The following is a 573460-nucleotide window of genomic DNA, read 5'->3' as shown; positions in this document are numbered from 1 at the left end:
TTTCATGATTCTGAAAAAACCCAATCAAGTATGATATATTGATACATCTGTATATATATCACAGCAATATCTTCCAACTGGAGGGCGGTATTCTTTTTTTTCTTTTTTAACATCTTTATTGGAGTATAATTGCTTTACAGTGGCGTGTTAGTTTCTGCTGTATAACAAAGTGAATCAGCTATACATATACATATGTCCCCATATCTCCTCCCTCTTGCGTCTCCCTCCCACCCTTCCTATCCCACCCCTCTAGGTGGTCACAAAGCTGGAGGGCACTATTCCCGAGGACAGGAATTGGAGGAGTGTTTCGGCTGTTAGATTGCCATATGTGGTAGGCAGAACAGTGCTCCTCCAAAGATTTCCACATTCAAATCCCCAGAACCTGTGAATATGTTACCTTACATGGCAAAGGGACTTGGCATAAATGATTAAATGAAGAATTTTGAGCTGGGAAGATTATTTTAGATTATCCCAATGTAATCCTGAACGTCCTTATAAGAGGAAGGCAGCAGTGTCAGAGAGAGATAGATTAGAAGATACCACACTGCTGGCTTTGGAGATGGAAGAAGGCCCAGAAATCAAAAAATGCAGGCAGGACTTCCCTGGTGGCGCAGTGGTTGAGAGTCCGCCTGCCGATGCAGGGGACGCGGGTTCGTGCCCCGGTCCGGGAAGATCCCCCATGCCGCGGAGCGGCTGGGCCCGTGAGCTGTGGCCGCTGAGCCTGTGCGTCCGGAGCCTGTGCTCTGTGGCGGGAGAGGCCACAGCAGTGAGAGGCCCGCGTACCGCAAAAAAAAAAAAAAAAAAAAAAAAAATGCAGGCAGCCTCTAGAAGCTGGAAGAGGCAAGGGAACAGACTTTCCTCTGTGTCCTCCAGAGTGACCACAGCACTACTGACACTTGCAGTTTTTCCCAGTGAAAGCCACTTTGGCCTTCTGAACTACAGAACTATAAAATAATAAGTTTGTGTTGTTTTGCATCATTACATTTGTAATATTTTGTTACAGTAACAGTGAGAAACCAATACAAAATATATAGAGGAGAGAGTTTGTAAACACTTGATGTGGAAGTAAATGAATGATGGCATGGAGCTTATGATGGAGCATATTAGATTTCATATCAAGTGCATAAGACGAGGTCAGTCCTTGCTTAGGGGATAGAAAGAAGAAGATATTAGTCGGGTGGTGTGAGTGAGGAACAGAGAAAGAAGACTGATGCTGGTAGGTATCTGCAACTGGAGACTTCCAGAATATTGAAATAATATTAAATTGCAAAAACAAAACAAAAAACCCTTCCACTACACTAGGAGACATAACAAAGTGATTAAAGGTTAAAAAACTTTAGGACGTGGAGCAGCAGGAACTCTCCTTCACTGCTGGTGGGAATGCAGAATGGTGCAGCCACTTAGGGAGACGGTTTAGCAATTTATTACAAAACTAAACATCCTCTTGCCATACGATCCAGCAATTGCCCTCCTTGGTATCCCAAAGAAGTTAAACACTTATGTCCACACAAAAACCTGCGTACAGATATTTATAGCAGCCTTATAATCACCAAAACTTGAAAGCCACCAAGATGTCCTTCCGTAGCTAAGTGGAGAAATAAACTGTGGTCCATCCAGATCATGGAATATTATTTAGCTCTAAAAAGAAATGAGCTACCAATTCATGAAAAGACATGGAGGAACCTTGAATGCATGTTATTAAGTGAAAGAAGCCGATTTGGAAAGGTCACATACTGCATGATTTCAGTTATATGACAGTCTAGGAAAGGCCAAACTATGGAGACAGTAAAAAGTTCCGTGGTTGCTAAGAGTTGGGGGTGGGTATGAATAGGCAGATCAAGGAGAATTTTTAGGCCAGTGAAAATACTCTGTATGAAACTATAGTGGTGGATAAGCATGGATAAACATCATTACACATTTGTCCAAACCCATAGAATGTGTAACACCAAGAGTGAACTGTAACGTAAACTATGGACTTCGGGTGGTTATGATGTATCGGCATAGGTTCATCCATTGTAACAAATGGATGTTTGTTACATACTCAAATGGATGAGTAACAAATGGATACTCTCCGGTGGAGAGTGCTGGTAACGAGGAGGTGCTATGCATTGTGAGAGCAGTGGGTACATGGGTGATCTCTGTAGCTCCCCCTCACATTTACTGTGAACCTAAAGCTGCTCTGTGGGAACTCCCTGGCGGTCCAGTGGTTAGGACTCTGCGTTTTCACTGCTGAGGCCCTGGGTTTGATCCCTGGTCCGGGAACTGGGATCCCACAAGTCACAGGGTGCAGCCAAAAATAAACAAACAAACAAATAAATAGAGCTGCTCTAAAAATCTAGAGTCTTAATTTAAAAACAAAAATTAAGAAATCTGACTTGAAGTAAAAGCTAGTTCTGGAAATGAGGTAAAGCAGAAGAAACAACCCTGAGCCCACATTGCTTGCAGGAACTTTGGTGCAGACTCTCTGGTCCCTCCCTGGGCAGGAGACTTTGGATTTCTGTCTTTGACGGTCTCCCACGAGATTGGAACTGAATCCAGCTCTGTTTCGTGTCCATCTCGCTGATGGGGCCAGTTGGCTGGCAGACCGTGTCACTGTCTTTGTGCAGCCCCGGCCTACATTGCCGATGGGCAAGCAGTGGAGCATGTGAGCCGTGGGGAGAGACAGCCGACCTCAGGGACGGTTCAGCCGCTGGCGACACCATGCCTCTCCCGTCTGCTGTTTGACAGAGATGCTAGGGGTGCCTCTTCCAGTGGCGTCAGCCTGTTGGCAGCTGTGCACAGAGTCTTGGAAAGAACAAAAGTCTTTGCAGTTGCCTGTTAGTCCAGCTCCACTGTGCCTTTGAGCTTTTAACTCAAATATAACCTGTGGGCAAAGACACAGGGCACGTACGCTCGAGCGATGTCAGAAAATTATCCTCCAGCTGATGTTGACACTTTACTTAGACTTAACCCCTTGGACCTGAATGTGGAGTTCAGAGTTCTTTAACGAAACTATAAAGAGAGTTTTCCTCTCACCTGCCTAGAGTACAAACAAAATGTAAAATAGAAAAGCCAAGCTTTTGTTAGATCTGCCATTTATATTGTCATGATTTTTAACTAAGGCAAATAATATTGAATCATTTGTAGCACTTAGAGATTTATTTAAGTTATAATGTCAGTGGATATGTAATAGAAATACACTAAATTGAAGGAGGAAAGTAATGATCATCATTTGTCTTTATTTTGTTCTGCTTACCAGAGCTATCGTTCCCTTCTAAATTTGCTTTTTCAATTAAAAAACATTTATTGAACCCCTGCTAATGCTTTGAAAATGAATTATTGCATTTGGGAGAAAACCATCCCATTATTTTTCTCTTTTCTTCTTTGCCAGCAGAGTTAACTTGCTTTTTGAGAATGTGTCTTAAAGAGAAATACTGTATCCACAGCCATAACACATGGCTAAAAATGAACCTAATATTTTACACATTTGATAAATACGGTGTCAGGATGTCCGCACTTTAGCACTTGGCATTGTGCCTTGCGCCTTTTTATGGAAACTTCTTCCTTGCCTTTTGTATAAATACCAAAATCACATTGTCACCTGTGATAGAGCAGCTCCTCCTTTCTTTCCCTTCACACGCTTATTTTTATCCATACTTTCTTAAATATTGGGGTTCTAAAAAGCCATCTGTTCTTTATTCTGTTTTCACACTCCACAGTCCTCTTGGATAATTGTATCTGTTCCCTTGGTTTCATCTTGCAACTATACCAGGTAACTTCCGTATCTCCTCTTCAGCCCAAGTCTTTCTCCTAAGTTTCAGACCCATGCACCCAAGAGTCTAGTAGACTCTGTGCTGTGGCCAGCTCCTGGGGTCTGAGACTGAACTCATCACGTAGCCCCTGACCCCCCAAATCTACTCCTGCTTCTTTATTCTAGCCCGGCCTGGCTGTAACTCTGATGCCTCCTTCTCAGTTCTCTCATCACCTGGTCCTGCTCACTTGCCATCTCTTGAGTCTGTTTTCTTGTCATCAGTCCTACAGTTAAGACTGTCACTTAGCCTTCTTTACTTCCCGCTGCAATTGTGCGGTACCATCTTAACTGTCCCTTCTACCTTGAGTCTGCTTCCCTTCCATTTCATTCTCTATAGTTATTCCAGAAGTATCTTACACAGCATCCCATTTTTGCTCTGTGAAATCTCCCCATGTTTTTTCATAGCCTAGGGGATAAATTCTTCACCCTTAAGCTTTATGAATTGATCCCTGTCTATTTTTCTCAACTTATCTCTAGACTTCCCAGCTAACATCTGCTATTCTAAGCACCCTGTGGTTTCCTCATGGATACTATTGTTTGGGGAGTAAACCTGATGCAAGGGTAGCTTCCAAATGCACTGCTAGCCAGGCCATCCCAGAGGTTGCAGGGCATAAAAGCTGACGCTCCAAATTAAAAATGTCACTAACTTAATTTAAAACACACAGCAAGAGCGGGGGAAGAGCTGAGTGTGTTAATGTGGATAGGATAGGGTGTGGGCAGCCAGAGGGCCGTACATACTACTTGAGCCCCGGGACACATGACGATGATGGTGATGTGGTTATGCACCTGAATTGAAGGCTAAGCCCATGGATACAAGGTGCCCTGGGCTGATGCCACAGGCTTCCGGTTTTAGAGAACAGGTTCACCTGGCCACAGGTGTGGCTTGCTCATCAGCCTGCCGTCAGACGTGGGCTATCTCTGCTTTTCTAGGGTCTAGAGCACACTGGGGCCGGAAGGGGAGCATACTCGGTGACACTGGTGGGTGGCCACCTTCGGGGGGCCAGAGCTGTCAGCCCGGAAGGGACAAGATCACGGTGTAGCTCTGCCATTGTTACTGTCTATATGCAGTACTCCTATTTGTGGACACTTGTTTTTATTTATTCCGTCTGTCTTTGGCATGTCTCACAGTTCACTAACACTCTTCTGCGTTCTGCCTGTGTTGCACTTTCCTCTTTACACATTACCTGTAATTAACATATCCCCTGCATGTTGCCTTTATCTCTCAAAATACCAGCTTACCTACAGTTTACATTGAACACTTTTTTTAAAGGGCTTCAAATGCTTGGCTTTTTTTTCTTAATTAATTAATTAATTAATTAATTAATTTTTGCTGTGTGGGGTCTTCGTTTCTGTGCGAGGGCTTTCTCTAGTTGCAGCAAGCAGGGACCGCTCTTCATCGCGGTGCGTGGGCCTCTCACTATCGCGGCCTCTCCTGTTGCGGAGCACAGGCTCCAGACGCGCAGGCTCATGGGCCTAGTTGCTCTGCGGCATGTGGGATCTTCCCGGACCAGGGCTCGAACCCGTGTCCCCTGCATTAGCAGGCAGATTCTCAACCACTGGGCCACCAGGGAAGCCCCATTGAATACTTTTTATGAGTTTGTCCAATGTGTTTGTGTGTCTTGTCCTTCTAGCAGCATTGAACTCATTCTCAAATGCATAGACTCCAATACTACACCATTCCAGCCTCGCACGATGATGTGTCTCCAAGCCCTCGTTCCTCCCTCCTGTCGTATCTATCTGCCTTCCATTTTCCAGGCTAATTTTCATTCACCCTTCAAGGCCTGATCTTGCTTCTCCTCCCTTCAGAAGCTTCCGTGAGCCTCCATTGCGGACCAAAAGTCCGGGAGATAATGCTTCCTTTCTCTTCGCCTGCTGTAGTATTTAATCACAGTTTACTGTAACTTCATGCTTACCGCTTCGTTCTCTCACGTTACACTGGAACAGCCTTGGGCAGTGATTTTGCCTTGTATCTGTTGGTATTCTGAGTTACGCCGGGCTGAGTTATTCCCAGGGTGGAAATAGGAGGTGTGGGGTGGATAGCAAACGATCTTTCTGTATTTTCCTCCCACTCCCAGTTGCAAGCATTCTGGTTCCACTTCAAGACTGTGATTTCCCCCAACAGTTTAAGAAATCCCAAGAGGTGTCTCACGTGCATTCACGGCACAGTCCTCCCAGCTGCCCCGTGGAAGGTGCCACCGCACTTCTGCCCTCCCCTGGCTCCCCCATGTCATCTGCGGCTGACGACTCTAGTGCCCGAGGAAGGAGATGAAACCTGTCCTCCAGGGTCCCAGAGCAGCTGTGCTCTCTCACTGGAGCTTTGGTTTCCTTCAGGTGCCTTGTGAAGCTCCTTGGAGGGTCGCTTCGTTTGGTGGTAGATAGTCTCCTTTTATTTTATACTCTGTTCGTGAATCAAGATCACTGCTGTCTTGACTTGCCAACAATTATAGAAATTGTACAACGCTCTGGCGCTACTTTTCCTTCCTGAAATGCTTGGAATCTGACTTCTGTGATCCTGCCCTGTCATGTTACTCTGATTTTTGTTTTTTCTTCGCTTCTTTCCCTGGGGCTTTTTGTTTTGCTTTTCTTTAACTAAAGGCAATAATCTGAGGTACTGTGCTTATCTCCCAATCTTTTCTATAAATACCTGTCACAGAATGTTCTTCCATTCTTTTGCCTTGAGTTGCTACCTTTACGGTGTTGACTCCCTACTCTAACTGATTAATTTTGCCGTCTTATCCAAGTTTAGTCATGTTCTCATTATTGTCTACTTGGGGGAGGATTTTAATATTTCCCAGATTCCACTAGCTTCTCCAATCTACATGAGCCCTTGATTTCTGTCCTCAAAGTGGGAAATGGTCTGTTTACTCTAAAACCTTAGAAGAGAAGTTTTCTATTATATAAGTACAATGGGTGAAAGTATGTAAATAAATTATTCAAAGAGTTGAAATGCTTACTCACTCAGCAATCTCTTTATAAAGGCAAGAGGGATTATGCCAGTAAAAACTTGAGTACTACACATGCATTTTCTCTCATTTAACTTTATTGCTAAATAATGATTAAAAGCATGTCTAAAATTGTATATCCATATATAAATATATAGATAGATAAGTAGATAGGCAGATGAGAGATACACACACATACACGCATGTTGTCACTTAGTAGGGCTACATGATAATTGGATTGAATCTAGCAACTAGCATCAAGTATCCCCTGAGAATAATTAAGGCAATCTTTTATTAAAGTCTCATTATTTTCATTTTTCTTAAAGAAGGATTCCAAATGTTAAGAGCCTTGCTGCAGTAAAATAAAAAGAATAATAATACTGTGATTTCAGTTTTCCACAAAGAGGGCTTAAATTATTCTCCTAGCAAAGATAATGATGGCAGGTGTCATAAACCAGTGGGTTCCCTCCTTTTCTATTCAAGGTGTTCATTGTACCAAGTTCGCCAGTTTTATATTGAGGTCAAATTGGCTTTGGCAATTCCTGCTGAGTTCCAGGCTCCCACTGAATTTTGTTTTAGGAAAAGTCTCTGGTCTTCTGCCCTCTGCCTTTGGGAGAGGACTTCCCATGGGCGTGAGCATCCTTGGTCCTGCTTGCTGAGCCCCCACTGTGAATCAGAGGCAAAGCTGCTGACGGCTGCCTGATATCCTGAGGGAGGGCCCCTCAACAGGGTCTTCTCGAAGAAAATTAGCAGCTGTGGAGAGAATTGGAGAGAATCGCAGAGTGGAGGGCTCTGCTCCATGGGGTGTTTGCAGAGGAAATGTGTGTCTGAGGGCAGTGAAGGGGGGCGGCATTCTTTGTTGTCCTGCCAAAGCCACCGCCCACCCAGCTTCCAGGCTGGATTGTAGATGCTCTGCCCTCAGGGAGTTTTCCCAGCACCAGCTGGCAGAGCTGGTTCCTCCCTCTGCCCCCCCCCCCCCACCGGAGAGCTCCCACGTGGGTGGGAACCTGCTTCAAAGACTCAGGATGATGCCCTGGAGCGCAGCAATGTGCCAGAGAATGAAGCAGAATCCAAGGCAGGTGTCACCTCCATCCCTTGGCATGGGCTGAATCATTTTCTCACTTGTTCCTGTATTGGTGAGAGCACAGTTTAGTCCTGTGCCGCCTGTCCAACGGGCGGATGAAGCAGGGAGCTGATGAGACATTTGATTCTTCTTCACTTTGCATAAACGTTCCCTCAATAGCACCGTGGGGGGTTGAATTGTGCCCCCCCACAAGCTACATTGAAATCCAATCCCCGTACCTCTCTGAATGTGACCTTATTTGGAAGTAGAGTGTTTGAAGAAGTAAGTAGTTAAGATGGATCCTTAGAGCATCCCTAACGTGACCCGCCTTTGTAAGAGACACAGACACAGACACAGAGGAAGACAGCCTTGGGGAGACAGAGGCAGAGAATGGGGTAGTGGCAGCTGCAAACCCAGGATGAGCAAGGATTGGTGGTAGCCCCCAGGAGCTGAGGAAGGCATGGAAGAGATTCTCCGCTAGTATACCGCCCTGCCGACGCCTTGATTCTGGACTTCCGGCCTCCAGAACTGTGAGAGAATTGTGTTCTGTTTCGAACCACCCAGTTTGTGGCACTTTGCTCTGGTAGCCCTAGGAAACTAATACAAAACACGTATACCGGGAAGATTCTGTAAGAAAAACAAGGAGCGGTACCACCATCATTTTAGAAAACTGCCTTTTTATCTGAAAGTTTAATATTGTGACCTGTGATTCAAGCTGAACGCTAGTGACTGAAACATTGTTCAGGTAAACTACAGACCCTCTCACACCTGTCACAATGATAATACAAGTTAGCTCATGTTCTTTTCATTAGGGCTTTTAGAAGATTTTAGACATGCACCGAAATGTACTCTCTAGCAAAAAGAATTAACCTTAAATCTGCTTTCCTAGTGCTGAATTACCACTAGTTGGTATTAAAATATCAGGCTAAGAGTGCGTGTAAAAGACCCATCTTTCTAGAAAGGCGCGGCAGTGCTGTTTGCAGGAAGCAGTTCACTCTCTACTGGGGTTGGAACAGCAGAGCTTGGCTGGCCTGTTACCATGTTGCAGTTGCCATGGCAACATCAAACCAATGAATGGACCACCTCCCAGAGACAGGGAGGTGAGTACGTGTGAAATTGATTCCCTTGCACACAGGAATACGCTCAAGCCAAATTTGTCAGGATAGCGTTTCTGGTAGGCAACTGCATTTTCAATTATATAGACATGATGAATATGATTTTAAATATTTACCTCGGATATTCTAGTAAAATGGTGTTTGAAAATTGAGTGTGCTATGGAAATTTTATGCTCTTTATATATGCTCTGCACTTGTTTCAGACAACACTGAATTTGTTTTCATTCATCTAAATTTGGATAGCTAAAGCAGAATTTTACATCTGAGATGAATCTTTTAAGTTATGTATCCTTGATGTTTAACTGCTTTTATTTGCTCATTTTAGATTAACATGTTTAGAGAAATGACTTTAGAAAATGTAAATGAAAGTTGTTACTGTATGGTTTTATTTTTAGATAACATCTGTAAAGTGTAAATTCCATTTTACATTGAACAGTGTAACATATAAGTAGTCTAAATCATTGAAAAATAAAAGGTTTGCTATTTTAGTACTTAAGGGGCCCATGATAAGGTTTTATAAAAATAATGTATTCACATGACATATTACTGAATTGTGTTCACACTCCTTTTCAGCATGCAGTTACTAATATAGTGTTATTCTAGATATGAAGGCGGTCTTGAACTTGGTCCATGTAATCCTTACGATAAATGGTTTATTTTGGGTAATCTGATAAAATAGATGTGGTTTGCTTCCTTTCATTTCTTACTTATAGTACATACTTGGCTTTGTCTCCCTGTAAGGTTGCAGAAACTGTACAGAACAGAGAAAGATCTGTCTGTGATGTGGTAATTACTGAAATGCCTTTATTAAATGTGGTTCATATTAACAAAATATATTTATCAGGCATGATCAATTTGAAATTAGAACATGTCTAACCCCAGGGGCCCGGTTCATGCTAAGAGCTGTCTACTTTCCCATTAGTTCAACTTGGAGAACAGAAGAGCATGACTTGTTTACGTAACAGAAACCAATATTTGCTCTCTTTTATTCTCTTCTCTGCATAGTCTTCCAAGGGCAACGTGCGCCAGATCCTGGCAAAACCCTTGCTGACGATGCATTTCCCCTTGGGCGATAAAATGGAACTGTCTAAACTAAAACAATGCTGCCAGAATATTATGACTTTCTAACAGTTCCATGTGGAGCCATTGATTTTCCTTATGAAAAGATACAAGCGTTTTTTAATTCAAACTGAGGTGAGGTATTATCAAACGTGTTCCCTTTTGCTTCTTGATCAACACTGATATTTATTTGAAAGCACTGGCACACGAACGGGATGTGGTACATCAAATTGTACTTTGTACTGTCACACGTGTATCCGTTCCCATATAAATGCTATTACCTATTTCTTGTGTGTAAACCCATTTAGACGTTTGAGCACCCAGACTTAGGGGAAAAATGCATATTCAAAATACTAAATAAGACAAGCCATTCAAGCAGGTAAATCGAATAAATCCTCTGGTACAAAGTTACTTTGGGAATAATGGTATATTTTCTGGTACGAAGGTGGTAAGTAAGCACTGTTTAAAACAGAATCTCAGGAGACAAGAAAAATGTTTCTAAATACAACCTCACTCCATCAATGTCTTGATAGCATTTCTGAATCTGGACTCTGTAATCAACCTTCTAGTTTTAATTGCCCAGGTAAGCTTTTTCATGGAAGGTACCCCGACTGTCAGAGAACATAAGGAGAGGTAGGAAGTGTAGAATAAGGGATTATTCATTTTGAAATCACTGTCACGGTACCCACTGGCATATCATTTGCTGCAGATTTTAAGGGTGTGACAATTTATTAGTGATGAGCTCCATTTCTGGGAGACTTACTGTGTATACTGCTTGAGATACATGCATTTAAAAATGACATTCTAGGGACTTCCCTGGCGGTCCATTGGTTAAGACTTCGACTTCCAATGCAGGGTGTGCGTGCTCGATCCCTGGTTGGGGAGCTAAGATCCCACATGCCTCGTGGCCAAAAAACCAAAACAGAAAACAGAAGCAATATTGTAACAAATTCAATACAGACTTTAAAACAATAAAAAATGAATAAATAAAAAATGACGTTCTAGACAACTGTGATAGTATTTTGGCACACTTATAGGGACCAGTAATGCTGATCCGTGGATCTTATTGTTGCTGTTGTTGTTATTGGTCTGTAATAAGTACAGGCATTGAAGACAGTGTGGCGCTGCTGTGACATCCAGGGGACTGGTCAGGGGAGTCATCTCATCAGTAGGGAGCACGTAGGGTACTGCTGAGCCTATGTGATGTGTTGCAGGTGGTGTGAGCTTGCATACGTTAGTAGGACCACACTTTTTTAAAAGCATTTTATTGAGATATGGTTGACATGGAAAAAACTGTAGATATTCAATGTATACAGCTCTATGAGTTTGGGGATAAGTATCCATCCATGAAACCATCACCAAAATCAAGGCCATAATCCATCTCCTCCCAAAGTTTCCTCCTGCTTCCCTTATTATTATTGTTGTTACCATTTTTTGTATGTGTGGTAAGAATACTTAGCATAAGATCTACCCTCTTGGAAAATTTTAAGCATACAATAGACTGTTGTTAGCTGTAGGCACTATGCTGTGGAGTAGATCTCCAGAAATTAATTTTGTGGAACTGAAACTTTGTACCCTTTGACCTTCACCTTCTCATTTGCCCCTCCCCCTAGCCCCTGGCAATCCCCATTCTACCCTCTGCTTCTATGAGTTTGACTTTTTTAGATCCTGCCTATAGATGAGATCATACAGTATTTATCTCTCTGTGTCTGGCTTATTTCACTGAGCATAATGTTCCAGTGTTTTCAAGGTTCATCCTTGTAGCGTTGTAACATGTGTCAGAACTACTTTCCTCTTTAACACTGAGTAATATTCCATTGTACAGATATACCGTATTGACTTCTCCAATTATCAATTGATGGACATTTGTTTCTACTTTTTGGCTGTTAAGCATAATGTTGCTATATGTAGTCGTGTATGAGTTTTTGTGCATGTAGGGTGTCAGTTTTTGGGGGTATGTACTTAGGACTGTAATTTCTGAGTCATATGGTAGCTCCGATTTTAACATTTGAGGAGCTGCCAAACTGTTTTCCAAAGGGACAGCAGCATTTTAATATCCCACTAGCAATGTGTAAGGGTTCTAATATATTCATATCCTCACCAACACCTATTATTGTGTGAATCGTACCCATTTTACTGGGTGTGAAGTGGTACCTCACTGAGGTTGTAATTTGCATTTCCCTAATCACTAATCACGTACAGAGTCTTTTCATGTGCCTGTTGTCCAGTTGTATATCTTCTTTGGAGAACTGTCTATTCATATCCTTTGCCCATTGTTTACTTGGGTTGCCCTTTTATTGTCAAGTTGTAAAGAAAGGTTCTTTTTATAGCATTCTGGATACCAGTCCCTTATATGTTTTGCAAATATTTTCTCCCATTATGTTGGTCATCTTTTCACTTTGTTGATGGTATCAACTACATGACAAAAGTTTGAAATTTTGCTATAGTCCAAATTATCTCCTTTTTTTGGCACTTGTGCTTTTGGTGTCATATCTAAAGAAACCATTGTCCAGTTCAAGGCCACAAAGATCTATGCCTACATTTTCTTCGGAGAGTTTTAGCTCTTATATTTAGTTCTGTGAGCCTGTGATCCATTTTGAGATAATTTTTGTGTATGGTGTATGGAAGGAGTCCGACTTTATTCTTTTGTGTGTGGATACTAAGTTTTTCAGTATCATTTGTTAAAAACCTATTCTTTCCTATTTGCACCTTAGTCAAAATTTAACTGACCATAAATGTGAGGGTTTGTTTATGGACTCTCGATTATATTCCATTGACCTTTATATCTGTCCTTATGCCAGTACCACACTGTCTTGATTACTGTTGCTGTTCAGTAAGTTTTGAAATTGCTAATGTGAGCTCTCTAACATTGTTCTTTCTTTTAAGATTGTTTTGGCTAGTCTGGGTCCCTTGCCTTTTCATATAAACTTTATGATCAGCTTACCAATTTCTTCACAAAAGTCTGATAGAAATTTGATAGAGTCTGTGTTGAATCATTGTGTAGATCATTCTGGGGAATATTGCCATCTTAATAATATTTTGGCTTTCCATCCATGAACATGGAATGTCCATTTATTACAGGTTCTTTCAACAATGTTTCGCAGGTTTTATTGTACAAATCTTGGACTTCTGTTATGTTTATTTCTAAGCATTTTCATTATTTTTGTTGCTATTATAAATAGATTTTTCCCCTAATTTATTTTGATTTGTTCATTATTAGTGCACAGAAATGTAATCGATTTTTGTATGCTGATCTCATACCCTGAAAACTTGCTAAATTCAATTATTAGTTCTAATAGATTTTTTTTTGCGTGGATTGCTTAAGATTTTCTTTATACAAGAGGATAGCTTTTGTTGTTAGAGACAGATTTACTTCTTTCTTTCCAATCTGGATGCCTGTTATTTCCTTTTATTGTCTTATTGTCCTGGCTGGAACCTCCATTACAGTGTTGAATAGAAGTGGTGAGAGCAGACATCCTTGTCTTGTTTTGATCTTCAAAGGAAAACTTTTAGGTTTTCATCATTAACTATGATACTAGCTCTGAGTTTTTTGTGGATGTCCTTTATCGGATTGAGGAAGTTCCCTTCTCTTCCTAGTTTGTTGAGCGTTTTTAACAAGCATGTTGTTGGATTTTGTCAGATGCTTCTCTGTGTCTATTGCAATGATCATATGGCTTTTGTCCTTCATACTATTAGTACGGTGTGTTGCATTGATTTCTTTTTACATGTTAAACCAACTTTGCATCCTTGGTATAAATCCTACTGGACCATGGTGTATAATCGTTTTTATATGTTTCCAAAGTTCATATGCTTATATTTTGTTGAGGATTTTTTTTGAATCTATATTCTTTTTTTTTTTTTGCGGTACGCGGGCCTCCCACTGCCGTGGCCTCTCCCGCCGCGGAGCACAGGCTCCGGACGCGCAGGCTGAGCGGCCATGGCTCACGGGCCCAGCCGCTCCGCGGCACGTGGGATCCTCCCAGACCGGGGCACGAACCCGTGTCCCCTGCATCGGCAGGCGGACTCCCAACCACTGTGCCACCAGGGAAGCCCTGAATCTATATTCTTAAAACACTTGTCTGTAGTTTTCTTCTCTTGTGATGTCTACTTTGTTTTGGTAATACTGGCCTCATAGAATGAGTTGGGAAGCATTTTCTCTTCTTTCATTTTTTGGAATTTTTTGTGAAGAATTGGTATTACTTCTCCCTTAAATGTTTGCCCTAATTCCCAAATGAAGCCAGATGGGCCTGGGAAGCTAACAGTTAAGGCTAGATTTTTGTATCTCTTTGCCTACTTTGGGTACAAGAGTCTGAAATACTTTGTAAGTTCCACCAAGTCCATGTATATGTCTGAGATGATAATATAGGCAGGGTTTATTTAACTGAGGACTTTGTGAAAATTTAAAAAATACATGGAGAATGCTCACATCTGTTTATGATTGTAAATGGCATGGTTATGGCTAAGAGCCTTGCCTCTTTGTTGATCTTGTATCCATTATTCTGTTTTGCAGCTAAGCTTTTCAGTGATTTTGTACCGAGATTAGGGCTTTCCTTTGAGAGGGCCATTATTTTGAATCAAAACATCTCTTGGGTCTATTAGTCGCTTGCTTAAAGTTGTCTTTGAGGACAAAGCATTTATCAAAAACATTCTAAGGCGGTCTAAGGTGACACTGACAGGTTATTGTAATTTTGGTTTTTGCTGTAAGTACATATGAGTAAGTCCAGATCTGATTATTTCAGGTTTTAATATTACTAAGGCAAAAGGGGGGGAAAAAAGATATAACGAGGCAAGCAGTTTGTGCTGTATTTCCCATTATTTTTTTTTCTTCAGGCCCTAAGAAAATACTTCTTTGATGACTGAATCTCTGTGAACTGTGGAAGTCTAGGAGTTGGCTCACCGGTTAAGGATAAGAGGATCCAGTGAAGATGAAAGCAAGGGCATCAGAGGACGGTTCAGAACTGAGGATTAGCCCCGGGAGGAAAAAGAGACAAAATTGTCAAGGTTGGTGAACTGCGGAGAGTAGAAAAAATAAAATCAGTGCCAAGCTGGGAAGCATTTCGGATGTTTAAGTCATGATATTGAAACTGATTTGAGAAATTTCTATAATAATAGAAGACTAATCAAGAGTGTCGCGGGGAATTAGAATCTAAGGTTTTTGTTAGTCGTATGCTGACAGTGAAACATATTTTAAAAGATTTCAAGTGTTCAGGACATGGAAAAATAGAAGAGGTGCAGCATGGTAGGTTTTAGCTTCACACCTGCTTAGAGGTTTGTGTATTTCAAAAGAAAACCAAGTAAGGTATCTAGTGCTTTTTTGTTTCTGAAAACAAAATTGGCTACTTGCAAATTCTTGTGGAATTATTTCTAAGTGTTCGCATTATTTTTGTTGCTATTGTAAATAGATATCCTTTCCTAATTTCATTTTGATTTGTTTATTATTAGTGCACAAGAACGTAATTGGCTTCAGTACGTTGATCTTGTACTCGGCAAACTTGCTGAATTCAGTTATTTAGTTCTTAAAGATTTTTTTGTATGGGTTTCTTGGAATTTTCTATATACAAGATGATGTCTTTTGTTGATAGAGGTAGTTTTATTTTTCCTTTCCAGTCTGGATGCCTGTTATTTCCTTTCAATGTCTGATTGTCCTGGCTGGAACCTCCATTACAATGAATAGAAGTGGTGAGAGTAGACATCCTTGTCTTGTTTTGTTCTTCGAGGGAAAACTTTCAAGATTTCACCATTAAGTATGATGCTAGCTCTGGGTTTTTTGAAAATGTTCTTTATCAGAAAGTTCCCTTCTCTTCCTAGTTTGTTGAAAGTTTTTAACATGGAATGTTGTTGGATTTTATCAAATGCTTCTCTCTGTATGTTGCAATGATCATGTTTTTTTTGTTGTTGTTGTTGTTTTTGTCCTTTATACTATGAAAATATGGTGTGTTGCATGGTGTTCTTTTCATGTGTTAAACCAGCTTTGCATTCCTGGGATAAATCCTACTTGATCGTGGTATATAATCCTTTTTATATTTTTCCAGATTTCATTTGCTTATAATTGTTGAGAAGTTTTTTGCATTGATATTTGTAAAACATCTGTCTATAGTTTCCTTCCTGACTGAGCTGGAGAAAGCTTTAGTTGCAAGAACCAAGCATTCCTGTAGTATCAGTATTCCTCTGAGCATGCAGGTTCCTTGATGGGAAATCATGAAATAAACTTCAAAAGAAAGAAATAAATTTTATCTCCCACTAAACTAAGGTTAAATATACTTAGTGAAGACAGTGTCTCCTTTGTTGCTGGATGAAAATTCTGACGGGCTAGATGACTTTTCTAGTAACTCTTAAGCAACAGAAAGAGCCATATCACTTTAATTCTCAATAAAGTTTCAATTCATTAACTTAAAATGTCCAGGGCCAGAAAGTCATCAGTATTTCTAAGCTGCCTTAAAGTTAAATCTTCTCCCTTCCTGAAGTTGGGCCCTGCTGAATGTTATTATATGAGAAAGAGAGAGAATGAAAGATTCTTTCTTTTCCCTCAAGAATTTCTTCTTCCCCAGTTCGTTAAACATAGTGTGTAATCACAGCAGGTGCTATGTCTGTGACTAGAGACAGGTTTAATTCAAGAATTAAAATACTAATAAGACTACATGTAACTGCCATTTGAAAAGTGGAAACTAGACAGTGAGAAACTTGTTTCTATCACAACTTTCCAACTGCAGTCCATTTAACAGTTTAAACCCAAATGGGAATTATTACACACAGTAAAATATCAAGGCAGCTGCCCATTGAAGACTTTGAGACTAGAAACGACCACTTAGAAAAGACATGTTATCAACGAGGCGCGTGACCTGTATGTCCATATCTCTCTTTGTGGGATGGGTTCCGTTATAAAGGATTCGTTTTCTAAGACAGCTGCCAGTGTTCCCACCAGGGCTCATATCATCCAGAAGTGCTTCAAGTTTCCTACCAAGACGTCTGCTTGGATCAAACCTCTGGCATCCTGACGTCCGTGCAGTTTTTCACATTCAGCCTCAGAATGTGGGTGCTACTTGGTCTGGACGTGCATCACTGAGAGCTCTGTGAGCATTCATGTCATGTTCTCACAGTCCAGCTCCTTTGCTTTCTTCTCGGTCCCCTGGCACGATTATCCTTCTGACTGTGTGTGTTAGGTGTATGTTTCCAGCTCATTGCATGTTTGTTATTCCAGCATCAGAACGTTGCAAACGTAGTTTCTGAGGAATCGTATCTCTAAAGTTTTATTGCACTTAGGATTTATGGTAAATTCAAAAGGGGTTAATAATACTTTTTTTTTTTTTTTTTTCCTGGAGTTCTGAGGACTCTTTGTAACCGAAGTCTCATTTCCTTTGGGGTCTCCCTTAGTATGAAGTACTGACCCAGAGCTGGCATGCAACAGTAATAAATAAAGCCAGAACCTAAAAATGCGGGTGGTTCCATGGCTTTCTAACAAGCAGTCTGACCCCATCCACTTTTGCTGCCCAACCGAATTCCTAAAATTAAAAAAAAAGAGCCGCATGATGAAAATCGATAAGTAAGACTAAAGAAGGAGCTGATCTATACAACCTAAATGGAGCAAAAGTGTATAGAAGAGCTGTTTTGCTTTCTCTGAAGGAGTTCCTTGATTGAAGAGGAAACTATAAAATTACCTTCTTTAGGGATCTGTCTTTCTTTCCTCCCTCCCTCTGCATTATTTAGGGTTAGGTTCAGGAGCATGTGGTAGAGAGTGCCAAACTTGAAGCTGTGGCATAAGCAATTTGAGTTTCAAAAAATTATTTTGGAACTGTTATGGTGAACGTCTTAGAGCAAGGAAACTCTTAGAGAGTTTTGCGGTATAGATACTAGAGATTGAGGATGCTGGCTGTGTGTGTATGATTGGGGATGTAAGGAAGAATCAAGGTTCTGTTTTTAGGGGATAAGAGCAAAATTGACATTTTTAAGAAAACGGAACTGAGAGGTGTACGTGTTCACTTGCAGTTGCATTTATAGAATTTTGCACGTATGGAAATCATGTAATTAATCTATGTGGCAAGAAAAAACATTCTATCAAAAATGATAACATCATCTGTCAGTTGATTAAGATCCAGTTTAAATCACTTTCCAATTGCTCTTCATTTAATTTATATTTCTAAGCTGCAAAGAAACCGTATTTCTGCTGTGATATAGATACTTCGGTTTAGAGGCTAAATAACATTACGAGGACTTATCTGAAATCAAGGTACAAACACTTGAGCTTTCCACAGGCATTGGCTACAAAATTTTATGTAGTGGATGCCCTAGGATGCAAATGTTAATATTCTTTTAAGAATCACATGGTTGATTTTGACATAGAAATGTTGGTCTTGGCAGCTCTTTCCAGGAGCATATTATAATGCATTATTCCAGTTTTTCATACTCCTTCCAACGTGCTAGCAACCGCAGGCAGTATTTTCTGTCTAGCGACCTTGGTTTCAGCACCAGCGCCCTCTACCAATCTTCTACCCCAATTCTAGGGGTTATAGCTGCATCTTGCTGTTGCTACCTCTGTTTGATACTTTAGTATTTCCTTTTGATCTTCTCAGTCCTTGGATAGCTCATGACCAGTTCTTTACATCTAATTCCCTGGAGACAGCAGCTGGTGTGGCTCTGTCTCCCGGTAGGCGCTGACCGACACATCCACCCTCTCTTGTCTCTACCACTTACATCATGGGGCTGGAGGGGTGCTTGATGGAGGATTCTCTTACCCTCTTATGCTCCGTGGGGCAGGGGCAGAGGGAGAGGTTAGGATCTTTCACTGGGGCTGGAGGTCACTATTTGAGGAGATGCGCTCGTGAGTGAAGAGAATCATGTCCAAGAAAGTCGTCAAAGCCAAAGGCTTGAGTCAAGTACTGTTGAGGGTCTGCTGGGATGGGTCTAGCGAGCTTGAGCTGCCATGTGTGAAGAGCTGCAACACCTAAGAGATTGAGGGTTGATTTTCTGGGATGTTAGGAAACGTTCAGGAAAGTGCTATTCTCCCCCAGTAACTTGTTTTTGGGAAGCAGGGAGTACAGAGTCATGACGCCCAGAATAGTTACTTGTGGGAGCTGGGAGGCTAGGGAAACGCACAGGTGATATAACACAGCCCATTAGAGATGTAAAGGGGAGAGAGGTCCAAGGGGACCTGCTGGGCATCTTGGGACCTGGGAACACAGTGGTGGCCCATGCCCCATGCCATTCGTTATTTGCAGTTAAGACTGTGTATCCACATTGATGTGGACCTAGCTTGTATCTTTTGCCTGGGTCACCTGAAGTCTTTCCACCAATCACCATTGCCTCTGAGACAAACTCAGGGACTCAAATTAGCAGCCACTGGACATTTAGTATCTACAAGGATAATCCCAAAGGGCAGTCAGTTGGAGCCTGGAAGAGAAGCCAGTCTTTATGCACCTTAGACTTAGGGGGATTCATGTGGCTAACTGAATAAATACTGAAGGCAAGTTTTCGGGGTCTCTCCCAAAGAAGAGAAGGCTATAAATTGCGTATACTGATTTGTATACATGAACATTTTGACGTAGGACTTTCCTGAGCACAAGTCCACAGATTGGCAGGCCAGGTGCCTGTCTTCACTGAATCATACCCAGATTACATACCCTGTGATTTCGAGGTTTAAAATTCTTCAGGGGGCTTCTCTGGTGGCGCAGTGGTTGAGAGTCCGCCTGCCGTTGCAGGGGACACGGGTTCATGCCCCGGTCTGGGAAGATCCCACATGCCGCGGAGCGGCTGGGCCCGTGAGCCATGGCCGCTGAGCCTGCGCATCCGGAGCCTGTGCTCCGCGGCGGGAGAGGCCACAATGGTGAGAGGCCCGTGTACCACAAAAAAAAAAAAAAAAAAAAAAAATTCTTCAGGTCAGTCTAGAACTGAAAAACACGCATGCAGTAGTTTGAATGCAGAGTCTTTCTAGGTTATATGAATTTCCCCCTAAGCATTAAAGTCGTTTGACCTCTAGCTAACTGGACAGTATTCACTTGGGCAGGTTTGTGTTTGCAAAGTATTAAGCTTAGTTTTCATCATGATAACCCTATTAGTACCAGTTTATCTGTTTATTTAGTTAAATTATGTAACCATAACAGGTACAAAAGGCACATCCATATTTGGGACTAGGTCATGCACTCTTGGCGAGCTCCCATCTCTATAGGTGGGAAGAGAATTCTCCAGGCTGACGGTGGTTAGGGTGCCACAAACGTGGATGAAGATGTTTCACAGAGGGAAGGGGGCCATCCAATGAAGGGAAACCAGTTAACAACTTCTTCTAGAGTAGCCACTTGTTTGGCACAATTAAGCCATACAGAAAATAATACATAAATGTCTTTAACATGTAGGCTGTATAGACAGTCTAAGAATATTGATGAACGTGAACGTATTTAACACATATTTTCTTCTAAAATGCATTTTAAAATTCTCTTTTCTATATGGCAGAAGATGTGAGTGGTATTTTAATCAAATTAACCTTCCATGGGCTGAATATATAATTGCATCTTGATAAATACAATTAATACAATAAATGTAATCATTTTAGGTCACCATTTTTGAGTACCTATTTCAGGTGAGTGAAAGATATACAAGAACTTATTAAGATTATTTATGATTCACTAGAGTCATGTGGCGAAAATGAAATATATGTTCCCTAACACACATTTCTAAAAGTAGAATTGCATCCTACTGCTGAGAATATCATTAGAGATGTTGGTTGAAATTCTTTTGGACTGTTGGGACCCTAAGTTGTATACAGATGACATACCACTTATAATATGCAAGCTAAATTGAACAAATATATTCAAACTCTGTTACTGTCTAATTCTTGTTCAGAGATGTTTTCCAGTAATTGAGGTGTCCTTTTTCTACCTATAAACCTAAACCTTTCTTCTTGCTTATTTTTGTATATAATGCCTGTATTTCTTATTATCATGTTTCCACTAGGGTTTACTCTTTTTCTGCCCTTTCTCATGGGGTAGCCCTGGGCAACATTCCAAAGTAGTCTTAGTATGTCAGCGCGGTTAGAATCAAGTGAAGCTGGTTAAATGCTTCCAGCATTCCCAATGTGTTTATTGAACTAATGCATATTCATTGTTTCTGTTTGAGAGACTGTAAATCATTTAGATACATTCAATAGTGTAGTTTCAGTATGTTTTCTGTGTACCATTCCAGGGTAAGATGAAGACCTAAAATTTTTACCTAATTTTTTTAATGTAAATTTGTTCCGATTCCCCAGTACTTTTCATCATGATGTTTTGGTTTTCAGGACTTGCTCTTGAAGGTTTGTGACTATTTCAGATTCAAAGAGATGACAGAACGTGGTGAAGCCATATTGAACTCAGTGATAAAACACCCGCTGCGTCGTTTGTGCCTTACTCTTGACCTTGCATCTCAGTGAGTTTCCGTCCTGTCCGGTCCCACAATTACGCGTTCAGCCTGTTCTCCACGAGGCATTTGCACAGATACTGGGAGTACGAAGTGAAATAGACAAATGTCCCACACTTGAGGATTTTTAAGGAGAAGGAGGTTGTTCCAACCAGGAGAGGGACACACTTATTCATCACCCAGCCCCATCCCCAAACCCAGTCAGGGGAACCAGGAAGATATTTAAGCAGAAGATTTCAATTCATAGTGTAAATATTAGGAAACAGTGCTGTGGGACCAGACAGCAGGGAAAATTAATTACCAAGCGTTCTTGTATGTCTGCTGTTTTGGGAGATCGCTTCCATGTCATGTGAAGGCTGAGTTGAATTTTGAGGACTGAAGAGGGACGGGCCAAATAAAGGATGTGAGCGTGTGTGGTGGGGATGGGGTCAGGGTGGAGACCAAGGTCCTTCATCCAAAAAGACGACAGGCTTGCCTTAAGCAACATTATGGCGAACAGAGTCATTGCCTAAAAGTTTATGGATTTTTCTGGGTGAAGAATGATTAAAATATTACCTTCTTTGTTGATCTCTAGAATTATAGGGTCATCTACCCCAAATGGGATCATGTATAGAAAATAAATAAAATTTTATTCTTATTTTTTTAAATAAATTTATTTTTTTTTTTTTTAAATTTCTTTTTGGCTGCGTTGGGTCTTTGTTGCTGTGCGCGGGCTTTCCCTAGTTGTGGGGGGCGGGGGCTGCTCTTCGTTGTGGTGTGCGGGCTCTAGGCGCATGGGCTTCAGTAGTTTGTGGCGCGTGAGCTCAGTGGTGGGTGGTGGCTCGCGGGCTCTAGAGCGCAGGCTCAGTAGTTGTGGCTCACGGGCTTAGTTGCTCCGCGGCATGTGGGATCTTCCCGGACCAGGGATAGAACCCGTGTCCCCTGAACTGGCAGGCGGATTCTTAACCACTGTGCCACCAGGGAAGTCCTGAAAATTATTTTAAAAAACACCAAATTGCAATAATTTTATAATGTTCAGCTCTAATGGTGGTATTTTAGATTCAGAAAATTTTATCAGTCAAGTTTAAGAGTAAATATTGGAATATTAAAGAAAACATTCAAAGAGAAATAATATTTGAAGATTGTATGGTATGTATTTTGGCTGTTACATTTTAAACAAAGTGATAGGAGCAATAGTGATTGTTTTGTTTTCATTTTTGTTTTTTACAAAAATGTAGGTAGGATTTTTCTTTTGCACATATTTACTTTCTTCATATTTTTGATCAAAGAAGGTCTAGGATGTAACACAAGAGCTACTTTTGGGAGCATATCTGTAAATTATCCTGGGGATGGGAAAAGGACCCATACGTCAAGTTGACAAGGTTGATGGCATATTCCCTTGAATTCCTGTATTCAGATGCAAAGGGTTCTAGAAGAGAGATTACTCAGACAGAAAGCTTCCCTGTTCATAATTAGAATATTCTTTTGGGTTGCTAAAATTTAAATGTTAGTGCATCGTACATTTGAAGCCTGTATTTCAGTAAGAATATCACAGGTAACCAAAATGGACTTGAAATATAATCCAGTGATATATTATTATATTTGAATAGTTAGGAAGGTGGTATATTTTCTTTTTGTTACTTTTTCACAGAGACTAATTTCATAATTATTTTAAATGAAATTATGGCCTATATTATTGCATTTACCTGGATAAATATGGAAGAAGATTTAATGAATGAAAATGGATCTGTTGACAAAGTGCTGGGATGATGAATGATAATAATTTACTCATTTTCGGGTTTTTTATTCCTCTGTAATTTTTCTAAATTGCAAAGCCGATTCTGGCGCAGTGAAGAAAACTTGGAAAAACAACGATAAGAAAAATGAAGGAATTAAAACCACTGTCAGTATCACAGTAACTGCTAGCTTTTTGGTACTTATCCACCCAGTCTTTAAAAATATATATTTTACATATAAGATATACATTAGATAATGTAAATATTGAATCATTTTTTGGTAACTTGCTTTTTCACATCCTTTATTGTACTGTTTGATTTAATTAAAAATACTTTAAAATCCTATTGAGAAAACATTATTGGAACATAACAAATTAGTGTTCCAAGCAAGGAGTGAATCTCTGAGATTTATTCTCTGTTAAAATCAGTTTTGAATGAATTTTAATGCATATAATTGGATAAAGTTGTTAGCACTATCTATGATTTCTGATAAAATATTATGTGAAGTCTGGTATATGTTCGTTAGAGGAACTTTAGACTAAATTTAGCGACTTAGGGCTATAACAGTTATTACCATTACTCCTGACTTAAGTTTAATATGTTTATTTATTTATTTATTTATTTTGCGGTACGCGGGCCTCTCACTGTCGTGGCCTCTCCCGTTGCGGAGCACAGGCTCCGGACGCGCAGGCGCAGCGGCCATGGCTCACGGGCCCAGCCGCTCCGCAGCATGTGGGATCCTCCCGGACCGGGGCACGAACCCGTGTCCCCTGCATGGGCAGGCGGACTCTCAACCACTGCACCACCAGGGAAGCCCAAGTTTAATATTTTTAAAGAGTAATAATAAATTGAATTCCAGTCTTAGTGTTTGTCCAGTAGAGGTATAATTTATCAGTATATTTAAGGTGAAGTCTCAAATTCAATGGGTTTTCCCTCCTTTGCTCTGTAATAAATTGTTATTTAGTTATGAGCAAGACATTCATTTTCTCTTGTGGTTTATGTTTCAAGTGAGAGTAATAGTGAACCATTAGGAAGGTATTCTAGGGGTTGTTATTAATTGGATTTATTTGAGCTTAGATTTATATTTAGATAAAAATCTAAACAATTGTTTTCCCCAAATTATTGTGAATTAAAGGATGCAGCAATAATTCAGTTGCTATTTATAATAATGCTTAATCTTCAACTTATTATTTTAAACTTGCTGAGACTCAAACTGTAAACTGAAATGGATGAATTGTTGGAGGATTCAATAAGTTAACATAGAAATGTTTCTAGAATTGATCCTGGAACAGAGTTAACACTCAGTTATCACTATCTTAAATAATACTACAGTTAAGAAATGTAATAAGTTATGTACTTGCATATGTGATATACGCATAAAACACACACACATACCCCAGATATACTAAGAAGAGATTATTTTTAAAATATACTAATTTATAGTAAATGAATAAAGAACAATACATAGATTTGAACTAAATTAAAATGAGCAAAAATGTTTATAAGTAACCATTTTACACTGAAAGTGAAGAAATAACCTTTTTAAAATTTAATTTATTTTTTTATACAGCAGGTCCTTTTTAGTCATCAATTTTATACACATCAGTGTATACATGTCAATCCCAATCGCCTAATTCATCACATCACCCTCCCCACCCCACCGCCGCTTCCACCCTTGGTGTCCATACGTTTGTTCTCTACATCTGTGTCTCAATTTCTGCCCTGCAAACCGGTTCATTTGTACCATTTTTCTAGGTTCCACATATATGCGTTAATATACGATATTTCTTTTTCTCTTTCTGACTTACTTCACTCTGTATGACAGTCTCTAGATCCATTCACGTCTCAACAAATGACCCAATTTCGTTCCTTTTTATGGCTGAGTAATATTCCATTGTATATATGTGCCTCATCTTCTTTATCCATTCATCTGTTGATGGACACTTAGGTTGCTTGATGTCCTGGCTATTGTAAACAGAGCTGCAATGAACATTGTGGTACATGACTCTTTTTGAATTATGGTTTTCTCAGGGTATATGCCCAGTAGTGGGATTGCTGGGTCGTATGGTAGTTCTACTTGTAGTTTTTTAAGGAACCTCCATACTGTTCCCCACAGTGGCTGTATCAATTTACATTCCCACCAACAGTGCAAGAGGGTTCCCTTTTCTCCACACCCTCTCCAGCATTTGTTGTTTGTAGATTGTCTGATGATGCCCATTCTAACTGGTGTGAGGTGATACCTCATTGTAGTTTTGATTTGCATTTCTCTGATAATGAGCGATGTTGTGCAGCTTTTCATGTGCTCCTTGGCCATCTGTATGTCTTTTTTGGAGAAATGCCTATTTAGGTCTTCCGCCCACTTTTGGATTGGGTTTTTGTTTTTTTAATATTGAGCTACATGAGCTGTTTTGGAGGTTAATATTTTAGAGATTAATCCTTTGTCCATTGATTGGTTTGCAAATATTTTCTCCCATTCTGAGGGTTGTCTTTTCGTCTTGCTTATGTTTTCCTTTGCTGTCCAAAAGCTTTTAAGTTTCATTAGGTCCCATTTGTTTATTTTTGTTTTTATTTCCATTACTCTAGGAGGTGGATCAAAAAAGATCTTGCTGTGATTTATGTCAAAGAGTGTTCTTCCTATGTTTTTCTCTAAGGGTTTTATAATCTCCAGCCTTACATTTAGGTCTCGAATCCATTTTGAGTTTATTTTTGTTGTATGGTGTTAGGGAGTGTTCTAATTTTATTCTTTAACATGTAGCTGTCCGGTTTTCCCAGCACCACTTATTGAAGAGACTTTTCTCCATTGTATATCCTTGCCTCCTTTGTCATAATTAGTTGACCATAGCTGTGTGGGTTTATCTCTGGGCTTTCTATCTTGTTCCATTGATCTGTGTTTCTGTTTTTGTGCCAGTACCATATTGTCTTGATTACTGTAGTTTTGTAGTATAGTCTGAAGTCCTGGAGCCTGATTCGTCCAGCTCCGTTTTTTTCCGTCAAGACTGCTTTGGCTATTTGGGGTCTTTTGTGTCTCCATACAAATTTTAAGATTTATGGTTCTAGTTCTGTAAAAAATGCCATTGGTAATTTGATAGGGATTGCATTGAATCTGTAGATTGCATTGGGTAGTATAGTCATTTTCACAATATTGATTCTTCCAATACAAGAACATGGTATATCTCTCCATCTGTTGCTGTCATCTTTAATTTCTTTCATCAGTATCTTATAGTTTTCTGCATACAGGTCTTTTGTCTCCCTAGGTAGGTTTATTCCTAGGTATTTTATTCTTTTTTGTTGCAATGATAAATGGGAGTGTTTCCTTAATTTCTCTTTCAGATTTTTCGTCATTAGTGTATAGGAGTGCAAGAGATTTCTGTGCATTAATTTTGTATCCTGCAACATTACCGAACTCATTGATTAGATCTAGTAGTTTTCTGGTGGCATCTTTAGGATTCCCTATGTATAGTATCATGTCATCTACAAACAGTGACAGTTTTACTTCTTCTTTTCTGATTTGTATTCCTTTTATTTCTTTTTCTTCTCTGATTGCTGATGCTAGGACTTCAAAAACTATGTTGAATAATAGTGGTGAGACACGACATCCTTGTCTTGTTCCTGATCTTAGAGGAAATGCTTTCAGTTTTTCACCATTGAGAATGATGTTTGCTGTGGGTTTGTCGTATATGGCCTTTATTATGTTGAGGTAGGTTCCCTCTATGCCCAGTTTCTGGAGAGTTTTTATCATAAATGGGTGTTGAGTTTTGTCAAAAGCTTTTTCTGCATCTATTGAGATGATCATATGATCTTTATTCTTCAATTTGTTAATATGGTTTATCACATTGACTGATTTACGTATATTGAAGAATCCTTGCATCCCTGCGATAAATCCCACTTGATCATGGTGTATGATCCTTTTAATGTGTTGTTGGATTCTGTCTGCTAGTGTTTTGTTGAGGATTTTTGCATCTATATTCATCAGTGATATTAGTCTGTAATTTTCTGTTTTTGTAGTATCTTTGTCTGGTTTGGGTATCAGGGTGATGGTGGCCTCATAGAATGAGGTTGGGAGTGTTCCTTGCTCTGCAGTGTTTTGGAAGAGTTTGAAAAGGATGGGTGTTAGCTCTTCTCTAAATGTTTGATAGAATTCACCTGTGAAGCCATCTGGTCCTGGACTTTTGTTTGTTGGAAGATTTTTAATCACAGTTTCAATTTCATCACTTGTGATTGGTCTGTTCATATTTTCTATTTCTTCCTGGTTCAGTCTTGGAAGGTTATACCTTTCTAGGCATTTGTCCGTTTCTTCCAGGTTGTCCATTTTATTGGCATAGGGTTGCTTGTAGTAGTCTCTTAGGATGCTTTGTATTTCTGTGGTGTTTGTAGTAACTTCTCCGTTTTCATTTCTAATTTTATTGATTTGAATCCTCTCCCTCTTTTTCTTGATGAGTCTGGCTAATGATTTATCAATTTTATCTTCTCAAAGAACCAGCTTTTAGTTTTATTGATCTTTGCTATTGTTTTCTTTGTTTCTATTTCATTTATTTCTGCTCTGATCTTCATGACTTCTTTCCTTCTGCTAACTTTGGGTTTTGTTTGTTCTTCTCTAGTTCCTTTAGGTTTAAGGTTAGATTGTCTATTTGAGATTTTTCTTGTTTCTTGAGGTAGGCTTGTATAGCTGTAAACTTCCCTCTTAGAACTGCTTTTGCTGCATCCCATAGGTTTTGGATCGTCGTGTTTTCATTGTTATTTGTCTCCAGGTATTTTTTAATTCTCTCTTTGATTTCTTCAGTGATCTCTTGGTTATTTAGTAAGGTATTGTTTAGCCTCCATGTGTTTGTGTTTTTACGTTTTTTTCCCTGTAATTCATTTCTAATCTCATAGCGTTGTGGTCAGAAAAGATGCTTGATATGATTTCAATTTTGTTAAATTTTCTGTGGCTTGATTTGTGACCCAAGATGTGATCTATCCTGGAGAATGTTCCGTGCGCACTTGAGAATAAAGTGTAATCTGCTGTTTTTGGATGGAGTGTCCTGTAAAAATCAATTAAATCTATCTGGTCTCTTGTGTCATTTAAAGCTTCTGTTTCCTTATTAATTTTCATTTTGGATGATCTGTCCATTGGTGTAAGTGAGGTGTTAAAGTCCCCCACTATTGTGTTACTGTCGATTTCCTCTTTTAAAGCTGTTAGCAGTTGCCTTATGTATTGAGGTGCCCTATGTTGGGTGCATATATATTTATAATTGTTATATCTTCTTCTTGGATTGATCCCTTGATCATTATGTCGTGTCCTTCCTTGTCTCTTGTAACATTCTTTATTTTAAAGTCTATTTTATCTGATATGAGTATTGCTACTCGAGCTTTCTTTTGATTTCCATTTGCATGGAATATCTTTTTCCATCCCCTCATTTTCAGTCTGTAGGTGTCCCTAGGTCTGAAGTGGGTCTCTTGTAGATAGCATATAGATGGGTCTTGTTTTTGTATCCATTCAGCGAGCCTGTGTCTTTTGGTTGGAGCATTTAATCCATCCACGTTTAAGGTAATTATCGATATGTATGTTCCTAGGACCATTTTCTTAATTGTTTGGGTTTTCTTTTTGTAGGTCCTTTTCTTCTCTTGTGTTTCCCACTTAGAGAAGTTCCTTTAGCATTTGTTGTAGAGCTGGTTTGGTGGTGCTGAATTCTCTTAGCTTTTGCTTGTCTGTAAAGCTTTTGATTTCTCCATCAGTCTGAATGAGATCCTGGCTGGGCAGTGTAATCTTGGTTGTAGGTTCTTCCCTTTCATCACGTTAAGTATATCATGCCACTCCCTTCTGGCTTGTAGAGTTTCTGCTGAGAAATCAGCTGTTAACCTTATGGGAGTTGCCTTCTATGTTATTTGTCGTTTTTCCCTTGCTGCTTTCAATAATTTTTCTTTGTCTTTAATGTTTGCCAATTTGATTTCTATGTGTCTTGTCATGTTTCTCCTTGGGTTTATCCTGTATGGGACTCTCTGTGCTTCCTGGACTTGGGTGGCTATTTCCTTTCCCATGTTAGGGAAGTTTTCGACTATAATCTCCTCAAATATTTTCTCAGGTCCTTTCTCTCTTCTCCTTCTGGGACCCCTATAATGCAAATGTTGTTGCATTTAATGTTGTCCCAGAGGTCTCATAGGTTGTCTTCATTTCTTTTCATTCTTTTTTCTTTATTCTGTTCCGCGGCAGTGAATTCCACCATTCTGTCTTCCAGGTCACTTATCTGTTCTTCTGCCTCAGTTATTCTGCTATTGATTCCTTCTAGTGTATTTTTCATTTCAGTTATTGTATTGTTCATCTCTGTTTGTTCTTTAATTCTTCTAGGTCTTTGTTAAACATTTCTTGCATCTTCTCGATCTTTGCCTCCATTCTTTTTCCGAGGTCCTGCATCATCTTCACTATCATTATTCTGTATCCTTTTTCTGGAAGGTTGCCTATCTCCACTTCATTGAGTTGTTTTTCTGGGGTTTATCTTGTTCCTTCATCTGGTACATAGCCCTCTGCCTTTTCATCTTGTCTATCTTTCTGTGAATGTGGTTTTTGTTCCACAGGCTGCAGGATTGTAGTTCTTCTTGCTTCTGCTATCTGCCCTCTGGTGGACGAGGCTATCTAAGAGGCTTGTGCAAGCTTCCTGATGGGAGGAACTGGTGGTGGATAAAGCTGGGTGTTGCTCTGGTGGGCAGAGCTCAGTAAAACTTTAATCAGCTTGTCTGCTGATGGGTGAGGCTGGGTTCCCTCCCTGTTGGTTGTTTGGCCTGAAGCAACCCAATGCTGGAGCCTCCCTGGGCTCTTTGGTGGGGCTAATAACAGACTCTGGGAAGGCTCACCCCAAGGAGTACTTCCCAGAACTTCTGCTGCCAGTGTCCTCTTCCCCACGGTGAGCCACAGCCACCCCCTGCCTCCACAGGAGACCCTCCAACACTAGCAGGTAGGTCTGATTCAGTCTCCTATGGGGTCACTGCTCCTTCCCCTGGCTCCCGATGCGCACACTACTTTGCGTGTGCCCTCCAAGAGTGGAGTCTCTGTTTCCCCCAGTCCTGTTGAAGTCCTGCAATCAAATCCCACTAGCCTTCAAAGTCTGACTCTCTAGGAATTCCTCCTTCTGTTGCCGGACCCCCAGGTTGGGAAGGCTGACGTGGGCCTCAGAACCTTCACTCCAGTGGGTGGACTTCTGTGGTATAAGTGTTCTCCAGTCTGTGGGTCACCCACCCACCAGTTATGGGATTTGATTTTACTGTGATTGCGCCCCTCCTACCATCTCATTGTGGCTTCTCCTTTGTCTTTGGATGTGGGGCATCTTTTTCAGTGAGTTCCAGTGTCTTCCTGTCGATGATTGTCCAGCAGCTGGTTGTGATTCTGGTGTTCTCGCGAGAGGGAGTGAGAGCACGTCCTTCTACTCCACCATCTTGGTTCCTAATCAAGAAATAACCTTTCTTATGAAATCTCCTTATTTAGCTTTTTAAAAAAAATATTTTCTGCTTATAAAAGTTTCTCACCTTTATAACATTTTAACTTTAAAAAATATTATAAGAAAATAAGCTGGGTACTATTGAAACTGCATTTGACAGGCTGAGGCTCAGAAAGATTAATTTATCCAAAGAAACACAGCATGTAGAGTTTTGGATTCATGCTGTCTGACTCTCACCTCTCTCCCTAGAAATAAATACAAAATTGCAAATATTCTCTTTCAATAGAATAATTACTCTTTTTTTCAAGTAATAGCAATTATATAACTAATGAATTAAGGTCCTGCTTAAGGCTCTCAGTTATCAGGGAAATTTGATAATTTTACCTGAAATTAGCAGACGTTATGTTAGAAGGGTTACATGTGTTTCAAAAGTTTCTACATTTGGAATTGAATAGCAAATTTTAGCAACATGTTTAGATACCATATTCCATAGTTTAGGAAGAGGATTTTAATTAAGGTTTAGAAGGTGCCCTTCATGACAGAGTATAAGATGAGGTTAGTGTTTGCTAATTTTTGGTGCCCCTGAGAATAATGATTCACATGTAATTTTTGTTCACCGTGAAACACCATACATACATAACCAACTTTTCATGTTAAGATTCTTGAAAGTGGACCTCCCATAGCACGTAACTCTATTTCTAAAACACCAGCTTATTGTAACCATATAATCCAATGTCGTTCTAAATACAGCTTAAAGCCATAACATACCTGTGAGCAAAGATTAACATCTGAGCGCTGAGGTTAGCCTTCTCAGAGAAAGACAGATACATGTGAATATAGCCAGGACCTGAAGCATGCAAAAAATTTTTTCTAAATTAACAATTTAAATAAATACAAGTGTATCAGCAGAGTATCTGGAAAACAAACTATCTAAAGAAGGAAAAATAAATTTAAAAAATGGCCTGCAATACCATCACTCAGGAATAACAACTTTTCAAACTTCTTTTTCAGAGCTTATGTATTTCACATGCCTGTTACGTTTACATGGTAAGGGTCCAGCTGTATATGGAATTCTGTGTGTGTTCTTTGCTTCTTAGAGGATTAAATGCTACCCAGAGTTCCATGTCTTGAAAGGAACACCACCTGTGTGTTACAATCACCAGTTGCTTGTTTGGGAAACGGATGTTTTCCTAATTTGTACTTTGACAAATGTGGCTCTTTTCCAGGCGGTCCTGATCACAGAGACTGTGCAGACACACCTCACTGCTTGCTGAGTGTTAAACAGAGGGGCTGGTGGAGAAAGTGGCATGCGTAAAATATGGCTTGAGCTGCAGTGTTCTTGGAACGAGAGGAGACTTCTCTACATTTATTAGCAAGTTATAAAAACAATACAGAGCGAGACAGAAATCAGAGAGAAGAACATACCTAAGAAAAGAAAGAGCAGACAGCCTCTCTTCCAAAACAACACACACCCTAAACTAGAAAGCTCTCTATGGCAAGAGCAAGGTTTGGGAAGATCCTGAGTGAGGAAGGTATTTTTATGGTAGTCATGAATGATTTTTTTTGCAAACAGTTCCATTTCACCTCTTCCAAGACACAGAGTAGGTCTGCACTTCCTAGGCCTTTCGAGGTTGGGTGGGTGGCCCCAGGTGGCGAGTTTGGGACAAATGAGATGAGACAGAAAGTGTCCTGTGTCTTGGCGTGGATTTCACAGCATGATTTTGTCCATTCTTACTCATAAGATGATTCAGTGTTTATGGGTTTTGTGTATGACCTTTTGGCCTAAATATTGACTAAAAGTGCCCTCTTTCGTATTCGATCATGGAGAGACCTTAGAAAGGTGTTCCAGAGCTAAGGCAGTGGCAGGTGAAGTGAAGCCAGGCACTGCGGTGGAGAAAGTTAAAACAGTCACCACCCGTCTGGGGTTTGAGGGACAGTCCCTGATTGTAGCTGTTTGTCCCTGGGTGATTGTCATTGTTATTAGTAACCGTGTCTCCTCTCCAGCGTCCTGGTTTGGATGATGAGTTATGTCCTGGTTCTACGGACATCACACGTTGACCTCTTCATCAATACCTTTTCTTGTTGCGTGTGTTGTGTGCCTTGTTTATTACTATCAACCTGGTTGATCTGTTTGGCTGCACGTCCCTGTTAGTACTCTTCACGTGTCATTTTTAATCTGTCTCTTTCAGTTTCTAGCCCCTGCTGTTCTCATTAATGCCCTTTTCCTCTGGATGATTACATACCAGTATTTCTCTGGCTCCTTACTTTTCGCCATCTTGTAAGGAAAACCGTGAAATTCATTATTGCGTAAAATTGTTATTACTGTTTAGCCAGTCGTCACGGTAACAATGAAGCAGATACCACCAATACAGGATTATCTTCAATCCGGAAAAGAAAATGACACCCAATATTACTCAAGCTTTTCGAAAGTATTTTCTAGAGCTTCAGACTGGCTGTATATATTGAATACCTCATTCTTTCTTTTCTTTTCTCTCTCTTTTTTTTTTTTGTCTTTCTTTTACCCAGAAATTGCATCAATCTATTTAAAAAATTTAGAAGTCATTCCAAGTGTTTTCTGAAATCGTGACTCTGGAAAATTGGGAACAGCTTAGAGGGAATAGTCTAAATTCAGTTTTGTCCTGTAGTCCCTTTGGAGCAAAATTAGGGCAAGACTTGAAAACGGTGTTAGGATATCATGAATGTAGTCAGATTAACTTCCCAAGCTCAGATTTCTTCATTTTAATTCTCTCGTGTGCATTTTCTTCCGTAACCCTGTACTTTTATTTCTCAATGTCTATAATGACTAGATATAGGAGTAACTATTTCATAACCTGTATTATGCCCATTTTAAAGAAATGACCAAATATCTATAATTATATGGATGAGAAACTTTTGGGTTCTGGAAGAGCATTATCAAAAAGCCTCTGTTTTTAAAACAGCATATTTTTAGCATAGACTGAATTACCAGTATATTTTTCTCAATTCATGCTAAGAAAAAAGTGTAAACATTCCACTTAAAAACATGACACATTTTCACAGAGCTATGCAATCTGAGTCTTATGCAGTGGTTCTCAGCCCTTGCCATGCACTAGAAATACCTGAGTTTTTAAAGACTTAGGAATGCTTGGTTTTACCGGAGGGTCACATTTGATGAGCGTAATTGTGAAAGTTCCCCAGGGGATTCTAATGAATCATCAGTGTGGAGAGAGACAGTTTTAGCAGATCCCAGACTTCGGTGTGATGTGCACACATTTTGTGTTGAATCATGTCCCCAAGAAGGTATGTAGAAGTTATAACCCCTGGTACCTGTGAATGTGAGCTTATTTGGAGATAGGGTTTTTGCAGATGTACTTGGTTAAGATGAGGTTGTGCTGGATTCGGGTAGGCCCTAATCCAGTGATTGGCACCTTTGTAAGAAGGGGGACATTTGGACACAGAGACACACAGAGAGGAAAATGCCATGTGAGGACACAGAGTCAGAGGAGACACGAAGCAAGAAGGCCACGTAGAGACGGTTGTGGGGACTGGAGTGGTCCATCGACCACCCCAGGAATACTAGGGACTCTGCCGACCACACCAGAAACTAGAAGGGAGGACCGGTTCTCCCCTGGAGGCTTTAGAGGCAGCATGACCCTGCCAACAGCTTGACTTTGTTTTTTTATAATTTAATGCTTATTTTATTGGAGTACAGTTGATTTACAATGTTGTGTTAGCTTCAGCTGTACAGCAAAGTGACTCAGTTATACATACACGTATATCTGTTCTTTTTCAGATTCTTTTCTATTTTAGGTTATTACAAGATATTGAATATAGTTCCCTGTGCATCTTTGGCAGTAGGTTCCTGTTGTTTAGCTCTTTTATATACAGTAATGTGTATCTGTTAATTCCAAACTCCTAATTTATCCCTCCCCCCACCTTTCCCCTTTGGTAACCATGTTTGTTTTCCAAGCCTGTGAGTCTGTTTCTGTTTTCTAAGTTCATTTGTATCATTTTTCTAGATTCCACATGTAAGTGATATCATAGCATCATGGCTCTGCCAACACCTTGATTTTGGATTTCTAGCCTCCAGCAGGGTGGGCATGAATTTCTGTTGCTGTCAGCCACCCAGCTGTGGCGCTTACTTACATTAGTACTAGGAAACTGAGACAGTCAGTGCACTGTGGCTACTTGTTGAATTTATTAAAAATAAAGAGGTTCTGTCCCTACCATCCAAGTACCTAAACCGAGTCCTGGGTGTGGGTCACGGGTTCCTGAATTTTTACTTGGTTCTCTAGGCCTTGCATTAGGTGGCCAGCTGCGTCGACATCACCTGGGGCTTGGTGCAGGTCCTGACCCAGATCTCTGGAAGCTGATCTGCTTTTGAACAAGACCCCTGCGTGATTCGTGTTGCTACACTGTGGTTTGAGAGGCCTTGCCTTGAGGAGGAAAGGAGGCGCGCCAAAGTGTGAGCTTGGTTGCTGTAGCCAAGAACATCATTTCTGAGATGAGTTAAGATCTTCAGTCTTCCAGGAAATGGACTTAGTGGATAAGAACAGTGTATTTTCCTAAACAGAAAGGAAAACATAGTTTAAAACTGAGTTCAGGGCTTCCCTGGTGGCGCAGTGGTTGAGGGTCCGCCTGCCGATGCAGGGGACACGGGTTCGTGCCCCGGTCCGGGAGGATCCCACATGCCGCGGAGCGGCTGGGCCCGTGAGCCATGGCCACTGAGCCTGTGCGTCCGGAGCCTGTGCTCCGCAACGGGAGAGGCCACAGCAGTGAGAGGCCCGCGTACGGCGAAAAAAAAAACAAAAAAACCCACAACTGAGTTCAACAGAAAATATGGATTCACTTGCTTTGTAAATGAAAGTCTGGCCTTCAGGTTCATAAATGGTTAATGTTTCCAGCCTTGCGTTTTGAGTGCTAGGCTATTTTCTTTTCTTTTTCCTTTTTACCTTACAGTCAATGGCCTTTCGTAATGATTGGAAGGAAACATAGCAACAAAACCAATTGTGTGACTTATTTTTCCTGACAATACTGGGCAATGTGCTGTAGGGAAAAAAGAGCATTTGGATTTGTGTTTTGCTGTCGTTGAGCCTTCGTTCGTGTGTTCACCGCTTTCTCTTTCTTCTTCCTCGTCATTCTCACTTGTGTAAATGACCTACTTTGAAGTTTCAAATAAAAAGAAGTTAAATAGGCTTTTATTTGGCTCTTGATTCTGTCTTTTTCTAGCAAATTTGGAAAAGGTCCTGACGTTGAGTGTAACGTGGCTGAGTGTGGAGAAAAGAAAGAGCATTTCCTGTCTTCTTTTTTACTGGTCCACTCACGGGAACTTCTTTAGCTCCAAGGGAAAGCAACAAACTTGCCAATATTTGCACTCTATGAATAGAAGTATTTGACTTAAAATATAAAAAATAAGAAATAAAAGATATTTACCCACTTTTTGAGACATAGGATAACAAATGTTTAAGGGAGCAAATCCTCTGTGTGTGTGTGTGTGTGTGTGTGTGTGTGTGTGTGTGTGTGTGTACGCGTACTTAGCTGTTGTACGGAGAAAAAAGAACTTCCCCTCTACCCTCCTGAGTTCTTAACTGAGACCCCCTGTAATAAAAGACAGATTAACAAGAGAAAAACAAACAGAAGTTTACTAACTGTATACCTCTTTTATGCACCAGAGGGAAATTAGCAACCCAAAGAGGAGGCTTAGAATTCAGGATTCAATACCATTTTACAAGGGAAGGGGAGGGGGGTGGCCTGTGGAGGCCTCAGGGGAGAGTGATTTTCTTAGGAAAGAGGAATGGGCCTTAGAAGAAGAAGTGGGAGGTGGGATAGTTTGTGACAGAGTTTGTCTGAGTGTGGGATCCACCTTCTCCGGCTGATGAAACTCCTGGGGCTGGAGGGCGAGGGGTGATTTATTATGACAGGTGAGTTTCCTTTGGAGGATATTGTCTTGAGGCAGATCAGGGGAGTTTAGAGAAAGCCTCCACCTGCCCCTGCCGTTTGGTAAAACAAGCGACAGAGCACAGTGGCACATTTTGGGGTGACATGTCCTGAACTCCTGCGGTCTTATTCTGGGGTGGCTTATCGTGTTACCCTTCACTACATAGGATTCTTTCTACCTTCCATGCTTTGTTACCAGCGTGTGATCATTCTCAGTAGGGTTTGATGGCCAAAGATTGTGTGTTTTCTTTTGTTTCTGTTTTTTTAAGTATTTATTTATGGGCTGTGTCGGGTCTTAGTTGCGGCACGTGGGATCTTTGGTTGCGGTGCACAGGCTCTTCGTTGCAGCGTGCGGGCTTCTCTCTAGTTGTGGCGCTTGGGCTTCAGAGCGCGCGGGTTCAGTAGTCGCGGCACTCGGGCTCTCTAGTTGTGGCGCGCAGCCTCTAGATCGCACGGGCTTAGTTGCCCCGCGGCTTGTGGGATTCCCAGCTCCCCGACTAGGGATCGAACCCATGTCCCCTGCATTGGAAGGCGGATTCTTAATCACTGGACCACCAGGAAAGTCCTGAAAGATTGTTTTTTAACAAAAACACAGAGTGTGCTGCTGTTGAAACAAAAGACTTTTATGTAATTATTTATTTATCTGAATTTGTAAGCCATTGTACTCTTTTCCACAGGAAGTAATGGCCAGAAATCTTTCAAAATAAAACACCCCCTCTCTCCATAGAGTTATGCTTAAGCTGAACCAGTTTGGTGATACCTCTGTTTTGTGAACATGGGTGGAATAAAACATCTTTCACTTTGTAACATATGGAAACTCGAACTTATTCTTATGCTAACATTTCAGTGTTATCTAATAGGGTAATATTTTCTCTCTTGAATCAATGGGGAAATGAACTGTGGTTAAGTAGGGGTGACTGTAATGCTTAAATGACTGACAACTCACAATGGGGGGATTGGTTAGCAGTTATTTAGTACAAACATGACACATAGGGAGGTTAAAATAAACTATTCAAGGAACTGTTCTAGAGGAATAGTTAATATCAAAGCATGATATTCAACACTTCATGATTTAAGCTATATGACAGGTGCCGAAGGGGTGCTGGAGTTGGGTTAATCCAATAGAACAGAGTCCTGGTAGCGGATTCTGGGAAATTTCTTTCTTGAGGGCAGAGCTCTAGGGACAGACATGAGGTGCTACTGAGAATCCTTGATCTGGACCCGTCAAAGACACCACTAAGGGCAGGATGGTATGATCTTTTCTTTACAAGTTGAAGCCTGGCAGATAAATAGTTCTCCTGTGTATTTAGCAGTGAGGCGTCAGACTATGGTTTACCTAGTGGCAAATTTTGACCCATGATATTGGAAAGTATTTACCCAGAACACGGAACAAGCATGGGCTGGACCAGCTAGCAAAGGATTTGCTAACTCCAGCCCCAGCCCCTGTCTTCCTCAGACCCTACCTATGACTTCCCCAAGGTCAGGGGGCATCACTTCCCCTCAAACCTGGGATGGAGTCACGCTTAGAGTGTTACTTCCCGGGGGTGTCTGCTGGGTTCCCACTCGGCTACCAAGCACTGGACAGCAAGCCAGGCCTCCTGCCCAGCAGAAGTAGCTTACCTCATAGCCCCTCCCAGCCTCTGAGAAGATAAAGGAGCCCCCGCCATTCGGGAGCTGCCCGGCACCCACCGCTAGCCAGTGGTGTTCTGCTGAACGTAAACACCTTTGCCAAGTGTCAACATCAGACACTTTGCATCTGTCGTGGGCAAGACAAAAAGAAGGTCCCTCCTCTATCCTGTGTGAATACAGACAAAAACATGAGCATCCTTCAAGCCACAGGAATGAACACCCCCCCCCCAATGGTCAATATCAGTGATGCTGCTTCTAGAGCAATTACATCTTTAGTCTTGCCCCAGTCCTCCCTCCTAAGGGATAAGACTTTGGAGACCAGTCATAGAATGGACCCAATGTCCTGACATCATCTGATCCAGAGAAAAGCCCCGGTTCCTGGAACCCACTTCAGAATTCCCTAATGCAGGCCCCAATAGTATAATGGGTCCTTCTTACTGAGGTGCCCCTCAATCCCATGGGGCATGCATTCCCCCTCCCTGCAGTGAGTGCCACCCAAACTTGCTCAACTTCAGGAGAATTCCTGGGGTTCCCGGCTGGAGGGCAGCACCTTTCTCTCCCCACCTTCACACATGCTTGTTTCCCTCACCTTCTGGCTAATTAAGTTGCTTCTTGAATCCCAGCTGGTTTATTCTACTCTTCCCAGCCACGTGATCAGTGCCCCGCCATTTTTCAACAGACGTGTTGGAATCTGCACTGGGGGATTCGCTCTGATTTACCTATCCCGGAATTCCCCGTTACCTGTTCCCCGATGGGACACTTGGGTACTGATGACTTTCACACAGCTTTGGGATGCAGTGCTTGAGCCATCTCGCTGCATGCAGCATGGTTGGTCCTCTTAGGCTCCACGAGCCGTGTGTTGCTGAGCAGATGACCATTCCTGTACCATTACCTGTCTAATATATGACAGTCGTGAGCGCCTAGAAATATTCAGTCCTAGGCTGGATGGGATCCTTGTGCTGGGAAATTGGACCAGTGTTGGACCAGTCCTTAGTGAGCGCCCTTCTAAATCAAAATTTCTGTGATACTGTGACTCCTTTTCCTTGAGGAAAAGGAGTCTTTTTTTGCTTCTTTGTGATCAGTTATGGACTGCTTTTGCTGAAAGGTAAGCCAGGGTGACTTCTAGATCGTATATATCAGAAAATAATTTATTCTTTTCTAGACTTTGAACTCTTTTAAAATATATTCAATCCATATATTTCATGGATATCTTGACTGCGTGAATAATTCTGAAATAAAAATGTCAAATCTTGACTTTTCTTGAGAATTTGTTCTTCCTGTACATTTCATCTCTTCTTTTTAATCAACTCTAATTATTTTACACATAGATATTTCTTTCTTTAAGTGACCAGAAGCTTGGATGGTCAGATTGGAAAACGATGGTTCACATTTTATTATTAATTTTGCCTTTATTAATTTTGCTTTGGTTTTTCATAGGCGTCTCATAGGCTTGTTTAATTCCTTCTACAAAATGGAATAGATTTATGGAATCAGGTCAAATCTCCCCAGCCTGACATGACTAGAAAAAAGTCTGGATCTGATTCAGAGCTTTTTCTTAAGTTTTTTTTTTTTTTTTTAAAGTTTCCTCAAAAACAGTTCGGAATATTATACAAGGTTATGCTCGCAAGTGATTAAAATGACGATTGCAGTTAAGGTGGTGCCATTCTTTTAGTGGAAGCTCATCTGGTCTCTCATAAGCGCTGCTGCCCCACAGATGCTCCAGGCCTTGGGCTCTCTAATCACTGTGCTGTCAAAGCCCCTCTCCACCTGCTGGGGAGTGTTTTGACACAGAACAAGGACTTGGCCCTGGGCAGCCTCTGATCCCTCCAGCAAATAAAGCTGCTGATTGTCACACATCCACCTCCCTCCTCCAACTCCCCTCGGGTTCATTCTGCTTGACTCGTTTTACTAGTAAACCTTTAACTTGATTTATGGTATTGATTTTGATGTTCATCACGCTGGCTCCTTTGAGTGTTTCTAGAGATAAAAAGTAGTGCTCAAGTCAGAGTCCTTTGCCAAATTCAAGGCTTTAATGTTTTTTCTTACCTTGAGCACACTTAAGTCTTCTCTTCTTGTTATTTAAAGATCTGCACTATAACCACAAAAGAACAGTGGCCTACTGCTCTGGGGCTGAAGGTGGGGCTGCCTTAGATCAACCTGAGCTGCTTTGTTTTCTAGAATGACTTAAAAAAAGAAATTCAGGCTTTGACTTACAGGGATGGGCCTCATCGGCTGCCCGGAGGGAGGCAGGGAGGTGGGGTGGGGCGGGGGAGGGCAGTCTCAGACCTCAAATGTCGACCAGATCTGCATGCAGAGACTAAGGAAATGTAGAGGAGAGATTTGCAAAGGTTGTGCTTTCCTTCTGGTCGGAGCCTCTCATCCACACTGTGGTAAGTGGGTCAACTCAAGTTCACCTTCCTTTTAGGAGGGGAGGGAAAACCTGTGCAGAATTAACCCTGCATTTTCCACAAGCTACTTTTAAGTCCCTTATTTGAACTTTAGAATGTGTGTATTTCACTCTCAAACTTTTTTGTTTGTTTTGGTTTCTGTTTTTGCTTTTGTTTTTTTGATAGTTAGGTTCAGCATAGTTTAATGCAATTGCTTTCTTGAAAATCTCACCTCTACCTAAAACTAAAAATAACAGCTGAATTCTGAAAGTCTTCCTGAGGGAATCAACATAAAGAAGGAGTTATTGGCAAAGGTCTGAAAGACAAAGAAGGAAAGAAGGTGATTTTCTCAGTTAAAAATGCTTTGGCAAATTCTTATGTGTAACCTAAGATTGAAGCTTGTAGTGGAAAATAGTAGCTTTTCTTCTTGGGGAACAAGTAAACGTACATTTTAAAGGCCACTGTAATGTATATAGTGCAACTTAAAATTACACACATTTGTCTTTGTTTTCACAAAACATGGTCTATTTTTTGTAGGATTCTAGCATCTACATTGTCTGAATTTTTCAACCTTGAAAATGACTTAAAAAAAGAGTAATAGCCACCATTTATTAACACTTCCTATATGCCAGGTTCTGCTAGTCCTTCATATGCATTATCTCGTTACATACTCACAACAAACTCATGAGTTAGACATTTTTGTTACTCCCTTAAAATATATTTATATTAAAGTCGTACATACTATGGTTAAAGTAAACCAAATGAAACTAAAGGGCTCATAGTAAAAATCTGTCGTCTCTGGCCCCATCGTGTGTTCATCTAGTTCTGCACCCCAGAGACAACCATATTTATTTGTTTTCAGTTCTGGACGCAGTTACTTCCAGATTCCTAACAATGTACCAATATGGCAGTGATTTTATTCAGACCTTGTCTGTTGATACCAGCCGTGATGGATGAGGGTTTAGTTCATCCCGTACCTTCATTTATGCCTTCCTCTAGCTCCCTTTCGTAAATACATATATATTTATATGGTGTATAATATTTGTGTATATTGTGTATAATATTTGTGTATATTGTGTATATTTAATATAAATGTATATTCAACCGAGTGTATATATATAAATATACATAATATATATATTCAACTGAATATATATTATTTATTACTGAACATAAATATGTGTGTGTGCACATTAAAATTAACCATATGTATGGTTAATTTTGGTTTCTTTCCTGGTCAGTTATCATTGTAACCTCAAAAAAAACCATACTTAAACCTGCATCTATGGTTCTATTGGCCATAGAGAATATTTCTTAACTGCCCATTTTATAAAATACAGTTGTTAGTTCTCTCACCCTTTCACGAGCTGTCATCCCTTCCCCCACTTTCCAGTCTCTACCAGCCACACCTTAATTTTGATCGGCTTGAAGCATATGAAACTGCTGACATGCCATGGCCTTTGACCTATAAAGATGGCAGTTCCATATGGTCATGTTCAGTTTGGCTAAAATTACATTGCATTTCATAACCATTGTTAAGGCTTCCATACTTACGGAAGACCAATTAATATTAGGCCTATTCTATGATGTTATAAACCTGTTTAGAAATAGGAACGCACAGGGTAAAAGATGAAGTCTTCCTTTTTACTAGCCCTCTACGTTCTTTATTTTAGAATGGTTTCTCGTTTGAAGGGTCCACTGTTTCCTTATCCAGAGATGCAGCTGCTCCACCTTTGAAAATACCATACATTTATTCAGTGCTACTCTCAGTACAGGCAAGGCTCGTCACTAGTATTTTGGAGACAGCTGTATCGGTGAGATAAATGAGGAAGGTGAGCCGTGATCAATATCGGTGTCACTTCCATTTATCAGATACTTATGGAGCACCTAGGATGCACCAGACACCGCAATAAGGCAAAGAATAAATCAGACGCAGGTCCCGGACTTCAAGGGGGTGATACTCTAGCGTGGCCAAATTGAGGCATTCTGCAAAATAGCGGAGGGACTGTGTGTGTGTGTGTGTGTGTGTGTGTGTGTGTGTGTATTAAACTTAGGCTAGGATGCCATCCACATTCATTGAGATTTTAGAGCTTGGCTAGAGTCTCCTGTGAGCTGTGACTTTTGGTTTTTTACCGAATGCTGATAGAGTACAAATAACTTTGTTTTACTCTAATAATAGTTGTGTTATCTCTAACACAAGGATAGTAAAATTCTCACTTGTATCAATGAATTGGTTCAGAAGGTCTCTATGTTTCTATACATTTTTAAATTAAATTCCAAATTTATATAACAAACCCAAATTGAATTGTCTTCCTGTAGTTGAAAAAAATTTTTTAAAGGCTGCTATTAAAGTGATTGTTTAAGGTTATTTTTCTTACATTTTGTTTGTCTTCTTTAACTGTTGCTATCTTATATGACTTGTCAGTATCCATTTTTGGTGCTGGACCTGCTATTTCATTAAAGAAATGGTTTTCATGGCAAAATAGGCAGGAATGGACAAGTATGTTTGATTTCTTATGTGATTTGAAGAGACGCTTGTGATCTCCACTCACACTGTCTTTACTCACTGGAACCTAAAACAGTATTGCTGGCCGGACTTACACTCTGCCTTGAGAAAGAGAGCAGGAAATCGTGTACGTGATCAAGTGGATTATTGAACCAAGTTCCCTGTGGTTTATTTGCTCCTCATGTAGCCATTTCGTTCTTATAGTGACCTTGGGAAGCAGCAAGGGCTGTGCTTAGGTTACTGATTTGTAACCTCATGTCCATCATAGGACGCTGTCCACTTATGCCTAAGATGGACATGTATCACGTGAGGAGCATCACGCATGTGGTAAGTGCTCAGTGAATATACTTGGCATCAGTGAATGAATAAAATGAACTGAAATCCCCCTCAGTGACGTAGGAAATCAAATGCCTTCCTAGAGATTTCTATGAATTCCTGGGGGGCTAAAATGTTTATGGTTCCTTTTGGTTCAAGACCTCTTCTCACACCAATGGCTAACATTTTCTGGTTGTCTCACAAAACTATCCATGTTTTCCCACTCCTGTATGAGGAGGGTTCAGAAATGAGATGACACTCTTTCTTTGATTTCTCATACTCTTGTACATCATGGATGGAAAGGTCAACAAAAGAAAATGCATCTGTGATTATAGCAGACTTTATTCAAAGTTTGGGGACATTTTCTCAGTGTTTCTGTGCAGTGATGTGCCCATCCATTTGCAATCTCCTCTGTCCAGGTGCCCGCCCCCCACAAGGACCTGTTTTTACAAACAAAATTATTCAAGTGAACAAAGTTAGGCCTTCTCCAATTATTCCTATTTACCCTAATTCTTGACTTTTTAAGACTACATTTTCTAGTACTCTGATTCTAATGCAGAAATTTTGGAAACATTGCCCTGGGAGTGTGGGGTTGCGGATTGAGGAACAAAAGTTGCTCAACAGTTTGAAATGATGTCCGACAGAACAGGGTTTGTACTTTGGCTCTGATATTTACTGACCTTTGACATTGGTTAATTTGCTGAACTTCTCTAAGCTTTATCCTCCTATAAAATGTGGATAATTATAACATTTTACCCACTTCGTAGGGCTGTGAACATAATGCATGAAAGGTGCATAACAGTGTTGAGTGCCTCAAAAGCAGCCAATAACTTTCTTTTGTTGCCATTATTATTCATACCCCTATTGTGAGCCCTGATTCACTTGAAGACTTTGTACTTGTTGAAGTTCTATGTTGTCTTTAGAAATGTTTGCTACTGTAAAATGTACTACCTTTAAAAATAGTTCCTTAGATGGGAATGAAGTAGCGAAACTGGAAATATACATGTGCATGGTGGAGAAAAAATGGTCCATTAGATTCCCATCATGATCGGACCACTTGCCTTTCTGTTAGAAATTCTAGTACTTTGAAGTAGAAATGCTTTGAAACTCAGCAACCACCGTATCAACTGCAGTGCCATTTTTTTCTTTCATTTAACTGCTTTGAGCATTTAGTACATGGAGCCCATGACAGATCTCTGAGGGTGAAATTGGTCTTACCTTAAATGCTGACCATTTACTCATTTCACTATGGCTTTTATAAGTAAGTCAGCATTTTCAACTCTATATTTTCCAGCAGATCTTATTAAAAAAGCTATATTTTGACTACTGGGAAACTGTGATACATTTTTCACTATAAGGTTTTTTTTTTGTTATGGAAAGAAATATGGAGCGAGAAAAAAAGGAATAAGAGATCTTTTTCTACTTGAGTGGCTCTTCTTAGATGACTTTGAACTCAGTGTGTAGGTGTTTTGACCCATATAAAAATCTACAGAAAAAAAAGGACCACTTTTTGAGAGGCAGGTCAGAGATAATTGTGAATGTGTGCTTCCATTCAACACACATTTTTCCTTTGGAGATGTGTAGCCCAACTGAATTATAAGCTTTTGAAATGAGTATTTGATGGACTTCAGACTGTGTTGTGAAAAAGTGGAAAATTAGAAAGCTTCCTAAAACCAAAGTTTGAGAAATTTTTTGCTATTTATTGTGGTTACACACCCTTGTAAGAGTAAATCCTTTGAGCTTTCAATGGGTTCCATCCCCATAGTCTTTTTTTTTTTTAAACTAGTAGGCACATAATTTTGGGTCTCATATATATATATATATATATATATATATATATATATATATATATATATATATATAATTTTTCCCATATATATGTATATGGAAGACTTCTTCCATATTTAGAGAACTGTAAATCATATGGTCACCTAAAACTCAGTTTGGGGACTGGTCTTATTTGTTAATAATGGTTTGTGTCATGTGTTGGGGATGAAGGTGGGAGAAAGAGTTATTTTCCCTAATTACAGAAAATCCTGGACATATTTACATCATCCCAAAACGTTGTGATCAATCTGTGAACCCCTAAATGGACTGCTCCTCCTAATAGGGGTACTGCATGTGTTCTGAATGCTTATTGGCTCTGAGATCACTTATATTTTATTTCTAAACTGTGCCAAGGGTGGCAAAATTTTATGGTCTTAATCTATAATATTATTCCTGTAGTTAATATACAACTTCGGTGTTTTACTTTTTGTGATGTTAGATGTTGAAGGTTTTTTTTGCATTTTATTTTATTTATTTATTTTAGATGTTGAATTTTTTTTTTTTTTTTTTGGCGGTACGTGGGCCTCTCACTGTTGTGGCCTCTCCCGTTGCGGAGCACAGGCCCCGGACGTGCAGGCTCAGTGGCCGCGGCTCACGGGCCCAGCCGCTCCGTGGCATGTGGGATCTTCCCGGACCGGGGCACGAACCCGTGTCCCCCGCTTCGGCAGGCGGACTCTCAACCACTGCGCCACCAGGGAAGCCCTGAATTTGTTTTTTGTATTTTATTTTATTTATTTATTTTAGATGTTGAATTTTTTACTTACGTTATTTGAATTATTGACAGTCACTTCTATTGATGTTTGGATTGGTCAATGTCTTTAAATTTAACTTGAAACTACTTATCATTCTTTGCTTTTAAATCATGCTATTAACTGATTTGGATTAATGTGTTAATTTTCTCTCAGCTTAAGTTCATTTGAATGGCTTATTTTTCACAGTACTGGCTATAATTCGCTATATTTAGCAGTTCAGTGGCTATGATGGAACAGGATTAAAGGGACAGAAGCAGTTATTCAATCTTCTAACTAAACTTGACATCTGTTTTTATGCTATTTTCTTGTTTTTAACCCAAGCCTTAGTAAATTCCTCTTTTCGAAACCGTTTTTTTTTTTTCCTTAATCACTATTGGTTTTTGACTGATACAACAGCTACTTTCAGTGAATGTACTGAAGACCTACCTGTACTATGTGTAGTTTTTTAAGGGATACTAGAAATATTTTGGTGGAAAAGATTCCTGTACCAAGGAGCTAACTCAGACTTTTTCTGGGAGGTCAGGGAGGAGTTAAAATACTAACTGTAACATATGGAAGAAGAATGCAGCAATAAGGGTGAGGAAATGAAGTTAGAATTTAGGGGCGGATTGGTTGACATCTAGATGGATGCGTGGATTTGGAAGCCCTCAGCAGGACAATGCATTTTTGAAACATGCAATCCACGTATAAACGTTTCTGTTTCTTCACGGGTTATCAGTGGACTTTCTGTGGAAAAGAAATCATGTCTGGTAGTAGTACTAGGGTTCTGGTTTTAATCAAATCTCTTGTATCCTTAATCATGGTCCTATATCATAGTTACATATTAATCTCATTTCTCAAAGGACCTACTCATTGACGCAGTATAGACTCCTGTGAAAGTATTACACTTTGCAGCTAAATATAGCCATCAGTGCCAAGAACATAATTCCCTAGGTTTTTAAGGAGGCTGTCTTTGTAATATGTCTAAGAATATTTCCTTTTGTTTACGTAATAGGAATACTTGTCATCTGATGTACTCTATGTGAAGAAAAGAAATCCCTATGAATGTTCTAAAGCCCCACTGTCCCACAGTGCTCTAATGTCTGATGGAGGATTGGTCCCCAGACTCCTAAATGTGTGATTCTGGCCTGAAAAAGCATCCCCACGCCCTCACTGTCCCCCATGGAACTTTCTGGAACTGAGCTCAACATGCTGGCGTGTCCTCCTACTCTGGTCCACAGTGCAGTGGTATCAGACCCCGAGTATCCCTCCTCTGTCCTTCGTGGCCTCTGCTCCACCAGGCCTTCCCTCCTGGCTGTCCTCATGTGAGTGGGACCCTTTTCTTCCCTCCTCTGCCTTGCCCACAGTTCCCTGATCTGAAAGCGCTCTTCCTCAGCTCCATCTCAGAATGTCTAAAAACGGCCCATTTTTGAAATAGCAGGCAGTGTAAACAGCATTAAGCTTCCCTTGATTTTCTCAGCTAGTCAGGATCTCTTTCCCACAGCACTTTGTAATTGTAATGATCGATAATTATCACTTTCAGTTTTGCAGATTTCTGGAAACTCGGATGTTAGCTTCCATTGCTGGTTTGGAGGCTCCCTTTGACATTTGAGTCCTGTGAGGCAGCCTAAGGCAGTGTGTAAACGTGACCTTGTATCTACTGAAATCCATTAGGTGCCTATTTTCAGGCATTTGCAGTTCCTGCATGACTGGCCTGGAACCTACAGGGAACTTACTTCCTCTCCCGCTGCAGCTGCCCTGGTGTTTTTTCAGCTTCTCTATTAATAATTGGCCATTATCCTCCCGCTTGCCCGTGTCTTATGCAGCCGTGGAATTCGCACCACACTCCCACCTGTGCATCAAGCCCATCTCATCCCAAAGCCACTTCTCGTCCCCGCCTGGCCAGAGGCCCCTCCCCAACACAATCCAGTCCAGCTACAGCTTTTCTGTTTGTTTTTTCTTTCCTGTTTCCTATTCTTGACCTTTATAGTATTTTTCACAAATTTTATCTCAATACATACCTACTTACCTGTGTATAAACCGAATAAATCTTAGCGCCAATTTGCCTATTCTATGCAGGAAACGGCATTTAAAAAATGACACGTCGTATGGACACCAAGGGGGAAAGTGGTAGGGAGTGGTGGTGGTGGGATGAATTGGGAGACTGGGATTGACATATATGCACTAATATGTATATGCACTAATATGTATATGCACTAATATGTATAAAATGGATGACTAATAAGAAACTGCTATATAAAAAATAAAATAAAATCCAAAAAATAAAGTGACTCCCTCGTACCAAAATCAACATGAGCAATGGAACCTGTGTAAGGAATTCTTTATCTTCATGTAGTGAAGGACATTGAAAGGGGTCCATGTGTGGCCCCAGCACACTCCTCCCCTGCCCTCTTCCTTACTGCCTTGTTTTTCCTGATTTTCCCAGAAAGCAGTTGTGGACCAGCCAGGCAGTGCGGACCTTGCCCTGGGCCAGCCCGAGAGCTGTGTCTCTGATCGCGCAGACCTTGAGCTTCCCGACTGCCTCCGGGTCTTGTTTGTTTCCTGCTCTGCCCTCCTGGAGTTCCGGGAGCCTCTTTTGCCTTCCTGGGTGTCCTTTCCAGGGGCTGTGTCCCCACCAGGCCTGGCCAGGCTTCTGATTCTATGATATAAACAGCTGAGCTGTGGGTCTCTCCATTGGGGAGAAAGTGCCCCAAGTGGGTGCACAGACAGAGGGACCCCTGGCCAAGGACCCTCAGGACCTGGGTACCAGGTCCTTAATTCCCGTCCAGGTGGGAGACCACAGGCTCCACAGGGCAGGGGTCTAGTGGGTGCTGGGCCTGCAGAGGGTGCCCAGTGGTGTTGGTTGATGAATAAATGAAAGAACAATTTTGAAGTCATTATGCTGTGGACTTGAGTGGCTACAGTACTGAACTGAGACACTAGAGGGAGATCAGAGAAGGACTTGAACACGATGGATACAGCAGGAGTCAAGTTTCGGCTGTGTTTGCTCAGATGGAAATGTCACTTCTCCTTCCTTGTCTTAAATTCAAATATATATATGGTGTGAAATCTGAACTGAATCTGATACAAATGCTTTCTCTGTTTTTAACACAGGCCACGATGACCCCTACCATCTGTAGAAAAAAAGGTAGGAATGCTGATGGACATTCTCAGATAAATACTTATCTGAGAAGTCTCATGAAATTACATCATATCATTAAACAGATGGGTTAGAATTAACACCACTAATAGTAATCGGAAATGACAAATGATAGACATGAAGGAATTCTGGGGAGAAAAACACTGGGCTTGAAAGGAAATCTCATAGCATGCCAGAAAGTTGTGTATTTTAAATGGAAGGGTTCACTTATGTCCTCACAAATAAAGTCATTAACGTAATTCATAAAACAGATGGGAGAAGTAGGAAAGGACTTAGGGTAAGCCTAATAAAATTCATGTGAAGCTTCTTCTCTGTTTGACCTTGAGCAGTAACCTTTCTAGGCACCGTTTCTCCATCTGTGAAATGGAGTATGTGTTTCACAGGGATTTAGTGAAGATAAAAGGAGAGAAAGCGCACATAAAGGCCTTAACCTAGCGACTGGCACGTGTGTCTTAAGAATGTTGTACGTATGATAACTCTTGGGTGGTACTAGATACACGCCTTTCTGTTCATGTACCACATTTACTACCATTTCCCTGATTGGGCCATTTCCTCTCTCTGGAATCTGTTTGAATGATTATGCTGTGCTAGAAGTTTTTTTGTTTTCTTGGACTGTTCCTCACAATGGTGCTTTTTGGGACTGTGAGTGTTTTGTAGGGAAGAGTGCGCTTGTGTTCCTTTTGTAATCCTCCCACGTGTTGGTTCACCTTGTGGAACAGACAGATAAGGCCTCAGCAGTGGTTTATGAATGATCGTGCAGAGCAGTGATGCTGTAAGGAAGATTCCAAGTGTGTATGGAAAGATGCTGATGGGAGAGTTCTGTGTTGAAATTGTGTAAGCATTTAAGTTTCAGCTGCACTCACATTGCGGCTAATAGCAAATCCTCCTCTTTTATATTTGCTTCACTCTTGGCTTCCGTTTTGTTGCATCTGGCAGAAGCTCTGATACGCAAATGGCTGTGCTATCCTCACAGGCACAGGTGACCTTGAGAAAGAAGGAAAGATAAAAGTTGAGAGAGCTGAGTACATGGTTGCCTCTTCTTTTACCTTGACTATATTAGAGTATTTTTTTTTCCTCCATGTAAATAAAGATCTGCTGGAAGTTCATTTCCAGATGCTTCAGTAAAAAATTAAGTTGACTTATTTTAATAAAAAAAGATGATAGGAAAGCTCTGCAGTGGCACAAAAGCCATGAAGTTTTGAATGATGAATTCTTACATGAACTTTAAAAATTAAAGATATCCACTAGGTATCACATATGTCATTTTGAAAATAATGTTGTATCTTGCATCTCAATTTGAAAGAAATATCATTTCAGTGATCTAAAAATACATATAACTTAGCTCTCCATAAGTAAGAATAAAACAGTATAAAACATAAAGAGACGCGAACATAGTAAAATCTTATAGACTTCTAGTTTCAAAGACCTGGGTGGTGGACCTCATCTATTAGTTTTCACCTGCATGCAATCACAGAAAAGAGACATACACACACACACACACACACACACACACATGCACACACTTTAAAAAGCACCAGTTCAATGAATCAAATCAATCATTTAAAAATTCCGAGTTGGAAAGCACACTGAAACAAATAAGAAAGGAATTAACTTGGAACAACTAGAGAAATGACATGTAGCCAGTATTGGACTCAGTTCAATTTAAAATCAGAACAACTTTTATATTTTACCATCTGCTTCACCAAGAGCCTTGTAAAATTTCAATACTACAATCTTTAGAGATTCCCATATGAGGGCAGTTTTTTTAAAGGCCATTTAAAGAACACGAAACCAGAATAAATAATGTTGGTGCCTGTCCAGGAACTGAGGTTAGTAATTAGCGATCAGTGAAAAGATAAATCACATCTGTGAATTAGGGGCTCAAAAATTCCACTTGAACTTCTGCCCTCTACAAAACCTCACAGAAGTCTAGCAAAGGTCTTCCATCCCATGTAACAGATGAGCAAACAGAGACTGGGAGAAAGCAAGCAACTAAGTGACACTCATCTCACTTGAAAAATGCCTCAGAGCTGGAATCAAAACCCACAATTCTAAACTGCTGGTTTTAGGCGTAACACTTATTAAGCAAAATAGGCAAGCGGCATGGAACAGACTATATCTCTGTCTGCCAAGTTTTCATGTTCTAGTTACATATTCAGGTGAGCTGTATAGAAAGCAGGTGACATATGTTGATAAAGTATATGCTTTACTTTTTACACAGACACATGCAGGTATATGTATGTAGAGGTTTTAATCAATTGTAAGTTTTAGTTTATGGATATGACTGAATGTTATAGTGTTTTAAGTGGCCATTTAGTTATTAATTCTTCGGAAGCTCCCCCTGGACACAGAATGTAACTTATTCATCCTGCAGTTGTGTCTTGTACATTGCTTGTTTAATGAGTGAATGCATGTCTAAGGAAAGAAGGAATATTAAGAGAAGAAAAAGGGAACAGACATAAGCTGCTGACACCAGACAAAGAAGTACTGATATGCTTGAATCATGGTTTTATTGAAGCTGATCATTATATTAAAATATATGACTCTACGGGATACGGCATATTTGGGCGGTAGATACTGAGTTAGTTCTAGTTACTCCCTGTGCAATTTTGACAGAGGAATACCTTAATTTTAAAGAACTCTAGTTTGCTATTTACTAATTTAACATTTAACATGCACCAAGCACTGTAGTTAGGTTAAAATGTCAAATAAGACATTGTCCTTGTCCATGTGGAGTTCACAGAGGACTCCCAAGCAAACAGATAAATGGCATATCAAGTGATGGATGCCAAGATTATCCCTACACCACACACAGGGGAGCTTAGAGAAAGGAGTCCTATCAGGCGTGAGGCAGCGAGTTTGGTTGGGTGAGGAGAACTGGGGTAGGCACTGAGCCATGACAACAGATTCTCCAGTTCCATTCTCCCTTCCTCCTTAGTCTGTGGGACATGTAATGTAGGTCATCGGAAGTGATGTTTCATGTTCTTTTTTGTTTTGGCGGTACGCGGGCCTCTTACTGTTGTGGCCTCTCCCGTTGCGGAGCACAGGCTCAGCGGCCATGGCTCACGGGCCCAGCTGCTCCGCGGCGTGTGGGATCTTCCCGGACCGGGGCACGAACCCATGTCCCCTGCATCGGCAGGTGGACTCTCAACCAGTTCTTGCTCCTCTGTTAGTAGACCCTATCTCTCCTGCTGAATGAGAGAAGAAACCAAGAAAAGTTCTTATTTTAACTAGGTCCTGAAATTAAACTAGGATGCAACTAGTAGAGAAGTAGCCAGGATCAGGAGAGGGGATGATTCCAAGACAGACTCTGAAGCAAGAAATAGGACTGCATATTTGAAGGTGATACACTATTTAGGGAGTGGAGCTGAAAGGGATCACAAGTGAACTTGACTAAAGTTGTAAAATAATGTTTACAGCTTGGAAAGGTGGGATTGATGATGGACACACTTAAAGGTCAAGAAAGTAATTTGGGCGCATTGTCTGAGAATGGCTAAAGTTCAATTAAATTTGATGAAAATGTAAAACTACTTGTTTTCAGCTTTTTCTAAATATAGTAGGACACATTTGGATGTCTGGGAAAATCTACATAATTTTTCTGGATTTGACATTCTGCCTGTAAAAACATTGGAAATATGTAAATGAATGATTGCATCCAAATGTGTCCTCATTTATGGATATTCTTGAGACATTCTAAAATTCATCTTTACTCCTTCCCTCTCTTTAATTCTTGACATGCAGTTAGTTATCATGCCTGCCGATCATGTTCATGTGTGTTAGCTTTAATGTGTAACAAAACACCCTCAAAACTTAGCATCATGATAGAAGAGAAAGGAACACTTCCCTAATCGTTCTATGAAGACAGTATTTCCCCAATACTAAAACCAGACAAAGACATTCCAAAATACTATACACAAACGCCCCTTATGATATAAAAAGAAAAAGATTCAATAAAATACTAGCAAACCAAATCCAGAAACAGATAGAAAGGATTATACACCCTGACCAAGTAGGATTTATCCCAGGAATGCAAGGTTGGTTTAACACATGAAAATCAATCAGTGTGACATTAATGGAACATAGGACAAAGACCGCGTGATCATCTCAGTAGACTCAGAAAAGACACTTGACAAAATCCAACAACTTTCGTGATAAAAACACTCAACAGAAGGAAATGTCCTCAACCTGTTAAAGTGCATCTGTGAAAAACCCACAGCTAAAATTATATATAAAGGTTAGAGACTGAAAGCTTTATCCATAAGATGAGGAACAAGACAGGGATGTTTGCTCTAGCCACTTCAATCCAATAATTTACTAGAGGTTCTAGCCAGAGCAATTGGGCAGGAATATGAAATAAAAAGGATTGAGATTTCAAAGGAAGAAGGAAAATGATCTATTCTCAGAATAACATGATCTTGCATATAGAAAATCCTAAGGAATCCCCCCACAAACACACACACATAACTAATACGTGAGTGCTGCAAATTTACAGGATACAAAGTCAGTAAATGAAAATCAATTGTATTTCTATAAACTAGCAATGAACAATCCAAAAATGAATTTAAAAAACAATTCCACTTACAAATAGCATCAAAAAGAATAAAATACTTAGGAATAAATTTAACAAAAGAAATGCACGATTTGTACATTTAAAACTACAAAACATTGCTGAGAGAAATTAAAGAAGTCCTAAATAAATGGAAATGCATTTTGCATTTATAGATCAAAAGACTTAATGTTGAAAAGGTGACAGTGCTCCCCAAACTGGCCTACAGATTAAATGCAATTCTTATTAAAATTACAGCTGCCTTTTTTTCATAAATTGGCAATCAGAGCTTAAAATTAATATGTAAATGTCAGGAGCCCAAACTAGCCCAAACAATCTTGAAGGAGAACAAACTTATAGGATTGATGCTTTCCATTTCAAAATTACTACAAAGCCACAGTAATCTAGACAGTGTGGTAGTAGCATAAGGCTAGATATATAAATCAATGGGATAGAATGAAGAGTCCAGAAATAAACCCTTAGCTTTATGGCCAATTTTTGACAAGGGTGTCAAGACCATCCAATGGGGAATCAATAAGCTTTTCAGCAAATGGTGCTGAAACAACTGAGTATCCATCCACATGTAAAAGAATGAAGTTGGACTTATACTTCACACCATACACAAAATTAAAATAAATCATAGACCTAAATGTAAGAGCTAAAACTATACAATTTTTAGCATAAAATATAGGGGTAAATCTTTGTGACTTCATTAGGCAATGGTTTCTTAGATATGACACCAAAATCAAGTTAAGAAATGATAAATTAAACTACATCAAAATGCATAACTATGTGGTAGAAAGGGTACCATCAAGACAATGAAAATACAACCCACATATTGGGAGAAAATACTTGAAAATTATATATCTGATGAGGGGCTTTGCTCTAGTATATATAAAGTACTTTTATATATAACTCAACAATAAAAAGACAAACAGCCCAATTTAAAAATGGGCAAAGAACTTGAATAGAGATTTCTCAAAAGAAGATATACAAATGACTAATAAGCACACGAAAAGATGCTCAACATTACTAATAATTAAGGAAATGCAAATCAAAACTACAATGAGATACACTTATCCATTAGAATGATTAAAATCAAAAAGTCAGACAATCAGACAATATCAAATCTTGACCAGGTTGTGAAGAATTTAGAGCTCCAGTACACTGCTGGTAGCATTGTTAAATGGTGCACCCACTTTGAAAAACAGTTTGGTTGCTGTTTTTAAATTTTAAATATAGGGTTATCATATGACTCAGAAATTCTACCAGTAGGCATATTACCCAAGATAACTCAAAAAATATGTCCACACAAAAACCTATGCATAAACATTTATAGAAGTACTATTTATAATAGCAAAAAAATGGAAACAACCCAGATACCCATCAATTGAAACAGGTAAGCAAAAGATTGTCTATCCGTACAATGGAGTATCATTCCACCATAAAAAGGAATATGTGTTGTTCCACGCTATAAACTGTATGAACGTTGACAACATTATGCTAAGTCTAGAAGCCAGACACAAAAGGCCACATATAGTGTGATTCCATTTATGAAATATCCAGAATGGGCAAAGCCAAAGAGATGGAAAGGACATTAGTGGTTACCAGAGGCATTCAGATTGTTCTGAGTTTAGTTTCCAGATAACCCAATCTGCAACTATCTACATCCATACCGGACGATCTGTTATAAAATTAAAACATGCAGTTCCCTCTTTTCTGACCTGTTTATACTGTTCTGAAATCTGGACTTCCTCATCTTTCTTCCTTGCTCGGTAGATCCAAATAACTTATTTCCTGTTGGAATGCTTCCCTGAAAGTTCAAGAAGCAACCCTAAAACTGACCATCTCTGAAACTGAGCTCATCCTGATGTCTGTAGCCCTCAGCCTGGTCCTCAGAGTGTCCTAAGTAGGCATGGTGATCTTGTCTTCTGTGATCTCTCAACCCACCATCAAGGAATCCATCAAATTCTGGAAAATCTTCCTCCTGAATAGATTTGAGACTGCCTAATTTTCTCCTTTTAATTATATTTTTGAATGTGAATATCAAAAACCCAGAAAAGTTTATAGTTTAGTTTTCCCTGTTTGGAAAGTTATATTAATTTATATCATTACATTACTCAATGTACTCTTGTGTATTGAATCTTATTTAATAAGATATAAAGTTCATCCATGTTATTGTATAGCTCCATTTCATTAACTCTTCTGTTGAATAGTATACATTTGTTGAGTATATCAGAATTTGTCCATTCCACTGGGGCACAGTTGATGCATTTGCCATTTGAGGCCACTGCAAACAATCCGCCTAGGATCATTCTCGAACCCCTGTCCTGGTGTCCTTAGGCACACATTTCGTAGGTCATCATAGGATCTGCATATCCTTAGCTTAGTAGATAATCCCAAATAATGTCATCTAATATTATTCATCCCAGTGTCAAAACCGAAGTTCAGGATAGCATCACCTCTCTGTAGACATACTGCTATACCTCCCCTCTTGGGTCGTCTCTGTGCCCCCCCATGTGCTCCCACCCCAGTGCTATCTTCACACTACAAGAAAGTGATCTTTCTAAAAATGCGATTCTGTTCACTGTATTCAGATGCTTGAAATCTGCGAATGGTTCCCCATTATCCCCCCAATAAAATCCAAACCCCTACACACCATTTTTCTACCTGGTCTCTGACTAGATTCAGTGTCACCTCTCACTAGCCCACTCATGCTTCAGCCATGCCTAAGCTTCTTCAGCAACTGAACGAAACCTGGTTTTGTTCTGTTTCTCTTACAATATTTTGAACGTACTATTTCTCATTTGTTGCTCGTTTGTTTGTTTGTTGCCTAGAGCAGAGGTTCTCACACTTAATATGTATCAGAATCATCTATTAGACACCCCCAGAATGTTGGATCCTCACGCAGAGACTCTGATTCTGTACATGGGATGGGACTAGAGAATCTGCATTTCTAACAAGTTCCCAGGGGATGCCGATGCCGCTGGTCCGGGGACCACATGACAACCACAGTACTGGATGAGCCTTTCCTCCCCTTTCCTTCCTTGCTTCACCTCTCTTCATCTTGCAGAAGTCAGCTTAGATAACTCCCCTCAATGACTGCTGGACTGGGCAGAGGCCATCAGTGTGCATCTCTGTACTTTTACCCATTCTCTCTATGTACTTATCCATCTATCATTGTAAATGTCCAAGTACCCTCATTTAAACTGAAAGGCATTCACAAGCGGGGGCTTTATCTATGCCATGCTCGTACCTCAGGGCCCGGCACCTTGCCTCATAGTATGGACCCCACAGTAGTAGTTATTAAGGGATAAATAAAGGAAGACACGAGTGGAGGCCAGAATCCGTATCCACTCCATGCTGTGCTCTCAGCAGCACCAGCACAGGCCTTGTGCACAGCAGACACACTGTCAGTATTTATTGAATTAACAAATGATGGTTTTATGGGGGTCAAAGGATAAGACATTTTGAATATCTCCTATATGTACTTTTTTATGGTATTGTGGAAATTAAAGTTACCTAGATTTTCTTACTGAACCAAACTTGGATCGACTCACCCACGTGCAGTAAAGCCAGTCTACTGACACTGGGTTGTGGTGAAGGAAAGTGTAACGTTTATTGCAGGTGCCAAGCAAGGAGTCCAGGCAGCTGGTGCTTAAAAAAACCAGAGCTCCCGGGGCTTTCAGGGAAAGATTTTTAAAGACAGGGTGAGGGGGTGATGGAGGGAGGTTGTGGGGTGTGTGATCAGCTCCTGGACACTCTTCTGATTGGCTGGTGGTGAGGTGATTGAGAGTCAACATCATCAACCTTCTGTTTCCAACTGGTTTGGGGTCAACATGCTGGTTGTCAGCATACAGTTAACTCCTTCTGCCTAGTGGGGGCTTGAGTAGCTGCAAAACAGCTCAAAGGACACGGCTCAGAATAGCACCTCTAGCCCTTGGGGAGGAACCGAAGGTCCTAGACTTTGTTTAATGGCTAACCTACTATTATTTTGTCTTGCTTGACTGTCTTCCTTTCTTTTTGCATTTTATCACTTCTCTGATGAAATTTATTCTTTGGAACTGGGAGGCAGCCTAGGAAGCTAAAGTTTTTCTACAGACAAAAGGCAGGCAGAGGACATGGCGGGGTGGGGATGGAGGTGTGGGTCTGTCTCCAGAAGGTCCCTTAGGGTCCTGCTTGTTTACATTTTCATCCTCAAAGAATAACTTCTTGACTTTCCCCCGAACCACTCCTCCCTCCTCTGCTCTCTGATCCCACTCATGACCTCACTGAACAGCCAAGCACCTAGAAACTGGTGGCCAGGCTTTCCTCCTTGCTCTGCTGCTGCCTCTCCCTTCCCATCCTGGCAATCTCAACATCATTGCTTCCTGAAAATCTGCTCTGTCCCCTCTACCACGACTCTATTTCAAGCCCTCACGATGTCTGGCTTGGACTATGATAAGAGCTTTTAATTTACTTCCCTGCTGCTCACCTTATCTCCCTCAGATCTGCCCTTCACAGAGTTTCAAGATTGAACTCATCTGTTTAAACTCTGCTAGCCACTCTCCATCAGCCTCAAGAGGGGTCTTTATTTTGAGGGTCAGGGACCCCTTTGAAAAGCTGTGCACCCTCTCCCCAGATTCTGTGGGAGTTTATGAGGTTCCAGATTAAATAAGCCTGGCTAAGATGATGAAGCTCTTTTTACCACATGTGATGTCCTTTGTGATTTGCCCCTGTCCATCTCTACAGGTTCAACTCCAGCCACTTCTTATCTGCAATGCAAGTGCCCCCGGAATACTAACTGGCGTCTATAGCAGCATCAATGCAAGATGCCTGTGCTGGGGGGTCCCCATATGCGAACAGTCTTTTCTAGGCTCTTTGTGAGGACCCTTCTTCCGTGAATGACATGCACCTCTGTGCTTTGTTGATGCCCTGTGTGTAGTTTACCTTTTCATCGACCTTATTGTATTCTGACTGCCTATTTACCATGCTAGGAGATCACTCTAAGGGCAGTGACTGTTCTGTATTTGTAGGTATATGCGTCTGTATAATATATGTAGCCTGTCAGTCCACGGTTGTTGAATGAATAAGTGTAGAGTGAGTTACCTTAGCTTTATACACCTTGGAAATCTTTCCTTTGCTATTACCTGTTGCTGCTGTGTTAGGAACTACGTCACTTTCTATGACACTTAAAAAGTTTGATGTAATTAGACTCTTAGATATCATTTGGATACAGTAAAATGCACAGATCTTACAGTTCAATAAATCTTTATATTTTTATATATTTATACTTGTATAATGACCATCCAGATCATATTGGAAATATTTTCATTATTCTAGAAAGTTCCCTTGTGCCCCTTTCCCATCAATACTCCACTTTTAAAAACTTCTATCATCATAAATCAGCTTTACCTGCTCTTGAACTTCGTGTAAATGAAGAGCCATAATTTGACACCCTCAAAATAACCCCCCATCAGCTTCACGTGAGACTTTTATTTCGCTCATGTGTCTTCACACCCATCACACTGTAACCTACCTTAAGCCACTTAGTTAACACCTCCATACCAGGGTCTAGAGATGTGTATCAACATCTTCTGTGGTCTGGAAATAATTCTGTGATATTAACAGCTTACGTATGATTTCCGGCATATATCCGTTAAACCGAAAAAAAATTCTATTAAAGTTGTTACAGCTTAGCTGCTTCTTAAGAACCTAAAATTTCATTCCTCTACCCCCTTAATTCCCATATATAAAAATGTAGCCCTCTTTCCTCTATAAAATCCTACTTTCTATCTGTAAATCTTTCCTGAACACTTCTCTACGTTTATGGCTGACGGACCTCACATTGCAATGTCTGCCATGATGTAAGAGTAAACATCATTGTGTTAGCATCATATTAGCATTTTGAGAGAAAGCCCACATTGGACATAAATAAACCTTAATAGGATACAGAATCAGGAGGCATCCCAGCAATAAATCAGTGCAGCACACCTAAGCAAAGAACAAAGGGGTGGGGGGCAGGGAAGGGGCGGCAGATCACGCACCTATGATTCTTTTTCGCTTATGTCCCCACCTCGTTTTACCCACCTTCCCGCCTTCTCCACCTTTGCCTGTCTGGGTCACCCACTGGAGGAGTCTTGGTGATGAAAAGGATGTATCATCATCTTAGGGTTTCGTTAGCCTCACGCAGTATAGGCAGAATTGACCTGTTTTTATTGCTTAACTCTGAGAAGCTTCTCCAATCATCCATAGGTGTGAAAAGGAGAGAGAGAGGGAGAGGAAGAGAGAAGGAGGATGAAGGGGAAGAGAAGGAGAAAAAGAAGAAGAGGAAGAAGAAGTAGGGAGAGGAGAGGAGAGAGAGATTCCGACAGGAAGTACGAGGTCATGGATTATGGATCAGAGGACAGACTTTCTCCTCACAGAGCATCCTAGTGCTGGCTTTTCCTGAGCCTCAGTCCCCATAGAACAATGCAGTGAAAGCCTCATATTACAGCAGGCACAGGAGAGGGAACAGAGTTAGAAACCTCTAAGCTCTTATAGGCTTTTAGCACATTTTCCCATCTAGAGAGAGAGAGAGAGAGAGAGAGAGAGAGAGAATGCAAACCTTCTCCAGAGAGGAGAGGAGAAAGTCTCCAGCTCCCTCACCCTGAAAGTTAACCAGATGAGTCTGGGGAGGAGATAATTCTTCAAGATCTCCCCAGAGCTATGCTATCTCTTGCTGCCCAGGCGTGTTTTTACACAATCATCCTTAAGCCAAGGTGGCCAATGCTCTTTGCCCGATGGTGCAGACTGTGTAGACATGTGAGAATAGTTATGGAGACCTGTCCCCCAAGAATGAGAGCTATTGCAACTTCTCCAAGAATGTTTAGCCTTTAAGTTTGGGAAATAATTTAATGTTATTTATGAATTTGTATATTTCACCGTACATTTCTTTTTCCAAATCACTTTAAAATGCTGTTAACATTTTGTCCCTTCCAATTTAGAGACTGTACATTATCCTTTGAAGTCCAAAGTGAAATCTGGAACCAGGGAATTCATTTGGAAGAAGAAAGTCCTTAGTGTTTAAACTTGCCCCCAAGTTGTCCTATGAAGCATATTAAAGGAGCCCTTCGTAGGGAATACTGAAAAGGCAAATGAATAAGTTTCTTGCACCTACGCACTCAGATAAGAAGGCTGATCTTCCACTCCATCACTTGTCTCTTTTCCTTCTTTTTCAAGTAGAGTAAATTTTGTTTTCCCAATTGTTCAATAACCGTGCGTTTAATAAAATACTCCTCCAGACATTATGTGTAGTGCCCCAGAAGATGTTTTAGAGTATTTCTAATTCAGTGGTTCTTCATTTGATGACCCTTGAATATTCACTCATGTTTTGGACTTCATAGGGAATGAGAAAAGTAGAAAGTCTACACCTCAGTAAGTAATTATCTACTAAAAAGAGGCTTTTCATGTGATACAACTAAAGAAAAATTTAAAGCATTGTATTATCAGATGCTAGATTGACTGGTGCGTGGAAAAGTGAATAGAGGGTTCAGTGCAGGCTAGGACTTAATTAGGCCAAAATTAGTCAAGAAGAGTTTGTCGGTTAAACGGGTTCAAAATGAATATCAAAGGATGCATACAAACTGAGTAAGTAACTTAGTGTGTATGTAGATAAGTGTATCGGTGGTTGGATTGTAGATAAGGACATGCTTTTTAAGAGACATATTATTTTAAAGGAATGTATGGGAATGGGAAAGTATGAAGGAGAGCCTCCAAATTGAATTGACTCAAAATTCCTTTCGTCCTCTTCAGGAAAATTGACATTATGTGTTAGGTCATTGAAATACTTCAGATAATTGTCTTCTAGTTGACAGGTGTGTATAGATCGGCCCAGCCATCAGAGTCTCGTTTCCCAGCTCCATCTCGTTTCCAAGCTCTGTCTCTCTTAGTCAGGCCATCACTGATCGCTGTACTTAACCTTCATCACCAGTGGAAGGTCATTCATGTGTCTGTCCCACCAGTTACAGGAAGCTGCGTAGTCCTCCAAATGGATTGAAGAACAAAGCGGAGAATACTTCACTGTTTTCATACAAGCACCCATATTACACATATGCACACAAACTTAGGTGCAGTCACACAGACATCCGCTGGCTCTGTCCATTGCTTACTGACGGTTAAGATAAGAAGCTCTTGTTTGCAAGGTCAGACTTTGGTGAGGTGAAACAGTATCTGAAAATCGGCGAGTCAGCCTAGATAGTTGTAACATGCTGGAGAGATTTCAAAGTGGTTGTTACCATTCAAGTGAATGAATTTGCAAAGGTTTTACAAATTTCCTTTCTTAGATACCCAGTTTCATTGATACTCATTAGAATTCAAAGCATTTCATTTTGATTAGAGAGAAAAAAAATCGCAAAAGGAATGTGAGTAACCAGATGCCCTTATGGAGCAATTAAAGCGTCCCATATAGCCTGCGTGTATGGAGACATCTCTATCTATCAATCTATTTATCTGTCTATCTGGATATATGTATATATTTCTGTATCGATACACATACATGCATATGTTATATTACTCTATCTTGCATTGCATAAAGAGTAATTTTCAAACTTTTGTGGAACAAATTTAAAATTGCATTTTTTTTTACTTTACATTGCTGTTCTATGAAAATATTAGTATAAATGCTGAGGAGTATATTCTGACCCTTATATTACATATTCACATTGAGGCACTAAAGCAGTGCTCAGCTGAGTGAGTGCCCTCCCTGCTCTGCTGACACAGAAAGGGTGGTTTTTATTAACCTCTACTTTCTTTCTAGCCATGCAGATCAATATTGTAAATTCCCTCCTCTGTTAGCCCCCCAATTGTCTACATCTAAGTTACATGTCCACTTGTTCTGGAAGGAGACTTGTGAGGCTCTTTGAAGGTGAGGAGTCCTGAATCTGATAACCAGAGGTTGAAGAGTCTGGCAGAAAACCAAATCGGCCCCAACAGGCAGCAGGCTGTGGAAAGGGGATGTGATCAGAGAGGCCAGGACCGGATCAGTCAGGCAAGGCAGGCTTGATCCTGGTTCTGAGGCACCAGAGGATGACCAGTGAGGCTGCAAGTCTAGCAAGAACTGACTTTATTTATACCTTTTCTTCTTGACAACTCAGGATCAGTCCTTCTCTGCAGCCTTCAGGAAAGGGCCATTTAAGCCTTATAGAGTCCTAAATGATTAAACCAGATTATTGTTCTCAGGAGAGAAGATCTTGACTCCATCTACTCAGAAGCATTCATTATTTGTGATAGGCGATACTATAAATTTAGTTTCCAGCCATTCTGGGTTGGGGTGGGGGTTACCTGTGGATCAAGGTCCCTCAACCTTACTTAATTTTCTTCATTAAAGTCTAATATTTTTAGGCCCCAACCCATAACCAGAGCAGAAGCAAAGACTACTTTGTCTCACGACTTGAAGTTGTTTTACAAGCAATTTGTGCATGTGATTTGTAGCCTCATTTGGAATTTTTATAGCACCCTACCTAAACTGGTGGTGTTTGTAAAGTTGAGTTTTAATTCCATCATTTAATAAATTCTGAAAAAATGCAGAACTGTGAGGTTTGGGAATTATCTATCAAAAGACTGATGTAACAGATTCCCCCCAGAAAGGGGTCGAAATGGAGTAGTATTTCACCTGTGAGCTTTCACTAGAAAAACTATTTTGAAGCTGCATGTCACGCACATTCCATTTTTAAAGATATTTAATAAGAAGTGCTTGTCTGTCACCAGGATCATTCCAGTTTCATATATTTTTTTTTTCCATTCTGGAAATAATTCAGCCTTTGAAAAAATCTGGTGTATAACAATGCTAACCTTTAAAGGAAAAAGATCGTGTTTTTAATCAGAATTAGCGTGAATAGTGAGCAGCTGTTTGGTGTACAAAAGAGAAAAAAGAATTTCTTTATTATTCCAAATTGCTTCTGAAATATTGTGTGTGACATTCAGTGAGAACAATTGTTCATTGTAAATTCTGAAAGATAATCAAATCTTTGTGCTTTATTAGTGTGTATGTTATGTAGCAATGAAAAACAACTTTCAAATGCGTGATTTCGTTTTGCACTTAATGACCATAATCTGTGAAAGAAATTGTTAACGTTATATCTAATCCAATCTAGGTCTTTATTGCTACCATCATCACCAACTCTGATGTTATATTTCAAGTATCAGATTCAGAGGACCCCAGACTGGTCCATGTGATGTCATAACACTGAGCTGAGTTTTGTAGAGTTGGGCAGAGATCAAGAAATTATAATCAATTGTAAATCACCATTATTTTTCTACTTTATCAAGGGAGTGGAGTTAATAGAGTCAAAATTATTTTCCCTCAGTAATAATGCCTGCAATAGAAGCTACTTTTTGTTTGATCATACGGAAAATATAAAGATGTGTTTCTTTGTGGTTAAATGTAGTTCTACCAGTGTTTTGAGCATGAGTATGTGGTTTTCAGAGACAAAAACATGAGAGAAACTCTTAATCTGGGGGAATTATATGCATATACAGTTCATGCATATGAACCAGATTCTAAGTATTTTGATAAAGCTAAGAATAACTTTCTGGGGATATAGCCTCCTTTAACCCTAAAGTGGATTGGATGTTGCTTTTATATACAGTCCTTGCCCTATAATTTTTATCACACTACACTGTAGTAAGCTTTGGTTGTCTATATCTCACCAGACTGTAAGCAGGTTGAGGGCAGGGGTGAAGTCATCTTTCCCAGTGTACCTCCAGTAGCAAGAGTCAAAGACTTACCAAATGTTTATGCAATGAATGAATAATAAACACTTTTGGTAATGAGCCCTTGATGTATGGGGAGAGATGTTAATTCTCACAAAGGACTTTGGTAAGGGTTCTTACAGGAGGAGGGTTTAAGTTACTTCACAGTAGATTTTTCGGGCTCAAATCAATCATATTTTCAATGGCGTATTTTCTTTGCCAAGCACATGTCATGCTTCTCTGACACTCATAACATTATTATTTTCCTCTCCATGAGTAAATGGTGTCATAGAACTCACTTGTCTTAAGATGTTTGTTGAGTATGAATTATATAGAGGTGTGCAGTAAACAAAGAAATACATGTATTTAAGGAAGGTATATAGATAACGTACCTATCTTTGTGTTAAGAGGAGGGGGCAGGTGTACCTAGATGGATAGGACTTTCCCCCAAGCGATGCTGTACGGCATTCGCATAAAGTCACCATTACTGCGTGCGTCTGTGAAGACTTGTACTGAGGTAGGAAGAGAGAGCCTTGTTGTCTTTTTCGGGAGCAGATATAAGTAGTTGTCTCATGGTTTCATTAGGAAACATTTCAAAACACAGGAAATCTTAAACAATAGACTCTGTAATCCTTGTAGTTAAGGGGTATGTTTTAGACATATTTTTATTCCTGAAAAGCACTTAAAAATGGCAACTTGGTAGCAATGACTGTCAATAATTGACTGTGGAATGAATGAATAAATGAGGAATATGCATTGCTGACAATGGCTGAAAATGCTCATTCTAATTCTTGGGAAGACAAGTTAAGGTGTCTGTTGCAGTCGTCTGATACATAGCTAAGTATCATTTCCTTGTTACTGCTGATGGCGCCTTTTTGTGGAACACCAGCGATATCAATTAGAATTTGTATATGCATTTTCCTAACCTTCAGACTAAAGGTTAGGACTTGCACTCGCCATCTGTAGGTGAGGAAGCTGAGGCTCTCGGAGGCTAAATCACTTGTCCAATTAGACACCGTGGTGAGGGATAGAATCTAGATGTGAACTCAGGCCATTCTGGTCCAAACCTTGAACTTGTTCTACGTCATACTGCAAAAATAGAATGATGCCTCGGTTAAAATTTAAGTCGTGGCCTACCCAATACATAGGTTTGAATTTTATAATCTTTGGGTTTAATAAAGGCATTTCTTTTTGAATTTTGCTTAGTAAGGGAAGCTAAGACCTAGGCTTCTATCTTAGAAGGATGTACATGGTTAAAACAGTGTTCATAGTTATCTTTCCAATGCCGTCAAAATTTGAAACACAACTTCTAGGCTATGTCAACTTGTTTTTTAGATCATCATTAGAAAGTATCAGTGTGTAAAAAAAATTGTCTTGCATTTATAAGCAACTTACCTATGACCTTTTCTTTGGCTAACGTGGCTATTGCATTGTTGAGTGTACTTATTTTTGTTGCAGTAACGCTTGCAGACCATACATTTCTTTCTTTCTGATTCCAATTCGGTTAGAATTACTTTGCCCGCTTGTACAGTGAAATTCACTGCAGTCTGCAGAGGTAGCAGAAATCTAAATTTGTAAAGCTTTGCAAACCAAAAGCTTTTTGTGGATCATTTAAGTTTTACATTCTGCTTAGAAAACCAAAAAGAGGTACTGTGAAGTATAATGTAATTTCTTCATTATGAGGGACAGATCCTAAGACCTGGGATTCTAAGAGGTGGTTATTTTGAGCTCCTGCTATCAATTTCCTATTCACACACAGCAACTGGTGGCAACTAAAAATAATCAGCTCGGGGACCAGCTAAGAATCTGGTCACATTCGGCTCAGGGACAACGTGCAGAAATGAGATTTAGGGTCCCTCCTTCAGTCGCTTCTCTCCGGCCCCCTAATTAGCTAGTTTGCTGCCATCTGAAAGCTATTGAAAAGCCATTAACAGGCAGGACTCGGAGAGAGCCGCACTGCAGCACACCTCGGAGCCGGCAGAAGGTGGGTGCATGTGAGCGCCAATTAGAGGGCACTATTCCCGGGATTGTGGCACTAGGAGCCCTGTCAATCAAGGGGCTACAATAGCACGTGCAGCAGTGGTGGCTCCAGACCCACGGAGAGGCTGATCTGAACTCCAGCTGCTGAATGAGAATGAGTTTGAAGCTTTTTGCACAACCATGGAACAGAGCCTCGGTTCAATAATGAATCCCGAGGTAAACTGTTACCTGAGGAGGAGCTCTCAATAATGCATTTCCTGGGGACGACAGTTGTAGCTGAAGAGAATGCTGGAACCTGTAGCAAGATTTCTGTCTGAGATGGAAAGATGTCTCACTATCATTTTATCAAGTGCTGTAAGTAACCTTGCTCTTTTGCTCAGATGGTTATTTGTCTTCTTAAAATATTATTTTATGCAGATGCCAGCCTTAAGGCAGGTCTGCTGGCATGCCACATCTGCATGTGTGACATAGAACGGTGACTTTGAAAGGTGTTTTACATGCTAAACGAATTTCCTCTTAATACTGGGTTCTGAAATAATTCCAGTGTGATCCAAATGCTGATAGTATAGAAATCTTTAAAACTCTGGCTTTTTAAGAAAAAGATACACACCCAGAGCAATTTTTAAAAACAATCCATAAAAAAGAATTTGATAAGGATATTTCCAGGTGTCAGCACATGTTAATAAAGTGTTTGCATACAAACTTAGTTCATTAATATATGGCTGAGGCCATTTAGTTATTATTTTATTCTCAAGTTTTACTGCCTGTGTCTATGCCTAGTGCTCAACCTGTAAGCTTCATCTTTGGGTTTATCCTTTACTGTAAACTTTCATGCTTGCATCAGTCACCTTGCCGTGATCAGGGACTGGGGTGACATCTGTACCAAATACTCTACACTGATGCCAGTATGGTGAAAAATAGTTTGGCACTGGCTTTTCTCATGGGTCCCTCAAGGATTTCTTCAATGCCTGAATTTTTAGCAGGATTTTCTGAGCTAGACAAAAGCTGCATCTAAACCTTTTTTGGATGGTAATAATGAAGAGGGAGACATTTTTGGTAAAAATGGCTCGCTAGAGATGCATTTTTTTCTCCTGTAGCACTTCTGCAAAGTTCTATACATATATGTCATTGTCTTAATGTGACAGGTGACATTTGTAGAAAATGGTTCCCTCCTAAGATGAGGGATTTGTTGGCAGAGGACATAACAATGTTACCTTGGAGTAACATCATTCAGGGAACACATGTTTGGAAAGGATCTTGAGTTGTGCATTAAAAGGGAACCTAAAAAAACCTTGGTAATCAAGAAGGGGACAAGATTCACCTTTTTCTTGTCTTTTGTGGGGGAATGCATGTAGGAATAAAAACTCTATGATTAATGAAAATTAAAATTCCTTGCTATTCAGCACACCCAGGAGAGGCATGTTTTTGGCTTGCAGGACAATTTTGACTCCAAAAAGAATTCCCTTGTAAAATCACTTGTTTGTAAGTTTGAAAATTAGCTCTCTAATTAATAAGAGTAATTTGTTACGAGGTGCAGCATATTTAGGAATTGTGAGGAGTCTTTGTTTTAACCCCAGAAATCTTGGGGTTCTCGTCTTGGTGAAATGTACCTAGGACCGCACTCTTGGCTGGTTTTGTGTTGGCCCTCATGTTTTACTGCACCAGCAGAATGTCATTATTTCTCTTGTCTGTGCTTGTGTAGAGGAAACTCCTGGAACCCTCTGCACCATTTCTACAAGGAAACCTGGGTGCTCCTAGGCAGCATGTACAAACCTGGTGGAAGGCAGCCGCGAAGCATGTGCCGAAGCAGAAAGGGACAGGGTGACATGAACTTGGAGGTTCAGGGAGCAGTTGGTTGCCAAATATAGCATGAGACTGCCCTTTCCTGCCTTACTTTTGTTGCAGCCGAGTTATTTGAGTTTAGAATTTCAGAAAATTAGAAGAAGTGATGATGTGTGACCCATGGAAGCATTTGAGAGAATTCTTGCAGTCCAGATGAAATCTAAAATTAATGAATAGTGAAATGATCCAAATACCTGGAAAAAGTGTCACTGATGAATTTATCAGAGTAATTACCAACTTCTTACTAAAGATTCGACTGTGTCCTAAGTTCTGTGTTTGGCAATAGCTATAAAATGAAAAAGAAGCATGAATATTGTCAAATGCTAACTTCTCCTCAGGTGGAATGGTACAGCGTGCTGAAAGGAGTTCAGATATATGGCATCATGTGCCACTAGTCACGGGACATTGTGCAGTATTGACCTCGGTCTTGAAGAATGAACAGAATACAGAAGGAATAATGAGGGCATTTACGGCATCAGAAATGTTTATTGATAAGGATCATAATTCACAGTTTAATCATTATTCCTGATGCAGAAGATGTTACCATACTCTGTCCCCTTGACCTTGATGTTAGGGTGATGGGTTGGCAAGGTTAACTGGCTGCGCCATTCTTCACACTCCCTTCCTTCCTCGCATGAGCTCTGTGTCTTCCACGGGCCTGTCTTTTTTATCCTGGCCCTTGCTGGTCGCCGTATCACATGTCCACTTCCAAGATGGGCAGCAATGCCGGAAGTGGATCAATTCCAGGGAAGGAGCCAGAGCTTCTGAAAACGTTCAACAACAGAGCCACATGGGATCCTAGGAAGGCAGCCTTAGGGTGGGATGTTGGGAGACCGGTGAAGAGTGCTTCCAGGGAACTTTTAATCATCTAGGGAGGTAGTAATCAGTCATCATTTAATGTTAAAGCAGGTGTATACCGAAAGGTCTAAATGCAGATTTCAATAGTAGCTGCTAACTCTGCCTTATGGAATTATCAGTTATTACAATTTAATTAACTGTAATTGTAATTATAACTGGTTATTATAATTACAATTAATTATAATCAGCCATCAGAATGATAATCATAGTTAAACATTTATACTTAAATATTTATATATTAATTATGACTAATTAAATATAAAATTCTTTATATGATAATTATAATTATCAGTTACTTTAATAAACTATTCTATATTTTAAAAACTGTCTACAATGGGCATGCTTTACTTTTACAATCAGAAAAAACAAAACTTTAAGACAGTATAAGAGAGACTATTCAAAGAAAGAAGTGGCTTAGACTCACATCACCACCCACAGTCCTTCTTGACTCCATGGGACCTGGCCTAATTCTAATGTGTGCCATACATCTTATAGAGAAATGTTAAAAACTAGAGTCTAAAAATGTATTGGGGAAGCATGTTGTAGCAGGAAGGTTTAGGAACACCACAACAAAACGTGCTGGTGTTTCCTGTGTCTCTGTGACCCGGAAGGATCTTCAGATGGGTCTACAGTGATACTGAGATAGTGAGATTCTGAGTTGTGCCTGGTGAGGGTGACCTGTGAACTTGGCCGGAAACCTCAGGTGAGGTCCAAGCAGAAATGAGAAACTAAGGAGAAAATGAGCTCTAGGGAGTCATGGGCTCCCAGAGTTCCAGTGCCTTGTGAAACCTTGCGCCTGCACTTCAGGTTTCCTCTTAACCAATGGGAGCTGAAGCTTGAGGTGTGCCCCATGAAATCCCCTTCTGTGCCTTGGGAATTAAAGTGTTGGAACAACTGCACCCGGCTTCTCTCTCTCCCGGTTCAGTTCTTCTCTAAGTATGTGGGGTTGGAGCAGCCCTCTTTGTGGTAGGAGGAAGGTTAAAGTTATTTAAAATGAATAGACTCCAGAACTTCTAATTCACTCACAGCAACCGAGGAGGAATTAGACCAGAAAGGATGCTATTTTGCATATTAAACACGTTTTACAATATATCAAGGTCACCTCATTTTTGTTTTTCTGGTCACTCATTCTCGTAAATGCTACTTCTGCTAAGACGCCTTCCCACATCTTGCATTGATTGTCCATGCTCTTCACTTGTTTGAAGACCTCCAGCTCATTGAAACACCACCGAGCTGCTCCCATGCCTGCCTTGTCTCGCTCAGCCTGCTCTCTGCCCATCCCAGATCCAGGGTCCATCCCTGAAGCCCCTCCACTCCCTCGACCTCACCTCCCTTTGTTGCACTCAAGGGACAAACGCCTAACCCAGGTCGAACGCAGCTTTCCAACTTGTCTGTCCTTATACCTCAGCAGTGGACGATCCTTGATGTCAGAGCAAAGGCAGACAAATCTCATTTTAGTTCTAGACAGACGAGATCCTCCCACACTCTTACCATGCTTCCCTGGTTGGCATGATTGCTCAGACCTAGAGATTCCCTGGACCGCCCACCCTGAGAAAACAGAAACCGTCAGATTTTAACTCCTGCGTCTTCCCACCGTTATGTCTACAGAGGTGCCAGCGTGTGAGTTTCTCTTTGCTCACTTCTGTTCTGTAGTCCTGAATTGTTCGTCCTTGTACCCAAAACCAGTGTGCTCTGGACTCTACCTGGTTCCTCCCTCCTTCATTTACCCTTTTCTCTCCTGCATCACAGAGTTCTCTCCACTGCGCCATTTCCATCAGTTTGCAAACAATTAAACAGTCCCCCTTGACCTCCTGTTCCTTTCTGGCCACCACCTCATTTCTTTGTTTTCATGGTCACACCTTAGAGAAATTGACACACATGACCTCTGACCCTCATCAATGTTTTTACTCTCCCAGTTGGTCCATTCATTACTTCACTGAATCCACTTTGGTTAAACCACCTTGATGTGGTTAAATCCCGCGGACGTTACTCCTTCCTCGTGTGAGTCAATTTCTCACGTGGCTTTACTTCTTGTTTTACAGCTCTTGGGATTTTTCCCCTAAGTCCCTGGCATCTTTTCCTCTGCCCCATTGCCGGCTTTCTCTCTTTAGAGTTTGGCCCTGACACTTTGCAAAATCCCTGGTGACCGCATCCGTTCCTGTGGTTTAAACACCATCGATATTTTCTCAAATATGTACCTTTAACTCAGATGTCCCCCCCCCTCCTTCCTTAACAACATGGACATCTTTTCTGGCTAATGAAGATATATCTAAGCATTCTCTTTTTGATAGTTAAGTAACATTCTTTAGCATTTGTTAAACCATTTATTTATAAACTCTTTCCTTTTCGATAAGCATGAAAACTTACTTTAGTATTTTTGGCTTATATTACTAGAGTATTGATTCACAAAAGCAGGGCTGCTGAATCAAATGGCATGTGGATCTTTAAGTATTGTAGAAACTGCCATATTTCTTTCCAAGTAGCTGTAGCACCTCAGATTGCCACCACTAGCAGAGAATGTGCATCTCTGCATCTTTGCCAACCCGAGATGCTGCTGGTTGAAGATGCGTCTATCTTCAAACGTTGTCAACTCCACGGTGGAAATACAGTTTCTGACAAGGCTCTGTTCTTATTCTACTGATAATGAAAAAGTTTTCTCCATTTTTATTAGGCTTATTTCTTCATATCTGTTTTCATTTTTATGTTGAATTATTTATCGTTTTCTTATCAACTTTATATAATATTTTATATTAAGAAATATTCTTATTTTTCTGGATATGTGCTGAAGAGAGCCTTCCTATTTTTTTCTTTTGTCTTGGTTGGCATCTAATTTTCTTGTAATTGTATAGAAACGATGGCTCTCTTGTCTATTACAGATTTTGGTTTTATTTATTTCTTTGGGTTGTCTGTTTCTCCTGAAGCTAAGTGATTGATCTTTTACATGTTATTCTAAACTTGAATTCTTACTTTTAATTCTAATCCTTGTAAAATTAAGATGTTTGTGTGATGTAGGAGGAGGATCACTTTTTTCTCGTTACACTGATCCATTTGTCTAGTTCTTGGCCATACTCTGTTGGTAACTGTGTCTTGATAGTAACTTTAATATATAATAAGGCAAGTCCCTTCTGATATTTTTCATACCGTTCTTAGATATTCTCAAATATTTACCTTTCCTTTCAATATTAAAGTTATTCAACCTGTCTTAAATTAAAAAAAATCCCTGATCAGGTTAAAAAAATTGCTCAGAAGTTTAAATGTAATAGTGTATTAGAATAAGATCTGTAGATCGATAGTATCTATAATTCAATTAGTTTCAATATGTAACACAACTGCTCCAAACTTACCTTTAGGACAGTGTATTGATAATCTTTATATGACTATTTTATATATGTGTAAGAATATATCATCATTTTTTTCAACATTATTTTATCAAACTTTTTTTTTTTTTTTTTTTTTTTTGGTACGCGGGCCTCTCACTGTTGTGGCCTCTCCCATTGTGGAGCACAGGCTCTGGATGCGCAGGCTCAGCGGCCATGGCTCACGGGCCCAGCCGCTCCGCGGCATGTGGGATCTTCCCGGACCGGGGCACGAACCCACGTCCTCTGCATCGGCAGGCGGACTCTCAACCACTGCGCCACCAGGGAAGCCCTATCAAACATTTTATAAATAAAATAAGTAAAGCTCTCATACTAGTGATAAATCTAGGACTCATAAAACCAACACAATTAAGAACAAGATAGAAATCACTAAATGTGCTGCTAAAGATAAATCTTTAGTGTAAGCTGTCTCTGTCTGTATCCAAATCTAATACCTCTCTACCTACCTATCTATCTATCATCTACCTTTTATATCTATATCTATCCTTCCTGTGTCATCAGTTGTGAAGTAAAAAACCAGAGTTGAAGCCTATGTATAAAATGATAAATTAGTATAGTATATATCTATTGTTCCACATTTGACTGCACTGTTCATGTATTCCACTTTTATACAGACTCTTAGGAGTGTCAAGGCTCCGTGTGCCCTGCCGGTCCATCCAGGATATATCTTTGTGCATTTCTGCAGTGTTGACCTTGCATTATTAAAAGCTTGTCATTATATCTGGAGGGTTCCACACCCATGTCCTTACCTGGCATCTGTTATGCTAATGTGATACGTTCCCTTCTGTAGGCTCTTTGGTGAATGAAAGGGGACTCTTTATACTTTCAATGGTTGACTCACACTTAGTGTCACTTGAGGGGCATAAGCATGCTATGGCAACTAAACTGAGCTAGGTGGATTAATTTATTTTCATTTTCCTTCTGTCTTATTCATTCATTAATTCAGATATTAATTAATTCAAGAAATATTTTTGAACTCCTAGACTTTTCCAAGCACTGATCTAAAGGCTAAGGATACAAGGAGAATAGAGCTAGCTCACATCCCTCACATTTTGAAATTCCCATGCCAGTGATGAGACAGAGAGTAAATAAGTAAACAGATGTAGATTGAAATGTTTGGGGGCTTTCCTCGTGGCGTAGTGGTTGAGAGTCCGCCTGCCGATGCAGGAGACACAGGTTCGTGCCCCGGTCCGGGAAGATCCCACATGCCACGGAGCGGCTGGGCCCGTGAGCCATGGCCGCTGAGCCTGCGCGTCCGGAGCCTGTGCTCTGCAACGGGAGAGGCCACAACAGTGAGAGGCCCGCGTACCGCGCAAAAAAAAAAAAAAAAAAAAAGTTTGGTATCAGCAACTGATGTGAAGAAAATTAAAAAGTTTAAAGATCTCATGGGTGGCCTGAGAACAGAACAATTTTAAGGGACAATTTTAAATAGGTGGTTAAGGGACAGCATCTCTCAAGAAGTGACCTCTGAGTGATTGAATAAGTGAGGAGGTGGGACGTGAAGATGTGTGGGAACAGTGTGCCAGCAGAGGGAACAGCAGGTGCAAAGGCCCTGAGACAGGGATGAACGTGGTTCATGTGGTTGATTCAGAGAATCTAGGCTCTCAGAAGTCAACATTTTTGTTTAAAGTTTCATTAACACTTTCCAAACTTAGAAATAAATACTTCCAATGTTCTTATTTACTTAGATGTTCTTATCTACTCAAGTTAATATCCCATAATTCCACTTACCTCTACTTCCAAACTTCTTAAAAAAGTTCTTTGTGTCTGTCTCTCAAATGTCTTGCCACCCAATTACTGCATTTTAGCTTCCATACCATCACTGCATTGAGATGTCAAACTCTCTTTTTTCTTCCCCATTTATCTCAGAATATTTGTCTAGTTCAGCTCAGCATGAGTCAGAGTTACAAGGATACTTTCTTTCAGGAACGCAAAATGCAGGAAGACTTAGGAGGTTAGAGATGGTCACCTCTAAAAGGAAAAGGATAGAAAGGGCAGTTTGTGGACAGAGATGTGGTCTCAGAAAAGTCGTTTGCTTTTAAGATAGGAAATACTTGAGTAGGTTTTAGTTCACTGTATCTAATTCTTCATCTTGGTAAACTCAAATCCATCTATGCCTCCACACTTGCCGTCATTAAGGCTATGTGTTGGGGCTGTTTTGTGTTTTAAAATCTTCGGGCATAGTTTAATCGCTTGAGAAATGAAAATAATGATAACAACAACAGTAATAACGTTGATGGCAATGCAGATTTAGAAGAGCTTTGACAGAAAGGAAACTTTGTTTTTTCATCAGTTGTCATAAATCAATTCATGCTAGAATAGTACCTATAGTATCATTGATTGTTACAGGAGAAGGACCCTTTTTGTGTCATGCTTTGAAAACTTCTGTTCCAAACCACAGTTGCATTATGTTTTCCTTTCTAAGAAGAAAGCATCGTACAACTGCAGAGCCCATTTAAATGATTCTTACACTGTTGGGTTTTAAATTGACTTTTATCTTTAGAAAACTACCCACAGCTGCTTGTGGACAGTTCAGTGAATATGTTATCTCCACAGATACTTGTGGTTAAAAAGCCTAATCAGGAGCTTCCCTGCATCATAAAGCGAGATGATAAAATGCAAAAGGAAAATTATCAGTGGCCCCTCTAGAACTGCCCTCAGTTCTGTTTAGTTCAGCTTGGAAAGGTCTTTTGCTCCTAGGATGTGGTCGAGGGAAGGATAAATAAGAGGCAAAAAAGCTTCAGGGTCTTTTGAATAAGGAAAGATGAAAGAAGCTTGAATTATTTATTATCTGGAAATGAGGAGTGACAGGAGAGACATACAAATTAATGAATGGTTTTGTGGAAATAATTGGCTGTTCTTCAATCAGGTAGAAGAAGAGGAAACGCTCACTGAAGTGAGCTGAGAACAAATATGAGATTGATGAAGGGTGCCTCTTGGTGCGTCCTCTTTTAATCTTATACAATTAAGTCAATTCTGTGAAGCATAACTGAGGGGAGAAAACCATTTGGAGGCTTAATCGTTTCCTAAATTTCTAGTTCATTATTATTTATCTGAATAACTTTACTTATTAGGTTAGCTTTGGGGGGACTGAGTTGACACCCTTTCCCCAGGGCACTCACTCATTTGTCCATCACGCATTCATCGATCTCTGCAGTCAGCACTGGGTACTGGGTACATACATCCCTTGGTCAAGGTCAAGGCTTACCTACCCCAGGCCTAGGCTGGGTCTGGAGGCCCTCAGACAACAAAAGACTGATCCTTACAACAAACCTGGTTTAGGTTAAAACCAAACTTACATTAATAATATTGGACACATATTCATGACACAATAATATTTGTTAAATGAAAATGAGTGATCAATAGTAATCAGTCCACATAATGACTGTCATTAATATTCTGTAACAAAGCCATGTTTTCACAATTTTTGTCTTTATTTTCCCAGTATCCACAACAGTCTTCTCTGCTGAAATGGCCTCCAAACCTTGCAAGGTTTAGTATGGTCGCCCCTTATTTGGGCTTTTCTTGACGTTCAGGGATCTCAATCTTGCCCACCTTTGGTGAGATTTCCTTATACTACCTTCACCAGCAAACCTCCCACAGAATATGGGGCACTGTCTGAGTTACCAACAATAATTCTGGGGAAAAGACCTCCAGCTTTTCTGCAGTGTAGACACACCAAGTAACAAAGAACAAAGACGTACACGGACAGGATCACAGGAGGACAGTAGCTCAGGAGGCTGGGAGCAGCGGAGAGGACAGGATTCGGCCCCAAATGACAGTGGAACCCAACACTCCGCGTCTCACCTTTTATCCCCTCTCAGTCCTTGCATACCTCCACCTTGACCCATGCTGACCACGTGAAGATGGAGGAACAGGGAAGGCAGAATCAGAGACTCTAGGTTTCCAAGTTCAGACTGAACAGGGCGCAGGGATCTGAGGGTTCAAGAGGAGGCAGGAAGCCCTTCTTACGAGTGTTTCCAAGGTCAAGTACTCACTCCCAGCCTCGCTGCCACTCTGCCTAAGACTCAGGCTGACTGTATGTGACCCGTGTCCAGGGCTCCATGTATTTCCTGAATCCCCAGTTTGTGATCCCAAGTCTGTACGAGGAGAAAGTGTTGGTTCCATGAAAGGAAAGGAGAAAATTAGAAAGAGGAGGGGCTTTTTCTGTTTGTTTGCTTTGTTTTATCTTGGTTTTAGTGGCACATGTGAGGGAATTTTTGTTCTCCATCTTGAGCACAGCACATTTGGAGCACATACCATGAAGCTTTCTGAAGTCTGGAAACATATTATTGTAAAATAAATAATCTATAATAAATATCCAATATAATATAAAGTTGAACCTTTCCTCTACTGTGGAAATAAGGTGCACATTCATGGCAGAAGAGGAAGGAAGTGTATGGGTAAAAGGAATGTATCGTTTATCAGGAAGGAAGAAAAAATCCCCACGGAGTAGTATATTTTATGAGTCTCTTGGTTGCCACCGACAGAAAATCCACTCATAATAGTTTAAGTACGAAAGGGAATTCACTGGCTTTCATATCTGGAAAATGGCGCATATACCTGGAAAGTCTAAATTAAAGTGGCTTCAGGTACTGCTGGATCTGGGATCTGGGGATTTAACTGCTATTATTGACTCTCTCGGTCTCTATCTCTTTTTCACCTCTTTCTGTCTTTGCCTGTCTTTCTCTGTCTCAGAAAATATGAGCCATATGCCTACTTTCCAGTGAGTTGATATTAAAACAACGACTGGCTCTTTTTTTTAAAAAAAAGTCTCCCGGTGTCCATCTAGCAAATCTCATGGAAGGATCCTGAATTGTCCCTCTAGGACCGTATCCCCACACTAGAACAGTCACTGATCCTCAGTGTAGCGGCCATTATGATGGGCTCAACCTAGGTCATGTTTTCAGTTCTGTGGGCAGTTAAATTGGACAACCTTTTTAATTCCCCATTAGGACCACATGAAGTGAGTTAGGAGAGGTGAAGCCCAGAAGGAGGGCTCCCAGAAGAAATGATGGGCCACTCTAGGTAGTTAATGATACCTTCAGATTAATGGAGGAGCCAGAAGACAGAAATGAAGATGGAAAGTATGTAAAAGTCTGGGGTTTATTTTGTACAAGGCACTCATTAGTAGTAATCTTCCATGGGCAAGGTGGAGCCTTTGATGATGGGTATATAGGTTTTGACTAGTTGTAATAGCTATACCTTTATTCTGTGTTAGTTGTGAGATGAACATAATTTTGAAAAGTCTTCCCAGCAGGATGGAGCAGTGAGTGACCAAAGCCAAGGTTGTTTAATGTGATAACTAAGACTTGGGACAAGGGCAGTGATCATTTTGGACATACGGATGTTTATTTGTGAATTGTACTCTTTGTTCTGACATAGGTTTTCAACTGACATTGAAGAATCTCTTTCATCTGAATATGTCTTACAAATTAACGTGAAGGGCAGTGGTAATCACTTAAAAACACAAAATATAACCTAGAAACTTACTTAGCCTAGAAAGAATAATAGAAATTTTAGCATCCGAATTCTCCCTAAAGTTTTCCCTTTAAAAAGAAAAGGGGGAACCAGACTCTATTAAAGCCAAAATTAAATATTAAATGTGAAATTCATATTTCAGGGTTGAAACTATTTTATACCAAAATAATGTCATATATCAAATATTTTACATCAAAGTAACATTTTAAATAGAAAAATTTGTAAGACTCGGGAAAATGATGAAATAAAAAAAATTATTTACAGCCATGAAATTAGAGTTGTATGGGCACATACACAAGCTTTTGCATTAAAAAAAAGAAATTTAAAGAGGAGCTATTAACATTACTAAAGCACACGTAAGGTGTGCTCATTGACCTTGACCTTGAAATACACAATGTTCATTTTAGAGTGCTGTTTCAGGACTCAGACTAAGGGCATCCAGGAAGCTGCATGACTGACCGGTGGGGTCCCTGAGCCAGTCACAGCTTCTGTTTCCTTAGGAGGGAACTAGTGTGTTGAAATTGGCAGGAATCCCATTCTAAGACAGTCTGAACACCAGGGAATTTGTGTATTAAACATATCATCTGGCAGGAATAGAGTGAGCTGAGCCTCTTCCGACCAGAATTGAAGATGTTGACTAAGGATGAAATGTGTAGATGTGGATTCAGAGCAGAAGATTGTTTAAAATTTGAGGGCCCCAAAATGTGTAGTTGGGGGTAAAGGGTCTAAATCTATTGTGTTGATTATGGGTCCAAAGAGAGCTTCTTTCTTGAGCTACACAGGAATTCAGCCTTCTCTGAGGCTGTTTTAATGTCACGGCATTGCCCTTTCTTGGAAGGGTTAGGGCAGTGATTTCAGTTCCAAATCTCGGAGAAATCTAGTGGCAGGGACATTCAGGAAAAGACAGGGTTTGTTTTCAGCAGTATGGCAGGGCATTCCAAGCTTCTGAGAACAGCCGTCAGTAGGCAGCTCTGATCATAAAGAGGCTAGACTTCCCCAGAGAAGTTCTCATTAAGTGTATATGGTAAGAGTTGACATCCAGAGATGGGGCTGTAAGCCACCTGGCTCTGAAGATCCTGAGTGTAGCTGAGTTGTCTCTGAAAAGAAGCCTGGTCATTCAGTACTCTAGGTATCAGGGTAAACCAATGTGCTGGGTATCAGCCCATGGGCATGATTGCGGAACTGTTGGTGACACAGGACAGAGAATGCATGACATGGTACCCTCCATGAACCATGGGTTTGATGAAACATGCAGGTCCACTTGGATAATGAACCAGGAACATCATCACCTTAGAGTGACAATTGTCAGTTTTATTATTTCCCCGGAACAAATCCTGAAAAGAATTATGACTGTAAACCTATTTCCACTGAAAAGTTATTTTTCATAATCAAATCACTTGTTATTAAAGAAATATGATAACAAAAATATTAAAAGTAGAAAAGTATAGATTGATGTGTAAAAAATAAATATACTTTAGAGTGCGCAGTAATTTTTGTGTCCTGTGTATTTGCTTCATTTCCATTTTCATTTAAAGAGAAAACATTTTTTCACATTCTTTCATTAGAAAAGCATGCCTTAATAATTGGATGGAAACCCAAGAAATGGCCTCTTGATACATAAATTAAAACATAAAATAGTGAGATGAAAGATATTGTTGATTTTCTTGAGAAGAATTTAAATTATTTAAGTTTATTTCTCCATTTTTCAGAGAAGTGTTTCAGTGCAGGGTTATATGAGACAGGCATTGTCGACCTAAATCCTGAGATATTTTAGGGCATAACATCTATATCTTCCCCAAATATAACTTCTTTGTACTATTTTTTGCTCTGCAAAGAGCGATATGGACCTGCAGCTTGATTACTAGGATGTTAAAATCTAGCACTTTTAAAAAGACTTCCAAGCATTAAAAGGGTGTTTTTTCAAGGCTCTGGGGGAGTATGTTGAAATTGATTATACTCTCGTCTTTGAAAATCCTCACTGTTCCTTTGTTTCATTGTCATTGTATATGCAGTAAAGATATCTCTGGAAGCATGTTATAACAATTGATTCTGAGAATGAAATTTCTGTTAGGAGAGTTGTTGGGTGCATAGATGTAATTGTGTGTGTATGTGTGTGTATGTGTGTGTGTAACACCTGTGTGTAAGTATGTTAATCTCCTTCCCAGACAACTACCTTCCTGGAATTCGTAGAAAACATTTGTGTAAAGTGGAATCAACAATAAGTTTGCAAGTAAATTTTTCACAAAATACTTAAACTATGTGTATGTTTTTAAATCTCCTGTGATGCAGTGCTTTGTGTCATCTTATTCTCTCTCTTTTTTTTCTACTTCTTTTATTGTGGTTAAAAAAACTATAAAATAGAATTTACCACCTTAACCGTTTTAAAGTATCCAGTTCAATAGTGGAAGCATATTCACATTCCTGTGCTATAGATCTCCAAAAGGTTTTCGTCTTTAAAATCTGATTCTCTATACCCATTATACAACAACTCCCTCTTTCCCTCTTCCCCTAGGCCCCTGGTAACCACCATTCTACTTCTGTTCCTAAACCTAACGTGGATCCCTCGCCCAATGTGCAGTAAAGTCTACCTACTGACACCAGGTTGTGGTGAAGGAAAGCATAGCCTTTATTGCAGGCGCCAGGCATGGAGAATGGGCAGCTCATGCTCAAAAGACCCAAACTCCCCAATGGCTTTCAAGGAAGGGTTTTTAAAGGCAAGGTGAGGGAGGCGGTCTCAGGGTGCCTGAGCAGCTTGTGGACAGTCTTCTGATTGTTGGTAGTGAGATAATCGGGTGGTGTTTTGGGAGTTAACATCATTAACCTTCTGGTTCCAACCAATCTGGGGTCTACGGGCTTGTGGTCAGCATGCAGTTAACTTCTTCCACCTGGTGGGGCTTTTAGTGTCTGCAAAACAACTCAAGGATATATTATCTCTAGCCCTTGAGGAGGAACTAAAGGTCCTGTTATTATTTTGTCTTGCTTAACTGTTTTGCTTTGTTTCTACGTTTTCTCACTTCTCTGATTAAATTTATTCTTTGGGACTCAGGGAAGGTGTAGGACACTAAAGCTTCTCTATAAACAAGAGGGGGAGGGGTCTGTCTCCTGGAAGCCCCCTCAGGGTTCTGCTCGGTCTCACTTTGTTTCTATGAATTTGACGACTTTAGATGCCTCATATAAATGAAACCATACAGTATTTGTCTTTGGGGGACTGGCTTATTGCATTTAGCATAATGTCCTCAAGGTTGATCCATTTTATAACATATGATAGGATTTCCTTTCTTTTAAAGGCTGAATAGTATTCCATTACATGGAATATACTTATATATATTCCATATATATACATTTTGTTTATCCACTCATTTGCTGGTGGACATTTAGGTTGCTTCCACCTCTTGGCTATTGGGAACTGTGCTCCAGTAAATATAGGTGAGCAAATATCTGTTTGAGATCCTGCTTTCAATTCTTTTGGTTTTATACCCAGAAGTGGGATTGCTAGATCATATAGTAGTTCTATTTTTAACTTTTTGAGAAACCTCCATACTGTTTTCCATAGAATTTGTCCCATTTTACAATCCCACCAGCAGTGCTCAAGGGTTCCAGTTTCTAATTTCTTCCACATCCTTGTCAATACTTCTTATTTTCTGGCTTTGTTTTGTTTTCTTTGGTAATAGCCATTCTAATGGCTGTGAGGTGATATCTCATTGTGGTTTTGACTTGCATTTCTCTGATGAGCAGTGATTTGGAGAATCTTTTTATTTGCTATTTGGCTATCTGTATATCATCTTTGAAGAAAAGTCTGTTCAAGTCCTTTGCCCATTTTTTAATTTGGTTACTTGATTTTTGTTGCTGTTGAGCTGTAAGAGTTCTTTATTCTTTTTATATTCTGCATAGTAGCCCCTTATCGGGTACATGATTTATAGGCATTTTGTCCCATTCTGTGGGTTGCCTTTTCACTTCGTTGATTGTGTCCCTTGTTGTGTAAAAGTTTCTGTTAGTCCAGTTTGTCTATTTTTCATTCTGTTGCCTGTGCTTTTGGTGTCACATCCAAGAAATGATTACCAAGTCCAATGTCGTGAAGCTTCTATGTTTTTCTTCAATGAATTTAGTAGTTTTAGGTCTTATGTTTAGGCCTCAAATCCGTTTTCTGTTAATTTTTGTATATACTGAAAAATAAGGCTCCAACTTCATTCTTTTGCATGTTTTATTATTTCTTGTGCTGCTGTTATTTCTAGTTTTGAACATGTACATCATTAATTACGCTCAGTGTGTATAGATTCTGTATCTATGAAAAAATTTTTTCCTTTTGGAGTAAACCACAAAAATTAATAGAAAACTAAAGTAAATATAGGAAGCCTTATATGTCTTAGATTGCATCCCCTAGAAGCAGATTCTGAGGGGGAGATTCAGGAGCACATCACAGTCTGTTGAGGGAATGCTCAGCAGGGAGAATCCATCAGGGAGTGAGGGAAGCAGGGCACGGAGCAGACAAGAGTAGAAAAGCCGTGTAGTCTTGTGTAAAGTCTGTATTCACCTCAATTCACTTTTCTCTAGGGTGTAAATCACATCATAGGGTCGTTTCCCCTTGGGTCAGCTGGACATGTTTTTGGACCTCTGTGTAGGGCATTCAGCGACTATGGCTCATGGTATGTGGGTAGAGTCTTCCACTCCCTGGGAGACTGAGCCCAGCAGGGAATTCTCCAGGGAAGAGGACCAGCCAATACTCAGAGCAGCTGAGGGTATAGGTGTACCAGCCTGGGAAGGGGATCTGGACAGGGCACCAGGAGCAATGCAGCTTTCTTCTTCTTTGCCAGTACTGACTCGTGTTGACCATAATTCTGAACTATCAGTTCTAATAGCTGAGTCATAGAATGTGTGGGTTTTTTCTATGTAGGTAGCAGTGTTTACAATGATAACTGATTTTTTTCCTCCTCCTACCCATATTTTATGTCCATTATTTCTTCTTCTTTTTTTCTATGTTGAGTAAAACCTTCATTTTGTGGTAGAATATAAGCAATGATAGAGGGCCTCCCTTTTCTAAATTTGAAACAGAAGATAAAGTGGCAACATGCATTCATAGATGTTTTACGATTAGCCATCCTTTCATTCCACTAACAAATTGCACACCCCTGGGTTCATTTTGCTAATGTGCACACAGGCTGTTTGCATGTGTATGTATAATGAGATTGATCTATACCCCTTTTTTTGTGATGTCCTCATTTAGTTTTGATATCAAGTTTATGTTAGTCTCAGAAAATGAGTTGAGACAGTTTCCATCTTTTCCATCCTCTAGGAGAGTTGAGGAGACATGCATACTACCCATTCCTTAAAGGCCTGTAAATCATTTGGAACATGGTTTTTGTTTGTTTGCTTTGTTTTGTTTGTTTAGTTTTTTTTCTTTTGCTGATTAGATTGTAACAATTTAACTAATGTAATGATTATAAATCTATTAAAGTTTGTATTTCTTCTTGAGTCATTCTTGATAAGTTATATTTTTCTAGATATTGTCCATTTCTCATGTGTTTCCTTATCTTTGTTCTTTCCTTATTTCAGTTTTATTCATTTATATCCTCATTTAATTATTTTCTTCTTTTTTGTTGAGCTTCGTTTATTGTTCTTTTCTAACTACAAATCAGATGGCTTTCTCATTGATTCTAAGACTGGATTCTTTTCTAACATATACATTTAAAGCTCTAGATTTATTTCTATGAGCTAGTTTAGTTTCATCCATGAATTTGATATAGACTTTCTTTCATCAATGGTTGGTTCTAAAAATGTATTATTTCTGTCATGTTTTTCTACTTAAACTATGCTTTATTTAGAATCAGCTTTTAAGTTTCTTAATGGGAGGTGCGGCTTCATTTCTCTGGTTGAAATGAAGTTCTCAACTGGGTTAAGAAAATGCCTGTCTAACTTCACTTCGTCACTGTTTGTTGAAATTTGCTTTACTTTGCTGCCTAAGACATAGTCAATTCTGTAAATCATCCATGAATTCTTGGAAAAAAACTTTTTTCCCTGAAAATTGGATGCATGTTTCTACTGATGTCCTTTAGATCAAATTATCTATGCCTTTACTAATTTTTTTTCTGCCTGTTTAATCGAGCAGTCATGGAGAGAGATGCACAAAAATCTCCCACATTGAGTGTGCCATGGCCACATGAAGATTTTGATTCTAATTGAGATGAAAGCATTTCTGGTAGTTGTATAGTAGAATAATTTCAGGAGTTCATTTCCTAGTTCCCTTAACTTATTTTTTATATTTTTGGTTTGCTACAATATAAAGTCCTGAAGTCAACACGTTATGTGGGACCCTCCAAAGCCAAAGCACGGGGCTACTAAAGTTTTTAATAGATATTGCACATTTATTTCTGAATATAGATCTTGGCTTTTTCCTTTATGTATTTTATCTGCTGGCTCTCAATTTTTGTCATATGGAGATGCACATTTGCTGAGCGGGGACTTCTGGCTGTGATACATGTCTGTACATTTTTATCTAGAATTGCAGGGCAGTCATATGTATAGGCATCTCCTTCCCCACCCTCACCCCCAAAAAAGTCACATTGTAGAGCAGGAAATCCAGTACATGGTAAACTTGGCTACACTGTATCCAGCCAGATAATTTTATGAGGAAAAACAATTAGATGAGAAGTATGGTGTCAGTGTGCCCTTCTGTAAGAATAGAAGTGATAAGCATTTATCTACTACACCTTGAATTCTGGATCTGGTCCTAGTAATATACATGATATTCCTGCCAGCTGTCTAATGGTCCATTAAACAGTTTCATTTAACGACAGCAAAAATATTGAACATCTCCAGAGACTTAAGAATAAGCAGTGGATAAAACACCCCAAGTTCCTGACTTTGTGGTGCTTATAGATAAACGAGAAAATACGTACGTTTTTTAGTAGACAGCGTTAGTATTGGTATGAGTATAATATGTATATTATTTATAATAATTGCTATTGTAGAAGTATAACTCAGACTGATAAGTACTAAAGGGGAAAACATAGCAGCAAATAGGAATTGGAAGTTTTATCGGGGGACATTTGCAAATAGAGGTAAAGTGGGAGCCTGTGGGAGCCTCATGAAGAAGGGGGTTTTGAGTGCAGACCTGGGGGACAGAGGGTGCTAACTACACAGTCTTCAGCTGTCAGAGTGAGAACATTCCAGGCAGAGGGAACAGAAATGCAAAGACCTTGTGTCTGGAGAATTCCAGAAAATAAAAAGGAGAGGTACCATTGAAGCGCTTTGTGGGAAGTGCCTTTACCTCTCTCTGATTCTCTTTACACATCCCGTGTATGCAATAATTGGGACACATAGATCCTCATAATATATTCCTAACAAGAATAATTACCATTCATTGAGTACTTTGTGCCAGACATTTCTTTTTTGCAAACTTTCTCCTATTTTTAAAATATCCCAGAAAGCCTGACATATTAATTCCTTTTTATATACTAAAAGAAAAATCTTAGAAGTCTTGAGTACTTTGCTCCAGGACATAGATAGAAAATGTTGTATCTAAGATTGGAATCCAGTTTGAATTCCACTAGTTTTTGTACTATTTAACACTGCCCTCTATGAGCAGCTCATTTTGATGATTAAGCCATTTAAAGTGTATGGGTATTTATCTACTTCCTATGGAAACTCAGACTACAAGTTGGTTGAATCAGTCAAACATCCCGAGCAAAGGTTATTACATATATGTCGTTATTTTCTCTTGAGAAGTGGGTAATTCTTGATGCTGTTTGCCTCAATCGCGCCTTGGAAATCATACTGGAATATCTTTCTCCAAGTATTTGTTTTTTCTGATGCACATACAACCCTTGATTCTCCCATGCGGGCAAGGTGCAGTGGTGTTCTAAAGCCGGCCTGCCCTGATTCTGGAGGGTCCCATCTCTGAGTTTAGTGATGTCACGTGGTCGGTTTTAATTGGCCATGCCCAGAGTATTTGTACCATGATGCTAGGCAAATGCACGATAATTCAAAGATTCCATTCCCACCCCACCAGAGCTGATTGTTAAAAATTCACCAGCTCTCCGCTCGGTAAATAGTAATGGAGTAGTCTTCTCATTCAAAATTCTAGAAAATTTTAATGTTTTCTTCATCACCATGTAGCACTGTGAAGAAAATAATTCCTCAACAACAGCATCTTCTGGGTAGGGTGCTGTGGTTGTCACAGAGTTAAAACCCAAAACATCAGTGGTTACACACAATAGAAGTTAGTTTCTTGCTCATAAGAAGTTACGATAAGGGCTGATGGGTGGAAGGCGCTTGGAGGAACCAAGGCTCCATCACTGTCACCATCTGGGTAGGTGGCTCCCTCAGGCACCAAGCTCCTGGGCATCAAGCTGGCAGAAGTGACGGAACGTGGTAAAAGGCGTGTGGGCATTTTTCATGAGCCTGGTCTGGGAAGCTCAAAAATGAAGTCCACTCACATCTAAGGAGAAGAGAAAACTGGTTTCAGCTAGTCAGTCTGCACGACAATGAAAATATGCCCTATCTTAATACATGTGTCTTTGTCATCCTAATGAACTCATATTACTGTGAGAAAGAGGTTTGAATAATGTTGAAGTTGTATTAGTTCATGTGTGTTTTTTCCTAGGCAAAGAGAGTCAAAATAGTGGGAGAAGAAGTAGGATAGTCAGCAGGAAGAGCCCCCGGTCACTAACTGGGCAGGCGGAACCCCATCAACCCGTCACACAGTTGGAAACCAGTGCCTGCCCAGAACTCCTGTCCCAGGAGCAAACTAGCCTGGCCCAGTTCAGACTCCTGTCCTCCGCCTGGGCCGTCCAGATTATCACCTGAGGAATTAGTTCTTGTGGTTCTTAGTGCCCTGGTGATGAAATTCTGTAGACTCTGAGTAGACTGCCTCAAAACTATATTTCCCATAACTCTGCTATTTTTAGTGTGCTGTCTTAGAGATCCATATAGCACATATACACGACATAGCTGATCCACCCATAATTAGCCAAAAGAAAGTCACAGTGCCCAGTACATTTTCAGAATATAAAATACGTCAAAGTTTAGACCGTTTGAAATCAAAGCATGTGGAATTATTTAACCAAAAATGTGTTAAACATCAATATTTTATATATGTATGGGTTTGAAATTTGACAGCCCTGGCTTTTGATTTTCCAGATCATAAGAAGATTAGTTTAGGAACAACCCTCGGTACTTCTTTTTGAGGGAGGAGAGGGATTGCTCAATGAATCACCAGCTATATCCACAGACTCCTCAGAAGTTAATTGAAAATTTCACCATGAGACCTTCCTTTAAGAGCGAAAAACGAGAGGACCGTTGGCTTTATTAGATTAACCTCCCTCTTGGACTGCATGCTGATAAGCACAGGATGCTCTGCGATGTCATTTGTTTTACCTCGTTAGGCTTTTCAGTGGCTCCAATGATTCCCTGGGTGCCCACTGACAAACCTGGAAAGTCACAGTTTCCTGAGCATCCAAGTTAATAAATCAAACCCAATGATATTTTCTAAACAGGTTTGAAAGTGGAGTATATCTCCTTTCCATTATTAATGAGCCCTCACAGACAGTCATACTCCAGAGCAATTTGTCACCATTTCAGAACCCCTGGTGTCGCTTTGTGTTCGGGCCACTGGGAAGGGAATGTTCTGTGAGTAGCTATCTGATGCTTCTAACACCACTCTTGCAAAGACTGCTGAAGAGTTTTGTGAAAATATATGATTCTAAAACATTGAGCTTTTGTCAAATGCTAATGAACAATGAAAACACAGTTCCCCAAGTCTGCTGCTCTCCCCTCTCCATATGTATACACATATATATGTAAAATCTGGCTTTCAAGAATCACTGTCTTTTATCTTGTCTTTGTCTTAAGCCTTTATGGGACATTTACAACTTTATCATGGTCTTGGACAAGTCACAGCCTCCCTCAACGTAGTTTTCGTTGCCTACACAACAGGGATGGTCATGCCTGGTGTTTGTGAGAATAAAGTTTTGCCAAGTGTCAAGCGAAATAGAAATGAAAATAGCATTGTCACAATTTGACGTGCTGTCAAAGGAATAGAGCATCTTTCCAAAGATGAAGTAGACCTTTATGGTACGATCTTTCCAGATGTGGCTTATAATCAGCCACATTTTTGTGCATGCAGAGTTACTTTTACTTGCCTGAGACTTACATCAGATATATCTTAAGAGAAGAACATACACACGGTTATCTGAACCTGTATTTGTGAGCCACATTCTAGTGTTCAGTGGTTCAACGTTTATTTTCTGCCAATAGTAAAATTTTAATGTAGTGGTAAATATACTGTTGTCAAGCCCAAGTTTGTGTGCCTGATGCTCAGTGAGGCCAAACAAGTCAGAGTTGGAGTAGGGAAATGTTTATTGCAGGGCCAAGCAAGGCGAATGGGTGGCTTGTGCTCAAAAGACCCAAACTCTCCAGTGGGTTTCAGGGAAGAGTTTTTGTAGGCAAAACTTGCAGGGAGGTCTGCTGGGTTGTGTGACCTTCCTCTGATTGATTGGTGGGGAGGTAACAGGGTGGTGTTCGGGAATCTCGGTCATCAGCCTTCAGGTTCCAGCCAGTGTGGGTTCCACATGCCTGTGCTCAGCCTCAAGTTACCATCCTCCGTCTCTGTGTGGGGGCTTAGTTCCTGTAGAAGAACTCAGAGATATGTATCAGATTGTTCTGTATATCCCCTCAGGAGGAACCAGGACCCTGCCCCTTCCCTGCACTGTTCTTTCTGGACTGCCTTTCCCTTGTTTCTGCATTCCCTCACTCGTCTAGTTAGTAACTGCTTGAAACGCCCTTTGGAACTCAGGGAAGGTCTAGGAGGCTGAAACCTCTTTCCTACAAACAAGAAACAGGGGACACAGAAAGGCTTTTGTACCCAGTAGGGCCCCACAGGGTTCTGTCCAGTTTCAATACGAGTTTGTACAATTCCATTACAGGTGCTTTGGGTGGTGTTTATAGGAAATAGAAAGGGATGATTTTCAGGTCCAGGACAGACAGCTCACTTTGCTAACCACTATATTAATAAGACAAAGACTATGACAGCAGCAATTCCATACGCACAATTCTGAGTTGCCAAGAGAAAAATCTCTCTTCCATTGCACAATCTTTATATTTAACCATCATTAGGTCTTTTAGGAATGAATGTCACTGATGACAAGGAAAAGGGCTCAGCAATAAATTGTGGAAAATGATCACTGTGTCATATAAACAATTGATGGCATACATGTGTTCTGTTACATTAGGTTAGCAGAGTCATCACGACGTGGAAAACCAGTTTTATTAGGCTGTTCTCCAAAACTTGGAATGGCTTTCTGCCAAAATTTAGCATGTAAAGTTTAGTTGGCATTACTCAGTTAGAAGCGACCTAGCGCCATGGTAAAACATTTAAGCCTTTGGTAGAGATTTAAAGAAACAGGAAAGGATGGATTGTTAGTAATTATGTTGAGCAAAATTACCCATCTATATCTGTGTCATCTGTTTTACTACTATGCAGTCTTGGGTAGGACATCAACTCTCTTTGCTTTTCCTGCAATCTCTAAAAAGTGTTTGTATTAGTTGTCTCGCACAAAGAGGACTGAATGGGTTTCCAGCTTGAGTGATGGGCGATGCTTGCAGTGCTGCTATCTTGGCTGTAGCAGTAGGTCTAGTGACTTTTCCATTGTGTTTCTTTCAGGTTGCTTTCAGCTATGTAACATTTTTCGATCCCATGAAATGGAAATTGACCAGTGCTTGCTGGAGTCCCTCCCCCTGGGCCAAAGGCAGCGGCTGGTAAAACGCATGCGCTGTGAACAAGTCAAAGCCTACTATGAAAGAGAGAAGGCTTTTCAGAAGCAGGAGGGGCTCCTGAAAAAGCTGAAGCGTGGGAAGAATCAAAAAGTTCATTTTAACCTTGCTGACATGATGCAGGATGCAATTATCCACCATGATGACAAAGAAGGTAACGACAAGAAAATCGTTTTCTGATGTAGTGCTTCATATTTTTGGTTTGTTGTTTTTTGGTGGGGAAGTGGGAGATAGAATTTCTTTTAAATATTAGAAGTTTTCTTTTAACTGTCTGAAATATTCAAGAAAAAATTACTCGTTTCAGTGAACATAGTTAAAAGTCCCAAGTCTCCTCGTAAAAGTGAAAAAAAGGCAAAATTTTCGTAAAATCGTTGTATATGTTTTTTTAAGAATTACCTGCCTGAAAAGCAAGTTGTTGATTCAAATCGATAATGAAACTTTTTCCCAATGAAATTGTTTCCTTGATGATGAGATCCTGTTGTGAAATTTATTATTTCATACCTGGGAAGTGAAGTCACTTCCCCCCAAAACTCTTAAGAGAGAAGAATCAGTCGGCTTATCCCTTAAAGGCGGTTGGCTTGTTGTATCAAATTTTATTAAGCATACTCAATCCAAATTTCAGTTGCCTTTACAAGATTATGAAGTTTCTTGATTTTTGTGTATTCTTTTGTATGAATTTTTTTTTGTTTGCTTTTAGAATCTACTTTCCAAAGTTCTAATGTGAGAGAGACTTTCCAGCTGTAGGTATAAATGTAGAAAGCTTCGAAGAAGCAAATATATGTTAATTTATCTTGATTGGCTCTAAAATTACTGGTTGAGTTAATCGAAAGCAGGTATGCAACGAGTACAGACCCATGACCCATTAACTACATTTCAAAATCAAAATCTCTGAAAAACAAGGGTTTTTTTTGTAACTTGGGTGACAGTGGCAAAGTTGTCCCAGAGCTATTTATATTTCTAACCTGTCCAGTCTGCAAAAATAATAAATTTAGTAACATTGGTCCCAAAGCTTTCAACAGGAATTGTGGATCTAAGAAAACTGACAGCCCATCCTATACAATAAGAGCAATAATAAGACGAAAGTAGTTCTTTTTATGGTTTTGTGTGGGCATGCTAGTCAAACTAGAAGACTCTGAGAAGCTCTGAGATTTTTTTTTTCTTAAAATGGAATGAGTGGCAGAGAATCTCCTGGCTGGAAAGGACCTAAGAGATCACGTCATACAACCTCTCCTTTTACACGTGAAGGAACTGCAATGCAGCCAAGGCACCACATCCTCTAGCAAGCTGTCCCAGAGCACTTTTACCTCCTATTTTATTATTCTCTTCTCACTTATAGCTCTTCGTTGAATGGCCATCTGCTCTGTGAAGCTATAAGCCCCTCGAGGGGCAGGGGACTGTCTGCCAGGTTCACCACACCTCTTGCCCCTTCCAGGACTTTCCAGTAGTGTGGAGGGAAAGAGTGAGCAAGTTTACCCAGAGGTAAACTAATTGTTGTCTCCAATTGTTGGAGAAATCCTAAATTAGAACGCAGGTGGATTTAAGCCCTGTATCGATTTAACAGGAAAGAAACAACAAGAAACTATTTACAAAGTTATAAAAACTTCTGTGTAAAATAACTACAGGAAAAGAATAACACCTAAGTTAGTGTTAAAAAGAAATAAAGCATGGTAAAATAGTAAGCCCAGAGAACAAGAGGAATCTATTATATATTATATTGTGTTATGTATTATAATATTTTGCAAAGACACTGAAGTCATAAAATCTGAGTTAATACTTTTTAAGGAGTTGCTATAGGCTTGGAACTGGGCTGTCACTTGGGTGACCAAAGAGCAGGAAGAGAGATGAATCCTATCTTCAGAAAGACTCCAGTCCAAGTACAAAGAGAGAAAAAAACGTCAATTAAAAAAAACAATAAATGAGTAAAAATGAAGTCTGGTGGAAGTGGAGTAGTTAGGCAAAGTTTTTTGGTGACTGTGATTTTTGAGAAACTCTGATCCTGATGGTTGCTTAGAGCTTAGATCTTTGAAGGAAGGAAAGAAGAAAACCGTTGGGCAGCAGTGCGGGGTGAACAGCTGCAAAGAAGTGAGAGTCCCACACAAGGAGGTCTGTCTGAAAGGAGTGGAAAGTGAAGATATTAGCTGCAAAGGTGGTTTTAAGTAGATACCTTCAGTGGGGATGCCTCAAGGTCTGGTCTTAAAGCAGAATGCAATGGGAATGATCGTATAGACCTAAGAAGAAAATTCATATGCTACAAATGGTTTTTAGCAAAGGTTAACCAGGAATAAATAACCGTAGGGATGCACTGAAGGGTGAGAATAAGAACTGGAAGCCAAGACACCCACTAAGAATCCATTGATGAAATGTTAACGGAGTGAGCTTGGTTGGGGTAGTAGCAGTGGGAATTGGGGCAAAAGAACAGACCCAACAGTCATATTCCATGGGAAAAGTACACTCATTCATCAGATATCTACTGAGTCTTTCTTATGGTCCAGACAGCTATGAATGGAATAGACAAAATCGCTACCTACACGATGCTCAGCTGTCTCGTGTGGGTGACCACAAATAAAAAGATAAAGTTGAACATGTAGTTTGGTAAATAGTGATAAATGCTGAGGAGCTCACAGTTACCTCCTGAAGGTATATCAGGGAAGGAGCTTTTCAGGTGAGGTCAGAGCCCCTGCTGGAGAAACCAGTGTGGTAGGAGCAGATGGAGAAGAGCCAGACCACATGGAGGCTGGGAGGGTCATCAGAAGGACTCTGGCTGTTGTCCCTAGTGCCTGCTGAAGCCATTGGGAGATTTGAGCAGAAGACAGACCTGCTGTCACTTATGAGTTAACAGAAGCAGCCTGGCTGCCACATTCTGAACTGATTGAAGGATTTTGAAGGCAAAAGCAGGGAAACCGGTGGGGAGGCTCTGTTGATAAATTCAGCAAGAGATGATGGTGGCTTGGACCAAAATGGAACACGGATGTGGTGAGAAATAGTCAATTTGGGGGTATATTTTTAGAATAGAGCTGACAGGAAATGCTAATGAACTGGTGATTGGGAGTATAATAATTTTCTATTGCTGCCATAACAAATTACTACAAATTTAGTAGCTGAAAATAACGTAAATGTATTATCATATAGTTCCATAGGGCAGAAGCCTGGTGTGGGTCCCACTGGGCTGAAATCAAGGTACCATCAGGGCTGCTGCTCCCTGTTTCGAGTTTCTAGGGGATACTCTGTTTCCTCGACTTTTCCAGTTTCTGGAGGCCATCTGCATCCATTAAATCTTTGCCTCGTCCTCCATCTTCAAAGTCAGCAACGGTAGATTGGATCTGCCGCTCATGGTTCAAACTGTTGTTTCTTTCCTGTCCTTGCTTGCATCTCCCTGACCAAATCTTTTGCCTTCCTCTTCCACTTCTAGGGACTCCTGTGATTGCATTGGGCTCACCTGGATAATCCAGGGTGATCTCCCTATTTTTAAGGTCAGCTCATTAGCACTCTTAATTTCCTCTCTCCAGATAATGTAACATACTCACATGCATAACATCAGAGGGCAAAATTCTGGAATCAAAATCCTACCTGCCTTTTTAAGGAACCTCCATCCTGTTCTCCACAGTGGCCCAGCAATCCCACTACTGGGCATATACCCTGAGAAAACCCTAATTCAAAAAGAGACATGTACCACAGTGTTCATTGCAGCTCTATTTACAATAGCCAGGACATGGAAGCAACCTAAGTGTCCACTGACAGATGAATGGATAAAGAAGATGTGGTACATATATACAATGGAATATTACTCAGCCATAAAAGGAAACGAAATTGAGTTATTTGTAGTGAGGTGGGTGGACCTAGAGTCTGTCATACAGAGTGAAGTAAGTCAGAAGGGGAAAAACAAATACCGTATGCTAACATATTTATATGGAATCCAAAAAGAAATGGTCCTGATGAACCTAGTGGCAGGGCAGGAATAAAGACGTAGACATAGAGAATGGACTTGAGGACACGGGGAGGGGAAGGGTAAATTGGGACGAAGAGAGTGGCATGGACACATATACACTCCCAAATGTAGAACAGATAGCTAGTGGGAAGCAGGCGCATAGCACAGGGAGATCAGCTCCGTGCTTTGTGACCACCTAGAGGGGTGGGATAGGGAGGGTGGGAGGGAGACGCAAGAGGGAAGAGATGTGGGGATATATGTATACGTATAGCTGATTCACTTGGTTGTACAACAGAAACTAACACAGCATTGTGAAGCAATTATACTCCGATAAAGATGTATTAAAAAAATAAAATCCTGCCTGCCACGGGGAGTGAGAGGTTCATGGATAATATCAAGCTTGTTATGCCCTGAACAATCAGAAAAGCTAAATGCTCTTAACTGTGTTAGGGGTGCCTCTAGGAAGTGAGAATAAGAAAGGCGGTGTCGTGTTGGCTGGAGATACAAACTTGAGACACATGAACATGTAGCCCAACGATTCTATAATATCACTTAGGGAATGAGTTTAGATAACATTATAGGAAGAACAAGGACTGAGTCCCAGGGAATTCCAATATTAAGAATTGAGTGAGATGAGGTAGAACTACCAGAAGAGGAAAGGAGAAAAATGAGGTGAGGGTGCTTTTCTTGGAGCTAAATGATAAGAAATTTTCAAGGAGGAAAGAGTGATCAGCTATTTCCAGCACAACTGCTTAGTCCCACAGGAGGAAGACTGAGACTTGACCACTATGGTTAGAAATATGGAGATGATTTGTTTTGGTGAATTGTAAAAAGCAGAGATCTTAAAGGACTGAGTTCTAACAGAGGGGAAAACAGAAATGGACACGGAGAATATACAGAGCTCTTTAAAGGAGTTTTTTTTTTCAGTTGAAGTATAGTTGATTTATAATGTTGTTAGTTTCAGGTGGACGCCAAAGTGATTCAGTTATACATATACATACATATATATATATATATATATATATATATATATATATTTCGAATTATGTTCCCTGATAGATTATTACAAAATATTGAGTTCCCTGTGCTATTCAGTAGGTCCTTGTTGGTTTTCTCTTTTTTATCTAGTAGTGTGTATATATTCATCCTAAACTAATATATCCCTGAGGAGAGAAATGATAAGGGACCCCTACAGAGGGAAGAGAAATCAGGGGTCTTTTTAATGATGGGAGAAATAACAGCTTGTGTGTATGCTGAAAACAATAATTCATCTGAGAGGGGAGAACCTGTGGCATCGGCACAGGGAAGAAAATTGCTGGAGTGAGGTCCTTGAGTTCGCAAATGCTGATGAGATTTGAGACCTAGATGGAGGGTTTGCTTTAGCGAAGACCAACGATAGCAGTAGTTCTTAGCCCTGACTGCATGCTAGGGTCATCTGGGGAGATTATATTTTTAATTTCAACATCTGGGCCCTACCCGTAAAGATTCGGATTCAGTGTGTCTGGAGTGGGGCGAAGGCAGTTTTCAAAAACGTCTCAGGTGTCGTGGTGCCCACAGAGGGTTGAGAAGTTCCAGTCTAGGGTCATGGGTGGAGGACGTGGTGACGGGTGCTTATGGAGGCTCTTCCTGCATCATACTCTTGCTGAAGGAAGAGCTGTGGCTGTCAGCTAAGAGTGGGGCTGGGGAGGAGGAATTGGAGCTTAAGGAAAGAGGGGAACATGGAAGAGTGGGGGGGATGAATGGACCAGAGAGAGACAGTATAAAAAAAGGACTTATAGGTAAAATTAGATCTGAACAATAAAAAAGAAAGATCACGGGTTGTCACGGCCTCTCCATTTCTTTGTTTTTATTCTTAACTCTCTGATTTACTACCCTGAAATTCTCCTGTAGCTCCACATTTTGCTTGGTCTAGTGACCCGTGTAAGGTATTCAGAGTGACGGGTACAACAGGAAACAGAAAAAAAAAATCATGCACACGCCACAATATTCTTTGCACTCCTGCTATGCACGACGAACTGTAATAAACCCTTCCTATACGCTACCCTGTTTATTCTTTAGGGCAGAAAAACACAAGCATTTTCTGAAGATTCTTAGAGAAGAATGTCCTCCAATACCACTTATATAAATTTATCTCTCCCAGGAAAGACTTTCTGTTACTGATGGAAGCAAAGATGATGTTCAGTAACTGAGGTCAGCATTAGCATCAAATGATGAAGAAATAGTTGAATGACTTAGAATTCCGCAAGAGTTTTGATTTGTAATAAATTATTAACATTTTAAGTATATACATTATTGCAATATAAAATAAAAATTTCTGTCCACAGAGGTTGTCGTAGCTCAGGGTGCCATAACAAAATACTCTAGACCCGGTGGCTTCAACAGCGGACATTTCTTTCTCACAGTTCCGGAGGCTGGGAAGTCTAAGAGTAGGATGCTGGCCAGTTCAGTTCCTGGTGAGGGCTCTCTTCCTGGCTTCAAGGTGGTTACCTTCTTCTGTCCTCACATGGTGGAGAGAGAGAGTGCTCCTGTCTCTTTTCTTTTCTTATAAGGGTAGTAATCCCATCACGGCAACCCTATCCTCATGGCCTTACCCAAACCTCCCAAAGGCCCCCCAATCCTAATGTCACATTGAAGGTCTTCAGTATATGAATTTGGGGGGGACACAAAAATTTAGTCTGTAACAGGTGGTAAATTTCATACTTGGAGCTGACCCAAGAATGAAATATCTATCTATATCTATCACTTCTTTTGAGTCTTGTCTACCTTGGAAAATTCCACCTGAGTACCAGTATACCTCACTTTATCAGAGGAAAAATATTAATTCCTTGCAAATGGAAGATATTAAATTGCATTGAAGGGGCGAGTAATCTCTTCAGAGGCATTAAAACCTCTCTAGCACATGTTTTACTTTTTCTGGAAATGTATCCAGGACAAAGTTTTCATTTAGTCATGGTAGTCATATTTTCATTTATTCTTAAGCTACCCAAATAGTCCAATGTACACATTTATACAACTGAGAAAGTTAAAAATATTGCCATAAGAAAAACTCTTTCCATTTAAATTATTGTTAAAAACTTTGCAGAGTGTGTATTTGTATAAATTATTTTATCTCTTATTTTCAAGTTCTTTCACTGGCTTGCAGAGTGGAAAGGATCAAATATACTCTTTCAAAGGATGACATGCTATTTGTGCTAAGGTTTATAGTATCTCATTAACAAGCAATTCACAGATTTTTGTTTAACTTTCTAAATGTTGCATTTTTGTAAGTGTAAGTTTAGTATCTTCGACACTTTATTGTTCTCTTCTGAGAGCTGGTGATTTTTTAGTGTGTAGTCTGTCATTTTAAGGTACTCCATCAATCTAAAATGGAGTACATTTTAGATTCAATAATTCTTTTCCATCTAGAAAGGAAAATTTGTTCTAAATTGTTTTAGGGGTTTCAATTTAACTGTCTTTGAGTTATACCACATTAGAGAGAGAGAGAGAGAGAGAGAGAGAGAGAGAGAGAGAAATTTTCTCTACATGCAGAGAATATTTAAATGAGAATGCAATTCCACTGTTAGAACTGCTGCTCCCAAATATCATGTTTTACTAATTACTCCACAATATGTTTTTACTAAAAGTAATATAAATGGCAACGGAGTGACTTCATTATGCTTTTACTATTTAGCATTCTACAGATGTTTTCAACACTGTTTGTGCTTTATATGATTTTAGTCACTTAATTCTTCCAGCAGCCGTATTCAGTAGGCAGGATATTCTCCCCGCTATATGCGTGAGGATAATTAGCCTTAGAAGAACTAATTACCATCTCAGGTCTACATGAGTTGAGAGGCCATGTTTTTGTTCATAACACTACACTGTCTCTCACGTTGATTTCTTTTTTTAAAATCACTTTATTGAGGTATGCGTGACAGCAAAAACTTGTACACATTTAATATATACAACTCGATGAGTCTGGAGATGTCCACCTCTGAGAAACCATCACCAGAATCAAGGCCATAAACATCTACCACCTCCAAAAGTTTCTTCCCACCCCCTTCATTTTTTTAATTAGATTTTTTTTCTTTTGTGGTAAGAGCACTTAATATATCACCCCTCAAGCTTATTTCTGATGCTAAAATGAGCTAAATCATCCACTTCACAAGTTGATTTCCTTCCATTTGCCATTTGGAATTCTTGCTTTCTCTTGTCTAGTGGAGATTTCCGTCCACTGTTAAGGGGCCAAAGGCATGGACAGATATTCTTTATGCTCTGGTGTTTTCCTTCCTCTTTCCCTGATCAGCTCCCCTCCCTTTTTTTCTTTCTACAATTTAAGATAATTTATTAATTTAGATACCAAATATTTACTGAGGGTCTGTTTTACTCCAGATACACAAAGCACTTGCAAGCACAGTTACAGACCTGTAATGTCAGACTTCACTTGCACCTCCATTTTCCTTAAAATTCTGAGTCCTCACTTAGGAAAAGTGGAAACTATCAAATTAAAGCAATGTGAGACTCTGTTTCCTTCTCCTGTCTCTCCAACCCCTGGTCCTCAGTTCCTTGGAGGGCTATGGTCTAAGGTCCATGGTCAAAGCTCCGACCTTAACTCTTCTCTTCCTACCCATCCTCCCTGGAAGGTCTCACGTTTCACCTACTCTGGTGATTCCCAAATCATATCTAGACTTTTCTCGTCAGCTCCAGATGCCACCATTCTGATGCCCTCACATTTCTAACTTATGATGTTCAAAATTGAGTATTTATCTCCATGTATTTCCCAAATCAAAACTTCCTCTTCTGTTTTCTATTTCAGTTAATGTCACCACCATTCCCTTGGTCTTATGGCCCAGAAATCTGGAGGTCACATTGATTTAGATGCACATTTGTAAAGTACTGAAGGTTGTACCTCCCCTGAATAATTTATGAGAAGTATCAGACATCTGTATATTATCCTGAGCCTTCTAAGAATATGCCTAGACTGCAATGAATTCTTACCATATGTTGGGTGATCTCCTGAGAGGCTCCACTTAGAATTTTGTAAGTAAATCATTAAGACCAAGTGTGAAGCCTTGGGTCAAAGAATAAATTTCGTATATTCCTTAAGTGTTTTATATATGAAAAATTAAATGAGACTGTGGTTAACTTAAAGCTCATGAATACTTAGCCCAGCCCTTTCCCTGCATTTACTAGATTGGCACAGAAGTTAAAATTATGAAGTAGTTGGCTACCACTAAATTTATTTAACTTTAAAATTTTGAAAATTTATGTAACATTTATATTTATTAGTATCTAGAGTATAAATGAAGAAGGAACTAATTATAATTTTTTACCACTACCATCTAATGATGCTGGCTTTATGAAGATGACCCATGTGCTCTGGCACTGTTTCCCCAGTGGAGGCTGTGGATTTCTACCAAATGCAGCCCCACTCTCTTTCCTAACCTCTCCATCACCAGCTGCACAAACAGGCAGGTAGAAAATGAGACAGTCCCTCAGTAAATTTAAGCTGATACCTACAGAAATTGATACTGAGACTCTGCCACCTTGAGAATAGTGATCAAATCCAGTAAGTAGGTACCCAACCCTTGTTCCCTACTTGCATTCATTCTGAACATAATTGGGTGTGATGTGGTTGAGTACTCTACAAGGATAAATATGTCTAGAACTCAAAGGAGTATATACTTGACATGGAATATAGGTAGACGTTCTCCAAAAGAGTTGGATTCAACCAATAGGAATGACTTGGGTATTAGACATTTGGGGTTGTAAAGAAAATGTAAAGCACCGTCTTGTCTTTAAGGAAGAAATAGGGAGAAAGAATATTCCCAGTGGAAAGACATAACAATATATTGTTGTCTGCATCTTCCGTGTTCTAAAGCAGTACGAAGCTCGGGCAGAGTGAAGGAAATGGCAAATTTATCAGAACCATCCCTATCTTGTTAACTTCTCAGTGATATGGGAACAGACACCCTCTAAGCTAAGCTGAGAATGAACCTGTGCCTCTCACTTGAAGGGGAGTGGGGGTATGTGGGAAGATGTAACTCAGATAAGATATTTTCTGGGGCAGACACAGGAACAAAAGGACCACGTCTAGATTTTAGAGAAAAGGGTGAGCTTTTAAGGTCCAGGTGTATGTCTGCGTCAGAGATCTGGAAGGCTAAGTGTGTATAGCTTATGTACATGCTGAATCCAGCAACCCCAGGCAGTTTTGAATTTCACAGAACTATGTTCCCTGGACTGTGATTATTTCCATGAAGGTAACAGCTGCTGGGTAATTAAAGGTGCCCATTTCAAAACTGGTTATAAAATCGTAAATAGCTGGAAATTAAGTGCCTTTAAATTCTGTGGGATTCTGTATGAATTTAATGAGTGGCTTAATATTTTACCAATACTGAATTCATACTCCTGAGAATTATTAATTATTTTAACTGCCTGCTGTGAAGTCACAACTTTACTGGGTACTGAGAGTGACTGAAAAAATGTAGAGAAAAAATGTGCTTTGTAAGCACTTATAATCTAGGTGGAAAGATACACTGTTCTTTAAAAACCAAACCAGAGAGCTTCCCTGGTGGCGCAGTGGTTGAGAGTCCGCCTGCCGATGCAGGGGACGCGGGTTCGTGCCCCGGTCCGGGAGGATCCCACATGCCATCGAGCGGCTGGGCCCGTGAGCCATGGCCGCTGAGCTTGTGCGTCCAGAGCCTGTGCTCCGCAACAGGAGAGGCCACGGCAGTGAGAGGCCCGTGTACCGCAAAAAAAAACAACAAAAAAAAACCAAACCAGAAGTCTATCCATTTAAAAGGAATTGCAGTGGACATTTGTTGGGGTGAGGTGAGGAATGGGTGAATCTGAAACTCTGCTCTTTGGGAAATTTTTAGAGTCTGGTAAGAGGAGAGAAAAGGACTTTTTGGCTGTGAAAAACAGCTTGAGTGCAGGAACAGAGGCAGAGAAAAGCAGGTTTCTTACAGGAGAGCATCATGGTAGAAGCATTGCTGGAAGCTAGCACCAAGGGTTTTAACTCTGCGTTTGGAGGATGGGTTGGATCCCAACCTAAAACTTAGGAGCTGTGTGTCCCAGGTCAGGGACAGGCCACTTTCCTATTCTTACCTTCCTCTTCTGTGAATAAGGTTAAGAGGCAGAGGGGAACATCTCTCATAAGTGGTTGTGAGGATTAGTTAAATATTACATGCAAAGAATTTACATCCGTCAGGTATTACTACCTACATAATAAAGAGCAACTGCTATTACGATTCGAAAGGGAATTAATAGATGCTATTGAAATAGGAGGAACACTGACCTCAGGACCTTTGACATCTCAAAATCAAATAGAAAAAGGGATTTCTTTTATAGGGAGGGGTCATCAGGGCTAGCAGGGACTTTCGTCGCGGGGGAGGGCTCAGAGGGGGGTGAGCAGACAGCGTGATGGGTGGCTTAACGGGACATCTTCCTCTCTGGGGGCCAGACTGTTTCTGGAATGAGCTATTAGTAGAAGATGTCCATAACCTTAGTGTTGCTTAAACAGAATCAGCCAGAGTCCAGGGATCTGGGGAGAGCAGAGAAGGCTGAGTAGAGCTCCTAGATCTAGGCTGCCCTGGAGGTCTGCACAAGGGTTTGGAATTAATAATTAGCTGAAGAGCGAGTTGCTTTTCCTGATGATATTGTGTGATATTATACATGAAACGTCAGGACCTTTTTCTTACTGTTGAAACCAGCCTCCTCACCTTCAGCAGATGTCATCCTTCTCCTCTTAGTTTTTACAGAGAGACTTTAATATCAGTGAGTGAGTGGTAACCTGAGTGTATCAGTGTTCAACATATTGAATTAATTAATTAACTCATTCATTCAAAATTAAGGGCCTGTTCTTTCAAGTGTGTCCAACAGTGGCCTAAGTATTGGGGATGCCGAGAGAAATAGAGCCTGGTCTCTGCAGCCTGGCGGAAGGAGAGACGCTGCAGCAGACAGAGGCCATCGGTGCTTAAGGTCTATGGGGGGGGATCGTTGGGCAGTGGGACAGTGGGGTCAGGGTGGAGTGGGAGGTGCAGGGGACAAAGGGAATGGCATCTCTTGGTTCTTCTGAGGCAGGAAAATAAGCTAAAACTAAAATTGGTCCAAGACCTGAAGTCCTGGAGGAGTGTAAAATTTCAGAACTGCAGGCACTTGAGTACGATTGGGGTTGGGGAGCTTAGCATTGGTCTTCAGACACCATGAGCGCTATGCAGAGAGCTTGGGAGGTGGAAGAGAAGAGACAGGGGATATTGGTCTGACCCAAATGTGTTTAATGTCAGATGAGCGCTTGAGACATTTATGAATCTTCACATTCCCAGTGTGCACAATGCCACCACTTTCCTCCCCCAGGACAGTGACTTAAGGCTTTTCCTGGTTATCCGAAGGAATGGCAGCATGGCGGCAAGAGCATCAACATGGCAGCATGAACTCTTTTAGGTGTCATTCCTTTTTTTTTTTAAATCATTTTCTTACACGAATATAAGAAAAACCGTAGAAGGGAAATACTGGATTTAAAAGCACATTAAAAAATTAACCCAGTAGTTTTCATATTTTAGCGAAGAAGAAGGCAGTAGTGAATTCTGGTATGTGCAGTAAAATCGTGTCTTATAGTTTTACAGTCTCACTAGTGTATGTCCGTGTCTTGTTCCCTATGAGGTTACTTCCTAGACCTGCTCTCTTCTGACTAAGGTCAATGTCTAATGAGAATTAATGGCAGAACCCGAAATCTGTAATTTCTTACTCTGCATACTCTCAAGTTTTAATTAAATTGAAACTGAAAAAAAAAAACCATTTTAGTTCACTGAATTAACGCTGTGGCTGTGGTCTTCAATCCATCACATTTTAGATAGTATTGCTGCCGCTCGTATAAACCAAGGGTTCTCTGAGTCATTGTGCTCAGAAAAGTCTATGAAAAATGGTAATTTTCATAGGAAAAGAGCACAGTCTGTCAGAGTCCCAGCCTGCTGCTGAAGGCACCAGAGCAGCAGCAAGACAATCTGTAGATCATATTTGACTTTGACAGTATGACTGTTGTGTGCTCCAAAGTAAAATGTTTTACAGGGAAAATGTAGACTTGCCATTTGTAAGATCAGAGAAGTCATTTAGTGCGTGCAGGAACGGACAGAACAGAATATATTATCAGAGTTTTTCTTGAGGATTTTCAATATGCAGGCAGTTTCTAGGAATTCAAAACTTATAAATACTGTTTTGTAAAGCAGCTCTTTGGCAGCAAAGTCCAAACTCTCCCAGGAGACCCACTCCCTCTGGCCTTCTCAAGGTCATCATTCTCCCAGGTCCCCCTTCATTATCCACAGCACAGGATCATTTGCATAGAAAAAGATACGTTGTAATATTTTCCAAAGTGATAAGAAAAGAAAACTGAACTAAGCCACGTCCCCTTCATTTCACTGGTCACTTTCTGACCCAAACTCCCAGCAATCCCACCAAGCCTGCTACCTGCTCTTATCAACGGCCTCCTTGTTGCCAAGTGCGTGGGAGGTTTCTAAGTCCCCACCAAGGTCATCTAGAAGCAGCAGATGCCATCCTCCATCATCCCTCCCTTCACTGGGCCTCTAGACCTCTTCTGTCTCCTCGGTTCTCTCTCTACCTCACTGGTCCCATCTTCTCAGGCTTCTTTGCAGATGACTCTTCAGCTTTCCAAACTTTGAACTCCATAATACCCCAAGACTTTAGAGCTTTTCTCTTTCTACCCGCCATCTCTAGGAAATCACATTCCATGCCACGTGTATTCTGTGGACTTTAATTTTTATCCCCAGCCAAGATCTCTTCCCTGGATGTCAGACTTCCTACAGAATATCCTGTGGCTTCTGGTACAACCTGCCCATCCCACACCCTTGGTTTTCCCTGACAAGACAGCCTCCTCCCCGTCTTTCCAACTCAGTGAATCACTCCATTTTACCAGGTGTTCATGGCCAACTTCTTGGCATCTTTCTTGATGTCTCTCTTTCTCTCGTCCTCTACCTTTGAACGGCTTTCATAATTGGACCACCTCTCAGCACTTCTGCGGCCACTCTCCTCTAAGCCATCATCATCTCTTGCCTGGATCATTGCAGTAGCCTCCTACAGTATCACCTTGTTTCAATCTATTTTTTCCAGCAGCCGGAATAATCCTTCTAACACTTAAACTATTTTAGTGCCCCTCTCTGCCTACACATTTTCAGTGGCTTCTACGCTCACTTAGAAATGACATCTAAAACCCTTCCCACTGGCAAGAAGACCTTACAGCCTCAGCCCCCATCCTGCCTCAGTCCAGTCAATTTTCTGATGTCACCTTCTCCCCTTTTCCTCTTACACTCTCCTCCTGAGCCACTCTGAGCTTATCTTTCCCCCAAAATGCCACACATGCTCCTACCTCAGGGCCTTTGCACCACCTCTTGTTCTAGTTCTGCATGGATCCTTCATTTAGCTCCTTCAGCCCTCTGCTAAAATGTCACCTGAACAGAGAGGTTTTCTCTGATCCTCTGACCTGAACCAGGCTCTCCCCATATCCCTCTCACCCTCTCCACTCACCAGGTTTCCTTCTTTTTCATTGCACTTATCACCATGCAACAAATTCCTTGTTTGTTTGTGTCTGTCTTCTCCCAGTGGAATGTAGGACTACATGGGCAAAAGCTTTCTTTGTTTCATTCACTGCTGTTCCCTCAGCTTCTAGAACACAGCCTTGCACAAAGTAGATAATCAATTGACATTTGTTTAGTGAATAAGTAATGAGTGAAGTCTCTTCCTAATACCTTTTTTTTTTTTTTTGCGGTACGCGGGCTTCTCACTGTTGTGGCCTCTCCCGTTGCGGAGCACAGGCTCCGGACGCGCAGGCTCAGCGGCCATGGCTCACGGGCCCAGCCGCTCCGTGGCATGTGGGATCTTCCCGGACCGGGGCATGAACCCGTGTCCCCTGCATCGGCAGGTGGACTCTCAACCGCTGCGCCACCAGGGAAGCCTGACAATGGGATTTCTGAATGAAAAGTGTCAAATGTCTTTATGGCCTTTGGTCTTTTTCATGGGGTAATTTCCAAATTAGATTTTCCAAAGTCTGGTCACTATTCTAATTTTTCCTCTTGCATTTTTAATCAAAAACCACACAGACATCTAAAACTACTTACACCCAACAATGCTACCCTGTTTTTCTACATTCCCGTTCTCCTTGCTCACAGAAATGTCCTCCCCCGCCCTCTACATGCCCATTTGTCAATGTATCATGGGTTTTTCCCGAATCTCCAGTTTGAAACCTAATAGTTATGTTTGATGTTTCCTGTCTAAACTGAACATGAGCCTTTACCATCCACTTTCCAGATCCCACTAGTGAGTTTCAGGAAAGGGTTCTGTCCCCCTACCTGCATATCGTTCGGTTGCCGAAAAGGATTTTTACAGTTTTTACATCACTTCCCCTTGCTCTGTTGCCTGCTCTTCACTTCTGGTGTTGTATCAGCTCTCATTCGTTCATTCATTTGTTAACTTTTTTCATTGCATATAGATACCCAGGAGAGTGTTAGATGCTAGGCAGGTAAGAGTGAGCAAAAGTAGGCAGGGTCCTTGATTGATGGAGCTACAGCCCAGAAGGAGAATCCATCCCCTTAGTCTTGATTTGTTAATAGGCCTCAGCTTTCTGCTTTCCTCTCATGGAGAATGTGAACGTGAGTTCCCTGTTATTACTCAGCCAGTAAATGTAATGCAGTCAATGCGATAGGATTATATATATATATATATATATATATGTATATATATATATATATATATACATATATATATATATATATATATATATATATAGTGTTTTCTCATAAGAGATTTCTAAAGCCATCCAGGTGCTGTATGTTTCCTTCCCTTTAAGTTTTGAGTGGAGTAGCAGGAGTTCAGTTATAGGCATTTCAGAGACTCTCTCTCCCTATAACCTTGTTACTATTCATGGCCCTCCGTGATTTCGTCATTCTGATAATATTCTCTGTTTCTCTGTTTTGTGCGCCATTGACACAAAACCAAGAGTGGTCCCAGGAGAGCAGCATCGCCCACACCTGGGAGCTTGTTAGACACGTAGGCTGGCAGGCCCCGTCCCAGACCTGCTGAATCAGAAACTCTGGGCTGGGGCCGGAAGCTGTGTTTTAAGAGGCCCTCCAGGGGATTTTGATGCCTGCTGAAGTTTTCGTTTGATCCTGGAGGTTCTCAACTGGGCATGTTTGTCACACTTAGTCTTGGGACTTACTGAAATTCTCTGTCCAGGGGACAGAGATGCTAAACATTGCACAGTCTTTGGGGCAATGACAAAAAGATAATTGTCCTGTTTCAAACACCCCCATCACCCCTATGGAGAGCATGATGAACCTGGTCTAACAAAGATGTTGCCAGGTCTTGAGTATAGTGGCTGGCTTCCTGCTTCTCAATTTCCTCACTCTGTTTCTTATTTTTAACTCCATCTCCAAATGTCTACATTCTATTCATCTTTCAAGGCTTGAATTCAGTAATCTTCCCGGATTTCCTAAGCTGAAATAGTAATATTTCTGCTTGGCAATCCCAAAAAGCAATCTCCTTTGCATTTTATTCATGGATCTAGATTCGCTTACTTATATCTGCCTTCTAATATCGTTCTTGATATAAATGCCTTATCTTTCCTCTTCTCTGCGACTCAGGACAAGGTTATGTCCTCAGTGACTTTCTGTTCCAAGCAGTGTCTGGCATTATGGTTTAGAGTAGAAACCTTCTCCCTTCCTTCCTCCTTGTAGTAGCCCCTGAGGGCAAGAATAGCGTGCTACCGACTTATTTAGCAATGTCTGGAAATACGAAGAAAAAAAAAAAAAAAAAAAAAGGAAAAACCCACACATTACAATCCGTGACGAAACTCTCATGAGAAGCAGCTACAAGCAAGAAATCTGTGTCTGATAAGTGAACCGCTTCATGCAGAATTGGCACATGATATAAGAAGCTATAATTCCACCTCCCTCCAGCTGTGTAATTCTAGAAGCCATTTGTGAATACCCTGGGGCAACATAGATTTCTCAATTGCCTCTATTTCCTTCTCAATTGAAACTGATTCTATAAGAAAACAAGATTACCTTCTGGCTCTAATAAATTGAAGATCACAAACACAATTTGATGTCCAAGTTGAATTTTAGAAAGAATAAAGCTTGATGTTAAACCTGAGAATTCAGGCCCTTGATGTTCATCCTCTGAATTTCCTATCCAAGTGGGACAAATGGTAGGGAGCAGCATGCTCTCTGCCTTTGGAAACTCTGCAGGAGTTAAGATGAGTTGCCTTCTTCAAAACCACAGAAAGGGTACATGAACTGGATGACAACGAGGTGCAACTTGCGGAGGACTTTTTTCCTTTTTTTCACCTTGTGGGATTGTCTTAAGGAGGAAAGGTGTTGTATAAATCTGCTGGGGCTGCCATAACAAAATGCTGCAGAATGGGTGCTTTAAACACCAGAAATTAATTGTCTTGCAGTTCAGATCAAGACAGGGGTAAATTTGGTTTCTGGTGAGAGCTCGCTTCCTGGCTTGTAGGTCGCTGACTTCTCCTGTGTCCTCACATGGCCTTCCCTCGATGCCTGCAGAGAAAGTGAGCTCTGTGGTGTCTCTTTTTATAAGGACACCAATCCTATCAGATCAGGGCCCCACCCTTATGGCCTCATTTAACTTTAATCACCTCCTTAAAACCCTACCTCCAAATACAGACACATTGAGTATTAGGGCTTCAACATATGGATTTTGGGAGGGAGCAGTTCTGTTCACAAAGGTGTATTTTGGTTGAATTCTTATTTCAAGGAGGCTGTCTTTGTTCTTGGCCCACTGGAAGGTGGACACCAAGATGAAATTAGTTGTGCAAGAGGTTTTGGGGAAAACACCAGCAAGAAGAAAAGGAGAAGGACCCAGAGGAAGCTGGAGGAGCTCTCAGAACACAATGCTAGTGTGACCCAGTTGTGTTAGTGTGCTCATGCTGCCGTAGCAAAAGACCACAGGCTGGGTGGCTGAATAACAGAAATGTATTTTCTCATAGTTCTGAAGACTAGAAATCCAAGATCAACAGGTCAGCAGGTTTAGTTTCTTCTGACACTCTCCCTGGCTTGCAGTTGGCCACCTCACTGTGTCCTCACATGGTCATCCCTCCATCCCTGTGTGTCTGTATTCTAATTGCCTCTTCTTATAAGGACACCAATTGTATTGGATTAGGGTCCACCCTCATGACCTTGTTTAACCTTAATTACCTCTTTAAGGTAATTACCTGTCAGCAAATCCAGTCACATTCTGGGGTACTGGGGGGTTAAGACTTCAACATATGAATTTTGAGAGATGCAATAGCATCAGTGAAGAAGAGGAGGAAGCAGAGGAATTGGTGGGAGGTTTTGCCTCATGGTTCTAAGAAAGTTCTCTAGGAGGCTGACGGCTAGCTCTCCAGTCAGACCTGTCCTTGTGTGGGAGGTGCGTCTTGCAGTACCAGACCTGCCTCAGTACCCCTGCTGCACATGGTCACTTTGCTAGGAGCAGGTCATGAGTACAGTGGCCTTGGTGTGATGTGGGCACAGCAGGTGGGACCATCTGTCTGTCATGCTTCCTTCTCCAGGAGTTCTGAGTAGACATTTTCTTGGACACAGTAAAGCCTTCTGTCCCATGTTAAAAAGAACTACAAGAGATTTTTCAGATAAAAGCCCGAAAGACTCCCATCAAGAATAGTGATTCAGATAAGAATGTAAAGGTAGGAACTGCAATCAGCACGTAAGGTGAAGCAAAGTGAGATAGCACGTGTCCGCATAATGGGCAGGGTCTAAACCGGGAGACATGAGTAAAGTCAGACCTCAGATTCTGAGTATTATAAATCAGAATCAGAAAGAAGGGTTGACAGTTATTATTACGAAAAACTGGTTACGGCCTAAACCAAACAGAGAACCAAGTTAAAGATACAATGAGATGTTTGCCTCAGAATCATTCCCTAAATTTTAATGTTCATTTATGGTAAAGTCCTAACTTCCTGAAAATTTTACAAAATCGATGTTAGAAATGATCAAGAAGAGAACGGACAACAATTTGTCGTGGGTGATTTGGATATTCAGGTGCCTGATGGCAGTGGTAGTGGGGGAAGGCATGGTATATAACTGTGGGCTGGAATTGCTTCCTGGAATAGAATTAACTTTCTGCGAAGGAAATGGAGGTCGTACGTAGTGGGTGGTGCAGTGAGATAGGAGGAACGTCCGAGGTCAGGTAGCATCTTAGAAAGATACTGTTTATCCCATCTGCCCCCACTGGTCATGTTACTTACTTGTGGATCTCACGGACAGCCAATTCTATTGGTGATCCTATGAAATTCCAGTAGTCAGCTGTCCTTCACCAAGAACAGTTGCCAAGTTGATACGGTCCAACCTTGGTTTAGCTGCTTATTCTCAAATTTTAAAGTCAGTTGTGTGACTTCAGGCTGTGTCCGGTAACACAAGTTCATTTATGATGACTGATTCTGCACTCTGGGTGAATACTATGCAGTTAACTAAGGAGTTGCCTTAAGCATGAACATATGCACAGCAAAATAAAATTAGAATATAAATCCAGCCCCCCTGAGAATTTACTAGACTAATGGCAGTGTCCTACTTTGATAAACAGCTATGGCAGAAGTGAGTTAAGTCCCTGGCCTGCTCTGGCCTCAGGTGTTGGGTGTCCTAGATAATTGCAGTAATCACACAGACGCTTCTGGGTGTTCCGTGCAGATGTTCCCTTCACATGGAACCGTGCCAGGCTGGTCACTTCTTCCTAGAATCACAGTCTCTGTGCTGTTACACAGTCTCCAAGGTTCAGAATTCCTGCAGCTTCCTAGGAGCTTTTGTCCATGTAAACCAATTATTTTCAAGCTGCACTTTTCCTAAATTCATAGCTGGCATGAGTGGCAAAGTCCTTGAATGTAGAAAGAGAAGCTAAAAACAATTTGATGGATTTGAACGATGTAGTTAATCCACCGATAGGAAAATTAATAAGGGCAAATGTAGATTCCAAAATATCAATTCATTAATTTGGGAGCTGTGGTTTGTTGTAACAATGTGATACGAGTCCGTTAATAAAATGGAAGACTGCATTAACAGAAGCAGGGTTTCCAAAACAAGGGAAGCAGAAGGCCTGAGTGATACAATTTAATTTGAGGGCCTTGGTGCATTTACATGTAGAGAAGCCCATCAGGGACCATGAGAACAGGGAGAGACCTAAAACCATTTTACGCGAGGAAGAGGCAGTGGGACTCAGGGTGTTTGGCTTAGAGAAGAGAAGCTCCAATAGGACAGAATAGCTCAGTTTGAAGTATGGCCACACAGAACTTACTCTTTTTTTCTTTTTTAATTTTTCATTGGAGTAGAGTGGCTTTACAATGTTGTGTTAGTTTCTACTGTACAGCAAAGTGAACCAGCTGTAGGTATGCATATCCCCTCTTTTTTGGGTTTCCTTCCCATTTAGGTCACCACAGAGCACTGAGCAGAGTTCCCTGTGCTGTACAGTAGGTTCTCATTAGTTATCTATCTTACACATATTAGTGTTTATATGTCAACCCCAATCTCCCAATTCATCCCACCCACCCCCTTCCCCCTTGGTATCCATATGTTTGTTCTCTATGTCTGTGTCTCTATTTCCGCTCTGTAAATAAGATCGTCTCTACCAATTTTTCCAGATTCCGCATATATGCATTAATTACGATATTTGTTTTCCTCTTTCTGACTTACTTCACTCTGTACGACAGTCTCTAGGTCCATCCACGTCTCTACAAATGACCCAATTTCATTCCTTTTTATGGCTGAGTAATATTCCATTGTATACATGTACCACATCTTCTTTAGCCATTCCTCTGTCGATGGACACTTAGGTTGCTTCCACGTCCTGGCTATTGTAAATAGTGCTGCAGTGAACATTGGGGTGCATGACTCTTTCTGAAATGGTTTTCTCTGAGTCTATGCTCAGTGGTGGGATTGCTGGGTCATACGGTAGTTCTATTTTTAGTGTTTTGAGGACCCTCCCTACCGTTCCCCATAGTGGCTGCACCAATTTACATTCTCACCAATGGTGTAGGAGGGTTCCCTTTTCTCCACACCCTCTCCAGCATTTATTGTTTGTGGATTTTTTGATGATGGCCATTCTGACTGGTGCGAGGTGGTACCTCACTGTGGTTTAAATTTGCATCATAGAACTTACTCTTATAGCTTCTGTTTCTTCTGGCAACTTAGACTTGTTCACTGTGGGATCTGACGGGTAGAGAAGGCCAGGGCTTCGCAACAGAATTCAGCTCCATGTAAGGAAGTGATTTCAAGTCTTCGGAAGAAACTGTCTTGGTAGGTGGCGAGCAAGTTGGCGATTAACTAAAAGCTTTCAGTGCCAAGGTTTACTCATCTGTGACAATAGTACCTACATTGTAGACAATGTGAATGTCAGTCTGTAGTCTTGTTAGTATAGGTTACATTGTAGACGGTGTGAATGTCAGTCTGTAGTCTTGGTAGTGTAGGCTACATTGTAGACGGTGTGAATGTCAGTCTGTAGTCTTGGTAGTGTAGGCTACATTGTAGACGGTGTGAGTGTCAGTCTGTAGTCTTGTTAGTATAGGCTACATTGTAGACGGTGTGAATGTCAGTCTGTAGTCTTGTTAGTGTAGGCTACATTGTAGACGGTGTGAGTGTCAGTCTGTAGTCTTGGTAGTGTAGGCTACATTGTAGACGGTGTGAGTGTCAGTCTGTAGTCTTGGTAGTGTAGGCTACATTGTAGATGGTGTGAGTGTCAGTCTGTAGTCTTGGTAGTGTAGGCTACATTGTAGACGGTGTGAGTGTCAGTCTGTAGTCTTGTTAGTATAGGCTACATTGTAGACGGTGTGAATGTCAGTCTGTAGTCTTGTTAGTGTAGGCTACATTGTAGACGGTGTGAATGTCAGTCTGTAGTCTTGGTAGTGTAGGCTACATTGTAGACGGTGTGAATGTCAGTCTGTAGTCTTGTTAGTGTAGGCTACATTGTAGACGGTGTGAATGTCAGTCTGTAGTCTTGGTAGTGTAGGCTACATTGTAGACGGTGTGAATGTCAGTCTGTAGTCTTGTTAGTGTAGGCTACATTGTAGACGGTGTGAATGTCAGTCTGTAGTCTTGTTAGTGTAGGCTACATTGTAGATGGTGTGAATGTCAGTCTGTAGTCTTGTTAGTGTAGGCTACATTGTAGATGGTGTGAATGTCAGTCTGTAGTCTTGGTAGTATAGGCTACATTGTAGACGGTGTGAATGTCAGTCTGTAGTCTTGGTAGTATAGGCTACATTGTAGACGGTGTGAATGTCAGTCTGTAGTCTTGGTAGTGTAGGCTACATTGTAGACGGTGTGAATGTCAGTCTGTAGTCTTGGTAGTGTAGGCTACACCGCTCATCAGTAGCCTTTTGTTATTATTTTGTGCATAGTTGGATTGCTTGTTCTTTAAAATTTCGATATTATAGTGTGATTCTATATAAGTTTTTCATAGGAAAATAATTGCGTTCTTGAATCAGAACTGTAGGCTGCTGTCAGATTGCTCTAGGATCCTTGAAAATCTCAGGATCAAACCTCTCGTGAGTTTCACTTCAAATATAAGTTATTTTCAGTGCAAAAGTAGAAATGGATTTAGGCAGAGAACCGTCTCCTGTCTCTTCCTTTCTTTTTCCCAAACTTTCCTTGCAGGTTGGTACTTGAAGGGCCATAGGAAGAGGGTATAAAATTGTATAACTTCATTAAGGTGCTTTATGAAAGTATATCTTAGCAAAGATGATAAGTTTTGGAATCAGCGGAGTGTGAGTTACAAATCTTTCTTGTGCTGCATGTTTATCTAACTTGATGGCATCCTGCAAATCAACTTAACGTCTTTGAGTTTCAAGTTTCTTACCAGTTAAATGGAGGTAATACTGGTTTACAAGCTTGTGGGGATTGGACATTAGGTAGATACTGGTCACATGGTAGCTTTCTTATTATTCGGCTGTCGAGGGATCACTATAAATGTATCCTGTCATATTTATTACAACTCATAATTATTACAAGGAAAATGTGATTAAAATAATGCCATAAAATATTTTTTTTGTTAACATCTTTATTGGAATATAATTGCTTTACAATGGTGTGTTAGTTTCTGCTGTATAACAAAGTGAATCAGCTATACATAAACATATATCCCCATATCTCCTCCCTCTTATGTCTCCCTCCCACCCTCCCTATCCCACCCCTCTAGGTGGACACAAAGCACCGAGCTGATCTCCCTGTGCTATGCGGCTGCTTCCCACTAGCTATCTACCTTACGTTTGGTAGTGTATATATGTCCAGGCCTCTCTCTCGCTTTGTCACAGCTTACCCTTCCCCCTCCCCATATCCTCAAGTCCATGCTCTAGTATGTCTGTGTCTTTATTCCTGTCTTACCCCTAGGTTCTTCATGACATTTTTTTCCTTAAATTCCATATATATGTGTTAGCATACGGTATTTGTCTTTCTCTTTCTGACTTACTTCACTCTGTATGACAGACTCTAGGTCTATCCACCTCATTACAAATAGCTCAATTTCGTTTCCTTTTATGGCTGAGTAATAATCCATTGTATGAATGTGCCACATCTTTTTTATCCATTCATCCGATGATGGACACTTAGGTTGTTTGCATCTCTGGGCTATTGTAAATAGAGCTGCAATGAACATTGTGGTACATGACTCTTTTTGAATTATGGTTTTCTCAGGGTATATGCCCAGTAGCGGGATTGCTGGGTCGGATGGTAGTTCTATTTGTAGTTTTTAAGGAGCCTCCACACTGTTCCTGCTCTAACTCTTTTCTCCAGGATTCTTCGGATGCCTCTTGCATTTTCTTGCTTCACAGCTTTCTTCATGGTACTGGTTCCAGTCAAAAGGCTTTCTTCTGTTCTCTCAACCTCTGATGTGTTCCCCCACTAAATAAAATTTCTGTAACCAAAAACCTTCCAAAATATCCCACTACTTTCCTCTTTTTTCCTCTCTCTTTTCCCATCCATAGTCCAAAAAGTCCCCCATATATTCAAAAATTGTGAAATTATTTTTTCCTTGATTTATAGACTTGTTTTCATGAATTGCTTTAGGCTAGCTTTATGAGTTTTCTATTGCTCTTTAAAAAATTGGCATAAACTTAGCACCTTAAGGCACACACTTGGCATCTCTCAGTTTTTGTGGATCAGGAGTCTGGCTGTGACACTGTGACATCACTGAGGCTGCTCCTTAGGGTCTCAAGTGGCTGCTGTCAAGGTGAGGGGAGGCTGTGTTCTCCTTTTGGAGACTTGCCTGGAGAAGAACCCACCTCTAAGCTGACTAGGTTGGCGGAATCCAGTTCCCTGTGGGTTAGGACTAAGGGCCCTGGCTTCTTGCGGGATGTCTTAGGTCCTGGAACCCCTCTCAGCTTCTAGCCACGTGGGCTTCCAGCTCAGTCAGTTAAGAGGCCAGATTGAAACAGAGTCTCTAGAGTGAGTCTGTGGTCAAGACGGAGTCAAGGAACCAGTGTCCCAGCACTTTGGTTAGAAGTTGTCATGCCCAACCACACTCAAGGGGAGAGCGTCATAACAGAATATGAACCCCAGACATTGGGTTACAGGGGGCACCCTAGGGGCCGTCTCCATCCATGATCCTGAGTCTTCTCCATGTTTGGAGCCTGATAATGAAGACCTATGTTTGTATTTCTCTCTCTTGTTCTCTCTCCATTTCTGTTTCACACACACACACACACACACACACACACACACAGACACGCTGACCTTCCTTGATCACTTGAATTCCACGTCCCTAAAGAGATTCATTTAAATTATTTCATTAATCTAAACCTTCTTTTTAATATAAAATTCCTTAAATGTATTTTCTATTAAATGACCTTAACTGCTAAATAGTTTTAAAAGGACCTTTCAGAATTAAGCAGATTAACTACAATTCACAGCATTTAAACTCTTACAAAATGTTCACGGTGTCGACTTTGAAGGAGAATTCTGCTGGCGACATATGTCACCCCCGTGTGCAAAATCATGCTCTTCACTGCATAACTTCTTTTCTTTCTTATTTCAGTAGTGATATGTAATTTGAAAACTTAAAATTAGACAGGTAACTCAGTTCATCACAGAGAATTTACAAATATGCTCTATTATCCATGCAAACTTTTATCCATGCTGTGGGTTATATTCTTATTTTGCAAATATATTTTAACTTAATTGTCCTTTCAGTCTTGATTCTAAGTCACCTTTTTACTTTTTAAAATCTTTATTATAAAACCAAAGAAAAAAGCTCTATTGAAAAACAGTAACTAGAAGATACTCTTTGTGAGATCAAGTTAGAAGATTAAACAAAAACTCCTTTGTGAGGAAAAAGAAAAAAATTAAAACCATTTTAAAGAATAGGCTAGTTAGATAAGACTAGAATGTTACACATGTGTTCCACGGATCACCTTGACATATGAAATACGTTGAACCAATTAGTATATCTGTATAACAGAAGACAATCACCTGTTGTTCTACATAAATTTTTCCTACATGTGTTCTGTAAATTTTGTTCTACATAATTAAGCTAATTTTAAAATTAAACTACTTGAACTGATTGCTCTGATAATCAGGGGTTGATTGGAATCAGTGAAATGAAAATAATGGTATTAGCAGAAAATACTGGATCTCTTTCTCACACACACACGCACACACTCTCACACTCACATAATCATACTGTAAAATACCATGTGTGTCTGGCCTTGTGTGTGTGTGGGGGGAGGCTTGATCTTAGAGCGTTGCTGATGGAACATGCATTTCTTCTTCTCCACGCTGTAATCTGGGAGCTCCGTCACTTTGCTCAGCAGCTGTACCATCTTGCATTTTCTCTACCTCTACATCTTATTGCCTCCCTGGAGTCATCTCAGTCCCTTCATTCCATAGGGATGTCATTTGTCTGTTTTCTTTTAACTCACTCTTTAATCCCTTAATCTTCTAGCTAGCTGCCTATCTTTACTGTCAACTGTACTCAAGACTAAAGCTTCCAATGTATTAAATGTCTCAAAGTTACTAAGTCTTTTGCATCCAATAAAAATAGAAAACATCATCTTTTTCTTAGTTTGGAGCTTAAATGTTTTTATGACACACATAGATATTTTATTATAAATCCCGTTTTCCTCAGTGAAAAGTTCCTGGGGCTGAAGAGCCAGCTGCATTGTTCCAAGCTGACTATTTTAGTGGCAGAATTTTGCCAAGGCATTGCCAGTTTCGGTTCCTCGACAAGCCTCATTCAACAGGGTCACCTTTGAATCTGTCAGCTACCTAGTACTCTTCCAATAAATATATTTTATGCTTCAAAAAATAAATAAATAAATCATTTTCCCCTAACCTCAGGTCTGTGATGATGATCTATGATGATCTAAAAATACTTTCTGATGATTTGAAAATACAGGGGTCTAGTCTAGTCTAGTCTAATGAAACTTCTTACAACCTTGGGAACTAGAGTTTAAATCCAGTAGACAAAAATTTGAAGCAGTGATGAGCAATATATGTGTCAGGCCAAAATTCTGAACATTATTTAAGTAATTATAAAATTGTGTTTGTTAGAACTGAATGTACTGTTATAGTCTAAGAAAAATGAGATAAGATTATTTAACGCATGGGGCTGGATAATGGGCTAATTTTGAAAAAAAATCATTTTGTAGCAACATTTATGGATGACTTACGGTAAGAAAGGGAGAACATGTTTTATCAGATTTTCTTACAGGTGTTTTTCAAAGCACAACTTTCTTCCACTTTTGGATTTTTGTGAGTTCCTCTGGGTTGTGTGTTACCCGACATGCCTCTGCATAGCCACCAAAGTGATGAGAATGCTATGGGGCAAGAGAGCCTTGAAAATCACAGGGAGTTTTATTTCCTGCCATGGACTTAAGAGGCAGCTGAATTAATAAGTTAACTATACAAAAAATAGACACTTAAATATAGTTAGGTTTAACTGATTTCCTTTTGCGAAGGGCAGAGTTTTCCTAAAGTAGAATAAATACGATTTAATATTTTTAAGTGTCTATCTCAAAGTTGGCAGTGAATCTCAGATTTATATAACAATTTGCATAACAATAGTCCATAGCAGGACTATTTTGCGTAACACGCAGCATCAGTGTGGCCAAATGTCATATCACTACTATGTATAAAATAGATAACTAATGAGAACCTACTATATAGCACAGGGAACTCTACTCAGTGCTCTGTGGTGACCTAAATGGGAAGGAAAAACAAGAAGGAGGGCATGTATGTATATGTATAGCTGATTCACTTTGCTGTACAGCAGAAAGTAACACAACGTTGTAAAGCAACTATACTCCAATAAAAATTAGAAAAAGAAATTGCGAAATGTCAACTCATTACACTTTTGTGTTAATAAATTATCGGGTTGGCCAAAAAAGTTCATTTGGGTTTCTCCATAGATGTTACAGAAATATCTGAACGAACTTTCTGGCCAACCCAATAATATTCATAACATACGATGTTTTTGAAAAGATTGAAAACTTTTATTGGAATTATTTTGTTTTTAAAAGAAAACACCATTTAACGAATAGTATCACAGCCCCAAACGACACATTCTGAATAGGTATGAAAACTGGTGGCCAGGAGAGTTTCAGTTCAGTTACATTGGTTCTTCACATTCACATTTTAGCAAAGCCCCAATCACAGCTGTACTTAATGTAACTAAGCATTTTTATATCTCCTGAGTTACCATTCCCTCCTGTTTGTAAAATGATGATTCTTATTGTAATTGTAGGTTTTGATTAGTTTTAACACAGAAAGATATTAACAAATTATTTACACAGGTTTTTCAGTTTAGTTTCTCATATGCCCAAATTAGAGCCAACCTTTAATGTTTACCACAGACTTGCCAAATATTGGCATAGTTCTGTTTTCTACATGTTTTCAGATAACTGTGGGCCACAGTAGATGCTTCTGTAATCTAAATAGGGTGAGGCTTAGGAAAGTGTTTGACTTTACTTCATTTATTCCTTACAGAAAGAATCTATTTTATATGTGGTCTGACAATTTTTTACCTATTAGATGATATTTTAAATAACAGAAAGAAAAGCAGAAAACCCTCATTGTCTTGTCTGAGTAGTGTAGAAAAGTAGGGGAGGGTGGTGGGGATGGAGAGAGAGAGAGAGAAGGAGAGAGAGAGAGAAACACAGAAGTCCTAGCACAGACTATTTCATCATTTGGGTTTGTGCTTACTGTTGGTATGTTTTATAAGGATTAATTTCATCTTGAGTCCAAATTGATGGAGGACGTACTTATTCAGTACTCCCTGTCACTTGCTTAGCCATTCTAATATCTAGCTAAATCAATTTTATTTTTGGTTTGAAGAGAGGTGACTTTTGCAGTCCACACTACTAGTTAGTTATATAGTTGATGAACATGAATGGGCTAGAAAAAGAGCCAATACTATTACCACTGTCACATTTCTGAACTTTCAGGAAAGCAGACTCTACATGGAAAGAGACCTTTGTTTAGAGGCAGACTAGATGACAAGCCAGGAAGTGCCCCTTTCAGAAAGGTTTAAAAGAATATTTATTATTTGTGTCTCTAAGTTAAAAAGCACTGCTTTCAATGACAACATTTTGAAATACCCCTGAAGCCTGACTCATTGTACCCTTGCCTCTGCCTTTTTAAATTTTCTCCTCCCATTTAATAATGGATTTTTAAACATAGAACATCGTGAATCAAATGTAAATGCTCAGTATAGATTTAAGCTAAATAAAGTCTTGGGCACCAGGAACAGATTCCTTTTCCGTACCAACTCCCCAAGGAATGATATCCATCATTCATGCCTTATGTTTCCTTGATTTTTCATGAGACAGAAATGTCCTCAGCACTTCTGGGACTAATTCATCAGAGTAATTTGGCCTGTGCACGTAACACTGAATTTTGAAGAGTGTTTAAGACACAAACTGAAATTGGTTAATTAAAGTGTGCAACATGCAAGGACATTAAAAACTGTTGATTTTGCATATGTAGGGCAGTTCTTTAGTGCGAAGACCTAACACTGATAGATAGATTTTTCTGGCAGCTTCTGTGGTCATGAGCACCAGGGAAGGGGTGGGCTCACTCAATCTTGTTGAATGCTAAAGCCTCTGGCAAGTATTGAAATTGGAATTGATCATTTCCTAAGGGGCAGCATTTATCTCTCTTCCTTAATGTATCACCCTGTATATATTTTTCTACATGAGCTTCTCTGGGGACAACAGTTATAAATGCTTAATGGGGCATATGTCAGAGTATAAAAAAGAAAAATGTACTGATTAACAAGACTCAAAAAGGTAGGGGTGAAATAGTAACCTGGGAAATATCAGAGTCAAGTAACAACTAAGAGCATGTGGTTTATTTGACGCTGACTTGAAAACTGTAAGAACTGGGGTCCAAGGTGCTGATAGGACTTGAGCAGCTCTGCTACGTCATTCTGAGTGACCAGAAACTATGAATTCGAAAGCGTTCTCAATGTTCATTCTTGAGGCTAAACATATATTTCAGCACATTGGCGGAAAATTTTCCAAATGAGATACAGATAAGAAAGCTTAATTATCCCTTGAAACTTCCTTTCCTGCCTCAGAATTATTGAAAAACACAAATAAGATTTATGCAAATAAAAGTATTTGACATTAGATTTTCTGTATAGATAGTTTTATAAAGCATGACTATAATAAAGTGTATATGGCTTAAGAAGGTTATAAAGTTTAAGAGCATCACAGTAGAAGGATTATAACTTTTTATTGTGATAAAATCCATCGAAGATAAAACTTCCCATTTTAATTGTTTTAAAGTGCGCCATTTACCACATTCACAGTATTGTGCATCCGTCACCACTGTTTAGTTTCAGGACATGTCATCACCCCAAGTGGAAATACTGTAGCCGTTAGACAGTCACTCTCCATTTTCCTCTCCCCCGCAGCCCTTGACAACCACCAGTCTGCTTTCCATCTTTATGAATTTCCCTATTCTTGAGATTTCCTATAAGTGAAATCACACACTATATAGCTTATTGTGTCTGGCTTCTCTCATTTAGCTTTTGAATGTCCATTTATGTTGTAGCACATACTCCTTTCCTTTCTCATAGTTAAATAATATTCCATTATATAGATATAACTCTCTTTGTTTACCCATCAGTCAGTTGATGGACATTTGGGTTGTTTTCATCTTTTGACTGTTGTGAATTGTGCTGCTATGAACATGTATGAACAAGTATTTGTTTGAGTACCTGTCTTCAATTCTTTGAGGCTTATATGTAAGAGCGGGTTTGCTAGCTCATATAGTTATTTATGTTTTACATTTTGAAGAAAATTTAAACTTCTACCGTGGTCACTGAACCATTTTTTCATTCCTACCCGGAATGTATGAGGGTTCCAACATCTCCACATTTTTGCCAATACTTGTTGTTTTTCTTTATTTTTACAATTTACTGTAGCTGTCCAGTCATCCTAGCAACTGTTATTTGTGGAAGACTGTTCCTTCCTCCATTGAGTGATCTTGGACTATCTTTGAAAATCTGTTGAACATAAATGTATAGGTTTATGGGTTCTGAATTCTTAGTCCCGTTTCATTGGTCCATATGTCTGTCTTAGGCCAGCACCACACTGCTTTGATGGCTATAGCTTTGCAGTAAGTTTTGAAGTCAGAACGTGAGTCATCCAACTTAGTTTTTCTTTCTTTTCTTTCTTTCCCACTTCTTCCTTTTTCAAGATTGTTTTGGCTATTTGGAGTCTCCTATGAATTTTAGGATCAGCTTTTCTTTTTTCTGCAAAAAAAAAAAAAAAAAAAAAAAGCTATGGGTTTTGATAGGGATGTATCTTGGCTTTTTTGATAAGAAGATGTCCTGGAGAATGAAGGAGGACTTTGCCATCTCATATCTTCTTTTCTCCCTTGAAGAGGTACTTTAGTTTTGTTCTCACTGATATTAGTTTAGTGGGTCAATTTAACGAAGAATAGTCACTACTTAGTAACCAACATTTCTAAATTTTAGTATTCATTATTTATACAGTAATATAGCAAAATTTTCATTAAAATCTTTTAGTTTGAAATAAAACACAGTAACATTTGCAAAAATATGCAACTCTGATTTGTCAAAAAGTGAGCAAGTAGATGAAAGAATAAAATAGAGTCCAGAATGAGGCCCACACATATATAATCATATGGTTTCCTACAAAGATGTAGTATAATGCAATGGCACGTGAAAAGAGCATCTTAAAGTTATGTAATATAAATTGACAGTGGGTTATAGAGAAAGAAAATAAAAAGTGCAGTGTGTATTTACACTGTGTGCATTCTGGATTTACTATTTCCACATCAAGGTCTGAAGAAGTATGATGCACTTAAATCATGTTGTCATGAGCTGTCTCTCTGGGTCTGTTCTGGAATATTTTGAGAGTTAATGATTTAGGATTGGCTTAGGTACAGGAGCCATTCCTGATTCCCACCAGACATATATACTGTAACATTGTAATATATGCTAGCATTCTATAGAACAGCTGAGGTTGATAATAGCATTTTTCTGAATATCTTTTTAGCTGCATGTCAGCAAGGTCCTTGAAGGAGGAAGGGAGGAAATGGGTTACAAACAACATATAAGAAATAAGTGTCAAATACTTTTCCAAAACAGATTCAAGATATTCAGCCACAGATTCTAGAAGGACTGCAAATCCCTCTACTGTCTAATTATTTCTTATTTGTCTTCTGTCTTCTCCACCCACCAGTCCACTAGATGATACAGGATTTTTTCCCATTTCTCCCCTGCCACACCCCAATTTCTAAGATAGCACATAAAAGCACATAAAAGACACTCACTGGGTTTTTGTTGCATTGGTCACAGCTGCATGACTGGGCTGGGACTGGAGATTTGGGTCACCCTGGCAATGGGGATCTTAGATCTCATGCTTACAATCTCTGGCCTTTTAGTCAGATCCAGTTTTAACCAGGTTGGGTAGGAAAGCAGAAACCTTAAGCCCCTTGCAAATAATATGGAATTAGTCTTAACTGCCCAAAGCCTGGTAGGTGAGTGTGGCTTAGGTGGGCCTCCACCCACTTGCTTCTCAGGCCCACCAAGCTGATGAGTCTGTAGTTCTCTGCTAAGTGTGGAACCCTACTGCAGCCCCGACCCCATCCCCCAACCTCAGTGGTCTCCTTTTCCAAGAGAGTGGCTGGTATAATCCTTGAGTGTCCTGGTGATGCCCGTGGACCACTTAAGGTGTGACTGAGCGACTCACCTGAGTATGGATTCGAGGCAGATACTCACCATGATCTTCAAAACCCGTTACGCCCTCTTACGATTATTGCCAGGCTGGGATGGAAACCAGCTACACAGTCTTTTGGATACTGGTTTCCACTGCTGCCTCTCTTCCCAGTATTATAATCACTGAGATGCCCTGACATTAAAAATGTATGGTTAGATGGGCACATCCTTGACCGACTGGACTTAAGAATTTGGTGACAGAACCTGGGCATTTATATCTTTTTAAAGTTCTACTAGCTGTCCTAAAGCATAATGAGGGTTGAGAATCATTGCCCCAGGCTCAGGCTGTGTACTGACTGGAGGCCCCCCATCCATGAACACCCTGACCTTCTCCTCTCCAAATGCCCCCAAGATTCATGTTAGGTAGGCTTGGATAACTATGTATTTATTGAGAATAAAATTGTGTGTTCTGAGGAATACTGTGGCTCACCCAGCAGTGGGGACCAAGGTTTCAATGGCCAATTCATGGGAAAGAAACTGCCATGAATTGTTCACTTTTCTACTAATTAATCCCTTTGCTCTAGTTGAGGTATTCAGAGGTAATTTGCTGAGGTAGTAGAATCCTAGCCGTTTTTTTTTCCTTCAGAATATCTTTAGGGGGACACTAGCCCCAGAATCTCCTGGAGCATTTCTTTAAAATGCAGAGTTTTTGATTCCATCCCTAAACTACTGAATCAGAGTAACTGGAGGTGGACAAGAGTATGATTCTAAAGGGGGAAGAAATAGCCCCCAGCGGTGGACAAGTCGGCTCTTGAGGGAGAAATATCTTAACTTTAACGTGGGTCTGTCACCCTTTGTGGGTCTACAGTACACAGCAGACATCCAGAATGTATGTGGTTTTACAATTTCATGGTGGAACTTAGTGGGAGAGAATAATGAAAAGTAGGTTGGAAAGCACTGAACTGTGAAAAGCGATTCAAAAAACCATCCTCAGGTCATTCCTAGAGATCCTAAAATTTGAGTTCTCTGTAGGCAGGTAATCTGTATGTTAAGCAGTGTTCTGTGCAAGGAGGCATCTCTGTGGCATCGATAACATAACTTCTCTATTCCTCTTTTTTGCTTCCCTTCTTTATTGACATATAACATCAGATCAACTTTTTCAGGCATCTCTCGGAAGACTGTCAATTGTCACGGAAGCTCTCTCCTACATTTTTAGAAGTCCTGACACTGATGCTTCTGTTACCATTGCAAGGAAAAAATGACACTGGCTTTTTTTGTTGTTGCTATTCATTGTAACTTTTTATTTATAATGAAATGAAACTTACAAATCATACAAAGAAAGCCCATGTACCCTTCAACCAGGTGGACTGTTTGCTAACATTCTGCCACGTGATCTGTCCTTCCCTCTGTCTAAAAAATGCCTTTTTGCAGGGCTTCTAATGAGGACAAAATTTAGAGCCCATGGTTAGGTTTTGTTTCACTCTTCCTTGGATCTGTTGATTTCAAACCTAAAATCTTTGTGAATACAGACCCACTGTTATCATGAGAGTCGTGTGAGAGCAGTCATAGATTGCTGTGCTTTCAGATGTCCACCGCAGCTCCTGTGATCGCCAGAGCGCTTTTACTGTCATCAAGTTGCTATCAAATTACTATCATCAGTGGTTGTCATCAACACAGATACATCACAGTCATATCTAGACACTTAAAGTGATAATGATCAGGTGGACCGCTGGGTTTGGTTATGGTTGGTGACGGTGGGGACATCGGGGAAGACAGCTGCAGACTCTATTAAAGATGACGTATTTTCATCCATTTTTACCCCAATAGCTGAAGATTTCGAGACCGAATGTTTCTTTTTAAATATCAAATCATGCCCCCCACGCAGACATTTCGACAGAGTTTCTGTGGCAGCTTGATGATGAAGCCACAAATATACAATAAATGCTGGAATCAGTTCCAAGCAGCAGCCCTATAAAAGGAGCCCAAACTTCATTATTCTGTTTGGTCCCCAGATGGCTGTTTTTCCTTAGGCTGTTTCCTTGCAGATTTTATCGTAATGGAAAGACTCCCAAGTCGTGGTGGTGTCATTTCACTTGACTGTCGATTCCAACCGTGTGGTTCCAAAGTCGCTATGAACCCATACCTTTTTGGAGAAAGTGTTTTAACGTAAATTTGGACAGTTTCCTACAAAATTAGTTATTGTGAGGACATTAACATAGATCTCGATTCCTGTTGTGGTTCCTGAGTTGAAGGTGACCTTTCAACTCCCTTGTGACATGAGAGGTAAAGTGTCCTGATGCTCTTCATGGTTAAGAACACAATCCTTGGAGTCATGCTGCCACACTGTTTTAGATCCACCACGCTACCATCTCAATTTTTAAGCCTCAGTTTCCTTCGCATAATTTATAAGCCTTAGTTTCCTTATCAGTTGTATTGATACTAATACAATTATAGTATTTGTATCATAGAGCTGGGAGAATCGATGTGATTCTTGCACTAAAGCACTGAGAGCAGTATCAGACCCTACGTACTTAGAAAAGCTCAGTGTGTTCTTCTTATGCAAGTGATACTTTCTTCCATATATTTTTGCATCTCGGTACCTTAGGCAATGTCCCGTTTCTAACCCTTAGCAGAGACATAGAATTTAGCACAGTCTACAGTCTGTGTATGTGAAGAACACGTTTCCTCATTTAGTCAAAAGTTGATTTTGTCGTATTCTTGCGCCGCACCCATGGTATTTGGGGGCAGCTACCGGTCTGTATCCAGTCTCCGGTTCTGCTTTAGTTCTATCTGATAGTGTGAATAATTTGTCAGAAAACAGTCGTCTACCTAGGAAAAGAAGATGCCAGATTCCCCCTCCTTTTCTCCTGAGGCTGATGTCTGGCTGGGTGAAGGAAGGGCTGGGGCTTATTCGTCAGTCTCACCGTGGCAGGAAGGGAGCTCTGCGGTTGCTGCGTACAGAGTCCTTCCTGGGCGCTCTTGGCCAATCCCCTAATCCACCTCGGGGCCACTCCCCGTACTGTGCTGGGGCTTTACTCTCATAGACCCTGAGAGCCGACTGTTGAAATGTCAGGAGTTCATGAGTTGGTTGTAAAACAGTTAAACAAAGCCTGTATTAAAAACTATAGTATAGGGGCCTCCCTGGTGGTGCAGTGTTTGGGAGTCCGCCTGCCGATGCAGGGGACACGGGTTCGTGCCCCGGTCCGGGAGGATCCCACATGCCGCGGAGCGGCTGGGCCCGTGAGCCATGGCCGCTGCGCCTGCGCGTCCGGAGCCTGTGCTCCGCAACGGGAGAGGCCGCAGCAGTGAGAGGCCCGCGTACCACAAAAAAAAAAAAAAAAAAAGCCACAGGATTTAAAATAAAATAAAAACTAAAGTATATAAACTTACAATTAAGTAGATTCTAATAAAAAACGACGGTAAAGCTCAAAGCGCATCACTTCCTAATCGGTTCACTACATTTTTCTCTTCTTTATGCGCTTGAAGTTATTTACATCTCTTTTGTGTGTGTGATAGAAATGCCACAAAATTGTGAGCTGGGTCACATCTCCTCCCACCCCTGGGTTCAGTGGTGCCACATTGGTAGCTTGAGATCAACCATGGTGGGAGAATTACACCCCGAGAATTGGCCAGTGCCACAAACCAGGGCTTGATTTATTTATCTTCATGATTGTCTAGAATTAAAGGAGTGATGGAGGAAATGTTAATGATGCAGGTTATACTTAAAAATGTATTGTGTCGGTAGCCACTGTATTGTGAACACCGCCAAAAATGTGGTAAACTATGATTACGTTTTTCAGAAACTAATATCTGATTCAGCAAAGACGTCGCTCAGGTCATTGATAGATGGATGGCGCTTTGACGTCCTTCATTATTTCACTTTAATCTTACTCAGGAGTTAGGAAATCTTTTCTGTGAGGGTCAGATATTAAATATTTTAAACTTAGTGGTCACATACAGTCCGTGTTATACATTCTTCTGGACATTTTTGTTTTTTTTAATTATTGTTTTTCCTCACACACCCTTCAAGATGCAGAAATTGTTCTTAGTTCAAGGGCTATACGCTGGTGGCATTTGACCTCTGCCACTCATAGTTTCCTGACCTCTGGCCCATACTCAGTAATGTCAATGAAAATATCAACCAAAACTTCAAGGTCACATTCATTAATTGTAACCAGAGATTGGCTGTGGATACAGGAATTTTTAGTAAAAATCATCTAAATCATTCTGTAAGAATCAATTGGCTATATGGATATTACAATAAATTGTGGGCTGCACAGCCTTTATAGCAGTAAAATGTGTAGTAAATTCCTAAGTGCATATCCATCCATCTATCCATCCATCCATCCAACCATCCACCCATCCATCCATCCATCCATCCATCCATCCATCCATCCATCCACCCATCCACCCATCCACCCATCCATCCATCCTTCCATCCATCCATCCACCAATCCATCCTTCCTTCCTTCCTTCCATCCATCCATCCATCCATCCATCCATCCATCCATCCATCCATCCATCATCTAAACATCTCCATCTCATCTCCATCTCCGTCTGCCCTTGAGCATTCACAAGCACACCACTGTGGCCCACCTGCTCCTGTGGAGATAACCCATGCATGTTCTGTGCTTTGTAAACGGTCTCCCAGAACCAGATGGCTCAGTCCCACCTTGGCTGTCAGTGCTGCCATAGACCCCTCTTTCTGCAGTGGTGGCTCCGATCCCTGTTGTGTCCCAGGCTGGTTAGTCCATTTTGCATCCTCTGACACAGAGCCATGAACCCTCAAGCTGCACTGAATCACCCCCCTCATCTGAGCCTGAACCTTTATTCAGGATTTAAACTGCAAGTGGGAGCAAGAGACCCCCCTCTAGCCTTTGTGCTGACCTCTCTTATTGTCTTAGTCTGCTCAGGCTGCAGACTGACAAATATACAAATATACCAGAGACTGGGTGGCTTAAAAAAACCTTTGATTTCTCACAGTGCTGGAGGCTGGGAAGCCCAGGATCAAGGCACCAGCAGATTTGGCTTCTGGTGGTACCCAGCTTCCTAATTTATAGATGACCTTCTTCTCCTTGTGTCCTCACCTGGCAGAGAGAGAGTTCTAGTCTCTTCATCCCCTTACAAGGGCACTAATCCCATCCTGGGGGCTCCACCCTCATTACCTCCTAATCACCTCCCCAGTGCCCCTCTTCCTGATACCATCACATTGGGGATTAGGCTTCAACATATGAATTGGCGGGGGGGCGGGGGGCGGGGGGGGCACATACATTCAGTCCATAGCACTTACCTAAGGGATCTTTTCCTCCTTTGCTTAACATCCTGTGATCCTCTTCATTGGCCACAGAATGACTTCCAACTCCTGTAGTGTGATGTAAAATATCCTCCACAACAAATTCCTCCAAGTCACACACAATCTGCCACTCCTAAGGGACTGTTCACTGCCCCTTACTCATCATTCTCCCACCATCCCCTGCATTGTCCTCTTCACCCTCTTTATCCTGCCTTACACATTGTACACTCATCCTTCAATGAATATTGTTAAATTTGTGTTGCTTATATCCTACACTTAAATTCAACATTTAATAATCAAAAGGTTTTGAGAAAATTTAGAGCAAACCTTAAGATATGTGTTCAGTGATATATTATTATGGGTTTCATGACTTACAGTAATTATACTAATAAAAATCATTTAGTGATCCCCATGCAGTGCCAGGAGGGTGGGTTAGCTTTCCCAGTGGGGCTCGGCCTCAAATCTGTCTAACCCCAAGGCCAGTGTATCACAGATCTATATTATGTGTAATTCACCACATGTGTGCATGGTGGATTCTATGTAGAAATCTGACAGCATTTTACTCATGTTTTAACTATATAACATAATCTTCCTCTCTATTTGTGATCACACTAGTACAGATTCTTTGCTGTAAAGAATACAGAGCACCAAATAGATATCAGCTAGCTCAAGATGAATGATTTCATTTGCTAAACAAATAAATATTAGGGTAAAGGTGCTATTTTGATTCTGACAAAACCATTGGTAAACATAGTTAATGAACCTTCTGTTGTCACGAACAGACTTTTTAAAATTAAGGGTAAAAGTATGTGAGGGAACAAGATGTGTCTGCCCTCTGAGCTGTACAGTTAGAGCTGGGACGATGGTAACAAACTAGAGATTGGAACACAGGGAAGATTTGGGGTGACGTAGAAAAGAGTATGTGTTCTGCCGACATTGCGGATTATGGAGAAAGTTAAAGGAAAGACAGTATGCTCAGTGAGGTATGAGTTTGAATGTGAACCATTTTGTACCGTTCTGTGTAATAATGGACTAAAAGAGGAACTTTTGCTTTAGTTATTTGTGGAAAAAGCATGAATGGCTTGTTATGAAAGCTACAATACTGCCGTTAACCGTGGAAACTGGGATAGTGTCTTGGGGAATGGATGGACCTCTTGGAGCCCATGGCAATTTGCAGAGGATGAGACATAATCCATCTCCCAAGTGCTTTCCATGTCCTACACAGTCCCCCTTTGCTGTTCAAATGGAAACACAGGTCACTTTCCAGCTGTGCCTTTATTCTAATGCATAGCACCTGTTTTGATTTGTCTGCCATTACTAATTTAGATACACATGGCTTTGGGAGAATGATGGAAACAGGGCTAAGGGGTAATTGCAGGAAGGGAAGTTTAATGTACAAAGTGTAAACTTTTATTGTTTTAAGCCAGTAAGTCCTAATGAGTTAAAAAAAAAAAAAAGTGAAGTGAACTAAAGCATACATGAGCCTAGTGGAGTCCTTTCTTTCTTTTTATTTATTTATTTTTGATCTATAAAGGATGCACAAGCCAGGCACTTCAAAGAAACAAATGTCAAAGTGTGTTCCCCTTTCTGAGTAATTTGCATGTCTGTAACGGGTCGTGACGCTGACAAACCAACAAATAAGTTTCAATGTGAAGGGAAACACCGCCGCTCTTAAATACACAAAAAGGTCAGATGGCGATTCATCCATCTCCTTTGGCTTTCATGGCTATTTGAGATTTAGATACTAATGAAATGCTACACCTTTTGATTCAGGATGTTGAAGAAAGATGCTGTGTAACTCTCCTCTCTCATTCTTGCAGCGCTGCGGCTCCTGAAGGAGGGGGCCGACCCGCACATGCCCATGTCTTCAGGAGGGACCCTGCTCCATCTGGTAAGAGCTGTGATGACCGGGTGGGCGTGGGTGACACCAAGTGGAAGGGGAACCAATTATGGGCTCCAGACTCAGTAGCAAAATGCACGTGTAACTGGTGATGATCAGAACGATGATGTGTTTCAAGTTAACAGGCTTGGATAATGATACATTAATATTTGTTAATTACTCACATTATCGTTTGTAAATAATGGAGTTCAAGTCTCTGCCCTAAAGAAGATGCTTTTGAACATGAATAGTATTCAGCAAATAAGCAAAACAATGTTGTATCAATTATAGAGCATTAGGCAGCCATCCTTTCTTTTACTTTGACGTCCTTTCTTTCACTTTCTTTATTGATCCAATGAGCTTTTACTATTCTCTGCTTGTGGCCCAGATCCTATAAATGTGAATAAAACTTTACTACATTCTTTTGGAAACAAGCAGGGAACGATTAAGTGAATAAACAACTAAGTAACCACATAAATAAATTCAGTAGTTTTACATGCAAGAAATTTTTGCTGATTCAGTTAAGGGCAAAAATGAAGTAAAAGGAGATGTCAATAATTATTCCATTTAGTGGTCTTTAGGGCTAATTTAAAGCTTAAAACTTGATTTTGAAAAATGCCAAAATTAACATAACGTAAAAGCCTAATTGAGAATTGTCTACCAATATTTTAAAAATGCTGTATTTCCTCACATTAGAGCAATCCATGTTAAAGGAGGTCACGCATCGATCTGATGGAAGCTCCCTAATCTGGTATTGGGCCTCAGCCTTGTCTGCCCCCTGGAATCACCTGGGAGCTGTGAAATGTCAGTGTCTGCCTCCCAGCTCCACCCCCCAGCCTGGAGATTCTGACTCAATTTTTCTGGGATGCAGATGGAACATCGGGGTGGGGCACAGCTCCCCCAGGTGATTCTAATTTACAGCCAAGGTTGAGAACCACTGCCAACAAGAGAACCTTGTGTCTGCCCAAGACTGGAGGCATCTGGGGTGCAGGCAGTCATATGCATGCAGAGGAGTGGAAAAATAACTCCGAATATTGATGGGGAATACCATAGAAGAGCATCAGCCATTTCTCTCCAGCATTGACTGAGATGGAAAGAGAGATTTCTGGATTCCCTTTTCCTTCTCTGGAGTGTTTTGGTTTTGAAACCTCTCTCTTTTCTCCTCTGATCGTTACATGGCTTACGTGACATTTTCAAGGGCTCATTAGTCCTGGATCCTAGGTTTGCTTTTGACAAGCAATCTTAGACTAAGGACATGCTGTGAACAGCTTTCCATAGATAAAGATTCTCCTCTTGGTCACTATCTTTGGAATCCTTACCAGGAGGTGCAGTACTTTATTAGGTAAGAAGCTGACAAATAGAAGAATTAAGCTCACACAGTAGTAGATAGTACTGGAGCTTAAACTCTGACCATCTAACTGTAAATACTGTAGTCTTTCCCCAGTAAATTCCCCAGTGATACCTGGATTAAGTTTTCAGACAGCAAATTATTCCAGTTGGGCTAGTGGAAGACAGACCTTTGCTTTGAACAAATCATGTCAGTTCATTGTTGGTATTAACCAGGAATGTAATGTATTCTTACCCTGTGTGTGTGTGTTTGACAGAAAGAGAGAGAAAGGAAGAGAAGTATGGCCACTTCCTCATATATTGGACTGGCCAAAAAGTTCGTTCGGGCTTTTTCTGTAACATCTTACGGAAAATCCTTTTTGGCCAACCCAGTATATGATGTATCCAACTTTAATGAGCACCTAAAACTCAATCTTCCCAATCAGCAGAGCAGCGGTTGCTTTCTTCACCTTAAATACAGCCAGAATGCTGCCGTCCCTCTTCACCTGGATAAACCACCCTCCCTCTTCCCGGGACCAGCAGCTTCTTCCCTCACCTCCCCGGCCCCGTCCCTGTGGACCCTACAGTCTGTTTCTCCCACAGCAACCAGATCGTGTCACTCCGTCAAAACGCCCCAGGAACTTCCCTTCCCACTCAGGGAAAACTCCAGAGTCCTGAGATGGCCACGTGGAATGTGCCCACACCTTTGTGCCCTCATCTCCAGGGACCCCCTCCTGCTCTAGCTGGTCCTTTAATGTGCCCACCATGCCCCTGCCCACGTGCTTTCACCATTATTTCCACTGGAACATTCCCCTGCCGAAATCTGCATGGCTCACTCCCCTGCTTGCTTCGCCTCTCTGCTCAAAAATCATCTAACAGAACAACCTTCCGGAGCTTGTCCCAAAGGATACGGCAACCCATTCCCACCACTGCACCATCAGCTCAACTTTTATCCGGTTGTTTGTCTCATTCCTTGTAACACAGTTGCCACCAAACAGATCATAGGCTCAGGTGATTATGTTCTGTTTCCCAGACTGTCAGCTCCAGGAGGGCTAGGACTTGGCCTCTCATCACTGTTATATCTGCAGCACTTGGGAGAGTGCCTGGCACTTAGTAGGTGCTCAGTAGATTTGTCTGATAGGCACATGAACCTGTTAACTACTTAATTAATTAATATATAATGCTGTGATAGATATTAGGGGTGCAAAGGTGCAAAACACAGTCTAACAGAGTTTAGTTTTCTGAGGGAGAAAGAAAAATAAACCATGGATTACAGCAGACCTGGGAGCAGGATAAGCAGGTGATAGAGAAAGAGGAAAATGATGAAACCGCTTGGCCACCTTCAGAGGTAGTTCTGAAGCCTTTTCTCATGCTCCTGATAAGACTGAATTACTCTTGTATCTAAGGTCTCATGACACATGATCCTTGCTTCTGCTGTCGATCTTGTCACAATGGGTTGTAATTAATGGAGGATGTGCCCTTTTTCTCTGCTGCTAGACTGAATTCTCAGAAACTGTGATGTCTTAGATACTTTTATATCCTTAGCATGTGATGCATGGTAGATACTCAACACATCATAAATGAATGAATGAATGAGTAGATGGATAGATGAACTGTCAGAATATAAGGATCCTTTTGGCTAATGAGAAGGTCCAGGTAACCGAGTCTAAAGGCAGTAGAGTCAGAAGAAAGAAGAAATGAGAAGATGAAGGTGATGAGGTGGACGGGAAGTGCTGCATTAGCTCTGGGTCCAATGCAAACACTCTGCATTTTTATACTGTTAGACTTTGTTTGTGAGACTAAGATAAAGTGGCTTTGAAACCAGAATACATGTAAGTAAACTTCCTGACGGCTACAGGAATGTGGGCTCAGCGCTAAGCCTCCTTTTCCCTGGGTTACTGGGGAAGGGTAAGCTGTGACAAAGCGAGAGAGTGGCATGGACATATATACACTACCAAATGTAAAATAGATAGCTAGTGGGAAGCAGCCGCATAGCACAGGGAGATCAGCTCGGTGCTTTGTGTCCACCTAGAGGGGTGGGATAGGGAGGGTGGGAGGGAGGGAGACGCAAGATGGAAGAGATTTGGGAACATATGTATATGTATAACTGATTCACTTTGTTATACAGCAGAAACTAACACCATTGTAAAGCAATTATACTCCAATAAAGATGTTAAAAAAAAAACAAATGAAAAATTGCAGGTTGCCAGAGAGACAAAATTACAGGGTTTCAAAGTTCCTTAGGTACTGAAAAAGGCAATTTCGCCCTCAAAAATGTAAAGTGTGAGCAGCTCTGTGCTCACCCCACCTCTTGGGCATCCTGCAGTATGAAGCCTGTTGCTTTATCAGTGCTGAAGCTCTAATTATATAATGTTAGAGCAACGTCTTTGAGAAAATGGCATCGTATGTGCATGCAGGGCATCAGGAATAAACCGTGGAAGTTGTTGAGATTCCCCAGAGTTTCGCGTGTTTAACTCAATTATTATTCACTGAGCACCTCACTGTAAGTGGAGGTTTTGGGAAGACTCCTGGTAGAAATGCCACAGTAACTTTTAAGTTGGAGATGAATAATTCCCTCTGTATTAAAGGTAGACAATTGACAAACAGGTTTTAATATTTTTTCATCATATACAATCTTTAGTTTTATCATCTTTTAAATAAACTTTCAACAGTAAGTCTGAATTTGCATGTTTACCTACTCTTCATTCAATAATTTATGAATCAAGTGTATCGCAAGTATCAGGTACCATTAGAGGGGAAATAATGCCAACAAGTAACGATATCTGCACCCTAAGATTTTAGTCTCTGTGAGGGCAATATAGAAAAAACTCAGCTGTAACTCTTTGGAAGGAACAATGCTATGTATGGAGTTGAAAACAGAATCACATGGAACTTTGCTAAAATGCTGTCCAGAGTTTTGCGTTATGACCTTTCATACATAAGCTATGAAGAAGGAGCTCCTGGGTGTAAGGAAACCCTCTTGCATGGAGTATGAAATGCGAGTTCTTTTGATTCTGTGCTGTGACAGCAGGAGACCATAGTGAAGCTTAAGTGAAATACATTAGAAATAGGAAAATCTTCTTTCTTTTACCTGGTGAATTCTCATTTTAACATAAAGGCAGGCATTTAAGCAGTGGAGTTCCACGTCACTGATGAAAACAAGCTGCAGTGGATGTGCAAATATGCCGAAGACATTTGGTAAATGTGAAAAGCAGATTAGAGAATAGTATATATGTTATACTCAAGACAGGTAGACATGGTGGCAGGGAGGAGAGCAGAGAATCTTTTCAACAGCTGTGAAAATCTTGAAGAATAGACAAGGAAGTTTTAACAGTGACAGGTTGGGGAGGAGACAAGATCTCATTTTTTACTCTTTTACATATTGCTTGAATGTTTTAAATAATAAGCATGTATGTTTCACATAATGAAAGAAATTACACTGTCGTGGGCCCGGGGTTCAGTCCCTGGTTGGGGAACTAAGATCCCACGAGCTGTGCGGCATGGCCAAAAAAAAGATGAAAATAAAACAAATAAAACAAATTAATACAAAATACTCCTTAGAACTATGTTTTTTTTTAGAAGCTTAAATTCTAAAAGTTTCGATCACTATTCTATTCTTACAAGAATATCTGGGTCTCCGAATCGGGCTGTTCTTTGGGCTTTCTTCTAAGTTTCTCTAAAGTCTCAGGAGCTGTAAGAAGCAGAGATAATTAGCAGTTTACTACAGCAGCAGCAGTTCAATGGCTTCATATCTTTAAAATCAAGCAGAAAATATTATGCTATGAAAAGAAGCAGAATATTAGGACTCTGGAGACAATGTTTAAAGGAATATCTTACTTTAGAAACCACCTAGGTATTAAAGAACAAAAAGAGTCCCTACGTGGAAGTTATCCATACTTTGCCGTGCTTGCCAGAGTGTCTGGGCATTGACCATGTAACTCCTTTGCTTTCCCAGGAAAACAAGGGTAAAGGTTGCAGGGGTACCTTCTAGCAAAAAAATGAATCCTACCAGAAGACAACATGCCCTCTCCAGGGGATTTTCCTGGGGAGTTTCTTGGGGGAGGTGGAATGGGGGGGAACATCCATCCAGGATAGTGCAGCAGAAAGAGAGGCAAACGAAGAGGCAAGATGGAAGTGAAAGGACGATGTCACTGAGAGAAAGAGAGCTGGGCCGTTCTGATGTCTGGTGAGACTGCAGGATGCTGCAAGGTCCTGGAATGGGAAGTAGAGTTGCCATTGGCTGTGAACAATGACCCCTTTATGTTTTTTCAAGGATGTGATTTAAGATTCAAATTCCCGACTGTGCTTTGCTTTTGCTTTTTTTTTTTTTTTTTTTTTTTTTTGCGGTACGCGGGCCTCTCACTGTTGTGGCCTTTGCGGTTGCTGAGCACAGGCTCCAGACGCGCAGGCTCAGCGGCCATGGCTCACGGGCCCAGCCGCTCCGCGGCATGTGGGATCCTCCCGGACCGGGGCACGAACCCGTGTCCCCTGCATCGGCAGGCGGACTCTCAACCACTGCACCACCAGGGAAGCCCTATGCTTTGCTTTTTAAAATCCCACATGCCACGGAGCGGCTGGGCCCGTGAGCCATGGCCGCTGAGCCTGCGCGTCCGGAGCCTGTGCTCCGCAACGGGAGAGGCCACAACAGTGAGAGGCCCGCGTACCGAAAAAAAAAAAAAAAAAAAATCCCACATCTCTTTGGCCCATGAGAATCATGGCATCATAACTGGAAAGTCTGAGTCCAGGATATAGATCAGTATCCAGCTGGATCCTGAATGAAAATCATACCTTTGTTCTGCAAACTGTGGGTGCATTTTTGTTGTGATGGCCCACGTGCATGACCTAAGGGGTGAAAAAGCAATGGAAGAGCAAGTTGTGGAGATCCTTGGAAGGCCGTCAGAAACTGAAGGGAGTGACTTTTCCATTTTGAGTAAATAGATCACACAGAACTGGTTCATTCAACATCAATTATAAAAAAGAAAAATTCCCAAGTGAAGTTACTGGTGAGATTTTTGTTTTGTTCTATTTTGTTTTATCTGTGCAACAATGGAATTCTATTTGTAAAGAATCAGAACCCTTTCTTACAGGGTGAAGGCAGTTAGACACAGACCTCCTGGGACTGTGCTCCCCTCCAACAAAATTTTCAATCAACCAGCATTGAAACCCCTGGTGTGGATCTTCCTAGGAGAATTGGAGTGTCGCATCCTGAAAGGTTCTCCCTTAGGGAAGTATGAAACTCCCCCACTCAGAGAGGCCTTCCTTAAGCAAACAGTTCCAATCATTTAATTGACTCTCTAGACATGCCAGGTTTCATGAAATCCCACGAATGCCTATTTTCATCCCTCCTCAGTGTTTTTCAGACTGTTTCCTACTCTGGGCTCTCCTCTGAGGCGGCTCCATGGCTGACTGGACTTGCGCATCTTATCTCTTTTTTGGCTGCCTCTTTTGACTGCCCCCTTGAATGTGAGCTGTTGATTAGGGAGGACATCTAGTTCATAATACCAACCCTCTGGCTTGGCGTATGGTGGGGATGTGGCAGGTCCTCAGTGGATACGTATTTAATCAGTGGGTTATGAATGTCTCAACCCCTGCCCCTTAATCCTCGTGTTCCCATACTTAATTGTCCAGTTCTTACCAGGCAGCTGGGGACCCTCTGCTGTGACTCTGTAGAATGCTCTGTACACCCTCAATCTCATTGAACTGTACTGTCTATTTCTCAAGGGTGATTACCATGTCATGGTCCTTTACGGATACATTGCCAAGCACAGTGCCTGGAATACAGCATTGCCTAATAAAATCTTGGCGATTCACAGCAAAGCAAACCAGTGTTGCAGCTGAAGGAGCAGAGTTTACGTTCACGGAAAAGGATAACAGTGTTATTAGGAGTTTAAAATTTCAGGATGTGCATCAGGGGTACATCTGAACCTCTTTAGCAACGACCTGTTCCATAATTAGAGTCTGGTTCCATTGGCCGGAAGCTGTGCTGTTTGGAATGCCGGTAGAAATAATAACTGTACTTCATCGCAGAGTTTTCTGGATAGTTTATCTATGGCAAGGTCATCTGGAGTATAAATACTTACCAGAGAGAAGATACATGCAAAGCAAAAATGATAAGAAGTATATTCAAGATGACACTGTAATGAATATGATCCTTCAATGTGATATAGTGGCAAAGAAATGGAAGTGACTTGGCAGAGATCCAAGCACTGGCTGAAAAGGACGGCCCATGGGATCGACACTGAATGCACAGGACCATATGGAAGTTCCAGAGTGATGTCAAAAATTTTGGAAATTGCAACAGATTTGAATTCGTTTTGCTACTGATATAAATCTCTACCTCTCTGCCTCTCTGTATCTCTCTCTCTCCCCTCTCTCTGTCTCTGTCTCTTTCTCTCTGTCTCTGCCTGTCTCTGATTGTAGAAATGTTTTTGAACCACTAAAAACCCATAAACACAGGACAAGAAAATGGAACTTGGCTAATCCAAATTGACTGTGTAAATCCTGTTGCTTCTCCTCCCCCCAGAGCTGCCAGGTGGTGCAGAAATATATAGTTTTTAATATTAGAACAACGCCTGGCACATGGTATCCACTCAGTAAATGAATCTGTATCAAATTGGTTGTTGTCCTAGTACCTCTTTGCTGGTCTTCTCTGTCCCAGCGGCTTTGTAATCAACACAGAGGAGGGAAAATAGATACTGAAAATAGATAATCATCGAGAAAGCTTACGTTACAGTAGATCTGACTCCAGTTTAAGAAAAAAAAAACTGGCAACAGATAACTTACATTTGTGAACCATAGGATTTAGTGTGCGAACACAGTGTATATCGAATTTTTGATTTTCTGAGGGTAGATTTCAGGGTCGTTCAGGACATGCTGCTCCTGAGCCAACCAGAACTAAAACATATAAAATACCCCTTATGATAATGTGGAGGGAAAAGACAACACATTTGAAGTTTAAAATTGTCTTTATTTGTGATTTGGTTTCTATAGTTCTCAGAGTCTTTGGGGCTGAATCAATAATTCACATTGTAGTGGGTTTTTATACGTTGAGAAATACCACCGTTGTTCACAAACTTAAAAATGAGTGAAAGGATGCATTGCCAGAGAAATTGTGAACTACTGAGTTGGTGTTGAAAGTGCAAGTGGTCACTTTCTAACTGTGGTCAATTCCATGAACGTCTCAGAGGAAGGAGCTATCGGCCATGTTGTTTTCTAAGTGTACCCTAAGAGGCAGAATGGAATATTCTGGTCACGGATTGGGACTGCAGAATTTAATATTTCAGCGTGGAGCTAATCTTGGTCATGAGGAATGGGCAACTAAAGTACAATGTAGGTGAAGATTCCTGAGTACTGGAAGGAAGACATTTTTAAACTCTCGTATAGGGTGGGTGACCCAATGTACTTGATGCCTCATTGTTTGGTGGTGCTCAAAAGTGGAGCAAAGACCGTGGTCATGGTTCCTAAACCTTTGATGAAGGCTTGGACCAGGTTGGGGGAAGAGCATTGTATGTAAGGACAGAGTGAATCTTAGAAAGAAGCACGTGAAGGTGAACATGCAGTGATCTAGAAGAATCAATGATAAGCTGAGAAAATAATCCAGCTTCTTCAGGGTCCTAGGAAGGAATAACTTTACCTGCACAGGGGAAGGCTCCAGGAGAGATGGTGTTTCCAGAGAGATAGATTTCCACTTAGGTTCTCTGGACATTTCCAGATGAGGAACGTTTGCTTGAAATGGACTGTTCCAGAGGTCCAGTAGAAGGAAGAGTGTGTGGACATGAGGCGCCTGGGAGGCAGGCTGGTCAAGGGGCTTCAAAATTCAGGACAGGCTTCATGGCGTGTGCCTTGTACTTAGAAGGGCCCAAGCTTGCTTTCATGCTCTGCTGTCGCCATCTTTAAATTCTTAGGAATATTTGAATAAAGGGCCCTCTGTTTTCATTTTGCATAAATTATGTAGCTGGTCCTGCTTGGCACTTCAAGAAGGAGATGACAGTGACAGGAGGAGCTGGGGACTTGTCTCCAGGTGGAAATAACTGATGTTGTCCGAGTTCTGTTGAGGGTGACAGAGCGGGGCCTCAGCCATTCTTATGGTTCCATAAAGTGTCCCCAGAAATTGCTAAACACGGTGGAAAACTGCCTGAATTGGGAGGGAGATTTTCTAGCTTGATGAAAATTCTTTCTAGGGAGAATGAAGTTTACTATATAGCAATAATACTGTAAGAACATTGTACCAGGAATATTCAGCCATCATCATCTTTGCAGACAAGTGTGATTAGAAGGTACTTATTGCTGTCAAATTATTATTCACGATCCTCTGAAATGTGGATCTAAAACTTACGTCACTTGAGAGGGCGGGTATCACTTTAAACACGGTATCTAATTAACTATGTTTTGGTAAAAGACTGAAAGCTAAACCTTAGGTATCTTTGAATCATCACTGTGGATTTCTGACGTGCAGGTTGAGGACATCTTGACAGGCACAGAAGGATGATGTCACATCTGGTTTGATTATGCAGGGAACTTTCAAAACGAAAAAGAGAGAAGAATAGGAATTACTTGCATATGAATTTCCTAAAAGAAATTGGGTCCAGGCCCCAAATTCTAAAATGGATGTATTAGCTTTTATTCTCTGGTCCTCACCTTATCAGTCTTTGTACCCAAACCTGCAGTGAGTGTGGATGGGGTCGTGGTTCACATCATCAGGCCCTGATGGTAGGGACCATTTGTTATTGCTACACATGACATGGAACATCAGATACACAGATATCTTAGTTCAAAACTGAAACTAATCCTTCAAGGTTCATGTGTTTGCCATTGCTCCACGTGCTTCCATGTGTCCCCAAAGTGGCACCCCTCAAATCTCCTTCCATATGGAATGTGCACCGTGATTTTGCATTGTCCTTTTTGTACATTCTTGAGAGTACCAGCGAATGAAGAAAGATATGGAGATTCTTCAATAACTGTGTTATAATTGTGAACCACAATTCATGTATCTTTTTTTAAGTTGAAGTATAGTTGATGTACAATATTATATAAGTTATAGGTGTGCAGTATAGTGATTCATAGCTTTTAAAGTTTATACGCCCTTTATAGTTATTATAAAATATTGACAAAGTTCAAATCTTCTGCCTACTTTGTAAAATTGGGCTGTTTTCTAATGACTAATTATAAAGGTAATTAATAACAAAAACATACATATATCTCTGTAGTACCCATTTCCTGTGCTGTCAGTCTCGGGGGTTATCAATCAGTTTGAAGTTTTCCCACAACTCACTGAGGCTCTGTTCATTTATTTCATCATTTTTCTCTCTGTGTGTCATTTTGTATAATTTATATTACTGCCTTCAAATGACTAATCTTGTCTTCTATAATATCTAGTCTATTTTTCTTTCCACTGTCCATGGATTCAATTTTCCTTTCAGTCTTACATATGCTTCTTTCCTTGTAGGTTAGTTAGGGAACATGAATACATTCTTCCCCAGTTTAGCTCCACCTCCCAAGTTCAAAAATTGGCATTGAAGTGTCTACTTATGGAAAGGAAATTTGGATTAGGTTTATTCCAAATAAACCTATCATAGTTTGTTATCATAGTATACTTCCTTTTATTTCTTTTTTTCTTTTTTCAGTGTGCCCGGTATGATAATGTCTTCATTGCAGAGATCCTGATTGACAGAGGGGCCAATGTCAACCACCAGGACGAAGATTTTTGGACACCAATGCACATTGCCTGTGCATGTGATAACCCTGACGTTGTCCTACTGCTTGTATTAGTAAGTAAAGCAATTCAGTTTATTACCATTTGAAGATTTGATGGCATATAAAAGTCTGCATATTTAACCAATAATACTTCACAATATATAATACTTCAGGTGAGAAAAAAAATGTGTGTATATGTCATCACTTATTTGCCTGGAATTACAAGATAATTAGAGACTAAGGTTGTGGGTCACCACATAGTTCATAAAACAAATTGTGTAGATGTCACACCAAGCTCTATTCCTCTTGCCTTTTTCTTGGAAATTATATGCCTTGATACCTCGCAAGTCAGTGCTAACTAAAATGGTTTGATAATTGTTGTTTTGTCTTTCAATTCATTCTCCTAATTTTTAGCCAGACTAGGTATATGCTAGTAAGGCTATGTGGCTCATATTGAATCTTCTTCTCTTGTTTAAATCTAGCAAAGAAGTGTCTACAACTTTTGTTTACATGAAAGTGAAAACTCTAAGTATAAAAATCACTGGAGTTATTTGTTGTCATTGTCTTGAGTTACAGCTTAGACCCTGACGTGGGTCCTCGCACGTACTATAATTATTTTAGAATTGGGATTCTTTCTGATTAGTTTATCTCTAACAAAGATTTTAAGAAATTATGCAGGATATTTTAGAAAGCATACTAGAATATAAGAGTAAGAATGAATGATTTGCTTTTTTTCCCTTTATTAATAAAAATTGCATAATTCCTTAATGATTTTCTATTATGTGCCTGGCTTTTCACATGAGCCCTCAAAATTTCACATACAAGCAAATTGGTGCTCAAAGATATTAAGCAACTTGCCATAGGTCAAAAAACAAACTATATCCCTGAACTTAAGGTCATTGTCCAAAGTCTGTCCTTTCTCCCCAGGGTCATGCTGCCTGTCTTAACAAATTACCACCTACTTGATAGCTAAATACAAGAGAACTTTATTCTCTTACATTTTGGAGGCCAGGAATCTGAAATCAAGGTGTTGGCAAAGCTGTATGCCCTATGTCAGCTCTAGGGAAGAATTCTTCCTTGTTTCTTTCTAGCTCCTATGGATCTCTTGCAGTCCTTGGTGGTCCTTGGTTACAGATGCATCACTCCAGTCTTTGCCTCCATCATCACGTGACCCTCTTCCTTGTGTCTCTGTGTCCAAATACCCCTCTCTTTTCTTTATAAATGCACCAGTCGTAGGGTTTAGGGTCCACCTTAACTCAATACCACCTTTTCTTACCTTGATCTGCAAAGACCTTATTTCCATAGAAGATCACTCACAGATAGTAGCCTTAGGACTTGAACATATCTTTTTTTAAAAAACACAATCCCACTACACTGCTTTCTTCCCCCTTTTTAAAATCCTAAGCAGAAGTCGTTTAGGATGAAGACTATGAATGGAGATTTCCTTAATCTTGTAAGACGTTTAATTTGGTCTAGTTTAGTCTAATTTGTCCCTCAAGAATTTGTAAACTTCTTTTGTTTTTATAGTAGAAGTGTATATCACTGGAAATGTGTTCCTTTCAAATCCTGGAAGATGGCAGCTATAATAAATAAATAAGGAAAGGTAAAGGAAATAAAGACAATTTAGCTTGAAATAGAATCATTTGGGGAGCTAGTACTCTACAGGAAAACACATGAAAAAGTACTTAACTCATTTATAAGAACAAATCTTCACTTTATAGAACCTGAGCCTAAGAGGAATTAAACTAACAAGTCAGCACAAAGGCAGTGAGATCTACTTAGTATTAAAGGAAAATTTAAAACACATCTCAGAAGGGAACTCTGTGGTCTTTTGAGTGATACTGTGAAATCATCAACTGTGAACTCTTTGGAATTCTCAGAGCTCATAGGACACCAGGCTAGATTTTTAAAGAAATGGCTTGGTCTATAGTAGTTGTTTGAAACTTTTTTTTTGGGTAGTTCAACCACTGGATGACTTGGGCGAAGCTGGGCTATAATTATATGAGAATGAGATAGAAGAGTTATAGCTTTTGTGGTTTTCCTATGTTTTTATTTTTTTTTTCTGAATATTAGTCAAGAGATTGAGAATATTAGTTGAGAGTCACTTTTTCAAGGCCCGTCTCCATTTATTTTCTCTCAGTAATTATGATTAGTTACACCAAATTTGCCAAATTAGGCTTTCTATTTTCATTTCATTCATGCAATTCTCAGGAACCAATATTCATGCGACTGAGCTTGAATTCTTAAAATCCTTCTTCCATTTCCTCAATGTACACTGCTGGATGAAGACTTCCCCTTCTTGAGTTCTGAGAGTTTGTCAGCCCTTAATTTCACTGCCAGCCAAGATTGCCTTCCTTCATTATAGAATATCTGTTTCTTATTTCTGATGGAACAGAGTAAGAGGATCTACCTTCTTTGTGGAGTCTGCGCTGAGTCCTGGTCTAGGCATCTCATAGGATTCTTACAATTTAATGTCACAGGGACAGCCAAGAGAAGGGCTCGGTACGTGGCAGGGTTGTGATTTCAAGGTGCAGAAGCTATAACTACTTGCAGATGACTCCCCTTCAGCATATAGGGACTGTTGCCGGGAGTAGCGTGGGTATCAGAAATACCACGATAGACTAGAAGTAGCAAATTACTTGGACCACCCATTGGCAGGAATGAAGCATGTTTATAACCAGAGCTGGGATTAGGGCAGCCCGTGAGGGCTGGTACCTGGGGTGTCAATTACACTATAATTATAGAAATAAGTTAGACATATAGTGGCAAATTACTTAGGTCTTCCTTGTGACTCTTTGCATAACTGAGGAAATACACATGTGCCTTGCTCCCGTTGAGGTTAAACAGTGTCTTCCAAGGAAAATCAATAAGCACTGGCACCAGTCCCATTTCCCAAAACAGATAGAAAAATAACAACAGTTTGAAGAAGTACTAAATCATTGTCCTGAATGGGGACACCCTCATGTCATTGTCAGACTCAGTGATAGCTCCATTTTGATGAGGTGAGTTCTCTGCATTCCTTTTTTTGTACTTTTATTGTATTCCCCTATTCTTTGGCATTTCCCCCCAGTTGCTGCTAGGATCGTCAGCATGTGGCCTGAGCTCCTTTTTCTTTCACATTATCGTGTATGTTGTGCTTGTTTAAATACAATTTACTTTTCCCTTTGTTCTCGTGTGACACAGTTTCTGTAACTCCTACTTGTTCCCCTGGCAATGAACTCAATTTTATTAATGGCCAGTTGCCTTTATAATAAATATCTCTTCTGCCTAGAACAATTTGATTTATATTCATTACTTATTTATCGAGCTTATATCAGTGGTGTTCACTAGGGAGCTCTAAGTTAGGCATTACCTAAATTACTAGCTTCCAGCAAGTCACAGAAGCAACTAGCTGGTGCATACATGGCTATTTGTTAAAACAGTGCCAGCACTTTATAGAGACTCAATGTATATATATCAATACTTGCTGAATACATACACAAATGGCTGAAAGAATGGCAGGCCAATTTTTGGAAGTCAGCCTGAATTTAATATTGACATTATTAACTCGTGTTATATCTGAAAAAAACCTGTCTTATAGCCACATTCATCTTCCTACGTATTCTAGAATTCTTCATCCTACACGTGTATTTCGAAGTGCTTATTGCTTCAGCACACATGGTCTCAATGCCAGATGATACTGCTTTTCTTTACCAGGCGGAATTGAGAGCTAGAAACTGGATTTACTTCATGTGTAAACATAGAATTAAATCTATAATTGTCAGGTTATTAACATTTTCATGGTCTGCAATGCCCTATTTCTCACACCATGGAGTAACCCAACCTCATATGCAAAGTTATGTATCTGCCCGTTGCTGTTATTCATTTACTGATGACTGTCTTTAATCATCAACTACTATTTATTGATCACCAACTATCTTTAACATAATTCCTGCCGTCAAGGAAGTTATTGTTTGTTCATTCATTCATTCATTCAGCAAATATTTATTGAGTGACTACTATGCTACACAGTGAATAATAAGACATTTTACATTATTTTACATTATAGAACAATGACAAAAAGAAACCAAAGCAAGTAATGTACGTGTAACCACTGAGTAACTTGACTAACGGATTCAGCAAATCCGAGTAGCCTCATTACCACCATGTCATAACTAGCCCACCATCCCTCCACAGAAATAATTTGCTTTCAAGTAAATGTGGGTGAAATACATCATCATAAAAATCGTAATTACTATAGAAATATGTTCCTGCTAACAACCTCAAAAGAAAGATTTATTTTCCTTCCAGAACTAAAGGCCATCGTACGTTGTTTAGCGCTGCGTGTCCAGTCTTCTTTCCATTTTCCAAACCGATGAGTAAGGGACACCGTGCACTTACGTATCTGAGTGCCTTCTGTTCTGCACTGAGGGGGTCAGCAGTGAATAAAATAAGCACAAATCCCTGCCTCTTTGGAGCTTACATTCTACTGGGGAGAAACAGGAAAAAACACCTAAGTGGACGAAGTGTACAACGTGTCAACTAAAGCGAGATGTTGGAGGGGCAAGGAGAGAGGGGTAGAGAGTCTTAATGGATGTCCTGATGGAGCGGTGACATTTGAGCTGTGAGCCTCGTGGACTGTGGGTGCATCGTGGGCTGGGCAGAGGCAACGGGTGAGGGCAAGCTGTGGGGCAGTGGCTCGTGTTAGAAGAAGAGCAAAGGAGACCAGGCAGTTCTCTCGTGGAGTGGACGCGGGCAGGGCAGAACGAGAAGTCAGAGAGGCGACAGGAGCTCATCAAGCCCCTTGCTTGGACGTTAGAATTCACTTTTACCCCAGGTGATGAGGGGGCCTGTGGAGGGTTTTGAGTGGAAAGGTGACGTGATATGACATCCATTTAAAAAGATCCACTCTGGCTGCTCTGTTGAAAATACACAAAGGGGTGGGGGGAACTCTTCGGGGACGCTGTCCCACTGTCTGGGCCAGACATGGTGCAGGTGGTGAGAAGTGGCCGACATGTGGGAGTATCTGGAAGGTCGAGTTGTCAGTATTTGGTGTGGGATTGGATTTGGGGCTTGAGAGAAAGAGCAGGAGTCAGGGAGAGCTTCCACTTTGTTGGCCTGAGAACTGCAGGGTTGGAATCTGTGTTTGCTGAAATGGAGAAGGTGTTTAGAATAGCGTGAGGGGTATGGGGTTATGTTTAAAAAGGAATGAAAAATGTATTTGAATCACATTTTTTTCAAGTTCTTCAGGAAAGCATTATCTGTAGAAATGTTCATTGATTTGCAAGGTAATTGTTTATTGTGAGTTTTTGTTAAGTGGAGATGTATGTGTGCGTCACCATCATATACTAAACGGCATTAGATCGTTGCTATTTTAATTGAATCACAAATGGTTTCATGTTTTGGAGTAGACATAGCTACTGTGAATGTTGTCAGTACTTTTGCCAGATCTACAAAACTCTAGCAGATACTAATAATTAACTTTTATACAGCCCTCCCTATATGATGAGTGTTTTTCTATGTGCTTTATAATTATTAATTCACTGAGTCCTCACAGAATCCTGTATGTATGTGCTAGCTTTTTCCACGTTTACTTTTTATAGGTGAGGCAACTTAGTGAGGCTAATCTACATGCTGAAAGCCAGTTGGTAGTGGTAGAGGCAAAATTTGATCCCATGAAAGCCAGTTTCAGAACCTGAACCCTGACCACTCTGATGTGCTGCCGTATTGCTTATGATAGAATTCATATGGAGCTACAGTCCCCAAAGTGGACAAATAAGATCACTATTTGTATTGCAATATTATACATTTCCCATTAAAACACAGTTTTCTGACTTGAGTACTTAGACTATGGGAGGAAAGTTAAGAAGTATTATGATACATTGTAATACATTATTCGTGGTGGTTCTGTTCTATAAAATCGTCACAGACACTGACTTAGTGAATACAAGACCAGGCTCCTAGGGGACTTACAGTGTTAGGTTCCTGCGTGCCTCTGCTCACAACATGCTCATCAACAGATCTGTACAGCTTTATTTTTTTTACAACTGTGTTTTTAGCACAAACTTTATTTTTTGTGTGTTTCTGTTTAAAGACACCTAATTTAAAATATGTTGTCGACTCGTAAACCTTGAACTCACGGCAGTAACACTATAACTCGGGCCTGAAAAAAGCTTATGCAACGCACATATTTTCTATTAAGGCTCATCACAGCCTCCTTGCCCATGGAAACACTAGACAGCACTTCTGCACTACGGTTGGGGGCCACTTGAAACAGTGAAATCACCAAGAAAAAACTCAAACACACGAAAAATGGCACTGAGTAGACTGCAGTAAGACCAGTTTTTTACACTATGAGAGCTGAAACAAGAAGGCAGAGCAAGGCCTCATGGGACCTGAGCTTTGAATGTGCACCTTGGGTGGCTAGAATTTTCCGCCACTCTGTGCATATGCACGGATGACCAGCAAAGCACCATCAGTGTTGATTTGGGATTACAAATTAATTCTAGCAAGTAGGCAAGTTCACAAATATAAAATCCATGAGCAATGAGGATTGACTGAATTTATTACTAAGTAAAACAATTGACCGATTTTAGGATTTTAATTGTGAAATAGAAACCATCTAAACCCAGTGTATTTTAGGAATTGGGGTGGCTCAAAAAATGATGGATTTCTACAGTATATTTTCAAAATTTAGACTTTTTAGTACCATTATTATTTTCACAATTTCCATCACATAGTTGAACAGGGTTTTGCAGTTTCCTAGAAGTTTCATAGATAGCTCACTGAGTATGTGGAGCACATCTATGACAAAAGCAATGCACTTAATATATTATCCCTATTTTTACATAAAGAAATCTAATATCAGAGAGGTTATGTAGTAGAATAAAATCTCAAATCTAAATGTTTTCATTCCCAGAAAAATATTTTACTGCATTATTATTTTTATATTTAATGTAGAATTACATATTCATATAATTCTATATAATATACATTCTATTAAACAAAATTTGACCACAGAATTTTCACTTACCTTATTTTATTGAATATTTGAGTATCTCACATATGTAAGTTTTTAAAATTTTCATTCTACATTATCCAGTTTTTAAAATATTTTCTAACCAGTGCCATATTTGAACACCAATGCTCTATAACTCAAAATTTGTTAGAGTATTTTTTTAATAATTCTATAGTAATTTGCTATTTTTCAGACTTTAAGAAACTTTTCTGTTATCCAAGAGGAAATCACAAAGGCTGAAAAGTGGTTAACTCAAACCAGTCTTTTTAAAATTTTGACTTCCTATGTATTTCAACATGGTCGTAATATATGAAATATATACATATGTGTGTGTGTATATATACATATATATTTCTGGCATGTTGTATCAGTGCATCTATGCCTTGAATCAATACTTGTAAATATCAAAATCTGCTCAATCACTTGCCTGTGGAGAGAGGAACAATAGACTTTTCTTTGCTATTTTGTACCATGTGATTTCACAGAGAATCGTTTCTTAATAGCATTGCTCAATTTTCACTTATTTACTCATATGACTTTGGATTACAGGGTTACATTTATCCGCGGCATGCTAGATCTGAATTTTCACATTTAATTTTCCGTTGTGGCCACAGTTGCTAAGCTTCTCTGTCCTGTTAGCAGTTCTAAAGCTGTGACAAATCTGCCTGCTTTAACAGCCCATTGCATTTTGGACCATAAGAAACAAATTAATTTTTATATTGGTGTTAATTATTTTAGAAGGAAAATAATTTATTTGACTAAAATACTGAATGACGCTTCTTTTGGGGTAAAATGATTACCTATGTTCCTGACTAATCATCTCAGGTTTTTCTCTTTTTTATTGAAAATTTTGGGAGGAAATGCTTTGATACTTCACATGTCTTAGAACCATTTAATAAACCTTACTATAAAGGGTATCTATTATACATAATGTCAAAAAATGACTAATAAATAACTGAAGGACAAAATGTTATTTAATTGTTTTATTTTTCTTAAGGGGTGACAGGGAATGGTGAATTGCTGAATTATTAGTATTACATATTACCAGGAGATCTTTTAAGATATTTTCACTCCCTGAAATCAGAACATGTAGGAGGAGATATTAGCAAATCAATAGTCATTTACTAAGTGAGGCTCAGTAATATTAATACTATCATCGTTTCACTTCAGTAACAATGGAATGATTACTTGAAATTGCAGTGAATGTTTTCTTCATCCTTGGCCTTTTGTGTTTGAACATCTGATGTTAGTAATTTCTCTGCCTGTTGGCTGGAGTGTGTCATGCTCTGTGTTTAATGGGCAGAGTGGGACTAGATCATTATAATGGGTGCTGCAGGTGACTGACTGCTGGAACCTAGCAATTCCACCCTAAATGAAATAGCAGATGATGTTTCAAAAACACATATTGCTCACGTTGTGTCAGGTGGCCAAGTTGATAGATCAAAATTAAATTGTTCCAAAACTTCACTCATTCATTGCTTAGACTGTTTCCGGGTTAAATCCTAGTATAAAATTTTTTATATTGTTTAGTTCTAAATTACCCTTTCCATCACTTTGATTTGTTAAATATTAGAACACAGGGTACCCTGCTGTTTCAGAACGTTATACTCCTCCCCAGAAAATAAGCTAAAACTGAATAGCTTATGGTAAGTCTGATTTTCCAGTAGGAACTGTGGCAGAACACCTGGGCATCACTCAACTTTTTATGTAAATGATGACGTGCACACTGTATTTAATCTTATTTTCAGATGTTGATCTTGCCTTCAACCTCTCTGAGAAAATTGAGGTCTTCGGGCTTGAATGCCTTCAACTTCCTACTAAAAACTATTGATTTTTTCCCTATATATATTCACTGGCTTTCTTCCGTCCTTAAAGAGGTGTTTGTTCTCCTTTTTAAGCTAACTCCTTCTACATCCTCTTTAGATTCTGCTACTTGCCCGTTCTCCAAAGATTTCTCCTTCATCATTTATTGAGTTTTCATTTTCGTAGTCACTCCTGTATCCTTTTCCTTTAAATTAATTCATGGTTATGTTCTAGTGATTTCCATTAGTTAAAAAATGAGAAGAAAAAAGCCTGATCAAACTTCTGTCCTCGGATTGTCACCCTGTTGTCCTCTCATGTTCGTAGCCAAACTTCTCTGAAGGACAATATGCTTTTTCTGACCCCAATTTATGGCCCCTGTCGCCCCATCCAGACAGTCTGGTCTCTCTTCACTCAGACCCCTCAAAATGGCCCTTTGCCGAGAATACTTTGACATTTTTGTGATGAGGTCAGTGGACACATTTCATGGTTTATCCTACTTAATGTATCTCACTAGGTCTAAAGCCAAGTTTGTCAAGAAAGGAAATGGGGCAAACGTCCAATTTTTTACCCAAGGTTATATTTTTGGGGCTAATCGGAGTAAGAATTTGAAGGAAGCTACTCTGGCTCCTAAACCCTGTTAGTGACCATTGAACATTAAGAGGGTTTTTTTTTCTTTTTTTCAGCTTTATTGAGGTGTAATTGATAAATAAAACTGTATATATTTTACAACGTGATGATTTGGTATATTTTGTTAAATGATTACAACAATCAGGTAAATTAACACCTCCATCACCTCACAGAGTTAATATTAATTTTTTTTGTAGTGAGAATGCTTAAGATCTACTCTCTTAGCAAAATTCAGGTGTATAATACAATATTATGAACTGTAGTCACCATGCTGTACAATAGATCCCTGGAACTTACCCATCTTATAAGTCAAAGTTGGTACCCTTTCAGCAGCATCTCCCATCTTCCCCGCCCTCCAGCCCCTGGTAGCCACCATTCTACCTTCTGTTTCTATCAGTCCACCTTCTTTTGTTGTTGTTGTTCTTAAGTCGTGTTTTTTTAAACCTATTGCTACCTAAACTTTCCCATCACTAAAATCGACGGTAAAAATTCATCCTATCTATGGTGAAAATGCTTCCTCCTTATTCACAGTGATTAACACCATAATAGTAGATTTCAGAAAACAAGCAATAAAGTGTCATTCGAAAAATGCATGTGGAGGATTTCTGGTTTCAGCTCAGACATGCTCAGGCTGCTGTCCTTGCAATAAGAAAAAAGTTGAACCAATTGAAAATCAGTAACTTTTCTTGGACCCATCAGAGAGCTGAAGTTTCAGGGAAAATCCTGTCAACCTCAAAACCCGGGAGACAGGTGAATCCAGCCAGTCAGAGCTAAGATTTGGTGCTGGATCAGAAGTCGCAGGAGGCATAGTGTTTTTTCTTTTCCTGAAAAAAATTCCACACCAAGTTTTCCTATAAAAGGTCCCCACAACACTATTTATCACATAGGATGATATCTGTTTGTTAGTAGGGTGGACAAACTCTTACAAAGGGTAGACTTAATTTCATGAAGTAGCGATAAAGACAGGAATATTAAAATTCCTGTGGGAACTTTATAAGTGCAAATGTTATAGCCATTCTGAACCAGCAGAAACTGTAAAAGAGATTTCATTAGCCCACTGCTCAGTGACATTTAAGAGAGCGTATGCTGCTAAAGCTTGATCTGAGGTTGAGATTTCCATTTTATTTGAAAAAAAAATTGAATTTGTAGAGGAAAATAATTTTGTAAAGCAGTGTTCAATTTTGGGTTCTAAAATAAATACATCAGTCATTAAATTCATTAAAACACTAAATTACATCAAACAGTGAAATACTTCGAAAAGGTTGATATAAGGGGTGTAAGAAATGGGACAGTACACCAATACTGTCAAATAAAACAAATAAACAATAAAAGGGGCTTAGCAACAATGATACATAATCCTGCTTTTTTGGAAGGTTATATGTTTTGTATTAGTTAAATAGTCTTTCTCTTTGGAGTTATTTCTTTTCCAGAATGTCTTTATTGAATCATCCCTTAACCAAAACTATTAGGAGGCTTCTACAAGAGATCTACTCTTTGTAATATCTTTAACTCATATATATAGTCAAGGAAGCAAAATGGATTTTGAAGTAGATCTCAGTAAAAAGCAGGATCCTGGAAATTCATTAGCTTCTTAAATTCTAAGACAGTATAGAAACTTATCAGTCTGCTACTGTAGCCTGCCTACACTCTAAAATTACATTTCTGAAAATGAGTCCTTTTTGGGCCATCAGAACAAACCTATAAAGTGATAATTCACTGGGAAAGAATCAGGATCTCCATCAACTTGCACAAGGGTAATAAGAGTCACCTCCTTTTAAATTTAGCCACCTGAGTGGTTGCTACAAAATATATTCAAAAAAGAGAAGCTGTATTTTGAGAGCTGCAGAGCTTATGTAGTTGATGAAGTCTGTGTATTGGTGTTACAGGCATCACGTCATCTTCTTGGACAGTAATTGTATTTATATTATAAATAATCTTAAGTGAAAATATCAACAAGGATTTCTTGTGAAAGTCAACGTGTCCTGTTAGAACTGTGCTGTCACATCCTTCCCTGGTGTAGCATAAAGAAGAAGTAAAGAAAACATCTAAGAACTTTCTTAGGGAAGGAAATGAGTATTTACAAGCTGGACCTAGTCAATCAGAAAGAATAAATTCCTGATAGGTTATTGATGTAAACAGCTCTGGGCATCACTCAACTTTTTATGTAAAAAAGTTTTTATGTCTGATGGAAAGCGGCACTGACACACTGAACACTCTTTTTGAGTGTGGACAAAACTGCTAGTAAAGGCTTTGACCATGGTGGTCACAAACGTAGGTATAAATATACCAAGAATTTTAAAGGCTTAAAGTGGAAGAAAGAATTAGAAGGAATGGTTCCTTGGTCTTAACGTAGGCGTAAAGCATCATGGCAACGATTTGAGCGTCAGGACCTCAAGTATAAGCCCTGACTAGGTCTCTCACTAGTTATGTGACTTCGGTAAGTCCTTCATTGCAAATAAACTTCAAAAAAGTGGGAACTTTTTTCATGGTTCTGACCACAGTTCCTCCTGCAGTGGCAGTGGACTGTCACGTAAATTACTTACAAGTTATTTTTGAAGAACGCCTGGATTTTTCAGTTCAGTATTGCTCAATTCTCTCTTTTATTTTTGCCACTTTTATCATGATTGTCAACATGTATTTCCTTAAGTTACTGAATGAAGTAGCCCATGCTTAATGACACATCAGGGTGTTCAGTATCAATACTGGATAAAAATTTAAAATGGTCTGTTCTGTTAAGATAGATTAAACGTGCAGGAATTTAATCAACCATGGCTGTGATTATGGCACAAAACTTAACACTAGATTAACAGTCCCTGAAAATGAAGTTTGTCTGGTTTCGAGCATGATTTTTGCTGCTCCCAGGGTTCTCTGATTGCATCTTTTACACAATAGGAATTGTTTCTACAAGAATATGAAAGACCTGCATTTGCACATATCATACATGTTAACTTGACTTTTTGTAACGTACTGTTGTCACTTGTCAGCCTTTTCAGAAACTTCCACTGTTGATGATTAAGATTTTTCTTTTCTGACTAATGTCCGATAGAAGAAATACTTACTCTTTAAATACAAAAGCATAAACTGAAAAATGTGTGCTTCATGGCATTTCTATAATTTTACATAAAATTCTTTGAAGAACAGAAAAATACATACATTTTGTACATCTAATAGCAACATGGGTTTATTAAGTTTGGGAAGTACAGACCACCATCTGTGCTCAAGGTCTAAGGAAAACTTTCGTAGGTTTACCCTGTTTCATTATTTATGCTCCCATTTTTTGGTAAATTGTACTCCCTCTTTTCACGTGTTTTTCATGATAAATAATATTTTTAACCTATATTTTAATTAAGATAACTTGAAAAATCTAATAATTTACGTTAATATTATAAAGCATTTAATTTGACTTCTGAATGTCTTTTTAGTAAGGTGTTTTCTTTTTCTGATTACATAAATAATTCATGTTTGTTTTACAAGCATTGGAAAATACAGGAAAAAAAGAAGTCACTCATTAGCCCACTGGTCAGAGAAAAATCGGTGGTAACATTTTGATGATGTCCTAGGTGTGTATGTGTTGATGAGTTTTAAGTGCGAATCTGTGGCACGTGGCCAGATTGTCATGTGGAAATGATCTCCCTTTATGGGCAGGAGAGAAAGAATTGGAGGGCCCTAGTGGATCCTGTTAGCGATGTGAGGTTATTGTTGTAGCTTAGGTCAGGGGAGGTGGAAGTTTCAGCTGGAGTGATGATGGCCGTGAGCAATGGAACACGTCTGGCAGATGGTCATGAAACAGACAGATAATATGATCCTGTTTTACAGAAAATAATATATTCATATGATCACTTATATATATATGGGTATTTGTACTTACAACTGTGTATAGATAAACTGTAGGTATTTTTATAAAACCAGTATCATCATATTTGTATTATTTTGCAACCCAATAAATATATGTGATGGTGTAATATGGCAACTTGCAAGGGTATACTAAAATTTATATAGCCCTTTGCTTATTTATGCTTTAACTTACAAGGAGAATATTAAAATAGGATACCCTAACAGGTGCCTTAGAGATTCTTGGAAATTTCTGAAACAGTGATTACTATACATATAAGAAAAAAATTAGCTTCTAATATTAACTTCAAAGGTTCCTAGAAACTTGTAATTTAAAAAGTGAGTTCTACCTATTGGGAAAAAATTGTGTATTTTAACGTGGCCCATTAAATAAAAGGACTTTAATGTGATTAGTGCCAAGACAATTCTGAGAGAAATGTGTAACATTAAACCAATATCAATTAAGTGCCTACTCACTTCCAACCGCATTTTATCTGTGATACATTCAGCATGAGAGCAGTGCTTTGACATGTCAATCTTTGTTTACAGAATATCCCATTCCTAATGCAGGAAAATAATTTATACTAGGAGTCTCCAACACATTACTGATGGCTGGAAGGTGTAAATAGGTCAGACATATCTGTCATCTAAGATGGTAACGTCACACTTGGGGTTGATTTCACGATAAAATTAAAGTGTGATTATTTCAGTATTCAACTTAGCGCTACTTTCATAGGCACTGCACCCTCAGAACACACACAGATATTTGATACAAGGGAAATGCCACTTCCCTGAGTCCTGCTAATACAGCCATGCTTTGATGCCTGGACCTCGCATTCAAATTGTATTTTTCTCAATTTTCATTCCCTGGAGGTTGCCGACCGGTGTCCCATGCACATTTGTCCTAGCTGTGTGTCCTCCAGGTAGAGCTTGTTTGTAAGTTTATATTTTCCCACCGATGACTTGTAGTGAACCACTTCTGTGGGAGATCCCTGTTATCAGGACCGCTTAGCTCTGAGGCTGTTTGGTTTTCCTACAGTCCATTCCGCTAAGGAGAAGAGGAGGGGATCAACTCATTGCCCTGTGCGCGAGCAAATGCAGAAATAGCGGTCTTTGCATATCCATCATCAGAGCTCACTCCTTCATCCTGAGATTCCATTAGGGGAGCAGGTCCCCGCCATCTCACTCGCTGTCAGACGTGGGCGACTGCTCTTCTTTATTCAGTTCAGAACTTGTCCCAGGGAGCCGAGTGTGATCTCTGTTACTAGATAAAGCTGCACAAAATCAGAAACTTGTTCACATTTAAATTTAAAGAAACACTGAATCTTTAAACCACATTTGGAAAGTACTTTATTATGTCACTGTAGTGTAAACTGCTCACTTCTTTGGGGGCAACTCGGAAATATCAGACCAAGAACACTATATATTACTGAGTGATGCTTTAGTGTAATATCTTTGTCTCCATTTGTGATTCTTGACACCCTTATTTCTTTTTCAATAGTCTATCTATTACCACAGCAAGATTTGGGTATTTTAATATTAATAGAAATAGGATGTTAGGTCATTTATACTTTAGATATTTTATCATTTTCAATGAAGATATTATGAGATCCATATTTTTAAAATAAGTTAATTTAGAAATCTCCAGCCAGGACTTGCCAAATGAAGATCACTCTTTGACAGATTTTGTAGGCTATACACTCTTAATGATTATAGTCTGTGGGGAAAAAAATAGTAACATCTAAGCCTTCTGAAGATTTTTACTTTGAGAACTGTATAACTTGCAGACATTTTAACGGAGTTTCAGAATTCTATGTTAAAGTGTGAATAGTTAATTGCATTTATGTAGATGAAGCAGGAATTACTGTTTCATAAAATGCACACATTATGCCCTTGTTTTTATTACTATTCTGTACTTTTGGTATTTGTTTGGTAGGCACATGTTGCTATGTACTCTTTGTCAAATCACTGGCAAGTTAAGACCCAGGAGAAATGCAGCAATCTATATATGTATTACCTGGAAACTGAGAAAATGAAGAAGGTCATATGAAAGAAATGATGTGGAAAAGTGTCATAAGAATAAGAAATGTATTTGAATTTAATTCAGTTTGACTGCCTTAGGAATTAGAATACACAAGGAAACTTAGTTTGGGAACAAATTGATAGACAAAAGTGCTTATTCCCCTTTCAGTAATAATAGAAGACTTTTAGTAAACACTTTGGGTTAAAACTTTAAAGACTGTAAGTCAGGTGGAAATGTGTACATGAATAAACAATATATCTAGTAAAAGGTAAGATCATGGTTCTTTTTGGCCTGAGAAAGTAAATTTTAAAAAAAGCCAAGGCAAGATGGTGCTGTAGAAAACCCAGTTACCATTAGGGATTTTCTGTCAGCCAAGGAGAAGTGGAAGTGGAATAAATCTGTAAGTTAAATTTCTAAATATAACAGAAGCAAGAGAGACATTGATAGTCGTATCTATATGACTATAAGGTCGGTAGCAGCAATCAGATGACTTTGCAGGGAAACACAAGACAAAACGGCTGTAACAGCTGTGAGATCGTCCAACATATAGCTCTCCTGTTGTGGGGCTGCTAGAAGTACGTCCAGCCTAACGTGCTCTTTTCCCTCCCTACAGCTGCTTTTCAGAATCAGCAACTATCAGTTCTAGGATTGGTTCCTTAATTCTGATGCTCACCTGTCCTGCTGCCCCCATTCAATGGCGACACAGTCATCTCCTGCTCCCATTCTTAAATACGTAAAACAGTAGATGAAAGGGGGTATCATAGAAAAGGGCTTCATGCATCTTCAGTCCAGGTGCATCCCAATGAGATCTTTCCGGATTGTGCCTGGTACTTCATTGTCTGGCTCAGCGGTGCCCAAAATATTAGGACAGGTTAGTCCCCATCTCAGCAGGACCCTTCCCAACATACAGAGGCTTCCCAGTGCTGTGATGGATTTTGAAGTTCCAAGTAGAGTATGCAAGGCTCCCCAGATACATTTGGCTGCGGAAACCCCAGAAAAACATTCTTACCAGTGTAGTGCAGATAAAAGCTGATGAAACTTATCAGTGAAGCTGGGGACAGGCGAAAGAGCCCCTGCTTTGTGGGGAGTCAACTCTACCACAATCCAATGTCACCTTCTCTGTTACCAGAGATGAACATGTAGTGAGAATATATAAGGATAGAATGTTTGAGAGTTTCAATCTGAGGTTAGGGATAATTAATTGGAGAGTCACCAATAATGAGAAAATCTCAACAAAACATTTTAAGAGGCATCCACTTCCGTCTCATCCCAAAGTGAGGATGACACCTGATCATAATGATGTTATTCCTTGAGTTTACAGAGCCAGTAAAGTTTCAGGGCTGGGGTTCACCTGGGGTTTGTCTGTTTCCGTGTCTGTCCTTGTCTCTGCCGTCTCTCTGGATCTACCGTCTTCTTTGTGCTGGTTGGTGCTGATGGGGATTATATTGTGAATATTTACTCTTCAAGTCACCTGTAAACACCTTGAAGTTAGCTTCTTTGCCTTATACTTTTTATCTCACTTCTACATCCTCATCTGAGAACTGCAGACACTAAAATGCAAAAGGAGACCTCAAAAATGTAGAATTATGGGCTTTTAGAGTTTGGCAGGGCTCTTGTCCCATGATCTCATATAAAGAGCTACTTGAACCGTCCCTGGTATGGCAGTGGTCAGGGGCCGGGTTTGGAGAGGAACCCATCTCTTCACCTGGCAGAACACCATCGTTAGATCTGCTCTGCAGTGGTCTTTGAATCCTGAGGGATTTAATGTTTTCCCATGACGGTCAAATTTACCTGCTTTTCATAGATCCTATTCTCTGAATTAATATAAATTCCAATGACTACTTTAGAAAAAGAGATCGGTCCTCAATAAGTTGTAAGCCACACATTTTCCTCTCAAACTCAGGGTAATAATGGAAACACTGTTTTCAAATGATCTCTGGTTAACTTACTATGAGAATCAATTCCTTCCTTCCTTCCTTCCTTTAACATATTCTTTATTTGAGGGTCTGCTATGTGCCAGGTGCTGGGCTTGCTCCTGAGAATAGTAGGGAAAGTACAAAATGAGATTAAACACGAATTCATTACTTAGTGTATAATTATTAATATGTTTACATAAATATTTTTATGCATGTCATGCATCAAATCTTAGCTTTCAGTGAGTCCTGTGAGGAGCCAGTAAAGGGCACTCTGGAAACTCAAGTATGGAGCGTCTGATCTGGTCTAAGTCCTGGGCGGCAGTGGGGTAGACAGAAGGGGCATCTAATTGGAGGCACTGCCTTTGGGAGAACATTTCATAAATCCCAGGTCAGGGATTGCAGGTTGAGGGTGGGAGCCATGAGGACGAAGGAAATAGTGATGATATATTTTGAATTGAAATCAATAGTAATGTTGATTTTTCAAAGGTAGGCATTAAAGAAGGGGAGGGAATTTTAGAATGAACCCAAGCTTTCTGATTTGGGGAAATTGGGAGGGAGGGTGCAATTACAAAGAAAGCAAACACCAGCGGAAAAATCTTTCTACATAGGGACCATGCATGCCTTTTTGAATATATGAAGCTCAGGACCCACGGAAAGCATCCACCTGGAGGAATCTAGGAGGCAGTTGGTTCTGGAACTCAGGAGAGAGAGAAAAGTCTGATCTGCATGCACAGGGTAACAGAAGCCCTTGAGTAAATCAGATCAACCCATGAAAATGTGAAGTCCGAAAAAAAGAACATTTGAAAAAGGGTCCAAAGAAAGCTAATTAAAAGATTCCGAGAGAAACAGGAGGCTGCAAAGAAGACTGAGAAAGGGAAGCCAGATTTAGAAGGCAAACCAGAAGCTTGCACTGTCGTGAAAGTCAAGGGGAAAAATGCCTTGAGAGCTTCCCTACGGCGTTGGGGGCACTGTACTAATTACAGGGGAAGCTAGTCGTTCAAACATGGAGAAGCAAACCTAAGAAAGTTGCAAACTGCATCCCTAGATCGAATGTAAAAACATAGTAAACCTTATGTGGTTTCCCTTGTGTACATACCTAAATATTACAGTGTGGAACATGAAAACTGTAATAGAATATTCTAGACTAAAGAAAGAAAAAGAGAGGTGCTGACATCATAAGGCACTGGAGATAAACACCACGCACGAAGGCCAGCAGCACAAAATTAAGGGACAGAAAGTATGAAAGGTCTATATTTTCAGCTTATTGGTAAACAGACCCGAAAACTATATGTTCTCAGAGCAGGTATGAAGTGTTCAGATTAGTGAAACAGACTTTTTAAAAAGCAGAGTAAACATCAGACTGGTATTGGAGAATGATTCTGTAAAGGATGAATGAGGTGGGAGGGTCCTGGCTCTTTCATATAAGGTCTTAGTCAATAAGTATTTACTAAGTTTTGTGTGGTCCCCAAAAAACCTCCTGTAGGAAGAAATGAGAGGCTTAGTAGGAAACGTGATATTTGCACGGGCCTTGAGATGATACTGAACTTACCCGAACCATACCGGGCTCTTTACTAACCCTAGAACCCATGATTTCTTTTCTTAGCTTCTTTCTCAGAAATGCATATTCAACAGGCTTGCTCACGAAATTGTATCTTTTAATTGGATGGCTGACCTTTATATTCAGGCCATTAATTGATTCAAGTGTTACTTGCACCAGGTCACTGGATAATCGTTAATTTGTCTCAAGTTTTACTCCTCACCTTGGAATTTAGTAGATTTGAAACTTGCCAGGGCCCCAAGAGAATGTTCATGTGTTTTCATCTTGTTTCATAGTTTTGTTCATTGTTTAGTTTGAAACACAGTTTTCTCAACATAAATATCACACGTTTATTGTAGAAAATTGAAGGACACCCACAAATGTATAGAAATTTAATATCACTAACAATTCCATCACATAGAATATATTTTGATGTATTTTTAAATCAGTCTCTCTCCCCTCTCCCTCTTCCCTACACGTGTGTGTGGGATCTTCCAGGACCGGGGCACGAACCCATGTCCCCTGCATCGGCAGGCGGACTCAACCACTGCGCCACCAGGGAAGTGCTCATCACATATTTTTATGCAGGCCATTCTATTTATTTTTCACTTTAGATTTTTACCTGTCATGCGTACCCATGTTTTTAAAAGCCACATAGTTTTACAAGGCTTGTTGGAAGCTGTGTAAAACTCAGCCGTTCCCTTCAGCTCTACCCTTCGAATTTTTCTTCCCAAATACAACCACCTTCAACTCTTTTAGATGGTTCCTCTGACTTTTGTATGTATTTCGTGTTAAATAACTATGTTAATATTGCTACACCTTGATTTTTCATATTCAGTCTAGAAGACAGGGATTCAGCTATTGTTTGACACTCCCAGCCCCCGCTGGATACACCCATTCTGCCCATGTGCCCGTCTTCCCCTTTTCATCACCGCAAACTTCTGTCAGGTTAGTATTAGAGGTTTCTTTAGCGTGAACGTAAATGCCATTCACACCCCAGTCCCTTGGAATTCTACAATTACCTTTTCTTTCTTACAGGTTTTCTTTTCTTGGCGTGGTTTGTTACTTAGCATGGCAGCCATGCTACACATAAATATTTATGTGCTCCCAAAGTAATAATTACTGACCTCAGGATGTTTGCAGAGGGAGCTGTAAAAATTAATACAGGTTTTTAATTTTTTATTACCATAAAAAGTTGCAATCATTAAAATCTCAAAGCACACTTTCATCATAATTAGCGCTGAATGCATAGTTCCTTAATGAATAAATGGATTCCCCAGCGGTATCACCTCCTATGTTATCTGCCCAAAAATCTAGAATCCAAAGGAAAATTACGTGCTCCTAGTTTTCTGTCACTGCTTATTAAACAATGGAAACTGGTGGGAAAGTCTCTGCTTGGGACCAGAGATGCATGAAATTTCTGCTTCGGTTCACTAAGTTTTCATGATCTCAGGCAGGTAGCAGCTCAGCAGTCCTCTGGTTGGTCTGATTCAGGTAACAGGAGGGACAGGAAGGCCTGTGCCCAGACAATGAGTCCTTCCTTCTCAGCCCTTTTCACGGGTGGCTGTCAGGGCTAATTCACTCTGTTACAGGTTTCTGCTGGTACACGCCGTACCTGACAGCATCCCTCTGACTGCTGCAGGGATTTCAACTCTGATGTCTCAGCTGAGGTTTGGGGAAAGAGATTGCAATTCAACGGCTTGGGGTAGCCAGGTTTATGTGTTTCTTCACCAGTTCCTTTTGGTGGCTTGAGTATTCAGAATAAAATAGCATTCTTGCCAACTGTCTATTTCAAGAATAATAAAGAGTATACAATGATGCAGAGTAGAGAGGGCAGGTACTACACAGAAACGTGAGCATTTGTCGTCTCTGACGGCATCTGCTTGCCCTTTTGGGTGATTATCTACCATCCTTTTTCTTCATGATTTTAGGTTTCAATTTTGGGGGACTCTTTGGGTTTGCTTGTCTTTTTTTTTTTTTTTTTACTTCAAACAGAAAGTCACAAAAATTATACTCATCCTCATCAGTTCCCTCAGTCCCATGTAATTAATTTTTTCTTTCATCTTGATCTTTTGTTGGCACTTTTATGAATTCATCAGTTTTCCATTAGAGTTCTGAAAATGCTTATTCATGCAGTTCAGCAGTACGGTCAGTTACCAGAAACCTGTACTTGTCAGAGTCTTTTCCATGAATTCCTTGAAGAGCCCGTGAGCCACAACTACTGAGCCCACAAGCCACAACTACTGAGCCTGCACCCCACAGCTACTGAAGCCCACGCACCTAGAGCCCGTGCTCCGCAACAAGAGAAGCCAGTACAGTGAGAAGCCGACACACTGCAACAAAGAGTAGCCCCCGCTTGCCGCAACTAGAGAAAGCCCGCGCGCAGCAACGAAGACCCAACACAGCCAAAAATAAATTCAAAAAAAAGTAAGCGGGGTGCAAGAGAGAAATCCAACCAAACCAAACCTGCCATCTTTAATATTTCAAAGAGCTCTGGGCTGTACGGTCCTATGTCTTCGCAATTTTTTCATTCTGTCCCATTTTCCGGATTTTAATTCTTAAACCTAGCTAAAAACTGTGCTTGCCGAGAAGGATGGGTGATCTAATGGTTGTCTTTGCAAATAACATATATAATAAGATATTCTTTCTCTTCCGATTAATTATTAGGGTAACTACCATTTGTTGAGTGCCTAGCCCTGGGCTGGGTACCGCATAGGCTTATACTGAAGATAACTCTCCTACACATTATAGACTAAGAGTTGGCTCCACTTTGCAAACTGAAGGGCAGAACTGGGTGGTTTGCCCTTGGTCACAAAACCAGTGAGCCGAAACCCGGCACTCAGAGCGAGCCTTCCCTGAGGCCAAGCCAGATTCCCCCCATTTCTCCCGTTTTCCACCACCTCTAACCCACACCTCCCCATCCTTTGTGTTCCTGTGTTGCAGCTCCCTGTGTTCTAACGTTCCATTTTCCAATAGTTTCACCAAACTTTTTACCTTAATTAATGCAAAATAGTGGACAATACAGACGTACAAATTTACAGACTTCTTCTGTGTAAGAAACCCCATTTAGTTTTCTTGTTTTTATCTAAATATTTCCCTTTCTTTTGAGCGTGCATTGCTTGTAGGATAGAAAGTTTTCTTATTTAATATGAGACTCCATGAATAGTTCAGCAGTGAATATTATTGCATTTCCCAAACACAGGGTATTTTTGATCAAATGAATTGGAAAAATGTGGGGACAATCTTTAACTGGTTTCTTGGAGGCGATAAGCTAAATGTACCCCCAAATTTTATAGGGTATGGATTATAGTACAAAGTATTTTACAATATAGTTTGGAGTCAAATTTAAATCAAACAATTTATGTCATGTGTCAGATGATTATATTTGCGAAAAACATAATGAAAATCAAATTAAGTTTGATTAGCCCTTTATGGTTTATTATGTCTGAATATGCAACTATGCCAATAGGTTGGTTTTTACAATTTTTGCTCTTTCCGCCGTAGAGTTTGTGCTAAAATATTATAAGCACTTTAAAATATTAACAGATATACAGTCTCAATTTTTAAATAGCCGAAGCACTTGAATAGATTATTTAGAAAAGGGATACAGTAGCCATGAACGTGTTAAGAAATAGCTTTTCCTAGAATTAAAACCGCGGATTTTAAAAAGCTACAGTTTTACAGTATATACCTATGTCACATCGTCACGTCATACATCTTAGTGTTCTATGCCAATTATATCCTAATAAAGCTGGAAAAAAAGAAAAGAAATGCAAATAATGGAGCTCAAATTTTAAACAAGATTTTGAGAGCTTGTATTCTTCTGTGTTTGACATTCTAGATTTTATTCTTTTCCAAGGGTCTGCAAACTAGGTAGGCCCCGTGAGACAAATCCAGCCCACTCTCTGTTTTGATGGCCTGTAAGCTAACATTTCCATTTTTAAATGGTGGAAAATATCAAGAGAAGAAGAGGGACTTCCCTAACAGTCCAGTGGGTAAGACTCCACGCTTCCACTGCAGGGGCCACTGGTTCGCTCCCTGGTCAGGGAACTAAGATCCCATATGCCGTGCAGTGTGGCCAAAAAATAAAATAAAATAAAGTTTATTAAAAAAAAAGAAGAATATTTTGTGATCTGTGAAAATTATGTGAAATTCAAATTTCAGTGTCCAAAATGAAAGTTTGATAAGAACACAAAACAAAATGAAAGTTCTAACATTTCAAATTTTTAGTGATAAAATAAAAAAAAATAAATATATAAATAGAAAAAAGATATATAAATACATAATTTAACAGTTTTAATAATTCATTCATTTATTTACTAATAATTGTTTTCTGAGCACATAGAGCCTGTATTAGATCCCGGAGATATAGAAATATCAAAGTATTTTCTCTCATGGAGCTCGAAATCTAGTGTGGGATATTGTCAGTAAGTACATATGTGTGTGCTTAAGACATTGGATCATAATCATCACTGTGAGAAAATTAGAACAGAGTAAGGTGATGTGAAGTGATGAAGTATTGGGGGATGGGGACTTTTAAACAGCGATTCGATGAAGAAGCTGTAAAGGAACAGCCATCTCAAGATGCCCAAGGGAGAAAGTGTTCCAGGCAGCTGGACCAGCAGGTGAAGTCAGTGGGAGCCGGGCATTACGTGAGGGACAGGAAGGAGGCCTGTGTGGCTGGAGGACAGTGAGCCAGAGGCCGGTGGAAATAATGGGTTGGAGGGACGATGGGGTCCAGACGACGTGGCACTTGGAAGATGTGAGGGAGATTAGAGACACTCTCTGGCCTCACAATACAATTCCCAGTGTCCTTAAAACAAAAGCTTACAGGATGCCAATAGCATGTTCTCTGTCCTAAAATAATTGCGTGTGTGTTATATATTGGTTTGGGATAACCTTTACCTTAGCACAGGAGTACAAAATTTCCTATTCAAAGAAGAGAAACTCCTGGGATAAACAAGAATATAAAAAAGAATGTATAACTGAGTCACTTTGCTGTACAGCAGAAGTTAACACAACATTGTAAATCAACTCTACTTCAATTAAAAAAAGCAGAGAAACTCTCTGCAGTTCAAAAGCACCAAATACCCACTCACATTTTTCTGTTTTCCCTATCATGTTTGATGCCAGCATTTTTATATTTAAATGGAATATTTTGTGGCAAGGTGTTTGCAGACTGTAAATATCTTATTCCTCATCAACGATTCTCCCAAACTTTGACCTTTCCAATACTCCAGTATTTCCAATAGTTTTAGCATCCCCTGGTGACTCTCATCTGAATTATTACTCTAATGAATGCTAAATTCTAACCTTATCATTCCTGCTACATGTACCAGTTGGTATTCTATCACAAGGAAGAGCTTTCTTCTCCCCTGTAGTCAGGGATTCATTTCGTTACTGATATCAGTATGAACCCATGGGTTCTCAGCTGCAACTTGACAGTCTAAAAACATCAGTCAACCAAGTGATCAAAGTTACCTTCATCACCACCGGGTCAAGGAACATCAGGAGTCTTCTGGCACCTTTTTTTTTTTTTTTTTTTTCCCCAAGCTGCCTATGTCGTTTATTTTAAAAACAAAACTCTTCAAAGACCACATACCACTGGATCAGACACCCTAACCTCCTGAGGTAACAATATTCATGGGAAAGCTAGGATTCAAATACAGGTTGTGGTCCAAAGTCAATATACTTTGTACTACGTGCTCTTCTCACCTTTACATCATAGTTACACCACTTGCCCTGATCCTGGTGTGCAAATTTTTCCCATGGTTGTCACTCATTCCAGGACGAGGGAGAAAGCCCTCTCCATCTTCATCTTCCAGTCAGATCACCATTGTAATGTCCCTTAAATCTTACTAAGAATAAAACCTCATTTAAACTAATTATAGGGAAGAATTGACTAACAGGAGTAAAATCCAACTTCCAGAAGCAGATTATGTACATAACTTACAGTAACATAGTCTGTTAGGAACCCTTTGGAAGAAAAAGGCACTGTTCCCTTTTTGTAAAAATGTTTTAGTCTTACGTGGCAGAAACGACTTTGCAAATGTGATTAAGGATTTTGAGGTGGGAGAGAGATCTGGGTGGGCCTTAAATGAAAAGGCACCATGGGAAGAACACAGTATCCCCTCTGTGGTTGCCTGCCAAAAATCTCATCGGAAGGATCTATGAGAGAAGGTCTTAAAGAAGAAGACAGAAGAACTGTTTCAAGTGGAAGAAGGCTAAAGAGAAAGGAAAAGAAAATGCCCCAGGTAACCCCTCATTCTGTCCTGAGCCACGGGGTGATAGCGATCAAGGATGTCATTGAAAAAATTAATGAAACTTGGATGTGGACTGTGCTTTATATAATGGAATTTAGTGATGCCAGACTTTCTGATTTTGATAACACTTACGCAAAAGAATATCCTTATTTTCATGATGTACATACTAAAATATTTAGGGGTAAAGGGACATGGTGCCTGTGACTCACTTTTACAAGATTCAGGAAAAATAAAAGAGACAGAGAAAGCAAAAATAGGGGAAAAGTGTAAATAATTGGTGAAGTTGGGTAAAGGGTTTCCTAGTGTTGCCATTATGCAGTTCTACAAACTGGGTGGTTTCAAGCAACTTGTTGTCTCACAGTTCTGTAGGCCAGAAGTCCAAAGTCGAGGTGTTGGCAGGGTCGTGCTCCCTCTGAAACTTATGGGAAAGCATCCTTCTGTGTCTCTTTGAGCTCTTGGTGGTCTCAGGTACTCAATGGCTTGTGGCAGTGTCACTGCAATCTCTGCCTCGATCCTCACATGGCTGTCTCATCCTCTGTGTCTGTGTCCCCAATAACCCTCTTTTTGTAAGGACACCTGTCATTTACTTTACTCCAGAATGACTGCATCTTAGCTATTCTCATCAGCAGTGGTCCTATTTCCGAATAAGTTCACATTCACAGGTACCAGGGGTTAGGGCTTCAACATTGCTTTTTTGGGGGATGTAATTCAACCCATAACAGATATATGGGACTTCTTTGTACTATTCTTGCAACTTGGAGTAAACTTGAAGTTATATCAAAATAAAAAGGTACTAAAATTATTTGCATATAAAAAGTGGTATTTGTGTGTATAGTGTTAGGTAGTGTTCTAATTTCATTCTTTTACATGTAGCTGTCCAGTTTTCCCAGCACCACTTATTGTAGAGGCTGTCTTTTCTCCATTGTATATTCTTGCCTCTTTTGTCATAAATTAGGTGACCATATGTGCATGGGCCTATCTCTGGGCTTTCTGTCTTGTACCATTGATCTATATTTCTGTTTTTGTGTCAGTACCATACTGTCTTGATTACTATAGCTTTGTAGTATAATTTGAAGTCAGGGAGCCTGATTCCTCCAGTTCCATTTTTCTTTCTCAAGATTGCTTTGGCTGTTCGGGGTCTTTGGTGTTTCCATGCGAATTGTAAAATTTTTATTCTAATTCTGGGAAAGATGCCATCGGTAGTTTGATAGGGATTACATTGTGAGAGTAGCAGCGACATATATACACTACCAAATGTAAGATAGTTAGCTAGTGGGAAGTAGGCGCATAGCACAGGGATATCAGCTCGGTGCTTTGTGATGACCTAGAGGGGTGGGATAGGGAGGGTGGGAGGGAGGCTCAAGAGGGAGGGGATATGGGGACATATGTGTGCATACGGCTGATTTACTTTGTTGTACAACAGAAACTAACACAGCATTGTGAAGCAATTACACTCCAATAAAGTTTTATATTAAAAAAGTGGTATTTGCTTATTAAAAGTCCACCAGGTACCTGTCATTAAAATTTCAGTTTTAATGTGCTGGGGAATTATTACTAAATGAAACAATCGGCAAGTTTATTCATTGACATTAAATTGCTACATAAACTAATAAAATGTTTATTTACAGGAAATGTGCATTTATTTGTTCGTATGTCATCTGACATGCAGTAAATAAGATTCCTACTTGAGAAGAATGAGGCATTTGAGTTCTATTTCCAATACTCCAGGAACAGAGTGTAGGACAAATTGGAGATGGGGTGGCCTTCCAGCTTGCATAATGAGAAAGGAAATGTATTCAGGCTCCCAGTAGGAACTATGCAGTCCTCAACTGCCAAAGCATTTGAGGGGTTTGCTTTTGCATAATATAACATTTACTTCCCTGATGAAATCAATCACGACGTGATTTATTTTCTTGAAGCCACAACTGAAGGACTTGCCTTAGTCTTAGTTCCGGAGGGACCCATTAACAACACATTACCTTCTGAGTTAGTCAGACTAAGAGTAGTAATCAGCCATGAATCTTATCAATGGGGTTTTTATATATATATGTACAATTTCAGAATTCTAAGTCAAGAAATACAGCTTTTTCAGGGGATCATGTGGACACATGTTTTGTGGCACGTGAATCAGCTCTTCTAGGGACATCTACTAAGACCAGATAGTTGAGTGGTGGGGGTAGAGCCACTGCAGCTGGGGTGTCTCACCCATGTCCAGTGGCAAGGAAAGAAAGAAAGGGAGGGAAGGGGGGGGAGGGAGGGGGGAGGGGAGGGAGGGGGGAGGGAGGGAGGGACTGATGGAAAGGGGAAAGAAGGGAGAAAAGGTCTCCCACAATTGTCATCCATCTAGAAAGAGTGAAGGCAGGAAACTTAATAATTATCACGAAAAACATAATTCGTTGCCTCAATTTTTAGTAATTAGTTTAAGTTCAACGTTTGCTTATTTTTCAGTTTGTCTCAGTCAGTTGTTTTTAGGGCCTAGTATGTCCCGGGCACCTTTGGGCATGTGAAGAGGAATGAGATGTGATCTGTGATTAGGGAAGTCCCCGACCCCCCAGGAAGGTCTCTACAGGAAATAACACCTGGTCATTCAGCAGTACAGACCAGTGGGGGATTAACGGGTTGAAATTTCAATGAATGAACCCAACTAAAATATTCAGCACCGCGTTTCAGTTTCACGCTCTCTTTGAAAGAGCCTCATTACTCCTGGGAGAATAGAAAATATTCTCCCCCAGTGCCCCCTCTCCCTGGGCATCACGTTGCTCGCCTGTTTATTTTTGCTGTTATTGATAATATGTGACTCAATTATACTGTCATCTGCCGCCCAGATGTTTGATAAGATCCTCTCTGAAACGTCTACGCCTTGGCAAAAAAGAGTAACCTGATTATCTCCCACCTCTTAGTATTGAAATCAGCAAGGATGCCCTGTAGTTCTGTGTCTTAATTGATTAACCAATGAAGCGTGGGTAGATATGCAAAACGTTATTCTCCTGGCTGGAGACTAAAGGAAAGGAATCATTAGCAAAGTCTACTTAAGACTATTGCCTCAAGTAACTTCTTTTCAAACTCTGAATAACCGAAACAAAATGAAATGCACTAAGAAGATAATCTGAAATCTTTAGGACCTTATGATGACGTTTTCCTTAGGTAAGGGAAATCTGAAATATCTAACTTGACCTGTTCAAATAAAGAAGTATCTTCATATGGTTATAGAAAATATAATGTGGTTCACTCTGGATGGTAAGGTGAGCAGTACAACTTACGTGGAGGGAATATGCTACCACTTTGACCTACTTTTTAATTTTCTTTTTACTATATTACAGCAGTCTTTTGGAAAGCCTGTGCAGACTTGCTAAGGCATAGGAAAGCAGTATATAGATACACACACACACACACACACACACACACACACACACGGCAAAACCCCACATTTTAATATATAAAGCTATTAATGTGATGTTCCTTTTTATGTAAAGTTATGAATTTGGATATTACATGAACCATATTAACTGTATCCACATTGCAATACAGACTCCAGGAAGAAGAATAGGGTGAAACTTTCATTTGTTTGGCCTGAGTTTAGTGACAGGTTATTGGGAGGAGGCCTACAGGAAATCTTGCCTGATAAATTTTACGGAGCTCATTAAAGAATGTAGAGCAAGGGTGACAATTGATGTGACTACATTTTTAAGAATGAAAGCGCGTCTATCATTGTATTTAGGCTGGGATGCGCAAAGAGTCAAGCGGTGGGCTGAGAGGTGCTTGAGGGAGAGCCCTTTGAAGCTAAAAGGTGTGTGATCGTCGTATGTAATATGTTCCATCCATTAATGTCTACAGATTATGCTTTTTGTTGGAAAACAGTTTTTGGAAAGAGGAAAACCAACCAGAAGCCATTAGCTCAGCCTCTATTAAAACGACTGTCGTGTGAGAACAGCTCTCAAATGAGTTTCTGTGGAGAGCAAGGAGCTTGAAGATTTAACAGGATAGTTTGGGGAAGATCAAAGTTCATACAGGAGCTCTCCGTTCAGACTCTGAAGGCAGGGCCACTTCTCTTGTGTTAGGACAACCAGGCATGTCTAGGGCAGCCAGCATAGAGGCGTGCCCGGTTTAGCAGCCAGGGATTGGGTACTCTGGGTTTGGCAAGGGGTGTGGGGAGGAGTGTACTGGCGGCTAGGGTCTTGCCTCTCAAGGGTCAGTTGAACCTTTTTGGACCATGAGAGTTTCTCACAAAGTATCTAATATAATTTGTCTTCAAAAATAATTCCAATTTGCTATGTGATCCTGCCGGCTGTATCTAATGTAAACTTTTCTGGGTCTGTTTCCTCAATAAGATAGAAATGAAAGTTTGGATCTGCTTTCTATGTTAACAGTATATATAATGTTAAATTTGTTCGGTTTCACTTACAGGCTGGAGCTAATGTCCTTCTCCAGGACGTCAATGGAAATATCCCACTGGACTATACCACGGAAGGGACAGAATCGAGCTCCATCCTATTGACCTACCTGGATGAAAATGGTAGGCAGATGCCTTGAGAAACCATAGAAAGATAGAAGAAGAGATAGGGCGGTAGAATTTAAGTGTATATATTTTAGGTGTGCTTACATGATTTCAGACGGACGTCGTTTCCCTCGATTGTGTGAAATGAGGTCTTGTTCTGTGCAGCGTTTCATAGTTGGTTTAGTCAGTGCAGTTTTGCAAGCTGGCAGAAATCTGGAGACCAACCGTGCAGGGACCTTTTAACAGGCATCCAAAGTCCATAATTAGCCGGACTGGGTTTGTAATTATAATCTATTCTCCACTGGGAGGGGAAGGGAAGTGAAGCAGCACAAGTGAATTTTGAGTTAATGAGCGTGAGGTTCATGTGAAGTGTATTCTCTTAGGAGCGTCCTGCCTCCGAAGAATCCCACTCAGGTGAGTGAGGACCAAAGTCAAGGGCAGTTTGCACAGCATCCCAACATCCACTCCTGGGGACACATGGAAACTCAACCCTTGTCAGAAGAAAGCCCCACGGTCATGGTGCCGGCTGAAACGATGAGGCTGGGCCCCCAAATGTATTCGCTGACAAAGAACGTTTAATTGCACAGCCTGAGGGTATAATTTCCCTAGTGAGTTCAGCCTTGGCGAAGTGTGAGGCGTTTGGAACCCTGAGCCCCACATGGTGTTAAACTAAGGGAGTATGCCCCGTCGTTTCTTTTTCTTTCTTTCAGCTCTTCAGGTATAAAGAACACCAAAGAAATTCCAGTTCCTTCAAGTATGATCTTTTGTCAGAGAAAAAGGTCAACATATTTAAGAGGCACGTCGTACCTGAGACCCTATCCTTCTTGCCTCTAAGAAAAGCCTGCACATCTGCCTCTTTGCTCTCTGTGCTCTGTACCAGCTCCAGATCACTTGTCTCCAAAGGTTTATTCTCAGGAGGGCTTAGAACAATAATAACTAGTGCTTAGCAGCCGTGGATTCTTAAAAAAAAACTTGTCTCATTAATTCTGAAAGCAAGGTGAGCGATGTCATCTTCATTGGAGAAACTGTGAGCTGTGCCGTGGTTCTGAGGGTCACCAAGTCGTGGCCCCGGGTGACGGGCCGTGGGGAAGAGTCACTCCCTGGTACCCACTCCTACAGGAGGGACGTAGTGCTTTCTCGCGGCTCGTCAGCTGTGACTTCTTGTTCCACTGCTGGGAAGGTTATCATTTGGATCTTTGCAAAACTTAACTTGGAGTGCGCGATTCTGAATCTGAGTGAGGAACGCGGCTTTCTTATTTATCTGTGCCAGTTCAGTGGGATCGTTTCCTGTTCTCATTGTTCTGAATTTGTAATAGCTACAGTCATGTATCTTTCCCTTTGGAAACTAAAATTAAGTATCTTTCTTTGCAAAAGAATGAACTTTACTTCTTCACCTTTCCAACTCATGGGAGCATTTTGTTTGCTAAGAACGCTGAGTGTTTGCAAGAGCAGTGTTACTATTCCATATAAAGAAAAATAAGTATTCCTTTAAGAGGCTGATTTAAAAATGATTAAGGAGGGCTTCCCTGGTGGCGCGGTGGTTGAGAGTCCGCCTGCCGATGCAGGGGACACGGGTTCGTGCCCCGGTCCGGGAGGATCCCACATGCCGCGGAGCGGCTGGGCCCGTGAGTCATGGCCGCTGCGCCTGCGCGTCCGGAGCCTGTGCTCCGCAACCGCAAAGGCCACAACAGTGAGAGGCCCGCGTACAGCAAAAAAAAAAAAAAAGAAAAGAAAAAAAAAAAAGAAAAAAATGATTAAGGAAAAAATTGAGAAGGAGATACTGACTCTGAATGGTTAGGAGAAAATCAGTCACGACGATGGCTGTCACAATCCGTTTGTGAGATACATGTTTGCCGGAACAAATGCGCTTTAATATCTCTTACATTTTTAATTCTGTTTTCCATTTGTCCCTGCTGTTGCATTGGCCTCTGCCTTTCATCTTTCTGCACCTCCTTCACCCCATTCACAGTCTGGTTCCATTTCTGCCCACATCCTTCCTCCTTATCTGGATCAGCTGCCGTAGTTCCAGTAAATACTGTCTAATTCAATTTATTCTCTGCATCCTCCCCCGTCCCGTTGGTGCGCTTTTAGAGCTATCGGTTGTGACAGCATGGGCTGATACTGTTAGAAATTTCTAATGTTCCAAGATGGGATTTTCATTATTTGGTGCACTGCGTTCTTCTAACTGGGCGGGGGAAAACCTTGAATTCTCACTCTGCATCATCCAGCTTCAAATCGGAGTACTTATCACACTGTCACACGAGGACACGTGTGGGAGAAGACAGGCCAGGTAGCAAGCACGCCGATTACATGGAAAATCGCTGGTCACAGGTTCTAACCGTACTGTCACCGCTGGCATACACTGTTCCCCTGGTCACGGCAATTAACCTCAGCTCACTGCCTGAGCTTGCTGGGCCGGAAAACAAGACAGCAAGGAGTTCTGATCAAGCATCTGGTGCAGATGAGATCTCCGGTGCGCGACAAGCCAGCTGGCGTTCAAGGACAGTAACTGATTATTAAATGAGCCAGCAGAGAAAGGAAGCACTGCGGGGAGAGCTCAAGGTGTCCAGAAAAGATGCTCACCGTGGAAAACGACACATAGGTCTATGTTTCCAAGTCCCTGAAGAGTAAAACAAACGCTTTTTACTTTGCCCTTCATATAGCATCACCCGTGGCCCTTTCTCCTGTCTTTCAAATCCATCCTTTGAGAAAAAGGGCTCATAATTCTTCTGAGTTCCTAATTTCCTCTCCTGAGCCCATTGAAGTTCTGCTTCCTCCCCTACCGATCTGGACACGTCCCTACGGTGATTGCCACTGCCCTCGGCTCTCTATCCAGCTGTCACTTTTCTGCTCTCCTGCATCATCTCCCTGTGACGTTCAGTGACCTTGATCACACTCTCCTATGAAAAGGCTCACCTGCTCTGATCTCCCCATAGCTTTTCTCCCTTCTTTTAGTTTCCTTTGGATGCACCACTTACGTAGTTGGTTGTTCGCAAGGCTTTGTCTTTGAGCATCTTCTCTCTACACACCGTCCCTGGTCATCTTCCCCTCTTCCTAGTGTCCTTAGCAGCTACCTGACCCCAGGGCTACTCTTGCAGCTTAGATATCTTGCAAGACCTTCTGCATTGCACCTGCAATTTCATTACGTGTCTTGTGTCTTTGACTTGTATGTCAGACAAGTTGAAATAACGTGTCCAGTGTGGACCTTCATGTTGTGCTTTCACACTCTCTCTGTATTCTCTTTACCTTTACACCCGGAAATCTGAGTATCTGAACATCACTTTTCTTCTCCTGAATCCCTCACGTCGAATTGTCACCAAATCTTACAGATTCTTTCCTTGACATCTTTCTAAGAAGTCCACATATCTCACCAGCCGCGCTATTACTGCCCTAGATAAAACCCCAGTCTTTCTATTTTGGAAGAGCCTTGGAAAATGGTCTTCTTAACTCCAGACTTAGCCCTCCCTCTGCGTTTTTCAGAGACTCCCAGATTCATCAGTCTGCAAATGACCTGGTACGTTTCTCCTGCTTAACAAAGTTCATTCAAAGTGCTGTTCCTTCACCCACCCCTTCAGAATCATCCCATTATTGGGGTGACAGTGATCCCGATTTGCCTGGGACAGTCCCACATTAAGCCTGTGGTCAGAGTTGGGGGAAAGGATTTGGTAGAGGTTACAACCCCGTTTTGGCTTAAACTGGTTTATTTCTCTTTTGCTAGAACAACTTTCATCATTAGCCTGCTTCACTTTTTTGCTTCCGTCAAGTCTGGGATCTCTTCAGAAGCTTACCATAGTGACAAAAATTGAGATTAGATGCAATTCTCGGAGCTTAGGGAACCCCAGGGTACAACCATGGGGTGGGTCATGTCATAGCACAGTGATAAAATTATCTGTGATAGCAGTACAGAATACCCCGGATACAGGATGGATAATGGAGAAAAGGAAACGCTGAATTGTTACAAAACAATATTACCTTGAGAGGGTCAGTTAAGGAAGGTTAAGATAAGGTTCAGATTGACTTGAGATGTTAATGTAGTTTCGGTTCTTCACAAGCATTTATTGATATAATCAAATGTAATCAGGTAGTAGTAATTAGTATCACATGTAATAACTTGTGCATTTCAGGTAAATGATTGGTTTCTTATGTCCGAAATTAAACAAAAAAATTACTAAATTCCTTTCAAAATAGTAAATCTAAGCAGGGCATGTATTAATTTTTTCAAGAAACAGTATGAAAATAAAACGGAACTTCTTTTCAAAAAGAGAGGATTGGCCCGTTATCCACTACAAAAGAATAGATTTCTTATGGGCTGTAGTCATCTTGTTTGGCTTTTTTCCAGAAGCATCTTAAGAAATTTGACCAAGAAGTGAGGGGATTTCCATTCTATTGTCTTACCAAAAATAGATCTGTGGTTTTCTTTTCCCTGAACACGTCGGAAAAAATCTAAAAATCACATCTTAATCGGTATCATATTTGATTCAAAATAAAGTTTTAAAATAATGGGGTACAATGTCATAATATTCCCCTCATATCTTCACAACAGTCACCAGAAATAGGTTGTTTCCACCTCATATGTTGTAATGTGCATGAGTCTGAAATGAGTGACAGCTAATCTCTTTTAATTTGTGTCTTTCACCTTTGAGCCCTATTCTTTTTTTATCACTCAATTTTAATTACATGTTTAAATAATTCTCTAAAAGATGCATACCACTTCAGTAAACATGCAATATTATGAAAGTTAAAATAATATGGCCTTAGAGTAGGGCAGCCATTAGGTTTTTCTGCTACTTCAGCATATGCAAAATTGAACACTGACATCTGAGAAACAGTGTTTTCCAGATATTACTCACGTGTCAAATTCCATAATCCTAAAAGTAGGAATAGAGTGCCAGTTTTAGCTGGTTGTTTAGAGACCTCCGATGTGCCTATTAGGGAAATCTGTCAGTTCTTCTGCAATGGCGTCTGACGATGAGGAAGCTGAGGTGTGGCTTTGGTGTTTCTCATTCATGTGTCTACTAAAATGGGTTTGCTTTGAACTGAGTGTTTGAAACAAGCTACACTATTCAAATATTGCATTTGGCTTTATTTTGTTTGGTTTTTCCCTGCCTCCTTATTGTAAAGAAAAACACTCCTAAATGCGTGGCAGGTGATCCATGTACCAGAAGGCTGACTAGTAATGAAATGACAGGTCCCTTTCATTGAGTGCTTCCTGCAAGCTAAATCCTGTTTTATATGCTGTATGTGTTTTGACTCATTCTCACGACAGCTGGTGAAGTAAACTGTCAGCCCCTTTTGCACATGAGGAAACTGAGGCAGAGGATAAGTTACCTGCCCCCACTGGCACAAATAGTAAGTGCAAGACACAGCACTAGAACTCCAGAGCATTTCTGCTCTGGAGTTCATCCAGGCTCGGAGAACAAGGGATGTAGGGAGGCAGGCGTGGTGCGCTCTAGGGGGACATGACAGCCGATGGGCACCATGCTGGGCCGTGCCATGCAGACAGGTCTTATAAACGTTACCCATAGCTTTGTTCCTTTGGGATATGTATTAGTATCTGAGTGACGGAGGATACAGACAATCAGGCTAAGTAACTTTCCCAGAGTCACCCTGGGGAGGTCGGCCACAGACCAGGCACAGCCAGGAGGATCACTCCAGCCTTTTTGCTCGAGCCCACTGCTCTCTCTCCATGTTTGTGGCAAGGACTCAATCAGATAAGAGATAGAAATTGCTCAGAAGTGTGGCTGGCTCATAGCAAACACTTGCTGAGGGACAGATGTCGTCTCCTCGGCAGCAGCATCATTAATCTCACTATGACTGTTATTATTACTTTCACTTGGAATGAGGTGGATTATTTCCCCTTAGTAAACACCTATTACGTCCAGGAACCAACGTTAGGAACAGGGGATGCAGAAATGCAGAGATATACGCTACCATGGGGGTTACACCACCATGAAAGCTCAGGTTGAAATATATACTGGATAGAGGTATAAGCAGGTGAGCTGAACTGAGTCTTCTCTGCATAAATCACCCACCTCGTTGAAGCCGGGCTATCAGTCTTCACTCAATTTTAGTTTATTTCTCCTTATTAACATTAATAGTCATGAAACCATCATTTGGAGCATCCTTTAAAAAATAATTTGAAGGAAAGTTGCAAAAATAGTACAAAGAGGTCCCACATACCCTTTATCCAGATTCCCCTAGCATTACAAATGTACACAGCCGTGGCGTGTTCATCCACACTAAGAAAGCTAACGTTGGTACAATAATACTGTTAAGTAAACTACAGGCTTTATTCAGGATTTTCCAGTTTTCCCGCTAAATCCTTTTTCTATTCCAGGACACTGCATTGCTTTTAGGAGCAACTATTTTAATGAGGAAAATCATAGGGAACAGAAAGTGTGTCTTTACAACCCATTTCAATTCAATGCAGGTACTTTACCATACTTTGGGCAGTCTATGCTGATGATTTATACTAAAACAGAAATCCACTGAAAGCCTGCCATGGCTAAGGCATCCTATCACATTTTGGGATATAATAAGAGGAAAATTATTCAAGACTCTAGCTGGAAATAAGACTGCATGCCAAGAGAAACAATTATGGATGCTTTGAGTGAGAATTCACATTGGAAGAGGAGCTTCAAAGAGGAAGGAACACGTTGAAAAATATAAGATAAAATTAAATGTTTGCCCCCTGCAGCTGAGAAGCAGGGTACATTCAGTTTGAAAAAGGCTCTTTTCCCCCCTAGGAGTGGATCTGACATCACTGCGGCAGATGAAGCTTCAGAGACCAATGAGCATGCTAACAGACGTCAAACACTTCTTGTCATGTGGAGGAAATGTTAATGAGAAAAATAATGATGGCGTAACACTGGTAAGTTCCACGCTTCGCTAGGAGACACTGCTTAAGTTGAGAACGTACGTTGATTTCTAAAACGTAGAATTATACACAGTTAACTTCTAAATAATGTTTTTTATCTTTCTGATTATAAAAGTAATACATATTTATTGCAGAGATTTTGCAAAGAGGAAAATGCAAATCACTTGTACCATCACCCAACGTTTATCTGTTGATACATTCTCTTTAAGCCTTCCTTGTACGCATGTTTTTCCTACAAATTTAGAGTAATTTTTATCCATTATTTTGTCAATGTGATTTTTGAGATGGAACTTACAGGAGAATGTTTTCATTTTAATTTTAAGCAAGAGAAACTGAGTTACTCTGATGAATGAATTTCTAAATTCAAGCAAACTCCTGTCATTCCTTTTCTTTTTTTTTGCTATCAGGCACAGCTGCAGAAAATTAAACACACAACAATTAAATTTGGATTGATTTTAATGTAAACACAATGTCTAATCATCAAAATAAGAACGTTTGGTCCTATTGACCCATAAAAATTACCTGGGCTGGGCATGCTGGGGTTAAAATTAATGACTGTGGAAATACATAAATGTATTAAGTTTCAGGGAAGTAAATTAGGGCAGCAGAAGGGATTATGAGCTCTGAAGCATGGGGTGCATAGAATTTGGTTGGAACCAATTTTAGAAAGTGGTCCAGTTTCTACAACATGGGGAAAATATGGTGTGAGGTTGAGCACGGTAGATGAGGAAAGCAACGTAACCAAATGGATATGAGCTGTGTGACACCTGATAGCTTTACAGACTTATTAAGTGCAAAGTAAGTGCCTTGAGACTTCTCGATAGAATCATCTTCCTAGATACTGATGTTGGCCTTTGGGATGTAAATTTCAGAAGACTATCAGAAATGGAACTCTAAGCTGTAGGAAAAGAAAACAGAGCATGTTTAGAGTTTATTGAAAAATAACACATTCAAATGGAAAAACATTCCAACTAGTTTATTGAGGAACTATTTACTGACCGTGACCTGTGAACAAAATCGTAGTGAACAAAACCACAAAAGTCTTTTTGTCATGGGCTCACATTTCATCGGGGGAAGACAGGTAATATACAACATAAATGAGCTAAATATATAGCATATTACTAATAATAAATGCAAATGAGAAATAGTAAAACAAGACGGGGCATGCTGGGTATACAGTTGACATTTTGCGTAGGTAGACAGGTAAGGTCTCGCTCTCGAGAAGAGTTCCGAGTGATGGCCTGAAAGAAGTCTGCGCACACTGTAGGTGTGAAGGAGGAGCATTCCAGGCTAAATGGTGTAAGTGCAAAGGCCCTGAGGCAGGGCCAGGTATGGTGTGATTGATAAACAGCGCGGAGGCTAGTGTGGATGAGCAGAGAAAACAGGAGGAGAGGGGTAACCAGGACCAGATCACACAGCATCTTGTGGGCCTATGCGAGGACTGTGACAGTTACGCTGTGTGAGATGAGAATAGATTGAAGAGTTCTGAAGAGAGGATCCTACTCCTGTTCTAAAAGGATCCCACATTCTGACTGCTGTGATAAGGATGGACTATCAAAGGACGAGGGTGAAGCTGAGAGTTCAGTTAGAAGGCTTTTGCTTTAATCTAACAAGCGATGATGCAACTCAGACCAAGATGGTAGACGCTGGAGTGATGAGAAGTGGCTCATTTCAGTCTACATTGAAAGAAGGTCCATTGGAGTTTCCTGGCCGGAATGTGATGAGAGAGGAAGGAAAGACTTCAGAATGACGCCGGTATTTCTAGTTTGAACAACTGGAATGATGGAGTTGACACCGAATGAGATAGAGAAGGCTCAGAACCGGGCTCAGAACAGGGAGGATCAGGGTGGATTCTGGAAATGTGAAGTTAAAAATGCCTCTTGGCCGATGTCATGGAGGTGCCGAGTCTGTGGTTGGATACTGGAGTCTGGAATTTGGGCGATGCCTGCACTGGAGAAGCAGTTTGGGGATCTTTAGCATGTACATGCTGTTGAGGCCCTTGACCCTGCATGAAGTCACTGATTTGATACAGAAGGAAAGAGGATTGGGGACTGAGCCGTGGAGCACAGGAAAAGAGGAAGATCCAGAAATGAGATGGGAAGAGGAACTCCCAAGGTGGGAGGAAAACCAAGAGTATATGAGATGTCCCGGGAGCCCAGTAAAGAAAGCGTGAGGAGGAGGGATGCTTAACTATCAAGGTAACACTGCTGAGAGGTCAAGGAGACAGAGGTGGAGACTCAGCGGCCAGTCTTGGTAACTTGGGAGTCCTCGGTCTTCTCATCGGGACAGCTTTGGTGGAACAGTGAGGTCAAAATCCGGACGAGAGTGGGCTATTTAATTAACAGCTCATTTAAGGCAGGAACTATGTTAATTAACACATCTAACGCATCGTGAAAACCCAGTGGAGTCTGTGTTTCTGTTTGGCAGAAGATATTACAACTTCATGTTGTTTTTTTTGGAAATCACAGCTAAATAAAAACAGCACATGGGCTTCAATCCCCGCTCAATAAAAGGACCTACATACCTCAGAAGATAAGCTATTAAAAGAATCAATACACAGCAATAAATTGCTATCATTTTCAACCATCTGCAATTTTGACATTCCTGGTCACTTTTTTTATTGAAGAGAGAACACAAGTGTGGCATATAATTACTCTGTAATAACTAAATCTTGTTTTGTTATTGAGGTTGTGATCATCTTTGAGCTTTGTACGAAGAAAGTCACAGTGAACGGGAAGTCCTTCCCTGAGGATCACAGCACTTGGCAAATAGATTCTTTGATTCTTTTGTCTGAGTTGGTTGGTCGATTATGTTAATAGCTGCCACTCCTGGAGCTGTCTTTCTGTAAAGGGCATGTGGATGGTGTGTTCCTGACTGTTGTTCCTGATCATGATAAGAAGACAGTCTTGGCCGCAGGCGGATTTCCACATCCTGAGTTGGAATGTCAGTTGTGGTTCAAAATCAGGCACAGCGCCCCACGCTGTTACACTGTATGTGCAAAAGAGGTGAAACTGTCAACAAAATACCCAAGGAGGATCAACTCCTAGTAAGATGGTTTTTATGTTGCTTTTTCTTCCTTTTTTAGGAACATGCAATAAAAAAACCAAATATAAGGTAGCTCTTTTTAAAATTTTTTATTAAAAAAATTTTTGGAGTATAGTTGATTTACAATGTTGTATTAGTTTCAGGTGTGCAGCCCAGTGATTCAGTTACCCATATATATATTATTTTTCAGCTTCTTTTCTGCTATAGGTTACTGCAAGATATTGAGTGTACTTCCCTGGGCTACACAGGAGAACTTTGTTGCTTGTCTGTTTTATATAGATTAGTGTGTATATGTTAATCCCAAACTCCTAATTTATCCCTCCCACCACCAAGATAGCTCTTTTAAAAAAGATCTCTTAGTTTATGTTAATATTCTTCGTAAAAGAAAACAAAAGCTTTAGAAAAGGATACAGTTCCCCCCAAAAATGCCACGTTACAGAGCATATGAAAAGGAGTTCCTGAGTTCGGGTTCATAAATACTCCTTGAAAGCACTGATAACTAGTATATATGTTATCAAGAAGCTGGTTCTTTCCTGTTTTGTCACAGAATTTGATATATCACATCTGGCCTTGAGCCATATTTACTTGGTTTGTTGGAAAATAATTAATTATCCATGAAGTGCAAAATATCAAGCAATTTTATTTTTGTTTCCTTTTTTTAAATTTCGGTAGCCCTGTTTCATCCTTACTTCTGGAAGAAGACTTAGCCAGTGTCATCAGGTTTCTGGTCACATCTAGGGAATAAAGCTTTTGTGGTTACTTTCTGTCACCGTACATAGCCTCGATTTAGAGATTAGAGTGTCTGGACATATATAATAATGAAAACTTCCAACTTGCATGAAGTCAGGCCTCACTGGTTTTTTATTAGGATGATTTTAAAATCTTCTGTTGTGATGAAGTGGAATGACTCAAAGTTAGGTGTTTGGCTTTTGTTCTGAGATGACCTAGGATTAAATGTGCCGGTCGCCCTAGATGTCACTGGTAGCTCCTGCTGTGGCTAGCTTTGCTGCTAAGCAAGCCAAGATGGTTTTCCTTTAAGTCTTCGCCTCATAAGCAGCTGAGGAGATGACCGGGTGAGAGTGGCGCTATGTTCTAAATGGTGGAACTGGAGTTTTGCTACATGGAAACAAATCTGTTCATAAAGGGGTCGATCCTATGAGCTTCGCATCATTAGTATGCGAGGTGGTGATAAGCCACGCTTCACACACACAGCCATGCCAACCTCGCTGGTGTGCCAGGGGAAGCAAGCAAGTGTGTAAATTGTGCACGTGTTCTAGAGACGAACATTATAATACCGAATTGGTATGTGAGGCAGGGGAGGTTTGCAGGAAGAACATTTGCATGTTTAAACAAATAAATTGTGGAGTGAATGCAAGGTTTGTTAGGAGCATTCACACTGCAGCGTTAGCCTTGTAGCCCGGCCAACTTGGATGTCCACTCGCCTTTGCTATTTCAAAATGTGAGTGCTGGGCATGCAGAGGAACGTGGCTTCAGCCCACGGTGGCCCTGCTTCCCTGGGTCAGTTACCTCAGTGATCTAATCTACAACTTCTCCAGCTGCAAAATTGGGATGGTGACTGTCCCATAGGTTGTTCTGAAGAGAAGAAATAATTTAGAACTTTTATGCAGGACGTTTGTGAAACCACTTTAACGTCCTGTTCTGTGTTGTAACTGGGTAGGTGATTTCCAGCTTGCGATAACTTTCCATGAGGACTGTGCTTCCAAAAAGCTGTTGCTAATTCTCTACGGGAACAACCACTGCCTCTGTGGTTCTCATAGCAGGAGAGGGGTATTCTAAGATGTCATGTGATCAACACTTACACATTTTGGCACCGATACCGGCCAGCCATGGTCAGGACAAGGCAGGACTATAAATTCCATTTCAGAAAATAGACACTTATTTTCTTTTTTGCGGTACGCGGGCCTCTCACTGCTGTGGCCTCTCCCATTGCGGAGCACAGGCTCCGGACGCGCAGGCTTAGCGGCCATGGTTCACGGGCCCAGCCGCTCCGCGGCACGTGGGATCCTCCCGGACCGGGGCACGAACCCGTGTCCCCTGCATCGGCAGGCGGACTCTCAACCACTGCGTCACCAGGGAAGCCCAGAAAATAGACACTTTTAAGTTAAAAATTTTTAACTTGAAGTCGAACTTCCATGATGAGAAACGGTACCCACCCATAGGTCTAGTGACTTAAGGATACAGAACTTGATTGCCAGTAGAATCAAAGTAATGGCTCTAAACTCCTGGTATGTTACTAGGATGATTTTTAAATATTCTGTTATCTCTTGCGATGAAGTGGAGTGACTCAAAGTTGGTGCCTTTTTTTTAGATTCCACACATATGCCGTATGATAAATGATACAAATGAACTTAAATACAAAACAGACATAGACCCATAGACATAGAAAACAAACTTAATTACCAAAAGGAGAAAGAGGGGGAGGGGTAAATTAGGAGTTTTGGATTAACATATATACACCGCTCTATATAAAATAGACAAACAACAAAGACCTACTGTATAGCACAGGGAACTATATTCAGTATTTTGTAATAACCTATAAGGGAAAAGGATCTGAAAAAGAATATATATATATATATATATATATATATATAATAAAACTGAATCACTTCTGTATACCTGAAACTAACACGACATTGTAAATCAACCATACTTAAAAAAAAAGTTAGGTGTTTTGCTTTTATTCTGAGGTAACCGAGGATTAAATGTGCCTGCTGCCCTAGATGTCACTGGTAGCCCCTGCTTTGTATTGCTTTGCTGCTCAGTTAGGCAAGATGGTTTTCCTTTTAGTCTTTACCTCGCGAGTAGCTCAGGGGATGACTTGGGTGAGAGTTGGGCTAAGTTCTGAATGGTGGAACCGGAGTTTTGCCACATGGAAAACAAACCTACTCACGAAGGGGTTGATCCTACGCACTTCGCATCTTAGTATGAGGCGCTAACCAACTAGTGGACCCATTCTTCATGCAGGCTTATGCTACAAGTGAACATCTGAAATCCAGATGTTAGTGCATATAGCAGGGTAACTTGCCAGTCACTGACTGATTATTCAAATAATATGAAATAAATTTAGAAGCAGGAGAAAGGTGAGTTCTTTAGGAAAGTATGTAAAATCATATTTCTCTAAAATAGCTGTGGATATATCATTCTAGGGATGGTTTGCTGGAATGTTAATGAGATGAATTCTGTGTGTAACCAAGTGTGGCAATCTCTTAATGTTTATACCTTAAGTTAGATTGAATTATTTGTTGTTCTAATGTAGTTGAAAGTACATACAAAACATAAATATATAAATGTCACTGTAGATTGAAGAGCATAATTAAGTCCAAAGATAGAAAAGCAAACTTTTTTCTGAATTTTATCAAAATTAATATTGAGTAAGCCCTTTTGACTTTATTGTAATCTTGTCTTTGTAATAAAAATGGCAAGGAGTCGAGCTATAAGATTCCATGCTACAAAACCTAGAATTTGTTGTTTTTACTACTTTTAAATTAGTTCCTCATTTTCCTTTCCTTATAGATTCCTCTTCTTAATTATTATGATTACAAATTCCACCATGTAGTTACTTAATAACCTAGTTTAAATTGCAGATGATGATAATTTACTTACAAGTAAAACCTGTTGCCAAGAAACAGGAATTCCCCCATAGGAAAATTTGAAAAATTCCTCCAAACCCTGATCTCATCATGGTAGTTCCTGAGGCTTCATTTCTAAGCTTCAGTTTGCATTGAGAAACTCAACTGGGAGAATATTAAAATGATAGCTACATAATCATTTTAAAGCTTGCTGGCATTAATTCATCCTTTCTACTGCTCCTGTCCCTTTTTTTTTTTTTTTTTGCGGTACGGGGGCCTCTCACTGTTGCGGCCTCTCCCGTTGCGGAGCACAGGCTCCGGACGCGCAGGCTCAGCGGCCATGGCTCACAGGCCCAGCCGCTCCGCGGCATGTGGGATCTTCCGGGACTAGGGCACGAACCCGCGTCCCCTGCATCGGCAGGCGGACTCTCAACCACTGCGCCACCAGGGAAGCCCCTCCTGTCCCTTTTACATGTATGTAGCCATGGCAATGATCACATTTCCTGTGGTCATTTATATCTTTGAGTCCCCCTCCTGTAACACCAAATACAGGGTTGGAATTTTAGAGCTAGTCAGTACATGTGTGACTTTGGGGCAAGAAGTGGTAAATTACTGAGATATTATATTTTGTATTTACAAGTATTCAGATTATAGTAGAAAGGGGCACTGGAGAGGGAAGTAGGAATTACATGGAAAAGTACACATTGTCAGGGTCAGAAGGAAAATAATACATAATTAACCTATAACCCTTTTTTCAAAGAATGATGACATCCACTCGTACCCAATAAAATTACATATGTGTTCTTTTTAAAAAGGTCTCTGTGTTTTAGATCCGATACTTTATTAAATGCGTGTCTTTCAACCGCTGAATAAACTACATTGCTGTCCCTGCTTTTTTAAGTTAAATGACAAAATATCTCTTCGTTGCAGTTGCATATGGCATGTGCAAGTGGCTACAAGGAAGTGGTATGTCTTCTCCTGGAACATGGCGGGGATCTCAATGTAGCAGATAATCAGTACTGGACCCCACTCCACTTGGCAGCAAAGTACGGCCAGGTAAAATAACGTTCTGGGTTATTTTTAAAGAATTATTTTATGATCAATGCATCATTTCATATTTTGTGTTGTTTTGTTTTCAGATTATGTACTAACATTATGTAACTTGACTTTTAATGGAATCGTCTTACTAAACAAATATGTTTGTGGTTGAAAGAAAGCATTTACTTTTAGAAGGACACATTCATAGCCTACATTCCTCAGAACTCTGCGTGTTGTAGTCAGAATCATTGGAGAAATAATCAAAACTTAGAAACATTCTTTATAGAATGGACTTAATACTATTTTCTTAATATTATATAGTTCTTATCAGCGTACAGTTTCATGAGTCTAGGGTAATTGTGTTTGTTTTCTAGAGTTAGTAGATGTAAAGCAAAATTACATTTTATATTTTATTTTTCTCTATAAATTATATTTCATTTTAATGAGTGAAGGATGGGTAGCAGAGTTCTTTCTCTGAATTGATGCTTGGCTGTAGCTAATATATCTTGAGTTACTACTGCACAAACTAATTTCTCACTAGATACTAATATACCATGAAGAAGAAGCAAACTTTAACTTCTAAATAATTTATATGGGTGAATGTGATCCAGCGGTGTTCATAATAATTTATTAATGTTACAATTGATTTACAAAAAATACATAATATGTTATGTTAGAGAAAGTCTTAGTGGTAACAGTAGAAAATATAACTCGGGTTACATATATACGGAGATTTAAGCTAAACTTGTTGATGTCCGAACATTAGCTTGTGGTAAAAATCTCGCTCACAGAATTTATAGTAAGTTAAATCCCTTAGATACTAACCAGTGTGCAAAATATCCATCATACAATTTGAGTCATGCAACCGTTGAATAAATTGAGGACATTTGCATGTCAAGCGTCGTAGGAAAAGCATGTCGCTTGGGAAGGTCTTCCAAACTAATAAGAACATTGTTTGCTCTGATGACGTTTCCTGTAGGAAAAAGATTCATTCATTCAGTAAATATTTTTATCAGGCTACTGACAACTCCAAATCTGTGCTTCTAGCAAGTGAGTGGGTGCATAAGTGAATGGTTGGGTCAATGAGATAAGGCTGGATGTAGCTGAAATCATTGGCCTCAGGAGTCCAGGTTTCCCAGGTCTCACTAGGATCACAGGAGTATCGGGGCATCAGAAGTACACCATCAGGACATTAGTAATCCATGCTAGCACAGCAGCATCCCGGGATACACTGGGTGAGAAGTTTTGTCATTTGTAGAAAATAGAGACGTGAACATAGAAGCAAGTACTCTTTCCTTGAACACAGCTTACTGGCCTGTGCTGACGAGGTGGTAATCAGTAAATTATCAAAATGTGCCCATTGTAGTCAGAGATTGCTTCTGGAAGGAGCTAAATCTGAAGGTGGTAAAATGTAGCAGAACACTACTAAACTTGAATGAATCATTTTAACCAATTTTTCACCTTGACTGACTGGGCTTTTAGATTTTGGACCAGGTATCATTGCAAAGAGGAGCTAATTGTTTCCCTTTAACCACTTTCATAAGAGAATCAACTCAGGGGAAATAGGACTAGATTTAACAAAAATGTTTTAAAAACATGCCTTGGACTAAATATGTCACTTTCTGTTACCAGACATTTAAATGGTTTTTTTCAGGACCCAGTGTATGGTTTTTGTTTTATTTAACTGCAGGTCAAATGAAATATTTGGTATGAGTTGATGCATTTTATTTGCTGTTGTATTTTTCAGTTCTGTGATTTCCATTTAGTTCTGTCTTATAACTTCTGTGTCTTTGACGAGGTGTTCTGTTTTATCCTTTGTTTCAAGAGAATTTATAATTGCTTGTTAAAGCATTCTTATGATGGCTGCTTTAAAATCGTCATGAAATAATTCCAGCATGATTCATCCTGCTCTTGGTGTCAGTTAATTGTCTTAGTCAAATTATGATTTTCTGGTTTTGGTATGACCATGATAAGTGATTTTTAATTGCTTCTTGGACGTTTTGGCTGTTTTGCTAGGAGAATCTTGGTCCTATATACATCTTCTATTTTAGCAGGCAGTCACCCTGATTAGGTTTAGCGTTCAGGTTCCAGTCTACCTGAGTGGGAGGTGGATCCAATGACAGTGTAATTTTCAGACCCTTCCAGGTATTATTTTGGTATGATTGGTTTATCTGGTGCCCCTGGAGTTCCTACTGGTTTTTTCTGGCCTCCCCAAAGGGGTAGAAGGCGTTTCCTCAGGCCAGGCTACCCCATGTCTCTGGGTGGGGTAGGAGAATCTCCACGGGGACAAAAGACTTTCAGGGCTGGAGGCCTCTGGAGTATGCCCCCCCCCCACTTGCAGGTGCCATCCCCTCCCCAGCCACCCTTATCTCTCTTTGGAGAGGGGCATCTCGGTCTCAGTGGAAAAAGAGTGCCTGCTCTTGCACTTAGTGTTAGCAGGGTCCTGGTGCTGTGTTCACCTGATATTGTCAGGGAGACATGGTTTAAAAGGGGGAGGGATGCCTCTACCTGGGCCCCCTTCTGTCGCTGGGTTGGGCTGGGAAACACTGGGTCCAGGGTTGCCTTCTTCTATTGGGTGTAAGGACGTAGGCTACCCTGCCCGTCCATGATTTCTCCCTTCTATGGGTCCTGAGTCACCTTTCTCCTTGGACTTTTCAGAGTTCTTCTTGGGTTGCTTGTTATTTCCAGGGTTTATTATAATTAGCAGAGAGGACCAGTAAGAAATCAATCTAAGCTGGTGTGTTTTAAAACGACTGCTTCTGTTTACAAAAATTACTTATTTATGAAAGACCTGTAAAACTTGATGTAAGGCACATAAGCCCAATACAACTGCTGCTTCCTTCATAAAGCTTCCTGGAACTTTTGTCACACAAAAGCCATAAGATAGAAGAATCAATGATGGATAAGGTAGAGGATATCGGTGTTCCATGCCATTACCTGTCACATTCCAAAAATTTCCCAAACTTTGGGTTTTCTGAAACTATGTTTTCGGCCTAGAGAAACATAGTCATGAACTTATATGGGAAATATGATTCAAAAGCTGCATTGACTTTGTAAAATGCAGAGCAATTAAGGTGAATGTTTTTATTACCGTATTCCCAGTGTACCAGCTACATTTCCAACGCTTACTATTTATTAATGATTAATGGTAAATTAATGAAGAAACACTTCCCAATTGCTGCATTTTTTCAAAACCAGCTGCACAGTATCTGACCCCAACTTTTAAAAAACATAATTTTAGGGGGGTTCCTATTTTGTCTTCTATTTCCCAGACACCCCTCCCACGTACACATACACACCATAGGTCATTCTGCGCATCTCGGGGATTCGACCAGCTTTGCTCTGAGGATTTCCATGGCCCGGCACTGGCTCTAGCACCAGCCACCCCTCGCTGGCTGTAGGAGCCTAACCAGCCTTGCTGATTCTTCCTCCCTGGAGCCTGGCCCCAGGGTCTTCAATCACTGAGAACCATCAACTTCTGTTAAAAGAGGGATTTTTACATAGCTTGGAAGGTTGGTGAGAATGATGAAGGTAAATGCATCAGACTGTCTGTGCCCATGTGTCCAGGTCAGTTGATCCAGCTGCTAGATTCACAGACAGATGTCCAACACACAGTTTTCCAGAAATGGCCAATGATAGTGTACACATAAGGCAGATTTAAAAAACAATCTCACCTTTACCCTCTGCTTCTCTAGAAAATAACTTGCCATTAATTATTTTCTAAATCCTTCAACATTTTAGTGCCAAGGAGAGGGTCTGAAGATCATATGTCTTTTCCATTTTGCTCCATTAAACCTACTCAGATGGGGTCTCCACCAGAACGTAAGCTCCAACACAGCAGAGACTTTACCTGCGTTGCCCAGCATGCTTTCTTGGTGTCCAGCAGAGCAGCGGAAGGGCTTGAATGGACAAATCCATCAGCCAAGAACTAGAAGCAAAGCTTTAACACTGAAAGATGGAGTGGGGCTTTTCCATTAGAATACATGACACCAAAACCAGAATACTCTTCCTCGATTTAGACTCAAAAAACAATGAGAGATTTCTGTTAATAGAGGATTTTGAGTAAACTGTATCTTGATTATTTTGTCCAGAAAATACCATATGATGTCTTGAATTGTTTTTAAAAATTGTTCACCCATAAAAATACCATTTCATATTCATTTTGGAAATGATATTTTAGAAAGAGGTATTATTTGGATATCAATTTATAGGCATGGGAGATTTATACTTCTCTAAAGAAATTTACTGTAAATAAATATACCTCCGTTCAGGGAAAAAAACTTTAGAAATGCTAACATTTTAGAGAGACTAATGGCATTTTTACAGACCTTCATCACAACTTCAGTTTCTTATATATATCTTACAAGTATAAATGCCTTTTGGAGAAGGCAGTCCATAATTTATAACAGTATTTATACCTGACATGTATACGGGGATTTATAACTGACATGCATACATATTTTAAAACTTGCCTTTATAAATATATTAACTTCTCCAGTGAGAAAAAAAGAGATGCCTGTTCTCGTTTAAAACTAGGAACTGAATAAGCAATGTGAGCAGTAAGTCCTTTGATTTTACAATTTTTTATGAGTTGTACATAAAATAAAATTCTATTCTAGCCTTGTACATATTTTTAGTGTTTGTAATAGGATTGGCAATGCTACCACAAGAGATAAGTAAATAATTGTACAAATGCTAAAATCTAAATCTCCTTCCCTTCAAAGGTATCTTGAATCACACAACCTGCATATCTTGATGTTCAAAGGAGCCGGTTGTATTCTTAAATACATTTTACCCAAGTACCTAAGAATTGAGATGTATTCAGAGTTTTTATTCTTTAGATATGTCTTTTTCCATTGAGAAAAACAAAAAACACCCTCTGGTACCCCGCTGAGCATTAGATATTGATAAACTCAGTGCTGGATCCTAGGTTCCCTCTCTTCTCAATGTTTACATGTCTTTAGGGAATCTCACACCTGCAACTTCAAATGCTCTACATGATCACAGCCCCCAAAGCCCTTTCTTGTTTTTCTCTCAAGTTCCCGGCCCATGAGGACCACTGCCTGGTGGGTAATCTCTATCAGTCTGCCCTCAGACCCAACTTGTGTACAAAGGGAATTATCATCTTCTTTTCCCCAGTCTGTTGTCCCTTCTGTGTGTCACCATTTACTCGTCACAAACCTGGGCATTATCGTTTTCCTGCCTCTCCCATAACTAAGAAGCCACTGAGCCCACAAACTCCTCCCTAGTGAATAGCTTTGAGCTGTATGAGTTATAACCACAACCGATTAATCTGTACATCCTCACTGCCTCTGCCTTCACCCAGAGCCATCAGCATCTCTGCCTCTGGATCAGCTCGTCAGCCTCCTAGTAGAGTCCTCTCCCCCTCCTCCACTCCACTCTCAACAACGTGGCTACAGCGAGCTTTCTAAATGCCAATATAATAGAACCATTCGATCCACCATCCTTTCCATTGCTGCTGATATAAAATACCTACTCCATCACACAAGAGTCCCCATGGGCCAGGAATTCTGCTTAATTCTACCGCTGTTTTTCTCCTATTCCCCCCACCAGGTTGGAGGATATGGCTATACTGAACTTCTTTCGATTTCTGGAATATGCCACCATGTACATCCTTTTCATGTTCTTTGCTTTTCTTGAAATTGTTGAGTGGTTAAATCTTCCCTGCCCTGCAGGACTCCCCTGAGTTGTCAGTTCACTGGCTGTCTTTTCTACCTTCCTGGATCCCAGTGTGATGCCCCCGTCATGCACCCTACGTAGCACCTGTATCCCCCATACCACATCACTTATCACACGCTGGAATTATCTCTTATATTTGTTCATATTGACCCTCTAGTTTGTGAGAACTGAGTGCAGGTACAATGTCTATTTCTTTACCTGCACGGGGCTGCCACAGAGCACTCAGTTACTACTTATTCATGAGAGAGTCAGCGAATGTCCTGGTTTAGCAGATGCTTGTCTGTCTCAGTGCATCACTGAACACGTGTGTGAAGAGACGGTGGGTGAGCACACACCTCGAGACTGGTGGGCCAACAGGAGAAATCCTCAAGGAGATATCCAGGAGTACCTGGGCATGAGCAGGGCGTTGCGGCGGGGGGCTGGACATAGAGATTTGTGATAGGTGACTCAGAGATCACGCACGGTGGAGGGGGAGTTCAATGAAGGGCAAAACAGGATGGGCAGCACCATCTTTAATAGTCTAAGAATTCATCAGAGGAATCTTTTTATATTTTAGATCTAAAATTTTCCAGATGGCTCTGAGTTAGAGGCGTTTACCTATTTTGATGTAGAGTATGAACCAATGAGTGTAGGATATGCAAATTCTGAATTCCCAAAGACGTTTAACATAATTTCTCTTTATTAAGTGAAACAATCTCTTTTAGTTTCTGAACTAGGAATTCGACTATCTCTGAATGCTCAGTTTTTCTTTTTTTTACTTTTTAAAGAAGTAATTTAAATGACCATCAAGGAATTAATTTTGCTGAATTTATCCAAACCGAAATACAGTTGTCCAAAGAATGAGCAAAGTCCATAGCCAGTAATTTGTGTGAGTTTAAATTTCAGCTTAAATATATTTTCTATCAGCCACGCAGGGCCTCCTTTGACACACACAGAGACACCGAATCTCTCACACACACACACACACACACACACACACACAAGTCAGCCACCTTACCCTCTGATAGTTTTGGTGATTATAAAGTTCTTGTAATAGTGGAGATGAATCTTTGTTGGGTTCACACTTTACCTACTCACACTGAAGTAATTTACCTAAAGATCTTACCTGAGGTTAAAACAAACGTTGCAGACTACGCTGAAATTGAAATCAGTACTGCCCTGCTTAATTTAGTTCCGCGGCGCGCCTCACTGATTTCTAACAGGAAGCACGTGGGAAATACTGACTTGAAGAAAAATGGAATTCCCCAAGTGAGAGAATCTTCTTCATTCCACACATGAATGTTTGTTTTTACAGGCCCCAAATAAAATGGAAGTCCTTTTGTGGTCATAGATTTTCATGTAGGAAACCATTTGCTTTGACCACTCCAATGCTTTCTGCAGTTACAGGGGAAGCTGTGGAGAGAGGTGATTTGTAGAGAGATAGCCCAAGTTTCTCTTTGGAGTTCTGTAGAGTGGATTAAATTTAGAAATGCAAAGTAATTGTTAGATTCTCCTACAGTCGGACATTTTTGTCAGAAAATGAAAGCTTTTAGGTACTGCTGTTTCTTTTTAAAAATTGTGAAAAACAAGGGCAATCTTACATAATTCTTGGCTTCGCATGTTTTCTTTTCTTTCTGCTTTTCTTCTTCCCTTCATCCTTCCTTTCCTTGCTTTTTCCCTCCCTCCTTCCTGCTTTTTTCTTTTCCTTCTTCCCTCCCTCCATCCTTTCCTCCCTTCTTCCCTTCCTTTCCTATGGTTGAAAAGCAAGCAAATCTCTCAAATTTTTGATACAAAACAAAACTCTTTTCTATACCCATTTTGATGTCCTGGGACCCTGCTCTATATATTCTGTCTCTCAGATTTCGAGAGAACATCTGTGTCTTTAGTAAACTGTATATATTTGGAAATAAAAATAAACCCTAAATATAAGCAGTCTGCTGTAACATGATTTAAGTGTTATTGATATATTTTGTGTGCTGTAAAACCAAACACTGATTTGCAGTGGACTTGCGGGAAAGCTGGCAATGGCACAAACTGGTTAAAATCTAATTAATTTTACAATGAGAATACTAACGAGAGCAGTGATTGATGGGTGGGGAGATACTTTGGAGTGTCTGAGCAGAGTGCTTGCATGGGTGGAGAATAACTGACAAACGTCACAGAAACAACAAAGCCACAGATCAGAAAAGCCAGTCCCCTTCTAGTCAATATAATAAACCGAGAAATGGAAAGACAAACTTAGGAAAAGAGAAAATAAAAATTCCAAAGGAATCTCCAAAATTAAAAAGAAAAATCACACTGAAAACATAAAATATATAGGGATAGTTTTTACGTAAGATATGTAAGATTTCTACACTGGAAACTATACAACAGTATTATATAAATATAAACAATATAATTTAAAAGTGAAGAAGACCTAAATAAATGAGGTGGCAAGCCACATTCACGTGTTGAGACAGTGACTATTATTAAGATCTTGTTACCGACCCTTTCAAGTTGGGCCCCAACAAGGGTCCTCCTGCCTGGCCTGCTGACACCAATAGAACAGGACCGAGTTGGGTTCGGAAGCACAGGGAAGCTTTATTCTTTTTTAAAAATTTTATTGAGGTATAGTGATTTACAGTGTTGTGTTAATTTCTGCTGTACAGCAAAGTGATTCAGTTGTATATCTATATATTCTTTTTCATATTCTTTTCCGTTGTGGTTTATTACAGGATATGGAATATGGTTCTCTGTGGGGAAGCTTTATTCTTTGATCGGAGAACAGAGAGGTGTGGGTGTGGCTGGTTATAGGGATCGCTCAGTGGGAGGGGTTGGAGTTCTGTGCCGGGGCGGGTAGCACAGGTGCATTTGTTGCTCAGAGCTCCAGTGCCGGGTGCAGATTTTTGCACATGGCCCGCCACCACCATCTTGGACAAGATGTGGTGGGCGGTGCTTCTGCGCACGGCCCTCAGAGCTGAGGTGTCCTGGGTGCAGCCATTTGGCCCCAGGAACTCTGGTCTGAAGGGCTGGGTGCGAGGCTTCTGCCCGCGGCTCCCTGTGAGCCAGTGAAGCTAGACTACGTACAGAAGAAGAGGTTAGACGTTATCTTATCCCCTAGATTCCATCTAATTTTCCCCCCGGGACGCCAGTGGGTTTTGTTTTGCTGAGAATAGTACCTATGGAAGGCAGAATAGTGGCCCCCAAAGCTGCCCACACCCTGATCGCCAGAACCCGTCAATGTGTTACCTGACAAGGCAGAACTTTGCAGCTGTGGCTAAGCTAAAGGTCTGGACGTGGGAAGGGATCTCCAGGTGGGCCCACTGTGATCACTGAGCCCCTAAGAGCAGAGACCCGTTCCTGGCCGAGGGTTGGTGGGAAATGCGACAATGGAAATGGTCGGAGAGGTGCGACACTGCTGGTCTGGGGATGAAGAAGGGGCCCCCAGCCAGGGAATGTGGGCGCCTCTGGAAGCTGGAAGAGTCAGGACACAGATGCTCCCTTGGGGCCGGAAGGAAACAGTGCTGCCAACGCCCTGGTTCGAACCCAGTGAGACCGGCGTCAGACCTCTGACCCGCAGAAGTGTGAGATAGTTATTATTTATTGTTTAAACTGCTAAGTTTGTGGTAATGTTTTATGGCAGCCGTGTAAAGCTAATCTAGCATCTGTTTACTTCACGCAATCCCAGTCAAAATACTACAGCCTTTCTTACAGAAATTGAAAATTCATTCTGAGGTTTATATGGAAATGCAGAGGACCTATATAGACAAAATTATCTTGAAAAAAACATTAGATACTTTTTTAAAGAATACAAGTTTTTTTTACTTATTTCAAGACTGCCTCAAAAGCAGTGCAATCAGAAAAAATAGTCTTTTTGACAAATACTGCTGAGAAACAAAGGGTGCTGGACCCAAATTAACCTTAAGCCTTTAGGTGCCCTTTACAAAAATTCACTTGAGATGGACCATAGACGTAAAAGTTCAAATTATAAAGTTTTTAGAAGGAAATGTATTATGATATTATCATGGCCTTTGAGTAGGCAAAGAGTTATTTGAACCTAAAAAGCACTAACAGCTAAAGAAAAAAATATATATATATGAAAGTTATGCATAAACAGAAGTAAAACAAATTTTAAAAATCCTGTTCATCAAAAGACATTTTTAAAAAGATGAATAGGCAAGCCATAGAATGGGAGGAATTATTGGTAATGCATATATCTGAAAGATATATCTAGAACATATAGATCAATAATTCAAAGAAAAACACTTCAGTAATAAATGGGCAAAGAAACCTTGAATAGATATTTCACAAAAGAAAATATAAGAATGGAAATAAAGTATACGAGGGGGTGTTCAATGTCATTGTCAGCAGGGAAATGCAAGTTAAACTATACTGGGCTACTACTTCTTTCCCAGTATAGTAGCTCAGTTTTTTTAAATGACAATATCAAGTGTTAGGGAGGATGTGAATCTAGCAATATGTAAATAGCTGGTCATAAAATTATTAAATAGAATGTGGAACAAAAGGAACTCTGGTTGGCAGTGGGAGTGTAAACTTGAACTCTTTGAAAAAAAAATGGGAGGTATCTCATCACTTGTACATGACCAGACCTTTATGCCAGCAATTTCAGTCCTAACTACATTTATCCTGAAGAAATTCTTGAACGTGTACACTAAGAGATATAAACTAGAATATTTATAGCAACATTATTCTTAAATATAGGTAAATGGTTGCAATGGCTTGAATGTCCACTGAGAGGAAGGTGGATAAATTGTGATGTATTTGTACAATGCAGTTCTGTGCAGTCAGACAAACAAATGGAGCTCGGTTAAACCCATCACCTCAAAAATGCAATGTTAATTCATGAAAGCAAAGCACAGAAGAATATATACACCAGGATTTCATTTCTTTAAATGAGACCAACAGATGAAACCAAAGCGATGTGTTGATTAGGGATACTTCTTAAGTAAGGTCTAAGCTTACAAAGAAAACATAGTAATGGTTAACATAAAATTCGTGACGGTGGTCAACTCTGGGAAGTAGGAACAGGGATAATTTGGGAAAAGAACACACAAACGTACTATGAATGACATTTAAAGAACTTGGGTGCACTAGACTCTATCTCATTATTTGCTCTTTCAACGGTACCTATCCCTTATACATATGCTTTGTAGGTATGATGTATTTTATAATAAACTTTAAAAAATATATTAATCTCTCACCAAGTTGCTTTATTCTTATAACTTGAGATGAAGTTTTTCTCATTGCCCATTGGACCTTAGGTTCATATTGTCCATGATGCTGTAATGGATGGGCAGTAACAAGAAGTGTGACTTTCATGAATTGTTAAATTAAAACAAAACACATTGTAACATGTGATTCCTCCCATTAGGTGCCCTAAAATCAATGTGAAAGCTGTTAAGTGAACCTTTTCAAATCCTCAACGACTTAACGCACTTGATGAGTAATTTTTTATTTGAATGCATTAATTGATAAAACAGTTTAAATGTCATTAAAAAAAAAACAGGAAATGGAGAGAGTAAGTAACATTTAGCATAGTAGGTTATGCTAATGCATTCTCATTCCACCAGTGCCCCTGGAGGATAGCAACTTTGGATTATTTACTGGTGAATCTTAAGTATCCAGCATAATCTTTCCTATTTCAATTACCTTTAATGTTTCAGGCAAACCTGGTGAAACTTCTTTTGATGCATCAGGCAAATCCACACCTATTGAACTGCAACGAGGAGAAGGCTTCAGGTAGGTTGTGAGCATCCTGGACCCCTGAGCAGTTACTGTCTTCTTCCCATCATATTGAAGTTGCTGACCCATCACTGACACAGCTCCGAAGTGAGTCAGCCTCTCCTGAGATGCTCTGTGAAACCCAACCCAGTTCAGGCATGATTCACAGACTCCTGTGCACTGCTACGTTACAAACATCTGTCAGAGAGCAGTTAAGTTTATAGGGACTTCATTGTGATGTGCTCTTTGGGCTTTAAATTTCCCGTCCAGTGATTCCTGCAGTGTCACTTACTTTAAAATATATTTTTTCTGTTATTTAACTAGCTTCTCACCGTACCAAATACATGCTTGTTCATTAGGGTATTTTTAAACGGTAAGAGTATTTTTTTCTGTGCTGATATCTATACTGCAAGCGATAGAGACTAACATTCTCAACCTAATTTAAAACTTTGAAGATCTTAATGGTACTTAGTTTTTAATCAATATCTTTTTGAAATTTTCTAGAGTCCTTTCTACCACTCTTTTAAAAAGTGGGTACTACATTAATTTTCTAGTTTTTAAAACTTGACAACAGTGTTACTACCTGTAGGTTACTTTGGGTATATTAAAAATAAGAATTCTAAATAACAAAGAGAAAAGTCTTGCCTAAGTAACAAAATAATGTAAAAATGTTGAAGGTATTAATTGATCTGAATAACTTAAATATATTTATTCTTCTTGTTTTCGTACCTCTACTAACCCGAAAGCACTTCACACCTGAGATTTCTTATTTCACGCGCTTCTGGGAGTATAATTACCCGATAAACCTCCCGTTTAAGACAGAATGGGAGATTTGCTCTATTTCTTATTTTATTGGAATTAAGTATCATTGCTTAATGTTTATTGATCTTATTTGCTAAAAATAAATTGAAGATTTAACAAACTATAAGATGGCTTAATAGTCTCAAACTTTAGAACCACGCTAATATTAATAATAGGGCAGTGACCTTACTATTATCTACAAAAACTTGCCGAATGGTAAATATTGGAAGAGTACATAGAAATTTGTAGCTTTCTCCTTTTTTCAAAAATATTTTTATTGTACATATAAACCCCGTCCTCTGTTAACTCTAGATCTAACAGGAGATCACATTTTTCCAGATCGTATTTCTGGCTTTTTTCCCAGAGAATGGAATATATCATTGACCCTGGACTGCATGGACTCTGTCTCTCACACTTTGACCTTTTAAGTCTAGTGTCAATTTCACCAAAACAGACACTCAAGGCAATTGACAATGACAGTCCCAGAGCCCCGGGCCTGACGGCTGGTCTGGATTCCGTCCTGGCCGCCACAGGCCTAGTGTCTGATGACTCTCTTAGACAATTTTGCCCACGTTGGTCACGCAAAGCCTAGCATCCGTATAATCAGTTCTCCGCGCCATGTTGGTCATGAGAGACACAGTGATGGGACCACAGTAGGCTCTCAGTAAACATTTGTTGATTAGTTTCAGGTAGATGCAGGATATGCCAACAACAAGAAGAAGGAGCCACATAAAACGACAGTGCAGAAAGCAGTCAACTAGACACCCATCTTGTGGCCGAGCACATGAAAATCATCATCATTGCTATATATTTTTAAAAAAATTTTATTGGAATATAGTCGCTTTACTATGTTGTGTTAGTTTCTCCTGTACAGCAAAGTGAATCAGCTATACATATGTCCCCTCTCTTTTGGATTTCCTTCCCATTTAGGTCACCACAGAGCACTGAGTAGAGTTCCCTGTGCTATACAGTAGGTTCTCATTAGTTATCTGTTTTATACAGAGTATCAATAGTATATGTATGTCAATCCCAATCTCCCAGTTCATCCCACCACCGCTTCCCCCTTGGTATCCTTACGCTTGTTCTCTACGTTTGTGTCTCTATTTCTGCTTTGTAAATGAGATCCTCTATACCAATTTTTTCAGATTCCACATATATGAGTTAATATACGATAATTGTTTTTCTCTTTCTGACTTATTTCACTCTGTATGACAGTCTCTAGGTCCATCCACGTGTCTACAAATGACCCCTTTTATGGCTGAGTAATACTATATTATGTTCTTGTTATTTTGCGTGTCTTGAATTTGAAATGGACACACAAAAAATTACCTGAGGGATAAAAGCAGCTTGAGGTATAGCTGTTACTTGGTATGGAAATAATCTCCCAAGAAGAAGACGCTGAGCTGTCTCCTACTCATTACACAGCTATGATTTAATCTAAGGCCAATGATGATAAAATCCCGGCATCGGTACCGTCTTGTGGTAGCTGAGTTACCTCACTCAGCCCACAAAGCCACATAACTGAAGTTCACGGACACAAGCGGTCACGCAGTTTAGTTGTGGGGGTTGGAAAGGAGTAGCCACAGCCATTAGGTTCTTAGTTGCTATTCATGTGATTTTTCTTCAGGATGTATTGATTTTCAGTTTCAGTTGTTAGTAAGTGTAATTTGATTAATGCACAGCTGCATTGCTGCTCAAATATGTTCAGATGTCACTGCTCACATGTAATTTGTAAGGAAATATAATTATTTTTATTTCAGATTGAAAAAGAAATCCCCCCAGATCACAGAGAGAGGTCAGACCCACTGTTTTAAAAACACAACCGAGTAGTTATTTGTACGGCTACCCAGTTAGTAGAATGCTTATAGAATGCCTACTACATGTTTTATAAGAGCCCAGTCCTTGGGAAGGTACAGCTATTTTCCTCTTTTTTTTTTTTTTTTTTGCGGTACGCGGGCCTCTCACTGTTGTGGCCTCTCCCGTTGCGGAGCACAGGCTCCGGACGCGCAGGCTCAGCGGCGATGGCTCACGGGCCCAGCCGCTCCGCGGCATGTGGGATCTTCCCGGACCGGGGCACGAACCCGTGTCCCCTGCATCGGCAGGCGGACTCTCAACCACTGCACCACCAGGGAAGCCCCTATTTTCCTCTTTTGATTCCCATTCACCAGGATGAAGGAAGACTTTCACGGAGAATGAAACGACATTAAATTCTCTCAAGCTTAGCTTCTCAGTGATTTCACATTTTACCTGTGACCACGCAGTGAATATTATTTTTATATTATGTCATTTTATATTTTTTATTATGTCATTTTATATTATGTCATGTAATTAAATATGCCACTGATGTAACATAAAACAGTCTTTAAAAATGGTGGCACTGCCATTTTATTCCCACCATAAACTTTTAGTGTTTTTTGTTTTGCTTCATGTGTTGATAAATTTTAGCATGTTACATATCAGAATTCTTGAAAGTAAATAGTTCTGTGGGATGTTCCCACTCACTGGCTCTGATCGCCTTATTGTTACCCGTAGATGTTGCCGCATCTGAGTTTATTGAGGAAATGCTGCTGAAAGCCGAGTCTGCCTGGGAAGGAAGAATGCAAGAGCCTTCCTGTGTTCAGACCTTGGCCCAAGAGGAACCCTATGAAGAGATCATCCCTGACCTTCCAGCCCTTCCCAGCAAGCTGTAAGTGCCTTCTCCCTAGTGATAAAGTCGTAGACCTTGGTCCTTGAGGAGTTAGTTATTCTCCTTTGTCACCCTCTCTAGTCACCAGCCATTTTTCAATCAGTATTAAGTCTTGTCTCTCAACCAAAAGTTAGAAGATTGAAGCTGCGTATCAACATTTACCAAAGATCCTTGTGGCCAGCAAGGAGTTAGGCGTGAAAACCCTCTGATTTTGACCGTTTCAGTTCTTCCTTCCCTTTGTCATCACGAGACCAAAGACACTATTTTAAACACATTCCGTGTTGTAAACTAAACTGATACGTAAGGTTTCCAATAACTATCATCGTGACAAGATTTCCTCAAGTAGGAAATACAAATATTCACTTTTTCTCTCTTAAGTATAAAACTAATGATTTCTTGTTATCTAAAATATGGCCTCAATACTGACACATGCTATAAAGGAGACGAACCTTGAAAACATTATGCTAAGTGAAGGAAGTCAGACACAAAAGGCCACACAGTGTATGACTGAATTTATGTGAAATGTCTGGAATTAGCAAATCCATAGAAACAGAAAGTATATTAGTGGTTGGATGAATGAGGTGAGGGGAAAATGGGAAGTGACTCTGAGTGGATATGGGATTTCTTTGGGGGGATGATGGAAGTATTCTGGAAGTAGATGAGGTGGTTACACACATCGGTGAGTGTGCTAAAAAGCACTGACTTGTACACCTTGAAAGTGTGAATTTTGTGTTACGTAGATTACGTCTCAGTGAGATAAATAAATACATAAAGAAAAAAACATTTGAGGTCAAACCCAAAATCTGCTGTATCTAAGCAGTGGGACCTTGAGGAAGGTACTTCCTATCTCTGACCCTGTGTCTTGCCTGGTGATGGAGATTATGTCTAACACTGGAGCATTTGAGGGTTCCCTGAATAAAAAGCACCGTCTGGGCTCTGGACCATCTGAGAGGTAATCAAACAGTAAAGACGGAGGCCAGATCACCCCGATCAGGGATGGAGGATGCATCAGAGGACGTGACTGCGTGTGGTGGCTGAAAGGGTTTATAAAGTTATCCCATTATTAGGCAGTTTGGCCAAGTAAGTCCAAGGCACCTATGAGTCAGATGAGGTCTCCCAAGTGAGCGGCCCCCCAGACAAGGCTCAGGACAGGCAGGAGGAGGACAAGTTGTGGTCTCTGCAGGGAGGCTCGCTCCGAGAAGGGAGGGGCTGAGGAGACTCGTCCCCAGTTCATCCACCAGAGGATTCGTCCCACTCCCCAGGTGTAGAGGCAGGCCCAGAGGCAGCATGACTCGACTTCCCTTCCTAGGAGACGGAAGAGATGCTCCCAACAGGTGCATCACAAGGCCATGAGCCGAGGGGAAGAGGCTTATTTCAGAGCCTGTCCCATCCCTGGCATCAGAAACACATTCGATTTAAAACCTCTCTAGGTAATGCAGAGGCTCGAGTCAGGCATAAATGCACTGACCTCTACTTAATACTAAAATATATTCATTACTGGATTTGAGTTTTCAACTGTGTGGAAAAGGAGCTTCATTTGTGTGTCAGACGCCGTGCTAAGAATTTCATGGATTATTTTAGTCCATTTTCAAAGCCCCGTTAAGATTTTCTTACTTTCCCAAGATTACAGAGCTGAGAAATGACAGGTCAGGATTTAGCCCAGCAATCGGAGCCCAGATCATCTACACCTACACCACCTAACCCCTCTCCTGTTTTCGCAGGTGCGAAAAAAATAGTATCACATTTATGTGGGAGAGAAAGTGAGAAAGCCATAGGTAGAAACAAAAGTTGGAGTCAAGAATGGTTACCTGATAAGATACGTTCCAGGTGGCCTGGAACTAATGATTAGAATATGTTGACCTTTGCTCTTTACATTTTTATATTCCTGATATCACTGGAACGAGAGGAGTAATACAGATACTTGCTATGGAAGAATTTTACTTTCCAGATGTTGATATTAAAATCCATACCCGATATGTTCCATTTTACTTTTAAGATTATGTCATGGGCTTCCATGGAAAGAGGCATTAAAATGTAAACAGCGTCAAACTGTGAGTTAAAACCAAATTCTTTCATAATACGTTATTTTGGATAAATATTAACTTATCTCTGTGTCTATAGTTTTGGGTTTCTTCTGCTTTAAAATAATAAAAGAAAGCAAAGCAACCGACCCGCCCAAAAAAGTACTTTTTACTGTTTTTTATATTTTGATTGAACCACGCGTTTTAAACGGATCAATCAGTGGCTTATTTGCTCTACGCAGTTAAGTATTATTGTTTTAATAACATTTTTCTCTTGTTGACACTGAGCAAAGCTTTCAAACTTTGAAATAAGTTTATATTGAAATGTAACCTCTTCATTGAAGTCTGCTGTCATCTTTCTTCAGGATACAATTGAAAATTATATTAAAGAACAACTCATTATCATGTTAAGGTTTTTTTTAACTCGAAAAAAATGACAGGGGCTTCCCTGGTGGCGCAGTGGTTGAGAGTCCGCCTGCCGATGCAGGGGACACGGGTTCGTGCCCCGGTCCGGGAAGATCCCACATGCCGTGTAGTGGCTGGGCCCGTGAGCCATGGCCGCTGAGCCTGTGCGTCCGGAGCCTGTGCTCCGCAACGGGAGAGGCCACAGCAGTGAGAGGCCCGCGTACCGCAAAAAAAAAAAAAAAAAAAGACAAGTGGACTTGTTTAGTTTAACAACTAAGCAACTTTGTAAAATTTCTTTTATCACTTATAATTTTATCTTTATAGAATTATTAACAAATGGGAACTGGAGCGAAGAGACGTGATGAAACAACTAGGTACACTTATGTTTTAATGCAGAAAAGCTTAATTTCTAGAATCGACTTGCAGACCTTGTTTTAGTATAAGAAGGAAAAATGGGGATATTTGAGGTCTCCTCTATAAACAAATCCACAGACATTAAAAAGGACAACTCTTTCTTTAAAGCTGATAAATGCGTGTAGTTTTGGGAAAAAAACTAACCAAACAACAACCACTTGTTGATTTTATCATAGTATCACAGTGGTGATTGATCTGGGCAACAGTTTATTGAGATATATCAGGATATTTTCAGAAATGCCCTTCTTTTGATAGAGAACATGTATGAAGTAAATCAGAGAATTGCCATGATTGACAGGAAATAGAAATATAGTTTTAAAAAAATCTCTTAGGCATTACTTACAAAGCAGCATTTCTTCACAAACCAGTTACGTGAGAGTCAGTGGTTATATCCGATGTTTGGGGAGGGTTTGAGTTTCTTCTCTCCTCCTCATTTCTGCAATTTTCTGCAGACTCTTCTTTTTGCCTATCCTCTTTCCTTATTTTGCCCAGGATAGAACAGGGCACATTCATTGATAGGAGAAGCAAAGAATTAGAAAGAACCTAAAACATCTTCTCCTCTCCTCTGTATAATCTATTGTTTCTCTTCGATAACCTTTCCCACTTTTTACCTCTAGTCCTCATTCTGAAGATTTAACATGTAAAACCTCATCTGAATTACAGTTGCCCATCTTTCTTCATTATTTTTAACCCTGGCTTCCTTTTTTTTTTTTTGCATTACAAAGTTGACTTGTTTCTTTTATCTTTTCCCTGAACGCATTTTGCTAAAATTTTAAAAAATAATTGAGTGGTTTACTTTCTAATATCTCAGCATACAAGTCAAATTCCCTTTCCATTGTCAACTTATCTTCATTGTTCTGCAAGCATTTTGTGCCATAAATCATGATTTAGCCCCATTTGTGCTGCAGGGTTTGTAGCAACTGCCTATCTTTGGTTCAACACTGAATCAATAAGAAATTCCTCTGTTATTGGGTTATCCCACATTTCATGGTTTCTAAGACATCTCCTATCCAGTGAACATTATTAAGGTGTCTATTAGTTGCCTGAGTTTCAAGTTCATGTCTTAAAATGAGCAGGTTAGATTTAACTCCAGAGGTCCTGCCAACTATAGCATTCTCCATCGGGTCTGTACTACCTGTAAAGCTTTTAGGCTTCCTCTCTCTTCCTTAAACCCTCAACAGCTCTTCTCACACGTGACTGCCCCTCCCACTCTGTTCTTTCCCTCCTGCTGACGGGGTGTCTGCTCTCTGCGCTGTCTTTTCCATCCTTAGCTATCTCAGTGCCTCATTGACTGTTATTGCTGCTAATGAAACAGCGGCTGCCGAACGTGCCCTTTGGGGTTTGAACATGGAAATGCTCTCCTAGGGTTTTTAATCGCTGAGACATTCTGATAGATGCCCACTTTTGTTTCTAATATTATCTTCCATGGAGTCCTTGAGTTGGAATACACAAAAATTCTGCGCAGTGCCTACGTGGAGTGGAGTAGTTCACTAAACACTTGCAGGTTTTCACTTATTAATAATATAAACAACGATAACAATGGATAGTTTTTGAGCGGTTACCGGGCATCAGCACTTGTGCAGAGTGGATTACTTGTGCAGAGGGATAATTCCATTTAATCCTCAAAACAACAGCTGGAGGTACTTTGTATTTCTCTCTCAGTTTTATACATCCCTGTCTGACACTCAGAGCTTCAGTGACTGGACTCACGTCACACCCGTGTATTCAGTCTGACATTGTTTCTGCGAGGAGGTCATTTTCATTGGTAATTCTAACATTTCTAACTTGTCTTTAAAGAGGAAATGATTGATCTGAGTTTCAGTTATGGTTCGTCTGCGTTAGCTGTGGAACACTGTCGATTTAGGATACGCGTGTAGTATGACAATTGGAGAAGACAGTGTGGAATGAGGAAGAGATGTCCTTTCCACAGAAGTGATGAGTGAGAAGGTTACTCGCAGTACAATCTGTTGTGAATCTGCTTTCCAGTCAGAGTTGCGCGAGGGAGTGGAGCAAGATGGGGCCACTGGGGGAGTTCCCCGGTGGTCCAGTGGTTAGGACTTGGTGCTTTCACTGCTGAGGGCCGGGGTTCAGTCCCTGGTCGGGGAACTAAGATTTCACAAGCTGTGTGGCCAAAATAAAATAAAATAAAATAAAAAGACGGGGCCACTGTTTTCTGTCCGTCCACTAAGTTATCCATCCAACCATTTGACCTTGCTCACTCTGAGTGTCTAAAAACCAATGATGTGACTTCAGACTGGAGCTTTGAGGCAGCCTAACCTCTGTTCCTGACTGGTAAACATATCAACATTCTGGGAGGACAATGTGCCCTTACTCCATGGGAAGAGGGCACCGAAGCTCTGAGCTCAGGACCCTCTAAGACCTTGCCCTGTGTGTCTGTTTGTTTAGCGGGTCCTGATTTGTATCCTTCACCATAAAGCTGCAATGGTAAGTATAGGGCTTTCTTGAGTTCTGTGAATCATTTGAGTGAATGCTCAAACCTGAGAAGGGTTGAGGGAGCCCCTGAATTTGTAGCTAATTGGTCAGAACTGCAGGTGGTCTGGGGACACCCAGACTTGTGGCTGACATCTGAAGTGGAGCAGCCGTGTTGGGGACGGTGCCCTGAACTTGTGGGCTTTGTGCTGACTCTAGGTGGTCCGTCTGTGTCAGAAACGCCCTGCAGTTCAGCGCAGGGTTATGAGGATGGTAACTGTCTCGTGGGGTTGTTCATTTTTTTTTTTTTGCGGTACGCGGGGCTCCCACTGCTGTGGCCTCTCCCGTTGCGGAGCACAGGCTCCGGATGCGCAGGCTCAGCGGCCATGGCTCACGGGCCCAGCCGCTCTGCGGCATGTGGGATCACCCCGGACCGGGGCACGAACCTGTGTCCCCTGCATTGGCAGGTGGACTCTCAACCACTGCGCCACCAGGGAAGCCCCCTATCAGTACTTTTTAGTGGCAGAGTTGAGCATCACTTGGGAGAATGTGGAGGAGGAGCCCTGGGGCTTTATTCGGGTTCCTGTGTCCAGGCCTCAGTTCTGGACCAAACGTGCAAAGGCCTCTTGGCAGAGCACAGGCCCTGTAGTAATTAGGGACACCCCCCCCGCCGCCCCACCGTACACATTCCTGTGTTACTTGGACCAATTCAGCAAAACAAAGCGCTTGGCACAGTTTGATCCACCTTCCTTAGAAAGTAGGTTCACACACTTCTTGGTGTGGCTACCATACTAGCTACTCATATATTATCCAGTTTTCCCTTTACGTTTACTCATAAGCCCCAAGCAGTGCCTTTCGTTTACTAAATCTAGTGAGCCTAACTGGGTAGGGCTACTAGGAGCGCTGTTGTTCTCCTGATAAAGGGATGGATTTATCTGGTCAGCCTTGTTGTTCTGTGTCCTTCTAATACCATCCTACCTGGGACATAAATGTGTTACCTGGAGACGCCAAGTGTTTCTTGAAACCAAAGGATGAAAGTGACTTGCTGAGAATACAGAACAGGAACCTACAAGGAATCAAGGTCCTGGAAGATCTCCTTGAGGTGGTTAGCATTCCTGAGCTGTGTATTTCTGGCTTTCTTGTTTTATGAGGAAAATGACCCTTCATTTCCTTATGATACTAGCCTTAGTTTCAGACTGATGCAGCCTAATGCAATACTGCCTGATACCATAGCTATTATACCCTTGGGGTGCCTTACTTGGGGTCCCATGCCCCACTCAGAAAAATTGTAGTAATGATAATACTCTGACTCTCCAGTGTGTCTTAATGTTCCCTGTGGCTTTTTATGACCTTAACAACTTTCTAATCCAACACTATCAGAAGTTTCCTATAACTTCTGATGTAGGAAGATGGATAGAGTGACCAAATGTCCTGGTTTGGTCCAGTACTAGTGAATGCCTATTTACCTAGCATAACTATCAATAAAGCTCTCTTTCAGCTTAAAAGTGTCCTAATTGGCATTTTATACTCTACTTATGTAGAATCAGGGAACACTGGGATAAAATTTCTTGTGTGCTTTCATTTCAGATTAATATTTTAAAGAAAGTAATTAAATGGACAGTTATTTCAACACTGCTAATTCATATTGCCCTTTAGAGTATAAAGGGCTTTTGCATCTAAAACCTCATTTGATATATGTAAAATTCTTTCTTTTAGTAATAAATTCTACAAGACATCCAACCTGTTTCCTAATCAAATATTATGACTACATTGCTAAAAATCTGAAGAATGTAGCTACGAAGTTTTGCTAAAGCTGTCAGTCAATTCCCTAAGAATTTACGCTTAGGAAGGGATTCTATAGTCTAGTAGGGGACAGAGAGAAATGTCAGAATATAGGGACATAATGAGACGTTGAGAATTGTTTAACCTAGTTTCAGTTTAAACCATTCACACTGTCCCTCAAACATTGTTGGGCAATTAGACAGCCTTCCAATATTGGTTGAGAAGTAGACTCTCTTTGGGTGAAGGTGGAGGGAAAGGGTAGACATTCCATTTCTATTTCTTTTCTACATTGGAAACAGCTCCATTGATGAGCATGCACTACCTTTTAAGGTGGCTTGTTCCATCCACTGCCGCGCACCCTCATTATTTTCTTCTCTTATATTATAGGCTGTGTGTGAGTGTGTGTGTGAGTGTGTGTGTGTGTGTATTATGGTGCTTTTGTGCTGCCAACTTAAGTAAGTTTTATCAAATGATATCAAATTTACTTATTAAAAATGTCTGAAAAATGCAGTATATCATTAAACATCTCTTTGATTTAAATAAATGATAACGTTATTTCATATAAGTATCATTCATTATATACCTATTCAGCAAAATAATTGCATGCTAGCGAGTCACTTCTAGCAAATGTAACTCTTGACATATTTAGAGACTCCCTTCGTAATGCATAGAGCTTCTGGATTAAACTTAATTTAGAGATTTTTAAAAATTTCTTTGCAAATATCTGTTGAAAACTACTAAGATGAATGAGATGTCTTAAAAACAATATAATTTCCAATCCAACCACAAGCGACACGTTGAAATTTTTATTTATGCTTTAAAGACAAGTAATAGTTCACCAAAATGGTTTTTTAAATTGTAAATATCTTCTCTTAGGGGGCCAAAGATAGCAATTAATTCAAAACTCTCTAAGAACCGTTTCATTCAACGTCAATCTTTGGATCATTATTTTATTTTATTGATGCAGAGAAACTGCAATTCCCTTTAATAAATAATTTATGTACCTATGTTCCTAGGATTAAAATTGAGAACTATCTATTTGGTCCATTACTTTAACCACCAAAATAACTGAGTCACATATGCCATTTCTTCACATTTGTTTCTATTAAATTTTTTTCCTGATTGGCCTAATATATCTCAATATAGTCAATTTTATTTGTTTTCTTTAGTTTTCTAAAATTGCTTTAGTTATAATGGGCCATAACTGTCGCCTTCATTAGTTTTATTATGTTCCTGTTTCGATTTTCAGAAATAAAATCCTAGTTCCTACAGGCACATTTGCTCTGCATGAAATGCTTTTTATGTTTATAGAAATAAGTAAGTCTTGAATAAATTCAGTGGAGTTTAGAAATCGGGTGTCTGCTGGTATAGTCCATCTAATTTCTTCCTCATCAAGTTAAAATTATCTCACCTGCATTAATCTAAAGTACCCTTTAGATTTCATAGCTCTTTCATTTTCTTTATGTATATGGAGCCTGCCTTACCAAAAGCCCTCTTTTAGAAAATATACTATTCAATCCTGTTTTTTTCTCTCTTGCTGATAAATGTCTAGCCCTAATAATTACTTTTCTAATAATCAGAATATTTTCTTCCTTGAAGAAAGTGTGGAAAGTGCAGAATAACATCTAGAAGCATGAAAATAATCTCTCATTAGTGTCGAAGAAAAATTGCACCAGAAAAGTTAAAGATACAGGAAAGACTTTATTCAAGAATATAGCAGTAGGGAAGAAATACTGAGCTCAACTCCCTGAAACTAAAGGCCAGAAAGCTTGTGAGCGCTGGGCTTAGAGGAAAACTGCTGAAGGAAATCATCCAGGGGTTGGTCAGAGTGATGAGGCCTGAGTTTGCTCACTGGTGTTTATGGAAGTTAGGCTCCTGGCCTCCCACAGAGACTGGGAGACAAGCGCTCCATCTTTCATGGTGATTGCTTCTCAAAAGGGTGGCTCTCAGGTCCTGGAGAGAGAATCCCCGGGTTGTAAGCCTGGGAGGGGCTTACATCTCAAAGGGGCGGAGAAAACAATTTATAACTGTAAGTTCTTTAAAGTAAGTTCTCTAAGAAGGGAGAGGTCAGGGCTGTAGCGTGGAGAGAAGCTTGTCTGAAGTTCAGTTAAGATTAGTCCTCCTTCCGCATTAGTCCACCTTTTTGATGCAACTACTGTCTATTCATTGGGCATATTTCTTTGTATCCTGTATTTGTTTCTTCTTGTTTATTAAGTTGAACTCTTCTTCTTTCTATATAATTACAACTTTAAAAAAAATTAATCTTATATCATAAATATTTTGCCATAATTGATAAAGTTTTAATGATTATTAAAATACCAATGATTCCTTTAAGATTATTCCTTTTTCTAGAAGAATAGCATTTTAATACATGTTTATATTCTACAAATGGATAATCAGTGATAATTTAAATATATAGAAGTCAACATATGAATGCTATTGTTAATCACAATGATTTTGGATGAAACGTGTTTCATGTAAAAATTAGAATAGAAACCTAAAGAAAAATTGTTCCATATGAATGAGAGTATTTGTAACGAGCTGCTTGCACTTATTGTTAGTAGTAGATCCTAGAGGGTATAACCTATGACATTAGCGAGTGTACATGGTTTTTTAAAATGCAGGTGAAAAAGCATGTAAAGAGAGATTATGTGTTAGCATCGTAGAACTGTAGGACTTGAAATGCATTCAGATATTCTAGTTTCCGCACTTAGCAAAGGTGGAACTGTGGGGAGATTTTGAAGTTCTTAGAAGGTCAGGTAGTAGCCAAATTGAGGTAAAAACTGACTTAGGGGCTTCCCTGGCGGCACAGTGGTTGAGAGTCCGCCTGCCCATGCAGGGGACACGGGTTCGTGCCCCGGTCCGGGAAGATCCCGCGTGCCGCGGAGCGGCTGGGCCCGTGAGCCATGGCCGCTGAGCCTGCGCGTCCGGAGCCTGTGCTCCGCAGCGGGAGAGGCCACAACGGTGAGAGGCCCGCGTACCGCAAAAAACAAAACAAAACAGAACTGACTTCGAATGAGGTCACTGTATTCCTGGACCAATCTTCTTTTCAAGTGTATCTTTCAAGGAGCCTGCTGTTAACACTGCGATTAGATTTGGGATACAAAAGGAGTATTTCAACTGTTTTAGTAGACTCACCAGTTCTTCCTTTTAGAAATCCTTTATAGTAGATTTTACTTATTTTATAAGCTATCTTTCTGGTTTTTACCTTGACTAATCTAACTACCGCTTTATTAATTGCTGTACACTCAGAAGATTCAGAATTTGCAAAACCTCTCTTTAGTGTTTTTGTTATTGTTGTTGTTTGCTTTTTAATTTCTTGGCAATGCAGAAAAGGGAGACGGTCGGTCTAAGGGGAGATAAGGAAGGAAATATTCCGGTAGGTGTGAGGGTGGACTTTTAGATGTAGGCAGCGTGATGCGGTGGTTGAGAACACAGACTCTGAAGCTCAAGTCCCAGCTTCGCTGCTGCTCACTGTGTGCCCAGAGCATGTTCTCCTCTCTGGCCCTCAGTTTACTCATCTATGGAATGGGCATAAATATAATGTATACCTTATGGTATTGTTGTTAAAGAGTTAATGTGTGTGTAGTACTTAGAACAGAGATGGTCATACATTCAGTGCCATCTAATTATTAAAGTGATTTGCAAGTGTTTTACTCAAATTATAGTAAATATCAGAGAACCGCAACTGTCTTCAAATAGCGGAAGGGCTCTCACGTCGAAGAGGCACAAGGCATGTTGCTGGAGCTCCAGGTGTGATGAGTAGAAGGGCGAGTAGAGAGGCCTTGTTCCAGTGTTGCTCAGGGAAGAAATACAGCCTCTTTGAAGGTTGTAAAGACCTTATTACTTGATGGTATTCAAGCAGATCTGGATGTGAGCATTTTTAAGCATTCCCTTTATATAGTGAATTTTTATTTATTTTTATTTATTTATTTTTTTTGCGGTACGCGGGCCTCTCACTGCCGCAGCCTCTCCCGTTGCGGAGCACAGGCTCCGGACGCGCAGGCTCAGTGGCCATGGCTCACGGGCCCAGCCGCTCCGCGGCATGTGGGATCCTCCCGGACCGGGGCACGAACCCGCGTCCCCTGCATCGGCAGGCGGACTCTCAACCACTGCGCCACCAGAGAAGCCCTGTAGTGAATTTTTAAAATGAATAATATAGCATTGGGAGGGACGCCCACCGTGGGCCGTGAGCCGCCTCCACCTTCTTGCCCAGTTGGTCACTCTGCAGGACACATGCAGTTAGTCATACCAGCTGCTGGATGCCTGGAGGAGACCGCAGCGCCGAGGCCCTGGCTTCTCTTCTGCTGGGCACAGTGTGCCGCTTGCTCAAAGAGTTCTTGCTTCTTGCCCAGCTTTCTCTCCTACAACACGACAACGATGCACGAAGTGTAGCCATCCACTTAGGTCCATCTGTGTTGCCCGCTCCCGACCCCCATGGCACAGGGGGCAAGGAGAACTGGTGCACATGGGCAGCGTGGATTCTGTCTGCCGTGAGCAGTAAGTCCTACGTCTGTTATCCCAGCACCTCTCGTCTTCTGCGTCTGTCCATACAAGAGTAATAGGCTAACCTGTTAGCTTGTAAGTAGATCCCCAGAAACTTAAGCTAATACTGTTGCCTGCTTATTACCAGGGTCGTTGAGCTAAGCCCTTGATGCGCATTATGTTGGTAACCTGTCACTCCAGGCCTGTTTTTCAGTTGCTTTTACAGCATGGTTATGTAACCAGCCCGAGGTGGCCGAGCCACGCATCAAACTTCGTAGCTTTTCTGACTCAAAAATGTATGCTTGTTGCAGCTCTACTATACCATGCCGTCTCTTTTTAATATATGATCCCCAGCCCTGTTGCCTACTTGAAAATACCGTCACTGACTACAAAACATCGTCATGCAGAGTTCAGAGGAAGTAAACTGACCTCACGTTTCTGTAAACGTGTTCTTCAGCTATTCCCGATTTTGCCTCAGACCTGGACCTAGCTCAGCCCGTTCGTTAGTCTGTCTTTATTCCCATTTTCCTAGACTCCAGCATGGCTGGCAGGTGGCACAGAGATGGGCTGCAGAGCAGTGAATGAGGCTTGTGGTTACTGAAGGGAGTCCTTCAAATTATTCCCTTCTTCCCCATCAGGGTTAATCTAAAACAACCATTTTTATTCCTATAGACTAACAGCCAGAGATTGAAATGAAAATACATTGGTAGTGGCATAAAACATGCAGTATATCAGAATACATCTAACAAATTATTTGCAAGATTTTAATGCTGAAAACTACAAAATAACTGATGAGAACGTTAATGAAGATCAAAATAAATGGAGAAATATACTGTGTTTATGGATGACAAAATCTGACATTGTTATTAGGTGAACTCCCCCCAAATTAACTTATATCTTGAACACAAGGCTAATCAAAATTCCAGAAATTTTTATAAAAACTGACAAATAGATTCTAAAATATATATGAAAATGCTAAGCCTCAAACGGCCTCAATAATTTTGAAAAAGAAAACAAAGTTGGAGGACTCACGTTGCCTGATTTCAACTCTTACTCTGAAAGTACATTACTCAAGAAAATGTAACGTTGGTGTAAGAATAGGCCATTATATCAGTGGAATACACTGGAGTGTCCTAAAGCAGGCCTGCACGTATATGGTCAGTTGATTTTCAAGAAAGGTGTCCAGGTAATTGGATGGGGACAGATGTTCTTTTCAAAACTGATGCTGGAACATTTGGACAGCAATACGAAGAAATAATGAAACTCGACCCATATACAGCGCCATATAAAAAAGCCACTCATAATGAATTGTAGACCTAAGTGTGAAGCATAAAACTATAACATTTCTGGAATAAAACCTAGGAGAAAACCCTACTGACCTTGGGTTTGGGAAATAATTTTTAGATAAGATACAAGAGGCATAAACCGTAAGAGAAAAAATATTCCTTGAAACATACTGTTAAAAAAATAAAAAGACAAGATACATACCAAGAGAAAATATTTGCCACATGTGTATCTGATAAAGGACTTGAATCCAAAATATACAAACTCAATAATATGACACCAAAGAATCCAGTAAAAAAAAAGGAGATTTGAACTTACACTTTACCAAAGAAGGGATTCTTGTGTCAATAACCACACTGAAATGCAAATAAAAGCCACAGGGAGAAGCCACTAACACACCCACTGGAATGGATTAAAAAAACAACAAAAAAGACAAGTTCTGTCAAGGATGTGAAGCAAGTAGGACTCCAGCCCACGCATGGGGGAAGCACCAATGAATGGTTCAGACCCCGAGGAAAGTTTGGAGTCTCTCCTAGGTACACAGCCAAGATAAATGAAAGCAATATGTCATACGTCACCACAAACACCTGTGCGTGAATGTGTATAGAAGCTCCATTCACAATTGACAAAAACTGGACAAACCCAAACGTTTGGTGAATGGGCAGCCAAAGTGCAGTGCATCCCACAGGAAGACACTACCCAGTGATAAACAATGACAAACTTGATACATGCAGAAGCATGAATGAATCTTAAAAACATGTTAAGTAAAGGAAGCCAGGAACAAAAGGCTACATGCTCTGTGATTTCTTTCACATGACATTTTAGAAAAAGCAAAACTATAGTGAAAGAAATAAGTAGCCATGGTTACAAGGGGCAGGGGGTTAGGGGAAATAATTGACTTCAAAGGGCCCGCACAAAGAGCCATTCGGGAGTGACAAAAATTCTATGTGTTGCTGATTATGTGGGTTACACAAATGTGTATACATATATATAACCAACTATATATAATTATGTGTATGTAGACAAAACTCATGCAACTGTACATCTACAGAGTGAATTTTACTATTTGTAAATACCTCCATAAAACTGAAATTTTAAAAAAACAACAAAATGCACTAAGCTTTAATTAGAATCACAACTACTATTGTAAGATACATGAAATAATTATGTTTCTATATGTTGCACTTGATTAAATATGTATGTATTTCTGCTTTATGGTCACATTTAGGAAAGTACGTTTTTAAATTTTACTGTACTAAAGTGTTACAATACAAATTAAACATTCGGATTGTGTTTATTTTTTATGAACTCGCCTTTCTTTTGGCAACAGTGTCTATGGAAGAACAAAAAATGAAGTAGGTTTTATTTTATTTTTTTGCCTAGCCTGAGCTGTAAAGGAGTAATAAAACTTACTATTTGTAACATTGCAGTCCTTAAGCACGTCGTTTGTTTTTAATTCCCCTATTATCATTTCTTCACAAACTCTTAACTATTGTCCATGATTCTATAACATATTAAAATCCTGTATGAACAGTATTTTACTTAATTGTAGAATTTTGCCTTCACTTGTTTGCATTCATTCACATTTAAATATTTTGTTTAGTTCAATCATGCATTTCCACCTTAGCTTTTCAATTGCTCATTGATTTGTCTGTTAAGTCATATATCCATTCATAAACATTTTCTTCTCAGGTTGAAATGAATATATTTTTTCTTTTAAAGGTGAAATTGAACGAGATCTGGAGCTAATAGAAGAGTTTACAGATTTCTCATTGATTCTACCTGCAGTGTTGACACTGTTTCTTTTTTTTTTTTCAAGGTGAAAGGCCTCTGTGTTTTTTTTTTTTTGTTTTTTTTTTAAACATCTTTATTGGGGTATAATTGCTTTACAATGGTGTATTAGTTTCTGCTTTATAACAAAGTGAATCAGTTATACATATACATATGTTCCCATATGTCTTCCCTCTTGCGCCTCCCTCCCTCCCGACACTGTTTCTTATCTGAATTAAACAACTTTCTATAATCAGCTGTCCAGTCATGGTAATTTTTGATCGATATGGCAATGTTAGAAGACTAATCATAGCATTGATTTTTTCCTCCAGCAGCCCCCTGGCATTGCCAATTGCCAAGCAAGACAGTATGCTGGAAAAAGACATTATGTTCAAAGATGCAACAAAAGGTCTGTGCAAGGGACAATCTCAGGACAGTACTCCCGAAAATACCACCGTGAATGGCCCCACCAAACCTGATCAGGTAACTACACCCTTATTGCAGGTCTGCTAGTGTTGCATCCTATTACATCATGCCTTAAAGTCCAACTTTTCAAAAACAAACACCTACTAATTTCAATTCAAATAAAAATTAATGAGTGCAAATGTTAATATTTGGTTTGAAATTGCCATATATCAATTGTTATGGTATTATACTGACCATTAACAAACTTAACTGCTATGTGTTTTTACAAGGATTTGAATTTTATAGTCTTGATTTACCAGGAATGGAAGTTCGGCCAATACGTTAATTCCTGAATATTTCCGCTTATGTCATTAGTCATCATTTTGATTTTTATGTAGATAGTTTTCTGTTTCTTACAAATATCAAACATTTTACGTAACAAGAAGGACAAACCAGTCACTGAGTCACTTATCCTTAAAAGCAACTGTGGTGGTGTTTTGTGTGTGTGTGCCTGTGTGCCCCAGTGTCCAGATGATCAGAGATCACTTTGAGGAGCTTTAGAAATTAATGTATTTTTTGCTATCATTCCCACAGAAATAAACGAGTTTTATATGTTTCATGTTTTATAAATGGCAGAGTAATTTTCTGAATGTCACAGTAATCCCTGAAAATGTTTTGTTTCACTGTGTCTAATTTTGAATGTTTTAAGGACAATTTATTGAGGTTTTCTAAAGATCCTCTTTTCAAAATTTAAATTTCATTATTTTTTGTTATTTTCAAATAACAAATTATTTTTGTAATTTTGAAATACTTTTAAATTTTAGTAGGTATACTCACGAGCTCAGGCTGCCGTAACAAAATACCACAAACTGGGTGGCTTGAACAACAGAGATTATTTTCTCACAGTTCTGGAGACTGGAAGTCTAAGATCAAGGCTCTGGCTGATTCAGTTTCTGGTGAATGTCTTCTTCCTGGCTTGCAGATGGCTTCTTTCTCTTCACGTGGCAGACAGAGAGAAAAAACAACCTATCTGGTGTCTTTTATAAGGACACTAATCCTATAGGATCAGGGCCCCACCCTTATGACCTCATTCAACCTTTATAACTTCCTAAAGGCCCCATCTCCAAACAGTGTCACAAGCTGGTTAGAGCCTCAACATATGAATTTGGGGGGACACAATTCAGTCCATAGTGGTAGGCAATTGAGTGTTAGGTGAAATTTAAGGCCAAGCTTTTTCTTAACTTTTTTAAAGGTCCTATGAACTTTCTGTAGACTTAAATACGTATTATTAAGTGAAAGAGTCCAATCTGAAAAGGCTACATACTATATGATTCTATTATTTGACATTCTGGAAAAGGCAGAACCGTGGAGATAGTAAAAATATTAGAGGTTACCAGGGGTCGGGGCAGGGGAATAAATAGGTGGAGCACAGGGAGTTTTTAGGGCAGTGAGACTACTCTGTATGACACCGTGGGGGTAGGTATGTGCTATTATACATCCGTCCAAATCCATGGAACGTACAACACCAAGAGTGACCCTGATGCAAACTGTGGGGTTTAGATGATGATGTGTCAGCGTAGGCTCGCCAGTGGTAACACAGGTACCACCCTGGCGAGGGATGTTGAAAACCAGGAAGGCTATGCATGAGTGGGGCCAGGGGTATATGGGAAATTTCTGTACCTTCCTCTCAATTTTGCTGTGAATCTAAAATAACTCTAAAAAATAATATCTCTCAAAAAATGAGAGGACATTCACAGCATACCGTCAAGTGTAATCCTTGCTGAATGACTTTTCAGTTTTTAATGTAAGCTCTTTATAACTGTATCCTAGACATTAAAAGCAGCTGTAATCATGTTCTGTTGATCTGGTATTAAACAAGGAGAGGCTAGTATTCAGGTTTCACGAGCATATATCATCTGTGTAATGTTCACTCGCGTCTCCCACTGTGTGCATCATGCCGTCATTCGTTCTTGGTCATGAGGTGCTTGGATTCTCGGCAGGGCTGTCCTCACTCACAGGTCACAGGAGGGCTTTAGAAAAGCCTTGTCAAAGCGATAAAGTTCCCATTCACATTTTAAAGAGAAACTCATTGTGTAGAATTCAAGTTGAAACAAAACCCACAGCATCTCTCCTTTCAGATTTTTAGAAAATGTAGGCCTTATCAAATGGTAACTCCATACATGAATATTCAGGACTTGATTTAAACTTTTTTTGGTTCTGATAGTCACCAAAATCCACATTCGCTTTATAACATCTCTGAGAATGTAGAATTTTTCTTAAGATGCTTAAAAATGTGCGACATTCTTCCTTCTCTTCACCTTTTGTTCTGTCTTCGGCCCATTCCTCCTCTCCCCTGTCCTCTTCCATTCTCTTCCTGATTTCCTAACTGCTTAACTTCTTCTTTCCCTTCCTCCCTCTCTCCTTTCTTTCACAGTATATTTATTTAAATTTGGTTCCAGCTTAAAATTCAGGTCAAATTTTTATTCCATTTAGCGAAGGCATGTTTTCCTGGGAGTAAAGAGACAGGAGGATGGAGTCAGGCAGATTTGCTCTGGCTCAGGTCTGCTTCTGGAGCTCTGTGACTCTAGAAGCCCCTTAATCTCACTAAGCCCCATCTGTAAGATGGGAACATAGTACTTACCTTATTTGGTTGTTTTGAAGATGACAAAAGACTAAGGCTATAAGGTGACAGCACAATTACCAAGAACAAACAAAAACTCAGCAAGACATATTTATTGTTTTTATTACTGTTATTTATATTGACTGACTGTAAGGTTTTGCCATAGTGGTTGAATCCTCTATCCACTAATTTATCTGCTCTTAATTCATGTAATTCCAGTCGACATTGGGTTTTCTTTTTTTCAATGTAAGTATAGATTATTTTAAAAAAATAATATAAAATAATCCTTTCAGAGCTTACAAATGCTTTCACCTATAATATCTTTTTTTGAATTTTATTTATTTTTTATACAGCAGGTTCTTATTAGTTATCTATTTTATACATATTAGTGTATACATGTCAATCCCAATCTCCCAATTCATCCACCACTACCTGCCCCCCAACGCTTTCCCCCCTTGGTGTCCATGTTTGTTCTCTACATCTGTGTCTCTATCTCTGCCCTGCAAACCGGTTAATCTGTACCACTTTTCTAGGTTCCACATATAGGCAGTAATATACGATATTTGTTTTTCTCCTTCTGACTTACTTCACTCTGTATGACAGTCTCTAGATCCATCCATGTCTCTACAAATGACCCAATTTCGTTCCTTTTTATGGCTGAGTAATATTCCATTTATATATGTACCACACCTTCTTTATCCGTTCATCTGTCGATGGGCATTGAGGTTGCTTCCGTGACCTGGCTATTGTAAATAGTGCTGCAGTGAACATTGGGGTGCATGACTCTTTTTGAATTATGGTTTTCTCTGGGTATATGGCCAGTAGTGGGATTGCTGGGTCATATGGTATTTCTATTTTTAGTTTTTTAAGGAACCTCCATACGTTTTCCATAGTGGCTGTATCAATTTACATTCCCACCAACAGTGCAAGACGGTTCCCTTTTCTCCACACCCTCTCCCGCATTTGTTGTTTGTAGATTTTCTGATGATTCCCATTCTAACTGGTGTGAGGTGATACCTCATTGTAGTTTTGATTTGCATTTCTCTAATAATTAGTGATGTTGCGCAGCTTTTCATGTGCTTCTTGGCCATCTGTATGTCTTCTTTGGAGAAATGTCTGTTTAATGTCTTCTGCCCATTAATCCCCAAAATTCAACTGTGGGCAAGTTATAATTCACTTTTGCTAGTTAACTGACTCTCAAGTTGCAAATTTAAACCGACCAAACTCAAACTCAAGAAAGTTAAACAAATTGCCTAGAGTCACAAGTGTTTCTTTTCTGCTGTATCCAGTGCTCTTTGGAGACACGACAGCAAGCTCCGGGTTCAGTTCCCAGAGCCCTGCTGCCCTGTGACAGTTCTGTGCACAGGAGAGAAAGTGTGTGTTCCATGGCTGCATGTGCATATAGGGATTTTGAAGATAGGTGATGGTTCTCTTTCTGTAGTCCTCGGACATACCAGCATCCAGGTACACAAAAGTGTAAATTCTCAGCAAACAAAGGACCTGATATATTGCACTCTCTAAGAAACATCTCATAGAATGCAAAGCAGGTAAGAACAAGGTGCTGTGCAGGCACGGTGATGGGCTTCAGCTTTGGGAAGCTTAATATATATATATTTTTTTGCGGTACGCGGGCCTCTCACTGTTGTGGCCTCTCCCGTTGAGGAGCACAGGCTCCGGACGCGCAGGCGCAGCGGCCATGGCTCACGGGCTCAGCCGCTCCGCGGCATGTGGGATCTTCCCGGACCGGGGCACGAACCCGTGTCCCCTGCATCGGCAGGCGGACTCTCAACCACTGCACCACCAGGGAAGCCCGGGAAGCTTAATATTTTGTCAGATCATCACCCCTTTCCCTGTAGGACCATCCCGGTCAGCTCGTTCTTTTCTAATTTCTTCTTTCCTCTTCTTTCATACCTACTTCTTTCTTTCCTGCAAACAGCCTTTCCCCAGAATCTTCTTGCTCTTATCCCAATTGTCAGACCTTCTGTCTGCCCACTGAATTTCTGGTTCCTGGACATATACTACTTATGTCCTAGAGAGAGAAAACACAACCAAACACAACAGAACAAAACAGGAAATTTGACAGCACTGAAAGTGGTGTTGGCAAGTGGAGACGAGGAATCAGTGAACTCAGAGTGTTTCCAAGGTGTAAATTCCTTTTGGGTCTTGAAACATTTCTCAAAGTGTTTCTCTAATTTCTTCCTGACTTTCTATTCTGAATTATGTCTGTTTTGTGTTTCAGATTTCTATTTTTGGAAATGTATACATATATAGAGAGAAATGTATGTATATATATGGATATTTGTATATCTTCATAAGAACCATAATGATCAGTCCTAGCGGAGATGTTAAGTTTTGTTTTTGTTTTTGTTTTTTACATATTTATCCCGTCTCTGTTTTGACTGTTGTCATAATTGTTTGGGCGACCCTGGTAGCATACACGACTGAGTCTACAACTCTAACATAAAAATATTCACAGACATATTATCAGCTGTCACAGTGCTTTAGGAATCTTTAGAAAGAATGTGCCCCTTGCTTAAGACTGATTATCAAAGCTTCATTCCTGATCGTTTTGGAATCTGTTATGCTAACTACAAGGAATTCTTCCCTTGATCTACCCTAACACCGTATTTTCACGTTTGGTTACTACAAGCAGGCTGGGAAGTCTTCACATTTTTACTGTCAGCCTAGTAGTACTTTCTCTAACCCGTGTAGCAGCTGTGACTGGAGATGAAAACCCTCAAGAATTCCAAAGATATGCCGCAATAGCTCTTTTAGCCTTGTTGGAACAAACATGAAACTTCTGTTAGTGCTATCTCCTGCTTTTTTTTTTAACGTGCATGCAGAAATTTGCCTTGAGCTCCTGAGAGCTGTGGATATACTAGGAATTTTATTATCTTAGCGCAAATCATTCCTTCTGAAGGAAAAAAAATTCCTGCTCTTGGTTTTTCTCCTTTTTATGATTGCTTTGGGAGTTCAATACGTATGCCAACTTGCGAGAGACCTTTGTCTATATAAATAAAACTGAACATTGCCCATTTCTGACTTGTAAATAATAGATTTTTATTTAATTTAAATATTTCAGATTTACCTTTTTTTGGGGAAATATTGTCCAGTTTTTCAACTCTGTCACTCAATATAAAATGGAGTAGGAAAGCAGTGTCTTTCCTTCTGACAGAATCATCTTAATTCACACTACCTGAAACTTAGGAGTAATGTAGAACAGAAGAAGATTCACAAGCCAGAATTCTAGAGGCTACTTTTAAGTTCCAGTGCCTCCCTCCATGTATTCAGAAACTGAAGTCCAGGCACATTGCTTTCCTCCCGTTCCAGTTTCGTGATAGGAGTTTTCCTTTAGCTTTGGAAACACTGAAAAACGTGAGCTTTTCAACAGCTGGTCTTAAAAAAGACTCAGCACAGTTCAGAGCTGTCTAAATCAGACTTCATGATTGGAGGGACGTGGGGTCACATGCAGGTTGTGTGTGTAGGTGCGTGTATGAGTGTGTGCCCTGGCTGGTGGGTATAGAACAGAGATTCTCACCTGAATACATTTCTGTGACTGTTGAATTTTTTGTTCCTTACAAGTGAACCATTTCATCTTTTAATAACAGTTTCGAATTCATGTGGTCTGTAAACTTTTGACATGTAATTGAAAATGGAACAAACAACTGTGAAGACAGTTGATTGGAAAGCAATTAGGATTGATCTTACCTATTCTTCCCCCAGGTCAAGCTGATACCTCCCGCTCCGAACGATGACCTGGCAACGCTCAGCCAGCTTACCGACAGCAGCCTGCTTTACGAAATTCAGAAGCGCTTTGGGAACAATCAGATCTATGTAAGTGCCCTTGAAATTGCCTTTCGCACTGCTTTTGTCTTGCTGCGTATTTTCACCCGTCAGTGCTGCAAATACGACAAGGAAGGGGCTCATTGTTACTTCTGGTCATGCTGAAAGCTTAAGGTGGATTTCTGAGTTTGGGTCAATTCTTCTGATTCAGTTAGAAGGCAGTTTCTGCAAAGATTCACATTTCAGTGTTGTTAAGAGAAAGTTGGAGCCCTGAGGGTAGACAACTTTCCTCTTGTCATGTTTGCTGGAGAAGAAGATCTTGCTAGAACCAGCAGGATCTGCAGATCACTTATAAAAATGCTGGTTCTTTCATCTGCTTTAACTCAGCCTCCTAGATCTGGAGAACGAAGCCTAAGAGGAAAAGCTAAGTGTGCGTGAGGGATGCTTCTCTATTTGCATGAAAGAAAAACTGTTGTTCTTCTAAATTATCAGGAAGTGTCTTTGTCTAGTAAATAATTTATGTACACATCTCTGATAATAGCATACAAATGTATGACTTAGATGGCAAACAGCACGGAGAATTGATTTGCTGCGGTTCTCTTCTGGTTTATACGTGTTATTTCTTCCAATACGTATATCAGTTTTGACGCTATGCACTCTCAGTGTCTCTCTCTCTCATTGATTTTGTTAAATGCATCTCAGAGCGATTCAATCCGAATGCCTAGAGACATCCGACTCTGCATATGTGCGCTGTCCCTTTTTGATAACACCCGTTGTTTTTCCTACTCTGCTGAGAAAGTGATGAAGTAATCTTCATGTAGATGTGAAATCAGAGATTTCTTTACAAGCAATAAATTGCCAGGCACTGATTAACCCATGAACATTCAATGCAGTGTCTTAATGATGGGATAAATTGCCCGCCACTGTAAGCGCACTTAAAATTAAATACCTCTGTCGAAATTAATGGAATGGAGTCATCGGCAGAAAGCGGTGAAGCCTGATTAGTTTGGTCTGTTACTGCCCTGTTGCTTTCGTGTTGTTTTTGTTCTCTTGTCTCTCCTTTTCCAGCATCGTGTTGATTCTTCTTCATTTTAACTTCTTGATCACATTATCAGCAGACCACTGCTTGAATAGTTTCGATTTCTCTTATTTCTTTCATGCTTTTCAAGTGGCTTTTTATCTCCCAAGACCTACTGCTCTGCATCCCAGCGGGCACCATCCTCGTCATCTTTTCTCCAATAGTCTCCTGACTTTCTAGAGGAAACTTCATAATGAACCAGAGTCATTTTCGTAAAGAACAAGTGTAATCTCGAAACTCCCAGTCTTAAAACTTTTCTGAGGCTTGTCATTTTTCTTGCAAGGACAGCCACAAGCCGTATGCACGATCTGGTCCCTAAACACTATCATTGATGATTCCTAGTCACTGGTCACTGCCCGCCTTCCTGCATCAGGGATTCCCCTTAGACTGTCTTCTTTTCCATAAAGTTCTCTTTCTACCTCCACATAGTACACAGTTTTATAAACTCCCACTCAATACTTCTTCAGTCTTTAAGTAAACCTTCCCAGAACTTCCAGATTAAGTCACTGTGGACCATCTTTCTGTCGCACACTTCTCACCGCTTGTGATTATAAACCTCGGTGGTGGTTTGATTAGCATCTTGCTGCCATGCCAGACTCTGAGCTCAGGGGGAACGGGACCCCTGTTGGTCTTGCACTTCCTCATCTGAAATGACAACTACTTCCCACCTGTTTATCCGAGTCATGTCGCAAACCCCACACAGAGAGACCACCTTCGTAGACTCTCTGCTAACTCTACTGGGTTTCTCTCTCTACCTGGATAATCAGAATTAGGGTTCCCTGCTTTGCTAAAGTTCATATAAAATACTATTAAAAAACAAAATTCAACTGAGTAAATTTTAGTGATCTAATTGGCTTTATTGAATGATTCATGAATTGGGCAACACCCCATCTAGCTAGCAGAGGGGAGCTCCGGGGGGGGCCACAGAAAGGGAAGGGTTTTAAAGGCAAGATAAGGAAGTCATAAAAAATATTGCTTCAGGCTTAGGTAACTACCTGTGGGGAACAGAGGGGTCTATGTAGCGATTACCTCATCACCTTTTGGGGAATGGAGAGGGGCATGTGACATATTACCTTACTGGTACCAAACAGAAAATTCCTGACTGTCTGGTCAAGACCACATTTCTGGGGGAGGTGGCAGCTTCAGTTAGGTTACGTATTACGCCCCTGTCGGTTAGCCTGGCCTAGCATACGGGACTCTGTTTTGGGCCTGTGGTTTTCTTTTTGAGGATATAAACTTTTCACTGTGTGAGGCATGATTTCCTCTTCTGTACACCTGAAATATTGAAGAGCTGCACTACCTAGGATCAATTTTGTAATGAGTGCTCCAAGTTATGGTATTTGAATTTGCCTTTAATGGATAGACAAGCAATTTAAACGTTATTGATTGAATAGTAATAGGTGATTCTCACAGTGTATTCTCTGGACCACTGGATATGTGAACTTTTTATTACCAGTCTGCCCTCAGAGTAAGCTTTTAGAAACTCTTATAGCAATTTAATGGTTTAATTTCTGTCTGTTGAATCTCATAAGAATCAAGCCTTGCTTTTTGTATGTCTTTGTCTTTTTCAATTTCATTTTTCCAGGAATTTTTTATTATGTTTTGCGGAAGTACTAGTCCACAGTGAATTGGAAATAAAAGTGTTCCCTCCCCACAAATACAAAAGCACTAGTTTAGTAGATGTTTCAACATTAAAATATTCAAATTTGGTTGTCCGATCCCAACATGCCCCTCCCATGCCCCTCCCATCTCCGTTAATGCCCCTCCCATCTCCATTAATGACAACGTCTTTCTTTCAGTTTTCAGGCCAAAATGACTGGAAGAGTATTGGTGCTTCTTTTTCTTACATACCCCACATGCGATTTTCCTGCCAATCTCGTCAGCCCTACCTTCAAAATGCAGACAGCATACCACCTCTGCTGCTGCTATCTGGGCCCATCAGCGCCCAAGAGAAAACATTTCAGCTGAATTAACTGTTTAACCAGGGTTTTCATCTCTTTTTGCTATAGTCCTATAGTCTGATTTGTTATATAAGATGATCTTTCGGAACAATCTGCAAGTTGCTCTTTTAACTGAGTGTATAGCATCCCATTTGGATATCAGATTGGGAAGTTTCCCTCCGGTCTGTAGGAGCAGGAAGTTCCCGAACCATCAAACAGAAAGTGAATTGCAGGTAATGTGATACTCACTCACCAGGAAGTGCGCAGAATAAATAACATTATTAACATTCAAGTAATAGTTTTATAAACTATTTTTATCACAAAATATATTTTCAGATAGTCCCGAATTCCTTCAATATTTAGGCCCCCCCAAAATTATAAAAAATGCATTTTAGGGTATTTTTATTTTATTTTAATGTTCCTCATCTTTCTTAATTAACAGATTTCTCAATTCTTCCTCAATCTACTTTCTATCTTCATTTTTCTTCTCTGGAATTTAAGATTAATTTTCAGATACTTCACTAATAAGGTTCCCCTTTGGTTCAATTATTTCACTTTTATTTCCTTCCTCCTTTACTTGGCTATAAAATACTGGCCAGTCCTTCTTTTAAGTGAATGCTGTCATGCATTCTGACATATAAAGAGAATAATGCACAGCTCATTAAAGTACTGCTTCCTGAGTTTTTATTTGGTGAACACACCTATGTAACCAGCAGCTTCATAAAGAAAAGGAGGGTAAGAAGCTCCTTCCCCAGTTTACTGTAATCATTACAGAAGTTTCTGGCATATACGCTTATGGATTAAGTTTTGAATTTCTTTTAATTTTGTATAAAAGGAATCATCCGGTATATTCTTGTTTGTGTCTATCATCTTTCATCACCATTACGTCTCTGATACTCACCTGCAGTGTTGCTTGTAGCAGCAATTACTTGCTTTTATCCCTGTAAGTAAGCTACTGTACAATAAGCTACTGTATGAACATATCCTCTTTTATTTATTTACTCTACAATTGAGGAACCTTTGAGTTGTTTCCACTTTTTGGTTACTATGAATAATACTGTTATAAACCATGCTATGCCTTTTGGGGGGCACATATTAAGTAGCTCTTGGAGTAACACACAGCCTCACGTCTTTTGTGAGGCGCTCACCTAGGACTACAGTGCCAGCATCATCAGGTGTGTTCAGCTTCAGGAGATACAGCCAAATAGTATCTCAAAGTGGCTACATGCCCAATACGGACGTCTCGGTTTCCACATCATGACCAACACTGGATGTTATCGGTATTATTTGTATTATTAATTAAAAAAAAAAAATCTAGCCATTCTGGCAGTTGTGCAGTGGTACTTCATTTTGGTTTTAACTTACATTTCCCTGATAACTGTCAACTTTAATAATATAATAGCCAGTTATTTTACCAGCAAAAGCAAGTTTATTCAGGAAGAGCAGAGGAATTGAAATTCGGGTCGTGCCAACTATGGCAGACCACAGGCAAATCCCGAAAACAAGGAAGGGGAGCTTGCTTTTATAGGGAAAAGAGAAGGTTTGGGAGGGGCTGTAATAACTAAATGATCCATTGGAGGAAGCATGGAGTCCAGAGCATGGAGGCTTCTCATTGGTTGGGCTGCTCCAGTCTCTGATGGGCTAGGCTGTCCTCAGGCTGAAAGATGTTTTTTTCTTTCTGTTGGTCAGTGAAATAGTGACATCTTTCTGTTATAGATAGATGTAGGGCTCTTCCTGTTTGGGGTAATTAAGGATGCATGGTAGGGGTGTGAAATCACCCCCTCCAGGCCTGTTACAAGTCCAGCTTTAGCTGAGGTTTTTAAAATTAATTCCACATAACTAATGATGTTGAGTGATAGGTGTCTGTTGCTGATTTGATTATCTTATCTTGTGAAGTGTCTCCAAATTATATTGCCATTTAAAAATAAATGGGTTGTTTTACATTTTCTCCTTGATGTCTAGGCGTTTCTTAAATATTCAGGATATCCTTTCTTTGTCTGGTATGTATAGATATAGATATATATTTATTGCAAACATTTTCTCCCAGTTTGTGGCTTGCATTTTAGTCTTCTAAAGTGTCTTTAGATAAAGAGAAATTTGCAGTTTTTACAAAGTTCTTTAGGGTTAGTACTTTTCGTGTCCTGCTTAAAGAATTTTGGCCTTGGTCCTGAAAATATTTTCTTATATTTCCTTCTTGTAGTTTGGCTGTTTTAACTTTAACATTTCAGGTGCATTACCAGTGTGGAAATGATTTCACAGTGGTAAAAGAGGAGGGTCAAGATGAATATTTTCGCATCTGGATTCCCCCCACGCATTGCAGTGAGACCTTTGTTATAAACAAGCTTGCCATGGGGAGTGAGTCCCTCTGAAATTGGTCTTCTGTTGTATGGATCTGTTAGTCTGTCTGTAAACCAGTGCTAAAATATCTTAATCATTATAGCTATATAATAAATCTTGACGTATAGAAAGTCCTCTGACTTTGTTCTTCACAGTGTCTTGGCTAATGACTCTTGGACATTCATACATATTTTCAGGTCCACTTATCAGTTTCCATTGGATTTTCATTGGTATTGCTTTGAATGTACAGATTAGATGAGAATAATTGAGATTTTTCCAATGTTGGATTTTTTGTTTCATGGAACGTTACTATCCGTCCTTTGGTCATCTTTAATTTTTCTGGAACATTAAAAAAACAATTGGTATAGAAGGCCTGTTTGCATTAGATCTATTTTAGGCATTTTTCAAGTTTTGATGCTATAATAAATGTTATTTTCTTATTGAAAATAACAAGCAATTGTGTTTTCTAATTGTTTATGGCTAATATAGAGAGATACGATTTTGATTTTTTATAAGCACATTTTATTCATCAAACTTGCTATACCCATATGTAAGTATTAACTTACGTGGAGATTCTTTTGGCTTTTCTGCACACACTGCTACGTAGTCTCCAAATGACGACTTTCATGTGTCTCTTTTAAATCTTGATAGTTTCTTTACTTTCTTTTCTTGCATTGTTTCATGGTATAGGGCTGTTAATAAAAAGATGACTGGCCGTGACAATAATTGACATTCCTGTCCTGTTTCTGATCCCAGAGTAAAGCTGTTTTATTATTAAAATCTGTGTTTTATCATTAAAATCTCTGTTTTATCATTAAGCAAGTTGTTAGCAGTAGCTGTGCCGTAGGTGTAATCACTTTTTATAGATTAAGAAAGTTCCGTTATATTAATAGTTTTCAAAGTTATTTTTAATCAAGAGTGGGAATTGAATGTTATTAAATGTTTTTGTCATTTATTGAGATGACCCTATAACTTTAGTTCTTGACTCCTTAGTATTATGAATTACAAGGGTTAATTTTTCTAATATGAAGCCAACCTTGGATTACTAGAATAAAGCATATTTGGTTGAAATATATTATCTGTTGAGTGTCTTATTGGATTCAACTTGTCAACATTTTTCTCAAGATTTTAGCATGTCTTTTAATGAGAGAAACCAGCTATAATTTTCTTTTCTTTCAATGTACTAGTTAGGTTTTTAATATCCAGTTTATTGAGGCCTCTTAAAATGAAGTGAATCATGTTCCCTCTTTGCTGTTTTCTGGAATAATTTTTTTTTTTTTTTTTTAAAGAAGATGTTGGGGGTAGGAGTTAATTAATTAATTTGTTATTTTTGCTGTGTTGGGTCTTCGTTTCTGTGCGAGGGCTCTCTCTAGTTGTGGCAAGCGGGGGCCACTCTTCATCGCGGTGCGGGGGCCTCTCACTATCGCGGCCTCTCTTGTTGCGGAGCACAGGCTCCAGACGCACAGGCTCAGTAGTTGTGGCTCACGGGCCCAGTTGCTCCGTGGCATGTGGGATCCTCCCAGACCAGGGCTCGAACCTGTGTCCCCTGCATTGGCAGGCAGATTCTCAACCACTGCGCCACCAGGGAAGCCCTGGAATAATTTGTATAACATTTGTTTATCTGTACATCAGCACTGAGAAGAATTCACTGGTGAATTCTTAGTTTTCTTTGTGGAAAGGTTTTAGACATAGATTCAATTTCTTGTACAAAAAATAATACTAGTTAGATTTCCTATAACTTGGTACGTTTGTTTTGGTAAGATGGTGGATTGCTGTCCACATCATCTAAATATCCAAACTTAGTGACTAAAATATGATTCCTAATATCCTCTTCGTCTGTTTCCATGTCAGTGGTGTCTGTAGTGATGTCATATTTGGGATATTGGTAGTTGGTGCATTTCCTCTTGTTTCCTCAGTCAATCTTGTTAGGTACTATATTTTTATTAGATTTTTCAAGATTGCCTTTTGGCCTTTGTTTTTTATTCCTTGGCATTTGTTTACTGTTCCTTTAATTTCTGCTCTTATATTGGCTATTTAATTCTGCCTAATTTGATGTAATTTGATGAGCTCCTTGAAATGGATACTTAGATCATGACCTGCCTTTCTTCTTTTCTAACATATACATTTCAGGCAATAATTTTCATACCAAGTATACCTTTAGTAGCGTCTCACATCTTATAACATGTCATAATCAAAATATTTTCTCATTTGCGTTATGGTTTCTTTTCTGGCTCATAGGTTATTTTCAGACGTATAAGCCAAACGTTTGGTGATTTTCTAGGTATCCATTATTAATTTCTATCGTAATTTCTCCCATGATCAGAGAACATACTCTACATGACTCAAACTCTTTGAATATAATGAAACTGGTCGGTGTTCAGCTTAAAAGAATGTATGTTGTACGGTTCTTGGTAATAGTGTTCTAGATAAGTCAGTTAGTCAACTTGGTAATTATTTATTTCAAAATTTTGTCTGTTTGTTCCATTAGTTACTAAGAAAAAATTGTTAAGGTTCTCCACTATTACTGTGAGTTCATGTTTCTCTCCTTATAGTTTTATGCTAGATTTCAGTCTTTCAGAATTTTAGAATTGCTATATCTTCCTGATTTATCATTTTATTATTGTGAAATGTCCCTTTTTATCACTGGTACTGCTTCCTACCTTAAAGTCTATTTTCTATGAATTGAATATTGCTAAACCACGTTTCTTGCAGTAATTACCGTTTGCATGTGTATCTTGCTTCATCCTTTAACATTCAAGTTTTCTTAGTCTTTATATTTGAGTTAGCATTTTAATCCAGTTCATAATCTTTGTCATTTAATTAGTTAGTAGTTTACATTTGACATAATTACTGATGTATTTGGGTTTAAATCTAACATTTTATTATTTGATTTTTATTTGGTCCATCTGTTCTTTATGCCATCTCATTACTTGTCTTTTTTTAAAATTATTTTTATTTGCTTTTTGTGCTTTACTAACTTTTCTGTTATACATTTTATTATTATTCTTATGCAGCAACATAGAATTCATACCCCATTTACCGCCTCCACTCCATTTGGCCGTGTGTTTTAATTTTGTATGTTTTTATTCAACTGGTGATTATAAAACCCCTTTAAGATAAGAAATTCTTAGAATTCAGTCATTTCACTTGTTATGTGTTCAATGGAACAAGCCTATTGGTTTAATTTTATTTGAATTTTCTATTTATTTACAAACAGTTAAAACAATTCACAAGATGGTAAAGTGTGATTTTGACTTATTCTCTATATTTTGCTCAGTGATTTAAAAATTACATAATTTTTAACTTTAAAGGTGCTATTTATGTGGTCCAATAACTGTTTATATCCTTTCCTTTTAACAGACTTTTATTGGGGACATCCTCCTGCTTGTTAATCCATTCAAGGAGATTCCAATTTATTCCACCATGGTGAGTATAAAATTTAAAATATCATTTAATAATGTAGAGTAACACTCACTAGACATGCCTATTTGTATCAAATGATTAAGAAGCAAAAACCGAAGCAGTAAGTAAAATCAAGCTTCTCAGAAAATCCTACACTGAATGGTTAGATGATAGTGACTTTAATTTCTTCTGAGAAAATACTGACAAGGAATGTTATTTTGTCAAAAGATTTCTTTGCACTTACAATGCGAAATTCTTATGATTGTAGTCACTAGACAGACGTCTAAAATCAAATGCTACACTAACTCTGTTTGCCATGTATTTTTGACTAATTCAAGGTCAGTTGGTTTAGAGGTCTTTGAACATCATGACCGCTTTCAGAAGAGTATTATGATGTTAAAGCAATGGAATAAGAAAGGATATGATACTGCGTTTATACATTTTTCTAAAAGACTTTCCAGCTTGAATCATGAGACTCAAAATTAAAAAGAAATTGCTCGTGGAAAATCATTCCAGGCAGCTGAAGACGCAGCATGATCTCTGCTGTGTTGTCCACATCACTGTGGATAGTGAAGCATATTGTCATATCTCTTTGCCTAGTAGTTTTGGATCAAACACACTGTCATGGGAGCTCTCTGTGTTTTGTGCAGCCACAAGGCTGCTTCCAGGCCGAAACAGAATCCCTAATTAGGAGCAGGAGATAAAAGGAGGAGACGTGTGTTCTTGAAGCAGGGACGCACTCGCAGATGCTGGAGGGGCATGGGGTAGGGGAGAGAGAGAGAGAGGAAGAGAGAAAGAGATTACTCTCTCTAAACTCCAGAGGACGCTACTAAGAATTATTACAGAGATGCTTCCCGGGTACGAGAGGACCTCCCACTACCCCACCTTCCACTCTTCTTACCAAAAGTCAGTTCCACCATTGCCTTAAAACTGCCTTGGAACTTGCCCACCCTCCTCATTCCACCCATTCCTACCCCAGCCTCATCCCTGGGCTAAGTGTGTGTGGAAGCATGACCCACTAGGGCAAAAGGAATTACAGGTGCCCATAATCATTTTGGGAGTTCTGTCATAGGAGCGGGTGCAGGAAAAGGAGGGGAAGGAGGAGAAGGGGGAGGGGAGGTAACAATCACAGGGAAGATGGCGCCATTCAAGGACCAAGCCTACGGCGCTGGCAAAGCAGCATTCAGAAAACCAACGCGCAGGTGCACGTCTGAGAATAAATGCCTGGGCAGTGAATCTGCATCGGCTCTTCACACTCAGTATCAGACTTTTCTCGGACGTTTCTCACCATAACGTTTACTATGGAGTTCACAAACCAGAGATATATCACCTTGAAATCTCAGTGTGCAAAAGGATGACGAATACCCGGGGATGACTTCTCAAGGTCATATTTTTGACTACACGCAGTACGAGACCGATCAGTCATCCTGAATCCTCGAATTATAGGTGAGATTAAGCTCCTCCAAAGTGTTCCACGACACCTAGTGTGGGAGGCCAGGCCTAGGGCTTCCTCTGCTTTCACATTCCATTGACTTTCAGATGCTGCTGGCCTCCTGATGTCCCCATGGCCGGGCATGTTGGGGTTTGGCAACTAGCTAGGGTGGCTGGGCTTCTTAGCCATGGAAGGAGAACTCTACTGGGTTTAGTATAGGGTTTAGCACGTGGCAGGCCTGCTGCAAAGGGCTTTACGTATGTTACCACGTTTAATCCCCAAAGGGACCCAATCAGTGTAAGTGTTATCGTTCCCTCTTTGCAGATGGATAAACTGAGACTTCAGGAGATTAACTAGGCTTTCTAAAGTTTTCTCATGGGTGGCAGAGACAATTTAAATCCAGGTCTTGTAGCCCCAGAGCAGATGCAGGACAGACTACTCTCAGGGACCCAAATGCTGAGCCCAGAGACATATAATTAGTCATTGTATGTGACTGTTTGTATACAACAAACTTTTTTTTTTCAGAGTATGTCATCTACATATAGGTGTAAGGTAATGAGTGGGAAATCCAATCGGGCAAGTAGAGTGACATGTTCATACTATGGTGTGAAAACAGCAGCCACGCCCCGTCAAGCCCTTGGCATCAGGTTCCACAGATTACCAGGACCCTGATGTTAGGGGCCCGTGAATGGCACTCTCAAAAGCTACACACTGCATGGTTGGCTTCAGAAATCAGACCGTGGCAGGATCCTGCAAATCTCCTGGATGTTTATTGACAGGTATCATGCACAGTGGAAAATAGGAGGGAATTGATCCGTAAAGAAGGACCTTATTTATTGGGATCACAGAGTCCAGCAAAGACTAGAGATAACCCGAATGAAGCTTATGTGATGCCATCTCATTTGTGAAAGAGCACTTAAAATGCCCACGGACCAAAATCCTCTTGTTCCCAAATGATACAGACATGGAGAGAATAAGGTGAAATGGAGAGAGATGGCCTGTGGGAAAGGAAGGGTCTGACCCTGACAATATTTTCTGGACCAAATGAGAACATGCAATAATATTAGTAACGATCATGGTAACCAATGTAAAGTCGGTGGTTTGTCAATCACTCAGAAAACTAGAACGGCTTGGTGAAAACCTTCAAGGTTCAATATAAATAAGTGGAAAATGCTGTTCTATTAAAATTATTATTTCATTTTTACATTACTTCTTAAGTGTAGAATTAGCATCAAGCAAAGTATTACCAGGTGGTAGCAATGGAGTATTCTACAATACAAACTCTAACATGGCATGAAAAAGAAGAAGATTTACAGGAAAAGGGAACTGAGAAAGGTTATTGGTTTGATTATCATGAAAAAATTTTGGACACTCACGATTCTTTACCACATCTAATGTTAGTGAAACTTAGCCTAAGGAGAATACCGAACTCCAAATAGGTTTGAAGAAACACAGCAGGAATGTGAGATGAACCCCACGTACACGTAGATTCAGGCATGCTCCTGGCTCTTTGGGTCTCACTGTGTTGATAACATCTAACGAAATCCTTACTAGGACTTTACAAAAACAAGTGGAGTTTAAAAGCATTTTGTCAAAATTAGGTAAGAGCCAGGTTGGACTTGGGGAGAAAGTGAAAGAGTGTTAGTACAAGTTTAAAAAAAACCAAACAAACCCCAAACAGAAATTTATCCTGCAAGAAAACAAAGGTGGGCTAAACCTTCCTAGCTGGCTTATGAATTATCATGTAGACGTCACTATCATTCAAATATCTTTTATATTTATTTTAAATTCTGGAACAATTCAAAATGCAAAAAGTTCAAGCGTAATAGTGTGTGCCCACCCCCCATACGTGTGTCATATCGCTTAAAACATTTAAAATAAAAAGTGCCATATTTTTTCACATGCACTCCTGAGGTTGGGATGCAGCTTTAAAGACCTGATACCAAGACATTGTGTGCTAGTTTAACTGTAATGTTATTTTCTGGGTGGTACTGAAAATAAAGGTATGTTTCAATTACATGGTATCTGAGATTAAGTGACACTGCGTAATGTCAACACAGACTGAGTTCCACTTCCGCCTGTTCCTTTTCACAAAAGATGGCAATCACTACCCGAAGTTACCCTTTTTTTTAATGTACTGTTCTTTATTATCCGTTAATAGATTTTTTAAACATCTTTATTGGAGTATAATTGCTTTACAACGGTGTGTTAGTTTCTGCTTTATAACAAAGTGAATCAGCTATACATATACATCACCGAAGTTATCCTTTTATCCAATCTTCTGTCTGTTCATTCTGTATACGTGCACAAATATATGCAATAAAAACTGCATATGCTATTATTTTCTGTTTTAATTTACTCTGAGAATATACTAGCTATATTCTTTTACAACAAAAATCGTCATTAATCATTATGCTTTCAAAAATTTTCCATGGGGCTTCCCTGGTGGCACAGTGGTTGGGAGTCCGCCTGCCGATGCAGGGGACGCGGGTTCGTGCCCCGGTCCGGGAAGATCCCACATGCCGCGGAGCAGCTGGGCCCGTGAGCCATGGCCGCTGAGCCTGCGCGTCCGGAGCCTGTGCTCCGCAACGGGAGAGGCCACGGCAGTGAGAGGCCCGCGTACTGCAAAAAAAAAAAAAAAAAAATTTCCATGTTAAAAGGTTTGGGTCTAGTTAATTCATTCTAAATACCCTATAGTGTTTTATTGTTTTAATACACAATTATTTATATTTATTCATTAATCCGTATCGTAGAATTGCTCTTTTTTTCTGCTCTTACAGAGAGTACTGAGGATTGTTTGGTGTGTAGTTCTTGGTGCATGTTTGAGAATTTCTACAGAGAGATCGCGAGTCAAACCTACCTCCTTAAGTTTAGAAGTTTCTGCCAAATTACACGTAGAATTTCTTAGAGCAACACTCAGTATTATACATGTGTTTTTCAGCCCTAGAGAAAACTTCATTTTGAAGTCGAGCTCCACCACTAACTTGCCACGTGACCTTGGACCTGTCACTAATTTTTCTTTGCATCAGGGTCCTCGTCTGTAAGCAGGACGATCATGCTCACATCCAAGTCTCGGGTTTCTAGGAGAATTGGATGAGTGAGTGTCAAGTGCTGAGAAGGGCAGCGAGCACAGAGCAAGTGAGGCCGTCGCCATCGTTATTAAGCTACTATTGATAAAGTTACCAATAGTTCATGCGCACTGTATCACCTTATTGTTTGAAATAGCATTTCCTTGGTTACGAAGAGAGCTGTTTTTCATCTTTTCTCACGTGTATTGGCCTTTCCTTTCCGCTTACACTCTTTGCCCAATTTTCTATTTTGTTTCCAGTTTTTCTTACTGATTTGTGAGAGTCATTTATAAAATGCTGAGGATTTATTGATTGTATGCCCAGCTTACTTTCCTCTCTGTCTTCGCCTGAGTTTTTTTTATTATTATATGTGTGCTGTTTGTGGTTGAACAGGAGTTGTTAGCTATGATGTTGTAGGATTTCTCCCAATACAATTCGTGGTTTTGACCCCTATTCCCTTACTCCCAAATCATAAGAGTACTGTTTTTACATACTTTTCTAAATGTGTGAAACTTTGCTGTTCATGTTTGGAACTTAAATTCAGTTGGAATTTATTTTTACAGATTGGCATGAGATAGTGATGTTTGTTTCCTTTACAAATAATCAATTTTCTTGACAGCTTCCTTTAAGGATAAGTGACACAGCCCCTATGGCCCCCAAATCTCACCGTGTAGGCCTGAGTGGAGTTCTGTAGTCTGTTCCAGCGGCTCCTTTTTCTCTCTCTGCACCAGAACCACAATGTTTAATGACATAGGCTTTTGATGTCTTTATTGGGATATAATGCATACACGAAGGTGCTCATCTCTGAGTGTACTTTTCCACAAGCACTGGAGTTAGAACATTCCCAGCCTCCAGAGCCCACACTTCCTCTTTCCAATCACTGACCCTTTGCCCAAAGTACCGCCACGCTGACGTACATAGATTGGTTTCACCTGCTTTTTTTTTGGCTCTCTGTAAATGGGATCTCATAGTATGTTCTCATATGTATCTGATAGATTCCATTCAACATTATATTTGTGAGAGTCATCCAATTTTTTCTTGTAGCTGTAGATCATTGATTCTACGTTAAAAAATTATTTCCCCTATAATTTGAAATAATTTTACACTTATGGAAAAATTGCAAATAATTAGTACAAACAACTTTTTTCCTTCAACCATTTCAAAATAATTTGCTGGCATGTTGTCCCATCAACCTTGAGTACATGTACTGTGTATTTATTACAAACAAAGGCATTTTCCTATGTAACCTCCATACAGTCATCAAAATCGGGAAATTAGAGCTGTTACCACTTAATCAGGAGGCTTCATTCAAGTCTTTTCCATTGTCTCAGTGATGCCCAAACAACCAAAGATCCAGTCCACCATCACAGGGTGCGCTGACCACTGGGCATTTAATTCCCTTCCATTTGGAACAGTCCCTCAATCTACTCTTGAACTTTCCAACCTTGACATCTTTGAAGATACAAGCCAGTTATTTTGCAGAATAAAAATTAAATTTGTCTGATATTTCTTCATGACTCACAAGTCCTCCTATCATTTAGTTTTGATTCTAATATAACGCAATTCACTCGAAACTCGAAAGGACTAAAAATACTAGCACTGAATCACCATGGCAATCATTAAAAAATCACCATTGCCCTGAAATCAAGTTCATTTTGTCTTTTTTCCGAGAAATTTGTAAATTTGTATGTTTCAGATGCAGCTGCTTTCTTTTCAAATTAAATATCCTTGCCATCTTATGTTACTGAAATTAAATGTTGCTGAGAGAAATTGCATTTGATATAAGTTGCCACCGTTTCAGCTTACTTCATGGAGAGCTATTGAACTGGATTTTGGGGAGTTGCTCTCTTTGAAGACAGCCAGGTGATTTAAAGCCTGCAAGCCAAATAATGAAGGCTCAGATGTGTGTCTCCGTTTTGTCATTACGGATGCTTAAAATGTGCTGAGAAGGGCAGCATTGTGCAAATGTTTTGTGTTTACAAGTGAGACTCAGAATTAGAGATTTATATGCTTCTGTGTATGGGAAATAATGTCAGTAGCATCGTGAGGTAGAGGATCCTGAACCCTTTTCATGGAGATTCCTGCCTGTGTGCTGCCCTGTTTTCCAGGTCTCCCAGCTGTACCTGGGCAGTGCGGGGCAGCCCTGCCCCTCTCTGCCACCTCACATTTTCTCCTGTGCGGAGAGAGCCTTCCACCAGCTTTTCCAGGAGCAGAGACCTCAGTGCTTCATTCTCAGGTGAGCCTGCCCCTCACCCCAGCTCCAGGCTCAGTTCTGCCCTGAGGGCTTGGCGGTAAAACCGTCCTCATTTCTGTTGGTTTACGTTTATTTACTCCCTCACCAGTTCGTGGTCCACTAAGTGTGCAGTGAGTACCCTTGACTCGTTACAGAGGAGAAACACCTTTGTTGTTAGAAATGGCCCTGAGTGTAGCCGAATTGATATCAACAAACTGAACCTGAAACTCATTTCAACCATTCAACATTATGTTTGCGAGAGTCATCCAATTTTTTCTTCATTTTGAAGATTTACAGCTTAGAACTAGTGTCTTGCTTTCAAACCTTAGAAAACATGGGAAAGAGAGGCACCCGCTACTAGTACCACCCTTCTCCAAAATGTGGTGCTGAGCAAAATACCATGCAAGGCCTTGCAGATGTGGGATTTCCCACCCGCTTCTAGGTATTTATACCTTTGCTCGTATGTCAACAAAATTATACACTCAAATTAATTTTTTAGTGAAATGCAATGGTAATATTAGATCATAAATACCAAGATGCTCAGGAGGGAGCATTTAGATTGGAGCAAAAATTCTTCACGTCAAAAAGAAGTGTACCACAAGAAGTAGGGATGAAATGTGATTATATATTGATAGAGGAATAAAGAAATATTTAGGTATTAAAATAAGATCTGCGTTGAGAATTGTGTTTTATATCAGACCACACTGCCACAAGAGGGAGACTTTCATAAATACCCCTGGCTTTGCATAGATTTCAGCAGTAGTGTTGGTTGAAAACTGAATGTGTGAATAAAGCTTTGCACAACCTGAGTCCAAGTGAGATAAAAGAGTAACTATGGAAACCTGGAAAGAACCCAAATAATATTTAAATATTTAAATAAGCACTTCTTTATATACTGTTACGTTGTGAATTTAATCAAAAATTCCATGGAGGGTCACATCGATGGGTTGCAAACTTTAGTGTTCTGGTTTTCAAAATAGTGTGCAAATGGTTGTTTTTACACCTGTTCGGAAGTGTCCCCTGGGGTGAGGTGGGGGACCCGGGCATTCTTGAATCAAGCAACTCTGCTTTCATCTGCTTTATCTGTTGGGTTTCCTGGTCTCACTTACACAAAAAGAGAAACACTTTTTAAAAATCGTGAGATGGCGGGGAGTGTGTAATAGTGTTGACAATAATAACAACTCATATTTATTGAGAACCTGCTAAGTGCCAGCCTCTCCTCTAGGTGCTTTCCATGTATCATCTTATTCATTGCTTTAGTAACCTTGTAGGATAGGTATCATCATTGTTATTATTATTGTCATTTTATGTATCAGGTGCTGAGTATTAGAAGGGTTAGCTAATTAGTCCAGGGTCTCCCAACTAGTAAATAGTGTAGCTGGGATGTGAGCCCAATAGTCTGGCTTCTGAGCCCGAGTGAAGGTTATCCACACTCACAGCCAGACTCTAGAGTGTGGCTCGCCCAGTGCCGCTAACCTAAGGAGGCTTGCAGAGGTCCCCCCAGACTCACCTAAAATGATGGTTACAAATCCACGGACTTAACTAAATTCTCATTGAGTCCACTTAATCCTTGTCAAAGACTTTGGACCTTAGCGAAGCTTTGAGGGGCCAGTGAATCCATATCCTTTGGGAACCTACCGATTACAGAGTTCACAATGCCTAGCATGTTCTTTCAGTGAAGAAACCTGTTTCTCTTTGTTTTTACATGTACTTGCTCATGGAATTGTTTTTCTAACAATAGCAAGATTTGTTAATATTCTGCAGAACTAATATTCCTTTGGGACATTTTTAAAGGCTAATAATGCCATGTTATCAACCACTTATTCTGAAAAAAAGATTTCTTCATTCACGTTTCGAGAAATGAAGAGCAGGGCTTCCCTGGTGGCGCAGTGGTTGAGAGTCCGCCTGCAAATGCAGGGGACGCGGGTTCGTGCCCCGGTCCGGGAAGATCCCACATGCCGCAGAGCGGCTGGGCCCATGAGCCATGGCCGCTGAGCCTGTGCGTCCGGAGCGTGTGCTCCGCAACGGGAGAGGCCACAGCAGTGGGAGGCCCGCGTACTGCAAAAAAAAAAAGGAAGAGCAAATCCATGATCATAAGGACTTATTACTCTAGCCATTGTCTTCCTTCTTTCGGGATTGGTGTTTGCATGTAGCTTCTCAACCTCCTTGATTGTCTTGACTACGACAGGCTTTCTGCCTTTATATTAATAAGTTAAAATGAGTCAATTTAGAATTCAACTAAATACTTTGTGTAAAGATCATTTACAGAGTGTCTTTTATGTCCCATAATTAGCATTTACAAAGAATAATTGAAGATTTGGAGATCAAAATTCAAATATTCCTGGAGTAGATGATTTACAGTACCAGGCCAGAGGATTTTTCATTTGATTTTCAAATTTTCATTTTATTTCTCATTTTCTTCATAATTATGGGCTCCCGTAACACACTAGGCTTCATCCTAAGGAATAGTTTTTTGTTTGTTTTTTTTTTGCGGTACGCGGGCCTCTCACTGCTGTGACCTCTCCTGCTGCGGAGCACAGGCTCCGGACGCGCAGGCTCAGCGGCCATGGCTCACGGGCCCAGCCGCTCCGCGGCATGTGGGATCTTCCCGGACTGGGGCACGAACCCGTGTCCCCTGCATCGGCAGGCGGACTGTCAACCACTGCGCCACCAGGGAAGCCCCTAAGGAATAGTTTTTAACAATTTTTAGATCTCTGTCCTGGGCTAGAACTGGGAGTTTGGAGCCCACCAAGTTCTACCTTTGCTTTAATTTTCTGAAGGCCTTGATAGATGGTTTTAATTAATTGTTTGAGCATGTACGACAAATATCCGTTATCCTAACAGTTTGCTGAGCAAACCTAAACTAATGTTTTATGCTGAATGTGCCGCTAACTTGTGAAATAAGCAACATAGGGTCTGCTTCTGTCACGTACAGATTTAGCAGACAAGGCTGTGCATATTTAAGCTTCACATTTTGTATGGGTCCATGACCCATCAGCGCCACCCCAAATCTTTGGTCAATGTCTGGTTTAATCATAGATGTGGATTTTCAGATCAAGGAATGTTTCTTGAACACGTTGAACTAGAATTTTTAGTTTCAACTTGATATGCTATGAGGCCAAGACTATTATATCCATTTTTTCTTTTTTCTAAGATTTCTTTGTATTTTACTCAAAGTGAAATGTGGTGATCGTTGTGGGATTTTATGAGATGGCAAAAAGGCATGTGATTCTGGCTAGCCGAGAGAGTTGATCATTTTCCCGACATGTGGTCACAGGGTGAGGGCAACGGTGGGGAGAAGGAAAAGGGACTCATGTGACCACTGGGTCAGCCCCACAGCCTCCCAGGCTCTGTGTCTCCAGATCCGCAGGGACTCGAGACCCGCCCCTGTTTCGACTTGCTCAGTAGATGCTCAGGGAGTGTTGGTTGAGTGTTTAATGTTGCATAAGCACCGCCTTCTATGCTGCCCCTTCTCCAAGAATGAGCTCAATTACTACCTCACCCAGAAGCCTCCCCTGGCTTCTTCCCAGAGATGTACCTGCCCCTTCTCCCATGGGCTCGTTGCTAGCTGTGCCCACCTGTTATAATTATACCTTAATTATGTACCTACTCCTTCCTCGAGAGTATCCCCAGCCCATGGCGCAGGAAGCGGTATCTTTTCACCTCTTTTACCCTGAAGACTAACAGACTCCAGCACGTAGTAGGCCCTCAGTAAGTCTCATTTGAAGGAACAGGCAATATTTGAAAAAGGAAAATGGTATTTTCAAGATTGATCCCTGAGTGAATGCAAGCAAAATCTCTCTAAAAATGAGACGCCTGACACATCAAGTTCTGTTGCTGGGTAATAGGATTTTTTAACAGGGAATATAATTGTAGACGTTAAATTTCCATCATGAAAGATTTAGATTGTTTCTGCTCTGCAATTAGAAGGTTAAAAGGAAGGGTCTTTGAACCCATGATGAGCTCTTTCGTATCTTCTGCAGGTCACTGTCACCTGCTCCCCTGAGGCTGCTAAATTGGTCGCTCTAAAAGTGGTTAAAATGTTTATGGTCACAGATGAGGGGAGTAGACGTTTTATTAACAAGTTGAGACGTGAATAAGAGAATTAAGTGTCAGTTTCTTTCCTGGCAAACACCCTTTAATCAAATTCATTAGAACAAATGCTCAAGGGAGAAACCTGAGAAAGCCCTAGCAAAAGAGCTTTATATGTATTTTCAACTTTTGGCTATCGATGAGTAAACACCATTTTCACGAGTATTCCATCTAGATGCAGTAAAAGCCTTATTTCATATCGGACCACGTTGGTTTAGTGTTTATTGTATTGGAGTTTTGTGTTAACCCTATATTGTCTAGTCTCAGGAATATAATACAATCATTATTTATAGGAATTATGTCACTTATGAAGTATGCCTGGGAAATACCAAAAGCACTGTCCTCATGCAGGACATATTTGGATGGTGCCTGTTCCTAGATTAAAGGAAAATGGAAAACACGAAATGTCAAAACTGACAGCAGCCTCAAGACGAAACAGGCCGTTTTCGGATCTGCTGAGCACCGGGCACTTACCTACCTGGTCACTCCTCCATCTTTACCGGCTTAGTTGTAGGAGCTGCACGCTTGATGTTCACTTTGAAGGAAAGAGGAGGAAAGCTGAGAAGGATTGAATGACTTTTCCAAGGAAGATGTAACGTCTTTCCTGGAGGACTCAAAGATTTAACCAGGCCAGACGTGTGGCCCTACCAAATACGCATCTCGACTGTAGGGGACCGACACCTGGCGGCCACCCCACTCACCTGCACTCACAAAGCAGGGGACAGGCGGAAGCGTCTTTCTTTCCAGCCTAAGGCCTTTCTGCTATAATTGACCTGCATCATGTGGTTCTACTCTGTAAGACACTGGGGAGCAGAAGTGGCATGCTATTCATTTATAGTCCCAGCATCGAAAACACCATATTGTGTGTACACAGGTACACACACAGAGGCACACAAACATACACACACATTTATTTATTGTGTATATAGTACAGCAAAGGAGTGAATCACATGGAAGTGTTAAATGATACCATCATCTCATTAAAAGTCACTAGGTCATTTCCTCACCTTCTTTGTGCCTGAGAATTGTCTCTGGTTATTTAATTTTTTTACTATGTTCTCCAAAACCGTAAACTTGTGGTTTTTTTTTTTTTTTTTCTATTTTATTTTAGTGGAGAAAGAGGATCTGGGAAGTCTGAAGCCAGCAAACAAATAATGAGACACCTCGCCTGTAGGTCTGGTTCCAGCAGGCCTATATTCGATTCCAAATTTAAACATGTAAGTCTCTTGCTTGGGTTAGAAACTATGGAGAAGCAAGAAAAATGCAGTTTACAAATAAAGGGGGCACCTTAATAGGCCATCAGTTTAACCATAAGTTGACCAAAATTTGTGGAAAGAAAGAAAAAAAGACTGGTGCAAATGAATGTTGTTCACGTCAAGGTTTATTTTCTTGTATATAGTTTAAAATATTTTGAACGTCATACTCTTTTTGTATTTGCTCTGAACAGTTGGATTGAAAATACGTAATACAGTTAGAGTCTGTCGTTGTTTACATAGAAAGGGACACTTTGGTGGGATTGGCCAGATAAGCAACTTTTGTGGGGGGATTACTGAGAGGTGATAATAAAGTTTCAATGTATGTAAAAGAACTGGTAACAGTCAACTTTGATGACATTAATAGGCTGGTGATAAACCTTCAACCCCAAAATTGATATTTTGACATATAACATTGTATTCGTTTTAGGTATACAACATAATGATTTGATATTTGCGTATATTGCAGAATTATCACCCCACAATAAGTTTAGTTAACATCCATCACCACACATAGTTACAAAATTTTTTTTCTTGTGATGATAACTTTTAAGATCTAGTCTCTTAACAACTTTCAAATATACAATACACTATTATTAACTGTAGTCACCATGCAGTGCATTACATCTCCAGGACTTATTTATCTTATAACTGGAAGTTTGTACCTTTTGACTCCCTTCACCCAAATTAAGACTGATTTTAAATTATATGCAGTAACATTTGCTTTTATATGAAGACACCTTATCCTGCTACTTCATAGACCTAAAATACTGTCAGGATTGAATGAGGAGCCACAAAATCCTATTAGCAGCGAAGGGAAAGGTCAAATTTCACGCGATAAAACTCAGACATTTGACTCAAGGAGACACCTGCAAGTAGACTGATGTTTTCACACTGTTCTAGCAAGTTTTGTTAACAGGTGTTTTCCAGGCCACAGCGGATTAGAAGGAGAAACTGTCTTTTCAGTTCTTCTCTTTACAAAGAATGTATGATAAATCAACTCTACAATGCATCTGTGGTATTGTATGTGTTCATTAATGACTTTAATTCATAACCATCTCTTAAACTCGAGCTATATATTGGGCATGTGCAGAATTCTACAGCACAGCTCAAAGTAATTTAACATTTTGGGTCAACTTGGGAAAAGTAGTGTAAACTCTTTGTTCAGATATTGTAATATGCTTACTAATGACACTTAAGGATTAGAGAATCTATAAAGCAATGCGGTTATAAAGTAGACTCAGGTTACCTAATAAAATAACAGGATCTACTGGCTTAATTGTAATGACAAAAAAACGTAGTCTCTATGTAAATTATAGACTAAAGCACTCATTTATTAAAACAATGCTTTGAGAAAGAGCAGAGTGTGACTTCTAAAATGCATTCTAGATTATGTAAGTTGGCTTTATGTAAATTAGATTACTTTATGTAAATTGGATTGCTTTATGTAAATTGGATTACTTTATGTAAATTGGCTTTATGTAGTGAATACATTCTAAGCTGCATTTTTTTGGATAAGATGGATATAACGCTTCCAAATCAATTAGCATCTGGGAATCCGTATTATAATGTCAATGCAAATTTCAAGTGAAACTATTCCTAATTCATTTGTTCATTTTACTCCTTTCTCATGACAAATTAAGGGTGTCATAAATAAGTGATTTCCAGTCTTAGGTTTGAGTATGGCTTAAACTTCATGTCCATAATGCTTTTTTTGGTCTCCCTTTAAATGATCATCCACATGCATTTATTCAGTGTACGAGACATTCTTGAAAATTACCCAGCCGGTTTTTGCCCAGCATCCAAGTGTGTGTGCTGTGCGGTAATAAAATACACACATTGGAAAAAGTTATGAGCTGACTGTAAATCATTATAACATCACAGGTGTGCACTGAAATTATGTCTGTTTAAGAGATGGGCCAGTACTTTCTGCATGAAAGAAAAATTGTATTTAGGAGGTGAGAAGAAAAGAATATCCTTGATACACAGAGCAACGTAGTAGAAGGCTTTATGTTCAGGGCAAGATGAGAGGAAGGTTCGTTAGGTGGCCCTGAAAAGAGAGGAGCGAGTGAGCAGAGTTAGATGGTGGAACAACCCCTTGGAGATACCACAGGGCAGACACGTGCAAGATGCTGCCCCGAGGGGCCACATGCACGGCAGACAGACACATGGTATCTTCCACTGGGAGATACTGGTTGAGTCTGGACCAAATCATGTTGCCCTACATCTTAGCATAATGTGAGAGAAGAACAGTCATTGAAGGTCATGCTGAAGAGCAGTTTCCAAGGAATAAATAGTAGAAGAACGGTAGCAACATAACAGGAAGGACATATCGGTAGGTCTTCAGCACAGAATCGTGGAGAAACTGAGGCGTAGAGAACATTTTCCTTGTGGTTTACATCGATGGCAGAATTAAAGATTTATAGATTAAAGGTTATTATCCGGAGTTGGGGTGGGGGTGGGACACACAAAGGGAAGGGGTTTGGGAGGAAGCTGGCCCTTTCTAAGTTCCATGCTCTCACGGTGAGCAGTGTTCTCCACAGAGGGTGCAGAGAGGGAGAGAAAGAGATCTAACTGGTATCTGAAGATGAGCTCCAGAGATGATTTTCGGTAATTTTATGCAGGTAATGCACATATTTTTAAAGGACACACAGCTGTAACTTTTCTGGATTTTAATCTTATACTTCAGCTGTCCGTCTTGAAAGTCTACGTAGGTTTACGTTCTGCCTTCGCGATGGGCTTCAGAGTGAGCTTTACCCCATGGGCAGGGGGGTTTCAATCCTATCACTGTAGATACTGCTTTTGTTTCCCTGGACAATTTCAAAACAGCTGAGATCGGTTAAGAGGGTGGTTGTTTGTAGTCGCATTATTTGAATTTCAAACTGTGGAAGCAGGGACTTTCCACGGCAGTAGGTTTATTGGAACATAAAAGTCATGTTTTGGGAAAAAACACAATTGCCTGGGACTTTTCACTAATTCTGGCCCAAATGAGTTTCAACTTTAAGACATTCAGTTCCATTTAAATTACTTAAATAAATATTTATTGAGCAACTGCTTTCACAGGGTGATGGGGCACCTTGATTAAGGCCTTATTTCTTATTGAGGAGGCTACAAGTTTTTACTTTGAGAAAATCCAGCTGACTAACTACTACCAGGATAAGTGCGCATAACTTTTAGTGGCAGAACTAAGAAAATTTTATAGCAAAAAATTCCAATGTAAAATAGGAACAAATCATGCCAATAAAATTTGAAACAGTAAATACTGAGGAAATGTACACTTACTTCCCTTTGCCTATATTTTTATTTAAAGTTTTATTATGGCACAGTATTCTCATTATTTTGTTTTAAAGTTGAGCGGCAGAACAGTATTGGTTTTGCATTTTTTCTGTATTTCTCTTAACACATTTGTTTAGCGCCACCTATTGGGCAAATGGATGATTAAAGATTAAAAAAAGAAAAAACCACACACACCTCATTTCAGTTTAATCTTGAATCGCGGACCAGCAGTGCACAATGAAAGAATGCCATATATTTATATTTGTTCAGTAGTTTTCGGTTTATGCTAATTTTCTGCCTTATATGTCTTTATCGTTATTCAGATACGGTGATTAAACACACCGATCCTGCAAGAGAGTGCTCGGGTTTCAATCCCAGCTCCACTATTTATAAGCTCTGAACCTTGGGAAATTTACTTAATCCATCAATTTCCTTTTCTATAAAATGGAGACAGTAGTTGTGAGAATTAAAAGAAGTTATTTATACATACACACGCATATACGTTCGTACATATATATATGACTGTGTGTGTACGGTTAGATATAATTTATATATAGCTTTTTATATATATATATATATATATAGTTCCTGGCACATAGTAAGTAAAGTATAAATGTTTTCTACTATTATTAACAAAAACAAAACGAATCTTTGCTATTTGTTGAATGCTTACCATGTGCCAGGCGCCAAGCTGAGCACTTCATACAACGGACTCTGATAACAACTGAAGGGGTTATTCTGCTTAGAGTAAAGGAAAGGAGGTTTGGGAATTTATGAAACTTGCTCACGGTGGTAGAACTTGTCATTAGCGGAGCGGGAAAGGGGGGGCAGAGCACATGCATCGCGCGCCGTTCATTACCCTGGACTTCCTGTCTGGGCGTGGGTCATTATCTTTTATATTCATTTTCTATTATAATAAGAAATTAGTGTGTTATCAGATACAACGCCAACAAACTAGACGCCAAAATATTTAAAATTTTTATGAATTTTTAAACAATTGTTTATTGTAATATTATAAAGGTTTAAAATGTGATATAATTACACTATTAATTTTGCTATATATTTATTTCATATTAAGTTGTTGGAAAAGAAGCAAAACATAGGACCTTCATAAATACTGTTTCAAATTATTTTTCAGAAACATTTCTGCCATTACTACTATCAATGCACTATTATGATCTTTAAAATTAGGTTATTGTAAAGAGACCTAAATCATAGGGTTTCTGTAAAGATTCAGTGTTTCTCTCCAGAAGTTCAAACTTCAGAAACAGACGTTTTAATATATTTTGCTATTTCCACAATGTTTAGCTCTGTGACTTGTGATTAGAATCAAAGTGTTGTTTTATAATCTTTCAAAATATGAAATACTTGCAGGTGAATTGAATGCCTTAGTAGAGCAGCATCCAGAAAGTTTAAAAACAGCAGCAAACGTTGTTTTTTCTAATTTAGAGTAAAAGTCTCAAAAAATACTATCATTAGAAATTATAAGCCACCACCAAGTGTATCAAGAAGGTATCATAGTGCCCATCTTGTGGTTGATGCAGGAACTACATTTAAGATGTCAGTATCTTGAAAGATACAGAAAAGTATCTTTGAACCTTCCAGATTTTCAAACATTTTGGAGAATTGCTTGGCCATCATCATTATCACAGGCACAATCGGTTGTGAGAAAAAAATGACATTCATCCTATAGTCAATCTTTAAGGAAATACATGAAGAATTTCAGATGCCAGGGTTGATCCGTGGAGCTGTATTAACAGCATTTTAAAGCTGCAAGCTCCCATCTCTACAAGAGCACCTCGTGATAAGATACACTGGATCCAGTGGCTTCATCTAGAATTCTTATTATGGAGCAAAAACAGGGTATGGGAGGGTTATCTAGGGACTCGGGGTGCAAAAGAGTATGTGGCAAAGTAAATACGGGTTCAGAAGAAGGTTATAAACAAATGTTTAAGTGGATTCGTTATTTTTAAAGGAGATTCTGACTATTGCTTATATTAACTCTAATTCCTCCCTCCAAAGCCACAGAAGCACTTCTACTGTTCTATTCAAGTTAAAAAGCCCAAATAGCATGTGCTGAGTTGTGTGTGTGTGTGTGTGTGTGTGTGTGTTACACTGAGAGGCTAGTGAAGAAAAGGGAGTCATGTGCTCTGTGCATAATTATCCTGTTACTGTTAGCTACCGTTTGAGAGGGAGAATGCTAGCAGTTTGCATTTGAGAAAAGAATGACCTTAAAATTGCAATATTGTGTTGTATGAACAATGGAGAACCTCTTAGCTGAGGGAATATTCCTGTCTCTCGGCTATTATTACCCAATTTTATTTAAACAGATGGGTAACTCAATAAATGTTTCCCTTTAAAAACAAATAAACGTTTCCCTTTTGCTACAGGTCATGAGCATCTTAGAAGCCTTTGGACACGCCAAGACCACTCTTAATGACCTGTCCAGCTGCTTCATAAAGTATCTTGAACTACAATTCTGTGAGAGGAAAAAACACTTAACTGGAGGTAAGTGTAAAATTAACAAAGGAGATCTCTGGAGCTACCAGAAGGGGGCAGAGAAACACCAAGCACCTTGGCAACAGTGACTGGTGTGTGTGCGTGCGTGTGTGTGTGTGTGTGTGTGTGTGTGCGCGCGCACCCACATGTGGGTGTATCAGTGTGCACACCCAAGGTGTCAAGTTATGAGTTCTAAAATTATTGTGAATTGAAAAATATTCTGAAATGCAAGATGAACCTTTCAAGGCAATTTTTGTGTAAACCATATAATATGAAACCAAACCAAAAATAGCTGAAATGAATCACACTTGCTGAACACAGAAACAAACTTAAATATCAAAGTAATGTGTAACTTGAGTACATAATTCCTTCTTGCGAGATATGTTGAAATCTATTTTAAATAAAACTGAATCTGTATTTTAAAATGATTGAATTAAAACAAATCGAAAAATCAAAATGATCACCCAACTAAACCCAAACTGAACTATTTCTTATTTGATTTAAATATTTAATGTGTACTTCATGAAAACCCCTTATCTGAAATTCAACTAGTTTAGAATTCACTTGGGATTTTACATCTTTCAAATCAAAACGGATTATCCGTGCAAATTAATAACATGAATATAACTGTAGTTAGAATGCCTGAATCTACTTGGAGGAATAGAGTATTTTCAAAAGTTTTGTAACAGCTGTTAGCACACAAACAATCGTAATTATCTTTGAAAGAGATCAGTTTTATTTGGTGTTTCAAGTTACACTATCTTCCCTTCAGGAAACAAAAGTCACTTTTGACCATAGTTTAGAAACAAATAACCTGTATTTTGCAGTAAGATATGTCCAAATCCCATTAGTACTAAATGAAATTTGGTAAAAAATATGCATAAAGAGAGTCAGAAAAGATAATTTTAGATGTTGATGTTAGAGGCTTAAATTCTGCAATAGGAAGGCTGTTTTGTTTTGTTTCTCACTCCATGGCTAAGAGCTCTGTTTGAAGATCTACCATTTTAGGAAAACCTCAGAGGAGAAATGTCTTGAGCCTCAAACTCTGGTTTTCACATCTTTGTTTGTAACACCCCAGTGAGACTATCCCTCCAAGTGGAGGGCACAGCCTGGCCACCTCATTTGTGAGCATCATTTCCCCTGAGCTTTCCGGCACCAAGGGTTGGAGCCATAGCAGCTGGGAGATTCGGGGGTTCTGAAGGTTGCACGTCCGAGCCCCTTGCTACTCCAGGGGGACCCGAAGATAAATAAGGACACTGTGTAATCTGGGAGCTTGTTAGAAATGCAACCTCCTATGCCCCACTGCAGACCTCAGGATTGGGACTTGAACAATTCCTGGCAATTCCCTGGTGATTCAGACAAACGCTGAAGTTTGAGAGGGACGGTTCTAGCCCAACCCAAGTGAAGCCGGATGCTACGGCTTACGCACAGTTGGCTCCGAGGAGATACAGCGTGTTCTTTTATGGAAAAAATGGAATAATTTTATTTATTTATTTTTTTTGTGGTTGTAAAGTTTATACTTATTTTTTTTAACTTTTTATTTTATATTGGTGTGCAGTTGATTAACAACTCTGTAACAACCAAATAGAGAAAAGAATTTGAAAAAGAATAGATACATGTGTATGTATAACTGAATCACTTTGTTGTACACCTGAAACTGATACAGCTTGTTCTTGATTCAATATTCCCTTTACCGAGGCGAAGATAAGTGGCTTCTGACGGTCTTATCCATTCCTAATTTTGTTTACTTTCTTTTCTGGATAGAATTTAACATGTCCTCCTCAGGAACGTTAATTTAGAAAATAATTGCTGCATAAAAGCAGGAGGCGACGGCTTACTTGTGGAGCCTTCTGTTAATCATCGGGCAGCCCCATGGAGCTCCAGCATAATCAGACCCACAAACACCTCTCACACAGCCTCTGCAGGCTGCACACTGTGACAGGGTGACAATAAATATTCATACAGATGAATCTGAGGCGCTTCCAGGTCCTGAAACGCCCTCTGAATTGTTAAAGAGCTGTGAGCATCAGTGTACTGCCCGCCTGGCACATGACTTCATTTTCAGACGAGGTCACATGCACAGGTATGGGGGCTTGGGGCTTAGCCATATCTTTTTGTGGGACACAATTCACCCCACGACAGAGAATAAGGAGAGATCTATTGTGTCTGTCTTTACTTTTCAAAATTATTCTCAGTCTAAGAAGACGTATCGTCATCACCTCCAAAAACAGGCACTGTTAAAACACTTTAAGAAGATGTACGTCAATGGGATATTTTGAATAATTTCATCACTAAGAATCCTTTTCTGAAAGAAAAATTTTAAAAAGTATCAATTTAAATTACTTTACATGTTTTTTAAAGACAGCTGAGTCCTTCAAATTAGTCCTGTGTAAAAGCCTTCTGAATTTTAAGTGTTCACTAAAATAGTAAACCAAATTGGACTAAGGTTTTTACACCTCAAATTAGGTAAAATATATGTAGGTTACAGGTTGATTTCATGCTTCATGGTAGTCTAGATTTTCTTAAATTATCAACATGTAAAATAGTTGTAAGGGGTTTATTGTACAGGGAATATTATATTACTACTTTTAAGGTTGATAGATGCTGTATATTTCCTTTATCGACATTATTGCTTATACTTTTATAATTTAATGCCAACTCCTTGATCAGGGATGCAACCACCAATTGTAACAAAGAAAATACAAGTCTCAGTTTTATGAAACATCAGCTACAGAAAGTCAGGATTGTTTCTTATTTTGAAGAAAGTTTAATTAATAAAGAACATTCTAACCTAGGCTTTCGGTCCAGGGTTTTTTCCCATCTGATTACTTATTTAACAGTGTAATCTTTCTAAGTTCCCCAAGCCCCTGTTTCTAATGTGCTCCCCTGATTCCAGCTCTGTTGACTGTAGACCAAGTCGCCCCCCTTATTTCTTCCCCCGCACTTGTCAAAATCTGAAAGCGCCCTTTCCCATCTGTCTGGTTGTTGTCTGTGACTCCTCTTAGGATACAGGTTTGCTGATGACAGAGCGCTTGTCTGTCTGGGCGCACAGTAGGCCTGTGTTCAGTATCTGTCGGATTACAGACTGAGGAGTGGCACTGGGGAGCGATCACAGCGAAGCAGCCATCATTCAGTTCAGGGAGGGGGCTGTGTAAACGCCTCGGGAACTCATTCATGCCAGCAAAGGACACCTATTATTGAGAGTCTCCAATAGTCAAGGAAAGTTATCAACATTTAACTCTGGATTATTTTTTGTAAATTAGAGCCGATTCTCTTCATTATGAGAGTTTGTGTGTGCTAAGGGTAGAACCATTTTCTGCTTCCTGAGTGTGGAGACTGGCAAAACAGAAACGTGCTGAAGGGTCTACAAAGGTAGGAGGACCCAGAACCCATGTGTGGGAAGGGAAGAATAATTGGCTCCTTGTCTTTTCTGGGTCTTGAAGACACCCAGGCTTATTGAAGTGGAAATTGAAATTTACTAACAGTCAGAGATGTTTCCCAATAAATATGCCAAGGCTGCGTTATCCACTTGGGAAAGTTAAAACTTAGAGTGAACACAAGGAGATGGGAAATATATTAAGATGTTGGCATTTCATTTTTTCAAACCTTAATTTTAAATAGACAAATAAATAGTTTTCATCTTCATTGATGTCATCGTCAACTATCCTTAATATTATACTCTCGGTTCTTTGAAAAGTTTCAGAAAGGCCATCATCAAAAAGTCTATAAATAATAAATGCTGGAGAGGGTGCGGAGAAAAGAGAACCCTCCTGCACTGTTGGTGGGAATGTAAATTGATACAGCCACCATGGAGAACAGTATGGAGGTTCCTTAAAAAACTAAAAATAGAATTAACATATGATCAAGCAATCCCACTCCTGGGTATGAATCCAGAAAAAAACATTGTTCAAAAGGATCCATGCACCCCAGTGTTCATTGCAGCACTGTTTACAGTAGCCAAGACATGGAAGCAACCTAAATGTTCATAGACAGATGAATGGATAGAGAAGATGTGGTATATATACAATGGAATATTACTCAGCCATAAAAAAGAAATAATGCCATTTGCAGCAACATGGATGGACCTAGAGATGATCATACTAAGTGAAGTAGGTCAGACAGAGAAAGACAAATGTCATGATATCACTTATATGTGGAATCTAAAAAAATGATACAAATGAACTTATATACAAAGCAGAAATAGACCCACAGACATAAAAAACAAACATGGTTATCAAAGGGGAAGGGGGTGGATAAATTAGGAGTTTGGGATTATCATATACACCCTACTATATATAAAATAGATAACCAACAAGGACCTAGTGTATAGCACATGGAATTATACTCAATATTTTGTAATAACCTGTAATAGAAAAGAATCAGAAAAAGAATATATATACATATATATATACAAAACTGAATCACTCTGCTGTACACCTGAAACTAACACAACATTGTAAACCAACTATACTTCAATTAAAAAAAAAGTTTCCAGGAATTCCCCGGCAGTCCAGTAGTCAGGACTCAACGCTTTCACTGCCGAGGGCCTGGGTTTGATCCCTGGTTGGGGAAGTATGATCCCGCAAGCCATGCGGTGTGGTCAAAAAATTTAAAAAATAATTTTTTTTAATGTGAAAAAAATGAAATAAATTAAAAAGAATATTTCAGAGTGCTTTAATTGATTGCATCTCCTTTGAAGAACAGCATCTTTTAGTGCAAGCAGCCTGGGCTTTGGAGATAAGCCAGTTGGGTTTAAATGTGAAAAGGCCTGCAGCAGGATTTAAATGAGGCAAAGTTGGAAAAACACCTAGCACAGTGCCTGGTACACAGTAGGTACTTTAAATGGTGATTCCTCCTCTTGGGATCCGGGAAGTCTGGGATCTTTGTTTCTTTTTGTCCCCACTTACGGATGGGGAAAGTGAAGTTAAGAGGGACATGTAGATGCCAGTATCAGATTCAGGACCGGGGACCGTGCTTTGGGCTCCTGATTGAGGCACCGTTTCACCTGTAACACCCCCGGCATTACTGATCCTGGAGAGTGAAGTCAAAAGTAGTGTCTGGGGGTGAAAGAGAGACTATTTGGCTGCAGTGATTAATCAACAGTGTGCTTTTGGTGATTGCTGATTGAAGGCATGATGGGCGTTTCTGGGAAGAGATCGTATTAGTCATATACTGATAGCCACTTGGGTGGGCAGAGTGAGAGCGGGTGCTGGAAGTTTCTGGAAGCCAGTGGAAGGGCAGCTGGAGCACTTGACCTTCTTGAAGGAGAGGGAGGTTTATGTCTTCCACCTCCTTTCATCTTGAACGAAAATGGGTATAGCTCTATAAAATCCTTTCACTGCATATTACGTTACATATAATGTGCAAACATATATGTTTTTTCAGTAGCGAAACTTTTTGTAAGACCTGCTCACATAGATTTCTGGAAAGATGGAGAACCACAAGTATACTTCCAGTCAAGAATATTTCTGACATTAAGTATTTTTTTAAATGTACAAATCTTCAGAAATCAAGAAATTAGTAGAAACTTTCTGTGCATGGACACTTGCATGAATGAGTCAGAAACATTTTTAACTTCAAAACCTATCATCACTTTTCTTCCATTATTCCAGTTTTATTTTAAACACAACAGAAAGGCCTGCATTTTCCCCATTCAGAAGAATATTAGAGTCTCACAGAAATCTGAACTTTTGGTTGTTTTGAATTTTTGGTTGTTTTCTTCCATCTAAAATCTCCTTAAAGATGGACTTCTTAAAAAAAAATCCTACTGATCAGAAATTCTTCTAATCCACAGCAATTTTATTCACTGCTGGAGATGAGCTAACTAGGATGATACTGTTTTTGAAAGATGAAAGGTATTGAAGTCACTCTATGATGTGGAATCTGATTAGTTCTGAATGCTGCTTTAAATTAAGCTTGTGTGTTGGCTTGAACAAGTGGGCGTAAGGTCAGTCTTTTCTCTGAGTATAGAAGCTTGATGGTCAGAAGGTCACCACTTGGCCCTCCATTTTCACCTGATATTCCGTTAGTTGGTGACCAGAAAATAACAGTGGGGACAGCTATGACAGTTTATTTCCTATGTGTACAGATTTTTAGAAGTATTCTCTTGAGCAGTTAATTACTTCAGGGTTAATATTATCAATAACAAATGGAACATGTTTTCAGCATTTTGCTTAAGAAGGAAAAAGTAGGAAAGAAAATTGAATAATTAAGACCTCAATTTGAAATTACCTCCTGATTAAATACTCATGGAGAAATGGAAAAGAAACCACACCACCTCATTCTAATTTTACCATCACCTTCGGGCTTTAATGCCACTAATTGAAGGGATATTTTGAAAGAGTCTTTCTTTATGCACTTCTGATAACTTTCCTAGAAGGTGTCTAATGAGACAACTTTTCTTAATAAGGTTTATTAATTTTGAGATTTTTTTTAAGCACTGATCACCATTCTGACTGACTAAATTGACCACTTACAAAATTTATAGGAATAAAGCACTGCGATAGTGGTTCCATTTGTTCAAGTAGATTTGCTATGTAAAAGCCAAATTGGGAGACCTCACATTCTTTGCTTTTAGAGGCTGGACTCTGGAATAATTAACAGTAGACTCATTACACAAAATTTGGTTTATAGTTCAAATGGAGGGAAAAATTAAATTCATTTTCCTTCCTAAAACTGCTATTTTTTTGATCCCCAAAATTATCGACCATGAATTCTTACTCCAAAGTGGAAAACTATGGTAATTCACAGTTGCATTTAAAATTCAAGTACATAACTGTTTACTGACCATTCATAATGATAAGAATAAACCTAAACTCAAATAAAAAGAATACTCCAGAAACAGTAGGATTTTCAGCATGCCAAGTATATGGTCCTAAGTTCTGATTAACACCAGATTCTGAATTTCCAGTCCTATCTTTGAAGCAAAACTGGGGTGGTGATTCCCAAATTGCATACTTTCGTCATTTCTCACGTACTATGAACGAAATTTCAACATGTATTTACGATGTGGCTTATTTTTTCTTTTGCTTTTGTAATGTTTAAAGGCAGAGGAGCAAATAATGAATCCTTGATATGAGTCCTACTAATACGTGTGAGGTCACAATAAACCAGGAAGATGACTGGACACTATTCACATTGTGCCTGCATTCCTTACAGGCACATTACTTATTTCCTCCCTGACTAGAATGTAAACTTTATTGTTGAAGGACCAGTATCATTATCTACCACTGCACTACAAACCACAATTTAGCTCCCTCTTATAATTCCAGTATATTAGGTCTTGAAACCTTAGTACCATTCTGTATATTAAATTGTATCTTCATGAATTCACATAGTATTTGCCTTTGCTACAGTGAGTTTCTTCCAGTGTTTCCAGCAGTGAGAGACCATTGTCTGTATCTCTTGTCCTAATAGTGCAGCTATAAAAACCTTCTGAGCTGTTTGACAGTAATACTTGCTAATGTCTACAGCAGAGCATTTAAAATCAATGTCTACTGATATATACCCGAGCAATATGTACCTGCAAATTTTGAGACATTAATCAAGAAAATTCTAATACTTATTTTGGTGGCTTTGTTATAGGCAAGGACATGTCTTGTTTCAGATTATATTTGTGCACAAAAGTATACGTTGGGTCAGGAACAAGGTAAGAATGTCCCCTCTCACCACTCTCTTTCAACATCATACTGGAAATCCTAGCTAATGTAATAATAAGAAGAAAAAAACAAAGGTACACATATTGGGAAGGAAGAAATCAAGCTGTCTTTGTTGATCTGATCTTAGAAATCCAAAAGAATCATCAACAACAACAAAAAACTCCTGGAACTAATTAGTGTTTGTAGCAAAGTTTCAGGGTATAAGGTTAATATACAAAGGTCAGTCGCTTTCCTATATATCATCAGTGAACAACTGGAATTTGAAATTCAAAACACATCACCATTTCCATTAGCACCAAAACAAAAATACTTAAGTATAAATTTAGCAACATATGCACATGATCCTCATAAGGAAATCTACAAAACATTGATGAAAGAAAGCAAAGAAGATCTGAATGGTGAGACACTCAATGTTCAACGGACAGGAAGGCTGTGAAGACTCAGTATTGTTAAGATGTCCCTTCTTCCCAATTTGATCTATAGATTCAGTACAATTCCAATAAAAATCCCTGAGTTACTTTATGGATATTGACAGGAGGTTTGTATGGAGAGTTAAAAGATCCAGAAGAGCCAGCACAACACTGAAAAAGAAGAACAACATTGGAGGACTGGCCCTACCCAACTTTAAGACTTACTGTAAAGCTACAGTAATCAAGACAGTGATGCAGTAGCACTGGTGAAAAAATAGACAAATAGGTCAATGGAACACCAATAGAGAGCCCAGAAATAGACCCACATAAACATAGTCAACTAATCATTGACAAAGGAGCAAAGGCAATTCAATAAAGGATAGTCTTTTCCACTAATTATGCTGGAAAGACAGAACATCCACAGGCACAAAGATATCATGAAAAATCGCTCAGTTAGATCATAAATCTAAATGTAAAAACAAAACCGTAAAACTTTTAAAAGAGAATAGAGGAGACATTTTACGTGACTGTGGGTTTGGCAATGACTTTTTTTAAAAAAATAAATTTATTTATTTTATTCTTGGCTGCGTTGGGTCTCCGTTGCTGCGCGCGGGCTTTCTCTAGTTGGGGTGAGCAGGGGCTACTTTTTGTTGTGGTGCGCGGGCTTCTCACTGCGGTGGCTTCTCTTGCTGCGGAGCACGGGCTCTAGGCACGCGGACTTCAGTAGTTGTGGTTCGCGGCTCAGTAGTTGTGGCTCACGGGCTCTAGAGCACAGGCTCCGTAGTTGTGGCGCACGGGCTTAGTTGCCCCCGTGGCATGTGGGATCTTTCCGGACCAGGGCTCGGACCCCTGTCCCCGGCATTGGCAGGCGGATTCTTAACCACTGCGCCACCAGGGAAGCCCAGCAATAACTTTTCAGATACAACACTAAAAGCACAATCCATGAAAGGAATAATTGATCATCTAAACTTCATTAAAATTCAAAATTTCTGTTCTGTGAAAGACACTGTTAAGAGAATGAAATGATGAGCCATAGGCTGGGAGAAAATATTTGCGAAAGACGTATTTGATAAAAAATTGTCTAAAATATATGGAGAACTCTTAATATTCAGCAGTAAGAAAACAACTCAGTTTTAAACACGGGGAAAATATCTGCATGGACGTCTCACCAAAGACACCAAGACAGACAAATGGAGGTGAGCACGCGAGAAGATGGTCCACGTTATATGTCATCTAGGAGATGCAGATTGCAACGAGGATGAAATACCACCGCACGCCTGTTAGAATGGCTAAAATCCCAACCACCAACAGCACCAAGTACGGGCAAGGATCTGGAGCAACAGGAACTCTGATTTATTGCTTGTGGGAACGCAAAAGGGTGCAGCCGCTTTGGAAGTTTCTTACAAAGTAGTTTCTTACAAAGCTGATCATAGTCTTGCCGTATGATCTGGGAATCACATTCCTTGACATTTACTCAACTGAGTTGAAAACCACATCTGCACGTAATGTAGACCTAAATGTTTATAGCAGCTTTATTCATAATTGCAAAAACGAGAAGCAACCAAGATGTTTTTTAATAGCTGAATGGATAAACAAGCTGTAGTATATTCATGCAATGCAATAGTATTCGCTAATAAAAAATGGGCTATAAAGCCATGAAAAGACCAAAAAGCAACTTTAAATACATATTATCAAGTGAAGGAAACCAATCTGAAAGGGGCACATACTGTGTGATTCCAGCTATATGACGTTCAGGAAAAGGCAAAACTATGGAGACAGTAAAAAGATCATTGGTTACCAGGGGTTGCGGGCGAGGGAGGGGTGAGTAGGTGGTTCACTGATTTTTAGGGCAGACTACTCTGTATGGTACTGTAATGGTGCACACATGACATGCAAATTTCTCCAATCCCATAGAACTGTACAACACCAAGAGCAAATGCCAATGTAGACTACGGACTTTAGTTAATAATAGTGTATCAATATTGGTTCATTCATTTTAACATATGCACCACTCTAGTGCAAGATGTTAATAATAGTGTAAACAGCGTGCGAGGGAGGAGAGAGGGAGGGTATGTTGGAACTCAGTACTTTCTGCTTAATTTTTCTGGACTTAAAAAATTTCTCTAAAAGTCTGTTATTTTGTTTTTAAAAGGTCTGTGCTTGGAAAGAAGCTGCATTATTATTTCTTCTAATTAATCTGTGTAAATTTATGGAAATGAAACTAATAATGCCATTTGACAGAATCCCTTTTCTTTTCTTAACCAGCCAGAATTTATACATATATGCTAGAGAAATCCAGACTTGTTTCACAACCTCTTGGCCAGAGCAATTTTCTCATCTTCTCCTTGTTGATGGATGGGTTATCTGCTGAAGAGAAGTATGGACTCCACCTTAACAATTTATGTGCCCATCGGTAAGTGATTATACATTTTTAGTCTGGTAGTTCTGCCTTCAAATTGTGGTTGCATTTTAGCGGTCTTAAATTTTCTTCTTATTTTTCAGAGAAGAAATGGTGACTTCTTTTAGGAGAATAGTTGGATATACTATTAGATTAGAACTATCTGTATAGCAGGGCTATTCCTGTTTATTGAGTGTTTAGGTGACGTTTTGTGTATGTGCATTAACTTATGTTTCTATTTTCCTAGTTTTCAGATCAGAATAAAAAATCAGCGCACATATAAACTTTTATATTCCTTTGCTGTATTTTGGATATAACATTAGCTATGCATTCCTAATTTTCAGTAGTCTTTTGAAATAATGGGACATAATATTTGAGCAATTATGATTCATTAGTAACAGATGAGGTTACATAATGGCTTAAGATGAACAATACACATAAACTGGGGGGCTGATTTTCTGCAATGGAGGAGGAAAGTGTTTGTTAAAATGAGGATGCCTTGGTCACAGGAGGGCCGCGGAGGGGAGAATTCTTAAGACAGTGAGCTGAGGGGTGTCTTTGTAATGTGTGCATTTCCGCCGACTGCCTGATCCGGTGTGTCTTCCCACAAGGACTGGTCCAGATTTGGATAGGATGGGAGCGAGCCAATAAGGAGAGTAAAACCCATTCAGAGGAGAAGTGGGTGAGAGATAGGACAGAGAGGGAGCTGGGTGTGCGGGTCCAAACACAGCAGTGAATTCCTGGCAAAGCAGGGAGGAGCTGGACTCTGAGAGAGACGTGGATTTACTTCAGATATCTATTGACACCTGATTTATTGTTTCCTGGTTGTTTGTTATTGGATTCGAGAAGAATGGTGTGAGTGGTCATGATTTTATGAGAACTTTTGTGAGAGAAAATAAAGGATGCTTGGGGAGGCGGATCATGGCCTGAGGACCAATCATGTTGTTTGAGAGTTGAAGGTGGAGAGCTGATTGGACAAGTAGGTGGAGATGTCAAATGCAAGCTGAGAGACGGGGGATTTTCCAGGGGCGATGGGGTCTTAATGGAGTGGAACCCCTAGACCTGTCCGAGAAGGGACAGAACAATATCTGTGGTCGCCATTGTCTGGGTTGGCGGGGGGGTGAATGATGTGGGGCGTGGGACCGGGGGAGGGGAATGAATTGGCCGTATTCGAAGTCACTGTTACGTGACTAACAGCTCTCGTTCAGTTTCTTTGAAAATATTACATCCAGCAGTATAGATACACTTTATCATGTCAAACAGGAGACATGAGGTAAGAAGGCCTCATCAAAATTGTTTTTTATTCAAAGTAAGAGACTATTTGGAGATTTACTGTCCCCCCAAAACAACAGAAATTCAGAAGAAGAAAACACCGATATCAAAGCATGATTGCCCAGACGAAAGTGATTTAAAAATAGAAATTCTAAGCTACCAGAGCATTAGAAATGTTTTTTTTTTTTATCAAATCCCTTCATTTCATGAAAGAGAAAATCAAACCCAGAACCATAAAGAGGTCTATACCGAAGTGAATATATTATACAACAGCAGTATTGAGAAACCCCATTACTTGGGATTCATTTTTTGTTTTTCTACATTGCACATCTCTAATGGGAGGAAAAGCCTCAGATTGGGGACCGGGGGGTAGGTGTTCAGGGCAGCCTGTGAGGAAGAAAAGTCTTGGAGTTTTGTGTTCCTGATCTTTCTTATTAGCAAAAGCTCAAAGCTGATAGCAGGCCATTGGCTTCGGTGCGTCCGCGCGTGTGTGTGCGTGCATGTACATGCGTGTGCCCGCGTGCATGTACATGCGTGTGCTTGGCATTGCAGACGCGGAGCCACTGAAGAACAAAAGGCAACAATCTAATCCAGCATTCAGAGAGACAATTCAACTTCTTGGACCCCTCTTTTGAAGTGTGAGAGCGTGTAGGAGAAAACAAGCATTTCTTTATTGACCTCCATTCCAACATCCGTTTCTCTTTGCAAAAGAGGGTTTGGAATCACTTAGGCTATTTAGAAAGTCAAACGTCAGGGGTTGCTTTGTGAGAAGCTCCGACAGGAAAGAACTCAGAAAAATCATGAATAATTCAAGTCCCTTGAACAAAGAAGTTATTTTATTAAAATGAATTATAAATATCTAATGGGCACAAAACAGCATTCCTCAATAAAAATGTACACTGCCACTCCAGATTCATAAACCATATCCATTGGAACATTTGTACAATGAGAATTCCACAGACAAAATATTCTTTCATAATAAGACAAGCTGTTTTGCAAGTTATAACGCATGGTACGTCCCACTGTTTTTGTGATTTGTGTTATATGGATCTTCCAACAGTTACAGTATTCGTGGGTTTTCTCATTTTTACAGTGCTGGTCAGGCTTGAGGAGCTAATATTTGTATGATATTTGAATTTGGGTTGGGGTATCATCTTTGCTTAGTAAGTACACACATTAGGTACCACAATTTTGGAAATTGTTTGGCTGGTTTACAATCAGTAGTATAAAGTTGAACTTGTTAGCCTTCTAACCTTTCACAAATTGATGATCCTTCTGAGTTTCCTCCTTGAAATCAGTATTCATAGGTAAAGTAGATCACTATGCATATAAAAATATAAACATAAACAATATATAAAATCTGTATAAACATAATATAAATATATAATATTGCTTATATATAAACAATATTATTATCATCACACCTACTTATCTGATTTTATTTAAAAGATGTTGATATGTCTATTAAATAGAACAAATCAGCACCTAGATTACCATCTGAATATTCCTTTGCTTATTCAATACTTATTCCATAATATAGCTTGTCTTGAAATTTTGATGAAGTATGTTGAGTCTTAAAGCGAACGTTACAAAATTTTGCAAGCCTGCCTCCTTCAAATACATCTTTTCTTTATTACTACCAATTCATTACCCACATGAAACATGAAATAGGCATGGAGCAGGAATTGCGAGCTGAAGGCATATCCAATGTTTATCACGTGTCCTTACGTGATTAGAACTCCAGAGAGAAGAAAGTATTGTAACTAACGCTACTGTAATTAAAGCTACAAAAGTGTTTTGTTTTTCTTTTAACTTTGACTCTGTTTTTGGAGCTAAAAGTTTTCAAAGTCTCACATGAAAATTTATGCAGGTTTATTTCAGTGTTAAATGCACCTAAAAATACTTCCTTGTTTGTAAAATTGGAACAGTATCTAGAACAAGCAGACAGCACTCTTGCTTATGGAATAGAAATGGTACAGATATAGACATCAGCTCCTACAGCTTAACTGAACGAAAACAATATTTATAACACTTTGCATAAAATCTTCCTGGACAGATTGTTTAAACAACGGCAACAAGAAAAATGTCTACAGGTCTTAACAAGAAAAATGTCTATAGGTCTCAACATTTTGAGCAGCGGCAGTAAGAGTGCATTGGTTGAGAATTCCCACTAGATGGCACACTGTCCACAAAGTTAGACAGGAGCAAAAAAAAAAAAATCCATCATTAAAGGTTTCTTTTTTATTTATGGTTCTTCCTATGATTTACTTTTTCTTTTTCCTGGCTGTTTGTTTTTCAAGTTTTATCTCAAAAAAATACTAACATTACATCTGAGCAATAAATGTCATTTATGTTTCTGGGAATTGAGATTTAATGAAAGTTAGAAATAGTCATTAATTGCTTATCTTCAACCTACTTTAAACAGCTTTTATGGATGTAGTCCCAGAACAGTTGGGCTCTGAAATACAAAGAAATTATTCCTAATCTCCCTTCATACTGATTAATGATGGAAATGATTGTGGTGCTACATAAGAACATTCTCAGCAAAGGTCAGATTTTGAATTATAAGCTGAGAGCAAGCGATGTTTGACTCAGTGCATGACCTGTTTCTAACCTTGTGTGTTAGTGAAAGGAAACTCTGACTCACTGAGTACTTGAACTTGAAAGTGCTGCTGGGGTACACCTGTCGCGGTAGATGCTGCAGCAATGAACTCTCAACGAATGTTCAGTTTTTGCTAAGGCTTTATTACGTGCATTGAACTTCAGTTGAGAAAGACACATAATTTTTAAAAAGGTAAGGGTAAACTTAAGTATTCTTTGAGGATGATCTTGTGATATAATACAAGATTTACTCAGTACACATTTTAGGCATGCAAACTTGAAGGTGCTCCCAAGACAAAGATTTGAGACAGGAGGTATTATATGTTTTTTCTTTTTTAAAAAATTTTTTATTGAAATGTAGTTGATTTACAATATCATGTAGGCTTCAGGTATACAGCACAGTGATTCGGTTATACGTGTATATATATTTTTTCACGTTCTTTTCCCTTACAGGTTATTACATAATACTGAGTATAGAATTCACAGATATTTTCATTTCATACTACGGTGGTTATAGATATCTCCAAATGTCATTTACACTCTCACTGCTTTAGATTTACAGTAGTTATGAGACTTGTGGCTAGGTCTTGTTTTTGTTTGTTTGTTTGTTTTTAATTTAATTTTTTTTACAGCAGGTTCTTATTATTTATCTATTTTATACATATTAGTGTATGTATGTCAATCTATAATCTATTTCTAACTGATTCTATTATTAATTATTATCTAAATGATAATCACAGTCGTAATGTATGCAACTTACGGAGCGCTTAGCATAGGCCGGTCCCTCTCCTAGTTCTCCCTTGTCTCGGCGAATCCTCGCCGGTAATTAAGCAGAAGGTGCAGGACCGCATTCTCATTGGATGGCCCAGGACATGAGGATGGAGAGGCCAACCAGGGGCCCAGTTTGACTCTTGGCCATAACCCTGTATTGTCTCTGCAGCAACGTTGCCTATAAATAACACCAGCTGCCTTTGCACCTTTGCATCGAAGAGATTTGAAAGAAAATGAGAGGGGAAGCACCAGGTCAGTCTGTATGTGTGTTTTTATTTACAATCGGTTCAGCAAAACTAACTTAGGACACGCTAGAGGCTGTTCCCTCTAACTACCATAAAAAGCAATTCTGGGTCATTTCTTTATCCAGCAGTAACATAAGAAAAATTCTGAAGTGCATTCATTACGCTAGCTGAAGGTTACATTGACAATATAAAGAGGGTTGGATCACCCCTGCCAATGCGCAGGTAAATTTCACTTGTGAAAACCCAGCAGGAAGAGGTCAGGGCCCGCAGCTTTCTAACTTCCTTCCATTCGTGAGTTATGTCCACCCAGCAGTGGAGGGGGCAGACGGAGGAGCCGCAGAAGTCAGGCACTGCCCTCGGCCTCTAGCTTGTCCTCAGAACCCTACGGAAGAGCGAAGGGGAGCTGCGGTAACCTGAGTTGTGTTCGTAATAAATACGAAGCACAGATGCGTGCTACTTAGCACGTAGCCTTCCTCAAGGCCACTTAGCTGGTAAATGTAGCCAGTGAAAGAGCCTGGTTCCAAACCCAGGTATATGTGGCTTCCAGTTTTCTGTGCATCAGAAAGATTTCTGTGCATTTAAGAACAAAAACAAAAAAAAGAAAAAAGGAGAAGGACTCAGAGGGTCACGTAACTGGAGAAAAGAGAAGTTATGCTTGGGTGGGATAACTAGACCCAGGACCCCCAGTGCTGCCTCTGTGGCTCTCTGTCTCTGGCTCTCCCTCTCTCTCACACACACGTCTTTTTTTGTTGGCTTGTGTTTCTAACATGGGGGAGAATCCAACACAGGCAGCCCTAACCTTCCACGTCTCAGGAACCCTGGATGGAAAGCAAAGCTGTCTTTCTCAAAGACGCCACCTTGGCGCCCAGCACAGGCTGGGCCTGTGTCTCGTTTGCACAGCTTCTCATCTGTGTGCCTCTTCAGTCCCACCCCTTACACTCAGGGCAGATCAACATTTGATAAATTCCAATTTAACTATAAACTTCCTAGCTCCAAAGTCTTTAATAAATATTGCTTTTCTGTCATATCACGTGAAGTCTCCTGGCCTTGTTGCAAGGCAGCAGAGCTGACCAGGCCTCAGGGAATTTAGGGGAAGGGGCTGTTAACATGTTCTTCGAGGTTCTCTCTGTAGTGGCTCAGCCTATAGGAGTGGAGGTGAGTATCAGTCAGGTGAAAACTTAATTGTTTGCTGATTGAAGAAAAGAAACTTTCAAAAATCCAAAGATCTAATTTTTAGTATATATATATTTACATATGTATACAAATAAATAAATACACACACACACACACACACGAATAAAGGACATATTTTTTCCCCAGAGTTTAGGATGAGGGCAGTTGTGGCTTGTGTAGTGTAGCTTGCATAGGTCTGAAAACATGGCAGTAATTGTTTCCCACCTAAAGGAAGACTCATCCGACCTCAGGACCACAAGGCAGGCACTCACTGAAAATGACCTTCACATCTGCTCCTGTGACCTTCCTCCCTCTTTCTCAGTCTCTCTTTGTCTCTCTCCCTTTAAAATTATTTCCTCTTAGAAATTACTGTATTGTATTCTAATTTACGAGGAACTGTATCGAGATGCTAAACAGGCAGGGTGTAGGGACCAATCCACTGTAAATGGGGGCGTGGCTTTCGCAGGCTGCAGAAGTTGTAGAGGAGAACACAGTCTCCCCAAGTGCTTGTCTGGTGACTCCACTGCCATTTTGGAGAGACTTGTTTCCAGTTCTGTGTGTGTGAATATGTCTCCTTTCCAAACCCTGTGACTGTAGCAGACGGCACCCCGCGCTCGGCTGCGACGCGCCTCCAGTTCCGTCCGCCCACATCTGCCCTGCGGATGCAGTCGGTGGTGGTCCTTCGTTGGGTCTCCGTTGCTGCGCGCAGGCTTTCTCTCGTTGCGGCGAGCAGGGGATACTTTTCGTTGCAGTGTGCAGACTTCTCATTGCCGTGGCTTCTCTTATTGCGGAGCACGGGCTCTAGGCCCACTGGCTTCAGTAGTTTTGGCGCGTGGGCTCAGTAGTTGTGGCGCATGGGCTCAGTTGCTCCGCAGCATGTGGGATCTTCCCGGACCAGGGCTCGAACCCGTGTCCCCTGCCTTGGCAGGCGGATTCTTCACCACTGCACCACCAGGGAAGTCCCAATGACACAGTTTAAACCTGCCTCTTGCCGGCTGGGTAATTTGGGAAAATCGGGCAACCTCTCTCTGCTTCTCTTTGCTCCTCCGTGACAGAGGGCTGACCTCGGAGCCCTGTTGTGAGTGAGGACCGCACAGGCTGCCTCGAGTAGGTCCTAGAAGGCGGCATACAAGGAACAGCAATATTGTTGATATTATTATAGGAGGCTCTTTCCCATCAGAGTCACGTGGGGACAGCTGAAGGGATAATTGTTTGGAAAAAGATGACGAGCTAGTGTCAGAACTTGAGTTCTCGTAGAAGCTCTGGGTCTGGGGAAGGCTTCTTCCAAGCCTGTGTCTCTGCCGCCATGCAACTGGGCCCAGGGACCTTCCCCAACTTCTGCTGTGTGAGTCGGGCTCTGAGTCTGTGGTCACCGTGATGAATTACTTGTTTCAGTTATCGAAACGTAATTGGATCTTTTGATGAAAATCAGCACAGCCCTTTTGAAGAGGTGAGGGTGGCTGCGAGTAGGTGTGGGAAGGAGGACGGGGGTGGGGGGTGGGGGGGAACATGGCCGCAGCGGGTGCTGATGGGCTGAGAAATCAGAGGGTCTCCCAGCAGCCCCGCGGCCGGGCTTCTCCGACAGAGAGCACCTCGTTACTGTTACTGAGATACCAGGGAAAGTGCAACCCTAGGCAGAACCTGAACACTCCTGGAGAACTTCCTGTTCACATTTTCCCTGTGGCAGAAAATCAATTCAGATGCTTCAAATGCTTTGCCTTTCTGTACCAGCTAGAAGTAGAAAAAAAAAAAAAATAGAGATTTTCTTTAAGTTCAAAACCCTGCGCTTATTTAATCAGAGATGATGATGACCTCAATAAGATTTCGGAATGCACGATTTGTTACCAATAATCTGTCTCCTCAAGTGGATTCGGCTAGTTCAAACCAGATGTGCGTTGTGCATATTACAGGGTGGGTTCTGAAACTGATAACATGATGTGGATATTTATGTAGAATCCTACGGTGAAAGGTGTGTGTTTACGTGTGTGTACACAAATCTAAGATTACATTCCAAGCCGTGATAAGAAGCAGCATTTTGAAGCTAAGGCTGTTTATTCTTGTAACTCCACAGGGGAATCTGAAAGCGTGTGGGAGGAATAATTAAAATCAAATAACCAACATTTGCTTGTGCTAAGAACTTGATGTTTATCATCTCACTTTATCCACAGCCCAGCCTGACACAAGGTTGAGTGAATCACCCAAGGTCTCATCCTAGGAGCATAAGAGTCTCTCTTAAACACCTCACATTTCTGCCTCTCAAACCTTGATTTCTTGATAACAGGTGAAAGATTTTGCAGAAATGTTTGAAAAGGAGCCACAAAAGATCACGCTACCCGGAGAAAGGCTCTCTGACACCTGAGGGGAGGCTGGGGCCCCGAGGGCACAGATCACAGCTACTCCTCCGTTCCGGGTACCCGGTAGCCCGCTGGGAGGATGCTAGCTGACCAAAGGATGCAGTTAAATGTGGTTCAGACTGGGGCGAATTCAGACACAGAGAAGAATGAAGAGATACAGGAACTGGTGATAAAGTGAAGACAGGGCAGCTAAATGAGTGTCTAAGGGTGTCCAACTCCGGCGGGATCACTGCACAGGAAGGGGGCTGCTGACTGCTGACAGGGCGACTGCTGAGGGCTGCGAGGTCTCATTCCCAGTGAGGATGGAGAGGGAAAGAGAAACTGGACCTCGGGCCTGTCTGGCCCCGCCCCGCCTGCCCCAGACCACCTGTCCACCAGCACCACGCCCACTCTCCCTTCCCCCAAGACCCAGGCTTCTCGGGCCTCTGTCTGCAGCCTTTCCTCATCTTCTGCAGTGTCTGGGCCCGCTCTTTCGTGCAGATTCAGAGTTCTCAGAATTCAAGCCAAGCAGTTTGGGGTCCTTTGTTTCTTGCTTGTTTGAAGGTTTCTGCCACCCCAGGACTTTGTGTTAACCTCATCGTTAATTAAAATCAGATTTTATGGGCTTCCCTGGTGGCGCAGTGGTTGAGAGTCCGCCTGCCGATGCAGGGGACACGGGTTCGTGCCCCGGTCCGGGAAGATCCCACATGCCGCGGAGCGGCTGGGCCCGTGAGCCATGGCCGCTGAGCCTGCGCGTCTGGAGCCTGTGCTCCGCAACAGGAAAGGCCACAGCAGTGAGAGGCCCGCGTACTGCATAAAAAAAAAAAAATCAGATTTTATGGTTACACGAATTACCCTGAGCCACACCTTCCCCACCCAGCAACTGTTTACTCTGATCTCAGAACCTGGGTGTGAAGCTGTTCGCTGTGTCTGTTCGGACAGTGGGCTCTCTCATCACTGAACTCTCTCAGCTAGGTGCAGCTTCATCCCAGAATCTCAGAAGAAGCAAAGCCCTTCTCCTGTCCTCCACCACCAGTTTATGGCCTTGGTTGGCTTAAGAGGAATTAGCATATTAAAACATTTGCATGCTGGTGCTAATACATAAATCAGATTCTGATATGAAGCTATATTTGCCCCCCTGGGCACATGGACATCTAATAGAAATCTCCAACTGGACGTGTCCCGTCTGAGCTCCTGATCAGCCCAGCCCCCCGCCGCAAAACCTGCTCCATCCTCCACTGGCAATGCCGGCCTTCTTCTCACAACCACAGGCGACCCATCAGCTGGCCCCACTTCCCACTCTCCACTGCCGCCACCCCAGGTGTCACCCGCGTGTCTCCTCTGGATGACGGCACAGGTGTCCCTGGTCCCCGTCAGCGACCAGGCCTCAAGGCAACAGCCAGAAGGATTCTTTGAAGCCCTCCTCCGCCAGCCCTGCAGTTTTTCCTCATTCCCCTAAGGGTAGGGAGCCATCAACGGCCTCCGAGGCTCTGTGATCTGGTCCCTCGGCACCGACCTCCCTGGTCTCGCCGAGGCTCTGTGATCTGGTCCCTCGGCACTGACCTCCCTGGTCTCCCCGAGGCTCTGTGATCTGGTGCCTCGGCACTGACCTCCCTGGTCTCCCCGAGGCTCTGCGATCTGGTCCCTCGGCACTGACCTCCCTGGTCTCCCCGTGGCTCTGTGATCTGGTCCCTCGGCACTGACCTCCCTGGTCTCCCCGAGGCTCTGCGATCTGGTCCCTCGGCACTGACCTCCCTGGTCTCCCCGTGGCTCTGTGATCTGGTCCCTCGGCACTGACCTCCCTGGTCTCCCCGAGGCTCTGCGATCTGGTCCCTCGGCACTGACCTCCCTGGTCTCCCCGTGGCTCTGTGATCTGGTCCCTTGGCACTGACCTCCCTGGTCTCCCCGTGGCTCCCTGCCTGGCCACACCGTGGCCTCCATGTCCCGCTTTGAGCCTTCCCACCCAGCTTTGCTCCCGCTGGCCCCCCTTCCCAGAATGCTCTTCCTCCAGACTCCACCTTGGCTGCCTCCTTACGTCTTCAAGGCTTGGCTCACATCTCCCCTTCCCAGCGAGCCCGGCACCCCCAAGCCCTTTTCGTGCTCTGCGCGCTTCCCTCCATAGAACTCAGCACCTTAACACACGCCAGGATTGCCTCGTTCAGGGTACCCCCCGCACCTCGTCTGCCCCCACGGGAATTTACACGCCATGAGGGTGTAGGTGTTCGTCTGAGCCATTGACCAGTTGAAAGTGGCTGGAATTGCTCTTGACACAGAATAGGCTCTGAGTAAGTCCTTGTTAACTGTGGCACATATGAAAGTATCTGTTTAACTAAAGTCACTGAGAATGTCTTATCCCCCCAGTTATTGCTTGCGCTCAAGATAAAGAAGGTTTTCAAAATGATGTCATGGCTTTCCTCATTTGGGTTACTATTTACCGTAACCTGGGGCTTTCCAGCACTCATCCTGAGGGTGTTTATTTTCAGACTTTGTATCTGTTCTGACACGGCTGTCTCTTTTGCAGTTTGAACTCTTTTGGCTGCATGCAACTTCCTTAGAGAGCCTTGGAGGAAGCAAAGGGTTTCTGCTGCCTTCACCATCAGTTTAGGGCCATAGAGTCAAAACCTGTGTTTAAATATACCCAGTAGTCTCTGTTTATAGAGAGAAAAGTTCATTTGGATAGGATGCTGGCTCGTCCATCCGCCCCGTTGGACGCCCCTGCTGAGATGTGCGAGGTGTCCTGAGGGTTTGTAGCACGTGAGTTGAATCGAAGGAGCTGTGAGTGGGTGGGATTGACCCCCCATCGTGGCTTCCTCCAGTCTCACCAGTGGCCCTGTTGGCTGTCCCTCCTTTCCCCGTGTTCCTGCTACCGCCCTGGGCTTGGCTGTCATCCTTTCTCACCTGACATTCTTCAAGTCTTCCCAAAACTGACTGGCCCCGTTACCATCCCTGCCCCACTCTCTTTCGGAAGCAGCAGTCAGATCTCGTCCTGCCCACACCCCTTAAGACCTCCTAGCGTTTTTCCCTGGAGGAGGGAATGGACTGCAGTCTCTTGGCTTCACCCATCGGGCCTCCAGCCCAGCCTCTGCCCCCTTGTCCCCGGGAGGCACATGTCTCCGGGAGCAGCTGCGGAGGCCTCGTGGCCGGGCTGAGGGGAGAGTGAGAAGTGGGGGCTGAGGACGGAGAGGTGGACACAGTGCCACTAGAAAGAGAAGCAGAGGTGCCGGCTGAGTCTAAATGTCCATGGAGACGGGAGAGCAGTACAGAGCAGCCCCTAGAGACCAAGGGCCACAAGAAGAGAAACAGGACTGGTGTTTCCTAGTGCGGTTTCTGGAGAGAAATAGGAGCAAGACCACAGACGAAGGCTCCCAGGTGGGCTTATCCCAGACAGGCTCTTTCCTCACCTAGAGAACACGCCCTTCACATTGACAGATGCTCTGGACTGTATCCAGTTCATAATCAGGACACCTTTTGAATTTCTGGTGCCAAAAACATTTAGACATGGGTGAGGGAGATTAAGAGGTACAAGCTTCCAGATGCAAAATAAATGAGTCACGGCACGTGCGACGTGGGGATTATAGTCAATAACTATGTAACATCTTTGTACGGTGACAGATCACAGCTAGACTTCTCATGGTGATCAGTTTGAAATGTATAGAAATATCGAATCACTGTGGTGTGTAACAGGAACTAACATAGTGTTGAAGGTCAGTTATACTTCAAAAACAAACAAACTCAAAGAAAAAGAGATCAGATATATGTTTACAGAGGTGAGGGTTTGGGGGAAGGGGAATTAGATGAAGGTGGTCGAAAGGTACAAGCTTCCACTTAAAAGATGAATAAGAGCTAGGGATCTAATGTACATCAGGATGAGTATAATTCACACTGCTCTTTTTATATATAAAGTTCAGAGAGTAAATCCTAAGAGCTCTCATCACAAGAAAACATTTTTTTCTATTTCTTTAATTTTTTAGTTGACGAGATGGAGCTTCACTCCACTTATGGTGATAATCCCTTATGATGTATGTAAATCAAATCATTGTACTGTACACCTTAAATTTATAGTGTTGTATGTCAATTATAGTTTTATTGAGAAAACTGGAAGAAAAAAATATATTAGAGAAATAATTTATTTCAGATTGTAGCTCTGTCCAGGTTACAGGCACTGTGTTGGAGGCTAAGAATACCAAGATGTAAGGTAACCAGTGACTGAATTTCCAGGGTCCTCCTGTGAAAAAGAACCACAACCAGATGTAGGTGGACTTTATCCTGTGATATGACAAGTGAGATTCAGCTGTGGACCTCAACCATCATCTGGACAGCATGATGCCCTAGTGATTGGAGGAGCAGGCGTTCCCCAGATAGAGAAGGTCCCAGATGCAGAAATAACAGAAGCCAAGGACACTTAGAGAAAATGAGTGTCTTGCCCAAATAGCAGTGATTTTCCTACATGAGGAAGTAGCAAATGATGCATTGTATTTATACTTGAGCATCTCTCTCTCTTATGCCCTCCTCTACACAACAGCGAGACTGATCTTCCTCAATGAGTGACTTCCCGCATCCCTTGGGGAATGTCGAACCTACCTGTGCTCGACCCTTCCTGGAGATTCTGATGTTATTGGCCTGGGGCATGGCCTGGGCATTGAGACTCGTCCCCGGGATTCGAATGTGCCCTAAGGAGATCCATAGTCTTGGGTGAATCAGGGCTCTGCAGGTGCCGGCCGTCCAGAGGTCCCTGATGACGCCTAAATAAAAGTCCAGCTTGTGAAATGGACTCACAAATAGGCCCTTCTGATCTGGAAATGTATTTATACTTTACAAGACTTTTGAAATTTCAAAAATTTTCTTTGAAGATGAGGTCAAACCGGGCAGGGCGAGTATTCTGCTGTGTGGAATCAAATGAAACAAATGGACTTAATATTTCCCTGGTGCCAGGGCAGGAAAGGGTTGACCACATCACGGAAATTCAAGGCTACCTGAGTTCTCACACACCCCACAAGGCGGCCTTTCCTGCCTTCTCAGTGATAAGGAAATCAACAAAACTCAGAGGGACCTGAACTCTGGAAAGTCAGAAGCCAGGATGACCTTCAGACCCAGAGGACGACTGCACTCCACGCTGAGCTGTCTCTGACTGCCACCGTCCTTTCCACCAGGCACATCTTCAGTAGAGTGCCAGGCATTGCCCAGGAAGCCCCTCAGTGAGATTTCTAGAACTTTCTCTTGTGTTAGGAATCCCCCAGCCCATCTCTGCTCAGCCCAAGGTTGAAGGCGACACTCAAAAGGCCCGTGCTCGCCTTTTGAGTTTCCTCCTCTCCCCAGCCTTCCAGGGAGGATGCCCAGGAAAGAGGGATGGGAGAAACTTGAACAAGAGAGGAAGCTAGGATGGATTCCTGAGGCCTTCAGGGAAAGAAGTGAGGAGAGCAGGGGACCAGCCTGGAGGCGAGGAAGGGTGGGATGATGGGCAAGGTGGCCCATCCAAGTGCCAGACACGTCCTCACACCTCCCATCAGTAAATGCGTTAAGGTAGTTGTTGTTAACAATTACGTGAGATTACACTGTATCCATCATGTTCTAGGTAAATCTTATACAAAATATTACATATAATTATATGTAGTAATATGATTACGAATATACCTAATTTCTCATGCTTTATATTTGAGCAGCAATGTGGCACTCATCTAGAAAATCATGTTGCATTGATGTTAACATATAAGAAAAGAATGGCATGATACATGTAAAGAACTAAACATGCAAACAATTGAAAGGAGAATGGAGTATAGTTTGTTAGGTAAAAGGAGTGTATGTGGACAGCTTACATAGGTTATGTGAGGGACCACACAAACAGCAGTTCTGTAAAATGAAAATTCATAGAGCCTGAAGCTGTACTTTTGAACTGAAATGACCTAAAGTAAAATGACGAGCAGAGATGTATCAGGTAAGCACATGAAAGCTTATACCAAAGTCTGCGCTTTTCATGGAAACACTATATTTCAGGCATTTATAGTATACTTACTAAAAAATTGAGCACATCTTAGGCCATAAAGTTTAATAAATTCCCAAATTCCAAAATTGTCCAGGGTTTATAGTCTGTCTACAGTGTAATAAAATTAGAAACAAAATACAGAAGTAAAAGCAAACAAACAAAAGGTCACTAGAAAACTAAATATTGATCATTGGTAATAGAAATAAAGGGTATAACCACGGAGAGAGTGACACTAAATAAATAAGAATCCTTTGACATTGACTCTAAAAGAAATGAAAAATCCAATGAGATGAGAACCATAGAAGGAATCTAGCTGGTTTCCATCCCAGAAAGAAGCCATGCCCAGGAGGCTCCTAGGCGAGCTCTTCCAGACCTTCGGAGAGCAAACACACTTTTTAAACCACTGCAGAAATGAGCGATTGAAGAGAAGCCCAGAGTTCCAATGCTCACATGAAAAGATGCACATTCTCACGAGTAGTCGAGGAAATGGAAACTGAACGAATAATTAGGTACCATTTCACAATGAAAATATTTGCAGCAGTAAGAAAAATCAGATAATACAAAGGGTGAGGCATTCTGACACGCTCCCGATGAGAGTTTAGGTTGGTACAGCCACGTCGAAGAACGGTGTTTGGTCAAGTTGGACACGTGTATAACATACAGAGGCAGGTGGGTGTTACTCCACAGGCCGCTCTTGGCAATATCTGGACACATCTTTGGCTGTGACAGCCTGGGGAGGGGGTGCTTCTGGCACCTCGTGAGCAGAGGCAGAGGGAGCTGCAGAACGGCCCCGCCTTCCCCAGGATGGCCACACAGCAGAGGGTCATCAGACCGCAGAGCTCAGCAGCCCCGAGGTGGAAAAACTCTGCATAGGGAAACCCACACATGTGCATAAAAAACATGGACATGGGTCTTCACTGGCACACTTTTCAAAGATGCAAATACACAAGTAGAAAAGAAAAGAAATGATGGTATCTGAGGAAATGAATAAATTAATCAGGCGGTGGTCATGGTAGAGTATTTTAAAATAATGTAAATAAATGAACCTAAACTGTATGTAAGAATAGATCTTATAAATCTAAAGTTGAGTTAAAGCAATTTGCTGAATGATACATATAAATAATATTTATATAATTTTAAATACAATAATATTACATATTTTATAGATACATACATGTATAATTTAATTTTTTTTTTTTTTTTTTTTGTGGTACGTGGGCCTCTCACTGCTGTGGCCTCTCCCGTTGCGGAGCACAGGCTCCGGACGCGCAGGCCCAGTGGCCATGGCTCACGGGCCCAGCTGCTCCGCGGCATGTGGGATCTTCCCGGACCGGGGCACGAACCCGTGTCCCCTGCATCGGCAGGCGGACTCTCAACCACTGTGTCACCAGGGAAGACCCTATAATTTAATTTTAAAAAAATACACTGAAAAGATAGACACAAAGTTGATCATACTGATTTCCTCTGATAAGGAAGGGTGAAATGGACAGATGGGGATGTTAACTTTATCTGTGAAATTTATTGGTAAAAAACAAAGATTTGAACTAAATATGTCACAGTGTTGCTATTTTCACATCGTTGAAGAACGATCCATTGGCTCTCTGTATGTTCCACTTTTAAAACTTTTATCAGTGTCAAAATTTTAAAAAGAAATTTAAATCCAGAATATCTATGATATCAACATATCAAAAGAACTACCGATTAAAGAAACAAATAGAAATTATCTGACTTGTAGATATACAGGCATAAATAAAATATTAGCAAATAGAATCTAGCAATCCATTAGAAGCTACTCAGTGATCAATATTAAGAAATTTAATTATTAGTACCATACATCACATCAATAAGTAAAAAGGGAAAAATCAATTGACCGTTTCAGTAGGTGCCAAAAGACAAAAACATTCAACTCCCAAATCTTTTTTTAAATTAGAAATAAAAGGAGTCTTTCACATGAAAAAAATTATTTATCTCAAGACATCATATTTAGTTGTGAAATAAATCCAGATTCTTTTTAGCATTGATCCTAAAGTTGTAATCGTTGTGATCAGAGAAGAAAATTAAGAGGAATAAACATTATCAAGGATAAGACAAAATTACCATTATGAGTAAAATGAAAGCTCACCTAGAAAATCCAGTAAATCAGTGGCAGAGTATTTTCTCTAATAATATATTTCAGTAATGTTTTGAGTTACAAAACAAACATATGCAAAAATAAAAAGATCACATATGTACCAGCCGTAACCACTTAGATAAAATAGATGAGCAGTAGTCCTTTTAAAAGAATGCTGCTGAAGTATAAAATCTCTGTGAATAAGAATGACCTAATAGAGACATTCACTCATAAAATGCAGTCATGAGAACAGGGACTTCGGAATCATAGGGCTCCAACTGTGAACACACACACACACTTACACCCATGCACACTTAAATACACACCTCCTCTTTTAACTGAGCATCTCTGTTTTACCTGTTTTATATATTGGAATCCCTTAAGATTAGTATTCAAAGTTTTCATGATGGAAAAAAATTCTAAAACCATTGCTCTCAAGCATTCTAGTCTGCCTAAGAATTATTTATGCATATCTCCATCTGTTCCTGGCCACGCTAATCTCCTCCCCGTTCCCATGAAGCGTTCCGTCCTCCCGCAGCAAGAATCTGGCCAAACGTGTTCAGTGGATGAATGAGGGAACGAGGGAATGAATGAGTGGGTGAATGAGTGAATGAATCAATGGATGAGTGAATGAATGAATGAGTGTATGAAAGAATGAGTGAGTGAATGAATGAATGTGTGGGTAAATGAGTGAATGAATGAATGAGTGGATGAATTGATGAATGAGTGAATGAGTGGGTAAATGAGTGAATGAATGAATGAGTGGATAAATCAATGAATGAGTGGATGAATCAATGAATGAGTGGGTAAATGAGTGGATGAATGAAAGCCTTGACACTCTTCCTTCTGCCTGGGTTCTCCTCCTGCACCTGGAAAACACTCATTCTAAACATTCATCTCGAGTACCTCTGTCCTTTGGCGCTTTCCTGACTCCTTCCTTTGTCCTTCGTGGTCACAGGTAGTCTCTCCACGTTCTGTGCTTATCTCTACTCTGGACCTCATCATGGTTACATATTGTGTGCTTACATCGCTGTCTTTCCTTAAGAAGCAGATAAGACTTGAGACCATGACTTAATCAACTTAATGCCTCTAGATCCAGGCAACATCATTGGCACAGAATAGGTGTGCGATTAAATGGATGTATAAATAAACATTGTTATGTGTGCGCGTGTGTGTATAGATTTCTAATTTTACAGCAGTGACTCTAGATGTAAATTTTTTGTTTATTCTGCTTGAGACTTCGATTTGCAAATCATCAGAGGCATGTATTTTGCCAAGTATGAAAAATTCTCGGCCATCATCTCTGTGAATGTTCCCTTTTCCCTCTGGAACTCCTGTTGGATGCATGCTGTTCCTTTTCATTTTCTCTCTCCTCCTCTAACTTCTTTCATATTCTCTATCTCTGTATCTCTCTGTGCTTCATTCTGGGTAATTTCTGCAGTGCTTTCTGATAGTTTACTTCTCTGTTTGGAGCAGCTGTTAATCTGATGTTCAATGCGTACTTTGCATTTTAATTTCAGTGACTTTTTTTTCCCATTTCTAAGAGTTCTACTTTGTTCTTTCAAATCAAATCTGATTTTTCTTAAATATGGTTTCTTGTTCTTTTCTCGTATTGTATTTTCAGTTCTTTAATTTGTTTTAAACATATTTGTTATACCGTCTGTAACCAGTCATTGTATTATCTGGAGCTCTCAGGCTTCTACTCTTGCTATTACGTCTGATGACAGCTGCTCAGGGAACGTTATTTCTCCTGGTGTTTGTCCTTCGGGGTGTGAGTTGCTGCCCCTTGGTGGCCAGGCTGGGAGAGTCCTGCGTGGCCTGAGTCAAGGGTTACCCTCTAGAGAGTTTCTCTCCCTTTGGTCAGATGCTCAGGGAGTGTTACCCACCTGGGACCATTTTTATGCTAATTCTTTAGTTAAAATGTCCTAAGGACACACATGCAGTCTGAGTTTAAACCTCTAAAACCAAGAAAGGGCTGTCTGTGGGTATAACTTTTGCCTCCCAGAATCCACCCCAGTGAGTTTCCCCAGTGAGTTGCCTGTCTGTGTCTGTGGGGCAGGTATCTCTTCCATAAGCCTTTTGATTGTCTAGCTTTATGTACTTTATAGGGCCAAAACCATGTTCTCCTTCCTGTGTGGACCTTAGCCCCTTGGTTAATAGAATAAACCAAAGTTCCTGTAAACCCTAAGGTTCAGGTCACGGTTGCCTCTGGGCAACCCAGGGACTGCTCCTTTACTCTCATGTGTGCAGTTTATCTGGTCCACACCGTCCCAGAAGTGCACTTCCCTAGTGATATATTTCTGTTTTGGAGAAATGAAGAGACTCTTTTTCTTCACTATAGATCCAGAGTGAACAGTGGTTTTAGGTTATTTTAAGATATGTGAGCTATCTATATATGTAGAATAGATCATGTCGAGATGTGTGTGTGTGATTGGAAGCATCTTTACATTCACCCAGGAAGTGGATATTACTAAATTTGATTATAGCTAAATATTGTGACAAATCCTAAACACTTCTGTACTTATTTTGGGAGTATTGTTAGAGCTAGCTAGTCCAGAGCTTTAGCTTTTAGACAGATTCCTCTAACACTTTTATAGGAAATAAAGTACTCAAAACATCAATATCAATAGGAGGCATGATACATGGTGACGCTATGCTATTGTTGACGACCGGTTGGGTCATGTATAATATGACGTGTGTGTGTGTGTGGTGTCCAGGTATAGAAGAGCTTGCCCTTGGGATACTGCACACTCTCACCTGTTTAAGTATTTCATGGTAAACAGAACATCATGCAGTGACGACTTATCTTATTTCTCAATCATCTCTTACATCAAATGCATTAGCTTGGTAAAATCGCCCACGTGTTGTACCTGTAAACCCTCACCATGAACCTGCTGCTTGCTGATAACCTTTGCAAAATGCATTAGTAATAAAAAGAGACCCTGAACACTCAAAACAGCAGAGGACACACGTGATTGAAGTATTAAAGTGAATGGGGTCTATCGGATATAAATCTGCTATCACATCGAGCTGTTCTTCACAGTGGATCCTTTAAGAATGAAATAAAACTCAACTATTTTGATGTAGGTTGCACAGAAGACCGTTTTTACTTATTTCTCACAAGAAGGATTACTTGCTGTATGTTCTACTAAACACAAGCCCCCTCCCGGTTGTCTGTGATGGGGACTCTGTCCTGGGTCCTCGGTAGAAGCCGCGGCTGGAGATGCTCGGCACACACACAGCTTCCCCGGAGGACTGGCCGCTGGTGCCTGATGCAGGAATGGTTCTGGTGGAATCTGCAGGACTGAACCCAATTCAAGTAAGAAGCAGCCAGAATGGAGAGGTCCTCAGAGGTCAGTGGCAGGAGACAGAACCTGAAGATGGACAGACAGTGAGCCCCTGCCCCCTCCCTCTTTGGAAAGCATCTGGAGAGAAGGAATCTACTCCGTGTGAGAGGATCACTTTGGAAAGAGTGAGCTGCAAAGATGCATGAAGTAGCCACAAAACGGACAAGCATACGCATTTGCCCTTTTATTTTCTTAAAGAATGTTCCCCAGACATTGATTCAATTGAGAGAAATGCCCTTTCTTGTAGGCACTGCTATGGAAAGCTCACCGCAGCAGTGAAAGTTCAAATTAATTCAAAATTAGCATATCCTGTCTTACTGCTTTGGGTACTACAAACACATCTTCCTCCTTGTCTCAAATCAAATTAATTTTGTGTAATTAACTTTGAACTTGCCTTAATATCTAGAAGTCAGTTTAATTATGCATACATAGAATAATCTATTTTGTGGCCTAATTGGCATAAATAGACCGTGTTTTGAGTTTGTAGTATAATCAATTCCTAGCTTCCAAAGAATACCAGCGAGGCCAACAGGTCTGCATTTCATGAATTTCTTCTTTGATTGGAGATTGGTTCTTTTAAATCCTCTCATTGTTTCAAATAGTAACTCTATTTTTGACTATTTTTCTTTGTCTTGCATAATAAAATTACTATTACAAGCACATTTCCTCTAAGTATCCGCGTTACTTCTAAGTTCGCTTCCCTTAAACAAGGGATTTTTTTTTTAATGTTTGAAGAATCCCCAAGATTATAAATCCTCTTAGACAATATGCTGAGAGAGTAAGTGCATTTACAGAATCGTTAACATTTGACTGCGTTATTAATTGAAATGCTCATTGAGTGTTTCTGATCCAGCCGATGGTGGATTGAAACATGCAGGAGCATTTCAGGATTCAAAACACCACAATGTTCACCTCTTCAAACACCGGTTCGCCTTCCAGACTTAGTAAGTAATCATTGCTATTCTATATGTTAGTGTTCTGTATGACGTAACGTATCGCTACACTGCTACAGTTTTATCTGTGTGCTTCTGTCTCCCCTGCTGACTGTGTAATGTTCCTGGACATAAACTTGGTCTCTTCCGTCTTTGAATCCCAGTCATTGCAATCCTTGACACATGTACACACTCAGTATTTTCATTTACTTGGCTAAAGCCTTACTATCTTAACTTAGCAGTGGATAATAACAAAAACATGGGCTCTGTCTCTCACGAGCATATAATTTGTTCCAGTCTGTCTTTATAAATCTTCTCTGAGTCACCAAAGGAGCCTAGACCTACAGCAACAGGGTTATCTCTAACAGAGCAATTTTGATCATCTAAATTTTTGTTTGAAACCTTCTCTATTAGTGAGGAATGAGGGTGTAGGAAACCTGCTTTATTCAGGCCTGTGGCCCCAGTAAGAAAGTGTGACTCATATTAAATTAAACATCTGAAGATACAGTGAATAAATTGATGCCTGAACGAAACTCAGCGTATTTGCTGTGATGATAAGAATGTTCATCCAGTGACAGAAATGAATATTTTGGCCCCCCAGAAGGAAAAGTATAAAAACATTTTTATGAGTACCTGTTGTCCAAACATAAACACTGTATTTTTAGCATCGGACGCTGGGCAAATTAAATTATGGTTGATAAAATGTTGCCTTTAAATTTCTGCTGTAACTACAAGAATATTATTTACTGGGATCACATCATAATATACAGTGGTTGCTGAAATGCAAAATAGTAACATATCATTAAACCTTAGAGCAATTTCCTGATCTAGATCATCATATAGATGCAGTACAGTTGTTTAATGTAGTGTCATCAACATTTTAAACGTCCTGCCGTATCTGACCTTTCCAAATGGATCTTGATTTCTCTTTGGCTGATAACGTGTGATTGATTCCATTTAGTGGAAGATTTTCAGTTTCAGCAGGAAGAGATTTCTTATCTGAAAAGGGAGATCAGTGGGAAGTGACAAGGAAATTTAGAGCTGTTAGCAAAATCCGCTGATTAAGGTTCAAAGCCAGAGGAATAAAAACAAAGCACAGAAGAGATAAAACATACGACTAGATGTTTTCTTCTTTGTGCTGTGCCTCCTTTGGACTTCTTTCTCCTCTGTTACCACGGTGCTTAGGACAGGAACATCATTCTGGGAGAGGAGCTGAAAAAAGAAAGAAAGTGAGAAAGTGAGAAAGAGGCCATCCTACCTCATTAACAAATAAAACGTTCTGAAATTCATCACATCGGGGAAATCGGCCATGATCCCTCTCATTTTTAAAAATCATGACAACTGCGGTTTTTAACTTTTATTAGTTAATTTGTGTAATTTAATTCTTGCCCCGCCCCCCCCAATTTTAAGTTGTATGTCTTCTAACAAATGAGAAGTGAACAGCTACTGATTTTAATCTTCTTAATTTTAGAAGCTTTTATTTTCATAAAATTTAAGATTTAGGGTTAACTCTTTGAAGTATTTAATACCTGAAATATAAACACTAAAGTTATTAGAAGCAGCAGATCGGGCAGAAAGAAGCTATCAGAGGGATTTCTATCATGTTTAAATAATCCACAGTACCAAATATCCATTTCAGTTCATTTCTAAGGAAGTGTACGGTTTTGTACATTTGAAAATTGAAAATAAATTGGACAGTGAAGATGCATCTGAGCTTCATCATATTTCTCCTTAAAATGTTACTTATTAACATTTTCAAGAGTGGAATTGGTTTAGAAAACTCTAAATTTATTTCTATAAAGAATGACAAAACAGTAATAGTAGTAGTAATAGTGAAAGAGGGACCTGATTTCTGGTAGGTCACTATACCATTTCATTTCCTCAGTACTGGAGGGAAAAATTAAAACAGAATGTTAATTATTCCACCGGAAGGATGAACATGTTAAGACCAAAATAGTCATGACTGCTGGTCTTGAAGATTCCAGAATCCATCTTTGGAAAAGCTAGTTTTGAACATTGTTTTAACTGATTCTATACCTTTCTATGTAACTGGTTGCTTTTTAATATTCTTGTGTAACTTTTTGGATTTCTCATATTATCATCTCACAATTAGACTGTTACATGTGGAGCACATGATTCTGACCTTCAACAATAATGTTTTCAGAACTTTTGACTTTCCGTTAATTTGTAAATGTAACGATCAAATGACAGGCAACATGCCTGGGCCTTTTCTGTACGTGTTCTTTTTATTTGCAGAAGGATTTTGACCTAAAAGCACAGTGCAACACTGGTGAGCTCATAGGGGTCACTTATTTGGACTTATCTGAACGCTTATTTGAACTCAGTTACTTCATGAATAGTGTTTTGTTTTTATTAATAAGAAGTTCAGATTTAGCATACAGGTGGAAATATTGGCGTAGTTCAGAGAAGTTTAGAACGGGAACTGAGAATCAGCAAAGAGCTCACTTTGAGTGCGAGTGGCTTAATTCCAGTCATTTTTCCTTTAGATTATCTTGGCTCTGATTTCTAAAATTCTGTGTTGTAGTATTATATGTGAACTATATTTTTATATAATATATAATTTTATCAAAAATATGTAGCACATTTATAATCACAAGGACAGGTCCAACAGACATATTTTTCTAGAAAATATTCAAAAATAGCAAAAAGAGGTACAATAGAATAGTAGGTCTTGGAGCAGAAGCCACATTTTCCATCCCTTTTTTCTTGACGTCATCAGGGTCAATTATGAGTAAAGGAGTATTTTTGTGTGTGCTAACAATCAATTTTATTTGGCTTTTCAATGAGAATTGATATTTATCAAAAAATTGGGATATTTAGTTTAATTTAATTTATGAATCTCTCCTGAAATAACCAGTTCTAATATTCCATTTCTGAAATCATCTAGTTGCATACTTAGCCTTGGACAGGATTACTTTACTAGATATTACCTGCATTTTAATAAGGTATTGTGGTTGACATTTTCCTGAATTTTATTTTAAAAATCTTTTTAAAATTATGGATGTAGTATATTTTTATTTTACTCATTTTAACTTCTTTTAAAAAATCCCAGTTTGCTAAAATGGAGATGCTGGTGTTTCTTACTAATATGACAGAGACATTCTAGCATAATCTTTGGATGCTATCGTGATGCCAGGGCTGTGAGCTTTTGTACATGGGATGTGTCTCCCTTCATGCTTGTGGACATGCAGTTTTTTCCAGAAAGGTTAAGTTTGCTATTTGTCTAATTACATTATCCAGAAAGGCCATCAAACTAATTAAGTGAACAATTTATTTTTCTCTTTAGAAATGTTTTACTATTTCCTCACTCCTCCCCTCCCCTCCTTTTTCTCATACTTCCCTCCTGCCACTCCTTAAAGAATTTAAGGCAGGTTTATCACCTCTGGTCACATATTTGCATGTTTATTTCTTATACTAAGCCTTTTTTTCACTAGAACATTTCCCAAAGAAATTCCTCATTGTAGTATTTCTGGGGTTTTGCTTGTTTTGGTTTTATTTTGGCAAAACAATGATTGAATTTCATAGCATCGACTTTTCTCTTACTTTTGCCAACCTTTGGTCAAAGAAAAAGAGTAAAGTTTGTGTTCACTACTGACTTATCAACCAACTACCTATGGTTCCTCTCAGGCATGTTGGGAACCTACCAGGTATAAGCAGAACCAGCTATGGGTATCTGAAAATGTGGAGACACGTATGGAAACGTTCAGGTTTATATGAAAACGACCACACAATCAGTACTGATTTAGGTTTTATAAGAATGTATATCAGGGGACGTCCCTGGTGGCGCAGTGGTTAAGAATCCACCTGCCAATGCAGGGGACACGGGTTCAAGCCCTGGTCAGGGAAGATCCCACATGCCACGAGCAACCAAGCCCTTGCGCCACAACTACTGAGCCTGCGCTCTAGAGCCTGCGAGCCACAACTGCTGAGCCCGTGGGCCACAACTACTGAAGCCTGTGAGCCTAGAGCCCGTGCTCCTCAGCAAGAGAAGCCACCGCAACGAGAAGCCCGCGCACCGCAACGAAGAGTAGCCCCTGCTCGCCGCAACTAGAGAAAGCCTGCGCACAGCGACAAAGACCCAATGCAGCCGAAAATAAATAACTAATCTATTTTTTTTTAAAAAAGAAAGAATCTATATCAGGAACGTGGTTGACATGCTCTCTATCGAAAAAGAGTCAAATTATTGACATTTAAGTTGTATATGTTAAATGAGAACTATTAAATATTTAAGTGTGTGAATGTGTGAATAAGTGGGGAAGAACAAATCTCTATGTGTGTATATATGTATGTGTGTGTGTGTGTGTGTGTGTTTATATAGACATACATATATATACGTGTGTGTGTATCTAATTGATTTCCCACAATTATGGAGGCTGAGAAGTCCCAAAAGCTGCAGTGGGTGAGCTGGAGCCCCAGCAGAGCTGATGGTATAAGTTCCAATCCAGAAGCAGTCAGGCTCAAGACCCAGGAAGAGCTGACGTTTCAGTTCGAGTCTGTAAACAGGAAGAGACAACGTCCTGGCTTCAGACAGTCAGGCGAGGGGTCCCCTCTTACTTGTGGAAGGTCAGCCTTCTTGCTCCGACTGGATGAGCCCTATCAAAGTAGAGAGCAGTCTGCTTTACTCAGGTCAGCAATTCAAGTGTTAATTTCATCCAGCAACACCGTTCCAGACACACCCAGAATAATAATGATAAATAATAATAAAATATGTGGACACCCTGTGGCCCCGCCAGGTTGACACATAAACAAGGCAGAGAGTATGGCTAAAACAGAGAGGGTTTTGTTTCAGGTGTGTGGCCTGGTCTGGCCTTGGCACAGGGGTCTGGCAGGAAGAGAATCCTGGTGGGTAGTGCCAAAGCACAGGTGGTGGGTCAGTGTCAAGTTATATGGTGGCCAGCTGCAGTGGGAGAGAAAGGTGCAGCACAGAAAGTGCAACAGAATAAGCATAGTCTGATGGGGTAGAGCTGTGTTACGGGGAGTTGTGGAAAACAAGTAGGATTTATTATGCAGGTGAAATACGTATAAGTAGAGAGTTGACATGATGGCAGTAAGTAAACTTCGGGAAGATCGATCTGATGGAGAGCCCACGTGTACACTCATTCTCTCCAATCCAGACGGACGGCTACTCGGCCTGCTCCCTATGGGTGGGATGTGAAGACCGGCCTTGCCTTTTTAGTGGGAATACCGATCTGGGCAGTTTTAACAGGGTCTGATGAAGCACTGCTGTGAAGGAGGTGCAGGGTTTTGCAGAGCTCATAGGAAGGACATCCAGCCTCCAAGACTCCCCAGAGCCAGTGGCATGTGAAGAAAAACAGGATTATGTTTGTGGATTATGTTCCGAGTGAGGAGCACAGGGTGAGTGAGGACACAGAGGTGGATGAGAGCGGGGTCTGTACGAAGGAGGGAAGGAAGTTCTGTGCGGCGAGAGCTCAGAGGGAACGAGGGTGACTTTGTCAAGACCGGCAGCTGGAGAAGGGCATGGATCCCATGATGTGGCGCCCAGCAAGCCTGGCTAGGGAGTTAGTATTGCAAAGGCAACTGGAAGCCATTTACGCATTTTGATTTGGGAAGAGAGTTCACTAAATTTCCACCTTGACTGCATGGAGGAAAGTGGATTGGACGAAAGATTGGAGACAGAGGCTCCTGCAGTGCTTGGGTGATGATTAGAATGGGTGGGAATGGAGACCTTGCAGCCGCCTCCCACCAACCCTGGGGGGTGGGGGGAGGTGAGCTGAGCTGATCTCCAGATGCTGGAGGCTGTGGGGATCCTGGAGGAAGGTGCGTCTGTCAGATTCACTGTGAATGGAACGTCAACCCCGGTAGTCAGGTTTCCACCCAGCAAGGGAGGAAGGAGGATTTGGACATGGCGGTTATCCTGACCAGTGAGACTGGAAGGAAGGAGGGCAGAATAGGGCGGGTAATAGATGTAATTCCCTGAGAGGAAATGAAAATTGCCTTTAGACCTGCCAGCTTGGAAAAGCTTACTTGATATGTTGGTAGGTTACACGCAGCATGGAGTTTTCACATAGTGCTGCACGAACACCCATGCGAGTCCGCGGCGGGTCCCAGGAGAAGCTGGAAACCATGCATCCGTAGTAACTGTCCCTAAATGGTCACGTGTGGGAATGTCATCTTCTGGAACATTTACAGATTACAGACGTTTCGGTGCAGGTGTCTACCTCGCTCAGTATTTAGGACACAGGGTTACCTTTGGGTTTATCCCTCATCACGGTGCCATGGATGTGATCTTATACACAGGCCCTTTGGTGAGATTTCCCCTGAGCAGGATTTCTGTGCCTGTTCAGCCTTGACCGAGGCCTATTTATATGGACATACCTGCTGCCCCTCCTCCCACACAGAGCCAGAGCTGGCCTGGGGTGAGCTGGACTCGGGGAGGAATACAGAGTGCCCCTCCTCCACCCGGCAGATGCAGCCCCCAGGCCTTGGCCAGTTAAACAGGTACATGAAGGCCAGGCCCAGCCACCTGCTCTGAGCAAAACCTTCTCTTTCTCCGCGTTTCACTGATTCACTCATGTAATCACTGCTGGTTCTCTGTGTCTCTGCAAGAAGGAAAAGACGCCCCTTCCTCTGGCAGGAGGGGCCCCTGCCGGTCACAAGGCTGAGAGCAGGGTGCTGCCTGGGGTTGGCCCCCTAGCACGTGTCCTGGGCCCTTTGGGCGGGAGGCAGCCACTCTGTTCTGATGTCTCCATCTTTGTTTTCAAGAACTAAGTGAGTTCATCCGAAGCACAGAGGCACTCTTACCAGGAAAGATGGTAAGAGTTTAGAATTTGTTCCGCCAGATGTTTTGAAGAAATATTCCAACTGATTAGAAAAATATGGACAAACTATTCCGGGAATGTCACAAGACCCGAAGTCGCTCTGAATGCGTAATTTATTAAATGGATTCTGTTCTTTTCCTGAAGACCACTGGCAGGCTTTCCTCTCTCCAAACAAAACAGTTTGCGGCTAATATATTAACATTTTCATTGGGGGAGATTTATAGATCTGAACCTGTGGTTAATAAGAAATCTTATTCATATTCCATGGAGGGGGGATTTAAAATTAGTTAATACTTTCCAGATAGTTTCAAAACAATAAAGAAAAGAATTTCCTTTGAGGAGAAAGGTGGGGTCGGGGTGCAGGAAGCAGCAGGTTACCATCTTCCTTCATAAACTAGTAAACAGGGCTGCCTTTGTTGACGCCAACTGCTTGGTTTTGCCTTATCTGGTTTCTGTTTACATATTAAACTTCCCCGAGTAGAAGGCAGCTTTGCCCGTGGTCGGGAGGACATTGTTCTTTTGTGTTTATGCGGAGGATCAAGCACCAGCAACAGATACTGTTTGTGGTCTGTGAGCCCAGACCCCGTGAATGGGCCCGGCACATGGTTTGAGGTAGTGAGCTTTTTTATTTCTTTTTTTCTTTCCTTTTTTTTTTTTTTTTTTTTTTAATTTCTATTTGAGCCTTCATTCCCCATGTGTCCTAGGCACACATGCAGCCCCACAAGAGTCAGTTCAGTTCCTGTCGGCCTAACAAGGGTGCCTGGTGAGCACAGGCAGGGTAGCTGTTTTTGTTTGTTCATTTATTCTTCAAGTAATCAGTTAATTTTGGAGATACCATTGACATATAACATTGTGTAGGTTTAAGGTGTACAAGGTGTTGGTTTGATACTTTCGTATATCGAAACGTGATGTCACTCTAGCGCTAACACCTCCATCACCTCTCATAATTATCATTTCTTTTTTTGTGGGAACAACTGTTAAGATCTAGTGTCTTAGAACTTCGATGTTTGTAGTACGCCCTTGTTGACTGCAGTCATTATGCTGTGCATTACATCTCCAGACTTATTCATCCGCCAATTGCAAATTTGCAGTTTTAATATGTCCGGCTCGGCTGTGAGAGAGGAGGGTATGGGTGCCTGGACGGGGACCCAGGCCCTTGAAATTTTGTTTTTTTGCAAAAGGTCATTGTTTGTATGTGATATTCAGATCAAATTACTGCCACCTTGAATAATTCCCAGTCCTGTTGTCCGAAGGGTGCCTTATGCTGGGGAGTTAGCATTTTTAATTTGCCCCTCTACACAGAAGAACTTTATTCCAGGATCTGTTTTCCTTTGCCGCAAAGCGTAAGTATCAACACACGCGTGCCCCCCCCAACACCTTCAATCACACACTCACAGGCATATATACCACAGACACACACATGATTTTGACTGTAAATTTGACCCACCTTAGAAGATGTATTCCTGGAATGCTGTTTGTTGTCATGAAAATCAACAAGTTGGAACAATGGGACAGTTGACTAGAAATAGCACAAGTCAACAGTTGTTGTTACTGACTTATTTTAAATAAATGTAACTGTAGTGAAAACCTTTCCTTATTCAAAGCCCAAGTAGAATTTTGCACTGTTCAATTGTAATATATATTCGTCTGGTTTGCTGTTTTTTTATGTAAGTGAAAACAAAGTTATTTGTATATTTGGTGCAGGTGTGCTTTTCTCATAGTGATCTTTAAAAATGAGATTTATAAACTTAGTTCAAAATAAATCACCTTCAGGTTTTGTAAAAAAAAAAAAAAGTTGGGGGGAGACCCGAGGAACCTGTCAAAAGCAAACAAACAAACAAAGCTTTTCTAGAGCTACTAAGTAAGTTCCTCAAGTTGCAGGAGTGTGACTGAACCAACTATGGCAAAATTCCATTGTAATGTCAAAGATGCTTCAACCAGGCACCCACCCGCTTCTCCTGGAGGCCTCCCCATGGTGCCAGAGAGCCTGCCCAGAGACGCAGCACGTGCTCGGAAGCATTTCTCAGAAGCTTTGCTGAGTTGTGAGTTTGTTACCGAACCAAAGTTGCGTCCGCTTGCCTACACACAGTGAAGCCAGTCTACACCACGATGTCGTGGTGAAGGCAAGGGCAACATTTACTGCAGGCACAAAGCAAGGAGTCCAGGCAGCTCATGCTCACAAGACCCAAACTCCCCACTGGCTTTCAGGGAAAGTTTTTGAAGACAAGGTGAGAGAGAGGGTTGCAGGGTGATCGGCTCATGGACACTCTTCTGATTGGTTGGTGGTGAGGTGATTGGGCGTCAACATCATCAACCCTCTGGTCCCAGCCAGTCTGGGGTCTGTGTGTTTGTGGGCGGCAATTTTCTAGTTAATTTTCTCCATTTGTGGGGGGTTTCCGTATCTGCAAAGCAGCTCAAAGAACGTGGCTCAGAATAGCGTCTGTAGCCCTTGAGGAGAAGCTGAAGGTCCTTGACTTTGTTTAATGGTTAAACTATTATTATTTTGTCTTACTTGACTCTTTTCCTTTGCTTCTGCATTTTCTCACTTCTCTGATTATGTTTATTCTTTGGAACTCAGGGAAGACCTAGGAAGCTCAAGTTTTCCATGAACAAGAGGCAGGTGGAGGACATGCCGGGGTGGTGGAAGGGAGTCTGTCCCAGGAAGGCCCCATAGGGTCCTGCTTGGTTACAAGCTACTCTGTTTCATGCCTGTAGTGCAAGTATAGAATTGAGTCAGAAGAGAATAACTTAATCATAAAATATCCTATGAGATCTTAAAACCTCATGAAACTGCATTCTATTTAAAACACATCCATGTATAATAATAATTCCACTTGTTATTTACCTTCCCCCTGCATTTGTAAGCAAAATTTTAACTTGAGGAAGATGCCTTGTGATGCTATGCAATTTTCTTCCTCCTCCCATCCCTCTGCAGGAGACTTGTGACTGAGGTGAGAGGCCCAGAGGGGTCAGGATGGAGTGTGTGTCCCTTGGCCAATTCCCGGCTTGGAAATCTTGAACAAGCTTCAGTTCCCTTGTAGCTTAAATGGGCACAATGATAGCTCTGCTTTTCAGGATCCACGTGACCATTAACTGGGACGTGCTTCTAAAATATCCATTGGAGTGTTTGACACATTCTCAGTTGTCACCACCTTTCCCTTTGAGTAGAATTAATCAAACTGCATTAATCCATCTATGATTTCTAACATGCTACAGCCTGTTTGTTACAGTCCTCTACTCCATGGCGGAAACAACATCTGGGGGCATTCCCTTGATGTGTCAGATCTTTTGAAAACAAAACAGCAATGATTCTTGGTTCCACAAATGCTAAGTCTCTGATGTTTCTGGCTCTGGACACTGGGAGATTATCTATACGTGGCCAAATGTTACTGTTCCGAGTTATGTATGAGTTAAAAGGAGATGATAAAGAAAAAAAAACAGATTGTTTGAGCTATAAGTGTATGATTTTGAGACATAAAACATAATATAAAAGACATTGAATATTGAGTTCTAAGACTTGAATACTGGGAATTGTGGAACCATTAATTAATAGGTGATATAGTTGGAAACTGTCAGATGAAACACTTGTACAGGTTCACCTCGGTGGGTTTCGACCCCTTTGTTGAGGTTAGGGGGGAAACATCAGCGGAGCATGGCTAGCCTACAGGGATGGCTATAAACCATGGCCCACGGTCATTCTCAACAATGTTCAAGTGTTAAAAACGTGGAAATACACATGTGACTGTAAACCTTCGAGTGATTCACAACGGGAGAAAATAATCAAAAAGTGAGAGCTATGAACTTTTTCTTCTATCTGGTTACTCCTTTTATCTCAGAACAGACAAGCGTATTTTATAGTTTAAACAATTCTACATTGTTAATAGCGTGTGTTATAACTTCTCAAAATGTTCCTTATTTCATTTGGCTTAGTTATTTATCTGATTAAGAGATTTGTTAATGGCAGAGCACATTGACTAAAGCTCCCCACATATGCAAGATATATTTTTTCCAGGAAGTGCTCTAATTCTGCACGCACGTTGCAACCTGAATGTAGAAAGCACATCCTTAGTTAATTATCACAAAATCCTCATGAACTAGAAATGGAGATTTCACTTCACTTTTAACCTGTTTTTACTCCATTTTATAGATACTAAGATAGAAGTTTAAAATGTCATCAGAAAGGGTCCAATAGAACTCACCCCTGTCTCAGATTCTTGGCTGTAATATTTTACTAGGCATATTTTTCTAGGGTTACTTTGTCCTGTGTGTGGTTTCGCTATTAGGTGATTTATTTCAGAGGGAAAACAAGCACTTTTCATCTCCAGAAAGTAAACTTTTAGTTTTTTCTGGTACTAGTTTTCCCGCTTTAAGATACAGTTTTGCTGATAAGACCTATATTTCTAGTGAAATCAACCTACACGTTACTGAATAGTGGGAGAAATGTAAAATTTGCGCAGGAGACATTGAGGTCTGTTTTTTTGGATCACCCTCATACCAACAAGTTTTCTGATTACAGAGGAAAATACAGTGACTCTTAAAGCATCATTCCTGCCATCAGGCCAACTGCCCTCTAAAATCCCCTAGTTTGATTGGGTTTCTCCTGAGCCATTACAGACCTAATAGCCCCGTCTAAATTGCCCAGATTAACTTCACGTGGCTCCTTCTGCCCAGAAGTTTACTGTTACATTCACACCGCTTCACGGGAGCAGGTCAGAGCTGCTGTAAAGTCCCACCGTATGCTGAGGTTTAAAGAAATATTTGAGTTCCCCATAGGTGGAGCTTGTTAATTGATTAACTTTAAGAATGTGAAAAGGAACCATGGTGTTTTGCATATTTGACTTTGTAATGTTACCAGGAGCTAATTATTCTTTGCAAGATGTCAAGTGGCCACTCTGAATGGAATTCTAACCTATGTTGTGATCAACAAGTGGGAAAGAAAAGATGGATGGAAAACTGCTGTGAGAACAAGAAAAATTAAGAGTCATTAGAACTGCTTGTCATTAAGACGTTTTAGTCACTAGAATTTTGTGAATTTTAGGCAAGATGGCTCTGACCATCCTAACCCAACCCCTGGCTAGTGTGGTTGCCCTTGACCTTTACCTTTTGTTCCATGGCCCCAAACCCCAGCTCACTCATCCTCTGGGGAAAGAGAAAGCCCCCAGGAGCTGGTCCTCAACTCCCCCTTGGTCCTCGGCTGCATCAGCTAAACCTCCTGTGTCCCCCTGCTTGGCAGTGATGTCCCTTCTCCACAGCCAGTGTCCTAGATTCTCATGACCTTCCTCAAGGCCACTTTGCCTCGTCATCTAAACCTCAACTACTTTCTCTCCTAAAAAACCGAAGCCACAAGCAGTGGTTCCTCCACTCCCTGAGATGCTTCTGGCCATTGGACCATATTAGTCACCTGACCCAAATGTGGAGAAGGCAGTGTCCCTCCACTGTGCTCCGAGTCCAAACCCTCTTCCTTCCTCTGCAACTTCCTTCTCCGTTTCTTTTAAAGTTTTTTCCAGTCTTCGTGTGCTTCTGCCTCAGCTTATAAGCTCCTGAAGTCTCTCGCAGTCCCCACCTATTCCACGGGGCTGTTTCATTTAGACCCCTCCCAGCCAAGGTCAAGGACAAAGAAGTCCTCCCAGACCCCACATCCACACCGACGGAGTGTGCTTCTAGCCCACACCATCCTGTCCCTCGCTCCTATGGTCTCCTTGCTGTTAATTCTTTCTTCATCCCTCAAATGTTAGCGTCTCCTTTCTGGGGAGCTCATCCACTTCCATGGTTTAGTCATCTGCATGTTGATGACTTCCAGACCTTATTTTCTAGTCTTTTCTGAATTTCAGATCCTTATAGCCAATTATTTCTTGGAACACCGCTTGAACTTCAGCAAGCTGTTCAAAATGAACACGACTATGGTAAAATACAACCTTTCTCAAAACCACACTCCTCCTCTTGGGACGCCTCTCTGGATGAATGAGGCCCCCATACACCCCGCTTCCCCAGACGGAATCTTGCAAAGCGTTACTGACGCCTCTCTTTTCTCCTCCCCTGTGACCAGCCAGGCCCCTCCTCCCAGCCATCTGCCTCTCCATCTCCTCTGCCTCTCTTCCCTGCTGGTCTCTCACTGGGTCCACTGGCTTCTTTAGTTGCCTCATCTCTTTCCAGGGAATCTCACTGGGCTACGAGAATATTCTTTCTGAAACTCCAGTCTGCTCATACCTGTTCTTTGTTTCAAGAACTTCGGGACAGCCCATCCCTTCCAAGACATCATGGAAACTCTTCTGCAAGATACACACAACTCTGGCTACTTGTCCGACCTCATCACCCACGGCCCCTCTCGCTAGAGGCTCGGATTTGGCTGACCTACGCGAGTTCCCCACGTACATCACGCGTGCTCCAGCCTCTGTGCCTTTGTAGGTGTTGCTAATTATTCCAGGGACACCCTTGAGTCTTGGATTTGCTTGGGAAAACCTTACTCAGGTGTCACTCTTGGAACCGAAGCCTCCTCCCCGCCCCTAGCTTTCCTCCTTGTCCCCTTCCTACACTCTCAAAATCAGGCCAAGTTCATCTCTGTTATCCTGCTTCCACGCTGTGTCACAGCTGTGTCTTCTCTTGCCTCTGCCCACGGATACACTATCTTTGCTCTTGAGACTCCACGGATGACTTCCTGATCCTTCTGTCCTCAGCTACTAGTATTGTGTATTTGGTAGGTGATTCCTTTGCGTTTATTGAATGAAAGGAATAAATCAATGCATTCATCAACCATTTCGTAATTAAAAGATATTGACAAAAAGAAAGAATAAGTGGCTCTAAATTTAAAATCCTGACTACAAATATTAATTACAAAGCATACAATAGAACCTGCCGAATTTCTATATGAAATACACAAAACACTTGTGACCTTCTCCGGGAAAGGGTGCAGCTCAAGGGAGAACTAGGTAAGACAGTGTGAATACGTTCTGGTACAGCAAGAACTTTTCTTCCTTCCGGAAACATCATGTGCTATTATGGACCAAAGCCTTATAGACACATGGGGACACAATGTCCAGGTGATTTCCATTATCCTGGAGACCAAATATGGCTGAAGTGGCTTTTAACCACTGGGGTTTGACCACACACCCAGCCATAAAGCTATGTGCTTTTCCCCCTCACAGGTATTTGAGCAAGACCCTTCGAGAAGAAGTATCAACAGCAGAGCATTCTCTGAACAGGGAGAAATTCGCTGTTTGGAAACAAGCCCTGAATGTAATTGGCTTCAGTAACTTGGTGAGTCATGCCATAAATATTACACTGAGAAAATCAACCCTCTACTAATTTATAAAAGTCATTCATTCAAAACACTTCTGTGCTCCTGGAGTTCGCATGCTGTGGGGGGGGGGGGGATAGACGTAAACAAGGGTACGCTCAGGGCACAGGTGCCCCGGAGACAGGCAGAGGATGGGCTGCCGTCTTCAAGGAGGTGGTGGAGACCTTTGCCCGTTGGAACCATGTGAGCAAAACACATCAAAGAACTTTGCTTTGACTCAAGAGGAGACTGGCAGATCCTGGTGACCGTTTACTGCCAAGAATCACTTTGACACGTAATCTAATCACCTTATTAAACTCTCTTCTTCAACAGCATGATTTAGTTTTTTCATTCTTAAAGAATTACCAAACACCTGCCAGCATTACAAAGCTGAAAAGTACTACTTAAAGGGTTTAAACCCACTGCTGTGCAGCGGAAATGTCTGTGATTCTGGAGATGCCCTAGGTCTGTGCCGTGGGATATGGCAGCCACTGGCCACGTGGGACTGGAGAAATGGAGTTTTAATTTTTCTTAGTTCTGATTACTTGAAACTGAAACAGTCTTGTGTGGTTCGTGGCTTCTGAATTGAATGGCGCAGGCATAAAGAGATAGGAAATGACCTAAGCCTGAGACCTCTCAAATTCCCGCCAATCTCTTTCCTTCACACATCCTCTCTGTGTCCCCTCATTCAACGTGGCGTCAGTTTGAATTACAGCCAATTCCTCGTTAGCGATCAGTGTAAGATCGCATGGGGGTAACTTTGGTACGCCTGTAGCTCGGGAGCCCAGTTTTAGTCACAGATCTAAGTTTTTTTTTTTTTTTTTTTTCCTTAAACCAGCAAGTTGATTGATTTGGGTCTTTGTCTTTTCCCTTGTCCACATGGCTCATGGGCCAGGGAGTGGGTGGAAGGGGTACGAAGGTGGCGAAAAGGAAAGGGTAAGGAGGTGGGGACTCACCCTAAATGAATTAGCTCGGGGCCTTCACCCCGGCCTCACCCATTCAGAGACCGGATGGGATTCTAGGAACGTGCGATCATATGGTACTTTGTTCTTTGTTGCTCTGCTCATCCAATCTCTGAATTACTGTCTTTCCATAACTCCTACCCGTTTGTACTTCTCTGTCTTTGCACTTGCTACTGTTGTGCTCTTTTCTTATTGTTTTTCCCTTCCTAAGTGTCTGAAATCTCTGCTTCCTTATGGGAAACTGGGGTATAGACATGGGTAAGGAACCATTCCACCAAAAGATCAGTTGCTTGGAAACGGGGCTTTAAAAATCCATGATGGATCCTCAGAGGCAGGGCAAGCAAATTATACCTTCCACCTAAGGCAGCGAGTAGGGAATTTAAGTTTTTTGGTGAAAGAACTGTGTGCAGTTAAGCAAACGATGTGAAGGTAATCACTTCATCTTGATCCTTTGGGGTGAGTGGGACGGTGACAACTTGGTCCACACAGGAGGAAAAGATCATGTTCCATAAGATTGGGAGGAAGGTATTTCTGGGCTGGCAAGACCCTTGAATCAAAGCTTATGACTGTGGTCCTAGGAGATCTGACCATAAAGGTGCCTCCACCCTGTCTTCCATTGCGGACACAGAAAAGCAGCCCCTGCCCCTGCCCACGGAGCAGCTTATCTCTACCTACCTCTGTCGTGGCATCACCACACTGTAATCCGTGTTCGGGCTACTTTTCATAGCTCTGCCTACTTCACTGAACTGGATGATACTTGAGGACACAGCGAAGTCTTGCTGTCTGTATCCAGAAGTACCTCTCTCCTAGGGCACTGGGACATTTAATGAGGAGTTACTGGATTTATTTTTTAAAGAAAGGGGGAGAGGGAGGTGTCAAGTAGCTTAAGATGCTCGGAAAATGTTATTCAGACAAGCACAAGTAAATACAATTAGAGACACTAGTTTGTGATTTGGAGGTTACCAAAAACATTTCTAAGTAATGCCACAAACACAGAGTATTATACCTGAAAATTACAGATTATCCTTTTCAATGCTCTCATTTTAAGGTCATAAAACTACCTTGTCCTGAAAACTAAAAGTTCTGGAGGAAATTCATAGACGTCCCAATGACCATATTGTGTCAACTGTGTATTTATAAAGCAAATGAGAATTGTTCTTAGAAAAACTTCCACAGACAGGACCTTTTTCTTCCCAAATTACAAATGCGGAAACCGGGAATTTCAAAGGTTATGTCACTTGCGCTAAATGAGGCTTAACCGCTTTTGCTATTGATAGCATAACTAAGTAGTTGTGATTCTGGGGAAGTACCTTTTAACTTACAGCTTTTCCTTGACTTTTTATTCTTACCCCCAAATGACTGTCCAAAGCCAAATCTGAGGTCTAATTTCTTTCTTTATGCAGCGTTCCAGGTTCTCGGATATTCTTTCAGCAAACACTCTCATCCTTCCTGCTAATGTCCATTTTTTTCTGAGTTTTCCTTTACATACCTTTAAAAATGAGCATTTTGTTTATTTTGCCATGGATGTTTTCATCAGACCTCCATTACTTTTCCAGCAGAAATGAAAAATTCTGTAAGCATAATAGCAGTTTATTTCAAAACAGAGAGAACTAAGGGATGGACTCTGATGCTCTCTGGGGAAGCAGCCACGTGACCCTGAAGTCGGCTAAGCCTCCGGTAACAGTTCTGCCAGCCCTGGGGGGACACGTGTGAAGTCCGACCCTATAAGTGATGTCCAGCCAGTCAGACCATGGTTACACAACCATTCATGCTTCATCCTGATACTTATCCAGAAACCATTCATTTATATCAGAACACGTCACGTCCTCACTGTCTCTCGTTTAGGGAACAGAAAAGTTGGCTGCGGAAGGAACACTGAGTTTCCCGATTTTGATTTTGAGCTAGAGATTGGTAGTTCTCTAACGGGACATTCTGGGTCTGAAAAATCACAGCCCCCCCATAGCACGCACATCATTTCTTAAACCTACTTGGAGGTTTTTCAAAGGATTGGTCTTTGAATCTTTTTTCTAAGCAGCACCGCTCATCTCCTCTATTTCTCAACCGTGTAGGAGGTGGAGAACGTGTGTGTGATTCTAGCGGCCACATTACACCTTGGAGACATTCGGTTCACTGCTCTGACCGAGGCCGACTCCGCCTTTGTGTCTGACCTCCAGCTTCTGGAACAAGGTCAGTGGGACAGATCTAACAGTAACCTCATCGATGTGCAGCTTTGCAGACTGGCCAGTGGATGGCGACACAGTACCGAAAAGTCAGGTGGAATCAACCCTTTTTTGCTGGAGTGGGATTCAGTGAGGGCGGCGGAGGGGAAAAAAAGAACTGTATCCTCTTTCTTCTTCTTTCTTCTTTCTGGTTATGTGAATGAATAAGATGTACGTTTGTGTCACAGTAACAGCGGTGATGCTTCGGCACATAATTGGGTTTATTTATATCGTTCTAAGTATTCTCTGCCCCGCCCCCTGCCATCCCATATATTTGGGGAGCATGTTATTAGCTGGACATTTAAACAGAACACAGTTACTTCCCTTTAAAGATCTTGTCACAAACCTCTCTCCCTTGAAATTGCCTTGTCAGTCACTCCCAGGTTTTTTCAAAACTCCTTAAAGCCACAGGTTGTCGTGACCAGCATTATCTTTGCCTCATATCAAAGTAATTTAACCAGGAATTGGGAAAAGCATTCAGGGCCATTTGTGAGGGCAGGAGGGAAAGAATCCTGCAGTGATTTAATGCAGGAGCCCTGAGAACTCATTAACGTTTCCATTCCTCTAAGCCACTGTTTCTCTAGCTGAATTTGCCAATTGCAGTGGTAGTTTGGTTTCTTTAATGCACACATTTTCTAATGGGTCTATACAAACTCCTCAATTATAAAATACCATGTTCTCGCTGTCAAAAATACGTATTAACTTTATGCTTTCGTTTAGTGGCTGGAATGTTGCAAGTATCAACGGATGAACTGGCATCTGCTTTAACAACTGATATCCAATATTTTAAGGGTAAGTTTCTCTGTACTTTGCCTTTCACCTCTGTGAAAATCTTTACACTGTTGAGAAGCCATTCTGATGAGCTGGTCACCTTTTTTAGCTAGTGACTCATTTTAGACAAATAAAGTCATCAATCCAAGAGGATTTATTCAGTTAGAACATGGGATGCGTTTGTGTAGGTGGTGCCAGGCTGTGAAGAGCATCCTTTTCCCTCTTCGTCGTCGGTCAGGATAAGAGCTGCCATTTATTGGGCACTTACGAACTGAAGGGCATTGTGGCAGGTGCTATAAATGTTGGAATTTTTAGTTCTTCCAAATTGCTAAGGGGTGGGCTTAACTATTTCCATTTTAATGAATGAGAAAACTGAGATTCAAAGAGGCTAGATAACTTTGGACATGAAATCACCAGTAAATGGCATGCCTGGAATCAGACTCTAATGCCATCTGACTCCCGAGATGAATCTCTGCGCTGTAGGATCTCCACTCAGTGGCAAGAGGGTGCCTTTCCTAAATGCTCTTCACTTATCCACTACAAGTCATTGCCTTACCAAGCTGCCTCTTTATTGTAATTTTGAGGACTCAGCGTCCATCTGATATTGTTTTTTCTCAAAATCACTGCTATTCTTACCTTCTGTTCCCATTGGCCCTACTTGCAGATCCTTTGGCACGTGGCTTGTAAATTCTGCCTCATCCCTAGAGTTCCCCTTCCATGTTCCCAGGCTTTATGGATCTCCCCATTATCCACTGAGTTACCCAAAAGCCATTCCTGACACTTCGTCCTCCTCCTTCTCCACTGAGTAGATCAGCCACAAGCCAGTTCTACCCCATAAATACTTCCCGCTCTCGCTCTCGTTCCTTCACTTTCATCCCCACTCCCTTAAACTGTCTTTCTTAGATGATGGCAAGAGAATCTGATCCGTCTTTCACCTGGCCTTATCTCACTTTACCTTCCTTCTGCACTGCTTCAGGAATAAGCTTTCTGAAATGCAAATATGATTTTCATCCATGGGTAACAGCCTTGAAAGGATGCGCCAACTCCTTTAGAGTAAATGTCATCCCTTTTGGAGGTCCTGAGAGGCCCTTTATTATTGGGGCCATACCTCACTTTTATGCTTCATCCTCAGCCATTTTCCCGCCAGTGACCTTGCATCAAGAAATACACTTTCTTGAAGTTCTGCAAAGGCATTATTCTTCCTCACGGCTTTTTTTTTTTTAATTATTGAAGTAGAGTTTGTTTACACTGTTGTGTTAATTTCTGCTGTACAGCAAAGTGATTCAGTTATACCTAAATATATATTCTTTTTCATATTCTTTTCCATTATGGTTTATCCCAGGACATTGAATATAGTTCCCTGTGCTCTACAGTAGGACCTCGTTGTTTATCCATCCCGTATGTAATAACTTGCATCTGCTAAGCCCAAACTCCCAACCCATCCCTCTCCCAGCCCCCTCATGACTTTTTAAAGAAACACTGAACTCCCCATTAATATCTGTAATTTAATATATCCAGGCCTCCCTCCTTACTCGCCAGCCATGTGGGTGAGAACCCCACCGTCACGTTGGCTCTAGAGACCTCCATCCTATAACATCACAAGTGACACCTGCTTTCACCGCCACTTCGTGTGGTTCCGTCTCAGCGGCATTGAACTCATGGCCGCTTGACTCTTCACGACCTGCTGGTGCTTTTTTGTTTGTTTGTTTGTTTGTTTGATCTCAGCTTGCCTCAGAGGCGGTTCTCCTTTACCTGTGCCTCTGTTGATTGACAGCTCACTAAGTCCTCATTTCCCATGGTCAGCATCCTATTACCGGACTCCCTGTGGGTTGAGTTGCAGTGGTACCCAGGTTGGCCGAAGCCATAGAATGTGAACTAGATTCTCACTCCCTCTCAACTCGCCAGCATAAGTGCTAGCCTAGCCTCAATCCCAAATCATCTTTACTTATCTTTTTCTTGGTTTCTTCTCTAGTCTATTCGCCACTCAAAAGGTTATCACTCAAGATTTCAATCACCAGCTCTTTGAGAATAACATAGAAATTTCTACCTTAAGGCCCAATCTTCCTCCCAACCTCCTGACCCCCACTTTGGTTAGCAGGATCACTTCTTTGAAAATATTGAAAATATAACTAATTTTCCAGTCCTTGAAGAGGACTCCGTATCCAATGCAGTGAGCCGTTATCAGAAAGCTTGTTAAGAGGGCCCTGCACAGAGTCGGTTCCCTCACTGAAGGGAGATGGTGCAGGCTGCCTCTCCAGGCTGTGGTCAAAAGCTGTGGTCAACATTTGCAGCAAATAAGATCGAAGTGTGCACGGCACTCACTTTAGAGAAATGTGTTTTCGTAATCACCGGCAGAGGCCTTGTTTATTAGAGTCATAATATGTTTTTTAACATCTTCTGTTGTACGTGGATGTGGAGGGATAAATAGGAGGACATAGCTTGGTGGCTTCTGAACAAGGGAAAGTCTTGTGCTTATGCCTCCTCCCCTTCCTGCTCTCCCAGGAGAGATGATCACACGGCGACACACCGTAGAGATGGCTGAATTTTACCGGGACCTCCTGGCCAAGTCCCTGTACAGTCGTCTGTTCAGCTTTTTGGTGAATACGGTGAATTGTTACCTTCACAGTCAAGAGGAGCCCAGCAGGTAGGTGTGATGGACGCTGGTGATTACGGTGATTCCCACAATAGCGACTTAACTAGGCTCGCTCTTAAAGGTGCTTCATAATCCAGTGTCACCCATAGGTTAAACTATCATTAAAACATTTCGTTTTAGCGCGATGATTTTACTTCAAGGATTTGACTGACTAATTTTAAGGGATTCAAGCCCCCTCTGCCCATAGGCACAGCCCTGGATAAATTAATCAAATCATCCCTCGTGCATAGAGACGCAAATGCATTCTCTCTGGACTGAAGGCATCTATGGCCTTTTAATCACCAAGAAGTATAAAAAATGTATAAATCTGGGAAGAAGACAGTTCAAGAATATCTAAAGCACTTCAGTCCGTTGAGAAGCCCATGTCTCTCTAGAAACAATTTGATGATGTGTTTCAGCTCGGCAATTCCTCCTGTTTTCTTCACTTGTTTTGTGGATTATTTGATGAAGCATCTCTATGGTAACCATCTTGACTCCTGGCCTTAGTCATCTTTGAGGAGTAGTGTTTCAGGGCTGTTTGATCATCTAAAAATGATAGATCTTCTTGGCATCTTGTCAGTGGAAAACTTTGTTAGTATTCTTGTCTCCAATAATGACCTTGGGCAGGGCAGGCCATTGGGAGCAAAACTGCATCCAGGAGTCTTTACACGTATGCTGGTCTTTGAATGAAACCTCTTGAGGATTTCTTTGTTGTCCAAACAGACGTCACCAAATTCCTGAAAACGGCTCCTTTTAGAGGTTACTTGGAAAACATTAGGACTAATATGTATTAACGGGAGAGTTCTTAAATAAATACAGATATCTCAGAAGATTTCAAGGACAAAGGCGTACTAAATTCTCATTAAAATATACACATAAAAAATCCACTGCTCATTGATCAGCATGTTCGATATATAGTCTGTGACTTGAGGGTCGCTATAGCGTTACCTGTGTTTTCGCAGATATTCATTGATATTGGATGTGGTGAGGATTCCGGATTTTATTATTTCGTACTCTCAATTTGTGATTTCCCTTTAAATATGAAGATAATTCACAGAACAGCACTAGTCGGCTAAGACTGCCAAATTAATCTTGTATAAAATCATTGGCAGCTCTGCTGAAGTTGACATTGAAAAAATTAACAAATAAATCCAGCTGCACGTAAAAACTTTTAGAAAATTTCCATTTGACATTTAAATCTTACAGAGCCTTAAATTATATAAATGAAAAAACTTACACAGAGTCAAGATTTTTGACTGCACACAGAGAAAATGAAAACATAAACCTTGGAAAACACATTACTTCCCTTTCAGTGGGAATATTGTGTCAATGTGCAAATTTATGATATGAGTCTTGTCTTTATGATTCTCTACTAGGCAAATGAATAAGGACAAGGATTATTGGAAAATTAGAGGTGAATTAATGTATCGTAAGTTTAACTTCTAAAAGACAGTGTTCTCATTTGACTTATAACTCCCATGTTTTCTTCTCTATTTCTCCCATGGGTCACCCAAACCTGAATTTAAATCCAAAAATAATGCAAAGAAAGGTTGTGTTTGCAGTATTTCTAATTCACGGAAAGCTTAAAGATTTGCAGATTTACGGACCCATTTCCTAAGTCACAGAGAAGTCTCAAAATTTGGATAAACTTAGAATAGGCATTTATTGTTTATGAATCCCCAATTTCTTTTGGAAATTTTCTAATTGTGTTAGAAAAGATTATATTAAAATATATATATATTCCTGTGGTTAACATGGGCAGGCACGCTTGATGTTGATGGGAAATATTTTTCACACTATGTAATTTTTGTAAAATTTGCAAGAGAATAAATATAAATAGGATATACTCTAACAAGGTATAAAGGGAAGACAAGTGAAATTTAAGCAGATGACATGTTTGTTCTTAGAATGCTGGGTTCATTTTCTGGATTATAGCAAAAGAGGTACAATGTAAATAATGTTACACATTAAAAAAAATTCTACTTCTTCTACCTAGTTTCCAAACAGGTTTATCATCCTTGTGATTGTGAAATGAGATAGAGATTCTTACTAAGGTGTAGCGAATAATAATAACTTAAAAATGTTCAAATGATAAATAATTTTTGCATCTCCTAAAATAGGACCTGTTTCACAATTGCTGCACTTACATTCCCAGGATTGAATTATCAGTGTTAAATTTGAAATTATTATTTTTCCTGAATCGAGATCTTCAGTAGATTTTTGGTGTAAACTTGCCTATTTCAGAGGCACCTGTAAGTTAAGAGGGCCTTGGACAGGCAGAGAGGTTGTGGAAACTTCGGGAGACGTCTCCAAATGTCTTCAGACACAGAAACCTACAGTTCATTTTAACACATTTTCATCATGAGTTCTGACTGCAATGGTTTATATATGCGGGGACACCTGAGAAATATAACCTATGGAACAATCCCCTTTTTATCATAGAAGCACCCTAACAATAAATAGACTGAAGGTTATAAATACATGAAGTTTAGGAGGTAACTCGCTAGAGGGGTATTGGAGATATACTTTATTTATTCATTCATTCATTGATTCATTGATGGCCGCATGATCTGAAATCCACATTTTTGGAGAGCACAATTTGGCATGCAAATATAATACAGTAAATAAAATGAGTTTCAAGCATACATATGGAGATTTTTTTGTTTGTCACTGAGCCTTCGGGGTCTTACATATGCTTATACTATATTACATTCTTTTGATATTTTAGTTGAGCTAAACATAAACATGTTAGTAATTTATGATTAATTACATCCCGCTTCAATGAATTATAGAAACTTTGGGAGAGTTCTCCAACTGTCTCCAGATACCAAACCCTACGATTAATTTCAACTCATTTTTATCCTGAGTTCTCCTGTGTCCAAGCCTGTTCCTTTGGACGGCACCTGATTGCAAGAACTTTGGTTGGTTTCCAGGACTTTCTGAGGATAAAAGAGGTCACACAAGGCTGTCCACACAGTGCCTGGTAAAATCTTCGTGGTCATGGCTGGAGAGAAGGCTTCCCAGTTTATGGCCATTTATTGTGGAGAAATGAGGACTGAGAAAAAATGCAGAAGGAGGCCATGGTAGAAACCCTAGATACAGTCCAGTCTCTTCGTTTTCTGTTGCTTTGGTAATCTCGGTTGTTTGGAGAATAGCAGATAAAGGAAATAATTTGTTCTTTAAGAATACGAATGCCGCTACTCATGTACACTGCTGGGTAGTTCTGTTTTAACATTCACATATCAATGCAGTGATTTTATTCCTGAAATCATCAGTCGGATATTTTTGGCATCTTATCCTGTTTCTAAATTCACATGGTTTAATTATAAGAAAATGATTTTGTAAGTCAGTATGGAATGTCCTAGGCATCCAGAAAGATTTCCATCAACTTATTGCCACGTGGCGCGGGTGTTCCACAGCAGTCTGGCTGAGTCATCGTAAAGGATGGAGATGTTAATAGTGGGGCCTGATGTCTCACAACTGACAGCTCACTCTCTGAAATGAGACAAAAGTGCGTGTGCAGTAGGATGTGAATTTAAGGTCCTATGGGGGTGTCGGGCGAGCACGGTCCTCTCCAGCATCTGACAGCATCAGATACATCAAAATGCATGTAGAGAATCTGCACTAATAAGATCGGAACAGTCAATTTCATATTCAGAAAAATGGCACTTCTTCATAGGCGAGACTTGCTATTCGCTCTTAATTAGAGGCAACAAATGTTTTATGTAGGGGAAAAGTAAGGATAGCCTTGAAGAATCTGAAGGCTGGTTTAATCTGTTGGGTAGTCTGTATCTGGTCTAAATACTGCCTTCCTGAATGGCAGAGAAGGCTGATCTCTACTTTGAAGCTCTGAAATGAATGTAAGGTGAATTAGCCGGGTTAGGGGGATTTACGGCTTAAGTTTTCATTTGGGAATTCTCCTTAGATTTGTTCTACTGAGAATTCAGTTTGTACACTGTTAGTTATGAACAGTTAGTGGTGTGTATGCACGTTTGTTGAATTTCCAAGGATTTTAAACAGAAGAGAGTGTTTTGCTGTATATTGTATTGAAATGATATCCAAGTTTCTTATGATTTCCATTTGTTTCTCATTGATGCAATCAGGTAGCACTTAATGTACTTACGGAATGTTATAATGTATTTGGACCTTTTTTTAGGTCGAAGTCCAATTTGAGAATCTGATGAATGGCGTAAACTCACACACAGTTTTCCATATAATTTGGGGGACTTATAGACTCTCCCCTCAAAGAAATAAATGTTCCTGGCCTGTATTAACTTCTCAATTTGTTGATTAAACACGTTAATAAATTCTGAAATAATACCGCCAATGTGGTTCATAGTCCCCTGGTAGCTCTCGAGGATTTTTAAGTCAAATTTTTTTTTTTTTGTAATTACTTTGTTGTTGACCTTTTCTTAAATAGAAAATTATCTTTTCAATTTTAGATAAAATCTGTGATTTTTAAAAACCTACAGAGATACCACCTGATAGACGAGTAACGTAATTTTTACTACACTAATACAACAGTAAGAATGTTAATCTTTTTAAGATTATTTTCAGCGGATTAGATTTGCAGCTCTAACTGAGAATTTGTCAAGGATCTCATCCATTAGAGACAGGAAGTCAGTATCTTAGTCTATGAAGCTCTAGGGGCCTGAAGATGGAGCAGCGTCCTCTGCACTGCAGGCAAACCATCAAAAATATCTCCTGGATTATGGTTTATACCTACACCGTTTGCATAGATCACCTATAATACTTTACCTAGCATCTTAGGACAGTTTTCGAATTCCATCTATAGGTTGTTTTTGCTTTTTGTGCAGGGGGATTTGTCATGATTTCTGTACCATCTCGTATTTCCCAGGATGAAAAAGCCTGAAATTCAAATCAAGGATGTGTGTGTGTGTGTGTGTGTGTGTGTGTGTGTGTGATTATTTTCTTCTTAAATTATTTAACCAGAAGGCATTTTAAAAAAAGTCAGATGCCATCTATGACTTTTTAAAAGGACTAGATTGTAGCCATAAATAGTTATAAATGGTTCTTAAAAAAATATAATTTGTTTTATCTTTTGCAAGGAAATGAGGTCCGTCAGGTTAACTCTTTGAGTTGAAAATTTGAGGATTAATCTTCTCTAATGGTGGCAGTCATTGGGCGCATCCCAGGTGATGAAAATCGCCCATTATTGGGACTTGAAATTCTCAAAACGACCTAAGCGCTTAAGCCCCCCAACCCGAATCCCGCCCTGCTTCCTTATAGATGGTCACCTTCGCCTTAGCTGAGGGCTCACCGTCATTCTCTCCAACAGGAAGGGTTAAGGTGAGCAATGTTTCCCTCCTTCCTGAGTCAGATGGTGAGGAAAGATTTTATTGAAAAGAAGCCACGCGATTTGTCAGATGTCTGCATGCCCCTACCCCCAACTCCGCCCTGCCAAATCTGTAATGGAAATTGTGTAGTTGTCACCTAACTCCAGATTTAGGTATTTTTTACTCCCCGCGACTGTCCGCATCATTGACTAGCTGGTCTGTATGAATTCTCGTTAATTCAGGGTGGGGCTCAGTGGGGCTCTGTGACCACTGCAAAGCAGAGGGATATCAAAATTAAATACTTTTGCCAAACACACACCGCTCTCCCAGTCCATTCAAGGAATCTCAGTGAGGGAGAGTTTGTAATGCTTCTCAGGATTTTAGGGGCTGCAATAGGTTAAGAAACTATCTAAATGGTAAACCGGGTGATAAGAAAGTGAAGTGTGGAGAAAATGTCCAGAAATTAAATGTGTTTTTTTCACTGTTATTTTGATAAGAAAATTGGAAATTAATTTCCCAAAGAAAACATCTGAGCATACGATATATTTAACATCACTTGAGAATCCTAAGTAAAATCTCATTCTCTGTCTCTCATTCGATATATATTTTATAAACTGTTATTAAAAGTTCTTAAAAGGTCATGGAGATTATCTGTCCTCATTTCAGACACAAAAGTACAAAGTGAAACCTGAAGGAGGGACTGAATGTGTAAATAAATCTGATTAAAACCCAAATATTTACTTATTAGTTTCAACTTTCCCCCTTAGCACTTTACTAAAATGATTATAAAGATTTAAGTTCTTTGATGGATATTACAAGTCGAAAAGAAAAATAATCTAAAAATTTATACCAACAGTCCATACGTAATTAAGAGTTGGTAAAATGATATTTTGTACATTGCCTTATTAATTATAAAGTACTTAATTCTTAATAAATGAATTTATATCATTAATTCCCAAATGCCTTATAGAAATACTAAAACAGCTGCTGTGCATTTGTGAGAAAATGAAAATAGACATTCAGTATTTTTCCATTTATTGTGTGATATCTTTCTTCATTAACTGTATTTGGGGCGGTGAAAGATTTAATAATCAAGAAGAGTACAAAGGGTTATAGGCAAGTCTTACCTATTATCTAACACGATTAACATTTGTCACTTTTGCTTCCGATTTTTTTTAATGCAAAAGAAATAGAAAATTGCAGCTAAAAGCCGAAGTTACTTTTGTTTATCTACATAAGTCGATTCCTCTCCTTCCTGCCCAGAGACAACAATATCATCAATATTGTGTAAATTTTCCAGTTTTAAAAATTAATCTAGATATTGGTGTTTCATAACGAGTATATAACACTGTGAGTCATTAAAGAATTAAAGAAATGCTATCATAGAGTACATTGTACGCTGTACTTCCCTTTTTAAGTCCACATAGTTTTTGAGGTTTAACTATATTGATACGTAATGAGCTAATTAATTCTTTGTAACTGCTGCACTAATTCCCCTGAAGAGAAACCACAATACCCTCATCTATTTCCTTTTAGATGGACACTTACGTCAGTTTTCATTTCAATTACAGTGTCACATCCTGAGATATATGTTTAGAATTATCCCTGGGGTATATATTTAGTAGCAGAATTGTGGGGAGAATATTAATTTGCATTTCCCTGATTACAAGTGAGGTTGTACATGGCAATGCAGATTCTACACTGCCCGGTGGTGATGTGCTCATATGTGTACGGTGATATTTGTTCAGTTATATACAATGACCTGGCTTCAGGGACTTACCATAGGCATTCTTTTCCTATTCCAAGGTCATCTTACATTTTTTCCTAAACGTTTAGATTTTCAATACATCGGGAATTTATTTTTGTTTATATGAGAAATTGATATAATGTTATATTTTAGATGGATATTCAACTATCCCTATCCCATTTATTAGAAATGCTTTTTCACCTCCTCCTGATGTTTAATCTATTTGACTAAAGCTGTATCAATAATATATTGTTTTAATAAGTTCTCATAATAAGTTCTTACTTTTCTTATTTGTTTTGGTTTCTCTGGATCTTTATTTTTGCATATGAATTTTATAGTCATTTTGACTTAGTCCATAAAAGAAATTCATTTGAGATTTTGATGAGAACTACATTTATAGATTAATTTGGGGAGAATTGGCCTTTTTAGACTGTCGATTCTTTGCTTCCATAAATATGATCTATATTTCTTTCTGCATACATTCTTTTATTTCTTAAATATGTTTGTGTTTTTTCTATCAATTTCTTGCACACTTCTATTTGATTATTTTCTAAGTACTTTGTACTTTCTCTTGCTATGATGAATGCTATTTTTCTATTATATTTTAATTTGTTTATTGGGATACTCAATCTTGAGTTTCATATGTTGATCTTATATCAGGAAACCCTGCTGACTTTTCTTATTAGTTCTAATAATTTTCCTGTGGAATATAATAATGTAAATGATCATAGTTATCTTTTTTGTCTTCCTTGTTTATGTCTTCTATTTCTTCTTATTTTATTGCATTGGCTACCACTGCCAATACAATGTTGAAAATTTGTGGTGATAGTAGATATTCTTGTCTTGTTTCCCAATTAATGTAATACCTCTAATTATTTGTCAGTAAGTAATCTGTTTATGTAGAGTTCCAGTAGATAATCTTTGCTAAATGTTTTCAACCATAGATGGATGCTGTTTCATTGAATGTTTTCCTTTTATCTATTAAGATTATTTCTCCTTTTCTTAGCTTATGTGGCAAATTTTATTGATGTATGTTTTTTGATGTCCAATAATTCTTCATTTTTGGTGTAAACCCTATTTGGTCATGATGAACTAAATTCAATTTTCTAGTCATTATTATGGATGTTTGCATTTATTTTCATTAGTGAGATAAGATTTTATTTATTTGTTGTACAGTCTTTTGCTATTACGTCTATGTTAAAGAGTAAGCTGAGAGCAATTCTGTTTTTCTTCTCTTCTAAAATGGTTTGTGTTAAATGAAGATGATATATGCCTTGAATGCCTGGTGGAATTCTCCCTAAAAATTTTTGGGGAGGTGAAGGGAGAATTCACCTATAAATACTATTCTAAAATTTATAGGTCTAATCAGATTATTTTCTTTCTTTTTAAAGTCATATATATTCTAGACAGTCGTCCACTTTAAGATCTTAAATGTATTCACCAACTAAATCACAGTTTTGTTTTATTTATAATCCTCCAATCAATATCTCTTATAATTCTAGTTTGACAACTTTACATTCCTGACATTCTTTATTTATGCCTTTGCTCCAGTATCATTGGTAAGTCTTGCCTGAAATTTGCCTGTAAGAATTATTTATTTTCAAAAATCAATTTCTTTTTCTTGTTGTCATTTCTCATGTTTATGTTACTTATTTTTACTAAGCTCTGCAGTTCTAGGACACCCTATTTTAACTTTCTTTGAAATTTTCTCCTTTTTCTTTTCCTGACTTCCTGACTGGAATGTTTGTTTCGTACTTTCTGATGATTACGTTGACCCTGAGCCTATGAAGTATCTCCTGAGTCCCTCTTAGTGCATTCCAGGTGATTTATATGTAGCACTTCCTTCGTTTGTTTAGTTCTAAATATTTTGTCTTTATTTTTGTTTCAGAGATGAAATAACAAGCAGTTTGTCAGAAAAATAAATTTTGCACACCATGTTTTTCCCTCCTTCATCCAAATTGGGGAACTTTTTCCCATTAAATAATGATATTGCTTTGATTCTTATGAACATGGTACGAGTGACTTCTATTTCTGCATAGACATTTAAATCATGGTGCTTATTGTCATGACAACCAAAGCTACACAATTTAGCGAAATATCTAAGACAAAACCTGCTTTCTAAATAATTCTCCTTCTGCTTCATTTCGTTACCAAAACACCCATATGTGTAATGATTTCCTAAAGAGCTAAGAACCTTTTCTCTGTAATTGCACATTTGCTTTTCATTTTTTTGTGAGATACTTTTTTTTTCAAATAGAAGGATCCAGAGAAATAAAAAATATGAGAGGTTTACCAAAGTAGCATGTATATTATATTACTCAAAAATTAAATATTACGTAATAGATACAAAATGATGGTTAAAAATTTACCACCCTTATTATAAAAATTACCACGTACTATGGACACAATAATGGTTAAATATAAATATTAATCATGATAATGTGATAAACTGTTTCAAGAATAGTGCAGCTTATTGAACCAATGAAGAGCTATGTATTTTTCCCTTAAGTGCACGTTTTTAGGCGATGGGAGGAAAAAAAGAGATTTCTTTCAGATCTATGAGAATATGGCATTTTTAGTATCGAACAGTAGTGTTTTTCCTTTTTGATAATGGCTATTATGCGATTTGCAAATATTATTTGAGAGTCAAATAGATTCAGTATAGTGTGTAAGAAATTCAGTGATTTATAAGGCTACTACAAACCCACGAGCATTCCTCTCTAGCTCTTTCTTGAGCCAAGAGTGCAGAGGCTAAAGCTTGTATATTTTATACAAAGGATAAAATTCATCGCATTGCTGGCCGTGCACACACTCTTGTTTCATTTCTCACTGGGGAAATGCATTTGGCCTCTTTTCAACCCCCTGATACCCTGCCCTGCTGGATAACGTTAACCAAATCTGTATTTATTATGCTCCTCTGTGCCTGTCATTTGAGTGTAGTGGCAGTTCTGCCAAAATAAATAACGCCGCCATGCAGCTCAGAGATGAGAGGAGGGTGTCCCATTGTGGGTCTTGGTGACCCTGCCGCTCCCTGAAGAAAACGCCAGGAAGGAAATGTCAGTCCCACAATTTAAATATTGTTTGCCTTTTCCTAATATAATTTTCTCATCGAGAAGGACGGGCTTTTCAACGAAAGGACATTTTTAGTTTTTGTTAGCTGCATGCTTTTAACTTTTCTCTCTTCATGTACAGTCTTATTAAAAATACATTTTCCAAGCAGACGGGAGAAGTGGGGAAGGTGCATTTATTGTGGTTATTGTTTACTGGACGTTACCTGTAAGCGAGCCGGGCTTTGAGCTGGGGAATGATTACATTTAATATTGACATTGGCATCAGGAAGGAATTATTGTCTCCCCTCTTCAGATAAGGAAACCGGAGTTCAGAGAGGTTGAGTAATTGGCCCAAGTCACACAGCCAGGAAGAAGTGGTAGGTTTGGAGTATGAACCCCACTATGTCAGACTTGACACCTGAGTTTTTCCAAAAACGTCTCCCACATTGAAACGGTCAGAAAACGATTTTGAAAAGCATAGTTTTAAAGCTACCTTTAAAAAATATAAATGGTTTCTTTATTTCCCCCAAAAATTATTATTTAAAGTTTAACATATCTATATATCGACATGGCCCTGAGGGTGCGATTGTCCTCTGTTCTTTGTACCTGCATCTCTAGCACCTGGCAGAGTGCTTTGCAGAAGTAGGTGCTCAGTACCTATCCATTCAAAAGGTGAGTGAGCTAATAAATAAAGTAGTTCAAAGCCACTCTCAAGTGAAGCGGTGTTGGTAGATTGCAAAAATGGCCCCAACTGCTTATCCTCTGCATCCATGCCCTGTCCAACACAGCTTTGACGCTTCTCTTATCAAGAGTTTAGGTCCGTTTTCACTTCCTTCGAATTTGAGTTGCCCTTGTGACTTGCTGTAGCTGAGAGAATACAGCAAAAATGATGGTGTGCCAGCTCTAAGGCCTTGCACTAGTCTAAGATCCCCGTCATTGCCACTCGCGCATAAGCCCGGGCTCTCCTGCGATAGTGAGAGGCACTGTTAGCCAGCCAACAGCCAGCCAACCCCAAGGCATTGAGCGGAGCAGGTTATCCTGCACCTGCCAACGCCCCCGCCAGGCCACCCACACTGACAAAAGGACTTAGAACCATAATAAGTACTTCATGTTTTTGGGCGCTGAGTTTTGGGGTGGCTGGTTACCCAGCAATATCCACTTGCTACAAGTCACTATCTCGTTAATTTAACTTTGAGCCACAAGTTGTGAGCACATATACTTGAAGGTGATTGCTGGAAAGACAGGTGTCCATTTCATAGGTGGTTGGAGGGATTCTGAGATGATCTCCCATCCCAGTACTTTCACACTCTGTCTCCATCATCTTCTGGGGGGCAGTAAAGTCACAAACCTTTGGGTAATAAGAATTTATGATTTTCAAACCTTACTATTAAATTGCAAAGGTATCCTGAAGTGCTCTTTAAAATCTTAAATAGCAGAAACCTCATAAAAAGGGGAGGAGGGTGGTGTATTCAAAGAGAATTATTATGAAGGGAGAAAAGGAACCCTATTAAGAAAAGCATGATCGTTTTGCAGTTGTGTAGCAAATCAGCAGGGTGTATACCTTAAACTGACACAATATTGTATGTAATTAAATCTTAGTGACGCTGGCGAAAAAAAAGAAAAACGTGATAAGTGAAAAATGAAACAGCGCTTTTTACTGTAGTTTACAACTAGTGGGTTGAAATGTTATGTAGATCTCATGTTTTGTGTATGTGTATGTATGTTCAAGTACATGGTAGCTAATTTATGAATACAGCAAATTTACCTTTTAGCCGTGTTTTCATTTTTTAAAAGGGTGATAGAAATCAAGAGATCTGGATTTCTATTCTGCGCCTGACACAACATTAATGAAATTGTTAGTAAGACCTTTATGTCTCGTGAATATTAATTTTCTCAGTCTCTGAAACTGCTATAATCACATTTCATTTACCTACAAATGGAGCCTTGGCTTATCTCTCTGGCTTGGTTTTGCTTTCAGGACCTGTGAGTCTGTGATTCCTGGTCAGGGTATTTTGGAAGGTGTCAGTCACATCCAAATACCTGGTGGCTCACTGCTTTGTGCCAGGGGGTGAACTCTGAGTCAGCCCCCTCCAACACAGGTTATGCTAAAATGCATCGGATTCAATGGATCCTTGAGTCTTAGTAGAACTGGTAGTACCACTATTAATAGGTGAAATTTAAAGGCTGCAGATCAGATCACACCTGCAGATTCTCACAACCATGCCTGGATTAGTTCAGCTCTTCCAGTGGCTCTAGCCTAACAAGACCAAGCTCCAGAGAAGGTCAGGAACTCCAGGGAGGGTCAAGACTTTTGCCTGTGTTGCAAGCCTCATCCACAAGTATTTGTGGCAACGCGTGGCTGGCTTTCTCTGCAGTACAGCGTGTGCCTGCTAGCACTTGCCCACCCACTCACATGGGGCATTCACACGCAGGGGGCACTCCCCTCCCCATAATTAGTAATCATCCTTTTTCTGCAAAGATCACAGAAACTGCAGAGGAAGTACTTTGATGGCATTCTGAAAACTCCTCCCACCCAACCTACCTGGATTACCCACCCGTGTGGAACCCTGCCTTTACTCTGCCTTCCAAACCAGACCCACCCAATTGGGTTTTATACCTTTTGAGTTTCCCTGCGTCTATCCAGAGCATCCCCTGCCTGACCTTGGCCATATACCTTGACTCACAATCTCCCCTGTGAACCTCGGGCTTGCCTAAAGCCAAAACGTGACCTTCAGATACACCTTCAGAGTTCACTCTTCTTTCAAGCCTGTCCTCTACTTGATGCACATGGACCCTTTGGATCAGGTGGCATGGATCTCCCAAACACTCGGGGTCAACCTGATCTGAGTTCTGAATCCTGCTGTTGTATTTCGTCTTGCAGTCATCTACCAACTGACACAGACCACAAGGAAAGGAGACATATCAGCTTGATATGAGACCGAAATATACATTTCCTGGGAAAGACAAATAAGCTACAGAATTCCCGCATCTTCGTATAGGTTTTTATTTTGACAGTTGACAGTTTACAAACGGTCTTTCAAAAGCGATGATACAGGATCCTAGATTGGAGGCATATGGATGTAACACCGCTTGTTATTGTTTGGCATATAGAATATGGTTGGTCCCTGACTTTGAAACAGCAAGGATAATGCACAAGTAACCTACAGCTGAGTTGATTTCACGTCGTTGCTTTGTTTTTCTTCTTTGAAAACCTCTCAGGCATGGTGTGCTTCTTTGGTTGATGTGTCCCTGAAGGAGATCCATCACCCCTCCTTACACCTACATACATCAGTGACACAGAACCTCCCTCTAGCTTCTCTCTGACTCACTTATCCAGAGAATTGGTTGAACACAAGAACTTACTTCTCTTTATTTTTGTTGGCGGGACTAAGGGCACTAGTCTGAAGGCATCCCCAAGAAATACAACTCTGCTTTCAAAGAGTCAGCAGACATGGGGGGACGTTAGATACAAATCTCAGACACAAATGGAAACAATAGCGGCATAAACGCTGCTGTGATTATATTCAACTGCTAGAAGAATGTATTTCCATCTCAACCTCAGGGTCACTCAGACATCTTGCTTGTAATTTTGTTGCCTCCTCATGTCTTTATATTAATAAATGAAGCTTGAGCCTCTTGTGGGAGCCAAGGCCAACCATAGGAAGGGTCACTATTCCAACATCATGGCGGACGGGGCAGTACCAAAGCAAGCATGCATTTGAGTGCTTCTGATTTAACAAATATTCAACCCCAGGTCTCTCTGTCCCTGTGCATAGTTGTGATCCTAGCGAGCGTGCCATTTTCTTACTGTTTTATTGAGGGTTAACAAGGCTGAAGTGCACATATTCTGCAGAGTTCAGCGGATGTTACACATGCAACCTGGCATATCATCCCCCACACACAGAGCTAGATGTGGACTCTTCCTCTGCCCCCTGGTTTATGTCTGGCTTCCTTTGCTGAATGTTACTTATGTGAGATGCATCTACAACGTTGAGTGCAGCCGTAACCCATCCTTATTCTACTTCCAAGTAGTGTTCTTTTGTAAAAACGTGCATGGACATACCACTAGTTAGTTCCGTATTCAATTACTGATGGACACTTTGGTTGTCTCCAGTTTTGGGCTCTGTAGATAAGAAGCCATGTATGTTCCCATGCATGACTTCTAGGGGACGGGCACTCATTACCCTGGATACCCGCCCGGAGTGGGATTTCTGGGTCATTCAGTAGATGTGCATTAAGCTTTAGTAGACGAGGGCAAACCATGTTCCAAATTTCAGATTTAAGCTGCGACCAGCATCATGTGAGGGTTCCAGTTGCTCCACATCCCGTACATACAGTTTTGCATCTGGATTGTTTCATTGTGTTAACTATTTATCCATATATCTATCTAATCTTCATAACTATTGCTTTTAATAACCGCAGAATACTTAGGAGCAATGATGTCATAAATTAGTAAATTGGCCTGCATTGTTCTCAAATGAGGGTTATTTCAGACTAGGAAGGTAAGAGTTCATATAAACTAAATATCATTTGTGGTTTGAAAGAAGTAAAGTATGTGGTAGGTTATTCTTATTTCTAAAGATGCTTTTGTTAACAATACATATGTGTGTGTGTGTGTATATATATGTGTGTGTGTATATGTATATATTTGTGTGTGTATATATGTGTGTGTATATATGTGTGTGTATATATGTGTGTATACATGTGTGTGTATATGTGTGTGTATATATGTGTGTGTACATGTGTGTGTATATATGTGTGTGTATATGTGTGTGTTGAGTGTATATGTGTGTGTATGTGTGTATATATGTGTGTGTATATATGTGTGTGTATACATATATGTGTGTGTATACATATATGTGTGTATATTTGTGTGTATATGTGTGTGTTTATATATGTGCGTGTGTATATGTGTGTATGCATATATGTGTGTATATATGTATGTGTGTATATATGTGTGTATATATGTGTGTGTATATGTGTGTGTGTATGGGTGTGTGTATATATGTGTGTGTATATATGTGTGTGTGTATATGTGTGTGTGTATATGTGTGTGTGTATATGTGTGTGTGTATGTGTGTGTGTATATGTGTGTGTATATGTGTGTGTGTATGTGTGTGTGTATGTGTGTGTATATATGTGTGTGTATATATATGTGTGTATATGTGTGTATATATGTGTGTGTATGTGTGTGTGTATATATATGTGTGTGTATATATGTGTGTGTGTATATATATGTGTTTGTGTATATATGTGTGTGTATATATGTGTGTGTGTATATATATGTGTGTGTATATATGTGTGTGTGTGTATATATGTGTGTGTGTGTGTATATCAATCACTGTTTTAAAAGCAGCTCGTAGTGAATAAGGACATAGGTTTATTAAAAGTACTAAGTATTGGTGCTTTTCAGCTGTGAGTTGTAGCTTTCACTGATAGGAAGGGTGTAAGTGATTTTTTTATTATTTGTGCTCTTACTACCCCTAGAAAGGGCTCCCTTCCTGGTTTCTCTGTAGGTCAGAACTAGCCTTGTTTATGAGACCAGCAATTGGAAGTGGCTTTATATGATACTGCATCAATAAAGCATTAGCTCTGGTTTTCACCCTCATGCCAGGATTTCTGTGCACATCCAGGCTAATTAGCTACAGTTTTCACTTCAAGGGGTCTCCAGTTTTTAACTTCCTAACTTGTATTTCCAGTGGGGGGAAAAATACAAAGGAGGACGGGTTTAAGAACAACGTTGGTATGCATGATGCCCTAGGATAGTTGGACGCAGAGGGCTGCTTTGGTAACCACTAGCCCCACCTGGCACCCAGCTTCTAATGAAACTTGTCAGCAACTGCAGACTTCTTCCCTAATTTCTGAGGTGTTTTCAGAAAATGGTAAGTCTCAGGTACTTTCTTCCGTCGAAGAATAAAAGGCAGGAACTTCTGAAAATATGCAATCCTGGAGCCACGTCTCCATCCCAAGTTCCTCTAAGACTAGAGAAGACCCTTGCAGAGTCAGATAAGCTATGGATTGGGCAGAGGTAGCCACCGTGCGCTTTGCCGATTACAAACAAAGCTTATTTTAACCAAATTCTTCAGCGTATTGGTAGTAGAGCTTGCAAACGCCATAGCATAACTCAACTTCTCCAGGGACGTTGCACCACTAACCTCTGCGCAAGGCCATCTGGTCCCCAGGGCAGTGTGTCTGGACAGCCAGATTGCTCAAGTCTGGAATGCTTTTATATTTCACTCTTACCCCATCTGGAGTCTGACCCGTCAATGATCAGCCAAAGAGGCTGATTCAGCTCTGGCTCCATCTGAGGGTTTTGTGCCAAACAGGATTCAGCTCTTCCCTAAACTGACTTTTAGTTACTTAGTTCATCTCCTTGCCTGGGGACGATCGAGGACAAAACCTGATGTGTACAAATCCCCGGACCTCTCTGCCCAAATAAAATTAGTTCATCCGTGTTCCAAAGTGGACAGTCTCTTTGATTCAGACTTTCCCCTTTCTCATACCCACAAACCTGGAAGGCAAATCAAAATGAGACAGATGCCTTGGCATTTAACATTTTGTCTGATATAGAAGTTGGTGTATTTTACTAATGAGTTAATGTGGGTTAGAGTTTTGTTAACCATCAGGAAAGCCCTCAGGAGAATTCTAAGGCAGAATTTGAACTAAAACAGATCATCTTATTAATATGTTAATTTTGCCTAATGGATTGAATCCCGGCTCATCTGATGACCTCTGTCTGCTCCTCCGTCCTAGAAATTGGATGTTGAGTTAAATGCCTGTGTAATATGAGTCAAGATATCAGTAAGAGAAATGACAGAATGGGCATTTTGCTGGCTACAGGTTCTTAGAACCCTCCTGCCAAGGCTGCTATTGCAATAACAGTCATATATTTCACTCAATCATAAAAGATGAAATAGAGTTTTGAAAAAAATGAACACCTTATTTCTGTCAGTAGTTGCAAAAATAATCGTTAAAATGCATTAAACCTGCATTAAATGTTTTCCTGACAATGGTTTTTCCTTTCTTCCCATCTTTTCCTTTTTAAATTTTTATTTTGTAACCAAATATAGTTTGGAATCCAGTGTGTATGAAAAAATCATTTAAAAGGAGTGTTCTTTCAACCAAATATATGCTACTCTAAATTACGAATTAATTTACTGTCCCCAACCTAAACCAGAATCTTTCAACATTTTACTCACCCACGCACAGCTGGCTAGCCTCAGCATCCATCCTCTGCTTGTCCACACGAAGCCACAATCCTCATGAGAAAGGGAAGGACATATGTCATGAGGTCCTGCCACCCATAGCTCTTCTCCTTACCCCTGACCTCTGTCAGTGTTGTGGGCTGTCACTACAGGACCCCTGCTGCCAAGGCAGCTGGGAACCAGGCAGGGGAACTGGGTCTGAGGGCCTGAGAGGGAGGTCCTGGTACACGCTGGCAGGAGCATTCATGCTTTGGACCAGCACGTGGCCTTCAGGAAGCCCCTCTGCTCCCTCTGGACTCCTCGGGTCCCTGCTGCACCTCCCGTCCCTGGAAAACCAGACACTTGTCTCCACCGTCTCAGCGGGGCTCCACTTTCCTCTTTCTGCCCTGAAGCTTAGGGTTGTCCTTCCTCCACCAACTCAGAAAATGCCCAACATGTGTTTAGTCATGTGTGTTTTAAATAAAGGCTAAAGATGGAGAGTGCTATAATACCCACTATAGGACATTTTAAAAATTAATAAATCACCGCGAGGTCTACCATTCGAGACATTTCCAGGTCCTCTTCTTGGGCTGACTGTACTTCTGTCTAAGTCTTCTGGATGTGTAATTGGGGTTATTTATACAGAATTTATAAATTGATTTCTATTAACTTGACAGTTTCTCTAAATTAATCCGTCCTAGGATGGATGCTGTTTAATTAATTGTGTCTTTAGTGTAGGGTATTTGTTATTTCTTTTTGTTGTTTTACTATAATTAAGATAACAATGAACATCGTTATTCATGTCTTTAATTGCGTTTCTGATAATTGCCTTAGTATAGGTTCCTGCTTATGGAAGTCCTGGTGCAAATGATATGAATATTTCAAAGCTTTGTGCCACATAAGCATGTTGTTTTTTAAGAAGGCTCTACCAATTTCAACTGCCAACAAAAGTGTATGGGGATGTCTTTCCCATCATAATTTTTTAAAGTTTATTTCTTTTGCAATTTTCATGAGATTGACATTTTAATATGCCTATTAGCCATTTATATTTCTATTCTTAGCCACCCTCTGTATTTCTATAGCAAGTTTAAACAACTATTTTTAAAAGCAACTTTCAGTGATTGGAGACACAGCTGTGTACCAGCTATTATCCTAGAACTTTCTTTACATTACTTCTACTTGTAGCAAATATCTAGGTGGATAAATGTGACTTGCTATCTCAGTTTTATAAATGATGAAACTGCAGCTCAGAAAATTTAAGTAACTTGCCCAAAGTTATCCAACTAAAAAGTGTTTCAATCAGGATTCCTACCAAGACGGAACAACTCCAGAACTTGACAGGCTTCATCACTAGGCTCCTACAAGTGAAACGATGCAGCTCATTACATGGAAAACACACACACACACAACAGAGCAACAAATCAGCCTAACCCTCAGCACCGTGGTTCCCACTGAGCGAACATCATTCCCGATGTCTTTTTGTGCACATTATAAAGATGGTGGGATGGGGAGAGGCGTGGATGGGTGGAAGATGATGTATGACTGGACACATAGTCTAGTAGGTTGAGAAAAATCTATGAAAATGAAGGAGACAGTGCGTTTTTAAATAATACTTACCTCTAAGAGAACTTAATTGTATTTTTACAGTTTATCCTGCAAAAGAATTTCGTCTTTGCATAATCATGTTTTTGAATATTTTCTTTTGACGTTTCCCAGAACTGAAAGCAGAAAAAAAAGATCACATTTGTTTTCCTGTACGTGTTTACAGTTTCTGGTTCTAACATTTGGCTCTCTAATCCATGTAGAGTTTATTTGGGCACACAGGGTGAGATACAAAGCTAACTTTATTTTTTTCTTCTAAAATACTGAATCGATTACCTAGAGACATCCAATGAATGCTTCTTTCCTCCCCTCACTGACTTACACTCTTTGCCATGTGACGTTTATATCAAGGGCTTTTAAAATGCTCTTTCCTACTTATGACGTTCATATTTTGTACCATCTACAACAAATAATCTTAGAGAAAGGATATCACAGAATCATTAGCTTGCCTTTTTCTAGAGAAAAAAGTGGCCATGTAAGTGACAAATTATAGCCCCTAATGTATTGTGATTACATCCTGCTTGTGAAAACACAATATAGGTACAAAAAAAGGAGTTGGTGGCCAAGGGGGTCTGCAGTTTGGATGCATCAAATTGAGTGGAAACAACAGCAAAACATCTGCACCAGCAGGTAGACTGGTAATGAAACAACGAGCACCATCGTGATGAGGAGTCATCGCTTCCACTGGCAGAAAATGCAGACAGCAGTCCTCCTGATGACGCGCTAGACCAGAGACATGGGAGGGGTGGGGTGACCAGCGTTCCAGAATCATCTGGGGCTTTCTTTGCAAGAAGCACCTCGTGCACACACCCCCGTGCCGCTCCCATATCCCCACAGAATCCAGGTTGTCAGGGTTCCCGGGTCACATGAGGTTTCATTCCTCCTTTCCTCACTTACTGTGTGTGTTCCGACATCTGTGATTTGACCATCCAAGACTGTAGCAAATTCCAAGAGAGATAGTTTACATGGAAGAGAGAAGTCGTTACTTAGATAGATTTCTTTCCATTTCGCACCCGAGTTTCATGATCTTCATTGTTCTTTATTTATAGGGCCTCCTTTAGGAAAATCATAATTTTTGGAGTGGCTCAAACTGATCTATCAAAAAACATGCACATGGCTCAATTGTAACTTGACTTGTATTGTACTTATGTGTAATGGAGAAATGGCTTGATTTACTGCTGGTGAGACCCACTTAACAGGTCGGTCCAAATTCCTTCAGAGAAAGCAGGTCTATTTGAAGGAGACAGACACAGAGGCTTTCAGAGAAGTAAATATTAAACTACCCATATATCATTACATTTTATACTTAGAAATCAGTGCATTTTTGTTAATGAGTTTGTGTTTGAATCAAAGCATTAAAAGAACACTTTTTCTTCCTAATTTTCAGTTTTCCACCAGATGAAGATAATCATTTGTGTTTTTACTTCAAGTTGCCAGTGACACGCTCTGTGGCTGGATTTCTCCAACCTAAAGTAGCAGTGGGAAGCGTTAAGGATGCCTGTTCACTGTGTCCTCTTTCATTTCAGCTCGCAGACATGGGATATTGGAATATTGGACATCTTTGGTTTTGAAGAATTTCAAAAGAATGAGTTTGAACAAGTAAGTGGGTTTCTTTTGAAATTTCGTTAACTTGAATGTTTTTTTCAACTAATAAGGTATCTCTCTTTAATTCAGTAAAGACTATTTGCACTATTTCTTGGGAATATGTAATTAAAATAAGGAAATAAGGACTCTGCAGTCCTGTTTTAAATTAACGTTCCTGGTTTGTTGACATAGTCATCATTTTTATATGGTCTTGTAAACTGGCATAATCCTTTTTTTTTTTTTTAAAACAGAGGCACTTGTTTTAAAAGACGGAGTTAGATGAAACCAGAGTTGTGCTTATGGAAATGCCATTTCAGCAGGGTCAGAGACTCGGAGGGTGTCTATTTGAAATCAGTTTGAAGGTCTTTAGAAACTCCAGCCAAAAAACAGGATGGAAATACTTTCTCATGCTAAATGTTCTTATTTGTAGTTTCAACTTTACGTGACATGCGTACATATGACTATGGCCAACTCATAAAAGTACATTACAGAGGTGTTGATTATTTTTAATCTATTTACAATTTAGGGCACTTGTAAAAGCACTAAATTCTTTAGGTATCTTAATAATACAGTATGAATAGTTTAATCGAATTAAGTATATCTAAAAATTAAGTGTTAAGGGTAGAAATAAAAGTTGCTTTAGCAGAGAAGGAAAACTAAACCTGTAAGATGGTACAGGTGGGAGGAGAGAAAACCATGATGCATTAAATTACACGAAGAATTTCAGGTGTGCAGTGTTTAGAGTGGTTACTGGCACTGGGTAAGGGATTAAATAGAATGAGGTTGAAACCCAGTTCTGCGACTTGTACTAGCAGAGCTGTCCTGGCCAAGATGAAGAATCTATAATGAGCTTTGGTTCCTTATCTGTAAAATCAAGATGGTAATAGACCTATGGAGCGGTGAGAGTGAACAAGATGACTGTTATAGAGGTTCTGGTGTCATTTTCCAGCTCACTGTACACATGTAAGAAATGGTGGGTAGCTACCTTCGCTGCCGTCAATGGGAACACCTGAAAACCTTTTCAGATTTGGCCTTTTTTTCTCTAAAAAAGTGGTTCAGGGTCCTCTGAGTAGATCTTAATCATGCCGACTCACTTAATCTAGGGTGAATCATCGTGAATCATTTCTCTACAAAACTTTACAGGAAATCTCGCCTAAAATAAGAACAATGAGACCGGAGATTTCTTCTCCCTTCATGATGCTGTGTCCACGGATTGATGGAAAAGGGAGGACTTTGTGGTTCTATTTATTTATTGCTTATCGTTAAGAAAAATAGTGATGAACATAGGAAGAGGGCAGTTGAAAGAGTCACCAGCAGGATGTCCAACGAGAAGCATAGGTCTGCAGGCTGCTTCTGGTGACGGATTTCTCAGTGCAAGTATTTGAATGTTGTCTGGCAGTCTTATTGATTCCTTCCATTTTTGCCTTAGAAAACATGCAGGCTCGGGTCTCTAGTGAGACTCACGGTTTCTGCATCTCCCGGTTAAGTGACAGGCAGAAATCACAAGTGGGAGCGTGTCTGCGAGGGCTGGGCTCCCAACCTCCTGCTCCAGACCCAGACTCAGTATCTTATCGAGTCTGTGCCGGCAGATGAAATGTGCAAAACATTTATGTTATCTCCTGATTAAAACTTACTCATTTACTATAATTACGTATTCTCCTTATCATTCTTCCTTGCTGTTAAATATTTTAATTATATATTTTAGAATATATTCATGGCCTGAGATTTTTATTAACAAAGAATGGCATTTTAGATTTTAGATTTTTCAACTCTAAAGAACAAGTCTCTGTTAAATACTAAGAGCTAGTTTTAGGTACTTATGGGTAAAAGCTCAAGACCAACTTTTAGACCTTGATTACAGAAACAATAAATATTTTTAAAGATATACCTTTAGTTTGCTTGGCAGGTTTGTCACGCACGTTTAACAGGTTTGCTTAATTATTGGGCGCAGTATACCCGGGAACCATTTAGAAGGATAAAATGATTTTCTTTGTGGTTAGTCCAAATCTCACCTTACAGGGTATTTAGCAAATTCCTTAATTTGCCTGTGAGCTTTTTAAAGGCCGTTGGTTTGAATGATACGTTCTAGATTCTTGAGTTGCTAATAGAATGGCGAACTTCCTCATTTCTTATTCCACTGAAAACTTGCAACAGAATGATCAGCAGATCAAAATTATATTCAGAATCAAACCCAGAAGAATATTAGTGCCTCTATCGGCTATTCAGTAGAACGTCCACGCCCACAGGGCTGCAGTTGGGCGTGGTACCGCATTGTGTATATGATACGAGCTTAACAAATGCGTTTCAACTGAAATTTAATGAGTAAACTCATAAGGAAAAAGCCTTTAGTGGATTTGTTAGGGGCTTCTCTTGCTCAGGAATTAATGTACACTGCTTGACAATCATTCATCCATAAGAAATTTGACAGGGACAATCTGAGGAGACCCTAAGAAGTGCTCCAAAGCATCAGCATGTCCAACCTCAGTTTACCCAAGTAGCTCTAAATCATTCGATGGAAGCTTGTGATACTTTAAATGAGAATTTGCTTCAGCTCATAGGAAATGCTAGTCCTGTTTTCTCTGACTTTTAATAAGTCATTTCTATTCAGAACTAATTTATATATTATAAAAAGATAATTTTTAGAGTAAAAAATGTAATATAATATATAACTCAACAGCAGTTTGATGGTTCAGTGGAGGGGGCGCTAAATTATCTGAGTTCCAAAGTACAATTCGGGAGGCTCTGAATCTGTCGCCCTGATTAGTTATGTAATTACATCATTACCAGGTCCTCTCTGCCATGTGATACTTACATCTCATGAATTCTCATTTCCTTTATTATGTATCTAGCGCTATGAACATATCTCCGAATGCCCTAAAAGAAAAGCCTCTCTGATCAACTCTTCAACTTGACACAGCCAGGGAATTCCATTTATGATGCTTGATAATCAGAAAGAAAATAACCAAGACAAAAGTTCCCTTACACATCACAGTGCCAATGATGTTAGAAAAGTGAAAGCGATTCAAGGCACAATGTGGGAAGGAGAGGCAAAAATACTTTTAGTTCCAGAGACTATTAATATTTAGAAGGCTGAAAAGAAAGAATGAAACATTACTACACACAAGTAGAATTCTCACAAGGTGAGAATTTGATAAAGTAGCCAGTTGTAAATCAGCATGCAAAAGACTTTTATATGTTCTGAAACTAGTTTATCAGAAGACATAGAGGAAAAGAAGAAAACATTTACATAGTCAAAAATTAGTAAATAGCCTAAATGAGGACTAAAATACTCCCGAAGTTTGCGTAATTACAGTTAAAAGTGGTAAGATATGCTGCATTCCTAGAAAGGCTTGATAGTACAAAGATCCTGATTCTCCCTAAGTTAATTTATAAATATAACCTGATACGGTCTCACTACAAATAAATGAAGAATGAGTGACAGAATTAGAGCAAGTCAGTTCTACAGCTCCTAAGAAGTAATGAATCTATGCAATGAGTTATCAATCACAGCTAACATTACAAGAAGGGTGACAGTATACCAGATGCATATCAAGTGTTCGTGCCAAGAAAGAAAGAAAAGAAGGAAGGAAGGGAGGGAGGGAGGGAGGGAGGAAAGAAGGAGAAAGGAAAGTAGAAAACCTGAATATAATGAAAGGTATTGATGTAAGTACTAATTAACAGAAACTGAGGACAGAGAAACATGATAAACTAAACCACAAGAATTCACTCTGAAAACTCCAGACTGTGAGAAACAGTACAGGAAAAATGACCTGATCTCTTCAACATATAAAATGCAAGGATAAAAATGTAAAAGAACAAGGTGCCTGGTAGATTGAAAGAGATCTAGGAGACATATGAGTCAGTGAAATAAATATATGGACGTTATGTGGATCCTGATTTGCTTAAGTATAAAAAATTATGAGTTAATTAGTGTAATGTGAAATATGGATATTGGACAAAATTTAAAAATTATCCCTGATAAAAATTACGTGACATAAGGGTACTATGGATATATTTTTTAAAGTCCTTGTAGCTTAGAGAATTATACTAAAATATTTGCCAATTAAATGACACAATGTCTGAGAATTGCTTCAAATGAGTTTAATTTTGAGGGTGATATGGAAATGGATAAAGCAGAATTGGCCATGAGGTGGTAATTGTTGATAATTGTTGAAGCTGGTTGATGGCAGATGAGGTTTATTACTTTATCTTCACTGTTGAATATGTTTAAAATTGTCCGTAATATACATGTACACCTCAGAGATTCGCAGGTTCGGTTCCAGACCACGGCAATAAAGGGAATATGACAATAAAGCTAGTCACGTGCATTTTTTGGTCTCCCAGTGCGTATGAAAATTATGTTTTTACACTATACTGTAGTCTATTAAGTGTGCAATAGCATTACGTCTAAAAAAATGCACATCCCCTAATTATAAAGACTTTATTGCTAAAAAACGCTAACCGTCCTCTGAGCCTTCAGCAAGTCTTAGTATAAACATCAAAGATCACTGATCACACATCACCGTAGCAGATATAATAATAATAATAAAAGTTGGAAATATTGCAAGGATTACCAGAACGTGATACAGAGATAGGAGGTGATTGATGCTGTTGGGAAAATGGCACTGGTAGGCTTGCTCGACCCAGGGTTACTCCAGACCTTCAATTTGTAAAACACACAGTAGCTGCAAGGCACAAAAAAATAAGGTATATTCCTGTGCTATTTAAAATAAATGAGAAAACTTTGAGATTATATAAATATTATTTTAAAAAATGCTAGAATATGTTCTCTCCCAACAGTTGTAAAAAAACGCCAAGTTCTGCAGACTACAGATCTTCACAAAAGGCATAAAGAACAAAGTAGTGGAAACTAATGATTTAATATTCAATAATTTCCCCCAGTTTCCCACTAGACACATAACATGCAGCTACATATAATGAAACTTTTGAAGCTATGGAATCTAGTAAAATTGCCTCTCAACAATTTACTATAAGACTGCAGAGAATTTGGAAAGAGAACACATTTGTTCAAAGTAAAAGCTTTGAAACATTTCCTTGCTTACAAATTCTTTTCTGAAGAGTGAGATTTCCTGGAAAGTCCTGGCGAACAGGACAAGCTTGGGCTAAGTGTTCAGTGGTTTGGAAAAAGCCAGATACCTTGACTTCTAAAGTTCTACGAAATAAGATTATATAGTGTGTCAACCTCAACCTCAAAAAAACCCCATAAAATCCTTAGCTGTGAAATCACTATCCTAGATATGATACAAAGATAAATCAAAGAACATATTAACGACCATCGGTTGAACTCATACCACGTACTGTTGATGTAGATAATTCCATTTTACAGATAGGAAAACTGAGAGTGCTATGGTCTCTGCTCTCTGTAAGAATGTGTTTTATCGGTACCTAGAAGGATGCATTTGTTCTGGCTCATTTGCATCAGGGTACTCTGTGGTTCATTCATTCAATAAGTAGTTTTTGTATATGTGCCAAGTTCCAGACCCTGTGCTAGGCACTAAGAAATGTACGGACATTATGGTGAGGTAGGTAGGGTACAAATATGAGAAGGACCAATTCTAATTGGATATCTTGGGAGAAGGATTAGGAAAACCTTAATGAGGAAGAGGCTGCTATTTTCGTTCCTAGTATGGCAAGTCCCATGTATTTTTTTTTATTGAAGTATAGTTAATTTATACAACGTTGTGTTGATTTCAGGTGTACAGCAAAGTGATTCAGATATATATATATATATACACACATATATATACACACACACACATATATATAATATATTCTTTTTCAGATTCTTTTCCATTTTAGGTTATGATAATACAAGATATTGAGCAGAGTTCCCTGTGCTGTACAGCAGGTCCTTGTTATTTACCTATTTTATATATAGTAGTGTGTGTGTGTTAATCCCAAACTCCTAATTTATCCCTCCCCCACCCTGCTATCCCTTTTGGTAACCGTAAGTTTGTTTTCTATGTCTGTGAGTCTATGTCTGTTTTGTAAATAAGTTCATTTGTATTATTTTGTTAGATTCCACATGTAAGTGACATCATAAAATATTTGTCTTTCTCTGTCTGACTTACTTCACTTAGTATGAGAATCTCTAGGTCCATCCATGTTGCTGCAAATGGCATTGTTTCATTCTTTTTATGGCTGAGTAATATTCCATTCACATTTTCTTTATCCATTCTTCTGTCAGTGGACATTTAGGTTGTTTCCATGTCTTGGCTATTGTAAATAGTGCTGCAGTGAACATTAAGTGCATGCATCTTTTCAAATTAGAGTTTTTGTCTTTTCCAGATATATGCCCAGGAGTGGCATATGGCAACTCTATTTTTAGTTCTTTAAGGACCCTCCATACTGTTCTCCATAGTGACTGCACCAATTTACATTCCCACCAATGGTGGAGGAGGGTTCCCTTTTCCCCACACCCTCTCCAGCATTGATTATCTGTAGACTTTTTAATGATGGCCGTTCTGACTGGTGCGAGGTGATGCCTCGTGTTAGTATTTGATCATAGCTCATGTTCCGATAGTGATAGCTATTAGGTATCAGTATGATCTGTTTACTGCTCAATGAACTGATCTATAAATAAAAATATTTTATTGTTAAATATGCAGATTCTCAAGTCATGCGTGCCTTAAATATCTAACTCTGTCTTAACACATTTTCTGCTCTCTGATACTGAATTTTCTGAAATCTTTTCAGGAACTCACCAAGCTATTGATAACACAGTTTAAGAAAAATATGAATAAGGAAATTTTTTTTTTTTTTTACATAGCAGAACCCCAGTGTAGTGCTACTCAGGTTTCTATAGAAAACTACACAGAGTAATTAAGTAATGAGATGCTATTTTAATGTACTTCTTATAATAATATTGGATTCTGTGTTTAAAAATAGTGTGGTTAGAGGTCCTCAGGCTAACAATTTCTGAAAACTTGTTTTGAGGAAATAAAAAATAAAGTAGAAGAAAGCAATTTTGACCATGTAAACTGTACATTTAATGACTTTTTTTCTTGAAAGCTTTTAACTTAAACAATATCACCATTTTAGAGCTTAAGAAACCAAGGCTCAGGTAATTTAAGTAACTCAGGGAAGGACATGTAGAACCAAGATCTGGTTCCAGAACCAATGATCTGCACTATTTCCAGTTTCAAAGGTTCTTTGAAAGTTAGACTTAAAGATTTATTATTATTGTAAATTTTCTCAACTTTAATTGCTTCCCATTCATAAGTATATTTTTTGTATTTCTCTGAAGACAATATTATTTATTCTATTAAATATAGAAGCAATAAACTTTGAATAAATTTTATGTGATATTGTTTTCTTTTCCATAGTGGAGTTTATCACCAAATGCATTTATTTAATCTGAATAAATAAGTTAGAGAATGCAGGTATATCTTCTTCCTTGTAAAGTGAAGGCTGACCTCCTTTTATTGCACTTTGCTTTATTGAGCTTCACAGACACTGCATTTTTTACAAATTACAGTTTGGGGGCAACCTTTCATCGAGCAAGTCTACTGTCACGTTTTGGTAATCTCATAATATTTCAAATGTTTTCATTACTTTATACTTGTTATGATGATCCGTGATCAGTGATCTTTGATGTTACTAATGCAACTTGTTGAAGCCTCAGGTGATGGTTAGCACTTTTCTTTCGCGATAACGTATTGTTTTAATTAAGGTATATACATTGTTTCACACATAATGCTATTGCACACTTAATAGACTATAGTATAGTGTAAACATAACGTTTATATGCACTGGAAAACCAAAAAATGCATGTGACTCGCTTTATTACCGTATTCCTGTTGTTGTCATGGTCTGGAACCAAACCCGAACTATCTCTGAGGCCTGCCTGCACCAGGGTGGTTAAAAGGAGGTGTTACAGAATGTAATAAGGAGAATATATGGATTTGAAAATGTATATCAGGTCACTTTAGAGAAGAGTGAATCGAATTCTTTTAATGACAACTAACCAGGAAGAAGCTCAGCTTTCCAGCAGTGGCTGTGCAGGTGCAAAGCCCCCAATGTGCTGACTACGAATATGGTTCCATTTAGTTTTCTGCTAATAATCACCAGTGGCTACAATTTCTAGAGCCCCTGCTATGAGTCAGATGCTTTTCTTGTATGATCAGTAGCTCCTGCAGCAACCTTCTCAAAAAGCTAAGGGACGTCCCAGAAGCCTTTGCGGGGCCACATGCGAATTCACATGCAACTCCATCTGGTCCCAAATCAGTGCTCTTTGTGCCATTTTCTTTCTTCCTTTGACACCTCAGGACCAGGGCTCTGCAGTCTGTGCTTTTTTTCAGTATCTCTAGGCTTTGCATTTAATCCTGGATAATGACAGCTCTTTGAAAAAGACAATGATTTCAGTAGCATTTGTAGTTTTCAATCTGACGTTAGCAGATTGTTACGTGGAAGATGGCAAGAAAATTAGCCAATAGGTTTATTGTTGGCTGACCCCTTCAGTCAATCCCTCAAAGCCCTGAACAGTGGTGGTTATTATGTTAAAGGAGATGATAGGCATGAGTTACACACATTAGAATATTGGATTTATTTTATGAGTCTATGTTGCACTGAGTAATAGAATCCCTAAAAGAAATGCTGGAGAGAGAGAAAGTGTTTTTTTTAAATCTGTGTAAAACCAGCGTCTTTATTCCTGTGAAGTAACCTCTATTAGCTTAAAACCTATTGCACAGAGTTTGATTTGAAAAACCTCAAAGAGAAACCAGGGGAGGAAAGGGTGTTTGGTTCCTTTAAGAAACAGTAAAATACCAAAAAGGGGTGGAAGGTAGTTTGGTTTTGGAAAACCAAAAAAACGAGCAAGAGCAGAAGCAGGTCCCCACAGTGCCCTGGGCCCGGGATCTGGGGATGAGGCTCCTGACACAGGACTGCAGCAAGGGAGCAGCCCTTCCACGCCACGTTCCCCAAGCATCAGGCTCCTGTATTTATGGATTAATATCAGGGTTTTTATCCCTGTCAAGTCAAGATAGACGGTGCCGGGAGAAAGGGAACATGTCCTTTCCCACACAGGGATGGAGAGAAGAAAGGCTCTACAATAATAGGAATTTCAAAGAAGGCAAAATACACTATAGAAGTTTAAGGCTGAAACAGATCGGAGACGTACTCTTCCCTCATCACCCCTACCCCTGCCATTTTATAGAGAAGGTGCTGAAATCAGGAATGACTGATTGGTTGGGGAAACTATATACCGTAGTCTCGAAACCCAAAGAGGCGTTCTTCAAAAGAGCAAGCTGGAGATGCAGAGTGCGCTTGACACAACGAAGGCCCCAGAAAGGGCCCCTGCAGAGAATACTGTTGGCTTGGCTTAGTGTTTAATAGGCTTCTCTTGTGTTGTGTTTTAGACGATAGTAATTGACGTCTCATGCAGTTAACGTTCTGCTGAACATATCTGAGAAATACCGAATATCTGAAACCTGACCTCATTCCTGCCCCATCAGATAAAAATGGGTTAGCAGACATTTGGTCTTGTCCAAAACTTCCATAGGACATTTAGGTCACATGAAAAGGTCCTTGACATTTGGTCCTATCCAAAATGTCCTTGAGTATATTTAGTCTATGCCAGAAGGTTTTGGACAGGACCAAATGTCAAGGACCTTTTGGCATGGACCAAAGGTCTTACCGGCCAGATATCTGAAGGACATTTTGGACAGGAACAAATGTCCTTTAATGTGTAACTGTATGATATATGCATGTGTGTGTGTGTATGTATATATAAACTGATGAGAAAATCAGGTAATGGATTGTGTATGCCATCATCTATCTCAGCGTGTTCAATCATGTCTCCATATTAGAATCACCTGGGAAGCTTTCAAAATATATCAGTGCCTGGGCCCTACTCTGATTTAATTGGTTTGGGGTCAGGCCCAGACATCAGCCTTTTTTAAAAGCTCCCGGTGAATTCTAATGTTCAGTAGGATTTCGAATCCCTGTCTAACGCCTGGAGCTCTGTCTCAACTGGAGTGAGCTTCAATTAATCTCCACTTTAATTCTGTGATGCATACCTCATGCTTTATTATATTTTTGCTTCAGATAAATTTCACTGAGTAATGAAAATAAAGGGAGAACAGTTGGTGAAAATTTACTCAAGAAATTAATTTTGTCATTAATACAAATGATAGGCCATCTGGATAAGCAATGATAGTCTGTTACTAAAGAGTGTTTTCAAAGGGTGCATGATTTTTATTATTAAACCACTCAGCAATGGCACCTAATGTACAAAGCATGTATTTTAATCAGAGAAGGCACGTGCTAATTAAACAGCTCTTAATAACTGTTCATTATCCTTTATGAATACCTACCTTTTACCCACATTCAAGTCTCCTCTGAGGAATACGTGGGAATTTAATGAAATCCCAACATAATTCCGATGGATAGAGTTAAAAAGTAAAAAGAATGATCGTTTTGCATTGAAGTCAGTGATATACTCAATTATTGATGGAGATTTATGCTTCCAGATACATAAACTAATTTGCCTTACAAATCTTTCATTCTATCTTTCTCTGATGGTGTTTAAACACACCCGCATATGCACACACAACACAGACAGCTCAGTGAAAATAAACCAAGAACATGCAGGTTTTTGTCCTGATTTTGGCCACCATTTGGTTGGCGGGATGTATTTTTCCACTTGCCAGCAAGGTGGCTGCCACAGGGCGATATGTCCGCATTCGTCCCCTTAGCTACCTTTCCTGGTAGTTCTGAAGTTCATGCTATTAGCACTTCTTTTATATTTTAACTTTTGTTCAAACAGTGAGTGCTCTGAACAGTTTAGAGCAGGGAAAAGCAAACTGTTTTAGTAAAAAAGTTTAATGTACGCCTTGCTTCAAAGTGAGTTTGAAAAACAGCCTACTTCAAACTCCACGCGTTCCCCGTGATTTCCTCTAACACCCAGCTTTGCTCGCCTCTCTTAGAAATGCAGGTCCACCTTCAGTTTCAGGAAGCACCCCTGTCCAAAAAGCTACAAGTCAAAAATCACTCCACAGGCTGCTCAGTTGTACACATCTAGCTGGATTTTTCCTTGGGATTTTAATAAATGACTTCTTGTTTCTCCCCAGAATACAAAGAACACAATGTACAATTAAAGGTTCAGATATATTGTAAGGATCAGCCCATGTCACCAAGCCCCACCGGACACTGCAGCTTAAAGATAAAGCTTTACTTAAAAAGTAAAACTCAGGAGGGAAGCTATATGTTTTATGAATCATTTTGACCAGGAAAGCATTCAACTGAGTTGCTCTGTTCAGAAGCACAAGCCAAATCATTTTTTTGTTATGCAAAATTTGGTACTCTGCTGTAGACTTTCCTTCCTGGGAAAAGAAAAAAAGTAGAAAAAAAATGTAGAAAAAAAAAAAAGACTAGAAGCCCTTTTCCAGCTCTTTCTCGTGACTGCGGCTTTATCCACATTCACACTTGACATCACCATTCTTACTAAAACAGTGGATCAATTCAGTGAAGCCAATATTCAGTTCAGTAAAATATTAGGAAACAAAACCAATTAAAATGTCCAGTTTTTATTATAAAAATGCTTGAGTCAGCTGAAACACTACAGCCAGGTTTATATACAGAGATGGTCAGATATAAAGTCAGAAGCAAGAAGATTTAGTCAGTTGTCATCAAAAATAATTTTTGTAACTGCAGAGCTGAGCTCTATTCTGAATGCAAAATGATAAGAGAATTATATTTTACAATATAATTATATATTTATATATTTTAATTATATATAAATATATAATTATATATTATATAAATCATATATAATTTATATATTTTATAATAATTATATTTATAATAATTTTGTATATTTTATAATATTTTATATATTTTATAATATTATAAAATTTTATATTTGTAATAATTTTATAATAATTATTATATTTAATGTGTTTGAGACATCCACATCTACCTAGGTATTTTCAATTAGAGCACCCCAAAATGAGGGGAAAGATAAGTGTCATATAATTTGGATATTTCTTCTACAGTAGAGAATCAGCCGTTGGTGGTCTTATTTCAGAATCCTTTATCAGACGTTTTTAGTTTTTCCTGCAGTAACAGACATCATGTTATTTTCATGGCTTCTCCGTTTATTTCTCGAGTAACCTATTTCCCAAAATATATAACATTTAGCCACACTTTCCATAACTACTTTTAAATCAAACCGCTGAGATGTAAGATCTATTTGTGTTGTTTTAAATGATTCAGTGCATATTTTACTGTCAAAAAGTTTGAAAAATTACAATTGTGTGTATCATCTAATCAAAGAGAATCTTTTCCAGTGGTTTCATTTCATAATGGAGTCATTTATTTTCTGTACATTTACTGTAAATATTTCACTCCAAATTGAAGAAATTTCTTTACAGCATTTCTTAATCTTTGGTAAAGAAATTATCTCAGGACTAAAGGAGTCTATCACATTATTAGATGGGAGGAACACCTCAAAATATTAATTTTTAAGCAAGTAGAATATTTTTAAAATTTTTTCATTTTTACCCTAACAACAATTTTCAGAAATTTCTGTTTTTCATTTATGATTAAAATGACAGCAACAAGAAAATGTATTCTTTCACAGTGGGCTACTACTAGGGACAGATTCCACAGTTTTATAGAAAATGACTTGTCTTTCCAGAATCATTCCTAGAGATTAATACACCATAAGTAAGATTAACATAGATCTTGATCTACTGATATCACTTAGTTTTTTTTTTTTAACAACTTTATTGGAGTATAATTGCTTTACAGTGCTGTGTTAGTTTCTGCTGTGTAACAAAGTGAATCAGCTATACGTATACATATATCCCCACATCTCCTCCCTCTTGCGTCTCCCTCCCACCCTCCCTATCCCACCCCTCTAGGTGGACACAAAGCACCGAGCTGACCTCCCTGTGCTATGCGGCTGCTTCCCACTAGCCATCTACTTTACATTTGGGAGTGTATAGATGTCCATGCCACTCTCTCACTTCTTCCCAGCTTACCCTGCCCCCTCCCCATGTCCTCAAGTCCATTCTCTACGTCTGCATCTTCATTCCTGTCCTGCCCCTAGGTTCTTCAGAACCATTTTTTTTTTTTTTAGTTTCTATGTGTATGTGTTAGCATACGGTATTTGTTTTTCTCTTTCTGAGTTACTTCACTCTGTATGACAGACTCTAGGTCCATCCACCCCCCTACAAATAACTCAATTTCATTTCTTTTTATGGCTGAGTAATATTCCATTTTATGTATGTGCCACATCTTCTTTATCCATTCATGTGTTGATGAACACTTAGGTTGCTTCCATGTCCTGGCTATTGTAAATAGAGCTGCAGTGAACATTGGGGTGCATGTGTCTTTTTGAATTATGGTTTTCTCAGGGTATTTGCCCAGTAGTGGGATTGCTGGGCCATATGGTAGTTCTATTTTTAGTTTTTTAAGGAACCTCCATACTGTTCTCCATAGTGGCTGTATCAATTTACATTTCCACCAACAGTGCAAGAGGGTTCCCTTTTCTCCACACCCTCTCCAGCATTTATTGTTTGTAGGTTTTTTGATGATGGCCATTCTGACCGGTGTGAGGTGATACCTCACCGTAGTTTTGATTTGCATTTCTCTAATGATTAGTGATGCTGAGCATCCTTTCATGTGATATCAGTCAGTTTTGATGGGACAATGTGAGGGGATGAATGTGCTAGATTGTATCAGGTATAAGGAAGGGAATATGTTTCAGATGGTATTTAATTACTGAATTCCAGCCCTTCCTTTGCCAGCTCTCATGTGCAGAATTTATGGGTCTGTATCCGTATTCAAACTCTTTTTGCCTTAACAATCAAGCATTTAAAGTTAAATGTCCTATATGGTATGTTCTCAAATGAAGTGACTATATTTTTAATATTTTTATATTCAGGGAATTGATCCACAAAAGTGTGAGTTTATTTAGGAAACATTTAGTTTTAAATTTAAAGAATTTTCAGCTTTGCATATATCTCATGAAATCTAGTTGTCAGGGAGCAGAGGGGAATAGCTCTGGTTAGCCACTGGCCAAATCAGATAGAAGGAAGAAAATTTTAAAAATTTCAGAGATATGTGGCTGGAGTGGTAGAGGAAGAGACGATGCAAAAAAAGGGGGATTTTGCAAGTTTGAACAAATTCACTCAAGGTCTTCAGGTTTTAACATAGCTTCCAAGACAGCAGCAATGTGGCATAGTTATTTTATTTTTAACTTTTTTTTCAGGTTTAAAAAAGGAGGGTTTAGTTAATTATATGCAAGAATGAAGCCCGACAGGGCGGGGGCAAGGACTCACCGGAAAGCACAAGTCCCCTGGGGCCCTCCCCTTCCCCTACCTGCTAAATGGCTAAATAGCTGGAACCAGGTCCCAGTGACCACCGGTCCCTCCAGGCCCCTGGACACCCAGCTCCCTGGGTCCTCAGACTGCAGTCCACCTGCTGCAGACAGGCACTGGCCAGGGCTGGCACAATCAAGGGGACATTCGGACAGACACATTTTTTTTGGTTGTTTTATGTCAAGCTATTTAATTGGGAATGGGAGACACAGATAACAAGTTTCCCTCTTTCTTGTTAATTTTCTTAAACAGAAGATCTTATTTTGTAATAGAATGCAGTAGGGAAACATTCAGTCTACAGACATTCACTGATCACCAGATTTACAGAAACCATCTTTTACTATGAAACAGAGAAACAAGAAAAAATATTGGAAACAAGGGCAGTCGCCCTGGGCCATCATTTTTGACCTGGAGCTAAGAATTATTTTGGTTTTTCTTTGTGTGTCAATATATGGTATTTAGATCTCATTTAAATATGTTATTTAAATATCGTATTTGGTATATTTCTACTATACTCTCCACTTATTATATTAATAGTGAAATATCGATGTATGTTCATCATCCAAATAACGTGACTAGATTAGGTCATAAGAGCCTCTACATTTTCAGGTCTCCAGCTTCTTCTTCCATCAGGGTAGTCCCGCGTCTGCAATCCTGTTATTCTCCAATCACCCTGTTTCTGAAGGTGTTTGAGCTGCCTCTACTTACTCAAAAAATTCTGGTCCCGGCAAGAACTAAAGAATAGAACTTCTCAGCAAACCGTTCCAGCCTCAGGACGAACTCCCTCTGTGTGCTGACCCATGCCCTGCACTCCAATATGTTGCTTCTTTTCTTCTCTGAAAAAATTTCCCTCTAAGATTTCTTTGTGTCCCTAGAATCTCGTGAATTCCCATCCTCCCAAATAGCTAGGTCTGTGAGAAAGTGGAAAACTATGCGTGTGTTATTCTTAATTTATTAATTGCCACACCTTTATGGGCAGGCCTAGACCACCTGTATGGAGAATTAGGGCATTTCTGGTGTTGGTTATGGGGGGCGACTTGGCTTGCTGGTTGGAAGCTGGAATGTAAGGGCTGCTCTTATGTGTCCAGGAGAGAAGCCATGAGCTCCCAGCAGAGGGACAGGAATGTCTGAGAGGAGTCCTACTTAGCAGGTGTTGTGATGATACCAGACCTGGGGAAGAATTTGGGCACGTGGACGAGAGGAACCCAGGGTGGTCTCTCTTTTTTCGGGTGACTGTTCCAGTCTTGTGCGATTTACAATAACTTTGGCATTTACTTTGTATAAATACATCCCATTTCACATTAAACATAATCCTAAATATTGTTCCCTTTGCAAATGAGATCTGATTTCCATTTACAAATGCTTTATTGGTAACTTTGATTTATATAAATTATTCATATTTAATTATTTTCAGTGAGTTACAGAATTCTAAATATTTCTAAGTGACTTTGGATTCTACCTAGCATAACATAGTGCAGATGGGGGAACAGGATGGTCTGTGAAACTTCCTGAGCTCACAAAGGTAGTAGGTGTAGAGATGGGCGACAGGAGGCGCTGGGCAGAGTGCTGGACCACTCCAGGATGGAGCCAGAGAAGGAGATGGACAAGGGGTGGCCAGTGAGGTAGGAACCAAGAGAGTGGATGTCCTGGAAGACAGCGGAGACAGTGCCCCAGGGAAGTAGAGGAATCGGCTGTAGATTTCACTGGGAGGTCAAGGAAAATGAACACGGAGGGTTGAACGCTGGATTTAGGAATGCACATATCACTGGTGACTTCTAGAAAAGCCATTTTGGTGGAGCAGTGATGGCAAAAATGTACTGGCGGGTTTTGAATAGTGGGGAGGACAGGAATTTGAGAGAAGAAAAGACAACTCTTTTGAGGTTTTTGTTATTAAAAAAAAAAAAAGCAGAATATAGGAGAATAGCCCAGGGGGAAAGCAAGACTTCATCTTGGGTAGATTTGTGTTATTTTATTTTATTTTCTAATATCTTAAGATATTTTTAAGTTAAATTAAAACTGTAAGAAATAACACATTTGTTAACAAGTGTTGGTGGGGTGTGGAGAAAAGGGAGCCCTCCCACACTGTGGGCGGGAATGTAAATTGGTGCAGCTACCATGGAAAGCAGTATGGAGATTTCTCAAAAAACTAAAAATAGAGCTACCATGTGACCCTGCAATTGCACTCCTGGGTATATACCTGAAAAAAAACAAAAACACTAATTCGGAAAGATACCTGCATCCCAGTGTTCATAGTAGCTTTGTTTACAATTGCCAAGATATGGAAATATGGAAGCAACTTAAGTGTCCATCAAGAGATGAATGGATAAAGAAATATGTATATAATATTTGTTGACAAGAGCCCAAATATATATTCCTGTTGGAAACATTTTTTAAATACTCAAATATATTTTAGACCCCAAATTTGTAAGTTAATGCTGTAATTATACTTCTTGTTGTTTTTAACGTGCTCATCTTCAATTGCGTAATCAGACCGTAGGAAGTCAACAGCATCAAGTGAAGCTCTTTACTTTGGCTTCTCGGGACGACTGTAGTGCGGCATCTATAGATACACTAACTGTGCTGACCGTTCTTGAGTCAGCATTTCACTGGTCTGAAATGTGTCCTGGAACCATGGATCTGCATGCCGAATCATCTCGTGAATTGTTTCCTTTTTCCCCACAATAGCTCTGTGTCAACATGACCAATGAGAAGATGCACCACTATATCAATGAAGTGCTTTTCCTACAGGAGCAAACAGAATGTGTACAAGAGGGAGTCACCATGGAAACGGCTTATTCTCTTGGTAACCAGACTGGAGTTTTGGATTTTTTTTTCCAGGTATTCACATAATATAATTAGATACTTTACAGGATGCATGCATTTAAATATACTGGAGAGAAAGAACTTTCTTTTACGGGGCCTTATTTTGAGGATATCTTTATGGGAGACTCAGCAACTTCTAATTTACTTATAATCTTTCAGTGTTGATTGAGGAGCACACGACCTTTCTCTGAAAGGGCATTTGAAGGATTACCCATTGATTAAAAAGACAAGTATCAGATCATTTTGTTATAAAAAATATTCAGCTGCAGTTATGTCGCTAAAACTCTCCTCTTGGCATAGTTATAAATACCCATTGTACAAAAATAATATTTTATAAAGTAACTCTAAGACTAGCAAGACCATAAAACAAACTCAGCAGAATCTTGTTTGTCTCCAAATTTCTAAGTTTGAATATGGAAAACCTTGGCAGAAAAATATATATATATACGTACATATCATCTTAGTATTTCTGCAGGTGTTTATGCTTATCTTTATTGTTTCTACCTTACAAAGCAAGAATCTTTGCCTCAATATCGCCATCATAAAAACAAAAATCTATCACACGAACATCAGTCTCTATCTACTAATATAAGGCTTTATATAGATTCACCAGTAATATTTCTAAAACACTTGAACATTGTTTAAAACTGATACCATTTAGCTATTGAGGAGAATAGTATATAATTTTCTACCCTTTATTTTAATAAATGTATATTTACAAATTACTTTATTCATTTTCCGAATATGTGCAATGTCCTTGTTTCTGGTACCAACTTGTCAACATTCCTTGTTTTAAGTACAGAAGAAGTTCTCTTCCTCCAGAAAGCCCTCCCTCATCATGACACACATAGTATACAGTTTACCTCCTTAAGGTTATAAGATGGGTTGACAGTAATATATACTTACCTGTATATGGGAAGCCTTGGGTACCCACTACCCCCCTTCTCGCTTGCTGCTATGTCCTTGACTGCTAAACCGCGGCCAGCAGAATGAAGTTATTTCTCTTTGGTTATCATCCTTGGGGTCTCATCGTTGGAATGGTTATTTCAATAGTGGGACCTCATCAGTATGAACTGGAAATGTCACTGGATATTTCTGCTGCCACTCCTCTTTGATACCGCCCAAAATGAAATGAAAAGACATACCAAGTATAGGGTGAAACTTGCATTTTTACCTATATATAGGTAGGTCTATATACCAGAAAGAAAACATACAACTTTTCTGTAGTTGGAAATTTTATTTTTATTAAGGTGAGAATATATATTTTAACAATGCCAGTGTTTTAATGACTTTAAAAAGCACTTATTTATTTTCAATTCCTCTAATCAATAAATACTACTGAGAACCAACACGACATCAGAGGTTTGCTAGGTGGCGCAGATACAGCAATGAACAAAAATAGACATGTATTGATAATAAAGACTAATTTATTTTCTCAGTGCTTGTATGAACGTGGTGAGGATGTAAATGGTATGCATGAGCAATAACAAAGATAGCAAATTGAGTAATAGAAGGAAAAAACTCCTCTTCTTAACTTTCAGAAGCCTTCTGGATTTCTCTCTTTATTGGATGAAGAAAGTCAAATGATTTGGTCAATGGAACCAAGTCTTCCCAAAAAGCTACACAGTCTTCTAGAATCCTCAAACACAAATGCAGTTTACTCCCCCATGAAGGATGGGAACGGGAACCTCGCCCTCAAAGACCAAGGCACAGCTTTCACCGTTATGCACTACGCAGGGCGGGTGAGTTCAGAGAACTGAGCAATTTATGGTACGTGCTAATGGGCCAAAGGTCTTAAGAACAAGCCTTAAAGGTTTTGATATTTTAGAGTTTTGATCATTGAAACTGGGTGAACAACCCACAAAATGTTTCTTTCCTAAGCCTGCTAAGGACTTAGCATTTCAGAATGTGGGTGATGAAGCACGCGGTATGATTCTTCTCATAATGTTTCCATATTTATAAGTTAATACGAGCAAAAGAGACCTGGATTTAATACAAGAGCTCTTCTGTGAAATTTGGGATATTTTCAAAATCAAAAGAAACATTGGACATCTGAGTTTACTTACCGTCAATATAGTTGTTAGTATTAAATTCCTTTTCCTAAACCTAAGGAAGAAAGCAACTCTCCGATCCCTCTCCATTGCCTAACCGGCATTGTAAAACATGCTTCCTTCTTCAAATCCTTCAAGGACCGACTCTTATCTGTCTAAAACATGTCACAGTCCTGAGGCCAGCCTCCTATTGGGCTTCTCCGAGCTGGTCCCTGTCACTTCTTCCAAGGCTTACCTGCCTCAACTCTCCTCTGCAAAACCCCTGTTCAGGTTCTTTTTTCCCATCCACTCCCTGTTTTCCTGCGGATCCCGCCCCCCATGCGTGACGCCTCTTCCCACTCAAGCTGGAAATATCCTCCCTGTCTTCTTCACAGGGTCAAATTTTATCCATCTTTTAATGCTCACATCCACATCCCACTTAATCTCCGATCCAGCTTCCATCTCTAGTTAATTCTTCCACTTTTGAATCTGTAGCCGCCAGACTTTCCTCCCTGTTTGGGATGTAGCACAAATACCATTATTAGGGGGTGAAATCCCTAGTCACTCTCTCACTCTCAGTGTATTTCAGTTCACTTCAGCCAGTGTTTACTGAGACTCTACTATATGCCAAACCCAGGGCACTAGAGGATCAAAGATGAATAAACCGTGTTTCTTGCCCTCAAACGTGTCACAGTCAAGTAAGGAAAAGGAAAGTTAACAAATACTTCCGCTGTAATTTGCTCATAGTAATATTAGTCACGTTAACAAAATTCTCTGTTAGCACAAAGAAGAAAGAATTTATTTGGCTCCAAAAAAGAGTGTAGAAATGTTTTCAAGAGGAGGTAAAACATGACCTTGACCTTTAAGGGGGATGCTGAGCTGCCTGAGACTGCGAGGCAGGAACACCCCAGTAAAGACAAGGGCTTGTGAAAAAGAATGGACCGTGCGTCTGTCTGGATTCGGTTGCAAAGGACAGAATCCCGTGTAGCTGTTCAAGCAGAAAATCACCGTCGGGGGGACTCTAAGTTGAACTTTCAGAAATGACCTTAAAACCACCCCACAGGACAGGGCTCCCTCTGTAGTTAGGGCCACGTCTTTGATCAGGAAGCCTGCAGCCTGATTGAGAAACTGCTGCTACAGGTACTGACTCCCAGTAACTGCTGTCACCTAAACCAGTAAGAGGCCCATTCCCCGGCACTCAACAAGGAAGAGTCAGTGGCTGAGCCTGGAGCCTTCAGTGCTGGAGAAAACCAACATCTCCTGGACGTGCTCACCAGGTAAAACACAGACACAGCAGAAATGCAGCCTCCGCCACTTCAACTCTCTAAATCTCGGGCAGTAGTTCAGACAGGTGGAAGCTGCAGAACGAGCAGACCCTAGCTGCAAGGGAGTCTGGGAGAAGTAATATTCGCACTTTCCAACATCTGCAGGACAGGAAGTGACCAGGCTAAACCTAACACTCCGCCATTTCCAACCACATCGTAGTTGGGAAATGGCACCAGACGTTTGGTCAAGTGTATGGAGGTTGGTAGGAGAAAAGTCTAGGAAGGTTCTTTGTGGTGAAATCATGAATAAACATGCATGTACACCTCAGGACTTTGTCCTCTTGACAGTGTTAACTTATTGGATGTTTTTAGACAGGGTGGGGGATGAAGTGAGAAAACCAGAGGACATGATGTAGGTAGGTTGGGAAGAAAGGAAGGGGGATAATGGAAACACTCCAACAAGGACTGCGTTTGAGCCAGAGCGGCAGGACAGAGTGGTGGCCTTCCCAGGGAAGAGTGAATGACTGAATGTGTGGAGCCAGGGAGGGGACACAGCTGGAGATGACCCCGAGGGCCGCACCCTGTTGACTGATGGAGGTTATTTTAGGCCAACCAAGAAGGGAAATCCTGGAGAAGGAGGCTGTTTGGAAGGAAAGATATTCCACTTCAGATGTTTGGAATTTGAGGTTTTTAATGGAAATTCCCATGAGATGCTGAAAATACTTGACACTGGGAGGCTGGCTGTTTCTAGAATCCTAGTCATAGTTTGGGAAATGTGTATAATTGCACATGGAGAAGAGGGAGAAAGATGTTAGTAGGAAAGAAAAGTATCACAGAAACGAAGAGAAAAGAGACGTCCGGGTCAACAGGACGTGAGCCTTGACAGGACACTTAGGCCAAGGAACACCTTTGTGAGAAGGTCTGGTGGGACGGTGCCATGTGATGGCTTAGTGGATGTGGGGAGGAAGTCAGTGGATGATTTTATATAATAAATAGATATTCTCAGAAATTATCAACTATCCTTTAGAGTTGAGAGATTTAGCCTTTACATTTTTTTTATAACAGTAGCAATCTTTTAGTCCTATGTGCAGATTTTTTAATCTATATTTTCTTTATATTAAGAATTTACTAAAGAATATAGAACCAAAGATACTTGCATAATAAAATAACATGTTATTTTACTTTTCAATTCAAATGTTAGAATACTTTTCAATTCAAAAGCTTTTGTGTCAGAATTCTTTTTATTGAGGTACAGTTAATTTACAATGTTGTGTTAGTTTCAAGTGTACAGCAAAGTGATCCAGTTACACATAAATATATATATATATATTTTCAGAATTATAGGTTATTCTAACATATTGAGTATAGTTCCTGGTGCTGTACAGTAGGTCCTTGTTGTTTATTTTATATATAGTAGTGTGAATGTGCTAATCCCAACCTCCTAATTTATCCCCCGCCCCTTTCCTCTTCGGTAACCATAAGTTTGTTTTCTATGTCCGTGAGTCTATTTCTGTTTTGTAAATAAGTTCATTTGTGTCATTTTTTTAGATTCCACATATGTGATATCATATGGTATTTGTCTTTGTCTGACTTACTTCACTTAGTCTGATAATCTCTAGGTCCATCCATGTTGCTGCAAATGGCATTATTTCATTCTTTCTTATTGCTGAGTGATATTCCATTGTGTATATGTACCATATCTTCTTTAGCCATTAATCTCTTGATGGACATTTTATTATGCAAGTATCTCTGTTTCTATATTCTTTGATAATCCCCAGTGCCTGGGAGAGTATCTGGCACATAAAATGCACCAATAAATATTTGATGAATAAATGAATCATTTGATACTTAAAAAATAATTTATTGAATTCATAGGATTTAGTTGAAAAATTACAATAAGGTATAACTAATGATTTTGGAAAATTATTTTTCTGTAAGTTTCGTGGAAGCTATCTTCAGTCGGTATATACCTGACCCGCCTTGTAAGTCTGTTCGTCTTGTATCTCGAAGATATACTAGATGTTCAATAAGTGAAAATTGCATTAAACTGAATGGTACCAAGCTTTGGAATAAAATTTTGCTTGCTAATTATTGTATGTTTGCATTTAAAAAGTATTCTACAAGCACCTAGTAAAATGTCAATGGTTTTAAGAAAATCTGGGAAAAACAACGGAGACTTTGAGTGAATGGAATCATTTCACTGAGTTCTGATAGCAATAAAGCAAAGCAGAGAAAGCCAGTTGATTAGTTGCCACATAGCTAAAGCCCTGTGGAATCACGAAATTTCCTGTAAAAGCACCTTTATATTTTAAAGCAGGATTTTCCATAATTGGAGTCAATTTTGTGGTTTTATAAAAGTCTTTCATTTCACTGAGATGTACTAAAGAGTCTTAGCCCAAGGACTCCCTGAGGACTCATTCACATGTTAAAGTATAGATCCTGTGTAATTTGTGGCAATATGTCAAGCCATATGCCATTCTAACCATCAGACGTAACTTTGTATACTTAAATTTTGAGCTATTGCATTTTCAAGGAAAGTAGCACTTTCTGCATTTTATAAATCAGGAGATGCAGCAAAGAGCTAATTGGCTTAAGGTCAGCAGGCAGGGTCTATTTTGGACAGTAGGACGAGCAATCCTGAATAGCTCTTTGATGATAAAGTTGATCCCAGAGGAGACCTCAATGGCTTTGGGGTTCGTGGGTTTGTTCGTAGTCTCCTCTTGTCCGGATGGATGCGCTAGAGAGTTCTTATCATCACTTGCCCCTCCATGCCTGGTTTACCTAGTTCTGTGAGTAAAAACATGCCATATCTCACAGGAAGAACAATCATTACTGCTGGTGATGATACTGACATCCAGCCTCCTGCCCCCAGAGACCCACACACCTGACAGTTCTGCTCTGACTGCGAGACCCTGCCATGCTTCTGAATCTCATTTGGAGCAGAGGCTCAGAAGTCCTTTTCGAAATGTTTAAGCAACATTATTTAAATTATAGCTGACGATCTTCCCTAAACACATTTGAATTTTTCATTACTCATAGGAGCGTGGTGTATTTTCCAATCTCCATTACAGAAATAATTTAAAGTAAATGGGATGAGGCTGTGCATGCAATATTAACAGGGTCTCACTAATGAGCATGAATTTGAATTAAAGAAGCTGTGAGTTGTGTGTTTTTTTATCGTTGTTATTTGTTTTAGCAAATTTTAAACCTTATACGGGGTTACCTGTTTTAGGAATTGCTCTTAAACTTCTTTTAGTGATTTACATGATGGATAAGCATTAAATCCAGAAGTGTGTCTAATTTTATTGGCTTTTAAAATTAAGACTCTTAAAGGAAAGAAGAATTAGGATTTGGCAAAAGACGTTGGCTCTTAGGAAAGTTGAATTTCCATGAAGGTGATTCCTAAACTCTAATAGGAAATAGTATTTTGAAGTTCCTACATTTTTTTTTTTTTCCTGCGGTACGCGGGCCTCTCACTGTTGTGGCCTCTCCCGTCGCGGAGCACAGGCTCCGGACGCGCAGGCTCAGCGGCCATGGCTCACGGGCCCAGCCGCTCCGCAGCAAGTGGGATCTTCCCGGACCGGGGCACGAACCCGTGTCCCCTGCCTCGGCAGGCAGACTCTCAACCACTGCGCCACCAGGGAAGCCCTGAAGTTCCTACATTTTAACATGAGAAAAGGAAATCGATTAAGAGATAGTAAAGCAATCTGAAGTAATAAAAGTTAAATTCATGAAAACAGAGGTCAAGATTAATAGCTATAAAATATATGACACTTACATATTTGACCTTCTTTGGTGTCTGCTCGTAAGGTCTTTGTCTGAACGTTGTTTATTATGATCATTTCTTTTTTGGCACGAAGTGATTCTTTGGGGATCTCAGATAAGTGTCCCATTGTATGACTGGCCTTGATGATTTATACGAATCATCCTGGTGGTGTTGCTCTTACCTAAGGTGACGTGCCTGTGTTTTAGCCTCCTTCTGTCTCCAAACCCATAAGTATCGTAGTGGATGGAACGGTGCCTGCCCCACACAAAAGACAGGTTCTCGGGCTCATGCCTAGAACCTACGACTGGGATCTTATTTGGGAAAAGGCTCTTTGCATATGTAATTAAGTCAAAGGATCTTGAGACAAGAAGGTCTTCCTGGATTAGCTGTTGAGCTCTAAGCCCAGTGACAAGTATCCTTATAAGAGGGAGGCCGAGGGAGATTTGAGAGAGAAAAGCAAGTGGAGACCAGAGTGATGCTGCCACAGGCCACCAGAAGCTTGAGGAAGCGGGAAGCAGGGCAGGGATGCCAGGTTCCAGAGTGGGTGCTGGTTACAGCAGCCCCAGGAAGCCAATGCACGTGTTCATTGGGTCAATGTTTACAGATTAGGACAGCAGTGAGGAGTTTTAACTCGTAGCATTGTAGTTTTTTTTTTCTTTTAACACATTTGATCCATTTGAAAATGACTCCTGCATTTCTCCATCTCTATTTTTGCTCACATGGTTTCCTCACCTGTAATGCCCCTTTCCTCTTTCTTTCCAAATCGTACCTATCTTCCCAAGGCCAAGTTCTTGGCCTGATCCAAGTTTCCCTGCTCTGTCTCTTCCCTCATCCATAAGCACACCTGATGCTTACCTAGCAGTGTTCAATTTGCAGAGTGCCTGGGAAACATTTTCACCACAACCTTCTTTGTAAATATTACTGTGTCAGTTTTCCAGTGAAGTAAGCCTTGGTGGAGTTTAGTGGTTCACCAAATATTATACAGTTATGTGTGAGTCTCCTGGGGGCACCATTACGAACTCCCCCATCCAGCATGGCTTAAAACCGTACAAACGTATCCTCTCTCACAGTTCTGGTGGCCAGAGTCTAAAATCAGGTGTCCACAGGTTGGGTCCCTCCGCAGACTCCGAGAGAAATCTGTTCGAAGCCTCTCTTCCAGCTTCTGGACTTGCCAGCAGTTGGTGTTCCTTGGTTTGTAGACACAGCACCCAGGTCTCTGCCTCTATCTTCACGAGGTTTTCTCTCTGCGTGTGTCTTTGTGTCCCTTTCTCTTCTTTAAGGACACCAGTCATTGGATTTAGGGTCCTCTCCCATCCAGTAGGACCTCGTCTTAACTAATTACCTCCACAAAGGTCTTATTTCCATAAAAGGGCACATTCTGTGGTTCTGGGTGGGCATGAATTTTGGGGTCACACCATTCAACCCACTGCAGACCAGTAGGTCACGATACGGTGTCTCAGCTTTCTCACCCCCCCACCCCCATATCTTTCTCTCTCCACCATGGTATGTGCTGAAATCTTAGTGTTTATTATCTCAGTCATGAAATCTGTGTTGTGTAACAGAGAAGATGCACTGGGGCACTTGGGGCTCCATTGCTGTGACTTTGAGGGATACACTGACCCTCAGCTAACATACCCATGGGGTTTGTAATTAAGGGGAATATACTTATGAACCTCGTAAACTTGTTCTGAAGGGTAAGTGGTGGGCAAGCAATCAGTGCAGGTACAACTGGTTGGAGACGTCGTGTCAAAGATGCGAATCCTATTTCCCCAACAACTGCTGAAGGTCTTTCCGTGCAGGAATACCACCATATCTGGCAAAATTTTAAACTCATCAATCACAAGTATCGAAGTCCTGAAAATATTTCGGGAATCACCTAATCAACTGGCTGTATTGAGAATATTAGAGGCCCAACTGACTTTCTCAAATTGAATCATTGGTAAATGTCCTTGATTAGTTAAGAAAGATATTTGTTACTTCTTGTATGTTATAAATGTGCTCACGTTGCATAAATAAATGTGTTAGAATATTTATTTTTATTTATCACGATGTTATTCATAGCGCTTTAGTAGATGATAAGGAATATGTAACCACCAAAGTCATAGTATGGTATTTTCTTGTACTTCCTATCACACTTGAAAGACTTCAGTGGAAGGTAAGTGCAGGAAATGGAGATTGTCTCGATCTATGGAAACTATAATATTAAAAGAAAAAATATTTAGATAAATGTTTCACCTTATGTTAATGTGACATTCTGTTTTTCACTGACTATACAGGTGGGTTTTGTGATGAGTAACGCTGCCTTGATTAAAGAGAATTTTTGTAAAAAATTATATTCTTTACCATTTAGCTTTATGACTAATAGTTTAATCAAGCATACAGGTGTGTGAAGTTTTACTGCAGATTTTTAAAGGTCCTTTCAATATCATTTTCCTTAAGAAAATTGAAGCGCTCTCTGCAATTTACATACATATTCCAAGATGTAATTTACAGCAGAAGGAAAATGTATAGCCCATTATATAATGTGCTCGTGGGTGTGTCTTTACATGGGTGGGGTTTGTTTGTATTCATCAAGGTTCCTTTTCCATCCTCCTAAATCACATCCTGGTGAGGTGGATAAAATCCTAATCCCAGACTGTAGACCCTGATCATTACCATCATGTCACTGATTTCCACAGGCCTTTCCGGGAACCCAATTACTAAAACATTGCTGATAGGAGTGATGTGTGGAAAAGACTGGTTTGTGGCCAGTCTATAAAATACCTGAACTTTTTTTTTCCCTTCTTGAAAAGGATCTACCCCTCTTGTGGAATATATTAAGTTTGAAATATGTCGGTTGAGATTTGTGGTGTTGCCCAGACGTCTGAGAAGCAGAGATCTCTATCTCATTGAGGCTGCAGAACATTCTAGATGACAGAGGGATGAAAGCCGACCTCTTTGCCCTCAGACGTATTTACATAACATGTATGTGGGTGAAACCTTGGTCCCTTCAATTTCCCTGTGTCACCTGTGTCAGGAACACCTTCTGTAGCTTGTCTCCTGGCCTTCGCCTCCAGAGATTGGTGGGTGACACAGTGTTCCCAAGAAGGCTCTGAAAGTGAACCTTTAAATCAGCGGGAAAAGGAGATGAACTCATCAATAAGGACGTTTCCATTTATTTCCCTCTTTCTTTTCTCCAGGCAGAATCCCCAGACATAACAATGAAACCTGTCTGGTCCAAGCCAAACTGATACTATTAAAGGTTATTTGACAAAGATATTTTGACCCACACAAAGAGAGCTTAATTTACATCTGTATTTGTTCAGCTCTTGGGCAAACTTTTAGAAGAATAAAAATTAACTCCCCCAGGCCCCTTGTGCTCCGTTTCTTCCATCAATTTCACCTTTGGCATAAATACATTTTTGTAGACTTGATAAATGTTTCCTTATCCAGAGTTTTATTAGGAAGAGAAAATACAGGCTCTTATTTAGGGAATCTTACCGTTTTTTTCAAAAATTTAACTGGTTCTTTTATCTTCATGGGTTGACAGACATTTATAAATAGGGAACTTTAGATTTCCTAGAATATTGATATCTTATTGTAAGTTGATTGGTATTTTTTCTCCTTAAAAGGAACCAATGAATCATGTTCATAAATTTCAGTTGTGGTAATTTTCCTTCAATGCCCATATCCAGAATCTAGATATCTAGATAAGGACTCTTAACAGTAATACTATGTGCTTCTAATAACTTTCTCTGTTGATTAGTACTTATCAACTTAAAGTGAATCAGAATGAGAGCAAGCAAAACTATTAGACGGAATCACTTAATGGAAAAGTAAAAAACAGAAGCCTCTGCTTATAAATATTGATGCAAGAGAGAGATCAGTTTACCACCACGCGTGAAATCCAGGCATTTTTCAGCAGACCTCAGATAGAAAGCTGAAACCAGGCATGAAAAATTATCAGACCCATTTATATTTACTGAGAACGATCTTACTTCTTTTGCTAAAATCCAACTTTACACACATTCTGATGTGCTATAGTGAACTCAAGAGTCTATCTCAAAAGTTGCCCATTTTTATCAGCTGTGAATCCCACCTCTTTCCTAGGGATTATATTTTGCATCATGTAAATAACATGGTGGAGAAGGGGGTTATGAATTTGACTAATAAGTGAATTTACTTCCATTCTGTAAATATTGATGACTCCCAGGAGAGTATTTTATGTCTCTTTCTAGGAGTTTATATGCTCTCATGATTCAGTTTCGTAGATGACACGGCTCCCATGTCTCTCCAGTCTGTTTCTCTGTGGGCTTCACACCTACGGGTCTACTTTTTAGTATCTCTGCTTGAGTGGCGTCTTCACGTTAACAGATCCAGTGGCTAACTAAACTAAATTCCCAAACACTCTCTCAGCTGACTTCAAAAAAGTAAATAAAATTATTTGCCGTATTTGTTCCACTTTTCAACTCATGGTAAAATCAGAAACCCAGTTAATTACCAAATGCGAGCTACTCTCTCCCCACCTACCCTTAGAATCCAAATAGCCCTCATTTGTATTCCAGCGCCCGAGGTCACATCACCTCCCCCTCTTGGGTCCCTTCAACAGTCTCCTAACACTAACTGATGGAAGAAATGCGAATTATGAATAAAGGGATGAATGAATATCTTTACTTAAAGGCATATGAACTGCTTTTATTTCATTTATCTTCTTGTTTCCCTGGTGACACTGTCCAGAATTAAATGTGATTATTCTGATTCGACTTGTTAATAATAGTCCTGAAACAGTGGCGGTGACGCCTGCTTTCTTTGCCATATTTTTACCTCCCAGTTTACCTCCTTTGGTAGAAGAATAAACCCTGATTTCTCTTTTAAAAATCAGATCTTCGGGCTTCCCTGGTGGCGCAGTGGTTGAGAGTCCGCCTGCCGATGTAGGGGACGCGGGTTCGTGCCCCGGTCCGGGAAGATCCCACATGCCGCGGAGCGGCTGGGCCCGTGAGCCATGGCTGCTGAGCCTGCGCGTCCGGAGCCTGTGCTCCGCGACGGGAGAGGCCACAGCAGTGAGAGGCCCGCGTACCGCAAAAAAAAAAAAAAAAAATCAGATCTTCCAGATCGTTTTAACACTCCTGTTCTTCGTGTACCTGGTAGTTGAATATGCACAACTCGGGAGATGTAATCAGGATTCGATTTTTATTTTGGGTTCACACCACTTTTTAAAATATATTCAGCTGGGACAACCCTTCCTTTTAACCAGAAAAAACCCCAGGCAGCTCCAGCGGTATTTCTGGTCTCTTCTAAGCAATAGAAAGTCCTTTATTTGCTTTCATTGGTGATCACGGACTCAACTCAGAGACGAGGAGTTTCTGGTCCTGTATAGCGATCAGAACCACGAACTTTAGCTGACCGTCCAGTCCCATCAAGCCTCAGCCACACAGGAGACACTGTACCGTGGCCTGGAGTATCCTGTTTCTGTCTATTCTTGTGCTGGGTCCTCTCATTTCATCCCAATATGGCTTCACGCACACAGCTCCTTTCGATATTTAGGGCTGATCCTGGCTTGGGTGCTTCCATGCGTCCCTGAGACGCTTCCCTGGGAGGGCTTTGAGGCCCTTCCCGTGCCCTTGGTGATGCTGTCCCCCCCTAACCGCCCCCCCCAGCTGGCTGCTCCCCTGGGGCCCTGGTTTCTGACGCTCTCCACCGGACCCCACTCCTCTCAGCCTCACATATAGCCTCTTGGGCAGGATGTAACCCAACTTGGGATTGTGGACCAGATGAGGAAACTTCATCACACCCTTTGTAGTTCATCCCAAAACGTAATATGTCCTGCTCTCCACTTTCTGGAGCTGACACACAGCAGCCCTTCCTCTGGCAGCAGGGCTGTCCCTTCCCTCACACGTACCCCATCCTTCTGCCCATTTCTGACTTTGTGCTACTTAGTGGGGGTCGATCACCCGTTCCCAGTGTCTCCCTAAGTGCTGGGACATTGTCCAAGTGTATGAGGGCGTTCCATGAAGCCTCCTCCCTCTTGGTTTAGGTGCTGGGGGAAGAAACTGTGTAAGAGTATTTATGGCCCTATTTGCCTGCTGTATAAAGCAATCACTGCTGTGCCCTCAAATTGGTGTGAGAGCAATAGATCCATAGACCCGTAGACAGACAGAGATGTCCAAGTCAAACACCGTCCTTAGAGAAATATGTACACACACACACATATATAAAGGCAATATCAGTGCCGCCAGAAACACACGTAAGCTGTCCATGCTGTAGTCTGGGATGTCCTGAAATGCCTCAGTTATCACTGAGGGTAGCTTCATTAGAGGAAGTAGAACTTTTAGCACTTAACCACATGGAAATACAGATTTCCACATCGGAACTACATTAATTAGGTGATACTATAATTAGCAATTCAGTTTGTCCTTTACATTTTGCCTTGCAAGGTAGAGTGTCCACTCTGGAAAAGGCTCTCATCCTAATGCAGTGTTTTATATGTTACTGTGGGTAACGTCTCAGCCCAGTAGGAGAACGAAGGACAAAGAAGACGCAGGAAGTCTAGGTAGCGAATCCCTAAGTGATACCACAAAAGGCTCTCCTAAGAATTCTCCACCCTTGTTTCCCCACTCAGGTGGTTTCCTGTTGGCCTCCTGATTCTGGCCTGAATGGAGAATTGGTTGTGACGTTTACGTTTCTAGCCTACAGTGACATGCTCTATTTGTTTCCATTTCTTTTTCTCTAACCTGCGAGGCCTCGCTGCAGGTACGCTGAGACCGCCCCCCCCCCCCCCCCGCTCGCTGCACGTGGTTCATCCACGGGCTGCGATGCCATCTCCTTGCACCCTCAGTCTTCTCGGAACGAGTAGTTTTTATCGCTCTGTCTGCATCCATCCTTCCGGCCTTCTAGGACTGCCTTGCTCTCCTGGCTTTCCGTCATACCTTCAAGAGCTTCGTTATCTGTCGTCAGGTGTTCTGAACAGTGATGAACACGGTATCTCTCCTTGTCCTTTTGAGCTGCAGAGCAGGTAGAAGCAGCTGAGCTGTCAGCACCAAGACAGGAATAGACAGAGCGAGAAATTGGGGCTGGTGGAGGTCAGCCGGGGTCTAGCCTGAAAAAGAAACTGCTCCACGTTTTCAGGCAGAAGAAAAGGAGTACAGGGATTCGGTTCCCCAGGAAAAGTTGAGACAGATGGGAGACGATGAGGTGACCCAGAGACATGTGAAGCAGCTGCCTTCTCTGAGGCTGGAGGTGGGAAGGGAGGAGGGTATTCTACGGGGAGTGGAGCTGAGGGCAGCTGGTGGGAGCACAGCAGACTGGCACACCTTCCTTGACCTCGCATGGCCCTCCGCCCGTGCGCCAGCGCCTGGGGCGGGGCTGCTGAGGCCGCAGACGTTAGGATGTTAGGCCCCAGCTCGGGCAGACCCCATGCTTTGCTCATCCAGGTGGAGTATGCCAACTGCTCTCGCTTTAATTCAGGGGATTCAAATCAGAGATGGCGGATGGAGCCATTTCCCCGGAGCGCACTCACGCCTGCGCTTCAGTTTCCTTGGAGACGAGCCAAACCTGAGCCTGACAGCCTCCAGTTGGGAAGACAACGCATGTGCTTTGGCCTTTCGTAACTTTTCTTTGTGGACCCGGGAGACTAAGTATCTTGATGGATTGTGATTCACACCCATGGCGAAAGTTTTATAACCCCTGTTTTTATATACAGCGAACGTAATTTTTCTTTTAATTGTATGTATTGCAGTGCCGGAGCGTTACAGCGAGTACATCCAAAAAGGGAGCGCGTGGCCGCGGTCCCTAGCTTACACCCTTCTCACTGGGCATCCTCACCAAAGCGTTTAGATGCGTGTGCTAACTGCGTAAACGTGAGGAAAATGCTCAATTTCCTTTGGAGCCATTTTATTGAACAGAATCATTCCAAAGGAAATCTTTGACTACATGACAATTCCCTTTAAGATTTGTATGGATCTGTATGCATGTAAATTTCTCTGTTACATGCATGAGGGATGCTGTCACTTATAGCATGAATCCTTAAGAGGAAAAAAAAATAGCACCTGAGTTTGTTATGTAAAGACAGAGGGGGAAAAAGAGCCTTTATCCTGGCCTCTATCTTTTGTGACTTTCAGATTTTTTCTCCTTTCATCCCCCAAACAATAAACCAGCAGGAAAAGGAGGGGTGGGGCTGAGAACAGAGGAGCTGTCTTGAGTGACCTAGAAAGGCCCATGCCTGAAACCTGCTCCTGCCATTCCAGCAATGCCCGCTACGTCCCTCCCGAGTGGCACAGCTGAGACAGGACAGGCCTGATCTGTCGCCCTGGTATCACAGACTCACAGACTCACAGAGCTAGGGTGATTCCTAGGGTACATTGAGTTTTTCTCCTTGCTGTTTTCCCATTCATACAGATTCCTCTGTCCATTTAACTAGGCTCTGAGGCTCACTGCCCTTTGAATCACCAGGAGCCCAGTGGGGTGGCCTTTTCCCACTCAGTGTTGTAGCATCCATGGCTTCTATGCAACCTTAGTGCCTCTTCAGGCCAGTGGTCCCAGTGAGGTCCGGAGGCTGAGGCTAGGTGGCTGGCGCGTGTAATGTGCTTTTACTCTTCCAGGGAGATGGGCTTTATTCGGAAGCAATTTCTTTGTAAAGTATTAAATGAATTTTGACTGATGGCACTACAGCTACACGATGAGAGCCTCCTTTTCAGACGGCAGCTCATTTAGCAGCCTCATGGTTAGATGGCGTAGATAACTCCATGAGCCCTTCTCGGGGTGGTAATGTAAAAATATTCTGGAACAGGGATGAGAGGAAGGTACAGGTGAGCGTTAGAGCAGATATGGGGGTTGCTGATTAGAAAACGATACGTACTATGCAAAACTAGGACTAACATACTTTTTCATGCATCTTCAAAATCACCGAGAGAGAGAGAGAGAGAGAGAGAGAGAGAGAGAGAGAGAGAGAGGTTGACATTACCATCCATGTTCTGGAGACGAGAAATCAGGAAGGCTCAGTACCTTGATGTCATTACTTCCCAGGCACCAGGACTGGTTGAAGCTGGAGCCCAAAAGGCAGCAGCCATGCAAGGCTTGTCCTCTTTCCAATACAGATTGATGCCTCCTACCTAGATGTGGGCCTTGAGAAGTAGACTCGGCTTTGGCAGCTGGTGAAGCTGGAAAGGACTTTTCTAAAAAGAAAGGGGAGCACCTGGAAATAGGCCATATGTCAACGGATTGTATTCAGTGAGGTGGACATCTTTCTGTAGAAAGTGAGGATCTACCAAGGATTGGACACGAGCGATCCTGGAGTTAGATTTTTGGTTTTCTATTCACGTCTTCTTCTGAAAATTAACTTTTAGTTCTCGTGTTAACTTAGGACTAAGAGAAAGTGTGTGCGTTATCATCATCCAGATTATATATTTTTTTTTAACTGTGGCCAACTCGTTTGCTATAATTGTTTTCAAGTGAAAATAAAACCCAAAACCTTTTAGTTGCCTTCATTAAAACGACAGTGCGCCTTTTCAGAATGTGCAGTTTTGAAATGCTTAGGCACAGTTCAGATTTCAGCATTGTGCGAAGTTTCTGCATTTGTCTTGTGCCACCACCTCCTTGCTGGGGGGAGGGGGTGATGTCAGAGGAGTGGGGGGAGGTTAGGACTCGCCACTGCCCAGAGGTAACCCGCCGCAGGTCCCCTCTCCCCACACCCACTTAGGAAGCAGTAGAGAGGCACGTCAACCCCTTCCACCTGCTCACACTGCAGCCAGGGAAGTGTGCCTGGAGGCCCAGTGGGGACCCAGAACTCCTGCCCACCCAGCGGCAATGAGAATCCCCTCTTCTTTTGTGTCAGAGGAGGTTGAGCGGGGACCCCGAATTCTCCACTTGACAGTAATGAGGCTGTGCCTCTCTTCCCCTGCTGAGTCAACTAACCAGAAGGTTAAGTGGGAAACTTCAACGTCCTCTTCTCAATTGATAGAACAGCTTTGTGGGAAATCAGAAAGGATGTAGAAGAACTCAACACCATCAACCAATGGGATCTGCTCACTTATAGATGTGTAAACCAAGAGAAGCAGAATTCTCATTCTTTTCAAGTCCATGCTTCAAGAAAGACTATATTCTGGGCCATAAACCAAACCTAAAATTCCGAAGGATTGAAATTATACAGACTGGGGCTTTCCTATCACAATGGACTCAAACTAAAAATCAAGAAGAGAAAAATAACAGGAAAATCTCCAAATACCTGGAAACTAAAAAATGCCCTTCTAAATAATCCATAAATCAAAAATGAAGTTTCAAGGGAATTCAAAAATACGTTGAACTGAATGAAAATGAAAATACAACGTATCAAACTTTTGAGACAGACCTGAAACAGTGCCAAGAGGAAAATTTATAGCACTACATACACATATTAGAAAAGAGGAAAGTCTCAAGTCAGTAATCTAAGCTTCCACCTCAACAACCTAGAAGAAGGAAAGTAAAATAAACCCAGAACAAGCAAACAAAAGGCAATCCAAGAGCAAACCGAGAGCAAAATGCGTGGAATTTTTTTAAAAATAGAGAAAATCAATGAAACAAAGAGTTGGTTCTCTTAAAATAACCATAAAAATGACAAACCTCTAGTAAGGAATGACAAGGAAAAAAGAGAAAAGACTCAAATTGCTAATATCAGGAATAAAACAGGAAATATGAATACAGACCCTGCAGTCAACAAAAAGATCAAAAGGGAATAAATACTACAAACAACCATCACATATAAATTTGATGACTTAGATGAACTGGACCAGTTCCTCACAAAACACAAATGACCTCAATTCACCACATATGAAATAGAGTCCTGAGTCTTCCCTGCGCTGATGTCAATATCCTGCTGGTGATGGTTTTGTCCGATGTTATCACTGGCGGGAATGGGGTAAAGGGTCCACCGGCTCTATTGGTGTTATTTCTTACAACGGTGAATCTACAATTATCTCAAAATTAAAAGTTTAAGAAGTACTTAAAGGTGATGGGAGCAGGTTATCTATGGACATAATAAACGGGCATGAGTGGATATCATTTATTTAGATTTTCTAGTTGCCTTCGACAAGGCCAATACCAAACTTTATTGGATTGAGGAAATCATCATGATTAAAAGACCAAGTCTGGAAACAGATTGTATTTTACCCTTAAAAAGAAAAAATAAACCCATCTCGGATGTATGTGCACACATATGTGTGTCGTGTGCATGTATGTCTCAGCCCGTCCCCTGAAAAGTCCTAGAAACACTGACCAGCTTGATAATACTATGCTGTTGTGCACCTCTAGGTCCCTAATTACAATTTTCCTGTAAAATATGAAAGGGCTCCTTGAGGAAGTACTTGATTCCAGATTTGGGACCAGGAAAAAAAAACATGATATGGAACCATGTGTTAGCATTCCACTCATGCCAAGTTTATGTAACACATAGTCGTTAGCATTATTGTATTAGTTGTGATAAAATAAGCTATCTTGGGGGGTAATGTCTAATACTTCTGTTGAGCTGTCAACTCAAATCCTGTCAATACTGTAATCACCCATGTCTTAGGAATAGGCTCAGAAGCTCTTAAACTTGGAATGCCTTTGCAGAATGTTAATTTAACATATAAAGAAAGACTCAAAGAGCTAAAGCAGTTTTCCCATTGTCACAAAATAATTAAGCTCACCTGCTTCAAGACTTATTAATTTTACATGAAGTAAAAAGTTTTGCCCAACGCCATGCTTCCTACAAGCATCAAACTGCCCTTCTTGAGTGTTTGCACTTGTATGGATTTTGTTAAGTATCTTTTCCACGTAACTTCTCCAGCTGGTGTCTCCAACTGGGAGGTTTTGAACTTTAGTTTTAATGGGAGACCTTTAGCTTTTTGTCTAACTATCCAAGTACAACCAGGACGCCATTCATGAGGACTTCCCAGAGCACATGATCTTGTGATAATGAAAGACTCATCAACATAACCTTAAATAAAAAGGGGCAGCACGGATGTTATGCTATATGTGGTCACAATGTAACGAAACCTTTTTGTTCATTTCACCAAATATTAAATGAATCTGCCCAGTGGACAGAGCATTTTGCTTGTCGCTGCAGAGACAGAGCTGAGCAATCCATAGTCACTCCCTCAAGGTGCAGCAGGAAGGCCCATCATAAAGCAAGGCATGACAGGAGCAAAGACAGGCAAGGAATGTATTTAGAAAAAATCAGGTAGTCCAGCTGTGTGTGTGTGTGTGTGTGTGTGTGTGTGTTCAGAATCATCAGGTACCCATGAAAAGAAGAGGCTAGAATTATAGATTGGAACCATACAGAGGAGGACCCTACACTGCAGGCTCAGCTCTGGGACATTAAATAACTTGCCAGAGTCCATATAGATGCAGAGCAGCTTAGCTGGGTGTCTGTGGTCTCTGGGCACTGCTGTCTCTAATACAGGAAGGCATGTAGAAGCCAAACTCCAGGTTAAGGTTTCTCAACCCCAATCCGATGGTCATTGGGGGCCAGATACTTCTTCACTGTGGAGCTGTCCGGGGCACTGTGGGATGCTTGTAGCATCCCTGTCCTTCCAACCCTTCAGTTGTGACAAACGCAAAAGCCTCCAGGCACTGAAAGTGTCACCATCATCCCTGGTTGAGAACCACTGCTCTAGATGATGTGAAAATCGTTTATATTCAACAATGTGTAATATGTAACATGATATATAGCTTACGTTTTAATATTGGCAAGCCATGTTCTGGCCTAGGGGCAAACTGGATAATTAGATAATGATTGAGAAGTATCTTAAAGTTGTTTAGTTGTTTGCCTCTTAGCTCAAGCAGTCTTCTGATCCAAATTCATGTTGGAAAATCTGGGAATCTGGAGGGTATCTTGGGATTCCTGTGCCGTTTAGGCTCTTGTGACAGCAAAGAATAAAATCTCAGCAAGGCTTTATTGTAAGGATGACACAGTTAGGCATTGGAACTTGAAAACCCGCTAGGAACCGAGCCTCACTGGGGGTCATCTGGCCTTTTTCTAGCTTCCTCTCACTGGCCACTCAGCCTCTTTCTCATGGATTCTTTCTGTCTAGTTCCATCTTGCTGCCAATGAGACAATCTCCTCTGGGCCATCCAGTTAAAATTCCCCAAGGAGTCGGGTGACTATCACCTTCACTGGTCTAGCCACCCACACTCCCTCATGGTGATGCAGAACAAAGAGGCATCATTGACCAGCTGCCCTCCTTGGGGTCAGTCCTGGTCTCCCCGGGGTAAAGGACAGCCTGTGACGCCCAGCCCTGGCGAAGCAGCAACAACTGTTGAACCTGATGAGCCTCGCGGCTGACGTGACCCTCAGGACCCCACCTGGGAGCTCACACTTGGCTGAGGCTGAGGGAGACAATAAAACCAATAAAACCACTTCAGAAATCAAGTCTCCCAGGCCAGATGGGAATACCAGCGAAACCAGACAACAAAGTCATTTAAATATGTTCGTAAGTAAACTGTGACAGAAAAAAAGAACTGTTCTTTGAATAATCCAGAATTAATTGTTTCCTGAGTTTTCTTTGTTTGAAGGACTTCACATTTTATTCACTGCTTAAATGATCCAAAGGAGCGCTTTTCTTTTTTACTGAAGTATAGTTAATTTACAGTGTGTTAGTTTCCAGTGTACAGCAGAGTGATTCAGTTACACATACATACATATATATGTACATATCTGTTCAATATCTATTCTTTTTCAGATTCTTTTCCATTATAGGTTATTACAAGACATTGAGTATAGTTTTCTGTGCTCTACAGTAGGTCCTTGTTGTTTAGTATTTTCTATATAGTAGTGTATATCTGTTAATCCCGAAGTCCTGATTTATCTCTTCCCCCCCCCCCAACCCCGCTATCCACTTTGGTGACCATAAGTTTGTTTTCTACATCTGTGAGTCTATTTCTTTTGTAAATAAGTTCATTTGCTATCATTTTTTTAGATTCCACATATAAGTGACATCATATAATATTTGTCTTTCTCTGACCTACTTCACTCAATATGAGAATCTCTAGGTCCATCCATGTTGCTGCAAATGGCCCTATTTAATTCGTTTTTATGGCTGCGTAGTATTCTGCTGTATATATATATATATATATATATATATATACTGCATCGTTTTTATCCATTCTTCTGTCAGTGGACATTCAGGTTGCTTCCATATCTTGACTCTTGTAAATAGTGCTGCTGTGAACATTGCATGTATCTTTTGGAATTAGAGTTTTCTCTGGATATATGCCCAGGAGTGGGATTGCAGGATCATACGGTAGCTCTATTTTAAGTTTTTTAATAAAGACAGCGCTCCATTTCTCAAACTCACGCCTCATTTCCTTCCCTCCCAAGGTGTCATGAAGTCTTCCTACTTGGTTTAGAGAGTTTTCTGAGCAGGTGAGGGTTTTTCAGAATAAACAGGCTATGATGGCTGTGAGTCAGCACCCCTTTCTCCTAAACTCACGATTGGAGGAGGGCTCCGGCAATCAGAGCCTGGGAATGGGAGCTTTGAACTTGCCTGTAGCGAGAACTCTAAGACCTGAAGACACTGCTCTTATGAATAATTTAAAACTGCCGCTGAGTCAAGTTATTCTTTAAAGGAAATTACTTTCGTGGTCATGTTTAACCATTAGTAATTATGCCACTTTCTTTTATTATAGGTAATGTATGAAATTGTTGGAGCAATTGAAAAAAATAAAGACTCCCTTTCACAGAATCTTCTATTTGTAATGAAAAGTAAGTGTTCCCCGTACGGTTAAAATGCCACACATTCTTTATGTCTCTGTCTCTGAACATGGTCCTATAAAATATGCCACCAGCTAAGGATAATTGAACTATCTTTCGTGTTCTAATGCCCAGAATAATAAGGAATGGAGCTTGCCATGCTACACACTGGTTATAATTTAATTTAGAGTCTAGTAGAAACCATAATTTAACTAAGCTTTTAGCAGATAGAAATATAAAACACCTTTACCAGTTTGGCGTGTGAATATAAAGAAGCTCTTGTGTGAAGACTGACGAAGATGCGTATGGCTTCCACGGTTATTTAGGCTACAGCAGGGTGAGTTTCATTACTTAAGATGACTCTGGAGCACATCTGAGGGTGGTATTTTATTCTTGTGTACTTTCAGCTATAAAAAACTAATGCTTACAAAGTAAAATGAGGGTACAAATTGATATATACATACACACATGTATATATCCATATAAATTTATAGGTGACATCTACTTAGTGAACCTTAGTACTTTATATACATATCTCTATACATATATCTATAATTCTATACTATATGTAAAACGATGTACTGGGTTTATATGTGGTATAATTATATATATATCTCTGTATTTACATATAGATCTGTAAATTTACGTATATGTATAGTTCTATCTCCTCTAGTAATTATTTTCTTAATAGCAGTTCTGCAGTGATTCACATTTTCTTAATAACCTCTTCAACGAATTAAAATGTATCATCTTTGTGCTTTAAGTTGCTCTAAGTGAGATGGAGCCATTTATCATTCCTGGGAAAAGAAGCATATCATAGCCTTTCATGAAATAGTTGAATGCCTTTGAGCTGGAAATAAGACATCCATATCACTTCCGGCTGGAGGAATATATTTACCTTAAATCAAATAGTAGAGTTGCAGTATATTGCTTTTCATGGGGAATGACTCGGCTTGCCTCTCAGAATGTATGGTTATTGAGTTCTCTTAAAGGCTGAGACTAATGATAAAAACATGGACTTGGAATAATACTGTGTAAAAAGAAAGAAGTGAGATAGTTGATCTTCTTGATTATCACTGGAAATATCTTCCTTCTAGTTTTTAAATATTTGGACTTTCATTCATAACATACTTAAAATTTTATAACGTACATAAAATCCATGTATTTTATGAAGAACTAATACACAGCATGTTTTCAAAGTTGGCACTAGGCCTACTTTTTTTTGTATTTCATGGTGACGGAATATGTATTTAGAAAGAAAACATGATGGCTTCAGGTATTGCAATTCTGCTTATCTTAACAGAGTCCCTGTATCTTAAAGTCATTCTTTTGTGTATGCTTGCTAACAAGTGCCAAGAGAAAACAGGCGTATCTTATTTTATTCTAAATATTTTAGACTATACATACATCTGAGCAAGACGACAAAATTTGCAACGTGCACCTATGTGTTCATATAAGAGGTGCAAAGCATTTTCTGCAGAGGGCTAGAGAGTAAATATTTCAGGCTTTGCGAGCCGTAAGTTCACTGCCACAACCACTCAACTCTGCTATGATAATGAGGAAGCAAGCGCAGACAATACAGATGGATGTGGCTGCATTTCAATAAAACTTTATTTACAAAAACAGGCAATGGGCCGGATTTGGCCCACAGGCCACGGTTGCTCACCCGTTCTATCCCACAAGCAAAGATGCATGGTTGTGATAGTATTTTATGAATCTATGGAATGTTTTGACACTGCAAATAGTTATTAAAAGCAAGTGTAATTTATAGATAATAGTAATAATTCCTGTCTCCAGGCACCTTGCTAAGTACTCTGCTTACAGCATCTGATTCAATTCTCATATTATCCAAAAGCTCCCAGGTGTGGAAGGAGGCAGGGTCTGTGGCAGGATCCCTACAAATCCAGCTGTGTCTGTGACAGCCCTGACCAGTGCAGACAGGGAGCTGGGTGGCACAGCTCACACAGACAGTGCCCTCGTTGATGCCCAAGATGGGAAATCAAGTCCACTTGACTCAGAAGGAAGTAGGTACAGTCCAGACTCTTAAGTCTACTTATAAGTAGAGGAGATTTTACTATTTATTGTCAGTGATGCTGTTGGCATTTCTGCAGACCTGCTCATAGACTGTGGGCACCTCAGTTAGCTCAGCCCGTTTTACGGGCAGAAAGGTGCCCAGTGCATTGTGTCTAGAGCCCAGAGAGGGATGCTTCCCATTGCAATGTGTATACAGGGTGACATGAAGAAAAATGCCTGCAGCAAGTGACTCCTAGAAATAGGGAAGGGAGGCCAAAGCTGTCTCTTTGCTAGGGACTTCCTTCTCAGGCTCTAGGTGGCAACACGATGGCCGAATTTCTCTTTTCAATGTGCCGAGGAACCTGCTCTCACCTCCTACTGGCTCAGCTTATGGGCCGGGCTCTACTGTTAGGGATGAGGCCTGATGGCACCTCCATCGTAGGGGGATGCTACCCCTGCTTTACCTTCAGGCAGCCTGGGTGTGTGATCCAGAGAAAGGACAGAAACAGATCACTTACATGTTTCGGTTCATAGTTATGTCTAGTGTTTATAGACGTAGTAAAGCCTTTTTCCGCAGTTATGGGAGTACCAAGTTGCACTATTTATCTGTGGTTCCATCCATCCACAGACTAGCTAGAAATATAAATAATATTTTTAATTAAGTTACATAGGCCATGGTATTATGTGTTTATTGTTTCACTGTTTTTAAATGATTTCAAACTTAAAGTCACAAAATTAGTACAAGGAACTCCCGTGTGCTCTTTTCCCAGATTGACTTTTTTCATTTCCTTTCTCCTTTTCTCTCTCACTCTCTCCTTCCTTCCATCTCCGTGTGTGCGTGCATGTGTATGTACGCACACTCTCTGAGCCACTGGAGAATGGCCAAAATTGTCTTTGTGCCTAAATACTTTGGTCCCTATCCTAAGACCAAGGACATGATCGTAGATGTCCTCAGTAAATTATCATAATATTAAACGTGGATATGATACCAATATCTAATCCAGAGTTTATGTAACACTTTACCAATTATCCCACTAATGTCTTTCATACTCATTTTTCTCCCAATTCAGGACCATTTGCTGAGTTTACTTGCCATTTCTTGTCAGTCTTCTTTAAGCTGGGACATTTCCTCAGCTTTCCTTTTTCTTCATGACATTAATATTTTAAGAAGTGGAAGCCCAGTTTGGTCATTATTTTGATACTAAAATTGCCCAAGACTTGGCCAGTGAGAACCCCTCCAAGCTAGTTCCTATGTCCTTTTGACAGGTTCTCATGTCTTTTGGGGTACGTTCTTACATTCTGGCTTTCCAGAGTGTTCTAGGATCTTCTACCTTGCCTCAGATCCAGAATTGGCCACTTATCCAAGAAGACTTGATTTATTTTAGAAGTGAATGGTGTTAAGAAACACTAAGAAACGGGGGCAGGGTGAACTCATTGCTACTGGCGTGTCATTGCTTTTAGATCCTTTCAGAACTAGAAAATTTAAGATATAGGCATAGATTTTACATATATATGTGTGTGTGTATATATAGATATAGATAGATAGATCACAGTATATTATTGTGATACCTATAATTTCTAGCCAACACCACAGGGCTCCTTTTTGCCTTCCTGTAATCCATAATTGTATCTCCCTTCTCTGACCCTCCTCCTAGCTCCCTATTTGTTTATTCATATAGCGACTTTTCACTCAAGGCACTGCTAATAAATATATTAGCTGGGCAAACAAAATAATCTGAGTGCAGAAATGGTGGAAACTAAACCACTTTGCTCCTGAACGCTGCCAGCTGTCCGATGGGCTAAGACTGATCCTGAATGATTTATGCATGTTACATCACACTTTAATCTTGCGGGAATCCACGGAGTAGGTACTCGGGTGGTTATTTCACAGAAAAGGAAATTAAGGCTTAAAAACTGTCTACATACAGATAGAAGTAACCCAAGAAACATGCCTTCTAGATCCTTAACTGTCACAGACACGGTTTTCACTTTGCTATTCAAATGTGTCCAGCCATTCACGAGCCCATTTCTCCCTGAGGTGTCAGGAAAGACATATGGACCCAGAATTACCAGAATTTTTATAACCTAACATCTAATATATCAACTTGCTTTCACCTTTCCAGCTTAACTGGATCAGAAAAAGAGGCACTTTTCTCCCTAACAGCTGAGACAGCCGAATGAGACAGGGGCTCCCCAGTGTCTGCATTCCACTGGGAGAGAGGTTCTTCCTGGGGACGTGTGTCCCCAGCAGTTATTTTCCTGGAATGGAGAGCTGCTGACTAAGACCATTTCATGACTTGGTCAAGTGCACTGAGGCCCCTTAGGTCTGAGCAGGTCCGATCCGGTTCTGGCTGTTAGGAGAGCAGTAAGAGCCACTCAGTTCAAGAGCAAGGGATTCAGGGCTCAGGTGGGGGACGGGAGAGCATGGGATCTGGACCAAGGGCAAAAAAAGGTCAGAATTCATCAAACAGCGTGATGAGTAGTGGGGAAAATGAAAAAGAGGCAAAAGGAAAGGTAGACTCCTAAATTCCCTCCCCACTCAGAATGTTTTAGTGGTTAGAACGCTCGGATGACGTGTGAGCTTAACGCTTGCATGAATTACGATTTTAATGCCGCTTACAATATTCATTTATTTATTTCCTAGCTAGTGAAAATGTCATGATCAATCATTTGTTCCAGTCGAAACTGTCACCAACAGGAGCCCTCGTACCTTCCTCTCCTTCTTTTAAATTCAGAGGACATAAATCTGCCTGGCTCAGTAAGAAAATGACAGCTTCTTCAATGATTGGAGAAAACAGGAATTATCTAGAACTTAGTAAGGTAGGAGTTTTTATGATTCGTGTCTGGTTGTTTTGAAGTTTGCCTATTAGGACATTTGCTTCTTCTTTTAAAGAAAAACAAGCACAATCCTCAATGCTAGTGGAAATAAATTGATATTTTAATTGAAAAAATTAAAGGAAAGACTGCTTACCTAAAGTACAACCCTCTGAGAGAGGACAGTTATAAGAAAGTGCAGTGGAGTGAAAATTTGATAGCAAATAGAGTATCGGTCATTTTATTTGTTGTCTGTGCAGCATCCTTTTTACATCTCATCTCTGTGACTGTCTTTTTGATGAATGGGAGGTAACTTCAGGGACAGTAGGATTAAAGGGAATAAACTTAGCTACCTTATTCTCTTGATATTAATCACTTCAGAGGCTTTGGGTCTCTAAACAATAAATTGAAGTTTCTCATATAGACATAGTGTATTTTTCAGGTCCTAGAGTGTTTTCACTGTGTTTTGCAGATTTTTAATTTATTTCAGCATTATACTAATTTTTCATTGGGGTATAGTTGCTTTACCATGTTGTGTTAGTTTCTGGTGTACAACGAAGTGAACCAGCTGTATGTATACATAGATCCCCTCCCTCTTAGACCTCCCTCCCCTACCATCCCACCCCTCTAGGTCACCACAGAGCACCGAGCTGAGCCCTGTGCTGTACCGCAGGTCCCCAGTAGCTATCTGTTTTACACATGGTGGTGTATTTATGTCAAACCTAACCTCCCAGTTCATCCCACCCCACCCCCGCTGCCCTGTGTCCACACGTCCATTCTCTACGTCTGTGTCTGTATTCCTGCCCCGCAAACAGTTTCATCTGTGCCATTTAACGGGTATTTGTCCCACACCAGCGTGGTTGTACTTACAACCTAAAGATTCTGACGATTTCTAAAATAGAACAAAAAATTCAGTGAAGAGTTGTTTCAAACTGAAATGTTTTAAGTTTATGAATTCAGTGCCCAGTTGTAGCCCAGTTTGTTTTGCTTGCCTTTATAAAAACTCTTAAAAAATGAGAAATATGGTTGGGAAGGTGTCCAGGACAATCAATCTCAGAAATTCAGTCATTGTAGCTTGCTGAACCGCATTTTAACTTACCAATTAAAATAAAAGCATAATTAAAGTCAACTGTATTATAGAAGAATGGCAGAAATGTGTGTAGCGTATTAGAAGTGTGTGTGTGTGTGTGTGTGTGTGCTCCTGAGTGTGTGTGTATGTGTTTAGCCATTAGACCCTAGATTTAAGGGTCCTTTGATATAGTTGTTCCAGAACTGGACCATCACAGGAATTCAATCTCACTGCATATAAAATGGCATCTTTTACATAAAAAGGACAAAGTGTTCCCCTTGTAAAAGCTCCATCTCTATTCCTGGTGGTTTCGCTGAAACTTCTGGCCTTTTCCTTTCTCAGTCACCCTGGAAACCATGAGCAAGAAATCGCCACACACCTCCAAACTGTAATTTTTAACCTTAATTATTAAACATTACCAGGCATAGATGCCATTAGTCTTTTCCCTGAAGGACTGCAAAAGCGAGATAATTCACAGCAGTTCCTCCACCCGGAAAGGGAAATTGAGTGTTCAATTTCAAGGGATGAAGATTTATTTATCATGATTTTTCCTTAAGTGTTCCATTCCTCTCTTCCCTCCGAGGGTCCTCACCCCTGCACACCCATCCCTGTGACCAGCAGGGTAGCCATCTACCCACCCTTCAACTGAGCATCACGTTCGGCTTTGTGTTTGTAGAAAACAAGTTGATCTTAGACCAATCGCTTCGTTTTCCATTCCCTTGTCAGTTACAATTGATCTTTTCAGCTTGACAGTTCATCTCGACGGAAGGAAGTGAGCTATTGCCATGATAGCAATAGCACCATATTGACAAGGATGTTTCATCAAATTTTTTGTTCTATCGAGACCTTTTATTTTAAGATAAATGATTTTGGATCGATAGATCTGTTGGTCTCAGTCTGTATGATTTCGTGAAATGTAATAGTACATTAGTGGCTGAGGTTTCTTTTAACCCCTGGTGGGATTTAATTAATTACTTTCTGCCCTTTCGTTCTTCACCCACTGGCTTCATTTCCACTGACTTCTTTTATCTGCATTATCATTTAATCTTTGCTACGTATGAATTATTTTCTTTTAAGAGCTAGATATAACTACTTATCGAAGAAAACAGTCTACTGTCATTTTTCACAGGCAAGTAATTTACTAACCCCTTTTAGTCATTAAAAGAAGAAAAAGAAAAGGAAGAGAAAGAAAAAAAGAGTAGGACACTGATTATAGTTAAACTCACGGAACAAACCAGTGATTGTTAAAACATCAGATCTTTGTAACGTAAAATATCAGTTGTATCCTTTTACCGCAGAGTAAGCTACATTTCATGATAAACATGCACAATTAGTAACACAATCAGGATACCAGGGGGAGTTTACTGTACCACCAAGCGAGTTAACATCTGTCTATTCTCAAATGAAAGTAGATGCAGGTTCGTGACAGCCATGGACTTGAAAGGCTACAGAAATGGTTACTTTACATGTAGTTGCCCATTTTTCTAGCTCGTGGTACCATTACCGAAAATCATTTGGCACTGATTTTTATAGTCTGTTTTAAATCTGCATCTGCCTGTAAGTGAGTTTATATGAATCAGAGGGTTAATTTTTTTCCCTCTAAACTGGAATTTAGTAAAATAAACCCGCTCACCCTTTCCTTTTGTTTTCATTACAGTTATTAAAAAAGAAAGGAAATTCTACATTTCTTCAAAGACTAGAACGGGGAGGCCCGGCCACCATTGCATCGCAACTCAGGGTTAGTGAAGTTTTCAGATTTCAAAAACTTCCATTTTGATTATATCAACTGTAGAGGGTTTACATGGAATTCTCCTCCATTTTCAGCACTTAAGGACCTTCAGAAAAGTAAGCATGCACACACACGCACACACACACACACGCAAAGCAAGTGAATGCATAATAAATAAGAATCATGGATTGAAGATAAAGATTTTTATTTAAAAATTGCTTTACCTTGTCAGTCGGTGCCCTCTTTGGGGAATCAGTTGTGCTTTACTTCTCTCCTTAGAAAACTCTGACGGATATTACTGGAAAACTTCAGAAGTGCACGCCACACTTTATTCATTGCATCAAGCCCAATAACTCGAGGCTGCCAGATACTTTTGATCATTTTTACGTGTCTGCTCAGCTGCAATACATTGGGGTCCTGGAGATGGTGAAGATCATCAGACACGGATACCCTGTCCGCCTTTCCTTCTCGGATTTCCTGTCAAGGTAGGTTTTGCTCTCGTGTCCACTGTTCCCAGGACCATGTTGATAATATTGTAGCGTGGATCTTCTGTTTTCTTTTCTGGCATTTCTTTTATTATTCATATTCTTTTACCCTGAGTAGACAAAATACTGTGGGAAGCAATGAAATACGCTGACAAAGCTTATATAAAAAGTTACTGGGCTTCCCTGGTGGCGCAGTGGTTGAGAGTCCGCCTGCCGATGCAGGGGACGCGGGTTCGTGCCCCGGTCCGGGAAGATCCCACATGCCGCGGAGCGGCTGGGCCCGTGAGCCATGGCCGCTGAGCCTGCGCGACCGGAGCCTGTGCTCCGCAACGGGAGGGGCCACAATAGTGAGAGGCCCGCGTATCTCAAAAAAAAAAAGTTACTAAACTTTACTGCAGACCCGATAGCTTGGAAACAATTTTCGTGTTCCCTTAAATTTAGGTTTCCTCGGATTTAAACATTTATAAAATTGTTGCTTATAATATTGACATAAAAATTATAATTTAATATAAGAAACTAAGTATGTGATTATTTTCTCCTTTTATATGTATGAACAAATTTTTTTAGGTCAAGTGTTGGCAAACTGCATTCATGGGCAAATCCAGCCCACTACCTATTTTTTGTAAATAAAATTTTATTGGAATACAGGCAGTGAAAATAATGAGGAAATCTGTTTTCAAGCAATCAAACAATAAAAGGGAGGATGAGCAAAAGGGAAACAAGAAAGTATTTGGTAATCTTATATAAAAACGTGAAATTTAAAAATAACATTGACATAGAGTAATATCAATATTACAAGTATAAAATCTAGCATTTATGGTTAAAAACTAACTGTGCAAATAGTATGGAGAAATCTGTTTGGCAAACTATTCACCTAAAAAAAAAGAGATTTTAAGATTTTGTTGACCAGAAGTTCCATTTGAGCCACTGGTTTGAAGAAGCTGCTAAATTCAGGCAAAGCAATCAACGAAAAAACTTAAATCACCAAGTTGGAAATAATCAGGACAAAGGGTATGATATTTAAACTATGACTAAAATTCTATGTTTCATTTGTATCACATTTGTTTTTCCAGAGGATAGAAGTAGCATCTGTTTATCGTGTATTTTGGTAAATTTCACAAAGACACAAATAAGAAAATAAACATCATATGAGCCATTCATTCTCAAAGAGCTGATAGACTATTCAGAAGGGAGCAGATAAAATCCACCACATTTCAGGATAAAGTATCTGGAGAATGAATATGTTTAACCTGCAGAGTGTATCGTGTAGATAGACAAGATAATTGTGTTTAAAAACTTAAAAGATGCTAATTCATGAGCTAATAGACACACTGTCTACTATTTATAGGGAAAAACTGCAAAGTTGGGCATTACACAGGGATACATTAAGAATTAATATGTGCTGAATATAAGAATTAATTTGTGCTTTTGTTGGGTAGGGCTGGTGGTGTCACATCACTGCTTATTGCACATTAAGAGGTATCTGGTAGGGACAGCTCTGATCTGCCTCTTTCTGTTCCCTCAGTGGACGTCCATTTATAGTCTCCAGAAATGTTTGGTCTGTTAATGAGTATATATTTCTCACACTTTACAGTTTAAGTATTAAAAGTCAGCCTTCCCACCCCTTTAAGTCCAAGTGGTCTTCGAATCAATGAGTTTAAAACCTGCCCATAAACAAGTTTAAAGTAATAGATTCCCACATTTACCCCAGACCTTCTGAATGACAGTCAACAGAGAGTGGGGTCCAAGGACCCCCTGGTTTGTCTGATGGGGAGGGGTGTGGTGCTGTTATTGCTGGCATCATACGGTCTCAGAGGGTCACCAGCCTTGATAAACTGTGGTTCACTCAGCGGCACTGACTCCCTTCCCAAGCCGTGCTGAGAATCATGGTTCTGCAATGTAAGTGTCCATCATAGGCTTGTTAAAATACAGATTCCTGGGCGGCAGCCCCAGAGTTCCTGGTTCAGTAGGTCTAGGTGAGGTCTGTGAGTCAGCATTTCTAGCGAGTTCCCAGGTGATACTGACGTTGCTGGTGTGTGGACAACCTTTTGAGAACTACTGTCCTAGAACATCTACTCACTTGGGGATTACATCTTTGTTTGGTTTTGTTTTTCCCCAGACAAGGGTTGGAAGTAGGTGAATGCCTTGATAAGCAAAGGGAACTTGTCGGGGATGCAAAATCTCAGGCATTTACTGATTTACTGAATTAAAATCTGCAAATCTGTTGAGATTTCCAAGTGATCCGGATGCAGTTTCAGAAGCACTGTGAGTGGATTCCTGCACTGGATATTAAATAGGATTAATCTCACCCTATGAATATTTTTTAAAGTGCATTCAGTGCATTTTCTGTTGTTTATTTTGTTAGAATGTCTTCGACTCATGGAATCAAAGAAGCTTGGCATTAAAGTGTCCCTCAGAGTTTCTCTGGTATAATCTTTAGTAGCTGCATGGATCTTCCTTACAGCTACTCCAACAGGCAGCCACTTGAATTGTCCTATTTTCCCAGAAAAGGGTGGAGAACATGGCTGTGTGTGTGTACGTGTGTGTACATGGTCCCAATATTATATATCATAATAATTAGAAAATCATTTTACCTTTGTTATTTGTATTTGTCTAGTTTGACATATATACGTATATACCTACGAGAATTTCTTATCTCTATTACAATAGTGTACGCAATGATTATCTTTTAAAATTAAGTACAGTCTTCCATATATATGCATTTCTTGCTTTACTCTGACTTCTAGGCAGAGGCCATGTCTTATTCAGTCACAATACCTGTGTGTTTTGGGTTTTGGTCAATGTTTTAGGAATGAAGCTGGCATTGGGGATTAATAGCTCTTCAGTGTAAAGTAATGTTTCTCCATAACAGAGATGATAGCTGCACTATGTTTGTTGAAAAGAATAGTGGGGATGGGAAATGATACTTTTTGGTAAATCTCTGCTTTTCTTTAACCAGCCCCTTACGTAAAAGGAGATGTGATTTCAATTTATCATCTTTATTTGTAATTGCACATTAGTAGAAATGGAATTATTAATGTACTTCACTGGGAATTTGTCACATCTCTCTTACATAAAGGATGCCTATCTGGAATATTATCACAAAAACACTGATCTGTAGAGAGATTATTAGCTTTTACAGAACTTGAATAAAACACAATCCACACATTGTCACATCAACAAGTAACCTATTTATTCAGAAAGCTCATCAGAACCTTGAAATCCCCCCAGGCAATCAAGCTTCGTTGTATAAACAAAGCCTCGAGGTGCAATTTAATAGTTTTTCGTTGCCAGAATATCAGATAACACTTCCTATGTAAAACATTTCTTTTCTGTTTGTATCACCTTGTCTTAACTGTTAGAGAATAAAAACCAATCAAACAAATTACTTTGTTTAGTTTACAAAGAGGAATATGGTTACCACAAAAATGCTGGACAAAGAGGAAAAATATGTCCAGTTTTGAAAGCAGCACCTACTCATCTCAACAGCATTTATCGCTTCTGAAACCCAACATGACAGTAAATGTGGATAATGGGCAGTTCTGCGGAATCTGTAGGTGGACGTGATGGTATTGCAAATTCGCTTCCTGGTATCCTGGCTTTAATAACTGTCCATCATTCTGAGTCTTCCTAATCAAAACCGGAGAATTGTGTTTGTCGAGAAATCCTATTTTGATTAAATGAGAAGCATGCTTGTTGAATTTTTTCCCTAATAGCATCAATAGTTTCTGGATGGGGTTGTAAAAATGCAAGTTCCTATCTCCATGGCAAGAAACCTCACAAGTTTGGGTATATGAGGAAGAAGGAAAGGAGCAATAGAAGTAAATTATTATGTGCAAATCATGATACATAATTGGATCACCTATTGCTGTGGACTGAATTGTTCCCTCCACAAAAACTCATACATTGAAGCTGTACCCCCCAATGTGACTGTATTTGGAGATGGGTTCTATAAAGAGGTAATTAAGGTTAAGTGAGGTCCTAAGGGTGGGGTCCTGATCCAATAGGATTGGTTTCCTTATAAGAAAAGTCATCAGAGAGCATGTCCTTCTTCTCTGCTATCTGAGGATGCAGTGGAAAGGCAGCTGTCTGCAAGCCAGGAGACCTTGGTAGAAACTAACTGCCCCACACCTTGATCCTGGACTTCCCAGCCTCCAGGACTGTGAGAAAATAAACTTCTGTTGTTTAACCCGCCAGGTCTGTGGGATTTTGTTATGGCAGCCTGAGCTGGCTGCGAATACCTGTGTTCGTAGGTGTGTGTTGATATGGTCTCAATAGGTAGCATAGCTGGACAAGTTATGCTGGGAAGTTTTTGGGACCTTGTTCGTATTATGTGCTACTCTTGCGCTAATGGGAAGAAGTCTAGTTTACATGCACATATCATGTGATTTAAAAAACTTGTGTCTTTGTTCATGGAATCATATTCTTTCTATCTCTTTATTTACTCAATGGCATTTACTTGATATTTAAGATTCACTCAAGCATCCTCTCTGTTGAAAAGTCATTTATAAAATCCCAAATTGGTTTGTGTCTCTTCTCTAAGCTTCAAAAAGGCCTTAAGTATTTTACTTATTATTTGCTCACTGGAAATACTCATTTATGTTAATATTTAACCACTTAACCACTAGAGCAGAGGTTAGCAAACTATAGCTACCAGATCAGATCTGGCCTGCCACCTACTTTTGTATGACCTGAGAGCTAAGAATATCTTCTACATTTTTCAATTGTCAAATTTTAAATGGTTATATATATACCTACGTAATCTCCTCAAGTTTCCCTCTTGGCATACAAAGCTAAAATATTTACTCTCTGGCCCTCTACCGAAAACAAATTGCTACCCCTGTCCTAGACCATATGCTCCTTAGATAAGGGCAGGTATTATTCCCTGTGCAGAAGCTAACATAATGCCAACCAGCCATCATCCTTCTGGGTCCAAACTCTATGAAACTGAACAAAAGAGATCCGACATCCTCTTCCATTTCAACAACTGTCTCTAATGTTGGATGGATTCTTCAGTTTGTGAGAATTTTTCTGATGGCATTGTAAAAGACAAACTGTCACCAATACAATCTGTAGAACATAAAATTCCAAGTCAGTGGCTTGCAAACAACGAAGGTTCCTTTCTCTTTTACATTATATTTGACTGTGTTTAGAAGTTGCACACCTAAGCTCGAATCAGCTCTGATTTGGGCCTCTTTTTCATGATGCACCCCGGGGTTCAGGAATAGCCCAGATCTAGGACATGCCCTTTCTGTGCTGGGGGAGAAGAGACGTGGCTGAGTGGCTGCTACAACTTGTGCTGAGATGCAGCATCTGTCACTCTCTTATATTCCATGGGTTAAAGGCAGTCACATGGCCCAGGCCCACATCAGCGGGGTGGAGAAGTGTCTTATTCATGGGAAGTACCCCAGAGCACGTAACAAAGAGTAGGGGTATATACACTTCTGGCTCGGTTAGCAGTTGCCCCAAAACTTAGTGGCATAAAACAGCAATTTGTTATTTCTCCCAGTTCTGTGGGTTAACTGGGCTTAGTGGGGCATTTGTTGCTTGGGGTTTCTCCATCCATTGCAGCCATACAGCTAAAGAGGTTGGTGTCAGCTGGGTTGGGTGGACAAGACGGCATGTTCATCCCTGTGTCTGGTGCCTGGCTGTTCCTTCACGTGGTCTCTCTCTCCAGCAGAATAATCTGGACTCCTTACCTGGCAGCTCATGGTTCCAAGGGGCAAGGAAGGAAACTTGCAGTCCTCTTACAAGCTGGGCTGGGAACTAGCACAGCATCACTCCCCCTGTATTTCATTGGTCAAAGCAGTTGCAGACCAGCTGAGATATTTTCACTGGGGAGCAAGCAAGTGGCCAACTTTGGGACAGGCTACCACATCTTCTTGAAGGGAGAACATGCAAGTAATTGGGAATGATGCCTAAAGCTCTGCCTATGTGCACCGGCACTGAATCGAATCTCTGTAGACAGAGTTTTGGGTGAAGTAGAAGAGAATAGCTTTATTGCTTTGCGAGGCAAAGAGGGACACAGCGGGCTTGTGCCCCTCAAAAACTGTGTGTCCCAACCTGGGAGGATTTGGTGAGGAGTTTTATAGCAATAGTTCAAGGGCGGGGTTGCTGGTAAGATGCAGGGTGTGTGCAGGGTCTGCATTCCTTTAATCTGGCCTCAGATGATCTCCTGATGGGCTTGTGTGGTTCCTTTAATCCGGAATGAAGAATGCTAACATCTTCCATTTGTTGGGGGTTTTAGTTCTGTAAAGCACTCAAAGATATCGTTATGTGTATCCCTTGAGGCAGAACCAGGACCCTGCCCCAAGCCTGGGCTATTGATTCCTGACTGCTCCCTACTTGTCTCTTCATCCCCTCCCTTCCCTGATTAGCAACTGTTTGAACCTCCCCCTTGGAACTCAGGGAAGGTCATGGAGGCTGAACAGAGAGCCTCCCGTGCCCAGGAGCCCCATAGGGTCTTGCTCGGTTTCAGGAACAACAAAAAAATTTTGATAGTCATGCCTATACCTATGAATTGCTGTTATATCATCCTTCACCAGTAAGTGTATGTGCGTTTGGTGTGCTGAATACTGTAATACCAGAATTTTTTTTTTCCAAACTATAGAATTGAGGGAAAGAATAATATGAGGCAATGATGATGAAACAGTTTTGAGGTGTCTTTAAAGGTAAGGTGCCATGCCTGTTACCTTGTATGGCACTGTACCACCGTTTTCAAAGCTTTCTTCAATACCCTGTATGTTTGTCACATTATAATTATCATGGCTTTTTAATGGTCATCCAAGGCTGTGCCAGATTTTAGTCCTTTGTGTCTCTACTCTTCTCAGGGTGCTAACCTTCTAAATGTTCGTCTTTTTTCCAGATTTAGAAGGGACATCTTTTGGAATCTAGCTGTGGGTCTTGGGTGGCAAGCGTGGAAGGGTCACATCATTCATCTGTGGACTTCTCTGTAGTTGGCGGGGGAGAGCAAGACAGCATCACCACAGGGAGAGGTTGACCCTTTAACGAGGCGCCCTTATGTGGAAAAGACAGAAGGGCTTGTCCAATAAAAGCACCACAGGGACTGGTCTTATGCTTGGCAAGGTGAGGGCACATGATCTGTGTTTTGAGATTGTTACTGGATGAGACCCCTCGCAGAAATAGTATGAGTCATTTAGCTTGTTTAAATGACACAGTTGTCGCTGAAAGGGCAGGCTGTGAAAGAACATAGCCATGATGTTAAATTGGGTGCGGGGAGAGGGATGAAGGGACACACTTCAGCTGATTGGATTAAACTAATGGGCAGCGGCCGCCCAGCCCAGCAGAATCACAGCTACAGATCTGGGTTGGAATCATCGAAAAGTTTTCTTTGTTCCTTGGAAGTGATGTCAGTTACTGTCAATACATCTTTTATTTTTTTTTAATACATCTTTAATAGAAACGTGAGTTAATACATTCGAGAGCTGTTAAATATTCTAATTCAACTGGCAAAGGATACATTTTCTTCTGGGTAATTTTGCCAAGTCTCAACGTATTCTTCTTGCTAAAACCACTCTGCAGGGTTGGCTGATTGTCTAAGGTTTAATGACATTTGGAAGGAAAGAGGGCCTGCTACTTTTCAGTGAAATATAAAATAGGAAAGAGAATTATAATAGATTCTCGAAGCTATTTCAATTTAAACATAATTAAGTATCTTTATTGGGAATTTGTTATACTGTTCAATGGATTAGGAATCATAAATTACCCCGTGATCCACTCCGGACATCTGAAAACTTTTTCTTTAAGAGACCAGATAGTAACTATGGTAGGCTTACAGGCCACAAGGTCGCTGACTTACGTATACTCAACTCTGCCTCATGGCAGAAAGTAGCCATAGACAGCAGGTCAACGAACGGGTGAGGAGGGGTTCCAATAAACTTTGTTGACAGAAACAGAGGTGGGTGGTTTTGACCCAGGGATACCTAACCCTTTATCTAGTCCCACCCCTCCTCTTTCTGATAGATCTGGGGGACATTTTTCCATAGAAAACGGGACAGATAATGAAAGGCGATGATGTTTGCTTTCGTACATGCATCATTGGGCTTCCATCCTAATTTCTACTCTGATAAGCTGGATGGTCTGCCATGACAGCATTCATTCACTCACTCCTTCACCATTCACTTCTTCATTGTTATTCATTCACTCTTATTTTATACTAGCATTTTGTGGAATCAAAATGCCATTATGCCTTTAATTTTTAAATTATAAGTTATGTCAGGGAAAACATAATCGCAAGATGACGTTGCTTGTGGGGGCCAAACCAGTTTTAAATAATTACCTATGAGTTGCTTGTTTCATGATTATAAATTATTTAATTCTGTTTATAGGGCAACGGTGTTATGTAGTGGGATCATTAGTATATGATAGTTTTCATTCATGGTATCTAAATGATCCTCATAACTCAGGAGTCGACAGAGAAGCTTAGGTCATCATTAGGACTTTTGAGGGGACCTGATTCATATCATTTTTCTTACCCAGTTCTTGACCAAAGTGAGAAGACAAAAATCATCAAAATGTCATCTTTCTTGCATGTAAAGTCTAGGATGAAGGACACTGCTTGGTGTGAGAGGCAAAGTGTATGCTAATAGAACCCCAGAATTAGGCAGAATTGCACACACACACACCCAATTATGGACAGTTTGGGCTCAGGTAGACCTCCAAAAGAGGGATGCTGTTCAGGCAAGGCTTGGAGAAGAGAAGGAAGACAAGCATTCCATTGCAAGCAGTTTGTTCTCAAACAGCTGAGAATCCCCTGTTTTGTTTTGTTTTTTTTTTCTCTCCAGAATTACCAGTTAGATTAGTCAGTCACTTCGCCTTCCCTCATGGATTGTGAAGGATTAGAGAGTGACCCAGAGTGTGTCGTCCTACCTCCACGTCTAAGGAAACATCAGAAAAGATGAGGCACCGCCCTTGCCTAACCCTCTGCATTGTTTTGTGCTCTGAACCAGAGAACGCATCCAGGAAGCCTACAAATAACAAGGGGGGGTGGTTCTACTCTTGGGGGGACGTCTTGAGTCTTTCAGAATATTCTGCCCCCATCTTCATGAGCACCCACTGCTTTCTGATGTATCGAAGCAATATAGATTTTTGTACCCAAAGATTCTGCAGTGGGCCAACAGTGCATTACTTTAATTGATTTCAAGGCCACTCTGTATTCAAGACTATAAATGAATTTTATTTCCCATCCCCAACCCGTCCTGACACATTGTCCAACAGAGCCCATCAGGGATTCTGCAACCAGAATAAATGAAAATATTAAAACAAAAGAGCAGCTCAAATAATAAAATCCCAGTGGCCTAAATATTCCCAAATTTGACTATGAATCTTCTTCCGTTGTTAAATTCCCAGTGAGAAAAGAAAGTTCAAAGATTAATACGTCTTATAAATTCAAGTCCAGAGATACTCAGTTGCAAAGGAATTGAAATCCCAAACCTGATTATCTTGACTTTCTGAATTAAATGTCCAAAATTCCATATGCATATGAAATTACTATTTCAGAAGCATTCTTTCCATTTTTCTAACTTGGCTCAGACTTAGCTAAAAAGGTTCCATATGTCTTGGTGGAGCTGGGGACTCTTCAGTGTAACATTCTGAGCAGTTAGTCATTATATTAGTCTGTTTGGGCTGTCGTAACAAAATACCGTAGTCTGGGTGGCTTAAACAATTGGCATTTATTTTCTTACAGTTCTGGAGACTGGAAGTCCAAGATCAAGGTGCCATGGAGACAGAAAGAGACAGAGACAGAGAGAGACAGAAAAACTCTCTCTGGTGTCTTTACTTCCAAGGATACTAGTCCTGTTGGATTAGGGCCCCATCCTTATGAGCTCATTTAACCTTAATTACCTCCTAGAGGCCCTATAGACGAATACAGTCACATTGGGTACGGGGGCTTCAGAATATGAGTTTTTTTGCGGGGGGACAGAAACATTCAGTGTGTGGTAGTCATCTTAATGATGTGACTAATTTAGACCTCATTTGTTGTGTATATCACTGCCAAATCGCTTATCAATTTCACATCAAGTCCAGTGAGTAAATACTAACCATAAGGTTATTTGGATACCAATGTCATACACACTAAATTTAGAACTAACATACACACTAAATTTAGGACTATTTCCCTAGTCCTAGAGCAGAATATTACAGGAAGAATTATTCTAGAATTTAATATTTTGTGTTGCCAGAGACAAGGGTGATCATAGTAGTATATTGACCAAACCAGGGCATGTTTAAGAGTGAAATGGGGCCACTGTTAATAATTTTGACAGAAATACAGGTATAACCTGGGACTGTCCCTGGCAAACCAGGACATTGGTCACCCGAACTATCTGTACCCTGCACTTAACCTTCTCATGAGTTTCACTGCATTTCATTACCAGGAATCTTTCATCTCTGTCATTCCCAGTAGATTATAAGCCCTGTTAAGGAGAACCTTCCACTATATGCATGTAATAGGTGGCCAACAAGCATTTGTTCAATAAGCTAATAACGTTTTAGTTTTCTGTATAGTTTTGTAGTTGAGCTCTACATTGTGTGTCCAAGATGTAGCATTCATTGATAACCTATGATGCGTTCCTAACTCAAACCAGCTGTGACTTTCAAACCACCTTAAAATATATGGTTTCATTATACCTAAACATTTCCTTTTCTTTTTGGCCATGCCACGTGGCATGCAGGATCTTAGTTCCCCAACCAGGGATCGAGCCCATGTCCCCTGCAGTGGAAGCACGGAGTCTTAACTATTGGACCGTGAGGGAAGTCCCTAAACATTTCCATTTTAGGGTAGCCATTTAAACGTTAGGGTGAGATAATGATCCCAGTCTTGCCTTTGTCACAGTTTAATAATATTCTCACTCCTCTAAAAGCACTGAGTCATTTTCTGAAATTCCTAGCCATAACTGTACAATAATTCATGGATTAGTGCTCTAGATTGATTTTTCAAATGGCTTTCATTTGATGGTTTTTTCTTTGTTCTTTGAAATGCTTTGTTAACTGAAAGTACTCTCTGTTTTACTGCAAGGGGAGGATCAATTTATTCAGTAAAAATATTTTTAGGAATAAAAACATCACAATAGACACTGGATTGATGATCTGTGTTTAGGGGAGAAGCTGCTACTAACTAAGAGTAATTTACAAGTCGGGCTGACCCATTTAATACTATTTCCACAATATACTCACTTGAATCATTCACTACAGCTACTTTATTGTGAGACCCTATTACTTAAACTTGAAAATTTACTTTTGTGGCAAGTTAATAAATATTTAAATTATGTGAAATAAAGATTTCTACATTTAGTAGAAATCAATTTTGAAATAAAAGTAATTTGTTTTATTATTAGGAAATCCTTACTATTTTTTAATCCATGGTTTTAAAAGTATGGTGATGACAATGTGTTTTTAAACTAATATTCTTACAGATCTCTCTCCACTTATGACCAAAAAAAAATCCCAGTGTATTTCTGTACATCATTCTCAGCTATTTTCTTCACAGCTGTCAAAAATGGGATAACTTATATTAGGAAGGAACTTATAATGTATTCAAAACAATGAAGTTTGCAGGAAAATGAATCATGCAGAGTGACCTGAAAATTATCAATGCACATAGTGAGGGACTCAAGAAGAAAAAGATTTTAATAGGAATGAAAAGACTTCTCGACAACTGACAGATGGTTAGAGACGGGGCAGTGTGACTTTTTTTCCAGCTCTGATCATCGTGACACTAAAAATCAGAGTCCCACTCAAGAACTAGAATACCAAACGTGGCACTCAGCAAAATTACGCCCTCCCCTTTCTTTGAAGAAACTTCTATTAGATCTCTACAAAGCTGAGGAATAGAAGTAATCATTTATACATTAGATTTAATAAAGCAATGATTATTTAACAAAATAATAAAACAAGAAAGCTATATCTATACATTTCCCATTAGAGATAACCCACCCATCATTTCTAGATTGAGTTTTACAGATGTATCAGGAAGAGGCTTATTAAGAGGAGTCATTCCATGGCTATTTAAAACTCTGCTGCTCTTGTCCCAGTGAAAGATGTATTTGGAGCAGGTACAGATGCAAGAGAATTTACTTTCTATGCCCGATATACCTCACTGTCAAGACCAGCATCGACACCGCAGTCATCTTTCTGCACTTGAACATCTGAGCATTGTTTCATTAGGTACTTTTATATGGTGACTTCTAATTCGTTATTGTGTTTTGATCCTTATTCCAAATAAAGCGTACACTTGCTGATAACAGGACCTGCATTTTCCCCAACGCTTAGCCCAGCACCCTTATTCATGGCAATTGACTGACAGCCTCATCTAGCAGCAGCTTCTGTGTCCTAGTTGTGTTTCTTGTTTCATAGTATGGGTTGGACCCTCTTAGTGAATACACTCATGGTGCACGCCCGCTGAGAATGGGTCATTTCTTCATGCCATGCTGTAAAGTACCTTAGAAATGCAGTGTCAAAGGCACCTTCTCCCATCCCAACTCTTATTGGGATCGGAAGTATTGGAATAGAAAAGATTTGGAATAAAGGAGTTTGGTCTTCCCACTCTACCATGATATCGCCTTACAGCCTTACCTAGATGGAACCTTAGTGACCTATACAAGTGTCCTCTCATAGATTGTGTCCCCAGCACCTAACACAGGGCCTGGTACAAGGCTGGTGGCTAATAACTCTGCTGTTGCTATTGAAGTGATTAATAAATCATTCAAGCCATTTTGCAGGGAATTTTCTTCCTCTTTATGCCTCCACTAATGTTTATAAATTCTGTGTCACTAAACACACACACGTACGCACACCAAGCACTTGTCAGACCAAATTCTTTAAATCAGTACCTCTCAACCATGGCAGCTCAGTAGACTCATTGGGGTTTAAATCTTTTAAAAAGTACGGATAGCTGTGTTGGGGCCTGGGCAGTAGGTAAGGTGGTCAGATAAGACACAGGATACCCAGTTAAATTTAAATTTTAGATAAACAACCAATGTCACATCCATTTTCCTTGCTTTTTTTCCATCAAGAGGAGATACTCCTCTGGTGTTTACTTACGTACAAACTAAATATCAGAAGAAGCGAGACCTTTGGTTTCTATCGTAGGCGTCCAGAACAGACTTTTTGTTAAGTTTCTCTGAATTCTTTTCATGAAGATGAATTTATTTATCTCTAAAAAACTTTTAACAGTTTTAATAAACTATGACTGACGTACAATAAGCTGCACCTGTTTTTCCCGTTTAAAAAAAAAATGACAAGTTTTGACGTAAACCTACATCTCAGAAACAATTTCACAAATCAAGGTGGTGAACCTGTCCATCGGCCCCAGAAGATTCCTCCTGCCCCTTTTGTAGACTCACCTTCTTACCCATCCCTGCTTCCTCATCCGCAAACAATCAATGATGCTTTTGTTTACTAAAAATTAGTTTCATTTTCTGAAATATTTTGCAAACGGAATCATAGGTTGTGTACTCTTTATCTGGCTTCTCTTGCTCAGCCTAGTAATGTTGACATTCAACCATGTAGTTGTGTGTCATCCGTGGTGTGCTGGGCTGTATTTCCTTTTAATGTTCACTCACCTGTTGATAGGTATGTAGGTTGTTCCCAGTATTTGGTTATTACCAGTACGGCTACTATGAACACTTGTGTCCCAGTCTTTACATGGACATGTTTTCATTTTGGCGGTGGAGTTGGGGGTAAAAATATGGGAGTGGAATGACTGAGGCATATGGTTAGCCTATGTTTAACTTTTAAAAATACTGCCAAACTCTTTTCCAAGATGGTCGTACCATTGTGTATTCCCACCAGCAGGGTATGAGAGTGCCAATTACTCACATCCTCTCTAACACTTGGTGTGATCAGTCATGTCATTTGTTACATTCTAATGGGTATAAGCTGGTATCTCATTGTGGGTTTACTTTGCGTTTCCCTGACGACTAATGATGTCAGCCATCTTCCCATGGGCGTGTTTGCTATCCATACACTTTATTTGGTGAATTTTCTGTTCAAATGTCTTGCCTAATTTTTCAGTGGGCTGATTGATTTTTAGACTTCTTTATAGGTTCTGAAGACACAGATATATTAAACATTTAATTGGCACACATTTTCTCTAAGATTGTGTCCTGTCTTCTACATTGTGAAAAAGATTACATAGAATTGGTGTTAATTATTCTTTAAATATTTGGTAGAATTTACTAGATACACCATTTAGGCATGGAGATTTCTTACTTGGGAGGATTTTAAGTATGAATTCAATTTATTTAATAGTTCTCAGGGTAACTAGAGAAGGCCCACACACAGCAACGAAGACCCAACACAGCCCAAAATTAATGAATTAATTTTTAAAAATGAGTAAAATTTTAGATTGTCAAAAAAAAAATAGTCCTCAGGGTATTAATACTGCCTAGTTCATCTTGGTTGGATTTCAGTAATTTGTAGTTTTTAAGGAATTGATCAAATTTATCTATAAATAGTTGTTCGTAACATTCCCTTACTACACCTTTAATATCTACAGCGTCTGTGACAATATTCTCTATTCTGATAATTTTGTCTTCTGTCTTTTTTTTCTTCTTTACTAGTCTTGCTAGAGTTTTATCAATTTTATTTATTCAAAGAACTAGCTTTTGATTTTGATCATTATTTTATGTTCAAATACTTCCACTGATTTCATCTCTTATATTTATTATTTCTTTCCTTCTGCTTGCTCTAGGTTTATTTAGTTCTTTTTTTCTCCAGTCTTACAGTAGAACTTTAGCAATGTGAAGTCTTTCTTCTTTTTGAATATAAGCGTTTAATATGAATTTCCCTCTACTTGTCGAAATATCGTAATTGAGGTGATGATGAGTTTCCCACATTCTTACAGTAGCCACTGGCCTGGAATCCAGGGAGCTATAAACCCAGAAGTTGGTATTGGTGCAAGTAGAAACAGCCCCAGGAGACGCCCTCTACTCCAGGCTCAAGGGGCAGGACATGAAACTAGTAAAGATCCAAGCATGTGGAAAGGCACTGTTTTTATCCCCTCCAATCTCTCATGCCTCATCTCAAGCAGACCTGTGGCAGAAGGCTCATAGGCAGCTAATTCTCTGAGGGAGGGGAACTTTCTTCCCCAGTCAGAAGAGCTCCCAGGAGGGTGGGATGAACCCCTATTGATCTCCTCTCTTTCCTGTCAACCTGCAGCTCAGCCCCAGATGCAGGCACAGTCAAAGGGATGCACCATGGAGGGGATAATAAAGCCCCAGACTTCAGGCTGGAAGACAGGAAAGGGGAGACTCAAGGAGCAAGAAAGTGCTAGTGAGACTGGGAAGGAGGGGGAGCCCTGGAAGGTGACACAATAAAGCCTTTAAGAACCCAAGGCTCACCTCCAAGCTATGTGTGTGAGGGTCACAGATGTATTTCACTTTTTTTTCCCATTCAATTTATTTTTTATAGACTATATTTAGAGCACTTTTAGGTTCACAGCAAAGTTGACTGGAAGATAAAGAGATTTCCCCTATGCCCTCTGCCCCCCACATGCACAACCTCCCCCATTATCAACATCCCCAAGCAAAGTGGTACATTTGTCACAATAGATGAACCTGCATTGACACATCATTGTCACCCAAAGTCCATGGTCTACATGGTTCACTCTTGGTGTTGTACGTTCGCACCTTCATTTTTCAAAGATATTTTTACAAGTTAATTGAGTCATTCGAGTATGAAGCATCTTGGAGAAGTTTTCTTCATATTTCCTGTGCTTGGGGTTCAGCAAGCTCCTTGGATCTATGAGTTTCTTGTATCTATGAGTATGCAGCTTTCATTAAATTTGGAAAAATTTTGTCCATATTTTCATGGAGGATTTTTTCTTTCTCACCTACGATTGCCTCTCATTTAGAATCTACAATTACCTGTGTAGTAGGTACTTGAAGTTGTCCCACAGGTCACTGATGTTCGTCTCTGTTCAGGCTTCTTTCTCTGTGTTTCATTTTGGATAGTTTCTGTTGCTGTGTCTTCAGGTTCATTAATCTTTCCTTCTGCAGTGTCTAACCTACACTTAATCCAATCCAATGTATCTTTTGCTTCAGTTGCTATAGTTTTCATCTTCAGAAGTTCAACCTGGATCTTTAAAAAATCCTTCATGCTTTTAACATATTTCTTCTTCATTTTAGTATATATTAGTCTACTAATTCCATTATCTGCCGTTTCCAGGTCAGCGTTGACTGGTTAATTTTTCTCTTTATAATAAATCATATTGTTCCCCTTCTTTGCATCTTCATCATTTTTGGTTACATACCAGATATTATGTTAGTTTTTCAGGTGGCACATATTTTTGTATTTCTATAAATATTCTTGAATTTTGACTAAGAAACAAGTAAGTCACTTGGAAAAGTTCGTTGTTTTGAGTTTTTTCTGGCACGCTTCGTTAGTTAGAACCAAACCAGTATCTAGTCTGAGCCTAATTACTTTATCCTACTGATGCAGGACAATTGAGTTCTCTTTCCAGCGCCCCATGAATTGTGGAATTTTTCACTCTGGCTGATGGGAATAGCCCAACTTTCTTCCTGTCTTTGCCGTGAGGATGGTTCCCTCTCCTCCACTTGGGTGGTTCTTTCCTGGGACATTGGTGGTTTATCCACATGTATGTGGTGATCAGTATTCTTCTTGAGACTCAAGGGGGCTCTGAGGATCTCTGGACTCTTCTCTCGGTGCAGCTCTCTCTTCTGAGATTGTCTGCTCTGTGAACTCAGGCTGCCTTGGCATCCCTCATGTCCCAGCACCATCTCCTCCACTCGGGGAGAGCCTCAGGCTTCACCTGGGATTCCTCTTTGAACCACAACCTGGAGCCTCCCCCCATGAAGTAAGCTGGGGGACTCTCAGGGCCTAACTCATCTGTCTTCCTGTCTCTCAAGGATCACTGACCTTCATTGTCTGGCGTCCAGTGCCCTGAGCATCATTGCCTCACATACGTTGTCCAGTTTTAAATTGTTTGAGGATGGCAAGTAAAACTAGTCCCTATTCCTCCATCTTGACTGAAAGCAGAAATTTATAAATTTATTTTTTATATTGGATTCCTACTGGATGGGCCTTTTACCTATTAAATTGTTCCTGGGCTAGGTTGTGAGCACCTATAGTCTATTCTTACAACAGAGAACTTCCTAAGACGAATGCTATTGTTTGAAGGCTTGTGTTTTTTAGGTAGTTTTTGATACTCTGGATAATAGTAGACTTTTCTCCTTTGATCTTCCAATTATGTATACCAACTTTTCCTAAACAGACTTGTATCTCTGTAGAAAAATTAACATAGAGCAGCTGGTATTTTATAAAATGATGATTCTAGACAAGAGTTTGGATAGGAAGTGGAGGTGAATACTATATTTGCTTGAATGTGCCTGGGATTCTAATTAAGCTAAAATTAAGCATGTTACAAATTGTCCAGGAAGCTGATGACTTTTTTCTTATTCTTAGAGAATTCATGGGTTGGAAGTTTCTATGACCAAAATGGCTAGAATTGCATATTTATGTGCACGGCCCTGAATAGACTTAGGAACATTCTACCCGACACCCTGTGCCAAAAAATAAAATGATTTTGACTCAAGAAAAAAGTTCCACCTGCTTTGCCCACAGTAGAATTTTGAGAGTTAGCAGGAAATTTCCCATTCTCTCATTGATGATCTACCAGTGCTTTAACCTGGGGAAACCCTGAGACATAAAAAGATCTTAAGGTATTTCAAAAGTTAGTAAGTAACAAGGGTAGATACCTTTCACTTACATTTCTCATATGTTATCTCAGAAATCTTTACAGCCATTACCTGAAAATATTGCTATAAGCATTTATCAGATCAAGAGTAAGACTCAGGGCTTCCCTGGTGACGCAGTGGTTGGGGGTCCGCCTGCCGATGCGGGGGACGCGTGTTCGTGCCCCGGTCCGGGAAGATCCCACATGCCGTGGAGCGGCTGGGCCCGTGAGCCATGGCCGCTGAGCCTGTGCGTCCGGAGCCTGTGCTCCGCAACGGGAGAGGCCACAACAGTGAGAGGCCTGCGTACCGCAAAAAAAAAAAGAGTAAAACTCAAAAAGTTAAGACTTAAGCAAATGCCTCTGGCCTTTGCTGTGTACTATTGCCATTCCATTTCAGTGGTCTGGGAATATATAAACATACATATGTAGCATATATAGTATAATATATAATATATAGAATACTAACAATAATTGATCTGTTTCAAAGAAACAAACAAAAAACCTAATCAAGACAGGCCTTGAAAGGTACATATATATATATATATATATATATATATATGAGTATTTATTTTATATATATATAAATAAATGAGTATTGTACATTCTTTCCTCAGGATTTTCATGTTATACATTCATTTACTTAAAAAAATAAAGTCTTCACATGAAGCTGCAGATACATCATTCATTGACGTACTTAAAATTAAGAAACGTAGCAGTCACACGTGAAACCTGACAAAGTGCAGTGTTACATGACGCCTGTACTTCATTTCCCCCTGAAGGTTATTTTATTTCTGGCCTTAAATCTTACCCAGGACTTCTCTAAAGACCTACAAGCTTGAATGCTAAAACACATCTCTAAAACAGTTTTCCATTAGAGTTAATATTGAGTTCCTACAAATGACCTGAGGCCCTGCTAAGTGTTAAGGATAGAAAGATGCGTGAGTCTTGCCCAGATCTGATGTTCTTCCCAGGTAAGTTGGGGGAAGAGACGCAGGAGATGGTACTGCGGTGCTGTCAGAGCCTATAAGTAAAGCCCGTTATCCCACCAGAAGGAATTCCAATAGGACTCTTGAGCAATGATGAGAAACAAGCTCACTGCCAGAGGTGACGGAGGAAATCCCAGACTTAGAGTAAGACCTGAGGATATGATGTGAACAAAGGGAAGGAGGGAAGAAGCATCAGAGGGCGTCTGGGGAAGACATTCTCATTGCAGTAGCCTAAGTACATTAGGGAAAATGACAGCTGAGAGGAAGGCAAGAACTGTGTATTTTAGGTACAAACTTGGAATTTATCCTGTAGCTAATAGGCACTAAATGTTTAAAACCATGTGATACTGTGGTTTCATTCCCCTTCAAGCTAGATCAGGGGTTGGCAAACGATGGCCCACGGGCCACATCCATTTGGCAGCCTGTTTATTAAAGTGTTATTGGCACCCGGTACCCCATTTGTTTACGTGCTACCTGTGGCTCCTTTCACATTACAAAGGCAAGATTGAGCCTAAAATATTTCCTGTCTGACTCTTTACAGAAAAAGTTAGCTGGTCCCTCCCTGAGCTAGACTTCTCCAGCACACTTTCTTCACCTGACACTGGACCAGATCATTGTTTTGGGGCAAGATAATTGTTTGTCATGGTGGGCTGGCCTGTACATTGTAGGATATTAGCAACATCCCTGGACCCTACACACCAGATTCCAGGAGCTCTCGCCTCCCCGCTCATGACATAAAAACATGTCTCCAGACATTGCCACATGTGCCCTGGAGGACAAAACCACTTCGGGTTAAGAACTGTCTCTATGGATAAGCATCAAGGTCCTACTGTAGAGCACAGAGAACTATATTCAATATCCTGGGATAAACCATAAGAGTATGAAAAGAATATGAAAAAGGACATATGTACGTGTATAACTGAGTCACTGTGCCGTACTGCGGAAATTAACACAACCGTGTAAATCAACCACACTTCGATAAATTTTTTTTAAAAAAGAACTGCTTCTAGTAGCTAGGTTTTAGTGAACATGACCTTAGCTAAAGTTGAAACAGTAGGAATTTGAGGGAACTGAAAAGACAGATGTGGGGAAAGAAACATATTTTGGATGTGGAAATAGCACCACTTAGTGATTAGAAACACGAGGCTTCAAGCATGGGCATCAGGGATGACGTCTGTAGGTCTGGCTTGGGTGCTCGGCCCGGTGCCTTGGGTCACAGTTAGGTGTCCTTCACTGAGATAATCACAGAGGGACAAGCAGGTATCAGAGGGAAGAAGTGAGTTTGGCTTTGGACACAGTAGGTTCAGGTACCTTGATGTGCTAAGGTAAAGAAAGCTAATAACCTGTTGAATATGAGAAAATTCTGGCAGAAGAGGTATATTGGAATGTCACCAGATTGTGGTCAGGGTTGAAGAAAACCAGAGGGTGCAGCGTCAGCAAAGCCATGAGAATATGAAGCCTGTGGGAACTGCAACCAAAGGAATTTCTGCAGCAGAGAGAACCAGACAAGGAGCACAGGTTGTCTGCTGTATCTCTGTGTGAGAGAGAGATGCACAGAGGGTGGCGGGCAGAGGAAAGAGTGTGTACATTGAGTTGTGGCTGAGAGTCCAGGATTTTTGAAAGATAGAATGAGAAGAGGCCAGACAAGAAGAGATGGAAGGTCAAGAGCTCCATGGCCTCCGAGGAACACTGTAAGGAGAGGCAGCACTAAATGTGGCCTGAAACCTTCCCAAGACGAGTGTAGGTGAGCAAGACACTTTGCTTAAACGTTGTATAAGGGCAGGCTCCTTATAAATTAACTCCTAGCGTGTACAGACATCGCACTTGGCAGGTGGCAATTGTGACAGCGGGAGAGGGTTTTCACGGGCACCAGCATCACACCGGGTACTGGCAACAGTTTTGAAAGAGGTGAAGTGTCTGGGGATGCAACTGAAGTCGGAGCTTGCGTCTCTTTCTCCTTTCGTAACATAGATCTAGGGTCACGTGTGCACTCCACAGCTTTCTAGAGCAACACATGTATTATGTATTACATATCAACACGGGTTTAAAGTTAATCCATTTTGTCATTTTCACTGAAATTGATCCACTCAGCAGTCCTGTTTTTAGATGGTTTGGGGATAGTTTAAAAATGGTTTTAAATAAATCAGCCATGGGCTTCTTTTAATACCACCAGTCAGAAGGTGTAGAAGAAGACACATCTGAAGAACAATGGGGACTTGAAAAGTGTTTTAAACGATCCAATGAATAAGAGAAAAAGTGTGCTGCTAGGTAGCACTTGTGCAGGACACAGTGGCCTGGAGAAGAAAAGATCTTTGCTGATTTCTCCTCATGACCACATCTGCTCCCCCAGCTTGGGTCCGATGCTGCTGAAGTAACCAGCACCTCTTTGCTGCTATGAAGTGAGTCCGTGCAAAGGTGGACAGTGAATTCCACCTCGGAGATGGTGACCGGGTGCCAGCTAGACAAAAATGGCCAATTCCCCTTAATATATGTTACAAATACAAATAAGAAATAAGTGACTATGAAATTGTGCTTTCACTTGATGTCTAACATGCGATGTGATGGTACAATCATTGGTTTTTATATATTTACATAAGGGGATGGTCACCAGCAAAACAATATCCCTGAGTTATTATTAAAATAATATTAAATATTATTTAAGTGCATTTACTTTATACATGCATATACTTATATATAAATATTATAGATTTAATTATCTTACTATATAAAATAATATTTAAATAACCATTAAAATTTTATTTTCTCCCACCTCCTCTCATTGCTTTTCTTCCTATCCTTCCTTTAGTCACTCAGCCAGCAGTAGCTTGTGGAATGTCTTCAACATAATAAATACTGTGCAGTACTTTAGGGATAAACATATGGAATGCATAGAATATTCTCCTTTGCCTCGGAAGCTAGGGAGCTCGAGGATGACAAAGGGAGTGATGCGATAGAAGAGGATGCATGCAGTGTCTAGTCCAGGCAGGTAGGTTTCCAGGGAGAGGGTTCACAAAGTCTCCTGGAGTAGATGTCATTGACCCCAGGCTTGAAGACCACCTAGGATTAACCAGAAAAGAACAGTTGTCCACACAAGCAGGTGCAGAAGCGCAACAATAAGGATGAATTGTGAGTTCAGTAAAATTCAACGCGGCAGGAGTGCGTGATCCTGACGGCCGGGAGATGTTTAACTAGGGAAACACAAAGCCTGTAAAAAAAACTAGGACCGCATGCTGAAGGTGGGGAGTCCCCGAAAAATGCTGAGAAAAACGGTGTGAGGACTTGGAAAGACGGGCAAAGCAGGCGCAGTTAGGAGACTATCGATTCCAGGAATTGAGACATAAGTAGCTGAGGCTTTACGGCGAGAACTTAATTGAGAGGAAGAGGACAGAAACTTTAGAGATGTTTAGGATGTGAAATGATCAATACACGTTGATGGACCTGTCTTTAGAGACGTCCAGGTTTCCAGGTGAGGAGGTGGAAAGACGGTAGATCCCACATAGGAGTATTAGGAGGGAGTGTGGAACTTGGGGTGTGCGTGGGAGATCCACACTGGCTGTCCAGGAGGCAAGGGGGCGCATTGGTGTGAAGTTCAGGAAAGTGGTTACTGTGTCTCACATACACGCAATTTTAACATCAGTTTATAAGGGATCCTTACAGCCTTGCGGGTTTTGAGACAGGTCAGGGAGAAATTCCAGGAGGGGCAAGAAGCACGTGCTGAAAAGCACATGTATTGATGAGAAGGATGGAGGGGATGAAGTGTATAAAGGAGGCTGAGAAGTTGTGGGACAGCTTAGGGGCAGCCTCGAAGAATGGCAAGGAGACTATTTCAAGGAGGAAGGAGCCAGTGGTTTCATATGCCACAGAAAGGCCAAGTTATATGAAAACAGAAAGGGTCGCAGGAGAAAAAAGCCCTGAAATGCAGCCATTGGATTTGACAGTAGAGAATTTGTTAGCTATCTTGACATATGAGGTTTCGATAAAATGATGGGCACAAAAGTGGAAAGTGGATTGCAGAGGTTGGAGAGTATATTGGGATGAAGAAGAGAATCGGATTTGATTATTGTTCCAATGCTAACCCACCCCTTGCAAATTCTCAGTTACCACATCACATTGTGGTAAAACACAACTTTCAAAAGGGGAAAATCATGACTGTCATACAAATGTGTTATGAACACCTCTCAAAGATTTTATTCAGTTCCTTAGGTAAAGAGGAGACTAATAAGGTGCTACAACCAGATCTGATTTACAAGTGAAGAATTTATTTAGAGAGATTATATTCTCTAGGGGCGAAATTTATTTACCCCACCATGACAAACGTCCTTTGTGTTGCTTTGGACAGAAACTCTCTGCACATCATCAGTTTTCGTAGTTTAAGTTCTATCACAGCAGAGCTGCAAAACAGCTGAGTTTAAAGCAATCAAAGATTATACCTCTATAGAATTCGGTAATCCCCAAGGGTCCACTGGACAATGCCCAGAATTCTTTTGAGAGGACATGCAAAGGCAAGACCATATCTTGTTCACCATTTTTCCCAGTATCCAGCAAAGTGTCGTACACACGTTAATCTTAATGGTAATTATCAAGAGAAGTGATAGAAAAGCTAGAGATGATTAGAACCAGAGCTTTTAAGTGTGTGCAATGCCAAAGGTGTATATATGTTACTGGACATGAAGAGACAGAGCATTTTGCATGTTATTAATTCCTCTAGGGTTCTAGTCAATACTAACTTTAATCATGCCTTCTCTGAATGAAAACTTTCATTAGAGGCATCAGTACCTAATGGTGAGTGATATACTTAAATTTCCAAGATATCTCAAATAGCACGCATCTTACATCATTTGGACTTATCCAGCCAATATTTTCAAATAGTAATAATAAGTAATCGATATTTAATATGACAATTATGTGCACATTTTATTTCCCCTCAAAATATGGGTGTACTGGGTTCTAATTGAAAAATGTTAGTTACCCTTCACTATTTGTTATATCATTCAAGAGTAACATTACCTGTATTTAAAGTGTCTCATTAAAAGAGAAAAAAAAGTAGATGTTAAATTTTTCCTTTTGATCCTATGTTCTTAAAAATGTTCATTCCTTGCATTCCTTGGCTGAAGATGACAACTCAGTTAACTGACATTAGAATTTACTGCTGCTAATTTTCCATGACTCACCACAATACAAATGTCAATTTTGTCTTTTTTTTCAGTTTCCCTTTTTCTTTTTTTAATTTTCATATAATTTTTAAAGTTTACTTTCCATTTGCAGTTATTACAAAATATTGGCAATATTCCCTGTGCTGTACAATACATCCTTGAGCCTATCTTATACCCAATAGTTTGTACCTCCCCTTTCCCCATGCCTGCATTGCCCCTTCCCCCCCACTGGTAAGGGTTTGTTCTCTATATCTGTGAATTTGCTTCCTTTTTGTTATATTCAGTAGTTTGTTGCATTTTTTAGATTCCACATGTAAGTGATATCATATGGTACTTGTCTTCCTCCGTCTAACATTTTACTCAGCACAATGCTTTCCAAATCCATCCATGTTACTGCAACTGGCAAAATTTCATTCTTTCTTGTGACTTAGTAATATTCCATTGTGTGTATGTACCACATCTTCTTTCTCCATGCATCTATCGGTGGACACTAGGGTTGTTTCCATGTCTTTGCAATTGTAAATAGTGCTTGTCTGGACATTGGGGTGCATGTATCTTTTCAGATTAATGGTTTTGTGTTTATTGGAGATATATACACAGGAGTGGAACTGCTGGGTCATATGGTAGTTCTGTTTTTAGTTTTCTGAGAAACTTCCATACTGTTTTCCATAGTGGCTGCACCAATTTACATTCCCACCAACAGTGCACAAGGGTTCCCTTTCCTCTGCATCCTCACCAACGTTTGTTATTTGTAGACTTTTTGCTGCTAGCGATTCTGGCAGATGTGAGGTGATACCTTGTTGTGGTTCTGATTTGCATTTCCCTGTTGATTAGCAATGTTGAGCATCTTTTCACGTGCCTGTTGCCCATCTGCATTTCCTCTTTGGAAAAATGGAAGTATCGGATGACGGTATTTTAAATTAATGCTTTTTGTGTGGTATTCACATACAATGGAATATATTATTCAGCCTTAAAAATGAAGGAAGTTCTGCCTTTTGTGCGAACGTGGATGAACCTGGAGGACATGCTGCTAAGTGAAATAAGCCAGACACAAAAAGACAAATACTGTATGATCTCACTTATATGTGGCTCTAAAACAGTCAAAATCATAGCAACAGGGAGTGGAAGGGTGGTTTCCAGGGGGTGGGGGGGAGGGGAAGACAAGGAGGTGAGGGTCAAAGAGTACAAAGTTTCAGTTCTGCAAGATGAGTAAGTCCTAGAGGTCCACTGTACAGCATTGTGTCTATAGTTATCAGTACTGTATTGTTATCTTAAGAATTTGCTAAGAGGGTAAATCTTATGTAAGTGTTCTTATCACAGATAAATAAGTAAATAACTAAAAATGAAGAAGGCAGAAGGAAACTTCTGGAGGTGATAGTTATGTTTATGGCATTGATAGTGGTGATGGTTTCACAGAGGTACAGTTATTTCCAAACTCATCCACTTGAATGCTTAAATATGGACACACCTCCATAAAGCATTTTTTAAAATAATGAATACTTTCCAAAATTAACAAACATTATTGGGTTCAGATACTGAACCCCAACTCTTCATTCAGCTCTTGTCACACATTTTCAGAAGTAGACATTCAAAAGAAAATTTCATCACTGTGCAAATCGGGAGATCTAGTTTCAGTGCCAGGCTGTTCCCTCAGAGCTCATAATAATTTCATTCTTCTTCATGATCTGCTAACCAATTATAATAACAGTGATATTCAGAACAGCAGGTTCCTGTGGTTGTAAGTAACTCATTTCAATATCTGAAATCGACATAAATGTATTGAAGTCATAAAATAACTGGCATTAGCCACCAGTCTTCATAAAATTTTTTAGCCATTTACCTGGAGAAGAAGTGTCTTCTGTGTTTAGTAGGGAGAGAAAACACTGGAACAACAAATTTTTCCAACAAATAAATCAACCTGCCTTGGTTTCCTGTTCCTACTCAAAGATAGGAGGTCAGACTAACCTCAGTGGGTATTTGGTTAGGGAGCAAATTGCTTTAGGAACAGGATAATGTTACTGAAACCACAAAGCTTAGAGAGGGCTCTCATTTAGGCTTAAACAACAAATGAACAGCTGTTCTTTTCAGTTTAAGGAAACAAGCTGTTCTGGTACCTGAAGAATACAGGCTATGGCTCAGCCAGTAAATTCTGCAAAGTGTGGAGGGGGAAGGATGGAGCACGTCAGCTTCAACGTCCTCACCGACTGCGCTTAGCATCCTTTTGGGCATGTGTAACGGGATCTGAAAACAGCAGCATTGGGTCCTTCTCCTGCAACCCTTAGCTCAGCTCCATCGCAGATTCAGTCCCCCGAGAGGGCCCAGCCTTGAAATGTCCCCACAGTAGATGGCCCTGCAGTGCCGTACATGCAGGGATGGGATTCCTGTGTGGAAAACTATCCTCCGGCCCGATTAGAAGCAAGTACAACCCTGGCCAAGAAACAGGTTACCTGCTGCAAAGGCTGCTCAGGAAATGGAACTCTGTGTATATTTCACACCAGGACACTTTTAATTGAGTGTTTCACTTCCATACATTTACTGAATAATTCGAACGTTCTTCCGTTGTACAATTAAAATGAAATGGTGGGACGGGCTTGAAGTAAGAGAACTTGAGAGCATTGTCACGTAAATTCTAGGCAGATGCTCTGAATCCATTTTTTATCTGCAGAGTGGTACTGGCTAATCCCAGAAGCCAAGGCAGAATTTCGCATTCTTTTTTATTATTCAACTCCCATATTGTCTGGGATGAGAGCCTCCGGCTTAATTACATGAAGTGCCTGAATGAATGCCACACAATTAAGGCCGCATCCCCGGACAGTCTGCTTGGCCGCGGGCTCCGGAGTGAGATGCTTCCGAGGAAGGGACCATATGGCGTGAGTGGATTCGTTTTGGTTGTGTGGTCCTCGGCACCCACCGCCTTCACCGTGCCGGCAGCTCCCAGGCTGCAGCCGGTTGGCACGTTAGCGGTCATAGCCGAGGGAAACAGCACACCTTCGGTAGAGCTCACACAAAATCATCCCGGGGATTTTCAGATGAAGGCTAGAAGGGCTTCTCCAGAGCCTCTCAGCTGGCCCAGGAAGTAGGGTCCAGGATTTCCCTCACGCTTTTGTTTTTGTTTTTGCGGTACGCGGGCCTCTCACTGCTGTGGCCTCTCCCGTTGCGGAGCACAGGCTCCGGACGTGCAGGCTCATGGGCCCAGCCGCTCCGCGGCATGTGGGATCTTCCCGGACCGGGGCACGAACCCGTGTCCCCTGCATCGGCAGGCGACTCTCAACCACTGCGCCACCAGGGAAGCCCCCCCTCACTCTTCTGTATTATCTCCTTTCTCTTGCGTCTGCATCTCCACCAGCAGTGATGTAAAAGCCAGGCACTGAGTTTGAATTTTGGATGCTGTGTTTTAGAGTCATAACAGATAAACGCCTAATAAATGTGGCTGTGATGACAGTAAATAATAGCATAATAATGGCATCAAAATAACAGTAACAAAAGCAACACACACACACACACACACACACACCCAGCATAATGAGGGAGGAGGAGAAGGAGACAGTGAAGGGGAATATCATCTTGCCATAGGAGGCTTGGAATTCAAGGCAGTAGCATGGGGTCCTGCTCTTTACATTTCCTGTTTTATTAATAGTCCTCATTTATACATTAATCTGTATGACGGTTACCTTCATCCTTTCAGGCTCAAAAACAAAAGGGGCAAGTATCTGTGTTTGTCCCATCTCTCGTACACATTTAGTAGGAGCCATGTTAGACTCAGAATTCTATACCCTAGACTAAGAACCTAGCTTTGCTGTAACTTTTTGCAGTTATCATGTAATCTCTGTAAATGTCGTTCTGCGGTTGCTGTGAGAATTCAGTGATGATACGGACTGATCCATCCTCATACCTGGAATCTTTAGGCACTGGATAACTCTTCCCTGGTGTTTCTCCCTTCCTTCCATCTCTCTCTCCCCACCTTGCTTCTCCCCTGACCCATTCTGAACTCCAGAGAATTGCATGTAGAAGTTAGGGATGACCCTCGCCAAGCTAGTCACCCAGCCTCGGACAGAACTGTCATGTGGGCGTGCAGCTCTGGGGTGACATCAATGGGGCAGCTCTTCCACCACTACCGCCCACCTTTCCCCCACCCCCCACCGCCGGCAGCTCTTCCCAAGGCCTCTGCTCCTAGGGGGCTCTTGAACCAGGAAACCCATGGGAATGTGAAGAGCCACAGTGCCTTTGAATGGTGTAACCATTTTCTAAAGATGACAGCAGCCTAGTTACCATCATTTGGAAAGAGAAGAGAACTGAGTCTTGCACAGTGGCGTGAGCAGTAGGTCTGGAATTGTCAGAGTAACGATGGAAAGACTTTTCCCCTTAATAGAGTCACATGTAGATCCTGAGGGGCTTAACGGTAGTCCCAACAGATGCAAAAGGAAACTCAAGACCAAATTCCAGTTCTGAACACTCCAGGAGACCCCAAGGCCATGGCAAAAGACAGCGAACGTCCCCTTCCAGGTCTTCCTGTAAATATACAGGAAAAGGGGGTGCCTACTGAGGAGGGGATGTAGGTGAACCCACTGGAAACTGTGTCAGGCTGACGAGGGCACAGCAGGTGCAGAGAAATGTTGGGGGGGGCAGAAGCAGCTTGATAGGCTTGATGCAGAGGACCTGTGGGAAGCTGAGGGAAGACGGGCAGGTGCCTGTGATGAAGACTCCACGTGGTCCTCTGAGCAGCTCAGGTTTTGCTCTGCCGCGGAGGAGATGGGCGTGGCGGGTGGAGCAGAGCCCGCCCATCACAGGACCGTCAGCTCCGGGGGCTAACACCCAGACCAACCGACAGCCCTAGCTGGGATTTCTAAACCTTAAGACTCACGGAAGAAGACAAAGAATGGGTAACACTTAACACAATGGATTTTTGTGTGAGCTAGAGGATTTTGGACTTTTTGCTTTCGCATCCTTTTCTTTAAAAGGAAAGGAAAGTGATCCTCTTTAGTTGAAAAGCGCTTGTGCAAATCCTCTCTCTCTGTGTCTCATTTCTCCTTCCTGTCCTCCCCCCAACCTCCACGTTGAAATAGATTCTATTTCTCTCTCAAGCCCACTTGTACTCCTGCTTCTTCATACTTCTCGCCATCTTCATGACGCATGTCAGTCCCGTTGCTAGGCAGCTGTTATGCTCAACCCACCACTCAGCATCCTGAATGCTGGAAATTGGCCCCAAATAGCTAGAAAATCACCCTTCTGCACCTGCACTGTGTTTACCGTGAGGGCAGGAATATGAACAGTACAATGACAATCCAGGCAAGTTTGTGGAAGGGGTAAAATGCATCCCCGTTTAACCATAGCCAGACGGCTACGTTCGTGCTACACGCCAGGTAGACAAACCACCCAGGGCCCTGTGGGAAAATTTCAAGGGAATGGTTAGGGAAGAAACTGTGTCCTCATCCTATCAGAACTAAACCTTAATGAGCGAGATAACCTGGAGGAAAACAGAAATACACAAAAATTAGCATGGATAGAATGTAGGACTCGTAGATTTCTACAAGTGTTGCCCGTGCTGTCTGAACATTCTTCCTTGCCGCTGAAAAGCAAAACACCCCAAAACTTTGCTTGATTCTATTTCATGCTCAAGCTGATGACCTTTTCTTTATTTATGCCATGAACCACGAGAGCCCGGTCCTCGGGCTTCTCCACCATCTGCTAATGTCTTGATGCTGTAGGATTCTGGTTTCTTCTGGACGTTGCCTCAAGTCCTCAGTCACAAATCCAGCAGCCCCCTTGTCAGTGCTGACATGCTCGCACCTCTCCACGAGGGTTAGTGCTGTGGACCCCATCTCACACCCTGTCTTCCCCGGGCTGCTCTGAAATCACACAGTCCCAGCCCCACTTGCCCCTCCCCCCCTCCTGCACCTGCCTTCACCTGCTGTCCCTCTCCATGTTTCCTCCGACGGAGAGTTGCTTCCTCCATGCTCCATCTTCCTCTTTCTGTGGATTATCCAGGCCTGTCTCAGGTAGAAGGAGGTTAACGGGAATCCTCAAGCATTCTTTTGTTGTTATAAATAAGTAATTAAATAAGTAATTTAATTATAAGTAATTAAATAAGTAATTAAAATATGTCCCTAATAAGAGAATTAAAATATGTAATAAAATATGTCCCTAATAAGAGAAATGTCATCAGGTCTTGGTTTTCTTATTTCAATTTCTTATTTCTTGGTTTTCTTGTTTAAGTGGTTTCGGGATTGAAACTGTCACGACATAATTTTCTTTGAGAATGAAGAGATGAAGTCCATATTCAGCAAACAGAAACAATTTCAGAGAAATTGCATCTAAGTTTTTTTTTTTTAAAGCACTAGCTTAATATATATCCCTTGCATCTTTCTAAGGCAATGATTCTACAATTTCATGATAGTCAACTAAGAGTCACTACAATGTTTAACCAGACATCTACGGTCACTTCATAAGCCCTTTTTTTCTTTTGTCTCTGGGACCATGAGGGATAGAATGTCAAGGTTCTCCTTGAAACTAGAAGGAACAACCACTTTTGAAAAGAGGAATATTTACTTCATCACTTTCCTTAGGTTCTATTGTACTTTACATTTCTTAATTGTTAGCTTTTTCTCTGCTACTTCAACTTCAATCTACCCATCTTAGAATACAGAGACCCCAAAATGAAAAGGACCAGTAATGTGGTTCTTTCACTTATAATTTTGTAAGGTGTGGTCATGTCTGTTATCCTTCTATTGTCATCATATTCGTGATTCTGTGAGTGCATTGAGGAGAGGTTTCATGAATCCTTGATGTAGAAAGAGCACTTAATGACGAGTGTGTGTGTTATAGAATTTTTCAGTAACCATGATGGAACTTGCTGGGAAACCCCACACTTATATACTGGCAACTTAGGGTGTAGACTGGCAGGAAGGGGAGGATGAAAGTCGTCAGAGACACGTTCCCAAGAGAAGTGAGGCAAATGGAGCGTCTAACACAGTTATAGGTTTCAACTGTGTTACCCCGAGTAACAGAGAACCCTGAGTATTCAGAACCGTAATGGAAAGAGGACCAGTTTCCCACACGGTAAGTACTGTCCTGTTCGGTCAGACAGAAGGTCGTGACAGAGAAGAGACTGACCCCGGCTGAGGAATTGACAACCAGGGAGGCACTAGGTCTGGTTCGGGGGTGTTGGTGACATTGGTCTATACCTCCTTTGGGAGTTTCACCTCCACTCCCCGTTTCTGGTTCTCCTGAGTTGCACTGACCGTTTCCTTCGGTTTATGCAGCATTGGCCCAGGGAAATAACTACTCTTCCCAGACTACTCCATCTCAGTAAATGTCAACGTCATCCTCAGTCTCCTAGGTCAAGAAATGACGTCATACTCTCTTCCCTTCACATCCACATCAGTGCACTGGGAAATCCTATTGGATCTGCCTCAAATATGGACAGAGTTCAACCAATTCCTACCATTCCTGTTGCTTCCATCCTGGGCTGTGGGAAGAGCGTACAGAGGGTCTCCCCAGCCCCCCACTTGTTCCCTCTGCCTGCTCTCAGCCTCACAGCTGTGACGATTCTTTAAATGTCAAGTGATGTGACTCGTCTGCTCAAAGCCTTGCTCCCCGGGACTCTCAGAGTCAAAGCCAAAGTCCTTGGCATCACCGGTGGGGTCTTCGTCCCCACCCTGTGTGGATACCTCTGTGGGTCCATCTCCTCCATCTTTCCTCCCTCTTTTCTGCTCCAGCCATGCCTGCTTCCTTGATTCCCTAAGCAGGTACCATCCCACCCCAGGCTTCCAGACCCCATGCCCTCAATTTGGATCCCTGTTCCCCAGAGAGAGCCATGCCTCCTTCCTCACCAGCAGGTATCTGCTCACCCTGAAACCTTCCCTGCTCTATTTTTCTCCATCTCTCTTGTCATATCTGACATCCATCCTCATTTACATTTCTATTATCTCTCTCTCCATCATGGGATGTAAGGGGTATAAGGATCTGTTTTGTTTCCTGCTGCATTCCCAGTATCTATTTTGTGCTCAGTCAATATTGGTTGATTGATTGAATGAGCCCGAGTGAATGAGCCACACGACCCAGATTCTGGACGTGGAACTAGGTGCCAGTCATGCCCCTCATGCCAAGCCAGGATGAGACAAGAGTGAGTCAGCTGGGAGAGTTAGCATTGACTTCTCAGAGTCGGCTGGTTTATCTGGGATGCAGGGCAGGTGTCAGCCTGAGGATAGGGAATCTTCAGTGGATGGAAGTGACCACCTCTTGGGCAACAGAGGCCAGGAGGGTGTGGGGAACGAGAGCAAAGAAGTCCCTTCTCCAGTAACACCAGCACTCTCAGGACCATGTGCAGCTCCAGGCTCGGGCTGGTTATTTCCATTTGGTCTGAAATTGAAGTTTCTATGAGATCATGCTTCAGTGCAGTGATGGGCCCGTGACACCACCCAGAGATGACACTCACATTCCAAAAGACAAGATGTTTTTAATTACACTAAAATAGAGTACCTCACCCTGTCTAAGATGACGTTTTTGTCTTTTCGGTTGAAATGTCAGAATTATACCATTTTAGGTGTCAAAAGAACAATATAAAATGAGAAAAAAAGGCACCAAGTGTTAAGGTTTTTTGTTCTGACTTGTTAATACTGTATTCAGATACTTGAATTATGTCAATTCACTTCTTGCTGATAATTAGCAAAGTTCCAGAATGAGACAATTATAAAAGAAAGAGAAGATAATTTGAGTGATTTCATTGCATTGTGTGACTCTGGGTAAGTGGTGGAAACGCGCTGATTTTCCTGAGTGTTTGAATGAGTCTGTATGTCATTATGAGTTTAGTTTACTGCTAAAGAAAAGCTCAGTCACCCAAAGGTCAGAGAACCAAGAGCTCTTATCTCTGCATGTCCCGTAGGCTGATGGTTACTGTGCGTTTGGGACTTTGATGCTCAAGCTCGTCTCTTTCACTCTGGAACTATCTGGGGCCGGGGCTGCTTCCTTCCCGCCTCAGCCGGAGTGATGGTGGTGGAGACATTGCCTCCGGAGTCAGGCTGCCCCAGGTTCAATCCCAGTCCCTTCCACCATCTGTGTCAGGTCCCTAGGGCTGCCCTCACAAAGCACCACAAACCGGGGTGCTGTGAACAACGCAGATGTACTTCTCACAGTTCTGGAGGCCACAAGTCCAAAATCAGGGCATCGCCTGGGCCCTGACCCCCTGAGACTCTGGGTGGACTCCTTCCTTGCCTCTCTGGGCTTCGGGTGGTGGCCCCGCAGTCCTTACAGCTGCGTCACCTCCCTCCCCACCTCCATCGTCACATGGCGTGCTCCCTGTGTCTCTGTGTTTACGTGACATTTTCTCTTCTTATAAGGACACCAGTCCTGTGGGATTAAGGCCCACCCTACAGACCTCCTCTTAACTGCATTACATCTTCGAAGACCCTGTTCCCAAGTCAGGTCACGCTTCTTTTGGGGAGACACAATTCAACATCATCTGTGTGAAGTTGGGCAAGTGACTTAATTTCTGTGACCGTCAACTTCTCACCATCAAAAGGAGATTATCATCCATGCCCCCTGCATCTTGGAGGAGTGTGCGAAGCGACTAATGAAAAGTCCCCTGCATTCATTCGGCGCTCGAGAAGTGTCATTCCCCATCCTCCACTCTCCCAGCCCAATTTCTTCATTTATGCATACTTTCTACACGCATAGGCAGTCGAGCAGACACCATGGGATGTGCAGAGATGACCCCGAGCCCTGGGGAAGCTCGCATACTTTGAGGACAGATAAAAATTAAATTAATGATTACAACAGAACATAGAATTTGGGTCGCACACATGTGCGGTACTGAGAGAGGGGAAGATTACCTGCTCAGTGCTTTGCCAAGGGCCTCACAGCAAGTTTGCTGCAAAGCTGGAACCTGAATCTTGCTTTAGATCCCCAATCCAGTTTCTCTCCTGTTCACATACATTGCACGGTTATGTCAGTTATCACCTTTGAACCACTTAAACATTATAACACATAATCCCTGTTTGCCCACTGATGCTCCGATGTCATGTACCAGCATCTTTTGGGGATGCCCATCACCTTCAGGTGGTCCCTCCACTGCCCCTGTACACTCTCCTCCCGGTTCCCGGCCTTCCGCACACTGCAGAGTAGAAAATCATATTCTTGCCTCTTATCAAAAAAAAAAAAAAAATCACTGAATACTTCCATCATCTATAGATCATTTGAGACCATTCAGTGTGATCAAAATGATGAGCAAGATTCTTCAGAGCCGTGCCTCTAGCACTACAATTCCTGTTCAGTCTCTGTTGCTTGCTATTTTTACCCTCTCCTGTACCCTGAGTTGATACATGAGCGAAAATCTATGTGTGAGAAGGGAGGGTGTTGCTGATGAGCCGTATTTATTTCGTCTGACTCACGGCTAGCAATATCATGACAATTCTCAATCCAGGACAAATAATACAGTAAGTTTTCGGTGACAATATGCTAAAAGGATTTTAGAGGGGAAATGAAAGCCTGCTACTGAAAAAGTCACACAGGTGTATTTTCTCAGGATTCATGTTATACCCCAGACCCACAGTTCCTGCTGCGCTTCCCCCTCCAGCCTCGCTTCTCTACCTCACTTGCAGAGATAAAGAAGTGCGGTGGCCGCCAGTGGGACACGTCCAGCCCTCTCAGTGCTCGGCTGGATGGGGGTGGTGAACCGGGTGTGTAGGCGACACGCCGCCTTCCTTAGATGTCCTCAGGAAACAAAGGACTCATTTGAGAAGATGCCAAATTTGCTGCAACAAACTTTAGATGAAAAGCTGAGATATTTTACAGAAAATAACAGAAAACTTAGGTGATTTAATTATCACCTTTGAGTTCCCAGGGCAGCCCAACGTGAGGATCATAAACACACCAGATGCAGTTAGATTTTTTTCTCATTTCTCCTGTCTCTCTCCTTCCCCCTCTTCCTCCCCCTCCCCCTTCCTCCCCTCCCCCTCTTCCTCCCCTCCCCTATTCCTCCCCCTCCCCTCCCCCTTCCTCCCCCTCCCCCTCTTCCTCCCCCTCCCCCTCCTGCTCTTCCCCCTTCTCCTCCTCCTCCTAATGTGGTTTGGCTTACATGTCAGGCTAAATGCCATAAGTGCAAATGAAAATTTCACATAGATTTTTTTAATGGGTCATATAATTTTGAAAGGCATTTTTTTTTAGAAACCCATAGGAAAACTTTATATAGTCATGAATTTCAGCCAAAGAGTGAAATTTAATTATTCTGAGGAACTTTCCAAAAATAAAATGTCCTTCTTTTAAAATACTCAGTATCTACTCAATGGGGAGGAAGCTTCTCTACCTCTCACTTAAATAAAACTTTTGGGTGTTTTGGTGTCCCTTTATTATAGATACTAACTACCTCTAGATTCACTCTCAAACACTAACAAAGAATGTTGGAGTACCTTAAAAGGTGTATTTTAAGAGTATTCTACAAATTTAAATGAGAACTAATAGATTCATATTCTTCCTCTTCGAAGTTTCATTTGATAAATGGTTTGCATCACTCCTGATAATATTAAAGATACATTACAGGACTGAGAGATATATTTGGTTCCTTTTAAAATCATTTTCCTTGTAAAGGATAAGGGCTGTCTCCTAGTGGTCCAATGTGAAATGCACAATGGATGGAGATTTGGGGGCATGTCGGATAAAGTAAGAATGGGAAAAGTTTAAGAAACAGGGTAACAAAGGAAACCCTGTTGAAGATAATCCTTTGATGACCAATTCAGTCATGGCTTTCCTGTCCCCACTGCTTTTTGCAGGTATAAGCCCTTGGCCGAGACCCTCCCGGACGACAAGAGGATGCTGCCAGCCGAGGAGAGATGCCGGCTGGCTCTGCAGCAGTGCCCGTTACCAGGCTGGCAGGTGAGTGATCTACAAGCTCCTACCAGAGCAGTTGGGGTTTCCAGTAGTGGGGCCGAGTCCCCACGGGGAGCTGCCCCAGTCTCACTGGCAAAAACAAATTGCTGTGATGTGTTTGGCAAAGAGAGATGCTAAGTGTAGTCCCTGGAACGTATCAGTCCTTCTGATTCACCAGTTTCAGCAGCAAACACAGGATGCAGGAGGCTCGGAGCCTGTTTACAGTGCGGGGAGAAGTCCGGAAGCCCCACTAAGTTTGCCCACATCCCAGACCCCAGTGCTGGTACCAGAGCTTTCTGGAGTGTCTGAAAGGGAGCAGAAGTCGGAGGAACCAAAACGGGGGGGGGGATTGGAAGAGCTCAGGGGTCTGCTGGAGGGATAGCCAGGCTCCCAGAAGGAGGAAGGAACAGGAGACAGAAGAGCAGGGAGATGCTCCCCACAAACACAAGGGCACAGTTTGGATTTTGTTTAATCCCTGAAGCAACTCAGAATGCCACCGTGACTAGGGTTAGGAAGAGAAAGAGGAATTTGAAAAGTAAAAAAACTGAGAAGGTAATGTTAGAGCAATAACAGGAAATAGAATAGAGTCCACCACACCAGGAATTATTGCAGGTTCCTAGATAAAAAAACATCTGAAAGTGCATTGGTGGCAAAGAGCTTGGTGGCCAATAGCTTTGGCAAAACATAACCATTACTGGAGAGCAGACATAAATCTCATTTTTTAAAAATGAGAGGGAGTTAGAGCATCTTCAAGTGAAAATGCATGATAGTTGATGAGGCCAGAAAAGAGTACTTCAGTGCAGAAATGACATGAAGAGAAGGTTCAGAATTGCTGACGTGTCTGAAAGTGGCCCCGTGTGGGTAAGACAGGTATTGAATCCTGGATTGACACTGTAACACCCTTATCCGTCTACGACGAAGAACTAAGAACCTCGCATTTTAGCATCGATGAGTAACGTTTTCATCGTCTGTGCCACCCAACCTCTTTCTTTATTATCCTGTCCCCCGTTCTTTCCTTTTTTTACCTAATAATGGAGTTGAGCTTCAAATAGCGGTCTGAAGGAGGACGCTCACACAGTCGGTAGTAGGCATGAATGCACACTTGTGCCAAAAGATTGGATAAAAAAAGGAGGAAGGAGGACTTGCTAACACACAGTGATGTCAGCTAGCCCCGCTCCAGTCAGTGGCATAAGATGTGGGCTCACATGCAGAATTGTTCCACAAGACTGTAGGCGGTGAAGTTATTTCAACTGACTCATTGTCAGAACTTTTAAGCCAGTACCTGAACACTAGTGTTTCCTGAATATAGAACACGAAGATTTTCTCGTTGCATTTTGTTCCTTAAAAAAACACAGATAAGAATAATTTACTTTATTAATGTTGAGAAAGAAGGTTGACTTGTCGAGACAAAGCGAGGGAATCTGGAAGAATTCTTCCACTGTGAGAGTGACCGGCAGGGACCATAACACCTGACCAGCCGTCGTTCCTCCGAGACACCTGTGTAGAGTGTGAGGTCAGACGTGAGGCGGCAGGGGCTGGGGAGCAAGCCAGTGCAGCCTGGCAGCTGTCCCTCCGCCCACGTGTGCTAGGACACTTGACAGTGCAGCTGGGGATGGTATGACACTGAATCCCACATACATTGGGACTTTGAAAAAGTGCATCAAAATGCAGAACAGTTCCCATTTCATTACACTAGTGTATTTTCCCTCACTCTTTATCTCCCCAAAGGAGGCCAAAAATACAAGACGGAGAAAAAACAGAAAGGTATTCATTTGCTGATCATGTTTGCGTATACGTTCCCTATTGAATAGTTAGGAAAGACAGCTTTCTCCAGCTTCTCCAAGATGTAACCTTTCATATACTTGATGCTATAAGGCAAATCACTGACTTCACAGAAATAAAGCTTATTCATGTTTCACTCTTGTGCTAGTCAAACAGCAAATGAAGTTTTTAAAAAAATTATTTATTTCTGACCTAGAAAGGCAGACCCCTCAGTTTCAGAAACAAAGCATTTGTTCGAAACGCAGTTATAGTTACAGGCAGAGTTGTTGCCGCTGTCTTCTGGTTGGTTCATGAAGACGAGGATTAAATAGGAGCTGTTTGAAACAACAGCAGGTCGTAGCGGGTGGCTCTTGTATGGGCAGCCTGATCTGAAATTGCTGAGTCCAACGTACACTTCCTGTGAAGCCGCCCGTGTTCATCCTTTGGCTGAGTGGTTAGCGTGAGATTAATAGCTATTTTTCTCCAAGGTTTTTAGAAGCGATGCTAGAACATAAAGGGATCGGAGTCATCCTTTGCTGTGTGAATCTGCATAGAGATTCACAGATTCACAGATTCTCTGTGTGAATTAGCTAGGAATTCAATTCTCTTAGCTAAAAATATGATCCTTTAACTGTGGCTCTGATGGGTCTTGGGGATCTTGTGAGATTGCTTCCTTCCTCCCAGACATTGATCAGAGCCTGTGCAGGAAAGCCTCCGCATCATTTGTAGCGGCATTCTAGCCCCATTGTTCCTGTTCTTTTGCACGTTACAGCAATTCCATCAGTGGTGCTGAACACCGGGATTTGCTTCTGTTCCAGACGAGGAGAGACGTCTTCCCTTCAGTGTTGTGCGTTTGTTTACCAATCCACGTGTGCTGTTTATTGTTTATGTAGCCGTGGGTTTGGAGTCGGTACGTGAGGCCCTGGAAATGCTGATATTTCATAAGTAACGCTTCCTCTCATCCTTGGAATTTGCTACAACTATTGATAGGGTTTGTTTTGTTTGCCTTATTTGAGTTAAGCCCTATAGCAATTCCATGCAGAAGAAGGAAGGTAGGCGGTGAACAGGAATAACCTCATTTCAGACATGAGGAGGTCGTCTTAGAGCGAGGCGTACTGATCAAAATACAAGGTGTGGCGAATATTTCGTTTCGGTGGGGAGGCCCCTTTGCTGGGACCAGACCTGGGTCTTCTGTGCTGTGTTCTTTCCACTGCACTCGCCTCGATCTGTCTCTTTTAATGTAGCTACCGAAAGTCCCTTTCCTCAGACTACAGAACTTGAAAGGCATGGATTATGCGTCCCGGCCTGAGCTTCGATCAGAGGCACTGGTAGGTTCGTTTATGAGTCGGAGCAGATTGCTTCCTGTAGTTCGTGTCTTTTTTCTGTTTCTGATTCGCCCAGTAGATGGAGGTAAAACAAGCTGGCTGCTTCCCGTTGCTGGTGATTCTGATCGGAATGTTTCTTATGCAACCGTCAGCCCACTGACCCTTCAGCAGCCAAGGCTTTTGGAGGCTAGGTCCTGACTGCATTTTGCAAAGAAAAGGAGGAGAAGGAGAAAGGGAGAAAAGAAGGAATTGGACTCAAGGGAAGAAGTGTTTGACTCTGTCCAGTGTTTAATGTCAGCTCTAGTGTGAGAGCGGAGACCTAGATGCTCCGGGCATCCGGAGGAAACAGCAGGTGTGGTGACGATTCTCAGGCCAGATGCGAGTCTAGGGGACGCTCGCCTCGTGTTCACCCCTTGGGCAAAGGCAGGTGGAGAACAGCCCTGCTGAAGCGTGCAAGTTGCCAGCTTTGCTCGCGACCAAGCCCCCACCTCCGTGTCCTCTGCTTGTTCTCACTCCTGAGGTTGCCCACCTTCGACCAAGTTGCTGCCTGTCTGTCCTCCACCAGCGAGGAAGTGCATCCTTGGAGGCCGCGGCTGCCCGGTTTGCTGCTGTGTCTCCAGCACAGGTGACGGAAAGGTGCAGGTAGACACTCTGTGCAGATTTGCAGGGCCAATAAGTGAGTCTGTGTCAAGAAGCCACCAAACCTACGCTTATAGTTTAGATACGAGTATACACAGACATATACGAATTTTTAAAACCTGGAACAATTCACAAAAACCTAACAGTGCTAATATCTGGGGAATGGTTTTGGAATGAGAATCAAATGGAATTTTTAGCTTGTATCTGTGTTTAGAAGGTACATGTATCTATGCATTACTCCTGTAATTGCAAATGACTTAAAATTTGTAGCCACTCCCTAAGTACAATTTAAGTGGAATATTGTGTAGGGTCAACTTAATTATTTTAAGCTTTTATGAAAAAAACGGTAAGTCACACTGACAGTGCTTTCCCTAAAGCAGTTTTGTTTCCAAATAATAATTAACCTATTGCATAATTTACGCCACCGGCCCTTTCTTCTCAAAGGCATCTTCACAGGATTCGAACTGGTCCCCACAAGTTTGGGCGGACTCACTCAGGCCATTACTCCCTTTACATACTCAGCATCACTGTTTTAACAGAAGGGGGTTTTAATTTAACGAAAAGTGGAGAAAAATCATGAGGCAGTGATGGCTGGAAAAGCATCCTGTTTGGTGATGGTTTCTTGTTCATGTTGATGAAATGACATATTTTAAAAATATGCTGGACGAATCAGAGCTTTATCCTTATTTCAAGGCAGAATTTAAGTTGCTCAAAAAGAAATAGAAGGTTCTTGAAATGATTCGAGTGGACTCTACATGACTGTCTTCCAGAACCGTATTCTGTCTCACCAGAGGTATTTTTCTTTATGAAACCAAGAGTCTGTGGCGTACTTCATTTGTGGTGAAAAAAAAATCTACACAGTTTGAAAACAAGTGAAATTATGCTGCTAGTTTTTAACCTTCTACTATTTGGTGTTTTTAAAATTAGTCAGGTATTTCATTTATTTGAATATATACATTTTTAATTCAGTCCCACTTTAAAAGGTAACTTTAAAAATAATCCCTCCGGACTGTGTACATTTAATCAAACACTTCCTGCCCTGATTTCCCCCAGCCATAGACCAGCGACCGGCAGGCACTTTGGCTCACGTGAAACATGCGTGTTTTGCCATGTTATGTCATTTATATAAAGGGAAAACTTTTGAAACTAATTCTAAGTGGAAAAATAAATGGTATCATCTGATTTTCACACATTTTATATGAATCAACTGGTTAGAGGATGCTTTCTTCTGTGTAGTTATTTGAATGCTATATTCATTTTAAAGCCATCTGGAGGGTGACGAAGAGAGAAACAAATCTGTTAGAGCCTGTTCATGGGTGCCAGGGGTGCCGTGCAGCCCCGAGCACTCGTAGGGCCCAGGGGGAGCTGGGCTGGGGGATGGCTGACCCCCACTTAGCAAGGCTTTCACAGGGATAGGTTGCCCTGTCGTTCCAGACTTTTCTAGAACTTTGGGGTGAGAGGAGCTTTGCAGACAAGCAGAGTGTCCTGTGTGACACCTGTTGCAGGACAGCGTGGAAGGAGAAATTTCGATGATAACCTGAGAGGGACTTCACGTTTCCTCTAAGGCTGTACGAATGGGGGGTCAGACACGGGAAGGCTGCCGGTGACTCGCTCAAGATGGTACAGACAGGAAGTAAGAAACGCAATTAGAACTTTAACTTGACCTCAACTACCCACCTGATATGATTCTTACTCCTTGTGTGCGTGAGAGAGAAAGGGAGAGAGACTCTGAAGGAAGTAACAAAGGGCAGACTCCACAGTCAATGAAATATTTGTGCTTATTCACTAACAGAAACAATGACAGGACTTCCCTGGCGCTACCATCGCAGGGGGCACGGGTTCGATCCCTGGTCAGGGAACTAAGATCCCACATGCCAAGTGGCGTGGCCAAAACCATACATTAATTAATTAAAAAACAATTACAATAATTATTTTCTTCATCATCATCCTTTAATGTAATTTTCGTTCCTTATATCTTCTCGTGTAAGGCATGGCCTAGATTCCGCTGCGTGTCTCTCTAAAATATACGGCCTTGGAAGGATTCACTCTGACAGTACCAAGAATTGCAAGATTAACGTAACATTAAATAAAATCATTGGATGAAGGAGTGATTATTTCATTAATCCCAAATAGTCCAGTAGAGAAAAGATAATAAAAGTAAGAGCGAGAAACTGTTAAAAGTTTTAAACATGCTCCACTTTCTTTACATCTTTGAAGATGAGACCATTGTATAAGGGCCCTTGGCTCTTATTAGGACAATAAATTAATGGTTTATAGCCTTTGTTTTATTACTCGAGGGGCACTTCATAAATCAACCGTAAGTTCAAGCTAGAAAATAGCCTATAAAATTACTCTTTCTCTCATATTCCTCCTCTTTCTCTGGCATTATTAATGTTGAAAATAATAAAAATTAGGGATCTAAGAGTATCTCTTGGTACTATGTGCATTGTGACTGGGAAGTACTATATATATGCACGTATATGTGTTTCCTTTTTTCTCGTGTACTAAACACGTAGGTATACACATATATATGAATATAATTTTGTTATAGTGTTCAGTCTTTATAAGAAACTTGAAAATTAGAGAAGAAAATATAGATCACCCACAACTGAACTACCTAAAGATAATTACTGCAAACCCTTGGTGCGTATTCACTCAGTATTTAAAAATAACATTACAGATGTTTGATTCTTGGACAGTGTGTCTCCCTTTTCACTCTGAACTTTATTGAGGACAAATATTACATCTCTTTTTTTCTTATATATTTTCACACACACGTGTGTGTGTGTGTGTGTGTTTCACGATCACGTCTCCTGGGGTCTGGGTCATAGTAGACAACCAGTGTTTGTTAAATGAATGAACGAACGCGCCTCCTACCTATTATCCCGTTTCTTTTGGAAATGGAAGTATCCACAATCGAGTCTGGCTGATATGTGTGATAGTTCCTTTTTTAAAGTCATTTTATGTTTTCCCTCTCAGCCTCATTAAGCAAAAGGCTTAGTGTAATATCTGGCACTCAACCGTTGCTAAGTGAGAACAGGGTATGCCTATGGCTAATGCAATTTTCAGGTCTTAGGAATCAATCTACTTTCTTGTAACTCCAGGTCAACAGCCTTACTGAGCATCGTTTGTGTCCTGAAATTACACAGGCAGTTGTGATGCAATGTTAAGGAGGAATGGCCTGTCCCCCTCACAGGGGTCTTACAGTCTAGTCTGGGGGCGGGGGGGGGATGGGAGGTCTGTACCGTGAGCAGTGAACGAATAAATAATTACAGGTTAGGGTCCTGTAACTCCTCACTGGTAGGGAACCAAGGTGGACACTGTGATGGTGAATCCCAGGGTCCCTAGCTCAGGTGGGCGGGCATCATAACAGGCATCTCCACAGCCACCACGTTCAGGCTGAGACCTGAGGGCTGGCAAGGAGCCAGTCACGTGATGGGGCAGGAAGCAGGGTGGGGTGGGAGCCCTCTGTGCTGTCCCGAGGGGAGGGCAGCCCAAGAGAAGAAAGCTGATGGGAGCAGGACGGTGGAGCCCCGAACACCCACCAGTGACAAGGGGAGAGACCACACCGTGGGGCAGAGTTTCTCAGCCTTTGTTCTTTCACTGTCGCTCCCCTCCATGGAAAAAAATGAATGAGGGAATGGGACTGGGGGACAAAATCTTAGCTGTTACAGTAGTTTGTGGCCCTTCAAGGATCAATCTTCCTGGACAAGCTTGGCTCTTGACAACTACTGAAAGAATGGTGGTCCTGCCTCTACACCTCATCCAAGTCCATCTCTTCTGCACCAGTCTAGTGTTCCCCACTCCAGATTGAGGTAGTCATTCGATAAGCCCTTATTAAGCATTTGTTGTATGCCACCAATCTTGTCATCGCTAAGGGGGGTTTTGCCCATCAGAAGCCAGCGTCACCCTCTGAGGCAGAATCCACCTTGCTGAGAATGGACGCTTAGAGGGACACAGGGGCCAGAACCAGGGGAACTTGTATGAGCAAAGCACAGTGTTCTACTTCAAGTTCAACGTGAAGCCATTGATGAGCTTTAAGGAGGGTGTTAACATGATCTGATTTAGGCTTTAAACATGAAAAAACGTATCAAGCAGGACTAGAGCTGGGAAGCCAGGCAGTGAACTTGAGGTCATGACCTACGTGAGACAGAGCAGCGGTAGACGGATAGAGAGGGTAGCTGAGGCAGAGAAGGGACGGAACCTCACAGGGACCTTCAGTCAACAGTCTTATCACATTTAACTGACTCAAAGAGTGAACTCTCCTTTAAAACCGGCACATTAGTTTTTAGGTCAGGAATGTGCTCCAGCTCTTCTGTGCAGGTGGGAATTTGCTGCACAAAATATGTGTGGCGCTCCAAAAGATGGAAAAGACCATATGATACTGCTTATATGTGGAATCTAAAAAGAAAAAGAAAAGAAAAGGTACAAATGAACTTATTTACAAAACAGAGATAGAGTCACAGATGTAGAAAACAAACTTATGGCTACCAGGGGGGAAAGGGAGGGAGAGGGATAAACTGAGAGACTGGGACTGACATATACACACTACTATATAGAAAATAGATGACTAATAAGGACCTACTGTAGAGCCTCAATACTCTGTAATGGCCTATACAGGAAAAGAATCTAAAAAAAGAGTGGATGTATGTATATGTATAACTGATTCACTTTGCTGCACAGCAGAAACTAACGCAGCACTGTAAATCAACTCGACTCCAATAAAAGTTACAGAAAAAGGTGGAAGGGACCTGGTCCTATTGGAGTTGAAAGCAGAAGACAGTTCACAAAAGTAAACATAGATGAGTCTCAAAGCAAGCATGAGCACACCACAGAACGTTAGGAAAGCTCGGTAATGTTTCAAAAATCTAAAACTCTACAGATACTCTTAGAGAAGAGGGTGAGGATGCAGGACTATGAGGATTCACATTTTTAGAAGTAAAGCCGTCATCAAAGTACATAAACGGCAGTAACGTTTCTGTTGCTGGCGGTGGCAATGCTCCGAGCTTGTGTCTGTACCCACCCCGGTGAGCACAATGGCTCTGACTGTGTTTATGCTGCTGTTAATCATTTATAACATCACGTTCCACAGGGCAGGTGAATATTATTGACATCATGGAGCCCATTTTGTTAAAAAGACAGAGACTAAAGGTGCTCCCTAAATGAATCCATTAACTTACCCAGTGCACTTTCCTCTGTGGTTTTGGAGCTAATCAGCCTCGTCTGGGATTGGCACTGGTTTGCTTTTCACAACGTGTCGCTATGGGGTGAAGAGATTTGTTTTTTCTGTTAAGCGCTCTTGACCATACTGGTACGATTTCCATAATGAAATAATACATAGGATCACATAGTGCGCAGTTCACTCGTAAGCACAAAATAGTCGTTTTTATTCATCACTGCTTTGCTGTACAGGTCACACTGTTCTAGGTGAGAGTCATTAATTTTTCTTAACCTGTAATTATGTGTAATTCGAGCCAAACCACTTTCTTCAAATACCAGAAGATACAGTACTCTTTTAGATGTGTGTAGCTGTAATTATCTTTTCTGCATTGAACTTAAACTTCAAGAATAGTCTATTTATAACAAAGAGAAAAGAACTTGTATTTTAGTACAAATGTATCCTTTGAGGATGTTTAAAAGTACATTCAGAGCCAGACTGAACATTAGAATATTTATATTTAGTAGTTTTTCAAAGCCACCACGAAAATGTAAAATCCTGTAGTATTATTAATAAATATAAATATGCAAAATAGTGGTCTTCTGTAGAAACTTAAGGAATCAAAGAAGCAAACGGGGGAAATATGTGAATTCAGCCTGAAAAAGATGGCTTTTAGTTAAATGGTTGTTTTACTGAGCTTCCTCAAAGGATAAAGCAGATTCTATCCATCCTTGTGGTCCTAGAGCCTGGCACGGTGCCTGGTATTAGGAAGGCCCTAGGCACATGTTTGGTTTGTGACTGGAGGGATGGAGGGGTGGATAGCTAGAAGGATGGAGGGGTGGATGGAAGGATGGAGGAATTAAGGGAGGGATGGAAGGATGGATGGAGGAATTAAGGGAGGGATGGAAGGATGGAAGGATGGAGGGAGGAATGGAAGGATGGAGGGAGGGATGGAAGGATGGATGGAGGGATGTAGGGACAGAAGGGTAGATGGATGGAAGGATGGAGGGATGGAAGTATGGATGGAGGGATGGGTGGAAGGATGGAGGGATGGAGGGATGGATGAAGGGATTGATGGAAGGATGGAGGGGTGGATAGAGGGATGGGTGGAAGGATGGAGGGATGGAAGGATGAATGGAGGGACAGGTAGAAGGATGGAGGGATGGGGAGATGGATGGAGGGACAGATGGGTGGATGGACGAATGGTGAGTGAATAGATGGATAAGACAGACAGATGGTAGGATAGGTGGGTGAATAAATGTGAGGCAGGAAAACCAGGAAAAGATATGAGATACAATGCACCTAGGTACTACATGAAAATGATAGCTAACCAGGAATGTGTGAAGGACTGTCCATAGCGTGCCTGTGGGAATGCTGGGGTTTGGGAGGCTGCTTCTGTTTGAAAGAGATTACCTGGTACAGAAAGTGCTCTGCATGGTAAAAAGGAGAAAGATGTGTGTTTTAAAGGAACACAGTGACATTCTCAGATCAGCAGGAAGAAAAACAAACCTGTTGGGAGAGAGACACAGACATCAAAACACATAAAAAAGTGTGTTGTTCTTATGATTGCCAATAAAGCTATTTTAAAAACTGAACAGATTGACATTGGTAGGGCACTTTAAGAGATAGACACCAGGGCATTTTTTGAAATTCTAATATTACAGTAAAAGAAGTTGACTACTTTTAATCTAGCTATGATATATCTTGTCTTTAAATGGGAAGTATTTGTTTGAACAAGGCTTAATGTTTTTAGAGCAAAGGAGATTAAAAATTTTTAAGCATAATTTTTTGTCTGTAATAACAAGCATAAAGCATTTTTCAGCAAAGATATAAGCATCCACAATAAACTATTTCTCATTAAAATATGATCTGGTAATTATATGTGGTAGTTATTAATAAAAAGCCTTCCAATAATATGACATACAATACATACGAGACATACGAGATAGCATCTAACATAACAATGGCAGAAGCGGTGACACCATTCAGTAAGAACCCTGTGCTCAGATGCTGTAGGCCCTTGATATTGTCTGCGCAAGCCTTGAATTGGTTTCTGCTCTCAGGGAGTATGTGGGAAGTTAGAATAAGAGTCAATAGCATCTCTTTTAGAGGAGTGAAATGTGTTAGATCTTCAGAGATTAATAAAGATCATATTATGGAAGGCTTTGAATACTAAACCCTGAAGTATGCATTTTAGTTTAGAGGCAATATAAAACCACGGAAGGTTTCTGGAATATTAATAAATTGGAGGCAGTGGGCAAGGTGAGTCCAAGAGTAGGTAAAGAATTAGAGGATGAAATAGGTCCTAGATTTTGGTTTACAATTATACCAGAATGTGATGGCACCAAAAATATGAAATTTAACATCTTTGTTTCTTGAACTGCATGAGATGCATTTTTATAAAATGAATGAATTCATATAGTTTAAACAGATATAATTTTTTTAAAGATTCATTTAGTTGAAGTAAATTAAATTTTAAATATCTGAGTTCATGTTGTAGCTCATGTCCCTTAAAATCACTTTCTTTGAAATTCTGCTTTTTCCATTTTGTCATTCCATCTACTTTCCTTCACCCAATATGTCTAAATTATGACCTTTATATTTTTCCAACATTATTCTAGTCCACAAATACTTCACAGTCGAGTTGAACATTCAGACAGGTATACCAATAATGACAAAACCAGGAATTCAGTGGTATTCTAGAGATATCTTCAAGGTACATTAGTGACATAGACACACCACTGTAATGAATTCATTGTTATAAAGTATACACTAGACCGAGAGTTCATGAAGCCATCTGGGTTCTGAAGGATGCACAGGGGCTTATCAAGTAGATGATTCAAAGAGAGATGAAGACAAATAAACAGTATACGTTAAGCCAGAGGAGAAAAACAAGTTCCCCTTTTGGAATGGTAAGAGCTATGATATAGCTTGAGAATAGATAAACTTGAATGCATTGAAAAAGGATCTTACTACAGAAAATCTAACAAACATTTCAAAAGAGTTTGAGCAATATCCTGAAAATCATGACCTGCTATTAAATCTTTTTTTTTTTTTTTTTTTTGCGGTACGCGGGCCTCTCACTGTTGTGGCCTCTCCCGTTGCCGAGCACAGGCTCCGGACGCGCAGGCTCAGCGGCCACGGCTCAGGGGCCCAGCCGCTCCGCGGCATGTGGGATCCTCCCGGACCGGGGCGCGAACCCGCGTCCCCTGCATCGGCAGGCGGGCTCTAAACCACTGCGCCACCAGGGAAGCCCCTATTAAATAATTTTAAGCATGAAAGTAACATAGCGAGATTGATGTTTAGAAAGATCACTCTGGAGATAGTTCTGCCAGTGGTCTGCCAATCAGTGAGGGGTGGTCAGATGGGGGATGTCCCTAAAAAGGTGAGGCCAGTGCTGTGCGCATCCTGCCATGGAAACGGGAAATATGGGTCCCTTTACGCTCCCAAGAAGGGCAGCCCTCCTCTGCGTCTGCCTCTCTGTGATTGAAAGCAGTAATCAGGGATGATGGTGAAGGGACGGAGCGCCAGGGGAGGAACCTCACAGGTGCCTCCACATCTCTCTCTACTGCAGCGTCCAGTCCGCCTACACTCCATGGCAGCCGCCCATCCGGCCCTTGTCTGTCCTCCTACAGCCTACACCTCTAAAACAATCCCTGGAAACTGTAGCGGTAATCGAAACTTTCGAAGTCATCGATGACAATTGTGTTTAATCTTTTAAAATCTGTCACTTCAAAGAAGAAAAAAACAAAAAACCTAATGGTTTTCTAATAAAAATAGCGAAGACTCTAATTCACAGGTGGTTTACTTTTACAGGAGTCAGAATGACATTACCATTTTCATCTCACATAGGAGATGATGCATCTAGGAGTTGCATCCTGCATCTAGGGAACACAAGCAGAGGACTCAGTAGGAGGACGTGTCAACCTCTCCTTTCCTCTGGTTGTGAGAGCATCTTTTTATAAGAGAATGCAGCCAAAATCAAGAATGTAGGTGATCTGAACATTTGGTCTCATTCAGATGAATCTTAATTTGTTGGATTTGATATAGCATACTAAGGCACTTATTACAGAGAAACTGTACATGAATTCATCACAGAGACAAAATTTAAATGGCCAACGCTTTTCTCCTCGTCAGTGTCATTAATAGTGTAAATCCTTGAAAATTTTGGGATCTTGTCTGGGTTTTTCCTGATGAAGATAGATTCCTAGATTTATGTCCCACTAATCCATAGTATCAGTGAGAGCAGAGGCCGTAAGGACTCAAATGTATTATTCAGAACGGTTTCTGAGGAAGGAATCTGATATACTGCTAAAGAGCTCATTTCATTCTTTAGGAGAAAGAGACATTTCCTAAAAGACCAGCACAGCCAAACAAATGCTGACATTTCTAGCGAGCATCTCCAGATATAGGCGACATAAGTCATGTGGTAAGCAATAAAAATAAAGAATGAATGAATGAATCTACCTATTGGATAACTGTAAAGTAAACCCAAATAGCTAAATAAAATTTTTTTTTAAATCATCTGAATGCGATGGCAGTACAATACCCAGCCATTTCCACAAAGTCTTCAGCTGTGTCTCAGCAGGACACTTGCAGTGTGGATTCAGACTCCCTTCCGCCCCCCCTCCCACTGGATCAGAAACCCAGAAGCCCTCCTCACTCACAAAGCCCTTGGTTTTACCTGCGCAGGGAGAATTTCCATGAGTGTAACCACACCAGAATCTTACCAGGAGCTTGGGAGCGGCCCCGTCCTCTGGCTCCCACCTTCCCTGTGTCTGCCTGTCTAGCATCCCACCTTCCCTCGTACGTGTCCTGTGACTCACGTTCCCATCCTCTCCTCATTAGCCCAGACCGTGGATCCCAGCAACACCTCCTTTTTTTGCTGCCTCCGAGCTTGGCCTGACAGGCAGATCTGCCATGTGAAACACTCAGACCACTTCTTAACTACCCACTATTGAGTCCTTTGAAATTTCTAATCATTGCGAGAAAATCCATTTCATCCGTGTTTACTCCCCTTCAAATTTAGCTTTCCTATGTGACCTGAAAACTGCCTATTTCCTGAAAATACTCTGCTACGAGGTTTCACTTTTTCTCATCTTCCTTGTCTTGGTGGAGGAGAGCAGTGCAGCTGAATCATTGCCCCCGACGTTCTATCTTATGCTTTTTTTCTTTTATTCCCTCCATGGTTTATCCTATCACCTCCTGAGTTCCAGGACTTATTTCCAGCTTGATGAATGACTTCCGGGCCTGGCTTACGTGTTCGTCGTCCATCATACCTTCTTTTCATCCTTGAGGACATTATCATCTGTCTCGGTGACTCATCTTATCCTAAGACCTCAGAATTCCTTGTCTTCTGTTTCTAATCTGAATCCACCTTCCCCACAACCCCACCACTTGTGAAGTGCAAGAATTCATATTCTTCAGGAGATGTAAATATACATGTGCAATGGCAGATACCTAATGCAGGACAGTAAGTGAAACAAAGAGTCATTCATAGCGTGCTGTGGGAACACAAATGAAGGTCACCCAAGCCCTACTGGACGTGGAGAAAAGGATATCAAAAATCCACTCCTGGGGGCTTTCCTGGTGGCGCAGTGGTTGAGAGTCTGCCTGCCGATGCAGGGGACACGGGTTCGTGCCCCGGTCCGGGAAGATCCCACATGCTGCGGAGTGGCTGGGCCCGTGAGCCATGGCTGCTGAGCCTGCGTGTCCGGAGCCTGTGCTCCGCAACGGGAGAGGCCACAACAGTGAGAGGCCCGCATACCGCCAAAAAAAAAAAAAAAAAAAAAAATCCACTCCTGGAGGTGGGGTAAAAGGTAAATAGAAGTTGGCCAACAGACAAGCAACAGTTGTAGAATCTTCCAAACCCAAATAATTGATTTCATTATACTGTCCTGCTCACAGCCAAGCCCAACAACCCATTTCTCCAGCCAGTTTTAAGCAGGAACTTTATAAATTTTGAATACAGTTTCCAAAATTATTTTCATAAAAGTTAGACGGGATCCTCTTTAAATCTTTTAGTGTATACCCAGTGTTCACAGGAAAATGTCTGTTCTTCACTATGTGGCCACCGGTTACATGTGTAGCCCCTTCCCTCATCACACTCCACAGGGCTGCACCTCAAAATGGTTTGTCGTCTTCTGTTCCTTGCCTAGTTTTTCTGTCCCACATTCATCTTTTCCCATCATCCCTGGAAAATTTTTATATCCCCAAATCTAGCACAATTCTCAAGATAAACCTACTTTGATTTTTGGAACGGCTGTTAGAAATGTCACTAGATGATCTTATTTGCAAAGCAGAAATAGAGACACAGACGTAGAGAACAAATGTATGCATACCAAGGGGAAAAGGGTTGTTGGTGGGATGAATTGGGAGATTGGGATTGATACATATACACTATTGATACTCTGTATAAAATAGATAACTAATGAGAACCTACCGTAGAGCACAGGGAACTCTACTCAGTGCTCTTTGGTGACCCAAATGGGAAGGAAAACCAAAAAAGAGGGGATATATGTATACGTATAGCTGATTCACTTTGCTGTACAGTAGAAACTAACACAACATTGTAAAGCAACCGTACTTCAATAAAACTTTTAAAAGTAAAATAAAATAAAAGTTGATTAAAAAAAAAAAAAGAACAGGGTAAGGAGTAAAAATAAACCATAATCCAATCCAAGACCAAAAAAAAAAATGTCGCTAGAAGAGATCTTAGTCATCCCATGCAGCTGTCTTCCTGCCCGGGGTCTCCACTGAATGAAGGGAGTAGAACTAGAATCCAGCTCTTCCACCACCATCCGGAGGTCTTGTCCCCATGGTGCGCTCCCTTCATACGTTAGTTCTCCCAGAGTGGTCATTACTGCTTCTACCCGTTCTGTAGTATTGCTGCCTCTAACTCTCTGGGAGTTTCATTTCGGAACCCAAGTTTGCATGAATTTTGCTTTGGGGATTGAGTTTCCTGCAGCGAGTTACATACCACAGTCGACAATGAACAGAAAGATGACACGCTCCCTCCTTCCCAAAGCCTGCCTCACAGATTTGCTCTGTGGTGCTCACAGACAGTACCAACTGTTCTTCCTGTTGACTGCCAAAATCATTCAGCAGTTGGGAAGAAAAAAAAACTCTATGAATTATGGAAAATCACTAGGGAGAGAGAATGGCACTACAATGGGGGGAAAAAGGACAATTCTCTGTGGCCACCCATCCAAGTGCCCACCTCAAATCTCAACCAATTTAAAGAAAACTAAATGAAGAAGGACATCTAGTCAACCAGGGGCCTCTGAAACAGGAGAGCGGTTGAGGGCTTGTCCTGTCCATCCAAGTGGCTAGCCCGACTGCCATAATGCAAGATTTGAGTCTCAATCTCTTGCAAAACCGCGTGCTTCATTAAGACAACAAATCTTGGCTAAGGGGAGAGCTACATAAGATGGGAAGTGACAAAAGATGTTCGGAGTAAGCTCCGTTTCCATGTGAAAAGCTTCATAAGCTACCTCTGGCCAAGCACTCTAATGGCAAGTCTGACCTGTCAGCCTTTTTGGTACCTAATGGTGTGTATAAATGTGCCAGCTTCGGGTGTCCCTTTGACGTCTGACACAGGCTGCGGGGGTAAGTTGTGATGTCAGCATTTTAGTGTCCGCAGCCCATGCTTGGGAGCACACGTGTTGGTCTCTCATCTTCACGCTGTTTGTCTCAAGTGCTAAGAAGACGACTATGAACATATCACAAGGTTTGCCTGAGCTGTATTTTTTCCGTATCTAACAGGACATCACCTCTGTGTGTCCACAGCTCTTCATGGTAGTATTTCCCAGGCTCTTCTGCAATTATTTACATCTGAGCATTTCCATTGTGAGCATTTCCATTGTGAAGGGCATTCCTCACACCTACCACAGTCCTGTGAATTCTTAGAAAATAAGCACAACACACCAGAAAATTATTTTGAAAACGCATGGATATGGCTTATTGTTATGTGTTTTTCAGAACTTTCTTTGGCAGCGCTTCTCATCAATAGTGGAACATTTGGACTGGCTTGCATACCACCAGAGCTTTTACTAGAAACTGATTCGGTAACATGCTGAAATTCCTTTTTTAAAATTCTAGACAAGAATGTTCATTGTATAGCTACTGTTTAGGCAGGCATCTAGAAGATTATTGCTCAGAGATGACGATGTGAAGACTTTTTACTTTTGTGCTGCGGTTCTATCACTGCAGTTGTATAAACATTTGATTTATAATAACATATGGTGTAGTAGAAAAAAAATCATTGAAATGAAACAGTTTTGTGCATCACGTTTCAGTTGTTTTTGTTTTTGGTCTTTTTGTTTGTTCACTTTTCCTTTTCACAGATGCAACCTCCCTGCTTTGAGTTGCGGAAAGAAAAGGATCATAAAATAAAGATAAGGGTTTAGCTCTGGGATTTGGGAATTCATTCATGGGAACGGCTGTATCTTCCAATGAAGAGTCAAGGCCCATGTTTTCCCTTTGTGTTGCAGGGGGCAACCACGACAGCTGTGGTGTATGGGTATTTGCAAACATTAGTGACAATGTATACACACAGCAAACATACTTATTAGAACAAAAGCTTGGGGATTCTCACGAAATGTGGAAGTGTTACAAGAATATGGCAGATGCACTGGAATAACTTTTGTGAGCTTTGCTCCTTCAAATCCTTTTCTGGAAAAGCCTCTTGCCTGATTATTTTCCCATTGTTATTTTGGCATCTTCATGCTGTTAAATGTTTCCCTGCTGTTTGCGTTTTAGATTGGTGTTCGAAAAGTATTTCTGAAATACTGGCATGCCAACCAGCTAAACGATTTGTGCCTACAGCTGCAGAGAAAAATTATCACCTGCCAAAAAGGTAACAGTTACACACTTCACAGTAACAGTTCAGTGACATTTCTGAACTTTGATGAGTCGGAAAATACAGAATCATTTAGTGAACCCCCAAGTTTAAATGTTAGGGAAACCTAACATTTAGGTTAACCTAAATATTAGAGTGGACCCTGCCATGGCCCTATGTCCATCCATCCCATGGTGCTACCTTCAGGCAAATAAATAGGTTTCAGGAGTTTCAGAAGCACCGTAGCTAAGTTGGCTATTTACTTGTCTCTAGGTCAGAGTATGCAGCCACAGCTCGTGCTTTATTTCATGATCATTCTATCTGTAATTCTGCATCACATTTTCACCTAAGTCATAGTTTGGAAGAGGGGATATCCATACCTTGTAATTTATGCATCCCTCACCTGTAAAATATTCATGCTTGCTGATCCTCCAAGAAGCACAGGACAAGAAGAGTGTGCCTTTGAACCCACAGTGGGGAAGAAAAAACAACCCATGTGACACTCGGGCGCAGCTCTGGAGCCAGATTCCTAGGCCACGCCAGTCAGCGCCCCTTGGTATGCTAGAGTTTGGAGGACTGCCACAGCCAATTAGCCAATGTATGCCTTGGATTTATGTATGCCTTGTAATTTAAGTAATTCCATGTATGCCTTGGGTAAATGCTTGACTATTTTTCCTTTGTGAAGGGATAATAATATTTGGACTGTTAACTTTGATAGCACATAGCATCTATTTCATGTTAACTTTGAGAGTCCATTTAGATTTTTTTTTTCTATCCAAACCCAAGTGACCGTCAAAAATAGGTACATTTTAAAAATCACAACTATGCCTCACATAAAACATACATACTTAATAGATTTTTAATTTGCTTAATAGTTTAATTGTATTATATATCTCTAAAGAAAGGTAAAAAGGGGAGAAATTAATCTACAGGCTAACTTTTGGTGGAAGCAGCCGTGATGAGCTTAGCTCTCTAATCTATCTGAAACTATTAAAAACAAGTGCATCTCAGAGAACACGGAAAACTGCCTCACCCTGTTCAAGCCTCTGTCTATGCGAGCCCCTGGGGGATTCCTTCAGGCACACCCCTGGCTGAAACCTCTGATGGGTCCCATCATTTTCTGATGATAAAAAGTCCTGCTATATGCTGGTCCCTCAAACAGACTCGGTTCAGAATTTAGCAAGTCCAGTCCACGGGAAGGTCAAAAGTCAGAATCTCATTCCAAGTTAAATCGTCCCTCTAGGCTCCCACCCTTACTTAGGTGCCCTCCGGGGGGGGGGGAGGGAACAGGTAAGGGGACAGGGCCGCCCCTCAGTCCGACCCACACCCACGTGACCTGGCCTGGGGTTTCTCTGGCCAGCAGGCAGGCAGGGGTTAACAGCCTCTCTGCATATGTGGGCGCCTTTCAGCCCTCACCTGTGCTACCCACCTGGGAACCGCAAAATCTCTCCTTTGGGTGCCACTTGGAACTCCCCGTTGACACTACCTGTGGGCCTGGGTGCTCTCCAAGAGGAAGTCTCTTTAAATGACTCCTGGCAGGCGTCTCTGTCTCGATAAACAAGGTCTGGTGTCCTAGAAGCACAGTTGGGGACCCTGACAAGTGAGCCTCTCCCCGTAGAGCCGCCCTGCATTCAGCCCCTGACAGCGTCGGCCTCCCAGGCCACCGTGGCCTCCAAACTCCAGACCATGTGGCAGGGTCTCTGGCTGGTCCCCTGAGGCCACTTTCACCAGCCTGGTGTTCAGGGGCGGTGGGGGGAGCCCCGGGTGAGGGAGGCTCTATGCAATCCTCGCTTCTCTCTGGGTTATAGGGTAATTTGGCCTTCTCTGTCCCTCATCAGTGTAGGGAAGGGCTGGGCTCACAAGTCTCCTTTTGACTCTATCGCCTTTGCAATTCCTTTCTGTGTGGTCAGTCCAGGCATGCCCTGGGAGCTGGTTAGAAATGCAGAGTCTCAGGCCCTGCCCCAGAACTCCTGAATCAGAATGTGCATTTGTAGCCTCAGGCTGAAAGTGGGATGGGGAGAGTCCCCTTTACAAGACCAGTGCTCTACCCGCTGGGCTGTGGAACCAACCGAGAATTCCATTTAATACTGCGTTTATACATACATGGAGCGGGGTATCACTTTCTCCTGGAAACCTTCCTACATGTAATTAGAAGGCTGCGTACTCTGTCTTCCATCAGGGGTGCCTGCTAGTAATGTCTCCTCTGGTTGGTTACAAATGTTAAGTCGCTGTGCCCTATGGACCTGAAACAGAAGAAATTAGCAGAACTGTGGTTCTTTCTTCACCCCTAATGATAAAAATTGAGAATGGTTTTTAAAAAATGGATACAAACCACAATTTCCCATTGCATAAATGAAATAATGGCTGTAAAAGCATTTTTTTTAAATTACAGGCTCTTAAATGCAAAGCATTAATTATTGATTTTTAGTTTTACATCTCTTAGAACCATTGCTTCAGTCCTTTTTGCTAGTATGAAATTCATTCAGAATTTATATCATCTGGAGTCATTTCCAGTTTTTTAAGAGTTCTCATTTTTTCTTTGTAAATATTGGGTGGCAGAAAGCTGTAGTTACACCTCAGTCTTAAATTTAATCATTTCAATTTCAGATTATTCCCAACAGAAGTTTCCCTCTGACTATATACCTTCATTTTATCCTGCATGAAATTGTCAGAAAGAGACAAGTATTAATTATCTATTTGTGCCAAATGTATTTGTATTAATTGTCTCTTAGTAAAGGTGCCATGTTTTAGCAACCAGTATAAATTTTTTTCTTTTAATTTTCAAAGATTGCTAGTGCAAAGTGTGAGAAAACAGGGTCTGGACACGGGACAGCGGATTCCCAGGTCTATGTGGATCCAATGAATAGCCCTGCTGTAGTTGGAGGTCAGCAGTCTGGCCTGTCCACATTAACCTTCCCTTTATTCCAAGAGATTAAACATCTTAAATATACCCTCCCATTGTCAATGTCTAGATTTTGTTTAATGTAACAGGAATGAGCGAATGAACAGAGAGCAGGCCTTCTGCCTCTCTCTCTCACTGTGCCTGTCACATGGCTAAAATTTCTACATTTTATTCCGCATTTTTGGTTCCTGGGAGTCTGATTGTACCTTTAGCTGTTTAATTTTTTTCTCTTTTAGATTAGTTCAGCATGACTGTTTTTACAGTTATCTTAATACACTGCATTCCAAAGTAACTAAAGACTTAGTACTGCCATCTGAGAAAAAGTCTTGAGCATTTTAGACGTCTGCATATTATTTGCCTCTGAAGCCATAATTGTGGAAAGTTGTGTTCGCCTTTCCATCTTCTAATCGAGTCAAGGCATCTAAGTGAATATCCTAGACATATATAGATACCCACACATTTATTCTCCAATAGCCAGGGAATATTTTAAAGCACTTAATATTTTATAGGAGGAGAATAAAGTGTCTTTGTTACCCACATTGCTTTTCCCTACAGTTATAGCTCTTCCTATAATCCGAACAACTGCTTCTAATCACAGAAACTTAGAATGAGAAGGGACGCATCCTAGCATCAGATCAGCATTGCTGCCACTCATCTGTCAGAACATCCCTGAGCAGGGGCCATCCTGTTTCTTGAACTTGCCTGGGTACTGGGAGCTGACTCTCTCCCATGAGATGCCTGATCTGTTTACAACCTGTGCTCATTGTTAAAAGGTCATCTCCATATTGATCCCAAATGTGCTTCCCTACACCTTCCCTGTTGTGACCTGCTCTCTGGAGAGCTACAGATTGCATCTACGTGGCTGCAAGGTAGAGTTTGGCCTCGTAAGGGCAGAGATTTGAATCCCCGCTCTACTGTTCTTTGGTTGTGTTTACCTAGAGGAATCTTCTCAGCATCACTGAGCTTCTCTTTCTTTGGGTACAAAATGGAGATATTGGTACATTAATGACCATCGAGTTTGGGCACTGAAAGATGGGTTGGAGCGCCTAGCACATGGCAGTGCCTTTACACGGTGGGCGTGACTTTTATTTTCAAGTCTTACATTTGTTACTGACACATAAGTGATTTCAAAGTGTGTTCATCCACCTGTTTCCCCCAATTCTTACACGTTTTTCTAGCCCTGCTTCCCCAGAAAGCAGAAGGATGACCCATATTTCTACACAGTCTCTTTCCAGAGCCTTAAATGCAGTGTTAGTTTTTCTAGGAGTTAAGTCACAATCCTGTTAGCAATATGTGCATGGTTTTCAAAGACTACATCCGTGAGCCTCAGACGTTTCTGTTATAATCTGATATAAAATAATGTGATTGGTGCATCCCCAAAACAGTCTGATGAGAGCCACACCCAGAATTCTCTGGGGTTTGGACTTAGTTCTTTCCATCAGTGTTCAGCCTGTGTTACCACAAGAAGGAGGGAAGCTTTATTAGAATATTACCTGCACGATCTCATTCAGGGTGAGGAGTTTTGCCTCCACTGTTAACATTACTGAATGTAGATATCTTTTTAAATATAAGATTAGAATGTTCTAGTAAAGTCCTAGACTGGGTTAAATATATTTTATTTCAGAGCTGCTCCAACATAATGTATTTGGACTTGTTGATGTACATCTGGGTTTTTTGCTTTTGCTCCTCTCGTTGACCCGTCACTGTGTTATTTTACTGAAGTTATCAGAGGATTTTTAGCACGCCAGCACTTGCATCAGAAAAGGAGCATTAGGCAGCAAGAGGTCACATCCATCAACAGCTTCCTGCAGATTACAGAGGACCTGGGGCTTAAGACCTATGATGCCCTGGTTGTGCAGAACGCCTCGGACATTGCCCGTGAGAATGACCGGCTCCGGAACGTAATGAACGCTACTTTCCACAAAGAGAAGTTGGAGGCCAGGAACAAGCAAGAGGAAGGAACCAAAAGGTAAAGGCAGATGGTGTGCAGCTTCGGTGACCCTGGGGCGTCAAGAAAATGCCGACAGCCCTTAACGCAAAGTTCAATCACTTATGACCGTAGGGAGAGGAACAAGCACGTATGCACGCGCAGTGCGTTACGTGAAACCTCCTGACACCTGAAAGGGTGCTTTTCCTGGGCTTTCCTTCCACGGAATAGATGCTCTACGTGTTAGTTTAGGTCCCATGAAATAATTGCTTCACCTACCGTGCTTGCATCACTGACCATCTCAAGCACAAAGTTTTAAGGCATCTATAATCTTTACGTCTTAGTAAAGGTATATAGCTTGGTTCTCGACATCTTTATGCAAGTGTCACGTATGTCAATAAGGCTGACTCCTAGAAACTTCTGAAAACCTGACCCCCCCAAATGGAGAAGACACTCTAAAAACACAAGAGCAGTGAAATCAATGAATGGTTGCCTGTATTATATTTCCCTTAGGAAACTGTCCCATCTTCTTTGCCAAAAAGGAAAGCTCTGGGGAAAGATTTTTATTTTAAAGTTCACGTTGGACGCTGAGCTTGAAATAGACATGTGAAGAAAACTAAGCCCTTCTCCACTTTTCCACTCTTGTCTCTCTGTGACAGACGAGGACACCCGAGATTTACAATCCTCCCTGGGATCTTTCCATCCTGATTTGCTGTCAGGGAGATGTTTGTTTTTCCATAGGAACTTAGTAATGTCTAGTTGTTTCTCCCTGAAAATGACCCCCCTTTGCCTTGACCGTGATGTCGAATGATTTTTTATTAAAGTGGAAGTGGTGGTGTGTCTCTCGCTAATTAGCCTCAAATATCTCAGTGATTAAATACTGAAAAAATTCCCTTTGTACGGAAAACTGTAATTAAACATTACAGGGAAAACAAATTATCCACCAAGTGCCACGCTTTCGTCTTCAGCTAGTTCATTTCCTATATGGGCGTCTGGCTCTGCCTGGCAGTAGATCCCAGCTCTGCTGGTGTTCTGCCACACAAAGATATAATTATAAAAACAAATGCTCGGAGACTCCTGGTAAAATGAATGCATTGGCATCTCCCTGGTACATGATTACATTGACATGTGAAGCCAGAAGGAATCTTTTTTAACCAGATAACTATTAATTTTATAGGACTTCCAGAATAATATTTATTATTTTCTCTGCTGGAGCTAAACAGCCACCCCAATTTCTCAATTTCATTATGTATTCATTTGCCTGATAGAAAATTAAGTGAAGAAGTATTTGTCTATTTATTTATTGAAAACCAGCAGTTCACCTGGCATTGGGCAACCAGATGGAATGACAGAAGAAAAATAACAATTCTGCACATAATTAAATAATTGCTGATGGAATTTAAATGGCAAGGGAAAGAGAGAGAGAGAGAGGGAAAATGAAAATCTTTGATCGTTTTAAGTAAAGCATCTACTCTTTTGCAAGGGCAAACAGAGATAGCTCCCAGCATTTGATGCATCAGTAACTCTCTATTAAGATGGATTTCCCAGAAATTATCATTCAGGTTGAAATCCTGGTTTTTTGATTTGCTTAATAATCAGGGTGTGAAAACTTCACTCAGCGAATGCCTGATAGCAAATGTGGCACTCCTTACGACATCTTGGGTTCTGGTGAGATTTTTTTCTAAAGTAATAATGATGAGTCTTGAACGTGTTTATTTATCACGAAGCAAGGGCTGGAAGGATGAAGTGGCTTCCTCTGGATGCACTGGATACCAGAGCGCTGCACGACGCATCCTCCAGCCTCGGCGGGAAGGCTGTTTACCAAAAAGCTGTGATTATGTCTGCTTGAGCCGGTTCATTGTTCCCATCTGAATAATGCATCTGGGTCTCTCTGGCGGGGCTGTCTGTGTTTGTTTCCCCACGCACACCCAGAGCTGAAGACAAGGGTGGACCCAGGCGCCTCCACTGCAGCTTCGTCCCAGTGTCCATGGCGGTAGACAGCCTGGTCCAGTCCCAGGCTGGCCCATCCACCCCGTCTCCTTCTCTGCACTCGGTGCTCAGCCTGGATGACAGCAGCGGCCTCCCATCACCACGGAAACAGCCTCCGCCCAAGCCAAAGAGGGACCCCACCACGCGGCTGAGCGCCTCCTATGAGGCCGTGAGTGCCTGCCTGTGGGCTGTCACCAAGGACTCCTCCAATGAAGGTTAGCCTCGGGGAAGAGGGACCCCGATCCCCGTTGGGTTACTGATGCTTGACTTCCGGTCTTTGAGTGCGCCGCGGCATTACTTTGCCCTAATATATTTTTAGTAGAATTAAACCCGTTGTTGGCTTGCCAGGGGCCCCCCTTTCTTTTTTAATTTTTATTTATTGATTTTTGGCTGCGTTGGGTCTTCGTTGCTGCACGCGGGCTTTCTCTAGTTGCGGCGAGCGGGGGCTACTCTTCATTGCGGTGCACGGGCTTCTCATTGCGGTGGCTTCTCTTGTTGCGGAGCACAGGCTCTAGGCGCGCGGGCTCAGTAGTTGTGGCTCGCGGGCTCTAGAGCGCAGGCTTAGTAGTTGTGGCGCACGGGCTTAGCTGCTCCGTGGCCTGTGGGATCTTCCTGGACCAGGGCTCGAACCTGTGTCCCCTGCGTTGGCAGGCAGATTCTTAACCACTGTGCCACCAGGGAAGCCCACCAGGGGCCCTTTAATCATTAAACATAAATAATATTAATTCTAATCTCTAAGCCTCTTAGGGAAAAGCTCCTTATATATCACTTCCTTAACTCCTCCCCCGACTTCCACATTGAATGAGGAGCCTCAAACCAGAACAACTAAGAGAGTTGGTCGCTCATCCACGTAAACTTTTGTGAATTAAAAAGCTAAAAAGATTCATCTGGCTTCCCTGTTATCACAACTTAATTAAAAATTAAGCCTGCTTTATCACCACACAGTAAAGTGAAACGATTCATGCAGAGGAGAATCATGACTCAGCAAAATTCAGTGAGTGAAACTTTGGGCACTAGACAACAAATGTCTCTGCATCGGTGGCCTAGACGTATTTATGCAAAACCACAGTTTATTCTCAATTAATTCTCTCATAGATTAGTTCATGTGATATTATTGCTTAATTTTTAGAATTGTGAAAAGCAGAGGAAGTCCTTCTTTGCAGAACATTTATTAACTTCACAGATTTTACTTATCACCCATGAGTATGAGGTCCTATTCTAGGCCCAGGAAGGTACACAATAAATAAAGTTATCTGCCCCCATGGGGTTGGCATTCTAGTGGGGAAGGCAGATGGTAAACACAATAAACAAATAAATACACAGAATAGTTTAACTGTTTTTTGGTTTTTTTTTTTCTGCGGGGCATCTCACTGCTGTGGCCTCTCCCGTTGCGGAGCACAGGCTCCGGACGCGCAGGCTCAGCGGCCATGGCTCACGGGCCCAGCCGCTCCGCGGCATGTGGGATCCTCCCAGACCGGGGCACGAACCCGTGTCCCCTGCATCGGCAGACGGACTCTCAACCACTGCGCCACCGGGGAAGCTCCGAGTCAACACCTTTTATGCCCAGTCCTGTTCTTACTAACACGTGCCTTTCCTAGAGGTTTTCATCCAGTATATACGGTCATAGTGAAGAGAGGCCGGCCAGAGGGCTCGTTTTTCTTCTCTACCTTTGTGCCTGAAAAGCTGGAAACAATTTTATGGGTCAGTAAATTTTAACACTTGTTTGCAAACTATTAACAAGCGAGAGCCAACTATTTGAAAGTGTGATTTTTAAAAGTTTGGGGTTGCTTTTTGCAAACAGAGACTAGGAAAGGAAGAACAGAGCCACAACTTCTCTTCTTTGCAGGGAAGCTCCCAGCTGAGGGCTTTGCTGAAGAACTGAGTATCTAAACCCAGTGTGACGGCTTTCTCCCCAACACAGGGACACCTGGATGGTGAAATAGCACAGGACAGGTTTTTGGGGGGCAGCTCTAGGCGCCACCACTTAAGCCTGGTGATGTGAGATGCATACCCAGCCTCCCTCAGACTCCAGCCACCCGCTCCTTAGAAATAACACCTGAGGAATCCGTATTTCTTAGAATTGCCGTACAGCTTCCCTTTGTAACAAAACACAGTTTATATGTATAGGTACGAGAATGGTTCAGCTGTGTGGCTTAATTTGGAAATAGCGTTACATTTCATTCCCTTTTTTATTGTCTTGTTTATAAATTTATTCTAGAATAGCACTTGACACCCAGTAAGCACTAAGTAAATACTTATTGAACAAATAAATCAATATAATAGAAAAATATTTCTTTGTGCTGCTTTCGTGAAAGCAGAACTAGCTTCTTATCAGTAAATCAAAATGAGCACAATTTGGCAAGTTTCAACATGTACCCTTGAGATCTGTCAGACTTTGTCAGCATTATTTTTAACAGAATCCCCTTTATAATATTTTTTTCTCTTACCTGAAATTTGATGAAAATTAGGTCCTCCGTGAACGCTGCCCTGAGAATGTGTGACGGGGCATAACAGGAGAACATAATTATGTTTCACAACTTATGGCTCATTTGTCCATTCAACACATGTTAATTCAGTGTATTCCACTCCCCCAGGGCCTTAGAGACCAGTGGGCTAGGAAAATGGGCAAACAAATTATGAGAGAGGCAGAGTAACAGCAAGGGCACCAAAGAGCACAGAGCAGGAGGGGCTAACCCTCACGGGGACCTGTGGAAGGGGTCGAGAAGGACATTTAAGAGGCCTTACACACGTGGAGGGCAGTCAGTGGGGAAAGATGGGCCGAGAGCAAAGGTGACAGACTCCTCCCTCAAAAAAATGACCTAGCAAGGTTGTAATCTATCGCAGCTCAGTAGAAGCCCTTCTTGTCCAGTTTGTAAGCTGGTTGCAAATCGATACTGACCTCACTCAAGTATGCAACAGGCCCACCAGCCAGGGAACTGGCTTTATCTAGGCATCCTTCATGTCTTAGGTCCTGAGAAGGGCACACAGTTTGCTCTGAAACTGGGCAAAATCACACTGGAAGAGTTGGAAAACAGAGGATAACAACACACACAGATACAGGTATTTTCTTGATGAACGATATTCTCATTGCTTTCTTCTCATAGATTTAACATGTAGGCATCTTATTCTCAGTGAGAATGGGGCCAAGTAACTTGTGTCTTGAGGCAAAGTCACCGACGTGCCTTAGCAAAAAACTCAAAGGGAAACTATTTTGTACAAGAAAATGTTTACCTCCTAACAGAATCTAAAAATGACACAAGTCCCTAGATCATTGCACAGTAAGTCAGATAAGAGTCAAGTTTAAGAAAGAATGAGAGGGCTTGAGAATGTGGGATTTATCCCTTAAGTTACTGTTAGGACACTAAGACTTGCCCTCAAGGTGATCTGTAACCATGAAACGTCTCCCTGATCCCGTCTCACTTTTATCCATAAATTCAAGGACTAAAAAAATTGTTAAGAAAACTCTTAATATAAATTCACTCTTAACAGCCCTTAAATCCTTATTTGCAAATGAACAATTAGCAAGGACTTGTGTGGACACACACACACACACACACACACGCAAAGGAATAACCATAAAACCAAATTAGACTCTTAATTCTCTACCTGTGGTATTCTAATTTCACTTTATGAAGAATGAAGCTTTCCAGTTCCCAGCCCAGATTTTCTAATTTGGTAGTTACAGACAAGGACAGGAACTGTGCTCTTTACATCCTCAGTAAAGCACCCCAGGTGATCTGACATTGATGAACTGCAGACCACGCCCTGCAGAACCCTGTTCTATGACTCATGACTAATTTCTGGTTCTGTAGTAATAATATGATGTTGATGGTAACAGCTGACACTTACAATTGTTTATCATGTGACAAGCGCTATGCTAAGTACCTCCAATCTTTAGAACTACCTGATGGGGTGAGACTGTCACTGTGACCCCTCTGTAGATGTGGATGTTGAGTCAGGGGAACAGTGATGTATCCCGTCCCATGCTACACACCCAAGCAGTCAGGTTCCAGAGGCCAGTCTCTCAACTGCCTCCCGATAACCCATGCTACTTTTATTTATCATCGTTTAATTCAAAAAAGCTTTTCTCTGCATCTAAAGCAAGCCTTGAGGGAATATCATATCAGCTATCTATTGTTGCTTACCAAAACTCCTCCCAAACTTGGATATTTAAATAAAATACGATTATTTTATTACTGTCTCAGGTTCTGGGTGTCAACTGGGCTCATCTGAGTGGCTGTCCCTCGAGGTCCTCCATGAAGCTGCATGTGGTGGCTAGAATCACCTGTAAGCTGGTCACTTGCATGCCTGGTGCCCATAGATGTCTAAAGACTGGGACTGCTTGGCCATCTCTGTGTCTAGGTGGTCTCTCCACCCAGTTTGTACAGCCTGGCAGCTTCAGGGTAGCTGGACTTCTTACGTGGACAATCAATGTGTCCCCGGTGCCTGCTCCAGGAAAGAGAATGCCGGGCGGTCACTCTCTTACCTTTGACGAGCAGCCTTGGAAGCCACACAGCATCACTTCCACCACTGCCACCAGACAGTCTCAAAGGCACATCCAGGTTGAGGAAGGTGAAATAGACTCTAACTCTTGATAAGACTGGGAAAACTATTGTGGCCAGTTTTTGGAAAATACAGGCTGCCTTAATCCATCCTCTGGATCAAACAATTCACATCCCTCCCACATGCAAGATGCACTCATCCCTCTTGCATGCTCCCCAGAGCCTTATCCCATCATCACATCAGGCTCAGGTCCAAGCCCCAAATCCCATCATCTAAATCAGGTCCAGGTATCCTGGCTGCTCAGGTAAGGCTCCTTAGATGGGCAGCTCCTCCAGGACTGTCCCTAACTATCGAAGACAAGCTGCCTATTCTCCACACAACTAACATGTTGCTTGTGCCTTGGTTAGGATTTAGTCCTGGTGCCCGGAAATTATTTTCCATGGCCATTAGGTCCGTGCTACAGAATCTTGGCTCACCTTTGGATATTATTTCCTCGTCCACAAGAGGTGACATGTTTGGGGCTGGTCGTTTTCTCAGCCTGATTCCTGCTCATAACATTTTGAAGCACCAGAGCCTCTTTATTTTGTATTGATCATACCTCTTTCAACGCAGCTGATACAGTTCCTTTAAAAGCTTTGCGAGTTTCCTGTGAATCAATTTATAATCTACCCCTTTAGTCAAAAGCCACATCCACAGATCTCTTTGAGATAATCTCCTCTTGACTTTTTCTTTTCTGCAAGATTTCTGTGGGGCAATACTCCTGATATCCTTAGAAGTCCTGTGGTTTTGTTTCTTTGAAAAGGTCCAGTGAAGCACCACCTGAAATCTTTCTGAGGTCTTAATAAATGGGTTCATAGTCATGACCTTGGCTTCAGCTTTAGATCCTGTTTTCCTAAAAATGCCCCAGATTCAATCTCTGCTTACAAGTCATTTCTTAACTTCGGAGTTATTTACTATCCTGATGGCCCAGTGAGAAACTATTTTATTTTCAAACTCAGAAAGCCCAGGCTCCTTTATAGATAATAGTTTGTTCTTTCTTTAGCTTATCTCTTTACCCTCATTTTCCTGCAGGAAAGTAGAAGAATCCAGGAGGCTGCTTTTACACTTGGTCTAAAGATCTCCCTACCTAGATCATCCAGTTCCTTAAGTGTGTTGTCTGGTTTCCACAGTACTGCAGGTGACAGTGTTGCTAAACTTTCCACAAAGGTATAAAAAGGGTTATGTTTCCCTCGGCATCCAGCATATTTCTTACTTTCCTTTAAACGTCACCAGGAGCTTTCCTGGGCGTCATGCTTCTGCTAACAGTCTCTTCAAGACCTCTCCTCCTTCCCTGGTGGTCCAGTGGCTAAGACTCCACGCTCCCAATGCAGGGAGCCCGGGTTCGATCCCTGGTCGGGGAACTGGATCCCAACATGCCGCAACTATGAAGTCCTCCTGCTACAGCTAAACATGCCACGACGAAGATCCCGCCTGCCTCAACTAAGACCCGGCACAGCCAAAATAAGTAAATGAATAAATAAATATTAAAAAACAACAAACTCCTCCAATTTCCCAAGGCTACTGCCAGGCTTTTAAAGTTTGGGTTTTTTGGTTTATGGCAGCACTCCACTTCCAGTACCAATATCTGTATTAGTTGTCTTGCTATCTAACAAACCTCTCCAAAATTTAGTAGCTTAAAATGACAAAGGTTTTATCATCCTCTCTCTCTCTCTCTCTCTCTCCCTCTCCCTCCCCCACCCCTCTCTCTGTCTCTCTCTGTCTCTCTGTCTCTCTCTCTCTCTCTCTCTCTCTGTCTCCCTCTCTCCCCATTCTACTAGTTGGGTATCAGCTAAGCCCTTCTCATGCGAGCTCTCTCACAGCTGTGGTCAGACAGCGGCTGGGCCTGGGATGGTCCACAGGCTCAGTTCATTACATTTCTGGTGTCTGCGCTGGGGAAACCTGGACAGCTGAGGGCTGGAGCAGATGGGGTCCTCTGGCATCTCTCTCACCTCTGTGTGGCCTCTCCACATGTTCTCCACAGCATGGGTGCTTCAGAGTAAGCAGTCTTCTCACATAGAGATCAGGGCCACCAAGAGATGTGTCCCGAGAGAGGAAGAGCCAGCCAGAAGCTGCACTGCCCCTGACCCAGCCTCAGCAGGCAGGCAGCCTTGCTTTCGCCATGTTCTACTCATGGGGCGGTCACAGAGGTCCTTCCAGCTTCAAGGTTCTAGAAGAGCACGAAGGACTAAAAATACTGTTGAAGCCAGTTTTGTAAAATACAAGCTGCCACAAGTCCTTTAAATTATTCAAATCTTCAGAACAACTCTATAATACTAATGTTAAAATTTTGTTTGGTTCATTAACTTTCTAGGAGAGGCTTATGAGTTGCTGTGTTTTAGTACATTGAAAGCCTTTGCGATAATGCTCATTAATTACAGAATTGTGCATTTGGGGTATTTTCTACTCTTAAAAGTTGGCTGCTTTGGTGAACCCTGTACAATACTGGCCTTCAAAGATATCCATTGAGTTAGAAAATTAACTTTGTTCTTTTCCATTCTCATCTGGATGTCTCCCATTTGTTTCATGTTTGCGAAGTGCCAGCATCTGAGCTAAGCACTTTACATACATTATTTTATTCTTCTGAGATGATTTAGTGATATCACCATTTTAGGCATGACTATTGAAGCCCAGAGAGATGTGACCAAGACCTCTTTTAAAATTATAATTTGCACCGGTGCCACCGCGCAAACACACACACACACACACACACACAGACCCAATTCTGTGACTATTATGGCCTGTAGTTTCCCACCTCATAGCATGTATCATGTTCTAACATGCTATGGAATTAACTCATTTGTTTTATTTACTTTTTTTATTGTCTGACTTTACCCAGGAGGGCAGAGGAAGGAAGGGGACAATTACTGTATATTCACTAATGTGTCTCTGAATAAATACTGGTTAAATGCGCGACTAAATGAATGATAGCATGAAAGGGTGGTCATGCTGGGGTTTGAATCCAAGCCCATCTGACTCCAAAGCCTTTAATTTTAACCCTAAAAGTGGAGTTGTCACTCTGAAAGTGGAGATGGATACTCTCATATATGCAGTCATAATGAGAGAAAAGCCTGGCTGCCCTAAAACTCAGGAACTCAGCAAAATTAGATGTGCTTATTCAGATCAAGAATTCCTACAGATTAGCAAAGCACCAAATTGGTAAAATAGTTCAAGATATTTGAGAAGTTTTGATATTTTAGTAAAACTGTGTGTAATTTTCTAAAATTAACATCTTGGCTCCAGAGAAATTATATTTAATAAAATCTATAATTTACAGTAAAAAAATTAGAAAAATAAGTCTTTTAGAATTTTTTAACTTAAACTTTAATAAATGTTTTGAGTCATATTTAAGTAGTTTTTCTGCCTCTTTAAAAATTAGTTCTCGCTAATATTATGCTCTTTTGTTTTTCTAAATATCTTCCTTCTTTTCAACTTACGAAGTTGCCACTGAAGTTCTTAGTGAAATACAACACTCTTGATTTCCCTGTTAAGTGTGTTAGGATTCAGATATATTAATTAACTGTAAAACAAGCCCTTGGCATCATTTTAACAACGTTCTTTTTAGGAAAATAATCTTTCCATGCATGTAGTTGTTTTCAATGGTGTTTTGTCGTGTTCCTTTTAGACCATTTAAATAATCCAGCTTAGGTATTTCCTACAGGAAACACCCACAGGGCACCAACTCGCTAATTTGCTGGTTCTCTCCAGTCTCCTATTTTCTCTTCTCTAAAAGCCATGAGGAGCAGTTCAGCCAGTACTTAGTCCACACGTGTATCAGGCCCTCAGAACCCAGGCATAAGCAGGTGCCAGTGCAGATGGAAGGTGCCCACCCCGCTGCATCCCAGGCCCTTCCCGCTGCAGGCGGCTGGCAATCCTGGGCCTCCTTACTGGCCACCTTACCTCTTCCTTGACTGGTGGGAGTTGTCCTCCCCCTCCGAGATCAAAACTGGCTTTCCCCTTGGCAGTCCTGTGAAGTGCCGGGAGACACGGACCCAGGAGGGTGGGGAGATGGGGAACCTGAGGTTGAAGAGAACCAGACCCTGGAGCGGGGAGCGACCTGGACCCTGGAGGGTGGAGGGACCCAGACCCCGCGGGGGTGGGGGGGAGAACTGGACCCTGGAGGGTGGAGGGACCCGGACCCCGCAGGGGGGGAGCGACCTGGACCCTGGAGGGTGGAGGGACCCAGACCCCGCGGCGGGGGGGGGGGGGGGAGAACTGGACCCTGAGGGTGGAGGCCGGGTGTCCTCGCCGGTCGCGGCGCCGGGGCAGCTCCGCGCGCTGCGCGAGGCTCGGGCCGGGTCCCCCGCTAACACTGCCGCCCCTTCTCCGCCCTCGCCCAGTTCTCAGCCGACCCCGGCCGCACAGCGACGACTACAGCGCCGTGAAGAAGATGCCCCCTCGGAAGCCCACGCGGAGCCCGCACACCAAGCTCAGCGGCTCCTCGGAGGAGATCTCGGGCGCCAGGCCGGGGGCGGCGGGGGCCGGCGGTGCGCGGCGCAGGGCGAGCGGCCCGCAGCGCGCCCCGGGAATCCCCGCGCCGCCCGCGCCCCCGGAGCCCGAGCCCGTGTACATCGAGATGCTGGGCCGCGCCGGCAGCCCCGAGCCGGCCGAGGCCGTGTACGAGGAGATGAAGTACTGGGCCCCCCCCGAGGGCGGCGGCCTGGGGGCGGGCGTCTCGGCGTCCGCCTCGCCCCCTCCGCCGCGCGACGGCCGCAGCCCCCTCCCCTCGGAGGACGGCGACGCCGGCGGGCCCTGCCGGGACGCGTGCGACATCCCCGCGCCCTTCCCCGACCTGCTGCCGCACCGGCCCCCCCTCCTCGTTTTCCCCCCGACGCCGGTCACCTGCTCCCCGGCGTCCGACGAGTCGCCCTTGACGCCCCTGGAGGTGAAGAGGCTGCCGGTCCTGGAGACCAGCCTCAGGTACCCCGTGCAGCCCGAGGGCGCCGGCCCCCCGTCCCCGCAGCACCCCAAAGCCCCAGAGGGCGACGGCGACCGGCCCGCGTTCGCCGGGCCGCACGGAGCCTCCCGTCCCCCCACGCCCGCCGCCGCCCCCCGGCCGCCCGCGCACTTCACCTCCGCGTCCGAGCCCGGCGCGGGGAGGCCGGCGGAGCCGCCCCGGGGCCCCCCGAGGCCCACCTCGGCCCCCGCGGGCGCGCCCTGCAGCCCCGGCCTCAGGAGCCCGCACCCCCCCGGGAAGGCGGCCCGGGCCGAGCCCCGGAAGGCCGCCCCCGGCGCCCCCTCTCCGGCCGCCTACAGCCCCCCGAACTGCAGGCCTGTGGGCAGCCCCCTGGACGAGCTGGCCAGCCTCTTCAGCTCGGGAAGGAGCGTGCTCCGGAGGTCGGCGGCGGGCCGGAGGATCCGCGAAGCTGAAGGTGAATTTCGCACACGGAGGTAGAGGCGTAGCTGCAGACGCGGATGTGTGCCGATGTGCCGTAGATACGGTTTAAGGAACGCTTGAGGTCATTGCGGGGTCGTTCAGAGCAGGTACCAACTTAAAAACAAACATCTTATGCAACCAGTATGGCCAGGTAGGTGAGAATGAATCTTTCCGTCTCGTAGGTAAAAGTTCACGATGCAACAGCCCACAGCGCTGAAACTGGGTTTAATACACCCTTGTGACTTGAGAAGTATTAGAGCAGGACTCGGCTTGAGCCGCTGATTTCCGTTTCCTGATAATATTCACTTGCAACATGGAAGGGGCACTTGTGTCACATTATGCCAAGATGCCCCATTGGTTTACAGCTCACGGCTAACCCGAGTGTCCTCCAACGTGCTGTCCATCTCACTTCCACTCCCGGCATCTGGGACGGTTACCTGTTCAGTTACTCTCTTACACTCACTCAGTACCACTTAAGCTATGTTGTTCTGAATGAATGATTTTTGTGCTGTTCCTTTGCCACCCAAGGAAAATTTTAACTCAGTTCTGTTATATCTGCATCTTCTCATTGAGCAGCTCTGTCTCATGACTAGTTAGCTGTTGACAGACAGTCAGGTGAGCTCAGGGCTAAGCTGTGGCAGCCAGAGGCTGTTGCCTGTATTAAAAAGTATTTATTTTGTGTCCATATAAAAGCAGAAGGTAGCTAGCAAAGCAAAAAAAAAAAAAAAAAAACCCAAAAACACAAAAAGCCCTCATTAAGAATTTGTTGCTAATCTCTTGTAAGTAGCTCACCACGTGCTAATTCATTCAGACGAGGTTGCCTTTGAGCCAGAGGTGCCATTTGGGCACAGATTCTCTTAATAATCACAGAGAATGTAGTCATCTTCCAGAAAACATCTTTTTATACAGAACCAAAATATTTTCCAGTGTTCTGTATTTGGGAGGGGAATTACGTGAATACAAAGGATCTTCCCTTTAAGGAAATTGTAGCAGGTCCCTCGACCGTGACGCCATTAACCCGAATGTAGATGGCAACTACTAGGCTTCTCACTTTGCAGAGATGGGAAGCTTCAAGGTCAGGAGGTTAAACACCTTCCTTAAGGTCAGGTGGCAGGACTGGAAATAAAAGCTCATGATGTGACGTTTTATGTACGCGTTAACCTGCTCTTTCACCTAAAGAAAATACATAAATATATTGGCTTTCATCATTTGATTAGGTCCAAAATCTCTAGAAAATCTAGAAAACATTATCAATGAGTGAAAAGTAGGTCAAGACTAAGAACACTTAGCAAATGAGTGAATAACCTAGCCCCCATTTATTCTTTTTTTGTTTTTGCGGTACGCGGGCCTCTCACTGTTGTGGCCTCTCCCGTTGCGGAGCACAGGCTCCGGACGTGCAGGCTCAGCGGCCATGGCTCACGGGACCAGCTGCTCCGCGGCATGTGGGATCTTCCCGGACCGGGGCACGAACCCATGTCCCCTGCATCGGCAGGCGGACTCTCAACCACTGCGCCACCAGGGAAGCCCCCCCCCATTTATTCTTCAGTCAGATAAGCTAATTGTTTTTTTAGCTAACAATTTCTTCTTAATTACAGACCATTAATAAATGGAATTGTCCTTGTAAGTAGGAGATGGCTTGAATTTCACAAGTCATATGTTTCATTCCAAGGAACAAAATGGACTCTAGGAGAAAAGCCTTAAATGAACAAATTACTATTTGCTTTCGGAACTAAAAGTTTATTAAAACCAAATTTTACTATAGATGGGAATTGGATGAATTCTTCTCGGCTGTATTCAAGGAAGTGAAATTAATGAATTTGTAGACGGGCATCATCATTTGGAAATCCCTAAGTCTAGGACTTGAGGGGAGGATTCCAGTGAGGCCTCCAGGTAGGGTGCGTGGATGTGCTAATATTTACCCTTGGTAACATTAACTGGTATTTGGGAACATGTATCAAAACCTCAAGTACAACATTGTTAGTGCAACTCTAAAATTATAAAATATCTATTTTTCTACTGTGGGCTTTTACAAAACACTCTTTATTTTGAAAAGATTGTCTTGAGCCACTTACGACTTTCTCATAAATATATGAATTGGCAGCTTCTGCCCCAGCACAGCGGCTGTAATAACAGGAAGCTGCAGTAGGAGATGGCTCGTCCCCTCGCACCAGATGACAGGAGTCCAACTGTGCAGCTCAGACCGGTGTGATTCCCGATGGTCCATGATGTAGGAAACACGTTGACCAGCATGCAGGACGTGTCCTTCTGGGATCGTACAGGCTATTCTTTTAGGATGTCAAAGGGGCTTAAAGAGAAGACTTGGAAGAAAAAATAGTCTTGATGCTGGAGCTAATCACTGGAGCTGCTTATATGATTATTAGGGTTTACACCATGTGATCCTGAAGCCAGTAATCCATTGTCTTCTGAATGAATCGCATGGCTGGTATTCGTGACTTACTGGAGTCCTGGGACTTCTCCCCTTTAAGATTTTAAATCTTCTTCTTTACCCTTTTTATATTTCAACATATTCTTCTCTTCACCTGAAATAGCTTCCTTACCAAATAATCCAGTGGGCGGCTAATTCCGCCTCAATGCACCTGAATTAATTACAGCTCATTTCTTGGACCGTTGTGATATGGAGAAACTGCACTGCAGATTTGCAGAAGGGTTCCAAATATTCCCCTCGCTTCCTTAGAAAGTGACCTTGAAGAGATTAAACTGCTCCTTATTACCCTGCTAAAGGTATTTCCAGTTAAAATATAAAGGATGGTGAGTTGCGTATAGAAAAGGAGGTCCTTTGGTGTTTAATTCTACAACGTCACTACTCCATAGACTTAATATCCAGTGGGATTTCATAAATATCATGTCCCTCAAAACAGTTCATTTTCTATAGACTCTTGGATATTCAATTTGAGGTACACAGGTCACAGAAATTCTAAGAGTCCGGGATGCAGGTATAGACAAAATATGATTGTGCAGGTGACAGATGTGACTGCAGTCTGGGAGGGGTAGTATCAGCAGCAAGTAGCTGCAGTGCTTACTATGCTCCAGGCATTGTTTTAATAACCTGTTTAGTTCTCACAAGACTAAAATGTATCTGCTGTTAGCATCCCCATTCTACAGATGGGAAAACTAAGGCACAGAGATTAAACTTTCTCAAAGTCTTCCTCCTTTGAGAGAAACAGTCTGACTTGAATGCAGTGATTCTGGCTCCAGGGGCATTTGTCTTGGCTACCTGCCCAGGACTGCAGAGGAAAAAAATAAATAAATAAAATAACAGAGGATAAGCCTTTAAAAATTCATATTTGCTCACCTGAGGTGTAACAACTAAGAGTCCTACAGTTTGGACGAAGAAAACGGTTTCATAAAGTCAAAAATTCCAAACATGTACTTTACAGATCACGGATGTAAACAATTGTGGAATACCCACTGGGCCCTTAAAATGAAGAATGACTAAATGTTTAATTGTCTCTGACTTTCTGGTTATCCCATTCATTCACAAGGTGTTTTTCATCTGATGCCATAATATGATTAATATTATTATGCTAATTATTTATAGTTGCCTAGTTTCAAAAATTATGAGACCTAATTCAAATGCAGGGGCAGAGTCATTGGCTTCTTGGGGCCACGAGGGTGCGCCATCGTTCCAGATGGCTCCGTGGCAGCTGGTTGTTTATCTAGAGCATGAAGTAAAGTGAGCATATTATTCTGTACCCGTTGAAAAAGATCAGATGATAGGGCTTTGACAACAACGCAGCACACCTCAGAAATCTGGAGAAGAATGTGGAGGAGTCTGATTTGCAGAATATTCTGTGAAAAAACATTACTTTGTTACTTTCTGATACTGTGCATCCTTAGTTTATATGATATAAATAGGTAGTTAAAAATTATATTGACAACCAAAAATATAGAGAGACAATATTTCTTCGCATATAATAGGTGTTCATTAAATACATTTGATGAAAACCTACCTAAAAAAGAAAAAGCAGTTTTACATATAAGTATATTTGTTAAACCTGGCCCTTGTGGCATTTTTACACATACGAACCACTGAAGCCAAATGACAATTACTCCAAGTAAGAGACAAACACTCCAAGTAAGAGCATTTTGACAATGCTCTTTTGACAAACACTCCAAGTAAGAGCATTTTGAGTTTTTAAATCAAAATATTATTTAAATGAATTTTTTACAGCATGATACTTGATTCCATAGGGCCATTTATTTTCAAAAGAATTATTTTTAAAGTCGGCTTTATGGAAAATTTCAAACATAGAAAAGTAGAGAATAGATGAATGAACTCTCTCTGTGGCCAATCTTAGCTCATCTCCAGTTTTCTCCACCATCAATGAATTATTTGGAAGTATGTCCCAATGTCAAATCAATTTACTAATAAATATTTATAAACCTTTTATTAGAAAAGTCCTTTAGAAGAAATAAAAGGTTTATTCTTAAGTCACTTTAATTAGTACAGACCAGTCAATCCTTTTGAGCCTCGTGAATGTGAGATTGTTGCTCAGGACAGAAGCCACCTCTGGATGCTGGAGACTCGTTTTTCATGATATAACCAAAATAATTCTCAGGAGTTAGCTTTCCACCAAAACAACACCGGCCTGCGAGATCTTCCACAGGTTCTTTGAGCACAGCTCCAGACGTGGGCAGCTGTGCAGACAACTTTTCTGCTACGACAACAAGTGTGGATTTCTAAATATCGCATCCAAACAGAACTAAGTATGAAAGATCAAGGTCCCAAAAGACATACGGTTGCATCTTAAATCAACATTGTGTGAGGTTTTGATGCCTCACTGCCAAATTAAGTACAATTACTTATGCGTTGTTCAGCAACAAGAAGGTGCTTTAAAATCAGTGAGCTATCACAGAATTACAGGCAGAAACCTCTGACCTGCTCAAGGACAGTGTTGGTAAATTGTCATTCTCTGCTCCTGGTGTTTGAGACAGAAGTTTCGACACCATCTTCATTTAATCTGTGATGCGTTGTAATGAAATTGCGGCATACGAAATTGGTCCTCCTCATGCAGATGTCTAGATCCCATCATGGGATGCAGGGCTTGACATCCCAGAGGCTTCTTGCCTCCATGCAGCCTCTACTAGCAGTTTATCCGTGCCGAGCTGTTAATCTTTCTCACTCCCCAGCCGCTTTGCTTTCTCTCCATGGTGATTTATTTGTGAGCGGTGGTGGCCTGAGGCTTCATGAAAATTATAAAGGGCGTGGAGAGCAAGCACATAGTTTACTGATGTGTAGTTGAGCGCACTCCTGCCTCTCATAAAGGTCTCCCTCCTGTGAAAGGAAGGAATTCCGCGGCCTTCTGGAACCATTTTAAATCAACCCTAAGTTTCCCTCGTTTTCCAAATGAGTAAGTCCTCCGGGAAGACGAGCTTCACATCCCCAGAGAAGCAAGCTGTCCATTTATCATCTATCAGGCGAGGATGAGCTATAGAAATGGCTCCCCCTACCGTACCGGTGAACCTGAGCTTGCACAGAAGGAGAGTAGATCTCTCTGTGAGAAAAGGACGTTTTCACCCAGTTCCTGGCCCTGCTGCAGTAAAGGAGAGTATCTGTGTTTGGGACTGGCAACCGGACATTGCAGTGTTTCTAATTCCCCAGATGTCCAATAGAAATAATACTTTGTCTATGTCCGCTTGGAAATGAGCTTTGATCAGTAGCCAAACATACCTATGTTAAGAGCACAAAGCTCCTTGTCTTCTATGTTAAATTGAACAGTTGAAAAAATGCCTAATATTGGTTGTGAATGTGGTGACATTTTTCTCCCAGTTTAGGGCACCTTCTCTCTCTAAATGCCCAAGAATTCACACAGGGAAATGGTGCAACCAGGGACCCATAAACAGGACTTGTATTAACTTGTAGAGCTAATTCCCTTGTAGTCATCCAAAAAGCATTCACTTAATGTGAGCACGGGGCTTGCCACAGGGAATCCAAAGTAGAGAGAAAGAAATCCGTGCGCCCTGCCCTGTCCAGGCAGTGCAGGTGGCAGGGGGGTCCACCCCATTTCAGTGAGAGGCTTTACGTGGAGGCTATAAACCATGAGTGGGTCTGTGACTGAACCCCCAAGTGGCCCGTGAACCCCAGGGGTTTGTTTGTGCCTCGTTTAGCGAGAGGTTGCACAGATTTCATCACAAAGTGTCGGTGAGCAGGGCACGGTGCAGGGCCGCTGCTGCACATGTGCACAGCTGGCGTGCCCGGCAGCCCAGGGGGAGTGCGTGACGGCTGCAGTCGAGGAGAGCCTCACGCCAGGGCTGGCACGTGGGCAGGAAGGGTGATGGGGACAATGATGGGGTGTGGAGTTAGTTTCCCGGGTGCAGAGGGGAGCCGGTATGGCAGCCAGAGGAAGCCATGTGTGGTGAGCCCTGCCTCTGAACGTGAGTTCAGGGTACCTGGTCCTTTTAGCATCTGGCCGTGAGCCTTGAAGGAGAGAGAGAGAAAACAGAGGGTGCACGGAAGCAGGGCAGGATGAGCTTCCCACCTGGAAGCTCCACGACAAGGCCTGGAAGCATCTCCAACGTTCCTCTCCTGTCCCGCGAGAATTCAGCATTAACCCTTAGGATCTCCCCTACAAATTAAGAGCCAAAGGAAGAAAGAGAACCAAACCGATAGTAGCAATTCTGGGTATGTGCCTGTGACCTCAGAGCATGGGAACTACTCAGAAATGCTCTGGAACATTGGTCGTGGTGTTCTGTTAATAGTGTTAATAGCTAATGCTTATAAGTGGCTCTTTCCTGTCGGCCAAGCATGCAGACGTGCCTCTTCTCCTCGGGTCCTGTCTGTGAAGCCAGAGGTGCAGGTGTCAGCCTCTCCATCCACCAATGAGCAGCCGTAGACTGAGGGATGAAGTGATTTTCCCATAATCGCAGAAACTGATCAGTCCCAGAGTCAGGAATCAAACACGTCTCTGTTCTCCCAGACCCTGGGTCCTTTCTACTGTGGCATTCTTAGTCTCCAAAAAACAATTAAAGTGTAAAAATGATACCCAGTCCCTGTCTCAGAAAGTAATTCCCTTCTGAAGTTAAAGATAAACTCCTTACCAGGAAAAGATATGGGAGGAGGATGCATAAAACTTTTCTTTTTGTAAAAACACAAAAGCAAAAGGCCACATAAAACTGTTGGAAATGTTCCTAAGGGACACAGAAGTGTCGGTTTTGAGCTGAGGGCGTGTTCCTTGAGTGACCCTTCGCCTTGCCCTCACCTTCCTGATAAAACCCTTTCTACTCTCTGGTCCCGCAAACTGCCCTCCCTAGTGTCAGGGACCCACAGCACACAGGTGGGGCTGGAATAACTCCTCACATTCAAAAGGATTGCTGGCTCGCTTTCTGTCTCCCTTTGACTCAGCCTCTGTGAGGCTTTGCTTGGGAACAGTTCCTAATGACAGGTGAGCAGTCACTCACAGCAGTTGTTTTCACTTGCAAAGCGCTCACCCAGCATCTTTCCTTAAGGAAGTATCTGACTCTGTGGGATGTGAGTGTCCGTCCTGGGAGTGGAGCGTCTCAGATGCCTGCTCAGGACCAGCCAAAAGGTAAAGCTGTAGTGACCTCTCACCCTGTCCCAGGGCCACGCTAAGGGCTGCACAGATGATCAGAAGTGGTTCTCAACAGCCAGCATGATTGGGGCGGGAGAAAGGCACACCCAAAAAAGCCCTCCTCATCTGTGTCTCTATGGCAACTTTTTATTTCCTAAGTTACGTGGCTATAGAGACAGAAATATAGATAATGGCAAAATTAGAAACATGGCTGAAAAAAAAAATAGTGTCAGGCCCGTACTCAGAGCCCCTCAATAAATGTTTGTTGGGAGAATCTTAAACTCAGAGGTCTCCTGAGCTTGGTACTTCCACTAGGCAGGTACTTCCACTTCATTCTTCCTTGAAACCCAGGAGCCAAACCAACCAGAGAGTTGTGACAATTAAATATTTAGATCAACCTGATCAAAAAGTTACCCTTTGAATAGTGTGAATTATCCTGGGAAATTAGCTTAATGTCTTGGCTGTGAGTCTACAGCTGCCAGCATGCCTTCAGACCAGAGATAGGTATCTTGCACAAATAGTTCATCATGTTTGAGATGAGCCGGAAGAGGCAGAGAAGCCATCCCAGCTCCGCTGTTCTCTAAGGCACAGTCAGTGGGAGGAGACTCTTTTGTACCTGGAATTCTGGAAGAGAGGGCAGTCTTTTCAGAAGTGGATTATCTTTCCTAACCAGTAAATATTTTTCATGCCATCAGCCCGTTAAAGCAAGCAGCCATTGTGTGTTGGGGGTCTCTAGACTAGATTTTGAATTAAATGCCCACTGGGGGCTCCAAAGAGAAACCCAGTGCTTTATCCTCTAAGCCACTCAGCAACTCTCCCAAAGCAAGTTAATAAAGACCTTCCTGGCTCTCCGCATCTCATTATTGCCACAGAATACAATATCCCGGGGTTTTCTTCCTTTTGTGAAGAAACTCTTAGAAGTGACAGGGTACATGGAAAGTTTCCCTAAAGATGAGCTGGACCGCTGCCATGTTCTCTCTGTCCTTAAGAGGATTGGAAGAGAAAAAGATGTTTCTTAATTACCTAAGAGTGTTTAGGTTCTTTAGGCTGACTTGAATCATTTTTATGATTAATTCTCAGATTAGCCTAGAAAATTCCTCACCACCTGAGAGCCAGCTATATTCAATGTCATTTTACCCACTGCCCTATCCCATGAGTCAGCAGCCATCACCTCACACCCGCTGTGTGTGAAGCTTCTCAGACCTTTTTCTATGCTGGTTTTCACTTCTTTCTTTTTCTGGTTTCTCCTTGAAACCAAAAATGTTCATACTTAGACATTGTACACTGACAATATACCGGGCAATTGCAATTTTACATTCACTAATACATGTTAATTGTAATAAGCCAAATCAACGACAATCTAGTTCGCTTTCCTCCCCACACAGGTGACTCGGTCCTAAAATATGCAGGGACCAAAGCATGGCAGACATGAACTGGAGCCCAGGTGACACACATTTACAGTGGAACACTCACGGTAGCATACCTGAGAATTTGTGTATTACCAAAGCCCTGCAAAACCTACAAAAGAGCTTCTTCACACCCAGAACTCTGGCTCATGATCAAACATACTCTTCCCCCCACCTCCCCTGGCCAAAATGTCCATTTTAAAGAATGGAAGAACTGGCATATGTGCACTGTAGGTACAACAGGGTAATTCCCAAGCAAATAGGCATGTTTTCGATCTTAGTTTTACTATTCTCCTTTGACGTGGAAAGATCCAGGAAGGAGTAAGTAAGAGACAGAAGACTTGAGCAAAGCAGTGGGTGAAAACTACCCCTATTCAGGCATTTCCACGTTACTGAAAAGGGAACCAAAGCTCGCAGCCCTTAAGTTACTTCCTGAAGTCACATCTGTTTGTCGGAGTTATGTTTGCTTAATTCCAGTTCTCAGGTGAGATCACCAGCCGGACAGGGGCCAGGCTGGTTTTAGAAGCAGGATGGAGGGCATCCATTTACATCCATTTAAAGCAGCCGAACGCCCGCCATACCCTTAGCAGTTCACATGTCTTTTTTCAAGTAAATAACCAATGCCCAGCAGCAGATTCTCTAGTGCAGACGAGTATAGTTGTTTTTAATTTTCATGAGAATTATATTGACTTTATTTTGTCTCTTGGTATTTAACCACCTTTGTATATAGCTTGTAATGGAGCCCCTCCTGGATTTTTAATAGAAACTTGTGTTAAGAATAACTACTTCAGGGCTTCCCTGGTGGCGCAGTGGTTGTGGGTCTGCCTGCCGATGCAGGGGACACGGGTTCGTGCCCCGGTCCGGGAAGATCCCACATGCCGCGGAGCGGCTGGGCCCGTGAGCCATGGCCGCTGAGCCTGCGCGTCCGGAGCCTGTGCTCCGCAGCGGGAGAGGCCGCAACGGTGAGAGGCCCGCGTACGGCAAAAAAAAAAGAATAACTACTTCATGGACATAGAGATTATCATACTAGGTGAAGTAAGTCAGAAAGAGAAAGATCAAATACCATGTGATATCACTTATACGTGGAATCTAAAATATGACATGAACTTATTTACAAAACAGAAACAGACTCATAGACAGAGAAAACAAACTCATGGTTACCAAAGGGGAAGGGGGGGCGATAAATTAGGAGGTTGGGATTAACAGATACACACCACTATATATAAAATATATAACCAACAAGGACCTGCTGTATAGCACAGGAATTCTACACAGTATCTTGTAATAACCTACAAGGGAAAAGAATCTGAAAAAAAAGAATCACTTTGCTGTACACCTGAAACTAACACAGCATTGTAAATCAACTCTACTCCAATATAAAATTTAAAAAGTTTTAAAAGACTGAAAGAATAACTACTTCAGTCCTTGAGAAAAATATGTAATCTATGTTTGCTCCATTTAAGGGACTCCTTTGTGCTTTCCAGTGCCTTCTGTCCATCCCCTACCCAGCACATGAAACTTAGCACAACCAGATATTTGGTTGAATTGCATACGTGTCAAACGAGACAGTAAAACTCTAATGGCTGGCGTTCATTTCACTGATGTAGTTCACTTACCCAGGCTAGAAATCATGTCTAATCTCCAGAGGCTGGGACAGCGACACGGGGCAGAGGCACTGGGCTTCTGTGTGGTGATGAGGGATTATAAAAATGTCTTTTTAATCTGGTGATCATTAGGAAACCCAGCGATGTGGTCCAGCTGCTAATCAGGGAGCATTTCCATTGCTGCAGGGGTCGAACCCATCTTAAGGAACCCTCTGTAATGATTTTAGGGAAAAGGTTCCATTTTTCAGACAATAAAATCATTCTATGACATCGCCCCCAAGACACAAAGTCCTTTTCAGGATTAAAAAAATCGGAGGTTAACTTCAGGCAAAATGATTCAATGAGTAACAATATTTGTGTTGCTGTTTGCTACTTGCCTCAAGTTTTCAAAGAGGTTTGGAAAAATCGTTACATGAGAAGGGCGGGCTTCATTCATGTATTCAAAACATGCATTGAGGATGTGTTTTGTGCAGGGCGTTGTACTAAATTGTATGGATTTTAGAAGTAAAATATGGTATCTGCTCAGAAGCAGCTCACAGCAGAGAAACACGAGAGATCCGAGGTACCCAGGCAGCAAGAAACATTGTCCGGGAAGATGCTGCTTGGGCTTCTCAAACTGCTTACCCTTAATGCTTGTGAAATGCTGCATTTTTATTCAATTCATTCTACTCTCTTTCGTTTTTAAATGCTTATCGTGACCCACTAAATTGATTTTCCAACCCATAAATATGTCCTTTGAAACACTGATCTGGAAGGTAGGATTTATCTGGAGGGAAGGAGGAGAGTGAAACCCAAGCAGTGGGAGAAGGAGACCAGTGCATCTTGCACTTAAGAGGAGGGTTTGTGCAAGGACGTGATGGCACCACCAAGTGATGTCTTGGAGGAACTACACCAGGGTGTGTGAAAAGGGTTTTCCTACATTCATGTACTTGTAAACGTATATTCTTTAAAAATGAAGGATGAGAAATGCTTAGTTGTGGGCACCTGAGGATGGGACCGCCACCTCCTGACTGGCTCCGAGGGGCTTTCTTCCTGCAGTTCTGGGTGAGATGAAAGCCGTTGAGATCAGCTCAGCCTTTCCGTCAGTGCCCCTCCCAGTGTCCCATCCTTCCTGAGTGGCCGACATCTCTGTGATGTGACACTGCCACTGCGACGGCTCCGGGGACATTCAGTCACACAGGCACATAGGGTTTGAAGGCACAAGGAATTAGTAGTGTCCACCCGTCTACTTCCGTAAAGGACCCAATCATGGGAGCCATCAAAGAAACAGGCCACGTGGCTTGAGGAGAATTCTGACAAGACTTTAAGTCTGTATAGATATTTTTAATTTGTTATGTAAGGCCTCAGAGCTGCTGCCTAGCAGCCACCCGGGGTGGGCAGTGGGGCTGATCTACAGATGTGCAGGGCACCCGCCAGGCTGTTAAAATGTGGCCATGTCTCTGCACCAGTGGAAATCCCTGCTGTCCTGAGCCCTCCGGGGTTCCCAAGCCCCAGCCCCGGAGGTCTTGCCCCAGGCCTGCCCTGTGTCCTCCTCGTGAACTGTGCCCACAGGTAGAGGCTTGAGGTCTGTGGCTCCTGCCTGTTTTCATTGGTCCTGGCTTGTGACCTTGGGGCTCTTAAATATCTGGGCTGGATAAAGTTTATAATTAGTTCTGAACAAGGATTTTGAAAAGACTCAGTTCACACCACTGCGTTTTGGCTTTTAACTTTTGCTCATTTTACTGGTTCTCTCTGACCCGGCTGCAACTGCATCAGTGAAATGAATGCCAACAATGAGAGTTTGTCTCGTATGACATGTAAGTGATTCAGCCACATCTCTGGTTGTTCTGAGGTTCACGTCGTGAAGGTAGGGGATGGACAGGAGGCACTAGAACAGCATGTTGTGACGGGAGCACAAGCTGGTGTCCCTGAAATGGAGCAAACGTAGATTATATATTTCTCAAGGATTGAAGTAGTTGTTCTTCAACAATTTAGCTAAACATTAAAAATCCAAGAAGGGCTCCAGGACGAGCTAAATATAAAGGTGGGGCTTCCCTGGTGGCCCAGTGGTTGAGAGTCCGCCTGCCGATGCAGGGGACACGGGTTCGTGCCCCGGTCCGGGAGGATCCCACATGCCGCGGAGCGGCTACGTCCGTGAGCCATGGCCGCTGGGCCTGCGTGTCCGGAGCCTGTGCTCTGCAGCGAGAGAGGCCACGACAGTGAGAGGCCCGCGTACGGCAAAAAAATAAATAAAAATAAAAAATAAAGGTGGTTAAATACCAAGAGACAAAATAAAGTCAATACAATTCTCATGGAAATGAAAACGTAAATAACCAGTTCTTATTCTAAAGGGATATGCTGCTGGGTGTTTGTTGTTCCCGTGAGAAAGGATGGGGAACCTGATGGAGGTGTCTTGGGGGTCCCCTCCTTGTTTTTTTCCGATAGTAGGTATTACCAGTCTCCCATCCATGTGACACCATACCAGTGTCAACAAATACCGAAAGCTCCCAATAAAAGGAATATCGTCCTCTCCACCCTTGCTTTCTGGAGAAAAGCACACACCTAATCCAGGACATACACTGTCAACCTTGTGCAGCTGTGCAGGTGTGGCGTTCCAGGCCTCCTGGATTTATGTTACCACCTTGCATTGAGGAAATGTAAAAATACCAGCTATATAAATACCCGCGTGACCCATGAGATTAGACACGAGGAATGGGTCTCCAGGCCAGGCCAGATTGTTGTTTAGATGTTGCATATTCAGCTCATTATAGGGGAGGCGAGCTCCAGGGAAAGGAAAGGGTGGCCATGCTTCTTCCCACGATGGCAGGGACCGGAGAGTTGGGCCCAAAAGGAGCCACAGCTCGTCAAACTGAAAAGAAAGTTGACACAACATAATTCTCTGTGCCTTTTTGGGTTCTGCAAACCTTATTTATACTGACAGTCATTTTTTAGCTTTACTATGGGTACATTCTTGCCCTGCTCAGCACATATGTTGTTGAAGATATCACTCTATTTCCTGCCTCGGTTGGTGTTTTTAGCACAAACCATCTCCTAAGACTTGGCAGGGGAGCGGGTGGCGGGAGCTAAGGCGGGGTGGGCAAGGAAGCCCTTTCCTTCCACCCGACTTAACCCCAAGCATGCGTCTTGGTGACGCTTTCTGCTGCAGAAGACTGCTCAACATACAAGGTCAAGAGCAATCTTGATCTATTCAAGAATGATGAATTCATAAGGGATTTTTTAAAAGTAGGGAGGAACACCGGGGCGCCGGCTCTAGCCTCTTAGGGTAAGAAGCAAGCCCAGCTAATACGTGTTCTCAACCCACCCATCCTTGCCAGTCGCTGCAGTGTTGTACTTTTCTGCTTCTTGAGTAATCAGTTCTTATAGCCATATGGCCATGTTGTGGAATGCGGCTGCCACAGGAGTCATCGCATGGGGACCTCATGTGGTCCCCAGCACCAGTAGACACGGAAGCCCTCTCTTGATCCATTTCTGGGACTATTAGCAAAGGGGTGATGGAGTCTGGTTCGCATCGCTTAGGGTCAGCTAGACGCCTGCTGTTCAAAACACACGCCTCTTCCGTGTGCCCTCCTGACCACACCTCTGATAACGTGCCCTCTGCTGACATCTGACATCTCCTTACACAACGCCACACGTGGAATCTCTCTTCCTGTTTGAGTTTAGGACCAGCCACTGTGTCTACCTGAATCCCTACCCCTGACATTTGTCTTTCTCTGAGGCGATCTGCCAAATGTCTGGGTTATACTCTCATGGATAAGAAAAAAGTCTTATTCATGTCCTAGAAGCCTGTCAGAGTGCAGGGGGCCTGGGGAGTGATCTCTAGATCCTTATTTTTGTGCGTGTGTTTTTTCCTCATGTGCAATAATGTAAGATTTCAGAGAAATAAGAGATTTAAAAGGCATTGTTCCTTGGAACTCAAAGTAGATATGGTTTAACACAAGCTGGATGCCGATTTAGGGTCTGAGCGGTCCTACCCATGCGTAGTGACACACCATCTATGTGTGTCTGTCAGCAGAGTCGAGCTGCGACTTCTCAATTTTAGAAACGAGAGGCTGAGAAGCAGCAGGACCATGCCAGGCTCCTGTCTCAGACTTTGTACTTTTCCTTAATGCCAAATAGGAAAAAACAAGCACATTCCTCCCTGCAGTAGCCTTTCTGGAGAGGAATTTTCCTATAGAGTTGCAGAATGAATGATAGCCAGCATGAGTAATGAGTTTAAAATGTATTTTCACATTTTTTATGCCTTGCATAGCACTCTCAACCTTAAATCAGTCGAACAGCTATAGTTTGTTTTTCTCTTGCGTTCCAGAAACCTGGATCTTAATCTCATCCGTTTCCAAAATACACCCTAAAGCTATCTCAAATCCAGGTAACCAAGAGAAAAGTGATGTTTTTAAGCATTCTTCCTAAAGAAACACTCCATCGCTCAGTCCTTCCTCATTCTCCTTGACCTTTCTGTGGCATTTGGTACCGTGAGCCTCCCCCTGCTTCAAGAAGCCTTTCCCCTCTGCCAGCCACCCACCCTCCCGTCCTGCGTTCTCCCCCCTCCATGCTTACATCTGACCGTTTGTATCCTCTATCACGTGTGCTCTGCCGTCTGCCTCTTTGCTTGTAGGAATGTCACTTTTCCTGGAGGAGATCCTCCCTCCCGAGATTTTTTCACGGTACGCGGGCCTCTCACTGCTGTGGCCTCTCCCGTTGCGGAGCACAGGCTCCGGACGCGCAGGCTCAGCGGCCATGGCTCACGGGCCCAGCCGCTCCGCGGCATGTGGGATCCTCCCGGACCGGGGCACGAACCCGTGTCCCCTGCATCGGCAGGCAGACTCTCAACCACTGCGCCACCAGGGAAACCCCCGAAAGATTTTAAACTCTCCCCTAGACATTATCTTTTCAGCCCTAACAAATGCTCTTGTTCAAATCATCGCCACTCGGTTTAACCCTTGGGTAGGCGGCTGTCACTTCAGAGTCCACATTCGCAGCCCTAACGGCATCCCCATCGCTGGTCCTGGCCGACTCCCAGGGATCTGCAACTCGGTGAAACCCCACTTGCACTGCTCCTGCAGCTGCCCGAATCTAAATTCTCACTGCTTTTCCGTTTCCAATCTCTCTTCGAAGCTGGTCAGCTGTACACCTTTGTTGCTGGATGGATAACACTTTACAGATACAGCCTCCTTCCGGGCACACCCTCACTCGGATACTTGCTGGAACTCCCCGTGTGATGCCCCGGAAGGTCCAGGCTCCTCCCACACCCCAGGGCAGAGCTGGGGCAGAGCCCACGAGGTGCTCACTCTGTCGCTCGACATTGTGGCTTCCTTTTCCCTCCTCCTCGCCACATTCTGTCCCTGCTTTTGCAAATCCAGTGTTTTCTCCCCATGCCCGCCCTGCGGGGCTCACCTGGCCACTGAAGCCCCCGCCTCTCCTGTGGATCCCTGGGCATTTGCACGGCTTTCCTTTCTGCCCCTGGTCTGCTGCTGAAGGTGCTCTGGAGACGATCACCTTCGAGTTGATCACCTTGTGTGTCGAGTCGCCATCTAGAAGCCTGAGAAGAGGCACCTGTTAGGATGCACCCTGGGTCTCCTGTACATGCTGGCATTTTAAGTGTCAAAGGCTTTAACACACACACACAAAACCCAGCCAACATTAACTCAGCTGAGTAGAATGAGCATCCCACAATGACTATCACAGATTATTCATCCCTAAATCCCCCAAGATAGTTGGACAGTCATCCGTGCTTTTTCTTCTTGCACTTTGTCAATTGTTTCCATACATTCCTGTAATTTATTGTGTCTTACCACCCCTCTAGAATGGGAGCATTTAAGGAATCATTTCTTTTAGGTATATATTTCTAAAAGCTCTTGGCTAATTCTTTGCATACCAATTGAACTGTGTAGGACTTCAGAATTACGTGTTCCATCCCTGCAGAAGCCTCGTGGTGTAGAGGAGGAACGTGTTGGTCCACGGCTCATCACTCTGCATGCCGCTCACACAAAGCCCCCAGAGTGGCCGCCAACTCAAGGGCATCTCACTGTTTCCCACGGATGGACCAGCCCCTGTACCTTTTGCCACTTTCCTCTGGCTGTAGATTTGGAGGGAGTTCTCTGAGTCGCTCACCGCACTCACGTGTTTCTTGAGCGCCCCAAACTTATTCAAGGAGTCATCTTCCTCCCCAGTAAGAAGCTTCTCTCCTCCCCTGAAAATCTTTGCATTCCTTTCCTGAGAGACGTTCCTCTGCTTAGCCTCCGTCTCCCAGCAAAACCCTGCTTCCTCTCCTCTTCCAGACAGGCCCCCTTCCGTGAACTTACACCTCTGACTCCCAGGTGAACTTGCACTCCAGTCCTGTGACCAGTGAAGAGTTAGGCTTTTTCTGCTCGGACATTGCTCTGAGGATCGCATAAAACAGCAGCCAGCTTTCACGGAGTATCAGTGAGAGCCAGAAGTCATGCGCCCTTGTCACCTTATTCAGTGACGTCTCCCAGCGAGAGTCAAGTCCTAGGAGCCAGGACTGGATCAGGTGCATTGCTGCCAGGACCCTCTATGTTTGGGACAGGTTCTGGGTTTTTTTTTTGTTTTCAAGAAATTGAAACTTATGCAACTGGGGGCAGGAGAAACTTCTTTAAGAAAAAGAATAAAAATGACCAAAATTTAGGGAGCAAAGTGGACATTTATTTAAAATGAGAAGATAAAGCAAAGCAAAATACTCATTTTTCCGTGCTTAGAGCAGTGCCTGCGCACACTAGATGCTCAGTAAAGATCTGTTGAAAGAAAAAGAAAGAAGTAACAAAAAAATCACTACAACAACATTGCTGTAGAAATTTTGTCAGAAAAAGCTGTCAGGCACCCAGATGTTAACTGTGGGTGCTTTGCTTGACTCCCGCGGGCCTTAGCAGTGGTCTTTGAAAGTGGCGTGTGGTCTGGAGCCTCCCCTGTAGACTTGGGGTCAACCGGCTTCCACCCGTCTCCAGCCTCCAAGATTCCAGGAGTCAACACTGACCAAATCGATTCTAATTTCCTGACATTCGACATTGTAAAACCATGTAAAGTAAGACTTTTTAACAAAGCAACTAGGCATGAACCTTGTGTATTTGTAGGACAATAATGACATAATTATCAGTGGTAATTAGTGGGAAAATAGTGAAAACACGAAATTTCCTACCGTCGGTCAGGAATAGATTGCCAGTGCTCACAAGTGCTTTCTTCTGCAGGTTAACGCTCTTAGGTTGAAATCAAACAGCTCTGGCCCTTTGATTTTGTTTGTTGTTTAAAAGCTATGACGTTATTATTGACTATATTCCCCACACTGTACATTTCATACCCGTGACTCACTTATTCTGTAACTAGAAGCTTCGTTCCTCTCAATCTCCCTCACCTATTTCTCTCATCTCCTGCCACCCTCCCCTCTGGCAACTACCTGTTTGCTCTCTGTATCTATGACTCTGTGTCTGTTTTGTTATGTTTGTTCATTTGTTTTGTTTTTTGAATTCCACATATAAGTGAAATCATACAGTAATTTGTCTTTCCCTGTCTGACTTATTTCACTTAACGTGATACCTTCAAGGTCCATCCATGTAGTCACAAATGGCAAGATTTCATTCTTTTTATGGCTGAGTAGTGTTCCATTGCATATATGTACCACATCTTCTTTATCCATTCATCCATCAGTGGGTTGCTTCCGTATCTTGACGATTGTGTCTTGTCCAGTTTAACACTCTTAGGTAGAAAGCAAACAGCTCTGGCCCTTTGAATGAGTAAAACATGTTTACCACACACACTGAAATTTCCTTACCTTAAAATGTTAAATAAGTGGAGATTAGAACTCAAGGCATATCATTAACAGTGGAAATCCTTCTATATGTTTCCAGTGATCTCATGTGAATGGGGAGAAATGATTACTCTGGTGTATGATTTCTCTGTAATAATTCACATGAATTCTTCAGTTAGTAAACTTGTCAACTATTTCGCAGTTACACAGTGTGGTTTCTTTAAGAAAGTGGATGTTTTATAGCAATGTTATTGTATTCATTCATTTATTATTCATCCTTTTTCTCTCTCTTTCAACAAATACTTATTGAGCACCTACTATGTGCAGGCACCCTTGGAGGCACCAAGATTGCATTTGAGCTCGTGGTGTCGATTTTCTGGAAGGTGGAGACAGAAAACAAACGCTTGAAGCGTAACATGTCATGTGATGAGAAGGACCGTGTAGAAAGCTAAAGCAAGTTGTGAGGACAGAAATTGACCTGGGGAAGGGAGAGGGGTGCCGTTTTCCGGAAGGTGGTTGGGAAGGCCTTTCTGCTCGGGGTAGTTTGCGCGGAGCCCTGAACAAAGCGCAGAGCCCCTGGCTTCACTCCGGGAGAGTGAGAGGATGAGTGGAGGGATGCAGAGAAGCTGGTGGGGCTGGGGAGGGGTGCGGCAGATGGGCAGTTGGAAATGAGGTCCAAGGCGAGCAGGGAGCGGGGTCCTGGAGGGTCCCTCAGCCTCAGGAAGCCTTTGGATCGTGATCTGAGCAAAATAAGAAACCGGTGGAGAGATGTGAGTGGGAACTGGTGTGAACTGACTTAGCTTTTTTTTTAATTAAAAAAAAATTTTTTTTTCTTTTGGCTGCGCCACGTGACACGTTGGCATCTCAGTTCCCCGACCAGGGATCGAACCAGCGTCCCCTGCAGTGGAAGCGTCGAGTCTTAACCACTGGACCACCAGGGAAATCCTATGACTTAGCTTTTAAAGCAGGGTTTGTCAACCTCGGCCCTATTGACATCCCAGGCCAGATGTCTTGTCCCCCAGTCTTCATCCTGGAGGCCTGTCCTGTGCATTGTAGGGGGTTTTGCAGCATCCCTTACCTCTACCCACTAGATGCCAGTAGCACCCACCTCCCCGGTGTGACAACCAAAAATGTCTCCAGACAGTGTCAAATGTCCCCTGGAGAGGTCGGGGGTGAGGGGGGACGGGTGTGGGGTGCAGTATCATCTCCTATTGAAAACCACAGTTTTCAAAACATCACGCCCACCCAGCCTGATACTCTGGTTATATAAAAGCTAGCACTAGACTACTGAATTGTTTTTGCATTCATATTTCGAGATTTGGTAGAATTGTCTCGTTCGACTAATACTCAACTTGAATGCGCCTTCATCGCGTACTTGTGTTCAATCATCGTATCTTAATGTGAAGACTGAGACTGTATCCGTGAGTCACATCCCCCGATGTGACTCATCTTTCCTGTACCTGTGAGAACAGCACCAGGAAGCAGGGGGCGGTCACAGAGAAACCCTGTTCACAGGCTACAAGAAAATTCCACAGGAATTCGAATTAGCTAATGTTACGATGCGCCCATCAGAAGGCTGCCCCTGAAATACACAGGCCACTGATTTCACAAGATGCAGAGATACATAAGGGACTCAGACGCACCCTTAAATATCTATGTGGGATCTTCCGGCCCTCACTTCCCTACGTGTTTGCTTAGATTCATTGGGAATCTCAAATATTTTCTTTTGGTGTGACTTTTCTTCACCCTCAAAACCCTGATGACCACGGCTTGGAGGCATGAACGAACCTGATGACTGTATTTGATCTGTGTTGTTTTTTTAAATTTTCCACAAAATGTGCATCCTGTACCTGCACTTTTATAGCCAAGCCTTCTTCAGACTTCATGCCAGGGTCCTCTTGATGGGATGCCGTTGCAATTCCTTTGGTGTTTAAATAATGAGTGTACTTTTGACGAGGAATGTTGCAACCGTTCTTGCATGAAACTGACAACTTTACAGCAAAATCAAATTCTTGAGAGTCAAAACCTCATTGGGGTTGAATCGAGAAATGACCAAGTTGGGGCACAGGCTCTCACACACGGGTTCAACGTGGAGTCAGGGTGTTTATGAGAAGAGGCTAACACAGAATGTAGTGACCAAGAATCCCTCGGTTAATATTCATGAATAAGCATAACCCCAAAGTGGCGATGTCGATATTGATGTCGCAACTCTATTTCAGTGTCTAGAGTACAGTTTTTCAAGCTGGGGTTCCCAGTTCATTACCACTGAGGCATGGGTGATAAAGGCACAGAAAAGAAGATGCTTTATTCTTTACATCAGCAAAGGAAATAAGGAAGAAAGCCTTTATGGAAGGGGCCAAGCCAAAGAATGGGTGTGGGTGGACGGCAGAGCCCTGCACGCCTCGGTCTAAACCCAGCGGCAGCACACCGGCTCACTGTGAAATGTTCGCGGGTAGATTCACCTCCTCAGGCCTCAGTGACCTCATCTCAAAAACAGGCGAGGGAGTGACAGCTCTTCAGAATTGTTATGAAAATGAGAAGTAAGTCAAGTCCCACCTCTAGCAGGGGATTAGCACATAGTAAACGTGCAGGAGATGGTAATTACCGTAAGAACAGTGTGAATAATTGTCATCAGGTTGACCACTTATTCTTCCATCTTAAGAAGGACTCGCTCCCTTATTCCAATCCAGAGCCATCCTTGGAATAGACAGACGTGCGCTCTTACGATAAAAACATAGAGAAAATGTTAGTAGGTAACATAAGGATCACAGCCTAAGTTTTGAGACACATTTTCAAACATTTTTTGGCTACAAGTGAACCTGCTGATTGGACATATGAAGATTTTTTTTTAACTTTAATAGCAAAAATGGAGGGTTCGACTATAGTTTACATATAGCAGTTGTTTATGAGATAGAAATCCATTCTGGGGGAAGCTAGCATCACATACTCGTACCAGGAGTTCACACAGTGTCTCAGAGGACTGGGTCCTGTACCGCCAGACCTAAGAGGACGTCCCTGTTACCTTGGTGCTACGCCCTGCTTCACGCTCTGAGCCTAAACAAGACCCCCTGGAGAAGGTTCCCTGACCCACTGCCGGAGAAGCAGGGCTGCCCAGCCCCACTGCCACCCAGCTGGGAGCCCACCAAGTTCCTTCATCTTCTTGCTTGTTCCTAAGCTTGTTTGTTGTCAATCAGGGTCCCGCGGGCGACGCTCCAAGCTACCTGTCTGCTCATTTCTGGACCTCCAGCTAGTGGAGAGAGTCTGGCCAGAGTAAGCATTCAATAAACAACTGAATTAAAGAGTGAAAAAAAAAAAAAAGCTTAAAGAGAAATAAAAGCAGGTGAATGTCTGTGTCTTGAGATAGCTTTAACACCAAACCTGTTTTACTAATTTTCAGAAGATTATTTTTAAAAAGACAAAATAGAGTTGACCAAGTTGAATAGATACTCTTTCAGTTCCAGCCCGTTCAATAATCTCTGGCCGTCAAGAGCTAAGATGGTGACGCTCACCCGACCTCGCCTTGGCCTGGCCAAAGCCTTTTTACTTGTTTTTTAAATGCAGGGAGTCTGGAGCTACTCCCTGGGTCGTGGAAATAGAACCTCTTCCACCTGGTTGTCAAAGCCCTGCTCATTTTGCCCTCATTCTGTCTGTCCAACTCTTCCTTCTCTAAGCCCCGGAACGGCCTCCTGTCTGGGCACACCAGACCTGCTCACTTGTAAAGGAGCGGCCACTGCACTGCACAGAAGGTGCTCTGAACAAGATTACTGACGGTGGGGAGGGAAGAGGGCTGAGCGGGGAGAGGGCGTCCCAGGCATAGGGAACGCACATCCCGAGCATCAGAACGTGTCAGTGTGAGCATCTGGGTAAATGCTGAGGGCCTGGGTGCTATTTGAGTGCAAGTCTCAAGGGCAAGGGGAGACAGCATCCAGGAGGGAGAGCTAGGATGCTGTCAAGCCCAGCCTTGGAGATGAGCTCTGGGGGGCTGGCCCCCTGCTTCCTTCTGCCATCACGGTGGGTAAACTGTTCCTCCATCCGTAAAATATAATAAGGCATATTACGTTTATTATCCTTTTTGAATCATGTATTGGCCTAAAACTTCAGAACAGTCTGACTAAGAGATACCCAGAACCTACTAAGCACCCACAGACAAGGGGCAGAAGCAACATGGCAAATCCCTGATGTTGAACAGAAATTCCCCAGAGGGTTGGAGCGTGTCTTTCAGCTCTTCCGCCTAATTTGGACAGTGGCGTCTGTGTTCTTCACCTCAGAGAACTCAGTACGGCACATGCGTTAAACATTTAGGTAATTTTGTTACTGTATAGAATGCAGAAGTAGGGTTTTGAAGTTTAGTATTCCTAAGTGGATAATAAACTTTGTAACGATAGCGAAAGTATATCTGTTACATTTTTTTCAAAGCTATAAGGTTGCCTCAGCTCCACTTAATTTAAAAACTCAGAAAATTTCTGAAACATGAGTAAATTGCTATGCTTCTTTTAGGAGATAACCTTCTCAAGATAGGCAGTTCTGTAATGACAAGTAATTAGGCATATGACATCAAAAATTCTTTATAGAATTTCATAATAATGTTTGAAAATAACAAGTTATGAAATTCATTATTGCCACTGAATGCATCCCATTATGTTTAACAGTATTATGTCAAAATTTGGTGAATATTTTGTAGGCTATACGTTTGATTAAGGGTGATTATTAATTTACTGTTTCAAACATAATTAATGTTTGTTTTCATAAGTTTTATTATTTCCTTCCACTATTTGATTCAACTTGCTCAGTACACGTTATCAGAAAAGAAGAATTTTTTTTTACAATTTGTTTCAGGTTTTGAAACTAACATGAACCTTACCAGCCGAGATGATCTTGGTACATCAGAAACAGCATCAGAGACCCAAGATAGAAATGCAAATAACCATGGGATTCAATTATCTAATTCACTCTCCAGCGCGATCACTGCCGAAAATGGAAATTCCGTCGCAAACGGTAAGCACTTCTTTACACCCGGAAGTAAGTAGGTATACGTTCTAAGTTGTATCAACTTTCTAGGGAGAATGGAATTAAAACAAAAATGACGTAGGCTTAAAAACTGGAAAAGGGTATAAAGTATGAAATATCACTCTAGGGTGTGTTGTCAACTTATTATTTTCAAGTTAAAGAATTCAAATTGCATTCGGTATTAGTTGACTTTTCAGAGATTTTTATGGAGTATTTGGTCTGTGGAAACCAGTATAAAATGAGACGTATACTGGGCAGAAGGAGGCGATGGATGCTCTAACAGTATTTTTAATGAAAAATATATCTTTTTCATTTCTTTTAAAAATTTATTTTAAAAAATTTTTATTGCAGTACAGTTAATTTATAATGTTGGTTAGTTTCAGGTATACAGCAAAGTGATTCAGATATATATGTGTGTGTGTATGTGTGTATGTATATATATGTGTGTGTGTATGTGTGTATGTATATATATGTGTGTGTGTGTGTGTGTTCTTTTCCCTTATAGATTATTACAAGCAATTGAGTATAGTTTCCCATGCTATACAATAGGTCTCTGTTGGTTATCTATTTTATAAATAGCAGTGTGTATATTTTAATCCCAAACTCCTAATTTATCCCTCTCCCCTCCCCTTTTTCTTTTCATTCCTCAAAAGTGTGAAGGAAAATGCTACTGAAGGAATGGTAAACACCACACTGGCTTTAGGTGTTCGATGTGAGTGTATCAGTGAAGGTATCCTGTAGAAATTGGCTTGACTGTGTGTATCCAAACCCTGTCTAATAGTGGCTTAAACAAGTAGCTTATTCCTCCCACACTAGAAGAAGCCCAGGGCTTCTAGTATTGTCTGAAGGGAAAATTCAGACCAATCTTTTCTTGAAGAGACTGAGAAGGTGGGCATGGGATGCAATGAAGGCCAAGCAAAGAAGCCTATATTCTAGGCTTTTCCCTGAAGGACATTGGGGGCATTCACTGAGTCCACAGGAGGTAGCTGAGAAGCTTGGCTGTGCCTTTTAGGATTGTGGGGACAGGCTGAGTCCAGCACCTGCCAGGGCCCTGGGGTGAAGCCTTGAAGGGTCCATCCTGGGAGTCAGAAGAAAAACCAGGAACCCCAGCTCAGCTATGAATCTTCTCAATCCCTGGGGCAGGAATGAGGTCCTCCAAGATTGACAGGGCCCACAGGTACCTGGGAGAAAAAAAGTATAATCTATCCCAAAGGACAATTACAGTATTCTAGACTTCAGAATGTTCTTACAAACCATTTTTCAAATACCAAGTTCAACACAATCAAAAAGAACCAGGCACATGAGGACACAAAAGCAGATGAAAATTACAAGCAGAAATAGCAATCCATTGCAGTGTATTATCCATGGGGGTTCAAACGATTGGAGTTCAAAACCATATACTTTAAAATAAGTATGTTTACTAGGCCTAAGGAGATCAAAGAATGAGAATCTCAGCAGAAATCAGAAACCATGAAAACGTGTCAAATGGAAATTCTGAAATTGAAAAATGCAGTCATAAAACTAAGTACAATAGAGGATGAGGTTAAAGTCAATTAGACACAGCCATTAAAAAAAATCCTAGGGAAGTGGAAGATAAATCAGAAAATATCAAGAATGAAACGCAAAGAAGCAGAAGAGTGGAAATTCCAGAAAATGGTTTAGAACCTATATTCCAGTAACATAGTTTAGAGACCTGAAGGATATGCTGAGAACTGTTTTTGGAATTCTGGGGAAAGGAGAGAGAGTCTGTGGGCAAGAGAAAAGATGTGGTGAGAAATGGGAGAGGATTCTCCTCTGTGGGCAAGAGAAAAGATGTGGTGAGAAATGGGAGAGGATTCTCCAACACTGATGAAAGCGATAAGAAACAGGTTTAAGTTGGCAGTTTCTCATAAACATACGCTTTCCATATGACCCAGCAGCCCCCCTCCTGGGTGTTTACCGAAGAGAAATGAAAACAGCCTCCATATAAACACCTGTATGCAAATGTGTATCCTACCTTTATTCATAATCACCTAAAACTGGAAATAAATGAATTGTCCTTCAGTTGGTGACTGGACTGTATTCGTTATTAATTGCTGTGTAAAAATTACCCTCCAGAACTTAGAGGCTGTTGTTTTGTAGTTTCTGTGGCTCAGGAATCTGGGTGCGGCTGAGCTGAGTGCCTTTGGTTCAGGGTCCCTCACGAGGAAGCAATCAGCTATCAGTCAAAACTGTAGTCATCTTGAGGCTGGTTGGAAAGATGGTCTGATTTCAACATCGCTCACAGGAGCGTCTCCACAAGGGAGGCCTCACAACAGTGCGGCTGGCTTCCCCCAGAGCAAGCTGTCCATGGGAAAGCAAGGAAGAGCACCCAGGATGGAAGCCACGCCCACTGCACGGCTGCTCATGGAGGGGACAGCCAGCACTCCAACCACATCCGGCTTGTTGGATTCAGGCCATATGTCCAGTCGAATCGTGGGAAGAGGTTACATGAGGTGTGAGTGCCTCTGGGTGGGCCCATCAGGAGCATTTCACAGGCTGACCAGTGCATGGATCAACTCTGCAACAAAAAAGGATGAACCATTATTACACACGACAAAATGGATGCATCACAAATGCATTGCACTGAGTGAAAAAAGAATCAAAAGACTCTAAGTATGATTGCATTTATGTGACATTTGGGAAAAGGCAAACCACAGGGACAGTAAGAGATGAGTGGTTACCAGAGGCTGGGTGCAGTGGCCACGGCTGGGCTGTGTAACAAAATGTCACAGGCCAGGTGGCCTGTAAAGAGCAGTGATGTGTTGGCCACAGTTCTGGAGGCTGGAGTCCAAGGTCAGGGTGCCGGCACCGATGACAGCCCTCTTGCAGGTTGCAGATTGCCAGCTTCCTGCTTGCCCTCACATGGTGGAAGGAAGGAGCTAGCTCTCCGGGGTCCCTGTTATAAGGGCACTAATCCCATTCATGGAGCCTCCACCACATGACCTAATCACCTCCCAAGGGCTCCACCTCCTAACACCACCGCACTGGGGGGTAGGGCTTCAACATATGAGTTTTAGGGGGACACAAACATTCAGACCACAGCAGACCACAGAGGGGCATGTGGTGGTATTGACAAATAGGAATGAGTGTGTTCCTATAAATTTATAGGCAGGTGCATAGAATAAAGGTGAATCTCTCTTTCTGTAAATGTCACTTTTGTTTTAAAAAAAAAAAGCCTGAGTAGAATAAATACAAAGAACAATACTCCTAGGCATATCATAGTGAGACACTGGTAACCAAGCATGAATCTTAAAAGCAGCCAGAGGTTAAAAAGGAAAAAAAAAGACAAATTACCTTTAAAGAAGCAGTGGAAGTCCAAAGACAATGAAATAACATATTTAACATTCTCAAATAAAGTAACTGCCAATCTAGAATTTTACAAACAGTAAAATACTTCTGTAAGAATGAAGGGAGTTAAGGGTATCTTATCAAAACAAAACAAAACAAAAACTGAAAGAATTAAACATGGGCAGACCCAGAATGCTCAGGTAAAAGAAGGAAAAATGAACAATAAAAAACTAAGTAAAGGTAGGAGGGGGTAAAAATAATATTTACTATTATACACTGATAAATCACATTAACAGGTTATAATTTCAAAGGTAACCACTGAAAGAACAGTAGAGAGGTGTATAATTTCCAAACTATTAGAGTAAAATAGAATAATAAGAAGTCAATCAACCTAGAAGATAGCAAAAGGGGTAGAATAGGAATATCTTCAAGGTACGACAAATTGAAAAGTCTCAGATGGTAGACAAAAAAGCATACATGAAAGTAATTTAAACTCAATTGAATTCCATTAAACTTTAAAAGACTCTTATTTAGTGTAAGTTCACATTAAAAATCAATTAATACAATATTTTAAAGCTTAAAGTTTCTGAAAACATGTAATACATGAGGATGCTGAAAATTTAAATGTGAAGGGATAGAAAAGGAAAAGATATAGCATGCACATATTAAAAACAACAACAGTTCTGTTTGGAAGCTAAAATTTACATTGCTGAGTAATCAATAGATTCAAGAAAGACAAGAACCTAAGTTACTGAAATATAAAATAAGCAACAAAGTCAAATGTTAATCCTTTGAAAAAAATCTTTGAAGCATTAATAAAATTGAGAATTCTCTTTCAAGGGTGATAGAGAAATAAAGTGGACATAAGTAGCCAATTCTGGGATGAAAAAGGGGACCCACCACAGATCTTCCAGAAATTAAAAAAATGATAATGATTATATTATAAACAGCTTTATGCCAAAATAAATTTGTGAATTTAGATGAATACTTTTCTCCAAAAAAATTACAACTAACCCAAAATAGAAAAAAGAAATAGGAGAGCTAAATAGTAATGTAAATGTTAAATTATTGAGTTTGTAAATGAATACTTTCCTACAAGGAAAACTCTAGGCCCAAATGATTTTTCTGGTAAGTTCTCTCAAAATTCTAAGGATGAAATAATTCCACTGTTATACAGACTTTTCCAGAGAATAAGAATGAAGAAGGAGAAGAAAAAAAATTAAAGCAGAAACCTCTCCCAGCTTGCATAAATAACCACTTAATTTATGACAGAATTGGCATTGGAGGAAGAATAATCAAATGCTGTCCACGTGAGGAACAAAAATGAAACTTGACCCCTACCTTACGCTGTACACACACAATCCCTGGTAGATTTTAGATCTAAGCGTCAAATGTAAAATAAACTTTATAGAAGAAAATATAGAATAATAATCTTTTAACCTCAGAGATGGGAAAAGAAAGGACTTCTTAAACAAATTAAACAGGATACAAAAAAGTGCTAACCGTAAAGGAAAAAAATATATATATATATATACACACACACATATATATATGTATACGTATGTAATGGGATAAAATATTTTCAACACATTTAACCAACAAAGGGCCATATTCAGAGTTTACTTAAAAACAAACAAAGACTACTGAACAGAAAAACAGATAGGACAAATGAAAAGGCATGTCAACATTTTTAATGAAGTCCAACTTTATTCGTAATTAGAGAAATGCACATTAAAACCGCCACGTGATCCTACTACAGATCCTATAAAATTTCAGAACTGGCTGACCAGGATGCAGAGCTTTGTGAAAGGATCACCAGGAAGGTTAGGGCAGGGATTTCATTCGGAGGAGAAAGAGCCAATACTGATTTGAGAGAGAACGTTGGGAGCTTCTGGGTAACGGACAATGTTCCATTTCTTGACTTGTGTGGTAGTTACAGTTCCTCACTTAAAAAAAAAAAAAATGGGAGAGAAAGAGGGAGGGAGGGTATTTCAGAATGGCTGTTAGGTAGCCAGGATGGTGGTACTCCATGGCCGTCAAGAGATTCTGGCTTCACCATCCTATCTCTGGCTTCCCTCCAGGTCCAAGTAAGGTCAGGGGATGTAGTTTTTCATCTGAGCACATTGCTCACCCAAGGATGTTCATTGCTGACCCAAGAATGTTCATTGCTGACCTGCCCAGCAGGAGGGGGCGAATGGGTCTTGGGGAAGATCTAGCCAGGCGATTCTCATCACAAGTCACGCTTTACTTGGAAGGAGTCATGGGGTGGATAGTTGATTAGGGCAGGGCTTGTTCAAGCTTAGCATCAAGGACCCCAGGGTAATGTGGGAGTGTTCTGTCGGCACGCAGGAAAAGGATTGTTTTCATCACACACACACAGAGAAAAAACCCCAAAGTGTTTCTGAATGCTATCCCTCCCCCCATATTAAGCAGGGATTCCATGTAACGATTGGTTGGAAGTACTTGGCTTGTAAGACAGAGGCTTTTTGGTACGATGGGAGGAAATGACACTGGGAAGATACAGAAGGATTTTTATACCTGCGGTAAAGATTTCTAGGGAAAGGAGCTGCAGTTACCAAGAACAGACAGACGTACCGGTTCCCAGGTTCCCAGAGCATGGGTCTTTCCTAAGTTTTCTCCTCTCTTCTTCAAAAACATATTACTATTCATCTGGCGTTTTAATTTTATCCAGGCTATAAAAGCTGTACATGTTTTATGTGACAATTTGGAAAATACAGGAAAGAATAAACAATGAGTAAAACCTACCATTCCTTATATTACCCAGAAATACCCAAAACGTGTCTAATCTTCCACTGTGTAGAATTCTGGTTTTTTTCATACAAGTATATGTGTGTGTTTATATAAGATGTTTGGTTTTGTTTTTATAAAGCTTGAGTTATACTGTACACGTGGTTTTAACAATCTGCTTTTTTCCCTTAGAAATCTCACGTGGTATATCTCTAGGTCAACAAATGCAGATCTGCATTGTTTACAGTTGGCCATTAATTGTACATGATGCATAGCATCTCATCAGATAGGACTAACATGATTTAAAATAACCCAGCCCTATTTGTTGGATATTAGAATTACCTCCTGATTTTCTGTCCTTAAAATAAAACTGAGTGTTTATGATGGATTACTCCAACTTGATTAAAATAGACATTTTGTAAAACTTTCCATGTTAATGTGTCATGTTCAGATTTATGTGTGTGTGTGTGTTTAGATGGAAATATGGAGATATAATCTTTCTTTTAAAACCATTGCTTTCTGAAATCTCTGATGATAACCCTTTACAAAAAGGATAACAAAAACATTGTATACCCTTATACTGAAATTCAATATTCTTAAAATAATAACAATGGAATTTGAGTGATAGCAATAAGTCAACAAGTATGTGATAAGAGAATATTTCACAAAGGTTGCATATATCTAGTAAGAAGGTAATTAATTCATTTTTTATTTTCAATTTTGGAGTATTTAAGGATAGCTGCTAAACAAAAAGGGAATTTAAAGTGTATTGGATGATCAAAACTGAATGCAAAAACATTTAAAAAGATAACCATATATCCTTTCATTTTTATTAAATTTTCACTCCCCGCCATCCTCCCTAGCTCACCTTGGGTGATCTTATTCTACCACAAGGAAAGAGAAAATAGGCACTCCCCTTTACCAAAATATTTAATTTGTCTGTGTTTTGAGTCAAAAGCCAAAAGCTATGGCTTGGTAAATGGTCCTAGAAAACTTAATACAAAAAACTCTGAGTCTTAACTTTAAAAATCAAAATAAACCCCAAAACCAACAGAACAAACCAAAAAACCCTCTAGACCAAATGGAAATTTTTGTGGAATATGTTGCCTGAAATTAATCATATAAAATTCAATATTTAGGAATAGCAGGCTTCAAAACTTCAGTATGTAACTGATAGCGTATGTTCAAACCCTGAAACAGAGATTTACACGTTATCCCTTAAATGCTCATAGAGACCAGATTTTAAAATAGAGCTAGTTCTGCGTTGTTGTTCATTGAAGATCACTTGAAAATCTCGAGTTATGTGCACAAAAGGAAAATTATTTCAATTGGGATTTCAGTCTTTCAAAGCAAGATGACATGTTTATTTTGAGTTACCTGTGTGGACACCATGAGCTTCTGGGCTCCTGAAACCTTCCCATGACTATTAAAATACCGGCACAATGCTCTGGGTACTCAGGCAGGCACTCAGTAACAGCATTTACTGATTGGAAACATGTTGCCTATTTCACAAGAACCAGTAAGTCCTATGCCGGGGCCAGAGTCAGAAAACCTCTCCTGGTCGGTATGATAAAAACTGATCAGATGTTATATATGTACAGCACATGATATATGCATGGTCATTATAACTCAAATCGGTTAGTCGTACCGGTTCACGATTCACAGCGTATAGTCAACATGCTTACTAAATAAAGGCACGAGATGGGAATAAATGTTTAAAATAACTTGAAGTTTTCATTGAATCAGAAGTAGTGTTATTTTCAAGGAAACGATTTCTCTGGAATGCCAGTATCTGCATGCTACCTCTGCTTCCCAGAAATAATTATCTGTTTGTTCATTTGCTGAAATATAGTTACGTGTGGGCAATTATAGCTATCACTTACTTTAATTGCCATCCTTTTACAGATGCGAACACAGACTTCGATCTTTTTTTGTATATTTAATTATTCCCTGGACTTGTGGTTATTTATCATTAGATTAGAGAACAGTTTTTAGTGCTAGAACGTTGTAGTTATAGCAAACAAAATATCGTGAATCTAAAGATGTTTAGTGGGGAAATAAAGATGTGACAAATTCTATCTAGGCCATTTTTATGTTCAGTATGATTTTCTTTCTTGCTGCTTGATGACTACACATTTTATGGCTGGGCCTCAGAAAAAATGACAATTAAAGAATACAGTCATTACATTTGATTTTCCATTTACCATTCTCTGAAGATTGTCTTTCTTTATTTGTGCTGTGTTTATCCTCGGTGCATTGTAAGGATAATCTATGGTGATAAAGTACTGGGTGAGGCCATTTACCAGACCAGAAGCTCTGCATTCTTTACATAGACTCCAAGGCCACATTGAACCTAGTGCTATGGTAGCAGCAAACCACATCGACTCTGGGAACTTTGGAGAGTGGCTTTTTTCACTCATGCTCAAGAAAGATCCAGACCCCTAGCGAAGGAGCCCTTGGTTAGAATCCATGAAATGTATTCAAATATAGGTTTTACAACCTCATCTTTTTTATAGGAACTGTATAGATTCTTTGGAATTCGTACTGCTTTCTGATTCAGAGCCAAACTGCCAGGGGAAGCAAGTCTTCACTTGACAATCTAGAATCTGGTGCAATTATCTATTTTGAGCAGCAGAACGTAGGTTTGTCAAGAAAGCAAGCTCCTCAGGCATTCAGAAAGCCCTGCTCCACTCCTCCGTTTCATTAAAGATACTTTGAAGTCATATTGAATAATCTCTAATTTGGACTTCATTTAATTCAGTTTCCTCCACTGTAGTTGAGAAGTCGGGTTGAAAATGGCGGATGGAACTGCTGACTCTGCCATTTCCTAGCAGTGTCGCGTGGCTCCTCTCTGCCTGAGCTCGGACCCAGGGCTGATGCACGCTAACTCCATGACCCTGAGAAAATGACTTAACCTCTCCAATTCTCAGTTTTCTCAGCTTAAAAATGGGGACAATCAAAAGACCTGCCCTGTGGGATTGTTATGAGGATTTAGTATCAATACGATGATGCTAGCTAAAATTAGCGCTCAATAAATATTACCTATACACAGATATCATAAAAGGCTTAGATATTTTAGAGCTAGAAGATCCCTGAGGATTTATCCAATAAAAACTAGAATTATGTACATGACATAGATGAGGTATAAGGCAGTGAATTAATTCCTCCAAGACCACACAGGCTATAATACTAGAATCAATGCCTTATAACTTGTTTACACATAGACCCAAGTACCCACGTGTGTATAGTCAAACACGCAGGTCATTTTGATGGTCTACACTGGTGTTCAGACATTATGATTCGGAGCCTCTGGCATGAATGGAAGTCGGGGTATGTGGGTAGAGTTCAAGGGAAGGGAAGCACACTGTTGCTGCCGCAGAAAGAGTACATGCAAGGAGGGGCGTAGAACTGTGTTAGCTGGGAATTATCGCCCCAGAGTCTGGTCTGGGAGAGGGCTGTGCCCTGAGAAAACTAGAGCAGGTTTATAAGTGTGCGTGAGAAATGGTTCTGTGATGGAGACCCCACTTCCGATGGAAGTCAACAAATAAGGGGCTTCAGATGAACCTTGAATGCGCCCCCAGCACCAATCAGGGGTCTTCAACCCCGTGGGAAAGCACAGTGGGATTCTCTACCCCAAGGCTCTGGGGTTCTTCTGATGCCTCTGTGTAACAATGTCCCTTAGCTACATGAGGGACACATGTTCAAGAATTTACAGGTGAAATAATATAATTTCTGTAATTTTTTAAAAAGATAATGAGAAGTAGATGAAACAAGACTGAAATACTGAAAATCCTGAAGCTTGGTGATGGGTCCGTGGAGTTTCACTCCATATTCTCTTTGCTTTTATATGTACATGAAATTTCTGTAATAAAGTCTTGAGATATTTGTTGTCTTGATAGATAAGATGGGTTAATTATTGTAGTTTTATGTGCACTTCTTGGAATACTTAATGAAAATAAACTTGTTTATTAGTTAGTGGTCACTTAAAGTCTCTCATTTTCTGTACAGAGCCTTTGCCCGTATTTTAAAATATGAGTAGGTCCTTTATTTTGACTTGTAGGATGTTTTAAGAATAATAGAGCCTTTTATTTGGTGTATTTAAATGTTCTATGTTGTTCTTTTTTAATTTGCATTTTACTTTTTTGATATTTTTAAAGTGTATTTATTTTAAAGGTTCGAATAGAAGTATTGATACATTTTCTTTTCCTTCATGGCTTGTGTCTTTGGTGCCATTTTTAGATCATTTGCCTTTAAAAAGTACTGCTTCTAATATGGCAACAAAATAAAAGGTTTTGCTGGCCAAAAAAAGAAACCCTGCCTTTTCTAATTTCCTTTGCACCTTCAGTGCTTCCAGCTATTCCTTTGCGCCTCCGGGTTCACACTCCCATGCGTATTCGCTATAACCGGGCTTTCTTACCTCCCTGCTATGACCTTCAGGGTCAGTGCTACCCCAGAGTCATCTTCCCCTGAAGCCCCCTCACCTCCTGCATCACCAGGAGGAAATGACATTCCCAGAATTTCTTCAGTGCCCCTTTCTTCTCTGTCACTCTCTCTCTGTCACCACCCAGCCTTCCATCCCCACCCCCGACACTGACTCTATCTGTCCTGACCCTTCTTTAGTTGACAGGTAAGAGATGCCTTTGCACCCACCACTTTGGTACCCTGGTGCCACAGCCCTTCTCAGAAATCTACAGTGCTACCCATTGCCTTCAAATATCGCCAGATTCTGTGAAGTGTTAGGTGACGCCTTTAATTTCTGGACTACACCCTCCAGGTCCCCTACTTCGGCCATCTTACAGGCCACCCCCAGGACGTGGAGACATCTCGTGTTCCATGTTACGATGCGTCAGCGCTTCCGTTCCCTTGGCCAGGCTGACCTTCCTCAACCTTGCTCACCTTTCAAAATCCTCCCCATCCTGGAAGGTCCACAGCCTTTGGCATCTCCACCATCACCCTTCCTCTAATCCCTCACCCAGAGTGAATCCCTGCTTTCTCCAGATCCATCTCAACTCCACCTGTGCCCTGTGGAACCCTTAAGTCATTCTGTTGTGTATCCTGCTTAAGAAGCATTTCCGTGAAGATTTGAGATCCTCGGAGGCAGACCTTTTCTTGAGTCTTGGCACATTTCCCAGTGCCTTATTCAGAGGGTGACCTAGATATTTCCTAACTTTATTTAGTTGACACTGTGTAGAGCAGTTCATGCTAATGACTTGGCTCTGAGTTTGGATCCGCACTAAGCTGACTTTCTGTTCTGATTCAGCGAGCAATCTTCTAATTGATCATTTAGTTTTAAAAAATGGATCACAGCACTCTTCTCCTTCCCCAGGTTCCTAGTCTCTGTAAGACGTCCAGTGAACCGGATTCTCTAGCAGCAGACATTTGTCTTGCTTGTCAATGGGCCCTTCATCCCCCTCTCACATGAATCCCAAACTCTTAGCTTTGCCCTGCTACCTGGACATACATTTTATTGTGACTGTGCTTATCTAGTTGCCTGGATCACCTGTGTGTGATCTTGGATTTCCACCCACCCTTCCTCTGTATTGATTCCGATCACTCTAACGCTCACTGCTTGATTGGAACCTTCCCGACACCTGCTACCCGGGTCTCGATACAGTATTCCCCTGGGCAACTTTAGACATTGCTGTTACTTTTGACCAAGACCCAGTCCCCCCATGACCACCCATCCGTATGTCTATCACTTCCTAGATACTGGCTCTCTCCTGCCCAGTCTCAACGAACTAACCCCTCCACGCCAAGGTATTTGTATATATATCAAGATCAACTGGGAAGACTTCTTATGTGTTAACAGGATGCTGTGGACTTCTCAGCAGAAGTAACTCTCTAACTGGAAAACTATGAGTGATTTTCTAATGACGTTTAAATCAGGAATCATGTACGTGTTTAATCAGTTATACCATACTGGCTAATTATGATCTCAGAGGAGAGGAGCAACCACTTCAGAATCTAACGTTGTCTAGGTTGAGCTTTCATTGGACAGTTGTTACTTTTCAGTCCATTCATTTTTATCAGTAAGTCACCTGATTTGATCCCTCTCTCAGAGTGCTTCTCAGCCAGGGATGATTTTGCCTCCCAGGGGATATTTGGCAATGTCTGGGGACAGTTTTGGTTGCCACAGCTAAGTAGGAGATGCACAGGACAGACCCCCAGCATAGAATTACACAGCCCAAAACGTCAGCCAGGCTGACGATGAAAAACCCTGCTTGGGTCACGAGGGATAATTACTATAACCTTTTGGAGCCTCGAGGGCACTTCTGTATCGTGGGAGATATAAGTTGCCTCAGACCCGCCACTGAGCCTATAGGGTTGGTTATGTATTGGTCTGTTGTGATCGGGCAGCTACCCTGACCTTTTCCGCGTGGAATTTCACCCAATCTCCTCCTTTCCTTTGGGTGTAGAATGAACGATAGTCAATACAATTCATCTGACACGTAGACTTGATGGTGTCTTATCTGTCTTCCATCCCTTCTCAGCCACCCTGCTACCCCACAAATGGGAAGCAAACTGCCACCATAGGGACCCCTTTACCCTTCGTTGCCCACAGGCTTCTCTTTCCCCATCAGTGTTTCATCAGACTGTTTTCAGCCTCTAGAAAAGTTTTCCTTCTCCCCTCCAGTACTTCTTTGCCCTCGTCTGTGCTATTATGACATATTTCTTCGTGATCATTTCAGCTTTTTTTGTCAGTACATTTCCTCTTTGATTAGATGGAACTCCAGCAATACCTGGTATTACCATGCTACCTTGGGAAATTTATTTTTCAATGAGTGTTTACTGACCTTCATTTCAATCCGTGAAATGTCACCATTTTAATTTGTTCAGTAAGTACACGACTTACTTTATTTGGGGAAAGAACACACAACGGCTATTTTGTGTTGACCTCCATAGGTTTACCTGAAGACGATGGATTCTCCAGGTTGTCTGGGAGTGGGACCTCCTCCCTTCAGAGACATAGAGAGAGTCACACCACTCAGGTAATGACCCCTCAATGCTTACCTTTGCTACGGTAATTGATGTTAAATGCCTACAAGAGATTCACGAAGGTGTGACCAAGAGTGTTTGTCCTTATTGGACTAGGGAACACAGTTATTTTCAACTCTGCCGTAAGTTTCTTCACCTCAACATTCTCTTTCCCTTTGTATCAGCTGACTGCTCTCTATTTTCTGCTGGTTTCACAAAAAGAAGAACATTCAAAACAAATAAAAATTAACAGATGGTTTCATATGAACTGTTCTGACATAATTTATGTAGTGGCACTTTAAAGTCACTGTCAGGTGAAGGGCATATCGCATCTGCTGAATGGCATTAGTATTTCCTGCATTGGACCTCAGCTGAAATAGGAAGGCTGTAAGTGAGGACAACATGGAAAGAAAATGCTTGAAGTCCCTGTGGTTTCATGGCCATTATCTCTCAGTTTCCACCTCAAATTCCATGTAATCCAAATTCATTTGTAAACTATCATATGATCAGAACACTGCAAACTCAAAATGAGATTGCAGTTCACAGAGCTGCTCTGATGTGCTTCAGTAATTTCACGTGCATGCGCAACGTGTTTGGCCTCAGAAAGTTTGCCAAAATAACGAGGATTATCACTTTAAAATAAACTCTAGTGTTTGTAGAAAGAATAAAGGATTCATATCAATAGTTCAGTGTCCTTTTTATGTTGAGTTTTAAAATACTGCCTTCAATAAGTATCTTCAAAAAGTATGACTTTGCTGTGAAGGTGGTACACAACCAACAATGTATCAAAGATTTTATTATCAATATGTTAAAGATTATTGCTTTAGCAGCAAGATTATTTTTTATGAAGTTACAGCACAACTTTTGCTTTGTCAAATATCTACATTAAAATCGTTTAAAAACTCAGTCAAGTATTCAGATGTTTTCAGGAAACCAATTATCCAGCCAAAGATCTTTTTTCATCTGAACATTTGACATTATATAGGCACGGTTATATTATCAGCTGAGATTTTTAAAATAACACTGATGAGCTAGTGGGGAAAATCAATAATTTAATCTTAAGAATAAATCTTACGGTAGACAATACGCTGAAATCACTTACACTGATATATAGGCATTGAAATAGAAAAAAATTGCTGATTGCTTGCAATAATAGATTGTCCTAATCTCCCCTCCGTTCCTTAGAGATGCATTTACTTTACCTTGTAAGCATTACAGCTGCTTTATCTATGATAATTCACGGGAGAACCTGCTTGTAAAGAACATTGGCTTGATTTTTATTATAGGACTGGCTCCTATACGTTAGAGCACAGTGATAGATACATCCTTTCCAGGGCTCCCACTACAATGTGGTTCATAGAGAAAAGGGTTAATTTTGAAAGAAGGTGCATAAAATAGGCATCTCTGGAACTTTCCCTCTGATCTTTCATGGATTTGGCTAAGATGCAAAGAGAGATGGGAAAGACCACCGGGAATAATTTTCCATTCCCAGTTTTCAATGAGGGCTTGTTTTCAAATGCAAACAATCTCCAGTTATCTCACAGTGCATATTTTCAAGGAAATGGAAAACCAGGCTCATTTTCTTCCATGCCTGGTGTGGGCATTCTCCTGGCAGGACACACGTGTCAGTGTTGGGGACCTATAACAGTTATGTGGGACTATGCCTTGAATGGCCACACATCTCTCAGCATAAATGCTTCTTGTATGACATTTATATCGGAAATATGGACACATACAGGCATATTGAATTCTAGACTTTCTAGTAATGCTACTAAATAAGAATTCTATAAAATCAGCCCTGAACTGATTGGGAATGTAGCAATAAAATTAAATGTTGACTAAAAATTGAATTCCTATTTGAGGATGTCTATATTTTAATTAGCATCATCAGTGATTTTAATGAAATCCCTTTAAGGAAGATAAAATGTCTGGGTGTTACTGTAGATAAAGAAAACAAGAAATAGATTTAGTAATTTGCCAGAGGTCATAGGGAAAATGCAGTGTCCGCAGTTTGAATGGATGTCAAGATCCTATGTCTTGTTTGAGAGTGAGCTTACCATGACATTAAAAGCAATGGAGGAGTCATCCAACTTTTACATAGAATTTAAAGAAGTTTTGGTCAAGGTGAAAATCTTAAGGAGCTGTAGTGGACATTTGTGGTTTGTGTTCTTACCTGCTGGCCACATATTTAAGTTTCTGGCCTACCACCATGATAATATAAGGAGAGAGATTTCACCTTCCTCCCTTCCTTTGAGAGCTGGATAAATGCATGTGAGATGGGCTCTGTCTATCCACCATGGGTTATGGGTTATGAGAGACATACGATGGAAGGGACGAGGATAGATGTCGCCATGGGGGTGTCGTCTGGCCACAGTGGCTCCCTCCAGTGGCCAAAGATGTTAACCTGTGTCTGTGACCGCCGGTCACCGCGTTCACCTTGGGTGCAGCCCACGTGCCAAACCTGTCCTTAACTTCACGTCCAATTATTTGCTTTCCAATAAATCTTCTACCTGTTAGAGTTAGCTTCTGTTGCTTGCAAAGAAGAATTTTGACTGACACACTAATCTGATTTTATTGTTATTATCTATAAAAGTTACTTTGTATCAAAGGGGTAAAATTTTATTTTTTATTCTCTATTTTTTTAAATTGAAGTATAGTCGATTTACAATGTTATGCTAATTTCTGCTGTACAGGAAAGTGACTCAGCTATTCATATATATACATTCCTTTTTCAGATTCTTTTCCATTAATGTTTATCACAGGATACTGATATAGTTCCCTGTGCTCTACAGGAGGACCTTGTTGTTTATCCATTCTAAATGTAATAGTTTGCATCTACTAACCCCAAACTCCCAGTCCATCCCCCTCTCTCTCCGCCCCTCCCCACTGGCCACGGCAAGTCTGTTTTCTATATCTGTGAGTCTCTTTCTGTTTTGTAGATAGGTTCACTTGTGCCATAGTTTAGATTCCACATAGAAGTGATGTCATACGGTATTTGTCTTTCTCTGTCTGACTTACTTCACGTAGTATGACAATCTCTAGTTGCATCCATGCTGCTGCAAATGGCATTATTTTGTCCTTTTTCATGGCTGAGTAATATTCCATTGTATACATGTACCACATCTTTATCCATTCATCTTTCAAGTTTTACACAGAGTGTGCATTATTCTTAATGTAGATGTAAACAATTTTCTAATAGGGGTAGCACCTCCATAAATAGCTTCTTTTCTCAAGGTACAGAATATAGAAAATGTAGTTTATGTTCTATTCCATTGTATTTTTAAAATTAATTTGCAAACTGTAAGGACTTTATGTCAAAGTAGTAAAAATCAATTTAGCTTAAAATATTTGGAACTAGTAAAACCTGAGACACTAGCCGGATCGAGTATGCGGCTGTGATCATTTATGCTCCTTATGTAGAAGGCTTGGTAGGTCCAGGCTGTGAACCAAGGCGAACTATTCATGTCCTTCTGCTCCCCAGGGCACTGGTAAACCAGCAGTGAAGGTGTGACATCGTGGAATCCCACATCCTAGTCCTGAAGGGGGGCTTTGTGGCATTTCCCAGTTCTCAAAACTGGAATCGCAGAGGTTGAAGAAGCCACTTCATGTTGGTTTTTGAATTAGACAGCGTTTATAAAAATACCATGCCATTTATCTACTTGCCATTTTGTAACATGTGAAATCATTTTTTTTAAGTTTATACCATGTGGCATGATGCAGTCCCTTAGAGGTAAGTCAGCGGGGAGAGACTCAGCACTGAATGAAATACTGAGGACACACCCACCAGCCTAGAGGGACTTATTCGTGTTTGTGCTGAGACTGCAATGCTGACTCAGGGGGCCAGGTAACCTGACACAGGGAGCCCACGGATTATAAATAGAGCGAAAGCCTGAGCAGAGCAGAAGAGGGCAGGCCTGGAGGCAGGAGGGCAGCAGAGAGGATGGATGAAATAAAGCGCTCAGTGCTTGCCCTCGGCATAAAATCGCTATTTACACATCTGTTTAGGGGTCCACACTTGACATTGAAAAATGACATTACTTTTTATTTGAGCATAGTTAATTTGTATTTACATTCTCATTTTAACTTTACCAGATTTCACTTCCTGACATTTTATTCCTCTCATCTATCTGTTCTGCCCAGTAATATTGTGTGGTTTACAATCTTCGATCTTCGATGTGGGCATTTATTGTATTTCTTGCCAAACTTTTTTTTAATATTCTTTGGCTTTTTAAAAGAGCACTAAAAGTTGTTCTTCATATCTGTAATATTCAACTATTCAATGTAAGAAATCGTGGATGGTTTCTGATAAAATAGTGGCAATCCAGGGCCTGAGAGCTTAATAAATATCTACTCCCTTCTGTCACAGCCGCCAATGGAAGCCCTAACAGAATCAATATGCAGTCGATCCACACCAAGAAGCGAATTGTTATGTGGTTTGTTTTACTGAACCATCAAAGGAGCCTTTTTGTAATGTCACATATCAAAGAAATGAAGAGTTTGCAGAGCACTCAATAAACCCAATGCCTTCTTTCTATATTCATTTTATTTGTCACATGGACTGCTTGAACTATATTGTGGCATGGAAAAGAAACAGTGTGTTAGATAAAATAACAAAATGTAGACACTTTTCCTTTAATGTTAAGGGGGTAATTCTAAAACACATGATGGGGGATAGAAATTAGATAACCATTTCCAAAGGAAATATGTGTATTTCACTTGTAAGCTACAAACCGAAGGAGATCTATCATAGAAAGCTCTTCACACAGCTGAGGTTTCGGGAAATCCGTATGCACCACTCATGACTTCCATATTATGGGCAAGCAATGAAGGCAGTAAATTAATTTTATGGTTAAGAGTTAAATGGCCGTGTTTTCAACAGGAAAGGGACATGTCCTGTATAGATATATAGAAGCTTGGAAAATAACACGGACAAATCCTATAGTTTGTATTTTTTCCTTCATAGAATGGCACCATATGTGTATCCTAAATGTACTTAAATGCAGAATGTTTTTCCAGTGACGACAATGACTATTATCAATGAGGAAAAATCAATTTTAAGAAATATGAAAGGAACGAGAACGCAGAATTGTGACTACGTGCTTTTTGCTTGTTTTGTTGAAGTATACGTGGTGACTATGTTTTTAAAAAGGAGAAGGGTCTTGTGATATCTCTGCAGGCTGAGGTCAGGGGAGCACTCCAGGTGGGGAAGGAGCAAAGACCCTGGACAGGAGCCGGCCTGGATCGCAAGATGGCCAGCGTGGCTGGAATGGAGTAACTCCATTCTGCAATATGGCTAGATGTTTCCTTGAAGCGCAGTAGAAATTACCATTAGCTATAAGTGTTAATTCTAGAAAAAGGGAACTTTTAAGTTATAAACGACAGCGAGAGGCTAAATGTAAAATCCCAGTTATGACTGTATTACCTTGTCTTTCTTCAAAACCGTTAACCAGGTTTGCCTTTTTTTATAAGTGGAAAATATAAGACAAATAGCTCTGTTCCTGCTCCAGATACAGAGAACTGGAAGATTGATACCTGGGAACCTGGGCCCCAGAGTTTCTGACTTATTAAGTATACTACTCTGTACACTAATGGGGCCTGACAACTTTGAAAGAAAAATTTAGGCTAAAGGAACAGAAAGTTTTCCATGGTGCTGAAATGTAATCTAGCCAACCCTGGTAAAGGAATTTATTTTATGACCTTAGTAGACCTCCAAGACCTGATTTTTCTCTGATTTCTATGATTACACTATTATTTGAAACTGTCATTCCTGACAGAGTCAGAAATAGGTTCTAAAACAGGTGAACTATGATATTGGGAAGAAGTGTCATAAAGTCAATGACATAAAAAGCCTAGATTTTGAAGCCCAAGTGGATTTAAATTAATTGTATACACTTGCAGGTGATTTTTAATATCTATTTTGGGAAAGGAGCCTTGATTAAAAAGATCTGCTCTTGTATGTTGCCTACTTTGGCAGAATCTTGTCTATTTTCCTTTCTAATGCTTCCTGACATCTCTTTTCCTTTCTCTATTTTCTCTAGCATTTGTACCCACATGATTTGCAATGACTCTGTCTTAAAGACACAGTCATTGACCCCTAGGCACCACCCCTGGCAGACACAGTGCCCACCAAATCCATTTCTTTGGAAGTGCCTAGCTAGACTACGTTTCCCAGCATGCTTGTGATTGGGAGTGGTCATGTGACTGAGATACAGCCAATGGAGCAGGAGTACTGATGTGAGCTCCCTCCAGCCTTGGCCCATGCAAACCTCCCTTGGACTGTGAGTGCTTTATGCCCTTTCCCATCCAGAAGCTGGATACACAATACTCCAAGACCCAGGAAGATGCAGAGTACCATTGTGACAACGTGGAGGTCATCCATCCACTGATCAGAAACACCCATTTTAGCCTTAACGTGAACAAGCTAAAATGGGTGGATTTTGTGTCAATCCACTGGTATTTGTGGTTTGTCAGTTACAGCATCTTGGGTAATGTAAACTGGTACCCTTCCTCATTTATTTGGCCTAATATTTTAGGTGTTGCTACTGAGCATTATTTATAGCCCTTAGTTCACTAAGTTTAGCCTCCATTATTATTTAGCAATCTTTATTCTTTAAGGTGGTAAAAATCATGCCTGTTCATGTCTTCTGATGATAGGATTATTGGAATGTTGCTTATCAGACATTTTAATACAAAATAATGATCACTGGTGCTCCCACCAAGTCATACATATGTAAAAGCAAAGCTTGTAATTCTTAACAACTGGTCGCACAGAAATCCCTCCAAATCAATAGACTTTATTTTACTCAGGGACAAAGTGAGACCCCTATAATAACCTGGGCATCCTGGAGAAATGGTCTAATACTCTTAGGACCTATTTGTGCATTTAATGATTAGAAGGAATTGTCTCTCTTATCTCTCATTCTCAAGCGGGTGGCTCTAACTGGTAACTAAACTTTGGAGGGAGACTCAAGGTTGAGGACAGAGAAGATGTTTCCCCCATGCTAAACTATGCCCCTTTCTTAAATATAGTTGATTTTTAAAATCCATTTGGATTGGGCTAATAGTTTTATTAGCATTCAGTTTCACGAAGTGGTTTTCCTCATTCTTATTTAATTATATTTAATACCATAACACAGATTGTGATTGTTTCCGGAAATAAGTATTTTGAGAAATGAATAAGTTAACAGGTAAACTGTGCCCTACAAAGCAATGCAAGTGAAGATACTGGCCATTTGGACAGTGGGGTTAAGTATCCTTGGACTTGGACCCACCATCCTCTGGAGGCTGTGGAGTGCTTATCTGCCGTGGTCGTGCCCCTTGCTTTCCTCACTTTCATACCTATATCTTATCTCCTTTCTGACTTATTCACATCTGCATTACTAGTTCAAAGCTAACTCTCAAGTTGTATACCACGTGACACGGTGTTTTCTCTCTCTTTTGTTTTCCGGTCATTGTCGATGTAGATGTGAACAAAGGTGTGGACACCATTCCTTATCCCACTCGACCCAAGTTGCCTTCCTTCTTTGTGTGTCCGACTCATCCTTTTAGTCCAAAACAAATCCCACAGCCCAACAGAAACCTCTTGGCCGTACTGGCTTTGAAATGAGTCATGTCTCCTCTGTATCCCAACAACAGTCATTGCGTCTGTAATTTATGAATCAGCTAATGCTGTGCTTCCTCATGAAGTTTTTGTGCTGACGTCCTCTTTAAGCTTGTTTGTTCATCTGACTCTTTACGTTTTTATGTCCTGTTGCTCATACTCAGATGAAAGCCTCTTGAGGGAGCAGGTCATACCGCGCGATTCTAAGTCCCATGGACCCCATCACGGCACTTTCTGTCTCATAATCATTGAAAGCACATGTGTTCATTGATTAGCAGACAAGAAAAACTTCTTGGAAGTCAACGTGATTAAGAAGGTCGACTAAACTCAATGTACTTGGGTTTGAATCCAGACTCTACCACTGACTAGCCAAGTGAGTTTGGGCTTTAAAGATGAATTTCAGCATCTATGAAAAGAGGCTAATAATCCTTAACCTGCTTATTTCACATGGTTATGAGATTTTACTAGAACAACCTGTGAAAATGCTTTAAGAATATGAAACAAGATCATGAAGGTGATGCTTGAAATGGACTCTGGAAACCTTAGAGCTTTCTGTATCTGGGCATACAAACTGGGACTGTTACAGAGAAGATAAATAGAACTACAGAGTGTGTTCTGGGCACATGTGATTGAATTGACATATAGAGTCTATATGAGGATGAGTGATGATGAAGCTGGAATAGTTAGTGTGGTCAGAAAATACAGGGTTTTCTGTAACATGCTAAGGTGTGTGGACTTGACTCTTTAGGCTAGGGCAAGGCGGCAGCATTGAAGATTTTTGAACAAGCAAATTTTATAAACAGACTTATTCTTTAGAGAGAGAAAATCTAGTAGATTATTTGTCCTTAATAATACCTCCTGGTATTTGCAGTGAGCCTCCCATATAATCCCAAGAAAAATATTTTTAAAGGAATTGTAATACTCTTACTTTCTATGTTTCCATTATAATAGATTTATATTTTTCCATGTATTCTCTGTATTTGAACCCATTAATGTAATATGCCATTACTATAAATGTACTCTAAATATATGTTATTAGTTCTTGCTACAATCTTCTAGTCACTAATACTGGTACTGCCATGTTTTTAAGTGAATTGAGGTAAGAGACCAGAACTCATACAAAATCCATCTCCTGAAATGTCACAAATTAATTGTCGTTTGATGCACAGTCATGAATTTCTATTTTATAACTTTCCATCAGTAGGAAGGAACATGCATCCACTCATCAGAGTCGATTTTTATTCTTAGCTGTGGACTTAAAATCAGCTTCAAAATGCAAATAACTGTCCATTTAAATTATATTAAATGTGCTCCAATATAATATTACTTATTATAAAAATAAAGGACAGTGGTTAATTTTTTTTAAAGAAATCAACTTGCACAGATAAGGTGAAAAAATTAAAATCCCCTCTTCCTTCCCTTACTGCCTGTTGTCCAGATATACTCTTGTTTCCAATAGAACCTGTTCCTTTTAAGGGATATTTTCCCTTTTTTAACCCGTAGGCGAAAAAGGAGACAAAATAGCAAGAAAGCACTTAATTGGATTGCTGTCTAAATGACTATTTCGGAATTAAGAGGGATCAACTCTCTTCTGCCTAAACCAGAAATGCTGTTTTGCTCTCAGATCATTTTCTCGATTTTTTTCCCTAAAGTATGGAATACACAACCCTTTAATCAGAGACTTTTTGAATCAAATTTCGTTTTAAGCCATGTCATTGGGATCTATTTAGGTAAACTTTGGTTTTACAAACTGATTTTCAAATTTCATTTTTTTAATGCTTTTCCTCCAACATGTCGTTAGCATGCGTGGAAATGGAATTTGCATTTGAAACACTGATATTCACTATGCAGTCAGCCAAGAGGCTGTCTTCTTTTAATTTCCATAAATGTCAGTAAATGCCTCTTTTCACCTTTGGGTGAATAGTCAATAGAAAAATCAATGCTGTGACAAATGAACAGCAACATGATTTTACATATGAATTATTTAACAAATACTATTTTTATCCTAGAAGGGAAAGACTTAAGGTAAAAATCGGCAGCAAATTATTAATTTACATTTATTAATATTATTCATAGAAATGCATAGCCACAGGAAGTGAAGAAAATTTGTATCTCATTTTTTAATTAGTTCATGTCATAGGACTCTGTTAATGACACAATAGAAAACCATTAAAAATTAGCAAGTAGATATATATGTAATAAACCTCATTAAGCCTTTACATAATGTGCTTCCCTCTGGGTTGTGAGAGATTTTGTGGTTTTTAACCCCTGAAGGTAAGTGCACAGGTTATAAAAGTCCCACTTAGGGATGTAGAACTTGCAAGAGGTCACTTAGTCAAATTCTATCTTCACGTCTAATTGCTGTCTCCTAGACGTTAGAAGACACAAAACAGTTCACAAACCTGGAGCTGGGGGGTGGTGAAGAGGATGGAGTCTAGATTCATGTCTTTTAAATACCAAATCAACAAGACTTTTCTCAATAACAGGGGAAAAAAACACACATTATTTTTAACCCCATCCTGAGTTGTCCAGGTCGTAATCACCAGTGTCTTAAGTAACACTATTTTCTAAGGATTAATTTCAATTAAGGAATCTTCTTGTTAAAAATCTGCTGAAAGGAAGGGATTTTGTTCCAGTATGAGGATCCTAGCCCACAGGGAAATGACTTCAGACTGTGATCATCTATGTGTCTGTTCACAGGTTCTGGGAGCTTGACATGGGCTGATCAGAGGCATGCCTGTTTACTGAACATGGATGACTTAGCTTCTCCCTTGCTCGATCCTTCCATAAGGGCAGAAGGGAGAAAGTGGGGCTATATATGCAAGCCAGGCCACGTTTTAAGGGGTCTAAACTGACAGGAGGGTGTCAATTTAAAATGCTGACCACCCCTTAAGTGCAGCCTACCTGCAGTGCCTCAGGTGTTGCTTTCCAGTGGTGTTGGAAGAGTCACATTATCCCAGCTCCCAGTAAATACTTAATCCAAGTGGACCCTAAGCTCTGAAGTTTCCAGATCTCTTCCAGGTGTCAAATTTTCAAATAAAAACCACAGAATAATTTCCAAGTGTATTATTAGATCCTCCACCAAACAATTTGTTTTCAAAGACATTTAAGCTGACAGATAATGTGTGCCCTTTTCTCGAAGCCTGAGTTTTGCACCTGTTATAGAATAGCACCATTTTCCCCATGACATCCCAAAATAATAATTCTGGGCATAAGATGTCTTAGTCCATTCTGGCTGCTGTAACAAAATGCCACAGCCTGGGCGGCTTATAAACAACAGAATTCTATTTCTCACAGTTCTGGAGGCTGGAAGTCTGAGATCAGGGTGCCAGAGTGGTTGGGTGAAGTCTGTTTTTCAGGTCACAGACTTCTGGCTGTGTCCTTACAGGGCAGAAGGGGTGAGGGAGCTCTGTGAGGTCTCTTTTATAAGAGCACTAATCCCATTCATGAGGGCTCCACCCTCATGACCCAATCACCTCCCAAAAGCCTTATTCCAAATACCATCACTTTGGGTGTAGGACCCCAACATGTGAATCTGGGGGACACACATTCAGACAGTAGAATAGGATAAGCCTGTTTGATTGCTCGAGGCATTGCATCGTTCGGCCACCCTGAAGTCTAGGGTGACTGTCCCACGCTCTTCAATGACCCCTCTCACCAACCATTCAAACCCATGTAGGCAGGTCTGAATTCAGAGTAACTAATGAGTCCGGGGCGCCTCACACCCTGTGTGATTTCAGAGCAGCAGAGCATTTTGAGTACATTCCCAGGGCTTTACAGTGTTTGAAAGGGTCTTATCTGAATCTGTGAGATGTGAATTACATCTCAAGTCTGAGAATTCATCCACAGTCCGTCTGGCATTGCTCAAAGGCTCTCTCTTCCTTTCCCTTCCCAGGAATTGATGGAGGTGTGGTGCTCAATTGCCCCCCAAGTTTACAAAAAAGTGAAACCACAAGTCTGATACACTGTGATGACATTTGTCCCTTTTCTCAAACATGCATCTTGGCATTCATACACTGACTCCATCCAGACCCTCTACGTAAGTGCATTGAATGCATTGTGCTGGGCAGAGATTAATTTACTAATTTACCAGTTTTAGACTCTAAAGGACACCCATAGTCTTGTCAAACAGGAACTAATTTTACTTACGGGGAATTCTACCCACTTAGATCAGCATTTTTCCCCCACTTGCATATTATAATATGTATGACCCTTTTTAAATAATAAACATTCATCCTTGACTCTTAGCATTTCTTAAATTATTTCACTATAATGTTAATTAAGTGTATACACATATCATTACTGTAAAATCTCTTTATCCTTTTAGCTTTTACTACAGCTATAAAATCAAAGCCAATTTACAAATGGAGTGAAACAAAAACCTACAAAAGCAAGAAAACATTAAAATTCACAACATTTATGTTAGGTATGATTTTCTTTAGATGAGATTACTGTTGAAAATATGAACCTGGTACTGACTCAAATCCATGAACTTTGGTACAGATCTGCCATCTTGTACCTTTGATTAATCCCAGTCTGTCACTTCTATTTGAACTGCTAGGCAGCCTACCCTACGATGTCAAATCACTTAGCTTTTGAGGAAAGTGCCTTATTTGAATATCAAATCCATCTACCTTTTTCTCATTAACCTGAAACAATATAAACAATATTACCTGTGTCAATCTGCTTGTAAATAACATACGAAGTCAGAAAATTAAATCTCACTGAGCGCTAGCTTAAAAAGTAGGTATTCAAGTGATCCAAAGCACATACAAATAAAAAAGCAAAAAATTTTAGGCTGTCCCAAGAACTTGAGGACCCCTGAAAATACATATACAAATCCCAGTTTCCAAAACATTTAACTGTTGTTTAAACTACTCGCTACTACCCTTTATATCTTACTCTGAAATTCAAAAAACGTCTAGACCTTCTTCTTGCATAACTTTCTTTAGCTGTAAATCATATATAAATCCTAGTTATGTTATAAGTCTAGTGTGTTGCTCACTATTTTGAAATCTTCTCGTTACTAAGGAAGGAAAAGACTACTGTATATTTTTATAGGGCCACAAATTGTGAGAAGTACTTTCCTTTGACATTATCTGATTGAGTCATCAGGATAATCATAGTTCAGAATGTTTAGGGATTTTCTCAAGTCAAAGAGTTAACCATGACGCAATCATAATCGCCCGCGTTTATAGAGCACTCGTTACGTTTTTAGGGCGCTCTTAAGTAGCCCAGATCCGTCCTTTTGAGGTAGATGATCACTGTGCACCCACTTTACAGGTGAGAAGGCTGATGGGCTTGCTCAAGGTTACACAACCATTAGGTGCCAGATTCAGGATCCCAGCCCGGGCACCCTGGCTAGAGAGTCCTGGTTTGTCAACCATCCCACCCCTGTTCACACCAGAATCAAAGTCCCCGTGGGTGTGTGATTCCCTGTCAGAGAATGAAGTTCAGTGTCATTCCTGGTGCTTGTCTACATCAAGCCCCGTGGAAGTGCCTTCTTTCCTCCTTTCTACCCGGGGCCCATTTCATTTTTCAAAGTTCACATCAAAGCTACCACCTCTGTGAAGTCTCTCCAGACCTTCCTCCATACAGCCCCCTTCCCCAGGTACACAGTGAAAAAAATTTTTTTAAAAACCTCCTGCTCGTGGACCTACCCCATCTCCATGCCCCGTGCAGCACGTCAAGGCACTGACATCATTGGCATGTCTAAAAATTCCTTTAAAAGCAGGGTTTAGTCATTTTCATGGCACACAGAGGTGGCGCCACGTAGAGCCCAGAGGTTCCTAGGTGTGGAACACTTCTTACTTTCCCAACTACAGCTCTTGCTGTCTGGTTCTGAAAGAGAATGTTTTCATGTACAAACACTGGTCTATAAAACATGCCAGAAAAGAAAATAAGTAAGGAAGTAACTATCTGAAGTGGTGACATGGGCTGTAGATACACATCTTTTAAAGCAATGGGGAGCACGATTTAAGTTAAAAGACACCAATAAGACATCCTTTAATCTCTGAATAAATCAGGATCAATGAGACCCGGGTGAAGCCAGCTGACTCCAGACCCACACTGCCAGCGGTATCCTTAAGCCCCAGAGTCACTTCTCTTTATGAAAAGAAATGGTTCCCTCTCGATACCAAAGCTATTTTGTGTTACAAAATCATTATTGCCTTTTTAATGATAATATTTAACTTGTTGTGAAATAACAAATAATGGTAAGGGAAGCTGTAATGGTTTTTGTTACTACAAATAGGACATGAAATTTAAAGAATGACAAAACACTGATTTAGATGTTTTCACCGTGCTAGATAATATCGCAGATACTTTTTTATTCCTCACCTATTACTTGACCACAACTTAAAAAACATTCATAGTTGTATTTGGTCGCTCTTCTAAAGTAGTAAAACTCTTTCACTGCCTGTGACAAATATGACTCTTGTGCCTCATAACCTGATACATTTAATAAATCTAAATAAAGCAGATTAAACATTATTAGTCAGGGCATCCTGTCTTCATCTTCTGATCCGTTTGTTGTCTCACAGATCAATTTTTTAAACTACCCTTTGAACTTCATTGTGTTGAAAGTAGTGACCTATCAAATATCCTTACACAGAATTTTAACCTTCATTTAAGGCATAACCTGTGAAGATTCTTTGTGTTTTTTTTAAATGGAGATCAATAATGTTAATATTTTAGCATCTCATTTATGCCATTCCAGCAACTATCTTTCTATACCTATTAGATTTTACTCAATACCTATTAATCTCTGTAATACGAAGTTTCATGGGACCTCTCAAAAGGAGAGCGTATTCTGAGCATTAGCTTGATTATTGCAAACATCAGTCAAATTTTTGCTTATCAAGGAAGCTTGGAGAGCTCTTGGTGGTGGATTCAAAGATGGGGTTCTGTACCCACTGCATTATTCAGGACATCAATACCCTCATTAAGAAAGTGCTTTCTAATGCTTTGTGTGTATAAGTTTCACCTGTTATAATGTGCTTGGGAATTCAGATATTTTTAGTAAACGTTGAGAAGCTTTGAAAGGATAGAGAGCATTTTTTTTTTTTTTCAGTGAAGCTGTGACTCAGGGGATTTGGGACATTTTATGTCAAAATCGCTCCCCACAAAGCAGATCGGGCTGCTTCTATGGAGTGACTCAATCTCTAAATCTTTCCTGTTAACGAAGGTCTTAGCAGAGGGTCACACCTAGTGTATATTTTTGGGCATTATGAAAAGCTGCTGAAAAGAGTTTAGGGTTGAGAATAGCTATAGAATAGGTGTATTTTGTGCTTGATAAGAGGACAGAGCGTGTGGTCACAACAGCATGAAAATAAATACAGCACATGCCAGCCGGCTGCAGACGAGCGGCATCACCTGCAGGGTGGAGATTTGGATTCCGTTTTTACGCTTTACTGTTTTGTTCGGAATTGACCTCCATTTATAGACACAGATATAGATACTTGCATCTTTCTGTTAGATTAATTGAAATTTATTATTTCATAATAATTTGTTAATTACACATTCTATCATTATTCTTTTTGTACGTGCCTAGAGAATAAAGCATGAAGCCTTGATTTCTTTCATCTTAAATTGTATTACTTCTGTCATTTTCCTAATACTGCTAGAACCTCAGAACCTCTGAACTCCATGTAACCCCTCCTGACTTTTGCAGTTATGGTTGGCGCATTGTTCTACATATGACTTAAAGTCTATAAGACATTTTCCAAACGCATAACTTGTATTCACCCATGGATTTAATTCCAGTGTCCTTAATCCTCTCTTAAATTTCCATTTTTTTTTTCATCTAGGATCATTTTCTTCACCTTAAAAAAAATAGTCAAGACCTGTGATAGCAAACTTCCTCGTTCTTGTTTGTCCAATAACATTTTATTTCACTTTCATTTTTAAGGGATTTTTTTTTTTTTGAGTCTAGATTCCTAGGTTGAATTACTTTCTTTCAGTACTTTAACTTGTGATTCATTGTTTGCTGGCTTCCAGTATTCCTGTTTAGGAGTCAGCTTCCATTCTCATTGTTGCTCCTTTGAAGGTATTGCGTTTTTTCTTGTAGATTTTGAAAACATTTTTAATATGACCTGCCTTCTTTTCTTATTGTTGGTGGTGGAGTGTATTTACCGTGCCTTTTCCAAACTTCTTAATATGTATGTGGGTGCCATTCACAAGTTTTGGAAACTTATCTCTGAATATTGCTTTGCCACTTTCTTTATATCTCTTCTATCAGTACTTCTGCTACTCCTTTTCTGTTTATGTCTACTCTTCTATTTTTTTATTTGTCCATCTTTTTCTCTGTTCTTTTAAACCTTTAATCACAGGTATTTTAAAGTCTTTATCTGCTAACTCTAAACCTGGATCATCTGTGAATCTGTTTTATCTTTTGATTTGGGGTAGATTTCCTTGTCTCTTCCCATGTATAGTAATTTCTAATTGCGCGCTAAGCATTGTGTGTAAACAAACTATAGACACTACTGACGATGTTTTCTACCTGAGGCAATTCAACACAGCATCCCCTGGTGGAGAAAACAGAGGAACTAAGGGATGTTAGTGAAAGAAACACACAGATTTCACGCAAATCCCAATGAGAAAAAGAAGTAAAGAGGAAGATGATATAGGGACGCTGGTCTTTGGCATATATCAGGTCCTGGACACCGGCTGTTGGGCAAGTGACAGGCACTGTGGGGTAATAGGAAGACGGACTCTGGAACCAGCCCGCCTGGTTCCACCATTTTCCGTGTGACTTTGGGCAAATGACTTAACCTCTCTGTGCCTCAATTTCCTCATCTGCCAAATGCTAGCACTACTTTGTAGAGCTCTTGGGAGCATTGCATGAGTTAATATTTGTAAGGGGCTTAGAAAAGTACTGACGCATCTTTAGCATTCTGAAGTGTTTACTAAATAACTAATTTTATGCACACCCTCCACCCGGCTCTCCTGGCTCACTTCCCTGACAGTAGAGGCAATCTGGCTTCCACAAGAGTCTCCCAGCAGGAGAATTCTGACTTCCATGTCATTCCGGTGCAGTCCCAGAGACTAGAGAGAAACCCCCTTTTAAGGGGGGTATACTGCTTTAGCCACTCACTTTCTATCAGTGCCTGGAGGTCGCTTTGGGGATTGGACGGTCACAGGCCTGTTTTGCACACTGTTTGTCTAGGCTTCAATTGGGAGAAATTCCTTTTGCTAATAACCAGCCCAGAAATCCAGTTATGCACTTCAGGTATGGGTTTGACCCCCCAGCTTCTGTGTTTTAACATCGTTTCTTGACATTCAGCCCATTTCTGTGATTCTAGGCTTTAAAATCTTCTTCCTCAGGTAAACAAGAGGCTTGGGTGTCCAGGTGAAGGTGTTGGCTTTAGAATTGTACGGAACATGGATGGCCTTGTTGTTTTCAAGTGACTCTCCTCACACAAGCCAACCACCATGCCCTGCTTTGTTTTATTCTCATTTATCTTGATGGAGAGGATGGAAGTGATGTGGGAACAAAGTAGTAGGTGCCTTGAGGCCGTCTCGTTCCCTCTGAATTCTCCCCAGTAGTCCCGTTCTGATGTCCAGAATCTCATTTTGTTAAACCAGCATACTCACTACGGAATCGACGGCAAATTTGGTTTCTGCAGCGTGCAGCTGCTCCAGATGACTGTCTGCTGGCAGAGCGCAGAGCCCACAGCATGTAGCCTGCCACATGCCCTAGCTGTCCCTGGGGCCAAGCTCTGCCTCCCTTCAGGGACCCCAAGGAAGCCAGACCGAGCAGCCGACACACTTGCATGCGGTGATGCCCTCCTGCAAAGACCCCTGAAGTTCCCATGTCTGTGGACTCCTGGGGCTAATGCGTGATGGTCAGAGTTGGGGTCACATGACCTTAAAAGGTGTTGACTAGTAACTGTGCGTAGACAGAGGGGTGGATCCTGGAGTGGGATGCAGCTGAAGAAATCCAGAAACATCTATTATAGACAGAATTACAATCGTCATATATTCAATGAAGAAAAAGTCCAAGATGTCGTAAGAATGTATATAACAAGAGAGGGCAAAGGGCAAACAGACACGTGAGTCTTTCCTGTACCCCTGGAGGTACATCGCCTGTTCCCCAGGGTACTTACCCTACCTGATTTCCAAGTTCCATTCATCACCCTAATTCGGCAGTTCACAGCCGACCTGCACTGGATGCCGTTTCCCAGGGCAGCAGAGCCAGGAGGTTCTAGAGTGGATGTCTAAGCTCTCTTTCCACCCCATCAGAGCCTTGGCGTCCAGGTGTTGCTCTTATACTTCTCATTCATTCACAGTATTTGGTGCTACTCTTTTTACCCCCTGCTTCCGTCCCCCAGGTAATCCATCAGCTGAGGCTGTCCGAGAATGAGAGCGTGGCCCTTCGGGAGCTCCTGGACTGGAGGCGGAAACTCTGCGAGGAGAGAGGAGACTGGCCACAGATCCTACGCCACGCGGAGCCCAGGGCACCTCCGCCACCTCCGTGCAAGAAGCCCACGCTCCTGAAGAAGCCCGAGGGGGCCTCCTGCGGCAGGCCGCCCCCCAAGTTCTGGGACACTACCCTGTGATGGGCCCCGACTGCAGACTCACTGCCTGGAGATGCCAGGTTCACAGACAGAGGCTGCTCCTGATACATGCTAGGGGCTCTGTCCGCATCTACACGAAAAGCACAGGACAGCCCAGTTAAATACACGAGATTCCCTGAGTGTGTGAGTGTGTGTGTCTCTGTGTGCGTGTCTGTGTTTTCTCATCCGTTCTGCGGGGATGCACTCTGATCTTCAGGCTCTGTGGTCCTAGGGCCGTGCTACCCCGAGGTAGCGAGAGAAAGGCCGGACAAAGTGTGGCTGAGCAGGGAGAGGATGATGGAGGAGGGGGACCCCTACACCGCAGAGTTGTTTTTATAGGGTCCGACCACTTGCATCTTGTCCTCCAGTCGTTTTACTCTCATACACTCTCCAGGACCTAGGTTTTATTTCTTTGTAGGTGTTTGCGTTTTATTGGAATTACAATCCTGTTAATGATTTACATGTTTGTTATTGTATTTTATAATTTTATGCAATGGGTGGTGCTCCCTTTCTCCAAAATACAGACTTTAAAAAATCATTTCTAGAACTTTTCTTTTCCTACATACCTTTATTTTTAATGTAGAGTACCGAAAAATCCCGAGGCTGTGTTGCTGTTTTAGCTTCACCGTTCCAACCTCTGCAAACGTACGGCTGGAGTCCGATGTCCTGTGTTTCATTCACTGATCAGGAGACGGTTCCTTCCTGTGCCCTGTGTTTCCAGGCACACGGACTGTGAGCTCTTTATTGAAATCTCATCCCCTGACTTCAGTAGAGGTTACAGGAAATGATGCAGCACCCCCTTAAATGCATATGGCTTCAGATTCATAGCTGGGGGGTGTGCAGGGGGCATATCCATTCAAAGGTCTATGCAGTACCAATAAGCATGCTGAGATTTGCTGGTCCGAGCCGTGATGCTGCCCCACAAGACGCTTGTCCTCTCTGAGCTCCACTGCATGTCTCACCCACTTTATGTCCTCAACCCTCCTGTGATGCACCCGCCTTGCTTATCCATGTGCTTCTGTTGGCCTCAGACCACGGTGTCTTGCTCCTTGGAACTTTGTTTTCATACCAGCCTTGGCAAAGTTACTGTGCCAATAAAAGGGTACAACTCTGTTCTTCTGTGGTGTTATTTATGTGCCACTGTTGGTTTCCACAAACACTTCCGTTTCTGGATCAGATCAGTAGGGGCAAGGAGACCTCTGTTCGTGTGTTCTTCTCACAGCATCTTGCAAACTTTAGGATCTACGGTTTGTTTTGAAAGAAAGATTTTTATGGTTATTCCTACATAACTACCAGGTAGGCCTACGTCAGTTGTAGGAAAAATATGTCAGTTATTTAGGAATACTAATAAGCCAGTAAATCAGGAGAGAACTTCCATTGAGAAGACAGTGTGTGATGCTCACAGATCCCACACCGAGCCAGGGAGGGCCACACGGAGAAGCGGCACCTGGGTGCGGCCAGAGGCAGAGGAAGCAGGGGAGCTGGTGGGCTGGAGCTTTTCCTGGGGTTTCCTGGGAAGGAACGGGTGAGGCGGGTGTGCATGTGTGGACTGACGGGCTTGGATGGTTTCAGCTTCTCTCGGGCACAGAGGCTGCCCCTGGTCCTCCGGTTGCTGGCCCCTGGCGGGGGGATGGTGGCCTGGAGTGGGAGAGGTGGACGAAGGCAGTGGATGGGCTGTGGGCTCTGGAAGGGTCGGGGTTGTCTTCTATCTCTGGGACTTGGCCAGCCCTGGGCGGGGTAGTTCCTTCAGCCTCAGCCAGGGACAGATGTGGAAGCATCAGAATGCAGAAAATTAAAAGACGTAGTTGACACATGGTTAAGTGGCTACAGGACTGATGTCACCCAACAAGTTCAGGGGGGGCCGCGTGGACAGCCACCCAGCCTCGCTCCCTGCACTTTCTTCACACTCTCACCGACATCCAACCTCCTAACCCCAGTCCCTAAGTAACCGCGACACCAATTCCCTTGAGACACCTGCTTCCGTGGCCAAGCCTTCACACTGTAGGCACTTCATGACCTTGGCTGCGTTAGAAGTGGGAACTGGACTTCTCCTGCTAACACACACGGTGTTTTTATTTAGACCAGAATGAAAAGTGAACCGTCCAGGCATTTGACTTGTGAGAACTTGTTCCAGATGTGCACTGAGCACTTGCCGTTGACTGTTTTAGTTGCTTTGCACATAGTATTCCAACCCTGACACTGACATATGCCTTCCTGATAATTCTCATCTTCTGGGTACCGACCCTGAAGTTGAAGCTCAGAGCTTTAAGGAGGCTGTCAGAATATAAACCCTCATCTTTATGGCTCCAAAGCTCATGCCATTTTAACTTGATAGACAGAAATTTTATACTTATTGTATGGAAGTCTAGCTTGAAAAACTTCATTAAATGATCTTTTGGGGGGTACACCGCTGTGGGAAACTCTGATGGAAGCCTATTACAGGGAAGGTGTACATGAAGTAAGCCACCCAGGCACACATGGATCCACATGACACACTCTCTGTTCTGTTAATCTGGTCACAGTGTGGGGCCTGTGTAGTTATAACCTGACCCTGACCATCACCTGCTCAAGCACCAGGCAAGAGTAAATATTTAGTCTGTCTAGTAATCCCTTCGTCTCATCTAAGGTTGTTCATCTTCCAGAGCTAAAGGCCAAACCCCTTGAAGATTTTCTGACACACAGTCTCCTGACTCAGTAAGTACAGCCTTTTGTGCATTGCTTTCTGCTCCCCACAGTGGAGAGATTTCGGTGTGTGTTCGTCAGTAGCTTACAACCAGGTGATTGTACCTGATCCACGTATATGATGGAGAAATCAACTCAGACTCAAAGCATTTCATAGCCGGGAGAGTATTAACAACATTAATAGTCAAAATAATATGAGATAAAGTCCAAGTCTGTGGGGATATTAAAGGTACTCTCAGAGTGGTTCTCTAACAATTACAACATTGTCAGGATAATGAACAGGGGTGCCATTCTGGGTAATAAAGCACGGAATGTTATTCCACATAAGCAAGATTTCAACAATTGCGTATGTTTGCAATATATTTAAAGATGGTATTTTAATTACTATCAGACCATAAGGTATGAATTATGATATATTATCAGGCCTGAGACCTTACATTTAGCAATATAATTGGTGTGAATTATTACCCTATGTTAAGACACTGCCCAGTCTTATTGCTTTAAAAAAATGCTTTATGAGAGGGCTCTAAAAACTACTATCAAAATGTTCATAGTGGGGCTTCCCTGGTAGCGCAGTGGTTGAGAATATGCCTGCCAATGCAGTGGACACGGGTTCGAACCCTGGTCTGGGAAGATCCCACATGCCGCGGAGCAACTAAGCCTGTGCACCACAGCTGAGTCTGCGCGTCTGGAGCCTGTGCTCCGCAACAAGAGAGGCCGTGACAGTGAGAGGCCCGCGCACCGCGATGAAGAGTGGCCACCGCTCGCCGCAACTAGAGAAAGCCCTCGCACAGAAACGAAGACCCAACGCAGCCAAAAATAAATAAATAAATTTATTTAAAAAAAAATGTTCATAGTGGGTTAAAATGATTTAAAATTCATTTTCCACAGCGGAAAAATATATCATTAGTATTCTTAAATAGTGGCATATAATTTAGTAGAATTATGCTACCCAACGAAAGCAACAGCCAATTAAAATCTTAGATTTGTAAATGAACCTCACACAGAAACATTACACAACTTGGACAAAAAGTATATTCTGAATTCCATAGTCTAGAAGGTTGGATAACTATCTGGGAAAATTCTATTCCTGTCCATTTTCAGCCAGACATCAAACTCAACTCCTATCACAGTAAAGGACATGGAAGTTATTATATAATAGCATTCTACAATGGGACACATTTTACCCCCTGGCTATTACTCTGCACTGCTAATTTTGTCCCAACTTTTAAATGTATGTCTTTAGTTAGAAGTTAAAAAGTTTTATTTTTATTTTGATTCTCATTGGGAAATTCTCAACAAAAATCATTCAAAGCTGGAAAAACAAACACAGTGTTCCAAGTAAAAGTTCAATGTAATTTCATTACGTTTTTCAAATTGCTTATAGCTTCACATAAAAATCCAGGTAATGGAGATGAAAGCCATAATGTTTCTATTTATTGTGCAATGGTACATACTCCACAACGTTCATGGTTTCCCAAAACAGTAGCACTGCTTTCAGAAAACTGAAAAATATATTCTTTATCCCCGTTGTACTTCCTTTACATCTTATTCCTAAGCAATGACTTTATCAAACAAATTCTACAATGTTCTACTCATATGAGTTACAAAGTTACCCACCTAGCAAAGGGTTGTCGCATGCTGAGTTACAGCCTGGAAGAATTACCTTTGTAGTTTTTCTCTTTACCTAAGTACCCTGGACCCCCGGGATGTTCCATTATTGTGGTTTCAGTAAGTTTCTCTAAAATCCAGGATGCTTTGTAAAACTTTAAAGATGACTTTTTCAAAGGGTAAGTCTTATTGGATTGCCTATAATACATCTCTATCACTGTTCTAATTTCTCAGATCACTTTTCAGATTTTTTTAAAAAATCTATACCTAAAGTATCATTTTTGTATGATCTGACAACACAGTATAACCTGAATTTTATGTCGTTAACCAGATCATTACAATGGCAGAAGAAAATCTTGATGCTTTCTCATAAGAAAATATCAAAGGTGAATAAATCTGTGCATTTATTTCAATTTTTGTTTTATAATAGGAATGCATCAGATGTGTCTTCTCTTTCCTTTGAATTAGTCATCGACAGACATCCTGGCATATCTGCTAGCTTGCCTTTTCCTACAGCCCCAGGGAGCGTGCGTTGCTTCAAAAGAAGGCTCCAGAGCTGGCCCAGATGACATTTTCCTGATGTCACCCCTTAGTTTCTAAAGTCTAAAGAAAATGAAAGAGAATGAAACTATTGATAAATTCCAAAGGGGGAAGTTCAAATCTCTAAAGAAAAATGGAATAAAACCAAATTCAATTGGAGGTTTTGATCTTTTAAGGTTTCTGCAAACAAAGAGGCTGGAGGTCCCTGATCTAAAACAATGGGTTGAAAGTGTATAAATTCTGTCACATTGTGAAGAGTGGTTTTCTTACTGAACCTATCTTGAGGGCTCTATTAAGCTGAATTGCATCAAACCAGGTCTTATACGATAATCAGAACGGGTTCACCCAGCAAATTCCCTGTTGTGGTACACCCACATTATTGTTGAATAAAATAATCAATCTTAATACTGCAAAATATTAAGCATTTTGGATACTTTTTTATATAAATAGGTGTACATACATGTGTGTTGTAGGGGAAAGCGTTCTTCAGAAAATTCTGCATTTAGAGAACTGTTGTCATTTCCTTGGGCTCTGAAGCTGTTATAAGGGGATAACATTCCATATTTTAAAAAGCAAGAAAAGTTGCCTAGCAGAAGAGATGAGAAGCCACAGGAAATCCACATAGTCATGACCTCAACTCCTGAAGGCTGTCAAGGGCAGGGAAGTAGGGAATTCAAGGTGACAGTTGCGTAACTGGGCACCAGGAACGTCCACCTTCCAGCCCCTGGTGAAAGGCAAACCCTACAATGATGGAATGCTTAGTGCCCAGAGCATCCAAAAGCCATAAGCTGGCTCACAATGACTCTAAGAAAAACCTCATTAAAGGTCCAAGTTTGGTAAAGTTGCAGGATACAAAATTAATGCACAGAAATCTCTTGCATTCCTATACACTAACAACGAAAGTTCAGAAAGAGAAATTAAGGAAACAATCCCATTCACCATTGCAACAAAAAGAATAAAATACCTAGAAATAAACCTACCTAGGGAAGTAAAAGACCTGTACTCAGAAAACAATAAGCCACTGATGAAAGAAATCAAAGATGACACAAAGAGATGGAGAGATATACTATGTTCTTGGCTTGGAAGAATCAATATTGTGAAAATGATTATACTACCCAAAGCAATCTACAGATTCAGTGCAATCCCTATCAAATTACCAGTGGCATTTTTTACAGAACTAGAACAAAAAATCTTAAAATTTGTATGGCGACACAAAAGACCCCAAATAGCCAAAGCAGTCTTGAGGGAAAAAAATGGAGCTGGAGGTATTAGACTCCCTGACTTCAGACTATACTACAAAGCTACAGTAATCAAGACAATATGGTACTGGCACAAAAACAGAAACATAGATCAACGGAACAGGTTAGAAAGCCCAGAGATAAAGCCACGCACCTATGGTCAACTAATCTATGACAAAGGAGGCAAGGATATACAATGGAGAAAAGACAGTCTCTTCAATAAGTCTTCAATAAGTCTCATCACTAATTATTAGAGAAATGTAAATCAAAACTACAGTGAGGTATCACCTCACACCAGTTAGAATGGGCATCATCAGAAAATCTACAAACAACAAATGCTGGAGAGGGTGTGGAGAAGAGGGAACCCTCTTGCACTGTTGGTGGGAATGTAAAGTGATACAGCCACTATGGAGAACAGTTCCTTAGAAAACTAAAAATAGAATTACCATATGACCAGTGATCGCACTACTGGGCATATACCCAGAGAAAACCATAACTCAAAAAGACACATGCACCCCAATATTCATTACAGCACTATTTACAATAGCCAGGTCACGGAAGCAACCTAAATGCCTGTTGACAGACGAATGGATAAAGAAGATGTGGTACATGTATACAATGCAATACTACTCAGCCATAAAAAGGAACGAAATTGGGTCATTTGTAGAGATGTGGATGGATATAGAGACTGTCCTACAGAGTGAAGTAAGTCGGAAAGAGAAAAACAAATATCGCATATTAACGCATATATATGGAACCTAGAAAAATGGTACAGATGAACCGGTTTGCAGGGCAGAAATAGAGACACAAATGTAGAGAACAAACATGGACACCAAGCGGGGAAAGTGTTGGGGGGCGGGTGGTGGTGGATGAATTGGGAGATTGGGATTGACATGTATACACTAATATGTATAAGATGGATGGCTGATAAGGACTTGATGTATAAAAAATAAATAAAATAAAATTCAAACAGAAAAAACCAACAGGTCCAAGTTGCTACATCTCCCAATTTCACTCCCGATAGTTGGCATTTGGCCTTCCTTAGTGAGCAGTTGTCTTGAGTCTCCACCTACATATGTTTATTAATCAAGTAGGCTAACTGATTTAAAAAACAACCACAGAATCTACTGGCTTCACACAATAAGCCTGTATTTCCATTTTCATTTTCTCCCTGAAACCCCAGTCTTCTGCACATTGAGCTCAAGCAGTCATCCAGAGACCAAGCATCCTTCCATCTCTTGGCTGCAACCTTCTCCTGGTCTTTGGAGGTCAGCCAGTGGATGGGATCAGAGCCCAGAGAGTGGTCCATGGAGGACTCATGGCTTGCCTGGACGTACCTCTTGTCAGTGGCTCCATGGTGTCACACCTGGGGCTGCAGTCCCATTAGGCCTGGGCCAAGTACCAGCTCTTTGTGTCTTCCTGTTCACCCATGTCCCCGGGGGTCTCAGTGAAGCCCCTTTCATGAAGCCCAGCACTGAGAGCACGCACCCCAGGCCCCACTAAAGGTGGGGAGGGGGACTTCTCCTCTGCCCAAAGGAGCATCAGTCTTCCTTGGATCCTCTCTCACATTTCTTTTCATATCTTTAGTCTTGCTGAGGGCCCAGGAGACAGCCAGCCTGTTTTCCTTCTTCTCCCTTGTAAAGTCGGCGTGTGTTATCAAGTGTCTCACGCTCACAGTGGCGTCCCCATCACTGTCATCCTGAGGTTTAGTGGAAACGAGGAAGAAAGCGTCGCAATTGAATCCCCTGTAACAGAGACATCCTTAAAAGTACGTAAAATATGAAATGTCCTCAAATGCTCCAAAAGTCTCCGCTAATTCGGAGGCGTCTTACCCCCATGACACAGCTGAAATGTTTTGCTATTAACTGCAGTGTACATGGCCCCCTTAAGGATTTTCCCATTTTTATTCTCCTGAAGCTAAAGAACTCATGATGCACACATGACAAACTGTCCTCGACACTCCCTGGGCAGAATGATGCCACCAAAAAGTTTCTTCTGGGTAAAGCTGGGAGCTGAGAGTTATCTGCGTTAGACCAGGAAACCGGTAAGTCTTACGCCCTCTGTTCTCATGGGAGGCACCTCATGCTTAATTCCAAACGTTTTTCTAGGCACAAGTGTCCACCAAAACTTTTAATTTCTATATGTGTACACTTGAGTCTGGCTTCAGAGAGAGTCAAGAATGAAAAAAAAACCACAGTCAAAATTGTTGGTTTTTTTTTTTTTTTTTTTTTAGCTGTACGCGGGCCTCTCACTGTTGTGGCCTCTCCCATTGCGGAGCACAGGCTCCGGATATGCAGGCTCAGCGGCCATGGCTCACGGGCCCAGCCGCTCCGCGGCACGTGGGATCTTCCCGGACCAGGGCACGAACCCGTGTCCCCTGCATGGGCAGGCGGACTCTCAACCACTGCGCCACCAGGGAAGCCCAAAATTGTTGGGTTTTTTGCAAGAGCATTTCTGTTAATCATTGCTTTCTTTTACTCTGATCTTGGAGGCTGTGATGCTCATACAGGTGATGATTTTTACAGATATAACTTACATGTCACTAGTTTTTGGTTTTCAGCACAACTCCTAGTATTTAAATAGTCATTTGCTTTATGCTAGTTTCCAGTCATACTGATATTTTCACTTATAACTATTCCTGGTTCAAAGTTTCCATCTAAAATTTGTTTGCAGGTTTTTAATATTAAACCTAACACCAAATTGCTTTGAACTTCCATCTCTTAATCAAGAACAAACCTTCCCCTGGCTCCTGTCAAGCCATTAATACCAGACGAAATGAACACAAATTCGCTCTTGATAAATTTGATTGCCACGGGACCTGTGCTTTCAGTATCATTTCCACACAGGAGGACACCATGAAATATATTACCCTAAGAAGGACTCCACTTGAAAATCAATCATTGTAACAAATATTCCGAAACTGAAAATCGCCCTTTAAAATATTCGACCAATGTTTACTTGCTGAATACTTTCTTGTTTCCTGTGGTTTTTAAAATTTATCTCTACTGATGGTCTCTTTATATCCTGTCCTCTTTACAGGCTTTACAAGAGTACAGGTGACATGTCCCAAAACTTTTGTTCACCTAAAACTGTTAACGGGAGCACCGGTTTGATGAGAAGTGACACCACAGCAGGTGTAATGGGCGGTGTTCCCCACCGCCAGCTGCAGCGCTGTCCGCGGATCCACTTGGAGTTCACGGAGCTGAGAAGGGCTGAGACTCCATTCCTCTCTCCAGCCAGATGAAGAGAGAAAAGAGGGAGCCGTGGAAGGGAGGTGTAATTGCACCCTCATCTTGGATTCATCATGAGCATGAGAAGGAGACTGAGTCAGGTAATGCACTCACCTGCATGTTTCAACTGGGAAATAGAACCTATAGTCTGGTACCAAATTTCACAGAGAAGCCCACTGACATTTTCTCTGTGAGGATGCTTTGCTTTTCTGCATGGAACACCTAAAGCAAGTTCATGGACTCAAAATGAAACATGTATTTTTTTTTTTTTTTTTTTTTTGCGGTACGTGGGCCTCTCACTGTTGTGGCCTCTCCCGTTGCGGATCACAGGCTCCGGACGCGCAGGCTCGGCGGCCATGGCTCACGGGACCAGCCGCTCCGCAGCATGTGGGATCTTCCCGGACCGGGGCACGAACCCATGTCCCCTGCATCGGCAGGCGGACTCTCAACCACTGCGCCACCAGGAAAGCCCGAAACATGTATTTTTAAAGCTCCTCCTCTGCCTATGTGGTCTTGTTCAAACAGACAAAATTCCTGCTAAGAGGTTACAATGTAGTGGGGAGAAAAGAGGTCAGACAAATAATTCCACATACCCGCTATTTCGAAAATAATGTTGTCAAGTGTTATGAAGGCGAAGTGCAGGGTAGTATAACAAATCTAAAGGAAAACTTAACTTATTTAAAGGAGTCATGGAAGTATTTTCTAAAGCAGAATTTATACCGAGACATAAATGGGCAGATATGGGAGGAGGAGAAGAGTTCTGAAAACTGTTCAGTGTAGTAAATACTTATTAGTTACCTTCTATTTGCTTATAAGAGTCTCTCAACCAAACCAAGGTGTACAAAACCAGTTTTTAAGTGATTTTACACTTTCTTGGGTAGTTTTCAATGAAATAAATTTTGTGGTATGTAGATATTTAATGAGATATAACACTAAATTTAAAAAAAGGCGTATGACTCAATTGTCATGTAGAATATAGAAAGCCCCAGAAATGGGAAAGAAACTCAGATGTACTATATTCTTCTAAATGCCTCTTCCTTTCCAAAAGCTCTGAGTCCTCTGCACACACCTTCATTATAGCTCCTGTCATGATTTCTAACATTTCTACGGAACTGTGGGGACTTAAGCGATCTTGATATTCCTCAGATTCTAGCAGAATCTTTGGCACACAGAAAGCAGCAACCTACTCCTAATGGACGAATACATGAAACAATGCATACATGAAAGCCAGTGAAAGTGTTTTCAAGGCATCAGACAGTCAAGATATCCTTCTGCTATCCCAAATCCCTATAAATAATATAAAAATATATTTTTTTCATACCTGAATCATTATGTAGGACTTTTGGTGGACCAGATAATGTGAGAAATGCCAGAAGCCTAGAATAGAGGGACAGTAGAATTGCAAAAGGGAACCACAGCCTAACATGGATGCAGGACATACAGGACACCTGCCACAGTACGTCATGGACACACATGGTAGGGTCTGGGGCCACCTAGAAGGGGCTTAATGGGATAGTCCAGCAGGAGAAGCCAGACACATTAACCCATGATGCCCCTTTTCCCACTATGGGCCACACAGAATTGATAGCATGAGAATAATCTCAGGAGGAAATCACAGCTGCACAATTCACCCCTTCCCTCGGGTGGCAGCACAAAGAAATTCAGCAGAACATCTAACTGCCACAGCACCATCAAGGGTCACAAAGTATCGGAGAAACGAAAGACAATAACTTCAACAACATAAAGAAATTTTGCCCAAAGAACAGTCACTGGGACAAGCAGAGCTATGTTGATGTAAGTAACCAGTAGATAATCTGGGGGACAGCTTTCCAACTTGGCAGGTGGGGCGATGGCTCTGGAGCTACTTATGGATTCTGGAGGTATCTTTGTGATTTTTGTCCTATTCAGTCAAAATTCAGATCCTTTAACCCATTTAATATCCTGGGGAAAATCTGGGAGAAACTAGCTGGTGTTGGCTGTTACCAGTAGAGTAACTGGTACCAGAAGTAGGATGACAGACGCTCAGGGAAATAAGAATCTGAAATGTCTGGTCTGATCTGTTAGACTTGAAGGCAGCAAAGATTCCTCTAGCACCAAAGGATGGGACACTGGTGTTCTGTGGGGTCCAGTGATGAAGGAGACACTTAAAGAGTCCCCCAGAGTTGTGGGAAATGAAGTGTCCGTTGAAGGAACGGCTTTGGCTTTGGTGGGCTATGTGGCTGCTGTCACAAACGTGGCAGGATGAGGAATACAATGGTTATGGGCTGTGTGTGGTCATTTTCAACTGTTAGAGATCACAAAGGTAGATGATGAAAACCTTAGGGCTTTTCATTCTCTGCTTTTGGAAATAGGAGACCAGGAAACTTCTCTGTTTTCAAGGATAGCTTATCTTTTGTAGCCATACGGCAGATGTAGCACAAATCAGCATCTGATCATGAGTCTGGGGTTTGCAGGCTCACTTAAGGTTAAGGCATTGGTTACAAAAATGTGAGACCCAAAGTACTAGAACAGGTTCGAATGGGAGAAATAAATTACTCTAAATAACCAAAGACCCCCGAACTCCTGAATGACCCTCTCCCCTCCTGGCAAGAGATGCCTATCAGATTTGCAAGCATTCAGAAGTTATTTAAAAGTTATAAAAATGTATCTTTTTAAAAAAAAGAATGAGAAAGATCTCTATAAACTGGCATGAAGTGATTTCAAAGATCCACCATCTCATGGCAAAAGCAAACTACAAAAAAATACGTTGTATGCTATATTTTATGTCAGAAAAAAGGGAAATAAGAGTAAAAGACTCAAACCTAGTAAAATATTGCTGACGGTCCCTGATTTAGGATGATTCGACTTGTGATTTTTCAACTTTACAGTAAAGCACAAATGATACGAATTAAACCATACTTCAAATTTTGAATTTTGTTTCTCATGAAGCTGGGCAGTAGCAGTGGGCCACAGGGTCACAAGGGTAAACAACCAATACTCTTACAGCAATTCTGCACCCAGACAACCATTCTTTTTCACTTTCAGTACAGTATTCAATAAATTACGTGAGCTATTCAACACTTTATTGTAAAATAGGCTTTGTGTGAGATGATTTTTCCCAGCTGTAGGCTAATGTAAGCGTTCTCAGTAGTTTTAAGCTAGGTTGGGCTAAGCTATCATATTCAGTAGGTTAGGTGTATTAAATGAATTTTCAGCTCACAATATTTTCAACTTACGAAGCGTTTATTGGGATGTAATCCCATCATATATCAAGGAAGATCTGTATAGGGGATTGGTAGAAGTGAGCTCAAAGAAATAGAATCAGGTATAATAAATCTGAGCATCTTTTTTACATAATTTTGACACATCTAAGTGTTTTACATATTATAAAGTAAAATTTAATCAAAATAATAAAAAGTGTATCTTGAAATTAAATACAGATACAAATGAACCAAGATGCATATCAAAATAATAATGTAATCATATATTAAAGGAATTAATTGAATGAGTATTTTAACTGTACATCTCTAATAGAATAGAGTCCAAAGACGAAAAGAATTTCAAAGAAACCTTGAACTTTACTTAATAACTGTTGATAACTTGGTATTATGAAAACAATTCTGAAGTACTTTGCTTTCATGGTAGGATCAGTCAAATGAGTTGACCTATTAGTGTTGGTGGGAATCATCAGAAAAGAAGGGTACAAACATAGAATGAGGAAATGTGAGAAAGAATTCTGTGGTTTCAGATTTGATTTTGCTTTCAGAATAAAACATTAAAAAAAAAAAAAAAAAACCAGCTCTATCCAGTGAAGAAGGCACCTAGAAATAACAAACGCTATTAGCAGTGAATACACGAAGCACACAGATCTAGGTTTCTAATTGGCAAATGTCACCCCTGGGGCAGAGAGAATAAGAGGTGAGTCCGGGTGGTTTTTTGTGATCAGAACACATCAACACAAAACAGGAGCTGACCAAACTTGAGGCTCTTCTATTAAAACTATAGAAGAAACACTACAAGGAATGTTACAGGTAGTTTACATTTTAAACAAATAGTGGAAAAACTTTAAACCTAAAAAGAAAACTAATCTAAAGCACTTTGTGACTAAATCACAAAGAGGCAGGACCCAAAACATCAATAAACAAACCCAAAGCATGGTCCATTACAAGCATAAATTAAGAATACCAGAAATCACAGTAAATGTGAACAGATTATATTGAAAGGACAGTGAAATTCAAAATGCACTTGACAAAAAAAGGAGGATGAAATTAAATAAGGAAAGGGAAAAGAAAAGAAATCCAGTTCACTGAAATGGAACTCGCTGTCAGAGTATGTTGCCTTCTGTGAAAAATTCTTTCAAGTGTCATGACCCCTAATCTGCTCAACAATGAAAGAAGGGTAATATAAAGAAGTGAGTATGATATGGAATGGCACATGTGAATGTAGTTTGTGGACTACACAAACGTTAGCTGCCATTATTTTACCCAGAATTACTGCTTTGGACTTAACTGCTTTGTTACTCACTTCTGGTAGCTCTTGGAGCAGCTAAAGAATACTTAACTTTTGCTTTTCCTAAGTGATCTTAGACAGCTTTGAGGCAAAGAAAGAAAAAGAATAAATACGGTTCCTATCTGTTATTCTACTTTACCCCAGGAAAGATAAAAACTAAGAGGCCAGTCCCTACGATGTGCTGAATGGAGGGGTCTGATATCCATTCATTCCTAAGGAGTATTAGGCTGAAACTATAGGGACCCAGGTTCTAAGTCCTAGCTTAGTAGTTAGCTTGCCTTTTGTCAGTGTGTGTGTGTGTGCGCGTGCACACGTGTGTGTGTGTGTGTGTGTTTGGGGGGCAGAGAGGTGAGAGGATGTATAGTAAATTACTAAACAATAATTCTCAAATGTTATGATTCTCATCATAATAGGATAATTGACATTTTTGAAAAAAACACGATAGAATCGCCAAAAGATTATTTTGTCCCAACCGGAAAATATAAAAGCGATGGTCGACCACTAAAGGAGAGATGGCCTGTCTCTGGTCAGAGAGAAGAATGAAACACATCCAAGGTACATAGTCAGTTTTAAGAATATATACATGTTAAAGAAACAAAACACAAAAGTGACTTCAGGGATTCACTGTGCTGGAAACACGAGCCGATTGTCTTCAAAGGATGCTCTGACACTTATTCCCAAGACGTGGCATTTCTTTTTCTATGATGAAAAAAATGATTTGAAATTGTAAATAAAGCCCTCCCCCCAATGATTTGACAATGTTAGACCTTGTCTCGGGCAAGCCCAAGGAAAAGGACAAAGAAACACAAGGAATTCTGAGCGCCAGAGTTTATCAAAGTCAAGACGGTATCTTTTTGAAAACTGCAAGTAAGGTTTAAAAGATGATTTCATAGAAAAGAACATCCAACCTGACAAAGTGTGGGTGTTAGGAGGTCCTGAAATGCACACGTCTTCCTAGTGGGGCCACACTTGTGGATCCTTTGAAATCTAAAATTGTGGCAAGAACGGTGAAGCGGGAATTTAAAGAATTTGCGCATGACTCTCCATAAAACCTAAGAGGTTCCTGGAATCAGGGAACTGAAAAGACCCCTAAGCTGCTGTCTCATCGCACATTTTAAATACATAGGCGGTTATCAAAACAGAAATCAAACAAGGCAGACGACATAACTTTTTTTTTCAAGTAAAACTATTATGTGTTTGTTTTGTATATACTAATCTTTCCCCCTCATTAAACTGGGGGGAAAAAAAAGTAACAACAACAACAAAATGAATGGCTTCCTAAATAACAATTTCAAAGAGAATACCTTAGGTCTTTGATACAATCAAACAATTCACATTTTTGAGAATTTATTACATGGTGAGTCTACAGTGGTTCCAGGGTTTACAAAAACCGAAAACTCCAGAGCTCCAGGTCTTGAATATGTAACAATCTGGACCGTTGAGTAAAAGAGTAGCAGCAACAAGACTTAAAGCCTCAAAATCTAGCCATTATGAGAACAGGTGGCTTGGAGATAATAAATTAACTCTAAGACATGGAAGGAGAGACAGGTGCTTCTCCATCTCACCATATGCCATCCAAAACCTAGAAAAAGCAGAAATAAAGTCAGACTGATGAGCTACCTTAATGTAAAATCTTGTTTTACGCCTGGAAAAATTCTTAAATTTTGTGTGCTGGATGCCAAAGGGAACATCCCTTTGAATAGACAATTAAAGAAATGCATTAATTAATGTCTAACAGGAACTAACGTAGTGTTGGAGGTCATTTATACTTCAAAAGCAAACAAACAACATAGAAAAAGAGATCAGATTTGCGTTTACAGAGGTGGGGGAGGGGAGGAGGAATTGGATGAAGGTGGTCAAAAGGTATGAGCATCCAGTTATAAGATAAATAAACACTAGGGATGTAATGTACAAGGTGATAAATATAATTAACACTGCTTTGCATTATGTATGAAAGTTATTAAGAGAGTAAACTCTCAGACTTCCCATCACAAGGAAAAAATATTGCTTTTCTTTTTCTTTTATTTTGTACCTATAGGAGATGATGGATGTTCACTAAACTTACTGTGAATGTAAATTTCATGATGTATGTAAGTTAAATCAGCGTGTTACACACCTTAAACAGTGCTGGGGAGTTCCCTGGCTACCTAGTGGTTAGGATTCTGAGCTCTCACTGCCGTGGTCCCAGGTTCAATCCCTGGTCAGGGAACTGAGATCCTGCAGCAAGCCGTGCAGTCAAAAAAAAAAAAACAAAAAACACTTAAACAATGCTGTATGCCAATTATATCTCAATAAAACTGGAAGGAGATTCTTTTCCCATACTTGTTATCACAGAATATTTATTTATTTATTATTTTTTATTTTTTGCGGTACGCGGGCCTCCCACTGCTGTGGCCTCTCCTGTTGCAGAGCACAGGCTCTGGATGCGCAGGCTCAGTGGCCATGGCTCACGGGCCCAGCCGCTCCGTGGCATGTGGGATCCTCCCAGACCAGGGCATGAACCCGCGTCCCCTGCATCGGCAGGTGGATTCTCAACCACTGCGCCACCAGGGAAGCCCCAGAATATTAAGTAGAGTTCCCTGTGTCCTTGTTGATTATCTATTTTATATACAGTAGTGTGTATAAGTTAATCCCAAACTCCTGATTTATCCCCGAAGAATCTGAAAAAGAATGAATATATGTATATGTATAACTGAATCACTTTGCTGTACACCTGAAACTAGCACAATATTGTAAATCAACTATACTCCAATATAAAATAAAAATTATATTTTGAAAAAACTACAGCCCTATTTAAAAAAAAAAAAACTGGAAGGAGGAAAAAAAACAACTAACGAGGGAGTGAATTATTTTATGCCATCATAGGTTTTTTAAAAATGTTACCTTTCGGGGTTTCATTCATGCGTTTATTTTAACTTGCCCAGGGCCCTACCTGTGTTTCTGTGCCCGGAGCTGGCTTTTGTATGAGAGGCTGAGGGAGTCTGGCCATCCACACCCTGTTTCCCTTTCTGAGTTAATCCCAACCTCAGTAGCAACAAAAATGCTCTCTTTTTGACCAGATGGAAATCTGAGGCCAGTATGTCCTGAGACAGGCATTTCCACCCAAGGGTTCATTGTAGAAAGCTTCAGATTAATTCTCTTCAGTGGATCAAACCGGCCCTGTGGGAAGCAGGTCACCTCCCTTCCCTCTGTATATATTATTTAAAATCAGTTGAGGGTCACCCCCGGACTGTTTCCATGAGGTCATTTCTTGTTCATCATCCATGGAGATGTTTGCCCACAAGCAGTGGTAAAAAGCACAAAGAACAGACGGCCCTCAAAAGGAGAAAATAAAACACAACTGAGCCAACCACATAGTTTCCATGTCACAATCCCCAGAGCTCACATTCTGTTCTTGTTGATTAGGAAGCAATATAATGTAAAGTCCTGTCACCATGGCTATTAATAACTTGGAAGGCATCCAGACCCACACGGGTACAGGGGAATATTCTGTCCTTAGTAATCACATCAGTGTCTAGATGTTTTCTCTCTGAGACCAGGCCTCTGTGTCTCCTGCAAGCCACGTGTGAAGCTTCTAATTTTCCAGTCACACATAAGCCCTGATTAGTGGTGATAAGGACTGATTTTTTTAAGAGACTTAAAAAACCACAAAGAACTCGGAGTTCCAAAACACTCCATTAGCACTTTCCAGTCCTATTTTAGAAAACCAATAGGAAAAATGTAAAATGGAGTGGGTTGGAAAGGTTTTTCAGCGAAGTAGAGTTGTAATTTTAAGTGGGAGTTTTGTATTGAAACCCCCGATGGCAAGCATGATTAAGAGAAGCTTGGCTCCACTGTTTATAGCAAACCTTGATTAAATACAAACAAATGAAACTAAAAAAGAAAGAAAAGAAAAAAAAGCCCCTTCCAGAATGTTCTGTGGTCCTTACCCAGAAGAATTATCTTGGAGGAAAAAAAAGCAGAGATCCGTGGACTTAACCATCGGTCTTGGTCCCCCTTCCTCCCTATTTGCTTCAATCCTCCGTCCATCTGTATGACTTGCCTACTCTGGTCTGTCTTTTGAGCTTCAGCTTTTCAAAGAGCAGATACCACACCAGCTTATTTTATGTTGAGCATATCTCACTGGGGGCTTTATTAAATGCTAAGGAATAATAAGACTTATAATTGCACTGTGATTCCCTGGGATTTTTTTTTCTGAAGTAAGGAAGGCCGAACATGATGTGTCTGCGTCTTCCTCCAAGCCTTTGGTACCAGGAGGCCCAGGGCATTAGAAACAGGACCACCTGGAATGGGCCAGGTGACTGTACACTCTTGGGGGCTCCTTTCCTACAACCCTTTCCCCCTGATTCCTTCTGTTCCTCGTTCTATAAAAGAGGTAAGCGCAGGGCAACCAGCCATAAGCCAACATCAGAAAAGCAGGAAGAATTCACCTGTCAAGAGGAGAGATAAAACCTGTTATGACTACAGAACAGTTACAGCACCGTGAGTAAGGAGTAGAATTGCTGGCAGTAAATGGGACTCGTTTTCTTTCAAGGGCTGCAACTCTGAGCTAAGGGGAAACGTGCTGAATCTTTGAGAGGCAGAAGCGTGATGGGGAGCGTACGTAACCTGACAGCATCCGAGGTGGCATCTGGGGCCACGCCTGCAGACAGGAAGGCGGAGGGAGGAGAAAATGTCTTCTCATGACTCGGAGAAGAGTCGGTGGGAGAGTCGACTCTTATGGAAGAGAATTCTCATATTTAGGAAAGAGTTTCGTCAACGTGATCTCAGTTAGGCTGCAGCTTCACCTATTCCCTTCCTCTTCCCTCTTCATCTTTCTCCTACTTCCACCCTCCTTTTCTCGTCTTCTTCTTGTACTGAATGAAATAGGAGTGGTCCTCAGGAGAGGGCAGAGGACGTTACGTGGTCGTCATCTGCTGTAAAACGCTCATGCAAAATGACCTTCCTAATTTCAAGAACTGGAAAGGTCACTTTGAGTTCAAGTGAATTGTTTCCCCCGCTCTTCATTTTTCACCTGATAGAGATATCAGATCATACATGACTCTGCTATGGTCTTAATGTTCTTTTCTTTACAATGAACCGTTTCCCGAGTTCTGGGAACTTGCTGACCTCAAGTCAGCAGAGCAGACTGTTGGGAAAGGAGGAGAGAACGGAGTGGGGAAGACGGGACTTCCTGGAACCAGCCAGGGTGAGTGGACCCATAAGGACGGACAGGAATCTTCAGCTTCTCACTGCCTGTGATCCTTCACCGTTACGGATAGGGATGTCCTCTGGGAGAAACTGACCCCTTTGTGGTACAGAAGAAAAGAAAGGTGATGACCATGGTCTTAATCCCACCTTCACCTTGGTTTCACTTGCAAAACATTTTTTCAAATGCTCTCATCTGTCAGAATTTCTCTCTCATTACTGCCCAACATTGGTCTTTTACTCCACTCTTTTCCTCATCACTCTTTACTGTCAACTCTTCCAAAGTTTACCTCTAATACTCCTTGAGCACGTAAGGATCCAGGCACAATATAGCATATGGTTTTGCAATTTTTTATATTCTATATATTAATGCTTATAGTCCTGTGGGGTCAGAACCATGTCTCTTTGTTTCAAGTCTTTTATTTAGAAAGTGAAAACTCAGTAGACACGTTTTGTCTGACTGATGGGCTAAAGGCGCTGGGAAGTCCGGCAACCTCCTTTCTTGTTGATGTTTGAGCAGGTGCCAGATTTAGTCTGACTTTCCCGTCTACAGAGGCAGTGGGATGTATTCAAAGTAACATTGGGAGTTTTCTAGATCAATATGGCTAAGTGTTCATTATCGAGAATCCCCTGAATACCACCTGCAAGTCTGAATTGTTGATTTGAGGAAGCTAATTGGTTTCTTCCAAGTTCTTTGAATTAATACTGGCATTATTTTCCAAGTGAAACTCCAACCACAATAGTGCACAAGGGCATTTTATGTGCTCATTACAAGACATTGAATAAGTGTAACACGTTAGAGGTCATTTAAATGAGTGAAAGGGTGTAACAGGAAAATCCCGGGCAGTCAGAACGATGAGGTCATAGAGGATTTTCTTCTCTGACAGTAGGTTTTAAAAAATTCATATCGAAGATCCGATAGAGATCCAGTTGGAAAGGATCACAGAATATTGAAAGATATATTCTCTACTGAAACGTCAACAAAATTGTTTCCTCATATTAAAAGTATAATGTGTGGTTCAATTAAAGGGTCTGAAATACAATACAAAGATTAGGAACTACCTATTAAGAGCCTGATCAGATTTGAGAGAGAGAGGAAAATTCAGCTTGGAAAGGAAAACAGGTAGCATTTAGTCTGATTTAAACTCTGAACTGTAGCTTTATAAATCTTCTTCCTCCTTCACCCAAAGTGCCAAAAATAAAGCTTTATTATTTTGATCAAGAGTGCTGAAGAATAAAAGAAAAACAATGTTCCCTCTGTAGAAAGGCAGGAGTTGGTCCAAACTGGGACAACAGAGCTTACACTCAAGGCGATGGCTGGAGTCTATCCTGAGAAAGTTCTAGGTCATCTTCAGCCATTACATCTCAAGCGTTTCAGGGCTGGAAACAAGACCCAAATACCTTGAGAATATTTCTCCCTGTGGCTGGATTGGCACAATTTGCTAAGACAAGAAGAAGAGGTTTTTTGTTTTTTGGGTTTTTCTTTGGTTTGGTTTTTGCTTTGTTTTTAGGAAACTTTTTTCCAAGCAATTTTGAAAATTCAAGGGAGATGCTCAGGAAGTGATGAAGGAGGGCCTGTTTCCTTAATAGGTTACTTCTGCTGAATCTACCTGGCAACCAATCAGCGCATCACTTTCACACCCTAAGATTCTCCTGGCGGCAATGATTTCTTACATTGGGGAGCTTCAAGATGGTTTATTCCACTGCGTACGCTCATTCTTTACCAAAATTATTAAAAATGAATCTGATAAAACCATAGTCAATATAAAACGAGTGAAATACTTTTCTAAAAAAGCAAAGGGGAGGAAGGATAAATTAGGAGTTTGGGATTAACAGATACAACTCCTGTATATAAAACAGATAAACAGCAAGGACCTACTCTATAGCATAGTTATACATATATATGTATAACTGAATCACTTTGCTGTACACCTGAAGCTAACACAACATTGTAAATCAACTTACTTCAATAAAATAAATTTTTACAAGTCAAGTAAGCAGGAAGAGAAATATAGATAACAAAAAAGAAGTGATGAATCTAAAGTAAAAAAAATAATAATCCTCTAATAATAAAATATTATATTTGGGGAGATTTGTTTTAAATATTTTATTGTGGGAAATAGCAAACATAAACAAAGTAGACAGGATGATAAAACAAATCCTCAGAAACCCATCCCCTCACTTCAAAAATTACCAACTCGGGCTTCCCTGGTGGCGCAGTGGTTGAGAATCTGCCTGCTAACGCAGGGTACATGGGTTCGAGCCCTGGTCTGGGAAGATCCCACATGCCGCGGAGCAACTAGGCCCGTGAGCCGCAGCTACTGAGCCTGTGCGTCCGGAGCCTGTGCTCCGCAACAAGAGAGGCTGCGATAGTGAGAGGCCCGCGCCCCGCGATGAAGAGCGGCCCCCACTTGCCACAACTAGAGAAAGCCCTCGCACAGAAACGAAGACCCAACACAGCAAAAATAAAAATAAATTAATTAATAAACTCCTACCTCCAACATCTTCTTTAAAAAAAAAACAAAAAAACTACCAACTCAATGTCAGTGAGCTTCACTCCTACCCCACCTCCTCCCCTCTCTTATTATTTGGAAGAAAACCCAAGACCCATCATTTCATTTTAAAATACTTAATATGTATCTCTAAAAGGTATGAAAACTTATTTAAAAGAACTAATCATAATATTATCACATCTAAAAATTATCAATAATTCTTTAATGTTTTCAAATATCCAGCTAGCGTACAAACTTCTAATTTTCTCATAAATGTCACATTTTTTTATCATTTGTCTGAATCACAATCCAAGTAAGGTCCACGATTACAATTCATTTCTGTATTACTGAAATATTTTATAATGTATTGATTTCCCCTTCCGTCTATTAGTTTTTCCTTGTAAATTCTATTTGGAAGAAACCAACCACGTGCCTTCTAAAATGTTCTCCTCTCTGGAGCTTGACCTTTTCCACATGGTTCACTCAGAGAAGGATTCATGTCAGTGCCCTCTGCTGAACTTCAGGAGCCAGTTCTGTTTACTTTGAGTTCACTACTAGTAAATTTTTAAAGAGAAAGTGTCATTGTCATTGAACAATTATTTTTTACAGCATTCTTGCTATCTAGATAGACAATTTCAATTCTTTTGTTTTCCTTTGGTTTTGTGGCCCATAAGGAAACTATACTTGTCTGTTTTCTCTTGAGAGATATTCCTAAGGAACATCACATTAAATGTGAATAAAGACTTGTTGCAGACATAATGCTGTGTTTTCACTGAACTCCATCCCATTTTCCCCTCCCTGGGCCCACCAAAAACTACATTATCCAGTCTCTCTTATGTATGAGGCCAGTGACCAGATCCCGGCCAATGGGATGTGGGCAGAAGCTGCTTCATAGCTTGACTGTAAAAACCTTCCCACATGTTTAAGATGGCAGAATCCCTGGTTCCTAATACACACTTGTGTATTCGGGGCCGCCTGACCGCCGTCAGACAGGGGCCAAGAGGGAGGCAAAACTTTGTGTTACTCCAAGTGAGATTTTGAGATTTGTTACGTAGTGTAGTCTGTCCTCATCCACCCTGACTGGTACTAGAACTGGAGGCACTGAAAGGCACATACAACATTTACAGTCTGCCTGAGAATATTACAAAATCCCTATTTGAGTAAGACTCCCCATTTCTACTTAAGTAAATGAATCAAAACAGAGTTTATATATAACAACTCAATTATAGAGTTATATATACATCTATTTAAATACATATATTTAGAAAACAGTAGAACAGAAACATTTTCATCCCATTTACTCTAAAGTCTACATATTTATTTGACATCAATATATTGAAAGGGAACAAAATGTGTATGGGATATAGGGGCCACTGCTCCCTTGGTTGATATCAGATCAGCAGAGAAGAAAACGTTTTAGCTAAACGTTTGATTTTAATGCAATTAGTTTTCAGCATGGAGGGGAGTTTTCAGCCAAGTAATCAATTACTTTGAAACAGGTAGCTAAAACCAACTTTTCATTATATAAGTTCTTCCAAAAATCAGAAAGAAGAACTTATGTAGTTTATTTTGATGGAGTTTTAAGAGGCAGCCAGGCGATAGCCATGTGATCCAGGGAACTCTGTCATCCCTGAAAGGATTCTCTGGGACACGTGGGGTTCTCCCCGGAGCCACCCTTTAAAAGTCAATTCTCACATCCACCGGAGTTCACTCCCAATAGAGCATACCAGGTTATTTTACCAAAACCTGTTTCTATTGTCTTGTTGATTGTGAAGTGGACAAGCAAACATATTGAAAGAGAACATGCATTTTAACCAAATGATACAATACAGACACACAGAAATTTAGCAATGGGAGAACTTAGTGGTTATGTCACCTAATTCGTTTATTACACAGATGTGGGAAATATGTCAGAAAAACCTAAGAGGCTTCTACAAGGACAGAACCCAGCCAGGCAGCTACGGACACTGACTGCTGTACCCAGTCATCTGACTTCTGGTTCTGAGCCCCTTTCGTCTCACTTTAGATGGAACATCATTATAACACAACTGGCATAGGCTAAATAGAGTGACTCATTACAAACCCGAACTCAGAATAAGCATTCCTGTCACTAATGGACATGGGAAGCCATCTCTTTTAAAATGTAGAATAAACTAATAAGAGACGGATTACTAAAAGAGTAAGAGAATGAATTACTTAGATTATATGAAGCTCAGTTTCCTCCTTAATTAAAGGGGGATGATACTACCCCCATGCAGAATTACTGTGACAGCTATCAAGTCCTCAGCACTAAGGAGGCACTGCCAACCACTGCAGTCCTTACCATGTGGCAGAACGAAAGCTTTCCATAAGTGCTGGTGTTGCCAAAGGTCTTAGAGGGTCTCCATTTAAGATCTGGGGACTCACGCAGTGTTAATTTATCACAAGTTGCAACTTTAAATTTTGAGCATCCTGGCAAACAAACCCACAATAATCTATTTACTAAACCACTGATATAAATACATTTTCTAGTGAAATCAACACTGTGTATTTTCTAGAAGCATAAGTCGACCAAACACTATCTTGCTTTCTTAGCAACTGAATCGCCGCAAGAAAACTCCATGTTAAGCTTAATTGCTTCACGGCGGCAAGAAACATATAGAACATTATTTGTTTAGGCTGTTTGCAAAAGGAAATACAGCCTTCACAAGGCGAATTCTGCTGATGTGGTAAGTGGCAAGAAACATATAGAACATTATTTGTTTAGGCTGTTTGCAAAAGGAAATACAGCCTTTGCAAGGCGAATTCTGCTGATGCGGTAAGTGGCTATACATTAGGAAAACAGAAACTCTCAAAACTGTGCAGCACTGAGCGAATCCCTGGTGTGATGAAGGGTGAGACAAACGTAACACAAAACTCAAAAACCAACAGAAACCAACACTTTCACTCTAGTGAGAAATCTGTACTAGACAGGAACCTGGGCAAAGGAAGTCGGAAATGACATGACAAACTTATTCTTTCTCTGGTCATTACTCCCTTAACCCTTACTTTTGCTTTCTACTGACACGACACACTTATTCTTTCTCTGGTCATTACTCCCTTAACCCTTACTTTTGCTTTCTACTGACAAGCATATATTTTTTACATAGAAATAAATATACAAAGTTACAAAATATTATTTTATCCCCACTAAAATAATACTACATGCACAGGGCACTAATACAATTTTTTTTAGCATTTTAAATGCTAATACTTAGAAATATGAAATTTGTTCCTCCTTTGAAAACAAAAAGTTTAATTTTGTGGTTATGTAGGACTTAGATAAGCAATCATAGGGGCTACTCTGAAAAATAGAAAAGATGTGTGTTAGATTCACAAGTATAACGGAGGCAGTAACTTAATATTTTGTTGTTAGAGTACCTTAAATTATGTTTTGCATTAATACTTTTAAACTGTGAATGATAGAATAGATCTGGATAGAAAAGAGCTTCAGTAAAAATTTAGTTTTCTCAGGGAGGTTTTTGTTTGTTTGTTTGTGTGTGTGTTTCGGTTTTTGTTTTTGATTGTGTGTGCTTGTCGAGGACCACAGAGTTTGACCCATATTTGACTGTGCTAAGGCAACCTGAGGAAAGTTAAAATGTGTCCAACCCTTTGACTTTCCAAGTCAGACACCAAACAGAATCTACGGGATTACATCAGAGAGCATACTAGAGATGCCTGGGTTCAGGGACATTGCTAACTACCATGATGGGGCATGAACTATAGAAGGAAGCTGTCATCACCATTGACAAATGCCTGTTATATGAGGTGTTGGATTCCCTATAAAGAAAGCAAATACCAGTGAATTCCAGTGTAAGCAACCCAAGGTCTGAGATTGGAGTTACCCTGGATTTTCCTGCGTGTTTCCACAGAGATAAGAATCCAAGTCTATAATGAAACGGAACATCCACATTGGCACATAACTCCATGATAGGACATGTGAGCACAAATAGTTCAAATTGCTCAGAGAGAGAAAGCCAAATGCTGAGCCATCTAACTCTTTGGAATGTCAACGTGGTGCATGAATCACCTGACAGGCTTTGCGTCGGTCCATTTAAAGACATTATTCAAAGAAACTGTCTGCACATCACTGCCCCAAAAGGAGACTTTTCTCTTTCAAAATTAAATGAACTCCTCAACCAATTTCTTAGCAGCAGGTGTCATGACTACTGAATATGAGATAATCCTCCATGTTTTCAATCCTTGCGGGGAAACTACAGATTTGCAAAAAGCACGGTATGCAGAGACAGAAATCCTATATTCTAGAATGTGCCAACCCTTTCCCAGACAGGTGACCTTGAGAAAATACCTTCTTAATCTCTCTGAGCTTTCTTTTCCTTCTTTGTTAAGGAGTCCCTGAATTTTCCTTCACACAGAAAATCAAAGGAGATAATTTATAGAATAATGTTTGATGAAGTCTACTGCATATAGACATAATAATTAGAATAATTACTATAATATTTTTATGATTATAAAAGCAGAATCTTCTTCAAAACCAAAGTTTTACTTGAAGACATAAGAGTCAATGAGGCTGTCCAAGAGAACTTTTGGTGTCAGTCAGAACAAGAAAAAAGAAATAAAAACCTTGAGGAAGACTAATACTTAGGAATAAGGCCTAGCCAGGAGCCAGCAAAGAAGAGTAAGAAGTGATGGTGGAAGTGGTGGGTAACTAGGTGTGGCTGGTGTCATGGAAACCAGTGCCGGAGCCGAGTGGCTGTAGGCATTCTGCAACACGATGGCAAGCAGGAAGATCACAACTGAATTGAAATCTTTAGGTTTGACGATTAGGAAGTCACAGTTCTGTTTCTATTAACTAAATTTTCTCCTGGTCTCGGGCCACGTGTCCTGCTTCTCCACATGCCTAGTAATTTTAACCAGATGCTTGACATTGTCCATATTGTCCAGTGCCTTCCTTTCAAGATCACTGGGCTTTGTTCTGGACGGCAGTTAATTTGAGTAAGATTTAAGCCTTATAACTCTTATGTTTTAATGCTTTGTTAGAGTGGTTTTAGAGTGGCTTTTTTCAGGGCTGCAGTAGCCTTACTCCCGAGGTATGGCCTTTCTGGAGCCTCTACTGAATGCCCTGGGGGTTCAACAATGTATTTCCACTCAGGCTGCGTGGAATTCAAATATCTCCCCGCTCTCTGGGATCCTCAGTAGTTTTTTTCAGTTCGTAGTTTCCTTTCTTGAATAGTTGTTCAGACTAACATTCAGACAAAGACTCAAGGCAAACTCTTTCTCTACAGACCTCCTTGCCCTCCACCATTCTGCTTCACAAATTCCAAGTGTGCATTACCTGTGAAATTACCTGTGAACCAGAAATCTCAGCTTCCTGAACTCTGATCTCCATCATCTCATCTCAGTGGGGCCCTGTACTCTGCTTGGGTTCCCCTTTCCTGGGCCATGATCCAGAAGAATCATCCAGGCAGAAAGCCAAGGCATCAAGCGATCACTTCATAAGTATCTCTCCTGCCATGGACTGTATTCCTGTACTACCTGAACACAATGTTGTTGGGTATCTGAAAGCCATATACTTCGTATAATTTTTGTAGCTGTTTATGGCTAGAGGGCTGGTCTACTACCAGAAATCAAGAAGCAAGAAGGGCCCACTGGACTCATGACCGAAAAATTCAGGAGACACCTTCAAGAGGCTTTCACTACCCAGTACTGGGTAAATCTGAATAAAAATTTAAGATTAACAAATATAATAAATTGAAGTACATCAAATATATTAATTCATGTGTTTATAATAATACTTAAATCTCGTTGGTCATATTTAGAGAATGCCAGGAAAACGACTCGTTATCTTGAAAAATAGTAAGAAGACATAACCAAGCACTTATCTTGCCTTTTCTGAAAGAATTCTACCTGAAGGTAACTGAATAATATATGAGGGAAAGACACATTATAGACAATACATTAAAAAGGAATGCTCAAATTAAGATATCACCATTTTGCAACCCCTAAATTATTTTAAGTCTATTCTAGACAGGTTATTAATGGCAGCTATCTTTGCAAAAAGAAAGATAGCTGGACATCATGTGTCTCCTGATAGAAATATATAATACTGCCTATGCGATGCTATGCATAAAAAGTAAGATAAAATAAAACTATAATCTAAATCTCATCAAAACTCTAGGTCTAACTACCAATTTACAGAACATACGGGATTCAAGGGAATTACACAGCAGGTATACAGCAAAATGTGGACTGTAAAAAATCTCTTCAGGACAAACAACCCAGATCCTTCAGCAAATAAAATGCAAGGAAAAAAGGAGGGGGCTATATTTTTATGAAAAGAGACTTAAAAGTCAAACAATTGCAGTGTTTGGAGCTTTATGGAAATTCTGAATCAAACAAACTGTAAGAGAAAAAAAAAAGAGAATCGGAAACATTTAACACCAACAGGATTTTAATAATAGTAAGGAACTATTCTTAATTTCTGGATGCAATAATGGCATTGAGGTTACATTTGTAAGAGTCCTACCTTTTGGAGATGCTAATTGAAATATTTATGGAAGAATTGATATGATGTATAGGATTTGTTTCAAAATAATCAGGGACGGGGTGCAAGCTAGGATTAGAGATGAAGTGAGACTGTCCTCAAGTTAAGTTTTGAAGCTGGGTCATTAGTACATGAAGTTATTATAATATCCTCTCTTTCTGCTTCTTATAGCTTTGAAATTTCCATAATAATTCTTTAAGCAGTGTCTTTAAAATTGCCTTACCACTGATATTAGTTTAAATAAAAGAAGTTTTGTGATCTGTAGCAATATATAGATTTCTTGGTAGTAAAAAGATAGTCAAGAGTTAACATTCTCTAAATTCCAGAAGGAAAGAAAGAAGGAAGGGACAAAAGAAGGGCGGGAGGGAGGGAGGAAAATTAGGAAGGAAATATGCAAGGAAAACCATACTCAGTGCAGCGATCTTTTCAGTTTGTATAGAGCTTTAAAAAGTCATGAAAATAGTAAGTTTAAGTTACCCCAAATTACTACAAATTGCGGTCAATTTTAAAACATTTTTACTTACACCTTTGATAAGATGCCCAAGAGGTGTAACCGAGAAATCATATGTAGAAGAAGAATAGCTCCCTGAATTTCTTTTGATAAGCTCTTTTGCCATTGCCCAGACACAACCAACACTGGCCCATTTTTCATGGGGTTGTGGTCTCCCAAGTGGACAGCCTCCCTTGGCGTCTCCTGCATGTACAGCTTTTCCATGGCAAAGGGTCAGGGCTGCTGCCTACAGTGGCACATGCTGGGTGGTACTCCACCGGGCCACATTCCGTGGGGCAAAGTTCACATCTAAACAGGATGGACTTGCATCCCCACACTTCCCAGTATGAGGCAGCAGTGTCATCTTCTACAGAGTCATAAAATGTCTTGGAGACGTTCCTTTCTCTAATTTGTGTAAAGACCCCTAAAGACGGTCTGGCTTCCCTTGTGATGGACTCTCTAAAAGGTCCACAGTTTTTACCATAACCCTCGATTTTTAAGACCAGAGGTTTTTTTTTTTTCAATCTCACAGACCTGGATTTGTATATCACCATCCAGTGGTTAGCCTTGAATTTTTCACCCTATTTTATTGTACTTTCTGAAGTTCTAGGGATTAGCTATTTACATATATTAACGATCTGCTATTTTAAAAATATAATTGGGAAAATATCGCTTGGCTCAATTATAGAAGTCCAGACCATATATGCATTGGGCAAATCACTTAACCTTCCTGATCATCAGTTGGATCTATTGTTTAAAGAGGGTCATAAACCCTTGCCTATCTCTTAAGACTATTATCATGGGGATGTGATCCTGTGAACATGTAATTACCGTTGATGTGCACAACAGTGTAGACAGTTGAAGGCAGATGACAAATATCTAGTTGGCATTTAATGAGCACGTTGGATTGCCGGCGAGACTGAGCAATCACCATGTGGCTGCATTTATCAGCTGGGCTTTACGCGTATCTCATTTAATCCCCAAACAATCCCAGAGGGAGTACGAACATCTCCTTTTTAAAGATGAGAAAACTGAGGCCATGAAAGGTTAATGAAACCGCCCTGCATTACGCAGGGTCAGCATTCCTAGCCAGGCAGCCTGCGGTAAGTGCTACGTTGTACTGAGTATTTATTCGATCACTGGTATTTATTAGCAATCAACACTGATGACCGATATTTCTTTGAAAGGCCTGCTAGGACAGAGAAAGGGAAAGGCAAGGCCAGATGGAAACATCTGAGTACCCTGTTAGGCTAGCAATGCGGCCCCTTGTGCGATAAAGATTCGTTAACCACGTATTAAGAGAAGCCGAGTACAGAACAGGGAAGAACAGAAACAAGAAAAAAGGACCACGTTTACTGTCCCAAGCACTTGACATCTTCACAGCTGTTGAGTGGGCTTAACAGAAGAAAAGCCCTGAAGTTACAAGAGAGAATGTTACTCTTACATGTTACTACTCAAGCATCCCCCCTTGAAGGAATCACTCCCACAACCAACCCAGGGAGCTTTATCCACATAGTCTTTCTAACCAAGTGTAGGAATCTGTCAAGGAGACGTGGTGGAGAGGAAAATATCTCCATTGCACTATCTCCAGGGGATGTTTTGACATTCCTTAGAAAGTCCATCATGGGCAGCTACCCACCGGACTTGGCTTGAAAGACAGGTTCCCTGCTAACCAAGAAATTGCATCTAGTTCAGGAAAGAGCTGTAAACAGCTAACAGTTGTGTCACTTTCCAGAGTTTCTTTAACTGTAAATACTTTCTCTTGGTGATTGTTTCCGTAATCATTTTGACATCATCTTTTCCCTCATCTCTTCCATCCAGTTAGCTGCCTTTGGAATTCCACTCAGATCATATGCCACCCTCTCTTCCTTTCCTTTCCCAGGACCATTGGATTCATCTGGGGGCACCCCCTCCCACCCCTCGAGGAATTGGCCTAAGGCTGCCTGCTTAGAAAAAATAACCAAAAGCAGACGTGATGAATACGACTTGCTGTATTTGATAATCAACCAAGAAGTGATCTGCTAATAAGTGACTGAAATGCTTAACATTTATCTTGATAATCAACCAAGAAGTGATCTGCTAATAAGTGACTGAAATGCTTAACACTTACCTGTGGAATTCTGATGACTGCTTACATTTCTAGGCCTGATGACCGATTATATCTTTAGAGAGTAAAATATTTGGAGTCCGAATAAAAATACAAGCAAATTTTAATTCTGCTTCCTGTTGTCTGGCAAACTTGTGGGGAAGAAAAGAAAGCATCCTTAGCCAAGAGGGGTGCAGAGAGCGTCTGCCCCTCCAGGGAGAAAGAGAGAAAGATGTTGGCGTTACCTGCAGCCATGGGTCCTGGCTGAGTCCCCTTTCATGTAGACAGAGGGGCGACACTCCTGCCATCTGCTCCCGGCAGCTACAACAGCAGTAGCATCTGCTGGTGGCAGGTCTGAGGTCTCATGATTTTGAGGAAGGTGGGCCCTCAGACCCTCTTTTCTGAGAAATGGCCCAATAAGTGGAAAGGACACTGTCCCATAGGAACCGGCATCTCCAGAACTCCAACCAAGGTGACCGGTTCAAGGTGGAAAATTAAAATGTGAATCAAATCCAGTCTAGTGAAACCAAATCTGTGTTACCAGACCTTATCTGGAAGCTAACTAGGCAAAAACCAGCCTGGGTTCTCGGTGAGGGAAGTCCTGAAAGCCAGAATTTTCCCATAATTATTCAGAGAAAAGAGGGTGATGCGATCAGGCTTTAACACATTAATAAAGCAGTGGCCTCAGTGGTCAAATCAGGGCGGCCAGATGTCGTGCCTGGACACCACTCTCTTCCTCGACCCCTTCTATGCTCACCTAACAACTTTCAGATTCACCCAGTGTCTCGGGCATGGTCAGGATGCTTCCCGTCCTAAGGGGGATGTAAGAATGGGAGGGCTTGAGTACAGGACATGAAATTTCCCTTTATGAATTCACTTTTCCCTTTAGGAATTAAAATGTTGAGCCCAAATAATCACGGGAAGACTGACAGGTTTGCTCTTCCAGGATTTCAAAGCTGAGGGCAAGCCCCTGACCACGGTGACTTTATCTGGGGAATGCCACCCTCTGATACCAGCCGGGGTGTCTGGGTGACATCCTCCTCCAGCACCAACAGGTAGTATCAAAGGTCTGTTAGATGTCACTTCTGCTTCGTAAATTTGCCAACTAGTGCCACCTCTGGACCTCACTTTCCTCAGCCATAAGACACTGGGTTGGCCTTGAGGTTCTCAGAACTTTCAGTCTCCATGAGGCTCTTCATCAAAAATACCATTGACTTTCTTGTATCTCTCTTTCTCTTTCTTATTTTTCTTTCACATGTCAAAAAAGCACAGTCTCTTGTCAAACTTAAACCTTGGGGCTTGTTCTTGGGTTTGACATACTAAACAAATGAACTGTTTTCAACTAATTGATCGTGTCCTTCAGTCGCCATTGGAGTATGGGTTAGTTACGCATGAGAAAGTCTGCCAGTCTTGACAGGAGGATGTCTCTCAGGTAGGCAAGCCACCTGTGATGAAGTGATCCATTGAGAAAGCCTGTTTTCTTGCTGCATAGAAACAGGCCTGAAGACAAGACAATGTGAGCTGTCATACACGGACCTCCCCAAATGCAATTCCGGGGAAGTGACATGCCTCCATCATTCAAGTTAATGTCTATTTGTGCAATGATATTGTTTGAAATAATTGACCAATTCATCAAAAGGGAACAGCAGACTTTGGAGGAGGGGGAGAAGGGGCCTTTTTCAGGACTAATGAAAGAAATGACATTTCTGTTTACCATGTGTCAGTTTCAAATAGTCAACAAACGTTTGTAATGATTTCCAAATGTTGAGATGGGATTCACTTATAAGGACATGCAATTTTTAACATTTATGGACAGGGTGTTTCTTCCATCAACGTTCAGCTTTGATAATTATTTGAACTATTCGTTATGCCTCAGAAGTTAAATGCGTGATAAATGGAATGCCTCTTATTGGTTGCAATTTTCCAAATGGAAAGAATGCCTATTTCCTTGGAGGTCAACTCAAATAATATTAATAACAATTGTAGAGCTTCTGGGGGCACAGGTGGATAGTAAGCCTGAAAGCATAGAAGAGTATGCTTTTTATATTAAGATTGGTTTCATTCTCAAAGCAGGCACAACCACAATCAGAATGATCTTAGTGTTTCCAGCGACCCTGCCCACAGAGTCTTGATTGATAACAGCTAATAGGGTCAAATATGCCCTCCTACAAGTCAGAATCGCAGCTCCAAAGCAAGCTCCGCTCTCTGCAGCTCAGAAACCCAGCTGAAACCTGGAATCCGAAGAATGTGTTTGCATTGTCCAAGATCTCTCCCATTACCTAGGGGTCCACCCTGGGATTCCATTCTAGTGACTTTACAGAATGCATCTAATTACTCATTAGTTAGTTCCCACGATCTGCTTAAGAACTCTTTTACTTGTTAACAGAGAGGGTGGGGCATCTAGCCTTCGGAGTCCATTGAACCTCAAAAATAAGATAAACTTGTCTGAAGTGTGCACACTGTTCCCGGACAGTTGAGCTAGAGGTAATCAAGAGATCACCGTCGCCCTCCTGATTCTGCAAATAAGCACATGGGGAAGGTCATCGGAAAGTCTGTCTGGGAAACGTGCCTGCGTGGGATTCCATGCACAGCTCCCGACTTGTCCCGAGATGGTGCTTCATGGATGTTTGTGGAATTGAATGAATACAGCTTGGATTTATACCCTTGCCTGTCAGATATCTAGTTCTAAAAAAATAGAGACCTGTGCTTCCACACAAAGCTATTAAGATGTATCCTGCTGTGATGTGGGAAAAGATGTCTCTGGCCATAATTATCACCATTAACCACTCTCAGAGGTCAAGTAAAACTGCAGAAGAACACACACACACACACACACACACTCACACACACACACACTCACACACACACACACACTCACACACACGTCCAGGTAAGCTCATTTGCAGATCACATCTCACACTGAGTTCAAAACATTTCACCCACATTTTATTAGCAAGAAAACACCTGAGGGACCACACATCCTCTTGGACCTGGTACAGAAATCCCTGAGCACAGATGTTGGGTGGTTCACGTAAATGACTCTGATTTCATGGAGGCAGGTTCCAGCGTGGCGTCTAAAAACCATCCCGTAAGATATATTCCCCAAATAAACATGGTTTAGTGCCTTTTCAGTCTCTGCATTTTTAAAGCCCCCTGTAGCCGCTGTGCCACGTGTACCAAACAGTAGTTCATTACCACTCAGTAAGGTCCTTGCGCTGCATTTACTAATTTTATACCAAGAGCATGAACCGATGTTGTCTAGGGAACAGGATAAGAGGAGCGGGGTTTAGGAACCGGGAATTTTATTCTGGTTCCGCTGCTAATTCTCCTGTGACCTCAGCCCAGCCCTGCAAATTGTTAGTATCTGCAAAGTGAAGATAATGGACAGGCCCTTCCCATCCCACAGGAAAGGCTGGAGATTAATTAGGCAGTTCATTTGAGATTCAAAGTGATGTGAGCCCACAGGAAAAGTGATGCGGAGAACAAAGGCGGGACTGGCACATCATTTTAGCAGACCTGGGGCCACACCAAAGACAGTCCTGGGAATCCATTTGGTGACACACCAGAACTTGTTAATTAACTGGTATTAGGAAGTCATTATGGTTAGCAGGGGTTAATGGAAAGATTGAACTTGCTAAAATGGGCCTATAGAGGTGTAAATCCAGGGCTCCTTTGCAAAATCTTTCAGAAACCCAAAGCAGGTAGTCTGCAGCAGGCACAATTTTTTTTTTTTTTTTTTGCAGTGAAAAATGAAATCTAATTCTTACTATGCCAGGAACAAAAATTCTTTAAAAAAGTGTTTTTAAAGGAAGAGAACAATTAATACGCCTTTCATAGTGCTTTTGGGGAAGAGTTTCATCGCGTATTCACATAGTGGGTGCTGTGTGAACACACACCCACCCACCCACCCACACACACACACACACACACACAGCCAAACAAGAATTCTAGCAAGAAACCAGAATAACATTCCGGGAGGATCCCAGAGGAGTCCGCAGCCTCCCAGGGAAGGAACGAATGGAAAGCACACAGCGCAGAACGAAACAGATCTGGAATTTTCAAGGCCCCCGGCTCAGCTCTGCAGGAGAAGCCCCGGTGAATGCAGACCGGTCAGAAAGTGATGGAAGGAAATGAAATGCTTGTCTTGTTATCAAAGGTGGGTGTCTGAACGTTGTGAGGGCTTTTAGGAGGGAGGGAGAGGCGTTGATCAAGACCCTAAGCACAGCATCCCTGGGCTGGGTCCCACTCAACCCCCTGGGATGGGGAGCGGGGGGCGCCCAAGGTGTGAAGTTGACCAGATTCACTTAAAACGCAGCCGCCTCTAACCAGTTCCAACTGGCCTGTTTGAATTTGCTCAGTATAAACCATCAGCATGAACAACGATATTCACGGGACCCTTTGCACCCTAAGGGCACCGCCCTTCTGCCTCTGCCGCCAGAGAATTCCGTTCTTACAACTGTGAGGAAAAGGGGGGGAGAGAAGGGCCAGAAGAAGCAGGATTAAGCCATGCAGCAGGAGGAAGCCCCTGCCAGGAGGGTAGAGCAGATGCTTTCTCACCACTCCACGGGCCCCTGTACAAGGTTCATAGCTCCTTGCAGAGTATTTGATGAGTTCTCACCGTGTGGACCTCTGGCGCAGAGCGTAGCCGCCTTCCAGAGCAGGCGTGATGACCTGGCATTCTCGGCGCCGGAGATGCCCACCGTCTCCCACGGGGACATCTCTGGGAACGGGGACCCCAGGCCCTACCATCCTCGCAGAGGGAACCCCTGACTCTCCCCCGGAGGGTTCTCTGCAGAGGAAAGACCCCCGTCTCAGGATGAGCTACGCCCCCGCGGGGGAGCACAGAGGGCAAGTATTTGGTTTTCTCTGTGGTCTTGGAATCTCCCCGTCTGGGCGGGGAGGGGGCGAGGGAGGCCTTGCCAACACCTCTGGGAGCCTTTGGATCTCTGGGCCCGGAGCCCCCCGGGGTGGGTAGGGGGAGATGCCTGCAGGAACGCGGACCTTCCCGGGGAGGCTTGAAGCCACATGTAAAGGCCCCCTCCCTCCTTCCAGCTCAGGCACAGCGGACAGCAAGATGTGAATACTTAAGAAAGGAAGTCTCTAAAGAAGGAAGGCGGGGAAGGGGGAGAGGGTCAGGGGTGCAAGAGTGGACACAGGGGTCGTGCACCTTTTGACAAGCTCCGGGCCTCTCAGTGTGTCTGGGAGCTGCGTCCCTGTCACCCCCGCCAACCCCCAGCCTCCTCCCCTCGGCCCCCAGCCTCTTTCCACCCTTCTCTGCTCTGCTCTGCTCCCCCATTGCCCACCACTCTGCTTCCTGATGCACAACGGTGGATGAAGGAAGATGGAAATTCTCCCACCACCAAACCTGTGATGGGGTTCAGGACGTGCTTCCTCCCAAATCCGGCACCTCGACATACAGGACATACAGGGTATCAGAGGCTGAAGGAGTTTGAGGACAGGGCACTAGCAGGAAGTTGCTCTGACCTTCTTTCCCCGAAACAGGTCAAAACCCTCCTGTGAGGGGAGCTCTCCCTGTTCCTCAAGGGAAAAAGCATCCTTAGCCCGTAAGACAAAGGGACTCCGAGAAGAACCGCACAAACAGGCTGCACGTCCCTGCTATTCCTGCCCTTTCATCTTCCTACACGACCCTCGCTCTTTGTGGAACCCAGCGTAGAAACACTCAGCTCTGCCCCTTCTCGTCCTCCCTGTCTCATGAAGGCTCCCGTGTCACATAAAACTTATATTCAATGCATGTGTGTGCTCTTCTCCTGTTAATCTGTCTTTGTTAGTTTCATGTTCAGACCCAGCCAGAAACCTTAAGAGAGCCCTTCCCCCATACCCCACTCTTCACATGAAATGTGACTTTCTGGGTCCTCTGACTCCACAGGAAGGTGGGAGCTGGACCAGCCGCCTGTTCCCAACACATGCCCTGCTCCCTGTAGAAAGATGGCAACGTCACTGTGCCACTAAGAGTCCTTGACAGGCTAACTGCGTCCCCCAGAGACAGTCTGTGCCATGCACTTGGCTTTTGAGATTCTTCAGGCCCCAGCTCCGCCCTGCCTACTCAGAAGTGTTTTCCATCATTTTTCAAAGGGCCCTGGGGCCAGGCGGCCTGCTGGTTTTCCTGTGGTGGCCCCATGATGACACCGTCCACGTGTCCCTCAACTGTGGTTGGCCTTTCCCGAGTGAGTCAGACCCACTAAATCCTCCCAGAAGGCCTTTGCTGACTTTCCCAAGACTCGTGGAAGTTCCTTGGCTGGGATTTCTGGGCCATTTATATGGTCCTCTCACTGTCTTTCCTGATCTGTTCCCAGAGAAGACCCTGCCCATCACCCTCTTTACTGTCACGTTGCTTTATTTGTGCATAGCATTCTTATTGCCCCAATTAATTGCATGGTCATTTGTTGAATGGTTTGTCCATCTGCCCGGCAATAGATACATCCCATGATGGCCTGGACCTCGTCTGTCTTGTAAACAAGATGTGTCCCCACCATAGAGGACCGGGGGTGAAGCACAACAACAGAACCACAGCCCTAGGCGTCCCCGGGCACTGGTCCAAGGGCTTTACCTACGCCAGCGAATTTAACCCTCCCAGCAATCTGACGAGGTCAGTGAAGTTACTACCCATTGACAGGTGGGGACACTGAGTCTTGGCAGGTAAAAACACCTGTCTGGACGCACACTGCTCGCACGCAGCCGAGCCTAGGCTCAAACGCAGAGATTTGGGTCCAGAGCCCATGCTTTTCACTGACAGACGCTGCATCATAAAGGCTTAATAATTACTTGTGAGTGGATGATTCAGTGAATTGTTTCCGTCCCCTGTAAGCTCCTGGTGGAGTGGAAGCAGGCAGCATGCTTCTCTCTCCCTCTCTTCTCACACACACCTCAGACCCAGGCAGGTAAGGGGGCCCTTAATTAAACGCCGTGCCCTTGGCTGACTGATTCCACAGAGCCTGGCCCATGAGGATGCTCTCACCTGTCCAAAAGCACACCTGAGAAAACTCTTCCGTGACTCTCCAGTCTCCATTCTGTAAATCAGGAAAATTTGAGAACCACCTTTCAGAAAGAACTTTAAAAACAAAAATGTCGCTCATTAATAAGGATTTCTCTAGGGCACGCGGCTTGGAGAAGCATGATGGCAACTGCAGGGCTCAGAGGCCAAGTGGCCTCGGTCCTAGTGCCCAGGACTCGCTAAGTGGCCCTGAAAAGACTTGGAGTCACATGCACACCAGGTCTTTCTGTGAACTTTTGATACCATTAGGTACCTCCTTCTAATGTCGCTGTGCCTTGAATACAGTAAGTACTAATAGACATTAACAATCGCAATCATCAATTATCATGAATGGTTCAATGCCGCTCAGATGAGAGGACATTAGACAAGTAGTTGTAAGAAATAATGTCTCAGGACTCTTTAACCCTAAGATTTTATGATTATTTTATATTAAATAATGCAATTCATTTATTCATTCCACTAACATTTACTGAGTGCCTGGGATGAGAAGGGGTGACCTATAGGGATAGGTCTTAGTCATCATTCCTTTTTTATTGTTATTTGGATACCAGGAAAATGCCACTGACATCCCTAGGAGAGAGCAAAAGGGGCTGCCAGTCATATGGGGGCAGAACTGAGGGAGACAGACATCTAGAAACAAAAGGCAAAGTGATAAAGGAAATGGCTTTTCAAAGTAGGAAAGGGTTCTCTGAATTTAGTAAATATAGTGACAACTTATCCGCAACCATTTCAGAAGGAAAGTGGGTCCTGATCTCGCAAAGGATGTAACTGATAGAACATACGGTGGAAACCTTTCAGGGCTTCATTCATTTGAGGTGATGAGAGGGAACGTGATGAGGTTGGTAGTGGTTTCATCCCAGCTTGGAACAATGCCCTAACCACAAACCAGCCCTTCCTGTGAAGGTCACCATGTAAAATACACGACAGCCAGTTACGACTGAATTTCAGCTACACAACAGGTAACTTTTCGGTATAAGTATGTCCCAGGTATTGCATGTGGTGTATTTATAGTAAAAATGTATTTCTTGTACATCTGAAATTCGAATTGAACTGGGGCTTCCTGTGTTTGAATTTGCTAACTCAGGTTGGGCCACACTTTTCAGGATGTCTACCTTAAGTCTTTTTTTTTTTTTTTTTTTTTGCTGTACGCGGGCCTCTCACTGTTGTGGCCTCTCCCGTTGCGGAGCACAGGCTCCGGACGCGCAGGCTCAGCGGCCATGGCTCACGGGCCCAGCCGCTCTGCGGCATGTGAGATCCTCCCGGACCGGGGCAAGAACCTGTGTCCCCTGCATCGGCAGGCGGACTCTCAACCACTGCGCCACCAGGGAAGCCTTACCTTAAGTCTTTAAAAGTGAAACAAGAAATGGCAGATCACAGGATGGTAGGTACATTAGTCAGGCTTCTCCAGAGACACAGAACCAATAGATGGTTCTGGAGAACATGACATTATTATTAGCACTGAGACAATAAGAGCTTTTGGAGCAAAGACAAAATCAGCAGGGTGGGCTGGCAAGCTGGAGACCCAGGGGATTATTGACGGTGCAGTCTGAGTCCAAAGGCCTCTGCTGGCAGAATTCCCTCCTTCTCTGGAGAAGTCACTCTTTTCTCTATCCAGACCTTCAACTGATTAGACGAGGCCCACCAACATGATGGAAGGTAATCTTCTTTACTCAAAGTGTAATTTGCTACAAATGCTAATCTCATCTTAAAAATACCTTCCCAGAAACCTCTAGACTAACACTGAACCAAAGATCTGGCCACTCTGGTAGACACACAGAATTAACTGTCACCTCAGGAAAGGCAGCTGACTGGGGCATCGTGTTTGAAAATCTGGTGGATTTGGAGCAATTCCCTACACATGCAGGGGCATCTCATCCCAGAAGTATGTGTTGAGTCATGAAGCAAAGCAGCAAACGTACGCCCTGCCTGCTACAGTCCGCAGAGCTCCAGGCGTACGCTTTGCTCACAGGGAAACTGTCTCATTCTTTAAAGAACTGGTTGCCTAGAGATGTTTTGTTTTGCTTTGCTTTTTCCTTCTATCTTTTCTTTTCAAACAACACTGATCCTTTGATGAAGAAAGGGAAGCTCACTCTTTGTTTTCTCTCCTGCCCCCAACAGAACAGCTGTGAGAGGAATCGTGAATTTGAAAGGGCGGAACTCTCTGAAGCCCATCAGATCTGAAATCTCCAGAGATCACTGCAGACAAAACAAGTCTTCACAACCAACTCTTACTCATTTGGTCGCAGAGGACCCTGTGTGGCCTCCCGTCCAAAGGCTAAATTTAGGGGAACAGCTCTGGCCAAGACTGAAGACGAAGGTTCACAAGGGCAGCCGAAGTCCAAGTTGATGTCCATTTAACTGTTTCACGACAAGAGGCTTCATGTGCAGAGCATCCAAATTCCTAGGGGTTTAAAGATTCAAAATCTGAGGAGACTCTCAGTGAAGAAACCAGAGGACCTCTCAGCAGATTCCTTGTCCATCTTCATCCACTTGGCTCACAGCCTCTGCAAGGCTTCCTAGGAATCTGCCCATCACCAAACACATAGATTCTGTAGAATAGAATCGTCACCCAAAAAGGAAGTCCCTTCTTCTGAATTGCCTCTTCCGTGAAGAACCCAGGAGTGTGAGCAGTTAGCTCCGAGGACTTCTGCCCACCCCGGGTTTTCTTTCATTTGCTTTCTTTCGAGATTGAAGAAAACACTTTCCCTTAGATTCCAGAGGGAGACAAAGGGCCATATTTCCCTGAGCCACACGAGGGAAACGGGTGAGTCTAAACTCTAATGAGAGCTGGGTGAGATCTGCTTCTTCCCCAATCACCCACTTGAGGACATTTCCCCAGTCGGATCTCTTTTCTTGTCTTATTTAATCCGAGAGATGTTTTCATGTTGCTTTTCACTCCATTCTCACTCCAGCCACAGACCCACATAAGCATAACAGAGAGCATCGCGGTAGGAAGGGTTTTGTTCTTATTTATGGAGCAACCATCGTGTGCCAGATACTGTTTTAAGGAATTTACACATATTCACTTATTTAATCCTAACAACAGCCCTATGAGGTAGGCACTACAGATGGCATCCGGCTTCAGAGCTCACTCTGTCTCTCACGGAAAATCAATTTTTGGACGTTTCATAATAATAACAACTGACATACAAAAAGCTCTATAAAGCCTTAAAAAGTATTTTCACAGAACTCATCCTAGTTCCCCTTTGTTGCTGCCCGTGAGATAAAGCATCCCTTTTCTTACCATCCTCGTCATCTCCATTGGAAGAGGGAGAACATCAGACTGGGAGAGGTTGCAGGATTCGCCTGGTCTCACCCGGATTTTCAGATAAGCTGTCCGGCTGGGTAACAGGTACTCCGTCTGCCTGGATACAGTTCCCCCCACTTGCAGGCAGCCAATGCTGTGTCAGAAATCCAGTCCCTGGCCAAGCCTCAGTCTTCCTGGACTCAACCAAGCCAAAAAGAAGTTCATCATCTCCCCTCCACAAACCATCGCTCTCAATTCTCCCCGCCTTGTCGTGATGTGACGGCCATCTGTCTTCTGGTCTCCCTGTTTCAGAACCTAAGAATCATCTTCAAGAATCACTCTCCTTCTTCCTCTCCCATCCAGTGTGTCCTTTGAAACCCATGTGTCCAATTGGTGGAATAGGCTAATCCTGGAGCACTACCACGTTGTGCTGTGATCAAGGGACACGACCATGGGGGGAAAAAAGGTGGTGATGGTTTTATAGTCTTACAGAAGACATGAAACTGGAACATAGGTTATTATCATTCAAGGTAAGAAATGACAGGGGCTCAAGACAGGAAGATGAAACAGCTCCTTACCTATCAGATGAGGGGCCTCAGAAGATGACTTCCTCACCTCCAAGTGGCCAAGACAGAGAAGTGAGGCATCATTGGAGCTGAGACTTAAATGACTCAGAACCTAAAACACAGGGGCAGGGCTGGTGCTCAGAAGTCAGTGTCAAAGTCGGGAGTAAAGAATACCATCTTGGGCTTCCCTGGTGGCGCAGTGGTTGAGAGTCCGCCTGCCGATTCAGGGGACACGGGTTCGTGCCCTGGTCCGGGAGCATCCCGCGTGCCGTGGAGCGGCTGGGCCCGTGAGCCATGGCCGCTGAGCCTGCGTGTCCGGAGCCTGTGCTCCACAACGGGAGAGGCCACAGCAGTGAGAGGCCCGTGTACCGCAAAAAAAAAAAAAAAAACCATCTTGTGGCTGATTTTTAGGCGAGAATGAAAGAGATCTAAGAAACTAGATGATGAAATGAAAATTTCTTTGAAATTCCTTTCTTCTTCCTCTGGCTGCACTTTGAGCCCCTTGTTTCAGGCTTTTCTCATGTGCTGATGGCAGTAATTCCACGGCCTCCCTGTCAGTCACAACGCTCCCGGCTCTCCTCCTTGCGGAGGATGCCGCAGGTGACGTTGGTGCCATTCCTTCCATCGAGGGCATCCATAATTTATTATTTGCTAATAGAGACCCTGGCACTCACTCTCCTCCTTCTCTCTTGTTACACAGAAGACCTGTCCCACTGAATTGAAGGATTCCTCTTTCCCTGGTGCTTTGGATCCCATTTCATCTCACCTCCTTAGTAACCAAAGAGTGTGATGACGGATAAACAGTTCTCTCTTGTGTAGTCAGGTCCCCCTCCTTGCTCCTGGGCCCTTCGCATCATCATTTAAATATTCCCAAGGCTTTCTCATTAAAAAAAGTTCCTCCCAGAGCAAAATGGCCCAGTTACCACTCCCTCAATCCTCTCCGGAACTTCTCCCCTCATTGCATCCTGTTTCAAGCCCATCACTCCCGTGACCCTCTCACTCACACCCATTACATCTCACCACCTTTTCTTTATTTCTCTGTAGTCTTTTCTCAATAATTATGATGTCTGTGGAAACTTAGGGGGAACAGAGTGGACTTCTTTCAGTGATGACAACCCTGGAAGAAGCTGGTCTTGAAGACAGACTAGGTTTAGATGTATTTGAAGGTGCAGAAGGAGGGCCACTGAGTCAGAAGAGCCCTCCGTGGTCCTGTCATCTTTCAATTTAAATACCCTCTTCCCCCTCTACCTGGGATTACCATGGGCTGATCTTCTTGTGGGGCTATTTGGTTATAAACCTCTGGTCATAGGAATCAAAATTCAAATGTCAGCCAACTTTTGGCCCAGGAACTGCACTGGCCGAAATTGATCCAAATAAATAAGAGGGCAAATGCATATATGTGTGTGTGAGAATGTTCACAACATTGATTTTAAATAAGAGATATCAGAAACCGAACTGACCATCAGTAGAGGCATTATTAATTGAATTACTGTAGATACTTCCAAGGTGTGTTCTTTAAGAATGATAAAACAGATTTACATTTATTGGCATGGCAACATTTATAAGGCAGATTTTTAAAAAAGTTATAACCTAACCTTTTAAAAATTATACATACAAACGTGCAAACATGGAGAAAATTCTGGAAACAAATATCAAGCAGTGATATTAGCTAGCAGTGGCTTTCCCTAAGAGATTACTAGTGATTTTTTTCCTGCTTTATAATTTATAGTATTGTTATTTTTTTTTCACAATGGTCATGTTATCACTTATATGATAAAATAAGCTCTTTTAATCTTGGAAATTTTAGGGTCTCTCCTCACCATGCCGTCCCTATTTTTAAGTTATCAGCCCAGTTGTGTGTGGCTTGGAGAGAGCCTGGCTGCCTCAGGTCCCAAAGCAGCGGTCCATCTCTGCTACGCTGGTCATCCTACACTTTGGTGTTAATTTGTCCTAAAGGAAGGGAGAGGAGAGAAAGACGAAGAGTGAAGGAAAAAGGGGAAGAGAAAGTGGGCAAAAGCAAGGAAACGATCTGCTGGTAAAATTCAGCCCAGTCTGTCTTTCCAATTGTTTGAATTCACACTGCTGGTCTGTGACACCAACAGCACGTGTGTAAATTCACGTTGCAGCGTATTATGAGACAGTCTATACGAAAACCCTGAGGAACAGTCTGTGGATGACAAACGCCAGTGACTGCTGGTGTTTTCTCGTGACCAGAGGCGATAGACAGATGGTTCCCTCAATCCTTCCAACTTAAGACCTGGGTCATTCCAAATATAACTGGTCACTGCCATTTCAATAAGACACAACTTTGGGTGGTACTCTTCCTTATCTAAGTGGAAGGCAGTGACGGATTTCTAGTAGATTTTTCATACTTTTTGCAAAATCTATTCTGGATGGGTTTCTGTGTTTCAGTGGTTTTTGAGGTTATCCCTCAGAGAAAATCAATCCAAATAGAAAAGCCTGGTAGGTTCTAATACGTAGGATTTTTTTCTGAGATTCTGCTTACTTCTGTGTCACACTGCTGGTCAGCCACTGAGGGCCCCCGAGGACACCCGTGTCCCAGAGAAAAGCCATTCTGCCCCCAAAGCTATGACAGTTGAAAGAGAGGAATCCACTTTCTAGCTAAATTCCAGCGTGTAATAGCGATGACGCCATCCTGAGATGAAGAGGCCAGGTCTCAGTAAAAGTGAGCTAGCCTCTGTCTCTGAGCTATTTTCAGCCCTGACTCTCCTGCACGTTTGGCTGTTTGCTTATTTTTGTTAGAAAGACAGACTTGTTCTTTTGCCAGGAAACCCTCTAATATCCTGCCACCGGCATCTGCACAGAATAGAACTCTCTGGAGGATCCGATGGAAAAGAACCCCAAAACCTTCCCTCTGAAAGGGGTGAGAAAGAGAGTAGTGTTTCTGTTTGAAGCCACAGAAGGTGTAAGAGAAAGTGCCAACTGGGCCGCACCAAGGAGCTATTGTGAGGGGCTGGTCCGGGAACAAGGGTGAAGGGGACCCAAGGTGACTGTGCATTCCCGCGCCCTCGGCATCTGCCGGGCAGAACACAGCGCCTTTCTGCTGGTGTTCAATATGCTCCTTGTGTCCAAGAGCCTCAAAGGGCACTTTCAAATGCGGTCCACTTATTTATACTTTGTCTCCTGCATCAGATTGTAAAGTCTACGAAACAGAGTTTCTAATAGACTCACCCGTACAGACGCGGTGTTTGCCCCACGGTAGATACTAAACAGATAGTTGAGGAAAGGAAAGAAGAAGGGATGGGGGAGGGAGGGATGGGGGGAAGGGAGGAATTTGTGCCTTTGACCGATTACGCTTCCAACACCCCTCGCACCAGCCTGTTGCTGTTCCAATGCCTCCTGCCGTTCCCGGCAGTGCCCAGCAGTGGGCGTGGCAGAGAGGAGGACGGTGCTCATCAGATTCACAATAGAGTAAAATTGATGTCACAGTAAAAAAAAAAAAAAAAGAACGTTAGTAACTTAGTGTCGACATGCTTATAAATAAGTACTTTACATGAATTAGTTTTATAAAAAGGAAGTTTTTGAATGCATTCTGAGGGTTATTTTTGTCACTAAGTCCTCTAAGCACGTGGGATCCACACCAGCAAGGAGACACCAGCACAGAATCATCAGCGTGGTGTCAGGTGGTGTGTCCAACAGAGGGGCGGAGAATCTATTCTCCTATTACCTAATAGGAGAGTTTCTCCTATTTCACGTCGTTTTCCATTTAGTTACCACTCCAAAGAGGCGTGCAGCGTAGTGGTGACAGTGTATAATATGGTTTCTCACATCACCCATCTTTCTTCTGCCAGGATATTAAATTGGCTTCTTGCTACACCTGGGCCTGTCTTCATTCATTCGTTCATCGAGTCATTGCATGACTTAGCTACAAAACAGGTAATGAGCTCACAAGGTGCCAAAGTCCCAAAAGGGAAAACATTTTTATTTCTCCCTTGTGTCCCAGCCAACAAGTTCTCACACCCACACAAACAACGGTCATCAGCTTTTTGCCTCTTCCTGTGCTACCAGATTCGCTTTTCAGGGCCCCCTGGGAAACTGAGTGGCCATGTCTGGATGGCGAGTGCCTCACTGTGAATGCCTCAGTGTCGCTGCCCGCGCTACGGACACCCCAAACTTATACCACGCCTTCCATAGCTCCCACTCGTATATTTTTCATCCTTTCTGGGTGTAATAAGTAGAAAGCAATACACTAAAGATTAAACTATGTTGCGTGAGACTACAACTTCTATAGGTAGAATTTTGTTGTAAAATCAGCTTTAATCAGCTTTTATGATTGGAAGGAGCTTGTTAAGACAACATGCCAGCCCTGAAACAACCTCTAGGTTGGCATCGGCCGTGAAATGTACCAGAATATGCTGCCCAAAGTGTGTCTGTTTGGCTCATGGACTAGTTGAACTAAAGGCAACTGAACTGAGCACCAGCAGACACAGGGAAAGCTCTTCACCTCCCACTAACCGCCTGAAAATAGAGGATAAAATTCCCTTTTCGTCAAGGAAACTCCCATGGGTAAAGACGTCTTCCTACCAGGAAGAGAGCTACTCCGGACACACATCTCATCGCCGGAGAGACTCTTATCTACATAACAAGACAATCCTCGCTTACCATACGTGTTCTCCCCTCACCTTCCCATGACTTGTCTCCCCATCTTGGAAGTTCAAACCCCCCTTTCTTTCATTTGGCTTGAAGTGTGTATAGGCCTCCATCACCTGGCTGCCTTCTTGAGGCTCATTTCTTTGTAAAACTCCCCTGCCTACGTCCTTAAGGTCATTTCTGTAGCAAAGTACCTATCTTCCGTTTCCTGGAATTTATGTTGGATAAACTTAATATCGTAAACCAAGCGAAGAGGCAAGATAGTGGGTTCCTGAACTCTCTTCTTTGCCCAGGAATGGGGTGAGTTAGGCCAGGGGCTGCAGGAAAAATGTGCTGAGTCAGGAAATACTCTGAGTCCCCCAGCTGCAGTCCCACCGTCACATTCAAGCAAGCGGAGTTCTGCCATTGAGTCCCACGCTTTAAACACACACACACACACACGCACACACACACACTACAAAGTTGTTTAAGAGCACATGGGTATCTCAGTCACTCAAACCCAGTGTTCCGTGTTGACAACCACACCTTAAGCATCGTTCTCATGACAGAGGCCCATCAGACCCAAAGCAACATGTCTCCACATCTCTTTCCCTTTGTCCTTAAAGCAAGAAGCTACTGTGTCCAACTGCGAAGATTTTGGGGTGAGCCATTGTCGTGTGAGAGACAGACAGGCTCTGCTTACGTGGGCAGAAGGATTTACATGGCCCCTTGGTAAGAGGAAAGACAAATCAGCTAGGATGCACTCACCCTGTGTGGCCGAGTTCCTTTCCCAGGAGGGCTGACCGTCTGTTCTCATGCCCTGCCCAACCATTTCGTGGGTCTGAAGGTCCGAGAAACCAGTCCACACTCACAATAGTTGCAGAGGGAGTAGTTTGCAATACCAAAAAATTCAAACTGCTACTCAATTGTTGTGTTATGTGCTCGTATTTTATTACTCATCTAAGTATCAAATATCACCGTTGTGAGGACACCCAGACATTCACAATTCTAATTAAATTACCTCATCTTTGATAGCTTGCTGACATTCCATCCTTAGCATCATGGATTTGCATAGTTGTTTATTTCATTGGTATGTAGTTTTGTTTCTCACATATGGGGAAAAAAGCCTCAAAAAATCAATAAAGTTTCAATTATAATTATCCATAGATGCTCTCAATATATATTATTTCACTTACTTGCATGGTAGCCAAAAAGCAAATTACATGCAGAGTACAATTATGCATTCTGTGAAATGCATTAACTTTTTTTTTTTTACTTTTTATTTTATATTGGAGTATAGTTGGTTAACAATGTTGTGTGTGTTTTAGGTATACAGCAAAGTGATTCAGTTATACATATACATGTATCTAGGGAAGCGGGGGGAATAGGACATATTTTATTCAATGTAATTTTGGAGCATAACTTAATAATCTTGAGGCATACCGGACGTGTGTTCCCCGCTGGTATTTTGCTAAGATAGTTGCTGATAATGACTTCATTACCTTCCCCCAGGATTATTTTCTCTGTAACTGAGGGAGATCCCTGAAATTTATTTATTTATTTTTATTTATTTGCGGTACGCGGGCCTCTCACTGTCGTGGCCTCTCCCGTTGCAGAGCACAGGCTCGGGACGCGCAGGCTCAGTGGCCATGGCTCACGGGCCCAGCCGCTCCGCGGCATGTGGGATCTTCCCGGACCGGGGCACGAACCCGCGTCCCCTGCATCGGCAGGCGGACTCTCAACCACTGCGCCACCAGGGAAGCCCGAAGATGTGATTTTTAAAAGAGAAATCAGGGTTTATTCTTCTACCAAAGGAGGTAAACTGGGAGGTAAAAATATGGCAAAGAAAGCCCACCAGGGAAGCCCAAGAGATCCCTGAAATTTAAACAGCCTTCCAAGAGCTAAAGCAGAGCCCATAGGCAGATGACCATACCACCAGGCGCAGCTGGCGTGTACAGGAAGTTTGGCTCTCTCCTTACGCCGAGAAAAGTACTTGCGGAGTACTTCTTTTGGTAAATTTGTAAATATCAGTAAGTACTGATATTTACAAATCGGGAATTTTCACACCAGTCCTCAAAATTTAGATCTGAAACCCCACTCCAAGGCAGTGAGTGGCACGAGCCAGGTCCCCCGGCCGCTGCTGGACACCAAGCCATAAGTCAAGGACTCCGCTGCCCCTCATCTCAAGATGGAAGCAGCTGCCCTTCATTCTTCTTCCTTTGCTGTTCACCAAAGGCCGGGTCTGCCCTCTCAGAGGCTCCAATGCCTCTGAACAGGGACATTGGAGCATGTTGTCACAGCTGAGGGCTTTCTCAGAGGAGGAAAAAGCTGGGGGGCGAGCGGTTGTAGCCTGGTCTCCATGCCTGGGATCCCTCCAGCTGGAATTCTGGGATTCCTGGAGTTTACAATTTACACGCACAGACGACATCTGCACACTTGCCGGAGTGTGGATGGATCCCAGTAGGGAGCATCAAGCTGAAACAAAAGTGGATTAACAACCGAATTTGTCTGTGAAACCTGAATTTAGTTTCCACTAGTTCAGCGTTCACTCCAGCAACAGGAATAAAGTACCAGAGGAAAAAACGGAAAAAAAAAAATGAAATGCTTGCACTGATGTATTATGACAAGACCTAGCTGACATGATCTCAACACCGAACCACACTTAGAAACAAGCTCCTTGGTTTCCTCCTTATAACCTGTGTGAACTTTTGGGTTTTATTCATTTCCAATTAACCTTCAGGTCATCCTTGGATTCTGTATTTCGAAAGCCCAAAAGCATTTATTCCTCTCACTGGCAAAATCCATCCCAGCTATCGAGTGCAGGCTTCTGAGATCTGGCGTAAGCAGAAACTCTGTTGGCTTGCGTGCATCTGGGAAAGGAATCAGAGCCTCTGTTAGAGGTGATTGCTCGTTTTAGCGGATGTGACTTTCAGCCTGGCCTCTGGGGTATTTATCACTAAGGCGACTGCGATTGAAGTGCAGGGGAATCAAAGATTCTTGTTCTTCTTTAATGAAAGAAGTGAAAATTTTATTTGAGCCAAATTTGAGGATAACCCTGGAAGAGCCTCTGAGAACTCTTTCCTACTTCTTACTTTCAAAGATCCTTATTCTAGCAACGGAAATGAAGAAGAAAACAATACAAAATACTTCACTGCCATTTTGATGACAGAGAGAAGAGGAGCTTGGGGCTGAAGTTGCCACAAAAGACGACTGGATGTGACTCTGCAAACCGTGTCATCAGACCGATGTTAAATTCGCAATGCAACTTTAACGCTGTCGCGAGTTAGCAGAGGTCAGGAAATTGCCATATGTACGTCAACCAAGCCTGTTTTTCCAAATTTTTTTCTTTAAATGCAGCTCTACTTCCCCATTCACCTACTGCCTGTACCTGCTTTTGCTAATGGCACAGCTGAGTCGTTGTGACAGAAACCTTATAAACTCCCAAAGACTGTCCCTTTACAGAAAAATTTTGCAAGACTAAAATCCCGACTGATTTGAAATAATTGATTGTGGGGCAGTACCCTTGTCGTCAAGAACAAGCGCGTGCATTGGAGGATGGACCTGATTTAAAATCTGACTCGTGTATTCATCCAACCAATATCAGTGCAATGTCCACTGTGTCAGGTCCTAATCCAGGTATGACAGTGTAAGCAAGGCAGGATGCTCGACCCTCGCGGACCTTACATTCTAGGCGTACCATCAATCACTAGCAGAAACTAGGGGGAAATTATGTGTCTGAGGGTCAGATGCCTTAGTAGTAGCAGTGGCCTACACTAAGTACCTCATTTGTGGAGTTACTAAGAGGATCACAGGAGAAAATTTATGAAATAACACAGTGTCTGGCATAAAGAAATAGCTCAGTAACTATTTATGACGATGATCTTACTCTCAATAAATAGATGGATGAAAGATTACTTTTATTATTTCAAGGTCAACTCATTCAACAGATCATGTAATTTGGGGTCATGTTGCATGCTAGCCAACTGCGTTGCACAGATGGATCTTAGGAAGTGAAGCAGGTGGCGTTAGGGTCAGCCTATGGAGACTTGCATAGTTATGCTAAGAGGTTTGGATTTCATAGATGAGGGCTCGATGCAGAATTTGAGGAAAACTGTTCAGATGGTGTGATGATAATCAGATCTATGGTTTAGAAAGAGAGCCTGAGTACATGTTTGGGTGATGGGCTTGACTTGATCATCCTAATTGTGTAAGACACGTAACTCATCTTTACAAAGGTGACCACTGAATCACCAGACCTGAACTGTCAGTACAGTAGCCGCTAGCCTCTCGAGGCGATTTCAGTGTAAATAAATTGAAATTCGCTCAAACTACACATGGTTCCCTAGTCCCAGGGGCCGCATTTCAAGTGCTCAGGACCCACCTTGGGGCTGGTGGCTACCATACTGGACAGTGCAGACGCGCGATACTCCTTATGGCAGAAAGTTCTATTAGATGGTGCTGGTTACACTTTGGAAAACCTGCAATTTAATCAGATTCTATAATCGTTTGGGGTCAAAGGATCTTGCTCAATGCTTCTAGACAGTTGATAACTTTTTAGTTACACTTTAGATACACTTTTTGAGGTCCTATGGGATCACCTGGTCTCCAGCCACACAAAGTAGACAGCAGTCATCAGCCATGGAGGCAGCTACAGGGGAGGCAAGAGGAGAAGCCGGGAAGGGAAGAGCATGGTGGGCTGCTTCTGGGCCACAGTGAGTTCTCCAAAAACTTGCAAAAGTAGCTGGGAAAGGTATTGAAGTGAGTGGCTATCCACCAACTGGTTGGGTTATGTCACACACCACAAACACTCAGCTATGAGACAGGACACACACTCATCGTGTAGTCAGACTCGGCGAGGTCTGGTACACGGGACCTATTTATTCTTCCTGACAGTCTATTTGAAGGGCTTTTTGCATATTGAAATGAACAATTCATAGTTTTTTCTAGAATATAATCAAGTTGCTTAATTGGAATGGATGACTCTCCACAGAGCAGACTAAATGACCTGCTAGCCATTAGTCCATTTCTCTCTCTCCCTCTCTCTCTCTTTCTTCTCTTTTCGTTTGTTTTTTGTTTTTTGTTTTTTTAAAGCCGAGCCATGTGGCTTGTGGCCCTGACCAGGGATTGAACCCGGCCCCCGGCAAAGGAAGCACGGAATCCCAACCACTGGACCACCAGGGAATTCCCTCGTTCTTTTTAAAAATACCTTGAATCGGAAGAAGTTTGGTTATTCTGCCCAGTTCTTCTGCATCATTTTTCTGATAGACAATTATAGGTTTAAAAAAGGTTTTACTTATTTAGTGGGATTACTTTAGTGGGAATAAATCATAGGGTTTAATGTTGGACAGAATGAAAACCATCCTCTCCTTAGGTATGTGAGGATGTGCGTATGGCCTGGGTTTAGGTAGTTTCTAAAAGATCCCCAGATGATTGTAATGTGTGGCCAGGGTTGAGAATCACTGCACAGTAGGACAGGGATCCACTGAAGAACCGTGAGTTATAACCTGATGCTTCTCCACGCATGCTTTTGAAAGTTTATTCTCATGGTAACACGGAGGAAAGAACAAAAGCAGGTAGGTTCTAGTGACTTGCCTATAGTCATTGGCCTGAACTATTGGGAACTTTAAATAAGTCTTTGAACAAGGAAAGCTACGCGCTGGGGACAGGCCATTAGGGCCACACAGCCCTGAGTTCTCCCAGTTTATGAAAGTAACATATGGCTTTGCCTCTAAGAAGGAAGGAATGTGTCCTCCAAAGAACACATGTTTTGGGGGACTTGGCACTGCCTTAGGATAGGGAGGTGCCGGTGTCCGCCTGGGAGAGAAAAACTTTACAGAATACACACAAGGTCACCACCGTGCCCTGGAAATCAGGCTTTGGATCCCAACACAGCTGGGTCCTGGGACTTGAGAGCATGTTCTGAGCAGCCCCTGACCCCTGTGGCTGGGATGGATGGCGTGTGCACCCCAGGGAGAACCCTCAGCCTCTGTTCAGCATCTGTCTGGGGAGCCGTGAAAGGTCTGAGCCTCACCTCAGGAGACAACGATGCCGATGGTGCTAGTGTTGGAAATAACCATATGTGCCACCATCTTGCAACCATCTGTGGCCAAAAGCAGTGATTCTGACCAGACACGAGATCCAGACCTCCAGCCAGCTATTCAGTTTGACAAAATGGATCTTCCAACAACCTACAGGAAGTCAGCTGGCCATCTGTGTTTTTCACACAAGGCTGCTTTTCCCCAAAAGAGCAGGGGTCTGCCCTGAAACCCAGTCCCTAAATCCTCCAGGCTTCAGGGAGAGACTTGCTGTGAATCAGCCCTCCTGGGAAACCCTGATCCTCCCGATAGCCAGAGGCACTCACTCCTGGAGCGGCTTATTTTCTGCCCACATTTGGTTTTGTTTAAATCTGGACAAAGTTCATGTTGGGTTTTTTTTATGGGGAATGCAGTATGGGATTCAGAGTCTTGGAGGGACCGGTGGTGCAGAAAGCTCCCTATAGAAAAGTCATCCCTCTATCCTACAACCATATTTCCATATTATCAGTCCTAAATTTACAAAAGTGATGTGGAATCATATGTTATCTTTATGAATAGACGTATTGGTCTAAAAAGACCTGCAGAAGTCTGAACTACCTTCTGCACTGGCAATCATCACTTTTATTCTCTTTCCTTCTCATTGCCATTATTTCCAAAACTATACACACATCCATAACAGATACTTTATTATTTTGATACAGACCATTAGAGTTTTATGATATACTGAACTGTCATTGAGTTATAAGATTTTTTAACATTGCAGAACAGTCTTTTCAACTAAGATAAAAGCAAGGTTAGATGTACCAATGTGATTCATACTTATTTGAACTCATATGAAATTTCATATGAACTCATATGAAATTTTTATAATCAAGTTTTAAAAATATATTGAATATCCCTTTTCCTTTTGGTCCAGTTAGGTGGGAAGAATTACTGTCCTTAGCATCTTAATTAAAATAACATTATAATGTTAGCAAAACAAAAAAAATCACTTGACATAGTCATATGGTAATGACATTAAAAAAAGATTACTCTCCGTTAGTCTCCCTGATTGTACTAAGCCATCTGTGCTTGTAAAAATAATAATAAACAATGAATTTCATACAGCATATGTACTTTGCTGTCTAATAGTAATTCAGCAATAATCCCGAAGCAATCACTTGTTAACTGTGTTAATTGCTTAAAGGTAGTTATTTTGTAATAGATGATAATCAGTTATTTATAATATTAACAATAGTTTTCCTAATTTTTTTTTAACCTTTAGAAATTGCTGTTGGCCATAACCTATCTTAGCATCTGTGCTGGAAAGTTAGTAATTCTGTTGTGTTAATGACAGATTTTCCACAAATCAAAATTCTAGTTATGGTCTGTTAGGTTTGTAATATGTCTTTATAGTATTTAAAAAAATGAGACTGCTATAAATATCTCGCTCACCTTATTATTACAAATAAATGGCTTTAATAAAACTTCTCGGAAATGTAAAATGTGGAGCGATAGATAGTCCAAAACACAACATGAACATGAAAATAGCAGAGCATTAGGGCCTAAGTAAGAATAGGTTGACAGAAAACCAAGTTTGATCTGGGAGAAAAGAAAAAAACATAAAATATAACTGCTTATCTACCGTTATATACTTTTCCAAATGCATCATTACTGATTTTAGCTTTAGACAGCCAAGTCATTTCAAGAAATGATATACGATATAAAATAAAAGTGTGGCATTTCTAATGACAGAGAAGTGACTAAATCATACATATTTTAGCAATAAAACAATTTAGATGTTTATGATTCAAAGCGACTATTTTGTTTTATTTTTAATAGAGCAATAAGGAGTGCATTGGGCTAAAACCACTCTTTCCGAATTTCACATCCGATGAACAATGGTACATTGTACAGTTGTCCCCCTGCAGCCTTGCTTTTGCTTTCTACAGTATCAGTTACCTGCAGCCAATCACAGTCGAAAAATATTAAATGGGAAATTCCAGAAATGAATAATCCGTAAGTTTTAAACTGCACATCGTTTTGAGTAACGTGTTGAAATCTGGCACCGTCCTGCTCCATCCCACATGGGATGTGGATCTTCCCTCTGCCCAGCATGTCCCTCCCATTCGTCACTCAGTAGCCCCTTGGTTATCAGATCTACTAGTGAGGTATCATGGTGTTTGAGTTCACGTGACTCTGATTTCCCAAAGCACAGCAATGCTGGCAACTCAGGTACGCAAAAGAGAAGTCATAAAGTGTTTCCTTTAAGTGAAAAAGTCAAAGTTCTCAATTTCATAAGGAAAGGGAAAAAAATCAGGATGCTGAGTATAAAAAATGTATAAAAATCAGTATAGCTAAGATCTACGGGAAGAATGAATCTTTTATCCATGAAATCAGGAAGAAGAAATTCATACTAGCTTTGCTGTCACATCTCAGACTGCAGTAGTTATGGCCACAGTGCATGATAAGTGTTTAGCTAAGATGGAAAAGGTGTGAACTTTGTGCAGTAAGTTATTTTGGGAAAGAGAGAGAGACAGACCACATTCATGTAACTTTTATTACAATATGTTGTTATAATTGTTCTATTTGATTATTAGTGATTGTTGTTAACGTCTTCTTGTGTCTCATTTATAAATTAAACTTTATCATAGGTATGTATGTAGAGGAAAAGACACAGAATATATAGGGTTCGGTGCCATCTGTGGTTTCTGGCCTCCACTGGGGGCCTTGGAAAATATCACCTGTGGATAAGGAGGGAGCGCTATATGTGCTTCTGCCCCTTAACTGTGGATTCCTCACATGACAAGGAAATAACACATAGAATAAGTTTAACTGCCTCTGGGTTAGAGGTTCTCAACTACGGGGTGATTTTGCCCTGGGGGGACACTGGACAATGTCTGGAGACATTTTTGGTTGTCATGGATGAGGAAAGATGCTCCTGGCCTCACATGGGTAGAAACTGGGATGCTGGGAGACATCCTCCCGTGAACAGGAGCCCCCTACAACAGAGAATGATCCAGCCCAAGACATCAGTATTCCTGAGCTTGAGGAATCCTGGCCTAGATGAACTCTTTCGCAGTCAAATAATTTATAAAAGAAACCAAGCATTTCAACTTTGAAAATTTCAAACTGCAATTAAAAGACCAACCTACCAGGAACTTTGTTTCTGGTCCTTTTCTACCAGAGTAAACAGGAAGTATCCTAGAAACCAAAACTTCTCCCTCAAAGATCTGGTACCAACCTGCAAAAGCCCAAACCCCCCTCTGTTTATTTTAAGCCAAAAAGAAATAAGTTTATTAAACAAAATTAAGTAGCTCAAAAAATTGTCATGAGGGCTGCTTTAAGAGGGTAACCCTGAGCTCCCATAAGGGCTGCAACATTGCAGAACAGGCCTGACAGAGACTCTCACTTCTGCTGCTGCAGCTAGCGGAGCTGGTGCCAGAGATGCAGCCTCTGTCAGCATCTCTGGGGACAGAGGGCCATGCAGGGGCCTTTCGCTCTGTTTGCAAGCTTTACAATCAGTATCTGGGACAGGTACATCTTATGGAGGACCCGTGGGGATGCATAGGCACACTGCTTCAAGGGTGGCTGCAGAAGAAAAGTATCTAGTCTCAGAAGACGGGGCTCACGGCCTGGAACCCTCCAAAGCCAGTGGAGTTAGGCAGAGATGACTTGAGCCTCAAATGGCAATTATGCTTCACACTTGGTGTTGGGACCAGAATTTCCATTTGTTTTTGGAAATAATAGGGCCAGCAACGTTAAATGCCAATATTTCAGGGTTGGAGGAGAGGTAAGGTATTATCTCTTCTGACTGCATGCCCTCTCCACCCACCCCCAATTCCATCTAGTTTATGTCTCTTATTTTTTTCTTTCCTTCCTTAGCTGTCAGCCAGCATTTATCTACTGAATATGTATTTTGTGCTAGGTGCTGTCCTAGAAGACACTGCTGTGAGCAAAACAGGAAAACCCCATGCATTTACGTTCTGACTTAAGGAGAGCAACAAACAAAATAAGTGAGTAAATGTAGTAACAATCCCTGGCTTTCCAAACTCAGGAACTGTGCGTATACAGGTAAATATTTCATTAAATCTCTTGTTATCCAAATTCTTGTTACTTGCCATCTGAAATTCAGGCACCAAATAAATTCCAATAATGCTTTATCTCCTGCTGTTCAAACTCAGCACCCCAACTAGGAATCAAATAGCCCTGAAGTGATGGGACTGTTTCTGTAATTTGTCAGATGGTGATAAATGCCAGTGAGAAAAATGAAACTGGGAGAGTGGTAATGACAGTCTCGGGCCGGGGGGAGGAATTGCAACTTTAAATAGTCACCTCTATGAAAAGGTGATATTTGGGAGAATTTCCAAGCAGAGAGAGAAGCAAGTGCAAAAGCATTGGGGAAAAGGAACCTATTGCTGGGTTTAGGGAACTGCAAGGAAGCTCGTGAAGTTTGAAGGACTCCGTGGAGGTAGAAATACAGGGCCCTGATCATGAAGGGCTTTGCCCACCAGACCATAGTACGGACTCTAGTTTCAGAGAGGAATGGAGATCCATTGGAGGGTTTTGAGCAGAGGAATGACCATGTGCTGACATACTGCAAAGGGATTGCGGTGTTGAGCATTTTCTGTAGGAGGGTTAGAATGTACACTGGGAGCCCAGTGAAGAGGCTATGGCAGGCAGTGACCTTCTGGAGATGTGATGGAGGCTTAGACCAGGGGTCACAGTGGAGGTGATGAGGTCAGATTCTGGATATACTGTGAAGGTAAAGCCCAATTAATTTCTGATGGACTGGATGTGGAGTGTGCAAAAAAAGGAGAGGTCAAAGATGAGAAGCTAGAAGGATGGTGTCCTGAGATGGAAGATACCACAGGGAAGGAAGGGTGTGTGTGTATGTGTGAGTGTGTATATGTGTGTGTGTTTGGGTGTGTGTATTGTGTGTGTGTGTGCATATGTGTGTGCACATATGTGTGCATGTGTGTATGTGTGTGCGTGTGTGTTGGGAGCAGTGGTTCTGTCTTGGACTCCTTAAATTCAAGATGTCTCTCTGGCATCCAAGTAGAAATATTGAGTGGAATGTGAGTCTGTGGGTTAGGGGGGGGGGTCTGGACCTAACAGGCATTTGGAAGTTCTCAAGGGTATGATTGGCATTGAAAGACGTACACCTAGTTGAAGTCATGGAGTTAATTCATGTAAAGAAGGGAAAAGGACCACGGACAGAATCCTGGGACACTCCCATGTTAGGGAGTTGGCCTGATGTGGAATAACCAGCAAAGGAGACTCAGAAGGAATGACCTGGGAAGCAGGAGCAAAACCAGAATGTCTTCTTCCATGGGTAGAGTAACTGAGTGTGTCAACCAATGTTGGAAACTGAAAGAGGTGGAGACTGCAAATTGTTCATTGTGAGCAGCTGCATGGAAACCATCAGTAAACCTTCAGGAGTCGGGGAGGAAGGGCCCCGCTGAAGACAGTTCAAGAGCAAGTGGAAGGAGCATGGGAGACAACAGTACAGAACATACAGGAAGAAGAGAAGTGGGGAGGTAGCCAGAGCAGTAGCCAGAGGAAGTAACTGCATGTTTGCATGGTAGTGAGAATGGTCCAGGGGAGAAGGACAAATAATGATGTAGGAAAAAGGGTTTCTAATTAGTCAGAGGAAGACCCTAGGGAGCAGGCAGATTTTCTGCTCGTAATAGGTCACTTTCTACCTGTGACTAAGTACTTACGCATCTTAAAAAGTCCCAAAGTCCCTTCCCCATGGTACAAGCATCCTTCCAGCTCTGGTTTGACCTGCTGTGAAGTAACCTCTGAAGTGGGAGATCTGGTTCATTTCCTGGATTCTCAAATTGCATGTCTACTCGGCATCCACAACCAAAAGCATGAGGGAACCACCACTTCACTGGTTCAGTATTGTCTTAAAATTACCCATAGCATCCCTTTACCCAACACCCACTCTCACGGCTTCTACTCATATTATTTCTCTAGACCCTCACTCTCTCTGTGCCATTCCCACCATGGATGGTTTCAAGCTACCAATGTGACTTCCCTCAATAAAGGATTGAGACAAGATGTGCACAATTAGCTTTTGTGAGCTGGTAAAAGCCAGCTCCAGCCCACCCCTGGAGTAAAGCATACTTATTGTGAATGTCTTAGGTCTTATGTCTTAGGTCAGGTTCTTGCAGAATCGACCAGGAATTGGACGCATGTAATTTATTAAGGGTGTGCTCCCATGGGACACCGGGAAGGGAGCGAGTGCAAGACAGGGATGGGTAAGAAGGTGAGCAGGGAAGTGACTGCAGAAAGATGATGGCTTCAGCCTGGCCCCACGAGGGACTGTGGAGTCTGGAGTCTGATATGTCCCTCCAAGTTGTCCCGGTTTTCACCCCATAAAACCTGTGCTCCATGGATGTCACCTACTTCTGTTTGGTGGTGGCAGTCGGTGAACTATCCTCCAATTCAAGATACAGAGGAAAGAGTGACCCTCTTCACTAGCAGTTTGGGAGGTGGAAGGAGCAGGGATTTTACTGCAAAGTTTAACTCTGTGATGGGCTTTAAAGGGTCCATAGAGGCTCACCTAGAAGACAGAACTTTGACCGAGGGAATTTGAGAGAAAGCATAGCCAATAACTTGTCCAGAAGAGTGTAGCTCCAACCCTGGCTGCACGTCGGAATCACCCAAAGCCCTAAAATGCAGGTCCTGCTTGGACCCCGCCACCTAAACCTGGGATTTGATTATTTCAGACAACGGTAATCTTCAACAGGTAAATCAGTGGGGTCAAGGTTGGGAATTAGTACAATAAAACTCGGAAGCAACTCACAATTGTTTTTGAGTTCTCAAATAGTCCAGTGTTGCTGGAACATACAGTGCTCTGTGTGTGTGTGTGTGTGTGTGTGTGTAACAAAGTACCTTCAGTAACAGTGTTGCATGTGTTCCATTCTGTTGCATTTTGTGAACAAAGAATTTTTGGCAAAGCTGCACACACACACACACACACATATAGATTTTTGTCAAACAATTTTTGGCAATGCTGACATATAATAATAAACATTAAAAATGTACGTAGCTTTGCCAAAAATTATTTGCCAAATGAGAATACGTATATTAATGAAAATTATTTGCCCCAAATTAATATATATGGAATAAAACTATTTCAAATCCAACTCAGTTTTTGCCTTCTTTCAAAAAAGCCCCTCTTCTCTTATTTAGTGCTCATTAAACATCTCTTCTCATAAATCTGGTCATATTTACAGTCGGTTAAGTGCTTGACTATCTACTAAACTGTATTATTCTCTAATTACTTCTTGCCTATAAATCTTCTCATCCAGGTTTTAAGTTCTTCCAGAGAAGTACAATGCTGGCATACTTCCTTGTATCCTCCACAAGGAAGCCCCAACTGAGGCTCCACAACTGAGCCCCAACCGAGAGGTTCTTTCTTCCAGGGGTCAGTGAGGGGGCTGGCAGGTTGCAGATCTACCTAAGATCTACATAAGCTTCCATGGTCACCCACCATTCACATCTTAATCCAGCATATCATTGTCATATAACTCAACGTTATAGAAAAATAGGACAGCAATGTGATGGTTGGGACTCTCCATCTTAAAGTAATTCAGAAGTTGGGTGAAGTTAGAAGTCTTAGTTGCTTTTATATAACAGGTATAAAACCCTGCTTATAGATCCGGCCAATATTAGATTGGGCTATGGCTATGGTTTTGTCAATCTCACGCTCTGGTAACTTCACACTGACCTTGATTATGATCTGCTGGGGGACCCATATCCTAAGACTGCATTTACATCACACTCAATTAAGTGGAGTATGGGCAAATACTTGGATAAGATAAAATGATCAGCTATGAAAATAATAAAAACAGTCAATACAGTTACCTCTTGGTAATGTTTTCAGAAAGCTTCACTTGTTCTTAGCAGAAGAAAATGATCAGGGTTTTATCAACTATGCCACACACTGACATAATTTGGAAGAAAAATGTGTAGGTGCTGAGGCCACCTGCTGGAAGCAATCAATCAGACAAGTGAGGTGAGATGACGTTATCGTGAAGATGGGGATCATGACAGGGTGCCCCATGATTCCCACCACTTCCCAGCTCCAGAGCCCTGTGCTCTGAAGAGCTAACATATGCCTTGATGGTTTTGAGTTTGACTCAGTAGGAGATCTCCCTGAAGGAACAGGCAGACAGCACAGCTCCCCTTGATAAGGTAAATATTATGTTGAGAGAATTATTAACTTTGGAATGAGCCCCACTGTAGGGCATGTTTAACCACCAGCCCAAATTGCACACATCTCTCTAATTAAGCAAACCTCCCTTTCCCTGCAACACGGCCTGTGGAGAACAAAACAAGGAAAAAAGAGACCAGATTATATATTAGAGAAAAGCTCTGGACCATCTTCAGGATAGAGTGTGGGAAATTCTCCCACATTAGTATCACATGTATTCCTGGAATTTTACCAAATTTTTAATTAATAACTACAGCCATTACTTGACGACTTAGGATGTGCCAGGACAGTGCTTTACAAATGTCTTACATTTTACTTGCATCTCACAAGCATCGCAAATATGGAAACCCTGAGGGAGCAAGTGCACCCTCCTCCAGGAAGCCCCCTCTGACTGCAGAACTGGAGTAAGTCGCCCTTCGTGGCAGCTTCTGTGGCCCTTATCGCCTTCCCAGCACTCTGGAATGAATTTTCAAGTTCTCTTTATACTTCCTTTTTTTTTTTTTTTTTGGCTGCACCATTCAGCATGTGGGATCTTAGTTCCCCGATCAGGGATCGAACTAGGGCCGCCTTCAGTGGAAGCATGGAGTCCTAACCACTGGACCACCAGGGAAGTCCCAACTTTGATACAGCCTAAGACCTCATATTCTGCCCCAGCCCTTATCTTTACAGGCATTACTATGGGATTATAAGGTGGGAAGACCCTGATACTCAAAGGTAAACCAAGACTGATAATATTTATTTAGCAAATGACTTGAGTACACATTTTGAAACAAAGGAAAAAACTGTAAACAAAATAAATACATATTTGAAAAGTGATTCCCTTCTTCAAAGAAACCCAAACTGTTATGTAAAACTCAACTTTTCAGAGATGAAAATTCAAAACAATTTTTATTTTCCACTTTGGTTCAGGACAAAGGAATTGATTTCTTCTCCTTTCTCCAAACCCTTACCCCAATCTTTTTTTTTTTTCTTTTTTATCTTCAGTGAATCTGTATTTATTTCCACTTTGTAGAAATTAAGTTTGGATGAGCAAATCCTCAGACTGTGATAAAGCTGCCTCGCGAATTTCACAAGCATTAGTTTTGTTTCTGTAATGAATTACCCAATTGGAAGCTGAAAATTGGCCAGCTGTCTTCTACTTTGCCTGGGAGCCAGATAAAGAGTGTTTGGGTTTCCTCCTCTCCTTCGTGGGATTTGGGGGCTTGGGAGAGAGGAGTCCTGACATGGGGCCTGCCATCCCACAGGCAAATCCTCCATGCACAGCTGGGCCCCTTAATCCTCCACTGTAGAATTTTCTCCCAGTGTAGAAGCTTTGTCTTATGGGATTATCTCCGGAGAAAATGAAAATAGACATATAGCCCTGCAAATTAGCCTTGAATCAGGAGTGTATTAAGATAATTGTGCTTTAGCCAGGCTTCTCTGTCCTGCTCTCACTCTGCAGGGATCGTTATTTCCATTTGGACTACTGTTTGAAAGTGCCCATTACTGATACCTAAAGTGAATTAGACAGAATACCTCCAGAGAAGATGATAGGCCACTGATGGTCACTAACCACAACAGTCATATGGGTTATTATTTTGAGCACTGCTTGGGGTGAGGCTCAATCATTCCGGCCTTTGGAAAGAAGGTTAAATTCCCATGCCCAGGACTGTATTTTGCACTTTTCAGACCTCTTGCAGAAATCAGATTCTATAGTTTATGAAGGATTCTCCATTTATTTGTAAATTTATGGGGAAAAATCAACAGTCCTGGTGAAAGAAAAAAAAAACAGGAATGTGGATTGAATGTTAGCTATTTACGGGCACCTTCAAGTTCAGAAATAGAGTGTAGGTTTTATTTCAATGTCTGTATGTTTGAAAGGACCCAACTCTGCCTGCCTCTTAGAGAAGTTGGTCAGTTTGACACATTCCTCTTCCCATTGTCTATAATAAACCATTTTTAATATAAAAGTAACCGGATAAACCTTTCTTCTGCTCACTTAGTCACGTCCTCCCTCACCGTTATCTCTGAATTAAAAATTCTAGGGGCTTCCCTGGTGGTGCAGTGGTTGAGAGTCCGCCTGCCGATGCAGGGGACGCGGGTTTGTGCCCCGGTCCGGGAGGATCCCGCATGCCGCGGAGCGGCTGGGCCCGTGAGCCATGGCCGCTGAGCCTGCGCGTCCGGAGCCTGTGCTCCACAACGGGAGAGGCCACAGCAGTGAGAGGCCCGTGTACCGCAAAAAAAAAAAAAAAAAAAAAATTTCTGGTCACGGAGAGCAAAGGGCAATGCTAGTGGTTAAGGATGGCTAAGGACAGAAACGGTCCCAGTGGCCAGGTCTCTAGGTGGGGGGTCTCTGTCCCACATCTGCAAAGTATCAGGTCACCACTCAGGCCCTTAGAAAACGTAACTGATTGTGTTCAAATGGGCCTAGATGCCAAACTTACATCTGCTGTTGACCAGTTGTATAACCTTAGACGACATGTCTGTCTTTTCTGAGGCCCAGTTTCCTCATCTGTGAAATGAGGTCAATACTTATTCCTGTCTCCCAGTGTGTAGTGAAGGTCCAATGACTCACGTCCAGCTCTTAATTCTGTGCCTCGTACCTCAGAGACTCTCAGGAAATGATGACATCAGACATTTGGATGGACCCCATATAAAATATACAGGGTTTATCCTTGATGCATTGAAAGAAATACATTTAAATCTTCCTCCAAACTAGCTATTCTTCAGAGAACCAGCTGCGGTAAGTGAAGAAGCAGCCGTGGAGAAAGGCCCTGCAGTGGGGAGGCCACCTGGGGGGGATTGTCACCACCACAAGAAAGGATTTTTCCAGCACACACCAGAAAACAGGAAATGTACCAAGTCAGGGGCCCCAGAGGATTCAGAATCTGACTTCCACTGAAACTCTGATAGACCTTTGAAATCAAGGTCACCTATCTTCTGAAGGTCTCTGCTGTGTCCATTACCATGTGACACTTGAAGAAAAGTTAACCGGGAAAGCTAAGAGACCAGAACTTGAGCTGTCTGTTCTCTTGTCAACATTAAATAGTTTTAAAGCTAAGCAGCTCCAATTAGTATTCGGATTTTTAGAGTAGCAAGTATCCAAGTCCTAGACGTAAAGGCAGAAGTTCAGACCCACAGAAGAGATAAGAGCAGAAGCATCGACAGTGCACTGGGTATTCCTAGGACTGGAATAGCTCTTGTGGCGTGAATCCAGGCAAAGGCAGCCCGGCGTCAGAGAGTCTGTGTCAGGATAGGCTTGGTTCTGCTGCAGTAACGAACAGCCCGGGAGTCTCGAAAGCTTAACAGCCGTCAGTTTATTTCTCAATCTGCGTGCCCACACCCACCATCTAGGGGGTCTCCTCTTATAAAGCATACTCCGTATTCTGCAACTGAGGCCGAGACAGCAGTGACACTGCTTGTGAAGGCGGCAGAAAGAAAGGTGTGCTTTTCTGGGTGAGGGATGTTCAGCCTCACAAGGACACAGCTCATCACTCACTGGCCACCTCTGTCACACAGCCCTCGCTGCACAGTGAGAACCGGAAAGGATGATGCCTCCAAGTAGCCGGAAGTGGGAGGACTGGCACACAGCACAGATGAGGCTGCATATCTTGCTTTATGATGTGTACGCTATAGCCCCAAAGCCAGTGCCATAGGCAATGGGTGAGGCGGAAGCAAGGGCGGAGACCGTGGCAGGAGAACTGAAAGTCTTTGCCAGTTTGGGGTTAAGACTTGAGCAATTGTAATTCGGTGAGGGCTGAGCAGTGTTGCTTATGGACCGTCCGCCAGACACCTCCAGGGAGTACACCCTCAGGACACTTCACGACACCTTCCTACCCCCTGGGCTGTGTCACCAAGAACCAACTACAGAAAAGCGATCATTTGACTGGGGGAGGTTGGGTCATGGAAGTCAGCAGGTTGTGAAATTACAACATCAAACTATCACGTATATTATTAAATTGCAAAATTGTTGTGTTACACATCACAATGTGTATTTTTGTGTGTCAATGAACCCTAGTGCAGAGATTCTCAAAGCCTGGTCCCCAAAGAGCGGTATCAGGACTATTTAGGAACTTCCTAGAATTTGAGGTACCAGGACCCAAACACAGGTAACTGAGTCAGGAACTCAGAGGGGCTGCCTGAGCCACCTGCCGGGTACCAAGCCCTCCCAGGGACCCTGGTGTGATGTTCTCAAGTGTGGGAACCACCGCCTTAGGACACATTATTTTAGAATGAACAGAGATTTTAAGAGTTTAGCTAGTGGTACAGTAGCTCTGAATCCTGGATGCAGTTAGAAGTATCTGCAGAGCATGTAAGAAGTACATCTGCCTGGGTCTCACTCCCGGAGATTTTAATTCAGTGTGTCTGGGATGGGACTCCCGCATCACGTTTGTAAGAATACTTCCCAGGTGATTCCAACGCACAGTGTGGGTTGAAAATCACCTACACACAATATCCCTCATTTTCCTGACACGGAGGAGAAGGTCTGGGAGGCTAAGCAGCCCAAGCGCACAGCCCGTTAGGTCCTACACGAGCATTTAGCAAACATTGTGCACTGGATGATCATATGATACCAAATAATCAATGCGTAGTTTCAGGATTCATAATCTGGTTTTGACCCGGATGAGTCACAGCCATGCATCACTGTTATTGCTTCTACCCTTAATTAATGTTCGCTTTGCTTTCACAGTGATCCCGGATTTTTTTTAACATACAAATTTGTTCATCCAGCAAGATGACAAATGGTTGACGTAATAATGATGCAAGCAACGGACATGCAGATCATCATTTTCCCGTTACATTTAATCAGGGTTCCCTCCTGTGTGTCATGTGCAAGTCGATAATCACGGCATCAATATTATATTCCAAGTACAGAGATTCTGCGGTCTTTTAAAATCAAAGAATGGATCCGATTCTGGTCCAGATGGCTCAACCCTAAATGTCACGTTCTTAAGTTTTCTGAGACAATTGGGTTTTACAAGAAGGACTGGACAACGTTTTCTTTGCTCCCAATAATCGGCTGTGGCCAAGGGAGTGGGACTTGGAGGCCACTGCATCCCTGGGCACCTCTAAGTGTCCATACTTTTCCTGCCCCCTCCACCTCCCGCCTCCCTGGAATTACCAGCGTCTGCCGGCCACTCCAGCCACCTGTGCTCCTTCAGCTCCTCTGCATGGATGCTGAAGCCCGCTATGCACAAGGCACGTGGAAAGGGAAGGCAATGTGTCTCAGCCGCTCTGTCTGTTTTTCCACCTAAACACAGAAGAAAGCTTTCCCAGATTGTATTTCTTCTTTCCGACATTTACAGTTTAAGGATAATGGCTGTGCAGGGTAGGAAACTGACTCAGCACCTCCGGAAGACCAAAGCACTATTGGAGCGGGATCGTTGGAGGACGCTTGCGATCAATATTTGCAAACCTGTGCTGTAGCGGTATTGTGACGTGGTGCATCTCCTTTCCAAGCTGCAGAAACCCTCTGTGCTGGGAAACTGGGCTTTCCTCATTCCTCAGTCCATCACAGGGGACGCTGGCCCGGGAACCTGATCTTTTCTCCATTGTCACGCACTGGGTAACCGTCAGCTATCTGAAACTGGCTAGAGGTTACCATAGCAACGCCACCCAAACTGCCCTGAGGATGGAGGCTCTTGGACTGGGAAGTGTTGTCATTTCAACCCCTGACTTTCATGGTTTGGAACCTGACTCTAAACCCACGTATCAGAGTACAAGACATTTCAGAAAGGCCTGGAGCTCCCGGTGTTAAGTTTCCAGACAGGACTTAGAGGCCTCCTATAGAAATCAGCTCATTACAGAGGTCATAGAAACCACTTATTGCAGCAGTTATAATCTGCAAAACAGGGGTCTGACCTCCCCTTGAAAGCGCGGGCTCGAGGACTTTGGGAACAGAAAACAGAGGACGGGTCAGGTCTGATGGGGCCATGCTGCGGCCAGGGCCCCTGTGAGGACAGCTCGGTGGGTGACAGGACTGCCCGGGTGAAAACGAGGCTCGGGTCTCCTTCACCCCCGCCAGGCAGCTTCACTGTTCTAAGGGATGCTGGCACTCATCTTTGACTCTCCCGCGTCATTTACAAGCCGCTCCCCTTCCTTTATCTCTTGTTCCTGACTCTCTAATATTTTGTCTTCCTCCCTCGACTGTTAGCAGAATCTTCAGCTTCGAGCTTTCACTGCGGCCTCTTGCATCTTTATGAAATGTTAACTAAGCCCGCACGTCTTGGGGCATGGTGGAGAGAAGGGAGGCGTGGCGCCTCTCACGGTCACACTTGCTCTGGACTTACATCTGTGGGAGCTAATTCCTCCACGTGCCCTTCCCTTGCTTGGAACGACACCCACCCTGCAGGGCTTGCAAGGATGAAATGAGGTAATGAATTTGATGTGTGACCAGAGCGCAGACTCTGGCCAGAGCTCTTCCGAGAGTCGAGCTTACAAGATCCAACAGGCGAGGACAGGCCATGTGGCCGTCACTCTTCTGCCTGGGCAACAGAGCTCCCTCTCCTGACGCTTCACCTTTACAGTCCCCGCTCTGGTCCTCCTCTGGCGTTGTCCTTCCAAAGGGCAAGATGCCGAATGGGCCAAGGGCCCCTGCCCCAGGAGCCATGCTTTCTTTTCTAGTCCACATCCTGCCCACCCCAGAGCCAGAAATCCCAAGAAAACAGTCTTGAGGTCACATCCAAGGCCTGTAACACATTCTCATCCATCTTCCTGAAGGGACACGTGGCCCCAGGTAGCTATCACTGTTTGTGGGGAGTGGATGGAAGCTGGACTTGCGGGCTGGGCACCCACCTATACACCCAAGGCAGGCGAGGGGCCGGGTGATGGAGCCCTGTCCTGGTTCTAGCTCAGAGGTTGGAGGAGTCTGAGAATCCCCAATTCAAACCTGCCCTTTCTGGTCATTAGTTAGACATGTGTGTCAAGGTAGGCAGACAGAATATGCCTTATTTCACTGTCTGCCAGCTTGATTCGTAACTTTGTGATATTTACACAAACAGTGTGAAGGCTCCATTTGCACTGTTGACTTGGCCGCCCCAAGTGGCAGTGGAGGGCCGCGCACACACACACACACACACACACACACACAGCACGCGTGTCACAAGGGTGTGAAGCACCTACACGGACACCGAGAGACTATGCAGCCATCACTTTGATTTATTTTTGTCCTCTTTCAAAGGGATTTTTAAAAACTTGTGTAGTGATGGACCAGGTAGCATTGGAATGGACATGTGATACACAGAATAATAAGAAAATTGGAAAAGAGGTCAAAAGGGAGGGAAAAGGGCTAAAATTTATTTCTGGTAAAAAAACAAAAAACAAAAAACCCCTCCTTCTTCCCTTCCTTCTTCCTAACCAGTTCGCTAGAATTTCTAATCCCAAGGAAAATCCGACAGTAATGCAAAGAACTAAATATCTGGGATTTAACAAGGAGACCATAAAAGCAGCCTAGTGAATGTTCCATTTTATATTAGAATGCATTTGAATTGTTTTTCACCCTGACCTGAGATTGTCTGCCTGTGATCCGGATCCACCAGGCTGAGCTGAATTAAGTCGTGCCAGTGATGGATTTTACGGGAAGAGCAGGTGGTTGCCTAGGGCAGCAAAATGTTTTAGTGACTCTATTACGGGTGGGTCTGTAAGCTGTGAGGGGGTAGGTGGGCTTGTGGCTCTTTTCTCCCCATCTTGCCTACGGCAGCAAATTCCCCCCACCACCCTAGGGTGTAACAGGCAGAACATTTGAATATATTTACATCGCTAATTGAAACAGGGGGCGGGGAGGAGAGGAGAGCGTTTGTTTACTATTTCCTGTGCTTCTGATGAGAATTTAACTTTCTCTCTCCATCCCCATGCATCCCTCCTGTGGCATTTCCTGGCTGGGAGAGATGCTGACAGAGGCAGGCTTTAATGAAGGTCACATCACCAGCACGGGGGTGTGGGGATGCCAACCCAGGCAGACCAGAGCGACAGCTGGCACCCCTGCCCACTCCCCTTTTCTTCCCGCCCCTCACTGGAGACCGTCTACATTGTCCTAACAATACGATAGACCTCCTGAAGCCGGTCCAAATCTGCACCTGGTTCCCCCAGCTGCCAACACCATCTGTGCAGGTTGTCACCACAGCTCAGGTTGTCAGACCCCAAGGAAGCCTCGGTGGGACAGAGCCCATTCTCAGAGCAGACCTCACTCTTTTGTAGGGCTCCTTCACTTTGTGATGGAAATTATTCACGTGTCTGGTTGAACTGGAGCCCATGAAATGCAAGTCCACTCCACTGCAGCATAAGGGGCCATACAGGGAACAGGACGACCCAGGATGGACTCTGGTCAGAGGCTGGTTCTGAGTTACGTGCCCTGTCCTATGTAAAATTATCACTCGGTAGTTCAAGTGCATCACTGTCACCATGAGCCAGCATGAGGCAGGCAAACAAGCTGCCCAGAGGAAAATAAGGAGGCTTTTGACTATTTGCTGAAAACTGACACTTTTAGGAAATACCAAGGAAGGCTATCTTCAATTAGCCAAGATCCTTGGAACAGTCACTGGAGTCCATTAAAGGCCACAAGAGAAATCTTCTGAATGAGACTCCCCTGGGGACATTCACAGTGAGCCCATGCTGTGTACACAAAGGGGCCGGTACAGCCAGTGCAGGGGACCCCCTTTTATCATCACAGGCAGGGCACAGGCAGAGAGAACGGTTTTTACCCGAGGGGGGCTATGGTCAGTAGGAACTGGGAGAGAAACGAGGAGGCTGGGAGCAACGAAGGTACATTTCCTCCTGGATGCCTCTTATTGGGAAAAACATTCCATAATACTTTGGAAGTAAGTTTGGCATCCTTTCAAACCGATCCTTCCCAAGTCAGAGCAAGATTTTTCCTCTTTCTTCCCAAAGTAATATTAGTTTTTTTTCCTGATTTGTGATGTATTTGTTTGTTTTTTTAAGTACTTCCCAATTAACAAATGTTCTCTACACACAGAGCCCAAGGGATCTATTCTTATGTCAATATGTCCACATAATTCACCATTAATGGGAACTAAACATGCACATTGATGGAAGAAAGGAACCCTGCATAACCAAATGAATAAGCTTCATTAATGCAAAATTATGGCTGATTTTTTCTGAGAAAATGCATTTAAGCCTAAGGCTTCAGGATAAATCTGCCAGCAAACGATGGACACAAATTTAGCCCAAAGGCATTTGAAAGATAATCCAGGCAGGACTGCAGTGACTGCCTTGAAGCCCAACATCCAAGGCTTCCGGGGAGACTTTGGGACCTTGAGTCAATAGCAAATTGTTCTGCAGGCAGGTCTCCCTACAGAGAAGGGTGATGAGGACCTCGAAGACCACAGGTGGACACCTATCAAAATGCTTAATTTTGCTGCAATAAAAAAGTAATACCGTCCACAATATAAAGTAGCAATTTCCGTGCCATGACAAGATAAAGACGTTATCTTTATACCTCTGTAAAAGATGCCCTTTATGCATCCTGGTTTATGGTCATTATTAAAATCCTGGGGCGCTCCTGTGAAAAGGAGGAAAATCAAATTTGGACTTGATTTATTTGTGTGTGCATGAAAAGGTAAGGTCAGTACATGGCAAAGAGCAAAAATGGTACCTTTGGGGCAGTTTTGCCATCATTCGAGGTTGCTCATTACTACATACCTCTCGTGGCACTCTGAGTGGCATTTCCTAAGACAACGGTGAAAAGCTGTTACCAGGTGATGAGGAATATTGGGTATTTAGCTTTGACAGTAAAATGTCTATGGCTCTTTGGAGAGTGAAGGGCAATGTAATCAAATCCTCCCAGGAAAAAGCAAACCATGGTGCTTGGAGCTTTAACACACCTGTTGAATTTAGGGCCATGCAAAGTTGGCCTCGATGGCAAACCAACTCATGGGCCAAAAGCCCAGACAAAGATACTGATGTGAGCCACTTGCTTAATTGCACTCCTTCTCTTTCTGTCTCCCCTTTCTTTTTTCCAATTCCAGTTGCAGTGATTCTATTCTTGGAATTCAATTCATAAAAAGTCACACTCTTGTCCATGGAATTTTTATCCTCTATAGGCTTCCTTTGCCCCTAGGAAGAAGAAAAAGAAATAAGAAACAAACCAGACAGTTCATTCTCTCATGTATTTTAACTTGTATAAACCTCGGTAGTTCACAAGGAATAAAGAAAACACATGCAAAACCATTTCTCAAGATGTCGATAATTTTACTGCCAAAAGTCTTTCTTTTATGTGAGTTTTTACCCATGCTCAGTATCTCCGTAGGGATGTGCTGCCTTCTCCAAATAGTTTGATTTTGAAGATTGTCATACCAGTTGGCTGGCTGTGGGAGATCTTTGAGAAGATCTCATAATGAAATTCCTGAAAATGGCTTTGAGAGGAAGCTCACCAGGAGAGTAAGGGTCCTAGCTGCAGCCTTGCATTCTGACCCTAATATTTACTAGTGTTTGTGTTAACCTTTGCAGAATCACTTTTATCCACAGCTAAAATGAAGAGGGGAAGGATGGGCATCAGCAGGGTCACTGTGTTTTCCAAAGTGTGTTCATTGTTATACGCGCCCTGGAAGATCACTTATGAACAAAAGATTCTCGTTTCTTAAATTAGGAAATACTGTTTACTGTATTTTCTTAATGACTTTCAGTGATTCCTTTTCTGTTAAAAAATCTGAGATATCTCCAGTTAAACATTAGTTTAATATTACCTCATTTTTTTTCCATCTCTTAGTTGCTGAAAAGCCTTTAACAAAATTCAATACCTATTCATGATTATAAATACTCAAGAAAATAGAAAGATGTTTTCTTAATAAGGATATATATACCATTCACACACAAACAGATAGATAGATACATAGATAAATGGAGATATAGTCCAAAGTGCACCATGCTATTTAATGGGGGAAATTCTAGAGATTCTAGAAACATTTCCCCTAGATTAGGAACAAAGCAAGATGCCCCACTATGTCCACTACTTCTCAGCATTGTAGTAGCAGTATTAGCCAGTCATACAAGATACATCAATTAGAGACATGAGAATGGGTAAAAAAAGAGTAAAATTTTCTCTGTTTACAGGTGTTGTGTTATTATTCTTTTAAAACCCCAAAAAATCCATGCTAAAACTAACTCAAATAATAAAAGAATTCAGTGATATAGTAGGAGATAAATCAACACATCAAACATCAATAGCCTTCATATGTACAAATAATAAGCAGTTAGAGGAAGTTCCATTTACGATAGCAGTAAAAATTGTAATACTTAGAAATAAATGTAACAAGAAATGTGCAAAACTTACACCAGGAAAATTTGAAAGTGTTCATGAAAGTTGACTTGACCAACTGGAAGGTCAGTCCTATGTTTTGAATAGAAAGACTCAACATTATGTACATTCTCTCTAGGTTGATTTATAAGATCAATGCAGTATCAATAAAAATAACAACAAGTTATTTTATAGTATTAGACGACTTGATAAAATTCATACGGAATGACTGACATGCAAATACACCTATGAAAACACTGAGGAACAAAAAGGGTTGGTCTTGCCCTATCAGATATTAAAGCATACTATATGTCTCCTATAACTAAAACAATGTGGTACTGGCGTGGAATAGACAAATAGACCAGTGGAAGAAATATATAAAATATAGAATTAGATCCCAGTACATATGGGAATTTAGTATATTACAAACATGGCTTCTCAAATCACTGGAGAAAAGATGGACTTATTAATAAATAGACCTAGAACAAATGAGGGTAGCCATTTGGAAAAAGATAAAAATTAGATCTACATTTCACACTATACTTAAGAATATACTCCAAACTGATTAGGGAACTAAATGTAAAACAAAGACACGAGTACTAGAAGACGAATGGGTAAATTCTCTTTAAACTTGGTGTAGAGAAAAACTTTCTAACTATGGCTCAAAATTCAGATGAAAAGATTAATAAATTTGACTACACAAAATACACAAAAAGTTATATGTCAAAAACTCACCATAAGCAAAAGACAATTGAAAACTGGGAGAAAATATTCCAAACAAATAACTCAAAGAGATGATATCCCTAATAAACAAAAATCTATTAAATATTGAAAGACCAAAGGCAAAATATGAGAAATGTGAAAAAGGCATGAACAGACCTCTCTCTCTGACTCTTTCTCTCTCTCTCTTTTTTTCCTTCTCTTTTTTAATCTAGCTAGAGGTTTACCAATAATATTTGTCTTTTCAAATAGCCAGCTTTTGTTTCAATGATGATTTTCTTGATTGTATTATTGATTTCCGTTCCTTCTTTTAACTTACGTCTACTATTTTATTGACTTTCCCTTCTTTTTATTTTATTGATTTCCATTCTTTTTTTTCCCTTATTTCTATTTTGGCTTTGATTTGATCTTCTTTTGATCTTCTTGAGGTGGAAATTTAGGGCATTGATTTTGAACCTTTCTTCTCATGTAACCGTTTAAAGCCAAAGAATTCCTTCTAAGCATTACTTTAGCTGCATCTCACATATTTTGATATGTGTGATTTCCATTTTTTTCTCGTCCCCTTAATTTTAATGAATTTTGCATTTATATCAGCTTTAGAAATACAGTAGAATTATCTTAATTGTACTGGAGAGAGCTCCCATGTACCAGTACATCCAGCCTCTCTTGTTATTAACACCTACGATAATATGGTGCACTTGCTACAATTAATAAACCGATGGTGAGTCTCAATAATTAACTAAACCCATAGTTTATTCAGGTTTCCTCAGTTTTACCTAATGTCTTTTTCTGTTCTGGGATCCAGTGCAGGATCCCACATTGCGTTTAGCTGCCATGTCTCCCTCAGCGACTCTTGGCTGTGAAGGTTTCTCAAACTTCCCTTGGATTTGATGACTGTGATAGTCTTGAGAACTACTGGTCAGGGATTTTGTAGAATAACTCTGCAGAGAATGTGTCTGATGTTTTTCTCATGATTATACTGGGGTTATGGGTTTTTAGGAGAACTACTCCAGAGATGAAGTACATTTTCATCACAGTGTAAGATGGGTCCACACTATCAACAGGACTTACCACTGGTGATGTTGAACTTGACCACCTGGTTCAGGTAGCACTGGGTCTCTCCACTGCACAGTGGGAGTAATGCTCCCAGTCCTGAAGGTGAAGACTCTACGTAAAGTATTTGGGATTCTTCTGCATGGGAGAGTTGTCTGTTCTCCCCAGTTTATTTATTTAGACATTTATCATTTATTTATACCAGTATGGACTAACTGATATTTATTCTATATTTGGTTTATAATAATAATACTTTATATATTATATTTTTTCATATTATCTTGCCAACATGTAAGTATATTAGTAGAATAAATTTCCAGAAGTGGAACTGTTGAATCAAAGATTATGTACACTTCAAATTTTGATAAAGGATCAAACTGCCCTCCTGAAAGGTTATTCACATGTATGCTCTCCCCAGTAAAGTAGGAAAATGACTGTTTCATGGCAGCTTTGCTAACACTGTGTGCTACAATCTGTGCTGAACTTTACCAAAAAGTATCTCACCATGATTTTATCGTGTTTGCTATTTTTTAATGAGCTCCAACTTACCAGCATGCGTTTGTGTGCTGCCTCTCTCAGCCAAATTTCCTCAGAGCCAGATTCATTCTGGGGTCAAGACAAATGGGTAAATTCTCTTTAAATTGGTGTAGAAAATAACTTGCAGATCTTGTGGGCATGAGGTTGGATCTGGCCCCCGGGGCTGCCATTTACTGTGAACACGTGGACTATGTTGAACTTTTCTGGAATCTGAGACCACAGCTGTCACCTTCCATGACTTCCAAGTTGGACGTCCATTGCTTTTGACAGACTAATCTCCTATTTTCCCCCTCCCTCCCTCCTTCCCTCCCTTTCTTCCTTCCTTCTCTCTCCCTTTCTTTCTCTCCCTCCTTCCTTTCTTTCTTCCTTCCTCCCTCCTTCCCTCCCCCTCCCTCCCTTCCTTCCTTCCTTCCTTCTTTCTCCCTTTCTTTCTCTCTCTCCTTTCCATCTTTCTTCCTTTCTTCCTTCCTTCCTTCCTTCCTTCCTTCCTTCCTTCCTTCCTTCCTTTCTTTCTTTCTTTCTTTCTTTCTTTCCTTCTCTCTCCCCTCCCTCCTTTCCTTCCTTCCTTTTTTCCTTCCTTTTCATCAATGGTGAAATTTACTTATTTCTATTTTTGCCTCTTATTTTGAAGTTATTTCTTACAGGAGGAATGCCAGCTTCCTTTCACCATGGTAAAAGCAGAAATCCTTGCCAACCTTGAACTGATGGGCATATACCTTGTTTGGAAGGATTTCCATAGGAGAAGTTTCCCACATTTTCTTTTTAACTTCACCCTGGCACATCTGGGTTATTTGAATCTCAATGCAGTCATCTGCTGTAGTAGATTCTTCCCCTCGATCATTAGATCACTGTCTAATTTGAGGAGCATGTTTTCTATGCCTTCAAATAACTGAATGATAAAAGCGTTCGACTGTACTTAATCACATCAGAGCCTTTCGACTTGCTGCTAATAACTTCCTCTCAGGTGGCTATTAGTACATTAATCACCACCTTTTTTTTTTACGGTTATCCGCTACTTTACATTTCATCCAATTTTCCTATCAGTCAGATCATGGCATCCTGCTGTTCCATGAGCATTAAAAAGGCTCCATCACATGCTCTGATGAGACCCAGATACACCATGTCCATGTCATCCCACTAGCTGCCAGACTGGTAAGAGCATCAGAAAGAAAATGAGGTATGACTTGCCGGAAGCAAGCCCCTGCTGACTCCTTGAAATCGTTCCTTCTTTATCCAAAGGGCTAATAAATCTATCGTCTGATAATTCACTCTCCAATTTTACCAGGAATTGTCATCAAGTGTGTCTATTTGAAGCTTCCGGTACCCATGGCTTTGCCCTTTTACTTCATTGCAGTTCTTCAAAGGGAGCTGAAATTGGCTTTGTAATCACACATTTATGTTCTGCACACCTTGCGGTAAAAGTCCTCTGGACCTGGAGACTCCATCCCTGTCACAGGGCCAGCCCTCTCTTACCTTCCCCTCAGCTGTCGGGGACGCAGCTCCTGTTTCCTCCCAAAGCTTCACTGGAAAGATCCATCTTGCTAACAGAAAAGGTTGGAAAAACCAAGTAGGGTAGAAGGAGTTCTGTCTTCTATCATCTGTTAACACTGAACCCAAACCTAGGGCTCCTGCTGGCCTTGAGAGCACTTCCTGTGAGCTTTCTTACCAAGCTCCTCCGGCTATTAGTCCTTTGGCAAATCATTTCTCCTATGGCCGCTCCATCCCACCCTTTCTGAAATGAGGATAACCAGAGTACTACCTGATAGGGCTCCTCATGGAGGTTAGAAGAAAATCACCTGAAGCCAGCAAATATATGTTAGTATTTACAAACACACATGAAGCCCTGAAGGGGTAAATGCTGCATCCAGAAATGGGAACAGCTTTCTCATGGGCTATGACCTGAATTCTGTCCCAACCTGGCCACTGATACCTAGGCACAGAGAGAAGGGACTATTTTTATATTCTGTGTGGGTCACAGGGCTCTCTGCGGAAACAAATAACGACGATTGTAAGCTTGTTGAAATTGCTTAAATGTTAAGCACCTAATTACTGGTTTTCTGAAGACCTTCACGAGCAAGAGCACCCATCCAAATATTGGCAAACCTGGATAGCTGTGCCATTTCTAATGGTGAGGGATGTTCAACGTCATACTCAGAGGACGTTTATAAAGGCCCACAAAGGAGTAGCTATGACACATTTTAAAAATATACTACACATAGCTAAAAATCAATACAGGTTTGTTCATTCACAGTTACTGCTGGGCCATGGTCAGAGAATATGGCGGAGGAGAAGGTGATTTTGACCAACAGTTAGGAGACCTGGGGTCAAATCTCGCTGGTTGCCTTCCAGAGAATAACTGTAAAGTGACCGTTGCTGGTTCTCTAGGTCTTCACTTCAAGAGGGCCGCGTAGACGCTCTCCTTTACCAGGTATAACCGGGGACCCTGGATCATGTCCAATAGGGCTAAAAAATTCCAAGAGATCCCTGATTTTCCCTAGTACTGTCATAATAAAAGCATATGAGAGCTGGCATGAGAAAATATAATTTCTACAAAATGCTTGATTTGCAAAAACAGTAGGAAAACACATAATGGACTCAGTCCTAGAAGCTCCAGAGTGGGTAATACCCTTGGACTACAGGATCCTGGACATCTGTATCTAATTCAAGAATAACAAACAGAGGTCCAGTGATGGGACGTCTGTGTGGAGACGTGGGGAGTGGGCTGGGGGGAGATACATGAGCCAATCTGAAGCACGGCTTTTATGATCTGAGCTAACATTTTTTTCCAGCTTAGCGTAGACCAGCACAGTGAAGCTGCTAACTGTTTGGAATCTTTAGTCCAACAGACCCTGATCCGTGTGTCTGGAAGGGAACTCCGTCCCTTCCAGATCTCTCTCTTTTTTTTTTTTTTCTCGGTACGCGGGCCTCTCACTGTTGTGGCCTCTCTCGTTGTGGAGCACAGGCTCCGGATGCGCAGGCTCAGCGGCCATGGCTCACGGACCCAGACGCTCCGCGGTATGTGGGATCTTCCCAGACCGGGGCACGAACCCGTGTCCCCTGCATCGGCAGGCGGACTCTCAACAACTGAGCCACCAAGGAAGCCCCAGATCTCTTTTACTGTCAAGATTCTATTTTCCAATCTGAAGCTATGGTTGCCCAGAGGGGGCAAATCACACCTTCCATGTGATTGAAAGAACATAGAGATCCTTGACCCCAGATCCAGACCCCAGCCAGAAACCGACTTTGTGTGTAGAGGGCTTATATCATTTAGAAACTTCAGACCTTGGAGTCTGCCTTAAGTGTACTATTTCTCAAAGTTCTTGGCCCCAAACCCCAATCACGTAGGCTCCTGTGTGTGAAAAAGTGTTCTGTGTCTGTCTGGGTTCAGAGATTCTGCCCATCAGTTTCTAAAGATATATATATATATATATATAGTGTTAAATAATATGTATGCTATATCATATATATTACATATACATACATTACATCTTATATATCATATATTATATATATTACAAACATACCACTATACCTTAACTTGGAAAGAAAAAAATGTGCCTCAAACAACGATTTTAAAATATATTCCTATAATTAACAATAACACATAACATTTTGAGTTTTTAATCTATACCATGCGGTCTTCTAAGCTTATTGTGTATTTTTTTTCCATCATAAAAGCAACCCTATATGCATTTGTCAAAACCTATAGAATGTACAGCAACAAGAGTGAGCCCTAATGTAAACCACGGGCTTTGGGTGGTAATGACATGTCCATGTAGGAGGGGTGACAGGAACCCTCTGCCCTTCCTGGTCAACTTTGCTGTGAAACTGAAACTTCTCTTAAAAAAATGAAGTCTATTTTAAAAAGTCCCTAAGGTAGATACCATTATTATCCCCATTTTAATGGGAATAAGGACTAGAGAGATGAGAAAAACTAGTTACAGGAATGTCTGGCATCTCCCTCTGTGCTCACACACCAAGTAAGTGGCAGAGATAAGGTTCAAACTCACCCAGCCAGCTCCAGAGCCCACAGCGATCTGTATAAAGTAAAAATAGACACTGATTCCAATTTTTAAAAACCTACATCACTAAGCTCTTCCTTTCTGTGTTTGCTTTAAAAATAATCGAGATGTTGGAGATTGAAAAATGATACCTAGGGGTTATTGAATATTTGTCTTAAGATCTTTAAGTTCACCAGTGAATGCCAAGTAGAAGACTCTTGTCTTAAAGACATAGGATAAGAAAGATTTTTTTCAGCCTTTGCAACTTTTTTTTTCTCTGTTTCTTTGATGGCTCTTTCAATACCCACTCTTCCTGATGAGGGGCCACCCTGCTGTATCTTGGAACCAGTATTATTACTGTATTTCTGCTTAAATAACTATATAGAAATTTCCCATGAATCCATAGTTTAATAAGACTACCACTGTTTTACCTTATTTTTCTTTTTATTAAAATTAAGTGCCAACCACTGTTCATCTGCTTTTCCTCAAATATTCCCCCTGCCTGGAATGCTCTGTTCCTTTCCAGGTTGCCAAGTCCTGTTCATCATTCAATCACAGTTCCTCCAAAAAGCCTTTTTCAATAACACTCACAGAGGGAGACTGCTGCCCTCTCTGAAAGTCCCAGCACTGACCATGTGCTCTGTGTGGACATCGCTGGGGACCAGCCACTCTCCACGTTGTAGACAAAGGCAACTTTTCATATTCCTTTACATCCTCAGGGAGATCGTCATATCTCTTTACATACATTACGCTCTTGATTCCCACAGAGCTGCAATATGTAGCATATACAAGGTAGCCTAAATATTTATGCTGATTGAAAATGCTTCCTTGATCCAGCAATCCCACTCTCGGGCATATATCAGGAGAAAAACAGGGCTTGAATGGATACATATACCCCAATGCTCATTGCAGCACTATTTACAAGAGCCAAGACATGGACACAACCTAATTGTCCATCGACAGATGAATGGATAAAGAAGATGTGGTACATACATACAATGGAATATGTAACTCAGCCATTAAAAAGAATGAAATAATGCCATCTGCAGCAACTTGGACAGACCTGGAGATTATCATACTAAGTGAAGTAAGTCAGAGAAAGACAAATATATGATATCGCTTATATGTGAAATCTCAAAAAAAAATGATACAAATGAACTAATTTAAAAAGCAGAAACAGACTCACAGACTTAGAGAATGAACTTATGGTTACCTGGAGGAAGGGTGGTGGGGAGGGATAGATTGGGAGTCTGGGATTGACATGTACACACTGCTATATATAAAATAGATAACCAACAGGGACCTGCTGTACAGCACAGGGAACTCTGCTCACCACTCTGTAATGACCTATATGGAAAAGAATCTGAGAAAGAATACGGTAGACACATGTATACGTAAAACTGAATCACTTTGCTGCACACCTGAAACTAACACAACATGGTTAATCAACTCTACTCCAGTACAAAATAAAAATTAAAAAAAAAACCCAAACCGAAAAAAAAAAAACCCTTGTGAAATTGTCAGGAAAACCAGAGCAGGCAATGTTTCTGGGCAGTTTACTCAAATAATACTAAAATAATTAATTGGATTTAGATGGAAATTAAGATTAATAAAGTATTTTATACTTTTTTATGAACATATTTTCGGGTATATTTGACTGATTAAAAGTACTATAAAAAACTTTATTTTACTGTGTTAAATTGCTTAATTTCCGTATGCAATATAAATAGACAGAAATCATTTGTCTCTACGCATGGAAATTTTAAATTGTTTTACACCCACTGAGACCTTTGGCCAGATGTAGGTATTTCTAAAGAGCTGAAGCTATTTTGACTAGTGAAATTCATCCCTAACGCATTCAGTTGTCTTATCCTTTTAAAAAGAAGTTTGTATTTTAGCAATGATACACCATTCAAACTTTTGAAAAGTGAGGCTTAAAAGCTGTAAGATATTTAACCTGTTCTAAAGAAATACATTTGCAAACATTTATCTAAAGAAGTTTCATTGAAAACAATGTCATCTGTTTTCTTTTCAATCATCGCCTTCTAGTTTTTCAAATGAGAATCAGAGAAAGCATTTCCTCAGGACCAGGGTTATCCAAGATGGACGTCACTAGACACAGTCTGTCAAGTTCTTGAAATGAGGGTGGTGAAGTTCTGTAAGTGCAGAATATAAGAAGAGAAAGTAAAATAGGTATCTTACAACGTTTATGTCAATTATATGTTGACAAAACTCTTTTAGATCTATTGGCTTAAATAAAACATTATTAAAGCTAATTTCACATATTTCTTCTTATTTTTGAATGTGTGTCTACTGACGATTTAAAATGGCTTATATGGCTCACATTCCATTTTTATTGGTCATCACTTTTCAAGACAGTAACTTCTAGGAAGATCTTATTCATCCTCCAATAAAGAGTTGGAATTGTATTGTTCACAAAAAGACTTGATTTTTCTGAAATACACTAGCATAAGGCTTTCCTTCATCTGATAATAAGAGATGATGAGGGTAATGCGTGTTAGTCCAAACAGGAAAAAAAAAAGTAGAAAAAAGAAGAAAAAAGCCATTACAGTTTAATTTCTTTCAATTATTTTTAATATATGATTTTACAAACATGCCACACGAACACCCCAGCTTTTAGCTTTGGGTGGAAAAATTGATTTGAGGGAGGGATTGATCCCTTGTCTACCAACATGACGAGTCCAAAGATAAATAGATTAACCATATCAGCTAATAAGGATGCAATTCCATGGGCGCTCCGGAGCAGATGTTTTCTTCTGTGCCATGTTGATCGAAAAACTGACAAGGGACATTTAAAATACGTTGCTGGGAGACTCCATATTATAACGAATCTCATTAATAGTAATTAGGATTTGTTTCTTCCAAGCCACCAAGTCTGATATTCTCCCTTTTATCAGTCAGTAGAGCTTAAATGCCGTACAGCGCCCTAGCAACTGACAATATCATTTTGTTTCTAAGAATATGTCGTAAGCTGTAAGCCACTTGTAAGCAGGAAATGTTTATTTTCTTCTTGCCCAACGGTTCACATTGGCCTGACAACAGCCATATCACAGAGTTTTAAAAATCATGACTGGAAATAGGACATAACATACATGTCACGACATCACCGGTGACTTTTAATCACAATTATAGACAGACCGCAAATCAAAGCAAGCACTTTTCTTGCCTTGTCTGAAGAGTTCACTTGGAATTCATTATGGAAAATCATGACCCTTGTCCTGTGAACATCGTCTGGGAAGAGTGGGATGTTTATTTATGTAAATGGGCGAGACGGACGATTTTCTTGCATCAGTTCCTCCAGAAGCACGGTGATCTGGTTAGTCCTCGCTTTCATTTACGTGGGCAGACGTTTGCTCCAAAGATGGGCAAGACTGCTTCTTTTGACAGAGCCTGCCAAGTGGAGTCCTACTGTATTGGCAGACTGTGAATAGCACAGATATGCTGGCACAGTGACAGGGGCACGGGAGGCCATGCTCTTAGAGAAGGGTTTCTGCTACATCACCCAGACAGCCTGCCCTTCACAAGTGTCCCAGCCACCGTGCCCCTCCCAGACACACAGCCAGCGAATATGAATGCCAACCTAATTATATATTTTGGCTTCTGTTCTCAAAATAAGCTGTACTTAAGCAAAATTTAGTACCGTCTTATGTGTTCCTACAGCTGGTTAATTACAAGACATTTCAGTTTTCGGAGTAGGAAATTCACCATACGAAGATCGGCCACTATTTAAAGAGGGTTGTTCGCTGCACTTCCAGGGACCCACGACTGGAAAGCATGTTGAACACTCTGAAGATGGTCCTGAGCTGGGAGAGAGAGGAGCATGGTTTTGATTCAGAGCCCAAAGCATTTTTTATGCTTTAGGTCAGTGTACTGTGAAAGACACTTGCTACAAAAAACATGTCTTTCTGATAATACTTCCCCTAAATCCCTCCCAATAAGTGATTCCTAGATGGGGGTTGGCTGGGGAAGAGATGGGCAAAGCCAAAAGCTAGAAAAAGAGAATGCTTGTTCTTCAAAGTCCCTCGATGAGGGGAACAGAATTATAGAGCATTAAAGACCGGAAGAAACCTTAGAAATCATCCAGTTAAGGGGTATTGCAATACTTCTTTTTTATCGAAGTATAGTGGATTTACAATGTTGTGTTAATTTCTGCTGTACAGTAAAGTGACTCAGTTATACATATATATACACTCTTTTTCATAATCTTTCCCATTATAGTTTATCACAGGATATTGAGTTCCCTGTGCTATACAGTAGGAGCTTCTTCTTTATCCATCTTATATCTGATAGTTTGCATCTGTAATCCCAAACTCCCAATCCATCCCTCCTTCCTCCTCCCCCTCCCCCTTGGCATCCAAGAGTCTGTTCTCTATGTCTGTGAGTCTGTTTCTGTTTTGCAGATATGTTCTTCGTTTGTGTCATACTTTAGATTCCACATATAAGTGATATCATATGGTATTTGTCTTTCTCTTTCTGACTTACTTCACTTAGTATGACAATCTCTAGTTCCATCCATGTGGCTGCAAATGGCATTATTTCGTTCTTTTTTATGGCTGAGTAATATTCCATAGTATATATGTACCACATCTTCCTTATCCCCTCATTTGTTGATGGACATTTAGGTTGTTTCCATGTCTTGGCTATTGTGAATAGCGCTGCCCTGAGCATAGGGGTGCATGTGTCTTTTTCTAGTTTTGTCTGGATATATGCCCAGGGATGGGATTGCTGGATCTTATGGCAACTCTATTTTTAGCTTTTTGATGAAACTCCATACTGTCTTCCACAGTGGCTGCACCAACTTACAATCCCACCAACAGTGTGGAAGGGTTCCCTTTTTTCCACACCCTCTCCAGCATGAAATGCTGACTTCTGAAAGACAAATACATCTATCTAAGCA

General features: G+C 41.1%; 1 protein-coding gene across 1 annotated transcript; it reads left to right on the top strand.

Annotated features, from left to right (window-relative positions):
- The first annotated feature begins 89282 nt into the window (after positions 1 to 89282).
- Positions 89283 to 491089, top strand: MYO16 (myosin XVI). Its single transcript, XM_022576783.3, has 34 exons — positions 89283 to 89660; positions 128712 to 128782; positions 139720 to 139863; positions 169191 to 169299; positions 176028 to 176152; positions 183724 to 183849; positions 195174 to 195249; positions 198565 to 198718; positions 213642 to 213792; positions 220058 to 220168; positions 228833 to 228898; positions 235483 to 235610; positions 240811 to 240916; positions 246619 to 246736; positions 257061 to 257208; positions 291900 to 292011; positions 295062 to 295179; positions 295932 to 296003; positions 298485 to 298626; positions 319021 to 319093; positions 336109 to 336261; positions 337788 to 337988; positions 357924 to 357999; positions 362645 to 362820; positions 365541 to 365621; positions 365892 to 366097; positions 401715 to 401817; positions 419455 to 419551; positions 424158 to 424404; positions 426295 to 426566; positions 435231 to 436262; positions 459420 to 459578; positions 472551 to 472636; positions 490554 to 491089. The coding sequence occupies exons 1-34, from the start codon at positions 89435 to 89437 to the stop codon at positions 490779 to 490781; spliced, it is 5493 nt and encodes a 1830-aa protein (XP_022432491.1). The 5' UTR covers positions 89283 to 89434; the 3' UTR covers positions 490782 to 491089.
- Positions 491090 to 573460: the final 82371 nt, after the last annotated feature.

Source organism: Delphinapterus leucas, chromosome 18, assembly GCF_059928025.1.
Source record: "Delphinapterus leucas isolate spDelLeu-1000000601 "Yukka" chromosome 18, BTC_Dleu_Yukka2, whole genome shotgun sequence".
Classification (NCBI taxonomy): domain Eukaryota; kingdom Metazoa; phylum Chordata; class Mammalia; order Artiodactyla; family Monodontidae; genus Delphinapterus; species Delphinapterus leucas.
Note: the sequence above shows the minus strand (reverse complement) of the source record. Positions and strands in the feature narration are given on the sequence as shown.

Bases quoted from the DNA above. Each gene is read 5' to 3' on its own strand.
- MYO16 (XM_022576783.3), top strand. From the start codon at position 89,435: ATGGAAATTGACCAGTGCTTGCTGGAGTCCCTCCCCCTGGGCCAAAGG. The intron at 183,850-195,173 runs GTAAAATAACGT...TTAATGTTTCAG, and splicing joins TGGCAGCAAAGTACGGCCAG to GCAAACCTGGTGAAACTTCT. The intron at 366,098-401,714 runs GTAGGTTTTGCT...TGCTTTTTGCAG, and splicing joins TTCTCGGATTTCCTGTCAAG to GTATAAGCCCTTGGCCGAGA.